This window comes from Phocoena sinus, chromosome 3 (genome assembly GCF_008692025.1).
Source record: "Phocoena sinus isolate mPhoSin1 chromosome 3, mPhoSin1.pri, whole genome shotgun sequence".
Classification (NCBI taxonomy): domain Eukaryota; kingdom Metazoa; phylum Chordata; class Mammalia; order Artiodactyla; family Phocoenidae; genus Phocoena; species Phocoena sinus.
In genome coordinates, this window is record NC_045765.1 from 94479319 (window position 1) to 95056034 (window position 576716).

General features: G+C 39.4%; 4 protein-coding genes, 1 long non-coding RNA gene and 2 other non-coding genes across 31 annotated transcripts; 3 read left to right on the forward strand and 4 right to left on the reverse strand.

Annotated features, from left to right (window-relative positions):
• Positions 1-275: 275 nt before the first annotated feature.
• On the reverse strand, positions 276-102570 carry LNPEP (leucyl and cystinyl aminopeptidase). Its single transcript, XM_032625710.1, has 18 exons — positions 102312-102570; positions 59452-60292; positions 54840-54978; positions 53382-53513; positions 43788-43908; positions 42951-43105; positions 41200-41313; positions 39464-39598; positions 27654-27785; positions 25271-25431; positions 24951-25039; positions 15335-15518; positions 14034-14187; positions 8570-8754; positions 6888-7049; positions 4979-5119; positions 4224-4305; positions 276-3574 (listed from the first exon to the last, which is right to left on the reverse strand). The coding sequence occupies exons 1-18, from the start codon at positions 102328-102330 to the stop codon at positions 3449-3451; spliced, it is 3072 nt and encodes a 1023-aa protein (XP_032481601.1). The 5' UTR covers positions 102331-102570; the 3' UTR covers positions 276-3448.
• LOC116752423 lies at positions 18237-18367 on the reverse strand. The gene has a single exon (XR_004349494.1). It is a non-coding gene; the product is annotated as a small nucleolar RNA SNORA18 (small nucleolar RNA).
• Positions 102571-114301: 11731 nt separating the features above from the next.
• On the reverse strand, positions 114302-153972 carry ERAP2 (endoplasmic reticulum aminopeptidase 2). Its single transcript, XM_032628898.1, has 19 exons — positions 153883-153972; positions 151236-151928; positions 147380-147518; positions 143706-143840; positions 141819-141939; positions 139549-139703; positions 136341-136454; positions 134875-135006; positions 134514-134645; positions 132108-132176; positions 130950-131125; positions 128742-128821; positions 127567-127750; positions 123030-123186; positions 122170-122354; positions 119504-119665; positions 118824-118964; positions 116995-117076; positions 114302-116112 (listed from the first exon to the last, which is right to left on the reverse strand). Exons 2-19 carry the CDS (start codon positions 151784-151786, stop codon positions 115969-115971), a joined length of 2859 nt encoding a protein of 952 aa, XP_032484789.1. The 5' UTR covers positions 151787-151928; positions 153883-153972; the 3' UTR covers positions 114302-115968.
• A 6053-nt stretch (positions 153973-160025) lies between these two features.
• Positions 160026-289049, forward strand: ERAP1 (endoplasmic reticulum aminopeptidase 1). 5 transcript variants are annotated; one of them, XM_032626601.1, is made up of 20 exons: positions 160026-160146; positions 195822-195878; positions 259994-260531; positions 262553-262691; positions 266037-266171; positions 267263-267383; positions 268676-268830; positions 269188-269301; positions 270496-270627; positions 274052-274183; positions 274331-274402; positions 275686-275840; positions 277308-277387; positions 277956-278139; positions 279769-279925; positions 280620-280804; positions 281503-281664; positions 282158-282298; positions 282843-282924; positions 286938-287187. In XM_032626601.1, exons 3-20 carry the CDS (start codon positions 260008-260010, stop codon positions 287091-287093), a joined length of 2826 nt encoding a protein of 941 aa, XP_032482492.1. In that variant the 5' UTR covers positions 160026-160146; positions 195822-195878; positions 259994-260007; the 3' UTR covers positions 287094-287187. The 5 variants fall into 5 exon arrangements, with proteins under 5 accessions (XP_032482492.1, XP_032482490.1, XP_032482493.1 ...); XM_032626599.1 differs by lacking the exons at positions 160026-160146; positions 195822-195878 and adding an exon at positions 254280-254486 and having other exon boundaries at positions 286938-289049; XM_032626602.1 differs by lacking the exons at positions 160026-160146; positions 195822-195878 and adding an exon at positions 254732-254891.
• Positions 288807-419334, reverse strand: CAST (calpastatin). Of its 20 annotated transcripts, none has more exons than XM_032626604.1 (32): positions 418891-419265; positions 404462-404524; positions 384704-384775; positions 352398-352457; positions 337619-337684; positions 336831-336872; positions 335378-335434; positions 334871-334984; positions 333835-333918; positions 329475-329543; positions 327975-328073; positions 326374-326454; positions 325685-325723; positions 325100-325192; positions 324865-324954; positions 323469-323570; positions 320093-320176; positions 318768-318815; positions 317510-317605; positions 315740-315835; positions 311861-311962; positions 311303-311386; positions 308978-309028; positions 308737-308808; positions 307520-307618; positions 305570-305677; positions 304089-304181; positions 302381-302425; positions 301863-301955; positions 300426-300497; positions 291509-291574; positions 288807-290604 (listed from the first exon to the last, which is right to left on the reverse strand). In XM_032626604.1, exons 1-31 carry the CDS (start codon positions 418963-418965, stop codon positions 291524-291526), a joined length of 2400 nt encoding a protein of 799 aa, XP_032482495.1. In that variant the 5' UTR covers positions 418966-419265; the 3' UTR covers positions 288807-290604; positions 291509-291523. The 20 variants fall into 20 exon arrangements, with proteins under 20 accessions (XP_032482495.1, XP_032482500.1, XP_032482497.1 ...); XM_032626609.1 differs by lacking the exon at positions 418891-419265 and adding an exon at positions 418235-418389 and having other exon boundaries at positions 384704-386300; XM_032626606.1 differs by lacking the exon at positions 418891-419265 and adding an exon at positions 418225-418386.
• LOC116751163 lies at positions 295697-301849 on the forward strand. 2 transcript variants are annotated; one of them, XR_004349191.1, is made up of 5 exons: positions 295697-295721; positions 296261-296289; positions 297878-297979; positions 298824-298916; positions 301189-301849. It is a non-coding gene; the product is annotated as an uncharacterized LOC116751163 (long non-coding RNA). The 2 variants fall into 2 exon arrangements; XR_004349190.1 differs by lacking the exons at positions 295697-295721; positions 296261-296289 and having other exon boundaries at positions 296862-297979.
• Positions 419335-508745: 89411 nt separating the features above from the next.
• On the forward strand, positions 508746-508817 carry TRNAE-UUC. Its single transcript has one exon. It is a non-coding gene; the product is annotated as a tRNA-Glu (tRNA).
• Positions 508818-576716: the final 67899 nt, after the last annotated feature.

Here is a 576716-nt window from a genome sequence, read left to right on the forward strand (position 1 = left end):
ATTAGATCAAAGCAACAGAAACTACAACTACTCTGTTAGTATGTCCACACAGGCAATAAGAAGAGGGGAGGGCTTCCCTGGTGGCGCAGTTGTTGAGAGTCTGCCTGCCGATGCAGGGGACACGGGTTCGTGCCCCGGTCCGGGAGGATCCCACATGCCGCGGAGCGGCTGGGCCCGTGGGCCGTGGCCGCTGGGCCTGCGCGTCCAGAGCCTGTGCTCCACAACAGTGAGAGGCCCGCGTACAGCAAAAAAAAAAAAAAAAAAAAAAAGAAGAGGGGAAAATGGGACATTTGTCATAGTTTTGGACCTTCACAGTCCATTAGATATCTACTTATCCATGAGAAGGAAGAAGGAAATACAAAATCAAACACCCACAAAATAGCAGCAAACACATTTGTACACATTTTAAAAAGAACATACTCTGCCCTTCTCCCACTATTACCATCTCCTTCCAAAAAGGGAAATCAAGTAATTACTCTGTAGCTGTTGTCCATACAGGAAAAATAGGAAGGGTAGAAGAGATTTTCACAGGACAATATTTTACTTTTCATCAGGACTAACTATATTAAAATGAAAGAATATAAAAACATTTCAAAACACATACATACATTTAAAAAGTATATACCCCCAAAGAGCCACTCAAAGAAATCAATCCACTATTCTATTAGCTATTGCCCATGCAGGCAATAAGGGAAAGGGAGAAGAGGAGGTTTATCATACTTTTGGACTTCCACTTTTCATTTGGTACTTACTTGTCAATGTGGAGAATGAAGCACAAAATAAAAGAAAGTAAAACCCAGCAAAAAAATAAATATATATATATATATTTACATAAGCTTTTTAAAGTACAAATGGGGGTGTGAGGGCAGAAGGAGGAAGAAAGCTCTTTAAAAAGAGAGTTAATTCCAATTCAAAAAAAAAAAAACAAAGGCAAAAGAGAGAAGAAGAGCTACATCATACCTACGAAATTCAGGTCTTGTTTTGCAAACTCGGCCCAGGAACTGCTGTTCCTGCTGATGACACATCTCCTGAGATGCATACACCTTCCCTGCAGCCCCATGAAATACATGGGGACTATGTGAATGTTCAGCAATCTGACCGCAGATTATCATTCCAGGTGCTTTAGATGGAGTAGACTCTTTTAAAATCCAACTCAATAACAGGCTATCGGTAATCCAACAAACTCATCACTTAACTTTCATTTCTTTCTTTCCAATATTCAGAAAGGATTCTGTTCTGTACCCAGTAAGACTGACGCGGCTCAATATCCTCTATATACCCAGAACTCTTCTGACAGCTCTTTGTTCCTACAGTGGCTAAAGTACAGTAAAATGAAAACACGAAAGGCAAAGGACATTAGCATTAAGTAGAACCAGTGACAGTAAGAAAGTTCATGAACACCAAAACAATGGCAAACAACACAGTTTCACTTAAAGAGATTTATATAAAACAAGATGGAGGAAGGCACAAACTTATGGTGGCAACTGACACTACTTCAGTTTAATTATGTCTAATCACTTGGTATTAACAAGTGATTAGATATAAACAAAGTGGACTCCTTAGATTTCTACTTTCATAGCCTTTCAGACCTCCAAAGCATACATTGTTTTCTTCTACAATAAGAAGGCACATCATAATAGTAATCTAGTATGATGTGTCTTTTTATTAATTCAAGTAGACCGTCTCTCTGCAATGAATATAACACTTGTCAAACAGTACTTAACTGTGTCATGGATCTATGTGCTCATGTAAGACAGAATCCTATTCTTCTGTGCTTCAATCTATTTGAGTTCTCAGAAATACAGTGGTGAAATAAAATTCTGGGGGAAAAAAAACTCCAAAAGCTCCAATAATACTTATTATACTACATGTTCTACCTATTATTTAACCTTATATTCCTGACTTAGAGTTAGTTTTTGGAAGCCCCATATAGATGGGACAGCATAACATTAAAAAGGATGGAATTCCATGGGAAAATCTTAGGTGAAAAATGGGTAAATGTCCTCTTTATATATGTAGATGTTTTCAAGCAAAATATAAAGTACAAGAATTATTACGAAGAAAGCTTTTCTCCTAAGAATCAAAGAAACACAACAATCTAGGTATAAGTCTGCATAACTCAAAAAATTCAAGTACGGTATTCCTCCTTTAGAAGGAGTAAGACTGCCATACAGTTTTGGAAGCTTTCCTCTCTTTCTTCTTTCCTTCTTTCTTTCCTTCCATGGCGATTCCTTATAATCTGTTCGTTTGGCCATTACAAAAGAAAACTTTGATTTTTCAACTCAAGAAAAGTACTGGTTCTGACAGTAGAAAAAATTCAAAGCCCACCATATTAAACCTAAATCAAGTTACTCCTATCCACATTCTCTTTATTCCTTTAAGGTACTGTGGTGAACTTTAAATAAAAATGTTCAATTTCTCAAAGGCCCTATTTTAAAATATGCTTCTAATATGCAACTCTATCATATAAAATGAAAATCCACCCAACGGGTATGATTCAGAGAAAGTGTCTGATTATGCCAAAAAGCAACTTAAACAAATTGTATTCTTAGTAATAAAGTCAGGATAAGAGACATCAGTATTAAAAAAATGCTTGCCATAAATGTAGAAATACTTATTTATAACATAAGGTGTATCTATGGCAGGGAGTGATAAACGTGTACGGAGGTTTGGAGAATACTGGAATTCATAAGTAAAATAATTGTAATTAACGTTAACTCGGTTTGAAATATTTTCCTGAAAGATGAAAAAGGAAGTGTTAAATATTTGGAAAATTTAATCTTTTGGCCTTGTTATTTAGCTTTACAATATAACAAAAAATTAAAAATTCTGTAGCACCTGGCTATTCTTCAGAAAAAAAATATAATAGTTATAAACTTCTTCCAGAAAATAAAGGATTATTCAAAACCACCAGTCAAAGTAGATCTGCACACTTGAGGTCAGTTCTGTATAGTTGCATGCTTCGTCGACTTCATTACCATACTTTTTGAAGCTAACTTTGAACCACATTCAAATAACATCTCTCAACAAGAAGCAACAAGTGGCTAATAAACCAGCAGCCTGCAAAGATGGTGGCTCCTATGGTAGCTCTTTCCTTATTTCACGGTGTCAGCACTTTCCAGATACTGAGAGATAGAACAGAATTCCAAAACAGATATTTTTTCTCCATTTGAATATCTTCAAAGTAGAAAATTACCCATTGTTTTTGTAGATGGTTGGCATGTAGATGAATATAATTTGGTAATAAATAACTACACACTGCCCAAAGACATTTTAGAAAAGACAGATGAAAAACACAGACGGGCCCTGAGCAAACTATAACTCCTAAGAGTGCAAACAACTCAGCAGCGATCCTGGTTTCACCCTGGCTTTTGCAAAAGCAGCAGAGCCCAAGTTAACAAGCTGTCTGAATGGGTGACCGAATGAGGTGCAGGTATGCATGCTACAGCTAAAACGTCAGAGTTTTAAGGTTCTTTTCCACCCACTGGATGTTCAGCTGAATGACTTCCAAAGCCTCCTGGACACAACGAAGTCGAAAGGTTGCCTCTGACTGATTTTCAAAGAATGCCTGGACCTGTAAGTTGCACACAGAAGTATTTCAAAACAAGAAAAGGATGGTATTTCTCAGGTAACTCTGAATATCCTTTTCAAATAAGCTTTAAGTTAGTGATGGCCGTGCTGATGTCTTAAGAGAAGTAGAGATGAGAAATATTGTATTTTAATATTTGAGGTATTTACATCGAGTTCCTGATCAAGTATGGTGAAATGTGAAGTAATTTTTAAAAATGAATTCCCCTTACTCCCACAAGGATGAATTTTTCAAATCTAAAGTAGGAAAAAAAAAAAAAAAAAAGGGCAAGTAACAGTAAATAAGGTAGAGTCTAAAGTTAGGCCTGGTGCCCAATTTTACCCTTGGAATGGAATTCTTCAAAAACAATTTAATCACCACCTACAAAGAAACTTGGCATATGTTGATTTTAATTCAAAAAACTCATTTGTATTAGGGAGACAAAGGAATATTGTTGAGAATGGAATCAGGATTTTTCCTCATTGCTGTATATCTACCCTTTAGAAATAATCCAGATGCAGAATCATTAGCATTGATGAAGGCAGACAGAGAGAAGGGACAGGATTTGGCATGAGAAGCCACCATCTGACTTAAACTGAGCACCCTGAGGGCAAAGGGATACCCAACCTCCCCAGTAGCATTTTATACAACCAACCTCAGATAAATGTGCCTTTGTTGAAAACAGGTGAGTTGATCCAGCAACAATACTTTGTATGGTATAGGACCCCAGATGGAACCTGAAGCAACACAAACATAAGGGTGAAAAGCAAAAAAATGAGTCAGCTGCTGGTAAGTAAAGTTCCTGAGTGCAAAGGAAATGTTTAATGTAAGCTACACATGCCCAAGGCAGAGAGGAGTCCTGCCCCTGGGAACGGCAGCTCGGTACATCCGGAGTCATCCCATACACACCTCTGCCAGTGGGAGGAAAGAGTGGGCAGAAGGAGTTCCAGAGAAATTCTTGGCCCATTTTCTCCTCAAAAATCACATCAGACACCCAGAAGGTGTCATTATTGATTTAAAGGAAAAAATGAGCTACATGTGCTATTGAGCTGGGTGTGAGCTCCTAACCAATCCCCTGGTAGTGAGGAGGTATTTTCAACACATGTAACTAAACAGCTATTCTGAAAGAGTCCGTGGCGTGGCCAGGCCAAGCCATGTGAGCCAGCGGGGAGCAAGGTTGGGCTTGATTAGCACCAGTGGAACTTCCATGGAACACCACTGTTACATGACTCCTGCCATAGAACTACGGAATTATGTTTACGGATTTCTGGGTGTTTAGTTAAACTAGAACTGAAGCATTTTTCGTCTCACAGCAACACGTAACTCTTGCGAACCAGTACAACCCTGGGAACTGTTTTCAAATGCAGAGCCCGCGAACACTAAAAATTAGGGATTCTTTGAGAAACTTACTTCTGTACAAGCTTACTCCAGTTCTCTTTGACAAAATCCCACGCCAGTAAGTGTCCAGGAAAATGCCGGCCCACTGTTCTAATGATAAATGACAACTTTTGTGTTCGGATGGTATCTCCATCGAGGCTACTTTTCATTAACCTGAAGAGCAAAGCAGATTTAGCTTCCAGAATTATTCATGATGAAGTGATGACTGAATTTAAATTAATACTGGTCTCCTAATTAAAGCTCTGTGGCAATTCAAGGGATATAAGCTTGGGGTTAGTCTAAGATTCATTAATAGAGTGAAAACTTGTCATTTTTTTTAAATGGAGGAAAAACTCACCAATGAGATAAGCAGTTTAATGTACTGTCACATAGTAATAAACAGTTCTTGATGTAATAAGGACATTTAGGAAATAAATTCTAGTAGAATTTATTATAATTCTGAAGACTACATTTTTTTCCGTTAAAAAATGATTTGATTTGAATAGGGAGGTATCTTATTACTCTTAAAAAACTGGGCTGTCATATGAAAATGAAGATACATTTCAGAATACACTCAATAAATTTACTGATACTTCATGTGTACTAGATAATGTTCTAAATTATTGAATAACAATGCTTGAAATAGGTCATTACTACCTATCCACATTTTACAGTTTAAGAAGCTGAGGTTATGTAATTGCCCCAGTTACACAGCTAATAAATATTAAAGCTGGGCATTTGAATGTAAGCATTTACTATGTGATAATATCTGCTTATAGTGAGAAAACACAAAAAGAATGCAGCAGTATTTTTAATAGGGGAAAAAACCCAAATGCTCACTGAGATGTGATGGATTAATAAACTATGATAGAGCCATGTTATGGAATAATACACAGCTATAAAAAAATGAAGTAGGCTTTATGGTAGATTTCAAAGACTGATCATTCACTAAAAAGAACATCATAAAACACTGGGTATAGTATAAACCTATAAATACTCAGACCAGGACTGACACTGTTAACAGAGGAGAGGATAAGAACAGAAGTAAAGGATCAAACAAGAGATACTTTCACGTTTTACACCATTTTCTTAGGTACTGTTTAAATACTTTCTCGTGGAAATTTATCAGTGTATTAATATTCTAAAACAAAATTATAACTAATTTAAAAACAAAACCTTTTCTCTATTTGTTTGGGTCAGAGGCTGGCTACTACTTTAAAGAAAATGACCATTTACAGTGTATCCTTTGGAAAGTGGATCTGGGCAGGTGCTGAAGACATCTCTGGGACACTATTATGATTTATATGAGCAAAATTATACAAGAGAAGCAACGAGACCCAAGTGCCTCCCTCCACCCCTTTCTGGCACTGACTTTCTTTCGAGATACTTCCTATTTCTCTAGGCTACTCAGAGCTCCTCTCCCCTGCCACTGACTGTTCTTCCTGTTGGGAGGCCCTACTCACTGCCCTTTTTTCCCCATGTGAAGCTTCCATTTTCAGGTCTTTATCAGCTGAGTAATTAAAAAGGAAAAGCCTGACAAACTCGCATGAAGGTGTAACCTATCAGCTTTTACATGGTACCTTTTTCTGAAGTGTCTGCATTTTCAAAATGACAGCTGCGACAGAACAATGCCTTGACCAAAAAGAACGAAGCACTAACTGTGGAATTAAAGACAACACGCCAAGGGGATGAAGACGTTTTTAAGGAGAAAGCAGGGCTGTGACTCTTGGCATCTCCAGTCTCTTCTGGGCAAAGCACTGCCTCTTATGGGTACAGGTCCGATCCCTGAGACGAAGCCCTGCACATGCAGGCTCCTCACCATACTGTCCAAGTCAGGTCCGGCCTGTGAGCAAAGGGAGGAAAAGGGGGATCCCCACCGGAGGAGCATGGTGCTTTTATGCTTTTGGTTTCTATAGATCATATTCCTTTGGTGGTTTCATACCAGTAAAGTTTCCGTACATCCTCTGAGCTGGCAAGAGCTTCAAGTATTTTATTCTTCTCTGCTTCAGAGCCTACAGAGGCATATTTGCTTAAGAGGAATGACCAGCCTCTCTCAGTTTTCGCTCCAACCTTGAACACAGTCGTCATGACATCAGTGGGTAGGCTGTAAGAGAGGTGGTCAAGTATGAGAAGAACAAGAAAAAAAAAAAACCTGAATACAAAGGCAAGGAATTGACTAGTGGTAGTGTTCTGGGGTACAGAGCAGGTAATAATAACAGTCTTTACTGTACAATTAATTGTCAAGAAAATGATTAATTCAGTGGTTGCTACTTTCTTAGTGGTGTGACTAAAAGAATATCAATTCAATTTAATACAATAATTATTCACTGTGTACCCACAAAGAACCAGGCAAGCAACTGGCTGGACATTGTGGAGGGGAAGAAGAATGAGACACAGTCTCTGCCCTCAGGAACTCACAGGCTATCACCAAGTACAGAACAGTAAATATATACATCATAATACAGTGTGGTAAGTCCCATGGTCGAAATACAGCAGCAAATGTAGCAGGAGGGGTGAGAAGAGGGGTAGAAGCACAGTTTGCTGCCTTATCAAGATCTCAGAGCTGAAGAGGGCTTCAACAGGTTACCCAAATACCCCACCTGATGCTTGAATCTTTTCCCATAATGCCCAGTAAGGAACCTGGAGAGAACCAATCATCATCAAAAACATTTCTACTAACTGCTAACTCCACCTGCTGTGTTTTACTCCTAAAAGAGATTTGACGCCTCACACCCATTAGGAGAGCTGCCATCAAGAACCCAGAGAATAAGTATCTGTGAGGATGTGGAGAAACTGGAACCCTTGTGCACTGTTGGTAGGAATGTAAAATAGCGCAGTCCCTATGGAACACATTATGGGGGTTCTTATAAAATTAAAAATGAAACTACCATATGATCCAGCAATACCACTTCTAGGTATATACAATATATGAAAGAACTGAAGCAGGGTCTCAAAGAGGTATTTGTACACCTATGTTCATAGCAGCATTATTCACAAGAGCCAGAAGGTGGAAGCAACCCAAATGTCTATCAATGGATGAATGGATGAACAAAATGTGGTACATACATACAATGGATTATTCAGCCTTAAAAAGAAAGGAAATTCTGACATATGCTACAACATGGATGAGTCTTAAGGACATTATGTTAAGTGAAATAAACCAGTCACAAAAAGACACATACTGTATGATTTCACTTATATGAGGTATTTAGAGCAGTAAAACTCCTAAAACAGACGGTAGAATGGCGGCTGTCAAGGGCCAGAGTGGGGGGAAAATGGGGAGCTGCTGTTTGGGTAAAGAGTTTCAGTTTTGCAAGATGAAAGAATTCTGGAGATCTGTTGCACAACAGTGTGAATATACTTGCACTACTGAACCGTACACTTAAAAATTGTTAAGATGTTAAACTTTATGTTATATGTACTTTACCACACACACACACACACACACACACACACACACACACACACACAAACAGTCGTGCTTGAGAATCAGGTACATAGAGTTCACCTACATCAGCACTGATGTATAACATTTATGACCCAGGACGCAGAGGTCCTGGTTTCAGTATACGATGTAGGGCACAGAAGAGAAAGCGAGGTCATTTGAGTGGACGCGCACATCACCTCTGAGTTCCATTGGATGCCACCCAGTCGTTAAACAGCTTCATGGCGGCAGTGCTGCAGTTCTCCAGGCTGTGGGTGCAAGCAAAGTCTAGCAAGGCTGATCGCAGTTCCCGAGCAGATGGGCTGCCCTCATCAGTCCACGTCTGCTGCTGGATTTGCCTTTGAAGCAATTTAAATACCTTGGTCTAGAGAGACAGAATAGATTGTAACAGAGTGATCATAATTAGGACAACCAGAAAAATCAGGACAACTAGTTCTCTTTTTTCCCAACACTCACCCAAAGAGAAAAAAAAGGGGGACACAGGCATTACTCACTAAATATCAACTGACATATGAAGTCCACATACAGCTGGGATAGAACCCTTCAATAACTAAGGCCATAAATAAGGTTGCTATAGCCAAGGTGGACTTAATGACATAAGACAGAGAGAATTAATGACTTCCGTGCAGTAGGGAACCTTTCTTCTGTGTATACTCAGCTAGAAGTTATTTTCCTGCCAAAAAGTATCACCTATCACCACTGCTGGAAGGAAGCTGGAACTTCCTGACCTCGTGACTTCAGAATCCATAAATCCATTCAGCAGTGAGAGAAAAATATACTTCTTTACTGATGGGTAGACGCTTAAATGTTTCTGAATCCAGTGTTAAAGGAATATTTAAAATATCATCTAGTTTGATGCTATAACAAATTAATCTAATCAAATTAGCAAGAAAATGAGGCCTGCAGGGAAGAATAGTTGTTTATAGTTATTTTTCTCCTTCCCCAACTTTTTATTTAAAAAAATTTCAAACCTACAGGAAAGCCCCAAGAATAGTAAAATTAATACCCATATGTTAGATTCACTGTTTTTTTTTAACACTCTTACATTTGTGTATAGCAACACATACACACATATTTTTCTGGTTTTAGCTCAACTATATGAAAGTAAGTTATAGATATCATGATATTTCATTTATAAATACTTCAGCATGCAATTCCCCTATGTAACCATAATACCTTATCACACTTAAGAAAATTAACAGTTATTCAATGGAATCATCTACTATTAAGTCCATTGTTATAATTACTTCTGAATGAGATATCATTCTTAAATATATACTTGTGGTATTAAGAAATCAACAGATATCTTATTTCTTTTTCATCTCTTCTCAGAACAAAAGTGTGGAAGCTGTTCATAGTATATGGAACTATCTCCATATTCCAAGCTGTGGTGCAGGGGGGAGGAGTGAGGACACAGGGGATTAAAAAAAAATCACCATATAAAATATGCATTTATGAATGTCACTAAAAGGAACAAAAATTCTAATATAAAAATGCTGATAGGTATTTTTTTAGAAAACCTTCATGGCTACAAATAAGGAGACTCAAAACGAAAATTTAGAGGCATCCCGGCCCACAGGGTTCTCGGCACAGGAGGGTCTCCTCCCACTGGTACTCTAATACCATGACTGCCATGTCTCATCTCAAGTAGTCAAGTGCCACAGATGACCACATACAACACCTCTTAACACCCCCACATTAGTTCAGGCTCCTCACAGAGCATATTCTTCTAGAGTGCCTCTGTCAATAGTTAAAATGAATCCTAGTTGGAGAGTTTTAAACTGCTGAGGCCATTTTCTCACCAGACCTTCTCTGAATAAGTCTCTTGTGGATCTGACTGTGAGAATGGAAAAAGGAATCTGTACAAGAAGACGGACTCAAACTCCCTTTTGTTTGTTTGCTTCAAAAGCAATGAAATAGAGAAAAGACACCTTGTGGAACGTGTGAGTAACAAAGCTTGCCAGTCATTGGGAAGATGTGAAGTGGAAAAATACTTGCCATGCTGACTGATAGTGCAAGGAACATAAAAGCAATGCAGGAGATCCTGCTGGATACACATGACTGCACTGGCACATGTTGTCTTCCACTGTCCTGACTTTCTCAATGGCTTCATGATAGCATTATGATGCAGAAAAGAAATTTAAAAGCTACTCATAACTGTCAAAAAGAAACAAAGGAAGAATGAGAGAGAGAGAGAGAGAAAAAAGTTCCATACTTACAATACCATTAAAAAAAATTCAGTGGAGAAAGATGGCAATGATCCTTAAGAGTTTACTAAAACAAAGAAGCCAGTGGGGAAAAACAGAACTTTAAAGTACTGGAAGTATGGGAAACCTGACACTTGAAGATGCTAAATTCCTGAGCAGTTACTCCATTGGAATTATGGGGTATAACTTTACTACTTATACTCTGTACCAAAGAGTCAAGAGGAAGTCCCCAAACAGCTGATTTTAAATATATCTCAGGGGAATTCCCTGGCGGTCCAGTGGTTAGGACTTGGCATTTTCACTGCCACGGCGGCCCTGGTTCAATTCCTGGTCAGGGAACTAATGTCCTGCAAGCTGGATCATTTTTATCATTTGAAAAAAATATTTCAAATGATAACATAAAAGAGTAAAAGATTGTATTTAAAAAAAGAATAATTCTGTTTTTAGAAAATTTGGATTATAAAATCTTTTTGTAAGTGATTCAGGTTATATTTTTAATTTTTTTTTTTTTTTTTGCGGTACGCGGGCCTCTCACTGCTGTGGCCACTCCCGTTGAGGAGCACAGGCTCCGGACACGCAGGCTCAGCAGCCATGGCTTACAGGCCCAGCCGCTCCGTGGCATGTGGGATCCTCCCGGACTGGGGCACGAACCCATGTCGCCTGCATCGGCAGGCGGACTCTCAACCACTGCGCCACCAGGGAAGCCCTATATTTTTAATATTAATAAATCACAGCAAGTGCTTCAAATTATCTTTCCTTTTTAGAAATAAAATTAAACCTGTTTTTCCCTGGTTCTGCATTAATTTTTTGAAATTTAACCTCATTAAACAATGGAATTCAATCCTCTGATTTCATAAAGTGAAGATGGTAGGGAGAGGGAATAAATTGATGAGTGATATAAGCTATGTACATGCAATAATATGCAACAACAATAACACAAAATGGTTTTAAAAATAAAACACAGGGCAAGATGCTGACACTTATGTTATATATTACGTTTTGATTTACTACTTTAATTTTACACTGATGTTCCCAGGGAGTTCTTTTTTGGGTCAACTGAGCTTCTTAAAAGTGAAGTGTCAGCTTTTATTGCAAAAGGATTATCCCACCAAGCCCTCATATGTAAAAGAATGATAGAGTTATAAGTGATGAAACGGGAATATGACTGAGATCAGATTTTAGCATCAGATGTGAACAATTTAACACAACTCAAATGTGCTTCCAGACTCACCACACACCACAGAAGACATCACAAAATGTTATATATGGGCAATATATGTTATGTGGGTCTGTGCAGCCTAAATAACACAGCGACCAATAAATGTACACAATGCTCTGGTGACACTGACTTAAAAAATTAATTAGACATCAGTCTTACTTACAAATACTATTTGAAGATTGGATCTAAGGTCTCAGAAAGGTCTGCCATTCTAATCTCATCTATGGTATGTCAGATTTCATATTTTAAGAATTTTAATGCTACTAGAATGCCCTAAGATTAGAATAAGAATTTTAAAGATACAGTTTCTCCCTCTTGAATTAAAGCTAACATGACTTTTAACTAACAATCAAGTGCACGAAGACCTCCAGCAGTAAGGGTCTTACAAACACAGACTAAGCCTCCTGCCCTTGCCCTCTAACCACTAATCCCATGGACTGGGGTTATGTATATTCTGCTATGTTCTGAATAAACACATACCTGCCCAGGAAACTGGAAATCATCATTTGGGATGAAGATGCAGAGTTAGCTGAGTGTCACAGTAGGAAAATATTCAAAAGATCTAACTCCTTGAACTGAGTTCAGCACCTGTGTTCTCAGCACAGGGACAGCCTGAGTATCAAGTGCTTCCTGACACCAGGCCCTCAACAGAGTTAATGGAGAGAGGCAGGCAGAAGAGTGGCTTCTGCCATCATGAACTTTAACAAGCCTTCAAACTATTTTGATTTAAAATATCAGTTTAAAAAAGGGGAAAAAAAGGTAGCAAGAAACGGCTTTGATTTTTCCAATAAAAGGGTATCCTCTGAAAGATGACATTGCTAAAACACAAAATACAGCCATATAACACAAAGAGCAGTCTGGAATGAAAGTAATCTGGGTTTGAATCTCAGCTTTATCATTTACTAGGTAAGTGACTCTGGGGAATTTATTTAGTTTCTCATCTATGTAATGGGGGTAGAAATAGCTATTTGGCATTGTGTGAGGATTAAATGAGGTAATCTGCATTAAGCACTAAGCAGGGTGTGCAGAATATAATAAGCACCGAAATGTACTTGTTTCTGGTATGTTTCACTCACTTATTCATTCAACATTTATTGAGTGTCACTATGGGCCAGGTCACATTGCAGGTGCTGGTTTTTATTAAGGCTGGTAGTTGAAAGCCTTATGAAATAGAAGAATGATAAAAATCTTAGTAATTAGAAGATGCCTCAGAAATCACCTAACTGAAGCATCTCACTTACGGGTAGGGATGGGGGTGTGTGGCTCCTTTGGGTTCAGATCAGAAACTTGTAGGAAAGGTACTTTTCAAACTCCATATGGCCCCCTGTCCTGCGCTCCCTCCCCGCACTGAGAATCTCACACGTGATGAGAGAAGTCATCACAGGGGTTGTGCGGCGTAATAGAAAGAGCAGCAGAAAAGAGGATTAAAAAAAAAAAAGCAATCCAACACCTTCTTTTTAACAGTGAGGACACCAAAATCTTAAAAGACTTAATCTAATTCCTGGCCCATCACCTTCTTCTTTTTCCTGAAAGCTGCCTTTTGCCTGGTCCTTGGAAAACCTGACTAGTTTATAAAGCAAACCTTGTTGTCAGAATGTGATTCAGAGAATTAGATAAGACAAAGAATTCATCACTCCTTCCCAAACTTTTAAAGACACTGTCAACAATTTAATACTGAAAGTGTCGAAAATAACAACTGTTAAGATCAGGCAGTTGGTTTTAAAAAAGCTAAAACAGTCTCCAATACCAAGGCTCCTTTAGTGCTTTGCAGAGAAACTTACGTTCACCAGCATCACGATCCATAAGACAGTTATCAGTGAGGACTCCCAAAACAGAATATTCTCAGTACAAACATAACTGTCATTTTATAATGACCACTAGGAAATGAATGGGGAGCACTACTTTGCAAAAGGGCCTATTTCAAGCATTTATTATATAAAAATAAACCAAGATATGAATAGAGACGTTTTCTTTTCATGTGGCCCCATTTTCTCAGAAGTCTGTATTTTGATATTCAGACAAGATCATGTCATGTTAACCCTTCATCAACTCATCAAGGTAAGAAATGACATTTTGATTCAAAGTAAAGATTTCATAACTAAGTGAAGAAAATGGAATTCAACTGGTTGCTTTTTCAGTCTATTAGTGCTGAACAGAACATGCATAACACCAGGAAAGGCAAGCAACAAAGAGAACTTGGCAAAAAGGCAGATTTACCACCAGTTTTGAGGCCAGATCCATGTGCCCCAGTTCTTCAAGGTTATAGATGAGTTCTGTCTGGAACAGGGCTTCAGTGATGGGTGCAGTACAGGTCTCATTTCTAAGATAATCAATCAAATCAAAAGCTCTCTGAAGAGGCACCTTGCCTAGGCTAAAGGGTAAAAGAACAAAAAAGTAAATATGCCAAGACAGGCAGATGAACTGTATGTATGCTGAGAGACAAATGGCTAGATAGCGGGTGGGGGGATCCTGAAGACCTAAATTTTAAGCTTTGGGTGGTATTCTGTAAAGTTAGACTAAATATTATTATCTTTGATTAGTTCGTGTGTGTGACTCAAGGTTGAAGACACATCGCAGGAAAAATAAACAATAGCTCAGCTTTTGTTATATAAGTCACCTGTAAATTACTACTGATTCAGGAAAAGTATTATAATATTTTAGGTGAGAAAAGATGAAGAGTGCTAATTTTATTTATGTATTAATTACTTTTATTTATCAGGTGAGAGCAGGTGGCAGAAAGAGGATTTGAATCAGAAAGAACTTTTCTATTTGTTATTTGTATGGGAATTTGTCAAACTTGCTAAGGCAAGGTCTGCTGTGAATTTATGGTGAACACATTTAAAAAAATAACCACTTTACAGAAATCACAACAATGGTGGCTGAGATGATGTAAGGTCACTTCATAAAATATGAACCAAAATAGGACAGTCAAGAGCAGTCAGAAGGAACACATTTGAATATTCCTTGTGTGTCTGACCCATTCACAACCTGAACCAGTAATCTTGCTCTTCAGAGGATATTCATACACGGGGTCACTGCCATTGCAGTGACTGGCTGGAGAGGTAAGTCACTGGAGTGACTTGTGGGATGGCTGGGGAGCTAAGTGGTGCTCCAGCTCTCAGAGGTGTCCCTCAAACTACTGAGGGAGCACCAAGCTTTATGCTGAAACCACCTGCCGCTTGACAAGAATTCTCTCATGAAATAAGGCAAACGCGAAACTTTTACATCAATTTATTCAGCAAATATGTGTCCTGCTTGTTGGTATCTACAGTCTTAAAATATTCTTTAAATCTTATTATACAACTGTTCAATATGTTTGTAGCTGATGTTTCTAGATAGACCATAAAGCCCCTGAAGGCAAGGAATATGTCTTATATCTTCCCAATCCTCCAAAATGAATTATACCTAACAGGCAATACATGCTAGTTCTTTTGAATTGCTTTTCCATAATGTCCTTTTCCTCGAGAATACTTACTTAAAAACAAAACAAAATAAGACCCAAGACAAGCATACTCTACCCTGCAAGTTCAAAGATGTTGTTGATGAGGCTGGCTCGATCTTTGTCACTCAGGACATAAGGATCTATTTTCAACTGTTTGATCAGTGCTTCCCAGTTGTTGTCTGCATAATGTACAATATAATAGCCAGTCATGTCTGTATTGACCTTGATCCACTTCACTTCTTCTGTGAGATTGATGACAACTAATACAGACCAAAAAATGAGAGAGAGAGAAGGTAATAGGGAAAGAAAAATATTAAACAGATACCTTGTTTGTTTCAAAGTTAATATGGTATTATTATGTAATATTCCACTAAGAAACTAAACGGCTGCCTCCCAGGGCAGTTATTTTCATGTTAACAAAGATCACCACTCATTCACTTAACAATTATTTATTTAATGGTAAACAAGGTAGACATGTGCCTTCTCTCATAGATCTTACAATCTAATGTAACCAGGTGAATAGAATATCATATAAATGTTGTCTATGGAAAAAGAAAACATGGCATTCTGTAGAAGCACAGAGTAGAAATGCTTCACCTCCTAGGGAAGGTTAGGAGAAATTTCTTGGAAGAAATGACATCAAAGTTGAGACTTCAGGATATATATAGGTGTTGTTAGCCAAGTAAGAGGGACTCTGAGTGTTCAAGGCCCAGAGCGAAAGTGTACACGGAGTCCATGCACTGAACCGGCTCCCAAGTTCACTGTGGCTAGAGGAGAGACGCAGGGAGAGGGGCAGTGTGTGCAGGATGAGTCACAGGGGAAGACAGTGAGAGAACTATAGAAAATGTGTTCCATCTCAGCCTTTATGTTAGCAAAGAAAGGACAAACAAAGCCATTTAAAACGACACATAATTCGGGCTTCCCTGGTGGTGCAGTGATTGAGAGTCCGCCTGCCGATGCAGGGGACACGGGTCTGTGTCCCGGTCCGGGAAGATCCCACATGCCGCGGGGCGGCTGGGCCCGTGAGCCATGGCCGCTGAGCCTGCGCGTCTGGAGCCTGTGCTCCGCAACAGGAGAGGCCACAACAGTGAGAGGCCCGCGTACCACACACACACACAAAAAATTCCATTGTATATATGTGCCACATCTTCTTTATCCATTCATCTGATGATGGGCACTTAGGTTGTTTCCATCTCCGGGCTATTGTAAATAGAGCTGCAATGAACATTTTGGTACATGACTCTTTTTAAATTTTGGTTTTCTCAGGGTATATGCCCAGTAGTGGGATTGCTGGGTCATATGGTAGTTCTATTTGTAGTTTTTTAAGGAACCTCCATACTGTTCTCCATAGTGGCTGAACCAATTCACATTCCCACCAGCAGTGCAAGAGTGTTCCCTTTTCTCAGTCATAAAAAGAAACGAAATTGAGCTATTTGTAATGAGGTGGATAGACCTAGAGTCTGTCATACAGAGTGAAGTAAGTCACAAAGAGAAAGACAAATGCCGTATGCTAACACATATATATGGAACTTAAGAAAAAAAAAATGTCATGAAGAACCTAGGGGTAAGACAGGAATAAAGACACACACCTACTGGAGAACGGACTTGAGGATATGGAGAGGGGGAAGGGTGAGCTGTGACAGGGCGAGAGAGAGTCATGGACATATATACACTACCAAACGTAAGGTAGATAGCTAGTGGGAAGCAGCCGCATAGCACAGGGAGATCAGCTCCGTGCTCTGTGACCGCCTGGAGGGGTGGGATAGGGAGGGTGGGAGGGAGGGAGACGCAAGAGGGAAGAGATATGGGAACATATGTATATGTATAACTGATTCACTTTGTTATAAAGCAGAAACACACCATTGTAAAGCAATTATACCCCAATAAAGATGTTAAAAAAAAAGTCACATAATTCAAAGACAGCAAAATAAACATTAGGGAAGGACTAAGGTCTCATTAAGTACAAATAAGAAATTACTGAGTTAAAATAATAGAAAATTGATAATGCATTTTTTGGCCCCTACCATTAAATATAAATGCTGAGAGAATTGTTAGAAATTTATATGGAATGATTTCAATTAACGTACAATTAACAAGAAGCTAAAAATATGTGACTATAAAAAATATTACTACAAAAGCTGGGCTACAAAATATATATAGGAATTTTCAAAATGTTTAAAATTACCAATCAAGAAATGTCCTTCAAAGTTGGCAGTGAGGATGTGAATTTAAAACAATAGTTAAGGGTATGCTTCTAAGCATCTTAAGGTTTAATATTTATTAGACTATAAACCCCATGAGCTTTAGTTTGTGTACTGCTAATCCCTCAGCACTGGAACAATATTCCTAGCAAGTACTCAAAAAATACTCAGTGAATTAACGAATGAACAAAACATTTATGTCATGGTAAGTTGTTTCAAACAAATCTAAATAAAGTTTGTAGATGTTTATGATGTAAGTTTTCTTCCCCATTTTTTTTTTTTAAAGTAAAGGGTTTTTTTTATTATGTGTAACACAAAGTTATTTAAGTCAATAAATTTTTAAGGAATTTCACACATTCTGATTCTTTCCACTGCCAATCACCTTAGTTCCTCCAAACTCATAAATCTTCAAGATAAAATAGCCCTTTCAAAAAGAAGTTATCATGTGAGTCAGCCCACAATTCTTTTAGTTAGGCTTCTTTGATCTCCAATCAAATATGGACACACTTCAAAATTCTTCACCTGTAATCTTTAGGATCCAATTTCCTCAAGTGATTTACTTTAGGACCATGTTTAGGGTCAGGAGATGGATCTGCCTGGTTCTGAATTTGATACCCTCTAAAAATGTATTAGGTTCAAATCATATTCACTCCTAAGCCATCACACCCTAGAACAGTACAGATCATTGGGATATGCCCAATGCCCAATTGGGTAGAGAGGAGGAAATTATTACCTAAGATAAAAAGTTCGTTAGGTTTTTCATAGTTTACTTGGCAGCTCTGTCTTGTAGTTCTTTCCCACAGATCTAACAGGTAGTTCTATGAGTAAAGGAAACCACACAGTTAATCTATGAGGCGTTTCCAACGATGTAGGTTTACAGAAAAAGCCCCATCGGGATAGACCTCAACTCTTCCCCATTTTAAAGTAGAGAATACAATTTTTTAAATTATAGGAGAAAGAGTAGAGATAAGAAAAATAATCTAAACTCAGACGATAAAAGCATTATGGGGCATATTTCCTGCCAAGATTTTTCCTATAAACATTTTAACTGAATTAATATGTAATACACTGGATCTATATACATTTATTTTATACTGCGTTTTCACCTATCAGATTTCACCTCCTGCCATTTTCCCACTGTCTTCATATGCAGTGTTCAAGTATCTTCAGAATATTTTATTTCGAGACCTATCACAGCTTAACCAATCTCCTATTTGGAAATATTTAGGCTGTTTTAAAATATTCACTATCACAATAATTATATATAAAGGTTTTTACACATAAAATGCTTTGGAAACACATTTAAACCCTTTAGTACCTGAAGTCTTAGGGTTGATCAACTTCAAAAGCATGAATTATTTAAATTTATCAGATTTTCTTAATGCCTTAGTTACTCTAATTCTACTGAAACTGTAAAAGATTTTTAAGATGGAAAGACTTACATTCTGATCATGTCTTAACATGACATATCAGATAATCAGTCTTTTTCATTAAAAAGAACTCCATACTAATTTGTTTTATTGCTGCTATAGCAACAGATGGGAAAGATTAGTTACATCAATAGGGTTTATTCCTTTTCTAGAGCAGAATGCAGTTCTAAGGTTTATTTGTGATGGCAACAGTAGCTGCTCCAAGTTGGAGATACTTTTAACAAATCTATGACTAATGAAATTAACTTTATCATTAGCTAACGCAAAAATATCAACACTCTCCGGGTCACCAAACACAATTTCCTACAGAGCTTTTATGAAGAAAGGACCTTGGGAAGAAGAACTAAAGAGCTTCAAATCTCCCTTTCCCAACAAAGGAGGCAAGGAATGATAAGTATGGCAAATTTCTCATTGGATAGATACAGGAAAATATTGAAATACAGAGTATCTTCGCTGATAAGCAACTTGCCATGTTGTAAACCTAGCCAAGTCCAGATGGTAGAGAGGAGGAACAAAGCTGGGATTGTGCTTGAAATTATTACTGTCATTTTGATGACAGAATATAAAGCAGTGCAGCGACAGCATAGAGAGGAAATTTATCGTTTAAAGAATCAACATATTAGTCTCTTTCAGGTCTTCTGAGTGATCCAGAATGGAGGACCTTAAAACCACAGGTATCAAAAAATAATAGCTTTGCACACAAGGGAGGTAACTACATCCTGCAGCTCAAATGTGGATGAGGCTATCCTCATGTGTTTTTAATTTATTATAATCATTAACAGATTAACAGTTCAATTTTCACAGTCCACTGAGTAGTAAAACAAGAGTGAGCAACTCCAATGTTAAATGGCAGAAGCCCAGATTAAGTAATCTAATAGGGATTTTAAAAAAACATTTGTCAATGAGTTATGAAAATCAACTACTGTTTTATAAAGAAACATTAAAGCACAGAAACAAAAAATATGTTTTCACTATAAAGCTGCAAAATTTCCTGTGTAGCTTGCTCCAGAGGGCTAGCATGATACATGCAGCTGAACTGCATGCATCCCCTTCTGTTCAAAAGCATTCTGTTCTCTTCCCCTTTATTTTATTAGGGGGAAAAGGCAAGAGCAGAGAATGGCACATGATAAATATCCAATCCTAACTACATGCCCTTCCTCCTTCCTCTTGTTTTCAACTGCCTTTCATTTCAATGCCACGTCCTTTAGTTTCAGAGAAATATTTCTGGCACAGCGATATCCTTTTAGAAACATGAATGTTCCAAGTTAGAGTTAATATAAAAATTTCCTATAGTGAAAGAGATTAGGTTTGAATAAAATGTGGAAGACAGAGAGAGAGGAAAGAGGAGGGGGGAAAGGAAGGAAGAGAAGGGAGAGGGAGACATTTTAGTGTAATTTCCTCAATAGGTAGTTTAGAAAAATGGTCCCATTCAGCCCTTCTTATGCAAAAAAAACTATTAACCATTCAAAATCCATGTACATGGGGAAAAGTGACAAAAGCATTGACCACATATAACTTCTATATTTGATTGAACTAATGGACTAACCCAGCAACCCTGACATTAGAATGCACGAAAATATGCTATAGATTTAACAAACCACCAAGATAACACATTGTACTAAAGTCATATGGCATAAAATAAGCCTCTGTAGTCACTGTCTGTGCTATATTTCTTTTGAGAAAAGAAAAAATTAAAATTCAATTAAACCAAAATTCGTTCTCACAGCAGCATCAGGAACCAAGAAGACCCAACTGTCCTCAAACACTTTTCATGAGGACAGACATTTTCAGTGTGGACTTTCAAAACCTGAACTGCCAGGAATTAAAACTGCAGCAGCAAGGTAAATAACACAGTTGAGAAGAGGAATTAGCAGACACTGCTTTCAGCACATATTGGCTCAGTTCCACCTCTAGATAAACCAATCATATTATAGTGCATTTCATATATCTCCCTTTACTACGAATATTTTCAAATGAAGAGAAACAGAAGGTATCATTTCATCAAGGTTGGAATGCTCTTTTCCTAGAAATTTTTACAGTGAGATTTGAAATTGAGTCACGTTGTTATAGACTAAATTTATTTATTCAATAAATTTTTGTGTACCTATAGGGTGCTAAGGTTGCAAAAGTGATCTGTGTAACCAAGATCTCCACCCTCAATAGGGGATACATCTAATGTGGGATAAATATAAACAAAACAGTACTTATAGTATATAAAAAGTAGAGAATATCATTAAAACACATAAGTAGGGCATCTAACCTGTCTTGGGGTGAGGGAGGGCTCCTTAGAGCAAGCAATGGATGAGTTGAGATCTGAAGAGTGCATAGGAGTAAAACCAAGGAATCAGGAGGCAGGAGTGTTCTTCCAGAAGAGAAAATAGCATACGTAAAGGCCCAGAGACAAGAGGCAGTGCGGCATGTTTGAGTTGCTGAAACAATTTTTGTGCAGTGGAAGCAGAGTGCCAGGTAAGGACTTAGAAGGAAACGGCAATAGCAGGAAAATATGAGCAAGACTTTGGGGTGTGAATCTCAGAAAGAGTTTAAGAAACTGGCATATGAACTAAGCTAAAAAGTAGAGGGCTAATAAAAGCAGATTTCTTATTGTCCAATTATTTCTAATACCACCAAAAACTTATGGTATTGTTTTTGGGAGGTTTGCAAAATTTCCTTATTGGTCCCTTTTGAAAATAGGGAGACGGGTAAAGCAATCTACAGATAGAATGCAATCCCTATCAAATTACCAATGACATTTTTTTTTTTTTTTTTTTTTTGCGGTACGCGGGCCTCTCACTGTTGTGGCCTCTCCTGTTGCGGAGCACAGGCTCCAGACGCGCAGGCTCAGCAGCCATGGCTCACGGGCCCAGCCGCTCTGCGGCATGTGGGATCTTCCCGGACGGGGGCACGAACCCGTGTCCCCTGCATCGGCAGGCGGATTCTCAACCAATGCGCCACCAGGGAAGCCCTACCAATGACACTTTTTACAGAACTAGAACAAAAAAATCTTAAAATTTGTATGGAGACACAAAAGACCCCGAATAGCCAAAGCAACCTTGAGGGAAAAAAACGGAGCTGGAGGAATCAGACTCCCCGACTTCAGACTATACTACAAAGCTAAAGTAATCAAGACAATACAGTACTGGCATAAAAACAGAAATATAGATCAATGGAACAGGATAGAAAGCTCAGAGGTAAACCCACGCACCCATAGTCAACTAATCTATGACAAAGGAGGCAAGGATATACGATGGAGAAAAGACAGTCTCTTCAATAAGTGGTGCTGGGAAAACTGGACTGCTACATGTAAAAAAATGAAATTAGAACACTCCCTAACACTATACACAAAAATAAACTGAAAATGGATTAAAGACCTAAATGTAAGACCAGACACTATAAAATTCTTGGAGGAAAACACTCTTTTTTTTTTTTTTTTTTTTGCGGTACGTGGGCCTCTCACTGTTGTGGCCTCTCCCATTGCGGAGCACAGGCTCCGGACGCGCAGGCTCAGTGGCCATGGCTCATGGGCCTAGCCGCTCCGTGGCATGTGGGATCTTCCCGGACCGGGGCATGAACCTGTGTCCCCTGCATGGACAGGTGGACTCTCAACCACTGCGCCACCAGGGAAGCCTGGAAGAACACTCTTTGACATAAATCACAGCAAAATTTTTTTGACCCACGTCTTAGAGTAATGGAAATAAAAACAAAAATAAACAAATGGGACCTAAGGAAACTTAAAAACTTTTGCAAAGTAAAGGAAACTATAAATAAGGTGAAAAGACAAGCAGGAGAAAATATCTGCAAATGAATCAATAGACAAAGGATTAATCTCCAAAATATACAAATAGCTCATGCAGCTCAATATTAAAAAAAACAAACAACCCAATCAAAAAATGGGCAGAAGATCTAAACAGATATTTCTCCAAAGAAGACAGACAGATGGGCAAGAAGCACATGAAAAGCTGCTCAACATCACTAATTATTAGAGAAATGCAAATCAAAAGTACAGTGAGGTATCACCTCACACCAGTTAGAATGGGCATCATCAGAAAATCTACAAATGACAAATGCTGGAGATGGTGTGGAGAAAAGGGAACCCTCTTGCACTGTTGGTGGGAATGTAAATTGATACAGCCACTATGGAGAACAGTATGGAGGTTCCTTAAAAAACTAAAAATAGAACTACCATACAACCCAGCAATCCCACTACTGGGCATATAGCCTGAGAAAACCATAATTCAAAAAGAGTCATGTATCAAAATGTTCATTGCAGCTCTATTTACAATAGCCCGGAGATGGAAACAACCTAAGTGTCCATCATCAGATGAATGGATAAAGAAGATGTGGCACATATATACAATGGAATATTAGTCAGCCATAAAAAGAAACAAAATTGAGCTATTTGTAATGAGGTGGATAGACCTAGAGTCTGTCATACAGAGTGAAGTAAGTCACAAAGAGAAAGACAAATACCATATGCTAACACATACCTATGGAATTTAAGAAAAAAAAATGTCATGAAGAACCTAGGGGTAAGACAGGAATAAAGACACAGACCTACTAAAGAATGGACTTGAGGATATGGGGAGGGGGAAGGGTAAGCTGTGACAAAGCGAGAGAGAGGCATGGACATATATACACTACCAAACATAAGGTAGATAGCTAGTGGAAAGCAGCCGCATAGCACAGGGAGATCAGCTCCGTGCTTTGTGACCGCCTGGAGGGGTGGGATAGGGAGGATGGGAGGGAGGGAGACGCAAGAGGGAAGAGATATGGGAACATATGTATATGTATAACTGATTCACTTTGTTATAAAGCAGAAACTAACACACCATTGTAAAGCAATTATACTCCAATAAAGATGTAAAAAAAAAAAGTAAGATATAAAAATCACAGGTACACAATATCAACCAAGTAAAAAATTATTTTAAAAAATGACTGGAAAGAAATAATCATGAGAGTAGTTACAATAGGGTAATAAGATTTGTTCTCCATCTTCTGGATTTTATGTAATGTGCATATGTTATGCTTAAAAATTATGTTTTTCAATAGTAACATTAATAATGATAACTAACACTTATATAGCACATAACATGTGCCAGGCATTATTCTAGGTGCTTCATATAAATGAGCTCAATTAATCCTCACATAACACTATAACGCAAGTATAATTACTCTCTCCATTCTATAGCTCAGGGAAAGAGGCTCAGAGAGGTCACATAACTCACCTAAAATCATACAACTGAACCAGGCAATGTGGCTCCAAAGTCAGACTGTTACTAAGCTACACTCCCCTCTCAAAGATATAGGATTGAACAACAGATCCAATTCAAACAAGAAATTTTCCCTTTTCGTAAATCTAAAGTATCACTAATGGTTCCTGCAGAACCCAAGAGCCTCATGTTTTCAGGATGTAAATTAAGAGGATACGTGGTGTAGCATTCAGTGGTATTTAACAGATGGTTAGAAACTACATTTCAATTTCTTTTTATAGACTCCTTGTGGGTCAGCATATACAATCTTTACATTTTATTATCCCCCCACAATCATAATTTCTTGCCCTATTTTCTCATTATCAAAAAATGTATACTGTGTCTACAGGACATTTTGTAATAATTATTTACTACAAATCTGTCTCATGAATCAACGTTTTGTCATGCATAAGAATCATCTAGGGTGCTTATTAAAATGCAGTCGCCTCAGCCCACCCCTAGAGAGTAGACAGCAGAGTATACTTTAAGAAACTGATCTACTACTTCTAACAAAATATTTATCTAGGATACAAAAACACAGTATTCGCTATTTTCTACCACAACTGCTAGCATATTCAGCGCAATTTTTTATACCTTATTTCACATGACTAAGAAAGACCAGTTTTATGCATGATACATAGAATCAATCTCACCTTAGTCACATTTTGTACAGGTGTCTCACAGAACCAGCTCAGAGAGCTGTGTACATTGGAAAGTGTAATGGAAAGTGTAATCTCCTTTCTGCTGCTTGGTCAATTTTTAGAAAATATGCTGTTTCTAATTTCATTTCAGAAAAGTGTTAAATATAGCCAAACCTGATTTCTTGTCCAGTAATGATACTGATCGATACTTTGAATAATTTCCTTCATCAGTGACATAGGATAGTGGAATATGCCACAGAGAGCTGTAAAAAGAAAATACTGGAAGATTATCACTCTTTCCAATATTTCAGTCAGTTACACATAATCTGTTGGGTATATATATATTTTTTGGCAGGAAGGTGATATTTTTCAAGCTATTCCCGGAAAGGGATAATCTTGTTAGGTTTCTTAAGAACTTATGATTATAAAACATTCAAAAATACTTTAACCTGAGGGTGCAAAAGAGATAGCGGGGAGAGAGAGAGGGCACTCACCTTGCATCTGAAGGCTGAATTTCAGGCTTCATATTTAAAGAAAATCTTTCTTGTTGCACCAGAAGTTCCTTTCCTTTTCTTTGAACAGTCACTAAAGGAAATCCTTTCTGCAGGGTCCAGGTTTTCATCATTTTCCTTACGTCTAGTGTTTTGTTTGAGACCTATAGAAAAATAAATTATTTTTGCTTTAACAGTCTAAAAATTTTATAGTACCTTTCCCTCTTTCCCTACCACATTCTATGGAGACTACATTTTAATGGTAATATAAAAAAGAAGCACAAATGCTGAGTTGAATTTACATTTTTACTCTAGGTAATTGAGCAAGTGCTAAAAGGAAAGTAACTTGGAATACAGCTAAGTGATAACTAAAGAGAGTGAGAGAGGAACTACGTTGAAAAAGCAGCACATATGCTATCAACCAACTGAGTGTTCATTAAAATCCCTAAGAAGATATAAGCACTCCTTCAGGTCACAATACTAACATTTAGAAGGTATGGATAATGATATGCAGTCTAGAATCAGAAGCACTGCTACTCACTCCTGTGAATCAGCTAGGTCCAGATTTCTCGGTCCAGATTTCTCTTTATTCCCCAGACCCTCTGCTTTCACAAATGTTAAAGTTCATCTTTTAAAGAGCTCATCCTGTGGGAGTGCCTGGGAGCAGCAGCAGAGGAGTGAGATACAAACAGGTCGGCTGCCTGGACTTTAGGTCTCTCTAGAGAACAGCAGTGAATGTTTTTCATGGTCACATACCCCTTTTTCCTATAAAATACATGAATTTATCTACAAGATCTAGAATCCAGTGCCAGAGGTTCACAGACCGTCTAAAGCTCCCTGTCCCTAAGACATCTGGTATCAATGATTAAGAAGCAATTTTTGAACTATCTCTTTGAAGCAGGTGAGCTAAATTTACGATACAAATTATTTTTCTAGATTACCTATGGATTTGCAAGCAACTCAAATCATCAAGTGCTTAAAATGTTTTGTAGTATCACACCACTATGGCAGGCCTTACACCTCAGTCGACATACGCCTATTTATTTAAAGCTGAAAAGGATGGAGAAAATCTTCCCAAATGCTTTGTGAGATTAACCTTATGTTTCTCGTGGCTCTGACCTATTTATTTCTGGACAAGAGGTTGGGAAGAAAACAAGCTTGCCCCAAAGCAAGGCACTTTTGAGTCTCTGAAACAGAACTGAAATGAAAAGTCCAGTGCATAATTTGATGTGGATGCTGGAGAACCTAAGGATAACGTTAAGGGGCTAGATCTGGATAGGAAAACACTGTGATGCAAAAGTTGAAGTCAGTGAGGAAGGCAGAAATATATTCTAAACGTCAGGAGATAATACAATGAGTATAAAGTACATAATGTGGCTTTCATTTGAAATGCTACTACCTGATAAGAGGAAAAACAATGATTTAGAAGCAACTCTTAGGTAATAAGGACTGATCGTTCTTCTGAAAAAGAACTCAGACAGTAGGGAAGATATATCTTCTGGGAAAAGGGTTAACAATTAGAAGCTACCAAATTTCAGAGAAGGCAAGGGAGCAAAGAGAGCACACGGAAAAGATCCAGAGCAGGGGTTCTTAACCCAGGATCCACAAAACGTTGAATCTGTGTGTGATATTTTGCCTATCTGTGGTTTATTGGGGGAATATGTCCAGAACTTTCATCAAATTTTCAAATATGTCTGTGATCTTCCAAAATGTTAAAAACCATTGATCTAGATCAGGGTAACAAATTCAAATGCTTACAAGGGCTATGCCATCAGCATATGTGCACGATGCAGGCTGGGTTCACACACTGTTAGGAAGCATAACTTGTAACCAATTACACTGCTTGTTAGAATTCTAGGCACAACAAAATCCAAGCAGCAAAAGGATCCAAGGGCAGTATGGAGCCATGGCAGCCAGACTATGATACATCATCTAAGTTAGAGGAACATGGCCACAAAAGATAGGAGGATTCATAAGGCAGAGTAGAGAGCAAAAAATCATGAATGTAAGGTAGAAAGACTGCAAAAACATAAGGAAAGGAAAAGAGATTTTTGAAAAAAAAATCAAATAATGAAAACATAATAATATACACTAATTCAGAAAAGAGAACTTTCTTACAAAGTAGGAATGGAGATTAAGATATAGACTAAAGATGCTTACACAAGGCCTCATGCAATTTTTTCAACAATTAAGACCAGGACTTCCATTTCATGACCTTTAATTCTGTGCTCTTATTCATAAATATTTATATACTAAGCTCCATTCCCCTCTCTTTTAAATAACTATCCTTGGTACCATAGCTTATTTACATACTTGATAAAAACATAAATATAAGAACTCCTCTCTTCTTAGTTTAAGAGCTAAATAAAATATCCAGGTCACTTACCTCATTAAAACTATCCCACAGATCATCACTGTGAATGGATGCATAGCTATGATTATGCAGGTAAAGAACAATAGCATGTTGAAATACATCTTCACTAAGGTAAGTTTTCAGCATCAACAACAGAGAAGCTCCCTATTCAAAAAAAAAAGCAAAAAGGGGAAGAAAATAATAGAATACAATAGGTTTATAGAGATAAGAATCTAAGATTCAAAATACAATCACTGTAAGCAAATACTTTCATAACCCAGTGATAATACACTGTTATTTAGTCTCACATAACCAGTTGTGTACTATGTTGAAATTGTCTTAAAAAGTATTTTAAGAGGTTTGAAAAAGAATTAATGGAGTAAATTCCTATTTGCACTAATTCTTCTATAAGCCATTTTGTGTGGTCTCTCAGTTACTCACTGTTTCAGTGTTAGTGTTAAAAAGTTAAGTGTTTTGGGCTTCTCTGGTGGCGCAGCGGTTAAGAACCCACCTGCCAATGCAGGGGACACGGGTACGAGCCCTGGTCCGGGAAGATCCCACATACCGTGGAGCAACTAAGCCTGGGCACCACAACTACTGAGCCTGCGCTCTAGAGCCTGCGAGCCACAACCACTGAGACTGCGTGGCACACCTACTGAAGCCCGTGTGCCTACAGCCCGTTCTCTGCAATGAGAAGCCACCATGATGAGAAGCCTGTGCACTGAAATGAAGAGTAGCCCCCGCTCACTGCAACAACAGAAAGCCCGTGTGCAGCAATGAAGACCCAACGAAGCCAAAGATGAATAAAATAAATAAATTTAAAAGAAAAAGTTAACTGTTTTTATATACATATATGTTTTTAAATTGGGGTATAGTTGCTTTATAATGTTGTGTTAGTTTCTGCTGTACAATGAAGTGAATCAGCTATATGTATACATATATCTCCTCCCTCTTGGACCTCCCTCCCACCCACCCCATCCCACCCATCTAGATCACCACAGAGCACCGAGATGAATGAAGAAAATGTGGTACATATATAAAATGGAATATTACTCAGCTTAAAAAGGAACAAAATTGGGTCATTTGTAGAGACATGAATGGACCTAGAGTCTGCCATACAGAGTGAAGTAAGTCAGAAAGAGAAAAACAAATACTGTATATTAATGCATATATGTGGACTCTGGAAAAATGGTACAGATGAACCTATCTGTAGGACAAGTATAAATATATTTTTAATTTAAAAAATGCCAAATTTTCTGTGGCATTCCCCACCCTTATCTCCAATGCTTAAAGCACACTGCTGGAGACAATAAAGTAGCTGAACTCTCAAAGGTCTCTTTGCTAGGGAGTACATTAATTTCAAATTTTAGTATGTCATGATGCTGAAGTTGTTTTCAAGATCTCTCTTCTTCCTGCAGACTCACTTCAAATATGTTTGGAATATATGAATGTACGTACAGGGTAGTAAGCATACACCAAAAATTCAGAGTCAGACATGCAACTGCTAAAGGGCACACTATACTCACTGATGCACGTCATCTTCTCCAGTCTTAAAATAACCGCCTCCTCTGTGAAGCCTTCCCCGATTTGAGACACAAATCGTATTTCTCCATATTCAAAAGCAATTTATACCATACTTCCTGCATCTGCTATAGATATATTTTTATTTCCTCTTCTAGACTGTAAGTTAATTTAGGGAAAAACTGAAAAGCTCAATTCCTATGACTAAAATAATGCCTGGTACAGAGGAGGCACTCAAATACTTTTTGAATGAATTTCACTTCTGATAAAAATGTAGCAATGTTAAGTCATCAAGATTATCAGATACACATAACTGAACTTAATATCTACTACTTAATACCTATTACTCTCTTATTTCTGTAACACACTTCAGTGCTACTATAAATTTAAATGCTCATTCTTTTTTGTTGTTGTTTTTAATCTTTATTGCAGTATAAATGCTTTACAGTGTTGTTAGTTTCTGCTGTATAACAAAGTGAATCAGCTATACGTATACATATATCCCCATATCCACTCCCTCTTGCGTCTCCCCCACCCCAATCCCACCCCTCTAGGTGGTCACACAGCAACAAGCTGATCTCCCTGTGCTAAGCAGCTGCTTCCCACTAGCTATCTATTTTACATTTGGTAGTGTATATATGTCAATGCTACTCTCTCACATCGTCCCAGCTTACCCTTTCCGCTCCGCATGTCCTCAAGTCCATTCTCTACATCTGTGCCTTTATTCCTGTCCTGCCCCAGCTTCCTCAGAACCATTTTTTTTCCCCTAAGATTCCATATATATGTGTTAGCATACGGTATTTGTTTCTTTCTTTCTGACTTACTTCACTCTGTATGACAGACTCTAGGTCAATCCACCTCACTACAAATAACTCAATTTTGTTTCTTTTTATGGCTGACTAATATTCCATTGTATATAGGTGCCACATCTTCTTTATCCATTCATCTGTCGATGGACACTTAGGCTGCTTCCATATCCTGGCTACTGTAAATAGCACTGCAGTGAACACTGTGGTACATGACTCCTTTTGAATTATGGTTTTCTCAGGGTATATGCCCAGTAGTGGGATTGCTGGGTCACATGGTAGTTCTATTTTTATTTTTTTAAGGAACCTCCATACTGTTCTCCATAGTGGCTGTATCAATTTACATTGCCACCAACAGTAAAAGGGGGTTCCCTTTTCTCCACACCCTCTCCAGCATATTCTGTTTGTAGATTTTTGGATGATGGCCATTCTTACCAGTGTGAGGTGATACCTCATTGTAGTTTTGATTTGCATTTCTCTAATGATTAGTGATGTTGAGCATCCTTTCATGTGTCTGTTTGTAATCTATATCTTCTTTGGAGAAATGTCTGTTTAGGCCTTATGCCCATTTTTGGATTGGGCTGTTTCTTTTTTTGATATTGAGCTGCTTGTATATTTTGGAGATTAATCCTTTGTCAGTTGCTTCATTTGCAAATATTTTCTCCCATTCTGAGGGTTGTCTTTTGGTCTTGTTTATGGTTTCCTTTGCTGTGCAAAAGCTTTGAAGTTTCATTAGGACCCATTTGTTTATTTTTATTTCCATTTCTCTAGGAGGTGGGTCAAAAAGGATCTTGAAGTGATTTATGTCATAGAGTGTTCTGCCTATGTTTTCCTCTAAGAGTTTTATAGTATCTGGCCTTTCATTTAGGTCTTTAATCCAGTTTGAGTTTATTTTTTATAGGTGTTAGGGAGTGTTCTAATTTCATTCTTTTACATGTAGCTGTCTAGGTTTCCCAGCACCACTTATTGAAGAGGCTGTCTTTTCTCCATTGTATATTCTTGACTCCTTTATCAAAGATAAGGTGACCATATGTGCGTGTGTTTAACTCTGGGCTCTTTATACTGTTCCACGGATCTATATTTCTATTTTTGTGCCAGTACCATACTGTCTTGATTACTGTAGCTTTGTAGTATTGTCTGAAGTCAGGGAGCCTGATTCCTCCAGCTCCATTCTTTGTTCTCAAGTTGCTTTGGCTATTTTGGGTCTTCTGTGTTTCCATACAAATTGTGAAACTGTTTGCGCTAGTTCTGTGAAAAATGCCATTGGTAGTTTGATAGGGATTGCACTGAATCTGTAGATTGCTTTGGGTAGTATAGTCATTTTCACAATGTTGATTCTTCCAATCCAAGAACATGGTATATCTCTTCATCTGTTTGTATCATCTTTAATTTCTTTCATCAGTGTCTTATAGTTTTCTGCATACAGGTCTTTTGTCTCCTTAGGTTGGTTTATTCCTAGGTATTTTATTTTTTGGTTGCAATGGTAAATGGGAGTGTTTGCTTAATTTCTCTTTCAGATACTTCATCATTAGTGTATAGGAATGCAAGAAATTTATGTGCATTAATTTTGTATCCTGCAACTCTACCAAATTCATTGATTAGCTCTAGTAGTTTTCTGGTAGCATCTTTAGGATTCTCTATGTATAGTATCATGTCATCTGCAAACAGTGACAGTTTTACTTCTTTTGCGATTTGGATTCCTTTTCTTTCTTTTTCTTCTCTGATTGCTGTGGCTAAAACTTCCAAAACTATGTTGAATAACAGTGGTGAAAGTGGGCAACCTTGTCTTGTTCCTGATCTTAGTGGAAATGGTTTGAGTTTTTCACCATTGAGAACAATGTTGGCTGTGGGTCTGTCATATATGGCCTTTATTATGTTGAGGTAAGTTCCCTCTATGCCTACTTCTAGAGGGGTTTTATCATAAATGTGTGTTGAATACTGTCAAAAGCTTTTTCTGCATCTATTGAAATGATCATATGGTTTCTCCTTCAGTTTGTTAATATGATTTATCACATTGATTGATTTGCATATACTGAAGAAACCTTGCATTCCTGGGATAAACCCCACCTGATCATGGTGTATGATCCTTTTAATGTGCTGTTGGATTCTGTTTGCTAGTATTTTGTTGAGGATTTTTGCATCTATGTTCGTCAGTGATATTGGCCTGTAGTTTTCTTTCTTTGTGACATCTTTGTCTGGTTTTGGTATCAGGGTGATAGTGGTCTCGTAGAATGAGGTTGGGAGTGTTCCTCCCTCTGCTCTATTTTGGAACAGTTTGAGAACGATAGGTGTTAGCTCTTCTCTAAATGTCTGATAGAATTCACCTGTGAAGCCATCTGGTCCTGGCCTTTCGTTTGTTGGAAGATTTTTAATCACAGTTTGAATTTCAGTGCTTGTGACTGGTCTGTTTATATTTTCTATTTCTTCCTGGTTCAGTCTTGGAAGGTTGTGCTTTTCTAAGAATTTGTCCATTTCTTTCAGGTTGTCCATTTTATTGTGATAGAGTTGCTTGTAGTAAACTCTCATGATCCTTTGTATTTCTGCAGTGTCAGCTGTTACTTCCCCTTTTCCATTTCTAATTCTGTTGATTTCCGTCTTCTCCCTTTTTTTCTTGATGAGTCTGGCTAATGGTTTGTCAATTTTATATTCTCAGAGAACCAGCTTTTAGTTTTATTGATCTTTGCAATTGTTTCCTTCATTTCTTTTTCATGTATTTCTGATCTGATCTTTATGATTTCTTTCCTTCTGCTAACTTTGGGTTTTCTTTGTTCTTCTTTCTCTAATTGCTTTAGGTGTAAGGTTAGGTTGTTTACTTGAGATTTTTCTTGTTTCTTGAGGTAGGATTTTATTGCTATAAACTTCCCTCTTAGAATTGCTTGTGCTGCATCCCATAGGTTTTGGGTTGTTGTGTTTTGATTGTCATTTTTTCCAGGTATTTTTTGATTTCCTCTTTGATTCCTTCAGTGATCTCTTGGTTTTTTAGTAGTGTATTGTTTAGCCTCCATGTGTTTGTGTTTTTTTACAGCTTTTTTCCTGTAATAGATATCTAGTCTCATAGTGTTGTGGTCGGAAAAGATACTTGATACGATTTCAGTTTTCTTAAATTTACCAAGGCTTGATTTGTGACCCAAGATATGATCTATCCTGGAGAATGTTCCATGAGCACTTGAGAAGAAAGTGTATTCTGTTGTTTTTGGATGGAATGTCCTATAAATATCAATTAAGTCCATGTTGTTTAATGAGTCATTTAAAGCTTGTTTCCTTATTTATTTTCATTTTGGATGATCTGTCCATTGGTGCAAGCAGGGTGTTAAAGTCCCCTACTATGACTGTGTTACTGTCGATTTCCCCTTTTACGGCTGTTAGCATTTGCCTTATGTATTGAGGTGCTCCTATGTTGGGTGCATAAATATTTACAACTGTTATATCTTCTTCTTGGATCGATCCCTTGATCATTATGTAATGTCCTTCTTTGTCTCTTCTAATAGTCTTTATTTTAAAGTCTATTTTGTCTGATATGAGAATGGCTACTCCAGCTTTCAATTTCCATTTGCATGGAATATCTTTTTCCATCCCCTCCCTTTCAGTCTGTATGTGTCCCTAGGTCTGAAGTGGGTCTCTTGTAGACAGCATATATACGGGTCTTGTTTTTGTATCCATTCAGCCAGTCTATGTTTTTTGGTGGGAGCATTTAATCCATTTACATTTAAGGTAATTATCAATATGTATGTTCCTATTCCCATTTCCTTAATTGTTTTGGGTTTGTTTTTGTAGGTCTTTTCCTTCTGTTTTGTTTCCTGCCTAGAGAAGTTCCTTTAGCATTTGGTGTAAAGCTGGTTTGGTGGTGCTGAATTCTCTTAACTTTTGCTTGTCTGTAAAGGTTTTAATTTCTCTGTCAAATCTGAATGAGATCCTTGCTGGGTAAGCTTTGTTGTAGGTTTTTCCCTTTCATCACTTTAAATATGTCCTGCCACTCCCTTCTGGCTTGCAGAGTTTCTGCTGAAAGGTCAGCTGTTAACCTTATGGGCATTCCCTTGTATGTAATTTGTTGCTTTTCCCTTGCTGCTTTTAATATTTTTTCTTTGTATTTAGTGTATTTAGTGATAGATTGAGTAATATGTTTCTTGGCGTGTTTCTCCTTGGATTTATCCTGTATGGGACTCTGCCCTTCCTGGACTTGATTATTTCCTTTCTCATCTTAGGGAAGTTTTCAACTATAATCTCTTTAAATATTTTCTCAGACTCTTTCTTTTTCTGTTCTTCTCCCAGGACCCCTGTAAGTCAAATGTTAGTGCATTTACTGTTGTCCCAGAGGTCTCTGAGATTGTCCTCAATTCTTTTCATTCTTTTTTCTTTATTCTGCTCTGTGGTAGTTATTTCCCCTATTTTATCTTCCAGGTCACTTATCCGGTATTCTGCCTCAACTATTCTGCTCTTGATTCCTTCTAGAGAATTTTCAATTTTTTTTGTTGTTCATCATCGTGTTTTCTCTTTCATTCTTCTAGGTCCTTGTTAAACATTTCTTGTATTTTCTCCATTCTATTTCCAAGATTTTGGCTCATCTTTAACTATCATTACTCTGAATTCTTTTTCAGGTAGACTGCCTATTTCCTCTTCATTTGTTAGGTCTGGTGGGTTTTTACCTTGCTCCTTCATCTGCTGCATATTTCTCTGTGTTCTCATTTCGTTTAACTTACTGTGTTTGGGGTCTCCTTTTTGTAGGCTGCAGGTTTGTAGTTCCTGTTGTTTTTAGTGTCTGCCCCCAGTGGGTGAGGTTGGTTCAGTGGCTTGTGTAAGGTTCCTCGTGGTGAGGACTGGTGCCTGTGTTCTGGTGGGTGGGGCTGGATCTTGTCTTTCTGGTGGGCAGGGTCGTGTCTGGTGGTGTGTTCTGGGGTGTTGTGAACTTAGTATGATTTTAGGCAGCCTTTCTGCTAATGGGTGGGGTTGTGTTCCTGTCTTGCTAGTTGTTTGGCATGGGGCGTCCAGCACTGGAGTCCACTGACAGTTGGGTGGGGCTGGGTCTTAGCGTTGAGACAGAGATCTCTGGGAGAACTCTCACCTATTGATATTACATGGGGCTGGGATGTCTCTGGTGGTCCAATGTCCTGAACTCCCTTCTCCCACCTCAGAAGCTCAGGCCTGACACCACGCCAGAACACCAAGACCCTGTCAGCCACACAGCATGTGAGGACACAGCAAGAAGACAGCTGTCTACAATCCAGGAAGAGAACTCTCACTAAGAACCAAATTGGCCAGCACCTTGATTTTGGACTTTCAGCCTCCAGAATTCCAAACAGTGGAACTCCACACTCCAGAGGTTCTCCTCTGGATGTGCTGTCTCTCCCTTTCTGGGCATGTCCTCTAAATGCTCATTCTTGTTCTCAATAGATCCTGTTCTCTCCTGCATCATTAACTTTCCCCCTCTACTGTAATATTCCATTAACAAAAACTATGTATCAGTCCTCAGTTTAAACAAATAAGATCCCCTTCCTTTCCTTAACACTGTGCCTCCTCCAATTATCACCCTATTTCTTGTTCCTCCTTTGAAGTAAACTCCTCAAAAGAGTTGTCTGCATTTGCCACCTTCATTTGCTCTGTTTCCATTTTCTCTTGAGCCATCTTCTGACCATCACTCCACTGAAAGTGGTTTTATCAAGGTCACTGGTGAATCTCATGGTGTCAAACCAATGTCAATTCTCAGGCTCACCTTTATCAACCTACTAGTAGCATTTGATATGAGTGATCACCCACTCCTCCTTGAAAGTCTTTCTGCACTTGGCCTTGGCATACCACTCTTGATTCCTCCCCTAACTAACCATCCCTTTCTGTCTCTTTTGTAGGATCCTCCTTATTTTCTCAAGGACTAAATTTTGGTGTCCCTGGCATTTAATCTTCAGACTTCTTTTCTTCTCTAAATTTCTTCCTAGATGATCTTCTCAATGCCAGGGGTTTTAAATGACCTGCAAATTTATATATCTAACCAGACTTCCCCTCAATTCCAGACTCATATCCAACTACATGCCTATTATCTCCACTTACGTACCTCAAACTTACTCAAAAATTGAACTTTTTTTTCTTCTTGCCCCAAATCTACTCTTCCAATAATTTTCTCATTTCAGCAAATAACAACTCCATTTTTCCAACTGTTCAGGCAAAAATCTTAAAGTCATCCTTGACTCCTCTCTTAATTCCACATCTAATCCATTAGTAAATTCTACTGGATTAACGTTTACCATATATTCTAAAAACAACCATTGCTCATTACTTTCAGTACTATCACCCTTGTCCATGCCACCAATATCTTGCCACTGGTCTATTACAATAACCTCCCAACTAGTCATCTTGATTCCATATGATGTTGAAGGCTGATTTAAAAAAAAAAAATCATACTATGGTAGTTCCCTCATCAAATGGCTTTTCATTCCACTTTGCAAAAAATCAAGGTCCTTACTATGTCCAATAAGATGATCTACAATGATGTGGCCCCTTATAATCCTTCTCACTTCATCTACTACTTTCCCCTGTGTTTATTCCACTCCAGACACGTTGGCTCCTTGCTGGTGCTTGAACCTGCCAACCAATCTTCATCTCAAGCTGTGTGGGTCCCCAAGACAAGTCCCAGGTATGATGACGTGTTAGGAGGACTCACAGGACTCAGTAGTCATATTCACCACTATGATTTATTACAGTGAAATGACATGAAGCTAAATCAGCTAAGGGAAAAAGTTCATGGGGTGAACAAGTACAAGCTTCCAGGAGTCCTCTGCAGTGGAGTAAGACAGGATGCACTTAATTCTCCCAGGAACAAGTTGTGACAACATGTATAAAATGTTGTCTATCAGGGAAGTTCATCAGAGACTCAGTACCTGGGATTTTTATTGGGGGCTAGTCATGGAAGTGTCCTCTGCCTAGCAAGTACCAAAACTCCAGATGCCCAGAAGGAAAACAGATGTTTAGCATAAACCACATTGTCTGTACAAACAGTGTGGGCACAGTGAATCATTCCTATCAGGGAATGGTGGAAACTCTCCCCAAATCCAAGTTGCCAGATACCAGCCAAGAGCCAGCCTTACAATTACACCTTTCTAATGATAGCAGTCTCAGGCCTACTACGTTAACTCATTTCTGCACACAAGCCCTATGCACTGGTTATTTCCTCTGCCTGGAACATTTTTCCCCCAGAAGTCCACATGCCTTGTTCCCTCACATCCTCCAGATGGTATTCAAATATCATCTTATCAGTGGTCTTCCCCAACCATCTTATATAAAATAGCATTTCCTTTGTCATTCTCATTTCCCTTACCACGCTTTATTTTCATGTTAGCACTAATCACCAAACAAAATATCTATTTATTTATTCATTTGTATTGTGTCTGTGCCTATCTCTGACCCCTGAAATAGAAGCTCCATGGTAAAAGTGACATAGGTCGCCTTATTTCCTGATGTATCCCCAGCACCTAGGACAATGTTAGGTAGATGGTTGGTACCTGTATGATTTGCTAAATGACTGAATCCTCACAAGGCAACCCACATCAGAATTAGGCTTGCAGATCATGAAGATCAAATAGAACATGTCTGTCAAACACATTTCCCTAGTGACACTTACTACTTCTTGCACACAATAATGGTAAATTACCCAGTGTCCTATTTTTCTCTGTTATGTGGGATATTTGCCAGATTCCCAATTCTGAAATAAGTAGTTCCCATGCTGACAGGGATAAGGTATGCTGTGGAGAAAACATGCTCAGAAGACACTGAAATCTGGGTTTGGAAGAGCTCTGTAGCAAGAGATCCTGAAATAACTGTTCTACATAAGAAAAGAATTGCAGGTCGTAAAATTTTCTTTATTGGCAGGTCCAGTATGGGCTTTAAAAATCACAACACATAGCAGTAGCTCTAATTGGAATACATTTAATATAGCTAATTGAACTCCTGATTTCCTTATTTATTAACAGTACTACCATTCTCCCTGCCAGTCAGGCTTGAACCTGGAACACATTTCTGCCTCCTTCTTTTTTTTTTTGCGGTACGTGGGCCTCTCACTGCTGCGGCCTCTCCCGCCGCGGAGCACAGGCTCCAGACACCCAGGCCCAGGGGCCATGGCTCACGGGCCCAGCCACTCCACAGCACGTGGGATCCTCTCAGACCGGGGCACGAACCCGCGGCCCCTGCAACGGCAGGCAGACTCCCAACCACTGCGCCACCAGGGAAGCCCTCTGCCTCCTTCTTTACCTGCTTTACCCCGTCGCTAAGTCCTTTAAGTACTTCCCTACACTCAGGGTTTTTTCACATCCATCATTTCCCTTCTACTCTCACTACCACTTCTAATTTTAAACTTTTACCATTTCATGCTTGTACTTCAGCAGCAATTTCCTGATTTTAGGTCTCTCTCCACTTAAATCTACTTTATAAACTGAAACAAATTAATTTTCCTCAACAGTCACTTGATCAAGCCATTCCTCTATTGAAAAATCTTTTAAAGCTTCCCACTGATTACAGAAAAAGTCCAGATTCCTGATGGCATTCAGGATCTTCTACAACTGAGCCCCAACCTACCTTTCTCATCTTTCCCCTACTCTACATGTGGCTTCCACTGCAAACATGTGATACCTAAACAAAATTTCCCTGCCCATTAGTATTCCTTTTTCTTTGCAGACCTCATCATCCCACTCTCGCCCTATTCTATTGTTCCCATTCCTCTTTACCTATATTCTTCCTATTATTTAATTCATCTCAATTTCCATTTTCCTCCAAAAAATTTCTCTCCATAATCCCAGGCAAAAATGCTCTGTTCCTTTCAATTAGCACGTACTACCTCTTACTGCTTCACAAGTACTTACCACCTAAACTTTGAGTTTCTTGATGACATGAACTCATACGTATCTGTGTATATTCCTCTCTGTCCAGGACAAGAATTCAATTTATTGATCTTAATCTGATAGCCAGACTAAGGAGGTCAACAAGCTATAACATTTAGCCCTCCCTCCCTACACAAATGTGAGTGGCACTGATATCCCTATCCTGTTCTCTTACGATGATCCTAATCAGGTTTCTCTGTTTCTGTTTTTGCTTCACCCTCAAACCTGGAGTCTATGTTTCTAATTCTACAACAAATCTTCAATTCTTAAAAATCCCCTTTTACTTACTTGTTTTGGCAATTCTGACTTTGGAACACACCTCAATCCTGAATAACACAGCCAAGGGCTTAGAACCTTCCCTGGACATATTCTACCTGCAAATCTGGACAGTGATCCGACTTCAAAAAATACATTACTATAAGTTCTGGTTAACTACCCAAAATACTAGTTAGAGAACTTAAAACAAGAGACAGAGAAAGAAAGAAAAACCCATATAAAGTTAAGACCAAGATTTAAATAGAAGCAAACATCTTAAAGTTTAACAAGGTACCTGAAAATAACACCTATTTAATCTTTAAAATAATCTAAATCAAGCAGCTTGCTCACATATGAAATTAATTTGTAACCTACTCCAGGTACTTTTTGTGTATAGCAATACCTTAAAATAGGAAAGAGAATCAAACATTTCTTCAATCTGTTCTGAAGACTGAACAGATAATGATGATATTGGATGAGATGAGTTCAAGGAATCTTTCTTCAGGGTTTTAAATCGAGCATCTAGGAAATCTTCATACTAGCAAAAAATGAAACAGATTAAGAAACCATGTATTAAAGACAGAGGCAAGTATAGTAATTATTTATATGAATTAGACTAATTACTATTTAAGGTCATTATAAAAAATTAACTAGCTTCACTAAACGTCAGAAATAAGCTTTTGAAAATGTAAGAAGAATGTGACATTTATGCATATTCCTTAAATTTGAAAGTAGAATTATAACCTCCTGGCCCCATGGAAAACAGTGTTTCCTAAACAACAGTATAAGCTGAGAATTTATTACTAAAGCAACCAAATGCTAAATCCAGATATTCAAAATGAATATTTAAAAATGGCTAGTGTATATTTGTAAAATAAAATCTGAAATAAAAAAAATAGGAACTGTTCCTTAAGCTGATTTCTCATACATAATCCAGCTTTTCTGTTAAGATAATATACATTTCCCTTAACTAAGGTTCATTCGAAGTAAAATATAACTCTTAAACAGCAAGAAGTCTGAGAGCTCAGTAGATGAGCTCCTCTAGAATGTATATTAGAAGTTTTTTAACATTCTGGGCACCACCAAGTGGTGAAACTGTATATCTCCTTGCTTAATTAAATAGCATACACAGATTTAGAATACTTTGCTTATTAATATTCTAGCTTAAAATGAGTTCATTTTACCACCTGAAATTTTTGAACAGGCCCTACATAAAAATTTCAAATTGAAAGCTCTAACAGTACTCTCTTTTTTTTTGATTTTTAATGGAGTATAGTTGATTTACAATACTGTATTAGTTTCAGGTGTATAGTAAAGTGAATCAGTTACACATATACATATATCCACTCTTTTTTTTTTTTTTAATTCTTTTCCCACATAGGCCATTACAGAGAGTATTCCTTTTTTGAAGCAATCTTGGATCATATATTCAGGAAGTTTAATAGAAAGTCACAGAACTTTAGAGTTGAAAGGGGTCTTTATACTTTTCCACCTACTGCTTGAATTATTTGGCAATATCTGTCATATATGACCTAGTGTGTCAAAATATCTCTAATGATAAGAAACATCTCCAGAGAGTCTAAGAACATAGTAACAATATTATCATGCTCCCTGTAACAGAATGGTGTTCCATGTCTTTGCAAAGGGCACAAAATATGGTTTGTACCTAAAAAGAGCAAATTATTTGTCTGTATCAACGTATGTATCACTGTTGTAAGAATGATCACAGTGATAACAGAGACAGCATTGCTACAAAATGTCTTATTTTTTTTCTCTTTATACATAGGATAAAAAGTTTTGTTTTGCAAAAAGAGGCTTTTCAACTCTATCTAAATTCCTTCAAGCAGAAGGGCCACATCTATTAAAATAAAATGTAGCAAAGCAATTTAAAATGTTCACCTTAATGACAAAGTGTAAAATAATTTCACAAAATTTCAGCTTTCTGAAATACATCAGTAAATAAAAGCACAATTTTCACTGTCAAATCTCAAGTATAGAGATCAATAACAAGGGTCAATTTTATCATATCTTTCTAGAAACATTTTCATTACTCCAAATGAATGGAAAATACATGTTGAATATGATTTGGCTATTTTTCCCTCTGGCATTCATAGTAGGCCTAACAAATAGTGTACTTACACTGGAGAGCTCTCCGAATATTTTTTCCAAAGAGAAATACTCCATGAAAGTAGCAAAACCTTCATTTAGCCATACATCGTTCCACCACTGCATTGTTACCAGATTACCAAACCACTGTGGGAAAAAACAAACTACTAACCAACTTTACACTCTCAAGAATTTTCTAATAATTGAATTGTCAGATTAATCACCTATAACCAGATTACAATTACTGAAAAATATACTTATTACAGTTAACACAAACTATATTCAAATTAAAGACTTGCAAATAAATGATATTTGTAATATAAATTTACTTTAAAAGTAGAATTGCATAAATTGTATAAATTCACTTTAAAAGTAAAATAAAAAATTTAACATTTTACCTTAAATGAAACAGGCGAGAAAGACAATTAGCATATTTATCAATTTAACACACGTTATATACTAGGTAAACAAAAAGGAGTCACCTCATTAAAAGTAAGATTTCCTAGATAATGAAATTCTACTTTCTAATGTCAAGTTAGTAATATTATTTTCCATTGTATTTACAATCATCATGACAACTAAAAAATAAATTTCTATGTGAGGGATGTTCCTATAGTCACAGAGCCTGGACTGCAGGTTTCTCCTCAGTCACCCAAGTTGAGGGCAGTATTTATATGATTCAAAACAGAATTCAAATAACATTCCGTAAGAAATTTGGCATGCATACAAATAAATGAAATCAGAAAGAACTTTAAATGGCTTTTTCCATGAGGTGGTAAGAAGAAGGAAAAAAAACGATACGAGACTCCCTTAAAAAAAAATGCATCTCAAAATCCCTGAAATAAAGAGTGGTAATAAAGGGTGTGCAACTTAGTCAGTGTGGCCAAGGGCTTGTCTTGAACCATCAGCAAAATGACAGGGTTACTAGGTACTGAAACAAAACAACTTTGAGAATTACAAAAGCATATTTTTCAAAGATATTATCTTAAAACCTGTTTCAGAGGAAGATGACTTGTAAGTCCTAAAGAAGTAAATGAGACACACTCCCCCAGGGGTGATGGCCGGACCCAGAAATAACAGACCTAGAGCAGATCCCCCCAAAAACAACTTGTCTACCTGCCTAAAACTGTAACAGTAAATAAGCATATGCTTCATATGCCAGCATGTCATGAAGCCCTCACGAGGGCTGCAGGGCGGGCTACAGACTCTGTCTGAGGTAGGCTGTCCACTGCCAGAGCATGTCCCACTCTTCCTCCACATGCTCCCACCATCACAACACCCCCATACCATACCCTACCCTGATAAACACCTCATCGAGGGCACAAGAGAGACAAGGTGTTGGGGAAGAAAGAGGGAAGTTCACGTACTCATATAATTTTCTTTCTTTTTCTCTATGTCATACAGAGTACCTTCCCTCTCCCGAATTAACTAAGAACCCAGTTTTAGCAGGAGACAAAACAATAAATCTAATCCTGACAACTACAGTCCAAGAGTTGTAAGAAGAAGAGTACAACTCAGGGAAAAGGTTTCTTCCCCACCAAGTTATGAAAAGTAAGAGAGATAATGGAGGTGAAAATGCTTTATAAACTGTAAAACCCTATACAAAACATTAAATAGCATTTTTATCTGAAAATTAAGTTTGTTTGAAAAGCATCATATTATTATGAAAGAAGGCAATACTATAAAAAAAAGCTGAATTATTATTAGCATCTAAATGTATTCTAAAACTCTAGGATATGAAACAGACCACAGGTGTGAGATATAACAGCCTTGGTTGCTGATACCTGATGGGCCAGCTCATGAGCGATGATTTTAGTAACCAGTTTTTTATCCACCACTGAAGAAGTATTATTATCATACAGAAGTGTCTCTTCTCGGAAGGTGAGCAAACCCCAATTTTCCATTGCTCCTGCTTCAAAGTCAGGAATAGCCACCAAATCTGGACATAACAAGAAAGAAGTTATCAACTTTACCCCATCTAAGGCACTCCCTAATTAAATCAAAATATTTTACCCATTGGTCTATCACTGAATCAGAAGGCAGTGAATTCATTTATACTCCTAAGGAAATGAACCTTCCTAGCCCTGTATGCTCCTCACCTACCTGTCAGCTGAGGAAGACCTGACCAACCCCCTGTAGAGTCACTGTTGCTCCGTCCCTGAGCAAGAGAAGATACCTAATTCCTTCACAGTGAAGAAGTTCCCAGAGCAAGGAGGACAAGATGCAGGGCCAACGTTCTTCTAGCTAAAACCAGCTCCATGTTGAACAGCACCGAAACGCTCTTGCTTTCCTGAGCTCTCATTACTCCTATTATTATTTGAATTAGGAATTTCTTAGAAAATTAGAACTAGTCAAACTCCAGACTAAGCCCTAAGCAAATCCCCACTTACACAGCACCTCTGAAACAGTCCCATAAACTTCTAAGTGTTTTAAGCTCCACTTTCAGATACATCCATGGAATCTAAATAATCTTAACAAACAATTTTGAAGGCAAACAATTAACAGTGTTTCTTGGTTTTCCTTTAAAGTAACTTCGGCGAAAGTTCTTCCGAAAAAAACATTTGCAACATAAATCTAGGTTATAATGATAATGAAAATCACAGGCACTGTTTGATTCTTACCCAGTTTCTTTAGTGGGTATTGAATTTCAAAGTAGTTTTGATAAAACTCAAGAAGCTTCACAGTTGTTTCCAAGGCATGGTGAACTTGACCAATCTTTTCTGGGACAGCATATACAGAAACCTAAAAGGTAACAGGTATGATGTAAAGACAGGTACAATTAAAATGGCATGATATTCAGGTGAACACTGTCAAGATTAGCATACCTGAGAACTACATAAAGATATATGAGATTTTTCAGGACAGCAACTCTCGCTTATAGTTCTTTCAACCCCTATGGGATTTAGCAAGTCATTTCCATACATACAACAATGTTAAAAAGAAAAAAAGCAATCAGTAAGTTTAAAGTTAACATGATATCCAAAATAAACTATTTTATATCATATAGCAATTTATAAGCATCTGCCTGTTTAATTTTATGATACTCTTCTCTTCCTCTCCATTACCTACAATGGCCCTTCCCTGTCTATGAGCTATCAAACTGTAAATTATTTGAAGGCCAAAACTAAGTTTTCATCTTTTTAGCACCTATCACAGTGCCTGGCATCGAGCAGACATTCAATACAGAGAAGTCACAGCTTACAAGGGAGTTAGTTCTAACATAAACACCTAAGACAGAAATGTTGAAATTACCCTGGGAAAACCTATTAGAGACCAACACATTCTCTTTCAGCAAGTGTGGCACAGCCAGTCTTTCTTGGAAGCCGTGGAACTGCTTCCTTTTTTTTTTTTCCTGCAGTTGTTGGCTTGTTTTTAAGGAACATGTTGTATCAAAAATAACCATACCCAGCAGAGTGAAACACTCAGTGAGTGGCACACGGTAACTAAAACCAGGTAAGCGGATACTGGGATTCATGCCCACACTGCCCAATCACTTCAGGGCGCATGCTCCAGGGAAGATGCAGTTGCCCACATTACTTAAATTGTTATTGTTTCTCTCTTCTTCTGATTAAGTGCATAAGTTAAACACATATGATGTAACCAACTATACATGTCTTATCAGTAAGTATCAAAGGCAAAATTTAAGCAATTACATTAAAAGCAACAGGTTTTAAAAAGCAATATTTATTGTTTTTCAATTGACTGAAAGAAAAAAATCCCTCTGTACTCAACTTGGGAAAGTAGGATATGGACAAGACACAGCAGAAGATAAAAACCTCAAAATAAAGATCCCAACAGGTGGGAAATAGAGACCTATTGAATAATTCACCATTTGAAAAAATACATTGGTGAACTCTAACCCCAAATTATTTTTGGTTATTATTAAAGCACTGACAAACAGTCAACAATTTCTCAGAGGTCATAATTTCAGCTTTAATTGTCTTTATGTGGGGCCTTAGTCTATAGAACATATGCATTAATCACAAAAACATGGAGGTAACATGGCATTAAAAATTAAATATAAAGAAAAAATTTTAAGTAAACAACAAAATTAAATGCACAAGCTCTGTAGTTAGACTGCCAGGTTCAAATCTCTGCTAGTTGTGTGAACTTAGTTAGCCTCAATCTCCTTATCTATAAAATGGTGATAAAAGTAGCTCCTATCCTCACAGGGTTGCTGTCAGGATTAAATGAACTAATATGTATAGAACTTAGAATAGTGCCTGACACAAAAGAAGTGTTCAATAAATAGTAGTTATTATCATTACTACAAATAGAATCCCATCAGAAATGGGGTAAAATATGTATGAGCAGAGCATTTGTGGCAACAGTGACAGGAACAATGAAGTGTTAGGAGTTCAGTTAGCCCATATACAATATGTTACTTTCTAAAGTAACTATGGAAGAAATTTAATATCACATCATGTGGCCAAGTGTACTTCACCAGCCCAGCACTCGAACATCTGCAGCCCTTGGTACAGGACTGTGACCACAGCTTACTGAATTCAGTCACCACCTGCCAAAGGACCATGCACACTTCCTGCATCATTCCCCCTGTGAAAGTGTTAGCACACAAGCACACACAACAAAGTCTGACATATTCTTCTTAAATCTAACTACCATTATAAATGACTGTACCAAGATCACTTGGAATTTGAGATCAGTCTTTATTATTTCTGCCTGCCCTTTCCACACATATATATTTTATGTTCCAGTCAATGTAACCATCTAGAAGATGCTGTCCTAATAGAAACACCACCCATATACTCCAGGTTCCTCCTCAAACATCCTTCTCCCAAACACACCATTTGGCCACTCCCATCACTATGTGTGAAAGCATCTTTCATTAGATGAAAAGTAAAGGGAGAAAAAAGAAGTTCACATGGAACTGAAATCTGACCAAAGGATCCACTGAGTCCCATTTCTGGAATACAATGACTAGGAAGAAAGGTAGTTTGGCATTTTCTCTTTCCTTCTACTTCTCTTCTTTTAAAATATGTCCTGTGAATTCTCACTAGAGATGAATTGTCAGGTCATTACATTATTATCATGCTTGTTTTAAGAGCAACAGAAGCAGTAAGAAATAAAGAAAGAAAGCAATCTAGTTCAACAAAGAAGTTTTGACCAGCACCCTGCCCTTGGTAAGAGCACTCTAAACACAGTTAAATGCAAGTCAACTGGTGCTCAGGCCTTAAGGCTTACAACTTAAAACTTTTCCTACAACATCTCTTGCTAAGACTGAGAGATTTATAAAAGACACAAAAAAGTCTCCTAGTCAGCTCTCAGAGAAAAGAGTTAAGACTGAGGAACAGATCTGTTAGGTTTAACTTACTCTGCTCCTTAATTTAATAAGAAGCAAAAACTAGATAAAAGCAAAACCAGAACCAAACCTCATCCCCCCCAAAGAACAACAATACAGCCTGCAAGATTTATGAAGACAGAAAATATTGGAATCTTCCAATACTAAGTTTCCTGAAAAACACCAGCTTTCCTAAACAGACAGCTGAACATACAAAAAGCATAAATTCCTTAAAAAAAAACAACAACCCCAAAACAAAAAAACCTCACCAGAATAAAGTCTATCCAGAATAATTGATTACATGGGACTTGAGACTTTAGGAGAATGATATAAATTACGTATAATGTCCCTAGTTGGTGGAAGGATACTTGAGGAAATGTTGTTTGTGGAGCTAAGTCATGTTCCTAACTAAATAAGAATAAATTAAAATTATAACTTCACATGGATAATAGTGTTGAAGGTTCTGTTTGGATGTTAAACAGACATGATGTCCACATCTGACTAACCACCAATGGATTCTGATTCTATAAATTAGACCTGTCTATGGTAAAAATGAAATCAGGTAATGGCAACAACAAAATAAAAACCTCAAGACAAACTGATAAAGTGTATTTCAAAACTAGCCTAGAATTTTCTAGGTAATTCTGGCATTCCTGAAGGCAGAGAGAGGTTTAAGGAACATTGAATAATGGACAGAAATGATAAAACAAATGTTCTCTCTTTCTTTAGGTCTTTGACAACGTAGTAATCTTTATCACTGAACAGGCCACGTTTAATAATCCACAGTCAACTTTGACATTTTCAGTTGTTTACTATGACTGACATTAATAAGTAAAGCCCTACTGCCTTATTCCTGAATCTTGTGAAATAGGCCTAATGTCAAATGTTACAAAATAGAACATATCCTAGAGATTACAACATTTTAGTGGAACAAAAATCCTTTATTAGACTCTAAGTCTGAATTTCTGATCACCATACCTACAGAAATCACGTCATTTGTTGTAAGAAGCAGTATATTGTGGTAGACAGTGAATTCTGACTATCATTTACTGGCTATGTAATCTAGGTCAATTACTTAACCTCTCTGGTACACTGTTTCTTCATCAGCAATATGAGGCTAATGCCTTCCCTTCATTTGGTTTATAAAATAAAAAGATGTTTATAAATGAGAGCTCAAGACAACTGCCTGCACAGAGTACAACTCCACACATGCTAGAGTCTCCCCCATTTCCTAATAAAAAGAGAAAGCTAATAAAACAGTTGTTTATTTGTAATTTTTTCAAAACACATTTACTACTGGGTAGCATTAAAATGATAAAGGTTATTTATATTTATATTTATATATACAAGGGAGTTTACATACATACAAGGGAGTTTCTCTGTGTGTGTATTACTATCTGCCAGGTACCGAAGATTTTACAGGAATTTAAAAAACTTAATCCTTGAGAGAGCAGGCTAATATAGACAATATAGTATTAGAGTTGTGGAAGGTGAGGTTTAGAGAATTACAGAGCAGTCTGTCCAAGGGCACATAGGTAGAAAGCTGTATAGGAGAGATCTGAACTGAGGTAGATGCCAGAGTCCATGTTTAACCATGTGGCTTCCTAATACATGTAAATAAAAAGCAAAAAAAGTCACTTGAAACTCCTCTCTCTCTTTCACTCTCTCTCTCTTTCCAGTTGACCCTTGAACAATGACGGGGTTAGGGGCAACAACCCTTGGAGCAGTTGAAAATCTGAGTATAACTTATAGTCAGTCTTCTGCATCTAAGGACTCAAACTATGGATTGTGTAGTACTGCAGTATTTACTATTGAAAAAAATCTGCAATAAGTGGACTTGTGCAGTTCAAACTCGTGTTCTTCAAGGGTCAACTGTTGTGGACAAAAAATATATATATGTATATGTTATACATATATGTTATATATATGTTATATGTTATATATATGTTATATATAAGATATATATATAAAATATATGAGGTATATATCTGAGCAGTGAATAATTCAGCCTGACTAGATGAAAGAATTCCATTGGAGCAACTGGAAATATAACCGAATTTATGAGGGCCTTGAATATCACAGAATTATGAGTTTGAATGTAATCCTACAGGCAGTAAGAAGCCAGCATAGCTGTTGAAAGAAAGAGAGAGAGAGGGAGGGAGGGGGAGAGAAAGAGAGGGAAAATAAAAAGCCAAGACTACATACATTTTGAGATACAATAAAAAGTGCTGGGGATTTTATATCAAAGAGTGTGATAAGAACTACAACAGAGATGTAACTAAAGTGCTATGAAATATCAGAGAGGGAATGATTAATCCCAGCTGGGGAAAGAATGAAAAGTTTCAAGGAGAGTGTGGTACTCAGCTGGCTCTTAAAGAAGCAACCTGACTTAAGATTGAACCTTTTAGGTTTTATCAAGGCTGCAACATCTGCATCAAGGGCTAAATTTGGGGTGCAAAACTTGAAGAGAGATTAATTGAATTTTTTTCAGAATTAAACCAGTCTTAATATCCTTTCGAAAGGACTCCGAAAAACTCTTTGGTTTAGACTTGCCCAAAACTCTTTTAAACCCAAAGGTGAGTAAATGATATTCAGCACTTACTCAATGTAGTCCACATTACCCTTGAACACGAACAGGTCTCCATCTTTTGAGCATGAAGTCATATGGCAGTGTTATTGCTGATGAAGAGCCAGATAATCCTTACCTCACCCCTTCTCTCTAAGAGTTAATGGAGTAGACATGATAATCTTTTCTAACAGAAGGAGTATGCCCCTCCTAGTTAGCAAATAATAAGATCCAAATACAATGTGATTAAAATAAAGTTCTTTGGTCTGGAAAGGAAGCCCAAATCCAAGTGAATGTGTTCAAAGGGTAGAAAACATACCCTGGTGGGGATCAAAAATATGAAAAAAAAAAATTAAAGAATTCCATCATATTTCTATCATGAAAAATCATTTTTAGCTTTAAAAGATCCTTTTCTCCTATGTTGTTAGTATGTGAAGATATTAGCTTTTTAAGGTCTTTACAGTGAAATTAAGGCATAAAATCCAATCAATCATTTACAGAAGATTCAAACGACGAAGAAAAGCAGAGGAGCCTAATTAGAACAAAGGGTCAATCTTGACAAATTACAGACATAGCAGACATTTAAACAATCTTCTCTCTTTAAGATGAAGAAAATTCAATCAGGATGTGCTTTTTCAAAAGGTGTATTCAACTGACTTTTACAACTTGGAGTTTTTTTTCTAACTAAATTTTTATGCTATCTTTTAAGTCTGCACAATGTTCTAGATTTGCTGCTGTCCAATAAAATTTTCTGCATTGATGGAAATATTCAATATCTTTGATATCCAATAAGGTAGCCACTAGCCACAAGAATGCTAGAAATGTGGCTACTGAGACTAAGGAAGTGAATTTTAAATTTAATTAATTTTTGCAGCTTTAATGATATAATTAACATATATTATGTAAGTTTAAGGTATACAACATGTTCATTAGATACACTTACATATTGTGAAATGCTTACCACAGTAGCACGAGTTAACACTTCCATCACTTCACATAACTACCATTTCTTTTGCATGGTGAGAACATTTAAGCAACTCTCTTTGCAACTTTCAAATATAAAATACAGTGTTAACTGTAATCACCATGCTGTACATTAGCTCCCCAGAACTTATTTATAACTGGAAGTTTGGACCCTTTGACCAACATCTCCCCATCTCCCCCACCCCTCAGGCCCTGGCAACCACGAGTCCACTGTTTCCATGAGTTCAGTTTTAGATTCCACACATAAGTGAGGTCATATAGTCTTTGTCTTTCTGACTTATTTCACTTAGCATAATGCCCTCAAGGTCCATATATGTTGTCCCAAATGGCAAGATTTCCTTCTTTCTTTCTCATGGCTGAATACACACATACACAGACGACATCTTCTTTATCTATTCATCCGCACTTAAGTTATTATTATGAATAATAATATTGTTAGCAATGCTGCAACAAACACGGAAGTGCAGACCTCTTTAAGATCCTGATTTGATATATATCCTGTGGATATATACCCAGAAGTGGGATTGCTGGATCATATGATGGTACTATTTTTAATTTTTTGAGGAACCCTCATATTGTTTTCCACAGTGGCTACACCAATTTAACATTCCCACTAATAGCGCACAAAGGTTCCCTTTTCTCCACATTCTCACCAACACTTGTTACTTGTTATGTCTTTTTGATGGCAGTCATTCTAACAGGTGTGAGGTGGTATCTCACTGAGGTTTTGATTTGCATTTTCCTTCTGATTAGTGATATTGAGCACCTTTTGATGTATCTGTTGGTCATCTGCATGTCTTCTTTGGGAAAATGTCTATTCAGTTCCTCTGCCCTTTTTTAACCAGATTGTTTGGTTTTTTGCCACTGAGTTGTATGAGTTCCTTATATATTTTGAATATTAATCTCTTATCAGATATTTGATATGTTCTTCCATTCCACAGATTACCTTTTAATTTTGTTGACTGTTTCTTTTGCAGTGCAGAAATTTTTAGTTTGAGGTTCTCCTACTTGTTGATTTTGGCTTTTGTTGCATGTGCTTTGGTGTCATATACAAAAAATTGTTGCCAAGACCCATGTCAAAGAGCTTTTTCTCTATGTTTTCTTCTGGGAGTTTTATACTTTCAAATCCTACATTTAAGTCTTTAATCCATTTCCAGTTAATTTTTGTGAGTGGTGAAAGATAAGGGTCCAATTTCATTCTTCTGCATGTGATGATCCAGTTTTCCCAGCACCATTTATTGAAGAGACTCCCCTTTCCCCACTGAGTATTCTTGGCTCCCTTGTCATATATTAGTTGACCATTTTTGCAGAGTTTATTTTTGGGGTCTTGATTGTTTTCTATTGGTCTGTGTCTACTTTTATGCCAGTACCACACTCTTTGATTACTATGCATATGATTTTGATTACTTTATCTCTGTAGTATAGTTTGAAATCAAGGAAGTGTGATACCTCCAACTTTGTTCTTTTTTCTCAAGATTGCTCTAGCTATTCGAGGTCTCTGCAGTTCCATACAAATTTTAGGATTATTTTTTACTATTTCTGTGAAAAATGCCATTAGAATTCTGTTGCATTGAATCTATAGATTTTTTTTTTTTTAACGCTTGGTAGAATTCACCAGAGAAACTGATCTGATCCTGGGCTTTTCTTTGTTGGGATGTTTTTGATTATTAATTCAATCTCTCTTTATATTACTGATCTGTTCAGATTTTTTTATGTCTTCATGATTTAGTCTTGGTAGATTGTATGTTCCTAGGAGTTTATACATTTCTTCTAGGTTATCCAATTTCTTGGCCTATAGTTATTCACAGTAGGCTCTTATGATTCTTTGTACCTCTGTACAGCTGTAATGTCTCCTTTCATTTCTGATTTTGAGTCTTCTTTTTTCACTAGTTAGTCTAGCTAAAGGTTTGTCAATTTCATTTACCTTTCTAAAAATCCAGCTCTTTGTTTTGTTGATCTTTTCTACTCTCTTTCTGGTATCTATTTCATTTATCTGCTCTGATCTTTGCTTAGTTCCTTCCTTCTGCTAACTTCGGACTCAGTTTGTTATTCTTCTTCTAGTTCCTTGAGGTGTAAAGTTAGGTTGTTTATTTGAGCTCTTTCTTAATGTAGGCATTTATCACTCTAAAGTTCCCTCCTACAACTGCTTTTGATACATCCCATAGAATGCATATACCACATTATACTATTAGAACATTCTGAATTTTACTATATAAATACCTTTTCCAGTGTGTTGTACATTTTCATGTTACTAGCTAGTGTCCTTTCAATTCAGCTGGAAGCACTCCTTTCAGCAATTCTTGTAAGGCAGGTCTAGGGGTAAGGGGATCTCTCAGCTTTTTTTTCTTGTATGGAGAAGTCTTTCTCACTCCCTCATTTCTGAGGATAACTTTGCTGGATAGAGTATTTTTGGTTGGCAGTTTTTTCCTTTCAGCACTCTGAATATATCATTTGCTTCTCTCTTGCGTTCTAAGGCTTCTTCTCAGAAATCCACTGATAGATTTATGGTAGTTCCCTTATAAGTTATAAGCTTCTTTTCTTTTGCTGCTTTTAAGATTCTCTTTGACTTCTGACCATTTTATTATAACGTGTCTTGGAGAAGACCTCTTTAAGCTGAGTGTGTTTGGTAACCTATGAGCTTTATGAGCTTGGATATCCAAATTTCTCCCCAGATTTGCTAAGTTCTCAGCAATTATTTTTTTAAGTAAGCTTTCTGCCCCCTGTTCCCTATGTTCTCCTTCTGAAACTCCAATAATTCACAAATTGTTTCTTCTGGTGGTGTCCCACAAATCATGTAGGCTTTCGTCACTTCTTTTTCATCCTTTTTTCCTTTGTTCTTCCCTGACCAGATAATATAAAAATTCCTGTCTTCTAACTCGCAAATTCTTTTTCTTGCTTGATCCATTCTGCTGCTGATGGTCTGTATTGCATTTTTCATTTCATTCACTGTATTTTTCAGACCCAGAATTTCTGTTTGGTTCTTTTTTTTTTTTATGATTTCTATGTCTCCGTTAAACATCTCATTTTATTCATGTACTGTTTCTTGATTTAATTAAATTGTCTTTCTGTATTTTCATATTATACAGCACAGTTCTAGAGGCTTTCTTATACATATATTGTCTTACTGAAATTCTCTGATAAAAGTAAAATTTAAAGGAACTTAAAAATTATTGATTTTTTTGGTATTCAAATAATAACAGTAAATAACAACTAAGTAAAAAGTAACACTGCTGGTATAAAATGTCAGAGTTGTGAACCAAAAGATTGTTTTCCTTCATAAAGCAGTTACCAGATATCATGAAAGGATTCCTCTCAACCTCCTGTGAATACAGGTTTTCAAGACAATTACCACAACAACATACATACCAGGGTTCCATTTATGTCCTGACTCAGATTCTTCAACTCCCCCACAACGAAAGCAACCAGGTAAGTGCTCATCTTCACACTCTCAGAAAACTCATCCTGAACAAGTCCATCTTCCATAATGACTGATGACTTCTACAAGCAATGGGGAAAATGACAGTTCTGTAACTATGAGAATAAATGACAGTGACATATAAACTGGGAAACTGAAGACTCAAATAGGAAATAAGTAGTGAAGATGCTGGCATATTTTAATCTCTCAGCACAAGTTTCCAAACAACACGGCCCTCAGTCTCAGTCTGTTCTATCATCCTTCATCATGAGGACATACTGAGTACAGTAAAAATCCTTAAGAAGTTCCTAGTCTCAAACAACGGCTTTAAATAAATGTAAGTTAGAAACAGTAAGTAGCAGTGGCTCTGTTTCTCCCCTTTAAAACACCATCAAAACCAAAAATCCTTCCTTATGACCTAGGAGTACTCCATTCTACTGCTACAAACACATTCACACAAGAATGAGCTACAGCTGGTTAATCCCACCAAGTGATCTGAAATGGCTTCGTAAAGGACCGTGTTGATGACCACAAGAAGGCTTAGTGGGATTAAAGGTGATAAGTCACTAGAAAAGTCTGCAGTAGACACAAGATGAGGGAAGGTGGGTAACCTTCCAGGATTTTCCAACCAGGAATTTAAAATATATTTTGGGTTACTAGGCAAGTAAGCATTTGACCTCTCTTAGAGAAAGATTAAGGTGAAGAGTACAGCTAGGAGTAGAGCTGCTGAAGTGACGTCCTTCTTGAAGGACAGACCATGTCCTCTCCTTGACTCAAGGGCTGACTCATAGTCTGTGAGATGTGGCTGCTCCTCCCCGCCAGTCACATGGCTTCTGAGAGGTTCCTATCAGCTGCACACAGCTCTCAGGTGTAACAAAAGGACCCCCCCCACCAAGTTCTGTTTAGCATAAAAACAGCTCTGCCTGATTTCACCCCCACTACTTCCTTGCAGAGCCCACAGGCAAGAAAGATGTCCATGTTCTTGTTGTTCAACCTCCATGTTACCTTCTCGATTTCTCAGTAACCAGTAAAACACCAAGGTCAATCGTGATTCAACACTACCAAATATCACTGTTTAGAATAGCAAATTCACCACGTCTTTGAAAATATCACTGTGCTCTTTAGTAGCAGTTCACAGTATTAATATTTGCAGAATTTTAGTACAATAGCACAGACTTCACATTTCCTGCCCATACCTTCCACATCCAGTCTTTCTCTTTCCTCAAGTGCTTCTCAGGCTGACTTTCCAATTGATTCCAATACATATTTTACTTTTATTTAAGCATTTTAAAAAAGAATAAGAATGTATATGATTTTAATCGTTCTCAATAGTATGGCAAAGAAGAATTCAAGTATTCAAAACAAAGGGACCCACTCAAAGATTTTACATTCAAGGAACAGAACAGTACCTTAGGCATATTTGATAAAGCAGTGTATTGCTCATCTCTTATGATCCTGATGATAAAAGTGGCTTTAAATGCTGGTTCATCAAAACAAGGAAAAGCAGATCTTGCTGCCAAGGGTTCAAACTGAGTTGCTGCAAAGTACCTAAAACAAATGCAAATCCATCCAATAGTTATTGAGTACCTACTATTCAAGGCACCTTGCCAAGTTCTAGGGATACTAAGATAAATATCATACAAGCCCAGACATTAAAGGATTCTCAATCAACTGGGAGAGGCAGAGGTAATACAGTAGAAAGTTATCAGGCCGCGAATCACATCCTAATAGTGCGAACAAAGCAGTGGAAACAAAGGGTAGGAAACAAAGTCTGCCTAGCGGCAGAGACACTGTAAGGAAACTGGTGACAAAATACGAAGAGGGCCTTTAAAAATGAGGAATATTTGAAAAGGTAGAGAATGGAAGACAGTGCAGCCTAGAAAGAGTAGGAAGCACAAGGAAGGACTGAGCAGTGCATATTCAGGGACTGTGGCTGGAGATGAAGCCACAAAGATAGGCTACAGCTGGCCACTGAGGTCTTAAAAAGGTTTCTGATGAAAGATCACTATAAAAGATTGTCATCCATTGCCATTATTCTCTGTACAGATGATGGCTTCATAACACTAAACCTCAAACTCACAACCTGCACTTTCATGAGGACTGAAAAAACTAGGTGTCCTATAGTATGCTGGCGTTCTGTACTCTCTTCAAAAACGAATAAAAAATTTTCCTCCTCTCCTACAGCAACAACACTTGAGAATTTAACTATAAGTCCTCAATTAAAGGTTGGGAGAAAAGCATAAGAAGAGGAGAAATGCAGATTTTTAGTTAAGCAGAGGAATGAAATAGATCTGCATTTGGGAAATCATACAAACATGGTCATAAGGAATCAGGACAAGTGTGGCCCTGGTGTGCACATATCAGCTACCAGTCAATATGGTACATAGATAACCACCACTGTGGACATGATTGCCTCACTTGCTTAGGACTTAGTCCACCTAGAGGGGTGGGGTAGGGAGGGTGGGAGGGAGACGCAAGAGGGAGGGGATATGGGGATGTATGTATACGTATAGCTGATCCACTTTGTTATACAGCAGCAACTAACACAACAATGTAAAGCAATTATACTCCAATAAAGATGTTAAAAAAAAAAAAAAGGCAAGTAGAAAAGAGTGTAAGATTTAGAGTCAGAAGACCCAAACTCTGCAACTTACCAGTCATATGACTTCAGCAAATCAGTGATCTACATCTCATTTCCTTATTTGTTAAACTAGGGTCAAGGTAGGATCCCCTATCAAACATTTAGGGTTTTTGCTAGAATCGAATAAGTCTATTCATAGTAACAACCACTTGTATGCCATAAATTCCTACACAGATGTCTATTATAAATGCTGGATAGTCATAACTCTTCCTTCACGCTTAGAATTACTGTGCTTCTGTCCTAGTAAGGATTTGCCCAAATAACTGTTTGTTAGGGTAAACTGCAAGAACGACAGCAATCAACATATGTGAAACAATTTAAAAATATGTTTCGAACATTCCATTTCTTCACCCAACTCCCAAATTCTTACCCAGTTAACTGAAGATTTTGGAGGAGGGCCACAGGGGACCAAGGGATAAAGTTTGATGACATCCATACGATTCATATGAGAGTCTACTTGGACCATCATTTTGGATAAAAACTGGATTATAATGTTCTAAGACAAATAAGATCTTAAATTATTATTAAAAGAGATGCAATAAGAACTATCTTACACAGAAGCCCCTTTGAAAAGGCTGCTGCTTGATGATACTTATAAGCTATTCTATCTAAGCTGAACACCTCAAAGTTTGTTCTTTCATTAGTGACTGCATTTGCCTTCAGAAATACTAGTTGCAGTTTGAGCACCACCTCCAGGAGCAATGAAGACAGTTATGAATTAGCTGAGGGTCAGTAAGAGAATTCTAAGCACTGGTGATAACAATGGGTAAAGAGGTGAAAACTAAGGAAGCGGTGCACCATAGTGGTTAAGAATGTGGTCTTTGTAGTTAAAATGACTTTGGGTTTGAGTTCCCCTCTGCTACTTGCTAGCCATAAGATGCTGAATGAATTACTTCATGTGGCTCTGCTTCCTCATCTGTAAAGTGAATAAAATATAATTTCCACCTCTTAGTGAGTTTGACAAGATAAAAGACTAAACATATAAAATGCTTGCAACAGTTTCTAGCACTTCAGTTCTCAAGTAAGTATGGGCTGCCATTATTACTGGAACTCAGGAAAGTGCACATGAAGTTCATTAAGGCAGGTGAGGGCTGTGAGAGAAAAAAAAAAAAAAAGGCCCAGATCTTGAAAGAAATTGAACTAAATCTTATTAAAAATGAGGAACTGCTGAAGGATCATAAACCAAAGACCAACATGGTCAGACCTGTACTTCTAGAAATAGTCTGGCAGCAGTGTGGAAGATGGGGGAAAGAGGAGGGGGAAAGCTGTAGTAAGATTAGAGGTCAGGGGTCCAGTTAAGAAGATGACTCAAGAGTTCGAGAAAAAGACACTGAGAGATTGAAGAACAAAGAAATAAAACACATCTCCAGCCTAAATTCCTTTGCTGGTTTTTTAGTATTAGTTTGTTATCTAGAACCTTAAATCTATGGTCAACAACTTCTAGATTTAACTGCAAGGTTACTGACCATCTCCACTTCTTAGATGACACAGGTAAAGTTCCTTTACCACAAGCAGTGTCAGTATGTTTGACATTTACACTTACTTTGATTTTCAAATCAATAGGAAATATATCCCTTAATTACTTTATCTACTTGTTTTGAATTACAGTTTTCAGACCTCTTGAAAGGTATAAATACTTAATTACTTTATCTACTTGTTTTGAATTAGTTTTCAGACCTCTTGAAAGGTATAAATAATCTTTTAAACTTCTATCTTGCATCAAGATATACAATCATGCGGGACATCCATTTTACGGAACCAGGTAGGTTAATGGATTTATATATTTTTTGTAATAGCAGAGTTTCACAAATTTTAAAGTACTATTTAAAAAAAAATACTCTATTTCGTAATTTTAAGAATGTCTTCCCATAGTATGAGTGTGTTTCGTGTTTGGTAATTGCAATCATTGTTGCTTTTGTTGTGGTCATCCATTTACAATGTTTGGTGTCAGTTTATTTATCTCCCGTAAAAATAAAATACAGTGTGTGTGTGTGAGAAAAAAAAAAAAAAAAAGAATGTCTTCCATTTTTCTAGCATTTTCCACAACTCAATCCAGCCCACAACAAAAGGGTCAACAAGTGACCCTATCCAAAACCACCTCACTCTGCCACACAACATTGACTCTTCCCATTATATACAGGCAGGCCCAAGAGGATCCGAGGGCAATAATCTGATTGGAAGAGATGACTAGGGTGTTTGTCGTAAAGGTCTGATTGCATACTAAGAACACTGTTTTTATGTATATCCTATAATTCCTAGAGATGATGGAGATTATAGAAGGAGAAGTAAAGCCTAGAAGCCCCAAGCTACCCCTGCAATTATAAATTTGCTTTTCATGTCAGATCTCATGGCAAGAGCCAGCATGCCATTTATTTTAAAAGTATTACGTTAAGGGGAAAGAGAAAAATTACTTATCTGAATAGGACTATAGATATTGCTTTGTCTCTTTCTCTAGTTAAGAAGGATCAAAAAACTTAAGACAGATTTAAAATATTCATTTCTATTTTTCTCAGTATACCAACATACATTAGCCAAATGGCCCTCAATGGTAATTCACATACTGGTTTGCAAAGGAACATGAGAGAATGCTCCAATGCACTAAGCAGATCTGACAAGGACTTTGCACACGTAAGAGAAGTGACATTACTGCTACTTAAGAATAGTCCATATGCAACTGTGCACTGCATCTTTCCAGAAATTCAAACTACATCTATGAATATTAAGATTAAAGAACAAAATATATGGTTTAAATGGGGAGCTGAATAATTTTATGTTTTAAGTAGCTTTTTTAAAATGAATCTCTCCAAGATTTCTTTTTTTTTACTTTTCCATCAGAAATCCAAAATAGAATGGCATTAAAAAAACAAAAACCAGCAAAGATTAAGGATACTAAAAATTACATATATAAGTATACAACACTTCTTCATGCTTTCTTTCTCCATCTCAGCAAGCACCTCCTAAAAGTGCCACACAATAGGAAACTAAGACTGAAAGAATAACCTGTGTTCTTCTATATCTGGTTCACATGGAGACCTTGAAGGTGATAGAAAACTACATTCATCTTATAAGATATGAAAAGCTCAAGATAACTTAAGTGTTTGTGATAGAGAATGTAACTGACATAATCCTTGTCCATTTCCTTCCATCAGCATGCCCCCAGCCCCACCGTGACATATCATATATATGATACATACTCAAGGCTTTGACTAAGAGAGAAAGAGTATACTCTTCCAAATCACCATTCTACTATTTTTCACCTAACCTCTTAAATTAAAAAAAAAAAAAAATTGCAGTTAATGTCTCTAGTGTGGGCAACGGGATCCATATTGCAGAAGTCATCAGAGAGCAAAGAAGCAGAATCATTTAAGAGGGCTACATACTTTTTCTCATTACTTTCATCTGTGTAGGAGATGCCATAAAACCCATAGTAAGAACTAGATATATTTGCTGAATACTCTATCTTCAAGGTATAATTGTGCCCTTCAAGAAGGGCCTCGGGGGCAACAATGGCGATTTGTTCATGAAATGGATATTCCAGGACATCAACTTGTTTTTCTTGGCTTGAAACTGCTGACATAAAGGTCACTCTTGAAATATTATGGCCTGTGCTGTGAAGAACTATGTTCCATGTGGCCTGAAGAGCCTGAAGTGAAATCGTCACAGAGCCCCTGAATGTCATCGAGGTTAGGTTTGGGTGTAGGTTAAGTTCATAGCGTACTGGCATAATGGCAGTGGGAAGCCTGATTTGTGCCCATGGAAACAACTTCCCATTAGTTGCAATTGGCTGAATTAATCCCATTGATTGGTTTTTTTTATGGCAGCCTTCTTTAGTAAAGGTACATCTGGGCAGTAGATAAATCACCATGATTACAGAAACAGCAACCACAATGACAAAAGCACAGACCACCATGGTCCTCGCAGACGGTACTGAACAAGTCCCATCTGAGCTCTGCCTGTAGCCGGCTGCACTGTTTCGAAGGCCTGAGCTCCTGTTCATGAAGGACATGCCCAGCAGCTTTGCAGACGACTCATAATCCTCTTCGTCCTCATCCATCTCATGCTCACCAAGACCCCGCACCAGCAGTCGTGAACCCCGGGGCTCATATTCCACCTCATCAGGCTCTAGAGGATGTAAACAAGGTTCTTTGGCTAAATCCACCACATCTGGTTCTTCCTCAAACATGCTGTTTTCAATCATATTCCTGGGGAGCTGAAGCCGATCTAAAAAAACCAAAACATAAGGACCAGGCACAGAGTTAGAAAAAAAAAAAAGCTCATAATACCACGTTTAATCTAAGGATTTTTTTTTTAATCACTAAGACTTATTTCCATCTCAGAGGTGCTGAATTAAATGTTTATAATATTCTTGTGTCATCCATTAAAAACTCAAGCTTAGATAAGAGCATATCACAGTCTTAAAATAAGAAAGCTAAACAAACAGGCTAGTAAAAAGGCAGCTGAGATTAAATACTGATTTCCTTAATACACTCCTGCCCAACAACCTGGGCCCTTGTCCTGAGCTTTAGAGGGCCCTGCTTTTGCCTGCCTCTAGCTGTGCATGTCCGCAACAGGGTGAGGAGTCAGTAAGATCAAAGAATGCCCATCCATAGTCCATGTCCCTCTTCTGCAGTCTAGGTACCAGAATCCCCAGAATTCCTGCCTAAAAGGCTCAAACCTGCTTTCTACGGCCTTTGTGGGTCTCCTCTCTGAGTCCCATTCTCCCTAGGGAGGACTACAGCTGGAATGCCCATTCATAGCTTGAATGATGGGTAAGCAACAGGCTGAATTAGTTATTTCCCCTTGGAAGAGGGATGTTTCTGTTCCACAGCAAACTGCAAGGGTCAAATTATATAGGAAATTTCCATAATCAAGAAATAATTTTTAGGACTTCCCTGGTGGCACAGTGGTTAAGAATCCACCTGCCAATGTAGGGGACATGGGTTCGAGCCCTGGTTTGGGAAGATCCCACATGCCGCGGAGCGACCAAGCCCGTGCGCCACAACTACTGAGCCTGTGCTCTAGAGCCCGCGAGCCACAACTTCTGAGCCCGTGTGCCACAACTACTGCAGCCCACGCGCCTAGAGCCTGTGCTCCGCAACAGGAGAAGCCACTGCAATGAGAAGCCCGGGCACTGCAACAAAGAGTAGCCCCCGCTTGCCGCAACAAAAGAAAGCCTACACACAGCAACAGAAGACCCAATTTAGCCGAAAATAAATAAATAAATTTATTTAAAAAAAAGGAAATTTTTAAAAAGACAAAACAACTATAAAAATCAGATAAAACTACAATCCAACCTGTCTTTTCATGCTTCCAGAGCATTTAGAAGTACAAGAGATTCCCCTCTGTAACAACCACATAATACACCATGAGTGTAAGTGGATCCTGAGGTGGGGTAGTGGTGGGAACTTTTAAAAAGACACAAAAAAGCTGCACTCTCCAACTTGCCAAGAATCACTAAGAAAAAAAAAAGACTCAAAAAGTAGAGGAGTAAATAATAGCATACAGATCAATAATTCCTAGGGCTAGATCGAAAGTTTGACAAGTGAAACCCTCATTAACCTTTCCCTACAAGGTACTTTATACAGATCATTTCTAATCCTCACAATAATTCTATAAAATGGCAAGTATTACACTATTTCAGACACAAGAAAACAAACAAGCCAAAAACAGAAATAGGAGTTAATTTACCTTCACAAAGTCACAGTTATTTAGTCACAAAACTGATACTAGAACTCAGGTCTAAAACTCTGAACCCAAATTTTAGATTCTTTCCATTATTATATTGCATCTCCCTACTCAACTAGCTCAAAGGATGAGAGCTTGTGCCTATTTATTTCTTTTGTATTTGGCAATGAAGTTGCTTAGAGTATTATTTAACCATCAGCAAGGCAAAACTTACATAAAATTCCTTAATATCTAGCTTGACATAAATGCCATGTGTTTAGTGCTACTCAGTAAGTACTAACTAAAGAGTGGCAACTAATAATACATGAAACCAAGTACCAATAAACATCAGGATAAAATTTAGTGTCTTACTACTACAAGTGTGGTCTGGGAACTGAAGCATCTACATCACACAGCAACTATTTAGAAGAGCAGACTCTCAAGTCCCTTCCCTTAATCTGAATTTTAACAAATCCTCAGGAGATTTATGTGCACATAAGTTTGAGAAGCACTGGTCTAAGCCTTCTCCATGGTCAGATCCCGGGCAGCACTGGACTTTGCATCCTTGCATGTGCTCTGGCCATCCCAACTGCTTGCTCATCTGAGACAAGACAGGCTGCTCTTCTATGCCATACTCCACTTCTGTTTTCCTGTCTGTTCCCTTTTGCCTGCAATGTCATCATTTCTCCCACCCCAGTCCACCTAGTGAACACTTGTTATCCCATAACTCATCTTAACTTGCTACAGTGTAAATTTAAAAAGTTATTTTCTTTTTGTTTCTTCCTTTCTCTTCATTGCCTTTCAAAAATACATTTTCTTTTCACTTCATCTCACTCCTTTTAGCTTTGGGGAGCATAGAGACTCCAGTGAGGTTGCCTTTTCCTACCTCCTCTCCATCCCCAAATTTATAAAAGCTATGCTGCTTTAAAAGTTTTCTTTGAATAAAACTTTTTTTTTTTTTTTGCGGTACGCGGGCCTCTCACTGTTGTGGCCTCTCCCGTTACGGAGCACAGGCTCCGGACGTGCAGGCTCAGGGGCCATGGCTCACGGGCCTAGCCGCTCCGCGGCATGTGGGATCTTCCCGGACCAGGGCACGAACCCGTGTCCCCTGCATTAGCAGGCGGACTCTCACCCACTGCGCCACCAGGGAAGCCCTGAATAAAACTTTTAATCACTTTCCAGGTGTGTGGGTTCAGCAATCTGCCATCTACCCATCTCCTGTGACTTGTCTAGAAATGTAAGAAGGGTGACAGTTATAACATTCTGCTTTGGGAATTTGATCTCCTAAACTTCCTATAGTGCCCCAACTTCTTGTGACATAATTTTGTTTTGTTTTGATAGTTAATTGTGTTTGAGACTCATTCATTTCATTAACAGAGCAAATACTGCTGTAATCGAACTCAAAAAATTTCTTAAATTATTAATGAACTCTCAGCGGTTAGAAATTTTCTGTGGTAGTTTTAGGTACCTGGCACAGTAATGCAGATTAGGTTACTTAATTTGCTTTTTCACTTTACAATGTCTAAAAGGCCTTTCTGACTTTTTTACCTCATATGGGAAGATTATGTTCTCTTAGGTATTTGCCCATGCGTTCTGTTCTTTATCAGACCTGATGCCTGAAGTAGACAACTATGGGGTCTGAGCGGTTTTATTTAATAAATTTCTAAACTAACTGTAGATATAATCTCAGCTTAATATTTACAGCATTCCCATACCTGAATTCCACCCGCTTAGAACTTGGCTTTTCTGTCTTTGATTTCTCAGCCATGCCCTGTTTAAAGCCAAGGGGTATTCTGCAGTCTGACCATTTTAGCATCTCCTGTCTGCACTTCATCAACTTCCAAAGCTTTTGACCAGGGCTTAGTCAGATGCCTGGCAACACCCAGATAACTTACTTTAATTATTTATCACCCAATCAGGTTAATACCTATGTAGAATTTTAATCTTTCATAAATGGAACACATCAACCCATCTGCTGTATTTTTACTGCATATTAGAAGCAAACTTTTGTATGTGTGTACAATCGTATCAAGTTAAATACATCAAACCAAGGGAAAACACCTTTGTTACAGGTAGCCCGTGAAGACTGTACTTCAAGTCTATTCAAGAAATCTTGCTTTGGATTCCTAAGTGAGTACACTTTGATCTCAGCATTAAAATTTTAATGTAACACAGGACTACCCCTTGTTCTAAAGGGATTTATTTGTATTGAAAGAAGGGATCCTAAAGAGACAGGAAATTTTCTAAAACCTCTTAATTCCACATATACAAGCTATCTATAAGCCCAAAACAAAGGACGTCCTAGTTGAAATATTTCGGTTTTCAATAACGTAGGCCCATGTGGTTATAATCTAAGAAAACTGAAGATATTTCTTTTCATCAGATACCGTGAACGGGTGCTCCTCGGTGTTGTCTGTGGACCAGTGCCAATCCACAAACTGTTTGTTACCTGTCTGCTACAGGATACACACAGAAAATTGGTATTTAAAAACTTTTATAGCTAATTGACGGTAATGTTATGTCTATCGAATTGAGTAATTTAAAAAATGGAGCTTATATTTTACATGTGTTTATTCATTTCAGTTTTCCAATGATTCATTTTTTTATATGCTACAAAATTTCTGCAACAAAAAAACAAGGAACCTTGATTCTTCAGCTCAGATAACATGAGAAGCAATGGGCTGGATTGTCACTATTACGGCAATCCAGGTGGATATAAAGTTAACAACTACTACAGTAGTAGTGGAAGTGAAAAGGAGGGAATGAGTACAAGTTATGTTAAAGAGTGAGAATACACAGGAACTGATGATGCTCTGTTGGGCTGGACAGGCCTGTAGGATGGAGACAGAGGGAAGTCTATTCAATTCCCTATGATATTCTGGCTTGGATAACTGGAAGGAGGAATGCCACTCACTGAGATGAGAATACAGGTTTCATATTCTCCCTCTTGGTTTTGTTTGTGTGTGTGTGTGTATGGTGGTGGGGGACTGAGAATGGAGTTGTGAAATGGCATTTGATATGGGACATGACATATTTATCTGTCAGAGAGCCAGATGGAGATGTTTGATTAATAGCATACTTTAGAGTTAAAAGCCTAACTTTAGACAGAGGTTCAAATCCTGGCTCTTCCACTGACTGCTTGATCTCAAACTGGTTAACAAACATCCCTTAGCTTCAATTTCCTCACCTATACGTATGGCAAACAATACTATTTTGTAGGACTGTTATAAGGATTATGTTATGTGGGCCTGGACTCAAAAGAGGCATCTGGGTGGAAAATTCTGATTTCAGAATCAGCTGTGTATACGTGATAATTAAAATCATGCAGATAGATGAGACTACTGAAAGGGAAGTAAGTCAGAGAATATCACCATTTAAGAGGGGCAGCAAAGGAGAAGAAGAATGTACCAGAGGCAGGAAAATCAGGACAGTAGAAAGCAAAGGAAGAGTTTCATGAAGAAGGAAGTGGTTGGTGTTAAATGTCTTAGAAAGGTCAAGTACAGGGGACTTCCCCGGTGGTCCAGTGGGGTTAAGACTCCACGCTTCCGGTGCAGGGGGCACGGGTTCGATCCCTGGTTGGGGAACTAAGGTCTTGCATGCCATGGGGTGTGGCCAAAAAAAAAAAAAGAAAGAAAGAAAGGTCAAGTACAATGAAGCTGAGCGAGGCCACTAGATTTGGCAACCAGAGAATCAGTGACTTTTATGAGGCACTTTCAGTGGAGCAGTGAAAGCAGAAGCCTGACTTCGGTGGCCCAAAGAAAGAATGGGAAGTTAACAAGGCAAGGCAAGTGCTACAGAAAATTCTTCCACGGTACACAGCTGTGTACCATGAGAAAACATAGGGTCAAACTAAAGGAAAATACGGCATAGGGAAGTGTTAAATACTTTTGTTTTTGTGTCTAAGATGGAAATAACTTAAGGTGTATTTTTGTGAGGATGGAAAAGCAAAGAACAACAAAATGTGAAGGTGGAGCAGACAAGAGGAAATGCTGGAGGAATATTCCAGAGGGCTAGGAAGACACCAAGAACTCCAGTAGAGAGACTTAACTTCGATGGTTGCTTGGCACTCTCCTCCTCCAGGCCTGGAGGACAGAGGGTGGAGTTTAGGGAAGAAGTGTGGATACACAGGAGCACGCAAAGCTGAGGGTGTGAACAGCAGAGAGCCTCCACGTTTCTCTGTGACAGAGGTGGCAAGGCCATCTGCCCAGAGCCAAGGCAGTTGTGGAGAAGGCATAGGAGGCCTGAGGAGAAAAATGAAAAACAGATGCTATGGGAGAGGACCAGGCAGGGGTGACCCAGGGACAAAGCATGCCTGGAAGTTCAGTAAGCCCACCGGAATTTGTCATACCTCCAGTCTCTATAAATGTCTTTAGAGTGCTTACCAGCCCAGGACTAAAAGAAGAGAAAGCGTATTATATGTAGTAATTTACCATAATTAAAAATTTTTTTAAAATGAAAATTTAAAAAGAGAGAGAAAGCAGATGGTTAATCCAGGGTTAAACATGTAGGGAGGACGTGATGAGAAACTAAAGGGAAAATGCACAGAGGGTGATGGCAAGAGAGTAAGTGCTTAAATGAGGGGTTCAGTTTAGAAAAGGGGACAAAAAGTAAAGCTATGGCAAACAACATAGTGAACGATTCGAATAAAAAGAGCAAACTTCCCACAGACATTAGTCCCTTTAAACTGCTATCACATTTTCTGAGAAAATGAAATGAAATGGGATGTATTTTCAAATCAACAAACCAAAACAACTTTAAAGAATAAGCCTAATCTAAATAAGGCTTCTTGGGCAGATACAAGAATTGGTATATTCAATTAGGTATACTATAGCAACTTGCTATATTCAAACTAGGCCCTAACAATAAAGGATTACTCTTCTTCTGAGGCCCTTAAGACATATTTGAATACAACGAAAAGCTCTATGTGTGAGACAGCATTTATATCTTCTAGACCATTTCCAAATGGAAACTTCATTAAATTTCTAAAGGGATGGCTAATTATCAAATAAAGTAACTATTTCTCTAATGAGCAATCCTTTTCCATCAAAAAGAGGCTTTATTTTAAAGAAGTTTAAACTGAAAAAGAAAAGAAAAAGACTAGAATTTATAACAAAAAAGTGATTTTTCTATACAAGTCTTATCTGGCAAAACATTACCCAACCCCCAGACCACAATCAAAGAAAACCTCTTCCTATTAACGACAATGCCCACTTTAATAAGTTACAAGTTTAGATATATCATTTTCTCACCAGAATCTGAAGGGCAGTCATTAACACTGAATAACTTTGGAAGAAGTTTTAAGTACTGTAGTTCCTTTCTCTGACACATCCTGTTTGCTTACACCTCAAAGTATAAGCAGTGTCATAAAATACAAACACAGAAAGTCCTGCATACATTCTTACTTTTGCCACTAATAACAGTGCATTTTCACAAACCTCATTTAATTTTCCAGTTGACAGGCCCAAGGTCATAGCCCAGGATGCAGGATCCAAGTAAGGTCCCTCTCTCTTCCATTCCCCTCACCCCCCTTGTCTCCCTTGTGAAGAGAGAAGAGAAATGAATGGACAATTGGGGGTGGGAGGTGGAAAGATCAGAGAGAAATGATTCAGTTCATGAGCACCATAAGCTCACTTTTACCTATTTGGCTCTAAGAGAGACTAAGATTTATTTTTCCCTTTCAAGCTACCCTAAAGTTCACTTCAATACATATAAAAATGCTGTGGGAGACTTCCACTTCCAATATGACAGAGTAATTGGTACCAGACATTCCCTCCTCTCATAAACAACTATTAAACTAGACAAAATGATGCAACTATTTTCAGGTACCCACCAACAGACAGAACAAGATTGTGACCTCTGAGAGAAGGAAAGTGTGAGCCCACATTTGCTTCGTTCTCTGCCTTGGGACATATTCCTAACTGTAGTACAGTGAGCTGGAGTCCAAGCAGAGCAGGGCTGGGAGGCAGAGACAGGGCACTGCAGAGGAGGGAGCTGTACAGAGGGGGGACCACAGAAGTTTGTATAAGGGTTTCCTGAGAGTCCTTAACCAATGCAGGACACATAATTACATAAGGCTTACAAAAGAGTGGCTGTATTAAGGTTAATATGGAATAGAAATACGAGAGGTCAAGCAGCTTAAGGGAAACACTGGCAGTCTAACCCAGTCCGAACAAAGAGAACTCATTAACACTCTGAGCGTGAGACACTAGAAAGGCTTCGCTTTAGGAGTAAAGACACACCCAGAGTAAGGCCTACTCTAGATCCACATTAACAAAGTCTAAAACCAAGCCCTAATAAAAATCCACAGTAGAAACAGACTATGGATGATGAGTCTTGCTAGGTTAAAGGAGCCTGAAAAGAAACCTTGAGCTTTCCACAGATCTGCCATAGCAAAATATAAAGCCAAGCCTATACAAGATGATCAGCCAGGAACTAAACTGCCTACTAAAACAAAAATCAACATTCTACAGAGCAATTTTTTAAAAATACAGTATCTAAAGTAGGTAAAGACTTTAAAGCAGCTATTATAAACATGTCTCAAAAAGTAAAGGAAAATGTGTTTATAAACAATGACAGAGGAGAATATATGAACAGATGGGAATCTCAGCAGAAAAATCAAAACTAGTTAAAAGAACCAAATGGGAGAAAAAAATGGAACTTCTAGGACTGAAAGGTTCAATAACTAAGATGAACAAGTCATTGAAGAGACTTAATACTGGATTGGACATAGCAGAAGAAAGAGTCTATGAACTTGACAGATCACTATCAATTACCAATTTGAGGAATAAAGAGAAAAAAAAGAGTTGAAGAAAAATGAACACAGCATCAGAGATTTGTGGGACAATATCAGATGGTCTAACACATATGTAATAGGAGCCCCAGAAGAAGACCATGAGAATAAAGTAGACAAAATATCTGAAGAAATAATAGTTAAAATTTTATTGTTTGATGAAAACACTATTTACCAGATCCCAAACTTAAAATCTGATCAAACTCCAAGACAATAAATACAAAGAAAATCATATCTAGCTTCATCATGGTTAAACTAGTGAAAATTAAAGAGAAAGAGCAAATCTTTAAAGGAGCCCCAAAACAATATGTTACATACAGGAGAAAAATAATTCAAAGAATGCTAACTCCTCATCACAACAATGGAGATCAGAAGATGATAGAACAACATTTTTAAGGGGCTTGAAGAAAAAAAATTGTCCATTCAGAATACTATATCTAGTGAAAAATCCTTCAAAAACAAGATAAACGTACTTTCAAATAAAATGAAAGCTGACAAAGTTCTTCTCAAGCAGATGTGCACTACAAGAAATTATAAAAAAGGTTCTTCAAGCTGGAGGGAAATGATACCATATGGAAACTCAGATCTTCAGGAAGAAAAGAAAGATACCAAAAAATGATGAATAAGTTATTAAAAAATAAAAGTTTATATTTTTTATTCTTCTTAAATTTCTTTTAAAGACTATGTTTTAAAACTATCTGCATAAAACAAGAATAACATGTGAGCGGTTTTGAACATATATAGAAATAAAAGGTATGATAACAAGAGCATGAAAAATGGAGACAGTGAATAAGAATTAAATTATATTTGTGAATTGAGAAGGAGAAATGGACGTGTCAACTGAGGAGTAGGAGCTGTGAAGCAGGAAGTGAGAAAGGTCAGGTGTAAAATGTGAAGTGGTACAATTCTGACTATAAAAAGACTTTAAAAAGTTAAGGTTGCATATTATTAGCCCTAGAATAATCAATGAAAAAGTAGTTTAATACATGCATAGGTATGAAACCAATAGTGTAAATAAAAGGAAATATTAAAAAAATACTCAACCCAAAAAGAAGGTATTAGAAGAGAAAGAAACAAAAACAAAAGGGACAAATGAAAACAATGGTAAAATGGTAGACTTAAACCCAACCACATAAATAATTTCATGAACTGTAAGTGGATTAAACATTCCAACTAAAGGGCAGAGACTGTCTCCCAGAGATCTCCATCTCAATTCTAAGACAAAGCTCCATTCAAGAGCCATCAAGCTACAGTGCAGGACACCCTATGACAAACAACTAGCAAGACAGGAACACAACCCCACCCATTAGCATAGAGGCTGCCTAAAATCATAGTAAGGTCGCAGACACCCCAAAACACACCACAGGTTGCAGTCCTACCCACCAGAACGACAAGATCTAGGCTCATGCACCAGAACACAGGCACTAGTCCCCTCCACCAGGAAGCCTACACAAGCCACGGAACCAAACTTAGCCACCGGGGGCAGACACCAAAAACAATGGGAACTATGAACCTGCAGTCTGTGAAAAGGAGACCCCAAACACAGTAACTTAAGCAAAATGAGAAGACAGAGAAACATAGCAGATGAAGGAGGAAGGTAAAAACCCACCAGACCAAACAAATGAAGAAGAAATGGCAGTCTACCTGAAAAAGAATTCAAAGTAATGATAGTAAAGATGATCTAAAATCTTGGAAATAGAATGGAGAAAATACAAGAAACATTTAACAAGGACCTAGAAGAACTAAAGAGCAAACAATGATGAGCAACACAATAAATGAAATAAAAAATTCTCTACACGGAATCAATAGCAGAATAACTGAGACAGAAGAATGGATAAGTGACCTGGAAGAGAAAAGAGTGGAAATAAATACTGCAGAGCAGAATAAAGAAAAAAGAATGAAAAGAATTGAGGACAGTCTTAGAGACCTCTGGAACAACATTCAATGCACCAACATTCGAATTATAGGGGTCCCAGAAGAAGAAGAGAAAAAGAAAGGGACTGAGAAAATATTTGAAGAGATAATAGTTGAAAACTTCCCTAATATGGGAAAGGAAATAGTTAATCAAGTCCCGGAAGCGCAGAGAGCCCCATACAGTATAAATTCAAGGAGAAACATGCCAAGACACATATTAATCAAACTATCAAAAATTAAATACAAAGAAAAAATATTAAAAGTAGCAAGGGAAAAACAACAAACAACATACAATCCCCATAAGGTTAACAGCTGGTCTTTCAGCAGAAACTCTGCAAGCCAGAAGGGAGTGGCAGGACATATTTAAAGTGATGAAAAGGAAAAACCTACAACCAAGATTACTCTACCCAGCAAGGATCTCATTCGGATTCGATGGAGAAATTAAAACATTTACAGACAAGGAAAAGTTAAGAGAATTCAGCACCACCAAACCAGCTTTACAACAAATGCTAAAGGAACTTCTCTAGGTGGGAAACACAAGAGAAAGAAAAGACCTACAATAACAAACCCAAAACAATTTAAAAAATGGTAATAGGAACATACACATTGATAATTACCTTAAATGGAAATGCATTAAATGTTCCCGCCAAAAGACACAGACTGGCTGAATGGATACAAAAACAAGACCCGTACATATGCTGTCTACAAAGAGACCCACTTCAAACCTAGAGACACATACAGGCTGAAAGTGAGGGGATGGAAAAACATATTCCATGCAACTGGAAATCAAAAGAAAGCTGGAGTAGCCATTCTCATATCAGACAAAACAGACTTTAAAATAAAGACTATTAGAAGAGACAAAGAAGGACACTACATAATGGTCAAGGGATCGATCCAAGAAGATATAACAATTGTAAATACTTATGCACCCAGCATAGGAGCACCTCAATACATAAGGCAAATGCTAACAGCCATAAAAGGGGAAATCGACAGTAACACAGTCATAGTAGGGGACTTTAACACCCTGCTTGCACCAATGGGCTGATCATCCAAAATGAAAATAAATAAGGAAACACAAGCTTTAAATGATACATTAAACAAGATGGACTTAACTGATAAGGGCATTCCATCCAAACACAACAGAATACACTTTCTTCTCAAGTGCTCATGGAACATTCTCCAGGATAGTTTGTATCTTGGGTCACAAATCAAGTCTTGGTAAATTTAAGAAAATTGAAATTGTATGAAGTATCTTTTCCAACCACAATGCTGTGAGACTAGATATCAATTACAGGAAAAAATCTGTAAAAAATACAAACACACAGAGGCTAAACAATGTACTACTTAAAACCAAGAGATCACTGAAGAAAGCAAAGAGGAAAGCAAAAAGTACCTAGAAACAAATGACAATGAAAACACTACGACCCAAAACCTATGGGATGCAGCAAAAGCAGCTTTAAGAGGGAAGTTTATAGCAATACAATCCTACCTCAAGAAAAAACAAACATCTCAAATAAACCTAATCTTTCATCTAAAGCAATTAGAGAAAGAAAAACAAAAAAACCCCAAAGTTAGCAGAAGGAAAGAAATCATAAAGATCAGATCAGAAATAAATGAAAAAGAAATGAAGGAAACGATAGCAAAGATCAATAAAACTAAAAGCTGGTTCTTTGAGAAGATAAACAAAATTGACAAATCATTAGCCAGACTCATCAAGAAGTACGGGACAAGACTCAAATCAATAGAATGAGAAATCAAAAAGAAGTAACAACTGACACTGCAGAAATACAAAGGATCATGAGAGATTACTACAAGCAAGTATATCCCAATAAAATGGACAACTGGGAAGAAATGGGACAAATTCTTAGAAAAGCACAATCTTCTGAGACTCAACCAGGAAGAAATAGAAAATATAAACAGACCAATCACAAGCACTGAAATTGAGACTGTGATTAAAAATCTCCGGACAAACAAAAGCCCATGACCAGATGGCTTCACAGGTGAATTCTATCAAACATTTAGAGAAGAGCAAACACCTATCCTTCTCAAACTCTTCCAAAATAGAGCAGAGGGAGGAACACTCCCAAACTCATTCTACGAGGCCACCATCACTCTGATACCAAAACCAGACAAAGATGTCACAAAGAAAGAAAACTACAGGCCAGTATCACTGATGAACATAGATGAAAAAATCCTCAACAAAATACTAGCAAAAAGAACCCAACAGCACATTAAAAGGATCATACACCATGATCAAGTGGGGTTTATTCCAGGAATGCAAGGATTCTTCAATAAACACAAATCAATCAATGTGATACACCATATTAACAAACTGAAGAATAAAAACCATACGTCATCTCAATAGATGCAGAAAAAGCTTTTGACAAAATTCAACATCCATTTATGATAAAAACCCTCCAGAAAGTAGGCATAGAGGGAACTTACCTCAACATAATAAACGCCATATATGACAAACCCACAGCCAACATCGTCCTCAGTGGTGAAAAACTGAAACCATTTCCACTTGGATCAGGAAGAAGACAAGGTTGCCCACTCTCACCATTATTATTCAACACTGTTTTGGAAGTTTTAGCTACAGCAATCAGAGAAGAAAAATAAATACAAGGAATCCAAATCGGAAAAGAAGAAGTAAAGCTGTCACTGTTTGCAGACAACATGATACTATGCACAGAGAATCCTAAAGATGTTACCAGAAAACTACTAGAGCTAATCAATGAATTTGGTAGAGTTGCAGGATACAAAATTAATGGTCAGAAATCTCTTGCATTCCTAAATACTGATGATGAAAAATCTGAAAGAGAAATTAAGGAAACACTCCCATTTACCACTGCGACAAAAAAAATAAAATACCTAGGAATAAACCTACCTAGGGAGACAAAAGACCTCTACGCAGAAAACTATGAGACACTGATGAAAGAAATTAAAGATGATACCAACAGATCAAGAGATATACCATGTTCTTGGACTGGAAGAATCAACATTGTGAAAATGACTATACTACCCAAAGCAATCTGCAGATTCAGTGCAATCCCTATCAAACTACCAATGGTATTTTTCACAGAGCTAGAACAAAAAATTTCACAATTTGTATGGAAACACAGAAGACCCAGAAAAGCCAAAGCAATCTTGAGAAAGAAAAACGGAGGTAGAGGAATCAGGCTCCCGGACTTCAGACTATACCACATAGCTACACTAATCAAGACAGTATGTTACTGGCACAAAAACAGAAATATAGATCAATGGAACAGGATAGAAAGCCCAGAGGTAAACCCATGCACATATGGTCACCTTATCTTTGATAAAGGAGACAAGAATATACAATGGGGAAACGACAGCCTCTTCTATAAGTGGTGCTGGGCAAACTGGACAGCTACATGTAAAAGAATGAAATTAGAACGCTCCCTAACACCATACACAAAAATAAACTCAAAATGGATTAAATACCTAAATGTAAGGCCAGGCACTATAAAACTCTTAGAGGAAAATATAGGCAGAACACTCTATGACATAAATCACAGCAAGATCCTTTCTGACCCACTTCCTAGAAAAATGGAAATAAAGACAAAAAAAAACAAATGGGACCTAATGAAACTTAAAATCTTTTGCACAGCAAGTGAAACCATAAACAAGACCAAAAGACAGCCCTCAGAATGGGAGAAAATACTTGCAAATGAAGCAACTGACAAAGGATTAATCTCCAAAATACACAAGCAGCTCATGCCGCTCAATATTAAAAAATCAAACAACCCAATCCAAAAATGGGCAGAAGACCTAAATAGACATTTCTCCATAGAAGATATACAGATTGCCAACAAACACATCAAAGTATGTTCAACAACACTAATCATCAGAGAAATGCAAATCAAAAGTACAATGAGGTATCACCTCACACTGGTCAGAATGGCCATCATCAGAAAATCTAGAAACAATAAATGCTGGAGAGGGTGTAGAGAAAAGGGAACCCTCTTGCACTGTTGGTGGGAATGTAAATTGATACAGCCACTGTGGAGAACAGTATGGCGGCTCCTTAAAAAACTACAAATAGAACTACCATATGATCCAGCAATCCCACTACTGGGCATATACCCTGAGAAAACGATAATTCAAAAAGAGTCATGTACCAAAATGTTCATTGCAGCTCTATTTACAATAGCCAGGAGATGGAAACAACCTAAGTGTCCATCATCGGATGAATGGATAGAGAAGATGTGGCACATATATGCAATGGAATACTACTCAGCCATAAAAAGAAAAGAAATTGAGCTATTTGTAATGAGGTGGATGGACCTAGAGTCTGTCATACAGAGTGAAGTAAGTCAGAAGGAGAGAGACAAATACCATATGCTAACACATATATATGGAATTTAAGAAAAAAAAATGTCATGAAGAACCTAGGGGTAAGACAGGAATAAAGACACAGACCTACTAGAGAATGGACTTGAGGATATGGGGATGGGGAAGGGTAAGCTGTGACAAAGTGAGAGAGTGGCATGGACATATATACACTGCCAAATATAAAACAGATAGCTAGTGCAAAGCAGCCGCATAGCACAGGGAGATCAGGTGGGTGCCTTTTGACCACCTAGAGGGGTGGGATAGTGAGGGTGGGAGGGAGACGTAAGAGGGAGGGGATATTGGGATATATGTATATGTATAGTTGATTCACTTTGTTATACAGCAGAAACTAACACACCATTGTAAAGCAATTATACTCCAATAAAGATGTTAAAAAAAAAAAAGAAAAAGGCTTAAAATCAATGATCTAAGTTTCCACCCTAAGAAGTTAGAAAAGAATAGCAAATTAAACGTACGTAAGAAGGAGAAATAATAAAGGGCAGAAATCAATGAAATAGAAAACAGAGAAACAATAGAAAATTAAGCAAAACATGCTGGTGGAGGGCAAGAAATCAGTGTTATTGGCTCTAATTCATATTCTCCCAGAAACGTGCCTAAAAATCCACATATATCAAGTCCTGGTGGATCTCCAAGACGAATTTCTACTATTCCTCAAAAGTCTAGTTGCATTACAGAGACAGATCAGAACTAGCTCCTAAGCTAGAGGCAGAGAGCCCAACAGTCTTACATCTCTGTCCCTCTTTCAAGAAGACCTGGCAAACACAAAACCATTTAGCCAGTGATAATGCTAGCTATACCCAAATTTAGAAAAAACATATGTTCTACCCTTCCTCTTAAATAAAAAACTAGGGAATTTTTTTTCTTTGGGGGGGGCACAGTGGTAAATCCTAGTATTTAAAATGGATTAGAGAGCTGCTATTTAAAGGAAACCTCTTATGATCTCTTCAAAAGTATTCTTAAGCAAAAAACTATACTTAACTATTTCTGTATTTAGATTTTTGTACATTTTTTCTTAAAAAGGGAAATCCCTTTTTATTTTAAGTTTCCATTTAAAATTTTAATTGAGTGCTTCTCAGTAGGAAAATGCAAAAGAAAAAAAAAGTGCCCTCATTTTTAAGCATTTGATTTAAAGTACTCACTTCATTTAGGGTAATCACAACTCTGGGTCTCATTATGCCGAAATATAACCATCCTGCAGTAGTTCAGGTTACAGTTATGTGAAAGGAATCTTCATAGCTAGCACCTTTGTTCTGAATCTCAGTGACCCAATGGCCAAACCTATATATAAACTAAGTCCGTCCTTGGCTCTAAGCCACGCTTCCTCAAATCCTGAAAGGACACACAGCCACCACGCACAGTGCCTGCGCCTGCTCTGCCTCTGACCCATATGTGAGACCATCACATGTTGCAAACATCTCAGTTTCTCTCAAACATGCATGGCTGGTGTGGCCACTTCATCTTTGTACCCGCATCCCAACCTCTCCACTCTCCTCAGCTTAAAGGCCTCTCTTTTCTCCCTCTTTAATATATTAGTCCAATGTAATCTTTTCAAATCCCTAGTTTCTTTTAGCTTTTTAAAATCAATTCAACAAATGTCCTACTCTGACCTGCTCCACTACCCTCCCTAAAATAGTAAAAAACTAAGATGGGGCTTCCCTGGTGGCGCAGTGGTTGACAGTCCGCCTGCCGATGCAGGGGACATGGGTTTGTGCCCCGGTCAGGGAAGATCCCACATGCCGCGGAGCAGCTGGGCCCGTGAGCCATGGCTGCTGAGCCTGCGCGTCCAGAGCCTGTGCTCCGCAACGGGAGAGGCCACAACAGTGAGAGGCCCGTGTACCACCAAAAAAAAAAAAAAAAAAAACCTAAGATGCCTAACTGTTGTCTTAGGGTGAAAAGGTTAGAAGGGCTGCAATAATAAAATGCTTAAATGAGTCCTGAAAAAATTAACCCAGTAAGACTTCCACAGATGATATTCTTTACCCCCACAACAGTAACTCCATGGGCAATCTAGGAAAAGCAGCTTGATTTATAGTAAACCTGACATTATCTGGTCATCTCTCTAAAGTAATCCTGCCAACTTGGAAGATTATCCAGGGCAGGCTTGCTTCTTGGTAGCCATTGTCCATAACGTTTTATTTATTATTAGACTGTGTAGTGTTAATTATGCTGGCTGCTCTGCCAATGTTCTACAGAGACTACAGCAAGAGATCAAAACAATCATCCCCTAGTTATGAGTCACTGCAGCCTCTCCACACTACACACCACTGGCAGCCTCTCAAACCTGGAAAATGGAAGTTGTGTACACTACATGCTTATACAGCCTCTCACATTTAGGATGAAATACTAAGTTCCAAAACCTGTTCCATATGCTTTCTAAAATACATTTTAATCCTGGTAAATTTTTGCTTAGCAAAGAATTACAGGTTGAGGAAGAGACAGTTTAGAAAATTTTCAAGGTCTGGTTTATCCTACAGAGAGGAGAATTCCTGCATAAGTGAACTATAATTTAAAATTTTGCTTCACACTTAGATAATTGCTCCAGGGAGGGGCTCTTATCTCATTCATCTTTGTATGCCTGGTGCCTAGTAGGGAAGAAGGCTGCAATAAATGTTGAAATCAAAGCAGCAATACCCAACACATTAAAATGAAGTATTAATTAAAGAAAATTACATCCATGTCCATTCATAAACTCTTTGAGAGCTAAACCCAGGTTTACTGAAGTTTGGAATAAGACAGGATTAATATGCCAGCTATGAGGTTAAGGAAGTCCTTCTCTAACACCTGTTATGAGGCTAGGTTTAGTAGTACTTCAGTGATTATGAGCTCTGAGTCACTGCACTTCATTTTTACTGGACATTGATGATACAGACTACATTTCCTCTTCACTCCTCAAAGCCAGCATATAATTTAAATCAATTATGGTTTAGGAGGCATAAAGTATAGTGAAGAGAAGCTGGGGGGTTCTAGCTCTGGCTCCACCACTTAGTGTGTGCTGGAACCTCACTCTCCTCCTTGTTAAAATGGGAATAACAACTTCCCTGTCTGCTTTATCATAAGGGTCAAATAAGGTAAGTGGGTCATAACACTATGCAAATTATTTAGTGTTACGTTAATAGTTTATTGCTAACATATTACATAATTAGGGTAGGAATTTCAAAATCATAAGCAAATAAATGTATCTTCTACTTTTCAGCCAAGCACACTAGTATTTCTCTTTAAGAGCCATTAGTATAATTTCCCCCCTCACATCTTTTATTATGAAATATGATGCTTAAATGTCACGCCCGGCACATATCAGTAAATAAATTCATAAAATAAGAAGAGTCTGGAAACCTCATTTTGTCTTCTATACCATAAATATCAAATGACAGCATAAGCAACAACTCTGACCTCTTGATGTCTTTTACGCTCAGCAACAGCAATGTCCATAGAGGACGTCAGCCAGTGTGGAACAGGATAACTTCAGATAATTGTATCTGATTCTCAGAGATTTTAATACACAGGTCTTACATTTTAAGCCATCTGACTCCTAAGACATTTGTCAAATGGTTTCTTTGATTGTAAAGACACTACAACTCTTCCCAAAATATCCCTAGGGATTAAGCATATCTAAAGGCCACACTCATTTGCTATAATTGCACTTACACAATAAAGCTCAGATATCCAATGACAGCTACAATTTGTAAGAAGGCAATTTAAACTTATATAATGCTCAACATTTTCTGGCTGAAATAACCTAAAAGGCAGCATTACACAGACACTCATTTTACTTTACCAAACTAAAACATTCAGTCGATAAATTTTCTACCATTTTCAAATTCTACACTGCATTATATTTACTGAGTCTAATCAGAGCTGCTATTTTTCTGTGCAGTTTTGTGGTCCTTTGAGCAAAAATCAACATTTCATTGCTAGAGGGAAGGAGTAAAGAAGATGAACTACTTGCTAGTTTAATGTTGCAGCTATGAAGTACATTATTTCAAATATCAAGGAGAACATTTAAGATGAAAAGGAGGTGTTTCGCCAGAGAATGCCAATGACCAAGGAGAGTACCAAACAGAAACAAGAGCCATAGCACATAAAGAATCCCACCGTGAAATGCTTCAGATATAGAATTTAATGTAAAGGATCAACAAGAGGAACAAATAAACACCTGAAGTTTAGTACAAACCTTAACTGTAAAACAAGAATTAAAAAATGAGGAAGGAGTCATTTCCTTTAGTAAAGGAAGGACATTTTCTACCTCAACAAACAAGGTATATGTTCTTTTAACCTATGCCCACTTAACAAAACTCCGAATTAAGCAACGTTCCCCATTCTCTCTGTGCAACATTTTCTGATGCCAAGTGCCCACTGAATGTCTCCAACTAAAGGGCTACTCTCTAGAAGGTTCAAGCACTTATTCCCCCACCAAAGCAGACACCAAGAATTAGTTTCTGCTCGCAAATCAGTTTATGCTAGTTAACATTATAATTACAGTTATGCAATAATTAAGTATTGCATTAAATGAAAAAAATACAAAAAGAAAATTGTTCCTATGAAAACTGAGCTATGCACCAGAAAGACCCTACAAAGGCGAGTCCCCAAAATTAACACTGCTGCCAAATTAAGTATTAGCAAGAAAAACAAAAAAGATTGGGCGAGAGGGTGTTCTCGAAAAATGTTTACCCCAAGCTCCAAAGTTCTCAAACCACTTGAAAAAAAAAAAAAAAAAGAAAAAAAAGGACCTGGAAATGACAGATGTATCACGGGTAGCACATACATATGGAAGAAGATGGAAGTAGAACTCTAATCAGTGGACCCACACGCAAAATAAAAGCTTTAGCCAATAAAATGTTATTAGCAACTAAGTTTACACATTTTGACTTGAAATGCTAAAGGAATGTAGTTTTCTTTATGGTTTCCATTTTTAACAAGCTTTTAAAATTATTTATTATGTTTGAGATCATGTTAAAGGGACGTTGATATAAGTCTAAGGCTCACACCTAGGAGTTCATCCTGACAGTCAAGAGCACACATCTGTTTCCCCAAACACAAATTATAATGTATGCATTTACTTGTGAACGTCTAAAGAACAATTTTACTATAACACTTAAGAACCTAGCTCTGCAATGTTATACTCATTAGCGAGTTGAAACTAGGTAATTTTAAAAATCATGTCTCATCAATACACGTCAAAAGCCTAAAATACGTTCTTTGAACAAGTAACTCCACGAGGAATTTCTCCTAAGAGTAACTGCACAGACACATGTATAAGAGTGCTTACAGTAGTTTTGTTAACATAGCAAAACATCAGGGGATAGGTGTATTCACACCCAATAAAGTATTATGCATACATAAAAATTATTTACATCGATTTTACATCTTTGAACACCTTTGAAAAGGTGTTCAAAATATAGTATTAAGAGGCAGGTTATAGAATTTTAAATGAACATTCATCTTGCTGGATACACTGTAAATAAAAATGTTAGTGGTTATTTCCGAAAGGTGGAGTTATAGGTATTTTGAGTGTTTTTATTATTTATATTTTCTACTTTTCATATGTAGAAAACAGGAAACGCCTTCCAACATGTACAGGTCATGTTTTAATCTGTCAATTTAATTTATTAAATTAATGAAAAATTGTTAACACTGTTGAGGTATCTTAGAAATGGCCCTAGATAGTGAAATCAACAAACCTGGATACCAGGATAGAATTTGCTATTAATCTCTCATGGGACCTCCTATTAGAAATTGGAGTCTGTATCTCCAACCCTTAAATCTGTACTGGCCTTGTAACTTGCTTTAAGCAATGGAATGCAGCAGAAGCAACACTGTAAAATTTCCAATCCCAGGTTTTAAGAGGTCTTGTAGCTTTCACTATTTCTCTTTTGCTGACCTGGGAGCCCCGTGAGAAGAAATCTGAGCTAGCCTCCTTGTGGGTGAGGAACCACATGGAAAAACAAGCCCAGCCAACAGACAGTGCTAACTGCCAGATATGGGAGTGAATCTTCCAGCTCCAAATTAAGCTCCAGATGATGGCTTCTACAAGTGACCTCAGGCAAGAACGGTGGAAGAAACATCCGCTGAGCCCAGCACGAATTACTGACATACAAAACCATGAGCAAATAAATGGTTGCTGTTTTAAGCCATTAAGTTCTGTGATCTATTATGCAGCAAAAGATGACGAATTTTCCCATCCACATAGTAAACTATTCATGTTTTGGATGTACTATTCTTATAGACTAATTTATCCTCCTAAAACAAAATTAAGATTATACTGTACATACTAGTTCTATGATTCTCTGGCATCTTTGAAATGGAACATATGCAGGGCCTCATGGTTATTTTAGATTCCAACTCAGACACATAAGGAGAGAATGGAACACTGGGAATTCAGAACACTTCTCATTCTTTACACAAAAATCCTGTGTGCAGCTGTGGGCTTTTCTCCCAAAGCCCAAGAGCCTTGATGTACTTGACTTTATAGTTTCTCACTCCCTCATCAGTGGATGTGAGGCTGCTCTGCCTGGTGTCTCAGAAACAGGACCAGGTTAGACACTGAAAAAAGTAAAACCAAGTTCATAATCACCACCCACCATTCTAACACCACCACCAATAATGAAGATGATAAAACTCAACATTCACTGAGAGGTTTAGCACATGCTAGCAATGAGCTGAACACAGCGTAGTAGTTAAGAATGTCTCTGGATCCACACTGCTCTGCCATTTCCTGTGTAACCCTGAGCAAGTTACTTCATCTTTCCAAGCTCAGTCTGCTTATTTGTAAAATGGAGATAATAACAGTATCTATCTGAGTTGTGAGAAGTAAATGAGATACGTGTAAAACATTTAGAACAGAGCCTAGCACAGAGTAAGTGCTCAATAATTATTAGTTTTCTGTATTATGTAATCAACATTTTACATGTGTCATCTCATTTAATTTAATCCCCACAACATTCTATGGATGAAGAAGTGTCAGGGAGGTGAAGGGCTTGCTAGGAAGTGGCACTGAGTTCCAAACTCACATTTTTCTGAACTGCAGTAGCTAAACCCTAAACCACGTGACATAACTTAAAGTAGCCAAGGAGTGTCAAACCAGACTCCTTGCGCCCAGGACATGTTCCATGTCTTCACAGCCTCTGGAGTTGGGCAAGGGTGATCACAGAGCCACCTCTAGATCAGAGCTGAAGAGCTGAGGTTCAGGATGGCCTCAGAGATTAACACAGCAATGTGTCAGACAATGGCACTGTGGTTTCCACAATTCTCTGAGCCAGCACTTAGTAGGTACTCAAAGAGTGCTGTTTGATTTAGTCTAACTGCATTCACTGTATTACTATTCCATTATGGGCAGTACGTTAAACTCCCTCCCTCTCCCGGCTCATTACGATTATGAAATTATCCAAATATAAAACAATGCGTGCTCATTTTACTGAAACTTTATTGTTTGCTATTTCAGAAAAACAGAAGCTTTTTTAGAGACCCTCTGAACCTATTATGTTTTATAGATAAAACAATAAACTTTTGTCCAAAGTCATTCAACTGATTAGCAAAAATGACTGGAACCAAGGAGATTTCTTTTTTTAATTTTTAAAAACTTTTCTACAGGAAGAAGGAAGTGAAACAGTAAGTGAGTTTAACCCACAGAACTGTTCAGCTAAGTTTAGTTCGACCCAAATTTCAGCTGGGTGATTTTGAAAATAACCACTTTCTCAGACTTAAAGGAAATGGTTAAGCAGCCTCAGAGAAGTCATGTGTTCTTGCACTGTGGGAGACATTTTTTTTTAAAAAACTGAGTCCTTTTTAGGTAATACAACATCTTAACATTGTCCAAGCACTCATCAACTAAAATAACAGGTCTACAAGATGCTACAAGTTATTACGCTAATCTAGATATCCTTCTTTCCTTTAAAAAGAACAAAGAGAATAATTTTTTAATCAGTTTTTACAATTTACAATAAAATGAATTCTCAAGACTTTATGACCAAACCAGAAGAATAAAAGTCATTGAAAGGAAAAGACAAGCTGACAGTTCAAGACTGAGCAGCATGGTTTCATCCGGATCTCAGACAAAACAGAGATCAGATATGTATTGAAAAATTGTATTTTTAGAGAAATTTCTCATGTCATCCTTGTAGTTGATTTTTTGAGAAAATGTATCTGTGTGTGTCTCCTTTTTTCCCTGTAGTACTAGTTGAATCCTGGTACAGTAAAACATGATCACTGAGATGAGAGAATCTGTATAATTACTAATATAGGCATTTTCTGGCTAAGTGATGAAACTTTACTAATTTTTAAACTTTGTTTTTGGATGCAAATATTTCTAACACATTTTACTACTTTCCCACCTTCTTACAAAGACTAGACGTAACATATGGTCATCATTGGGAAAAAATAACTGCACTGAAGCTTGTTGGGACATAGAACTCAGTGTGCTGGATGATAAGAGTACCAATATAGGAAATGACACCACTGTACCTCATAATTTGGCCAACTTGCTTAAAAATGCATTTCAATTCACAACAAAGTTTACAACAAATCATACTGCATAGGATTTTTTAAAAGTTATAATTTAGATTTATTCATTGAACCAAGTTTCGCTGCAGCTGCTAACTCCAGCTATTTTTCAGGGGATTAGAAGCTCAACTGAAGGTCAATTTTAATTATGATTCTCATAGCAGACAGTAAACATTTCCTAAAGAAAAACAGAAATCATTCAGTTTGAAGAACAGAGAGAGAATGATTGAGAAAAAATAAGCAGTGCCTCAAATACCGTTAGGAAATATCAAAAGAACTAAAAACACATATGTAATTGGAGTCCCACAAATACAGGAAAAAAATAAAATACTCGGGCAAAAATATTATCCAAAAAAACAATGGCCCAAAACTTTGTAAATATGGTGAAAGACACGAATTTACAGATTCAAGAAGTTCAATGAACATCAAAAAAAACTAAGTCCAAAGAAAACCAAGCCAAGACACAATCGAACTCCTAAGAATCAAAAGCAAAGGAAAACTTGAAAGAAATAAAGCTGTCACTGTTTGCAGATGACATGATACTATACATAGAGAATCCTAAAGATGCTACAAGAAAACTACTAGAGCTAATCAATGAATTTGGTAAAGTAGCAGGATACAAAATTAATGCACAGAAATCTCTGGCATTCCTATACACTAATGATGAAAATCTGAAAGTGAAATCAGGAAAACACTCCCATTTACCATTGCAACAAAAAGAATAAAATATCTAGGAATAAACCTACCTAAGGAGACAAAAGACCTGTATGCAGAAAATTATAAGACACTGATGAAAGAAATTAAAGATGATACAAATAGATGGAGAGATATACCATGTTCTTGGATTGGAAGAATCAACATTGTGAAAATGACTCTACTACTCAAAGCAATCTACAGATTCAATGCAATCCCTATCAAACTACCACTGGCATTTTTCACAGAACTAGAACAAAAAATTTCACAATCTACGTATGGAAACACAAAAGACCCTGAATAGCCAAAGCAATCTTGAGAACAAAAAACGGAGCTGGAGAAATCAGGCTCTCTGACTTCAGACTATACTACAAAGCTACACTAATCAAGACAGTATGGTACTGGCACAAAAACAGAAATATAGATCAATGGAACAGGATAGAAAGCCCAGAGATAAACCCACACACATATGGTCACCTTATCTTTGATAAAGGAGGCAGGAATGTACAGTGGAGAAAGGACAGCCTCTTCAATAAGTGGTGCTGGGAAAACTGGACAGGTACATGTAAAAGTATGAGATTAGAACACTCCCTCACACCATACACAAAAATAAGCTCAAAATGGATTAAAGACGTAAATGGAAGGCCAGAAACTATCAAACTCTTAGAGGAAAACACAGGCAGAACATTCTATGACATAAATCACAGCAAGATCCTTTTTGACCCACCTCCTAGAGAAATGGAAATAAAAACAAAAATAAACAAATGGAACCTAATGAAAGTTCAAAGCTTTTGCACAGCAAAGGAAACCATAAACAAGACCAAAAGACAACCATCAGAATGGGAGAAAATATTTGCAAATGAAGCAACTGACAAAGGATTAATCTCCAAAATTTACAAGCAACTCAGTGCAGCTCAATAACAAAAAAACAAACAACCCAATCCAAAAATGGGCAGAAGACCTAAAGAGACATTTCTCCAAAGAAGATATACAGACTGCCAACAAACACATGAAAGAATACTCAACATCACTAATCATTAGAGAAATGCAAATCAAAACTACAATGAGATATCATCTCACACCAGTCAGAATGGCCATCATCAAAAAATCTAGAAACAATAAATGCTGGAGAGGGTGTAGAGAAAAGGGAACCCTCTTGCACTGCTGGTGGGAATGTGAATTGGTACATCCACTATGGAGAACAGTATGGCGGCTCCTTAAAAAACTACAAATAGAACTACCATATGATCCAGCAATCCCACTACTGGGCATATACCCTGAGAAAACGATAATTCAAAAAGAGTCATGTACCAAAATGTTCATTGCAGCTCTATTTACAATAGCCAGGAGATGGAAACAACCTAAGTGTCCATCATCGGATGAATGGATAAAGAAGATGTGGCACATATATGCAATGGAATATTACTCAGCCATAAAAAGAAAAGAAATTGAGCTATTTGTAATGAGGTGGAGGGACCTAGAGTCTGTCATACAGAGTGAAGTAAGTCAGAAGGAGAAAGACAAATACCGTATGCTAACACATATATATGGAATTTAAGAAAAAAAAAATGTTGTGAAGAACCTAGGGGTAAGACAGGAATAAAGACACAGACCTACTAGAGAATGGACTTGAGGATATGGGGATGGGGAAGGGTAAGCTGTGACAAAGTGAGAGAGTGGCATGGACATATATACACTGCCAAATATAAAACATAACTAGTGGGAAGCAGCCGCATAGCACAGGAAGATCAGCTCGGTGCTTTGTGACCACCTAGAGGGGTGGGATAGGGAGGGCGGGAGGGAGGGAGATGCAAGAGGGAAGAGATATGGGAACATATGTATATGTATAACTGATTCACTTTGTTATACAGCAGAAACTAACACACCATTGTAAAGCAATTATACTCCAATAAAGATGTTAAAAAAAAAAAGCAAAGGAAGACTTGAAACCAGCTAGGAAAAAAAAAGTGACATATTACATATAGGATAACAATAATTCAAATACCATGGATTTCTTAACAAAAAACTATGGAGACCAGAAAATGATAGAGTCTTTAGTGTTTTTATATATATGGAACTATTATATATGTTTGTACAATACATATGATACATATATATTACACAAATATATTTATATCTTTGCATAAACTAGTATCCAGAATACACAAAGAACTCTTACAACTCAAAATAGTGGGCAGAAGATTTGAACAGCCACTTCACAAAAGAAAGTGAACTAATGGCCAAAAAAACACATGAAAACATGCTTAACACCAGCAGTCATCAGGGAAATGCCAAGTAAAACCAAAGAGATACCATTACACACCCATTTGGATTGGCTAAAATTAAAAAGACTAATCATACCAAATTTTGGCAGGGATGTGAAGAATAAGTATTGTCATACATTGCTGATGGAAACGTGAAGTGGTAAAACCATTTTGGAATACAGTTGGCAGTTTCTTAAAAAGTTGAAACATATAGCTACTAGATGACCCAACCGATCATATCCTAGGTATTTACCCAAGAGAAATAAAAACAAATGTCTACACAAAGACTTGTACTTGAATGATCACAGGAGATTTATAATAACCCAAAACTGGAAACAAATGTCCATTAAGAGGTGAATGGATAAACAAATTATGATCTATCCATATAATGGAATACTATTCAGCAATAAAAAAAAGCAAAACAAAAAAGGGGGGGAACTACTGATATTATTTGGATGAGTCCCAAAATAAAATAATTATGCTGAGTGAAAGAAGCCAGGCCAAAAACAATAGTGTATGACTCCATTTATGTAAAATCTATATAATTCCATTTACGTAAAATTCCAGAAAATGTAAGCTAATCTATAGTGAGAGAAAACAGATCAGTGGTTGCCTAGGAATGGGGAAAGAGGGAGGGATTTTATTTTCTTTGACTTTAAAAAATGTAACACCAAGAATCAGGAATATCGAACATTTCGGTACTCTGATTTTAATTATACAAAGACCAATCTGAGAGGCTTATTCATTTGAACAATTACTGCACATTCACATGCCACACTCCAGGCCTTTGTTCCACAATTATTTTTTGTCCATTAACCCAAAGGAACCATAAAAGGTCTTCTGTTAAAAAATATTCCTGACACTATAAACACAAACACAGTGAAGGGGTAATTCTCTATAATGTTAGTAAGTATACAAATATTTCAAGGTACTTTAAATAGATGGGTTAGGATGGGTGGGTATATCATATACTTTTACAGAAGTTTTACAGAACTTTTAAGTTCAGTTGGCTTAACATACATGCACATGCCAGGATGTCCATGTCTGCATTTCATCACAGTTCACCATATGTCTTATTTGGGGGGTAGAGAAAGAGAAGACAGTTTTTTCCCCCAGTTTTATTGAGAAATAATTGACATACATCACTGTGTAAATTTAAGGTATACAGTATGATGGTTTGATTTACACATATTGTGAAACGATTACCACAATAGGTTTATTTAACATCCATCACCTCATATAGATCTAATAAAAAAAAAATTTCTCCTCATGATGAGAACTCTTACGATCTACTGTCTTAACAACTTTCCTATATATCACAAAGCAGTCTTAACTACAGTCATCATGTTGCACATTAAATCCCTAGTACTTATCTACCTTATAACTGTAAGTTTGTACCTTTTGTCCACTTTCCTCCAACTTCCCCTCCCCCTCCCCTGCACCTCTGGTAACCACAAATCTGATTTCTTTTCCTATGAGTTTGATGTGTGGGTTTTTTTTTTTTTCCTTGGATTCCATATATAAGTGAGATCATACAGTATACGTCTTTCCCTGACTTATTTCACTTAGCCTCTAGGTCCATTCATGTTGTTGCAAATTGTAGGATTTCCTCTTTTTATGGCTGAATAATATTCCACTGCATGTGTGTATATATACACACACATATATACATATACGTACACACACACACACACACACACACACACACACACACCCCCCACAACTTCTTTATCCATTCATCCATAGATGAACATTTAGGTTGTTTCCATGTCTTGGCTACAGAAAATAATGCTGCTATGAACATGGGGGGCACAGATATTTTTTGAAGGGGAAGATAGTTTAAGTAGATCAATCCTAGTCATTCATGGTCCCAAAGAACCCACAGAAAAAAAGAGAGTTGATTCTAGTTCTCTTAAAGGTCTAAATCATTCTATGGTGGGACAGGCATGGGACAAAGGATTTTCTATCATTTTGGACTCAGCAGATCAGGACAAGTAGAAAAAAATAATTAAACTTAACCTTGTAGGACTTTAATTCATCAAAATTAAGATAAGTCTAAGAAGTCACCAAAGGACTGAGAAGTTAAATGATATTTCCATATTATGTGTATGTTGGAAGGAGAAGGTTTTGGGAAAGAGGGGCAGCTTGTTGAAAAGCCAAGTGCCCAGCAACAGACAACTGGTTTAAGAAGATGTGGTGGATATATATATATATATATATATATATATATATATATATATATATATATGGGTATATATATTACTCAGTCATAAAAAAGAATGAAATATTGCCACCTGCAGCAACATGAATGGATCTAAAGAAAATCATACTAGTGAAGTAAGTCAGACAGACAAAGGCAATTATTATATAATATCACTTACATGTGGAATCTAAAAAATAATACTAATGAATCTATTTACAAAACAGAAACAGGCTCACAGACATAGGAAACAAGTTTACAGTCACCAAAAGGGAAAAGGGGGGACGGGGAGAGGGATAAATTAGGAATATGAGATTAACAGATACACACTACTATACATAAAATAGATTAATTACAAGGATTTACTGTACAGCACAGGGAGCTATATTCAGTATCTTGTAATAACCTATAATGGAAAATAATCTGAAATATATATATATAAAACAAATTGAATCACTTTGCTGCACACCTGAAACTAACATAATATTGTAAATCAACTATACTTCAATAAATGGATAGGTCTGATAGGAACTAATAAATGTAAAATGATTGATCCAAATGGAACATCATGGCTTGGCAACCACCAAAAAATAACAATAAAGTTGTTTGGTTTTTTTTTTAATAATAAAAAAGAAGAAAACCCTTCAGATATAAACAGAAAATAGATAAAAATCAATTTTTATTTTTTAAAGCTAATTTAAAAATTTTAAATAATTCTGTGTCCTCCCTAGTTCAGAACCATCCAGGGATGAAATAAATGACTGTAGAATACTCAAATAACAAAGGCATCTGATGTGTGGTTTGTCAGATATGCCTGGCTAGAACATTTCCTTCTCCTGTGACCTAGATCTGTCTTAAGAAACTTGCTGCCCAATTCCAACAGCCCCACTTTCTACCTGCTGCGAATTCCTAAGGTATTCCACCCCAGTCTCTATAAAAGACAGGTTTAACGTTTAGAGTAACAGTTCTCAAGATGTGGTATGGGTACCCCTGGGAATTTCTGATACTTTTTCAGCCAGTCTTCAAGGTCAAAACTATTTTCATAATCAGATGTTATTTGCTGTTTTCATGCCCATTCTCTCATGAGTGTACAGTGGAGTTTTCCATAGGCTACATGATGCTTTATATAACAGACTGAACACAGAAGCAAATATGAAAATCCAGTTGTCTTCTGTTATGCCAGACATTAAAAACAATTGCAACAATGTAAAATAATGTCTCTCACTAATATTTTTGTTTTGGAAATAGTTATTTTATTTAAAATGTTATTTATGTTAACATGTAAAAGGCTTTTTATTATTATTATGAAATATGTTAATAAACATTTAAAATATCTCTCAGTGTTCTAAGTATCCAGATATGGTAAGTATCTAGAGACAACCCACACAAACAAAAGCTCTTAGGGGTCCACAATAATTTTTAAGAGTATATAAAAGGGGTCCTGAGACGAAAAAGTTTGAGAAGCATTAACTGTGCCTTCAAAGATAAAGAAAAAAATCCCCAAACTCTCCAGAGATCTTGATTCAAGCATGGACGTCTCAGTATATTGTTAGAAAATGTATATAGAGTAAACACATAAAGTAAGGAAAGTAAATATAGAAGGTCTGAATCACTCTATAGTAGGGCCGGAAGGGACAAGGGATTTTGGATCATCCTGGATTCCTGGGTCCAGAAAAAACTACTTGAATTTAACCATATATGCCCCTTTGAGCATCCTCAGGCAGGAACGTGGACTTCAATAATTTGTCCCTATGAAAAAACACAACCTTCTTTACCTTCAGGTAAACAAAATTGTCCAAAGCGAAGGCTGCCTGTTATGGACTGAATTGTTTCTCCCCCGCCCCCAGCTTCATATATTGAAGGACTAATCCCCATTGTGACTGTTCTGGGAGACAGGGCCTTTAAGGAAGTGATTAAGGTGAAATGAGGTCGTAAGAGCAGGCTGACAGAACTGGTGTTCTGAGCAGAGGAAGAGACACCAGGGCTCTCTATACACACAGAAGAAAGGCCATGTGAGGACACAGCAAGAAGGCAGCCATCTGCAAGCCAGGAAGAGGACTATCACCAGAAACCAACCATGCCTGCATCTTAATCTTGAACTCCTAACCTTCACACTGTAGGAAAACTTTTGTTAAGCTACCCAGTCTGTGGTACCCTGCCTATACTCTGTTTCCATGTAAGCACTCCATAAATATACTGAGTAAGAGGGGGAAAAGGAGACTTTTTAAGTGGGAAGGAGATGTTGAATAAATGTCTTTACAGTTCACACACCATTATTTATGTCACGTGGCCACTAAGCAGATGTTTAAGTGTTGTTCTTCTCAAAATGTCACCTATTTTTTACCTTTGATTAATATCAGGACAGAAACATCCACATTTTTTCCTACTGGTTAGTGTCAGGTCTAAAATTCATGCTTTCATATTTCAGTTCGTACTATAATTAACTCATACCATTAGTTATTCTATTTTGTCAAGGGAGCCTTGCCTGTCAATGGCTTTACCTACTTGACAGCCATGACACAGCTTCACCTCCTTTACTCTTTCCGTAAGGCCAGCTGAATGCTTATGCATAACCAATTCATGCCTCTTACCAATTCTGGGATATTAGGAAATTCCTTTCTAAAAGTCAAATCTAATTGGCTTGGGAATTGTTTTTGTGGCTCTCTAATGAAGGGCAAAATAACCCAATGGCAGGTCAGCCAGAAGGCCCTACAGCACTGCAGGAAAAGAAATTGATTTAACTGTACCACTTTGGTCTCAAATGCACAGTGGCTCTCTAGCTATGAAAAAGGCACAGAAGATTAAAGGACAAGGGAGGAAAATGTTGGGTCATTCTTTAATTTTGATTTTGAAAATGCTTCAGAGTAAGAGACACCCTCTCTCTAAGCATCATCTTCCCTCCCCTCAAACACAGGGACCATGTCTTATTTAGCACTATCTTGCCGGTACAAAGCACAGGGTCTGAAACACAGCAAGTGCTCAAAATGCATTTCAATGGAAAGGGAAGCTGAATGAACATTGATAAGAATATTCAGAAAAAGCACCTTGAAATTACTCTATTTGTTATAGACATATTTATAGAAAAAGGAAGAGCACTGAAATTCTACTTTACTTGCAAAAAATAAAAGAAAAAACCTCCAAATTAAAAGAGCACAAACAAAACAAAATTGCTATTTAAATGTTTTAGAGTTGTTTGATGTAATATTAGTCTTAGATAACATTTACTGAATATCCAGTATGTATGAAACACTATATTAGATGCCAACTCTAGTGGCAACCAAATACAAGAGAACTGTGTTTTTAATCTGTTAAATGTAACTGACAGTCCCTGGCTGAACAAGCATGCATGTTCTTTACACAGAATTTGAAATGTGGTTTTTAACCACTGAGAACATGAATCCTAAACTAGTGGTACCTCTGCTTTCATAACATACTTTATCCTTCTTTGAGCATCCCTGGGAATAAATGTGGACTCCAGTAACTTATTCCTGTGGGAAAACACTATCTTCTTTTTTTTTTTTTTTTTTTTTTTTTGCGGTATATGGGCCTCTCACTGTTGTGGCCTCTCCCGTTGCGGAGCACAGGCTCCGGACGCGCAGGCTCAGTGGCCATGGCTCACGGGCCCAGCCGCTCCGCGGCACGTGGGATCTTCCCGGATCGGGATACGAACCCGTGTCCCCTGCATCGGCAGGCGGACTCCCAACCACTGCGCCACCAGGGAAGCCCAACACTATCTTCTTAACCCTGAGGTATCCCAGGGGCAATTATAGCCCCAGATGAGGAATACCTCTACTCGTTCCCATGCAATCCATCCATATAGCCACCAAACACTTGAAGGATTATTCCTTACATCCTTTACCTTGATGTTTGATCAAAATCACTACCTTGTATGTTTCAGAAGTTCAAAATGTTATCTTTGTGAGGAAAACAAACAAAACCCAGATCCAGAGCCTCCTGGCAGGGTTGAAGTAAGGAGGTAAACTGCCATAATTCATAATAGATTCTTAGAGCCAAAAGCTGCTGCCAAGTTACATTTATTCAGCAATAATAATAATAAAATAAGGGTGTCACTGTCACTAGCAGAAATACAAATTCACTAGTAAAACTAGCTTCTTAGTAAGCTTCCTGTGAGGAAACATAACAAAATAGGTATGAATTTAAATACACATTATATTATAGACATGTTTGTTTGCATTCGTGACGCCTATGATATTTGTAGGCCTTGTTACCAGTAAACGAAGTATGTTTATTCTATATCCTCACGTTAACACTACCCCTTTTGGTCTTTAATTCCTCACCATTTCAACCCCACCTAACAGACAAAATATATATAATACCTAAGACTGAAATAAGTTCTACTTGTGTGAATAATGAGGTGTTGCATATTACATTTGCTTGAAGGAACAGGAAAAACACACGTAAGCCAGAATTAAATTGGATGTAGAAATGAGTAGTTCCTCTAGTTTGGCAACACTTCCCTGAAAGTGTTACAAATGCATAATAATGGTTAATAAATATAAAATGGAAAGAATCCTCCCTTATACTAGCCTCAAGCCTTTAGTAAACAAGATACAAGAAATACCGTATGTTCATCATTTCAAAATCTCACCATGGCTGGAATATGCCAAACTATCATGTACCTTAAACTTCAGTGAATATCAGAAAAATTTTTGAGTTTCTGTGCATATTTTAGTTTTTTAACTAAAGATATTAAAACATCTCGGTAATATCCTTAAATAAGAATCACAGAGCTAGTGAGTGAGGAGCTAGGATTTGAATGCAGCAGTCTGACCTGCTCTTCACTATTATGCTACACTATGCAGTAGTCTTATGAAATGAGGTAGATTCATGGACAGATCTCCAAAATGAAGAAATAAAAGTACTGATTGACATATATACACTACTATGTATAAAATAGATAACAAATAAGAACCTGCTATATAAAAAATTAAATTAAATTAAAAAAAAAAGAAATAGAAGTACAAAACCAAATGTACCCAAGGAGAATGGTGTGGGATGGGACCTGTCCTTCTCAAAGTCTGATAGTCTTTGAAGAGAGTGTACTGACTTGTGCATCCGTATACCTTTAAAAAAAATTAATTCTACTGGAATGTAAGCTCCTCAAGGGCAGAGACCATTCTTCATTCATATTGTACTCCAGCTTTAAGAATAAAGCTTGGACTAAGTTAGCATACAGTGAAGGTATTTATTTGAGGGGGTATCTTTTAAAAAAGAGTTAAGTGGGGATATGTCAAAGACAAATTAAAAAAAAAAATCTGTTAACTGAGCTAGTTTAAAATGGTATGCAAGAAAATTTGCATTAAAACATTCACAGTATGCTTCTTCTCTGACCCCCACTCCTGACTCCCCAATGCAGAAGAATGCAGCAAGGAGACATGGAAAACTAATTTTGGTTTGTTATACTTTTAATCTTGGTGATAAAAATAAGAGGTGAAGAAAAATTATTAGCATGATGTAAACAGGAAGAAATTCAAAATGCAAAAAAAAAAGGGAAAATAACAACAACCAAAAAGAGAAGAAAATAACTAACTAGATTTGAACCCCAGCACTACCTGGTTTCAGTGAAAAAGAATTAAGCCCAAAGCACTCATCTTCTACAAAATTTTTTGTACTATATATTTCTGCATTTATCTTCTCTGGTTGTTATCCACAGTGGAATTAATATAGAACCAAGAGAAAATATAAAATTTACAATAATGTACAAGGTTCTAACAATAACCATTTAATTCTACTGAATAGCACTCAAAAACAGTGTCAATTCCACAGAGGAAATAATCTAGTTAAACAATTCTGGCTAGAAGACACCAAAAAGCATCAGGTTAACAGTGCAACAGTGCAATAGTACATGGACTAAAAACAGACCAGTTCAGAATACTGAGAGCATTTAGTTCCTTTATCCTTATATTTATTATTATGACAATGATCAGAATTCACATAAAGATATGCCATTTTAGTCACTTAAAAGTTAGCCAATATCCTTGTGGGCAAAATAAAATTATTTTAGCTTAATTTTCAATTTTCTTTTCCTTTTCTAGGCTAGTTATTTTATCCTAATGTTTATATTTATATCAAATATGTCCTCCAGTCAAACTTATAATCTTTATCTTACAAAATATTTCTAAAAATCTTTCCTCATAACATAGGTCCCACAGTCCTTGACAATCCTCAGGGTACCTCTTAGAAAGATTTAGCTATGAAAATGTCATTGATGACTAAATATTTATGCTCATTAATCTCTTGGGCAAAGCTACATACCTTTGTAAAATCTAAAGCTAAAAAGTTTATCTTTAATTCCATCAACTACCTGGATATTGTTTCAAAAAAATCTTAACTGCAACCGCAAAAAAAAAAAAAAAAAAAAAAATTTCTGGGGCTTTCCTGGTGGCGCAGTGGTTGAGAGTCTGCCTGCCAATGCAGGGGACACGGGTTCGTGCCCCAGTCCAGGAGGATCCCACATGCCGTGGAGCGGCTGGGCCCGTGAGCCATGGCCGTTGAGCCTGGGCTCCGCAACGGGAGAGGCGACAACACTGAGAGGCCCGGGTACCACAAAAAAAAAATAAAAAATCTTAACTGCATAATTCCTTAGTTAACATGAAAAACGGCATTCAGCATAATAAATTATGAGCTTTATTATGAGTGCTTATTATGAGTGATTTAACAGAGAGTGCATATCACTGCATGAGATCTGCAGAAGTTTCTAAGAACTCTTCAATATACAGAATGCTTATGAGTTAGATAATACTTCAGTTGGTGAATAAATTTGCTAAACTTGATCTCAGATGGATTTGAACAAATAACTATTTTATTAATAATTCTGAAATATTTCTCCATCAGAATGATAAAACACAAAGTAAATGATAGTACCAAATCTATAGCAAATGCTGTCAATATACAACTTACTGAGAGCCAGTTTGATTATCATGAACCTATTTTTTTTTAAATAGTGATTATCCATAAGTCTGGGATTGTAACCACATTTTTTTCTACCAGTAGTTATTGTCACTTGATTATTTGCCAAGAAAAGCTTCTATGTATGAATTCTTCAAGTCTTTATCTCAAAAGCATTTCCCAAATTGGCAATTAATTACAACAGAACTATGTACCCAACTGCAATGAACAACTGCACTCTAGGCTAGCCACACTTTAGTGAACGTGCATTTATTTCTATCCAACTCAGCACACTATCATTTTTATCTAATCTCCAAGTCAGACTAGACCCTCCTTCCTACATTGAATTATTTTTCTGTGTGCTTCCTTCAAATGGAAAATTACTAAGCATCTCGGTAGCTTGTATGGATGCAGATGGAAGTGAGGCTGCTGTTTTAAACAGCAATGCATTTCTTATTCCCACAAACACCCAACACTCTACCCTCAGTTTGAGCTGTTTTCTTAATCTAGGTGTCCAATCTAGATACTGAAAGGCCAGTGCAGTGCCCCAAAAGGTTTAGGGACTAAGCATTTAGTTTAAAGAGCAAAGAAACTACTGCTAAAAGTATAAGGGGAAACCAGCCCAAACTTACAGGCACGATCTTAATATATCTAGGACACGCTAGTTCCTCCCACCAAGCCCCAAGGGGCTTACTTAGCCATTGAGGCCCTTTTGACAATTATGGGACAAGAAGAAACTAGACAAATATTATACTACTCCTGTCTTCAAATCACACTACTAACACCAACTTAAAGAAAGATCTTTTAAACATTTAGCCCTCCTTAATCACTCCCACTAAACTCCATTTTTCCTCTAAACAAAACTCTGGAATGGTATAATGTTGAGGTGATGAATATTCTAACAACTGTTTTAAATCTTATAAAATAACAATTTCAGCTGTGACCCAAAGCCTCCTTAACCGCCGGAAAGTTCCTCTATGACACCAAATGACACCTGAGGCAGTTGTCTGGGAGACACTACCACACAGTCCTGGTCATCATTTGCTGTGAGATCCAGGAAGGAAAGGAGCACATCCAACCCACAGAGGTACCAGTTCTCTCAATGCACTTCCCATTCTCCTGTTCTCTCAGCTTATGAAGCTCTCCCTGTAGAACATCAGAAAACCTCCTTAAACACCCCTCCTCCCAGATCTCTGGCTTGGCCTCCCCCAGTAGCACCAGAGGTCTGGAGAAGACTCTGGACCATCCAATCCCCCAATCTACAGAAGTCCAGACAATTGGCTGGAGTTTTGTTTTGGTGACTTCATTCTTTAACTAAGTGGGAGGAATTCCCAGGAGGACCTTCTTTAAGGAAAAGAGCTTCAACGGGTCTTCTACATTGGAACTTGATTCTCCACTGTTTTTTCAAACGCCCTTGGAAGCCTGAATTTTCTTTATTTGGAAAATGAACTGATTTCTAGTTTAGATGCAAGGCTGGAATTTTTAAAAAACTGGTTCATTGTTCAACCATAAGCATCAGTAGAAAGGTGAAACAAAACCAGGCAATAAAGAACAGTGACTGCCACCACGATGGTCCCACAAGGTCAACGGCTCAACAGTACTCTGTATTTTTTTTTTTTCTTGAAATCTGAAACATTCAGGAAAGTGAACAGTACTAACTTACAAGTAACTGTGACTTTTCTGACTAGGAAAGAGAAGCACACAGTATGATTAAACTCACGGCAAATGTTTTCTATCTCCTTCTAGGGCCTCCAAATGCCAGTCTTAACTCATTCATCCCCTCACCCCTCCATTTCTTTTGTCCAACCAGACCCACCTACTTCCCCTTTCCAACCCTGACTCTTATCTTTCAATCTCACACAACAGTGTCCTACTCTCCAAAAGAGACTCATTTCCAAGCCAAAGACTTGCAAGGCTCAATGTATGACCATTTTGAAAATCTCTGCCTATCAGCTTCCTCCTTACCTTAAATCTCTACATAGCTCTCACCTTCATCACTAATTCTCTTTAAGTCCCAGTTTTCCCCAAAGATCTTTGGATTCAGAGTCCTACAGGCACTCCCAGGATAATCACAAATGGATTACAACAATGAATCAGGTTACAGGGGAATCCTGACCGCTCTTTCATAGACACAGAAACTCTTACTGTCACACTGTACAGAAATACCAGGGCAATGAGCAGCCTTCTCTACAAAGCCCACTGGATAAAAAAGGAGCTGTACCACGAAGGGCTCCAAAATTTCCCTCATTCCCATTCCTAGTTTCCAGTGAACACTCTTAAAAGATACATATCTAGGAATCCAAATTAAAAAAAAAAAAAAAAACCTGTTTCTCAGCTTGCTCCAATGATGTTACGGAAAAGTGTAGTGGTATTAGCTCCAACTCCAACCTCCTACAGTTTTTAAGACATGTGGTAGCTAATTAACAGAATGTGGCTGCACTGTCCTCCTCACCTCAAGGGCCAAGAACCACAGGCCTGATTCAGCTCCATCCCAACTTCTGGGGTAACTCCGGCTAAACTCCTCTATATCTCAATCTCCTAACATTTTCACAGAGAGAGTCAAAATGAGGCTGTTTTCTAACAGGAGTGTTACACTTAATCAGTAGAAATGTAAACTTATTGTTGACAGATGTTATATGAACAGGTTATAAAGACAATCCTGTACATTTATTTCATAATTAGAAATCTTCTATATTTTCTTCTTCTGTATTCTATTATTTTCACATTAGCATGAAAATAAAACTAGATTATTCCATTTCATTTCTCTTATTGAGGTTAGCATTAACTGATAGCAGGTTCGTGGGGCTTTTTGTAACTGTGCCTAGCAGAAAATCTACTTGTAAACAGGCATTTCAAAAATGGTGTCTGACTGAATTACTGAGGAGGAAATCAACCCTTGCTTATTTTCTATATGATAATTTCCTTATAACCAATCTTTATGGTTCTATCTCTTTCAAGCTGAGTTCTCAAGAATCATTTACAGATAAATGATAATCACTGGTTTTAACTGTTTCTAAGATATGCTGTCTATTTATCTTGTCTCAAGATACTTTTTTGGGGAAGTTGTTATGTAAAGTGAAGAACTTTTCCACCTCTGCTTTCCAGTTAAAAACTGGATTGGTTTCTAGTTACAGCCTCAACCTTATACTATTAAATGTTGTTAACATTCAAATCCAGTACACTCCTATTTCCCTTAACTGAAATAAATATTTAAGACAGAAGGATAAAAGCAGAATTTAACTTATATCCCATCATATAGAGGAACTATTATCTTCCATTTTTAAGGTTTTTTTTCTCAATATGGTAAGTTATCACAGAACAAAAGAAAACTGTATATGAACAGAATGTGGTAAGCTCACATTTTTGACAGTTGCTAAAAAAAAAATTTTAAACAAATGCATATCTATAGGATAAATGTTATTTGTAAGATTAAAAAGGTGAAATCACAATTTTATACTGCCTTACAATCCATGAATATCTAATTAGTTGTCCAGACTTCCCATTTTGGAAGTTGGGAAATACTTGCACTTGGATGCCAATCTGAAAACAAAAAAAAATAGTTTTATAAGACAGGAAAGTCCCCCTTGTTTGATTATGTACCAGGCTGTAGTACTAAAGTGATTACTGGGGGCTTTGGGGAAAAAAAACTGTTTAAATTATGTTTTCAGTGCTGGAGCTTCAAAATGTCATCCTTTTCCACCCTCTGAAGATTTACTTTGGGCCATACCACAAACTAGAAAGCATTTAAAAATACACACACACATATACACATAAATATATACATATGGAATTTGCTTATCTAGTAAACTTCTCAAAAGCTCCCTTCTGGTGAATACTCCTAGTATGCTCAAAATGAAGTGCAGATTCCTAGACCCAACCTCAGACCTCCTCAATCAGACTCTGAGGGTGAGCTCTGTATTTCCATTCCTTAACATAAATTTAAATTATTCTAAAATACCCCAACCCTGCATGCAAATGAGAACAAATAAAACTAGGTGGTCATCAAATAATTACTTGCCCTAATCTAGTACATCTATCAAAAGACCTCTAGAGTTGCTATCTATTTTTTGTTTGGTTTTTGGTAATATATCAATCACTGCTCCGTAACAGTTTCACTTCTACCTGCCTAACAGAACATAATAGTTACTACCAAACCAATCTTGAGTACTAGTCCAGCACATTTCTCTCCCCATAAAAAAAGCACCAAAGATCCAAAGCCAGACTGGATATCTAGTCTTCAGCATAATAGTCACGAGTCCCCACCAAGGGCAAGACCAAAAATATCTCCTGAGGCAAATGGAAATTCTTGGCAATAAGGTGCCTCCTGGTAAGCCCTTTCTGGAGATGTGCATATTAAATGGATTACAGCAGTGTGTTACCTCGACAGGTTAACATAGGACAGTCATCAAATAAATCCATTATCAGCAGGCAGAGAGCAGGGTCCAAGAAAAATGAGCCATACCTGAAACAACTTTTGACAGAAAACACGGAAAGTAGAAAAAGCCTTACTGGAACAGATGAGTACTGAAAACCAAATTAGCAAAACAAACTGAATTTGCCTCCTTTACAAATTTACCTTTTCAGGAGGTGAAATCATTGACAAGATTTTAACTGAAAGATACGTGGGTCCCAAATTACTGAAACTTTTTTGTTAAGCTCTCACACCTCTCTCCATATACAGGGATATATGAGAAAATGTAAGTGGTGACGATTTTATTGAAAGAGAATAAATGTGTAACAGAAGCCCACACCAAACTTGATAAGCCCTGCAATAATAAATTCTATGGGTAATGGAATACCCTGCACCAGAACACACAGACCTATGGGAGAATTAGATGTACCTATTCTTTGTACTCAAAAGGATTACGTACAAAGATAAACATACTTTACACTATACCCTGTCCTGTTTGAAGACACTAGAAAATTCTACAGTTATTCTTCAAAAGTTCTGAAATAAATAATGAGTCCACCTTAAACCTGAAAAGCACCTAAATTGCTAGGACCTAATTTCTATTCTCCTTGTTAAAGGACGCTAAATAATGATTAATACATTAACTAAAATGATGCATTGCTAAACTGTCTCCAGCACAGATTCTGAAAAATCTGGAAGATAGACAGGAAAGGATTAGAAATCCAATTTCCTACATGAAAGTTGAAGCATTGCTTCTTTTTTGTTCTCCTCTCTGGGGCTTTTCCACTGCCCTCCCAAATGTGACAATTTGCAAATATTCACATCTAGAGAAGCATATGCTAAAACTATTCTAAGACGGGAGAAAAGACCCCAATTTTAAGACTTGAGAATGTACTTTAATTCTGTAGGCACAGGTTCACCAAATCAGCTAGCAAAAATCTTGACCAACTGGGTGACTCAGCCTTGCTGTGAGGTTTTTTTAATTTTAATTTATTGGAAACTTCTCGTTTAAAACCCCATAAACATGGAATCTCCAAGCTTTATACCTAGAACAAAGAAAAAGCCTTGGAATACTCATTGGAAGGGATTTAAGGATTTGTATTAAACATATTCTATACCAAAGTACTAGATGGTCTCTATGCTTCCTTTCAGCTCAAATCTTCCTTATTTTTCTTAGTAACTTTACCAGACTATCCTTAGAGCCTTAGTAATTACAAATAGAACCTGAATGAGAAAGAAAATTCAGAATTAAAGTTGTCATCATTAAGCCTAATTAAACAGGCAGGAAGATGGCAGTAGAATAAAGCATTCTGAATTAGGGACAGGGAGAATTACGAGTAGTTCGCAGTCCCATGAATGAAACACCGCATACAACAAAGTCTGGCTAGGGTTTAGGACATACTGGACAACGTTTCTGTCTCCTGGGTGGCAACGGACCCACCCAAACAGGGATAGATTTTGTCTTCTATTAATGCGACAAACTACTGATATCTATCTTAAGTAACCAACCACCCGCAGGAAAACACATGTCAACTAGAAAGATGACTCTCATTTGAGTGTGAATTCTCCCTTACTGGCACTTTTCCTACTTTCTATCCCAAAAGGGAATCCATATACTCAACGCCGCAAACTGTAAGACATCTCACCCCAACACTGTGACTCTGGCACTTCTGGTCCAAACAAAAGCCACCGTTTTAAGTAGGGTGGGATTTGTTCGCTCCATTCAGTAAAGGGCTGTGGCTGTTAGCAGAACATCCTGCAGGCTCCTGCTTTGACACTTGCCTCAAGTCACACTGTGCAATCACCGTGACGGACCCTTGATATTTAATGAGTCTTCGACTGAAAAACTGACATTCTCGGGAGCCAGGGAAACGAGGCTTGAACGCCCTGCGGAGTGCGTCCGAAAGAGACGGGAGGGTGGCAATGCCGGCAGAAACATCCTCGGCACTCAGCAGGGGTGATCAAGTCTTTCCACAAGTTTCTCTTCCTTCCACTAAATTAACCTGCCAAGCCCCCACCCCGTCCTATTAGGAAAAGTCACACCAGCAACTCGCTGAAGGACGGGGGGGACAGCTCCCAGCGCGCCACAGAAGTTGGGTTTGGTCGCGGTTTAACCCTTCCTGCCCCAGAGCCATGGCCGATACCCCCTTCACCCGGGGCAAACCCAGGCTGCCAACTTTCCCGCTGCCCCCTCCTCTGCGCACAGCAGCCCAAACTTTGCTGTTCGTCCACCTGGGCGCGCAGCGGAGCGTGGGGTCTGGCCGCACCCGACACCGCCCCCACCCGGGGCAGGCGGCGGCGCTGACCTTCACGCCAGCCCCCAGCCAGCGACCGCTGCCGCCCGCCCCCTCCCCCGAGCCTCGAACTGCCTCCCGCGGTCCCCTTCCACCGCCCCCAAACGCTCGCGGGAAAACCGCGGCGGGGGCGACTGCAGCTCGACCTCGCGTGTCACGACTGCCCACGACCCTCTGGGCCCCAGAGAGCACCGGTCCCGGCCCTGGCTCCTCTGGCCGCCCACTCACCATCCGTGAAGGGATCCATTTTCCCCCCGCCGCGGCTCCTTTCAGCCGGAGAGCCCAAGCTTCCTACTCCAAGAGCTGAAGCGGCCCTGCCGACTGAGCATGCCCAGCGCGGCGCCGAGGGCTGTCGGGGAGGTGCCGCGAGGGGCGGCGCCGCTCCGCCCACTCTGAGATCCGCCGCTCCGGGTTTTCGCTACAGCTGCAGAAAGAGCGAGGGAAACTAGAGGAAAAAGCACCATACAGGCCTTGGCTGACTCCTGGGAGAGGAGCTGGAGGAGCGGGTTAGATCTGGGGGCGGGTCCATGGGCGTGGCCGGAGCAAGCCTCGCCCCTGGCAGAAAGGCCGGTGGCTCTGTCTCGTCCAGTGCCCAGAACAGCGGTCAGTCATCAAACAAACGTGATGGCCAGTTGCGTCCGGCCGGGCCGGGCCCTAGACGCCAGGAACCCGGCACCGCGCCGGTAAAACACAGTCAACGCCCCGTGGAGCAGACATTCCGGAGACAGACAATAAACTAACACAAGACACACGAGGCTGAAATAAATGCCGCGTTGAGCATTAAATTAGGGTGATGTGATGGAGAACGAGAACGAGTGGGTCGCTAATTCGGATGTCTTGGTGAGGAGAAGCCTGGCTGGGAGGTGCCACTGTAGCCGAGATCTGAAGGCAGAGTAGGAGGCTGCGGGCGAAGGTCGCTCCCCTGACAGCGAAGCTTCGCTTTCCCTGGGGAGTCCGACTCCGGGAAGCTCACTCCGCCAAGGCTCGAGGGAGCAGATACTGTGGGTCGTGTCTGTAGGGCTGCGCGCTCACAGCACAGTGGTCCCAAGCGTTCGGTGGCCTGGAGACTGAAGGGAGGCGGGGACCCCAGCGGAACAGAGGGCACCCGCGGTCCTGTCCTCGGGCTAGCAGTTCGGGGCGCGGCCTCTACGTGCAGGCGGATCACAAAACCCGGCACTGGATCCGCCGGGGCCGCGGGCGCCGCAGGATGTGGGCAGAAGGCAGCCCAGCCGAGCCTTAAATGAACACCTGCGGCTCCCCGGGGTGCCGCCGCAGCGGCCCGCGGCCAGGCCAGGCAGAGCGAGATCGGAGAAGCGGAAACTCTCTTGGTCGCCCCCGCCGCACAGCACTCGCGCTCTAGCTTCCAGCCCCCAGCCCCAATTGTTTATAGTGGCAAACCCGGGCAGGCACAGCGAACCTTCGGGATGAAATAACCAGGGGCCCCGTGAGTCCCGGGAGGCTCGTCGGGGCCCCGCTTCTTCATCCCTTGCTCAGCGTGCGCATCGCCGCCACGCTGCGGAGTTCGCAGCCCTCCCAGAGTGCTGCCACCGCCAAATGTCCCTCTTCCCTCCTCCCCTAGCACAACCCTGGCCCCAGCAGCAACTTGGCTCCCGCGATGCCTCACTGCGCCTGCCAACTGTCAGGCGCTCCTCCGAGGCTGTCAACGGCAGGGTGTCGGGTGCAAACACGTGGAGGCGAGCGCAAACTGCCCAGGCAAACAGGGATGCCCGCGGTGCTGTTTGACCCGCGTGGGAATTAGAAATTAGGTTTCAAAGAAGTAAAATCGAAGTGTAATATTGTATTTTGCAATGTTGTATTTTTAAGTGTCGATTGTATTAAGTCACCCACTTCCGCTTTAAAACCTCCAGTGGATACCGATCACTTAGAATAAAAGCGAAACTTAACTCTGGGACCTTATCTCCTACACGTGCTCACGATACTTTGTCTACAGAGGCCTTCTGGCTGTTAGTCACCAAGTTACATCCAATCATTCCTGTTGCATGTTCCTCGTGCAAGAACTGTTCCTTCTGCCTGGTACCTTACCTGCCAGTTCCTTCTTGTCTTTAAGGTCTCAACTCAAATGTCATCTCTGCAGAGAGCTCTTCCCTGACCACACAATCAAAAATAGGTCCACACATGGTCTACTCTAAAAAGACTGAGCCCTGCTTTAATACCTTCACAACAGTCATCGCTGTCTAAAATAATGTTTTTGTTTGTTCTTTCATTATTATCAATCTCCCTCTCAAGAATGCAAGCTCCAGGAAGTCAGGGTCATTATCTTCATAAAGGGCTGTATCCTAATCCCTAGATAAGTATGCAATAAATAATTTGTGAATGGATGCAATGGTATTTTAAGTTCCAGTTGACGTGCAACGTTGAAAACCCTTCCAGAGAACATTTCTGTATTGAGTGGTGTGTTTGTGATCAGTACAGAGAAGGTGTCTATATCATATGATACCTCAAAGCTGCTCTCTTCCCATTGTGTTAAAGATAATCAGAGCCTTTAGGCTGCCTCCTCAATGCCCCCCTCCCAACTTCAGAACCAAAAATGGGAAGTGAACCACACTTTGTTAGTAAAAAAGCCTTTTTACTAACAGGGGCTGGTACATAAGTGTTCAAATATTATATAGTATATGCAGTGCTGGATTTTGTTAAAAGGACCCCACACATTGTATTGCTTAGATAAGAGGCTCTTACCTATATTTTAGGTCATGTCATGTTCCTTTGGAGTTATTTTTGCAATCAAAGCACTTAGTATCAGAGATATTTAAAACTCCACAGCTTGTTAAATTCCCTCACCTCACCTCACCTCACCTGTAAGCTATAGTCTATCATCCTTTTAAGTGTGAAACACGTTACCTTGTGTTTGGTCTTAAATACTTCAGTTCTACAGAGACTTGTAAAAAGGCTTCACCATTGCACTAGCGTATATAGGTGGATCATCATGTCTTTTGAGATTTCTATGGCATAGAGACAAATAACTTCTTTATCCTCCCTTTGCCCACCTCTTGCCTCCCATCCCTCCTGTTCCTACACACACACACACACACACACACACACACACACAAATACATTAAGGACCATTTAAAGGCTTGTGGGTTGGTACTGGGGGTAAAAAGAGGAAAGAAAATCAAAATGTTTCAGAATCCTACCTACCCTCAAAAGAGTGAAAGTGAATTTTGTTTTGTTTGATTCTGGGTTTTTATTTTTGGATACCATTTTACATTTCACTTCATAAAGCCTTTTTGAGGGAACACAATTTCACGAATTCACTACTGAAACCCATTATGTTTCAGTCTTTAACCTCCTCCTACCCTCCCACACAGAACTTCCTTTTTAGTTAAGGGCATAATACTTTAAATTATTATGAAATAACTATTTACTATCAGAGGAGATAGTGTGACATTATCTACTATATTCATTTACTATTTTCAGAATCTTTGATGTCTACCATTTACCATTTGAAAACCAAAAATTTGGAGGGCTAATTATCATATATAATAAATAGCATGAAAGGAAGATATGAGCTCCTTGAATAACGAACAGCATTTATTTATAAAGGAGCAACAAACATGCTAATCAGTGAAAACAGGAACTTTTTTTTCATCAAAATAAAGCACTTCCTATACTATGGATCAGCTAACCCAGACTTCATTTAACAGAGAAGGGAATAGAAGTCTAAGAGGTTAGAAGATTTACTCACAGTCCAGTGGCAGACAAACTAGAACTCAGGTGGTCTGTGTTCTAAACCAGAGCTCTGGAGTTTCCTGTTTCTTCCCTATTCCCACAGGGAAATTAAGGTCAATGACAATAATCCATGGGAGGGATATGAAATAGAGAAATATAGCTAACTTCAGGCTACTGGACTGCTATTTCATCGTTCAATTGATATTCCAATATAATTTACTGAGTTCCATGTCACATTTAGGTGTAGCATTATTAAATATGCTTTCTAATTATTTTGAAATAAATAATTAAAAATACATTGATTCGGTGTACACGTTTGAAAATGATATTTGTTCAACACTCTTGAATAAATGGTGGATGCAGCTTGCTGCCAGGACACAGATGACCACCATGGGGTTTCCAGCCACTTCAAGGACTGGAGGGGTCAGTATCTCATCACTCCTGTAATATTTGCAGCACACATGCTCTGCATCAATTATGATGCTTGAAATTGTATCAAATTAAGAAATGCTTAGAGCACAGGAGAAAGCAGAATAATTCTCCAACAGAGTTCTGGTATAGCTTAGACTTTAGCAAAAATATTCAGCCAAATGAAGTGAAAGGTTATCAGGAAGGAGCAGTTATATACTAGCTCAGATGCTTTGGACTACAAAACCAAAATGCTGAATTAAACTAGTTGGAACAATATGCAAATTTACCATCTCACATAACAAGTGCAGAGGTAAGGCCGTCCCCAGTCAGAGCTCCCCAACCTCATAAAAATCCAGCTTCTCCCTCTGTGTTCTCTCTGAGCAGTTTTCTGAAAGTCTGAGGACCATGTAGTAAACAAGGTGGCTGTGTCAGGGAAGAAGAAAGAACATTTTCTTTGATGTCTCTTTCTTAAGAGCAAGGAAACTTTTCTCAGAAACACCCTACTAGAACTCTTCTTAGGTTTCACCGGCCAAAACTGTAAGCCAGTCCCTGGAAATGAAAATGGGGTTCCTGTGATTGGTGTCTTAGACAAAGCAGAGTCTAGGATCACTTCCCTTATTTCATCTGGGTGAACAAGGGAGCACTTGGACAAAATCATTTTTATTATTCAGAAAGGAAAAGGGGTTAAGTAACCAAAATGTTAGGTAGGTCCACTTAATGTTATGAATACTGATATATTTTAATAATATTTTGATAATTTTTTCAAAACCCTAAGACACCTGTACAGGAAATGTAAAGACAGAGCCCAATTCAATGTAATTTTTCATATGATTGATCAATATAACTAGGATTACACACCTAGAAATGATATATTATTCAACCTTGAATTTTGAACTGAAAGTAACTACCAAAATGGAAAAATATCTTAGGCATTTGTATTAGTTTGCTAGGGTTACTATAAAAAAATACCATAATCTGAGTGACTTAAAAAATAGAAAGCTGTTGTCTCATAGTTCTGGAAGTTGGAAGCCCAAGATCAAGGTGTCAGTGGGGTCATGTTCCCTCTGAAGGCACCAGGGAAAGATATGTTCCAGGCAGCCCTCTCTTCTAGTTTCTGGTTGTTCCTTGACTTGTGACAGCATAACTCCAGTCTTCACAAGGCATTCTCCCTGTGTGCATGTCTGTGTCCATATTTCCCCTTTTAATAAGGATACTAGTCAGATTGAAGCAGGGGTCCATCCTGCTCCAATATGACCTCATCTTAACTAATTACATTTCCAACTGTATTTCCAAATAACATCACATTCTGAGGTACTGGGGGTTATGATTTCAACATATGAATTTTGAGGGGACACAATTCAGCTCATCATAACAGCATCTATATAATGGAAATAAAGAAGACAAAGTTGAAGAAAACTTTGGTTTCCAAGGACAGCATCAAGAAGTGAAAAGACAACCCAAAGAATGGGAGAAAATATTTGCAAATCATATACCTCACAAGGGACTTGTATCTAGAATATATAAACAACTCTTACGACTCAGTAATAAAAGACAAATAATCCAATTAAAAATGGGCAAAAGATATGAATAAACATTTATCCAAAGAAGATATACAAGTGGCCAATAAACACATGAAAATATATTCAATATTACTAGCCATGAAACAAATGCAAATCAAAACCACAGTTAAGAGACCACTTCATGGTCTGGCTAGACATAGGCATAGTATGGCTAGAATCAAAGAGCCAGATAATAATAAATGTTGACAAAGATGTAGAGAAATTGGAACCTTCACACACTGCTGGTGGAGATGAGGCAGCTGTGTTGAAAAATAGTCTGGCATTTCCTCCAAAGATTAAATATAGAGTTGCCATATGATTCCACCAATTTCACTTCTAGGTGTGTACCCAAAAGAATTGAAAATTTATGTTCACACAAAAACTGGTACATGAATGGTCATAGGAGCATTATTCAAAATAGCCAAAAAATATAAACAATCCAAATGTTCAACAAAGAAGTCAGTTACAGAAGATCATATATTGTATTATTTGATGTTTTCGAAATGTCCAGACTAGGCAAATCTATAGAAACAGAAAGTAGATTAGTGGTTGCCTAAGAATGAAGGGAGGGAGGAATGGGAAGTGATTGCTAATGGGTACAGATTCCTTGTGAGGAGATGAAAATGTTCTAAAATTGACCATGTTGATAGGTGCACAGCTTTGTAAATATACTAAAAACCATTGTCTCTGACTGGGGCAAGTTGCTTAACCTCCCTGGGTTTCCTTTTCTCCTTTGCAAACTAAGGACAGCTACCTCCCTCTTAAGATTATTGTGAGGATAAGATGAACTAACACACCAAAAATGATTTCAGCAGAGACTGGCACAAAATAAGCACTAAAGAGGTATTTGCTATTACTATTAAATGTGAATTGTAAACCTTTAATTCCATGTAGATTGCATGCAAAAAAAGATTAGACACACAAAGTATAATGAGAGAGCAAACAAATTTGTATAATGCTGACTTATTTTAACCTGATAATTTAAAATAATGGGGTCCTGAGGAAACCAAGTTTTTGGTATCGAGTTTATATCTAAGTCCTGCATCAGAAGGGGCCTCGCTAGGCCAGCAAATGGCAGGGGTGGTCGGCCCTGATCCAGCTGTGAAAACCAACCACAGACCCTCTTTAATAAAAGTCAGAGGATATAAAAACTATTTTTGGAAATGATCTCTAGCTGGAATTTTTGATTGACTTATTCTTTCTAGGGAGATGTTTACACTCCTGAAGATACTGATTCAGTTTTCATTTTCCTTTATTTCTTACAGCTATGCTGAAATAGAGCGTGGTTAAGCTTCATTCCTATAAAATGTGTCCTTCAGATTTTTGTTTGTTTTTGAGCATGAGAAGGTCCTGTAATGTTTATGCAGAAAATTACACTTGACTGTAATTCTTGACTGACTCTAGGCTGGCTCAGATGCTTTCTTCCTCCCTCTGGCTGATAGCTGCCAGCACAGGCTGTCAGTCATTCAGCAACGGTTGTGGAGTGCCCATGGTACCCAGAGACCAAAGAGAACTGAAAACAAAACAGGAGCTAAAGTTTTGCTTTTAAGACTTTACAATACACAGGGCCAGTTAAGACCAGCACACAGGATATACACATAATGCATAATACATGACGCCGAACTATACAATCATGGTCTAGCAGGACCATCTGATGCAAAATTGCCAAGTAGGCTTGTCTCTGAGTTCTCCGATGTCCCATTTTCTATTTTCCTTCCTCACTTCAAGGTGCTGCTTCACACAGTCAATACATATTTATCAAATGCCATCTGTATACAATACCCATAAATAAGAGATACTGCCCTACAGAGCCTCCTACCCAACCAGTCCTTTCTGGGGTACTGCCTTCATTCCAGAATCCACTCCCCCAGTCCTCTCTTCCAGCTTCAGGGTCTTCTCTCCTTAAGGCCCTTTTGTCAGCTATCTATAAAGAAATATTAATTAAAAAAAACAAAGTCGGTCTTCCCTGGTGGCGCAGTGGTTGGGAGTCCACCTGCGGATGCAGGGGACACGGGTTTGTGCCCCAGTCTGGGAAGATTCCACATGCCGTGGAGAGGCTGGGCCCGTGGGCCATGGCCGCTGAACCTGCGCGTCCGGAGCCTATGCTCCGCAACGGGAGAGACCATGACAGTGAGAGGCCCGCGTACCGCAAAAAAAAAAAAAAAAAGAAAAAAAGTCACACTAAAGCATGAGTTAAAGCTTAATATTTTAACTTTTATTAACCCAAAGGAATGAATCTGTAATGGTGGAATTACAGACGAAAAGGCTGCTGGATAAAGGGAGATGTATTTTGGGAAAAAAATCCATGAATTTCCTTTTTTAGGCAGCACTTTTTAGATTTGGCTTTGCAAGGCCAACAGTGCAGGTGTTATTTCTTTCTGGATTCTCAGTGAGACCTGGTAGCCCACAGTTGGTATACTCCCTTGGATTTCAACTCTAAACACCTAGGCTTCCCAAAGAAATAGTTAACTGAAAGTAGGAGAATAATAAGCTTTTCCTACCTGGTAATGGCATTTCTACAATATAGAACATTATTATTATTTATCTATTTTTTTTTTGCGGTACGCGGGCCTCTCACTGTTGTGGCCTCTCCCGTTGCGGAGCACAGGCTCTGGACGTGCAGGCTCAGCGGCCATGGCTCACAGGCCCAGCCGCTCTGCGGCATGTGGGATCTTACCGGACTGGGGCACGAACCCGTGTCCCCTGCATTGGCAGGCAGACTCTCAACCACTGCGCTACCAGGGAAGCCCAGAACATTATTTTTATAAATTTATTTTATTTATTTATTTATTTTTGGCTGTGTTGGGTCTTCATAGCAGTGTGAGGGCTTCTCATTGTGGTGGCTTCTCTTGTTGCAGAGCCCGAGCTCTAGGCGCATGGGTTTCAGTAGTTGTGGCTCGTGAGCTCTAGAGCGCAGGCTCAGTAGTTGTGGTACGCAGGCTTAGTTGCTCCGTTGCATGTGGGATCTTCCTGGACCAGGGCTCGAACCCGTGTCCCCTGCATTGGCAGGTGGATTCTTAACCACTGCACCACCAGGGAAGCCCAGAACATTATTTTTAAAACAGTGCTTTGATCAGTAGTGTCAAAACTATTATCTATAAATAAGGCACAACTTAGAATTAAAAAATACAAAACTGTAAATGCTACCCAGCCTCTCTCATTAACCAACAACTTATTGTTTCTTTTTTATTTTTCATTTTATTTATTTTTGACTGCATTGGGTCTTCGTTGCTGCACGCACGCTTTCTCTAGTTGCGGGGAGCGGGGTCTACTCTTGGGCGCGTTGTGCGGGCTTCTCATTGCGGTGGCTTCTCTTGTTGCAGAGCATGGGCTCTAGGCATGTGGGCTTCAGCAGTTGTGGCTCGTGGGCTCTAGAGCACTGGGTCAGTAGCTGTGGTGCACGGGCTTAGTTGCTCCGTGGCATGTGGGATCTTTCTGGACTAGGGCTCGAACCCATGTCCCCTGAAGTGGCAGGAGGATTCTTAGCCACTGTGCCACCAAGGAGGTCCTATTCACTGTTTCTTAAGTGACCTAATTCAGCCCCCCGAGTGTGAGTTAAATTAACTCACTCAGGGCATAGGGTCTGACTCCTGTGGATTCTGTCTGGATCACATAGGTTGTGCATACTTATTTCAGACCAGATCTTTTCTTTAATCCTTATCAGCTGACATATCTCTACCTGTTTACCCCCTCACCAGCTAAAATACTCTGTCCTTCTAAGATTTCTGCTATTACTCTTTGATTCTACATCTGGAGGTATGAATAGAAAGAAAATAAGGGCTTCCCTGGTGGTGCAGTGGTTAAGAATCCACCTACCAATGCAGGGGACACGGGTTTGAGCCCTGGTCCAGGAAGATTCCATGTGCTGCGCAGCAACTAAGCTCATGCCCACAACTACTGAGCCTGCGCTCTAGAGCTCACGAGCTACAACTACTGAGCCCACGTGCCACAACTACAGAAGCCCGCGCACCTAGAGCCCGAGCTCCTCAGCAAGAGAAACCACTGCAATGAGAAACCCGTGCACCGCAAAAGAAGAGTAGCCCCCGCTTGGGGCCACTACAGAAAGCCCACGCTCAGTAACGAAGACCCAATGCAACCAAAATGTAAATAAATAAACAAATAAATAAAATTAAAAAAAATAAAAGCAAGAAAATAAAATTACCTATTAGCAGCCTTATACCATGGAGACAACTGTTTCTCTTTTAGAAAAAGTTCCCCCATCCCCTTCCCCACCTCTTTCCATATTTAAGTTTTTAGAATGTTCTATTTATCCTTATTCCAACTCCAACTCAAAATATTAGAAGTGAGTTAGGATTTCCAAACTTACTAGTTTATTAGAAAACAGTTTTTAAAGGCGAGTACAGTTCTAAAACTGAAAAATAATGTTCTTTGTATCTTTTAAGTCTTTTCACAGACAATTTGCTCTGCCTACTTCAAAATGAGGTTTGTAATTATAACAGAGGTATTGTTTGGATGACTAGAGGAACATGCTGGGTGGTATTAACATGGGAACTCCTTACAGAGGCAGGAACCTGAAATATTGTATTGAAAGAAAGAAATATGGTATAATTCAACAGCGGAAGGCATGAACTTTGAAGTGTGGGAAATCATGTGTGTAAATACCTCAAGATGAGAATTAATGAGTCATAGACTGAGAATAGAAAACTGGTTACTCGACCTTATCTGGGAGTATGGTAGAAGCTGAGGGCTTCGGGGGAAAGGAGAACAAATTAGCAAAAGATCTTGAAGTTATGGTTGAAGTTAAGTTTGAAGAAGTGATTGAGATATAGAAAGGTTTTTCTATCTTGTTAAGTCTGCATTTCTCAGACTTTCTAACCATTTCTCTTTATGAATATTGGAAAAATTTTCCTGATTTAAATCCTGAACAAATGGTCTGTTTATACTGCTAACTTCTTAAGTATGATACAGTATTAGGCACCCACAACTTTATTTCTGAGAAATCAATACTACACAGTCAATACCACCAACCAGTTTCCATCCTAAGGAGCCTCTATGTGAAAGTGTTCTGCATTTGCATATTGGAAAATAAATTACTATGGTTTCTGGGAATATGCTAGAGTAGGTACCCTGACTAACCTTCTTGCTAAAAATAACTAAAAATGTAGAATGAAATATATTTTTAAATTATTTTAATGCATTCGTGACCTGAAAAGTTAGTAAGGAATAGTCATGGATAAAAAACTAAGTGAAAGCAGGAAACCTGAGGGGTCAGCAGAAGGCTGAAGTCAATGTTCTCCTTGACGGCATCTGAAGCTTCAGTTTTTAAGCCTTTGAGAGCAGAGGGGACAGAGGACAAAGTCTGGGCCTGCCTGAGGTGGGGAACATAATAGAAAACAAAATTCAGGTATAGTCTGTTTATAAACGACTCATATGAAACTAAAGGATACAGAAAAATTCAAAGTAACAGGGTACAAAAAGATGTACCAAGCAAATACTGAATCAAAAGAAAGCAGTGACATAGCTTTGTAAGTATCTGGAGAAATTGTACCTTACTATGAAAAAGGGTTACTAGATACAAGAGATTAATATTTGATACTGACAAGTAAGAATACAGGGGTAAGAAGAAAGTGAATTAACACCGCTTTTCAGAAAAATAATCTGGCACTAACTATTAAAATATTAGATTATGTAAAATACACATACGCTTCAACCCAGGAAATCCACTTCTTTCATAATCCTTTTCACCCTTTCTTCCTTATGATTTGGAAACATGACTTTAATGAGATTAAGGTTTTAGGAAGCAGACAATATAATAAATTGTTGATTTAAAGTCTGAAAATATAATTATGTGTTGAATGAAAAATAGTGACATAGTTGAATGGAAATAAGGTCATAGTGAATTTAGGTAAAGAGGTATTTGTTGCAGAGTAAAAATGTGGCCATTATAAACAACCTTGTGTTTGGCAGACATTAATGTTTAAGTAGAAAACTAGATCCCGTGACTATTTGGAGGCCTTCCTTGCATTTTGGAATGGAATAAACCCCTCCTTCCCCCCAAAAAAAATTCCGAAAAACAAAACCAAGAAAAACCCTAGGATCTTCCCTCAGAAAATTAGGATCTCTCCTAGTAGGTCCTGGCCAGGCTTGCTTCTCTGGAACCTCAAAAAGACCCAATGACATAGCAAAGAATGAAATGCAGAAGTATGAACATGAAGTAGCACAAGAAATTCCTGTCACGGTAGTAAGTTGGACTCTTGAGGGCTGAAGGGCCTAGTCTCCCTGACACAAACCCTAAAAAGGGAGCAAGTCATTGCTCTGGGCTCCCCTGATCTGGAAGGTTTCTCCTTCTGAGTGGGCTCTGGAAACCACAAAATTTTCCCTGTGCCTCTGTGGGGAATCAGGGAAGCATGGAGAAGTTGTATCAACTCACATTCCATCATTATTCATGATATTGTATATAACGTTTTTACAACTTGTTTATTCATTCAAGGTAAAAGAAAGTAAAACTAACTTTAGCCAAACCCTAGTTTGTCTTGGGGGTCTGGCATCCACCATAAAGGTTTAGAAATACCACACTAATAAGTACAATACATTTCTTTTAAAAAAACTCTTTATTCGTTAAAACATTATTGGCACAGTACTTCTCATGTTCATTCTCATCAAATAATAAAATTTCCACTTTCTGTACTCAATTCTTAGTCTGAGAGATTAAAAATGTATTTAAATAAAGAACTAAAAGGAAGAGAATTAAAAACTTGGAAATTTATGGTAGATAAATTACTACACAAGAGAAGGTACTTTTCTTATTCATGGAAATGTTGATGGCACAATTCTACTGAAACTCATACATATTTACTGCTTAATTTACATACTATCTTGGTGGAAAAATAGTATTCTTTACTCTTTCAGTTTCCTTATGCTACAGTACATATAATTCTAGAGTGATATCACTTAGGTGTTATACAAACCTTGGTAGGGCCATGAACAGGTCAAATCTAGAGTCAAAGGTGCTTCAAAGACTCCAAGAAATGATTTTAAAACAAACTTAACTAAACATGTATTGAGTCATGCCCATGGTCCATCCAAACTGTATCCTGACTCTATGGCAACAGAGAAAGGGCTACAGACCTTCATGATATCACTTTAAAATGGATTGGAAAACACCCTGCCACCCCACTCTCACCCAGATAATCCCAGCCTCCTTCCATAACCCAGATAAGCCAATCATCTGTGTATTGATTCAAATCTTTCTAGAACTTATCTATAGTTTATATGTGGATCATTACTTTATTAAATTTACTGCCTGTATTTAGAGTGGTGTTTTCTTTATTTATTCCTAATACCTTAGTCAAACAATTAAGGGAAGCATCTAGAAAAGCATTTTAGAGATCAAGAGTTTCCCTTAAAATATGAAGAAATGCCAAAACTGGGTTAGAAAATATAATTATACATTTAAATAGTTACATTAAACCATAATTTAATCCAAAATATACACCATAGTATGATCTAACTCTGCAACTTTCAGAAGATCTATTAAAAATGCAATAGTACATGGATTAAAGTGGTGTCACCTTTCTCTCCTGTACCTCTGTGACTACAGATTTAACTTCATTTAGAGATGATCTCAAAAGTCTACTTTTGAGGCTCTTCATGAATGTGAGGCTCCAGCTAAGAGGCCTTCCTGGCTTTCTTGATAAACCCTGACATCTAATTTCTAATAATCTGAGATTTGGTGATAAAGTCTCTGTTTTCTTCATCTGTATGCTTCATAATTTAATTCAGATTTTACATGAATGGTAAAAATTAAACTATTCATGCTGAGTTGAGGGAGCTGGAGAGTAAGAAGATGGAAGGATGCAAAAGAAAGAGTTTTTTGCAGATTGGCTGTGTTTCCTTGGAGGTAACCTGGTTGGGCTAATTCCAGGATTCTATGCAAGGTTTAAAAAAAACAGCAAAGAAGCAAAGTCGTAGTTGCATAATGTCGGGCATTGTAGACAGTCTGTGTTGCAGCTAAACTATTACAGCTATATTTATCAATATATCTCTACATATCTCCATTACTCACAAAGTTTACTTTAAAATAGGCTACTGAACTGGCCTTCCCTCACCCCAGCATCATACGTCTGTCAGCTCGAGATGATAGCTGAGCACAGACAGGTAGCTGTGCTGGCTGATTTCTTGAGGCTTCTTACTGGTTAAACTATCTGGGACTTGGACTTGAGCTTTGTCATGTAGACACAGCCTGCATCTGATGTGCTGTTGACCATTTAAATACTAATCAGTAGCCAATTCCTCAGGGTGGGAAGATTCTTCTCCAGCCACTTAATATTTTTGGATATGGTTTCCAGAACAATTTGAAAAATTTCCAGATGTGATCCTTGGGCCTTAAGAGATTCAAAGAACAGTTTCACCTGAAAAATAAGCAAGAAAAGGATAACTGACGTGGTTCATAAAACACTTTCTCTTCCAAAGGGTTTCAAAACAGCTTATAAATTACACAAACACAGGCGCAAGCATTTCTTTGCCAATCTCTGAAAGGTTATTTTCTTCTTCTCTTTTTTGGGCATAATTATATTTCACTTTACCTTCAAACATTAGATAAAATAAGACAGGAATGACAAACCTTACAAGTGAGCAGACTGTGGGTAAAGAATTTAAGAGATTAAGCCAAGGGCTTCCCTGGTGGTGCAGTGGTTGAGAGTCTGCCTGCCTATGCAGGGGACAAGGGTTCGTGCCCCGGTCTGGGAAGATCCCACATGCTGTGGAGTGGCTGGGCCCGTGAGCCATGGCCACTGAGCCTGCACGTCTGGAGCCTGTGCTCTGAAAAAAGAGATTGAGCCAAGTCACAGAGTAAGCAGTGATCTGAGATTTAAGTACTAGAATTTGCTTGTAGAATTCTGAATTTGCTTGTAAAGTAAATAAATTTAAGATTTATTGTGGAAAGAAGATGTAAAACACTAGAATGCTTTTTTAAAAAAAGTAGAATTACCAAAAAGAGTAACTTTGTTAAACAGACCTTTATGCACTCTTCCAAACTTCAATATAATCACTCAAGTGATGATACAATATGAATGAAATAATACAAAAGGACTCATCCCTCAAGTATAATTTCCATTTTGAATGCTATGAACATTAGTCCTATCCCTTCCGTTTACTTGTTATGTGACATTGGACAAACAGCTTATTTTCTTTTAATAAAATAACAACTTCAAAGCAGATTCCATCTAAGTTTACTTTCAATTCTACAGCTTGAACATTTATTTTTAAATTGTTAGCAAAAGAGAGTCACAAACCTCTTGCAACTCATCCTTGGAAGAAAAGTGAGATGTTGTGCCAGAGATGATCATTCTTATGGGAAATGAGCCCAACTCAAATCTGAAAATAAAAGGAACCTCAGATTTAAGTAATAGAAATAATGACCTTATGTTTATAACATGCTATATATTTAAAATACATAACATTAATAACTATATAAATTTGTGCCTTGCAATGGATACTATTAATTACCACAAGAATAACTCATATTCATCCAGTAAAATCTGAAAGCTATGAAATTTATCAAATTTGACCATAAGATTAAAATGTAAATAAAGCTTTTTTTAGGAAATATGACCAATGTTTATGTTTAAGTTTATATTTAAAGCAGCATTCTCTACATTTTTGATTATACAACCATCAATAAATATTTTTTGACCAAGAATTTCCCAATATACATATTTTTATTTATGAATTATATGCATGTACTATGTTAAAGGTAAAAAAGAAAATTTAAGAGCATAAGACAACAAATAATACATGTAGTATTATTTTCTTCTTGCACTGTAAGGCATTGTCTTACATACTTCCCCATCTCATTTTGGACACCACTGTGTTTATACATTATGTTTATTGGGGCATCGTTGAACTCTCATTCGAAGCCACAGATGGCATCCTTCACCCCAGTGTCTTATATAGAGAATTTGTCCCACAGGTCAAAGGGATTCATGCTGTAAAGCAGAGCATAGATACATCTCAGAAATGGTCCCAAGTCTGGACTGTGCACCATGGTTGGGCAGGAGGATAATTTCCAGTTACGAAATAAATCTACAGCATTGCAGAAAAGTCTGACCATTTCAGGAGGGGACAGACAGTCATGCAGACAACCAAACCAACGATTCCAGTAAGGTCTTTAAGGAAAGACATTTTTAAAAACGCAGCTTTTTAACTATTCAGTCTCATGTGGACGTCAACCCCTTGAAGGTCCGGGAGTGGGGTAGAAATGTGCTTTTTACTGACAAAAAGCTATCTGTGAGGACTCTGAGTCCTTTATGACTAAGAAATGAGAGGGAAGAGGAACTGAGGATGACTGACATCAGAGATGCTAACTGATACAAAGATAAACAGAGCAAATTGCACAGCTCTTTCATTCAGGGTATTTTCCATATAGTTAATAAGTGACATTTTGGAATTGGATGAGGAATGGCTGAGCACTTAGCAGGAGGTTTGTTGTGAGAGAAAGCAATGCCATCCTGTACATTCCAATGGAATCTAATCATTGTTGGTTTTTCTGGGACGATTTTAGGTTCAGGAGCATACTGAGTGAGCTCTAGTTTTCCCCAAAGGTGAAACCCCAGAAAAGACTCATAACCTATCCAGTTTTGGAGGGGAGCTCCCAAAACATTTCTGATTGAATTTCTTTTAGCTACTCCAAGCTCTCCACTGTGCCACCTCCCCAGGGGAAATAGAAATAGGGATTAGTTCTCTTCAGAATTCCTGAAGTTTTTTTCCCCCAGTGTTTGATGTACTATATATGGCTTCAATTTATTCTTCAGGGTTGGGGAGAGAGCCAGAAGGGAATGGGGGGATGGGGCTGATGACTGGATTTAACTCAGCTCTTACTTGTTCCCAGCAATTCTTCATTGCCTGGGCTGAGTAAGAGAAATCTGTTTCCCATTCCCTTTATTTCATTCCTCTCACTTATACCTGGACAGGGCACTTTGGGCTACTGAGTTTTAAAATTGACAGACTTCATCAAACTATTTGAGTAAAAATGGTGTCATTGGGACCATTTGGTTATACATGGTTTTAGGCAACTGAAATATCTGGGTGGAAGAACACACACTGGATGTAAACAAATACCAACTTTCTAAGGAGATGGATCCAGTTTTCTTTGACAAAATTCCAGGCTAGTTGCTGCCCCTTTGGGTTTCTGGCAATTGCATGAAGAAGAGCTGCCAAGTCCTGTGTCTTGATAACCTTTCCTTCCATTCCTAGTTCGATTAACCTGAAGAAATAAAAATCACTTTATTTTTCACGGTTTGTGTTTTATAATGGAAATTAACTCAGGCTATCAGTATATTAGAAGAATCAGAGAGAAAGAGGCATGACAAAAGTGTGATGTACCAAAAACAGTAATAAAGTCTCTACTGGCTAACATTTTTACTATTCCAATTAAACTTTTACTTTTTTCTAGAAGTAATTTTATTTACTTATTATTTCAAAGAACTTTGATTAGCATCTTATATACATCTTATATTAGCATCTTAAAATACAAGATGATTAGCATCTTGTATTTTGTACAATAATTTTCCGCCAAGGTTCTGAAAGTAAAACATAGCTATTTGTTTAGTATCAATCACATGTTAATAACTAAGGAATATCTGTTTTGCATTTTGTCGATATATATTTTTGGAAGTAAAGTCAAAGCGGTTCAAATTCTGATTCAGTTATTATTATGTGCCTTTGAAATTGGTGGCTGAAATTTTAGTATCTTCCCTGAATATGTGTAAGTTTACTTTTAGCAATTTAGTTAAATTCACTTACTTCATTAACTTTTCCTGATGTTTGCTGGTTGACAATGCATACAGAATTTTGTTTTTTTCAGCACCTGACAATGACAGTTCGTATTGCTCTAAAAGGTAATTCCATCCTGCTGTTGTTTGAGCACCCACGGAGTACACAATCTTTAAAACATCTGTTGGGATACTGTAATATTAAGCACAAACATGAAAAAAACTTCCATGAAAGAAAAAATTCTTTTTTTCTTATTATGATTTTAGATTGCTATAACAGAATCACCCCTGAGTTATTTCCAATACCTAGCATATTAAACCTTTTTTTCTGGCAAATTGTTATAAAAATATTTTATGTAATTCTACTTTGCAAATTATTTGTGTTTTTCTTCCTCCTGATGATAAAATGTTAACAAGGATAATAATCATAAAAATGTAAACTACCTGGAGATGGAAACAGAAAGTTGATGGAATGAATAAATAAAAAAGGTGATTTCTGAAATATAAATGCACTCGTTTATATAGAATTCTATCATTAAATAGCATATATTGGTGCTATATGATTTTTTAAAAAAGATTATTACTTGTTGCTTTAATGTCACATTAGGAGTATTTTCTAGCCTGTCTGAGGGTTATCTGACTCTCTAGGTGTAGAGAATTATATTTTAGCACAGCTGTTTAGAGTTCAGTCATTTTATAATTCTGTAAAACTGATAAGATGCAATATTATTAGTTTCTGTCCACCTAAAGAAGACACCATGGTTTTGGGGTTTTATTGTCCTATAGGATACTAACTAGTTTTGATTTTAATTTGGTTATGATTTTTAATCCCAAATATCATTAGATCAATAATAAATGATATTCATATTGATGGCTTGGAATAACCAAAACACAGAGAAGTAGGGATGGGACAGGAAATTTGTATTTATCATGCAGGGACCATAAGATTGTACTAGTCTCTATACAACTTATTTAACTGTCAAAGCTACCCAGTGAGATAGAAAAATTATGCTAATTTTTAAAAAGTGGAAATAAAGCTTGGAAAGGTTAAGTAACTTGCACCAAGGTGACATACTAGCCTTTTTGGAGATGGGGTTTAGACCTATGGTTCTAATCCTGTGCTATTTCCACTGTACTATATGTATTTAAATATCCCAAGAGACTTTGAATCATAAAACAAAAAGTAATTAAATTACATTCCACGTTATTTTGTTTTAGTGTGTTTTACTGTACAAATTTATAAAAATTGGTAACAAATAAAAAATAAGTTCCTTGAAGGTAGAACATATAGTTGTTTTGTTCACTAGTTTATTCTCAGCACCAAATGCAGTGCCTGGCACATAGGCAACAGGCAAAGCATTATATTTTGAATTCATGAATGAAGTAATCAATTAATCAATAAAAGGAAATTCCCCTTTAGAATTAATACTAGTGCTTTTGAAGTTTAGAAAAAAGAAACCTACAATATATGATTATGTGTTCTTGATTACAAGCTTAAATGAGATTTACCCAGAATTTTTTCATAGGCATAGCATCCTATTCAACAAGTTATATCTACTGGACTTGAGTTACTGCAGGTAAGATCATCCCTCTTATAACTAGCATAAGGACAGAATAATATTCTGTTGTGTTATAGGGCAACAGATGTCTATATTTTAGCCTCACTCATACAGTTCATTTAAACATGAACAAAAAGAAGAGAAAAATATAGCTAAAAGAAATTTTTGTTCTGAAACTGATTTTAAGCCTAAATCCCAAAGAGTGAAAAAGTCCAAAAAGAAGAAAACGAATTATCTTTTTTAAAGAAGAATTCAAGAAAAGATTTCAAAAAGCTCACTGAGATTTAGTTATGTGGAGATAAATTATAATAGCATTTCATAACAATTTGGCAGAGGGAAAATTGACACCATTGCTTTACATGGTACTAAAGTTGTGAATTATTTTTCCTATTTTAAAAAGGAATTTTCCTTAATTCATATACAGATTTGATTTCTCAAAACATCCAACTGGAGAGTCAGAGTTTTAATAGCAACAATATAAAATCATGTGTTGTACAGAAATCAAGGCTTACATTGAAAAGATCGTGGCGTCTTTCAGTATCTATGGGTTGCAGCTGGTAAACTAAACTGCAACATAATCCTTTTGATCACAGGGCATCTACTTGATTACAACCACTACTGGAATCAATTTCGCCACCATACACATCCTTTAGATGGCCCAAATCATCAGTTTCCTATCAAAGTTGAAACCTGGGGCTAAGGCTCAGGTGTGGTATTGGTTAATGAAGAAGTAAACATGTTTAAAAAAGGCACGCGTCCCCCCACCCTTTTTTTTTTTTTTAGTTTCATCAACTGATCACTGGTGTTTGGATTGCATGAACATTTCACATTGCTTTTTACCTTTAAAAGGCATTACTCTTGGAGATTGGGCAGCTGCCCTGCTGGCCTCCACCCTCTGGCCATCTTTCTGGTACCATGCTAATGTGTATTAGCTCTCCCCTACAGGGACTTAAACCTCACTTCCCACAAAATCTATCCAGCACTTGCTATGTGGGAGCATGAAACAAGGGTCTGTAATTCCCAGCATGTTTTCTTCTTCTATCCTCACTAAAAGACTTTAGATCTAATGTCTTGCATGATCAAAGACTTTTACATCAAAGTGAAAGGAGCAAAGAATAGGACAGAAGTCCAGGTCTACTTTAATTTTCCACTGGATTCCATCCACTGAGAGAAGAGTTCAGTTGCCTTCTGGATGCAGGGAGCATGGTTCAGGTAACAGGCCAGCTTCAAGAGAGCCGAACGAAGCCTTCTTTCCCAGACCGAGCCCTCGTCACACCAGCTTTGCATGTCAATCACTGGCTTAAAATACTGGAGAAGGTAATGCTGCAGAAAGCATAGGATGGTTACAGAAAGGCTAAGTTTAGTCTTAACCCAGCTCTCACTCACCCATCCAAAGGGTTCAACTCTAAACTGTCTGCATGAACCTTTCCCAAAGCATAGAACTACTTATCCCTATATTTTGCTTCTCTTTTTCTGGCCTCCACCTACCAGAGTTAGTTTCTCCATTAGAAGTACAATTTAAGCTCGGTGCTTTGTGACCATCTAGAGGGGTGGGATAGGGAGGGTGGGAGGGAGGGAGACGCAAGAGGGAAGAGATATGGGGATATATGTACATGTATAGCTGATTCACTTTGTTATAAAGCAGAAACTAACGCACCATTGTAAAGCAATTATACTCCAATAAATATGTTAAAAAAAAAAAAAACAGAAGTACAGTTTAATTTCCTATCTGAGGGGGGCATACCAAGTGATATAAGATAAAATCACCTTAGGAGGAATGTTTTGCTTATGATCCTGGCACCTAGCTCTTAGGATGGTGATGACAAGGAACGAGGGACATCTAACTATTAGGTGCTTAAGTGTTGACTGTGCTATCAGCCAGTTTCCTCAGATTCTTCCAGATTTAACCCCAAGAGTTCACACAAAACAGAACAAGTCTCACTGATCCTCCAGGCACTGTGTACTTTACTTAATGAATTTTCTGAAAGAAACACAAACCTTGAGATTTTCAGTGACATCTGAAACGTTCCTTCTTTCCGTGATGTGGTAAAACAATTCTAGGTATTCCAGGCCTTTGAGAAGTGCAGGGATGCTTGTTTCATGTTGGAGATAGTGAGTCAGGTCAAGGGCTTTGTCTAGAGTCAACCTTCCTGCACTGAGGTATAAAACAAATGTCAGTGGTTTGTGCATATCTTACAGTTCTTAATATTTAAAATATTAAAACAAATATGATATAGAGAGCAATAACAGAAGCAGATCATTATATTCAGACCATTTGGTTTAAATCCTAGTTCTGCCACTGACTTGGGCAAATTAACCTCTCTGGGCTTCAGCTGCCTCCCCAATACAGTGGGGATAATAAGAGTATCTACTTTAGTCCTCTGTTGTAAGGATTAAACGAGTTAATGTAGGTAAAGTGCTTAGACTAATGTCTAACATAAATAAGTGCTTTGTAAATAAAAATGAAATAAATATTAGCTAATATTAATGTTTAGTACCAAATAATATCAAATTTTCATATATTTGTCATTCTCTAATTGCCTAATTTGTGGGTCTGAATTGTTCCTCCAGGCACATTTGGAACTTTGAGGACAGGTGCCATGTCTTTTGTTTCTTTGATGTCCCTCCTAGAGCCTAACAGAGAAGCAAAACTTATTCTGAGTGGGTCCAAACAAGGACTTTCAATTTTAAAGAATCTATTTAGATTCTAAAGTGATATGCCTTCTCTACATTTTCCTTTAATGAGAAGAACAAACAACAAAACTATTATTCTGAATATCAAAACATTAGGATCTCTTCTGTAGAGGAAATAAACCATTATACTGTCACTTTTGTATACTTTGTCACTTTTTGTTTTCACATGTGTTTCTGAGAAGACCTGTGTCCCTGAAGCATCTATAAACCATTCTTGCCAGCATCCAACTCCCAGATTAAGCATAATAGTTTTATATGGAAACAGATTCCAGAACAAAGATATCTGTTTTGAATTTTTCATTAATATAATGTCCTATCTCCTATGGGTTTTTTAAATTTTAAATTCTCATCTAAAATGAGGGAACTGAAACTAGAAAGAAGTGACATTAAAAGCAAGCAACTTGGGCTCCCCTGGTGGCGCAGTGGTTGAGAGTCCGCCTGCTGATGCAGGGGACACAGGTTCATGCCCCGGTCTGGGAAGATCCCACATGCCGTGGAGCGGGTAGGCCCGTGAGCTACGGCCGCTAAGCCTGTGCGTCCGGAGCCTGTGCTCCGCAACGGGAGAGGCCACAACAGTAAGAGGCCCGTGTACCGCAAAAAAAAAAAAAAAAAAAAGCAAGCAACTTTTGTTGTGACTATACTCTTCTCAGCCACAATGAGATACTGCTTTAAAACAGACTTAACAATAAAATTTCCAAACATTTCATCTGAAGACAGAGGGCTGGACCATATGCTCTATGATTTTATGGTCTGCTATATTTTTTAAAAAACAAATCCACAAAATGTCACTATTCCTGCCCACACGTGTAAGTGTCATAATACATGGTGCAGTAGATAAGTACAAATATAGTCACAACCTTTAAAATTTTAAATCTAGTGCACAATCCATTGATTACTTTGCTCACATTGGGGAAATCAATATGAAACTGGTAGAGAAATAAAGGAAGAATTGGCTGCTTATGTTTATTCTTCTTTAGACTTTCCTGGAAAGACAAAGTGTTTTCTTTCCTTTCCTTTCCATTTATCATCAACAGAATAATACATAGAATAAATCAGATCACAAGGTCTCCAACAGAAAAAATACTAAGGATCAGGTGGAGTATTATGCATTGTAAGCTTTTCCTATTCTAAGAATTTCTGTAATGTACTCACTTTATTCAGTGTGACATATTATTTCCTTTCAGATGCTATAAAGTATACTAAGAGGATCAGTAACAGGAAGAAACTAGGTATTATATTCTAGGGTTAAAATTTTAAAAAGAATATTTAACACATAAAACTCACTTTATATTAATCTTGTTTTTCTTTTTAGCCTAGTCTAATTTATTTTTTACTTAGACAAATGCCATTATTTACTCTTATATTTACCTACTTTAAAACACTTTAATCTTAATATTCATTTAAGAGGGACTCCTTTTCTTTTCATAAAGTTATTATTTAATAAAAATCCAGTCCTTCATTACCTGCCCTCTGCTTCAATCAATGCACAAAACATTATCTGAATGTCTGTTTAGCTTAAAAACTAAACCCACATATAAGCATATACTTCAGCCCAACAGGAAAAAGTCTATCTACTTATTTATATAAAGTTTCGGCTAAATGGTACCTTTGTGAAATAAACTGTATTCCTGAGGAAACAATTTGGGGCTTCTTTTTATGGTGTTGGACTTAAAGAAATAAATAGTTTACCTGTAAGGAAATTATGGTTGTCATTTTAATTCCACCCAACTCAGAGGAGATCCAAGTCTTAAATTATATTTAACAATAAGTATGAAAACCCAATTGAAATGAATATGCATTCCTGGGTCAAATTCTGTCTCTGAACTAAATGTGATCACAGATTATGTCCTTTAACTCTTAAATAGATATTTCACAAAGCAGGGAAGGAAGAGATATATATCACCAAAGCAGAGTAGCAAGTAAAAATATTTAGACCTATTATGAGATGTTTAAATTGTTTTCTTATATAATTACTTTTATTATAAAAGTAATATAAACAAACTACAAAAACAATTGGAAATTAAGGGGAAAAAACTCATAATTTCATTACCTTACATATTTACTAATAACACTTTGGAATATTTCTTTCTGTTTTTGTTTCTCTCACCTTTAGCTTTTTTTTTTCATGTAACTGCAAACATAATAATACCTAAGCTTACATTCTGCTTTTTTTCCAATTTCACATTATTTGAAATGCATTTTTCTGTTATCACTTCACCTTCCCATTCAATGCATGATCTTTTAAACAATTTATATTAGATAATACTAATAATGCTAACAGCTACCATTTATTGAGCATTTATTACTGTACTTAGTGCTTTATCTACATTATCTTAAGCAATCCTCAAAACAACCCTGCATGATAGACATTATTATTATTGGAGTTTTAAAGACTAGAAAAGTTTTAAAGACTAGAAAATTTAGCCTTAAAAAGGTTAAATACCTTGCCAAAGGTCAAACAATAAGTGAAGAGGTAGTACTTAGTTGATATGTTTTAAACCAAAATTTGTACTCAGAAGTTCATTAACCAGTCTACCTAGTAAAGGAATGATTGCTTTTCCACTGATGCATCAGTAACTATAGGGTTCCTTCTGCTAAATTTACACTACACATAAATTTACAGGCTAGAAACAGCGAAAAAGACCTTGCAACTACTTGAAAGATTGGCTTTCATTTGCTGAGTTGTCAATATTCTTCCTTCTGCCTGGTCTTAAATTTGTAATCTACCTTCTTTGCAATCTGCTCAGAGTTTCTCCTTTAAGCAGACAAACCTCCCTCAACTGATGATAATCCACTTCTCAGCTAGTCTATCATGCATCCACTCAGACGTAGGATAGCTATGCTACCATGATGCTCCTGAGACCTACGGGACTGAGGATTAAGCTCTCAATCGTCTCACTTTTCTAACTAGGGAATTCTATTGTACAGAGAAGCTGTGTCTGAGAGATGTCTTGCTGGTTACGTTTACTTAATTTGACCTAAATAAGGATCGGAAAGGAAATAATACGTCACACTGAATAAAGTGAGTACATTACAGTAATTCTCAGAATAGGAAAAGCTTACATAATGCAAAATACGCCACCTGATCCCCGATTTTTTTTCCATTGGTGACCTTGTGATTTATTCTACATATTATTCTGTTGATGATAAATGGGAAAAAGGAAAAAAAACACTTTGTCTTTCCAGGAAAGTAAAAAGAGGAATAAACATAAGCAGCCAATTCCTCCTTCATTTTTCTACCAATTTCATATTGACTTCCCCAATGTGAGCAAAGTAATGAATGGATTGTGTACTAGATTTAAAAATTATAAAGGTTATAACCATATTTATACCTTTTGTCCAACAGATTACATTGGTATTTGGTGAAACAGCAAGCTACCAGCATAAACAAATTTAAAATCTGAGGTCAAAAGCTTAAATGCCTGGAGGGTCCACCATAAGTGAGTGAAGCAGGCCCCTCATGTGTACCATTTAGGACTTTGGTACATAGGAGAATGTAGGCCTGGCCCAAAGGAAGATCTGCCCACTCTACCCTCCTCTGTGGTTGCCCTGTGTGAATGAAGGCCCACAGTTGCCAAATTTTCTCATTATTTAAGAGATTCCAGAAGTCAGGATTTCTACATAAACTTCTCCATATTTTAAAATGTTGGATTAAATTTTTAAACACTGGGTGGGTCAAAATACTTTATCAGTGGGTAGGCTGTGGCCTAATGGCCTGTATTTGACCTCCATTCATATCCATATCATGTGAATGATTAACACTGAACGTTTGATTTGAAATCTAATGTATCTGGTGATAAAGCAGTTATTTCCTACGAAATCAGATTAATTTTTGCATTACCTTACTAGCTGAAATGCATCATGAATCAGACTTATTCTGTCCTTAGGTCTGAGAACTGTGTGGTTCTGATTCAGCAGTGTAATGAGTTGGTCCCATCCATGCCCCTCATAGTGGACAATGTAGTAGCCATTTGAGTCCACATTGAATTTTACCCAACTGGTCTTCTCAGGTAAATCCAGAGTATCTAGGAGGAGAAAATTGGTATAGGTATTTCCTTATCGACGTGCACTCCAGGAACATCTCCAAAAGTGTTAGTCTCCATGCTATTACTAATAAATCAAGGAGAAGACAAAGTTTTGGAAGACTCACAATGATCCTATTTTCATAGTCTGCTGGATGGCTTATTTTGGGGATGATGACCTTATTAAATTAATAAATAAACTAATTCCTAGGAAAAGGACTGATGAATTTGTTCTCAAAAGCAATCTATGCAGGTTTAAGAGGCATGCAAGGGCCCAGTGAGCCAGATGATGAACATGACTGGAATTTGGCTTGATTTATTGGTGGCCTCATCTCAAGGTTTAGTTACTACTCATTGAAATATGTATATGTAAATAGGTGATCCATTTGTCCAGTCCTTATTTTGGGCAAAATAAGGACTGTAGGCTGAACACGACATTATGATGGGAACATTCTCAAATTTCAATGATGTGTTTAAAGGGGAAATTAAAATTGTATTATTTTTAATATGACAGACATTATACTAGGTGGTAAAATAACATTACCGTATTCTCTCCAAAGCTCTGTGAGGTTTAATCCCCATTCAAAATAAGATGAGAAAACTGAAACTCAGAAGTTAAAAAATTTTCTTAAGGGCACACATCTAATATGTGACAGAATGAGGATTTGAATTCAGAGCCAATCAATTTCAGAGTGTATGCCTTTATCCACTGAACTAGTATGTATTAAAAGACATAAGATAGGATGCCATCATTTCTTAATATAAATATAAACCTATCTCTAAGTGCTAGAAGCACAAGAGAACTTTCCACTGAATAAAAAATTCAGACTTTCTAGCTAAAGGGTTCTTTTAGTAACACATATATGGATAAATGAGAACTTCCTCAAACATATATCATTCATTATCAGATTGACTTACAGTATCTTTCCTCCAAATATCTCAGAACATGTTTAATTTCAGAATTAAAACAGCTATTGGCTCGTTAGTTCATTACCTGTCTTTGATTTCAGAATGTGTCTGTGAATTGCATTAGAGGAACTTGTGGAATAGGTCACTGGGATATGCCAAAGGTACCTATGTTAGAAAGTAAAGACTGTTACAGACTAAATTAATGGCCATTTCAATTTTCACATCATCAGACTCAGATAGGCTGTAAAAGACACCTAATCACTCATCCTTCACACCAACATAAATTTTATAGGCTAAGACTAGCAGATCCTTGGGTGTGCAAAAGTTCTTCCATAATGATTATGAAGGAGCAGCAATGTATACCTAGTTGAACTCTGTCACAATTACCTGTGCCATTTGCTGTCCAAATATCATACATATCAACAAGTTCTGCTGATTGTTTTCTTCTAAGTAAGAGAAAAAAAAATAAATCTTCCTTTCATATTTCCAAAAATTATGACAGCCTGATATTAATTCAAATAACTGAACCAAAGCTGTAGGAAAAGCCCTCCAAGGTAACAATCTTACTCCAGTATGATTTTCCACTTATCCTTTTGTTCAACAAAGCTACCCACATTCAACCCCCCAACTGCTAAGTGCCTGCAGCAGTGTGTCAGGATTTGCACATCAGCCAAGTCCAGAGAGCAGAGAAGCAGAATGGATTGGAGGAAAAGGCCTCAGCTACTTTTCAATGGCCCTACTATGGTAAATAACTGAAATTGGCTATTTTTTTCTGAATAACTTTCTAGCACCTTCTAGAACTCATTTCATCTATCACAGCAAGCCATATTAGCTATAGTAATCCTGTAAAATCACATGCTTGAAAATACCAATAGGTATAAAACAGAAAGAATAAAATAAATAAATAAATAATTTTAAAAAATACATAAAAAAAGAAAACAAAAACAGAAAGAATAGTAACTGAGGATGTGCCCAGTAGTCTTCAGAAAAATATAAAATAGTGAAAGAAACAGCAGACACAGACTCAATCTAATAAAGGGTCAGAAGGGATAATCTACCTGCTAATCCAGAGAGTACAGATAATTAACAAAGCAACTGAAATATTTATACAAATTGGTAAAAATAGACACATACATATCACCAAGACTTAATGGATCGAGATTCCTGGATGGATCTTGACTCTAGAAAGAGATTTTTCCAGATAAACATATCTGGGAGTAAAGAGAGGAAGAGTAGCATTTCATGAGTTTGGATAAGCATGGATCAGAGGATAATAATTTTATAATAGTAATCTAAATACTGCTTCAGGTAGAGGAAAAATACAGCTCATTGCAGTAGATATTTGTTATTCTGGGCCAACCACACTATTGAACTCTCTCTGGTGACATTTTGATAAGTTACACAATTATGAGTCTTGCTTTTGCAATAGTAAATCAAACATTAAATTTTCCAGCCTGTGTTGCCAAGCTTCAAGTTGTTTAAGCTCTCTGAAGTTCAGACTTCAGAAGGACATACACAGAAATGGAAGATAAATGGCATAAGAGTTGCTGTTGGATCGAAATAAACATCTGATGAAACAAAAAGGGAAAACAGTATATCCTATGTGTTAAAGGCTGTGAATTTGCTTCTGATTCTCAGAAAAATTCTAGAACTGTTATTAGACAGCTAGATCCTTGGGAAAAAAATAATAATCAAAAGAGCCAGCACGGATTCACTTGGATTAATGTCATTTCAATTTAACCTCATTCATCTTATTGATAGGGCTAATAGATCAGAGGAAGGTGGACAGTGTTGTATATCTTGATTTTAGTAAAGCCTTTAACAAGTTTTCTCAGGACAGATGACAGTGTGGGTAATTGGATTTGCTTTTATTATTACCAAGAACATCATGTTTTAAGGGATTACATTTATAGTCTCTTACTGAAAAACGAAAGAGAGTGGAAGGTCTTAGCATCTAATTTATCAAATAGGGAATGTCTTTTCTGATAAGGTGTACAGCTGTCATAACATTTCCTAGGTATGGGCCAGTCACACAATTTATTAGGTATATTATAATAGAAATATTACCGACAACCTTCTGCATCAGAACTGAGGTTCTAAAGGTGGCCCCAGGATTACTAAGAATGTGCCCCTCAACAACGCAGTCTGGGCTGATATCAAGGCTAGTTTAGGCCTTCGAGTCCTGTGTAGAAATAGCACCCCATAAAGTTGCCAGAGAAGCTGAAAGAAAGCTAATGCGATCACGAACAAACTGAGATGAGGTAAACTAGACCGACAGAAGGAAAGCAGTCACCTTTCCTGCAGGGCCCCCCATTCAGGATCCTCTTTGAACACCCCGTTCAGGAAGCGCTCCTGCTGCAGTCTGAGTGAACGCCCTTCTCGGTTAACCACCACGAGGGGGATTCCTTTCTGCAGAGTCCATGTAGCCATCATCTGCTTCACCTCCACATTTTCCCACAGAAAGGTGAGCTGAAATGACAAGTGACTTTGGTAACTCAAGACAGAGGAGAGAAGCCAGAGAGAGATGAGAAACTTCAACCTCCTTGGACGCTGGAAACATGGGCGGGACAGGAAGCGGGGACTCTGGCTACGATCTCCTAGGGGAGCGATGTGGAAACTAGAATGCTGCCCCTTCCCACCCTGCCCAGGGCTGCTCTGCAAATTACCTGAAGCTGGGACGTGTGTGGGAGCTTGAGGGTTAACACAGGGCAGGAAAGGTCAAGAGGAAGGGTTTGAGACTGAAGTCTCCCTTTCAAAACAGAAAAACAAAAAAAAACCACCATAAAACCAAAACCCAAAAAACTACTCTCCGTTTTATTAACGACAGAATCCAGAGAAGTGGCTTAAGAAGAAATGTCTCTCTTTAGGGAAGCTTTTTAAAAATTCCAATAGAACAATATTATATCAATAGAGGTATATGGAATGGAGAACAAAACCTCTAGCTTTTTAGCTTCTAGTATGTATTGCTGATCACTGAGTGATGCCGAATCTCCCTTTAAAAACTATAATTGATGGGATTACCATAATGCTTTTTAAAAAGTTTGCCTTTTCTCTTTTCCATGATGACTTCCCAGAAGTAAACAAAAAGACAGGGCCTCAAGAAAGCCATTCACTCTATTTCCAAACGTAACAGATTTGGTTTGGCATTTTCCAGAGCCTAGAGGATGCCAGCGCAGCAGTAACCACTCAGAAGAATTTTGAGCTGAGATATTTTTAGCTAGCAGCGGGGTTTTGGGAAAGCTGAATTATAACAACAAAAATACAGTAGTAACAGCGTCACCCCCTACATGGCCTGAGCATTCTTTCTTCAGGCAGCTTTGTTTCAAGGAAAACTGTGGAGTCTCTATTTCTCTCCAGTTATTTAAAGGGACAGTTGGGCGACCTTACACACTCACTTTGGGCCAGGTGATGAGCCACATCTCTTCTACTCTACAAGTCTCTTTCTACTTACTGTGTTGCTTGCTGGCTTGGAATCGGAATAACAAAATCCACCAGATGTAGAATCACTTTCTAGACAATCCTATAAAACAAGAGGAAAAGAGCACCGCCATTTGGGGCACGGATAGTTGGCTGAATATGCATATTAGACATGAAGGCAGACATTTATTAGCATAGATATGTGAAAATTTAATTCATCTAAACATGGTAATAAGCATAGCAATTCATTAAAGAATACATAAAGTTTACTCTTTTTGTTTTATGTGTATAATTGATGTTATGTGACACGATGCTGAGTTAGGTATTCTCAGGAATTTATCATTTTCCTACCACAGTCTTTTTTTTTTTTTTTGGCTGTGTTGGGTCTTTTTTGCCATGCACAGGCTTTCTCTAGTTGCAGCGAGCAGGGGCTACTCTGGGCTTCAGTAGTTGTGGCTCGTGGGCTCTAGAGCGCAGGCTCAGTAGCTGTGGCACACGGGCTTAGTTGCTCCGTGGCACATGGGATCTTCCCAGACCAGGGCTGTAACCCGTGTCCCCTGCACTGGCAGGCGGATTCTTAACCACTGAGCCACGAGGTAAGTCCCCCACAGTTTCATTTGGCATCAGAAGGGGGTCACCTAGAATTTAGGACCTTTAGGGGAAGTTTGGATGGGAGACTTCCCTGATAACCAGGAAGAAGTTGTGATGTAATCGAAAGAATGAATACTGGACTTAGAGTCAGAAGACAGATTTTAAGTAATGACTCCATCATTCACTTGGTATATGGTCTTGAGTAAATCTCTCCCTTAGCATTAGTTTTCCCATCTGTAAAAATGGGGTAAGAATGCCTACCTTACCTTCTTGAGATGGTTATAAGCATGAAGTGACAAAAATTAACATAAGGGTGCTCACAGTTATCCTAAAAGAATCCTGTAATTATTGCCCAAATATCTCCTTTAATCCCCTTTACACCCACTACCCACACCAAAGACAGATTCCTCCTTGCTGAAAAAAGGCTTGGTTGATGTCTACACACAGAGACACATACACAAGTACACATCATAGCAAAGGAGAGGGAGAAGGAGAGGGGAGAGAAAAGCAATGTAAGGCTTGTTGTTGACAACCTGAGGGAGAATTGTGGAGAAAGAACATCTGCATTAGCTGCAAGAGGTGATGAAAATGGATAAGGAGCATCTTTATAAGTATTACAAAGGATCGTGTAATTTGATCCCCTTTAGGGTTTTCAAGAAATGGGGGTAAAATGTTTGAGCTACTTTGAAAAAAATTTTAATTATTGCATTTGTCTCTTTAACCACAAACTCACACACAAGTTAAACCTTGAGGGTCCAGACTTAATTAGGGCACAGAAAAATCAAATGAGATAATGCACATGAAGTTTCTTTTTAAACTGTGAAGTGCTATACAAATATTGAACAATATTATTACTGTCCCTGGGACATATGTGCTTATAAAGGAGAGAGGACCTCTTCCGAGTACAATGACTTAGGGTTCTTCTACCTGCAGGCACAAGCTCTGCCAGTTCATTACTTCTATAACAAGGTATTGTCCTTGCATTTGAAAATCTAAGAATATTTTAATAATTATTAGAATCATCTGAGTTGACTGCATGTTTTCTCTGTCTTACCTACTATACTATGTGAATCCCAATGACAAAGAGACCATATGTTCTTAATCAATCATTATCTGATTATAGGGTCAATAGAATGCTAAGGGCCTGACATGATTCTTTCTCTTAAGCAAATTTTGTTTATTATTATCATTGTTATTATTGAACCAATGGAAACCAATAAAAGAGAATGTCACTGGATGGAACAGATTCATAAGTGCACTTCTAGGCATTCAGCAGAAAGGCAAATCAATGAGGGCTGGAGCTGTCTGTAAGGAGGAGGTGAAATCTCAGCTAGATCTCAAAAGATGGACAGCACCTGAATTGTTGGAAAGACGAGAGAGCACTTCGGGTAGCAAGAGCACTAGAAACAGAGGCATGACAGGGATTGAACAGGATTTCTTCCTATGAGGGAGGAGGTGTGTCTCACTCAACAGAGAATACAGGCTGGGAAAGACATTTGAGCAAGTAGAGTTCAACCTTAAATTTGGGAAGAGAAGATCAGGTGTTACATGAAGGAATTACAAAGTCATGAAAGATTTGGAAAAAAAGACAAAAGTGTAGGGTCAACCATAAAAGGGAAACCAAAGAGAAGGAGGTCAAATATTGAACCCTTGGGGCTTAACTAGTGTGGCATCTTGGTTTAGTAAGGTGTCAGAGGAAAAAAAGAGGTGCTGCCTGCTTACCCTTGGCAGTGTGGCAAGTGAAATAAGCATTTGTTGCCTGACAATGTAACTATTTATAAACCTTCATAATTAGCTTGTCACTTTTTAGGCTGAACAGCAGTCTACTATAACTTAACAGAGGACTTACATCTGACAAACTGCTCCACAAATCATCATTCTTAGCATTTCTATAGCTGAACTTCTTTAAATAGTGAATAATTCCTTTCTTGAATTTCTCCTCACTCAGAAAATCCTTGAGCATATTCAAAATACAAGCTCCCTAAAATACAAACAAAAGCAAAGAAAAAGAAGATAAAGGAAAAGGTAGTATATGTTTTTAAAGGAAACTTACATTTTACGGAACATGTGTAACGTCTGATAAATGAACAGCAAATAAAAACTGAAACAGGTAGCAATAACCTGGCACCAACAACTTAAACTGTTGATGTACTTGTCTCATTATATTTCTCCCGAAAGCAGAGCTTCCACTAGTCCACAGCATTTACTACCTTTTTATAGGAAACAGCATCAAACATTTCCTTTATGTGAGTAGAGGTTTCTGCTTGATTGGAGAGAGGATGGGATGAATTTAATGAATCTCTTTTAATTACTTCAAAACACATGTCCAGAAAATCGTCATCCTAAACAGGAGAGAAAATTTTTTTCAATTTCCATTTGACATTCTCAAAGCAATAGGAAACACGATAGGTTTTATAAGATATTCTCAGAAGTAGGTATTCAATATCTCTTACAAGATGTTTCTTTCCCCTTATATATTCCCCTTTCACCAATTCTCTATTTTGTAAAGGTATAAATTCGACATTCCCTCAGATACTGCCTGAATGTTTACCATGAGCCAATCCCTTCGATACAAAAATAAAACTAAGGTTCCCATTTAGTGAACACGTGCTGTGTGCCAGGATCTTACATCCATCATCTGCAATCCTTTCAACACCCTGCAAGGGAGATGCATTATATACATTTTACAAGTGAGAATGTATGAAGCTTTGGGATTAAACCACAGATTCAGCACATAGCAAATAAGAAGACACTGACTTTGAATCCATGTCTCTCTGTAATTGTACTGGACCAAATGTCTACCTCAAAGAGCTAATTATCCATTACTAACTACCTTGATATGTGCTGTTCAGACCCTCTTGTGCCTATTAAAAAAGACATGTTTGAAGAAATCTTTTCACATATTTTGGGGAAATTAACTAACCCTTTGGAAATTCTGGAGGAGTGTGTCCCCAGTCATGCTCTATTCAGGTTACATGCCAAGAACTCTGTACGGGATCTATAGCCATGGACATTGTCTTGTCCTATATCATTGTATACGGACAGTGATACTTTCCTCTCACCCCACATACACAGCTGTATATTTGTGCTATTTTCACTCTCTATCCACAAACTTTAGGGTGAGGGATTTATGTTGACTGTTCTCTAAAACCTCCAGTGTCTCATCCAGTTCTATCATCTGTGTTATGTGCCTCCCACCCCGTTCATATGCTGAAGCCCTGGCCCCCAGATTGTATTTGGAGATAGTGCCTTAAAAAAGAGGGGACTGAATTAAAATGAGGCCATTAAGGTGGGCCCCAATCCACTCTGACTGGTGTAAGAAGAGGAAATTTAAAAACTCAGACACCAGAGAAAAGACCATGTGAGGACACAGTGAGAAGACGGTCATCTGTAAGCCAAGGAGAGAGGCTTCAGAAGAAATCAAACCTGCCGACACCTTGATCTCAGAGTTCTAGCCTCCAGAACCGTGAGAAAATAAATTTCTGTTGCTTAAGCCACCCAGTCTGTGGAATTTTGTCATGGAAGCCCTAGAAAACTAATACAACCTGTTTATACAAAACAAAACACCATAGATTCAAAGACTCAATGCTATGTTCTCTTTGGCATTCTCTAAAAATTTTAGTAGTAAATTAATGATTCATTAGGGCATACAGTATGACATACAAAATTGACTTACAAATTGTAGCTCTGGATATGTGACGTTAACAGAGATAAGTTCCATGTATGTTGCAAAACCCTCATTGAGCCAAATATCATTCCACCATTCCATTGTAACCAGGTTGCCAAACCACTAGGAGGAAAAAACTCCATGTTATTAGAAGGTAAACAAATATAAAAAATGATTAACTATAGCAAAAAATATAATGGGTGGTAACTTCTTTCTTTTAGTAGCTGAGGCCTCTTCTCTATCTTTGCTACCCTTTTCTCTCCGCACAGCCTCCTTCTACTGATTTCCCTGCCTTCGCCTCTCTCCACGTTTTTGCTTCCTTCAATTCTCTTTCCTTGTTTTTGTTCTTTTTTTTTTTTTTTTTTTTTTTTTGCGGTACGCGGGCCTCTCACTGTTGTGGCCTCTCCCGTTGTGGAGCACAGGCTTCAGACGCGCAGGTTCAGCGGCCATGGCTCACAGGCCCAGCCGCTTTGCGGCATGTGGGATCTTCCCGGACCGGGGCACGAACCCATGTCCTCTGCATCGGCAGGCGGACTCTTAACCACTCCACCACCAGGGAAGCCCACTTCTCTTTCTTTGTGTTCATATTGTCTCCAACTCCCCAATTTCCATTATATCCTCACTATATTTCCTAGATATTAGATTTAATATTAAGGAAGAAAATGAAACATTTCGTAGGGTACATTTTGCACAATAAGTATAATCTCACCTTGTCATTGACTTACGGTGATGGTCTAAGGAAAAATATAAGCCAAAATATTTTGGGTGAAGTCACCTTTTTATATTAAGTAGCAGGTACTTAAAAGAATAAAAATTCATTTAGGACTTTCAGATTGTTACACAATATTAGTGATGACCAAATTTACTTGTTGTCCTCTGCCCCAATTTACTTCTAGGGATTAACTTGGCCACTAAGGTGAATAAAAGTCTGAGATTTTAAATATATATAAATAAAATTAAAAGGATGCAAAAAGATAATCTAAATAGAAATTTACCCTTGACCTATATTTAATCTGTAACACGTTTTAAATATTATTATTTTTATGTATTATTATATTTTATCTATTTGACCTTTGTCATATTAGTGTGTGTCCGGTTTATCTATTTTAGGATTGCAGTCTCCAGGACTGGAAGCTTAAACAATAAGATTCTAAGATTCAGAAGAGCCTTGTTACAGTTACAGAACACAAACCACTAGATCTGTAGCTTCTAGAAACAGTTCAAGCTCTATATACCTTTTCTTACAGCCCTCCTATCATATTGCAAGTGGGCTCCAATCTTCTGAGGGGGTTCTGTGAGAAGGGACAGCGGGTGTTTCCTCAGTTTGAGAAGTGATGAACACAAGAAGTACAAGCTGGTTATGGTCATTTCACCAGTCAGTAAAAGTAGTTTATTCATTCATTCAATAAATATCTATTGAGAATCTACTATGTTTCTGGCTCTATACCATATGTTAGAAATACAAAGATGTATGTAAGATAGCCACTGCCTCAATACAAATGGTGGAGGTCAACTGGTAGACATATGCATGCAATAAAGCATTATTGGCACTATGAGCTATGTCTGTACAAGGGACAGAGGAGATTCCAGAAGGAAAAAAATCAGTTTTGCTGGGAGAGTGTGTAGAATACCTGGGAAACGATTCATTCCCTTAGTCTTGCAAGTGGTCCTCAGGAATACTGGAAGTGGGGTGTGCTCTAAGCAGATCAGGTAGCAGGAGCAAAAGCACAGAGGAGTGATACAACCTCGCCTGTTCAGGTAATGGCAGGTAGTCTGGGATGGCTAAAGCTAAAGGTGTCATTCAGAGATGAGGCTGGAGAGGTGGAGGCGAGCCGGGTCCTCGGGGCCTTGTTTGCCACACTATGGATCCTTTACTCACCCAGGCACTGAGAGTCTTTGCCAGGGTTTTACACAGAGGAGTGACATGGGGCGACGTGGAGATTCATGGGGAAACAAAATAGTCAAGGTCATTGGGGCCTGCTGCTTCAGCCCTGAACACTGCGTCCCCGTAAGAGAACTTATTACAGAAAGGCCTTAAGGGAGGATGGAGCCTCAAAAGTAGAGCTCTCTGATTATTTCCCTATGAACATTGGGTAGAAAATGAGGAATACCCAGACTCAGTTAAGTGCTTTAGAGCTTCCAGAGACTAATGATCAAAACCCCTAAGATGGGCCAGAGGGGAGATGCTAAACCAGAGGAAGCTGTTCATATCTTCTCAAAATACAGGGCTGAGCATGGATCCTATGTAACTGGGTTCTTAGTCTGCTGCTTGAAAAACAAACAAACAAAAACAAACAACCCCCCCTTATTATTATTATGGTCATGATAAAGGATAAAGTTAAACATTGAAAAATAAGAGATTTTACCAGTTTCTACAATGGAATGATATTTGCCTACATGGTAAAAGAGAGTTCCCAGTGCCTCTAATGATTCACTGCAGAATGGGGAAGTTTCAGAAATGAAATAGAGTGGAAAAAGTCTCTGATATCTGTAGAGCTAGTTTAACTAGCTTTGTGTGTAATACAGTGTTGATAGATGGGCCTTGGAAATCTTATTCTGTAAGAAATGGTAGCAGTGGTGGTCATTGTCACCATCATTAATAGCTAACACTTACTGAGTACCTACTACATGACAGACATAGACACTTATCTGTAATCCTCACAACAGTTTCAAGAAGCAGGAGCTATTATGAACTTAATTTTATAGACGAGGACACTGAAGTTTAGAGAGTTAGGTAATGTGTCCAGGGTCAGCAGCCCATGAGTGCATAGACTAGAAAATACTTCATTATGGCTGAATAATCACAGATTCCAATTAAAAGGAGATTGATTTTGCCCTAGATTGGAATGCCACCGTATTAGAGGGTATAAGGGGAAATATTTTTAATAGAAATCTCTATTTGTAGGGTTTCTAATTCTGTGCTTTATGTATCTGCATGGTCTTCACTTTTCTTTACTAAAAGACATTTGGAGGCTTTGCCTTGAAGGGTTTTAGAGGATATAGTGGCCACTTCTCTTGTGATAAAATTCCTGTATGAGACCCATTGTCTAGAGATTGAATATTCTTCTACTTGACATATTATGTTTGGCTTGATAATCCCTAAGGTCCCCTCTGGAAGTAAAATGACATGATTTTACGTTGTTTCAGGAATATTGGTGGTGCTCTGTATAATGCTCTGTTGAACCGATGCTAAGAGAATGTCATGAGTGCCAGGTACCTGGTGCGCTAGTTCATGAGCTATGACTCTGGTGACCCACAGTTTGTCAGAAGTAGAAGAGGTCTTGGGATCAAAGAGCAGTGACGTCTCTCTATATGTGACAAGGCCCCAATTTTCCATGGCTCCACTTTCAAAGTCAGGAATGGCAACTAGATCTAAGAAATAAGAACAACCACACTTGATCATTATGGCTTCCACACCAGAAGTGGGATTTGCTTCCTCCTCAGATATGTTATGATCCAGTCAGTATACATAAGCAGATCTTCTGAAAACATCAAGAGTGTCTTAACATTGATATGGTGTCTTGTAGTTGCTGAAAATAATCAGTATCTATTATCAAGCAGAATAAAGTCTATCAGTAAAGTTTGGGTTGTAGGTGAAGTAACCTATTGACATTTAACCACTTTTTCCTAAAACTAAACTATGAAAATACCTTGAGTGCATTACTGCTGAGAAAAAAATTCATTTTAAAACTCTCCTATTTTATTTTATATTAGTACTACAGAAAAACTTGGAAAATATGAGGTATCAAATCATTTCTAATATGTCTGGAATTCAGCAAAACATATAATGAGCTCATTTCTACAAAAAAGATAAAAAGTGGATTTTAATTTCAGGGGAACACCTTTTAGGAGCATCTCTATAGTCAATATTTCAATCAATATTTCTAGCGCATACAGCCTCTAAGTGTCCTTCTAAGGCAGTAGAGGAAAAAGGCCGTTGGCATCACTTCTTTCTGAGCTCAATTTCCTTTTCAACATTGATATTTCCTCTACTTCTTGACAAAGTCTTAGGGAAAAAAAGTGAAATTTAATCATGTTTAAGCAACTCAGACATAACATAATTTATATCATATCTGTGTATATATATATATATATATATATATATATATATATATATATATACCCTCTGCCAATGACTTCGTGTAGATTAGAAAACTTCTGGCTAATATTTAATCTTGGACTTCTTTCTGTTTATTCTGCCAGGCCATATTGGAAAAATTACTGCTTTTTGGCTGAAAAGAAAGGTAATTTTTTAAAAGTTTGAAATAAATCAAGTCACTTGGATTGCAATTACAATGTCTGGAATTAGTATTGGTTAATTCTAGTGGATAAAATCAAATATTTATAATGCAATCAAAAAGCAAACTAGCACTAGTAAAGATTAGTATTCATTAGCACTTCAAATGTGGGAATGACTCCTTTTCTAAATTGCATTGATGATTTTATATTAGTTATATTATTTCCCAAAGCCATTAGAAATGCTTATATCTGCTCAATTTTTTCCTAAGCTGCATGTTTCCTTTCAGTTAGTTTTATTTTAAATACATTCACTTCATATGATCTTCAAGGTTGCATTTTTCAAGAGCAACTTAAGATTGTTGATAGCTGTTATTTGATCTCTCCTTGATTTTTGACAGAGAACAGCAGTGGACTATGGGTAAACTGATTTAGTATATCCGTACTAAAAGGTGTATAGAACCTGCGCTATAATAATACAGTGAGACTCAGGAACTGTAGGGACAACCCCCTGGAGATGTCTTCTGATGGTCCCTTTTAACTGTCTAAAACTGTATGGAGATTGGGCAGGAAAGGGGAGGAAGGACATGACAAGGTGTGTTTTCTAAAGTCCCAAAGAAAAACAATGTTTTGTCATTGTCAGAAACTCTAAAAATTAATCTATATAAGTTATAAATTTTAAGTCATGGTTTTTATATATTCTGTAACATAAAAATCACAATTTTTAAATTTTAAGATAGAAAATTAAAACCAAGATAGCCTGTGTGTATTTTCTCATATAAAGATCTACGACTACTACATTCAAATTATCTATTTCCTCGAAATCTTTTTCTTTTTTTAAGTCTGTGCCACAGTCTTATCTTCCAGCCTCAGATACACGGTAGACAACAGATGGAGGGACAATTTTCAGCTATTTACATAAACCTTCGGCAACTTTTATAAAAGATTGCTAGTCTTGTACAAATATGGTACAGAAGAAAATATATGCTCCAGAAAATTCATCCATTTAAATCTAATATAAAATGCAGATATTTTAATATTAAACCTTATAAAAGAATAGAGAAATGAACCACAGTATTTGGGCTTCTCATAATACTTTATTTTCTACACTCTAGGACCATCTCTGAGGTACAAATTATTGCTTTCTGGGCTAACTGAACGTCTTCAGTGCTCATTTAAATCACATACTAAGAGGGACGAAATCAAAGTATGTTCTAAAAATAAAGACGATGATGTGGAATTTGAACCTACCCAGTTTTGCGAGTGGATAGTGGATATCAAAGTAATTTTCGTAAAAGTCCAGCAGCTTCAATGATGCTTCCAAAGCATAATGTGTTTGACTCCATTTGTCTGGGGCTGCATGGATGGACACCTGGGAAATGTTGGTGGGAAGAAGTGGTCTTTGAAGGACAGCTCCTTTGCACAACTCCATTCCTAACAGCCCTCACCCAAAGAAAGGCAGACTGAATTTTTCAAGAAATTATTGAGATACTGTTAAACATGTTGTCAACAGGGGATAAGATGTTCTGTAAAGTATTAAAGCAAGAATCACTCTTGAAAATTATAAACAACCCTGTATTTTCTGTTACAGTACATTCCCTAGGTGCTAATCTGTACGTTTTAAGCTATGTAAACCTATCACCTCATGAGAGCCCACTTCAGTTCATCACTATCATGTACTCTAGCACTTGAGAATAAACCTTCCAAAATTATGACCACCAACACAATTCAAATAAAACATAATTCTATGAGGTGGAAAGCCTTCATGAACTTATTCGAGCCACCCTCTGTCGTGTTTTCTTTTCTTTTGTTTTTTGATTATTGGGTTTTTAAAAAAACTAATTTATTTTTATATAGCAGGCTCTTATTAGTTATCTATTTTATGCATATTAGTATATATATGTCAATTCCAATCTCCCAGTTCATCCCACCATGTCGTGTTTTCTTTAAACTCAAAAATGCCCCAATATGTTCATTGAATCCCTGCAAACTATTAGCTATTAAGTGGAAGAAATAAAGTTAGATTCCAATCTTCTTGGGTTTCAAGTACAGTGTTGCTCTCACTTCATAATCTGCTTTCATGCTCTGAGTTAACTGAAGTTCCTCAGAAATTTTATAAGAAGGATATATTAGTGACCACAGTGGCGTACCAGGCACTGTGCTAAATGCACCATGTAAAATCTAATTTAATCCTCTCAATCACCTCATGAAATAGGTGCTATTGTCTTCATTTTACAGATGAAGCAATGGAAACACATGGAGATTAAGTAACTTACTTCAAGCCCCCCATGTAGAAAACTGTAGAGCTGGGATGTGAATCCAAGGAAGCTGACAGGACCCTGTCCTCTGAAGTAAAGTTCCATCTGACCTCTCACACATCTATATCTCTGCACATATATATATGTAGACACATTGCTGATAACATGTATCTACATATCCAAAGGTATAATATGTATGGAAATTGTAATAGCCATTTTATTGCTATTTTTCATAAGCCATTTTATTGCTATTTTTCATTATTTTATGGTTCTTTGAATATGTTTTATGTCTATAACCTGGTTCCTCCTTATTTTTCATGCCTTCACTGATAGTCGCAAAACTTTATAATTATTGGGTACTGTAAATTTTTGTAAACAATTAATGCTCTAAAAATTATGAAGACCTCCTTTCACTGAGGAAATAAACTTACAGAAACAATTGGAAACAATGTAAGTGTCCTAGAATAAGAAGCTGATTTAAAAATCCTTATGGTACCTCTATGTAGTAGAGTACAATACTATTAATTATTAATATTATAGAAATATTTAATGGCATTTAATTTTTATGGCATATATGGTGAGCTAAAACAATCATAGATTATTTTGTAAAACATATATATAGTCATATACAGTATATACTGTTACTGTATACATTCATATACTGACAGACTTATAGAAAATACTTGGAAGGCTGACACAAATATTACCAGTAATTATATCTTGGTGATGGGATTGTGGGTAACTTATTTTTTATCTATCTCTATTTTTGTAAATAAGCATGATACTTTGATAATAAGGAAAATAACCTTAAAATAAAGAAAAGCTCATTGCCTTCAGGACACTATTCTGCACTGTGTATGAAATGAGAACCCAAACTCACCTTGACCCCTGACGAGGTTGTGCCACTCACAGAGTTGAAATCACAAACTATGTAGGCTACAAGGTATGTACTCATTTTTACAGTAGTTTCAAAATGATCTTCCAAGAGGCCTCCTTCAAGTTCAATTGTCTTAACCTACAGGAAGGGAAAGAATTAGTATTTGAAAACTGGAGTATTTTACAAGAATGCCTATGACATAGGCTACGTAAGTTAGAGGAAAGCTTGATGTTCCGAAGGACGTGTGATCCCCTTATAGGAGATCAGTGGACCCTTCATAACATTCTGTGGCTTCACCTCTCTCTATTTCTTTTATCTCTAGACTTCCTCGAAGACACAATGTACTACTTTGGGATCTCAAAATGATATCTATTTTGTTGCTTGAAAGCATAAAAATATCTTAGATGCTTCTGCTTTCTTGAGATACAATAATCTCCAACACTGGCATCAATTCAAGATTTGTACTTCTAAGCAAAAATGCCAGAGAAGAGTCCCTTTCCCTTTGTTATATATAATAAATAAATCTCTGTTGCAGATAGAAATGGGAAGCAAAACTGTGCTAGATGGTTTTTTTGTTTTTTTCCTGTGCTAGATGTTTTGCATTATCTTTTAATTCTCCTATTATTTGTGTGTGAGGTAGGTGTTATTTCACAGGTGAGGAAACAGTCTCAGAAATGTTAACTGAACTGCCCAAGATCACACGGCTAGTTCCACGGCAGGATCAAGATGTGGATGTGACCGTGTGACTCTAAAGCCATTGCTCATTCTTCCACTCGCTGGGTGACAGCTTGAGTCATAGTCTTATTTTATCTTTGCTTCATTGATTCAGCAATGAAAGCAGTCAGGCCAAGGAGATCATTAGCGATTTGAGCTTCTGCCTATCTACTGAGGAAGGAAAGAGTTTTAAGGCTATAGACTGGTCAGCCGCATCCATCAAATTCACTGAGTAATTACTGAATTCTATCTTTATTTGCCCTGGATAGCTTGTCCCAGAGACGGTCTTCACCACAGTATGATGCCCCTAAATTCTGAAAGGACACAGATCCAGTCATCTGAAAATACCACTTTCTTCAAACTGAAAACAATTCTTAGACTGGCTTGTCCCTCACCCTCTCCAACCTCCTTTTAAGGCATCTGGTTTGTGGCAGTGCTAACCACGGACTGTTGAGCATGTTTTATGTGTTTGTATAAGATTGCAGTTTGCTTTGGCGAGAAAAAATAGCTTGAAGTATTATCATAAACTGCCTTGCCTACGTCAATGACAAATGTGTGTGCTATTAAATTCTACAGAATTCTATCAAAAACTCAATTCCTAAGTTTCAATAAAGCAGGAAACACTGACCAAATACTCTAGGAAAGGTGGCAGCATGCATAGGGCTGTAAGTTTTACCTCTGTTCAGCAAGTTAATTTTGTCCAACAATAATCTTTTTTAGGGGTCTGATTCAACCAGAGTTCTGTGGGTACATACTCCTAGCAGATGAGAGGGTTATGGTAGGAGCTAGGGAGGGGACGTGATGACTGTGGTCCTCTGACCAAACTCAGCAGCAAGACCCTTTTGTCAAGTGTGTAGATGGGTGAGGGGAGGAAGGGGAAAGGTTGTGGGACTGTGGGGAAACGAGTCTGTGACACTGGACAGCTGGTGGCAGAGACAGGAGACAGGTGGGCATTCCCTCTGACTTCTCCCCTCCCCCCCAGATGAAGACGTAGCCCACGGAGGCTGAGTTTTGTTCAGGAGCCTGGAGTGACCCATGTTGATCAACATTGCCTTAAATGGAAGTATTTGGGCTGTTAGTGTAAGTCCTTCCAGGATGGTGATGTAAGCTCTAAGTATAAAACACTTGTTGCTAGAGAAGGATTTAGCTGTCTTCTTAATTTTGGCAGGATTCTACTTGCATAGCAAGTGTCACCAGCAGGTGTGTGTTCCCTTAAGGAATGAAGGGGACAAAGACATGCCCAGAATATATGCTGCCTCTACTAGTGCTTGGCTGACCACCTCACTTCCTAGTGTTCTTAACTTGTATTCCTACATTCTTAACTAAACAAATTGAGAACTTAGTATGTGTCGCTTCTTCTCACCAGTCCATAACCCATCTTAAGCGCCGCAGCTATTATCCAAAGAGTATGATTGTAGCATTACTTCTGTTCTCCTTTTTTTGGATCACCATGAAAGTCTGGATTGGGCGTGCCAACGAGAAGCAGAAACTAAAGCCAATATTTGCTGAAAAAGGCATGATCCAGAGAACTGGCCCAGTCAACTGAGGCAATGCAAAGTTCAAGGATTATATGAAATATTTTCAAAGTTTTCACTTACTTTTCCTAAATATGAGAAGTTACTGAAGGTTTCTAAAGATAGAAAACTGAGATTCTAATATAACTGACAATTGATGTTTGCATCACATTTTAATTAAAAGGCATTACTAACTGTATTTTTACTTTATCCTCCATGATTACTCATGTGAAAAATTCTGTTAATAAAAAGCTGCCAGGAAAGGGACTGAACTACTCTCAAATGAACATCTGGTTCATAGAAAGAAGACTTGGAGCTAAGTAGCAAATCCTTTTTACCTGAACGTGAGGAGGCAGATTAAATTGCTGTCTGTATGATCGTGGAAAAACTGTGGGATATATGTCATGTGGAGTGTGTCGCTTTTCCCCTTGATCTGCTCTGCAAGTATTTCAAAGCAAACACTCTTCTAGCATTAAACAGAAATCTGGGGGAAATTCAGCTTCTAGCTTATGGACTCATTTCCCCCGTTCATCCACAGAGGACAGTCACTGTGGAGGGCAGAGAGGAAACTAGGGTGGAGTCACTGGCTGGGTTATGATGACCTGGATGCTTTCTGAGTTCATCCTGCTGAAGCACTGTCCGGAGAGCCTCTATTTTTATCCTACTTTCTAAGTAGCAATGGGGAAATATTTTACATTTCGTTCAACAGCTCAAAAGGCAAGCATATCATTAGTGAGGAAACATCAGATGAGGCTCAGTGTCTACTGTGTCATTCAGAGTCTCTGCATTTTGAGTATAAACATGACTCAAATAAAAGTGTTCAGAGGTCTCTCAATTAAAAAAGTTTATAACTGTGAGATATAATTTTCATAACTAATTTTAAGCACTACTCGTGGAACTTAAAAAAAAAATTTCGACATTATATCACAGACTACTAGATCAGAATCTCCAGGATGGGGCCCAGGCAAGCTTCTCTAGATCCTTACCACTCCACATGTGGTCTCTGGACCAGCAGCAGTGGTATCACCTGGGAGCTTGTTAGAAAGTCAGAATTTTGAGCTTCACCTCAAGAACGACTGAATCAGAATCTGAATTTTAACAAGATCCTCAGACAACTCATCTGAAAATTAAAGTTTGAGAAGTGCTATTCTGGGCAATTCTGAATTTCATCACTAGCCAAGTAACACTGATTTAAAAGAACTCTGCTTCCATATAAACACAAGTAAAATAGAAATCACTTTATGTAAAAAATAAAGCTTCCTGTGAAACAATGCCCAAACAGAATGATGTTAAAATCTAGATGGATTGGGGTAATGTAATATGTAGAAGGATCAAAAACAAATTAATGGCATAAGTCCTAAAAACAAACAAAATATTAAAACACAACAAAACAAAGACCAAAGTTCATTTTGAGAACAATTCCCCAAAGTTCCTAAAATTGGCAAATACCTTTGGCATGTTGGATAGGGCAACGTGTCTGCTCTCTCTTCTTATCTTGATTGAAAAGTTGGCTTTGAACAGTGGTTCATCAAAGCAAGGGAAAGCCATTCGTGCCTGGGTTGGCTCAAAATCCGTTACTGCAATTGTTCTGTGAAAAGAAGTACATTCTAGAAAGAATACACAAGTGAAGTCAAAAAAAAAAAATGAATTTGTACCTTCAGAACACAGCTTATCAAACCTGGAGGTGATACGTTTGATTTCTCAAACTATAACCTTAGAGAATCCAGAATCTATTTTTGAAGAAATGAGGGTAAAATTTTGTTTAGTAGCTGCCAATCATGAATAATGCATGGTGCTGGGCACTCTATTTACATGATCACCTTCATACTCGCAGAGAAGGATATTGAGGCTCAGAGAATTTGAGCGACCTTACCAGGACCCTTAGCTAGTAAATTTGCTGAGCTAGTCATGCCCAATTTGACTTCAAAACTGACTAAGAAATTAGTAGTTTAGTGTCATCACTAAACCTGAGTGGGCCTCAGTCAGACATATGAATACCTGTGAGATGAGTGATGCCTTAGGTTGTGTTCCCAGGAAGCAGATCCGACCTGTTATAAGAACAGGCTGCCAAGAGAAACAGGTAGGGCTTCCCTGGTGGCGCAGTGGTTGAGAGTCCGCCTGCCGATGCAGGGGACGCGGGTCATGCCCCGGTCCGGGAAGATCCCACATGCCGCGGAGCGGCTGGGCCCGTGAGCCATGGCCGCTGAGCCTGCGCGTCCGGAGCCTGTGCTCCGCAACGGGAGAGGCTACAACAGTGAGAGGCCCGCGTACCGCAAAAAAAAGAGAAACAGGTAAAGGAGGGAGGCAAGCGGGACAGGGAAGAGGAAGAAGTCAGGCCCGGTGCCAGCTTCAGCTTCATCCCTGCGGAGCTCTGGAGTGGAAACCACACCTTCAAGTTTTCCCCTACTGGAGGCAAGGAGCTGGGCTTTCATATTCTGTATCGTCATTGGCTAAGGGTCTTCCTGCGGGACCCAAGCTTCCCCCCCAGACACATCTAGCTCTCTCTACTTGCCGGCAAAGCAGGTCCAGCCTTCAGACTATAACAGGTAGATAGATACTCTGACAAATCTCTATACCCCATCACCTTGATAATGCTTGAAATGATATAATTACAGATTTATTATTTGGGCTTTAAAGCTTTAATTAAGCAGCAACTCTGGACAGCATATTTTGATTGAAGAAGGAGAGCAGAATAGAAAAGCTCAAGGGACAGATAAAGGCTGAGAAGGGCCAGGAGGAGGGAAAAGAGGGCCTGTCACGATAATATTGCCTCCGTCTACTGTATTTCTATAATACAGGCTGGAAAAGTGAGACTGGGAGCTAAATGATTTGTTTGGGGCCTCGGTATTACTTGGATTCAGTAACAGGTCCTACAGGAGTAAAGGAATCCCAAGTACCTGGAATAATTTTTACTAATGTGAAATTTTGATTATAGTTAAGTCTTAGAATGGAAAAGCCCAAACTTTAAGATCTTTTTTGCTATTTACAAAATTTTACTGCTGCATGCAAAGTAGTGACTTCCTGCTTCTCAAAGAATTATTGTTGACTGAATTATTTTTGTATTTTAAGTTAAGTTGTGTATGTATGCATGTGGGTGTGTATTGTGTGTGTGTGTGTGTATGAAAAAAAGAGAGAGAGGTAATAAAATGCCGTTGACACTGTCCTACAAATTATCCTACGTGCTAAGACCTACTAGGTGACTGAGTATGAAGAGAGCTGACTAATTAATCATAAGAAGAGTCAGAAATAGTCTGCAGTTAATTATGGGAGGCATGTTACTTTCCAAGCTTCTACTCTAAAAAAATCCCCCCTCTGGTCTCCCTCATCTCCCCAGATTATATCCTTAAAATATTTCTTTTAGGTGGAGGTTTTGTCACTTGAAAAAAGTAAAATAAACCATCACTGGTCACATGGTACCTCAGTGAGAAGTTGATGTTTCCTATCCAATACTGTGCTGGACCTGAGAATAGGCCTCTGAGAATTGAGGCTGCAACGAGGGGAAGCGTCCCCAGGGGAAGGGGAGGTGGGCCTGGGAAGGGCTGTCCTCAGTAGACTGCTGGGGGCTGTGGGGTGGGCATGTGAGCTGCAGAGGGCAGTGAGCACCTGAAGTGGGGAAGGGGAGGTAGGCAGCAGACACTGCGGGGCTAAAGTCGCCTACCAATATCCACTCTCCTTCTTCAGTTCCAGTAGAATCCTGATTTTGTTCAGGAAGGCAATGTGTCTGATGAAAAAATCACTTCTCTAGATTCTCTTGCAACTTGGTGGGCACATGACTCGTTCTGGCTTAGTTGAAGTCATTGGGTGAGAAATCGTGGTAAAAGGAGTCAGACTCAGCTGGAATGTTTCTTTTTGCATTTTCCTCTCCCCCATCTCCCCCTTTTCCTGCCTGGAATGTGGACTTGATGCCTAGAAGTGCAGAAATCATTTTGTATTAGGAGGAAAGTCATATGCCAAGGATGGCTGAGTAGAAGGATACGAGGAGCCTGGGTCCTGGATAATATTGGTAAACACTGTAGCATACCTGGGATGCCCTACTTCTGGATTTCTTGCTGCATGAGAAAAACAAGTGTGTGGCAAAGCCATTGTATTGGGGGTTTCTCAAACCGGCAATTGAATGTAGCTGATAAAATGTAGGAGAGCACTGAAACCAGACTCCTCTCCCCTCTGAGATGGACCCTGGCCCTGGACAACCAAATCATCCCCTCTATGAAGCATCCTTGGTTCCTCTCTTTCTCTTGCCTTACAGAGTCAATGTCAGCAAATTCTGTCTGTTTTACACTTGAAAACAAATGCCAAGTTCAATCACTTCACTCCATAAGCTGCACCACTAGCCTGGCCCAAGCCAACATCCTTTCTGGCCTGAACAATTGCAATGACCTCCTGAAAGAATAATCTGCTTCTACTTTTTCCTCTCTATAATGTACCATCAACATATACTTGATCTTTATAAGGTGTACATCACATCAGAACTTTCCAATGAATTCCCATGGCCCCTGAGTAAAAGCCTAAAACAAGAGGCTCTAAGTCTCTCTCTACATGATCTGACCCCTCTCTACTCTACTTCTCTCCCTCTCTCATTGTCCTTCGTCTCTCAATCACTCCCGCCTTACAGACTTTGCACTTGCTGATGCCTTTGCTGGGAACACTGTGCCCTTAGATGTCCTCATGAAAGTTCAGGTCTCAGTTTAAATGCACTTCCGCCTCACCAAGAACTTTCCTGACCACTCAGCTAAATTATTCCCAATCCCTAGTCTATCTCTCACTACTATACATTCAGTACCTAGAACGGTGCCTGGCACATAGCATGGGCTCAATAAACATGAGCTGATCAAATAGACCATATTTCTCAGTTCTCCAAACTGACTTGTTTCTGTCTTCTGGATTTGAGTCATGCTGTTTCCTGGGCAATGTACATGCTTTCATTTTCTCTCTCCCAACCCAAATCTTACGTACATTTCCTTTTGGTCTCAGATCAAGTCTAACATCCTTTGAGAAGCCTCTCCGCATTTCAGCTCTCTCTGCACTGACCATCCTTTCCCCTAGGAGATAAACATGTCAGTCTTGTCATAGTCATATATTCGCCTTTCCTCCTGGTTATTCTCTCTCTAGCCACTTATGCCTCTGCATCCTGTGTTCCCATCTTTATTGTGATTTCCTTTAGGAATGGCAGAGCTTCTCTTTCTGAGTTTCCCCATAGTTTTTCGGGCTTTTCATAAATGACTACTGAAGCGTGCTCCTGGCAAAGAGACATAACCCATAAGGAAAGTATCACAAAAGACTACAAACAACTGGAGCTACATCTTACCTTGTTTCACCACCAAGAGTTCTGTATGTGCTTTTATAAAAGCCTTCAAAACCATCAGCTAGCTTGGCCTGGAAGTCAATAGCCACAGAATATCTCAGGTCAGCCATAAGTTTCTCTGGAATCAGCAGTGCAATTTGTTCATGAGCAGGATAACTCAAAACAGTTAGCTTTCTCCCTGGTTTCCTGTATCTCAAATCTTCCTCTGACTGAAGAGTAACATTCATGATTTCAAGATCTTTGCTGTGCAAGATGATGAATTGGGTGGCATCTCGAACCAAGACTTCGATCTTCTCAGATGCAACAAAGTCCAGGGAGGTGAGATTTGGGTGGACAAAAAGGTCATAGTGGAGGGGAATGACCATGGTGGGGAGCCTTAGCTCATGCCAAGGAAATATTTCCCCATTGATGGCTACTGGGAAAGCCCCACGGTCCTTATTGAACTGATCAATAGATGAACTTGTGAACTGAGAACAAATACATATTTGGATGACTGCTGAGCAGTAAAATCCTATGTAAATATTAAATATTAGTTTTCTGCGTGAATTAGCCATTATAGCAGAAGGGAATACTAAATCTATTCTCTAGAAGACAAGTTAATATCCAGGCTAAATCTCACAGTTCTCCATAGCACCGTGTTGGCTCCAGTTATGTCACTCAGGATCTGAACAGTATGTTTCAATAAATGGACTTAACCTGGAAAGAAAGAAAAAAAAAAAACATTTATAGCATGAAGAAAAAGATTTCAATTTATAAATATAACCTGAAAAATAGATGGGCATATGTGAATTGTACCAAACATCTACAAAATAAAGTAGAAATTATCATCTGGGTATTATAAATAAAAGTTTTTTAGAGCTCAATTGAAGGGACTCTGCCTTAAAATTACATCTATGGAATCCCCTCTGCATTCTGTGCAATGGGCAGAAGGTAGGTGTGTAAATTCATTGCATTTTGAGCATTTTTAACATTTGGTTAGATCATTTTAAGAGTGTGTCTGGATACCTGAACATAAACTGCACAGGTGTCTCTATTTTGTCTTAATAAGTCATGAAGAATGCTCAATCTTCTTTGGATACCAGATATTACTATTATCAATGGCTTTGAACTTCACCTCTTTCAATAAATAACAGCTGAATGGCCCAATTCTATGGTTGCTGGTATAAAGGATGCTGGTCAAGCTAAGTGTTTACCCTCAGTTTATTTCCAATATATCAAAAGCCATGGAAATAAAATTTCATTTATAATATTCAAACAGAGTATTTTTAAAAGTTGCTTTGGTCTTCCTCATCTCAGGCTACCTTTGAAAACACAAATCGAACTGAACTCACACTGCCTCTGTAAATAAAACTAAGACAATCTCTTCTCGTTAGAAGGCTAACACTACAAAACATAAAATAAGGACAAACAATATATGTGGTTAATTTAGGTATTCAGTTCTGACACCCACCCTGTCACCTGCCTCTATTTACCTTCTCCCTGCTTCAACTTAAACCCATGAATGGTTTCCTTTCCTTTTCTTTTTTATCATTAACACATTCTTTTGAATTAATTGTCTAAACAGTTACTTCAATTTTCCAATTTGCAATATTAATGCAGATCAACAAATATTATTAAAGAAACAAAGAAAAAGAAGAAAATAATGGTTAAATAACAACACTCCTCCCCTCTTTTTAGACAAGCATTAAATTATTGCTACCAAATCCCAATGTTCCAAGGGCCTCTGATATATCAAACCATAATTGGTCTATTAGCTTGAATTTCTGATGGTTTGAAAAATGAAATTATTTATTTGTTAGGTCCTGGGCTTGGGAATCAGAGTGCCTGTGTCCCAACTCTAGCTCCATGGTACTTAACCTGAATGATCTTGGGCAAATTTTCTGATTTTTTTGAGCATCAGTTTCCTCGCCTATAAGATAGGGTAATGGTTGACACTAACATTGAGAGGATTAAGTGTAATAATTCATGTGAAGAATATGGCACAGCACAGCAGCTAGCATGTAATGAATGTTAAACATTAAATTTTTATTGTGGTTACTATAACTCACATTCTCTGGCCTAAATTATGGTGCTTTGCCCCCATGTGTAGCAGACATACCCAAAGGAAGTTATATATTTTTGGTAAAAGAGGAGAAAAAGGCCTTGATATTTACTCATGTAGTCTTTAACTTTAGAACTGATAAGAACTTTAAAGGCCAGCTAGTACAAGTCCTTCGTGTCCAGATAAAGAAACCGAGGGTGAGTGACTCTCCCAAAATCACATAGGAAGTTTGAAGGAGAATCGAGACTAAAATACAGTTCTTTGACCCTTTGTCTAATGGGTTTTCCATTATACTGTGCTTTAGTGTTTTGAACAAAACATCTGGACATGGAAGATACAAGAACTGCAACAAACATTTGGGAAAAGCTAAGAGAATCTCCAAAAGAGAGTGAGTCAGTTAAACAGATTCTTAAATAAAATCCTATCCTTAACTGCACTGCACGAACTTTCCAATACAGTAGTGCCAGATTCACCCACCTTCCCCAGATCCCCACCTTAGGCTGCAAGAGCTCCTCAAGACAGAAGTTTTATACCTTCAGTTCAGGTCATTATTCTCACTGAAAAAATAACGATTTTAAGACAAAGTCAAGAGAAATGTTGATGTGTTACCTTAATCCAGGCTGTTGCAGATTTGAATGGAGGGGAATTTCTTTTTGCTTTCACTTTCTATTAGAGTAAGATTCAGAACTTTGCATAACTGAAATTAACAAGGAGCTTCAGAGTAAAAGTCACCATGGCAAGGCCAGGTGGGACTCCAGCAATCCCAGTGACTGCCGCTCTTGCTGTTTTATCCTCCCCACCCCCATGTCCCCAGGTGAAGCCTTCAGAAACTAGTTTTTTTGTTTTGTTTTGTTTTTTAATGCTGAGTGATTTTAAGACACGATCTTGAATTCCTCACTGTGCTGTGTCCATATTACTGTGAAATATGACCTCTGTCCAACCACCTGGGAAAGGTAACTCCCAGCCAGCTTCTATGACCTTTAACAGAGATGATATATATACTCCTTTCCTATGTCTATAACCTCCTGCCTCCTGGGCATAAAGGAGCTCTCGCCCACCTTTATGTCTCTCCATCTTTCTTGGGCCTTCTTTTCCTCACCATCCTGGATATGGGCCTTCCACAAAGATAAAACCTCTGTTCTCTGCTCTTTTCCCACTTTACTGTTTCCCTCGGAGAATATGTTCAAGTGCAGAGATTTCTTATTTCCCCTCACCCATCCCACATTTCCTTCTCCTGATCTCTCCTTCCAGGTTTCTTCTGCTGCAGTTCCAACAGGCTGATGGACTGTCTTCATGTGGATGTTCTGCTAACAACACAAGCAATGTCTTCGTCCCCAGATCAGAGCCTTTTGTTTTAACTTCATCTGCTTCAAGCCTTCCTCCATTGCCTGTGATTCGTCCTTTTTAATCTTTTTATCCAGCTTAAAAAATTTTTTTTCCCACAGTCATTAAAACAGTCCAGGTCCTCATTACTCCTCACATCAGCCTTCAAACAAGTTTTGCTGCTTCTCAAGATGTGTCCTTGCAGTCCTCTTGTACGATGCCCTCCAGCAGATTATTTCAGCCACTGCTTGATCATGCCACCCCCTGCTCCATATATCTTTCCATGGTTTCCCCCCGTTTAGACAGAGAGGCAGTTCCCCGTGTGGAGACTGTGCGAGGCCCACTGACAGCCTAAAGTCCACATGACCTCTTTCAAGTCCCGTGTGATGTTTTCGTTTAGATCCTAGTGCAATAAAGGGCCACGCTGGCACACAAGTGTTGTTCTTGAGTGAAGTATAACGAGCTTTGTTCCTATCGTCTTTAGGCCTCCTTCACACACTGGTTTTCATGCCTTGTTGTGCTGTGCATCTCTGTTTGCAACCTGGGTTTGGTTCCACATTCAGTAGCTGCCGTGATTAGATCCTAGTTAGCTCTTGATCCTCAATTTCTTTTCCCTTGTTATATTTTATCATTTCAACCTGGAGGAAAAACTTAATAAAGTAGAAGGAGCAAAACCAAGGAGGTAGCCTATACCTAGGGCCAGAGGCACAGACCTGTATAGAGTCCCTCGGAGTGGCATTTCCTATAGTTAAAGGGGTACAATGGGTGGGATGGGTGGAAACAGGTGACTGGGGAAAAGGGGACAAAAAAGAGGAGGCACCATGGGCCAATTCTTGGAAATCAAATTCTGCAGCGGAGGAGGGGGGAGGGGTGAAGGAGATATAGGAAGCTGGGGGTAGTTCTGTGACACTGTCACAAGCCCCAGCCCAGTTGTGTGTGTCTGTGTGTGCTCAGAACTCTCCCCCACCCATGAGAACAGAAGTGATGGCAGAGAATGAAAAAAGAGGGTCATCAGACTGAGCTACTGAGTCCCAGAAGAGGAAGCTGAGTAGGGTTTAGGTGACTTCATAGTTTACTGTTTAAAACTATCTCTCTCCAAAAGGGGTTTCTAACCTTTTTATTTCCTGCTAAGAGAATAAGCTTTGGGAAGCTTGTTGCTTAGGGAATTCACATATCACTTCACCTGGTCTTCTGATCTGTCTCTTGTTCAGAGACTCTCCTTATTGACTCTATCTAAAAGGAGTAGCACTCCCCCCTCAACCCACCCCTGCCGCCACCCAGTGTCTATCCCCTTAGCCTGCTTTTTTTTTTCTTAGCTTTTATCAATTCCTGAGAGTAAACTATGTATTGATTTATTTGTTTGTTTTATGTCTCCCCATTAGAACATAAGTTCCTTGCAGGCAGGGAGTTTGTCTGCTTTGCTTTCCTCTTTTTTTTTCTTTTCTTATAAATTCATTTATTTATTTTTGGCTGCGTTGGGTCTTTGTTGCTGCGCGTGGGCTTTCTCTAGTTGCAGCGAGTGGGGGCTACTCTTTGTTGCGGTGTGTGAGCTTCTCATTGTGGTGGCTCCTCTTGTTGCGGAGCACAGACTCTAGGCACACAGCCTTCAGTAGTTGTGGCATGCGGGCTCAGTAGTTGTAGCTCAGGGGCTCCAGAGCACAGGCTCAGTAGCTGTGGTGCATGGGCTTAGTTGCTCTGAGGCATGTGGGATCTTCCCGGACCAGGGCTTGAACCTGTGTCCCCTGCATCGGCAGGCAGATTGGCAGCCACTGCACCACCAGGGAAGCCTGCTTTGCTTGCCTCCTAACACCCAGAGCCTAGAGCAGAGGCTGGTATATGAGACCCTCAATAAATATCTGCTGAACAAGTGAATGCATTTTCAATATTTGTTGTTTTTTCTTTTTCTTTAATTTTCAGATTGCCCTTCACTTGCTCCAAGCTTCAGACAAAGCAGGGAACTTTCCACTTCTGGATGAGCCCAGGGTTCCCTTACCTTTACTGAGGCTGCCACTCTGTGTTCCATACATCTCTCTCAGTGTCCCCTGTGTAAACTTCTTATTGCAAGGCAAATGCCTCCTCTAGGAAGCCCCCTTGGAAGTGACACATGCTTCCTTTCCAGTCCTAACTGCAGGCACTTGTTTAGTCAGTTCAATTGGCCCTTACCTTACACTAACATACTTGTTCTTCACATCCTTCCTTAAATTATCGACGCCCAAAGGCTAGGGACAAAACACTACGCCTGGACCTCTCTCTAGCACCTCTCAGAGCGTTGCATACCTCGTAGGCTCTCAACAAACAGATGAGAATGAATGAGAGTGAATTTTCCAAAGACCTGAAACAATTTTCAGAATGTTCAAAGATTTTTTTACTAATTTTAATGGAAATCTTTCTTATGTATATTACAACTATTTCCATCCCGTTAGGGTGCACTCAACAGATTTAAATTGTAGTGACCCAAGTTTTTAATTACAAACTGGACCTAGAATCAAGAGAATTGGACTCAAAGCCATCTTCTGAAAATAAGTCACTTCATTTCCTAATTAGAGACAGTAACACTTTCCTAATTATTACAGAGGATTATTGTCCATCTCAGTATCAATTTGAGATAACATGTGAAAACAGTTTATAAATGTTTTATAAAATGAACTTTAAAAGTTTCAACATGCAACAATTACCTTAACAACAGTAATCAGCGACTATGCTGGGTTGTAATGAAGTGCCGCCCTTGAGGGGAATGAAATCCAGTAAATACCCCCATGTTGCTATATCTTCTTGAATTCTTTGTTTTTTTTTCTTGAATTCTTATGGGTACTATGCAAAGTTTATTGCAGTTCCTCCATTATCCTCAAATTTTTATTTACTTTTTGTTGTTACCTTCAGCCATCCTCAGCTTCCACCCTAGACCTGTTTTCTAGACTGTGGCTTCTAAAGCACTGCGAGCTGAAAAATTAGCAAATGAAGCTAGTTGGACACTATCTCAGGCACTCAGGTGCCTCAAAAATTATTTCCTAGTGCTGCGGGCTGTGCTGCAGGTGGGGAGAGTTCAGGATAAATGAAATGATAAATGGCCTCCTTACAAATGAAATGTTCCTGAATCTCCTCTCTTTCTGCAGTTGAATTTCCTGTCCTGAACACAGGCACAGCTTGGCCTTTGTCCCGGCTCGATGCTATCACTCTGAACACCAGCCAACTTACAGTCTTAAAAACCACTTCCTCTCACTTCTTTTCAAAAGGATCTCTAAAACTCTGTTGAAAGTACTTCACAGAATTATTGCTATGTCTCTGTACAATTTCCAGTAAAATGGAGGCAAAATCTATAATACGGTTTAAAATTTTTTTAATTAAAAGAAAGGTTTCTGATAGTACAAAGACCCAGGGTCTATGCAAAATAGGAGGGGGATGGGGGCTGGAATTCACCTAGTGAATGCATGCTATAGCTTTTAAAAAATTCATTCAGTTTCAGCAGAAAATTAAAAAAGCATAATGTCAGAATTTTAAGTCAAGAACTGACAGAAAGACGGTCTTTCAAAAATTGAGAGCTTTAATAAGCCTTCCACGATATTTACTAAAAATAAAAACAGAAGACTGCAACAATAAAAATCTTACATTGTTGAAGTAGAACACAAATTAAGCAAACCTGACTTTGGATAACTAATGATCTGCAGGTCGGTGAACGCGCGGATGCAAGCCTGAAGGTACTGAGGGCCGACTGTGGTCATCGTACCATGCCATTTCATAGAAGGGACTTGAGCACCCGAGGATTTTGGTGTTTGGGGGGGCTCCTGGAACTAATGCCCCAGGCATGCTGAGGGATAAGTGTACCCACATTTAAAATTTCTATTTAATAGCCAAATGAAAATTTCTGGTGCTTCTGTCATTTTCCAATTAAAGATTACCTAAATAACTGGTGACATTGTCAAACAACATGGTTGCAAAATAAACAAGAGTGATTCTGAGCTTGTCAAATACTTTATTTTGAAAGGAAAAATTTATGCTTCCAACTGCTAAAACCAACTGATTAGTAAATCAGTATTTCTTGGCTTCCTAGAATTTAAAGACTTAAAGGTATATAAGAACTTCCACTCTGGCCAAGATAGGATAGGGACTGGAATTTATCCTGTCACTTGAAACAATGCCCCATCACCCCCAAAATGTATAAAAGTTTGCAAGTCGAAGACTATCGGGCAAGTGAAAGTAGTGATCCCCGAAGAGATGGAAACAAAGGAGGTTAGGGCTGTGACAGGGGCCAGCTGAGTGCCTTGAGAGAGATTCCTCGCAGCTGTGCAGGGGGGAGACCCGAGGCGGAGCCTAGCGGACCTTTTGAGTTGAGGTAGGCGCAGCTGAGTGTGGGTGGGCAAGAAAGTAGCGTTCACAAGACAGAAGACAACGAGAAGGGGTGGGCGGAGAGAAGACAACGAGAAAGGGTGGGCGGAGAGAAGAGAGAGAAAGCGGGAAGAGAGAAAGGACACTTTGGGGCTCTGCTGGAGGCTCCCTTTGAGTATTCAGCTGATCACTGAGCAGCACGTACGTGTGCAGAAAATACCTGAGCCAGAGACTGAACCACTGGAAAAGATTAGTGGTCTTGGCGAACGGCGCGCACACAGACCTCGTGGAAGTAGAAGGACCTGCGTCCGCCGGTCAGCTTGGAGAACCTCAAGATGCCCACAGGTCGAGTACCCAGAGGTGTCTTGCCACAGTAGCGGAGAGCAATTAGCCCTAGATAAAGTACTGCTTCAGTCCCATTGAACAAATCTTAACGCAAGATCCAAAAGGATCAAATTGTTTCCAGGTAACTGTGTCCCAGCACAAAGCTCAAGAATATTAGAGTAATAAAAAAAATCCCCTGCCCAGCTATGTAAAAAAATTATTAGTGGTTTTCTAATAAGTTGGGTTTTTTTTTTTTTTTTAACTCATTGCAGCAAAGGATAATGTACATGGTGGGGAACCGTGCGGCCCCTCAGAAAGTGTTAGGAACTTACGGGATGTGGGAGGGCTGTCGAAGCAGGGCTTTGTTATGGTTTAGATGTTCTCAGGAAGGGGGGTAATTCTATGATTAAGCATCTTAACAAGGAGAGAAGAGCAGACCAAGCCTAAGGCTGTAACTGGTAAAGAAACAGCTGTCACTCATATCAGTCAGGATATGAAGATGTTTTGTCATTTTTGTGGCTATGACTGTGTTTGTGTTTTGCCTGTGTTCAAACATGATTGTGGAGTCAGCTTGTTTTTGTCTTCATCCATCATAGTCTCAAGAGTGGTCTGGCTGATGGTGATGTTCCATGAAATTGTTTATGTTTCACACTTTTTTTTTTTTTTTTTGCAGTACGCGGGCCTCTCACTGTTGTGGCCTCTCCCGTTGCGGAGCACAGGCTCCGGACGCGCAGGCTCAGCGGCCATGGCTCACGGGCCCAGCCGCTCCGCGACATGTGGGATCTTCCCGGACCGGGGCACGAGAACCCGTGTCCCCTGCATCGGCAGGCGGACTCCCAACCACTGCGCCACCACGGAAGCCCCGAAATTGTTTATGTTTGACGGGAAAACACCAAGGCTGCTGTGAGTGCCAGTTCATCTCTCGGATGTCAGGGACTGCTTTTCTCTTTCTCTTTATGCTCAGCAGGACTTGGGCTCAGGTTTTATCTCCCTTGGTTCTGTGAGGCTATCAAAAACTTAGCTCAGCTCCTCGGTTTCTTTTTCCAAACCTGCATACACCCCGGGTGCAAAAAAGCATCCTTAAATACCTCTTGGATTTCTATTCTCCCTTGAGTCTTGGCTTGGTAATTCTTTGTCTTTGATGCTTTAAAGAAGATGTTTTCATATTTTGTCAGTGTTTATTGTGGTCTTGAGTAGAGGGAGGTTGGTCCAGTTACATAGCGAGCCATTACTGCAAGTGGAAACACCCTCCCCGTGCCCTGGCCCCTCCCAATAGACTTCCCTAAGCCTCAGAAAGGGTCTTACTAGAACTTTTGCCGGGTCACCATCCTCATTTACCAAAACTGTTTTAGTCTCGCTAGATGTCAGATCACTATGCAGTAGCTCCACAAAATTAATGGTCAGAAGAGTAAGTAGTTTTCCTCCCACTCACGTCTAGTCTTTCCTATCTCAACACTCACTGCCTCCTTCAGCTCTCTCCCTGAACTATCCAGAGAATCATCTAACCATGTTCTTTATATGCAATTTTAACTACAAACACCCTGCGCCAGGTCCTTCTTCCAGCTGGATTGCTGCTCCTGCAACCTTCTTTTATGGAAATTCTTTTTTTTTAAACATCTTTATTGGAGTATAATTGCTTTACAATGTTGTGTTAGTTTCTGCTGTATAACAAAGTGAATCAGCTATAACTATACATGTATCCCCATATCCCCTCCCACTTGCGTCTTCCTCCCACCCTCCCTATCCTACCCCTCTAGGTGGTCACAAAGCACCTCCCTGTGCGATGGTGGTCACAAAGCAACTCCCTGTGCAATGCAGCTGCTTCCCATTAGCTAGCTATTTTACACTTGGTAGTGTATATATGTCAATGCAACTCTCACTTCGTGCAAGCTTTCCCTTCCCCCTCGCCATATCCTCAGGTCCATTCTCTACGACTGTGCATTTATTCCTGTCCTGCCCCTAGGTTCTTCAGAACCTTTTTTTTTTTTTAAGATTCCATATATATGTGTTAGCACACGGTATTTGTTTTTCTCTTTCTGACTTATTTCACTCTGTATGATAGACTCTAGGTCCATCCACCTCACTACAAATAACTCAGTTTCATTTCCTTTTATGGCTGAGTAATATTCCATTTTATATATGTGCCACATCTTCTTTATCCATTCATCTGATGATGGACATTTAGGTTGCTTCCATGTCCTGGCTATTGTAAATAGAGTTGCAATGAATATTGTGGTACATGATTCTTTTTGAATTACGGTTTTCTCAGGGTTTATGCCCAGTAGTGGGATTGCTGGATCGTACGGTAGTTCTATTTTTAGTTTTTTAAGGAACCTCCATACTGTTCTCCATAGTGGCTGTATCAATTTACATTGCCACCAACAGTGCAAGAGGGTTCCCTTTTCTCCACACCCTCTCCAGCATTTATTGTTTGTAGATTTTTGGATGATGGCCATTCTGAATGGTGTGAGGTGATACCTCATTGTACTTTTTATTTGCATTTCTCTAATGATTAGTGATGTTGAGCATCCTTTCATGTGTTTGTTGGAAATCTGTATATCTTCTTTGGAGTAATGTCTATTTAGGTCTTCTGCCCATTTTTGGATTGGGTTGTTTGTTTCTTTAATATTGAGCTGCAGAAGCTGTTTATATATTTTGGAGATGAATCCTTTGTCCGTTGATTCGTTTGCAAATATTTTCTCCCATTCTGAGGGTTGTCTTTTCATCTTGTTTATGGTTTCCATTGCTGTACAAAAGCTTTGAAGTTTCATTAGGTCCCATTTGTTTATTTTTGTTTTTATTTCCATTTCTCTAGGAGGTGGGTCAAAAAGGACCTTGCTGTGATTTATGTCATAAAGTGTTCTGCCTATGTTTTCCTATAAGAGTTTTATAGTGTCTGGCGTTACATTTAGGTCTTCTATCCATTTTGAGTTTATTTTTGTGTACGGTGTTAGGGAGTGTTCTAATTTCATTATTTTACATGTAGCTATCCAGTTTATCCAGCACCACTTACTGAAGAGGCTGTCTTTTCTCCATTGTATATTCTTGACTCCTTTATCAAAGATAAGGTAACCATATGTGCTTGGGTTTATCTCTGGGCTTTCTATCCTGTTACATTGATCTATATTTCTGTTTTTGTGCCAGTACCATACTGTCTTGATTTCTGTAGATTTGTAATATAGTCTGAAGTCAGGGAGCCTGATTCCTCCAGCTCCGTTTTTCTTTCTCAAGATTGCTTTGGCTTTTCTGGGTCTTTTGTGTTTCTATACAAATTGTGAAGTTGTTTGTTCTAGTTCTGTGAAAAATGCCATTTGTAGTTTGATAGGGATTGCATTGAATCTATAGATTGCTTTGGGTAGTATAGTCATTTTTGCAATGTTCATTCTTCCAATCCAAGAACATGGTATATCTCTCCATCTGTTTGTATCATCTTTAATTTCTTTCATCAGTGTCTTATAGTTTTCTCCATACCGGTTTGCTCTCTCCTTAGGTAGGTTTATTTCTAGGTATTTTATTCTTTTTGTTGCAATGGTAAATGGGAGTGTTTCCTCAATTTCTGTTTCAGATTTTTCATCATTAGTGTATAGGAATGCAAGAGATTTCTGTGCATTAATTTTGTATACTGCTACTTTACCAGATTCATTAGCTCTAGTAGTTTTCTGGTAGCATCTTTAGGATTCTGGATAGTATCATGTCATCTGCAAACAGTGACAGCTTTACTTCTTTTCCGATTTGGATTCTTTTATTTTTCCTTTCTGATTCCTGTGGCTAAAACTTCCAAAACTGTGTTGAATACGAGTGGTAAGAGTGGGCAACCTTGACTTGTTCCTGATCTTAGAGCAAACGGTTTCAGTTTTTCAGCATTGAGAATGATGTTGGCTGTGGGTTTGTCATATATGTCCTTTATTATGTTGAAGTAGGTTCCCTCTATGCCTACTTTCTGGAGAGTTTTTATCATAAATATGTGTTGAATTTTGTCAGAAGCTTTTTCTGCATCTACTGAGATGATCATATGGTTTTTATTGTTCAATTTGTTAATATGGTGTATCACATTGATTGATTTGCGTATATTGAAGAATCCTTGCATTCCTGGGATAAACCCCACTTTATCATGGTGTATGATCCTTTTAAAGTGCTGTTGGTTTCTGTTTGCTGGTATTTTGTTGAGGATTTTTGCATCTATGTTTATCAGTGATATTGGCCTGTAGTTTTCTTTCTTTGTGACATTTTTGTCTGGTTTTGGTATCAGGGTGATGGTGGCCTCATAGTATGAGTTTGGGACTGTTCCTCCCTCTGCGGTATTTTGGAAGAGTTTGAGAAGGATAGGTGTTAGCTCTTCTCTAAATGTTTGATAGAATTTGCCTGTGAAGCCACCTAGTCCTGGGCTTTTGTTTGTTGGGAGATTTTATATCACAGTTTCAATGTCGGTGCTTGTGATTGGTCTGTTTATATTTTCTCTTTCCTCCTGGTTCAATCTCAGAAGGTGTGCTTTCCTAAGAATTTGTCCATTTCTTCCAGGTTGTCCATTTTATTGGCATATAGTCACTTGTAGTAGTCTCTCATCATCCTTTGTATTTCTGCAGTGTCAGTTGTTACTTTTCCTTTTCCGTTTCTAATTCTGTTGATTTGAGTCTTCTCCCTTTTTTTCTTGATGAGTCTGGCTAATGGTTTATCAATTTTGTTTATCTTCTCAAAGAACCACCTTTAAGTTTCATTGACCTTTGCAGTTGTTTCCTCTATTTCTTTTTCATGTATTTTTGAACTGATGTTTATGATTTCTTTCCTTCTGGTAACCTTGGGGTTTTTTTGTTCTTCTTTCTCTAATTGCTTTAACTGTAAGGTTAGGTTGTTTATTTGAGATATTTCTTGTTTCTCGAGGTAAGATTGTATTGCTATAATCTTCCCTCTTAGAACTGCTTTTACTGTATCCCATAAGTTTTGGGTCGTCATGTTTTCATTGTCATTTTTTCTAGGTATTTTTTGATTTCCTCTTTGATTTCTTCACTGATCTCTTGGTTATTTAGTAATGTAATTTTTAGCCTCCATGTGTTTGTAATTTTTACAGCTTTTTTTCCTGTAATAGATATCTAGTTTCATAGTGTTGTGGTCAGAAAAGATACTTGATACGATTTCAATTTTCCTAAGTTTACCAAGGCTTGACTGTGACCCAAGATATGGTCTATCCTAGAGAATGTTCCATGAGCACTTGAGAAGATAGTGTCTTCTGTTGTTTTTGGATGGAATGTCCTATAAATATCAATGAAGTCCATCTTGTTTAATGTATCATTTAAAGCTTGTGTTTCCTTATTTATTTTCATTTTGGATGATCTGTCCATGGGTGAAAGTGGGGTGTTAAAGTCCCCTACTATGATTGTGTTACTGTCGATTTCCCCTTTTATGGCTGTTAGCATTTGCCTTATGTATTGAGGTGCTCCTATGTTGGGTGCATAAATATTTACAATTATTATATCTTCTTCTTGGATTGATCCCTTGATCACTATGTAGTGTCCTTCTTTGTCTCTTGTAATAGTCTTTATTTTAAAGTCTATTTTGTCTCATATGAGCATGGCTACTCCAGCTTTCTTTTGATTTCCATTTGCATGGAATATCTTTTTCCATCCCCTCACTTTCAGTCTGTATGTGTCCCTAAGTCTGAAGTGGGTCTCTTGTAGACAGCATAAATACAGGTCTTGTTTTTGTATCCATTCAGCCAGTCTATGTCTTTTGGTGGGAGCATTTAATCCATTAACATTTAAGGGGATTATTGATATGTGTGTTCCTGTTACCATTTTCTTAATTGTTTTGGGTTTGTTTTTGTAGGTGTTTTCCTTCTCTTGTGTCTCCTGCCTAGGGAAGTTCCCTTAGTAGTTGTTGTAAAGCTGGTTTGGTGGTGCTGAATTCTCTTAACTTTTGCTTGTCTGTAAATGTTTTAATTTCTCTGTTGAATCTGAATGATATCCTTGTTGGTAGAGTAATCTTGGTTGTAGGTTTTTCCTTTTCATCACTTTAAATATGTCTTGCCACTCCCTTCTGGCTTGCAGAATTTCTGCTGAAAGATCAGCTGTTAACCTTATGGGGATTCCCTCATATGTTATTTGTTATTTTTCCCTTGCTGCTTTTAATATTTTTTCTTTGTATTTAATTTTTGATAGTTTGATTAATATGTGTCTTGGCATGTTTCTCTTTGGATTTTTCCTGTATGGGCCTCTCTGCCCTTCCTGGACCTGATTGACTATTTCCTTTCCCATAGTAGGGAAGTTTTCAACTATAATCTCTTCAAATATTTTCTCAGACCCTTTCTTTTTCTCTACCTCTTCTGAGATGCCTGTAATTTGAATGTTGGTGCATTTAATGTTGTCCCAGAACTTTCTGAGACTGTCCTCAATTCTTTTCATTCTTTTTTCTTTATTCTGCTCTGCAGTAGTTATTTCCCCTATTTTATCTTCCAGGTCATTTATCCGCTCTTCTGCCTCAGTTATTTTGCTATTGATTCCTTCTAGAGAATTTTAAATTTCATTTAATGTGTTGTTCATCATCATTTCTTTGCTCTTTAGTTCTTCTAGTTTCTTTTAAATGGTTTCTTTTATTTTCTCCATTCTATTTCCAAGATTTTGGATCGTCTTTACTATCATTACTCTGAATTCTTTTTCAGGTAGACTGCCTCTTTCCTCTTCATTTGTTAGGTCTGGTGGATTTTTACCTTGCTCCTTCACCTGCAGCATATTTTTCTGTCTTCTCATTTTGTTTAACTTACTGTGTTTGGGGGTCTCCTTTTCTCAGGCTTCAGGTTCGTAGTTCACATTGTTTTTGGTTCTGCCCCCAGTGGGTGAGGTTTGTTCAGTGGCTTGTTCAGTAGGCTTCCTGGTGGAGGGGACTGGTGCCTGTGTTCGGGTTGGTGGGGCTGGATCTCGTTTTTCTGGTGGGCAGGGCCGCATCCGGTGCTGTGTTTTGGGGTGTCTGCAACCTTATTATGATTTTAGTTAGCCTCTCTGCTAATAGATGGGTTTGTGTTTCTGTCTTGCTAGTTGTTTGGCATGAGGTGTCCAGCACTGGAGCTTGCTGGTTGTTGGGTGGAGCTGGGTCTTAGCGTTGAGACAAAGATCTCTTGGAGAGCTCTCACCGATTGATATTACGTGGGGCTGGGAGGTCTCTGGTGCACCAATGTCCTGAACTCAGGCCTGATACCAGGTTGGGGCACCAAGACCCTGTGAGCCACACAGCTCAGAAGAAAAGGGAGAAAAAAAGAAAGAATAAAAAGTTTTTTAACTAATACATTTAAAAAATTATTAATAATAATAATAAAAGAAGAGAGCAACCAAACCAATAAACAAATTAAGCAATGATAACAAGCACTAAAAACTAAACTAAGATAAACATAAAAATCAGAAACAAATCAGTTGCAGTCAGCAAACTCAAGTCTACAGTTGCTCCCAAAGTCCACCTCCTCAATTTTGGGATCTTTCAATGTCTGTTCAGGTATTCCACAGATGCAGGGTACATCAAGTTGATTGTGGGGATTTAATCTGCTGCCCCTGAGGCTGCATGGAGAAATTTCCCTTTCTCTCCTTTGTTCTCATAGCTCCTGGGGTTCAGCTTTGTTTTTGGCCCTGCCTCTGTGTGTAGGTTGCCCTCAGGCATCTGTTCCTGCCCAGACGGGACAGGGATAAAGCAATGGCTGATTAAGGGACTCCTGCTCATTCAGGCGGCGGAGAGGGAGGGGTACGCTAGTCATAATTGGAATGTGGGGCGAGCCTGCGGCGGAAGAGGCCGGTGTGTTGTTGCAACAGCCTGAGGCACACCGTGTGTTCTCCCCAGGGAACTTGTCCCTGGATCATGGTACCCTGGCAGTGGCATGCTGCACAGGCTCCCAGGGGCCTGTGGATAGTGACCGGTGCTTGCATACAGGGTTCTTGGTGGCTGCAGCAGCAGTGTTGCTGTTTCATGACCGTTTCTGATGTCTGCACTGATAGCCGCGACTCACACCCATCTCTGGGGCTCGTTTAGGCGGTGCTCTGAATCCCCTCTCCTCGCACGTCCCAAAACAATGGTCTCTTGCCTCTTAGGCAGGTCCAGACATTTTCCCGGAATCCCTACCGGCTAGCTGTGGTGCACGAGCCCCCTTCAGGCTGTGTTCACGCAGCCAACCCCAGTCCTCTCCCTGGGATCTGACCTCCGAGGCCGGAGTCTCAGCTCCCAGTCCCCACCCGTCCCGGTGGGTGAGCAGACAAGCCTCTCAGGCTGGTAAGTGCTGGTCGGCACTGATCCTCTGTGCGGGAATCTCTCCACTTTGCCCTCTGCACCCCTGCTGCATCATTCTCCTTCATGGCTCCAAAGCTTCCCCCACACCCACCCACCCTGTCTCTGCCAGTGAAGGGGCTTCCTAGTGTGTGGAGACTTTTCCTCCTTCACAGCTCCCTCCCAGAGGTGCAGGTCCCATTCCTATTCTTTTGTCTCTGTTTTTTCATTTTCCTTTTGCCCTACCCAAGTATGTGGGGAGTTTCTTGCCTTTTGGGAAGTCTGAGGTCTTTTGCCAGCGTGCAGTAGGTGTTCTGTAGGAGTTGTTCCACATGTAGCTGTATTTGTGGGAAGGAAGGTGATCTCCACATCTTACTCCTCTGCCATCTTGAAGGTCCCTCCTATGGAAATTCTTGATCTACCTGTTACCCTCTAGTTAATTTGTAAGCTATGTAAAAGTGGGAGGGCTCATGTTTATACTTTTGAAATTATGTTAAGTAAGTTAATTCTCAGTTTTATCTAAGAGGAATTAGAGGCTTTCTCTTTCCACGCCTGTACCTTGTTTATACCTCCCTGAAGCCAATAATTGGTATAAAAGTAGTCAGTGTAGAGATTGATGAGTCTATCTTTTGAAATAAAAAATTATCAACTAGAGAAGTCTTGGGTTACAGTGTTAAGGCCATTTATGTACACTTTAATACTTAGCTCTCTGAACTTTATTGAACTTAGCAAAATAGACCTGTCACCTTACTCTCAGAGCAAAGCAGTTTTTGAGTAACCCTAAATTTAAATTCCACATCAATGTCCTTTAGCTAACCAACAAATTCTCTTGAGAGGAGAGCAAAAGCAGTGGTAGCTTCATCTAGTGGTGACAAGTGTAACTGCAGAGAATCATTTTTCATAGTGCTTGCTAACGCCTCATGCAAACATACATACTGTGGTAAATAACACAATCCAAAAAGCAATTAGACACGTTCACCTAATGTACAACCCAGACCTAAGATAATCAGATTTACAGGCTTGGATTTCTGATTTGTGAAGTTGAGGACTAGGGATCAGAACTTATAGAAGTCTACTACTAAATATAATTTGGATACTCGAATAACTATGCTTTGGGAGTATAGTTTTCTTTATATCAGTGGGGACATTAGCAATGAAGGAATTGTACCTCCCTTCAAACCTGTCCTGGCTGGGTGCTTTAATCACATTTTTCAAATAGAAAATTTTTTACAAGATGCAGGTCTTGAGTGATTTTCCTGTGTCTGCAAGAATATTCAGAGACTTCTTCCTTTATTTGGATAAGAATTTCACTCCTTTTGAAGATACAAGGAGGATTGAAGAGGTAACATATCAGTTTAAGGCAAGAGAACCCAGCATTATCTCAGGGACCACACCCTCGTCACACCATTTGTACCTGTTAATTATTGACTAAAAGACCATAGAAAGAGTTCTGGAAAGAGAGAGCACAAAAGGTGAAATACTTAAATAAATCGTTAGCTTTAATCCAGGATTTTTTTCTTCCAGAGGGAAATATACTTTTTGTTTTTAGCTCCACATAGGTTTTTTTGGTATTAAAAATATTTGCTACAGAAAAAAATACTTTTTTCCTCCTTTTTCTCCTTCTTGTGTTAATTAAAAAAAATTTTTTTTTAAATTGTGCAACCAGGTTGATTAAATGGACAAAAGTCAATGGAAGTTGAGAGGGAATACTTTCCTGCCCCTTCTCCCCCCATTGCCTTCAATAATGTTGTGTTCTTTCTCTTCATTTTTTTCACCTCCTGTTTTTCTCTGGATCTTTTCTAGGATCAATGGTAGAGGCAGGTGACTAGAAGGAAAGGGGAAAAATAAGTTTGTTTCTCAGGATACTTCTTACCCAGCTCTCTCTCGGTCCTTGAAGCTCTCCATGTGTGAAATACTTACGTATGTTTTCTCTCATGTGGATTTGTTCTTAATGTTTTTAGTTCTCTGATCAGTTCCCAAATGTCTTTCAAATCACTTGGTTAGATTTCCATGTATCTATCAATAAGATTATCACTGAACACACACATAGTCCTATGAATTGGACCTCTGATAAGAAAATTTTTAAAGTTTTAACCTACACCTAAGTAAGTCACTTTGAAAAGAATAGTATTGTTCCCTTGCTCAATCTATTAAATCTTTCCAGTGTTCTAAGGAAGTTACTACTGAACTTGCATCTTTAAGAGACTCAAATCTAAACAATCAGATATAATACAGTTGACTCAAAAGCAGAATTCCTTTTCAATGCATTGTATCCCTCCAAGGGTTTATATGTCTCTTTTATAATTAATTGACTTAACATTTTGCTTTACAATTATATTTTGTGAAAAATAACCTTAAACCCTGAAGTATGACTTCTGTTTATCATTTGATAGAACATTTCCATGCAATTTGTACCAACTTGATGCATACAAAAAGTAGCAAAGTAACCCGGAAACTTTACCACTATCATCTTTTTTGTACTGAGAAACATGTCATTTTCAATGTACATTCATTTTCCTTGAAGTGCTGAGAACACTGAGTGTTACTTTGAGAGAAGAAGGAAGCACTTGTTTGCTAATCTAAGGGAAAACAAAAAGATGCATGGGTTGACATATTTGGCATAAGTTAAATAATGTTTAGCTTAGTTACCATATTAATAGGGCAATCATATTGCTTTGGAAGGTAACAGTGTCAAATAACCACCAAACCTTACTTAAATACAGGTGAGTGTGGCAACATTATTTATTTAACAGACATTTATTGTGTATACGTTTTGGCAAAGTGCCATATTAGGTACAGCCAGAGAGTGAAACAGTTCTTGTCCCTGTTTGAAGCATCTGTGTATGTGTATGAACGCTTTCACCTTTTAAAAAATCCCAACAATATGTGCACATGATAAGAAATCAAGTAGCAGAAAAGTCACAATGAAAAGCAGCAGAAGCTTTCCCTACTCCTTCCTCCTTCGAGTTACACTTCCCAGCAGCAACCAGTTGTAAGCTTTTCTGTTTTGTTTTCTGATGGTTTTAACCCTAATTCTAAATAGTATTTTGGACCAGTGTATCTTAAAATGGTATCTATTGACTCCCCGGTTTGAAATATGAAGATTTAGTTCATTTCTACTTTCCTCAATTTCCCCTCCTACTCCAAGTTTTTTTACCACTTCTATTTTAGTTCTTCTGTTACCTTTATATCCTTATGCAATACGTGTAAACCTTGTTTTCTGATTCCATCAACTTTAGATAGTATCTTTTTGTGCTTGAATATGTAAAATAATAATGACTGAAATTTATTGGGTATTTACTATGTGTCAGACACTGTTCTAAGCATTTTACATGGATTATCTTATTTACTCCTTATAGCAACTGTATCAGGTATCATTCCTAAATTATGATGAGAAAAGTAAAGGATGACTTGCCCCAGGTCACAAGGGTAGTAAGGTGGCAGAGGGACCAGGCAGGCTGAATCCAGACCCACAAAGCTCCACTGTTTCCCACATGAGGGTATTATCTTCCCACCTTCTCTTCTCCCCACTTCCATTCCCATCTTCTACCAAGCAGATCTTCACTTTTACAGTGTTAAGATAATATTTATAACCTGTCATATAATCATATTTAAATATTCAGCTATTTTCCTTGTAGGGCAGCTCTAAAGGTTGAAAATCAGTAAGTACAATTAAATATTGTGATTATGTAAATACCATTCCCAGCAGAGCCAAGAAGTGTGCCAGTGTTACATTTTCTTCTCAGTCTCTTGAAATATTTGAAGTCCTTCCTTCATTCATTTCTTCATTTCTATGTTGAGGAAACATTTTTGAAAGCTCACTAAGTTTTGGGATTTGGAGAAAGGAGGTAGAGATGAATACAGTAAGAAATACAGTGTTGTCCAGCCCCGTGCCTCTGCCCTTAGGGATTTATGTATAGAATTTATAGTATACTGGGGTCAAAGAAGGCTTTGAGGAGAAGAGGGAATATAAACTGGACCTTAAAGGATGTTGAGAATTTGAAAAGGGGAATGATACAAAATGAGCAAAGTGATAGGAAAAAAAAAAATCCCATCTCTAAGAGATGAGATTGCTAAGTTGCCTTCTTCATATAAGTGTTTTGCACTAGACGAGTGTGTCGATGAAAATTCAATTAACAATCAAGCTAAGAAGAAAAAAAGAAAATTTTATTCAAGCCAAATTGAGGATTATAACTTGGGGACAAACTCTCATAAGCTCTGAGAACGCTTCTACTGGTCAGAAGGTAGAGATGCAGTTTTACACATTTTTGGGACAAAGAATTATGAATTATATTGACAGGTTAACATTATACGTAAAGTTCTTCAGAGATGTTTTGGTCAGGTATGCACATACAGAGTGAGCCTTTAGGTCAATGCGACCCCTGTACAGGATGAAAAAGTAATATTGATCTTAAAAATAACAACTCTGGCATCAGGAAAAAGGGACCATTTTTCTCCAAGGTTGATTATATCTTCCTGCCTTAAGGAGATCTGATTAATATGTAGTGTGGATGCACACAGCGTGTTGAAAAAGGCCCATCACAAATGGGAGCATGTGTGTTTCCATTCTGACTTAGTTTGATTGTCCTGCCGTAGAGAAATTTATGATTTTTCCTCATTATTCCCCCCCTTTGGAGCATAAATCTTTCAATAGAAAGCGTTATGTGACCAAACATTTGGTCCCTTGCTGCCAGGGTGGTTTCTCACCTGCCCTGAATCTATGATGTTCCTCTAAGCTGGGACTTAACAGCCCAGTTTTTTCTTTCTTCTTCTGGGAGTTATACTAGTAGAATGCTTGGCAAGGACTGGATTGTCAATTCTAGGATGTCCAGTAGGACTTATGCCAGTTTTATCCTACATGTGCATTGTGTGTGTCCATTGTCTTAAATAGAACTATAGATATGATCAATAGTTTCAAATCATTTAAGCATTATTATTTTAGTTGGAGCTTTGAACATACATTGAAAAGCACAGGGATTATTACTCTATAACTAATGTAGAACACAATCAATATAGCCAACAACAACAATAATAAAGTCATGAACAGAGATTAAACCCAAAATGCCAGCAATGAATTATTTACCTGAGATTTCATTTAGATTAGGAAGGGGATCCTTCAATACAGAGATTTGATTTTTCATGTGTCATTAGATTTTTCATGTGTCATCTGATATGAAAATGCAACATTCAGTTTGGATTAGAGCATAAATTCCCCCTCGTAAAGCTGCTTTAAAATTAAGAGCCATTCAGTTTTGTGATATTGTTTCCCTCATCATAGAACTTTAGAATTGAGTAAAATTAATCAAATGTAGTAAACAAGCATAGAAGGATATGTTGATGGGGCAACACTTTGTAGATTATGCACTTGATCAATCATCCCAGTCTGCTGTACAATCATTGTACACCAATGCTTTTGGTAGTAAAGTTGAAGCAAGCGGTGATACATGCCATGTGTAACTTGATAGCCAGGAAAAGAATAATGATACCTATTATGAAAATAATAATCATTTCTAAAGCAGAGCAGAAAAGGTTGCCTAGTTCTGAAGGGAGCTAAATAAACAGATCATTTAAAGGATCAGTCTTTCTTACATCTTGTAACCATTTTGCGTTTTGGAAAATTTTTTCCAAGAGCATCTCAACTTCTCCAGAGTTGTTGATATAAGTGCAACGAACAGTGTGAGCAACAGTAGAAACACCCCCTTTTTTGGCCATTAGAAAATGTAAGGCGATTTTGCTACCTAATGCTACGTGGGCTAAGTAATTTAGGGGTGTCTGTTGTGCTGCAATGCTTTTTGCAGTCTCTTTAGCCATTTGACCAATGGTGGCTGGTAGATTTCTGTGCCTATCCCAGTTTACATATACTCCTGCACTAGGAACCAATATTCCCCAAAGATTTTGCCACCAGGTACCTTGGTATCCTGCTAGTATGGATGGATCTCTTGACTTTATTGAGAAGAGAATGGAGGTCCATCTGTCTCTTGGTATATACACAGTGGGGTAACATAACATCCCAGTAAGCATAAACTTTCTACCTGCTAGCTGCTAAGATATTTATATGCCCATCCTTGGGAAGGTGGGTCAATTCCAATATCACATGTGGTGACAAAACCTGGGGGAGCAAAAATGATTCCTCTCAGAGTGCTCTCATTGATAGCTTCATCAACTGGAAGTTTTGTTAACACAGATTAAATCATGGGTCACTTTTTTTGCAAGCTTTCCGAAATCTATTTGTAGGATATTGGATGTGGGAGAGTTGCTGGCATAAGTGACTTGTATTTTTCTCTTTAAGATGTTTGTTAATCAAGTAAGGGACAGAGTAGTCCTAGGGTAAGTTGTGTCCAGTCTCTAAGGACTTAGGAGAGTGTCAAAGAAAGGTCGGACATATTAATATATTGGAGAATTTGGACCTGAAAGGTTAGGCCAGAGGGAAGCCAATCTAAGTAAACAGTAATATTAGGAACATCTGAAATCAGTGATAAGAATTATAAGAGGTCTAAATCGGCCTTGAATTGAATGAGGAATTTGATAACAAATCCAACAATCAGTTAGATTGTCCCTGGTAGCCATACTTTGTGATAACTTTACTTAACTTTTCTTTCCATCCAAAACACTCGGGCAAAAACACAGCTAGAAATAAATCAATAACTTTCAATTTTGATAGACAGACATTTGGTAAATAGCACAATTTGAAAGAGTAAGATAGGTCTTAAAGGCCTGGTCTGGACCCTTAGGTTAACTGTCTACCACTGTTGTCTTCTTCTCATCCTGGCTTGGTGGTAGCTGTCTTAGTCCAAGCCAGGTGTCAGGAGAGGAGACCTTTTTAGGTGAGAAATGTGAATCCAAGAGCTTAGTCCTTTAAGTTTTGCAGCACAGGGATTTGTTTGTAATACCTGTTATGGTCCCTCCCAACATGGCTGTAAAGAGTCCTTTATTTGATGTTTTTTTCCAATAGATAAAATTTCTAGGTTGTAACCTGTGGTCCTTAAGGTCTTTGTCTCCTGGGAGCTCACTGTGGAAGGAATCAGTTGCTAATATCTCATTTTCTTTAAGCACTTTGATGAATCCCTGACGGTAATATAAAATATCTCCTCGAAGAAGTGCTAGTTCATACGTAGCTTCATCTAAATGCATAGGTCGCCCATTAATTATTTTAAAAGGAAGCAATTCATGTTTATCAAAAGGGGTAGACCTAAGGTTGAGGAGTACCAAGGGAAGAGCTTTTGGCCATGGAAGATTAAAAGCCTCTGAAAATTTAGCCAGTTGTGCTTTAGTACTACTATTGGTCCTTTCTACCAACCCTGAGGATTAAGGGTGATAAACACAGTGAAAATGCTGCGTTACCAGCCAAATCTTACAAATGGATTTAATAGTCTGTCCAGGAAAATAGGCTCCTTAGTTGCTATGCAACTCAGAAGGAATTCCTCAAACTGGAATTATGCTTTCCATAGCAGTTTGCCTACTGTTTCTGAAGCCACCTCTTGAGGCTGCAAAAGAAATTTCTTACGTTTCATCAGAATCGTGTTTAAGTAGAGGGCATTCTCAAAATTGGGCAGGGGCAAGGCTTAAGGCATCTTGTTTAGCTGCAACACCAGCTGACTGACTCCCTTTGGCTTCCACTGAATCAGACTTGAAAGGTCCAGGTATTTTAATGATAGCCAGCTGTTTGGGAAATTGAATGGAGTCTAATAGTTTTGAAACTATCTGCCCATTTTTTATGGTCTGGACAGAAGAGGTGAGAAATCCTCTTTGTTTCCATAGCATTCCAAAATCATGAGCCACTCCAAAGCGTAGTGACTGTCACTATAAATATGTATTTGATTCTTGGATAATTGACAAGCCCTAATTAATACAATCAGTTCAGCTTGTTGAGTCAATGTGATGTCTGGTAAATAAGAACTTTCGATTATTTATACCGTCAAGGTTATTGTGTACCCAGTTTGATAATGCCCCTTGTCATCCTTTAAATAGGATCCATCCCTAAACCAAATTAAATCAGTATTATCAACGGTAATTCCTGTAAGTCAGTCCTAGGAGTAAGAAGTTAGGCAGTTAGCATAATGTGGTCATGGTTGTCATCATCTTGAGGTGCTGGAAGCAAAGTTTCGGGGTTACAGTGATTACATGGAGCAAAAATAATATTGGGTGAAGAGAGTAACAATACCTCAGAAGAAGCCAGTTGACTCACAATAGTGCTGAGTAAGGTGAGAATTTATAAGAGATTCAACTGAGTGAGGAACATTAATAGTTAGAAAAAAACCCATTACAAATTCTTCGGTAGCTTTGCATAAGAGAGCTGTCACTAAAATAGTTCTCAAACAGTGTGGGAGGCCTTTTGCCACCTAGTCTAACTGCTGACTATAATATTCTGTGGATCGATGCTGGTCGCCATACCTCTGAATTAGTACACCCAGGGTGTTTCCTTTTCCTTCAAGCCCAGAGAGGAAAAAAATGGTAATTTATAATTAGGATGGCCTAATGCCGCAGCCTGAGTCAATGCAGAGTTTTAAAGTGTCTACAGCCTTTTCTCCTTCTGTCATCCATTCAGTGGGTCTGCTTGGTCAGATTTAAGTAATGCACAGAGAGGTTGGGCAATAAGGCGAAAACTAGGTACCCAATTCCTACAATATCTGATTAGACCCAGAAATCCCCTCAGTTGCTTCTTTGTTTTGGGAAGTGAGAAAGCTAGGATTCCCTTAATTCTGCCAGGAGCAATTAACTATTCTTCCTTAGATATCAAATGACCTAAATATTTCATAATTGCTTAACAGAATTGTAGTTTGTCTTTGGAAACCTTAGTTCCCTTAGAGGCTAACTGGTGTAACAGATGGGTGGTATCTCTCTGGGAGTCTGTTCAGTTCCAAAACACAAAAGCAAATCATCTACGTATTGAATTAAGGCAGAGCCGTTAGTAAAGTGTACATCAGCCACATCAGCTTGAAGTATTTGAGAAAAATAAGTAGGGCTTTCAGTATAGCCTTGTGGCATAACCGTCCAGGTATACTGACCATCTTCCCACATAAAGGCAAAGAGTTATTGGCTTTCTTCTTCCACTGGAATACTAAATAACCTATTACCTGAAAAACAACAGGTGGCTGCTGGAATGGCTGAGAGCAGGGTGTGAGGATTAAGAACCACAGCGCTGTAAGGGATCACAACGTTATTCACAGTGCTCACATCCTAAACAAATCTCCAGTCTTTTCCATTTTACTTTCTTACCGGTAAAATGGGGGTATTGCAAGGACTGGTACAAGAAATCACAAGTCCCTTCTCAAGGGATTCCGGAATAATAGGTCTTATTCCATTTAATGCCTCTGGTTTAAGTGGAGATTGTCAAATATTGCATAGAAGCTTGGAGTTATCGATAGTTAGGAGTGGCTGTCTTAATTTCCCCAGTATCTGGGGAAGAAGATGACCATAATTTCTCAGGCTCTCATAATAGTAAATTGTTAATTTCCTCCTGACCTGTTTGAGTTTTTGTTTTTATAACCAACAATTTCTTAGTAATCTGATCTGTACCTACCTCTTCTAAATCTAAAATCATTTCACCCTTAGGTGAAAAAGCAATATGGGCATTATATACCTCTAAAAGGACTCACCCTATCATATGAATTGGAGCGTATTTCACCAAAAGAAACACATGTTTTCCTGTGATAGTTCCTAGCTGAAAAGTTACTGGCTCTAATTTAAAAACTCACATAGGAAAATTTGAAACCTCTACCATTTGAATTGATTGTTTACTCGTAGGGAAAGGGCAGTGAATAAGGACTTTTGCCAGTCCATTCTCTTTGGGAAGACTTTTGGTTTAGCCTGATATAAGTTGTGGGCAATTTCTCTACATTTCTGGTGGTCTGCAGCCTCACGTTTATGAAAATCTTCCATAGGCGTCTTTTTTATTTTTATTTTTATTTATTTATTTTTTTTTGCGGTATGCGGGCCTCTCACTGTCGCGGCTTCTCACATTGCGGAGCACAGGCTCCGGAAGCGCAGGCTCAGCGGCCATGGCTCACGGACCCAGCCGCTCTGCGGCATGTGGGATCTTCCCGGACCGGGTCACGAACCCGTGTCCCTTGCATCGTCAGGCAGACTCTCAACCACTGCGCCACCAGGGAAGGCCCATAGGCGTCTTTAATTTAACTCTTTGAGTTATTCAGATTTGTGCGAGCTGGTACAAGTCTGAATATCCAGGCTCATAAGTTCTTACTGTAAGATCTAATTCTTTAGTAAACCCCAAAGGATCCTGTAAAGGATCTGGAAAATCCTTAGTTAGTCCTGCCTTAGTCCAAGGAGTATAGGTAACAGTGGGTTCCCCTCTGCTTGTGGGCTTCTCCTTAAAGGGAGCTGCTATTACCTTGGGCTGCTTTCATTTTCTCCCTTGGACGCAAGAGATTTTTCTTCTGGTGTTAGAGGAGGGAGAGCGGGAAGGTCAGGGATAGGGAAAGGAGAGGATACAGAGGAGGGGCGGGGGAGGGGGAGGAGGAATGGCTTATGAGGTTTTTTTCTAATTTTGCCTCCATTACTAATAATTTTCAGTTTGTCTCATTCAGTCAAGCCATTGATTATTTCCTCATATTGAGGCTTCCAGGTACCAATTAAAAATGCCTCCCATTCTGGTTGTTTGATTCTATAGCTGGCTTTTTCTAATTGAGTGTACAAATAAACCAGTTTAGGTAAATCCGAAGTGCCTCATTTCGGCCATCTCAGGGACAAGTTATCTTTGGTCAGATCTTCCCATTTAGTTAAATACTTGCAAGTGTTAATCCCATAGGTGTTATACATAAACCCAACTGGCGTTCTCATATGTGGCTGTCTGTCAGGTTGCTGTACTGCCTTTGAAGCATGCTTTCCCGTTACTAGGTAGCCTAATTCAGATATGATCTGCAGACCTTTCTAAGCACAATGTGATGGATTGGTTGTGTGCTGCTTCTGAGTCTAGCTCTTCAAGGAGTTACCCTGGGTTGGTTTGATTCTATTACGTCTCAGTTTCTTCTTCCAACAGTCTAAAAGCACTGTGGGTTCTCTGAGCACTAGGGGATGAGCCTCGGTCACGTTCCCTGGAAGAGCAGTGTTTACCTAATGGTTGTAGTGGGGTTCTCTGTGGGACCACTGTACATCACCAGGATTAATCCTCAGCCACTTCCACTAGGTTCTCAGTCATCTGAGGATGCTTTGTGGCAGAAAGTTTTCGCTTTTTTAGAAGAGGCAAGTGTCCCTTTTCTTCAGAGCTGAGCAGGCTCAGTCTCCCATTTCACTAGCAAACGATTTGTTCAGACCATGTATCAACTTGTTTTTCAATTTAAGCCAAATTTAACAAAGATTAGCAAAGTATGTTTTCCTAGCTGCCTGCCTAGATCCCACTAGGTCCCCGCCTAGGAAAATGCACTGGTGCCCCGGAAGACTTCAAGTAAAAACAACTCAAACAAAACTTTTAGGATTGTCACTTAAACAATGAGATCCTTATATCAGGAGAACTCACCAGAGTACCTGAGAGATACCGAGAGGTTGGTGGGGCTCAGTGGGCCTGTGCTGGTACTGAGCACAGGTTCCAGGCATCCTCCAGGTGTCCTCTGGTGGGTGTCTCTGATGTTCTGCTGACTACACCATGCAAACGTCTACAAAATCCAATCAACAATCAAGCTAAGAAGAAAAAGAGAGAATTTTATTCAAGCCAAACCAAGGATTATAACCCAGGAGACAGATTATCAAAAGCTCTGAAAACTGTTCCACTGGTTAGGTGCTAGAGATAACAGTTTTATACGTTTTTGAGACAAAGAATTATGTATTGACAGGTTCACATTGTACATAAAGTTCATCAGAGATGTTTTGGTCAGGTATGTACATACAGAGTGAGCCTTTAGGACAACGTGACCCCTGTTCAAGATGAGGAAGAAATGTTAATCTTAAAAAATACAGTGCTGGTGTCAGAAGTAAAGGACCATATTTCTCAAAGGTTGATTATAGCCTCCTGCCTTGAGGAGGTCTGGTTAATGTATAATGTGGATGCACGTTGTAGGTTGGGAAAGGCCTGTCACAAATGGGGGCATGTTATGTGTGTTTCAATTATGACTTAGTTTGATTGTCCTGCCATAGAGAAATTTATGATTTTTCCTTGTCAAGTGGCAGGTATAATTAGATTCTGATCCTATGTGGCTTGAAGAACTGATGAAAATTTCCACGTAGAAATCAGTGGGTGATTAGAAATGTGATCAGAAATTCATGAAAAATTCAGTGTTGGAAATCACATTAAAAGGTGATAAAGTCATGACAGTGGATAAGTCTGCTAAGAGAAAGTAGAGATCAGAAAGAGGAAGGAAAGGAAAAGGGAATAGAGAGCTCAGGACATGGGGAGGATCCCAAGAATATGACAGCAGCCAAGGAGTGATCAGGAACAGCAAACGAAAGATCTATGAAGTTGATGACTGAGAAAAACCCATTGGATTAGTGGCTCAGATTACACCTTTTAGAGACCACTTAGCCTCAGAAGAAGGTGAAGGCTGAAACCACACTGCAGAGAGCTGAGAGAGCATATATGTGATTAGTTAAGGGAAAACAGCTAATGGAGAATGTAGACAACTGTTTCCAGGAGCTTGCTGTTAAAAGGAAGAAGAAAAACAGGACAGTGGTTGGGGAGGGAGTGTGTGGCCAGAGGTTGAAGAAAAGCTTTTATTACAGTAGAACAAACTTAAACATATTGTTGAACAAGGGAAAAGTGAGGAAATGACAGAGGAGTGAGATTCTGAAGGAGGCACATGGAAATAGGGTAGAAGTTTAGCTGTGGAGATAAGCCCACAAAATATGCCTTGTGTGTTTTTCCTAAGTGCATTCGAGACCCACTGGAGGATATACAGCAAGAACGTGACATGATCCAATTTGCATTTTGAGAATACCATTTTGCTGTATGGAGGCTAGACGAAGCAGGAGACGACAGTGCTTATCTTAAATATACACACCCAATACTGGTATTAGAAACGTGATCAGTGGATTTTTCAGTGTATTCCAGAGTGGTGAGTGGGTTGGGGGAATCATAAGTTGAAACCTGAAGCTCTAGAATCCCCTTCACGAACACTCTAGTTGCAAACTTTCAAAGATGCGAATGTGCGTTCTCATGTCCAATCACACAAGTTAGTTCACGTGTCTGGTGTACACTGTCACGTGCGTGCATCCTCTATGAGTGGTTGTGCTTTTGTGTACTTTACAGTACTGTATAGAGTACAGTAGTACAGTATCTTTATTTCAAGCCCAGGATGTCCGGAAGCAAGTGTAAAAGCAGCAGTGATGTAGCTGATACAGTACTACCCAGACATCACTGGCTCATTTTCTCAAGAGGGTAGATAGAATTGAATCCAGCAAGGAACCAGAACCTGTGCCATCAACGTCAGGCATGAGTGAAATTGCAGCTTGCCCTCCATCTCCTATTGCTGGCGATCCTTCAGCTCTAGCATCTCCCACCTTCTCTCCCTCCTCCAGTCAGTAACTCTTCTTGCCTGTTCACTCGATGCCAGCCGCTGTATGCCAGCTGTGGTACTGCACTACTATACTTGTCAAGGTACTGTACTGTGAGATTAAAAGTGTTTTCTTTATTTTTTGTGTTTGTTTTTTATGTATTATTTTTGTGAAAAGTATTATAAACCTATTACAGTATGGTACTATATAGCCGATTCCTATTGTGTTAGTTGGGTACCTAGGCTGACTTTGTTGGACTTACAAGCAAATTGGATTCACGAACGTGCTCTCGGAATGGAACTCGTTTGTATGTAGGAGACTTACTGTATCCTGTTTGACCTGGATGCAATTGAGGGTAAGACAGTTAGCTCTGAAAAGTCCGAGGCAGCTCAAGAAAGGAGTAACAGCAAAATGGCAGGGAAATGGATAGGGTCAAAATGAGACCCCTCCCTGTGGATGGGCCTGGAGAATGGTTCAGGGAGGCTCTTGTGAGGAAAATTATTCTTCCTATTTACTCTCTCAGTTGCTTCATATCTTTCTTGGAATGCAGCATGGCCTAAAGAATAATATATAATCAGTCCATGGTGGCTTCAGAAAAGGTGACCTTATTGCCATCAAGAAGAGATCAGCTTAAAATGTAACAAAGGAGGTCTTTAGAACTCATTAGCTACTAAAAATCAACTATTTACCAGATAATGAAGAAGTCTTTTAATGTCCTTTGTTCATAACCGCTCAAATTTCAGAGAATTTCTATCAAAAGTTCCAAATCTCATTGCTGGCTGTCATACGCTGAGATATGTGCTAATAGCTGCCTTCTGATTGTCTGTGGCTGATTGGTTTAGCTGATTCCCAGGCCACCTTTACCTTGTTTGGCAGCCTCAATTTCCCTAATAAGAAAGCACGTTAGTTAGTTAGTTAGTTTAAAGAGTTTGCTTTTTATTGAGACATGGCACTTATATGAAAATGTCTTATCAACTAAAGAGCCTAATAGTAGTGATTACCTTTAACAAAGATTGATTTAGTCTCCTATTTATGTGAGTGATTTCCTGGATCAGGCCAAGAATCACAATATTGTGAACTTGGTTCACAAATCACACAAGTTATTTTAGAACAAGAAAGGTATTGGGATGCTTTAAATTGCAAATTTATTTTGATCATAAAAAGTACTGGGTAAATGCCATAGAATTTCCACAGGACATCACCTCTTCTCTACTCTACTAGTGGAGTGTTGAACACAAGGGCTTTGGAGTTAAATGGCCTGGGTCCGAAGCTGTGTCAAGCACTTATGTCAATTAGTTAAGTTCTGTTGCCTCAGTTTCCCCATTTGTAAAATGACAATAATTAACGTACCTCCTACCTTGAAGAGTTATAGCTAGATCAAGTGACGTGGCATGTGATAGGGCCTGGCATATAAGTACTCAGTATATGTTAGTCATTACTCTTACTGATAGTGACCGATGTTAGCAGCAGCATCAGAGGAAACATTGCCAAATCTGATTAAGATTTTCAGAAATATCTTCCAGTATATTTGGAGCTGCTTATGAACTTTGAGACTATTTTGATGAAATCCTTAAATAAGAATCAGCAAGTATCCGTCGAAAGCCACTTTGATTTTTACTACTGGGGTTCGTGTTCTTCATAAACTAAGATGGTCCTTTGTTTTGCCTGAGAGTTAGTTGCAGATTGCCCTGCTGAAGTATCCATGAGTTCTTTATCTCTGTGACATCATGGTGTTTTCAGGGAAACCTCACGCCTATGCCAGCTGCTTCTGTATACTGCAGCAGATAATAAGACCAGAAGATCTTATGGTCCGGCAACCTTTCTCACACCTCCTTTGCTGTGAAATAATCGGATGCAGTATTTGTGGCGTTAAACTGAGGCGTATTAAAAATTGTAAGAGCTTACTTGCACAAAACTAGATTCCAGTGGACCAGTGCCAAAGCAGAAATGGTTAGCAGCACTCCACTGACAGACTCTGGGGTGGGGACAGGTTGGGAGGGGGTACTTTTATAGAGAAGAGGTAGAAGCAAAGTGAGGAAGTTATTTGACTGGTTATAGTTTTAGCCATTGCATTGTTTGGGCCAGACTTGTTGGCTGTTTGTGATTGGTTGTCCTTAGGTTTCCATTTCTTAACCTTGAGGCATTTATAGGCTTAAGCTTTGGTTTGCTTATGTAGGCTGCTAAGATAATAGAACCGCCTCAGACTAATGGCCTCCTTGTTTAACTCATTTGACAGTGGGAATTTATTAAAGGATTTTTGGCAGTTCAAAGAATTGTTATAAGGGCTGTAGAAATAAATAGACTTGTAAACTTCTCAGAAGACAACACCCACAATTTAGTCACAGAATCATGTCAGAATTGTGACCTTACAATAATTGTTCTCAGTAACTAGCTAGATGCCTCTGCCTACACTATTATTTTTTGGGAAAAAAAAAAAGCCACAGCTACCTGAAGGCTGGTTACCACGGAGTGCTGCTCACTTCTGAATCAAAGTCGTACATTAGCGCATGGATTAGCAGAGCAGCTTAGCTGTGAGGGAGGCTGGGTATTTGAGTGTACGTTCTTTGGGGCAGTGGGACTGCAAACATGAGACAGTCATTCTGAAGACGATAAACAGCTACCGAATGACACAGTCCCAGGAGGCTCTCCCACTTCCCTTTTTATCCGACTTCCCAGGATTCCAGAAAATTCCTTCTCGTGGAAGTCTTCTATAAACTGACTCTGGCCGAAGGAAACCTTCCCGATGCCCTAGACTACGCTGGGTTACCAGACGGTAATTCATAAGGGTGGGGGCATGTGTATTTCACTCAGGGCTGTGTCCTTAGTATCTAACACAGGGTGCCTGGCACAGTAGCTATAAATTTGTTAAATGAATATAAGCTATTTATTCTGTAAATAAAAGCCTGTAATCCGGCCTAATATCACCACAACCAGACACCCAGGCCTGATTTATAATTAGGACATGTGAAATGCAGCCAGATTGGTAGATAATATGTATTTTATCTCAAAATGATGCTAAATCACAAACTTGGAATGCCAGTCTATGTCAGGTAACTAGATCTTAGTTCAGCCCAACTGCTCAAGACACACAATATGCTGGCCATGCTTTTATACCGTTTGGACTGTATTTTAAATTTCATATGTGAAAATCCCCCTCATACAGTAGCACAACCCTCTTGACCTTACTGATTTTATGAAGCTGAGGTCAGTAGATCAAAGTCATAGAAACCAGCCAACGTTGATAATCCCACAAAAACTACCAATAATACCAGTTATATTTATTAGGCTTGTTTTACAGTCGAAAAAGCACTTTCATATATATTATGCCATTGATCCTCAGAGCAATTCTGTACAGAAATCATGGCATGTATCAGCTCATTTCACACATGAGAAAACTGAAGCTCAGTGAGTTTAAGTCACTTGCTGGGATCTTAACAGTGACCAGTAGAAGGGTCAAGGGAGGGATCTAACATTCCGGCTCTGTCCGGGGCATTCTCCACATTACGAGGCAGCTAGAGTGACACTGAGGCACAGACTGTGCCCATTCTGGAGAGATATGAGCAGGGATCCCTCTCCCCACAGGGGAGAACATCCCTCCTGGTCCAGTCCATCTAATATCACAGAGCACAGTCTGGCAGTGCCAGGCAGCACAGTGGCCAGCAGAACTGTTCCCTGGTCTCAACACACACTTGCAGAAGAGCAGCTAGTAGCTGGGAGGGTGAAGACAAACCCTGGCCTGCTGTGCACTGCTGCCCTGTCATTCTGAGGGGCTTTGTGCTCAGGTGGAACAGAGCCCGAGAACAGGCCGGAAAGAACAAGGAGAGTGCTCCTGTGTGGCTCAGAGACCAAGTCAGCAAACATCTGATGCCTAATAAGCCAGGCTCCGTGCTAGTCATGGGGGTCCAGAGATGAGGAAAAAACTTCTGCTGGCTACAGTGTGTGTGTGTGTGTGTGTGTCTGTGTGTGTGTGTGTAGTGGGGAGGGTCATCCAACATAAGTTTCACCTTTTCATTTGGCGCATAGCAGCCAATAATACGTTTGGTTGTTTTTAACATCTTTATTGGAATATAATTGCTTTACAATGGTGTGTTAGTTTCTGCTTTATAACAAACTGAATCAGCTATACATATACATATATGCCCATATCTCCTCCCTCTTGAGTCTCCCTCCCACCCTCCTTATCCCACCCCTCTAGGTGGTCACAAACCACTGAGCCGATCTCCAGTGCTATGCAGCTGCTTCCAACTAGCTATCGATTTTACATTTGGTAGTGTATATATGTCCATGCCACTCTCTCACTTTGTCCCAGCTTACCATTCCCCCTCCCCATATCCTCAAGTCCATTCTCTAATAGGTCTGCATCTTTATTCCCATCCTGCCTCTAGGTTCTTCATAACCTTTTTTTTTTTTAGATTCCATATATATGTGTTAGCACACGGTATTTGTTTTTCTCTTTCTGACTTACTACACTCTGTATGACAGACTCTAGGTCCATCCACCTCACTACAAATAATTCAATTTCATTTCTTTTTACAGCTGAGTAATATTCCATTGTATATATATGCCACATCTTCTTTATCCATTCATCTATCGATGGACACTTAGGTTGTTTCCATGTCCTGGCTATTGTAAATAGAGCTGCAATGAACATTGTGGTACCTGACTCTTTCTGAATTATGGTTTTCTCAGGGTATATGCCTAGTAGTGGAACTGCTGGGTCATATGGTAGTTCTATTTTTAGTTTTCTAAGGAACCTCCATACTGTTCTCCATAGTGGCTGTATCAATTTACATTGCCACCAACAGTGCAAGAGGGTTCCTTTTTCTCCACACCCTCTCTAGCATTTATTGTTAGTAGATTTTTGGATGATGGCCATTCTGAATGGTGTGAGATGATACCTCATTGTAGTTTTGATTTGCATTTCTCTAATGATTAGTGATGTTGAACATACTTTGATGTGTTTGTTGGAAATCTGTATGTCTTCTTTGGAGAAATGTCTATTTAGGTCTTCTGCCCATTTTTGGATTGGGTTGTTTGTTTTTCTGATATTGAGCTGCACGAGCTGCTTGTAAATTTTGGAAATTAATCTTTTGTCAGTTTTTTCATTTGCAAATATTTTCCCCCATTCTGAGGGTTGTCTTTTCATCTTGTTTATGGTTTCCTTTGCTGTGCAAAAGCTTTTAAGTTTCATTAAGTCCTATTTGCTTATTTTTGCTTTTATTTCCATTTCTCTAGGAGGTGGGTCAAAAAGGATCTTGCTGTGATTTATGTCATAGAGTGTTCTACCTATATTTTCCTCTGAGAGTTTGATAGTGTCTGGCCTTACGTTTAGGTCTTTAATCCATTTTGAGTTTATTTTTGTGTATGGTGTTAGGGAGTGTTCTAATTTCATTCTTTTACATGTAGCTGTCCAGTTTATCCAGCACCACTTATTGAAGAGACTGTTTTTTCTCCATTGTATATTCTTGCCTCCTTTAACCAAAATAAGGAGACCATATGTGCATGGGTTTATCTCTGGGTTTTCTATCCTGTTCCATTGATCTATATTTCTGTTTTTGTTCCTGTACCATACTGTTTTGATGACTGTAGCTTTGTAGTATAGTCTGAAGTCAGGGAGCCTGATTCCTCCAGCTCTGTTTTTCTTTCTCAAGATTGTTTTGGCTATTTGGGGTCTTTTGTGCTTCCATACAAATTGTGAAATTTTTTGTTCTAGTTCTGTGACAAATGCCAGTGGTAGTTTTATAGGGATTGCATTGAATCTGTAGATTGCTTTGGTAGAAGAGTCATTTTCACAATGTTGATTCTTCCAATCCAGGAACATGGTATATCTCTCCATCTATTTGTATCATCTTTAATTTCTTTCATCAGTGTCTTATAGTTTTCTGCATACAGGTCTTCTGTCTCCTTAGGTAGGTTTATGTCTAAGTATTTTAATCTTCTTGTTGCAATGGTAAATGGAAGTGTTTCCTTAATTTCTTTTTCAGATTTTTCAACATTAATGTATAGGAATGCAAGAGATTTCTGTGCATTAATTTTGTATCCTGCTACTTTACTAAAATTCATTGATTAGCTCTAGTAGTTTTCTGGTAGCATCTTTAGGATTCACTATGTATAGTATCATGTCATCTGCAAACAGTGACAGCTTTGCTTCTTCTTTTCAGGTTTGGATTCCCTTTATTTCTTTCTCTTCTCTGATTGCTGTGGCTAAAACTTTCAAAAGTATGTTGAACAATAATGGTGAGAGTGGGCAACCTTGTCTTGTTCCTGATCCTAGTGGAAATGGTTTCAGTTTTTCACCATTGTGGACAATGTTGGCTGTGGGTTTGTCATATATGGTCTTTATTATGTTGAGGAAAGTTCCCTCTATGCCTACTTTCTGGAGGGTTTTTATCATAAATGGGTGTTGGATTTTGTCAAAAGCTTTTTCTGCATCTATTGAGATGATCATATGGTTTTTATTCTTCAGTTTGTAAATATGCTGTATCACATTGATTGATTTGCATATATTGAGAAACCCTTGCATTCCTGGAATAAACTCCTCTTGATTACAGTTTATGATCCTTTTAATGTGCAGTTGGATTCTGTTTGCTAGTATTTTGTTGAGGATTTTTGCATCTATGTTCATCACTGATATTGGCCAGTAGTTTTCTTTCTTTGTGACATCTTTGTCTGTTTTTGGTATCAGGGTGATGTTGGCCTCATAGAACGAGTTTGGGAGTTTTCCTCCCTCTGCTATATTTTGGAAGAGTTTGAGAAGGATAGGTGTTAGCTCTTCTCTAAATGTTTGATAGAATTCGCCTGTGAAGCCATCTGGTCCTGGGCTTTTGTTTGTTGGAAGATTTTTAAATCACAGTTTCAATGTCAGTGCTTGTGATTGGTCAGTTTATATTTTCTATTTCTTCTTGGTTCAGTCTCGGAAGGCAGTGCTTTTCTAAGAATTTGTCTATTTCTTCCAAGTTGTCCATTTTATTGGCATATTGTTGCTTGTAGTAATCTTTCATGTTCCTTTGTATTTCTGCAGTGTCAGTTGTTAGTTCTCCTTTTTCATTTCTAATTCTATTGACTTGAGTCTTCTCCTTTTTTTTCTTGATGAGTATGGCTAATGGTTATCAATTTTGTTTATCTTCTCAGAAAATCAGCTTTTAGTTTTATTGATCTTTGCTATCGTTTCCTTCATTTCTTTTTCATTTATTTCTGATCTGATCTTTATGATTTCTTTCCTTCTTCTAACTTTGGGGTTTTTTTGTTCTCCTTTCTCTAATTGCTTTAGGTGTAAGGTTAGGTTGTTTATTTGAGATGTTTGTTGTTTCTTGATGTAGGATTGTATCGCTATAAAATTCCCTCTTAGAACTGCTTTGGCTGCATCCCATAGGTTTTGGATCATCGTGTTTTTGTTGTCCTTTGTTACTAGGTATTTTCTGATTTCCTCTTTGATTTCTTCAGTAATCTCTTGATTAATAAATAGTGTATTGTTTAACCTCCATGTGTTTGTATTTTTTACAGATTTTTTCCTGCAATTGATATCTAGTCTCACAGCATTGTGGTCAGAAAGATACTTGATAAGATTTCAGTTTTCTTAAATTTACCAAGGCTTGTTTTGTGACCAGAGATAGAATCTATCCTGGAGAATGTTCCATGAGCAGTTGAGAAGAAAGTGTATTCTATTGATTTTGGATGGAATGTCCTATAAATATCAATTAAATCCATCTTGTTTAATGTATCATTTAAAGCATGTGTTTCCTTATTTATTTTTATTTTGGATGATCTGTCCATTGGTACAAGTGGGGTGTTAAAGTCCCCTACTATGATTGTGTTACTGTCGATTTCCCCTTTTATGGCTGTTAGCATTTGCCTTATGTATGAAGAACAGAGGTGCTTCTGTGTTGGGTGAATAAATATTTACAATTGTTCTATGTTCTTCTTGGATTGATCCCTTGATCATTATGTAGTGTCCTTCTTTGTCTCTTGTAATACTCTTTATTTTAAAGTCTATTTTGTCTGATATGAGAATTGCTAGTTCAGCTTTATTTTGATTTCCATTTGCATGGAATATCTTTTTCCATCCCCTCACTTTCAGTCTGTATGTGTCCCTAGGTCTGAAGTGGGTCTCTTGTATTTGTTTTGTTTTACATCCTTATTGGAGTATAATTGCTTTACAATGATGTGTTATTTTCTGCTTTATAACAAAGTGAATCAGTTATACATATACACACGTTCCCATATCTCTTCCCTCTTGCATCTCCCTCCCTCCCACCCTCCCTATCCCACCCCTCTAGGTGATCACAAAGCACCGAGCTGATCTCCCTGTGCTATGCGCCTGCTTCCCACTAGCTATCTATTTTACGTTTGGTAGTGTATATATGTCCATGCCACTCTCTCGCTTTGTCACAGCTTACCCTTCCCCCTCCTGATATCCTCAAGTCCATTCTCTAGTAGGTCTGTGTCTTTATTCCCGTCTTACCCCTAGGTTCTTCATGACATTTTTTTCCCTTAAATTCCGTATATATGTGTTAGCATATGGTATTTGTCTTTCTCTTTCTGACTTACTTCACTCTGTATGACAGACTCTAGGTCCATCCACCTCATTACACATAGCTCAATTTCGTTTCTTTTATGGTTGAGTAATATTCTTGTAGACAGCATATATACGGGTCTTGTCTTTGTATCCATTCAACCAGTCTGTGTCTTTTAGTTGGAGCATTTAATCCATTTACATTTAAGGTAATTATTGATATGTATGTTCCTATTACCATTTTCTTAATTGTTTTGGGTTTGTTATTGTAGGTCTTTTCCTTCTCTTGTGTTTCCTGCTTAGAGAAGTTCCTTTAGCGTTTGTTGTAAAGGTGGTTTGGTGGTGCTGAATTCTCTTAGCTTTTGCTTCTCTTTAAAGGTTTTCATTTCTCTATCGAATCTGAATGATATCCTTGCTGGGTACAGTAATCTTGGTTGTAGGTTTTTCCCTTTCATCACTTTAAATATGTCCTGCCACTCGCTTCTGTCTTGCAGAGTTTCTGCTGAAAGATCAGCTGTTAACCTTATGGGAATACCCTTGTATATTTTTTGTTGTTTTTTTCCTTGCTGCTTTTAATTTTTTTTTTTTTGTATTTAATTTTTGGTAGTTTAATATGTGTCTTGGCATATTTCTCCTTGGATTTATCCTATGTAGTACTCTCTGCACTTCCTAGACTTGATTAACTATTTCCTTTCCCATATTAGGGAAGTTTTCAACTATAATCTCTTCAAATATTTTCTCAGACCCTTTCTTTTTCTTCTCTTCTTCTGGGACCCCTGTAATTCAAATGTTGGTGTATTCAGTGTTGTCCCAGGGGTCTCTGAGACCATCCTCAATTTTTTTCATTCTTTTTTCTTTCTTCTGCTCTGCGGTAGTTATTTCCACTATTTTATCTTCCAGGTCACTTATCTTTTCTTCTGCCTCAGTTATTGTGCTATTGATTCCTTCTAGAGAATTTTATATTCATTTATTGTGTTGTTCATCATTGTTTGTTTGCTCTTTAGTTCTTCTAGATCCTTGTTAAATTTTTTTTTGTATTTTCTCCATTCTATTTCCAAGATTTTGGATATCTTTACTATCATTACTCTGAATTCTTTTTCAGGTAGACTGCCTGTCTCCTCTTCACTTGTTTTGTCTGGTGGGGTTTTGTCTAGCTCCTTCGTCTGCTGTGTGTTTCTCTGTCTTCTCATTTTGCTTAACTTAGTGTGTTTGGGGTCTCCTTTTTGCAGACTGCAGGTCTGTAGTTCACATTGTTTTGGGTGTCTGCCCCCAGTGGCTAAGTTTGGTTTCTTGGGTTGTGTTGGCTTCCTGGTGGAGGGGACTAGTGCCTGTGTTCTGGCGGATGAGGCTGGATCTTGTCTTTCTGGTGGGCAGGACCGTGTCCGGTGGTGAGTTTTGGAGTGTCTGTGTCCTTATTATGATTTTAGGCAGCCTTTCTGCTAGTGAGTGGGGTAGTATTCCTGTCTTGCTAGCTGTTTGGCAAAGTGTGTCCAGTACTGTAGCTTGCTGGTCATTTAGTGGAGCTGGGTCTTGGTTTTGAGATGGAGCTCTCTGGGAGATTTTCGCCATTTGATATTACGTGGAGCTGGGAGGTCTCTGGTGGACCAATGTTCTGGACTTGGCTCTCCCACCTCAGAGGCAGAGGCCTGACACCCGGCTGGATCACCAAGACCCTGTCACCCAGACGGAAAAAGAGAAAAAGGAAAAAAAAATATATATCATTGCTCCCAAAGTCCACCATCTCAATTTGGGATGATTCGTTGTGTATTCAGTATTCCCCAGATGCAGGGTGTATCAAGTTGATTTTGGAGATTTAATCCACTGCTCCTGAAGCTGCTGGGAGAAATTTACCTTTCTCTTCTTTGTTCGCACAGTTCCTGGGGTTCAGCCTTGTATTTGGCCCCGCCTCTGCATGTAGGTCGCCTGAGGGCGTCCGTTCTTTGCTCAGGCAGGACGCGGTTAAAGGAGCAGCTGATTCTGGGGCTCTGTCTCACTCAGGCCAGGTGGGGAGGGGTACAGTTGCGGGGCGAGCCTGCTGCGGCAGAGGCCAGCATGACGTTGCACCAGCCTGAGGCTCGCCGTGCGTTCTCCTGGAGAAGTTATCCTCGGATCACGGGACCCTGGCATTGGTGGTCTGCACAGGCTCCCGGGAGGGGCAGTGTGGATAGTGATCTGTGCTTGCACACAGGCTTCTTGGTGGCTGCAGCAGCAGCCTTAGCGTCTCATGCCCGTGTCTAGTGTCTGCGCTGATAGCCGTGGCTCGCGCCCATCTCTGGAGCTCATTTAGGAGGTGCTCTGAATCCCCTCGCACACCGCAACACAATGGCCTCTTGCCTCTTAGGCAGGTCCAGGCTTTTCCCCGGACTCCCTCCCGGATAGCAGTGGCACACTAGCCCCTTCAGGCTGTGTTCACACAGTCAACCCCAGTCCTCTCCCTGGGATCTGACCTCTGAAGCCCGAGCCTCAGCTCCTAGCCCCGCCCATCCCGGCAGGTGAGCAGGCAGTTTCTCTCGTGCTGGTGCATGCTGGTCTGCACCCGTCCTCTGTGCGGCAATCTCCCTGCTTTGCCCTCCGCGCCCCTGTTGCTGCTCTCTCCTCCGTGGCTCCGAAGCTTTCCCTTTCGCCACCCCCAGTCTCTGCCCGCGAAGGGGCTTCCTAGTGTGTGGAAACCTTTCCTCCTTCACAGCTCCCTCCCACTGGTACAGGTCCCGTTCCTATTCTTTTGTCTGTTTTTTCTTTTTTCTTTTGCCCTACCCAGGTACGTGGGAGGTCTGAGGTCTTCTGCCAGCATGCAGTAGGTGTTCTGTAGGAGTTGGTCCACGTGTAGATGTATTTCTGATGTATTTGTGGGGAGGAAGGTCATCTCCACGTCTTACTCTTCTGCCATATTGAAGGTCTCCCCCAATATTATGTCTTGAAGGAGCAGTTTTCAGAGCCAGACTTCTTAGAATTATTTGGTGGCTGCTACCATTTGATTTGTGTGTGCCTATGAACCAAGGACACAGGGGAGTTTTAAAATGAGAACAACTTGCTGGTATTCCACTTTGTTATTCTTTCTTTTCTCACTTTTATTCCCTTGTTGGTCTTCGATTCTGGGCATGAAATATTAGTTATGTTGACAATTTATTTACATACCATGATTAATCTAAGTTAGGGGCTTCTCTGGGCTCTATTAAAACAGCACGTCTAACAAATGAAATGCTGGCCCAGGGGAGCAATTTCATGTACTGTAAATCTAGTTAACTCTGTTATTGAAGATAAATGCTGTCAGCCAGATTTAAGGCTCAGAGATACCTGAGAGATACTCGGTATTCGCTGGCATAAACCCCAAGTTGAATGGCTGTCACCAGTCATCAGTTTACTCTTTCAAGGTCATCAGGTGCAATTACATGAAGAGGAAGTTTATGAATGTACTCGTGGCTCAATGTTTGCTGTAACCAAATTGGTCTCCCATTGTGGCTTAACAGCAAAAACATGTAGAATTTACAGTTCAGACTCTTTGCCCTTCCAACCGGCTTTTCCTTGTTCTTGCTTTCACAGCTTCCCACCTCACCTTTGCCCTCTGACCTGTTTTGAACACATACTGGGGACCTGATCTTGGCTTTATCCTTTGGACCTGATTTTTAGGTATTTTCCCTCTGACCCCACCTTTTTTCTTCCTTACTCTTTGCCCTAGTCCCTAGGGACCTGTTGTCTAGGCCTGGATATAAAATACATTATGTTCAGTCAGGATTAAGATAGGCTGAATAAATATGTTTTCTCACCAAATACATGGCTTTTAAGGTTATTTTGAACTAATGGAAATGATACTGTATTATCGCTGTGGTTCTATCCCTAACAGCTCAAAAGCAAGAGGCATAGAGTATAGAGTAGTAATTTATATAGTCTCTGGAGACAGCCTACCTGGATCTGGAACTCACGTCTGTATTTCTTGGCTATGTAACTTTGGGAAAGTCACTTAATTTTTCTGTGCTCAGTTTCCTCATCTGTATAGTGGGAATGATGATAAGATAGCTGCTTCACAGGGTTACATGAGAAATATTAACTATTTGTTGTAGTTCGTTACAGAAAAAATTTATTGAGGGTTTTCTATGTCAGGCATTATGCTAGATGTTGAGGATAAAGTGAGCACAAGATGCAATTTCTTCCCCCAAAGTGCTCACTTTTATTGGGAGAAAGAAACAAAAAGGCAGCAATAACCTAGTGTCATAAGTCTGTGGGAGGAGTAAGACAAGATGCTTTGAGAGCACATAGGAGCCTAACTTAACCCAGCCCTGGGCAATCCAGGAAGGCTTCTTTGAGGAAGTGACATGACGCTAAGTCCTGAAAGATGAGAAGGTGTGAGCCAGGCAGAGTGGATATTGCGCTGTAAGCAAAGACAGCAACACATGCTGAGGTTTGGAGGCAGAAGAAAGGATAGGTCACACTCGGAGGAACAGTAAGTGGTTCAGTGGAGCAATTGTGGTAGAGCCTTGGACGAGAAAGGTGTATAAGGATGAGGCTCTGAGGGAAGGAGCCAGCTGAGGGCATCAGGAGGCAGAAGGACTAGATGGAAATCAGGGTCTGGAGAGGGGAGGTAGAAGAAGTGGCTGGTCAGTGTCCACAAAGTCCAGAAGAGGTAACAGATGGAAAACCCAGCAGAAGAGTGAAATGAGTCAAATAAGGATATTTACATCAGAAAACTGGTGGTACCCATTTCACAAGGTGTTACATGGGAGAGACCAGTGAAGACAGCGCCCCACTGAGAACAGTGCCGGAGATGGGGAAAGGGGAATGGACCAAGGGCTGCTGGAGGAGCCAGCTATGGATCTGCAGCCAAAGGCTAATTAACGGAATGAGGGCAACAGAGCAGAAGCAGCAGCCACGCTGGTATGAGTAGTTCCAGCGAGCTGTGAACTAGCTCTTTCACTGTTCCTGAGCATAGGATGGGTGCCGGGATGTGAGGGAGGCTTCGAGCATGCTGAGAGTAAGGTGGAAGTTGATGTCAAGTTGCTCAAACTGTATTAGCCTGAAATATGTTCCTACCCCAGAGAGGCTAATAATTTGTCTCTTTCCAAATTAATAGTCTTTAAATATTTGTCCAAAATGTATTTGTAGAGAAGGTTGACTACTGCATTTGAGGAAGGGAAAATAGTTTTTCCCCAATTGTCCCAGCAATTCACCTGTGGCCCACGGTGATTCCCAGCACTATACTTAACAAGACCCACTCTTTCTTAGATGAGTCATGCACGTTGCTTGAGGTCTCATCCTATTTTTCACCTCAGGAATTTTAATACTGTTCCTCCTAACTCCATACAGTTGTCTCCTTGACAAAAGTTTCAGCATATGTAATTTCCCCCATCATGTGACATTTGCAGTGATGTTTTACCTCAGGGTGACATTAACGATATTTAATACTCAGTACTATACACATACCATAGACCAATCAGAATGGTGGCTGCCTTAGTGCAGAGCAAGGCCTGGATGCCCTGCTGGGCCAGACATTAAACCTTCTGTTTCTGGTTGGTGAAGAAGTCCAGAGGTGGGTAAGCTGGGGTGAGGGACTTCTGGAAGTCCCAGGGGAGAAACTAGGGAGACCAGAATGGTGGTCTAGAGATGTGGGCTCAGGAAAACCGTATGGAAGTATTTCAACATTTTAACTACTGGAACAATTACGCTATGCATATCTGTTAAATATCAGTGCTAGTTTTGACACGCATCAAAGGTTGGTACCGTGGTAAACTACTTAGCTCTGTTATTTTCTGAGTCCAGCTGTGGGCTTCCATGATGCTGAGAGGAGATGTGCAGGGGCAGAAAGGCAGAGAGATAATCCACCTGTGATGCGTTGGGTTTATACTTGAGAAGGAAAACACATCCCCACAAACACATACGTGTGTACATGTGTGCATGTGTGTGTGTGTATTTGCACTAATTACCAGAGAACTGAAAATTCCCTTCCTCTGTATCTTTCTATTCCTTCTTACCTACAAGACCAAGAAGGAGATGTCTTGGAACTCAAATTCACTTGACTGTGAAAGCAGATCTAAGTGTAGCTCAAGCCCTTAAGTGAAAGAGGTAGAAATAACCCCAAAGTGGCCAAAATTCTGCTGCCATCTCCTCTGGTGGTGAGCCAAAGCTTAAAAACTGCATCACCATTTTTTTTTTTTTTAGCAAAATGGCTGATTGCTGTGAATCACAGAGAAGAGCCATAGTCTTTATCTTAAAATCAGAGGTTGCTATGCAATTCACTAGGGAACCCCCAGGGGCAGCTTTGATCTGGTCACACCTCTGCCCACCCACTTGGGTTGACTTTTCCTCCAAAGTCTTCCTGTTACACAGTTTTTCAAGAGTGAGAGATTCAATGTATCCTGTGAAAATAGTTTTGACAGAATTACTGTTTACATTTTTGCAGCTCAAGTGCATGGGATATTTCTTCAACTTTCCTCATCACAGGCAACAAGACTTAGTGGTGAGTACTTTCATTATGTTGTTATTATAATAATAATGCAAACATGTAATCTGTTCTCCTATCCCATGTGTTTCTTTAATGCTAATTCACTCAAATGAATTGTGTTATAAAATAAACTGAAACATATTAAAACTGTTGAGAGTTTAAGCAACAATTTGAATCAGGCCTCATCAAACCAGAAGTGTCCAGCATGCTCTACCAACAGGAGCTGGGGAAAGACTTTTTTTTTTAATTAATTAATTAATTAATCTATTTTTGGCTGTGTTGGGTCTTCATTGCTGTGTGCGGGCTTTCTCTAGTTGTGGCGAGCAGGGGCTACTCTTTGTTGTGGTGCGTGGGCTTCTGGTTGCAGTGGCCTCTCCTGCTGCGGAGCATGGGCTCTAGGTATGTGGGCTTCAGTAGCTGTGGCATGCGGGCTCAGCTGTTGTGGCTCATGCGCTCCAGAGTGCAGGCTCAGTAGTTGTGGTGCATGGGCCTAGTTGCTTCCTGGCATGTGGGATCTTCCCGGACCAGGGCTCGGACCCGTGTCCCCTGCACTGGCAGGTGGATTCCCAGCCACTACACCACCAGGGAAGCCCCTAGGGGAAAGACTTTAACAGAGAAGTGGAAGCAAAGCAAGGAACTTATTTGATTGGCTATAGTTTAAGCAGTTGCTTTATTTGGGGAAGACTAGTTGGCTGTTTGTGATTGGTTTCCTTAGGTTTTCATTTCTTAACCTTGAGACATTTACAGGCTTAGGTTTTGGTTTGCTTAGTAGTCTGCTAACATGTTAGAGCCACCTCATTCTGTTGGCTTCATTGTTTGATTAACTTAACATATGTATTTGTAAATTGGAGAATGGGGTCAGTATGTTGTGGAAGTTGAGTGGGTTCATACATAATTTTCCTCAGCATGTTAATGTTTTAAAGCCAAGCTTTCTCACAATTAGAGAAAAAGCTTCTCAGTATATTAAAACTTAAGATAAAGCTAAAAATTCTGCAGAAATACCTTTCCTTTGTATAAAATGTAGCTTGTTATAGGCTTCAAGAATTGCTGCATTTTCTACGTTAAGCTCTCTGGGTAGTTGCAGGTAGAGAGGAAGAAGCCAAAAGATATTTACTCCATGTTAAAAGAGAAATTAATGATAAATTAGGCTGTTCTTGGATTGTATTTTAAGTTTTGGATAAACTGATTTCTATGGAACTGTCTTCAAGGACATTCATTTCAAAAGTAGAAGGAAGTATGATTTTAGTGAAAAGGCCATACAATTTGAATGATTGAGATTCTATGTCAAATGCCCATGGAAATTTAACCATACTAGCATAATTTCTTATTAGGATTCTAACTGGTTTTGTTAGGGTGCTGATTTCAAAGTTGTATTTTTTTAATTGAGATATAGTTGATTATATTAGTTTGGGTATACAACATAGTGATTCAAAATGTTGATAAATTCCATATAAAGTTATTATAAAATATTGGTTATATTCTATGCACTGTACAATATATCCTTGTAGCTTAATTATTTTATACATAGTAGTTTGTGCCTCTTAATATCCTACCCCTATCCTGACCCTCCCCTCTCCCCTCTCCCCACCGGTAACTGATAGTTTGTTCTCTATATCTGTGAGCTTGTTTCTGTTTTGTTATGTTCATTCATTTGTTTTATTTTGTAGATTCCACCTATAAGTGATAACATACAGTATTTGCCTTTTTCTGTCTGACTTATTTCACTAAGCATAATATGCTCCAGGTCCATTCCACATTGTTGCAAATGGCAAAATTTTCATTCTTTTATGGCTGAGTAGTATTCCATTTTGTATATACACCATATCTTCTTTATCCATTCATTTGTTGATGAATGCTATGTTGCTTCCATATCTTGGTTATTATAAATAATGCTGCTATGAACATTGGGGTATATTTATCTTTTCCAATTAGTGTTTTCTTTTTCTTCAGATACATACCCAGGAATAAAATTGGTGCATCATATTGTAGTTCTATTTTTAATTTTTTGAGGAACATCCATACCATTTTCCATAGTGGATGTAGAAATTTATATTCCCACCAACAGTGTACAAGGGTTCCCTTTTCTCCACATCCTCACCAACATCTGTTATCTGTTATTGTGGTCTTTTTGATGATAGCCATTCTGATACATGTGAGGTGATATCTCATTGTGGTTTTGATTTGCATTTCTCTAATAACTTGTGATGTTGAGCATCTTTTCATGTGCCTGTTAGCTATCTGTATGCCTTCTTTGGAAAAATGTCTACTCAGGTCTTCTGCCCATTTTTCAATTGGGTTTTTTTTTTGATATTGAATTTTATGAGCTGTTTATATATTTTGGATATTATCCCTTTATTGGTCATATTATTTGCAAATACTTTCTCCCATTCTGTATGTAGTCTTTTCATTCTGTCTATGGTTTCCTTTGCTGTGCAAAAACTTTTAAGTTTAATTAGGTCCTATTTATTTATTTTTGCTTTTGTTTCCTTTGCCTTAGGAAACAGACTCAAAAAAATATTGCTACGATTTATGTCAAAGTGTATTCTGCCTATGTTTTCGTATAGGAGTTTTATGGTTTACAGTCTTACATTTAGGTATTTAATCCATTTTGAGTTTACTTTTTTTTAATGGTATGAGAAAATGTTCTAACTTCATTCTTTTACATGTAGCTGTCTAGTTTTTCCAGCACCACGTATTGAAGAGAATGTCTTTTCCCCATTGTGTATTCTTACCTCCTTTGTTGTAGATTAATTGACCATAAGTGCATTGGTTATTTCTGGGCTCTCTCTTCTGTTCCATTGATCTATGATCTGTTTTTGTGTTAGTACCATACTGTTTTGATTACTGTAGCTTTGTAGTATGGTGTGAAGTCAGGGAACATGATACCTCCAGCTCTGTTCTTCTTCTCAAGTTTGCTTTAGCTATTCTGGATCTTTTGTGTTTCCATACAAATTTTAGATTTGTTCCATTTCTATGAAAAATATCATTGGTATTTTGGTAAAGATTGCATTGAACCCATAGATTACCTTGGGTAATATGGTCATTTTAACAACTTAAATTCTTCCAATCCATGCACACAGTATAGCTTTTCATCTGTTTGTGTCCTTAATTTCTTTCATCAGCGTCTTATATTTTTCTAAGAACAAGTCCTTTACCTCCTTAGGTAGGTTTATTCCTAGGTATTTTATTCTCTTTGATGTGATGGTAAATGTATTGTTTTTCTTAATTTCTCTTTCTGATAGGTCATTGTTAGTATATAGAAATGCAATACACTTCTTTATATTAATATTGTATCCTGCAACTTTACCAAATTCATTGACAAGATCTAGTAGTTTTCTGGTGGTGTCTTTAGGATTTTCTATGTATTGTATCATCTGTAAATGAAGTCAGGTTTACTTCTTCCTTTCTGAGTTGGATTCCTTCTATTTCTTTTTCTTGTCTGATTACTGTGGCCAGGACTTACCTTACTATGTTGAATAAAAGTGGCAGGAGTGTGCATTTTTGTCTTGTCCCTGATCTCAGAAGGAATGCTTCCAGTTTTTCACCATTGAGTATGATGTTAGCTGTGGGCTTATCATATACAGCCTTTACTATGTTGAGGCATGTTCCTTTATACCCACTTTGTGGAGAGTTTTTTCATAAATGGATGATGAATTTTGTAAAAAGTTTCATCTGCATCTATTGAGATAATCATATGGTTTTTATTCTTCATTTTGTTAATGATGTGTATTACATTGATTGGTTTGTGAATATTGGACCATCCTTATATCCCTGGGATAAATCCCACTTGATCATGGTGTATGATCCTTTTAATGTATTATTGCATTTGTTTGGTTAATATTTTGTTGGAGAATTTTTACATCTATGTTCATCAGTGATATTGGCCTATAATTTCCTTTTTTTGTGTGATAGCTTTGGTTTTGATATCAGGGTAATACTGGCTTTGTAGAATGAGTTCAGAAGAGTTCCTTCCTCTGAAAACCTTTGAAATAGTTTGAGAAGGATAGGTGTTAACTCTTCTGTAAATGTTTGGTAGAATTTGCCTGTGAAGCCATCTGGCCCTGGATGTTTGTTTGTTGGGAGATTTATTACTGATTCAATTTCATTACTAGTAATTGTTCTGTTCATATTTTCTATTTCTTCCTGGTTCAGTCTCAAGAGAGTGTACATTTCTAGGTATTTGTCCATTTCTTCTAGGTTGTCCATTTTATTGCTGTATGGTTGTTTGTACTAGTCTTATATGATCCTTTGTGTTTCTTTGGTGTTGGTTGTAACTTCTTTTTTGTTTCTGATTTTATTGCTTTGGGCCCTCTCCTTTTTTCTTGATGAGTCTGGCTAAAAGTTTATCAGTTTTGTTTATTTTTCCAAACAACCAGCTCTTAGTTTCATTGATCTTTTCTATTGTTTTTTGGGTTTGTTTTTGTCTCCATTTCATTTATTTCTGCTCTGATCTTTCTTTTTTTCTTTCCACTCACTTTGGGTTTTGTTTGCTCTTCTTTTTCTAGCTCTTTTAGGTTAAAGTTAGGTTGTTTATCTGAGGTTTTCCTTGTCTCCTGCGGCAGCCTTGTATCACTATAAACTTCCCTCTTAGAACTGCTTTTGCTGCATCCTATACATATTTGATTCTTGTGTTTCATATTCATTTATCTCCAGGTATTTTTAAATTTCTCCTTTGATTTATTTAGTGATCCATTTGTTGTTTAATAGCATATTGCTTAGCCTCCATGTGTTTGCATTTTTTGAAGTTTTTTTTTTATAGTTGATTTCTAGTCTCATAGCACTGTAGTCAGAAAAGATACTTGATATGATTTCAAATTTACTGAGAATCGCTTTGTATCCTAGCATGTGATCTATCCTGGAGAATGTTCCATGTGCACTTGAAAAGATTGTATATTCTGCTGCTCTGAATGTAATGTTCTATATATATCTATTAAGTCTGTTTAGTCTAATGTGTGATTTAAGGCCAGTGCTTCATTATTGATTTTCTGTCTGGGATTTCTGTCTATTGATGTAAGTGGGGTGTTGAAGTCCCCTACTATTATTATGTTACTGTCAATCTCTCCCTTTATGTCTGTTAGTGTTTGCTTTATGTATTTAGGTGCTCCTATGTTGGATATCTGTCTATCTATCTATATTTATTTATTTACAATTGTTATATCTTCTACTTGGAATGATCTCTTGATCATTATGCAAGGTCCTTCTTTGTTTCTTGTTAGGGTCTTTGTTTTAAAGTCTATTTTGTCTGATAGAAGTATTGTTACTCTGGCTTTCTTTTGATGTCCCTTTGCATGGAATACCTTTTTCCATCCCCTCACTTTCAGTCTGTGTGTGTCTTTAGATCTGAAGTCTCTTTTAGGCAACATATATATGGGTCTTATATGTGTGTGTGTATACAGTCTGGGGGGAGGGGCAGTGGTTAGAGCAGGATTATTTAACTCAGGAAGGAGTCAGAAATGTCCATGACCACATATTTCTTCCAGTGAGGTGGTATCCTTCAAAAACCCATCTTTTACCATCCTCTATAAGTAAATGCTTCCTCTTCTTTAGGCACAAATGCAATTGTTACCATTAATAAAAGTCTGCTTACCTTTCTAAGGTCATCTTTTCTAAGAACTTTTCAGTACTTTGAGGTTGATTGATCTTCAGACTTGACTTGAAACACTGTCTTGTACCACCTTAGGCACTCTGCTCACAAAAACAAATTTTAAAATAATGTGTGGAGAAAACAATCTTTCCAAAGCCACATTTCACCGTGAGTTCCAAATTTATGTCTGCCACTGACCTGTATAGAAAAGGAACTTGGCCTTTCTAAGTTTGTTCTCTAGTTTACAATGTGAATAAATACAACTCATATTATCCAAAACCTTTCTGGGGGAAAACGGGTCCATTGGGCCCAATTAAGCTGATCATAGCTGCCCCTCTTACCTAACAGGTGATTTTATAGCTTATAGTTCTTGGCATTTGTCTATCTTTACACATTTCTAAGTAAAGATAAGTATACAAGGCATTGATACTGACCTTTGTAATAATTTTTTGAACTCTATAGTGTATGTGTTCTTAATATGCGTGAGGTGAAGGCGAGTTTAGGCTTTCTGTTTTGGCCTCATCTAATCAGATTTACCTGCAGACTTCTGGTTTATTTCTACTGTAGTCTAGTTTCTGTTCTTCTCTACCTTCTGTTCATATGTTTTTTCAAACTAGGGCAGAGAGCAAACAACATCTGCCCTGGAATCAGTGACCCCAATTCTGTCCTTAGAGAGCACTGGTTTGCCCTTCCTTCTTTGGTAGACTTCTAGACCTGAAGATTGGTTTTCTCTCCTTGGTTTTAGTAGAGCCTCTGGCCTTGATCCTTTATCTTCTTTATTCTGTATTTGTTGAATGAATGAACAAGTACATATAGCTCAGTCTAATCCCCCAACCCTGCCCCTAAAATAAATCAAGGGACTTGATTTTTGGCTGCCTAAGAGAAATGTTTTAATAAAATATCTCTAGAAAATCAAATTTAAAGTCATATACAGCCTACAACATATATTTTGCCTTATTGTGGGTAAAGTGCATTCATTTTTCAAGGTAGATGAATCATAGGATAATTTAAAACAATTTAGCCATGAAAATCTCTGTAGCATGTGCAGAACTAAGATTAAATTTAAGGCAATAATAATTCCCTGTCAGGAGAAAATGGATATATTTCATCAAGGTACTTCACTTGAAAAGTAATTGACTCACCATTTCTATTCACATTACCATCTGAACATTGTAAAACTAAATTTAAAACTATGGGATTGTAATATGGTTTTCTGAAAAGTCTATTTTAATTGTCAAACTTGAATATGAGACTTTGCATCTAAAATAAGTTCTTTTTTCAAAAGTAGGAAAGCACTAAATTATATTTAGGGAAACATAATACCATTTTTGGTATTAAATAGAAGTACTACATCTTGTCATAAAATTTTAACTAGAAAATTCTGGGAATGGAATTTTTTCAATATTTCTCTCAAAACAAACTTAAGAACATATCTTTCTTAAGCTACAGACCTAGACATGCAAAAATTGTATTTTTTTGGTATCTTGGGTCCCAAATACACCCAATGATAGAGACTTACTTTTAGAAATTCAGGAGTCAATGCAAGGTTTTATTAGTGAATTCCGGGATTCTCTTATCTCTTGTTCAGGGTTTATTTACTATCTAGAAGTGGGGAGAGGGCTTTATGTTACACACAGATGCGGGAGGTTGGAGACGGGACCATTCCTCTAACAGAATTCATCCTTGCTGGCATTCCCTTCTCATAAAAATAATATTACTCATTTATGTTATCACTGCCAGATTTCATGCTCCTGAGTATATATGGCCAGAAAAATGCAGTGATAGTCTCCTTGTTACAGCAGATCAGGGAATCTAATAACCTTGGTCCATTGCAATATAAAAAGTGGGAGTTTGGAAGTGAATCCAATTTAAGCTTCTCCCACAGAGAGAACTTGGTGTTTGTTGGATGAATGAATGAAAGGATGAATGAGTAAATAAGTAAATGTTTCTATTGCTACAGTTTTGAGGACCAGGAGGCTATTTATCCCCTTTCCATGTAACAGAACTGGTCTAAGTTTATTTATCACTTGCTCTCTTCTCAGCTGTCAGAGGACTTGCTGCTTGCCATTTACCTGTGCTGTCCTTGCCACTGGTCTCCTTTACTCTTCCTGGTTTTTTTCTTCTTTTTATTTCCTTTGGCTCTTGTTCTTTCTCCCATGTGCCTCAACTTTCCTGAGAAAAGGTTAATAGTTCATTGCCCTTTTCAGCAAGACAAATCATGCATTACTGGCCCCAGTGTAAGACACAGCGCTGTGTTCTTTGGCTCCTTGTGACTGTGCATCTTCTGCTTCAACACTGGGAAGGCATGTCCTAATTGTTCTAGTTCCAGGGCTCATGAGGCAGATTGCCAGAAAACAGAGGTTGTACTCACCGTTCTGGTTGCATACATAAGGAAAAATCAGCATCTGTGTGTAGGTCTGCTGTGTCATGCTTGTAGGTTGTTTGAACACAAACCTATAGAATCCAGGCTGGAAAAACAAAACAAAACCAAACGAGGAAAAACAGCATCAAGAAGGAGGAGATATGGGGACATATGTGTATGTATAACTGATTCACTTTGTTATACAGCAGAAACTAACACACCATTGCAAAGCAATTATACTCCAATAAAGATGTTAAAAAAATAAAAAATTAAAAAAAATTACCCAGCCATGAAAAGGAACAAAATTGGGTCATTTGTAGAGATGTGGATGGATCTAGAGACTGTCATACAGAGTGAAGCAAGTCAGAAAGAGAAAAACAAGTATCGTATATTAACGCATATATGTGGAACCTAGAGAAATGGTACAGATGAACTGGTTTGCAGGGCAGAAATAGAGACAGATGTAGAGAACAAACGTATGGACACCAAGGGAGAGCGGGGGTTGGGGGTGGTGGTGGGATGAACTGGAAGATTGGGATTGACATATATACATTAATATGTATAAAATGGATAACTAATAAGAACCTTCTGTATAAATAAATTAATTAAATTAAATTCTAAATAAATAAATAAAAACAATGACTTTTGAGCTCTAAAAAAAAAGAGAAAAATGTTTGATGTTATCTATTGATCAAGCATTCCAGTCTTAACTACAGTGGTAGACCATGCTAAGCACTGACCTGTCTCCCAAGTTTGCAGAGGGCTCTAGACTTTTATTTTCTCAGTGATTAGTCTCTAATCTAATTAATTTGTAAGTTCTGGTGTCCCTGCTCATTCTTCATCAGTAGGAGACCCGGATGTCAGATGTGTGTAGTCCAAGTTCACCCCCTTCTCAAACTCATGCTTCAACAGAGACAGAGTTATTGCTTAGAAAATTGCTTTCAGATAATCAACTCTAGAATCATGCCTTCAATTAGAAGAAAATTTCGTTTAATTATTATAAAGCACCATTAAATATAGACCATAATTTGATTATCCCAGGCTTTTAATTACCTGAAATCTTTTCTTATCAGAAATAATGTTCATGGATGCTATTTATAAATTCAAATAGATATTTTTGAGGGAGTAGAAAGAAAAGTGAGAGAAACTGAGCACACCAAGATGTTTTCTGACCCCCTCAACCTCTATTATTAGGTCTAAGACCCTAGGGCAGCATTTTACAAAATGCATGACGTGGAATGCTGATATGTAGTTGGGGCAGGGATGGTGGCGGCAGGGGAGGCGTGGTGGGGTGGGGACTATGGGCAGGTTTCTGTGGACTAATAGGTTGGGAAAGCAGTGGCCTAGGAAGGGTTGAGAAGTTTAATTTTGTATTTTTATTTTTTGCAAGAGGCTTTAATAACAGAGCCTTTATTAACAATGCTAACACGCAGTTTAAATCTCAGAAAGAAACACATGCAACATTTCCCAGCGTTATTTGAACAGAATGGTAGATCTTGCTGTCCTGACATTCTATGGAACACACTCTGGGAAGTCTACACAAAGTAATAAAAAAATTATTAGGACACATTTAAATATGGTATTTAGAGTAAAATGACAGTTCAAAGTTAATAACACAAAGAGCAACACAAAGGCATTAAGAGGTATACTGAAGCAATTACACTTGGTCCAACTTCACCAGAATTCATTTACACATGTATCAGTCTTACCAGTGTTATTAGGCAGCTAAACTAAATACACAATGTTGATGTGTACATTCAGCAGAAAATTCGATGAGTTATTTAAAAAATCATCAAGATTTAATGGAAATCATTCTTGTTTAGCTTCTTATTCAAGCAGCCAAAGGTTTATTTAAGTAGATTGAGAGAACTTCTATTTCAAGTTTACAAGAATATAGTAATCACAAAATGAAGCTTAAAGAGTTTATAGGGCACTTCTCCCCAAATTTGAAGTTTTTATTATAAGAAGGTTTCATTAGGAAAACTTTCTCATAAGCAGTATTTAGCATCCATTTATTTCTCTCAACTCTTCTTTACGCGGGCCTCTCACTGTTGTGGCCTCTCCCGTTGCGGAGCACAGGCTCCGGAAGCGCAGGCTCAGCAGCCATGGCTCACGGGCCCAGCCGCTCCGCGGCATGTGGGATCTTCCCGGACCGGGGCACGAACCCGTATCCCCTGCATCGGCAGGCAGATTCTCAACCACTGCGCCACCAGGGAAGCCCTGGACTTAACTTTTAAATGCTATTTTCCTGGACACTTATTATGCCATTTCAATGACCAACTGATGATAACATCCAAATAGGGCCTCAAGTTCACCATTTGTTCCAGTTTTAAATTTCTTTACATCATCATCAGCATGCTCAAAATCAACTAATTCTTTTACCATTACTTCTCTATTTCTGAGTTCTAAATTTTGATTCATTTTCTGGTAGGCTGGATAGGGGAAGAGATGCTGCGGGTCTGGGAAAGAGAATAAAAAGATTAAATTGTCATTCACAACATTACTACTCAATGTGTGATCCTGGACCAGCAGCAACAGCATCTCCTGGGAGCTTATTAGAAATGTAGAACCTCATACCCCGTCCAGACCTACTGAATCAGAATCTGCGTATTAACAAGATTCCTATGAAATTCACATGCACGTTAAAGTTTAAGAAGACCAGTTCTCAAACTTGGTGGCAGAGTGCAATAACCGTAAGAATTATTAAAAAGTGCTGATGCCTGTCGACCCCTTGCGGAGATTCTGATTCAATTGGTATGGGGTCTGGCTTAAGCATCAGGATTTGTAAAAAGCTCCCTAGGTCATTCTCATGTACAGAAACCTTTGAGAATCACTGGTCAAGGAGAGTGGAAGGGTAAATAGACCAGGGTAGTGGTCCTCAATCTTTGGTGTATATCACCCCCCAAATAAAGCAGTAAAGCAATACAGAGGGCCAGGCTGCTGAAGTAGGATAGACCCTGTGCCCTTGTATGTGCCAAGTTTCCCAGCTGGCTCTGACAAACACCAACATTTAACAGCCACTGGATCAGGAAACCATATATAATTATTGGCAGCTTTCAGGGCCTCTGAAGTTTTTGGGGATCTCCCTTGGGTTCTGTTTTTTATGACTTAGAACACTGATACAGGCGTCTGTGTGGTTATTGTATTACCTTCCTATTTTATCACCTAATATGTATCTAGAACTGATTCTTCCAGGGATTAAATCATGCCCTGATTGTTTGCTAGCTTAGTACTGCTAAGAACATTTTTTTATATGGGATCTTTAAGGAAAAAAAAAATTGAAAGATTTAAAATTTTGTATTATTTTTATCAAATATTCTATCCCCCGTTTAATTCTGTGTTATATACAATCAGCACGAGCTTAGTTTTTCCCCAATAACATCCATAGTTTGTCCTATGAAACATACACGCCATTCTGTAGACAAGTTTGTAAACTTTGAGCAGTAGAAGCCTTAGCACCCCAGCGTATCTGGGAAGAGGCTCAGATACAATTGTCTTTGCCCCATTTGCTCTCTCTGACACCTCTGGCTCTCTTCCCTGCTCCTCAAAGCTGCAGTATCTGAGCTTCCTTACAAGATTAAAGATGAGTACTTGGAAATAAACAAACCTAGCTTCCACAGCGTTCGGATCAATAGGCCTTTTAAAATGTTTGAGCAATTCTCTCCAAAGAAGGTAGAGAGGGGCAGCAGCCATGCTGGGCAGAATTCTGAAAATAAGATTTGTGTTTTTCACACTCCCTTGCCCTCCACTCCACCTGTGACCCCCTCAGTGTCTCCCAACAAGCACACGGTGCCCTTGAACTGCCCTCTGGTTGCTTGGTGTTCCCCCACTGGAACTCTTCTACCAGGCCCGCCCTCTAAAATTTTTTCCCACATCTCTCAGGGACTTGAGTATCTGATAGATTTAGATTTAGATTCATACATGTTAATAGTACATTAATAGACGACCATATTATTTTAGGTTCTTTTTATTGCACACATGGAAAAACTGGTTGTGACTAGCTTAAACAAAGAAAAAAATTTAATGAAAGAAAAATGAATGGGAGGGAGAGGTGTCTCGGAGAATTTAAGAAAGAATCGCATCACTTAGCCCTGGGAAATGCAGGAAACAGGGCAGGAAGTGTACTTGAATCTTACCCAAGTGGCTGACATTAAAGTGACTCATCTCCATGGCTGTGTTGGAGTTGGTTCACAGTGGCTTGGGAAAACCAGTTGTTAAATTTGCTGGAGTTTTGCAAACCAAATGATATTACATTAGTACTTTGAAATTGGCCATGATGTATTTACACCAAGGAAATTGGCAGATGCTGCAAAAAGCATTACCAGCATACTACCACTCAGCTCTAACTTTGTTCCAAACTTCAAATTCCAAAGAGCTGTATTGGAATTATGCAGTTGATGTGTCCATTTCTGTGTTAATTATGTATGGCCAGGAGAACAGGTTTATGATATACAGACATAGCAAACTGTATATCAGTGGTGCCCTCAGGAAAGGGGATCTTTATGAACTGGGCAGCCACCCAAGGGCTTTCTGCACAGTTGCTATCACTTTGCAGATAATATATTCACTTCTTAAACAGGCTTAAGCAATTAAGAAGTTAGGAAATAGGACATGTGCCCTTACTGGGAGAGAATTTATGTACCTAGCCATGACTGTGATGAATGCTACAGCCACTCCTGTGGGTCACAACTGACTGCACATTGTAATCACCTGAGACCTTTAAAAATAGACCAATTCCTGGGTCCCATCAGACCAATTCCGCTTTAACTGAGTGTCAGTATGTTTTAAAACACCTAAGCATGGTGATTATAGTTAACAGTATTGTTTTGTATGTTTGAAAGTTGCTAAAAGAGTAGATCTTGTGTTCTCATAGCAAGAAAAATAAATTTGTAACTATACGTGGTGATGGATGTTAACTAAATCATTTCACAATACATACATGTATCAAAGCACTATCTTCTGCACCTAAAACTAATACAATATTACATGTCAATTATATCTCAATTAAAAAAAAGAAGAAGAAAGCATCTCATATAATTCCAATTGCAGCCAGGATTGAGAACAACTGAGGTTATGAGCTGACATCATTAAGGGCCTTAGGGAAGTAAAATCTTTACATGATTGTCACTTGCTGCTAAATCAGAACTGTTATCTATAGACTTTTACACCACAACATATGGCAGACTTAAATTTTACATGATGTCACAGATTCTGAAATGGTTCCTGATTCATTGCGGAACAGGGGGAAAGAGTGAAAATAAAGCAATTGACACGCCCTCCAGGGTCAGGAACAACCTCACTCCCTGAGGAGTGAGAAAGAGTATAATTTGGGGCTGATAAACTGAAAAGTGATGGGTCTAGGAACTTGACAATGAGGTGTCAGGCACACTGCTGGGGTTAATAAATCACATAGTCCCTATATATGGATTTTTAAAGTTTTGAGGCAGATAGTACAGATCAGGGAGTTTTCACTATTGGAAAGATAGGGGTTTTAGGAATGCCTAAAAGCAGCATTTACTCAATTATTGATTCCACTCTTTCTTTCATCCAGCGATTATTTATAGAGCAAATATTATATGCAAGATGCTGCGTTAGACCCTGGTAAAAGTAGCATCTGATCCTGCTGAGTTCCCATTTTAGCAGAAGAAGCAAGAAATAAATCATTACACAATTAAGCATTTAATTACAAATGTAAACAATGTTATGAAAGAAAATGACAGATTTTATGAAACCATGAGCAGAAAGATCTGAGACCTGAGACCTATTCTGGGAAGTCAGGTAACGTCAGGGGAGCCTTCTGGAAGTGATGTTTGAGCTAAGATCTGAATATTTGTGGGACTTATTAAGGAACGTTGAGAATGGAGATTGTTTCTAGAAGGTAAAATAGCCTGTGGAAAGGGCTGTTTGGCTGAAAGGGGTTAATGTATATGAAGAACTGAATTCTTTCAGTCCAGTGAATCTGTTGGGCAGGAGTAAGGGCGAAAATAAGACTGATGAAGAAGGCTGGAAAATGATAATGCAGGGCCACACAGACCATGTTGATATACATCCCAAAGGTAATGAAAAACAATGAAAGGGTTTTAAGAATAATGTTGTATAATAAAGGATTTGGCTGGTCTTTGTCCCTGGTTCTTGGGAGATAACCTCTAAATCCTTGGGCTTCCATGATTAATAGGACTGTCCTCATTATTCATGGTGGACCCCTTGGACCACACCCCCATTTATGCTAATGTGATGACTCAGGATAGGGGCTGATCACACCAGAAAGACCAACCATGTGACTAGAGATTTGGGACTTGGAGCCACATGATATTAGCCTAATCTTTGGGGAGAGGCATGGGGCTGGAGATTGACTTCAATCAGCCAGTGACCACATCTATCATGCCTAGGTAATAAGACTCTAATAAAAACTCTGGATGCCCAAAGCTCGCGTAAGTTTTCTGATTGGCGATACATATCAGTAAGCCCAATGGTGAAATATCCTGAGGACACAGAAGCTTTGCATTGGGAACCTCTCAGACCTTGCCCCTGTGTCTCTTCATTGGCTGTTCCCATGCATCCTTTGCAATAAAACTGTAATCTTAAGTATAGTGCTTTCCTGAGTTCTGTGAGTCACTCTAGAAAATTATCAAAACTGAGGGGTTATGGGAACCCTTGAATTTGTAGACAGTTGGTCAGAAGTATGGGTGGCAGGGAATCCCCAAGCTTGTGACTGATGTCTGAAGTGAGGGAAGTCCCGTGGGAGGTTATATCCTTAACCTGTGAATTGGGCACTAACTCTAGCTAGTTACTATAACAATTACATTGCGGATAGGGGTGTGTGTGTGTGTGTGTGTGTGTGTGTGTGTGTGTGTGTGTATTGTGGCAAGTGGTTTACTCAATTCTTCCATGTTGCTATTTTGGGCTCAAACTTAGTTCTGTCACTTTCTCTTAGAAACCTTTCCAACTCTTCAAGGCAGAGTTTGTAGCTCCTTATGGTACTAGTGTTCCCAAAGTCTTTCATTCTTTTCTTTGTTCTGATGTTTATCCAATGTATGAAAAATATTGGTTCACACGACTCATTTGACTGAGAGCTACTTGAGGGCAGGGAGCTTGTCAGATCCTCAGGTCCCATCCTAGGCCCGGAATGAATGAATGTTAAGGTGGAGGCAATACAGGCAAAGTCCTGCTCATTGAACTTGAGTAGTTTTTATGGCTTCTTACATGACTTGAAGCTGTTGTCCTGGATGGACTTTGGGAGGAAATATCTGGATAGCAGTAAGGAAGTAAAACTATAAAACTGGGCAGCTTTATGACACAATAAAAGAATAAAAAGAATTCAATAATTTGAATAAAGAATTCAAATTGCAAGGCAAGAACTACTATATTATTAACATTCACATCTCACTATTGCTCTACCAGTGGTCTTAAGTGTTTTGCTGCTTTGCCTAATAATTTTGAAAAACTATGTACCCTCCCAACATTTAAAACATTTAAATTTATATCTAAATTTTAAATATTTAAAATACTTACTTTCAGTAGTTGAAAGTGATGTAATTTCTGGTATGTTGTAAATATTGACAGCTACAACACTAATATTACATTTTAAAATTTGTCCAGTGGAATATGAATATCACAAGGATTTGATACTTATCATATCTATAGTAAAAAGATGAACATCTTTTTTAATAGTTCAAAATTTCTCCTTCCTCCCCACTTCACTTATTCTCCAGAATTTTAACCTAATATATTTTGTGATTGACAGTATTTACCCAATCATGATTTTCTGAAACAAAAATATGTATATAAATGTAAATTTAATTTCCAGTAATCTTAAAATTTAAGTATGTTTTAAATCTCTAGTTTTCATTATGATCACAATCATTATTGGTACACAGTTGATCAAAACAACATAAATATTGACAATTTTTGGACAACTGACAAAACAAAATTTGACAATTAAATTATTTAATATTATGCATTTATTAAGGAGATGAATGAGTCTTACTTTTCAAACAATGCATCATCTATGTATGACCATTGCTAGAATGAGTCAGGATTCAGTTTTATTCCTACTTTAGATTATTTTTCATTTACGTGCTGAGAAACTTTGCTCATGTAAGTTAGTTGAGAATGTAATAAGTTTTGTTCTGGTAATGTCACACAATTCTTTGAACTCCTTGCCACTTACATGCCAAAAATCACACAGCAATCTATCATTAAGAAGTATTTTAAATTATCTATTAGTTAGTTATTCCTTTAAGTTTGTTGAAAGCAAAGATCTTGAAGTCATTTAGAAATGAAAAAAGATTTGTTACCCAGTCATTAGAGGCATTCATTTTCTCAATATCAACAAAAATATTTCACATTTTTCTTTATTTGCATCATGGAGGTTTTCTCAACCTAGGAATTACATCATAGTAAGATTAGCCATGGCGAGAGTTTGGCCTTTCTTTGTAAAGTAAAGCAAAGGTGGAAAGGAGATCTTGTATGACCCCTAAATCTCAGGAGGTTCTCAGATACTGTTGAGATATGTAAGAAGTTGGGGTTCTGGGCACTGATCCCCTGAGAGCCACCTGTCTGCCTGGGTATCCCTTGTGCAGTCCTTGTGTTCTCAGAGGCCTGATTAATCCTTTTGAAGGCCCTGACCTAGCTGATGAGGTTTGTGGTAACTAATGGTGATGGGTCTTCCTTACCGCTACTGCTGCTTTGGGAGGATTTAATGTTTTTACAACTGTCATGGTGCAGTTTAAAACATGGTTATACAGGAAAAGAGCACACTATAAACTTCGACTTTAAAATCATATACATAGAGATACCAAATAATAAAATAATTAGCAATACAAATTTTTAAAGCACCTGGTTTCTTTTTTTACATGATTTCATACTAATAAAATGGAAAATCTTTTTATTGTTAAAAGATATATGGTAGGAAATTCTGACCATAGGATTAGTATTTGAGATTCTATCTGACGTTCATTTGTGTTTTTCAAGATCCCTGTAGTGATTCATACTATTTAATGGGGGAAAAGTCCTGTCCTCAGTGCCCTCAGGGAGTTTGACAGGTCCCTGAGGACCCCATAATGTGGCAAGTATCACTCAACAGCACCAAAGCAGTTGCAAAGCAGCTTTTGTAGTAACCTACTTGGCAACTCCAGTTACCTTTGAGCCTTCTGGGATAGTCAACAGAAGGGTTTCGCCTTTCTCAACAGGCAATGTCATAATTTTACATTAAGCCACAGACAATGCCATAGTGTTACCTTTTTCACTGATATCAAAGCAAACTTCTTAACCACCTGGACACTCCTAACAGCTTCACAGTATTCCTTAAGATCTGGAAGTGTTCAATATACAGCAATTAATAAAAGCCCCTATTCCAGTGGTTCCAAACTGGTTGTATGCTTAAGAATCATGTGGGATGCTTCTTTAACATGTAAATTTAAAAGTTTGAGTGGGAGGAATAAATTAGGAGTTTGGGATAAACAGATACACACTACTATATATAAAATAGATAAACAACAAGGACCTACTGTGTAGCACAGGGAACTATATTCAGTATCTTGTAATAACCAATAATGGAAAAGAATCCAAAAACTGAATCATTTTCCTGTACATGTGAAACTAACACAACATTGTAAATCAACTATACGTCAAAGTAAATAAATAAATAAACAAACAAATAAATAAAAAGTCCCTAAATCAAACTTTGATTCAGTTGATTTGAAAAACTGCATATTACTAGGTAATTATTATCTCATGTTTCTTGGCATTATCAGCCTTGTATCTCAAAGCAAAATATTAGATAGAAAAGGATCTTCACTAGATGACTTATAGAGTGTGGGTTAAACACAATGCAGCAATGCTTGAGTAATAACAGTGAAAAAGAAAAAATTACTACGTCACACAGCATTAAGCACTTCCAGTGATCACATCTCCAGTTATATTCTCAATGTTTTTTTTTTTTACATCTTAATTGGAATATAATTGCTTTACAATGGTGTGTTAGTTTCTGCTTTATAACAAAGTGAATCATATACATATACATATGTTCCCATATCTCTTCCCTCTTCCATCTCCCTCCCTCCCACCCTCCCTATCCCACCCCTCTAGGTGGTCACAAAGCACAGAGCTGATATCCCTGTGCTATGCAGCTGCTTCCCACTAGCTATCTACCTTACATTTGGTAGTGTATATATGTCCATGCTTCTCTCTCGCTTTGTCCCAGCTTCCCATTCCCCCTCCCCATATCCTCAAGTCCATTCTCTAGTAGGTCTGTGTCTTGATTCCCGACTTACCCCTAGGTTCTTCATGACATTTTTTTTTTCTTAGGTTCCATATATATGTGTTAGCATACATTATTCGTCTTTCTCTTTCTGACTTACTTCACTCTGTATGACAGACTCTAGGTCCATCCATCTCACTACAAATAACTCAATTTCGTTTCTTTTTATGGCTGAGTAATATGCCATTGTATATACGTGCCACATCTTCTTTATCCATTCATCGGATTATGGACACTTAGGTTGCTTCCATCTCCTGGCTATTGTAAATAGAGCTGCAATGAACATTTTGGTACATGACTCTTTTTGAATTATGGTTTTCTCAGGGTATATGCCCAGTAGTGGGATTGCTGGGTCATATGGTAGTTCTATTTGTAGTTTTTTAAGGAAACTCCATACTGTTCTCCATAGGGGCTGCATCAATTTAGATTCCCACCAGCAGTGCAAGAGTGTTCCCTTTTCTCTACACCCTCTCCAGCATTTATTGTTCTTAGATTTTTTGATGACGGCCATTCTGACTGGTGTGAGATGATATCTCATTGTAGTTTTGATTTACATTTCTCTAATGATTAATGATGTTGAGCATTCTTTCATGTGTTTGTTGGAAATCTGTATATCTTCTTTGGAGAAATGTCTATTTAGGTCTTCTGCCCATTTTTGGATTGGGTTGTTTGTTTTTTTGGTATTGAGCTGCATGAGCTGCTTGTAAATTTTGGAGATTAATCCTTTGTCAGGTGCTTCATTTACAAATATTTTCTCCCATTCTGACGGTTGTCTTTTGGTCTTGTTTATGGTTTCCTTTGCTTTGAAAAACCTTTGAAGTTTCATTAGGTCCCATTTGTTTATTTTTGGTTTTATTTCCATTTCTCTAGGAGGTGGGTCAAAAAGGATCTTGCTGTGATTTATGTCATAGAGTGTTCTGCCTATGTTTTCCTCTAAGAGTTTGATAGTTTCTGGCCTTCCATTTAGGTCTTTAATCCATTTTGAGCTTATTTTTGTGTATGGTGTTAGGGAGTGTTCTAATCTCATACTTTTACATGTACATGTCCAGTTTTCTCAGCACCACTTATTGAAGAGGCTGTCTTTTCTCCACTGTATATTCTTGCCTCCTTTATCAAAGATAACGTGACCATATGTGTGTGGGTTTATCTCTGGGCTTTCTATCCTGTTCCATTGATCTATATTTCTGTTTATGTGTCAGTACCATACTGTCTTGATTACTGTAGTTTTGTATAGTCTGAAGCCAGTAAGCCTGATTCCTCCAGCTCCGTTTTTCGTTCTCAAGATTGCTTTGGCTATTCGGGGTCTTTTGTGTTACCATACAAATTGTGAAATTTTTTGTTCTAGTTCTGTGAAAAATGCCAGTAGTAGTTTGATAGGGATTGCATTGAATCTGTAGATTGCTTTGGGTAGTAGAGTCATTTTCACAATGTTGATTCTTCCAATCCAAGAACATGGTATATCTCTCCATCTGTCTGTATCATCTTTACTTTCTTTCATCACTGTCTTATAATTTTCTGCATACAGGGCTTTTGTCTCCTTAGGTAGGTTTATGTCTAAGTATTTTATTCTTCTTGTTGCAATGGTAAATGGAAGTGTTTCCTTAATTTCTCTTTCATATTTTTCATCATTAGTGTATACGAATGCCAGAGATTTCTGTGCATTAATTTTTTATCCTGCTACTTTATCAAATTCATTGATTAGCTCTAGTAGTTTTCTGGTAGCATCTTTAGGATTCTCTATGTATAGTATCCTGTCACCTGTAAACAGTGACAGCTTCACTTCTTCTTTTCTGATTTGGATTCCTTTTATTTCCTTTTCTTCTCTGATTGCTGTGGCTAAAACTTCCAAAACTATGTTGAATAAGAGGGGTGAGAGTGGGCAACCTTGTTTTGTTCCTGATTTTAGTGGAAATGGTTTCAGTTTTTCACCATTGAGGATGATGTTGGCTGTGGGTTTGTCATATATGGCCTTTATTATGTTGAGGAAAGTTCCCTCTATGCCTACTTTCTGCAGGGTTTTTATCATAAATGGGTGTTGAATTTTGTCAAAAGCTCTCTCTGCATCTATTGAGATGATCATATGGTTTTTCTCCTTCAATTTGTTAATATGGTGTATCACGTTGATTGATTTGAAGAATCCTTGCATTCCTGGAATAAACCCCACTTGATCATGGTGTATGATCCGTTTAATGTGCTGTTGGATTCTGTTTGCTAGTATTTTGTTGAGGATTTTTACATCTATGTTCATCAGTGATATTGGCCTATAGTTTTCTTTCTTTGTGACATCTTTTTCTGGTTTTGGTATCAGGGTGGTGTTGGCCTCGTAGAATGAGTTTGGGGATGTTCCTCCCTCTGCTCTATTTTGGAAGAGTTTGAGAAGGATAGGTGTTAGCGCTTCTCTAAATGTTTGATAGAATTCGCCTGTAAACACATCTGGTCCTGGGCTTTTGTTTGTTGGAAGATTTTTAATCACACTTTCAATGTCAGTGCTTGTGATTGGTCTGTTCATATTTTCTATTTCTTCCTGATTCAGTCTTGGCAGGTTGTGCATTTCTAAGAATTTGTCCATTTTATTGGCATAGAGTTGCTTGTAGTAATCTCTCATGATCTTTTGTATTTCTGCACTGTTAGTTGTTAGTTCTCCTTTTTCATTTCTAATTCTATTGATTTGAGTCTTCTTCCTTTTTTTCTTGATCAGTCTGGCTAATGGTTTATCAATTTTGTTTATCTTCTCAAAGAACCAGCTTTTAGTTTTATTGATCTTTGCAGTTGTTTCCTCTATTTCTTTTTCATGTATTTTTGAACTGATGTTTATGATTTCTTTCCTTCTGCTAAGTTTGGGTTTTTTTTGTTTTTCTTTCTCTAATTGCTTTAGGTGGTTGGGTTGTTTATTCGAGATGTTTCCTGTTTCTTAAGGTAGGATTGTATTGCTATAAACTTCCACCTTAGAACTGCTTTTGCTGCATACCATAGGTTTCGGGTCATCGTGTCTCCATTGTCATTTGTTTCTAGGTATTTTTTGCTTTCCTCTTTGATTTCTTCAGTGATCACTTAGTTATTAAGTAGTGTATTGTTTAGCCTCCATGTGTTTATATTTTTACAGATCTTTTCCTGTAATTGATATCTAGTCTCATAGCATTGTGGTCGGAAAAGGTACTTGATACAATTTCAGTTTTCTTAAATTTACCAAGGCTTCATTTGTGACCCAAGATATGATCTATCCTGGAGAATGGTCCATGAGCACTTGAGAAAAATGTGTATTCTTTTTTTTGGACAGAATGTCCTATAAATATCAATTAAGTCCATCTTGTTTAATGTATCATTTAAAGCTTGTGTTTCCTTATTTATTTTCATTTTTGATGATCTGTCCATTGGTGAAAGTGGGGTGTAAAAGTCCCCTACTATGAATGTTTTACTGTCAGTTTCCCCTTTTATGGCTGTTAGTATTTGCCTTATGTATTGAGGTGCTCCTATGTTGGGTGCATAAATATTTACAATTGTTATATCTTCTTCTTGGATCGATCCCTTGATCATTATGTAGTGTCCTTCTTTGTCTCTTGTAATAGTCTTTATTTTAAAGTCTATTTTGTGTGATATGAGAATGACTACTCCAGCTTTCTTTTGATTTCCATTTGGATGGAATATCTTTTTCCATCGCCTCACTTTCAGTCTGTATGTGTCCCTAGGTCTGAAGTGGGTTTCTTGTAGACAGCATACATATGGGTCTTGTTTTTGTATCCATTCAGCCAGTCTATGTCTTTTGGTGGGAGCATTTAATCCGTTTACATTTAAGGTAATTATGGATACGTATGTTCCTATTCCCATTTTCTTAACTGTTTTGGGTTTGTTATTGTAGGTCTTTCCCTTCTTTTGTGTTTCTTGCCTAGAGAAGTTCCTTTAGCATTTGTTGTAAAGCTGGTTTGGTGGTGCTGAATTCTCTTAGCTTTTGCTTGTCTGTAAATGTTTTAATTTTTCCAGCAAATCTGAATGAGATCCTTGCTGGGTAGAGTAATCTTGGTTGTAGGTTTTTCTCCTTCATCACTTTAAATATATCTTGCCAGTCCCTTCTGGCTTGCAGAGTTTCTGCTGAAAGATCAGCTGTTAACCTTGTGGGGATTCCCTTGTGTGTTATTTGTTGCTTTTCCCTTGCTGCTTTTAATATTTTTTCTTTGTATTAATTTTTGACAGTTTGATTAATATGTGTTTCTCCTTGGATTTATCCTGTATGGGACTCTCTGTGTTTCCTGGACTTGATTAACTATTTCCTTTCCCATATTAGGGAAGTTTTCAACTATAATCTCTTCATATATTTTCTCAGTCCCTTTCTTTTTCTCTTCTTCTTCTGGGACCCCTATAATTTGAATGTCGGTGTGTTTAATGTTTTCCCAGACGTCTCTGGGACTGTCCTCATTTCTTTTCATTCTTTTTTCTTTATTCTCCTCTGCAGTAGTTATTTCCACTATTTTATCTTCCAGGTCACTTATCCGTTCTTCTGCCTCAGTTATTCTGCTATTGATCCCTTCTAGAGTATTTTTAATTTCATTTATTGTGTTGTTCATCGTTGCTTGTTTCCTCTTTAGTTCTTCTAGGTTCTTCTTAAATGTTTCTTGCATTTTCTCTATTCTATTTCCAAGATTTTGTATCATCTTTACTATCATTATTCTGAATTCTTTTTTCTATTTCCTCTTCTTTTCTTAGGTCTGGTGGTTTTTTACCTTGCTCCTTCACCTGCTGTGTGTTTTTCTGTATTCTCATTTTGCTTATCTTACATGTGTTTGGGGTCTCCTTTTTGCAGGCTGCAGGTTCGTAGTTCCCATTGTTTTTGGTGTCTGTCCCCAGTGGCTAAGGTTGGTTCCGTGGGTTGTGTAGGCTTCCTGGTGGAGGGGACTAGTGCCTATGTTCTGGTGGATGAGGCTGGATCTTCTCTTTCTGGTTGGCAGGTCCACGTCTGGTGGTGTGTTTTGGGGTGTCTGTGGACTTATTATTATTTAGGCAGCCTTTCTGCTAATGGATGGGTCTGTGTTCCTGTCTTGCTCGTTGTTTGGTATAAGATGTCCAGCACTGTAGCTTGCTGGTTGTTGAGTGAAGTTGGGTGTTGGTGTTGAGATGGAGATCTCTGGGAGATTTTTGCTGTTTGATATTACGTGGAGCTGAGAGGTGTCTTGTGGAGTTGAAGTTGGCTCTCCCACCTCAGAGGCACAGCCCTGACTCCTGGCTGGAGCACTAAGAGCCTTTCATCCACACAGCTCAGAAAAAAAGGGAAAAAAATTAGAAAGAAAGAGGATAAAATAAAATAAAGTAAGATTAAAAAAAATAAAGTTCTTAAAATAAAAAATCATTATTAAGAAAAAAAAATTTTTTTATGTAAAAAAAAAAGTGTACGAACAGAGCCCTAGGACAAATGGTGAAAGCAACGCTGTACAGACAAAAATCTCACCCAGAAGTATACACATACACACTCACAAAACGAGGAAAAGGGGAACAAATAATATATCTTGTTCTCAAAATCCACCTCCTCAATTTGGGATGATTTGTTGTCTATTCAGGTATTCCACAGATGCAGGGTACATCAAGTTGATTGTGAAGATTTAATCCATTGCTCCTGAGGCTGCTGGGAGAAATTTCCCTTTCTCTTCTTTGTTCTCACAGCTCCCGGGGTTCAGCTTTGGATTTGGCCCTGCTTCTAAGTGTACGTCGCCTGAGGGCATCTGTTCTTCGCTCAGACAGGACAGGGTTAAAGGAGCAGCTGATTCTGGAGCTCTGGCTCACTCAAGCCGGGGTGAGGGAGGGGTACGGATGCAGGGCAAGCCTGTGGCGGGAGGCCGGTGTGACGTTGCACCAGCCTGAGGTGCGCCATGTGTTCTCCTGGGGAAGTTGTCCCTGGATCACGGGACCCTGGCAGTGGTGGGCTGCACAGGCTCCCGGCAGGGGAGTTGTGGATAGTGACCTGTGCTTGCACACAGGCTTCTTGGTGGCAGCAGCAGCAGCCTTGGCATCTCATGCCCGTCTCTGCGGTCTGCGCTGTTAACCACGGCTCGTGCCCGTCTCTGGAGCTCCTTTAACTGGTGCTCTTAATCCCGTCTCCTTGTGCACCAGGAAACAAAGAGGGAAGAAAAAGTCTCTTGCCTCTTCGGCAGGTCCAGACTTTTTCCCGGTCTCCCTCCTGTCTAGCTGTGGCTCACTAGCCCCCTTCAGGCTGTGTTCACATAGCCAACCCCAGTCCTCTCCCTGGGATCTGACCTCCGAAGCCCGAGCCTCAGCTCCCAGCCCCCACCCATCCCGGTGGGTGAGCAGACAAGCCTCTCGGGCTGGTGCGTGCCGGTCGGCACCGATCCTCTGTGCGGGAATCTCTCTGCTTTGCCCTCCGCATCCGTTGCTGCGCTCTCCTCCGCGGCTCCGAAGCTTCCCCTCTCCGCCCCCCGCAGTCTCTGCCCGTTAAGGGGCTTCCTAGTATGTGGAAACCTTTCCTCCTTCACAGTTCCCTCCCACTGGTGCGGGTCCCGTCCCTATCCTTTTGTCTCTGTTTATTCTTTTTTCTTTTGCCCTACCCAGGTACGTGGGGAGTTTCTTGCCTTTTGGGAGGTCTGAGGTCTTCTGCCAGCGTTCAGTAGGTGTTCTATAGGAGCAATTCCACGTGTAGATGTATTTCTGATGTATATGTGGGGAGGAAGGTGATCTCCACGTCTTCCTCTTCCGCCATCTTCCTCCTCCCCCCTCAATGTTCTTTACAGAAGAATATAAGTAAATTGCAGTTACTAATTTTGATTGATTTCATTTTGATTTTATCCCTAAATCTTTCTTTATTCTTCTTCAAGTAGTTCATTTTGCTGTGTACCAGGCAAAACGTGAAAGTTCTGTCTCAATGGAAGTTTATATTCATCAAACCCTGGACTCCTCTTTCCATACCACAGTTTAGCAACTAGTTTAAAATTCCTGAAATTGGAGATGGTCTGATAACTGTGCTGAAATAAAAGAAGGATCAACATTAATGATATGCCCACTATCCACAGCACTCCTTGTGACTGGGGTTATTATTTTCATTCTACAGATGAGAAAACCCAGGCTAGAATGCTCAATGGACTCTCACAGATAGAAAGTGGCAGCACTGGAGTAGGAACCCAGTCTGTTGACTGCAAACCCATGAGTTAAGCATGTTTGTCAAAGTATACACTTACCTTGGCAAAAATAGAATTAATTAATCAAAGGAGACTTAGAATGAGCTAATCAAAACCGTTTTCTTTAATGAAATCCCTCTGTGATTGTGGATGTAGTTGAGTTACTAAGGAGCCGAAAGTCAAATGGTACTAACAATTTATGACAACTTTTAAAAAATAATTTATTAATTTTTAATTAAAGTATAGTTGATTTACAAAATTGTGTTAGTTTCAGGTGTACAGCAAAGTGATTCAGATATGTGTGTGTGTATATATATATATATATATAATATATATATGTATTTGTGTATATATTCTTTTTCAGATTCTTTTCCCATATAGGTTATTACAAAAGATTGAGTAGAGTTCCCTGTGCTATACAGTAGGACCTTGTTGTTTATCTGTTGTACACATAGTAGTGTGTCTATGTTACTCCCAGATTTCTAATTTATTCCTCCCCTGCCTCCACCTTTACCCTTTGGTAACTGTAAGATTGTTTTCTAAGTCTGTTTCTGTTTTGTAAATAAGTTCATTTGTATCATTTTTTTCTAGATTCCACACATAAGTGATATCATATGATATTTGTCTTTTTCTGTCTGACTTACTTCACTTAGTATGATAATCTCTAGTTGCATACGTGTTGCTGCAAATGGCATTATTTCACTGTTTTTTATGGCTGAGCAATATTCCATTGTATACATATCCACATCTTCTTTATCCATTCATCTGTCGATGGACATTTAGGTTGCTTTCATGTCTTGGCTATTGTAAAGTCCTGCAGTGAACATTGGGGTGCATGTATCTTTTCAAATTATGGTTTTCTCCAGATATATGCCCAGGAGTGGGATTGCTGGATCATAAGATAGCATTTTTAGTTTTTAAAGGATCCTCCATACTATTCTCCATAGTGGCTGTACCAATCTACATTCCCACCAACAGTACAGGAGGGTTCTCTTTTCTTCACACCCTCTCCAGATTTTATTGTTTGTAGACCTTTTAATGATGGCCATTCTGACCTGTGTGAGGTGATACCTCATTGTAGTTTTGATTTCCATTTCTCTAATAATTAGCAATGCTGAGTATGTTTTCATGTGCCTTTTGGCCATCCATATGTCTTCTTTGGAGAAATGTCTATTTAGGTCTTCTGCCCATTTTTGGATTGGGTTTTTTGTTTTTCATATTGAGCTGTATGAGCTGCTTGTATATTTTGGAGGTTAATCCCTTGTTGGTTGCATCGTTTGCAAATAATTTCTCGCATTTTGTAGGTTGTCTTTTTATTTTGCTTATGGTTTCCTTTGTTGTGCAAAAGATTTTAAGTTTAATTAGGTCCCATTTGTTTATTTTTGGTTTTATTTCAATTACTTTAGGAGGTGAATCCAAAAAGATATTGCTGCAATTTATGTCAAAGAGTGTCCTGCTTATGTTTTCCTCTAGGAGATTTATAGTATCCAATCTTACATTTAGGTCTTTAATCCATTTTGAGTTTATTTTTATGTATGGTGTGAGAGAATGTTCTAAGTTTATTCTTTTACATGTAGCTGTCCAGTTTTCCCAGCATCACTTATTGAAGAGACTGTCTTTTCTCCATTGTATAGTCTTGCCTCCTTTGTCATAGATTAATTAACCATAAGTGTGCTGGTTTATTTCTTGATTTCTATCCTGTTCCATTGAATTATATTTCTGCTTTTGTGCCAGTACCATACTGTTGTGAAGACTGTGGCTTTGTAGTATAGTCTGAAGTCAGGCAGCCTGATTCCTCCAGCTCTGTTTTTCTTTCTCAAGATTGCTTTGGCTATTCAGGGGCTTTTGTGTTTCCATACGAATTAAAAAATTTTTTGTTCTAGTTCTATGAAAAATGCTATTGGTAATTTGATAGGGATTGCACTGAATCTGTAGATTGACTTGGGTAGTATAGTCATTTTGACAATATCGTTTCTTCCAATCCAAGAACATGGTATATCTTTCCATTTGTTTGTATGATCTTTGATTTCTTTCATCAGCATCTTACAGTTTTCAGAGTACAGTTCCTTTACCTCTTTAGGTAGGTTTATTCCTAGGTATTTTATTCTTTTTAATGTGATGGTAAATGGGACTGTTTTCTTAATTTCTCTTTCCAATCTTTTGTTGTTAGTGTATAGAAATGAAAGAGATTTCTGTGTATTAATTTTGTATCCTGCAACTTTACTGAATTCATTTATGAGCTCTAGTAGTTTTCTGGTAGTGTCTTTAGGATTTTCTATGTATAGTATCATGTCATCTGCAAACAGTGAGAGTTTCATTTCTTCTTTCCAATTTAGATTCCTTTTATTTCTTTTTCTTCTCTGATTGCTGTGGCTAGGACTTCCAAAACTATGTTGAGAATAAAAGTGGTAAGAGTGAGCATCCTTGTCTTGTTCTTGATCTTAGAGGAAATGCTTTCAGCTGTTCACTGTTGAGCATGATGTTAGCTGTGGATTTGTTATATATGCCTTTATTATGTGCAGGTAGGTTCTCTCTATGTCCACTTTCTGGAAAGTTTTTTTTATTATTATAAATGGATGTTGAATTTTATCCAATACTTTTTCTGCATCTATTGAGATGATCATAAGGTTTTTCTTCTTCAATTTGTTAATATGATTTATCACGTTGATTGATTTGCAGATATTGAAAAATCCTTGCATCCCTGAGATAAATCCCAGTTGATCATGGTGTATGATCCTTTTAATTTATTGTTGGATTTGGTTTGCTAGTATTTTGTTGAGGATTTTTTGCATCTATATTCATCAGTGATATTGGCCTATAATTTTCTTTTTTGTGATATCTTTGTCTGGTTTTGGTATCAGGATGAGGGTGGCCTCATAGAATGAATTTGAAAGTGTTCCTTCCTCTGCAGTTTTTTGGAATAATTTCAGAAGGATAGGTGTTAACTTTTCTCTAAATATTTGGTAGAATTCACCTGTGAAGCCATCTGATCCTGGACTTTTGTTTGTTGGGAGTTTTTAATTCACAGATTCAATTTCAGTATTTGTAATTTGTCTGTTCATTTTTCTATTTCTTCCTGGTTCAGTCTTGGGAGCTTGTACCATTTTAAGAATGTGTCCATTTCTTCTAGATTGTCCATTTTATCATCATATAGTTGCCTGTAGTAGTCTCTTATGGTCCTTTGTATGGTGTGTATTGTAACTTCTCCTTTTTCATTTCTAATTTTATTGATTTGAGTCCTCTCCCTTTTTTTCTTGATGATTCTGGCTAAAGATTTATCAATTTTATCTTTTTAAAGAACGAGCTTTTGGTTTCACTGATTTTCTGTTGTTTTCTTCATCTCTGTTTCATTTATTTCTGCTCTTATCTTTATGATTTCTTTCCTTCTACTAACTTTGGGTTTTGTTTATTCTTCTTTCTCTAGATGCTTTAGGTATAAGGTTAGATGGTTTATTTGAGATTTTTCTTGTTTCCTGAGGCAAGCTTGTATCGCTACAAACTTCTCTCTTAGAACAGCTTTTGCTGAGTCCCACAGGTTTTGATCATCATGTTTTCATTTTCATTTGTCTAGGTATGTTTTGATTTTCTCTTTGATTTCTTCTGTGATCCATTGGTTCTTTAGTAACATATTGTTTAGCTTGCATGTGTTCGTATTTTTTTACAGTTTTTTTTTCTTGTAGTTGATTTCTAATCTCATAGTATTGTGGTCAGAAAAGATGCTTGATATGATTTCTAGTTTCTTAAATTTACTGAGGCTTGCTTTGTGGCCCAGCATGTGATCTATTCTGGGGAATGTTCTATGTGCACTGGAAAAAAATGTCTATTCTGCTGCTTTGGGATGGAACATTCTATATGTATCCGTTAAGTCCATTTAGTCTAATGTGTCATTTAAGGCCCGTGTTTCCTTACTGATTTTCTGTCTGAATGATCTGTCCATTGATGTAAGTGGGGTATTAAAGTTCTCCACTATTACTGTGTTACCGTCAATTTTTCCTTTTATATCTGTTAACATTTGCCTTTGTTTGTAGCATTTAATCTGTTTACATGTAAAGTAATCATCAATATGTGTGTTCTTATTGCCATTTTGTCAATTGTTTTGGATTTGTTTTTGTAGGTCTTTTTTCTTCCTTTCCTATTTTTTTCTCTTGTGATTTGATAACTATTTTTAACGTTGTGTTTGGATTTCTTTTTTGTATGTATATCTATTATAGAATTTTGGTTTGTGGTTACCATGAGGTTTTGAGTTAGCAGTCTATATAAATATATGATTGTTTTAAGTTGCTGATCTCTTAATTCCAAGGAGGAATATGCCAAGACACATAGTAATCACATTGTTAAAAATTAAAGACAAAGAGAAAATATTAAAAGCAACAAGGGAAAAGCAAGAAATAACATAGAGGGGAATCCCCAAGGTTATCAGCTGAGTTTTCAGTAGAAACTCTGCAGGCCAGAAGGGAGTGGCATGATATTACTTAAACTGATGAAAGGAAAAAACCTACAACCAAGAATACTTTACCCATCAAGGCTCTTGTTCAGATTTCACAGAGAAATCAAAAATTTTACAGACAAGCAAAAGCTAAATGAATTAAGCACCACCACACCAGTCTTACAACAAATGCTAAACTTCTCTAGGCAGAAGAGAAAAGACCATGACTATAAAAAAGAAAATTACACAGTGGGAGAGCTCACCAGTAAAGGCAAACATACAGTAAAGGTAGAAAATCATACATATACAAATATGATATTAAAACCAGTAATCATGAGAGGAGGAGAGTACAAATGCAGGATATTTGAAATGCATTTGAAGTTAAGAGATAAAGCAACTCTTTATTCATTCTGTGAAGCTATATCTACAATTTTAAGTCTCAGTTTTTTATTTCGAGTTACTTGGGGCTGCCCTGTTATTAATTTCACTCCAAACCATAAGAATTTTGCTACAATCAGCAATGAATCATGACTACTGCATTATGTTGGAAATGTCCTGTTTTATTTACATGTACAAAGACAAAAATGTATGGACAGGAAAAAACAGAAGACACATAGAGGACTTACCTGGGAAAGAGAAAATCCTGTCAAAGAATTTGTATGCCATTTTCTTATGCAAGGTGAAGCCAGGAGTCATGTGACCAAATTCTACTTATTTTGATGTCTTCTCAATCCCTAAACTAGTGGCCTGCATATAGTAGGCCCTGAATGAACCAACATTTTGAATTGACTTTATAGTGGAGAACACATAGATTCTTCAAAGCATATATTTTTATCTTACCACTGTCACCATCAATGACAAAAAATAGCCCCATACACAGAACCCTTTTGATCTCAGTAAACAAAGCTACATTTCCAAAATAACTTATTGAGGAATATTTATGTCATCAAAGCATACAACAATGAAATCTTATACTTCTGATGCTTAGGACCTCATTCACTGGAGAAACATGATGGGACATAAAGAGATTTCAGTTGGACAAAAGCAGTCCTAAAAAATGTTACCTTTGGCAGATTGAATAATGCAATCACTAATCTTAACTTCTGTCTAAATATTTATTGGTCCAAACAAAAGCTTATCAGGCTAAAGGAATAATGAATCTAATTCAAGCAGTATGCAAGAGTATTTATATAAAAGAACCTGAAATGTAAGATATTTGTAGCATATTCTCCCTTTGAATGTACAAAGTTATCTGCTATTTATAGTACATTTTCAGAGACTAAATGCATTTAACAAATGCTGTCCATTTTTACAAATATGATATAAATATTTTTATGTGTAAAAATTATAAAATGACACAGCTGGAAAGGAGCTGCAAATAATTTCCACAGATTCTTTAATTTTATACTTTTCTCATTTAAGAGGAAGACTGTAGAGATATTTGTGAAATAATCTGAGCACAGAATCCTTCTATATTTTTACATTTTTTTCTCAGTCTTTTGCAATCGTTGTATGTGCATCCAACTCTGCTCAACTTTATTAAAACCTTCCAAAAGATTCAACTTGGTATTCATAGATGCAACAACTTTCTTTTTCCACCCACTGGTTTCATAACATTTTATTAACTTAAGTAACCACATTAAGAACACATAACATAAACAGGTTTGGAACAAACACAACTGAATCCTGGCCAGCATTCCCCTAATCAGGGTTCTCACGTACACGAGGAGTTAAGTTTGCTGTGATATCAGTCAGCATATTTTCCAGAGGGAATAGAGAGCTTGGGTTAACCTAGTGAATCCATTTTTATACCCAATTGTTATTGTGAAATCGGTATGTTAGGTGGGACTTGCTGAAGCGAGCTCTCCCCATCATTCCTGCACAGTCAGGCTCACTCCATGGAGCTGGCACTTTCTCATCTCTTGGGTAAAATCATGGGCAGGCTCCATAGTTTCCTCTGATTATTCACAGATAATAAAAGGTTCTAATTACTTTTATCTCCAAATACTCTCACTGCAGTAGTCAATAAGAACAGTTTAATTTAAAAAACAGAAACAAAAACAAAAAGACAGAACCTCATTGGCAGCTTAAGCTCTCCTCAGCCCCAGCTTGATCCCACTCCAGGAGACAAGTCTGTATAGGAAAGGAGGTGGGCATAGGCTAGCTGCCTCTCTACTTCTTTATGTCTTCTACCCCTACTAAGCCTGGATTCTGGAGGAAGCAATAACAGCATTTCCCTGACAAGACAAATGCTATTCCAAGGACTGTTGGGAGAGAAAGGGGTTCACTAGGCTATATCTGACTGATGTAGTTTGAGAGATGCTGTAAGTTCCCACTTTGGGATGGGCCCCTAGGGGACTGCAGCCCAAGAGTATTGATAAATCTTGAAGGAAGTAGCCATTGCACAAACTGTAGACTGGCCTTATAATCAACAAAAGGGACATACTCTTTGCCCTTCCAGAGTAAATCTGTGTGCCTAAGATATATTTGAAGGATCAAGAAGGTTGTCTCTGGAGAGAACATGACTAATATGGCTGAAACTTCCTGCACCAGTGGTAAGCACTACCCTGAATTTTATGTTTGTTCCCTTGCTTTTAAGTTTGACTACATTATATATTCCTAAACAACATGTTGTTAATTTTGCTTGCTTTAGAATTTTATATGATTAGTATCACACTATATATAATCTCCTGCTACATGTTTTTTGCTGAATATTATATTCATGAGATTTATCCATATTGATGCATGCAGCAATAGTTTATTTTTACTGCTCTATATTGTTCAATTATATGAATATCTCATCTTGTTCATGAACACTTGGATTGTTTCCAGTTTTTAGTCATCACCATACTGCAGTGAATTTCCTGTGCATGTCCCCTGGTACATATTGCTACAGTTTTCTGAAGTTACATACCTGGATGGGGGTGGAGGAATCATAGGGTCTGCACATCTTCTTTTCTAGAGAACATTTAGGGCCTAGGATGATATTATGTTCATCCAGAGAGGATTTTAATTTCCTTCTATCCAGTGCCAGAATCGACATCCAATTTCAGGGCCTCCTTGAGGACCTGGAGCTGGTCTGCAGTCTTGTGCTATGGCTACTTTCCTTCCAAGTTTATCCTTATTCCTGGGATGCAGCCTCCTAGGGTCTCATCCTACAGTGAGATAGGATTTCCCAGGGTCCCCACCTCTGGATGTCCCCAGACTCCAACTTTTTCAAAATTTCTTTCAAAGTGATCCCAAATGTCCTTCTTCATCATCTTGTTAGCTCTTTGATGTGTTTGATAAGATTCCTTTTAAAAGCTGTCAAGCTTTTTTAGTTATCATTGGGAGAATTGGTCTACTTTACCTAGTCTGTCATTAACAGAGGTAGATATTCCACACTTTCAACCTTACTGAATTTTATTGGCATTAACTATAATGCCAATTTGCTGTCCAGACGTGTTTTATATACTCACTAATGGTAAACAGCATTTCCACTGATGAAAGGGATTTACTTTCCCATGTGTACCATCTTGTACTCTTTTCCTTCTGTGCTCTGGGCATATATTACTTATTCAAAAAATACATATAAAAATCGTGAAAAATAAAAAGAGTGAATCATCATTAATTTAGAAGGCAGTTTGCCCTCAAGGAAACTAAACCACATGTTGCAATTTCTTAACCCTGCTTCCTAGTGTTTGATTTAATATTGAGCTGATTATTATGCCAGCCAGGAAATTTTTTTAATAGACAAAGATGGCTGTGTTCACAGAATCTAAAATGGTTAGTGTTGCTGGATTAGAATGTATCAAAAGATCACAGTGATGGGAAAAATTCAATCAGGAAGTCTTAATGTATATCAGAAAAATTACTAGTTCATTTGTTGCTATGGAGAAAATGATGTTTTCAATTCCTGTCCCATTAAGGGCATTCTTGGATTTAGTAAAATTCAAAACATGTCAGCATGCCAGTAGTACTAATGCTGTAGGATGCAATGTTTTAAAGAAACTCATACTGAATTTTGAAAATCCTTTGTATTTTATTTAATGTACAAAAAAAAACACAAGGAATTTCATATTAGGGCAATAATAATCTGTTCACGTGTATAAGTTATTTGGGATGAGATCCCAGGGAACTGCAGAGTTTGTTTAAAGCCATGAAAAAGTAGAATTAAAATGTCATGAAGAAGAATACTAAGTTAATTTTGATTGCCAATGAGCGAGTAATTTCTTAAAATCTAGATTATTTTGAAGGTTATTGGCCTTTCCCTCCCAGGTGTCTAGAGGTGCTGAAATGTAACATATTCAAAACTAGGATAGATTCCCATTCATACAGGATGATGTCAGTATGACTCTCCTCTCACACAGAAGGGTGGCTTTGAAAGTCTCTTGCCCTCTCTTTACCCTGATGATTCTGTAATTACGATCCAAATGACCCTTCAAAAATGGTAAATGCACCACTGTATCGGGTATGTGGTACCCAGTTACTGCTTAATTGGAGAATCTGCCTATAATGAATAAACATTTTTTAAATGAATTACTAAGGTCATCAACTCTCATTTTCTCCTAATACATATTTATTTTTTTATAAATTTATTTATTTATTTTTGGCTGCATTGGGTCTTCATTGCTGCGTGTGGGCTTTCTCTAGTTGTGGTGAGTGCGGCTACTCTTCGTTGTGGTGTGTGGGCTTTTCATTGCAGTGGCTTCTCTTTGTTGGGGAGCATGGGCTCTAGGTGCTCAGGCTTCAATAATTGCAGCTTGTGGGCTCTAGAGCGCAGGCTCAGTAGTTGTGGTGCACGGGCTCAGTTGCTCTGTGGCATGCAGGATCTTCCCGGACCAGGGCTTGAACCCGTGTCCACTGCATTGGTAGGTGGATTCTTAACCACTGTGCTACCAGGGAAGTCCCTCCTAATACATATTTAAATAAGTAATATTTATAATTGAGAATTTAATATTGAAAAGACTAACACATGATAAATATCCAATAAATGTTTGTATTATTATCACTAATATACATTTATACTGAATCTAGAGCCTTTTATATTCTTAGTAATCTATTTGAATTAAATAGTTTCTTATAAACTTTTTAAATGTATCAATATTTATATTGTAGTTATAATTAAAATGTAATGATCCATAAAAGACATATAAATTAGATCATCTCAATAGATGCAAAAAAAAAAAAGTGACCAAATACAGCATCATTTTAGGACAAAAACCCTCAGCAAGTTTGGTATGGAAGGAACATACAATACCTCAGTATAATTAAAGCCACATATAACAAACCCATGTCATGCTCAATGGTGAAAAGTTGAAAGCTGTTCCTCTAAGATCAGGAATAAGGCAAGGGTGCCCACTCTCACCAGTCTTATTCAACATAGTACTGGAAATCTGAGCTAGAGAAATCAGGCAAGATAAAGAAATAAAAGACATCCAAATTGGAAAGGAAGAACTAAAATTGTCTTTACAGATGAAATGACCTTATATATAGAAAAGATTAAAGACTTCAACAAAAAACTGTTAGAACTAATCAATGAGCTTAGTAAAGTTGCAGGATATAAAATCAACATACAGCAGTCATTGTGTTCTATACACTAGCAAATAAATATATGAAAAATAAAGAAAGAAAGCAATCCCCTTCACAATAACATCAAAAAGAATAAAATACTTAGGAGTAAATTTAACCAAGGAAGTGAAAGATGTGTAAACTGAAAACTATAAGACTTTGATGAAAGTAACTGAACAATAAACAAATAGAAATATATTTTATGTTCATGGATTGGAAGAGTTAATATTGTTAAAATGTACAGACTACCCAGAGCCACCTATAAATTCAGTAAATCCCTATCAAAATTCCCATGACATTTTTCACAGAAGTAGAAAAAAACAATCCTCAAATTTGTATGAAACCTCAAAAGACCTGAAATAGCCAAGGCGATCCAGAAAAAAGAAGAACAAAGCTGGAGGTATCACACTTCCTGATTTCAAACTATATTACCAAGCTATAGTAATCAAAACAGTATGGTACTGGCATAAAAATAGACACATAGACCAATGGAACAGAATCAAGAGCCCAGAAATAAACCCCCACATATATGACCAACTAATATTTTACAAGAGAATCAAGAGTACTCAATGTTCAAAGAATAGTCTGTTCAGTAAATGGTGTTGGAAAAACTGGGTCATCACATGCAGAAAAGTGAAATTGGACTACTATCTTATATCATTCACAAAAATTAACTCAAGGTGGATTAAAGACTTAAAGGTAAGACCAGAAACAGCAGAAGAAACTCTACTGTTCAAGAAACCAGAAACTCCTAGAAGAAAACATAGGAAAAAAGCTCCTTGACGTGGGTCTTGGCAATGATTTTTTTTTTTAATGTGACACCAAAGCACAAGCAACAAAAGCAAAAATCAATAATTGGGACTACATCAAACTAAAAAGCTTCTGCAAAGCAAAAGAAACAATTAACAAAATGAAGAGGCAACCTATAGAATGGAAAAAAAATTTTCAAACCATATACCTGATAAGGGGTTAATATCCAAAAGATATAAAATACTCACACAACTCAATAATGATGACAACAAGACAATCTGATTATAAAAATGAACAGAAGAACTGCATTGACATTTTTCCAAAGAAGACATGCAGATGGCCAACATGTACATGAAATGTTGACTTGAAACCACTAATATTGACTTGAAACAAATAGACTGCCAAATATTTCTCCAGCAAAGATGGGTTTATTCTGTATTCTCGGAGAATTGCAATTCAGTGTCTGTAATCATGGCGAGACACAGAATTGTAATTATAGTTAACAGTATTGTATTATATACTTGAAAGTTGCTAAGAGAGCACTAATCTTAAATGTTTTCATTACAAAAACAAAATAGTAATTATGTGATGAGATGGAAGTGTTAGCCGATATTGTGGTGGTAATCATTTTTTTAAATATATAAATTTATCACACCAACATGTTATACACCTTAACTTACACAAATTCATATGTCAATTATATCTCAATAACAAAAAATATCCATAAGTTAAAGACTTGACCCTGTTATAGATAGAAAATAAAAAATTACCTGGGGTTAGACATCACAAAAGGCAGGAGAGATCGTGTCTATTTTCAATGGTTCTGTTCTTTGTGTGTTTAATAGAAAATTTTTACTTTTATATAAATGCTAGGAGAATTTCAGGCTAAAATTTAAAATAATTTACAAGTTGAACATGGTTCATTTTTAATAGGCTTAATTTATCACAGTAGCTTTAAATAAGTTAGTCTGTGAATGAAAAAGTCTTACTTGGAAAATAATTATGAAACCTAATAAAGTTGACTTTAAATTGGCCCAGTAGAAAAAAAATAATGGTTACTGTTTCAGAACCCACTACTCTTCTATTACCCTCATGGGGTTTCAACCAATACAGGGGTCTCAGTGTTCTTCAGATAAGCATTTGCGAAGCTCAGTTTTTTTCAGGGGGTGAGTAACATGCAGGGGAGAGAAGGCAGGGGAAAACGTTTGGTGGAGGGGAAAAGTGAAATGGAAACTATTATTAAAAGATGAAAAGTAGCCAATTCCAGAAAACGTTTTTATATTTTTATTCCTTAAACAGAGGGAAGCATTTCAGTTTTATTTTTAACTTCTTTAATCACTTGTCTTCTATCGCCAATTGACTTTTAAAAAGATATGAAAGAACACTTATCCCCTGCGGCCATGAATTAAGGGACTCACTAGAACTACTCCAAGTCTGCAGTTTCATCCAATACTATCTTCCCCTACCTGTGCTTTATTAAAATCCAAGCAAAAACACAGGAAAGATCTATTTTGGAAGGTGTGAATTAGAGCTGGGTTAGAGGGAGGTCTCACATCCCAAAATGCTTGATGCAATTTTAAATGTTAACATTGTGACACTAGTTTTTTTATTCTATCCCCTCCCCTCTTCAAACTGCCTCATAAATACCATGGCTGTTTGAGCCTTGTGGGAATAGAGGCAGGGATTATTTTTATAGCTACACCCTGTACCAATAAGTATATCTAATAAACATTTCTATAACCAATTTATTTCAACTTCAGGGTATATAGTTTTCTCTACAGTTAGAGAAATTGACCTATCTCTAATGGCCAATTAATCTTAAAATCAGGGTGAGAAAATTAAGGGGATGTGGTGAGCCAGAGGTCCTCCTGGAGAAGAAAAACCACACATTCAAGGCAGGGGTCAAAAATTTCAGATACTTTCAAGGGTCCAGTGGGTAATAGGAATATGTGAAACTACTGCAGTAAAATTGTTAGGAAATGATGTGCTGGCCAACAGGAGAATGCATAGCCAATTCACATGATTAAAAACACCCTGCTGGCTGAACTGAGTGGCTACATTTACTCCACCACAATTCCCATTTGGGATCCTTCTTTTAAAGAGGTCCTATACAAAAGGGATTAAAAGGAATAGGATTTATTTGACTGGAGTAAAGATCCTTGAGTTTTATTTACTTCTTTTTGCTTTTCCTAAATAGATACTAAAAAATAAATAACAGGGAAAAGCCAGGCCAGTGAATAGACAGGAGTAATTAGCAATTTATTTGAAGTTTCCTAAAGATCTCCCTGCTTAAACTCTCTTTCTTACTGGTTTGCCACAGCACCTAGTGGATTCTTAACATCATTAGGCTCAATGCAGCCGCATTGAGGGAGTGGGGCAAGTAGGGTAGGATGTCAGTTTCTCCCAGGAGCTTCGAGAGCACAAACATGACTTTGGCAGATATTTAGCTGTAATGTAGTTGACAGCCTACAGCAAGGTCATGAGAAAGGTGAAAAGGGGTCAGGATTTTGTGGAGCATTTCAAAAGAAATTAAAATCTCCAGCCCACCATGAACACCAAGAGCATTACAGCACAGGAGGTATGAGGGCTGGGAACGAAGGAAAGCCAGGTGGCTGGTGGTAGGGAATACATGACATATCAAATAACTAAACTAATGTTATTGAGCATCTATTCTATGTCATATGCTGTGTTTGGTGCTGGGAATATGAAGATCAATAAGCTATGGCTCCATCCAGCAGGTAAGACAGACTTGTAGCTAACTATACAATATTTCATCAACTCTATGACTCACATTTTTTCATATTTAAAATGCCTTTGAAATTAATGGCATCTCACAATTTTCTTGGCAGTGGTTTTTTTCATCCTACTAGAGTGGTAGATAAGATAACTGTGTGTGTTATAACAGAAGAAATACAGTAAATAGATTGTTTACAGTAAATATGTCTATTAAATAGTAATAGACATATTACTACCAGGTAGGAAGAACAATAGTTAAACTATATTGTGTAGATAATAGTGAACTATTGAAAACTTTTAATCAGGGGAATAACATTGAAATCTCTCTATTCATTCTTCCCTTCCTCTTGCTTTCTCTCTTATTCAATAAACATTTATGAAGCACATTCTATAGGCCAAGCTCTCTGTTAGATCCCAGGAATTCAATGGTGAAAAAGAGACATAACCATTAATCAATTGTATCTAATTGACATATATAGAATAACTCATCCAACAGCAGCAGAATACACATTCTTCTCCAGCTCACATGGAATATTTGACAAGATAGACCACAGTCTGGGCCATAAAACATACCTTACCAAATTTAGAAGAATAAATGTCATACAAAGTAAGCTTCAGAACACAATGGGATTAAACTAGAAATTAAAAACAGAAAGATAGCTGAAAATCCCCAAATATTTGAAGACCAAATAACCCACTTCCAAATAACACATAAGTCAAAGAAGACGTCTCAAGAGAAATTTAAAAGTATTTTGACCTAAATGAAATGAAAATACAGCCTATGAAAATTTGTGGAATGCAGTGAAAACAGTACTTAGAAAAAAAAGAGACATAAATTCTAGCCTCATGGAATTTACAGGCTAGCTGAAGAGACTGAGCAAAGACTAAGGAAATAGAAAACATTTGTGTGTGTGTGTGTTTATTGAAGTATAATTGATTTACAAGGTTGTGTTAATTTCTGCTGTACAGCAAAGTGATTCAATTCTACATATATATACATTTTTTTAAAAACAATATTCTTTTTTTAAGTTAATTTTAATTGGAGTATAGTTGATTTACAATATTATGTTAGTTTCTGCTGTACGGCAAAGTGAATCAGTTATACATATACATATACCCAGTCTTATTTAGATTCTATTCCCATATAGGTCATTACAGAATATTGAGTAGAGTGCCCTGTGCTATACAGTAGGTTTTTTTTTTTTTTTTTTTTTTTATGCGGTACGCGGGCCTCTCACTGTTGTGGCCTCTCCCGTTGCGGAGCACAGGCTCCGGACGCGCAGGCTCAGCCGCCATGGCTCACGGGCCCAGCCGCTCCGCGGCATGTGGGTTCTTCCCGGACCAGGGCACGAACCCGTGTCCCCTGCATCAGCAGGCGGACTCTCAACCACTGCGCCACCAGGGAAGTACCCTACAGTAGGTTCTTACTAGAAAAAATATTCTTTTCCATTATGGTTTATCATAGGATACTGAATATGGTATCCTATAATACTATAGGACCTTGTTGTTTATTCATTGCATATATAATAGCTTATATCTGCTAACACCAACCTCCCACTCCATTCCTCCCCCAACCCCCTCCCCCTTGGCAACCACAAGTCTGTTCTCTATGTCTGTGAGTCTGTTTCTATTTTGTAGATAGTTTCACTTGTGTCATATTTTAGATTCCACAAATAAGTGATATCATATGGTATTTGTCTTTCTCTTTCTGACTTACTTCACTTAGTATGATAATCTATAGTTGCATCTATATTGCTGCAAATAACATTATTTTGTTCTTCTTTATGGCTGATTAGTATTCCATTGTATACATGTCCACATCTTCCTTATTGATTTATCTGTCAGTGGACATTTAGGTTGTTTCCATGTCTCGGCTATTGTGAGTAGTGCTGCTATGAACATAAGGTGCATGTATCTATTTTGGATTAGAGTTTTGTCTGGATATATGCCCAGGAGTGGGATTGCTGGATCATATGGTAATTCTTTTTTAAAAAATATTTATTTATTTATTTGGCTGCGCCGGGTCTTAGCTGTGGCACACAGGATCTTCGCTGCCAGTGTGGGATCTTCATTGCAGCATGCAGGATCTTTTTTTAGTTGCAGCATGTGGAGTCTTTAGTTGTGGCATGTGAACCCTTAGTTGCGGCATGTGGAATCCAGTTCCCTGACCAGGGATCAAACCCAGGACTCCAGCATTGGGAGCACAGAGTCCTAGCCACTGGACCACCAGGGAAGTCCCTGAATCATATGGTAATTTTATTTTTAGTTTTCTGAAGAGCCTCCATACTGTTTTCCATAGTGGCTGTACCAACTTACATTCCCACAAACAGTGTAGGATGGTTCCCTTTGCTCCCCATCTTTTCCAGTATTTGTTATTTGTAGAGTTTTTAATGATGGCCATTCTGACCACTGTGGGGTGGTATCTCATTTTAGTTTTGATTTGCATTTCTCTAATAATTAGTGATATTGAGCATCTTTTCATGTGCCTATTGGCCATTTGCATTTCTTCTTTGGAGAAATGTCTATTTTAGTCTTCTCATTTTTCGATTGCGTTGTTTGTTTATTTGTTGTTGAGTTATATGAGCTGTTTGTATATTTTGGAAATAAAGCCCTTGTCATTTGCAAATATTTTTTCCCATTCTGTAGGTTGATTTTTCATTTTGTTTATGGTTTCTTCTGCTGTACAAAAGCTTGTAAGTTTGATTAGGTCCCATTTGTTTATTTTTGTTTTTATTTCTATTGCCTTGGGAGACTGACATAAGAAAACATTTGTACGACTTATGTCAGAAAATGTTCTGCCTATGATCTCTTCTAGAAGTTTTGTGGTGTTATGTCTTATATTTATGTCTTTAAGCCATTTTGAGTTTATTTTTGTGTATGGTGAGATGTTGTATTCTAACTTCATTCATTTACATGTGGTTATCCAACTTTCCCAACACCACTTGCTGAAGGGACTGTCTTTTTCCCGTTGCATATTCTTGCCTCCTTTGTCAAAGATTAATTTACCATAGGTATGTGGGTTTATTTCTGGGCTGTCTATTCTGTTCCATTGATCCATATGTCTGTTTTATATGCCAATACCACACTGTGTTGATGACTGTAGCTTTGTAGTATTGTCTGAAGTCTGGGAGGTTTATGCCTCCTGCTTTGTTCTTTCTGCTCAGGATTGCGTTGGCAATTCTGCGTCTTTTATGGTTCCACATAAATTTTAGAATTATTTGTTCTGTGAAAAATGTCATGGGTAATTTGATAGCAATAGCATAAAATCTGTAGATTGCTTTGGGTAGTATGGCCGTTTTAACTATTAATTTTTCCAATCCAAGAGCATGGGATAGCTTTCCATTTCTTTGAATCATCTTTAATTTCCTTTATTAATATTTTATAGTTCTCAGCATATAAGTCTTTCACCTCCTTGGTCAGGTTTATTCCTAAGTATTTTATTTTTGGTGGTGCAATTTTGAAAGGTATTGTTTTCTTACATTCCCTTTCTGATATTTCATTGTTATTGTAAAGAAATGCAACCAATTTCTGTATGTTAACCTCGTATCCTGCTACCTTGCTGAATTTGTTTATCAGTTCCAGTAGTTTTTGTGTGGAGTCTTGAGGGTTTTCTATATATAGTATCTTGCCATCTGCATAGAATGACAATTTTACCTCTCCCATTCCAATTTGGATACCTTTTATTTCTTTTTCTTGTCTGATTGCTATGGCTAGGACTTCCAATACTGTTTTGAATAGAAGAGGGCATCCTTGTCCAGATTATAGTGGGAAGGCTTTCAGCTTTTCACCATTGAGTATCATATTGGCTGTGGCTTTGTCATAAATGGCTTTTTATTATGTTGAGGTATGTTCCCACGATACCCACTTTGGTGAGAGTTTTATCATAAATGGATATTGAATTTTGTAAATGCTTCTGCATCTTTGAGATGATCATGTGGTTTTTATCTTTTCTTTTGTTGATGTGTTGTATCACATTGATTGATTTGCATATGTTGAACCATCCTCATGAACTTGGGATGAATCCCACTTGGTAGTGGTGTTATGATCTTTCTTATGTGTTGTTGGATTCAGTTTGCTAATATTTTATTGAGAATTTTTGTATCTATATTCATCAAAGATATTGGCCTATAATTTTCTTTTTTTGGTGGTGTCTTTGTCTGGTTTTTGAATTAGGATGATGGTGGTTTCATAGAATGTCTTTGGGAATGTTGTGTCCTCTTCAAATTTTTGGAAGGTTTTGAGAAGGATTGGTATAAGTTCTTCTTTGTATATCTGGTAAAATTCACCTGTAAAGCTATCTGGTCCTGGACTTTTGTCTTTAGGGAGTTTTAAAATTACAGATTCTATTTTACCTCTAGTGATGAGTCTGTTCAAATTATCCATTTCTTCTTGATTCAATTTTGGTGTCTGTATGTTTCTAGAAACTTGTCCATTTCTTCTACGTTGTTGAATGAATTTGTTGGCATATAATTGTTCATAGTATTCCCTTATGGTTTTTTGTATTTCTGCAGTATCAGTTTTTATGTCTCCTTTTTCATTTCTTATTTTATTTATTTGGGGTCTCTCTCTTTTCTCCTTGGTGAGCCTGGCCAGAGGTCTGTCAGTCTTGTTTACCCTTTCAAAGAACCGGCTTTTGGATTTATTGCTTTTTTCTTTTTGATTTTTTTCTATTTTTTAAAAATTTCTATTTTATTTATTCCCTCTCTGACCTTTATTATTTCCTTCCTTCTGCTGACTTTAGGTTTTGTTTGTTCTTCATTTTCTAATTCTTTTAAGTGGTAGGCTAGGTTGTTTATTTGAGATTTTTCTTGTTTTTTGATGAAGGCCTGTATCACTATGAACATCCCTCTAAGAACTGCTTTTGCTGCATCCCATAGATTTTGTATGGTTTTGTTTTCATTGTCATTTGTCTCAAGGTATGTTTTAATTTCCTCTTCGATTTCATCATTTACCCATTGGTTTTTTCATAGCATGTTGTTTAGTCTCCATGTAATCATTTTTTTCTCATTTCTTTTTCTGTGGTTGATTTCTAGTTTCATGCCGTTGTAGTCAGAAAAGATGCTTGAGATAATTTCTATACTCTTAAATTTGTTGAGGCTTGTTTTGTGCCGTAGCATATGGTCAGTCCTAAAGAATGTTCCATGTGCAAGAATGTTCCATGTGAAAAGAATGTATATTCTGGTTGTTGTTTTTTATTGGATGTAATGTACTGAAAATATCAATTGAGTCAAACTGTTCTATTGTATCATTTAGGATCTCTGTTGCCTTATTGATTTTCTGTCTAGAAGATCTATCCATTGATGTGAATGGAATGTTAAAGTCTCCTATTATTATTGTATTCCTGTCAATTTCTTGCTTTGTATTTGTTTTGTGTATTTGGGTGCTCCTATATTAGGTGCATATGTGTTGGTGAGTGTAAAATCCTCTTCCTGTATTGATCCTTTTATCACTATATAGTGTCCTGTTATCTTTCTTTATAGCCTTTGTTTTAAAGTCTATTTTGTCTGATATGAGTATTGCAACCCCTGCTTTCTTGGCATTTCCATTTGCATGAAATATCTTTTTCTATCCCCTCACTTTCAATCTATATGTGTCTTTGCCCTAAAGTGGGTCTCTTGTAGGCAGCATATTGTAGGCTCTTGGGTTTTTTTTATTCAGTCTTCCACTCTGTGTCTTTTCATTGGAGCATTTAGTCTCTTGACATTTAAGGTAATTATTGATAGATATGTATTTATTGCCATTTTGAGCCTTGTTTTCCCATTGATTTTACATTTCTTCTTTGTCCCTTTTTTTTTTTTCATTTTTCCTTTTGTGGTTTGATGGTTTTCTTTTGTATTACATTTATGATCTCTTCTTTTTGGTTTTTGTGAATCTATTGTATGTTCTTGATTTGTGGCTATCCTGTTTTTCAAGTATGTTAACCCCATCCTATACCTACTTGCCTTAGACTGGTAGTCATATAGGCTCAAACACATTCTAGGAAATGAAAAAATATATACATTTTCTTACTCTCCTCCCCCACATTTTATGATTTTTGATGTCCTCTTTTACATCTTCATGTTCATCCTTTTGCTATTCATTGTGGTTATCATTACTTTCACAGACATTTCTTTAAAATCTGTGTACTGGCTTACTTAGGTGATTTGCTTTCCAAGCTTTCCCAATGGAGCTATAGGTTCTCCTCCCTTTCTGGTCTCACAGTAGATTTTCTTTGGCTCTTCCCCATTGCCAGTGAAATCTCTGGGGCTTTCCAGAGTACACAGCTGACAATTGTTTGAAGAGTGAAGATAGGTGATTGTGCGGCAGCAGGTGTAAATGAGTCTTTTAAAACATGAAGTTGTTGGGGGGATGGAGGAGGGATGGATTGGGAGTTTGGGATTAATAGATGCAAACTATTATATATAGAATGGATAAACAACAAGGTCCTACTGTATAGCACAGGGAACTATTTTTAATAGCTTGTGATAAGCCATAATGGAAAAGAATATGAAAAAGAATAACTGAATCACTTTGCTGTACAGCAGAAATTAACACAACATTGTAAATCAACTATACTTCAATAAAATTAAAAAAAAAAGACATGAAGTTGAGGCTGCTTACCTAAAACTGAGTGACATTATCAAAATTACTTAAATCAAGTTGGTTGATTAAAAATGTAGTTCAGGTTTAGGCTTCAGTGGAATTTAGGTCAACCTCAAACAATGTATGGGAAGCAAAGCCAAAATAAAAATATATCATTTTTCCCCTTGGACCCAAAGGACACTACTTTCCTTCAAGTGACTATTGAAATAGTACGTTATAAAATTGAGACTGTGATTTGTTATGACTCTTAAAATTGCATGCAACTGATACCCAACTCAGTCAAACAATCTTAATCCGAAAGGGAAGATTTATTGGAAGGATGCTGGATGGCTCACAGAACTGAGGAAATAACTGCAGAAAGGAGGCCACTCCAGGCCAAAAGGGTGAAATCAGAAAATGTGTATAACAAAGGAATCTCTTAAGTTGTGCCTCTCATTTCTTTTTTCCTCTTTGGTGTTAGTTTCATTTCCTTAGGCATTGCCCCACAGTGGGAACTTGACCATTAACACTAATTCTTACAGTACTGAAACCACAAAGAAAAAGAAAAAAAGAGGCTTCCCTGTCAGCTTCAGCCAGAATAATCCTGGGCAAGGCCTCTGATTGCCCTGGCTTTTGTCACGTGCCAGTCCTTGGACCAATCACTGTACCACAGAGAATGTGGATGCTCTGTTCATCCCAGACTGAGATTGAGCCATGTGCCTATGGATTTCCCAGAGGGAGGGGAAGAAAAAAAGAGTCCCTAGAGACATTTCAAAGATACCACATCATAACCTGATGCTTGACAATATGCTTATGTCACAAAAGTATTCATCCCACTCTCAAGTGCCCCAAGCCTCTCGTAATCTAAATCTACCATTGATTTCCCAATTATTTTTGTCCATAAAAACATTAAAAATTACCTGAGGTTTCCTTATAACTGTTTTATTTCTTTTTCATTTGTTCAGCCTCAGCACAGTTTAACATTTGTGGTAGATATTGTATCTGGTTCACTCAGTACGTTATCCAGTGTTCCTAGGTTCTGGATGTGCATTAGGCTCCACCAAACAGAAGTGCTGGTAGGAGACTCGAATTTGGAACTGAGATAAGTGGGGAGAGAGGCAAAGCTTGAGTTATTCATTTGGCTGGGACAGATTGTAGCATCCCTGACATGGTTCTGGAGCCAGCAGCTGTGGTAGCCACTGCCCAGTTCAGCAGATGGCTTCTAGGTCATGGCAAGAGAAGCAGCTTCATTGGTGGCCAAGTTCTACATGGTGGCTTTGGGATTTGTTCCTGGAAGCTCCCTCTAGTATGGGTTTTTTAAGCCATCCCAATGATTATGTAATAGCCTGCAATAAATGCTTTTCTGGTTAAATAGCTTGAATGGATTTTGTTCTCTGTGACTGAATCCTGACTGATACATTTTTAGATTTAAAAATGTCACTGGTGTTTTCAGTAATTTTATTTTTCTTTTCCATCTTTGTAATTACATGGATACAAAACGTGAAGTGAGGTTGGCATCATTTGTTGCTTTCGATGAACAGGTCAATTGGAAGGTGATCACCATTCCTAACTGATGTGTGGTTAGATTCCTAGGAACACATGTTATTATTCAATATGCCTGTGCTGGAGAACTTCCAATTGCCCCTCCAGATCACTCACCACCCTTCTCACCCCACCCTATGCCCTGGGATTGACAAGTGGCAATGGGGCTCCCTTGCCCTCTGGCTTTGTGAATGAGGAGATCTGGTTTATGCTGGTCATCTGTCCCTCCATGCCCCTCCTCACCATTAGGTAAACATTCACTTTATATTTCAGAAGTGTCCTTGTTGATATAGTCCTCCTATCTGTGGACCATCTTTCTCCCTAGAGTTTGTACTCTAAAAACAATTAACATTTATTAATTCCTCACCATACAGCTTCTTTTGAAAACTGAGGATTCAGAGATCAAAACCCACAAATAGAATGGCCTCTCTGTTCCTTTCCCTGCACTAAGTACCTATACTTTGATCTCCAAACTTGCAATTTTCCTGTTCTTAATTGGTTTAGAAGAAGAGTCTGATGAAATAATCTAGACAGTTGTCAACGACCATAGCTGACTCCAGACTCTGTCCACCTCTCTTTCCTCCTCTATCTGCATCATTTTTAGTAGTTCCTTTTAGGTTCCAGTAGTCAAACATCTGTTGCTGCCTACTTTTGAGGGCTGGCCCTCAGGAGTTCACTAATCCTCCTACTTTTCTGGCTAAGGTATGGAGAATCCCCTTTGCCCTCAGTATAGCAGTGTAGAACCAAACAAAAAAAATTTTTTTTTCTCTAAGAAAGCTTATACTTGCCTTTGAATTCTATGGTATATATCAGTCAAGATCTATAGAATCAGGACTTTCTTCGTGGTGCAGTGGTTAGGTATCTGCCTGCCAATGCAGGGGACACGGGTTCGAGCCCTGGTCTTGGAAGATTCCACATGCCACGGAGCAACTAAGTCCGTGTGCCACAACTACTGAGCCTGCGCTCTAGAGCCTGTGAGCCACAACTACTGAGCCCACGTGCCACAACTACTGAGCCCACATGCCGCAACTACTGAAGCCCACGTGCCTAGAGCCCATGCTCCACAGCAAGAGAAGCCACCGCAATGAGAAGCCTGCGTGCTGCAAGGAAGAGTAGCCCCCGCTTACCACAACTAGAGAAAGCCTGCATGCAACAACGAAGACCCAACGCAGCCAAAAATAAATGAATAAATAAATTTTTTTAAAAGTTTAAAAAAGAAAAAAGATCTATAGAATTAGAATTTCTCATGGTGGAGGTAAGGAATCTTTCTTTGTAAGACAAGTTTCCTAAATTATTCTGGTGCATTCCTTTGCTTCTCTTTACTCACTGCATCAGTTAATAACTGCTGAAAGAAAGGTAGGAAGAAGGAAAAAGAAAAGAAAGGAAGGAAGAAACTTCAGTAGTTTGGGTATTTTATTTACTAGTGCACTACAAAGGTTAAGTGAGTAATATAAAATTTTACTATATTATGATTTTGCAGTTTTCATCCTTTAGATGGGGAATTATTGGACTGCTAGGCTAATACAGATTCTATAAGAGTTTAGCAATCTACCACCAGGACTGGGAAGCCAGAGAGGACTTCCTCTGTAGCAAAACGATGCTACAAAAACAGAAGAGCCCAGAATTCTCAATAATTTAATTGGAGTTTTGTTTTGACATCTTTGGCTGATCCACCCACTCATTCCTGACCCTTCCACTCCTTGTAGTCTTTCTGGGTTGGGAGTTGGGCAATGGACATGAGGCAAAGATCCTCAGACTTCTGCCCTGAGGTAGATTTGGTTGGCCCTTCTGCTGGAGCTGGTTCATCCTTTGGGTCTCTCTGGAATTTCTGGTATTGGGCTCAAATGACTCAGATCTGCAGTGCTTCTCTGAAGTTGCCCTGGCCTTCTCAGGGCTTGCCCTGGCTCCAGCCCTATGGACCTATCTTCCTTTGTCTCTCTCACAAAACTCTCTTTGACTTTGGGCTTTTACTGGGCCTATAATATATTCCCTAGCCTGTAAAAGCTCTTCCTACATTTAGTCATCTTCTTTATCAAATCCATTTATTGTTTAAATCAATTTATTGAGCTCTGGGCTCTTTATTGGTTATAATCTCAGATGTCATCTTTCTCCTGAGTTTGGAATCAGTTCTTCTGGGAGTCAGAAGATGACTCATTTTCCATAAGTGAAAAATTTCAGCCAGCTATTAATTTCTCATTTCTTATTTGGGAGATATTCACATTTTCAGCCCAATGAAGAATCAAATCTTTCTAGTCTCTAGAGCCAAGGTCCTTCCTTAGTTTCTGACCAATTGTTCCCTCATCAATCACTGTCTTGATCTACATATCCTTCTTGCATCAAGGACATAGGCTATCACAACCTATGATTATAATAACAGAAATACCTTCAATGTACAGTAACATTAATGCGGTAGATAGATTCTTCCGTTCCCCCCTGTATGTGAGAGAGCATGAGAACTGTTTGCTAGCATGCTATGGTTCTTTAGAAAATACAGTTGACAAATGTACATATGTTTTTAAACCTATTTTTATTATTCATTTTGGCATATGCAAAGAACATGCCCGCTCCTGGATAACTCTTTTTTTTTTTTTTTTTTAGCATTAGCAACGTTTTTGTTTATTTATTTTCGAGGTTAATAACAATGTAGTTTGTTATTATTTTAATTTTTCTTTTATATTGGAGTATAGCTGATTACCAATGTTGTGTTACTTTCAGATGTACAGCAAAATGGTTCAGTTATACATATATATATATATATATTTTTTTTTTAGTAATTTATTTATTTATTTTGGCTGTGTTGGGTCTTCGTTTCTGTGCAAGGGCTTTCTCTCGTTGTGGCAAGCGGGGGCCACTCTTCATCGCGGTGTGCGGGCCTCTGACTATCGCAGCCTCTCGTTGCGGAGCACAGGCTCCAGACAAGCAGGCTCAGTAGTTGTGGCTCACGGGCCTAGTTGCTCCGCAGCATGTGGGATCCTCCCAGACCAGGGCTCGAACCTTGTCCCCTGCATTAGCAGGCAGATTCTCAACCGCTGCACCACCAGGGAAGCCCCGACATATATATTTATTCTTTTTCAAATTCTTTTCCCATTTAGTTTATTACAGAATATTGAGCAGAATTCCCTGTGCTGTAAAGTAGGTCCTTGTTGGTTATCTGTTTTAAACATAGCAGTGTATACATGGCAATCTCAAACTCCCAATCTATCCCTTTCCCCTCTTTCCCCCTGGTAACCATAAATTTGTTTTCTACGTCTGTGAGTTTGTTTCTGTTTTGTAAATAAGTTCATTTTTTTTTTAGATTCCACATATGAGATAACATATGATATTTGTCCTTCTCTGTCTGACTTACTTTACTTAGTATGATAATCTCCAGGTCCATCCATGTTGCCACAAATGGCATCATTTCATTCTTTTTAATGGCTCAGTAATATTCCATTGTATGTATGTACCACATCTTCTTTATCCATTCATCTGTCAATGGACGTTTAGGTTGCTTCCATGTCTTGGCTATTGTAAACAGTGCTGCAATAAACACTGGGGTACATGTATCCTTTTGAACCATTGTTATCTCTGGATATATGCTCAGGAGTGGGATAGCTAAATCATATGGTAGCTCTATTTTTAGTTTCTTAAGGAACCTCCATAGTGTTCTCAGTAGTGGCTGTACCAATTTACATTCCCACCAACAGTGTAGAAGAACAGTTCCCTTTTCTCCACACCCTCTCCAGCATTTATTGTTTGTAGACTTTTTGATGATGGCCAATCTGACTGGTGTGAAGTGATACCTCATGGTAGTTTCGATTGACATTTCTCTAATAATTAGTGATGTTGAGCATCTTTTCACGTGCCTATTGGCCATCTGTGTCTTTTTTGGAGAAATGTCTATTTAGGTCTTCTGCCCATTTTTTTTTTACTGTTTTTTTTTTATATTGAGCCATACGAACTGTTTGTAAGTTTTAGAGATTGACCCCTTGTCAGTCGCATCATTTGCAAATACTTTCTCCCATTCTGTGATTTGTGTTTTCGTTTTGTTTATGGTTCCCTTTGCTGTGCAAAAGCTTTTGAGTTTAATTAGGCCCAATTTGTTTATTTTTGCTTTTATTTCCATTACTCTAGGAGGTGAATTCAAAAAGATATTGCTGGGCTTCCCTGGTGGCGTAGTGGTTGAGAGTCCGCCTGCCGATGCAGGGGACATGGGTTCATGGCCCGGTCTGGGAAGATCCCACATGCCACGGAGCAGCTAGGCCCGTGAGCCATGGCTGCGGAGCCTGCGCGTCCGGAGCCTGTGCTCCGCAATGGGAGAGGCCTCAACAGTGAGAGGCCTGCGTACAACACACACACACATAAAAAGATATTGCTGTGATTTATGTCAAAGAGTGTTCTGCCTATGTTTTCCTCTAGAGTTTTATAGTAACCAGCCTTACATTTAGGTCTTTGATCCATTTTGAGTTTATTTTCATGTATGGTGTTAAAGAATGTTCTAATTTCTTTTTCTTTTTTTTTTGCATGTAGCTGTGCAGTTTTTCCAGCACCACTTATTGAAGAGACTGTCTTTTCTCCATTGCATAGTCTTGCTGTCTTTGTCATAGATTAATGATCACAGGTGCATGGGTTTATCTCTAGGCTTTCTATCCTGTTCCACTGATCTATATTTCTGTTTTTGTGCTGTTTTTGATGACTGTAGCTTTCTAGTAGAGTCTGAAGTCAGGGAGCCTGATTCCTCCAGCTCTATTTTTCTTTCTCAAAATTGTTTTGGATATTCAGGGTGTTTTTGTGTCTCCATACAACTTTTAAGATTTTTTATTCTAGTTCTGTGAAAAATGCCATTGGTAATTTGATAGGGATTGCATTGAATTTATAGATTGCCTTGGGTAGTATGATCATTTGACAATATTGATTCTTCCAATCCAAGAACATGGTATACCTTTCCATCTGTTTGTGTCATCTTTGATTTCTTTCATCAGCATGTTATACTTTTCTGCATACAGGTCTTTTGCCTCCTTAGGTATGTTTATTCCTAGGTATTTTATTCTTTTTTGATGCAGTGGTAAATGGGAGTGTTTCCTTAATTTCTCTTTATTATCTTTCATTGTTAATGTATAGAAATGCAACAGATTTCTGTGTATTAATTTTGTATCCTGCAACTTTACCAAATTCATGGATGAGCTCTAGTTTTCTAGTAATGTCTTCAGGATTTTCTATGTCATGTCATCTGCAAGCAGTGATAGTGTTACTTCTTCTTTTCCAATTTGGATTCCCTTTATTTCTTTTTCTTCTCTGATTGCCATGGCTAGGACTTCCAAAACTATGTCAAATAGAAGTGGCAAGAGTGAACATCCTTGTCTTGTTCCTGATCTTAGAGGAAATGCTTTTGGCTTTTCACTGTTGAATATGATGTTAGCTGTGGGTTTATCATATATGGCCTTTATTATGCTGAGTTAGGTTCCCTCTATGCCCACTTTCTGGAGAGTTTTTTTTTTTATCATAAATGGGTGTTGAATTTTGTCAAAAGCTTTTTCTGCATCTATTGAGAGGATCATATAGTTTTTATTCTTCAGTCTGTTGATGTGGTTTACCACACTGATTGATTTGCGGAGATTGCAAAATCCTTGCATCCCTGGGATAAATCCCACTTGATTATGGTGTATGATCCTTTTCATGTATTGTTGGATTCGATTTGCTAGCATTTTGTTGAGGATTTTTGCATCTATGTTCATCAGTAATATTGGCCTATAATTTTCTCTTTTTTTGGTGGTATCTTTGTCTGGTTTTGGTATCAGGGCGATGGTGGCCTCATAGAATGAGTTTGGGAGTGTTCCTTCCTCTGTGATTTTTTGGAATAGTTTCAGAAGGATAGGTGTTAACTCTTCTCTAAATATTTGTTAGAATTAGCCTGTGAAGCCATCTGGTCCTGGACTTTTTTTTTTTTTAAATTAAGCATATTCTATTTTATTTGCCATATTTAGGTCACAATTTCCTTTTATACAATATATGTAGATTTTTCTATTTTTTTTGAGCACCATTACAGACTCATGGATTTTCACAGATGCAACTCATTTCAATTAGCCATAATTATCTTTTTTTTTTTTTTTGAAAGTTCAAATTGAGGTAAGTTAACCAGGACTAACTTTAAGTTGGCTCCATTGTCCTTTCAACATTGCAGTGACTATTGAAAAACATCCTTGCTTTCCTTTATTTTTTAAATTTTATTTATTTATTTATTTTTGGCTGTGTTGGGTCTTCGTTTCTGTGTGTGGGCTTTCTTTAGTTGTGGTGAGCATGGGCCTCTCACTGTCACGGCCTCTCTTGTTGCGGAGCACAAGCTCCAGATGCGCAGGCTCAGTAGTTGTGGCTCAGGGGCCTAGTTGCTCCGCGGCATGTGGGATCTGCCCAGACCAGGGCTCGAACCCGTGTCCCCTGCATTGGCAGGCAGATTCTCAACCACTGCACTACCAGGAAAGCCCTGGTCCTGGACTTTTGTTTGTTGGGAGTTTTAAAATCACAGTTTCAATTTCAGTACTTGTGATCAGTATGTTCATATTTTCTAGTTCTTCCTGGTTCAGACTTGGGATATTGTACCTTTCTCAGAATTTGTCCATTTCTTCTAGGTTTTCCATTTTATTAGCATATAGTTGCTTGTAGTAGTCTCTTATGATCCTTCGTATTTCTGTGGTGTCCACTGTAAATTCTCCTTTTTCATTTCTAATTTTATTGCTTGAGCCCTCTCCTCTTTTGTTTTTCCTTGATGTGTCTGGCTAAAGGTTTATCAATTTTGTTTATCTTTTCAAAGAATCAGCTTTTAGTTTCATGATCTTTTCTATGGTTTTCTTTGTCTCTATTTCATTTATTTCTGCTCTGACCTTTATGATTTCTTTCCTTCTACTAACTTTGGGTTTTGTTTGTTCTTCTTTCTCCAGGTGCTTTAGGTGTAAGGTTAGGTTGTTTATTTGATATTTTTCTTGTTTCCTGAGGTAAGATTGTATTGCTATAAACTTCCCTCTTAGAACTGCTTTTGCTGCTTTCCTTAGGTTTTGGATCATTGTGCTTTCATTTCCATTTGTCTCTAGGTACTTTTTGATTTGCTCTTGGATTTCTTCACTGATCCATTGGTTGTTTAGTAACATATTGTTTAGCTTCCACGTGTTTGTGTCTTTTACAGTTTTTTTCTTGTAATTGATTTCTAATCTCATAGTGTGGTTGGAAAAGACGCTTGATATGATTTCAGTTTTCTTAAATTTACTGAGGCTCACTTTGTGGCCCAGCATGTGATCAATCCTGGAAAATGTTCCATGTGCACTTGAGAAGAATGTGTATTCTGCTGCTTTTGGATGGAATGTGCAGTTGCTATGGCAGAGGGAGCTATAAACAACATCAAACCTAAATACCAGGTTTCCTGAACCAAGATTTGCTTTAATGTCAGATTAACAATATCTGGTAAGCTCCAACATCTCAAATAACTTAACAGCAGGCATAGGTCTGGATTTTAAAGAAATTGACATGATTCATTTAGATGTATTTGTGGGATTGCTTTGAAACAACAGAGCCTTACTGATTGTGATATTTTACATTTTTAATGGAATTCATAGATTTCTCTTGTGTGTCATAGATAATTTTTATAAAACTAAGTAATGATTTTCCAGTAGATAAATTGGCAACAAACAAAAACATATAATTCTCAGAAGAGGAAATAAAAAGTAAAAACATCTAATTAACATATGTTCAGTGTAGTGTTAAATCTCATAGTAATGAAAGAAATGCAAAATTTAAAAACATGCGTTATGGTGATTTACCTCCTAGTTGAAATGAGCAAAGGGAAAAGCCATAGGAATATAGAACGTGGGCTGAAGAGTAGTGAGGGGGCCCTCCTGCTTACTGAGGAGAGACAGGAGAGGGGTGTGGTCCTTGGGTTCCATCAGGCTGTGAGAACCGGGGGCATTCGCAGGTTTCCCTCTGTGGCAGGAGTAGGTCAAATAGATGTCTGAGGAGGGGGGAAATGGGAAACAAGTCATCAGTCCTCAAGTCACCCAGAAAGTTCTTCAGGACCTAGCAGTCCTAGTAGTCTGACAGCAGTTTTGGGCACTCTCATTGTTCCTACAGAAGCTGGCATCCATCACTCCCTCTCTAGTGCTCTGTCATAGTGGTGACTCAGGACTCTTTCTGAAGCTTGACAAACTGGCTGAATCAAGAAAGGAATTCGTTGCTTCTCTTGACTGGAAGGTCCAAGGGTAGGGCTTGCTCAGGACAGCTGGGACTGACAGCCTCAATGGGGTTATTTTCTCTGTCTGTTTCTCTCTGTCAATTCTACTTTACTTTGAATTGGCTTCACTTTAGAGCAAGCTGTCTCCACATGGTGGGCCCTGCCTTGTAGGTCACTCACCATCTCAAATCCTTATAGAAAAATGGAACTAGAAGCCACCTACACAAGTGTACTCTGAGGGTCCAATGAGATAGAGTATATGTAAATGCTTCCAAACCACAATGTTTCAGAGGAATTTATTTGTTCTTATGGGGTCAGTGGCCTGCTTTGAAGCAGTGTTTCTTTTAACTTGGCATCTATACCTTCTTCCTTGTTTCTGATGTTCAATAAAATGGTATAGATTTTGTTGAGTAGGCCTGGCTTGCAGTTTGGCATGTAGGAAAAATACCTATCATCCTCTTTATCAAGAATGAAGGACATTGCTATTCTTTTTTTTTTTTTTTTTTTCTTTTTTAAGGTGGTGTTTAAAAAAATTAAGTTCTGGGGCCATAGGAGCCTGTGGAGGTGCCTCAGGGACCCACAGTGTGTGTGTGGGGGAGGTGTGGGAATGGGGTTGAGAGACAGCTGGCAGGGACTAAATGGGTGGGTTTGTCAGAACAGCCCTGGTTTGTCTGTTTTCTACATCATGATTCCGGGTAAGATTTTACATCGAGAAGGAGAGTGGTGACATAGTTAAAATGGCAGCAACTTTGGCAGCAAAAGAGAAGAAATGAGCCAAATGCTGACATTAATTGACAAAAGCTAATGAAGACAGAACTGATGCAATTACTTAAAGCAAAACTGAACACCACTTGATCAAAATCTGGAATCCAATCTGAAAAAAAAGAAATTGATTAGTAATAAGCCAAGGTTGTACCCATCACAATGGCGAAAGCCTGAGGTCGACTCCCTCCTCCCACCTTCCATCTGAGACTAAGGACACTGAGAAGCTTTTGAAATGCATAGGCCCAACTGACCCTCTTACACTGTGTGGAGGACAGTATTAATGTTTACCATCCTCTCCCTGCATTTGCAGGAGACCCTGTAGCTAGTTCTGGGCAATGAAATGTGAGTGGAAGGGATGCGTATTATTCAGCGCTGAGGTGGGAAAAGGCTGATGCATGATTCTCTGGGCTTCCTCTTCCTTGTCATGGTGATCAAGAAGGCCAAAAGCTTCAGATGGATGCACCTACAAGATGACGATCCTCTGTCACACTGAGCCCCGATGGGCTGTGCAGGGCAGAGGATCCTGCCTACAGACAATGGCTGTGTACCATGAGTGAGAAATAAAGCTTTGTGTCCTTAAACTACTGATGTCTTAGTTACAGCAGCGTAAGCGAATATCCACTGGGAGGAAATGTGGAGGCTCCAGGAGGGTTTTTCAGGGTGGGAAATTCCTAGAGGCTGCCTGGAAGAGAGCAAAGCTAGAAGTGCCAAGTGAAGTTGGGGGCTAGGTGAGGAGGGAGAGGAAGTAATTAACAGCTAGTTGAGGAAGCTGTGTGAGTCGGTGGAAAAAACATGCACTTTGGAGTCAAACTGACCCACCCAGGGCTCACATTTAGGTTTCACTTCTTATTTTCTCTTCGAGCAAGTTGAGAGCCTCTCTTACTTTTCTCATTTATGAAGCATAATACCTACATTACATGACTGCTGAAAAGATTAAATTATACATACATATACACACAAACGCACATGACTAGCATCTAGCACAGTATCTAACAGTTGGTAAGTAATCCATAAACCAAGATGCCCTTTCTTTCTGTCTGCTTCCCTCTAGTACCATTTCTAAGCTTGGTAACTGCTAAGTTTTGATCTCACAGACTCTACAAGTGGGACTCCTTCAAGTTTAAAGTCCTCACTCCAAGGCCTGCATCCCACAGAACCCTGCTAGAGCTTTGAAACTACAGGGGAATACTGCCAAATCCTGTCTTTAATTGCTTTATTTGTAGTGCCCTTGGACTCTGAAGAGGGACTCTTGGCCATTGTAAGTGAGTCTAAAGTCTGGGTGAGTCTGGCTCCCGTCTGTCTTCCCAGGTATCTGTAAAGGCATTCATTCCCCTCTTCCTGCCTTCTCACTTGTCACTTATAGCAGCCTCCAGCCTGTTTGGTGCCTTCACTTCCTTCCATCCTGACCATCAAGGAATATTTTAAAAGAAACTAAACTTATTAGAAACTGAAGGGAAAGCATCATATCCCAAAACATAAATATGAAAACAAAGAAATGCCTGAGTTTACTGGACAGGAAGCTCTCATCTGAACAAATTGGGATCACTCACTGACACCCAGAGGCCTTGGAGGCTATAGCTGTCCACTGACACCCCTGCAAACATGCAGAAATTTCAAACGCAGAAACTACCTGATCCCAAAGTTGGTTTCTTGTTGAATTTTAGTGAAAAAACTTCCCTTGGTTCCACTCTGGTTGGGCTTGGGGACAGGGTGTTAATTTTATGTTACAAAATATCCTTGACTGGAGAGAATATGCAGAACAAAATATTATGTTTTTCAAAAGGAGGCATAAGACTGAGGGGGGAAAAGCTGAGAAATACTGTTCTAGCGACTTGGAACCCCAGGTTCTCAAAGGCAAGGCAGCAGAAAAAGAAGTGAGAGGAGAAAGCCCGAGTATAGTGAGGAAAAATCCCAGAGGGGCCGGGGCAGCATTTCGTGAGTATGAATATTTGTGTTTTCTTGGCTTGTTACCTCATTTACCCTGAACTGTTTAAAGATGGGCTTTCTGAGACATTTCATCCAGTCTTAATGTTTTAAGGGGAGCAAAGGTCATTTGATTTGAAAAAGCAGGGAGGGAGAGTTTTTAATGTGGGGAGCAGCAAACCCTTGGGGTCCAAGGTCCCCTTGGTATTGGTGGGGCACTTCCGGGCCTCTGTTTCCCTTTCTTTCTCTTCGGTGTCTCCAGCCGAACCCCTCTACAGGTGAAAGCCCAGACCGTTCAGCATTTTGCAGAAACCAAGAACTGCTCTGGGTTCCTGTTTCATTCTGAGGCGGGCCCGAGGGCTCTCAGCCCATTTGCGGAGGTGAGATGATGGACACCCCTTGCGTCCAAGGGGCTTTGAGCTGGCTCAGGCTGGGATAGAGGGGAGCTCCGGTCCACCGAAGAGTCCTCTAAGAGCCCCGGCCCAGTTCTTAAGCCCCAAACCTCCGCTGCACCAAAGGCTAATCAATGAAAAACCAAACCAAACCAAAACTCCAGAGACACACGCAGGGGAAATGTTCTGCATTCCTAAAGGGGTGCTCCGCCCCGCCTGGGCCCCCAGCAGTGCAACCCTGCGGCTTCCCTTGCTGCCGCACTGTTTTGTGAACTCCTGTTTTGGGAACAGCGATGTCTGCTCGTCCGGGCTTTCCCTTCCCCGGCTACCGCCTCGGCCTGGGGCGCCCCTGCGCCTGCCGAGGCTCGACCCCGCGTTTCTGCGTGCAGCTCCGGCTCCACTTTCACTTTCGGTCCCGGGGCGGCCAAGGCAGGCAGCAGCGGTGTGGTCCCCGAGCCCCAGGTACAGCACTACCGTCCCCAGTGCGCCCCGCGGGGAGGGGGCTGCGTGGTTGCGGAAGGACGGGGCCCAGGCATCCCCCCTATGCTGGGGAGGCCTGGGGTCCAGGGCGCGGGGAGGAAGAGAACCAGGGGGCTGCGAAGTGGGGCTGGGGGGAGTCGTGGGGCTGGGGATCATGTCCGTGGGGAGGGCGGCGGGGTTGGCGCAGGCCCAGTCTTGCTCGCGTCCTTGTCCCTCTTTTCCACTGGGAGATGGACAAGGGCGCAGGACTGGTGCGTCCGCTCCATGCGCTCCCCGGGCTGTGTCACTTCCCGGCCGGCAGGCGGGAGCCTCCTTCTGCGCTCCTCCCGGAGGCTGGGTTCCTGCCCGCCGCGTCCACCGGACTGCCGAGTAGGGCCAAGTGAACTGGTGGGTGGATTATGGGGTTAGGCCGAGGAGGGCGCCTTGCAGATAATAGAGAAACGTACGTGGCTTTGGTTACTTGCAGGCGCGGGGGTGTTCTGGGAATAAGAGTTAAGTGTCCTCAAGATCAGTTCTCTCCCTTCTTCTCCTGTACTTGTTGCTAGTAGTTGTCTGTCCTCCCTTCTCTTTGGCTCAGCCTGGGTTTATCGAGTTAAAACACTACTGTTTGAGCAAATTAAAATTCCCTCTCTGGGTGTCTTACACGCCTGGTGGGCCTGCAAGTTAATTTCATGAGGAAGGAGAAGTGCAGACACTTCCTTACCTTTTTCATGGAGGTTCTTTGTAAGGCCAGGTTCAGAAAGAAATCCTCTGTTTTCTACTGAATCCCCAGAGTATTTGCTCTCAATTCGGGATGTGGTCGACAACTTAAAAAAAAAAACCCAAAACTTAAAAAAATTGGCCAGGGTTGTCTCTTTTTCCATGGAGTTGGAATTGTACTGATACGTAGCCCATTTTCAAGTGGGCCTAAATAGATAAATTCTAATATGTTAAAAAATTGAACTGATTATACATTTTTATTGTTTACCAGCAGTGACAAGCTGTTATCAAGGCTTGTTAATTTCATTGTTCACAGCATTTTGGAAGAAGGTCCATTACCTCTTGGTGATGGCTTTCACATTCCATAGTGTCCCAATGAAGGGAAGTATGCCATAGCCCAGGACCAGTTGCCCCTGACTTCCTGTGTAAGTGGGAAAAGTCAGAATCACCAAAGGCAGTAAGGTTCCTAAAGTATCTTGAACTCTTTCTGGCTGTGAAGTAAAGTTAGGTACTCTGTTACTGCTGCACTTTTATCCACAACATTGTGAAAGAAGCTTTAGTAAGATCAGATGCCAAAGGAAGATACTTTTTAAAACTTTAAAGGAGTACAGTCAAGTACAGGAAATTCCTTTAAAACCCTTATCTCTGTGCCCTCAATCTGTGTATATTTAACTGCCTTCTTGATAAATCCCCCTGGATATCTCATAGACAGCACAAATTAAACATATTTAAAAATGAACCCTTCATTCCCTCTTCTCCCTTTTAAATCTCTTCCACTTCTGGCCTTCTCTATTTCAATAAAGGGCACCTGTGACTACCCAGAAGTCCACTGTAGAAACCTGGCAGCCATCCTGATACATCCTGTCCTTTCCCTCACTCCCTACTTCTAATCCATCCTAAATATAGATGTTGAATTCATCCATCTCTCTGTCTCCACCCCGCCCCCCCCAATTCTTTCTGTAGACACCATCCGAGTATGAACCACTCTCGTATTTTGTCTACACTACTTTCTAAGTGGTCTCTTGGCCTTCACTCTTCTTTCCAGTCTTTCATTCTCCACACAGCAACAAGGGTGATTTTCTTTAGGTGTGAACTGGATCCTAGCTAGATCTCCTAGCTCAAATCCCTGTGGTTTCTCATTGCCCTTAGGATAGGATCCAAAATCCTTAAGATGCCTAGAAGGTGTGTGGTGGTCTGGCCCCTGCCCACCTCTCCAGGCGCATCTTTCTGCCACAGGCTGGGCTTCAGCTTCACTGACTTCATAAATAACTAGCACTCTCTACTGCCCCTGAGCTTGCAAGTATGTGTGCTGTTCCCTCTGTTTGCAAAACTCTCTCTCCCTCTTTCCTCAGCTGATGTGAATTTGTCCTTTAAATCTCAGCTAAACATCTCAGAGAGCCCCCAGTGTACATCAGTCTGCCCTGTTACTCTCTTTCAGTATGTGTGTTGCTTTTTTCTTCATAGCTAATCATGGTTGGTAACTATCTATGTTTGTATTTGTGTAAACTTGTTAAAAGTCACCCCACCCCCACTATATGCTCTTTGAGGTCAGGGACCTGTGCTGTCTTGCACTGCCCCGCAAAACCCTCGCACATAATACACCCTCAATACGTATCTGTGGAATGAGTAATTGAACATATTTTAACTTAATTTTCACAACAATCCTGTGAGAGAGGTGTTATGTCGTTTTACACACGAAGAAAATGGAACCAGGGTTCAACAACCTGCCCAAGGTCATAGTAGGTGTCAGAGCAAGAACTCAAAGCCAGATTTTCTTTTCTGACTGTAAACCTAATATATATATTGTTGATATAGCAATAATTATATACGTATGTATGAATTCCAACATTTATGCTGTCTATATCACGTGTTCCACTTTGGTTTCCTGGCCCTGCATCTTCTCTGAGACACAGCCATTATCTCTTTGGTTTCCTCCTCTCTTGGACCCAACACTGCAAGGCCTTTGCTATGAGGTGCCACCGCCAACCCCTTCAGCAGCCTGTGGGCCTTGCTGTCAGCTCAGAACCAGTTGGAATTTTTAGATCTCTTCTTGGGCTGTTGGAGAACGCTTGAGGACTCCCAGAGCCCTTGCATGCCTGAACCTGCCACCTTCCCTGTGCTCTCTGCCATCTTGGGGCGCAGGCCACACCCACTAAGCTGCTGTCATCAGAAGTTCCAAATGCAAGCATCACGCAAGTTCTTTTTACCTCTGGCCCCTCAACTTCAAGGGAGATCCATCATTCTGCCCTGGGATTCTGCCTGAGGAGGTAGGGGCAAGAACTCTACTATTTTGGTGTTTAACTTTTATTCTTCTCTTCCAAATCACTCCAATCCTCCATGGCTGGAAGCATCCTTTAGTTGGTTCCTAGACAACAACAACAACAAAACCGAAGAAACACAAAAACAGAAACCCCTGTTCTTCCTGTTCACATTTCTCTTCTGTCTCAATTTGGGTGGTGCCTTTTGAGCTGGGATTATGGTGTCTCCATTGTTGACTGTCTCTACGGTGCTTGCATCCCTTCTGTTTATTTAGCCTGCAGATCTACTCCGTGGGGAAGTGAGAGGTCAGTACTTGTAGCTGTGTGCTTCGGAAGGGAGCAGAATGGAGAGTGAAGGGTGGGGATAGCACATCAGTCATTCCCCTGAAGTAGTATTCCCCACATACAGATCAAGGGATAAGACCATGGCTTGGCAAGGATTATCTAGGAGGTTCCTCAATCTGGCTGTTCAATAGAATTTCGGGGAAGTTTAAAAACAATTATGATGCCCTGACCTAGGGATCCAGGCATCAGTCATTATTTTTTGTTTTGTTTTGTTTTGTTTTGTTTTTGCAGTACGCGGGCCTCTCACTGTTGTGGCCTCTCCCATTGTGGAGCACAGGCTCTGGACGCGCAGGCTCAGCGGCCACAGCTCACGGGCCCAGCCGTTCCGCGGCATGTGGGATCCTCCCGGACCGGGGCACGAACCCGTGTCCCCCGCATTGGTAGGCGGACTCTCAACCACTGCGCCACCAGGGAAGCCCCAGTCATTATTTTAAGAGCTTCCTAGATGACATTAATATGCAGCCAAAGTTGAGAACCACTAACATAGAGGAAGAATCCAGTGTACCACCATCATTTCAATAACCTGAGCTCACCTGACAGAAGCCACTCCTGACCAACTGCTATTAGAGAGGCAGCTTTGTCTAAGAGAGAGAAAAATGTATGCTTGGTTCTCTGGGCATGGATTGCCAACTCCCTTAAAATTCGCATTTCTTTTATGTCGCATGGCCTTAATGAAGTGCAAAATATGGTCTGCATCATGCCTCCTTGTGTGCTTTGAGTGTAACCTTAGAGTCACCCCCCTCCTTGCCTTGTGAATAATTATTCTCCAGCAAGTTCTCCTGGGGTTTGCTTCTGTCCACATGGATTGCCCGAACAGCCCTATCCTTTCTCCTTTTGTGCTGTAGCTACTGCTCTGGTTTGCTCCACCTGCAGTGCCTCTGATGCCCTCCCTTCACTTCCAAATCCGACCCGTCCTTCCAGACCACTCCCAATGCTGCTCTTGCATAAAGGCATCTCAGCATCACTCTGCAACCAAAGTCACCCTCTCCCTTTGGAAATACCATTCCATTCTCCCTCAGCGCTCTTTTCTTCTTCTTCCTTTTTTTTTTTTTTTTTCATTTTTTTGGCCACACTATGCGGCATGTGGGATCTTAGTTCCCTGACCAGGGATCAAACCCATGCTCCCTGCAGTGGAAACGTGGAGTCTTAACCACTGGACTGCCAGGGAAGTCCCTATTATTATTTTTAAAGCACTCCACACTTTGTTGTGTTTTACTCTTTGTGTATATATGTTTTCTGCCCTTCCAGATTTTGAAGTCCTTGATTATGGGATTTGTGTCTTCTTATATCCCACACGGTACTCAGCACACAGTGTAAGAGAGAAACCAGGGGATTGTCACAAACTATCATGAAAAGTCACTCTAAAGTCTTCCCTGGCTAAATAGATACTAAATCAGCTTTTGGCAGGACAGTTTGACAAAGATACCAGTGTTATGAAGGCTTACTGTTACAAATACTTGCCTTTCCCCCCCACACTTAGTCCTGAGCATGTATGTTTCCTTCCTATACTTCCTGTGTTTTAAGAACTCTCTGAGTTGTAAGCTTAGTGGGAAGCAAGGCCTGTCTCCCGTTGAGGAAGCGGTAAGCCCAGATTCTTGCTCTCTCCACCTCCCAGCCTGGTAGTGTGGACACCTCGCTTCTGCTGAAACAACAGAACGTTGCAGGGGCAGTGGAGACCTCACTCTACTGGTGGCCGCAGGGGTGTCTGAATCTAATCTCTAGGCAGTAGGGTGGCTTCTTCTAAGGTCCAGTGTGGGTAGGGGGTGGTCACCTGATCAGGTGTTTCTCTGATGTGGTTCTGGCCGCCCATTTTTGCCTGTTTTATGAGCCTGGTTTCCCAAATGACCTGGCAACCCCGTGACCCATTTAGTGAGCTACTCAGGGTCCTCAGCCAGAGCTTGTTCTTACTTTCAACAGAGAATGCTGACTGATAAGAGTTAATTTAAACTTTGAAAGCCAAATGATGCTTTACAGTAGGTGTTAATGATTGTTGCTGACCATAAACTTCTTTCTTCTTATGAATCATTAACACAGGGAAGGTAATTTTACTTTCAGGAAAAGACCTAGTACTTTTGAAAGTTTGTATCTGTATCTGTTCATTCTGGATGGATACATTCTGAAATTACGCTGTCTTGATAATATTTTAGTGACTCTTTTTTTTTTTCTTTTACACATTTGTGCCACTAGGCAGTTCAAGCAAGATGATACCTCTGTCCGTCAAACGGCCCCTTGTGACCATGTCCCTTCTGCCTTCATCACTGTTGATGCTCTTAACTGTGGCAACTCCATCCTGGTGTCAGAGCAGTGAAACATCTCCAAAGGCTAGTAACAGGACACCATTTCCTTGGAATAAAATGCGACTTCCTGAGCACATCATCCCACTTCATTACGATCTCATGATTCATGCCAACCTCACCACTCTGACTTTCGGGGGAACCACGGAAATAGAAATCACAGCCAGCAAGCCCACCAGTACCATCATCCTGCATAGTCACCATCTGCAAATATCTAAGGCCGCCCTGAGGAAGGGAGCTGGTGAGAAGCAGTCTGAAGAGCCGCTGAGAGTCCTGGAATACCCGCCTCAGGAGCAAATCGCACTCCTGGCTCCTGAGCCCCTGGTGGTCGGGCTCCTGTACACCATTGTCATTGACTATGCTGGCAATCTTTCTGAGAGTTTCTATGGATTTTATAAAAGCACCTACAGAACCAAGGAAGGGGAAGTGAGGTATTTTTTTGTCTCTCTCTCGCTCTTTTTTTTTAAAAGTTCAAATGCTACCCACACGAAATTTATTACTTCAGGTGGATTGTCTTTTAAAATTCCCTTGATTGTTGAATTCTTTCTTTGGTTTTGTTTTGCATCTCTTTGTAGATTTAAAAATGGCTCATAGTTTTTTCCCTGTTTTGGGGGATCTCCTTTTTCATTCTGTTTTAACCAGTTTTCTTTCCTCCAGCTCTATCAGAGGGAATACCTATTTGTTTATTTAATTAGATTTCTGGCATATAAAAAATATTTTAAATTCTCTTGGCCTATGTACTAGTTTCCAAGGGTTGCTTTAACAAAGTACATAAACTGGGTGGCATAAAACAATAGAAATTTTTTCTCTCACAGTTCTGGAGGCTGGAAGTCCAAAATCAAGGCGTCAGGAGGCCTATGCTCTAAGTCTCTGAGCCCCTCTTTGCCTCTTGCTAGCTTGTGGTGCCATCAGTCTTTGACATTCCTTGGCTTTGCAACTACATCAGTCCAGTCTCTGCCTGCCTGTCACATGGCCATTCTCCAAATTTCCCTCTTCTTATAAGGGCACCAATTCTGTTGGATTAGGGCCCAACCTGATGGCCTCATCTGAACTTGATTACATCTGTAAAGACCCTATTTCTATATAAAGTTACACAGATATTAGGTAATAAGACTTCAATGTATCTTTTTAGGGGACACAGTTCAACCCATACAGCCAATTAGAGGAAATATTAATATTTTTGTCTCAGTTAAAACTTTTTTAGTGATCCTCTCCTGCCTTGCTTTAGTTGTGTTTTTTTTTGTTTGTTTTTTGTTTTGTTTTTTTTGTGGTACGCGGGCCTCTCACTGCTGTGGCCTCTCCCGTTGCGGAGCAAGGCTCCGGACACGCAGGTCCAGCGGCCATGGCCCACGGGCCCAGCCTCTCCGCGGCACGTGGGATCCTCCCGGACCAGGGCACAAACCCGCGTCCCCTGCATCGGCAGGCGGACTCCCAACCACTGCACCACCAGGGAAGCCCTAGTTCTGTTTTTAATAAGATATCTTGGGAGATTTTATACTAAATTTTAAAATCAAATTTCATTTGTTAGTAGATTATACTAACTTTCGGATTTCATATTATTTTTTTGAGGTAAAAAAAGTCAGATACTACCTAAAAGAATTTTTTAAAAGTAAAATGTACCCTCATTATAGCCTCTAGAGGTAACTACTGCTTCTATTTCAGGGGAATATCCTTTAGACTTTTTTCTGGATATGCATACACATTATTTTATGTAAATGGAGCCATGTTATATTTTCTGTTTCACGAGGGAGTTTTAATATGATGAGGAGATGTATTTTACATGGATGACTATCCCTATACGTCATTTTAACGACTTTATTAAAATGTATGTTTGTGTGTTGGTTTATTTAACTAATCCCCGATGGATGGAAATTAGGTTGTTTCCAACTTTTTGGCATCAGCAATAATTTGACAAGCATCTTCGTACATCATTTCTTCAGAATAAATGCCTAGAGGTAAAATTGCTAAGTCAAAGGGTCAATAAACTTTTGATATCCCTTGCCATATTCCTCACTAATACTGTATATTGGCAATCCTTTTAAAGCCAAAACGCCAATGGACTTTTCCCTTTAATTTATTACATCGATCATTAAGGAAACTGTGCAGCTTCGGATGTGTTTATCGAATATTTGTAGGTTCTTCTTTTGTGAGTTGCTGATTTATGGCCTCTGCCTGCTATTCTACTTGGTTGCTGGGTATAATTCTTACATATTTTTAAGAGCTCATTATCTGTTCAGGTTATTAACCTTTTGTCAAATACCTTTCAATCAATTTTCCCTGTTTTCTTTTGCTTGTCTTTTAGTTTATGATAGCTTTTGTCATATAAAAAATTTTTTAATAGTGAGATTCATGAAGATTATGATAACTTTAGGAATTAAAAAATGATCACACACCTAACTGACAGTCCCTGGTGCTTCATGGTGTATTTTTATTTCCCTTGTCGTAATTTTAGGATACTTGCATCAACACAGTTTGAACCGACCGCGGCCAGAATGGCCTTTCCCTGCTTTGATGAACCTGCTTTCAAAGCGAGTTTTTCAATCAAGATCAGAAGGGAACCTAGACACCTCGCCATCTCCAACATGCCACTGGTGAGTCTAAACTCCTGTGTGTTGTCTACTCACAAGAAAAGTCCATTGATTCACTGTGATTTGTATTACCTCACTGACAGTTAACATTCAGGTTGCCTGTTCTGTTTGTTTTATTGCCTACAGATAGCTAACTTTTCTATTTCATTTCCAACCTATGCTTTTGGTTCAAGTAACAATTTATTTATAGTCAAAGAAAAGAATTGTCCCTAAAAACATGCAAAATTTAGGTAAGAGTGACATTGCAGGTGCGGTGTTGATGGGAGGGAAACTTTATAGACAATTCAGGTCAGGTTAACTGAGAGTGCCCTTCACAAAGCACTTTCACTTTTATTTTCTTATATGCTCTTTTAAAAGGATTTTAAAGGGAATGCTTTGTTGAATAAGGCCATGTTTCTATGATATAGTTATTTTTTATAATTTCTGTATACTATATTACTAATAATATTAGCTATGCAATTTGTAACTATGGCACAAAGTTGGTCAGATGGAAAAAGAAAAAACAGTAATATTTTAAGATTATTATGGTAGTAAAGGTAAGTAATGATAGCTAGCTCAGTTCCCAGTTTCAAAGCAGATGTGGACAGTTTTCCCTCTGATTCTTATTTCTTTATTTATTTTTATGTTTTTTTCTTTTCCATTATGGTTTATTACAGGATATTGAATATAGTTTCCTGTGCTATACACTAGGACCTTGCTGTTTATCTCTTCTATATATAATAGTTTGCATCTGCTAGTCCAAAACCCCTCTGATTTTTAAAAGTAGTGAGGAGAAGATGACCTCGCCAAATGAATAAAATTACTTAGTAAGTGCCGTTATCCTATGATTCTGGTAGCACTGGGGAAACATAAGCTGAGCTGTCATTCTACACCCGATGCATACCAACTCCAGAAGCACCCACACCCTTTGTTCAGAGAAGCTCACTGTGGATGAGACTCAGGGTGGAATAGGCTTTGCCCAGAGTCCAGAAGGGTATCACGCCTCATCCCTGTGCTGACTCGGGAGGCATTAGCTTCACATGAAGGGACTCACAGAGCCACAAGCCAACCTCTAATACAGTATTTCTCAACCTTTAGAACTCTATATTGCTCGCTGAATCCCTTAAGGATCCCTTAAAAGGGAGTCTGCCATTCCCTCCTAGAAGGCTGTATAAAAAGTAGACTTTTGTGAATCCTTACCAGCCAATAACTTTTGTCTCTCTCCCCACCGCATTTGTGTATAGAAAGATAAGAAACAGTTATGCCATTTTCCTAATATAAATTTGAGATAGAGAAAATCCTTTTTCAAATTATAGTTCCCTCCCCAAATATTATGGTATTGCTCCCTGGGATGGGAGTGAGTTCTCTAATTAGAGAATTACAGCTTAAGGAGAAAAAAGGAACAGGGGTGGTTTGGAAATGAGGGACAGACTGACCCGCTAAACAAGATTGGTGGAGATTTTGTAGGCTTGCAGGGGGAAGGCAAGAGCCCCAAGGCTCCCCAAAGACGCTGGAGTCTAAATCCATGGACGTCCGGGACCCACTTGTTGAGGATCAGAAAATCTAATGTAATCTTGCTCTTGAACAAGAAAGCTCTTCCCTTGGCAGAAATTTAACAGGGTGGCCTGAACTCAAGACGCAGACTTGGGGTTGAGGGGAAGGACAGTGGGGTCTCAAAGGATCTTTTTGGAGGCTAGAAAAGCGGATACACCTTTGGAACACTGAAGTGTTTGGGGCAGGGGTTAATCACATCTAAATTTCTATTCTTGACATTGTGCTAATAATTAAAACAATGTCAAGAATAGAAATTATTGTTAGGGGTAGGTTGAAGGCATTTTATAAAGAAAGGTCATTTCGGGTCCTTCAAGAGTAAACCTAGGTTGACTATTAGAGTTAGGGTTTGAATGATCAAAGGGTGACCAGCAGGCATCATAGCTTGTGGCTGGTGGGTACTAAAAAGAAGGATGAGGTGGGGCTTCCATGTTGGTGCAGTGGTTAAGAATCCGCCTGCTAGTGCAGGGGACACAGGTTCAAGCCCTGGTCTGGGAAGATCCCACATGCTGTGGAGCAACTAAGCCTGTGCACCACAACTACTGAGTCTGTGCTCTAGAGCCCATGAGCCACAACTGCTGAAGCCCGCATGCCACAGCTACTGAAGCCTGCACACCTAGAGCCTGTGCTGTGCAACAAGAGAAGCCACCGCAATGAGAAGCCCGCACACTGCAAGGAAGAGTAGCCCCTGCTCGGCGCAACTAGAGAAAGTCCGTGCACAGCAACAAAGACCCAATGCAGCCACAAATAAATAAATAAATAAATTTTTTAAAAAAAGAAGAAGAAGAAGGGTAAGGGGGCAGAGAAATGGAGGTAGAAATAAGATTACAGGAAAAATGCATGTGTTAGCATGGAATTTCTCAGATTAGTTCTGGATGGTCTTCTCTCCAGGGTCCTGCCCAGTGCTTTCTGTTGGCCGAGGCATTAGACTTTCTTCTCTGGAAGCCGACATCTTAGACTGTACCTTTATCACCCCAACCCTACTCTGCAAGGCTGCTCCCTGATTGCGTTGAAAAACTGATTCCAGTGAAGCAAATCAGAGTTTGGAGGAGGCTTTGCAGGGTCAGGCCCAGGCATGGGTTACTTTCAACTGTTTAGCAAAGTAGAAGCTCTTTTTAGGTTGTCCTCGGTGACCCCTATTAGACACGGCATTCCCAGATCATTCTCATACCTTGTATTTAAGTGAGCTACATCTTGGCAAAGCCAGCAATCTCAGTTTTGCTTTGTCTCACCCATGTTATCAATCCTCATGTGCCAAATATGAGTGAGTTTGTGATCATCTGGATTATTTAAAAGAAATTAAGTGGTGATAGTTGTATAACTGTGAATATAATAAAAACCACTGAATTGTATACTTTAAAATGGTGAACTTCATGGTGTGTGAATTATATCTCGATAAAGAAAGAAATGGAGTAGAATGGTTTGGCCTTAATGTCTAAATTATAATCAGATATCGGAAAGAGAGATATATATATATTTTTTTGCGGTACGCGGGCCTCTCACTGCTGTGGCCTCTCCCATTGCGGAGCACAGGCTCCGGATGCGCAGGCCCAGTGGCCATGGCTCACGGGCCCAGCCACTCCGCGGCATGTGGGATCTTCCCAGACCGGGGCACGAACCCGCGTCCCCTGCATCGGCAGGTGGACTCTCAACCACTGCGCCACCAGGGAAGCCCCGGAAAGAGATATTTTAAAATAATTATACAAATGTCATGTCATATACTTTCAGTATGTCTGAGAGTTAGGAAATTTCTCTTTATCAAATGTTTTCAATGTCTTGGGTAATTGTATTTGATGATTTCAGTTATTCTGATTTTAGGTTAAATCTGTGACTGTTGCTGAAGGACTCGTAGAAGACCATTTTGATGTGACCGTGAAGATGAGCACCTACCTGGTGGCCTTCATTGTTTCAGATTTTAAGTCTGTCAGCAAGATGACCAAAAGTGGCATCAAGGTGAACCTGCGATTGTCACATAGGGTGACCAGCTTGTCCTGGCCTGCCTGGGACTGTCTTGGTTTTAAAACTGGAAGTCCTGCATCCTAGGAATCCCCTCAGTCTTGGGCAAACCAGTTGGTTGGTCATCCCGTTGTCTCAGATACTCATATTTACAGTGGGGTTCTAATAGCAAAAACATGCGGCGAGGCCTGGGCTGGCCTGGGTCATGGTCCTGGCTCCACCACTAACTGACTTTCTGCTCCCTTTTGCCCTGCTCCCCTTGGAAGTTAGCTTATACTTCTTTAAAATGTGTAAGTTGGACTAGATCCTGCAATGGTTTCTAAGGTTCTCCTGTGTATAACTTCATGCAGTTTGGAAGTGAATGTCATGGACTACCTGAGCGGGAGTTTCTAACCATGGGAAGGAAGTGAGATAGAGCGGTCTGCTTGGAGTATTAAATGGCTCTGGGGAGAGCATTTGGGCCAGGGAATACTGGAGTACTAGAGAAAAAGATCTTGTTTCAAAGAGCACTTGCTACTCGGGTGGGTACCATTGTGTAGTGAACAACCTGCTCAACTGTGCGCTGTGGCTCTGAATGCAAATAAGATTTTTGGAGAGGAGGGACGGGATACTTTATTTGAAGTTACCTCATTTATTTAAATAGGGGTACATTTCCTATCAGGTTTCCCACCTTGGGCAGGCTTGGGACTTTGTCTCCTATCCCCTGAGTTCTTTAATGCCATGAAAACCCAAACTCAAGTCCATCTGTACTAGGCCAGTGTCCTCAGGGCAAAAGCTGGCTGCAGTGCTCTGCTGACTTCTCAGGGTTCTACTGTCCCTTCATTTTCGGCAACTAAGTCGGCTTTACTTTTTCACTATCTCATGTAAACATTTAAAAAGACATGTTTGTATTTGTTATCCAGCGTTTGTTGTAGTTTTCAGAAGGGGGGGTGTTGATCAGGAACAGTCAGCGTTAATATAAGAAATAGAACTTCCAACTGTCTTTCTTAATATTGGCAACCATATCCCACAATATGAAGCTGTTAATGTCAGTCTTCTAGAGAAGCCACTGTGGCATTTGGATAACTTTCGTGTACCTTTCTCTTCAGGTTTCCGTGTATGCTGTTCCAGACAAGATAAATCAGGCAGGTTATGCACTGGATGCCGCGGTGACTCTTCTAGAATTTTATGAGGATTATTTCAGCATTCCATATCCCTTATCCAAACAAGGTATAGATTTGGCACAGGTGTTACAAAGTGTGGCATTTACTGACGCCAGCAGTAGATTATATCCTCCTAATTGGCATCTCCCCCCTCAGCTCGGCAGGCCCTCAAGTCATTAAAACCTGGCAGGTTCCTGAGGCACATGTCATGGAGATAATTTTGCCTTCTGACTTTAAATTAATTTTTTTTTTTTTTTTTTTTTTGCGGTATGCGGGCCTCTCACTGTTGTGGCCTCTCCCGGTGCGGAGCACAGGCTCCGGACGCGCAGGCCCAGCGGCCATGGCTCACGGGCCCAGCCGCTCCGCGGCACATGGGATCTTCCCGGACCGGGGCACGAAACCGTGTCCCCTGCATCAGCAGGCGGACTCTCAACCACTGCGCCACCAGGGAAGCCCTAAATTAATTTTTAAAAAATAAATTTATTTATTTATTTTTGGCTGTGTTGGGTCTTCGTTGCTATGCGCAGGCTTTCTCTAGTTGCAGTGAGCGGGGGCTACTCCTCGTTATGGTGCACAGGCTTCTCATTGCGGTGGCTTCTTGTTGCGGAGCATGGGCTCTAGGTGTGCGGGCTTCAGTAGTTGTGGCTCACGGGCTTCAGTAGCTGTGGCTTGCGGGCTCTAGAGTGCAGGCTCAGTAGTTGTGGTGCATGGGCTTAGTTGCTCCACGGCACGTGGGATCTTCCCAGACCAGGGCTTGAACCCGTGTCCCCTGCATTGGCAGGTGGATTCTTAACCACTGCGCCACCAGGGAAGTCCTTGCCTTCTGACTTTAAGGACAAGCACAACTATATTATTGGGCAGATAGCAAAGGACAGAGGCTGTATTTTTTTCATGATTGGCACGCATTTGGTAGGAACATAGAGTACTCAATGAATTTTTCGAATGAATTCATTGATAGAGCATGAGAAAATCTGCATTTTCTTTCTTACATGAGCCCTTAAAACTACTGTGTGTTTGAGTTTTTAGGTGTATGGGAGTCTTGGGCATCCAAGGTCGAGTGGATTATTGAGACAATTGTTAAAATTGTCTAGTCCCCAAGCACCTTGTCAGAGAATTAGAAATGGAGTCAGGAGGTCTGAAACCCAAGCCTGACTTTGTCTTGCAGCAGCAAAGTAACTCTGTATGAGTCACTGAGTCCTATTTCTTTATTGTGAAAGGTTCTTCAGTCTAGAATAATCCATGATTCTGCGTGAGCCACGTAGTTTTTCTTTGATCCCTACACCCATCCACTCTGAAAGTTAGTGTGTTTGGGCAACATGTAGCTTGCGATTGGTAAGATGTTTTTGTTTCCTTCCCAAGATCTTGCTGCTATTCCTGACTTTCAGTCTGGTGCTATGGAAAACTGGGGACTGACAACATACAGGGAATCTTCTCTACTGTTTGATGCTGAAAAATCTTCTGCATCAAGTAAGCTTGGCATCACGCTGACTGTGTCCCATGAACTCGCCCACCAGGTATATAAGCTCAATCACACTTTCAAAAAAATGTTAACTATATCTATATTGCTTTTCTGGGACATAAGCTATTCATACTGTTGTATGAATTCTACCAATTCATTTTTACTATGTCTTTTTTCCCAGAAGAAGAAATGGTTTCTTTAAAGTATTAGGTACCATGTTTTATAATACACATTGTGAAGTTTTTCTTTTTACTTTGAAAAAAATATTAGCTTTATAAATATGTTAACATTCATATACTGACCGTACACATATAAAATATATTTCCTTCTGAATGTCTGACGTTTATGGCCACGTAGATAATCTAGTTTCCATAGAAATCTGTGAATAACCTGAGTAATGTTTTCCTTTCAGTGGTTTGGGAACCTCGTCACTATGGAATGGTGGAATGATCTTTGGCTAAATGAGGGATTTGCCAAGTTTATGGAGTTCGTGTCTGTCAGTGTGACTCATCCAGAACTGAAAGTTGTAAGTTGTATTTACTTACTTTTTTTTTACATTTTAGATCAATCTGTTGTGTTGTTTAATGTTGCTGGAAAATACTTACTGATGTTAGATTATGGAATTCATAGAAAGATTGATAACTTCCCTGGGAGTTTAAATATGAATCAGGTTTCCAAAATGCTAGTGAACTTTAAAGACACATTGCAAAGGTTTGTTTCCAAACTCAATTGCTTATTTCCAAATCTATGATTGTTATGAAGTTAGTATTAAATTTTGTCCTTCCTTAATATCAAAGAAATAGAAATAACGACAACCTGTCTGTTCCATATCACTTCCCCAACCTTCGGGTTACTCACTGAAGAAGTATTAGGTACAGATTGCTGCTATTTCAATAGGGTCCTGCTTGCCAAATGAAATGAGTTATGTTTAAGGTAATTGTACATTTGATTGTATAAGAACCTAGACTCATGGGTCACAAACTTAATGCTTTGGAGCCTCTACGTGTTGACTTTAAAAATCATGTGTTTAACTTGCGAAAATCAAATGCAGTAAAATTAAAAAGAAACTTTATGTAAAAACAATCCTTTATCATATAATAATTTTCATTTGTACATATTCGTATCCCATTTCCATCTTCCAATACACATAACTTATATGTAGTTATAATTATAATGTACATATAATTATTACACTACAGTGGATCATAAATATTTTCCTGTTTCCACATAGTCTTTAATAATAAAAATGATTACGTATGGATATTATTCTATTGGGTAATATGCCCTAATCAGGTTATAGTTGGGATTTGTTTTTTATTACTTTTTCTTTCACTACATGGTTTTAAAGCTAAATTTCTTTGCTTTAAAATAGTATAGATGATGATTGGAGATACTTAAATTACTATACATTTTAGTTTCTGATTTTGGCACTGTTGGGCTATAGGCATAATGTTTTTCTTTTTAGTAGGAAATTTTCTTTATTCTAAGGTGATAAGTATTTAAACAAAAATTTCAGTGTTGATCTAAGATCACTGTTTCTTGGCTGTTCTTTAGAAGATAGTAATTCTATTTAATTTTGTAAATTCTATAAATATGGAAAAGGTTAGATTAGAAATTTAGAGTGTAAACCTATTATCCCAGGTCAGACCATCCTCATTTCGTATTTTTTTCAAGTAAATGTAAATCATTGGTGATGCTGTCTTTTTTTCTGTCTCAATAGGAAGATTATTTCTTTGATAAGTGTTTTAATGCTATGGAGGTAGATGCCTTAAACTCCTCACACCCTGTGTCCACACCTGTGGAGAATCCTGCTCAGATTCGGGAGATATTTGATGAAGTTTCTTATGAAAAGGTAAAAATGGATTATAAGGGTACAGTTTGGACCCTACACTTAAAAATGTGGGGTGGAGAGGTTATAGATAGTGTTTTGGGGTGACTTTCCCTTCATAAGGACTAGCCCAGATTGAATTCCTTCTCTTCTTACCCTTGCTGCCCAGAGCGAACTCTTTGAGGCCTAACTTGAAGTTTAGCTTAAAATCCTAAAGATTATATTGTGGTCAGTTTGTTTACTGTCTTAAATTGAATATTCGTGGCCTACAGAAGCTTTTTATTTATCCTTCAATATATAGGTCTTGATCGAGCATCAACTTTGTACCAGGCAAAAGCCCCTGCCCTTGTATAGCTTTTGGTGCCTTCAGAAACAGTTGTCCTGCACAATGTGTTTAATAAAAGAATTGGAAATTGTTGCCAACATATAATAATTGGGAGATTTTAAATAAAAATCCAGATTTCTGGCTTCGATTGGAGGGAAAAAGGATTCTGGTCATACCAGGCCTATATTTCCCTTAGAAGCATAGACTGGAGCTAAGTCATGGCTCCTTTATGAGACCAGAGTTCTGCTTTTCCACTTTCCCTTCCATTCCCAACCGTTTCTGTTATCCTCACCAAGGCAGAGAATGTGTCATTTATCATTATGCTTGGCAGAGAATGTGTCATTTATCATTATGCTTGGCTGTTTTATGTGTAGCAAATGGAAAAGTATATCTTGTTTGCATGTTTCCATCAATAGTGCAGAGGAGATAAAAGCAGACATAAAACAGACATATACACACACACATAGATCAATGGAACAGAATAGAGCCCAGAAATCAACCCATGCATATATGGTTAATTTATGACAAAGGACCTGAGAATATACAATGGGGAATGGAGAGTCTCTTAAAAAAATGAACATTTAGTTCTCCCAACACCACATGTAAAAGAATGAAACTGTACTACTATCTTACACCATTCACGAAAACTAACTTGAAATGGATTAAAGACTTAAATGTTAAGACTGTAAACCATAATACTCATAAAAACTGAGAGAAAAAGCTTCTTGACATGGGTCTTAGCAGTGGTTTTTATGGTATATGACACCAAAAGTATAAGAGCATAAGCAACGAAAGCAAAAACCAAGTGGGACTACATCAAATTAAAAGCTGTCCGCACAAAAAAACAACAAAATGAAAAGGCAGCCTACTGAATGGGAGAAAATACTTGCAAACCATATGTCTGACAAGGGGTAATATCCAAAATATATAAAGAACTCATACAACTCAATGACTAAAGAAAACAATCTGATTTTAAAAGGAGCAGAGGAACTGAATAGAAACTTTTCCAAAGACAAACAGATGGCCAATAGGTACATGATAAGGTGCTCAACATCACTAATCATTGGGGAAATGCAAATCAAAACACAATGAGAGGGCTTCCCTGGTGGCGCAGTGGTTGAGAGTCTGCCTGCCGATGCAGGGGACACGGGTTCGTGACCCGGTCCGGGAGGATCTCACATGCTGCGGAGCGGCTGGGCCCGTGAGCCATGGCTGCTGAGCCTGTGCGTCCGGAGCCTCTGCTCCACAGTGGGAGCGGCCACAACGGTGGGAGGCCTGCGTACCGCAAACAAAACAAAACAAAACAAAAAACACAATGAGACATCACCTCACGCTGGTCAGAATGGCTCATCTCATAAAGACAAATAGCAAGTGTTGGCAAGGATGTGGAGCAAAGGGAACCCTCGTGCACTGTGGTGGGAATGTAAATTGGTCCAGCCACTGTGGAGAACAAAATATTAAAAAATAAAGCTATCATATCCAGCAATTCTACTTTTGGGTATTTATTCAAAGAAGACAAAAAACATTAGCTTAAAGAGTTATGTGCACTCCCACGTTCCAGGCAGTGTTATTTACAATAGCCAAGATAATTGTTTCCATAAGTGACCATTCCACAGTGCAATATTCAGCCATAAAAAAGGAAATCTTGGCACTTGTGACAACATGAATGGATCTTGAGGGCATTATGCTAAGTGAAATAAGTCAGAAAGACAAATCCTGTATGATCTCACTTATATGTGTAAAAACAAACACACAAAAAATGAGCTCATAGATTGGTGGTTGCCAGGAGCGAGGGGTGGCGGTAGGTGAAATGGATGAAGGAGGTCAAAAGGTACAAACTTCCAGGTTATAAAATACATTATAGGGATACAATGTACAGCATGGCAACTATAGTTAATAACATTGTATTGTGTATTCAGAAGTTGCTAAAAGTAGATCTTAAAAGTCCTCCTCACAAGAAAAAAATTTGTAACTGTGTAATGATGGATGTTAACAAGGTGTATTGTGGTGATCATTTTGCACTATATACAAGTATTGATTCATGTTGTACACCTGAAACTAATGTTATATGGCAGTTATACCTCAAAAAAAACACCAGTCCTGTTGGCAGGAATATGCACACCATGTAGACATTCAGGGACCTGGGCTTTGCCTATCTAGTGACTCTATGATCTCCTAGAACCAGAGAGAGACTACCTCTGCCTAGGGGGGACCTAAGAAATTTTCCCAGAAAAGAAGATTTTGAGTTATGTCTTAAAGATGAATTGGGCTGTGCAGTGGAGGCTAACACAACATTGTAAAGCAACCATACTCCAATAAAAATTAATTAAGAAAGAAAGATGAAATGGGGTTTTTCAGGAAGTAAAGGATGTAGAAAGGGCTTTCTCAGAAGAGGGAATCATGATTTCTTAGGAAAAGAAGACTTGAAACAGGGTGGTTGTTGAGAGAGAGGGATGGAGGAAGGAAGGAAGAGTCCTTGGTGGTTAGTTGTATGCAAAGTTCAGGGGGAAACGAAGAACGTAAAAGAACATTTTTTTATCCTTGGACTACTTCCCTCGTTTGTCACCTGTCTGACCACTGGAGGCATTTGAGTTTGTGACCCATGATCTACAAGAATGGGAGTGGAGGGGAGAAGAGCTCTTATCAGGGGAATGCAGAGTATTTAGGAATTCTCTCGCTCCCTTTCTCATTGTTACTCTTGCCCTGCCAGTTCTCTTTGCTCAAGCCTGCCTGGGCTCCAAGATTCCTCACCGGTTACTCACCTTTGCTTCTACCCCTCCCCACTCCCACCCCAGAGCGGCAGTAGGAGAGCCACGTGGTGGTTCAAGTTCAGTTTTAGTCTGTACGTTGTCCACTCACCTGTGAATAATGGAAGGTCGCAGATGTTGGGGAGGCTTGGTTAGTGATAGAAAACGGTTCCAGTGGACTAAAAGCATAAACAGTCATGTTGATCCCCTGCCTCAACAGGTCCAGGTTTAACCCACTTTCTCTAATTGTTCCATGAATTGCTAGACACTAAAAAGGTTACTGTATCTGCATTTTAAAGAATGACTCCAAAATAGTGTGAGGGTAGATTAGATGGAGGCAAACTACAGCTAACAGTTATTTACGTTGTCTTTTCAGGGAGCTTGTGTTCTGAACATGCTGAGGGATTATCTTGGTGCCGATGCATTTAAAAGTGGTATTGTAAAGTATCTGCAGAAGTATAGCTATAAAAACACAAAAAACGAGGACCTTTGGAATAGTATGGCAAGTGTGAGTATGTTCTTGTGTATCTCTGCGTTTGGGACTGACAGGCCTATTATCTTGTTTTGTTTTTGCTCTGTACCACATTAATCCCTCTGAGAAGAATCATGAGTGTTTTTGACAGAACTGAGTGATGTGTGTATTTTTGGTTTTTAGATTTGCCCTACAGATGGCACACAACAAATGGATGGATTTTGTTCTAGAGGTGAACATTCAACTTCATCTTCAGTAAGTTTTTACATCTGTACGTGTTCCCCCGAAGCACATTCTTTTACTCCGTTTTGTTTGAAGGATAGATAGCTCTGTGCTGAACTTTCCGAGGTCCTTGATGATATCAGTCTCTCTATAGATAAGGCTGCATTTAAACTATACCAGACTGACAGCCCTCCACAATTTTTCTTAAATCTGTCCGCGCAAGGGAGTTGTCCAGCCTTCTTTGGTACCGCATCTCACTGATACTAATTTCTTCAGCTTCACTCTCTGTAAAGCAGTGGATTTATGACATGTTTCTGTGGTAGATCAGGACTGTGTCCGTCAGGCCATGTCGATCGTTTCCATAGCTCTTCATTTGTGAAAAAACATATGATGGCAGTGAGCATTCTTGAGCGCTTACTATGTGTCAGGCACGTTTGAAGCACTTACGTGTATTATCTGCTTTACTCTTCACAATAAGCGTATGAACGAGTACTGTTATCCCTATTTTTACAGATGGGAATATGAAATCCAAAGGCATATGATTAGTAAATTGTAGAGTGGGGATTTGAATGTAGATCTAACTCATGTCTTTAACTGCTAAACTATAAAGAATTCATAACACCTGAATCACAAAACAGTCTGAGTCTCTGTTTATCTGGCCTTGTGGAGTATTTTCATAGGTAGCTGAGGATGAGTCTGGAGATTCAACAGGATTTTATCCACCAGATTTTTATTTTCTTGGCTTTTTTGCTTTTAGAGACAGCTTTATTCAGTAGTTACGAGATGTGTCCTGTGGTACGTTTTGTCCTTTTATTAGCTCTTAAATATTTTTTGAAAACTTTTAGTATCAAAGAATAGATCCTTGTTTGAGTTCACGGCCATCTGTTAAGTGTGAGCCATGTCGGTGTTATCGCTTGGGAAGTACAGGCTCTTGATGGAACATGTTTTCCCCACCTTGCTGGTCTGAGAGCCAGCATCGTTATGTAGGTGTTGAATGCGTGGCCACTTTCTGTCCCTTCTCCCCCTGCATTCATTCACACTCCTGCTTTGTGCCTGGTGCCAAGCTAAGGTCTGCCCAGGAGAACCAGGTGTGGTACCTGTTCTCAAGACATCTATGTGTACAGGAAGAGAATGAAAAGTAAACAGTCAGTGCTTTAGTGGGCATGCAGTGGCTGGAGACAGCGGGGGAAGGGAGCAGGGGAAGGGACGCAGAAGAGCTTCACTGGTTGCAGCGCTGTGAGCACAAGCTTGGGTTCTCTCTTTTCCTAGAGTTGGGTCCAAGTGGGTCACGCATCTGCCTTTTTCTTATAAACCAGCACTGGCGACAGGAAGGCCTTGATGTGAAAACCATGATGAACACCTGGACGCTTCAGAAGGGCTTTCCCCTGATAACCGTCACCGTGAGAGGGAGGAATGTACACATGAAGCAAGAGCACTATGTGAAAGGCCCGGACGACGCCCCAGAAACTGGGTAACGTTCACAGAGAGAAACTCATTTTGTTGCCTAGGTAACATCTGTCTTGTAGGGTGAACCCTTATTTTGGAAGTAGTGCCCTTAACTTGGTTGCTAAAATATTTTAATCAAATCTATATATCCTAGGAATTTGACTTATACACCACCATCTATTCAAAGGGATGAAGATGATGTATAATTATTTTAACATTCTCATGGTTTGTAGTTAGATATTATGGTAATTTCCAGTTACTGGCTTGAAATCAACTCCAGTAGGAGCATTTGCCACTTAGTTACAATAGTGCCTGGCACTTGGGTTGGAGCTAAGGACATAAACATTTAGGTGATTTCTGGGAAATACAGGAGACTCCATTCTCTTCTTGGGAAGTCTTGAGTTAGATCCCAGAACCTGTTTGTCAGCTTAATACTACAGAGGACATCACTGGAAATGAGACACTGCAACTGGACTGACCCTGGATGGACACTATTTAAAAAATTTTTTATTTTGAAATAATTTCAGACCTGTGGAGAAAATATAAGGAGAGAGCAAAGAATTCCATATATTCTTTGCACAGATATGTGTTAACTCTTTACCACATTTGTTTTCTCTCTCCCCATATAACCTAAAATATCAAACTGTTCCAAAAAATATGATCTTTATTTCTTTCTCTATATATATTTTTTAAATGTTTGAGAGTAAGTTGGAGACATGATTTCCTCTTTACCCTGAAATACTTCAGTGTTGTATTTCCTAAAAAGCAAGAGAATTCATTTATATAACCACAGTACCTTTATCAAGATTATGAAGTGAACTTGATAAATACTGTTATCAAATGTATCAACCTTATTCAACTTTCCTCAGTGGTCCTGATAATATCTTTATAGCAAAAGAAAGAAACCTGGTTCAGGATTTTATATAGGATCACATTGTATTACTGTTCGCATCTCTTTAGTTCTTTTTTTCTGAAACAGTTCCTCAGTCTGTCTTTCTTGACCTTGATATTTTTGAAGAGTACAGGCTAGCTATTTTAGAGAATGTCCTTTAATTTGGGTCTTCTGCTGTTTCTTCACGATCAGATTCAGCTTATGCATCCTTGGCAGGAATTCCACAGAAGCGATGCTGTGTTCTTCTGCGTATATGATTTAGAAGGCACATGCTGTCAATTTCTGCCATTACTAGTGGTCACATTTTTAAAGTTAGGCACCCCGAGATCCCTTGAGGCAATCACTGCGAAGGCTGTCAGGGCTCACTTGAGCCCAAATTTCTAGCTCTATTCAAGGAGTCCAAGAAGGATGAATAGTGCCCCAGCTGGCCACTCCTACAAAGCTGGAAAATGGGCTGGGGATGTTTTGAGCTCTTTACAGTAGCAGTTTTGGGTACCATCCTTCTTTAAATGAGCCAGTGCCCGGAGCATGGTAGGAGATTTAAGAACTGCTTGTTGCAGTGAATCAGCAAACGAACAAATCCATCCTCCTTTCTTGTAGGTACCTGTGGCATGTCCCATTGACATTCATTACCAGCAACTCAGACTCAGTCCAGCGATTTTTGCTGAAGACAAGAACAGGTAATTTGTTGTGGAACTAACTAGCTTTCTTCAAGAAGGAACTGTGGAAATGTGTAGGACTTAGATAATAAGTTTTCTTTGCTATTTATCTTGGTTAAAACAAAAAGGATCAGGTCAGCCTTTATCTTAAGCAGATCTGTGACTCAATTTCTAGTGAAGAATATAGGTTTGAAAATACTGTCTGGTTGCCAAAAAGGAAGGACAGTATCTTGCCAGATAGGGATTAAAACAGTTGAGTTATGTAATGCTGAGGAGAAGAGATACTTGGGAAAATTTCCCCTTTCTTTACCATTGCTGGGTTATATCATACATATGGCCTGAAACATGGCATTCTTCTCATAGGTCTATAAATCTCACAAAATTAGTGTCTAAAACTAGTATTGGCTTTTGTCTATTGGGATGCTGTTTTCTGGTTTCTGAAAGGAATGTGTTCAATATGAAACTCATTTCAGTATTAAAATTGTTCAGTATTAAACTCGCCTTTAATTTCCTTGTCCAGTCTCTGATCAGAAAAGCTTTCTCCAGGCAAGAGAGAAAATGGAGCTGTGATTTATTTTATTTGCCCTAGATGTGCTCATCCTCCCAGAAGAGGTGGAATGGATCAAATTTAATGTTGGAATGAATGGCTATTACATAGTGCATTATGAGGATGATGGATGGGATTCTCTGACTGGCCTTTTAAAAGGAACACACACGGCCATCAGCAGTAGTGATCGGGCCAGTCTCATTAACAATGCTTTTCAGCTTGTCAGGTAATACAAGCTCTTCCCAGTCTCGGTTTGTTTCTGAAAGCTGCTGTTATCATTCACATCCTTGATTTCTAAAGATGAAAGTGATTGCTAATAAGAAGTTGAAGGGTGTTTTCTCCTAAGTTCTTCTAACAGTTCAAGGTTGCTTTTAGTCTTAGGATTAACCTCTTATCTGCGTCCGTCTGCTGAGTAAGGCAAAAGTAAGGAATCTGTATTTTAATCTTTATCATTAATGAGTCGGATCAGACTGAGACAAAAGTGTAGAAAACCAGGAGACCGACATCCTGGAGAAGCCCCTTGCCTGGTCCCTAAAGCCTAGTCCTGCGGCTTTTTCTGGCCCCGCTGTAACAGATCAGGTTTCTCCCCGCTGGTTCTGACAATCCTGAAGCCTTCTTAGAAGACCAAGTGGCCCAGGCCCAAGTTGTCGGCATTACATCTCTCAGACTAAAGGAGAGATATCCGCACGCCCCACTCCCACCCCACCCAAACTGGATAGCTGAACTGCATAGCATCTTTTTTTGTTTTGTTTTGTTTTTTGTTTTTTGGGTTTTTTTTGCGGTACGCGGGCCTCTCACTGTTGTGGCCTCTCCCGTTGCGGAGCACAGGCTCCGGACGCGCAGGCTCAGCGGCCATGGCTCATGGGCCCAGCCGCTCCGCGGCATGTGGGATCCTCCCGGACCGGGGTACGAACCCGCGTCCCCTGCATCAGCAGGCAGACTCTCAACCACTGCGCCACCAAGGAAGCCCTGCATAGCATCTTTATGGCTCATAAAATGTGGCCCAACCAGATGACCTTTGAGTGGGTGAGGCTAGTGTTCACTCTTTTTTTTTTGCCCCATAACATTGGCTTTTCAGGAAGTGTTCCCCAAGCCTAAAACTCACCCTTCTTCAATATTTAGGTAGAACTGAAGTCTAAGGGGAATCACCCAAGTGGGAGAGAATACTGTAATTCTCAGCCCCACGTGTCTCTGCTCTAAATGTTGTGGACTTCCTTTCCTGGGCCTCTTGAGGTGACAGAAAGCAGTGGGGAATAAAGATAGGGGTTGCTTATCTAGCCGTTTCTGCCCTGCCTAAATATTCCCTTCCATAGTGCATTACTGATGACATCATAGGGGATTTTGTGTTTATTTACATGAGCGTTCACCCTACCACTAAGATGTTTAACACCAACCCTCTGTAATGAAGAATTGATATCTATATTCAGTTTCTTTGTGAAATGGAGACGAGGATGTGTTGACTCCAGGGACTCATACTTGTGACTGAGTGGCAGTCTCAGGTGAGGCTTCCTGAAGGATCTTTGATCAAGTTTTCCATTTTACTCGGCAAGTTCAGCACAGTCCGACGTCTCACGGCCGGATAGATGCTGACCTGTTCCCATCGCATCTTAACCACAACTCATAGAGCTAGTTAACCCTAGCTCTATTATTTGAGAAAGTTCCTTCACAGTGTAAACATGCCACATGTTGTGATGTATGTGACAGGAAAGATGTTAGTATAAAGGTCATTATTTATAAGGGAGCATTTATATCCAATTGAATGTTTTGCTGGAAGGTTGTTCAAATAACTTTTGAAACAAATAGTTGATTTCCTGGATCTTCTCTTAAACTGCTAACCCTGGTGTCTCTTGACCAGCATTGGAAAGCTATCCATTGAAAAAGCCTTGGATTTAACCTTGTACTTGAAACGTGAAACTGAAATCATGCCAGTGTTCCAAGGTTTGAATGAACTGATACCTATGTATAAGTTAATGGAGAAAAGAGATATGAATGAAGTGGAAACTCAGTTCAAGGTAAAAGCCTGAAATAAGTTGAATAGTTTTTAGATAACTGGTTTGCTTTGGTGTAGGTGTGGAAAAGAGTTCTTATCATGGTGTATATTATATATATAATATAATATATGTATCTTATATATATCTTGATATATTTTAAAGAAAATCACAATGACCTCAGTATTTGGGTTGACCAATGAAGACTTTGGTTTTATTTTGGCACTAAAAATAGGCATGGCACTGTTAGATTCTGTTCTTAAGTTTCACAGATTTGCCATTCCCTCATTAGGCTAATTGTTTATGTCACTTCACTTCTGTACTGTGGTAGTTGCTATTAAGATTTTCTGGGACTCAGGTACTTAAGCAAGAGGCACAAAATCGCTCCTTTTGGCAAAACGTAATGACGTCTTGTATAATTTGCTCTCAAAATTTAGTCATATCAACTGTCTCTGTTAGTTTGCTTTGAAAGTGGCAGTTCACCTTGATTTTAAGTAGATAAGGATATATTTATAAAAGATTGTTACACAAATACTGAAATCATTCATTTCTTGCTTTTGACCCCTTTTATAATTAAATATAAACAACTGCATGGTTGTGGAAATATGAATTGGACTAAGCTTTAAAAAATAATCCCCATCACCTGAGGGTGTATTGGATTATATAAACCATGAGATGACTTGGGACGGGACTGGTGACATGTGTGGCCTTCCCACAGGCCTTTCTCATCGGGCTGCTGAGGGACCTGATTGATAAGCAGACTTGGACGGATGAGGGCTCCATCTCAGAGCGAATGCTGCGGAGTCAGCTGCTTCTCCTGGCCTGTGTGCGCAAGTACCAGCCCTGTGTGCAGAAGGCAGAAGGCTATTTCAGACAGTGGCAGGAAGCCAATGGGAATTTGAGGTCTGTTTTTATCCAACAACCGGTTTGTTCAGATAAGGGGTATCTTTTGTTTTTCCACCATCATTGCTAAATGTTGGGAGAAAAAACAAGTATAGACAAGTCTCCCCTGCTGTCCTTTTTGGGAAAATTTTTTTTTTTTTTTTAGACTTATCTATGCATTGCTCAACTTTCTGTTTTAAGTTCCTGACAGGAGCCCGGGGGTTTGGTTAATGGAGAGGCGGGCGGCAGGGATTCAGTCCTTTTAGACTTGGGGCTTAAGTCCTATCCAGGAAATACTAAGCCAACAATATACATGCTTCTATTCATAAAAGTGCTTACAAACAGGTGGTCCTATTGGATTCCTGACTTTTGTTCATGGACTGCATTTTAAGTCTAGTTTGAATTTCCTTCTTTTGACTTGAAAAGTGACCACCTATTGAGTCACTCAACATCCTTAAAGTATGTTAGAAATGTAGGTATTTATAGAAGTGGCATTTCACAATGTATTTTTGAGAAGGCTACTTAAAACCTACTTTCAGTTACTTTCTCTTGCTTCTTTCCTAAAGTGTTACTGAAGGAAAGAAGTTATTTTTGTTTATATTTCCAGGCATGCTTCTCTGATTGTGGGTCCAGTTTATCGTTTCATAATCTGTCTCTCTCGTGCATGCAAACGCACTTCCGTCATCTCAGCCTCTCCCTGGGTGTGTTCTTTTCCACAGGCTGCCCAGCGATGTGACCTTGGCAGTGTTTGCTGTAGGGGCCCAGAACCCAGAAGGATGGGATTTTCTTTATAGTAAATATCAATCGTCATTGTCCAGTACTGAGAAACACCAAATTGAATTTGCTCTCTGTATTACCCACAATAAAGAAAAGCTTCAGTGGTAAGTAATTCATTCATGTTCAGGTAGCCAAGAGGAATTAAATTAGATCAGATCCTTCTGGCATCTATTTTTGTCCTCTTGGCCAGGAACGGCGTTTCCTGCTGGGAACATTTATGCAAGAGGGCACACATCTAATGTGTACGGTAAATAATTAGAGAGCAGCGGGTGTCAGGAAAATTATTTAAAGGCGTATGTATTTGCGTATCTTTAAAATAACACATTTAGAAATTTACACCGGATATACCTATCTTAGCTACATTTGTGAGCAAATGAGAGAATATATGAGAATCGGTGTTGTAAACACTGTACAAATGTTAGTTTTTATTGTTATGTAGCTACAGGGAGTTTCTCAGGGCTCTGGTAACCTATTTATCTTTTGTGTCTTCATTATTAGCAGATCGGCTTTTTTCTTTCCCAAATTATTTTATTAAAGTTGTTTGGAACTTTTTCAGGGCCTCTTTGTTGCTAACACTTCTTGTCTTAATCATTCTAGGCTACTAGATCAAAGTTTTAAGGGAGATACAATAAAAACTCAAGAGTTTCCAGATATTCTTAGAACTATCGGCAGAAACCCAGTGGGATATCCACTGGCCTGGCATTTTCTGAGGGAAAACTGGAATAAACTTGTACAAAAGTAAGTAGTGCCCAAAATTGTGTTGTGACTGGCAAAAATTCCTAAACCTGGCTGTTTTAGCTACGTTTGTAAAATAACAGTGATTATCTGAAGGGATTCTTTTGACTGAAGAAAGGAAGTAGAGGTACTTCAAATATCCTTAGAAAATATGAAACTCTAATTCAGTGCTAACTAATGGATCTGGATGGTCAAGTGTTTCATTCCATCTGGCATAATCTCTTCCCGCACCCCGTGACCTACCAGAAGTCGCCTGCACAGTTCAGGCAAGTCTTCTGTTTAGTACTTCCACTTGTTGTATCTGCCCAAACTCTTGTAGCACCTACTACTTCTGTCATTTTCTTTTGGGTACTTAATCTTTTATTCAGCGGCTGGTGTGTTGATTTTTTACAACTAGATCTTAGCCCATTGGAGCAAAGGATCACGTCTTATCTTTTTCACGCCTAACCAGTTTCCAGTTAATTGCTATCACATATATGAGGCACTTAAAAATACATGTCGAACGAACAAATACCTCACAATACATTTTGACAATTTCTATTTCTAGGTTTGAACTTGGCTCAAGTTCCATAGCCCACATGGTAACGGGAACAACAAATCAGTTCTCGACAAGAGCACGGCTTGAAGAGGTAAAAAATAAATAAATAAAAAGCTTTCTTTTTGAACTTCAGTGACAATTATCTAATAAATTATCTAATAAATATGAGGTAGGCAAAATACTTTAAGGGCCTGATGAGTTACAAGTGGATTTTGTCACTTGGTAAATGTTCTTTTTGGATGGGTGTTTTGTTTAGTGTGGTGTTTTTGACATGAGCAAAAATCAGTTACAAATAAACCATTGAAAACTGTGCCTCTTCCCAAACACATTTAGAAGTCTTAGCTCTGCCATTAAAAATTTTAGGGCTTAAAAATTACTTTAGACATTTAATCCCTGTTTAGGATGTTACAAGTGATTATTGGAGGTTTAAGTGACTGAAGTGATCCTCTAGGTATTTTGAAAGAGGCAGGTCTGGAAGCTAGGCTCTCCACTATTCGAGCTCATGATTTCCTATTACTTACTGGTGAACCATCTACTTTCAGAAAGAATTCTAGGCAACTTTTAAGGTCCATATATAAAATAATGCTAAAATAAAGAACAAAAAGCTGCATAATGTTTGGAAAGGAAATTGTATGAGGGATTTATGCTGAGGATAATTTATTGCAGTTGTACGCTAAGTTTATCATAGCTTCCTAGCAGCCAAAGAAAGATGAGAAAACAGTATGCGTTATTGTCAGGTAAGAGAGAACCATGGAACATACACGTTTTCCACAAAAGCAGACTTTTCTCTCAGTCTTAAACTTTTGAGGAGTTTGCCGTATGGGTCATTTTGTTGCGGTGGCTTTTCTATAATAATATTCTCTATAGTAAAGCTGGAGAACAGATTTTACATGGTTTTAAAAATGGTGCAATTAGATAAAAGCTGAGAGCCTAATATTAACTTTTTTAGGAGAGGTTCCATTGTGTAGTCTGGTTACACCATGATCTAACTCGATGGAGAGTGCTTTGAAAATGGAAAAGAAATGTCACAACCCTTTTCTCCAGTTTTTCAGTAGCCTCACCCAGGCTTGTAAAATTAACTTGCACATAATAATTCAAGCTTGAATTCTGGTGAGGTCTACAGCAGAGATATTCTGTGTGATGACAGCAGAGCCATCTATGGGCTGGGACCAGATAGACCAGGTCTGTAGCACCAAAACATTTCATTCATTATCTTGTTCTTTCATTAATTTTCTCATGAATTCATTCAAGACATATTACATTCTTACTCTACAACAGGTGTGGTTTTAGGTTCCAGGGCTACAATGATGAACAGGATAGACAAAGCCCCTGCCCTCATAGAGCTTAAATTTTACTGGGGGAACCAGACAGTTACAGACGGATCAACTCATGTCAGGTAGTTACATGCTCTGAAGATGAATAAGGCAAGGGAAGGAGAGCGAGTGACTGGGTAAGGGAATGGTGCTATGTCCTGTGGGATGACTCGCGGACCTTTGAGGAGATGTTGAAGGAAATGCCGATATCTAGGCGGAGAGTGCTGTGTGCAGAGGAAACGTCAGGTGCAGAAACCCTGTGGCAGGACATGTAAATGAAAGAGCCCGAGATGTTGTCCGAATGCAGAGTGTCCTACTGACATTTACAATGCAGGAGTCATCCTGAGCCCTTCCTTCCCCTCACATCGAGTTCATCCCAAGTCCTGTTGGCTCTGCTTCCGGCATCTACACCCCATCTGTGCACTTCTCTGCGCTTACCCCGGCCGAGCCTTTCTCACCTCTTGTGTGGTCTATGGTGACAGCCTCCTAACTGGCCTCCCTCCTGCCACTTTGCCAATGCCACACCATCTTCCACCTTTAAAACGGAAAACCAACCCACGACTGACCCTTTCTCGAAACCCTGCCTGTCACTCTTGAAGTCGCAAACCTCTCCTTCCCATGTGGATGAGAGGGTCATTACCTGGCTCCTGCCCACCTCTCCAGCCCTTTCTCACATGCTCCTGTGCTCCCTGTCTCACCCACTGCAGCCCCTCAGCCTGCTCCTGGGCCACCAGGTGTTTCTCCTGTGCGAGGCCTCTGCGCTTTCTTCTTCTTCTGCCTGGCTTGCTCTTTCCCCAACTCCAGACTGGAGGGGTTCATTTTGTTCTTTAGAGGCCCCAGCTCAGATGTCACCTTCCCAGACCACTCTGTCGAAAGCAGGCCACCCCCTCTCCAGTTGCTGTCATAGCCCCGGTTTATTTTCTCCACAGCAGTATAGAGTCAGCATAGTTCACTGCTTGTCTCCCCAGGCAGACTGTAAGCTTCATGAGGGTAGGATGCTTGCCTGATTCATTGCCTCATCCTCAGTGTCTCGCACAGTAATCAAGCCGGAGAAATGAATAAGTACCAGAGTAGATATTCATGAAGAAATGGAGGAGGGGGAGTCCCTGGTCCCTGCTGGGCTTTAGGTTGTGCACTTCACCCACATTACAGGACGACATCCTCACCAACGCTCTGCAGTGTCACAAATGAGGAATCCTAGTCCCAGAGAAGTTAATCATTTACTCACCAACTAGCAGCATAAATCTGGTTTTCTACCCATATGCCCAGAAAATATTCTCAAGGAGGCAGGTTTGAATCAAATACGTAGTCAGTTGAGATGCTGAATTTCCCAAGGCAGATGAAGACAGGAGTGATAAATTTGGGTCAGGAGAAGTAGAAGGGCAGGCAGGGGCTAACAGCTGGCTTTGTTAGAGCTCTCGCAGGCTTGTTTTTCAGTACTATCATGGTAGGCTTCTTCAGGATTAATTAATTAATTGGACCAATTAGTAAAAATATTGATGTGGTTTGACTGAAGAGTGCCCAGAGTGATTTTTTTTTTGAAGTACAGTTGATTTACAATGTTGTGTTAATTTCTGCTCTATAGGCAAAGTGACTCAGCCATACACATATTCTTTTTCATATTGTTTTCCATTATGGTTTATCACAGGATATTGCCCAGAGTTACTTCTTAAACTGCCTATTAATTAATCTTGAGTTCTGAGAGACAAAACAGTAGATTGAGCTACAGTTTAAGGCAGGACAGTGAAGCGGGTTAAGTGTTTTCTAGGTTGCTATAGCAGGAGGGCATGCCTTCAGCTCACAGAAAAGTTCTACCGAGATTTAGTTTTAAAACAACCCCGAATCATTTAAAATTGGAATTTGATCTTTCAAAAAGCCTATTCTTACCCCCCTCCTTTTCCCAAACTTACGATGTTATGACATGGATTTTTAAGGAATTAACTGTCTGGAATCCATGCTGAATAAATAACGTATCTTGGCTTAGACTTTCTTCCTGTCTACGAAATCAAAAAATTGATGGATTAATGTGAAGTGTATGGGAAAAGTTTAAGAACACTTGAAGGCGAGACAGAGTAGCACAATGGTCAATGCTGTTGCAAAGCCAACCTATTCCTCATGTGAGCTTAAAGGGGATAAAGTACCCATTGGTGAAACAATAGCAAAGATATTTTTGAGGAGACAGTCAAGCGATTCTTCTCTTTAAAACCACGGGGAACTTTGGGTGGATTTTATCTTGAAGGAACAATGCATCAATTGTGGATTAGGATAAAAAAAATTGGCAAGGTTTGGGGTATTACCACCATAACTTGCTAAGAACCCCATTCCCCAGTGTTTCTATCATAACAGACAAGGCCAGGCCCGTGGAGGAAGACTGCACGTATGTGGCTGAAACTGTTTTGCTTGGCAGAAAAGATACTCTGCACATTCTGCTTTTTCAGCTATGTTTAAAAAAGTTAAGTTTGCATCTGTGTGTCTATAACAGAATACACATTAGATACATGCGATTAAAACTTAATTATGAAATGGTAAACAGTGAAGTCTTTTAGAATCTGGCAACTGTGAATAAATAAAAAAGCTGCAGAGAAAAAACACAAAACTTGACATCATGAGGCATGAGCTCATTTCATAGAGCTTAAGTTTATGTACATAATCGTATCCAGACACCTGGCCCTGTTTTCTATGTAGAATTTTGAAAAATGCTGGAAATTTGGCTTCAGTTTTCTTTTAACTAGCCTGAACTTTGTGTAACTTAATAAAACAAAATTTTAAAAACCCAATTTTTCCTCACAAGGTAAAAGAATTCTTCAGCTCTTTGAAGGAAAATGGGTCTCAGCTCCGTTGTGTCCAGCAAACAATTGAAACCATTGAGGAAAACATACGTTGGATGGATAAGAATTTTGATAAAATCAGAGTGTGGCTACAAAGTGAAAAGCTTGAACTGCTGTAACAATCCGTTCCTTGTTGGTTCCTGTGATGTGTAATCTCCAAAATTTTATTGAATGTGAATATTTTAAAAATAGAGATGGTTGTCTCGGCACCCAGTGAAGATATTTCCTGCTCCTTCAACTCCTTATTCATTCGTCCCTTCTTATGAAGACTGGCTGTTAACTTTTTCATCAGGGGGTTATTGCCACCACGTGTTCCATTATAGGTGTTAACCCCAAATGTAAACCCAAGTGGTGGGTTCCCTACTATGGAGAAGTGAAGTACCTTATTCTTCTATTTTATATTTTATACTTAAGCCCTGTGGTCTCCAAACCCCTGGTCCCCACACCCTGCTCTCCATGTGCTTGTCATTCATAAGCTGTTGTGTCAGTCTCCTGGGAAGACTCTGAACAGTAGTTACTACTGAACCATGAACCCCCTGGGGCAGTGATTGAGCCAGAAGGGCCCGGATCTGCTTTCCACCTTTCTCTTCCTTGCTGCCTGCCCAGGGGCTGGCTTGTTGGAGGGCCACATCATGAGACTTCCCTGGCCTCTGGCTTTTGGTTGACCTCCCAGGAGGGCAGATAAGAGCTGGGGTTGGGGAGAGAGTAGGTGATGATGGTGTTTATTCCCCAGGTTCCCTTGCAGGTTGCCTCAGGCTGGCCTCCACCGAAGGTATCAGCTCTAGGGAGGTGGCCCTCTTTCCCACAGACCTTCTCTATCTGTGCGTTCTACTAAGTGCTTCCTCCTCTCATCCCTTCAGGGTGAAGGGTGAAGTGGGAGCCTGGCTTAATTAGTCCTGGCTGGACTTGTGGTTTCCATACATCCTGCTCACATTTTTGTTTAAAAAACAAAAAACAAACAAAAAACTCCACAAAAACCTTTTATAGAACCCTCCTCAGATAATACTAATTTGAGTGTGCCATCTATTTCCTCAGGACCCTGAATAATAGTGTCTCTTCTGAAAAAGCCGAGTGCGTTCAGGTCTAGAAGAGAAAACTTTCATTTGAAGTTGAACCTCAGAGCTTTTGATCCTTAGGTAGGTGGTGCTTCCTCTCCTTGTTCCTTATTTGGCCTAGTTTATAATCTCTAAATAAGTTGTTATTGGTACTTATTGCCAGTAAGGCATTGCAGTCTCTAGTAAATGATAAGGTATTGTGAAATGGAAAATACTTGCTTATATTAGCCTAAGTAAGTGAAGACAGTGTATTGTATTGGAATTGAAGTATTTTATGAGTTTTCTTTTTTAATATATTGCAAAATTTATGATAAAGGAATATGATATGAAAAATGTCAATGTGTTTTTCTAATACAGTATGGAATAGAGGATCTTTTCTGGACATAAATGTGTTTTGCAATTCCATTTTCATACATATTGCATGGCTTAATGGCTTGAGAACTAAAACCAGAAATCACTGGTAATTTCCATCCCCAGGTGTTTTTCTTCTAAAAAAAACATACAAAGCCAAGATTTTGATGTAAAATATTTTTCTTTAATTGCATCTTATATCTTGATTAATGAAACATGGAAAATAGTGGTTTTCAGTTTTGGTCACCTGAGGAACCTATTTTCATTTGCTTTTAGAGAAGTCCATTTTCTAAAGAGACACAATATTGCCACACAATGTGCAAAACCCTTTTTGGTAATAAAAAATTGTTATTTACCTCTAAGCAAATATTTGCAGTTATTTACTCCAAATTAGGTGGGTAAAAATGACTGATTTAGATCCTGTAGCTTACTCAACTCATCATTAATTACTAGCAAACACCCAAGTGTTGAAGACGTTTCTAATAAACAAAAAAGCATATTCTGAGTACCTTAAATATATGTTTACTTTAACAGGTATTTCCTAAATGTCTGGATTTTGGTATGTAATTTTAAAATACTTATATGTATGCATGTAAATGAGTAATACTGTAGCCATATCCTTGCAAACACATCTGTCAATGTCAAAGGTTTCACTTTTTTTTTTTTTTTAAACAAAACCACTTTGTACTACCTATAGACACATAGTTGAAATCCCTCAGGAAAAGTGTTTATTTTCTTGTTAGTGCCTTGAAAAGGTCTGTTTAGTCACCATAATCCTGGCTTATATTTCCCAGATTTAGACTAATAATGCCTGCATCTCTGATGGGATGGAGACATAGCATTTGAAGTGGATGCAGTTTGAAATCTCAAAGGTATATGCATGATTTTTGAAGACAATTTTTAGATCGTATTAACAAAATTGGATGCCCATTATAAGCAGTATTGTTATTGTTGCTTGCCTCCCACCCCATTAGATGGTATTGGTGATATTACTTATTTTTAGTGAAGTTGCTAAAGCCTAATGAATAGTTTAAACAGATGCTGACAAAGGCTGTGCTCTCTGAAAACAAGGAATTCCAAATCAGTTTTACGATGTGTACCTGATATTTTTTCCTGCATTCACTATCAAGAAATAAAGATGGGATTTGATAAATATTTAATTTCATCAATGACACCGGTGCTGTATTCATAAACCATTCAGAGAGGTATGAGAAACCATTCCAAGTTGTGGGATATCAGACGCTAGTTCTTAAATTGCTGTGGGGGAAAAGCAGATTTTTAAATTTTTAAAAAGATCTTTTTCTTTATTTTTAAGCAGAAGTTTTTGTGTTTTTGGTAAACCCAACTTCCGTTAAGCTACATGCTGTACAGTGCAAGACTAATGTGGCAATGGCTCTAAGCAAACAACTGCTGCTCAGGTTTTACAGAGAGAGGCTGGAAAGCCCAGCTTAATGCAGTAAACCAGCAGAGTTCAAGCCATATGAGTATTCTAAGAATTAGATTTTGTTATTCTTGGAACTTGCTATGCAGTGACACAGAGTCTGCGTTTTGCTCTTCTGACTCGAGTCAAGTCTCAGTAGGCCTGTGCTGATGTCCTAACCTCTGGCAAAGAAGAGTTCAGCCTGAAAACGGGCGCAGTGCTTCCTCGTCTGTCCAGGTTATCTATTGTTAGCAGCTCAAGAGGAGACATGTGCCCAATGTACGATATTTTATGTTTGCCTTATAAACATGAACCCAAAGAAATATCAAATACAGTTCAAAAGCCCAAGAGGAAAGGGGTAATGAGAAATCAGAACACTGAAGAATATGTAAAGCATTGTTTTCCAAATGCTAACAACAAAAAAATTAAGTGCAAATTGAAAATACTAATGAGATTTACAGGCACTGAGGGTAGAAGGTGCAAAAGTTTGCAAAGGTTTTTCCTTTTGTGTGTGTTGCTTTAAGAAGCTATCAAATATATCTCTTAGAAATATAAAGCTCCTTTCTCTCCCAACTGAAGACAATTTTTAAAAATTCGAAGTTTATCAGTACTCAGTAGAATAACACAGGTGAACCAGACAAATTCAGTTTCTTTTCAGGAAAAGAGTAACAAACAATGTTTAGAATGTCAAGAGACTCAACAAATACTGCTGTCTAGAAGCCACTCAGAAAATTTTTCTGCTGTCAAAGGCTTTTGTTCTTCAGAAGTCACCATCTACCAGCTGAAGATTTTATATGCGGATACCTTGAAAAATTCAAAGAAGAAAATCCAGTGAACCATTTGATATGTAATTTTCTTATTACAGGCGTAATAAATTTAAGGAGGAATTTACTAAAGTTGATATGAGAGTCAAAAATTAAAAGAAATTTATTTTTATAATTTTGGGGAAAATCTTTGGAGCAGTTCTAATCAGTATACCTCCCTCTTTGTAGGAAATAAAAGTGGATTCATGGTGAGAGAGCCTAACCCAATTTAACCTACATTTTCATTTCTTTTAGGTTTTTGGCAGCAAGTGGTTATAAGCTTTTATGGTTTAGAATAAGACCTCTTCTCTCTGAAGTTAATAAGGGCCCAGCTCTCAAGATAGATCTCACAGACTCCCTCGTCCATTACCAGCTCTTTAGTTATCATATAGTAGAATCAAACACAGAGCTTTACTTTCTCAAACTAAGATGAACAAAAGTTGTTAATCTTTTCCTTTGCCCTATTCTCAAAACTCTAATTACCATCAGACCCTAGGGGGGTACTTCTCCTCACTCCACAATGTGTTTGTATTTTGGGTAATATCTATATCATAAGGCCATTTCACTATAAGATGTAACATGCCAATTCTGCTCTGCCCCAGTAACCTGCAGTCATGAGCATTTGGGTTTCAGAGTCAGCTAGACTTAGATAGTCATTTTCTTTAAGAGCCTGGCCTAATATCTTAAAGAGCTCTTAATTATAAGATTAATGTTTTTAAACATTCCGATAGCACCATTTATTACTTTACAGGGAATTACTCTATAGATTTTGCAATGTGTATTTCATGCCAATAGCATAAAGAGAACATGAAATACTCAAGAAGGGGACTTAGTTTCTCTCACCTGTAACACGTAGGCTGGTAGAAGGTACAATTGTCTTCATTTACAACAAACACCAAACTTACCAAATAGTGTGAACTTTAACTTGTACTTTTTCCATCATCTTTTTGCTTGGAAGTTTCCTCCTTTGCCTAGAAGGACAAGCAAAAACCATCAGTGAGCTTTTTATTTTCTGGATTAAGTACCCAAAACTGATCAACCAGAAGAGGCTTATGAGGAAATAGGCTTTTCAGAATTAAGAGGGCAAAAATGGCAGTCAGCAGGGGAAAATAAGATGGTCCTTTTAAAGTATCTCATTTAGCCCATACACTGAATTCTTCCCCTTAAAGTTTATAAACTAAAAATAACCTTAAATGATTCTAAATTTTTTACTCTAGACTTTGTGTGGTTTTTTTTTTTTTTTGAAGGCCAGCATAATTGAAGAAAAAAATACACAGGTGTTCATGGATGGTATCCATTCGTTCCACAGTGATCCATCCTTCTCTTACACTTGGGGGCTTAGCCGGCAGCTAATCGACTCAGCATATAGGGTTACTGTGCTTTCTGTTTTTTGAGTATGTACTTTGTATTAAATAATAAATATTTAATCAGAGATATAATGGCATGAGCAACTAATTATCAATCTGGTTTCTTGTATCTTTCATGGATTTCACTTTTTTTGAGGTATAATTGACATATTTGTTTCAGGTGTATAACGTAAGCATTCCATATTTATAAATATTGTGGAGTAACACAATAAATCTAGTTAAAATCCATCACCATACATAGTTACAAAATTTTTGTGATGAGAACTTTAAAGATCTACTCTCTTAGCAACTTTCAAATATGCAATACAGTATTTATTGACTGTCATTACCATGCTTTACATAACAGTCCCATGACTTAAATACTTTAAGTTTGTACCTTTTGACTACCTTCACCAATTTCACCTACTCCCCCATCCCTCACCTCTCTGGCAGCCACCAATCTATGAGCTCATGTTTTTGTTTTTAGATTCTACATATAAGTGAGATCATAGAGCTTTCATCTTTCTCTGACTTTTTTCACTTGCATAATGCAATTGAGGTCCATTGATGTTGTTGAAAAGGTAAGATTTCATTCTTTTTTATGGCTGAGTAATATTCCATTGGGTATATATACCATATTTCTTATCCATCCATCAATGGACACTTAGGTTGTTTCCATAACTTAGCTATTGTAAATAATTCTGCCATGAACACGGGAATGCAGATATCTTTTCAAGTTATTTTTTTTTCAAAGATTATTTTGATGTGGACCATTTTTAAAGTCTTTATTGAATTTGTTACAATATTGCTTCTGTTTTATGTTTTGGTTTGTTGGCCGCGAGGCATGTGGGATCTTAGCTCCCCAACTGGGGATTGAACCTGCCCCCGCTGCACTGGAAGGCAATGTCTTAACCACTGGACCACCAGGGAAGTTCCCAAGTTAGTTTTCATTTTCTTTTGATAAATACCCAGAAGTGGAATTCCTGGATTATATGGTAGTTCCTAGTTTTAATTTTTTGAGGAATCCCATACTGTTTTCTATAGTGACTATACCAATTTACATTCCTACCAATAGTGCACTTTCCCTGATGATTAGTGATGTTGAGCACCTTTTCATATGCTTCTTGGCTATCTGTATGTCTTCTTTGGAAAACCGCCTATTTAGATCCTCTGCCCAGTTTTTCATTTGGATTTTTTTTTTGCTGTTGAGTTGTATTAGTTCTTTATATATTTTGGGTATCAATCTCTTATCAGATATATGATTTGCAAATATTTTCTCCCATTCAGTAGGTTGCCTTTTCATTTTGTTGATGTTTTCCTTTGCTGTGCAGAGCTGTTTCGTTTGATGTAGTTATACTTGTTTGTTTTTACTTTTGTGCTTTTGTTGCCTTTGCTTTTGGTGTCAAGTTCATAAAAATCTCTATTAAGACTGATGTCAGAGAGCTTACTGCCTATGTCTTCTAGGAGTTTTATGGTTTCAGATCGTATATTCAAGTCTTTAACCCATTTTGAGTTAATTTTTGTGTATGGTTTGAGATAGAGGTCCAGTTCCCAACACTATTTATTGAAGAGACTGTCCTTTCCCCACTGTATATTCTTGGCTCCTTTATCATTAATTATTGACCATATTTCTGGTCTGTCTATCTTTTTTTTTTGGTTGTGCTGTGCAGCTTGCAGGATCTTAGTTCCCTGACCAGAGATTGAACCCATGCCCTCGGCAGTGAAAGTGCAGAGTCCTAACCACTGGACCGCCAGGGAATTCTCTGGGTTCTCTATTCTGTTCCATTGATCTATGTGTCTGTTTTTATGCCAATACCATACTATTTTGATTACTATATCTTTGTAATATAGTTTGAAATTAGGGAGCATGATGCCTCTACCTTTTTCTTTTTCGAGATTGCTTTGGCTGTTTGGGGTCTTCGGTGGTTCCATACAAATTTTAGGATTATTTTTTCTATTTCTATGAAAAATGTCACTGGAATACAGATAGGGATTGTACTGAATCTGTAGACTGCTTTGGGTAGTATGGACATTTTAACAATATTTTTTTCAGTCTATGAGCATGGAATAACTTTCTGTTTATTTATGTCTTCTTCACTTTCTTTTATCACTGTCTTATAATTCCCATTGGATAGGTCTTTCACCTCAGTTAAATTTATTCTGAGGGTTTTTCATGACATTATAAATGGCATATATGTGTTTATTTCTCCTTCTTATAGTTTGTTATTAGTGTCTAGAAAGAGTATCTTACACTTTTACTGAATTTGTTTATTAGTTCTATCAGTTTTTGGTGGAGTCTTTCGGGTTTTCTTTATATAATATGTCAGTTTTGCAAATAGTGACAGTTTTAGTTCTTCCTTTCCAGTTTGCTTTTAATTTCTTTTTCTTGCCTAATTGCTGTGGCTAGGACTTCCAATACTATGTTGAATAAGTGGCAAGAGTGGGTATCCTTGTCTTTTTCCTGTTCTTAAAGAAAAAGTTTTCATCTTTTTACCATTGAGTGTGATGATAGCTGTGGGTTTGTTATGTATGGCCCTTATTATGATGAGGTATGTTCCCTCTATATCCACTTTGTGGAGAGTTTTTACCATAAATGGATGTGGGTTTTCAGATCTTTTTCTGCATCTATTGAGATAATCATATGATTTTTATCCTTCATTTTGTTAATGTGGCGTATCATCACACTGACTGATTTGCGGATATTGAACCACCTTGCAGCCCTGGAATAAATTCTACTTGATCATGGTGTATGATTCTTCTAATGTACTGTCAAATTCAGTTTGCTAATATTTTGTTGAGGATTTTATACATATATTTTCATCAGGGATATTTGCCTGTAATTTTCTCTTCCAGTTCCCTGGCCTAGTTTTGGTAGCAGGATAATGGTGGCCTTGTAAAATGAGTTTGGAAGTATTCCCTCCTTTTCTGTTTTTGGAAGAGTTTGAGAAGGATTGGTGTTAAGTCTTCTTTAAATGTATGGTAGAGTTCACCAGTGAAGCTGTCTGATCCCAGACTTTTGTTTGTTGGGAGGTTTATGATTACCGATTCAATCTCCTTACTAGTAATGGTCTTTTCATGTGTTCTGTTTCTTCATGATTCAGTCTTGGTAGGTGTATGTTTCTTTCTTCAAGGTGTCCAATATTTGGTGTATAATTGTTCATAGCAGTCTTTTATGATCCTTTTTATTTCTGTGGTATCAGCTGTAACGTCTCCTTTTTCATTTGATTTTATCTGAGTCCTCTTATTTTTTTTTCTTGTCAGTGTAGCTAAAGGTTTTCTGAACTTTATCTTTTCAAAAAAACAGCTCTTAGTTTTATTTATCTTTTCTATTATCTTTTTAATCTCTTTCATCTAGTTCTGTTCTGATTTTTGTTATTTCCTTTCCTTTACTGATTTTGGGCTTCATTTGTTATTATTCTTCTAGTTCCTTGAGGTATAAAGTTAGGTTGTCTGATTTCTTGAGGTAGGCATTTATCACTCTAAACTTCCCTCCTAGAACTACTTCTTCTGGATCCCATAAATTTTGGTATATTGTTTTCATTTTCATTTGTCTCAAGGTATTTTTTTTTTTTTTTGTGGTACGCGGGCCTCTCACTGTTGTGGCCTCTTCCATTGCAGAGCACAGGCTCCGGACGCGCAGGCTCAGCAGCCATGGCTCACAGGTCTAGCCGCTCCGCGGCATGTGGGATGTTCCCAGACTGGGGCATGAACCCATGTCCCCTGCCTCAGCAGGCGGACTCTCAACCACTGCGCCACCAGGGAAGCCCTCGAGGTATTTTTAAATTTCTTTTTTGATTTCTTCTTTAACCCATTCATTGGTTGTTGAATAGCATATTGTTTATGAAATCCACGTTTGTGAATTTTCCAGTTTTCTTCTTATAATTGATTTCTAGTTTCATACCATTGTAGTAAAAAGGATGCCTGATATGATGTCAGTCTTCTTAAATTTATTAAGAGTTGTTTTGTGGCCTAACATATGATATATCCTGGAGAACGTTCCATGTACATTTGAGGAAAATGTGTATTCTGTGGCTCTGGATCAAATGTTCTGTATATAGCTATTAAGTACAACTGCTATAACATGTCATTTAAGGCCAGTGTTTCCTTATTGATTTTCTGTCTGGATGATCTATCAGTTGATGAAAATGGGGTATTAAAGTCCCCTACCATTTCTCCCCTTAGATCTGTTAATATTTGCTTTATATATTTAGACATTCCTATGTTGGGTACATAAATATTTAAAAATGTTAAATCCTCTTGTGCATCAACCCCTTTATCATTATCTAATGTTCTTCTTGTCTCTTATTACAGTTTTTGTTTTAAAGACTATTTTGTCTGATGTAAGTATAGCTACCCCAGCTTTGTTTTGGTTTCCATATGCATGGAATATTTTTTCCATCTCTTCATTTTCAGTCTGTCCTTAAATTTGAAGTGAGTTCCTTGTAGGCAGCATATAGATGGTCTTGCTTTTTTATCCCTTCTGCCACTCTGTCTTTTGATTGAGGAATTTAGCCCATTTACTTTTAAAGTATTTATTAATAAGTATGTACTTATTGCCATTTTGTTAATTATTTTCTGGCTGTTCTGTAGTTCCTTTGTTCCTTCTTCTCTTGCTCTCTTTTGTGATTTGATCATTTTCTATAGTAGTATGCTTAGGTTCCTTTGTCTTTCTCTCTTGTGTATCTACTATAGGTTTTTACTTTGTGGCTACCATAAGGCTTACATATAACAACTTAACATTTATATTTTAAGTCAATAAGTTACGTTTGAATGCTCTACATTTTTACTCCCCCACCCCCTATTTTATGTTTTTGATGTCCATTTTACATCTTTTAATCCTGTGTACCCCTTAATTAATTATTATAATTATAGTTATTTTTACTACTTTTGTCTTTTAACCTTCATACTAGCTTTATAAGTGATTAATCCACCAGCTTTACAACATTAGATTATTCTGAATTTTACTGTATGTTAACCTTTACCAGTGAGATTTATACTTTGATATGTTTTCCTGTTACTAATTAGCACCCTTTCCAGCTTAAAGAAGTCTTATTTAGTGGTGATGAACTCCTTTAGTTTTTGCTTACTGGAAAAACTTGTCCTTTCCTTCAATTCTGAATGACTTTTCCAAGAAGAGTATTCTTGGAAGTTTTTTCTTTCAGCACTTTGAATATATCATGACACTCCTTTATGGCTTGCAAAGTTTCTGCTGAAAATCTGCTGAGAGTCTTGAGGGAGTTCCCTTGTATGTAAAAAGTTTTTTTTTTCTTGGTTCACTTAAGTTTCTCTCCTTGTCTTTAACTTTTGATATTTTAATTATAATGTGTCTTTGATATGGGCATCTTTGGGTTCTTATTTGGAAGCCTCTGGGCTTCCTGGATATGGTTGTCTGCCTTCCTCATGTTAGGAGAAGTTTTAGCCATATTTCTTCAAATAAGTGCTTTGTCCCTTTCTCTCTCACTTCTCCTTCTGGGACTCCTGTAATGCAGATGGTCATCTGTGTTGGTTTGTGTGATGTTGTCCCGTAAGTCCTTTCAGCTATCTTTACTTTTTTATTTCCATTTTTTTCTTTTTGCTGCTTTGATTGGGTGAATCCCATTGCTTTGTCTTTGAGTTCACTGATCCTTTCTTCTGCTTCTTCTAGTCTGCTGTTAAACCCCTCTAGTGTGTTTTTCAGTTCAGTTATTGTATTTTTCAGCTCTGTGGCTTCTATTTGTTACTTTCTTGTATTTTCCTGTCTCTTTGTTGAAGTTCTCACTGTGTTCATCCATTCCTCCCCCAAGTTTGGTGAGCAAATTTATGACTTATTTTGAACTCATCAGGTAAATCACTTCATTAAGATTTTTATCATGAGGTTTTAATCGTTTGGAACATACTCCTCTGTTTCTTCATTTTCCTTGACTCTCTGTGTTGGTTTCTGTGCATTAGATAAAACAACCACCTCTCCCAGTCTTAAAGGAGTGGCCTCATATAGGAGACGAACCTTACTGTTAAGCCCTGCCCTAACTCTTGATCATCTCTCAAAACATTGTAAGTGTTCAAGCTGCCTATTTTATTTTCAGTGGTTCACAGTAGTTGAGGGTGTGCTAAGATCTGTCAGTGTCCCAAAGGGGAGAATCTCAGCACCTAGATTCAGGCTGAATGGAAGCCAGTCCCTCAGGTAGCAGGTTTTAAAGTATACAAATATATATAGTCTTGTAGGATGGACCACAAGCATAAGTCCTGCTGGCTACCAGAGCCAGGTGATCAGTGGGTGTCCCCTGGGTGGCAGTTACAAAAATTGGGCCTCTAGATGAGTGTATAAGCCCCCTTTCTGGAAGATGCTGGTGACCTGGAGCGAGGTGGAGAAACAGCACAAAGAGGGTGAGCACCAGCTTACATTTCCTAAGAGCACATCCGTAGGTGTCTAGATATGTGCCAAACCGGAAGCCTGCCCCTCAGGCCAAAGCTCCAGGACAAGCAAGTAGGCCTTTTACACAGAAAGACTTGGGGGTATGTTTTAGTCTGCTGTCTGTGCAGTACTCTGGGGATGGTAGCCAGCCAAGAACTGTATCTCTGATTGCTTTGGGGTGGGCAGATGAGTCAGAGCTCACAAGCCCTTTAAGAACTGTTTCTCAGTTTGCTATAGCCTTGTGGGTCTTCTGGACACAAGCTCCGTGGGCTTTCAAAGCTAGATGTTTTAGGGGCTCATTTCTCAGGTGGTCTTTAAGGTTGGGTGCTGATGTGGGCTTCAAGTTTTTTGATCTGCAGGGAGAAGCTCTGAGTTTTGAGTTCGCTCCTGACGGTCTGTTGCTGTGTTGGGGTGGAGTTTATGTTGAGACTGTGTCCTAGCCTCTCCTACCCTCTTTGATGCCAGGCTTCTCTCATTTGCCAGGTAAAGAGGAGTCACACAGATAATTCGGGGGTTTTTTTCCTAGAGGAAATTGTCACATATGCAGCTGTAGATCTGGTGTTTCCATGGGACAAGGTGAGTTGAGGATCTTCTTTACATCACCATCTTGAACTGGAACTCACTATCTTGTTTTTTAAGAGTTTTGATTCAGCTGGACTATTGTTTTTAAACCTGTACCTTTTATTTCTCATTATACTTGGGATCATAGTCATAACCATTTGAATCCTATGTTTTTAGAATTGGAGGGGACCTAGAAGTTTTCTAATCCAATTTCCATTCCTTCCCTGGCCACAGTTTCAGTAATTTTAATAGGAAACTTCCGTGTTGTGCTGAATTAATGCCCAACTCTAAGAAACCAGACCCTATAACTTCTACTCATTAGTCTTAGTTTTGCTTTCTAGAGCAACGTGAAAAATTAGATATCACCTCAGAGGAAAGACTACTAGTATTTAATGTGAGTAGATTGAATCACAGAAACTGTAAGATCTTCTCAATTTCATATACTACTTCCATGTTCCAAGGTTCATATAAACCACATTCCCTGGTGGTGTCACCTCCCTTGCCACACACACAAACACACACACACACACTATTTTAACATGTCTTAATTTGCTGGTTGTTATGATGAATAACATCATAATCAAGTTGTTGACATTTTTTCTTAATGATATATAACTGATGGTGATTTAGATCTGATGAAATGTAGTATATGGATCTGTACTGTCAATGTTTATCCAAGTGGAAATGTGGAGTAGGAAGTGGCAGTCTGGGTTTTGGACAGCTGAAGGTATAAAATAGATTCACCCATCCCAACATTCCCCGAAGTCTCAGTCCATTACAGCATCAACTCTGATGCCCAAGAGCATACCTGAGAGATCACGTCAACTAAGGATAGACAAGGTACCAGCGATAAAGCAACCAGCATGTCATTGCTGTTCTCGGGCAGAGCTCAAGAAGAGGAAGCAGGGTCATAGGGACAAATCTTTCGAGGAGGTGAAGGGATGGAGGGAAATAGGGCTTTTGAAGTTATGAAAGAATTTGAATATGTTTGTACTACAAGGGAAAAGAATTGAGACAAAGATACCGGAGAGAGTTATTGACCCCCTGAGAGAAAGGAGGGGCTGCAGGGCAAGAGGGGAGAGGGTTTGTTGGGAGGCAGGTAGGAAGGGGATCTTGGTTATTTTCTGCAAGGCAGTCTCAATTTTCTCTTTGAAGTAGAAGGCAAGGCTATCTGCACACAGTGAGGGAAAGTAGCTACGAGAGAGCTTGAGGTTTGTGGGGTCTGATGAAGGAGAGAGGGCCTGCACTCATTCCAGACTAGCACAGCTGACAGTGGGACTTTGTGTGACAAGGGCTAGGAATGCAGGAAACTTCAATTGTGTTAAGAATGTTCACTCAGATTTCTAAAGTGTCAGTTACTTTAAAAATTAAATGTCTCTAAAACTTCAATTTCTTTACCAAGACATGCTAGGGGACAGATAGTATTTATTCTCAATAGATCCCAATCAGAAACTAAATGACTAGGGATACACCACTCGATGTCATTGCCGAGCTAATCTGTAGTCTATTTACGCTTCAGTTTACCTTTGCAGAATCCTTTGCTTCACCCCCGTTCTTGGGTGCTTTGGAGCTGGAAGCAGTCTTCTTGTCTTTGTCCTAAAGCAAAGGAAATGTAATGAGGCTCCTGCTATCAACACTCCATCTAGCAATTAACTGCTGCTGCTATCAAATCAATCCAGACTATTCTTTTTAGTAGCCTGGAATCTCCAATTTAATTAAATAATGGAAAATTGAGTATTTTAGTCAAGATTTTTCAAACAACAATGAAAGTACACAGAGGTGTTCAAGGTGGCGGGTAAAAAGGATAAAAATGAGGAAAAGGTGAGTCACACTGATGATGCTCTGCCAATTTCCATGATGCCTGGTTCACCCGGACTGTATTTTGCTCACCAAAACAGCTTGTTTCTATCAGGATTGGTTTTTATGTGCCAACAGGACACTGTTTGTTTTCAGTGTTACGGAAGAGAATGTAACAACCAGAGAGAGCTAGGGCAAGTCATATACAAAAAAGAAAGTCCATTCACCAGAAAGGCATTATTTATGAAGTTCCAGGAGTGAGAGATAGGATGCTGACGTGGTCTAGAAATTAAATCACCCAAGATGGGGAAGACTGACAATTCAGTGATTGATTGATTGGGAGATATGTTTAATAACAGCCAAAACAATAGCAAAGAGATGTGCAATTTTAATTCTTCTGAAATAACAATGAAGGGCACTCATTTCACTTTTCCCTCTATTTATTTGATGGATTACACATTTTTTCATTCGCTTTTGATCATGTTTTCAGCACCTGCTATGTACCAGGCATTCTGCTAACGCTGAGCACGGAGGTACCAGACACATCCCTGCAGTATACAGCATGCAGCTCCGTGGTGTGATGCACATGTGACAGGTAACCCACAGTGCAGAGAGGGCACAGAGGCCACACCCCTGATCTGCGAAGGGAGAAGCAGACAGGGGAGGCTTCCAGGAGAAGCTGATGTTTGAACTGGGCCCTGAGAGGTGAGTAGGAGAGTCAGCCAGCTGCTCCGGGCAGAAAAGGGGAGGAAGCCCCAGAGGGCAAGGGGCATGGTATATAGTGAGGGACTGCTCTCATTTTAAATGAACACAGATAAAGCATTACTGTTGTACAACAATATAGTGTGGCAATCAAAAATGCTAGCTATGGAGATTATAAAGCAACAGGGAAAGCATTTATGAAATAATGTTAAGCAATGTATTATATGTGGACAATAAGTACAACTATGTAAAATATACATATGGAAAAAGGTAAGAAATATACCAAATAATAGTGTTTGTGGAGTAGCAGAATTATAGAATTTTTTTCTTTTCAAGTTCTCGATGGCATTAACCAGTCTATTTTACAATATAAAATTATATATATGTATTATATACGTGTGTGTGTGTGTGTGTGTGTATACATAGACATTCAAAGAAAGTCAATATGAAAGAGCACAGTACCTTTGCTGTGTTCTCTGAGGTTTCTGTAGTTGAGGGACAGCTGTCAAAGTCCCCTGAGAGGGCATCAATGGGGTCTTGGGCATCTGCAGGTTTCTGAGATTTTAACAAATAACCATCAGGGAAGAAGCACAAGGCAAAGATGCTACGTAGGACATTTCCCCACATCCCTGAAAATATGTTTGTTTAATATAAAACCTTGCTGACGTTATTTTCCTAACAGCCTAGTGTATTACAAAAGAGATATTAAAACAGGAAAATCTTGCCAGCTCTATTTTCTTCTACTGTTTTATACAAGTTGCTTAGTATTCTCTGAGCTTTGATTTTCTAACCTGGAAAATGGAACTGCCTAGCTTCAATGGACTTGGGAAGACAGAAATAATACACTCTTACACACATGCCTTGGCATCCCACCAAGCACAAGGTAGGCATTCAGTGAATTTCAGATTTCTAAAATGTAAAAGTCGCAGCTAGAGTTTAAAAAAATTTTTTTTATGGAGATACGCGGATACGGTATTTACCTTTGATGCCTCGGGTTTCTTTGTAGGTGGCGTCGCTGATTTGCCCTTAGAAACAAAGCAGACTCCTGGTTAAACAAATTTTTGTAAAGGTTTACTTAGGTGTAGTCAGTATTTATATAATCTCTTATCCAGTGACTTGAAATGGAGTTCAGTCAGCCCCCTGCATCTGTGGATTCTGCACTGGCAGATTCAACCAACTGGCAGATCGAAAATATTTAGGGAAATAAAATTCTAGAAAGTTCCAAAAAGCAAAAATTGAATTTTCCACATGCTGGCAACTACTTACACGGCACTTACATTGTATTAGGTATTCTAAGTGACCTAGAGATGATTTAAAGTACAGAGGAGAATGTGTGTAGGGTTACATGGAAATACTATGCCATTTTATATAAGCGACTCGAGCATCCTCAGACATTGGTATCTGGGGGTCCTGGAACTAATGCCCCGTGGACACCAAGGGACGACTGTATAGATTTGCATAACTGATAAACCTGTGTCCCTATCATTTCCTCACCAGCTTTGCTTAACGACTACCCTATAACTATTTCAATAGCCTTGGAGAAAATGCAAGGGTGAGTCTTTTCCTAGAAGTGGAAGAAACACTATGTTAGCAACTTTGTCATTGTATAATTCTAGTTAAAATGTTACAAAAAGTAACTTGTGTTTTTATGTCTTATTTACTAATTTACTATATGCTCATCTACTATAGCTTATTACACTTGGAAAGGAATGGTCTATAGATAAGATTTTTTTTCGGTGAAGATTACAAGGACAACTCATCAGGGATTTTTCCCATCTGCAAAGGCAAGGATACTAAATAATACACTTCCTAAAGAATACAGCAGAGTCACGGGCGACTATCAAAGCAGGGTGGATTCTAGCAGGATGCACAGCTGCTATTGTGACTATTCGACACAAGCGAGGAGGACACTGCAGCTGATAATATCCTATAAACCACAGCCATCACACCCCTCACGTGCATCAGTACAGAATGAGAAAGATGTAATTCACATTTCCTTGGGTTTTTTTTTTGGATGAACAGACCTGGAAAGGGTTATTTAACATCTAATGGACTTGCAACTAAGAGCCAAATAGGAAGGGGTAGGGTACAGACCAGGTTGACCTAAGCGAAACTGGCTTCCATGTTAGAGACAAAGACAGAGACTTCTTGACAGAGTGCATTTAGATAGAGAAATAGGACTTGTGATTGGGAATATGGCTTTGTCTGTCTTCACTCTCAACAGCACAGGTGGTGTTGTAGGAGAAGAAAGAGGGACAGCAGGTCTTGGAGGGGTCGTATTTGCCCTATGAATTATTCCGATACTAGCTCTTTTTCTGTTCTCCTTCAACAGAGAAACTCTGCTTCAGTCAAGATTACAAATATCATTCTTATTATAGCCTTTTCTTGCAAGGAGAATTCATATACGTACATGCCACAGAATCACTGTTAAGCATCAGTGAGTGAATGAACATTATTCAACTCTCTATGCCACAGTGCCCAGCGCAGTAAACATCCAACAATACTGGCTCAAATAAATATTAAACAGAATTCTAGACAGCCTGCTCAGTGGGGACAGATTAAAAACATCAGTCATGTTACATTTTTATGCTATTGTTACAGTGTACCTCCTGTTCATTTCACGTGAGGTGTGAATCTCAAACGCTTTGGAGCATATATCCATCTAACCTAGACATTGCCCTCATTTACCTCCTTGTCATCATCCAAGAGATGTTGATATTTAGGTGGGATGGTGTCATCCCTTTCTCCCAGCTTGTCTCTGTGTTCAGCTTTCACTTTTTCCTGTAAACAGTGAACGTATATAATTACGATTCAGTTCCGCCTTCACTTAGAGAGTACATTCTAAAATGCAGCATGCAGCATTCAGCATTTACTGGACTTTTCTGAGGCAAGAAAATAGGGTCTCTTTTAAATCTGTAAGCGAGAGAACAACGTCAACAGACTTTCAGTTGATGGAAACAGGTAAACCCAGTGCTTCTGTTTTGTCAATCCACACCTATTAATTTCCTACCTGTATTTTAAATGGAAGTAAATGATTAAATAATTATCTTCAGAAACCATGGAAGGAGATAAAAACCCACAGTTATGAAATATCTTTCACTGTTTCACTTTTTAAATAAAAAAATCAAGTTGCTGTACCTTGGCACTTAAGAGGTACTATTTACAACTTTGCCTCTTTATAAGGAGCCCTGAAGGACCACGACAGGAGCAAATCTGAAGGGACGTGCTGTTTGTTTGTGTTGCAGGTGAGCAAATACCTGCTGTTGAGTAAGCAGTACCCACCTCCCAGCATCCGTGCCTCAGTGGGACGTGGCTGGTCTCTCGGTCCTGGATTCAGGAACAGCTCCCCACCCCAGGGGTGGGGTACAGATTTTATTTTTCTGCATCATTATAATTTCATTTTTCAAATACAGGTTAAGTTCACCTCGATATTCCTATGACAATGGTAGAATCGAGACCTAAGGATTCTTTGAAATGTCCTGTCTTTGAGACATAGATTTGTGTGGGACGTTACCTTTCTGGTTCCAAGCTAAATGGACTGTTAAGTACTGAATATTAAGTATAAATAAGTACACTTCTACATGTTGTACAAGATATATAGCATTAAGAGTCTGCACCTTGTGGACGCCTCTGTGGTGCTGAACTCCTGGTCCAATGCAGTTAGTTTCGATAGCAGGGACGACTGCTAGGGAAGCCTCTGCCACTACATTTACACAACTTGTGAACCAAAAAAATGCACATGTGTGCATCAGATATGTATGATAAACTTACTGCCAGATACAACCAAGAAAAAATGTGGGAAGAGAATAAAATTAACAAAGCAGGGCTGGCTTTTCCATCATCACAAAGTCTAGCCTCATGAACAGGATGTTTGCCTGAATCTGTGCCATAGCACAGACCTCAGAGAGGAAAGAGACACGACATAGACCATGGAGTAGGAAAAAATTAGGCTGAAGTTATCCAACCATTCACTGACTCCAGGCAAAGTCAGAGGCTGAAGTTATCCAACCGTTCACTGACTCCAGGCAAAGTCAGAGGCTGAAGTTATCCAACCGTTCACTGACTCCAGGCAAAGTCAGAGCGGGTTTTCCCCTTTGTGTGGAGGGTAGGGTATTCTGTGCTATAATAACTTTCAATTTTCACTTATTAATGATTTGTTTTTCTTTTACCTTGACTTTATCCTCTAGGGGTTTGTTCTCATCTGCATCAGGCTGTCTTTGCCCGAGACTGTCAGAAAGTTGATCCAGGGCATCGTCAAGTTCTTTGTCGTCACTCTGCTAAAAAGTAAATCTGAATCAGTCACTGGTTAGCCAAATGAGGTCACCTGTTGGAGTGCAGCCCTGACACTGCCGCTAAGACTTCTATAAGCTTATGGGGTTGTCACCAGGGAGATGGGCAGGTGGGCAGAGGCACTGGATCGGCAATCCAACCCTTTTTTCTGAGGGTTTTTCTTCTCCCTCATCTTTCACTCTCAGCACTTGTCTGCACCTGTCTACCCTGCCCCACCCCTGGATGTCTTTCTCTTCTGAGAAAATAGGTCCCTCCCTAAAAAGATGGGGTTCCTGGCCCGATTTTTCTAGAAAATATGTCTTATGATGCTTTCAATGTATGTAACAGTATGTTCCCAGCAAAGAAAAGTCACATGAATTATGATAGCTTAGTTTACTCTTTGATTCCCTAGTGTATTCCTGTAAAGAAAGATGGGAAAAGTGATGGTAAAGGTGTCATTCTAAAACATACCTGTGAAAGGCAAAAAGGCTTTTGATTGTGGACGTTTATTAATAGCCTCAATCACAGGGGCCCCTAGAATCTGAGTATTAAGAATTGAAGTGTAGGGCTTCCCTGGTGGCGCAGTGGTTGAGAGCCCGCCTGCCGATGCAGGGGACACGGGGTTTGTGCCCCAGTCCGGGAAGATCCCACATGCCGCGGAGCGGCTAAGCCCGTGAGCCATGGCCGCTGAGCCTGCGCGTCCGGAGCCTGTGCTCCGCAACGGGAGAGGCCACACAGTGAGAGGCCCGCGTACCGCAAAAAAAAAAAAAAAAGAATTGAAGTGTAAATGGCAGCCTTCCTTTCTGTTGCACAGGGACTTCTGTCATTGTGGCTGTGTGTACATACACAAACACACACATAGACACATGGAGAGAGGGCATTTTACTGGTTTTAAGTGCTTCATTAGAGCCCAGGATTATAGCAGCTAATGGTGCTACCCACAGCTGGGTCTGGGCTTTGTCATTTGTGCCTCTGGATATTCTCAGATGATCCCACATTAACCCAACAGGATGAAAATTCACTCAGAATCTCAGAGTACAGCACTAAGTAAGCTTTGATGCTTCATCAAAAGGAAAGGAAGCATAGCTGACTTCACTAAAGCTACTTCATCTCCAACTAGCAAATGGGGCACTTCTTCTCAACCAAGGAGATGGGGATCTGGTTTAGGGCGATCTCTTTATCTTTTGATGTGCCGTGGTCTCCTGGATAATGTATAATTTGGTACTGCAAAGAAAATCAATCAAGGAAGTCTGGAAAAGCTTTGGTCCCACAGTCTTACCTCAGAACATGTAAATAATTAAAACAATATTGACACTAAGGTTCTTCTATTACTAGCATGAAAATGACAAGTTTTTACTGGTGTGAATGGGAGGAAGACAATGCTATTCCATGAGGAGTTTGTGAATTTTGGGGGCAGAGAGAAGCTCAAACACTGAGCAATTCCTTAAAGTAAGCTTGAGGTTAAATAATGAGTAGTATTATAGCATGGATCAGGAAAAATACAAAGGAGGAGAACATCAATTATCAGGAAAGCTAAATAATTTTTAAAAATCTACTAATCTGAACATATACACAATGCACATTATTGTACTTCAATTCTAATAAAGCAACAATAATATTAAGCTCCTTCACTGTGTGTAAAATACTCTCACATACATTGTTTTATATATTTAATCATTTTAGATATTCTCTGTCATCTCCCTGTCTCACCAGTCTTACCTCTTCTGAAACGGAAGGTGCCTGTTCTTCCTAACAATTTTGTTGATTTTCATTTACTCTGAGGAGGAGTCCTATTTTCTTTCTCCTTGTTGTTGCTGCTGAAAAAAGTACTCATAAACTCTGTTGCTTACCGGAGTGTCTGGGGGTGGACCTGCAGAGTGGTTGGTTGGAGCTGGGGTTTGGGAAACCACTTCAGAGATGACAGCTGAAAGTTTAGCATCTTCCAATTGCTTTTGTAAGAAAACAAACAAACAAAAAGATTTTGACCAGTAATACGGTGTATGCAAATTATGCCCACATACCATCTCTTAAATACAACTCTCAGTATAGCTTTTTGATTGTTTTTCTCTTGCTCCAAATGGAAGCACAGCAACACAGCATCTTAAGAGCCATTTTTATTCTACGTCCTATTCCACACGTTATTTTATACAATTTCCTATTCCCATTTATTATCCTAAACGTTCAACAAGCCACTGATTTAGAGTACTGTAGTTTATACATTTCTTGTTGCACGTTTAGGTTGTCTGGAGTTTTCAGCTTTCTTCTCTGTAATTAATTGCTCTGAATAAGTTCTAGAAGTGGCTCTTTTTATGGTGCTAGCTATATTCTGCCAAGGGCCCTCTCAGAGTTGCTAGAAATTCACAGTGCCACAAGCAACGAATGGCCATGCCTGTTTCCCATGGCCTTGCTTGCCTAAATTAGAGATTTATCACATTTTAATTCTGATCATGTATTAGGTATAAAATTATGTGCTACTATTGCTTTAATACTTGGTATATGGGATGAAGAAGCTTCAGTTGTATCATTTTTTTCTTAATGTTAAATGGTATATTATTCTAGAATCTTTCTGAAATAATGATTTCTTTTCTCATTTTAAAGAAACACTGAATCTGTCATTTATGTTCATTTCTGGATTTCTTTCCCATTGGCCTGTGGCTTCGCTTTCTGAATCAGAACTGTATTTTTTGTCATTACTGTTAATAAATCCTGGTGTTTAGTTGGGTTAATCTTCCCTAGAAATACTGAAAAACGCTTTTCAGTATTTTTTCATATTTTTATGCATTTATTTTTCAAATGTATTGGACAACTCAATTTTAAATTCTCTTTTCATAGGTATACATGATAGAGTGCACGCTCATTGGTTCAATTAGCTACACGGTCGAAAACATCCACTGTGCTGGACCAGTATTTCAAATGGAACACATTTTTTACGGCTACAGTGGGTTGAGGGCCATTAATTTTGTGATTGTTTCCTCAGCTCCCACATCAGGTTCTAAGTCACAAGTTTCCATTTATTTCTGCTACCCTAAAAGTACGGAAATAAAACCAGGAATCTCAGAAGACTTACAAGAGATGAAGTGCTTGGGGGAACGGTGAAGTCCTTGGACAAAGCATCAAGGAGGAAGTCTTCACTCAAGGGCTGCAAAGAACCAGGAAATGTATCAACAAACACCACCTCATCAGTCTCTTCAAAATGTTGTCACTGTTTATATGCTGATCAACTCATTCCACAGAAAGCTATGCCCTCCCCGCATTAACCATCAGGGCCAAAGGAGAGAGAGACACTCAGAGAAAACTGGCTTGCTTACTGGGAGTGGTTCCTTGGGCTCCTTTGGCAGTAGTGGTTTTCCATCTTTATCCTATGCAGGGGGACAGAAACATGGCATTGAGTCATTTCACGTGTATCCTACGTATGCACCTTGTAAACATTATAAGAGGTCGACAGGTTATACCTGATGATATTGTACATTACAAATTTGATTCATCATTTCAGGAAACAGATCCTCTCACCAGGAAATATCCTCTGATTAGCTCACGTCAACAAACAGCTGGCACACATCGGGCATTCCCTAGGCACGGGGGCTGCAAACGGATAGAGCGTGGCTTGCCAACCTCAGAAGCCCACACTACTGTAGGGGGAGCACGTGAACAGTTAATGTAGTGCGTGGCACGTGGGGCTGTGACAGTGTGCACAGGACACCGAGGGAGCACGCGGATGAGACCCTCACCTGCCTGGGGAGTGGGCTTTGCACAGGTTGCCTTGAAAAAGCTGGTTAACTGTAGAGGCAGCACATCCTGAATTACCTCTGCGCCAAGCCCTCTACTAAGCACCGGGAATACCACAGAAAGTAGGACAGACAAATCCCTGCCCTCAGGGAGCTCACCCTGAGGCTCAGATGATGCCAACCTTCAAATGACTCTGAGTGCCACTTCTGAGTAACAGGACAAAATCGCTAAAGCATTTGGGGCTCTTTAGTAAAAGAAGATTTATAAATAGATGGTAAATCCCATGTATCTACACGCGCAAAAAGAAGTGCAAGATTCTCTCTTTAAACACACAGTTAACCCCTTGGAAGACATGGGGGTTAGGGGCACGGACCTCCCAAGCAGTCAAAAATCTGTGTATAATTTATACTCGGCCCTCTGTATCTGTGGTTCTGCATCCATGAATTCAACCAGCTGCAGAAGGTATAGTGCTGTAGTGTTACTACTGAAAAAAATCCGAATATAAGTGGACCCACACAATTCAAACCTGTGTTGCTCCAGGGTCAACCGTGTACTTCTCCTGATAAACTGCTCAAGGTGTTTTTTGTTTTGTTAAAATTCAAGGAGATGCAATGGTTGAGAGTATCACCAGCTCCCCTTTTGACAAACTCCTTTACCCCCATTTCCACCTCCTCTGCACGTTCACATATACCTTCTGACCACTGTTCAGTGAGGAGGGAAACAGCCTGAGGCTTGCTCTCCACCATCCTTTAGCTGCAAAGGCAGCACATTTCCCAAGTGACACACAGGAGCAGGGGCGAGGGCACGTCTGCTCCACACTCAAACTGAGATCATCCCGTGTCTGGAAGGGGGAACCTGTGGTCTACCCTCAGGGAGCTGAATCTATTGAAGAGGCCTGATGGGAGCGGAGCTGAAGAAGAACAACATAGGATTTAAACAAGAGATCAAGCCAGCACCTGGAAATGCTATAAAGCTACAGGTAAGTAGTAATGGGTGGGATCAACAAGTTCAGAGAAGGATGAAACTACCGCAGAATAGAGCGGTCAGGAAAGCTAATCAGCTGCATTCTTAAAAACTGCTACTAAAATTCAGCAAGAGGAGAGAGAAAGTAACCAACCTCCTACTCTGAAGAGTTACGGGCACGTGACCAGCCTTTTTTCAAATGTGACAGCTGCTTAAGGGCCACATAGTCTAAGAACCTTGCAAACGAACAAGCCGAAATGAATAGGAAGTCCATGGTTTCAACTGACTTGTGAAATGCAGAAAGGAAGCGGACTAAAGGTATCCAGAATAATAAACTTTCAATCAGGGAAAGCTCAGTACAGTTCCTGCCTTTGCCAAATAAATGGACTAGTACACCTGCTGCATACGAGGAGCATCAATCTGATTTTCCTGCATCATCCATGAAGTGGCATATCTCTTAAGTAGCGGCCTCCCCCTTGTTACTTGGTCTGTACAAGCTACGTTCAAAATAAAAGAAATGGGTCAATTTATCACTATATTCAGTGTCAAGTAGGCTCTCTTATTTGTCAACTTATATTTAAGGTTTGTAAATCTTTCCTCAGGAAGTGATTGTTGCTCATTTTGGTTTTCCTATCTGTATGAAGGTCTCCTAAGTTTTCTCTGCTTCTGGTATTCTAACAAGCCACCTATTAGACAGGCAAAAATTAGGTAGTTAAGACATTATATTATTTCTTTCACCTAAGGGAGGAGTAAAAGGCCACTTAGGAATATTTTAGTTTCATAGCTGGTGTGCAAACAGGATATTAGTGAACTGATACTATTTGGTGTAGAAATACTAAGAAACGTGATCTTTATGTCCCAGGTCTGTTCGCATGTCCCTTTTTCATGTATATGAAATTCAATATAAATTAAAATAAATTAGAAAAAGATCCCAGCCTGTTTACCTTGACCTCTTCTAATCTATAATCAGGAGGAATTGTTTCTTCTTTTTCACCAAGTTTTTCACGATCTTCTTCTTTGGCTTTCTCCTGAATAAAAATGAAACCATCTTCATTGTTAATACATCTTTTTCTCATAAAGTGGATGCCTGAGTGACTACATTTGAGGTCAACAAATGCATTGTTAGGTTCCTACAGCAACTCCATCTTTGACACTGTATCCTGGTTTAGCAGGCTCAGACAGCACCACTTTTAGCCTGCTGGGCTAAGAGGCAGTCGTGAGGAGCGGTAGAGGCAGTGCCACTTCTCTCCTGACTCCTCAGCAGTGGAATTGCAGGTGGACAAGGTGAGACTCAGAACTCTGATGCGTGCACGCCAGCCATCCACTGCTGCACCTAAACACTGATGCTCGCTCAGGGTTTGCTTATTAAACAGGACATGCACAATAACAGAGAAAGACAGCTGGTCATGTGTTGTAGGAAATTTAAAAAAATGACTGAGTTATCTGGGGAGTCAGGGCGATCAGCGATAGTTCTTTTCTAGCAGTATCCGAGCTGCCATTACCTTGACTTTATCCTCCACGGGCTTTCCAACTTCTGGACCAGCTTCCTTTATCCCCAGGCTTCCAGCCAAGGCTTCTACAGCATCACGTGGCCCCATGCCCTTCTAAAAGCACATCACGGGGTACACTAAGTAGGTGGTTAAGCATTCCTTTTAAAAGAGACTACAACAAACAATTCAGATGGGCATAGCCTTATTTCAGGCCTAGAGAAGAAGCACATGTCATCTTTTAATAATCTAAAAAATCAACTGAATTAGAATCTACGTTTAAAAATCCTGAAGTGTTAAAAGTTAGAGCAAGTTTCTTATGTTAAACATTAAGTGTATGCAATTCATGTACTGACACTGAGAAACTTTTAAGATCTAACCCGCGTTTTGGTTCAGAAATTAGGAAGTTAAGAGACTGGGTAACACCACACAGAAGCTGAAAGCCAGGAAAGAAGAAAGAAGTGATCTTTATGTGACTGTTTTAGAGATGGCACAGGAAAGCTTTCAGAAAAGCCCTTGAGAGGACACTCTTCCCAGTGAAACAGCTGGGCCCCGGAGGCAGTGGCTTCAGCTGAGCCTCTACTGAGGCACAGAAGCTTGTGTTCTCTATGTGGCTTCTACTGGTCAGAGTGGATTCACGCCAGTTCAGGTGATGGCCTGTGACTTATTAACCCGAGTGGCCCAATGAGAACGGTCTACCTGGGGTCCAGTTGTTGAAAATGAAATGTGCTCCCTGTGATATAGTGAGCTCTGACCACAGTGGTATTTAAAATGAAACTGGACGAACACAGAACATTAATGGCATAAAGAGAAAATAAAGGATAGGTTATGTTTGGGCTAAAGAGAGGACTAGATCCAGCTTTTTCCAAACCACAGGTCATGATCCATACATGATGAGCTCTTAAAATCAATTTAGTAGTTCATGGTCAGGACTCTTTTTTTTTTTTTTTTTTTTTTTTTTTTTTTTATGCGTTACGCGGGCCTCTCACTGTTGTGGCCTCTCCCGTCGCGGAGGACAGGCTCCGGACGCGCAGGCTCAGCGGCCATGGCCCACGGGCCCAGCCGCTCCGCGGCATGCGGGATCCTCCCAGACCGGGGCACGAACCCGTGTCCCCTGCATCGGCAGGCGGACTCCCAACCACTGCGCCACCAGGGAAGCCCCAGGACTCTTTTTAAATGAAGAATATAAAATAGAATGCATCGTGCATACCAAGGATAAGTATCATTTACTAAACTATTGTTCTACTGTGTGGGTCCTGGGTTGCAGAATCCATGAATTTCCAACTCTGGTTTTGGTCAAAAGTGTGAAAGCTCCTGAATTAGTCTCAAAGATTATTCTTATTGTAAAAGAATATGACTTCACATGGAGTACATATTGGAATTTTAGAGTAAAAGCGTCTTTCTGTTTTATACGGATTAGCCATCGTTCTAAGAAAAGTGTTGCTAAGCTGCACCTCAAAAGTAAAGATCACCAGTGAAAAAAGGGCCGTCGAGTGGAAAGTGATTTATCACCATCTAGTGGTTGGACACTGAATAGATTTTATTCCGGGGGGGGGCAACAAACATCCCTGATGTTTCCAACCTGCTTGGGATTGTAACTAAGAGCTGCAGCGGTCCCCAAGTCTTAGCCAAGCAATCTGATTGCTACCTGATCCAAGTCACCTGCTCACACTTCTGTTTTCTACTCTCGGCTGCAGAATCTTTGGAAACTACTGCTTCCCAAGCCTGTGCCCTTTGGCTCAAGAAATAAGTGAAACCGAGTTAGAAAAGCTAGGAGAAGCAGCAGTCTTAAGAGCTAAAGAATTTGGAAACAGGACCAATGACAAAAGCTTCTATTTTTTTTTGCGGTACGCGGGCCTCTCCCGTTGCGGAGCACAGGCTCCGGACGCGCAGGCTCAGCGGCCATGGCTCACGGGCCCAGCCGCTCCGCGGTATGTGGGATCTTCCCGGACCGGGGCACGAACCCGTGTCCCCTGCATCCGCAGGCGGACTCTCAACCACTGCGCCACCAGGGAAGCCCCAAAGCTTCTATTTTTGTTGTCAGGTTCAGAACTAGAACTCAGGTCTTCGGATTTGCTCAATAAACTTTCTTTTTCTACAACAAGAACTGCAGAGGGCAGACATTCATCTCCTTCCCCTGGGCTTTCTGTTTCCTTTTGCTCACTGATCCTCCAGCCTCTCTTGAGTTCTCTGACCTTTATCACACTCTGCGGCTATTCTTTCTGGCTCCCATGGGTGTCACAGTCCCAGAAATGCCAACTGACCTCAGTGATGATAAACTCGGCAACTGTGGTAACCAGAGTTGGTGGAGTAGAGGCCCAGGAAAGGCAGTCAGAGAATAGAAAAACAAGAGCTCTTTTTAAAATTTTTTCCTCTCCATTAAAAATCCAATGCTCAACTCTCTACAGTCAGGATAAAGCTGGAAAGGAACTAACTCGGCTCTAAGGCCCTGGCAGTCACAGTTGACACAACAGGTAGATGACACATGTTTAGGTCACAAGAGTTCTGCCCTGGAATATTGGCTACTGTCTTTTTGATGCCAATCACTGCCTCTGTGCCTACTTCCTCCACCAGTCTCTTCCCAGATTCTCTCTTCCTCTCCTGTTCTTTACCACTGTGGCCTGTGCCTGAATACCACAATGTAAAAGTTTTTGGAGGGTACCCTGAGACTCTCCCACCAAATAAAAAGGAGGTCACGTCCTAAGGCAGGAGGGAGACCCTGGACTGTGAGGGGACTTGCAGCTGGCACCCAGGATTTCCCTGGCAGGAAGCAGCCACTCAGGGTACCCAGGACTCTTGTCCTACATCTTCTTCAAGGCCCTCTTCTCTCAAACAACTAAATGCACATACCCCAATACCTGAAGGGCTCCACACCTCTGTGCTGGGCTGTCCTGGGTTTGCTCGTCTCCCCAGGAAAACAGTGCTGTTCCCACTTCTCAGCAGGATCCTGTCCTCCACCTGCAAACCTTTTCGAGTTCCTCCTAGAAAGCAGCTCCTTCACCCATGTTCCTGCTGCCCTTTTCCCATATGAGAATGATCAAACTAAACTGTAAGCCTGAACCTGGCCCATATCCAAACTAGACCTGAAGCGGGCTGAGAGCAGGGGCCATATCTTACATCTCAGCTGAGGTTCTGAAAGGTTAAGTGAATTGCTCAAGGTCAACTCGAAGTTCATTTCCCTCGTTTATAAGAGAGACATGATCAGAACAGCCTTCACAGTGTCCTTGTGAAAATTTAATGAGAAGATATTGCAAAGCATCTAGAACAAGTTTAGTTACTCAGAGTGTAGATTCACTAAGTCTGTACTAACGAGAAACATAGTTCCATCAGCTGTTATTCTCTGAGTCAGATTCTACCTGCTAATGGAAACAAAACTCACTGAGTTCCAAAGAAAACAGATTCAACTAGTTAAATATCATACTTTATAGAAAAATTAGAAAGTGAGAGAGAGGCAAGAAAAGAAGGAAGGGGAAAGGAAGTGAGTCCACCTGTCTCCCTTCAGTTGCAAGAGGAGTCATGATGACAAAGGTACAGATGATTCCACCGGGAGAGTCAATAAAAAGTAATATCAGGCTATTTGTGGGACACCAAATCAGCTTGAAGGACACAGGAATGTGAAGAAGCATGATTAACCACAGTAGCCAAGGAGCTAGAAACAATTTCAGAAGGTCAAAACAAAACAAAACAGTTTGCAGCAGTTGAATTAAAAATTTAAATCTAGCCTGAGTTTCTAGCTCCTCCCAGAAGCCTAAACAGAGGATAATATAGCTATCTAAGATTTTATTTTTATTTTGTTAGAATAAAGTAATATGATGGTAATACACAGCAGAAAGGGCAGGGGAGGAAGAACATTACTTTCTCAAGACATTTCTCAGTGCCCAGAGGACCACTCACCTCCGAGGCTGATGGGGGCGGGGCTGACTGCACACAACACAAGGAGGTCCGAGGCACGGCCGCTTCCACAGGAGTAGGGGCAGCAGTCTGAGACTCCTGCAGAAAGAAGCAGGTACAATGACGAATTTTTAGAAATTTATTAAGACTGAACAATGATAGACCAACAATACAGTCTGCTACACCATATGCTGTGAGCATGACTTTCTTGAATGCCCAAGGATTTTGAGCAGTAAATAAGTCAAGGCATGTTGAAACTCTTCAGCTACCATTACTTCACCTTGGTTTCACCTCTTCCCTTAGGTAGGTTACTAAACCTCTCTGATACAGTTTCCACATGTGCAAAATGAGGACAATTAGAGTACCTACATCCCAAGGGTTGATAGGGGCCTTGAATGAGATAAAACAGGCTGAGTGCTTTGCATAGTACCTGGGAACACAGTAAGCTCAGTGAATTTTATCAACTATTATTATTTATATTATTTGCCATCATATAATATGTAACAATAATACCAATTATAAATGCAATACAATATTTCATTTAAATACCTCATTTTTACATATCTAAGAGCACCCTGTAAATTGGAAATAGCTACGTACAAATGCAAGGTAGTTCAAGACTATCCCAGGGGTTCTAAAAGTGAGGTCCCTGGATCAGCAGCCTCAGCGCTACCAGGGAACTTGTTAGAAATCCAAATTCTTCGTCCCCACCTCAACATACTAAATCGGGAATTCTGGGTTTGGGACCCAGTAATGTGTGCCTTAACAAACACTCCACGTCATCCTGATGTGTACTGAAGTTTGAGAATCACTGTGCTATTTTGTTACAAGAGTAAAATTTCAAACAGATTGCTTTTAATCCAGACATCTATGGAAGCCTATCCTGTATGCAAGGTGCTCAGCAGATGACCATTAATAGGGCGTGAGCTCTTCTTTCAAGGAATTTACTATTTAAAAATATGTATAAATGTTAGAAGTAAAGACCAGTGCAGCTAAAATCTTGTTTGCAACATGCCTCAACAGGGATATATAAAGAAAGCATGACAGACCTCCCTGGTGTGTTGTATTCTGCTTAACAAGAGTTGGAAGGGTGGTAAGGTTTGGGGAGGGAAATGCAGGAGACAAAGGCCATATTTTAGCTGAGCCTTAAAGGGATGACTACGATTTTAGTTGATCTAGAATTTGGAGAGGTTATTCTATGCAGAAGGAACCATATGAGAAAAGCCTTGGAAAACACACAAGTACTTACAATCTGAGTTTAGTGATAGGGGGACACATCTTGGCATGAAAGGAAGCGGGGGCCCAAATACATGAGCAGGAACTTTTTTGTAGGGAATGGGAACTCCTGAGGGTTGGAGCAGGGGAATGTTGTGGCTACAAACATGCTTGAGAAAGAATAAATGCCGGTGGACATATGGGATGGGCTGGAAGGAGACCAAAGACACAGGCCATTGCCATCTTGAGGTGACGAGTGATGACAACTTTAACTAGGTCAGTTACAGAAGCAGGAATGGAAAGAAAAGCATGGGTGTGAATATCTTCCTGAAGGAATAATTAACTAAAGGACTTAAACTGCAAGAATATGAGGGTCAGCCCGGGAAAATAAAGCACATCCAGAAACAGGCAAGATGAAAACTGCATGTGAAAAAAGATGGCAAGATGGGCCTTTTTATCAGCCACTTCCTGTTAAAAGTTTTGGTCTCACATTTTTAAGATTATAGACAAACATTAAAAAACAACAAAAACTGGCGATTTTTATTTTTAGAAACGTACTTCTGTTTTTTCAGTTGGCTTAGATTGTTTTTCTTTACACTTAGATTGGTCAAGATCTTCTGAAAGTTCATCAATGAGTTCTGATTCACTCAGGGGCTGTAACATAAGAAATATTATATAATATGAAGAAAATTATTTTTACTTTGATAAAAGAAAAAAGCTTTCATAGAGAAAAAGGTTTTCTGGTAAACACATATTATGTCATATCTTAGGATCTAAAACCAAAAGTTAATTTATACAGGGTATATGTTTCATTTATCAATGTAAGGTAAGTGTCATGCAACAAATAAGGAATACTAAACACCTCAGTATCACAAACATGTTAATGGTTTATTTAGTTAAAAGTTTTCCTGATACTTCAATTTCAGAGTAATTTTGCTCAAATAAGATTGCCTGTTTGTTCCAATGAAGATCTTTATCGTTTTTCCTTATGTGATGGTTTTTTCTACTTCCAGCGACTTTCCTTATGAATAAGTCAGAGGAAACATAGATCATATACTCCTTCCCTATGACTACATGCAGTTTTGGCAGGAAAGTTCTGCTATCCCTAGTTCCTTCAGGTGAAGTGGTATTATTCATTTCCTGTAATTAGTCAAAATCTCCACATGCTCTAATCTATGACAGAATGGCATGTAACTCAGAAGCTGGGCCCCAGGGTTGGATAGACAGTTTCGAGTCCTAGCCTCGCTATTCCCTAGCTGTTTGACTTTGGGCTATTTACAGAATCCTTCTGTGTCTCAACTTCCTCACCTGTAAAATGGGAATAATAATAGTGCCTTCCTCATTCAGTGAGGACTCAAAATGATAACACACAACACCATTTAGTGTAGTGTCAGGCACATAGTAAGTGACTAATAAATGTAGTTGCTTAATATCATCATGATAGGTAACTATGCTGATGAACACCAAATTAAGTAAAGGCAGCATAGACCCATTAGAGCACCTGATGCTGTAATTAGGATCAAACCAAGTGCTAACAAGCTAATTTAAGGGCCCTCTTGATATCCGCTCCTAATGTCCAACGAACATCACCTGTAAATTTGTAATATTTTAGTAATAATTCATGAGATAAATAATCATTAAAATATGTGAAAAAGAGTCAGAGATCTAAGCCAGGTGTTGCTGTCAAAAGTTCTTCTCTCCTTAATAGTAGGCTGGCATGCAAGTCTCTACAGTGAGATCTGGTCTGTCAAAATTATCTGTTTATACCTTACAGTTCTATTGTTTTCTAAGTATCAAAAAACACTTATTTCCTAACCTTGGGTTTTTCTTCAACATCTGGCAAGAGTGGTTTTCCATCTTTATCCTGTAAAATGAAATTAAAAATACATTTAAAATGAATAGAAAATTTTGCTTTCTTGTCCCATTAAGTTTGTTTTAGAAATTCCAGGATTTGAGAGGAGATTGTTTTCTTTTTTGCCATATATCTGAGTGAGTTTGTGTTTCAAATTAATGTTTTTATAAAGTATCAGAATAAGGAGTTGAGCTGTAAAAATCAAGAAACCAAATGCTATAAAATATAATGCAATTACTTTTCTTTAAAAGTTACTGAAGGGACTTCCCTGGTGGCACAGTGGTTAAGAACCCACCTGCCAAAATGCAGGGGACATGGGGAATTCAAGCCCTGGTCCAGGAAGATCCCACATGCTGCAGAGCAACTAAGCCCGTGGGCCACAATACTGAGCCCGCGTGCCACAACTACTGAAGCCTGCATGCCTAGAGCCCGTGCTCCACAACAAGAGAAGCCACCGCAATGGGAAACCCGTGCACCGCAACAAAGAGTAGCCCCTGCTCGCCACACCTAGAGAAAACCCGCGCAGGGCAACGAAGACCCAGTGCAGCCAAAAATAAATAAATAAAAAAAATAAAATTTAAAAATTACTGAAAAATAATTTTCATCTTTTGGATAAGGAAGTAGAATTTTTAAAAATGTTCTTTGGCTAAAAAGATGCAGCTACATCAATGAAAGACTGAAAAAAGCTTCAATTCTCCAACCCAGGGTGAAGAGGTAAGATATCATTCCTATAAAACTTGTTTTTCAGAATTCACAATTTAGAATGTTTCTAAAAAATGAGAAACTTTCCATATATGAGCATTGTAGCTATTTTCTACCATATGTTTATGTGTATCATTTTAAAGATAAATTAAAATTTAAGTACAGGAATAAGTCCATCATCCTCACGTCAAACTGAAACCAACAATAACAAAACCATCTTCACTGAGGATACTGGTTAATCTTTGTATGTTTATCTACCACTTAGAAGATCTATGTGCTTTTATCCATATAGCAGTTAGAGAAATATTATTCCCAAATTATTCCTCTGCTTTAAGGTTAAGGACCTATGTCAAGCATGGTTAACAGCTGAAACACTTGAATTTGAGGGAATTTTAATGACCACACGGTCATTACTTAGGAAACCCTCTTTTAAAGGGTCCAACTGTAGAAGACAGAGAATAAAGCATTCAGGGTCTTCAGAGTTAATATCAGACACGTCCTTAAGCATCATGGGGACAGACAGGACAAAATGCGATGCGAAGGCAGGAGGAGTGAGCTGCTGTCACGCACCGTGGCAAACAACGTACCGTGGCTGGTTTTAATCTATACTCTGGTGGGACTGTTCTCTCATCTTCACCACACTTCTTTAGTTTCTCTTCTTTGGCTTTTGCCTGAGGAAGGTGGAGAAAAAAAATAAGCATTTCGATAATACATGTGAAATAAGACATCACTTTATCCATGGGTGTCGTGGAGGAGACCAAATCAGATTAAAGTGCCCAGTGAGCAGTTAGGAGGAAGGCAGTGTAGGGTGACGGACAAAAAAACAACACAGCCAGGAATCCCGGGGAGGTGTCCCTGCCCTGTCTCTATGACCTTGGGAAGCCACCTAGGCTTTCTTCGGCTCAGTTTCTTGAGCTGTAAAATGGGGCTACTAAGAATCCTTACCTAGCTTGCTGACTTGTAAGGATCAGCAGAGAAAATTAAATAAGATATCCTCTGAAGAAAGGTAAGCACAGTGCACAAGCTGGCTGCAATTATTTTACAGCCTCCACCTGTCGTACTGAAAGAGGCAGTTATCTAAGGGGGAGAAAACAACAAATTCTCATGAATGCTAAACACGGTTCAGAAAGGGGAGAGGCATCCCATCACAATCTTGGCTGATCCAAGGATAATTAGTTTTCCCTTTTTAAAAAAAAAAAAAAACTTATTTATTTATTTTTGGCTGCATTGGGTCTTCATTGCTGTGTGTGGGCTTTCTCTAGTTGTGGCGGGCGGGGGCTACTCTTCTTTGTGGTGCGTGGGCTTCTCATTGCAGTGACTTCTGTTGTTGCGGAGCACGGGCTCTAGAGTACACACTCAGTAGTTGCGGCACATGGGCTTAGTTGCTCCACGGCATGTGGGATCTTCCCAGACCAGGGCTTGAACCCGTGTCCCCTGCATTGGCAGGAGGATTCTTAACCACTGCGCCACCAGGGAGGCCCTGGTTTTACTGCTTTTAAAAGAACTCCCTTCAGTAACACCAAGATGTCACTGGATTATTGAACCATGCACAACCAAATGCATTACAAATAAAAGTGCAGTTCTATGGCAGATCAGTGGCTTCTAGGATATAACATTTGATTTTAAACTCCTGGTGGGTAATGCAAAGTTCCATGATATGTAATAATTTGTACCTGTATCAAGGTACGGATTTAAATCACAAATCAAGGAGCTCCTGGGCACAAAAGTGTGTGTGCTGGGGGGGGCGGTGGGTGGCGTGTGTATTTAGCTGATTCTAGCTCAGCCTTTTGCTCCCATCTACATCTCAGCCTAAGATTGTGGTTCTCCATTGAGTGCTTAGTTAGTTGATTCATTTTAAAATATTTAATGAGCACTTTTAATAAGCCAGGTACTTTTCTAGGCTTTGGAATTACAGTTGTATTCTTCTATAGAATAATAACTGGGATGAAAGGATTTTTTAAAAAGTATTTCCCGTTACATTCTACTTCAGGATATGAAGTAAGTCCTGTTATATAGTGGTACTCCCCAGTTCAGGGATTTGTGAGGTCATTGGCTGTAAAACAGTCCTCATGAAAGAATCACCTGTATAGGACTGTCCCCTCCACTTAGGCTCGTGAATAGTGAGTCACAGGCACAGCTAGATCCTTTCTATTCTTTGATCTTTATATTCTTTAAATGACGGCATTGTGGGTTTGTATCCAGTAGGAGGTGAAAACAAACATCCCCTGAATGGAAATAGTTCCAGACTAGGTAACTACACTAGAAATAGGGGAGATTAATAATGAGGTATCACTACAGAATACATGCATTATGATACATTATGAGAATGACAAGTAGGCATGGACCTCTTCTCTGAAGCATCACCTGGTGCGGAACGTGCTGGAGTGGCCGTGGACTCCTATCGCATATCGACCTTTATGAGCCTTATCACAGCGGACTACCCAGGAAGTAGTGAATTCACCATCAGGTGCTAAAAATTCAACTTAAGAATCCAGAGGATTGGAGAATCTTTACACTTTGTACACAATTAAAAAGGAAAACTAGTGTTAAGAGTAGAATAGTCCTTTTTGTTCAAATTTTAGGAGTTTGCTAACTTTCTAGAGGAAATTTAATACATTTATATGCATCCCTAAACCCAAACTGTTTAAAACTTATTTTTACGTAACTTTTTTACATCTACCTAACTGATTTTAGTCACTCTAAAAGTCTTTTCATCCTGGGATTATGTTTATACTTTCTGCCCCCAAATTATCATCTTCTTAAATCACCTTAACCATCTGTAAACAGCCTGAGGCAGATGTGCCATTGGCTGGCTGCCATGCAGCCCTCGATGGTGGACCGCCAGGGTCCTGCCAGGACCACCCTTTCCTTGAGACACTGTGCACCTCGCACTATGTTGTCATCAAAGTTTCCCTTTCTCCCAATACATTACTTGGTCCTGGAGGACAAGGACTGCTTCCCCTGCTCCCTTGTGTTCGCCTTCGCAAAGCCTGTCGTGCCACACTGCGCCCGGCAAGACCTCAGAGAAAGTCGAAGATAGAAACTGGCCCATTTCAGACCAGGGCAGTCCCAGACTCAGGGGGCGTTGCTGGGAGTCAGCGAGACTCACCTTCCCCGGTGACTCAGAACAGGAAGTGACAGCGGAGGCAGCAGCGTTGTGACAGCGACAAGTGCCAGCTCCCACCCTGAGCTGACAGGCTGGCGCCCCTGAGGGTCCCCACCACCACCACACTGCCTGGCCAAGGATGCCCACAGGGCGGCTCTATGCCTTCCCTCCTCTTTTCCCCCAGAGGACTCAGTTCAACAATCCTTTAAAAATTGAAATTTAATATGAACACTCTCTTCTGCCAAATACAAGCTTGCTTGGGCTCGTAAGGCTTGTTAAGGTCTTGGCATGTGGTGGGGTAAACTCTCCCCAGCAGCACACTCTAAACACGCAGCAAATCCAGTTATAAAGTCATTGTTGCTTGATTTTATTCTAATTTGGGACAAGTTTTCAACATTTTCCCCCATAGTTATAAAAAGGATCTCCCACCCCATCTGCAACCATCTCCCTCTCTCCTTATAAAGAGAAGCACCTGGAACCTTTTGAAAATACAAATGTCCAATTTCCATGAGAGCGGACAAAACTATTTGTCACCAGGCCACTGCCTTCGTTGTTATCTTGTTTAGTCAGGTGTCGTCTGAGAATTGGCAAAGAAGATTAGTGTTCATTTTAAGTATTAAAATTCTAGATGGTTAACAAGACAAACACTGAAATATCCTTTTTGGTTGCTAACTCCCCAGCAATAAATATCTGAATTAGCCAGACCCTGAAAGTAAGGCAGGACAAAGAACAGTTCATTTAAAATCTCTAAGAAAATAAAAATGGTACAAGAATTCTAAACATGTGTAATGCATTAGCTTTGTAACCTTGTAACCTGAAGACTAACAGGTTTTGTATGTGAACTCCAAGGTCAGTACCTCATTGACTTCCTTAATGGAGCTGAGGTCGAGCTCAGGTTCTGGCTTCCGGCTGCCCAGCGAAGCTGACAGAGCCTCGAGTGCCTGATCACTCATTGTGTCCTGTGAGGGGAAAAAAAAATTCTGTACATTAAAAAGAGAACATCTCCTCAACCTAAACAATCCACCCATTTCTTTGTGAAATTCAAAATTTTAAAACTCTAAGAATAAGTTGTGGATTGGGGAAGGACTCTAGGAAGGCAATTTTATTTAAAACCTAGTAAAAGAGAGAGAAAGAAAGAAGAACTTACCAGTGAGTGAAAACTGGGGCTTAGGACTCGTTTCTACAGTAACAGTGCTCTCAGAGGTACACTTCACCTCTCACTTAGCAAGCTAGAAGTGTAACTAATAATAATTATATTATAAAATACTCATATCAAAAGCTGCAGGAAGTAACCTTTCACTATCCTGCTTTTCTTTTTCTAAAAATGTCTCTAAAAATGACTTCTGACAACCCTGTCCTTCAGCACGACGGCTAAGCCCAGGAAGCAGGGGGCCCTGAAGTGGCTGATGGCTGTAGGAACTCCCACTCCCAGGGGTGTGGTGCTCTCGCTGCTCCTCAAGCCAGATAAAAATAAACCGCCCACCCCAGGAGCGAGGGGCAGAGCAGCAGCAACAGAAACGGCTCCCTGGGGCTTCCCTGGTGGCGCAGTGGTTGAGAGTCCACCTGCCGATGCAGGGGACACGGGTTCGTGCCCCGGTCTGGGAAGATCCCACATGCCGTGGAGCGGCTGCGCCCGTGAGCCATGGCCGCTGAGCCTGTGCGTCCGGAGCCTGTGCTCCGCAACAGGAGAGGCCACAACAGCGAGAGGCCCGCGTACCGGAAAAAAAAAAAAAAAAAAGAAACGGCTCGTTGGATTATCTGGACCATCTGCAGATGGGGCATGTTTTCTCATCCAGCCCAGGGCTGCAGTGCCACCTTTCAGGATTCACAAGGATTAAGTTATAGTCAACTGTGGTTAAGGTGGAGAGAAGCAGCTATAACAACATCCCCCTAGTGATTCACAGGACTCAAACTCCTTTAGAAAATCAAGTTGAAGATTTGATGTCCCAAGAGTGCAGTTCCTCTGGGATCCTGCTCTTCTGTGTAGTGTGTTGGTGAGATAATCTTATTCCACAACCAAGGCAAGTGTGCTGAAATCACCCCTAAGCATTTGTAGAAACAGAGCAGGCCTGCCTGGAGATGACCAATATAACCCTGACTGGTTTCACTATTCTACACAGGCCCGAGGGAGCAAAGCTGCTCAGTAGGTGGGATGCACTATTGGGGTTCTTCCCAATCAGCCTGATGAGCCTCCGGAAAGCAACTGCTGTCAGGAGGACCATGCTTAATTTTAAAGAAGTAATTTTTTTATACCTCTTCCACCTTTCTTTTTTTCTCCTTGGGTGGAGCAGTGCTTTTGATTACTTCAGCTGACTGAGCTTTTAAAACCTCTCCTGTAGACTTCTGAAAAACAAAATACAAAAGATTTGACTTACAGAAGAAGGAAACGTATTAACCAAATCGTAATAACCAGAACTAAAAGGTTGTTGTTGTCTTAAAGTATGAGATGGTTTCTAACAAGTTTCCCTCATTACATTAAAAACAATACCTCTTTCTTGGTTTTCTTCCCATCAGCCGTAGGAGAACTGCAGGTGAAGTCTGATGACAAGGCATCTATGGCATCATCGGGCCCCAGGGGTTTCTAAAGAAACGGGCGGCACGACGGGTCACACGCAGGAATCATTCAAGTGACAGATCAGATTATAAACCCAGCAAACGAAGAATGTACTTTTGCAATTCCTTGACTACCAAATGAGATGATCAACAAAATAACTCAGATGAAAGCCTACGTTTGGGAGGAAACTGGATGCTCAATAAATATTATTTTCCTGTTTCTCTCTTCTCAACGTATTACATGTTAGGATATCCTCATCCTATTTTTATTAACATTTAATTTATCCTAAAACTTTCTTGTCCCCATTCTTCTTTCCCTCAAAAAAACTACTTAGGAAATAAACACGCATTGAAACAACCCCCAGGCCCACCCCCGTTCTCTGAACAGATGGAAACTTCATCTGATTTAGAGATTAATATAGTCATAATCCCAAAATATAGAATTGATAACTCTATCCCCCCCAACCAAAGATATAAAAAGTGTTAAATCTGATATTAGAAGACAGTTATGTGAACTCACCGAAGAGTCTGGAGGAGGCCCTGTGATTCCTTCTTTTTTCTGAAACAAATATTAATTTGATGATGCTGAGAAGGCAAAATTAATCCTTACAATTGGCAAAATTCATAGCTCAGTGAATACTATGGGCTGAGTTGTGTCCTCCCAAAATTCATATGCTGAAGTCCTATCCCCTAGAACCTCAGAATGACTGTATTTGAAGACAGGGCCTTTAAAGAGGTAATTAAGGTTAAATGAGAACATTAAAAAGGGCCCTAATTCAATAGGACCAGTGTTCCTATAAAAGGGGGAAATGACCCAGAGATCCACGTAGAGAAAAGACAACATGCAGATATGTACACATAGAAGATGTGGAATTACTCCACATGTAGGTATCTATAGACCAAGGAGAGAGGCCTGAGACAGATCTTCCTCTCACAGCCTTCAGAAGGAGCCAACCCTGCCCACATCTTGATTCCAGTCTTCTAGCCCCCAGAATTGTGAGACAGTAAGTTTCTGCTGTTTAAGCCATACAGTCTGTGATACTCTGATATGGCAGCCCTACCAAAGTAATACAGTGAGCTTCAGAGTAATGACAATTTTGCACGCCCATTATATTATCTAAGTTAAAAAAACTGGATATATTAATGTGATAAAAATTATAATTCCAAAAAAGAAACAATAAAGTATAAGTAAATGATTGTTTAACTTACATTTAAAAGTTCCCTATATTTTGGAGGAAGTGTGACTTCTCTTTTACCCAATTCCTCTATGAAAGTAGAACTCATCAGATCCTAGAAGAAAACCGTACACATAAGGATATTAGCTGAGAATGTTATACACATATTCTTAAACCAAAGTACTATTGCATTCTTAATTTATGGAACTATTGAGTAAATATAAATCATTTAGAAGCCAATATTTTACACAACTCTGAATTCTAAGTTTCCACAAATACTTGCCCATATTTAATTGGCTTAACCCATTAGTAATGCTATAAAATATTCAAACCACTATATTAAATTTCATTCATATATAAAATGCATTCTATTTAAAAATATTTTTCATTATCTAATATTTCTATACCTACAAAAGAGCAGTTGATAACAGTGAATTTCTATATAACTCAACAGATCTAGTTATTTCGTACGTAATAAGAAAAAAATCAGAGTGATGTTTCTTTTTTAGCACTCTCCAATCCAATCCCTCTTCCTTGTTTTCCAGAGATAGCCATCATCCTGAACTTTATCACATCCATCAATGTAAAGTTGAGTATATTTTAAAACAATTATTCCACATGTAGATACCCATAATCAATATACACCATTACTTTGCCTATTTTCAAGTGTTATATAAATGGTATCAAATTCTTATGTCATTTGGTAATGTACTATTTTAATTCAAAGTTATATTTTTGTAATGTTATCCATATTGATACATGAATAAGCCATTTTAACCACTATAGAGTGTTCCACTATATCATCTTGTCTCCTGTTGAACAAAATCATTTCCAAATGTTTCACCTGTTCTTAGAACTCCTTATACACCTGGGCAAGGCTCCCTTCAGCAAGTCTCTCTAGACGTGGGATTGCTGGTTAGAGGGTGTGCACATCTTCATGTGACATCCACAGGCTCTGGGCCAGTTGTCAGACTTTTATACTTCTGCCAATCAGATGAGTATGAAGTGCTATCTCTCTGTGTTTTAGTACCATTTTCCTAATTACTAGGGAGACTTTCATGTGTCTACTGGCCAAATTTTCTCCTAATTTTCTATTGGGTTGTCTTTTTCTCAGTTTTAAAAAATCTTCATAAATTCTAGAAACAAATCCTTTGTTATGACTGTTGCAATATTTTCGTACAGTCTATGGAATGTCTTTTATTAATGCCAAGGAACATAACTTTCTTGCTTTTCATGAATCAGGAATAGAGATGAACTGAGGATAGAAAATATCTAGAAATCAAGATAAGTTCAAGTGATAGGATGGGAAATATCTGGAAACTAAAATAAGTCGAAGGCCACTGGACTTAAGCCTCGAAGAAAGAAAATAAGTCTCTGTGATCCAACAGACTATATCCCAGCTGCAGTCTCAGCAGAGACAACCAATCAGTATTTGCTCATCAACGGAATCGCATAGCCACCTTAGGACAGTTTCCATCCACAACACTAATTTTCAGTTGCTATTACTGATACTGACAGCATACTGTTTCTCTCCAAGTGACACAACACTATATATTCTTTTGTGCATCATGACCATGACCTACTAGCTCTCCTACTCATTAAGTATGAATCTTTATTGACATCAAGATCACTTACCAAAACTTCAGGTCCAGTATATGTTGTATTATCTTCTTTAGTTTCTTCAGGTTCTCCTAAAGTGTCTATTAAGTCATCCAAAGCAGCATCCATGCCTAACTGGAAAACAAAAAGAGCGGATATGTAAATGTTATTTGTTACACATATTTCATTTTGATTTTTTAACTACCGAAAAAAAAATTCTGTGTAGAAAAATACCAAACACCAAAAGTTCTTAAGTGGTTAAAATCTCGTCTGTAATAGAATTTATTATTTAAAGTCCCAGATTCTAGGTTGGCAGGTTCTAGGTTCTAGGTTCTAGGAACCTAGGTTCTAGGTTCCAACCTACAGATTCTAGGTTCTCAAGATAGAAAGCCACATTCAGGTTAAGAACCACAATTTCAATAAGTCTAAAGGCATGAACTACATGGACAAGTGTATGGTTCATTACAACTGCCAGACCACTGTACTGATAGTTTAAAGAAAAAATGAAACAAACTACAGAGAATTATGATCATGTTGCTATATGCAAGAGAGAAAATGCTTAGTATTTTTGCTTATCAATCATTTCCACCTCTTCCAAATAAAATATATTTCAAAAATGGATTGCCCTGTGTTCTTTTATTCATTTGTGGCTTTTTGTTCACTTGCTTGTCTGAAGATGCTTACAAATAGAAATTCCCTGAAAGAGACGTTAAATTTACAAGAAGTGACAGTTTGTTCTGTCAATATGGGCTTAACTCAGTATAATGAATGAAAGAGTGCCTCCATCCTGTTTCTGAGGTTAAGAATGATTCATTGTGAAGAATAAGCTACATTTGAAGGGGAAAACAATTTGAGGAAAGACCCTTTACTATTTAACTCAGCTTAAAAATGATTGTTTGGGCTTCCCTGGTGGCGCAGTGGTTGGGAGTCTGCCTGCCGATGCGGGGGATGCGGGTTCGTGCCCCGGTCCGGGAGGATCCCACATGTCGCGGAGCGGCTGGGCCCGTGAGCCATGGCCGCTGCGCCTGCGCGTCCGGAGCCTGTGCTCCGCAACAGGAGAGACCACAGCGGTGAGAGGCCCGCGTACCGCAAAAAAAAAAAAAAAGATTGTTTACATTTTTTTTTTGCAACTACCATATTTCCACTACAACTTTAGGAACTCACCTGATTGTGTAATAGAATGTGAGGCCTGTTAGCTTTAGACTGATTCAATTGGGAATTTCAGAATGAAGAAGTGCCTGGCATTCTTTAGTGATACCTCTGGTTAAAGAAGGTGCATTTGCAGGAGGGAAACTGGAATGTAAACTCCATGAGACATAACTGGAGTTTCCAGAACACAGGGTTAGAATGTAAAATGTTACAAACATACATGAGAAAATCCCACTTTCAACCCAGTCATATTAGCTTCAAACAATAATTCATTAAAAAGGTCCTTTAAGTTACCCTCACCTCATATTGTTTACCCTCAAGAAATCAGATCACAATAGACACAGAGACTATGAATAAATATGTAAAAAGGCACTGCTATCTTCATACCTTTCCAGAGGGTTCACTTGGTTTGGATTCAACTGGTACGGCTGACATTAATGATTTACTTTCTTTATTCTGGTGGGGGTTTAGAAAGAAAGAAAAACTCCTCATATATCTTTATAAAATTCAATAATATTACAGACTTTAAAATGAATACATTATAACATAACATGGATCATATACTAAACATCTGCTCTGTGCCAGACACTTTATGTGTTATATCCTTTTTCAGAAAAGCATAAATAATATTAATATTGATAATATTAATCTCACTTAGAGATGTGACAAGCAAGGCTCAGAGAGGTTGAGTAACTTCCCAGGTCACACAGTAAAGGACAGCACTAAGATCTGAACCCAGGACTGCCCTTCTCTTTCTTCACTGCTCTTGGTTGCCTCTCCCAGAGCCCACAGCTAATCTCTGCAAAACCCATGAATTCCTTCTTATTACAAGCAGCCATTATGTCTAGATGTTGTTCTCTCGGTCACATCAAGACCTCCACCCTGCCTTGCTTTGGTATCTCATCGCTCATTCTTTCTTTCATCTCCCTAAAATCAATGTCCTTCCCACCACAGCTTCAGTTGTTCCATCAATGATTGTCAATAACTTTCCAATCTGCAGTTCCCATGCCCTTACCCAGACATCATCTTCTCTGAGTTACTCTGGTGAGCACCCCTCTCCCGACTCTCATCTCTCACAGCACCATCCCCGTTTTGTGCTGGCATCTCTGCCACCTCTGGCATCTCTCCTGCTTTGCCCCCTGCCACACACATGTTTCTGCCTGTACTGGTGGTCCTAGGCAATCATTCTCTACGGTCAGGGGCCAAATGCTTTCAGGGCCAGGCAGGAACGAAATTGTGAAGTCGCTGGGTTTAAGACAACAGGGAATTGTCTTCTGTGAAGGTCTCTGAAATCCGGGCAGCAGAGCTTGGAGGTGGAGAGCACAGGCTCCGACAGTCTGGGTTTGCACACCAGCCCACACGCACTGGCTGCAGGAGGCTTCAGGCAGGTCACGTCTCCTCCTGAACCTCTGTACCCTCATGTATGAGACCAGGACAGTGACTGCACCTACTGCAGGGGGTTGTGAGGATTAAACTAATTCATCTATTAAAGTATGAAAGCCAGTAGTTGTGCACACGCTAAGTACTCGTAAGTACTAGATATATAAATAAGTACTAAATAAGTGATTGCTGTACTTGTTATATTAAAGAGACCGTGGGGAGCATCAGGGTGAGCCTGAGTCCTGGCAATTGAATCCAGCTCCTTGATTGAACCACAACCTCATGCAGATGTTCATTCAGTTTCACTCTCCCCTCTCTCCCTGCTTCTCCCTTTCCATTCACCTGGACTCCAAAACAATGTGCTAATCGCCTCTCTCTTGGGGCACCTCAGACATTTCAATTCAACCTGTCTAAAAGCAGGTATCACTTTTCTGTCTCCAGCAGTTCTCCTTCTGACCTCTGTCCACCTGTCAGTGACAATCAGGACCGGGCTCACTTAAGAGGTGCTCACTCCTGCAGGTGCTGCCCCTGCACTGGCACAAACCTGGCCGTGGGTGCCTCCCTTGCCTCACCTTAGGGTTAGCAACCTGGTTCACTGAGACGCTGAAGCCCCAGGTTATCTGAGATCTTATTTCACCTTTGCACACTGCAGACACTCATTTCCTAAAACCTGAAAGTTTTACCTCTGCAACGCCTCCTGCATTGCTCCCCGCTCACTTATTCCATCCCAGTTCTAATTTAGGTTGACTTTGGACTCCCCAGGATGACTGAAACAGCCCCTGACCAGCCTCCCACCTTAAGATCTCTTATTCCGTCTCATCCCAGCCACTGCGGTCGCTTAATTCTTCGGTTTTAATCGCTTGGTTTTAATCGCATCTCTCCATCTGTTCTCTAATCTTCAATGCTTACCTGCTGCCCGTTGTATCACTACCACATGGATTAACACACCTCTACATTCTCCACAGCAGCGCCTCGACCTGTCTTTCTGGTCTTACAGTCCCACTTACCTCTCCTGTGCTTCACCCACACCATAATGCACTTTGTACCCAGATCACATTTTATATTTTTCTCCCTTGTTATGTTTGCAAGCCTGCAATCCTAGCTATCCTTTCATGCCAAACTTAAACTGGATCTACTCAGAGTCCCCAAGGATTCCCCCGAATCAGACAGACCCCCTCTCTCCTCAAACAGCTCCCTGTGGGGACTTGTCTTAACCTGCCTTGAATGCAGTCCTGGGTACATAGTTTTATCCCACCCCTAGAGGGGTCAGCCTGCAGCTCAGTGTCCTGCAGAGTCAGACCACAGTCCACAGTGCTTTACACATGGTATGGACTAAAAAAGAAAAAGCAGATCTGACCAATCTCGTTTTCTGGGAGACAAATCAGAGGCAAAGAAAAGTGAAATGATTTGCCACAAGTCGTAGCACAAGTCAATGCACAGCAGAATTCCGTATAAACCTTGCCTAATTTTATTGCTTAGATTTTACTGATAACCCTGGCTAGATGATGTGTGGCATAAATTTTCAAATTATCAAAATTTGAAAAATACATTTACAAATAGGTTACAAAATTACATTTACAAATCTCTCAGAATAGGTTCAAATTACATTTTAAACCTATTCTAAGAGATCTAAGCCTCTGTCTTAAATTTATCCATTTTCCAAACCATGGCATCTAGTTAACCCTCATCAACACAAGAGAGTGAAGTGTATCCCCAGGATGGGGGTAGGGATCTCAAGGTATATACAAGGGGTCTGCTGGAAAAAATAAAACATTTTTTATTTTAAGTTGAGTATTTTCATTTAAAAGTTCATGTAAATTTTGCCATCATGCCACATGCTTTCTGCATTAGTTTGGAGAAAAATAATGTGCCTTTTCTTTTTTGAAATCTAAGAAAAACTGATGTTTCAGGGAGATGGGCCATACTTTTATCCTATGACTTTCCTTACTTTACTTAGCCTGCAGAGGGATAACTGTTCCCATTTTGAGAAGCGGGAAAATAGATAAACACGTATTGCTTTTTTTCTGCTTTCATTTCCATCTTACTGTTGCTTCAGTTAGTTACTTGTGGCTTTAAGAGAAATACGTCCTAGCATTTCTAGGACGATATGGCTTCCAAACTGATTACTAACTCTGATTGCTAACTCTGTATTCCTATGGGTAGAAAAGGTAGACTACTTCTTGTCTTACATTCCCAAGCTAGTCTCTCCAAAGGATCTAAGGAAGGTGCCCCTAATTTGCCAGTGGGGCACATATACTCTCTCCTGAGAGGGCTTGTGATGCTCCTTTGAAAACCTCCCATATCAATCCATGTAGGTGTCATGACTGCACATAATTTACTCATTTCAAGATGGCAGTGTTCATATTAAAATCTGAGAGTAATGCTTATTCAAATGCTCATGGCAATTTTATGTGCTTTATTTCAAAGCCATAAATCTTGAAGGCAGGATCTGAGTCAACTCACATTTTAATTTCCTTGGTATTGATGAGGCCTTATACATGGCATGGCACTTAGTAACTATTTATTTATTTATTTATTTATGGGGTCTAAAAAAATTTTTTTTATAGATCTTTATTGGCGTATAATCGCTTCACAATACTGTGTTAGTTTCTGTTGTACACCAAAGTGAATCAGCCATATGCATACGTATGTCCCCATATCCCCTCCCTCTTGATCTTCCCTCCCACCCTCCCTATCGCACCCCTCTAGGTCATCGTAAAGCACCAAGCTGATCTCCCTGTGCTAAGCGGCTGCTTCCCACTAGCTAACTATTTTATATTTGGTAGTGTATGTATGTCGCTGCTACTCTCACTTCATCCCAGCTTCCCCCTCCCCACGTCCTCAAGTCCCTTCTCTATGTCTACGTTTTTATTCCTGCCCTGCCACTAGGTTCATCAGTACCATTGTTTTTTTTTTTTTTTTTAGATTCCATATATATGTGTTAGCATATGGTATTTGTTTTTCTCTTTCTGACTTACTTCACTCTGTATGGCAGACTCTAGGTACATCCACCTCACTACAAATAACTCAATCTCGTTTCTTTTTATGGCTGAGTAATATTCCACTGAATAGTAACTATTTATTGAATGCATGAATTTTAAAATCATTCATTCAATAAATAGTGTCTTTTTGGTGTCTTGCTCTCTCTCTATCCTTCAGATGCATGCTCTTCTTCATAAAATTTCACATATGAAGTGTTCAGTTTTAGCAAACGACAGGTTATTTGACTGTGACAGCACTGGAACACTGAATGGTTAAACAGAGCCAGCCAGGTAGAATGGGTCTTCGCTGAGCATATGTTTCTCATAAAAGAGACCTGATAAGCATTGAGGCCCCTGTTCATGTTACATCTTTTATGTGTGCTCACCTTGTCAACTGGTTTGCCAGATGCTGCAGCTATGCCAGTAACAGCACTTTTTCCACCACTGGAAATTGTGTCCTGTGACTTAGTCTAAAGGATAAAAGATTGACAGAACTAAGTATCTCTGAATGACAATTTTCAAGATCATACATTTCAAATGTCACTAAGGAGCCAGTTTCCCCTAGCAGACATCTTGTAGGGAAATGGTCACTAGCTTCTACTGCATATGATGCAATGCTGGGCACATAGGCGAAGTGGGCTATGTGGGCACATACAAGGTTGTAAGGCCTCTAGTCAATTGTTGCCATGTGAGCCTACTGTTGCCAGATATTCCAATTTTTCAAGAGAAGCTAGAAATTTGCATTTTATGTGAAGTATTCTGACTTTATTTGTTGGCAGCTAATTAAAGATCATTTTGATTACTGTAAGCCAAATAAAATACACAAGTGGCTGCAATTGGTGGGCCACAAATTTGCAGTCTCTGATATAAGGTATATTGTTAAGCAGGCCTATTTCCTATCTTCCAAGAGCTCTCAATGAAAAAGTTCTCATAGATGTTTATTCTTCTAGCAGTTGAATAGTTGTATTCTGGAAATACGGAATATATGTCTGACTTTTGGCTCTGTAAGTTGATCTCTCCTACAACAAGACCCTAAAAACTCTAAGACTTCCAGGTAAAGAGCAGATCTCGCAGGGCATCTGAGTTCCCACAGCCCACGAGGAGAGGGGTCCAGGAGGCAGCCTCAATCCCAAGCTTCCCACCTGTGAGACACCAGAGTCGGCTGCCTCAACGTCACAACACGGTGGAGAAGGCACGATGGAACATCCCCCAGACCTATCTGATGCCCTTCTCAGGCCTTACTTAGTCCCAAGTTTCCACAAGGTTATTTGCAACACCAGCAAAACGAGAGCAACAAATCTTTACAATACAAGATATATTCGGCGTAGCTCTGTAGATTCACCTACACGCATCAATGTAGGTAGAGGACCTGTCAATTCCCTAGTTGACATTAGTGTTTTCCTATCAGTCTGCTTCATTTACCTTTGGTATTGTTGATTTCTCTGATGTTGGCTGCTCACTTGATCTGGAAACTGCTTTTTCATTATAAGTATGCTTGCTTCCCGTATCTGATGAGTGCCTGGGTAGGCTTTTTGGCTGAAAACACCCCCCCACCACAATGTTAACAATATGATAAATATTGCTACTTTTCTCTATGGAATAGAAAGTATTCATAACAACTGTGTTTTATGCAATTTTTTATTGTGCGAATTTAAATTAGAATAATATGTGACAAAATTTCACTTTGAGTACAGAATTTGAAACAATGCAAATCCTTCCTCCCCAATTCAGCAAGAATCACCTGAGCAAATTGCAAATCCTGCTAATGCCACATGGTGGTGTCATTCTAGTGGAAAAACAAATACCAGCCATGCTCAGTAGGACTTGAATGATGAGAGTTCAGAATTTTATCCTTCACCCAAAAACAAAGAAAAACAAAGAAAAAAAGGTTTCCCCTTATGATATCAAGTCCTAATGATGATTATTTACCTCTGTGTGTTCCTTTGGCTTTACATCTTGGGTTTTTTTCTCATGAACCACAGATGGCTGTCAATTTCAAACGATAAAATCTCAATTACATCAGAGTACATTGTTTTTATATTTCCAAATAAGCTCAAAACCAAAAATCCCAATTAGACCATTCTGCCTCTCTTAGGAAAGGCCCAGTTAGAGAAGTAGATGTTGCTGTCTGGTTGATAATAATCCTACCAACAGTCTGATAATGATAATTATCAGAAAAATAATGAAAAATGTAGTATTTCATCTAGAATGATTTTTCAAATAGCTATGTATCTCTAAATTATTGGCTGTTTTTCACAACTCATGTAGATCATTTGATAACTGCAAGTCCATCCACAGAGATGTCAAATGATCACTTTGACCACTGAGTTTGTTGATAGGGGATCCTACTTTAGAAATTAAAATTGATTTTCAAAAAAATCTCCTTTCATAGGAGATAAACACTGTATTTTTTTAGTTAAATGATTTATATGGTTTTTTCTGTGCTACAAGTAGAGAAGACAGGTATCACTAGAAACCCAATTGAGTAACCAAAAACATTTAAATATGGAATAGAAGACAACTTCCACCAGCTGCTGAATTATTCTTCTATAGGGGACTATATAAGTACCATCCTCAGGGGCCACCAAGAGGCCTTACACAAAATCATATAAGCTTCATCTTTCACCCGGATGACTCTGCCCACCACGCTCCCCACCCTTGCCTGCACTTGAAGTACTTCAGCCCAAATCATCTTTGTGCTTCCCTAAAGTAAAACTTGTGGTCTGAGTAACTGCTCAAGTGTACTTGAAAGAAATAAAGTATAGCACCTTATTGAAGAGAAACATTTGCCCTGCCTGCAGACACCCTGGGGTCATCTCCATATGGACTGGAATTGGCTTTCACTAGACAGCCATGAGTCAGGAAAGCAAGGGAAGCCGTTCCCAAGGGAAAGTCAGAGCTGTCTCCTGAGTAACTGATAAGTAGTTCCACCAATGGAAATAAGACCATCAAGATAAACCCAGGGCCTAGTCTAAGGAGAGACTCTCATCTTTAAGTTATCTAGGTGTTGGGTTCAATAGACACCTTTATTCTTGATGTCTCATCATTAAAGTAATCAAATACTCATTACCCTTTGTCCCTTGTCCTTTGTTCCTGTTGCTTTTTTTAAAATTACTTCAGCTATAACAAAAATCTAGATTTGAATAAAATGCCTTCTAAAGTAGACTTATAAAATACTATTCATTTTAGCAATATATGGATTTAATGTTATACTTATTTTATATACACTCTATATAATCATGTTCAAAAGGGTAATCTAAAATTAATTTAATTAGCTGACAAAATTTTTTTTTACCATTTCGTAGCATCAATAGAGGAAACCAGTTATTCATTATTGTTGCAAAGAATCCAAATAATTCACTAGTTGACTTAAATCATTTACCTTAGTTGATTGTGACTTCTTCTCAGGTTCTGTTTTTACAGCCTAAATTCAGAAAAAGAAAGAAAAAGAAAGGAAGGAAAAATGAACATAGTTTACAAAGTTTATCATATATTTTCTTCAACTAAGGAAGCTAAAAAAGATAATTTTTATGTATTTATAAATATAAACTTCATGAGTTAAAATTATACTTTTCTTGGAACTGTAACTCTATTTATTTATTTATTTGGCCACACCACGTGGCTTGTGGGATCTTAGTTCCCCAATCAGGGGTCAAATCCGTGCCCCCTGCAGTGGAAGCATGGAGTCCTAACCACACGACCACCAGGGAATTCCCGGAATTATAACTCTTTAGATAAACACTTAAGCACACTAATTAATAGTCTGCTCTTACTACTCAGATGGCAGTTTGCATCTTACTTCTGTGTGTATTAAAATTATGTAAAGATTTATTACTATGAACATGGTAGCTAATACATAAGCAAACTAAAATAAAAACCCTCATCCTTCAAAGCCACTAACATCGTTTATCTCTTTATGAGTGAAATACTCGGCGTAGGTTTCAGCTGATGATGTAAAACAATGGGAGGCTGACAGTATCAAGAACACAGGAAGCAGTGAAATTGATTTTTAGTGCCAGAATGTGAGCCATGGGTAACTAAGCCTACCAGAAGTCCTTGATGGGTCAAAGTGTTGAAGAAGATTGTGAACTGAAATTATTAGCACGTGTTAAGCAGCTGAAGTGACCATTAGTAAACAGAAATGTCCCTTAGTACAATGAATCACATCACCTGTTTTTTGTGTCTTTTCTTATTAGGAGAATGCAGTCCTTCCAACTGTTTGCTGACTGGAATGGCCTAATATATAAGAGAACAGCCCCAAGTGTGATTTTATTTTATTTGGCAGTCAAATAAGTAACATGAATAAACAGGGCTAAAGGTTTGTCAAAAGTTTTCTGAAATTCTGTCAGCACAATATTACAACAATTTTGTAAATAGCGCATGGATTTTTGTAGCATGATAAAAATCTAGCAATCGAATCTAAAGTTCTAGGAATGCTTCTGAAGAGCTGGTTGTTATTTAGGATCTTTAGTGGAATATTTTACAATTCTACCCACCCAAAAGTTACCTGTGTCAAAGAAGACAATTACTTAAGTATACACATGCATTCTCCGTATAGGGAAGATATGAAAACAAGAATAAAACCTGATTAAACATTTTATTAACTTTTCAAAGTAAGAGATTAAAAATTAGGCCTGATGCTTCTGCCATTTCTTCCCCTTTTATCTGCTCGGTGATATCAGCACAAACTCCTATTTTTTTTTTTTTTTGGCGGTACGCGGGCCTCTCACTGCTGCGGCCTCTCCCAGTGCGGAGCACAGGCTCCGGACGCGCAGGCTCAGCGGCCATGGCTCACGGGCGCAGCCGCTCCACGGCATGTGGGGTCCTCCCGGACCGGGGCACGAACCCGCGTCCCCTGCATCGGCAGGCAGACTCTCAACCACCGCGCCACCAGGGAAGCCCACAAACTCCTATTTTTTATTCTATCATCTGAAGAGACTGATGCCAAATATCCTCTTAATTTATCATGTCTTGTGCTTCAGTAATGAAGGCACATGTGTTCCTCACATAATAGACCTTTGTTATGCCAACACACTTATTGTTTTGGAAAGGAAACAAAGTTCAGGAACAAAGAAATGTTTTTAAAATTTAAAATTTTGGATCCTTTCAAACTGGATCCTTGTTAATGAGTTTCTGTACATGCTACTCTGCTTTTTTTTATGAGTTTATGCAAATGAAATTTATTAAATGATTAACAAGGAAAATAAGCCAGCTGGTATTTTAAAGGTTTGAGTCTATTAATAGCTTCTAATTTGTAATTTGGCATTTTGGCAATATTTTGCTTGGAAGAACTCTACAATACAATTAAGAATGTATACTCACAGGCGCAAGCAGCTTCTAGTGAAATATACATTTTAATCAGTAATCACTGACACATCTCCTAAATTTATTTTTGGTGGTAGTGAGGCTGATGAACATAATACTGATGACAATAATAACTAATGCTTATTATAGCCTCTCAGTACAAGGGACTGTTTGAAACTCTCTTAGTCCAACCCTCTTAGTCCTCATGATAATCCTTTGAGACAGGTATAATGCGTATCATTATCATCACCATCATTATCATCATTCCCATTTCATGGATGAAAATTGAGGCACATGGAAGTTCAATAACTTCCCGAGGACACCCATGGTGGAGCTGGGGTTATGTGTTCTCAATCACTGCACTGCACTGCATTGTCTCTCCAGTGCCAGCCAGCTCCTACTGGGCACCTGCTGTGGGACAGGCACTGTTCAATAGCCTTATCTTTGTTTCCTTACACAGTCTTGTGAGAAAGGTACTATTATCATCCTCCTCCAAATTTTACAGATAAGGACTCACAGACTTCTAAAACAAACTTATGGTTAGCAAAGGGGAAAGCTGTGGGGAGGGATAAATTAGGAGTATGGCATTAACGTATACATACTACTATACATAAAACAGATAATCAACAAGGACCTACTGTATAGCACAGGGAATTCTACTGAATAGTCTATAATCACCTATATGAGAAAAGAATCTGAAAAGGAATGGATATCTGTATATATATAACCGAATCTCTTTGCTGTATGCCTGAAACTACTAATACAACACTGTAAATCAACTATAATCTAATATAAAATAAAAATTAAATTAAAAAAGGAAATGAAAGCCAAGAGGAATTTTCCAGCATCACAGGCAGCATAGAACTAGAAATAGAAGCCAAGCCGTCTGGCTCCAGTGTCCACTCTACAAAGCCGCTCAGAGATCTCAACCTGATTAACAATGATCTGACCTTTCATCTTACACACAGCAGTGTGACTATCAATTCTAATGTGAGGGACAAGAGAGAGAGAACATAGATCTAGACATATTACCTCCAGAGCTAGACTGACTTTCATTTCAAAGCTGTAGAACATGACAAGGATTTGATATAGGCTTTATTTGAATTAACATCTTTTCTCTAAAAGCTCAAAATATTTAGAGAAATATGCTCATAAAGTTCACAGAAATCTCCAAGAGGAGGCTGATATAAATGTTATGAAACAAACATGAGAAGTACATGAAGGGGAGAGGAGCTTCACAATGGCGGAAGAGTAAGACGTGGAGATGACCTTCCTCCCCACAAATACATCAGAAATACATCTACATGTGGAACAACTCCTACAGAACACCCACTGAACGCTGGCAGAAGACCTCAGACCTCACAAAAGGCAATAAGCTCCCCATGTGCCTGGGTAGGACAAAAGAAAAAAGAAAAAACAGAGACAAAAGAATAGGGACGGGACCCGCACCAGCAGGAGGGAGCAGTGAAGGAGGAAAGGTTTCCACACACTAGGAAGCCCCTTTGCGGGCGGAGACTGCGGGTGGCAGAGGGGGTAAGCTTCGGAGCCACGGAGGAGAGCGTAGCAACAGGGGTGCGGAGGGCAAAGCAGAAATTTCCGCACAGAGGATCGGTGCCGACCAGCACTCACCAGACTGAGAGGCTTGTCTGCTCACCGCCGGCACGGGCGGGGGCTGGGAGCTGAGGCTCGGGCTTTGGAGGTTGGATTGCAGGGAGAGGACTGGGGTTGGCAACATGAACACAGCCTGAAGGGGGCTAGTGTGCCACAGCTAGCCGGGAGGGAGTCTGGGAAAAGGTCTGGAGCTGCCAAAGACGCAAGAGACTTTTTCTTGCCTCTTTGTTTCCTGGTGCGCGAGGAGAGGGGATTAAGAGCACCAGTTAAAGGAGCTCCAGAGACAGGCACGAGCCGCGGCTTTCAGCGCAGACCCAGAGACAGGCATGGGACGCTAAGGCTGCTGCTGCTACCACCAAGAAGCCTGTGTGCGAGCACAGGTCACTCCCACACCTCTCCTCCCGGGAGCCTGTGCAGCCCGCCACTGCCAGCGTTCCATGATCCAGGGACAACTTCCCCCGGAGAACACACGGCGCGGAGAACACACGGCACGCCTCAGGCTGGTGCAACGTCATGCCGGCCTCTGCCGCCGCAGGCTCACCCCGCACTCTGTACCCCTCCCTCCCCCCGGGCCTGAGTGAGCCAGAGCCCCCGAATCAGCTGCTCCTTTAAGCCCGTCCTGAGCGAAGAACAGATGCCCCCCGGCGACCTACATGCACAGGCGGGGCCAAATCCAAAGCTGAACCCCAGGAGCTGTGTGAACAAAGAAGAAAACGGGAAATCTCTCCCAGCAGCCTCAGGAGCAGTGGATTAAATCTCCACAATCAACTTGATGTACCCTGCATCTGTGGAATACCTGAATAGACAATGAATCATCCCAAATTGAGGAGGTGGACTTTGGGAGCAATGATCTATACATTTTTTTCCCTTTTTCTCATTTTGTGAGTGTGTATGTGTATGCTTCTGTGTGTTATTTTGTCAGTATAGCTTTGTTTTTACCATTTGTCCTAGGATTCTGAATGTCCATTTTTCGTTTTGTTTTGTTTTTTAGTATAGTTTTTAGCACCTGTTATCATTGGTAGATTTGTTTTTTGGTTTGGTTTCTCTCTTCTTTCTTTTCTTTTTTTAATTACTTAAAAAATAATTATTTTAAAAAAATTTATTTTTTATTTTAATAACTATTTTATTTTACTTTATTTTATCTTCTTCTTTCTCTCTTTCTCTTTTTTCTCCCTTTTACTCTGAGCTGTGTGGATGACAGGCTCTTGGTGCTCCAGCCAGGCGTCAGGGCTGTGCCTCTGAGGTGGGAGAGCCAACTTCAGGACACTGGTCCACAAGAGACATCCCAGCTCCACATAATATGAAACGACAAATATCTCCCAGAGATCTCCATCTCAACGCCAACACCAAGCTCCACTCAACGACCAGCAAGCTATAGTGCTGGACACCCTATGCCAAACAACTAGCAAGACAGCAACACAACCACATCCATTAGCAGAGAGGCTGCCTAAAATCATAATAAGGCCACAAACACCCCAAAACACACCACCAGAGGTGGACCTGCCCACCAGAAAGATAAGATCCAGCCTCATCCACCAGAACACAGGCACTAGTCCCCTCCACCAGGAAGCCTACACAGCCCACTGAACCAACCTTAGCCACTGGGGACAGACACCAAAAACAACGGGAACTACGAACCTGCAGCCTGCGAAAAGGAGACCCCAAACACAGTAAGATAAGCAAAATGAGAAGACAGAGAAACTCACAGCAGATGAAGGAGCAAGGCAAAAACCCACCGGACCTAACAAATGAAGAGGAAATAAACAGTTTACATGAAAAAGAATTCACAATAATGATAGTAAAGATGATCCAAAATCTTGGAAATAGAATGGAGGAAATACAAGAAATGTTTAACAAGGACCTAGAAGAACTAAAGAGCAAACAAACAGTGATGAACAACACAATAAATGAAATTAAAAATTCTCTAGATGGGATCAATAGGAGAATAACTGAGGCAGAAGAACGGATAAGTGGCCTGGAAGATAAAATAGTGGAAATAACTACTGCAGAGCAGAATAAAGAAAAAAGAATGAAAAGAACTGAGGACAGTCTCAGAGACCTCTGGGACAACATTAAATGCACCAACATTCAAATTACAGGGGTCCCAGAAGAAGAGAAAAAGAAAGGGACTGAGAAAATATATGAAGAGATTATAGTTGAAAACATCCCTAATATGGGAAAGGAAATAGTTAATCAAGTCCAGGAAGCACAGAGAGTCCCATACAGGATAAATACAAGGAGAAACACGCCAAGACACATATTAATCAAACTGTCAAAAATTAAATACAAAGAAAACATATTAAAAGCAGCAAGGGAAAAACAACAAATCACACACAAGGGAATCCCCATAAGGTTAACAGCTGATCTTTCAGCAGAAACTCTGCAAGCCAGAAGGGACTGGCAGGACATATTTAAAGTGACGAAGGAGAAAAACCTAAAACCAAGATTACTCTACCCAGCAAGGATCTCATTCAGATTTGATGGAGAAATTAAAACCTTTACAGACAAGCAAAAGCTGAGAGAGTTCAGCACCACCAAACCAGCTTTACAACAAATGCTAAAGGATCTTCTCTAGGCAAGAAACACAAGAGAAGGAAAAGACCTACAATAACAAACACAAAAGAATTAAGAAAATGGGAATAGGAACATACATATCAATAATTACCTTAAATGTAAATGGATTAAATGCTACAGCCAAAAGACACAGACTGGCTGAATGGATACAAAAACAAGACCCATATATATGCTGTCTGCAAGAGACCCACCTCAGACCTAGAGACACATACAGACTGAAAGTGAGGGGATGGAAAAAGATATTCCATGCAAATGGAAACCAAAAGAAAGCTGGAGTAGCAATTCTCATATCAGACAAAACAGACTTTAAAATAAAGAGTATTAGAAGAGACAAAGAAGGACACTACATAATGATCAAGGGATCGATCCAAGAAGAAGATAGAACAATTGTAAATATTTATGCACCCAACATAGAAGCACCTCAATACATAAGGCAAATACTAACAGCCATAAAAGGGGAAATCGACAGTAACACATTCACAGTAGGGGACTTTAACACCCCACTTTCACCAATGGACAGATCATCCAAAATGAAAATGAATAAGGAAACACAAGCTTTAAATGATACATTAAACAAGATGGACTTCATTGATATTTATAGGACATTCCATCCAAAAACAACAGAATACACATTCTTCTCAAATGCTCATGGAACACTCTCCAAGATAGATCATATCTTGGGTCACAGATCAAGCCTTGGTAAATTTAAGAAAATTGAAATCGTATGAAATATCTTTTCCGACCACAATGAGAAGCCCACGCACCATAATGAAGAGCAGCCCCCACTCGCTGCAACTAGAGAAAGCCCGCGTGCAGCAATGAAGAACCAACGCAGCCAAAAGTAAATAAATAAAAGAAAAAAAAGAACAGTTGCATCACGCACACCCCTTGTGCCACCCCTTTAAAAAAAAATAGACTATGACATAAATCACAGCAAGATTCCTTTTGACCCATCTCCTAGAGAAATGGAAATAAAAACAAAAATAAACAAATGGGACCTAATGAAACTTAAAAGCTTTTGCACAGCAACAGAAACCACAAACAAGATGAAAAGACAACCCTCAGAATGGGGGAAAATATTTGCAAATGAAGCAACTGACAAAGGATTAATCTCCAAAATTTACAAGCAGCTCAGGCAGCTCAATATCAAAAAAACAAACAATCCAATCCAAAAATGGGCAGAAGACCTAAATAGACATTTCTCCAAAGAAGATATACAGATTGCCAACAAACACATGAAAGAATGCTCAATGTCATTAATCATTAGGGAAATGCAAATCAAAACTACAATGAGATATCATCTCACACCGGTCAGAATGGCCATCATCAAAAAATCTACAAACAATAAATGCTGGAGAGGATGTGGAGAAAAGGGAGCCCTCTTGCACTGTTTGTGGGAACATAAATTGATACAGCCACTATGGAGAACAGTATGGAGGTTCCTTAAAAAACTACAGATAGAACTACCATACGACCCAGCAATCTCACTACTGGGCATATACCCTGAGAAAACCATAAATCAAAAAGAGTCATGTACCAAAATGTTTGTTGTAGCACTATTCACAATAGCCAGGACATGGAAGTAACCTAAGCGTCCATCAACAGACGAATGGATAAAGAAGATGTGGCACATGTAAAGAATGGAATATTACTCAGCCATAAAAAGAAACGAAATTGAGTTATTTGTAGTGAGGTGGATGGACCTAGAGTCTGTCATACAGAGTGAAGTAAGTCAGAGAAAGAGAAAAACAAATACTGTATGCTAACACATTATATATGGAATCTAAAAAAAAAAAAAATTGGTCATGAAGTACCTAGGGGCAAGATGGGAATAAAGACACAGACCTACTAGAGGACGGACTTGAGGATATGGGGAGGGGGAAGGGTAAGCTGGGACAAAGTGCGAGAGTGGCATGGACATATATACACTACCAAATGTAAAACAGATAGCTAGTGGGAAGCAACCGCATAGCACAGGGAGATCAGCTTGGTGCTTTGTGACCACCTAGTGGGGTGGGATAGGGAGGGTGGGAGGGAGGGATATGCAAGAGGAAAGAGATATGGGGACATATGTATATGTATAACTGATTCATTTTTTTATAAAGCAGAAACTAACACACCATTGTAAAGCAATTATACTCCAATAAAGATGTTAAAAAAAAAAAGAAAAAAAGAGGTACATGAAGGGAGGTGGAGACAAGATGGCAGAGTAGAAGGACGTGAGCTTTCCGTTCCTCATGAAAACACTAAAATCACAACTAACTGCTGAACAACCATCAACAAAAACAAACAAAGAAGCAAACACTGGAACCTACCAAAAAAGATATCCTACATCCAAAGACAAAGAAGAAGCCACAATGAGATGGTGGGAGGGGCGCATTCATAATAAAATCAAATCCCATACCTGCTGGGTGGGTGACCCACAGACTGGAAAATAAGTATATTGCAGAGGTTCTCCCATAAGGGTGAAAGTTCTGAGCCCCATGTCAGGCTCTGCAGCCTGGGGGTCTGGCTTTGGGAGGAGGAGCCCCTAGTGCATCTGGCTTTGAAGGCCAGTGGGGTTTGATCACAGGAATTCCACAGGACTGGGGAAACAGTAACTCCAATCTTGGAAGGCACACACAAGGTCCTTTGTGTACCAGGACCCAGGGAAAGAAGCAGTGACCTCACAGGAGTCTGGGCCAGACTTACCTGCTGGTATTGGAGGGTCTCCTGCAGAAGCAGGGGGTGGCTGTGGCTCACTCTGGGGACAAAGACATTGGTGGCGGTAGCTCTGGGGAGTACTCATTGGTGTGAGTCCTCCTGGAGGCTGCCATTTTCTCACCAAGACCTGGCCCTACCCAACAGCCTGTAGGCTCCAGTGCTGGGATGCCTCAGATCAAACAACCAACAAAGCAGAAACACAGCCCCACCCACCAGCAGACAGGCTACTTAAAGTTTTCCTAAGCCCACAGCTAAACACACCCTCTGACACAGCCCTGCCCACCACCAGAAGGACAAGACCCAGTTCCACCCATCAGTGGGCAAGAACCAGGCTCTCCCACTAGGAAGCCTGCACGAGCCCCTTAGACAGCCTCATCCACCAGGGTGCAGACAGCAGAAGCAAGAAGAACTACAACCCTGCAGCCTACAAAACAGATACTGCAATTACAGAAAGTCAGACAAAATGAGATGGCAGAGAAATATGTCCCAGACAAAGGAACAAGGTAAAACCCCAGAAGAACAACTAAGAGAAGTGGATGGAGATAGGCAATCTACCTGAAACAGAATTCAGAGTAATGACAGTAAAGATGATCCAAGATCTCAGAAAAAGAATGGAGGCACAGATCGAGAAGACACAAGAAATGTTTAATAATGAACTAGAGGAAGGGGAGAAAAAAGACCCACAAAAACAAATTCAAAACAATAAAATGACAATAAGAATATACATATAGATAATTACCTTAAATGTAAATGGATTAAATTCTCCAACCAAAAGACATAGAAAACAAGACCCTTATATATGCTGTCTACAAGAGACCCACTTCAGATCTAGGGACACATACAGACCAAAAGTGAGGGAATGGAAAAATGTATTCCATGCAAATGGAAATTGAAAGAAGGCTGGAGTGGCAATACTCACATCAGACAAAAGAGACTTTAAAATAAAGACTGTTACAAGAGACAAAGGAGGACACTACGTAATGATCAAGGGATCAATCCACAAGATAATATAACAACTGTAAATATAATATGCACCCAACATGGGAGCACCCCAGTATATAAGGCAAATGCTAACAGCCATAAAAGGAGAAACTGACAGTAACACAATAATAATGGGGGACTTTAACACCCCACTTTCATCAATGGACAGATCATCCAGACAGAAAATCAATATGGAAACAAAGGTCTTAAATGACACATCAGACCAGATGGACTTCATTGATATTTATAGAGTATTCAATCAAAAGCAACAGAATACACTTTCTTCTCAAGTGCCCACAGAACATTCTCCACGACTGATAATATCCTAGGCCACAAAGCCAATCTCAGTAAATTTAAGAAAAGCAAAATCGTATCAAGCATCTTTTCTAACCACAACTCTATGATATTAGAAATCAACTACAAGAAAGAAACTGTAAAAAACACAAAGATGTGAAGGCTAAACAATAAACAATATGCTACTAAACAACTAATGGATCACTGAAGAAATAAAAGAGGAAATGAAAAAATACCTACAGACAAATGAAAGTGAAAGCATGATGATTCAAAACCTGTGGGATGCAGTAAAAGCAGTTCTAAGAGGCAAGTTTATAGTGATACAATCTTACCTCAGGAAAGAAGAAACATCTCAAATAAATTATCTAACCTTACACCTAAAGCAACTAGAGAAAGAAGAACAAACAAAACCCGTCAGTAGAAGGAGACAAATTATAAAGATCAGAGCAGAAATAAATGGAATAGAGACAAAGAAAACCATACAAAAGATCAATGAAACTGAAAGCTGGTACTTTGAAAAGATAAACAAAATGGATAAACCTTTAGCCAGACTCAGCAAGAAAAAAAGGGAAAGGGCTCAAATCAGTAAAACTAGAAATGAGAAAGAAGTTACAATGGACACCACAGAAATACAAAGGATCATAAGAGACTACTACAAGCAACTATATGCCAATAAAATGGAAAACCTAGAAGAAATGGACAAATTCTTAGAGAGGTACAATCTCCTAAGACTGAACCAGGAAGAAACAGAAAATATGAACAGACCAATCACAAGTACTGAAATTGAAACTGTGACTAAAAAACTCCCAACAAATAAAAGTCCAGGACCAGATGGCTTCACAGGCAAGTTCTATCACTTAGTGAAGAGTTAACACCTACCTTCTGAAACTATTCCAAAAAATCGCAGAGGAAGGAACACTCCCAAACTCATTCTATGAGGCCACCATCAACTTGATACCAAAACCAGACAAAGAACCACCAAAAGAGACAATTATAGGCCAGTATCACTGATGAACACAAAAATCCTCGACAAAATACTAGCAAACTGAATCCAACAATACATTAAAAGGATCATCTACCACAATCAATTGAGGTTTATCCCAGGGATGCAAGAATTTTTCAATATCTGCAAGTCAATCAGTGTGATACACTACGTCAACAAATTGAAGAATAAAAACCATATGATCATCTCAATAGATGCAGAAAAAGCTTTTGACAAAATTCAACATCCATTTATGATTAAAAACTCTCCAGAGAGTGGGCACAGAGGGAACATACCACAACATAATAAAGCCCATACATGGCAAACCTACAGCTAACAACATACTCAACAGTGAAGAGCCGAAAGCATTTCCTCTAAGATCAGGAACAAGATAAGGATGTCCAGTCTCACTGCTTTTATTCAATATAGTTTTGGAAGTCCTAGCCACGGCAATAAGAAAAAGAAATAAAAAGAATCCAAACTGGAAAAGGAGAAGTAAAAATGTCACTGTTTGCAGATGACATGATACTATACCTGGGAAATCCTAAAGATGCTACCAGAAAACTACTAGAGCTAATCAATGAATCTGGTAAAGTGCATTATACAAAATTAATACAGAGAAATATGTTGCATTTCTATACACTAACAACAAAAGATCAGAAAAAGAAATTAAGCAAAGAATCCCATTTACCATCACATCAAAAGAATAAAATACCTAGGAATAAACCTACCTAAGGATGCAAAAGACCTGTACTCCAGAAACTACAGGACGCTGATGAAAGAAATCAAAGATGACACAAATATACCATGTTCTTGGATTGGAAGAAGCAATATTTTCAAAATGACTATACTACCCAAGGCAATCTACAGACTCAATGCAACTTATCAAATTACCAATGGCATTTTTCACAGAAGTAGAACAAAAATTTTTTAAATTTGTATGAAAAAACAAAAGACCCTGAATATCCAAAGCAATTTTGAGAAAGAAAAACAGAACTGGAGGAATCAGACTCCCTGACTTCAGACTATACTGCAAAGCTACAGTCATCAAAACAGTATGGTACCAGCACAAAATCAGAAATATAGATCAATGGAACAGTATAGAAAGCCCAGAAATAAACCCACGCACCTATAGTCAATTAATCTACAACAAATGAGGCAAGACTGCATCATGGAGAAAAGACAGTCTCTTCAATAAATGGTGCTGGGAAAACTAGACAGCTAAATGTAAGAGAATGAAATTAGAAAATTCTCTAACACCATACACAAAAATAAACTCAGAATGGATTAAAGACCCAAATATAAGACCAGATACTATAAAACTCTCAGAGGAAAACATAGGCAGAACACACTTTGACATAAATCACAGCAATACCTTTTTGAACCTGTCTCCTAGAGTAATGGAAGTAAAAACAAAAATAAACAAATGGGACCTAATTAAAGTTAAAAGCTTTTGTACAGCTAAGAAAACCATAAACAAAATGAAAAGGCAACCTACAGAATGCAAGAAAATGTTTGCAAATGATGTGACCGACAAGGGATTAATCTCCAAAATTTACAGACAGCTCATGCAACTCAACATCAAAAAAAACAAACAACCCAATCAAAAACGGGCAGAAGACCTAAATAGACATTGCTCCAAAGAAGACATACAGATGGGCCAAGAGGGACATCAAAAGATGCCCAACCTTGCTAATTATTAGAGAAATGCAAATGAAAACTACAATGAGATATCACTTCACACCAGTCAGAATGGCCATCATCAAAAAGTCTACCAACAATAAATGCTGGAGAGGATGTGGAGAAACGAGAACCCTCCTACACTGTTGGTGGGAATGTGAATTGGTACAACCACTATGGAGAACAGTATGGAGGTTCCTTAAGAAACTAAAAATAGGGGCTTCACTGGTGGCGCAGTGGTTGAGAGTCCGCCTGCTGACACAGGGGACATGGGTTCGTGCCCTGGTTCGGGAAGATCCCACATGCCGTGGAGCGGCTGGGCCCGTGAACCATGGCCGCTGAGCCTGCGTGTCCGGAGCCTGTGCTCCGCAACGGGAGGGGCCACAACAGTGAGAGGCCCGTGTACCGCAAAACTAAATAAATAAATAAAATAAAATAAAATAAAAAAGAAACTAAAAATAGAGCTACCAGATGACCTAGCTATCCCACTTCTAAGCATATATCCGGAGAAAACAATGGTTCAAAGGGATACATGCACCCCAGTGTTTATTGCAGCACTGTTTACAATAGCCAAGACATGGAAGTAACCTAAATGTCTGTGGACAGATGAATGGATAAAGAAGATGGGGTACATATATACAATGGAATATTACTCAGCCATTAAAAAGAATGAAATAATGCCATTTGTGGCAATGTGGATGGACCTGGAGATTATCATACTAAGTGAAGTAAGTCAGACAGAGAAAGACAATATCACATGATATCACTTACATGCAGAATCTAAACAAAATGATACAAATGAACTTATTTACAAAACAGAAACAGACTCACAGCCTTAGAAAACAAACTTACGCTTATTAAAGGGGAAAGGTTGGGGTGAGAGATAAATTGGGAGTTTGGGATTGACATATACACACTAGTATGTTTAAAATACATAGCCAACAAGGATCTACTGTATAGCACAGAGAACTCTACTCAATATTCTGTAATAACCTAAACGGGAAAAGAATTTGAAAAAGAGTAGATACATGTATATGTAAAATTGAATGACTTTGCTGTACCCCTGAAACTAATACAATGTTGTAAATCAACTACACTCCAATATAAAATAAACATTTCTTAAAATTAAAATTAAAAAAAAAATTTAAAAAGCAGCACATGAAGATAAGATGATTAATGAGAATAGTGTGACTGAAATCCACCAAGGAAAGAGAATTGAGGCAAAAAGTGGTCCTGAGTCAGCCACTGGTGGCACTTCATCATGTGCATCTTATTTTTGTCTCTCCCTCCTTCTCTCTCCTACTTTCCTCTCTCTCTCTTCATCCAGTCCCGTAGGAGTGCCAGGAATTCTCATGATTCACGCTTAGCAATGGCTGAAGTGTTTGCTGACACTTACTCTGGATAACAGGGCACACTTGAAATAATCATTGGTCCTCAAGCTGAGAGTCAGCGGGGGTGGATTATAAACAGGCATTGTGTCAAATGCAAACCAAAATAATAAAACAGAAATCCGATATTTCTGGCTCTCCTTTCTCTCCTTACTTTAATTTTCATGGACTCTAGGTTCAATGAGATTTTTTTTGGGGGGGGGGGGTAAATATTTCTACTACAGTCTTAAGATTATTTTAAGATTAAGGTCAGTTTTATTTTTTAAGATTAAACTTGGTATAAATAAGTAGTGATGGCTAATAGATTAATTACGGATCCGTTAACATATATTTTGAAAATAATTAAGAAATTAATGTAAATTACTAAGTAAAAACATAACTTTAAATTAAAAATAAATTTAAAAATTAAAATGAGTGCTAAATGACATTTATAAGAGCTTAGAGTTGGACAGTGTTTCAAGGTATTTGCAATGTCCTTTAAAGAAAAGTTCAAGATGAGGCCATAGGATCCCTCAGTAGCACTAAATTATGGTGCCAGTACTAAATTATGGCATAGGATCCTACTTGGGATAGTAAAGTTACAAGGAAAATAGAAAGCAAAAGTATGTGGGTAATTTTCAACAAGCAAAATCTGATAATAATGGAGCTGGGGTAACTCTTAAAGGCACTAAAGAATATTAACTCCTAAGAATTAGTTGAGAGCATCTTGAGAATGCTCTCTCTTTAATCTTCAATCCCAAAACATTCCCAAGAAACACGGTTTGAGTCATGGTAATTAGGGGAGAGGGTTTAAGGCAGCTCAGCCAACTCTTCAGAACTAGGCTTACTCCACGTGGCAATCACACTGGAGGACATGCTTGTATTTTTTCTTCTGAAATTTCAAGAAATTATAATCAGAATAAATCCCAAGAACTTGACAAAGGTTTATCAATAAGATGGTACCCCACATGACTCAAATTTCAGAAAGAAACTTCAGAAAGCATCTGAAATAACCAGTATCAGTATCACTTCTTTCTATGTTCACTTAGTGTAACCTTTCTCATTCTTAGATTTAGTTTTAAGTGGCCAGGATAATAAAACCATTTTAGCAAGAAATTAAGAATTTATATTCTTTTCTAGATCCAGAGAAATGTATTTAGAGAAATTATCTTACAATTTAAAAAACTCAAGTCTAGAACCAAAAAAACTCTCGCTGACTACTCTTTTCTAGATATTCTAAAATGACATATAAGTGTATAGATGGTGTTTGAGGCAAATACAGAAAGGAAAGCTGAGTTTCCAAAGACTCTCATTAATTAGGAAGAAAACATTTACTTCCATAGCCTAAGTTTCCTAGTACACATAACCCATCTGTCAACAGCCCACATTCTGCTTTACCATATAATCAACTGAAAGGCATTCACCCAAGTTGACCCTTGAAGATTCTCCATACCTTGGTTTCTGTGGGATTCATACTGGAAGACTTCCTGGTTGAAGCAGAGGAAGTTGTTACCTAGAAAGGAAAGAAATAAGAAGTTAAATTATAGTTAACCTACAACCTTCTTTGTCCTTCAGGTCCTTTTAACCATACTTACTCTTAACTCTTTACCTTGGTTTTACCTCACCTAGAGTACCACTCCCATAAAAGTTCAGTATGTGGTGTTGCCCAGTGGGTAAAAGCCTTTGTAACCAGATCAAATGGGTTCACATTTGGAGTGTGCTACTTACTAAATAATCCTTGGGCAAGCTACTTAAATTTTCTGATCTTTGGTTTCCCCTTTCTCAATTTCTGTTCCGTAGGTAACAACTACCTTCTAAGTTTATTACTGCCTGGTATTTAAGTACTCAGTAAATATTATTCTAATTATTGTTTGTATTATTTTCAGAAAGAACATGGACTTTGAAACTTACAGAATTTTGTTCAAATGCCAGCTTTGCCCATTACTAGCTCTGTGACTTTGGGTCTTAGTTTTCCAAGTATATAAATGGGTCTTAGTTTTCCAAGTATATAAATTTCCAAATATATAAAATTATATGGGGCCTATAATGTCTATATTGCAGGGTTGTAATTATTTGCGATAATGTGGGTAAAATGCCTGGCACATTGTAGGTGTTCATTAAATTGCTAATGCATTATTCCTAGGCTATTGTAAGACAGATAAGTAGGCACAGCTCTGGGAAATAGGCTCAGGTAGATTAGAATCGTCATGTAAGGAAGAGAAGGTGGGGAGATCGTGTTGCAGAGGGGATATTGCTATATTATCTGTCTCATCTAGGCTCCTCCCTGGAGGGCAAAGGTGATGAATGGTAACTGAAGTATTCAAGAAACACCTTTCCTAGGGATGTGGAGTCAGCCCCTGCAATCTAATCACCCAAGCAGGGGATGTGCATGTGGACACTTGCATGGTATTGAGAAAGACGTACTCTAGTAACTTACACTGGTTAATATTAAACTCACAATTACATTCTTTGTGAATTCCAACTCAGGCTCATTTAAACCTCCTTAACATTTGAGTTCCATTAGGTTTTAGAGCCCAGGGATTCCATCTGGCACCAGTTGTCTTCTTAAGTAACTGGCTGTCAGTAAACAGCTGCTCCCTGCCAGCAGCACCCAGAGCCCCATCCCCCTGATGCCTGGCCCTGAGCCACTTCAGAAGCTCAGTCCCCGGGCAGGATGGACCCGTCCCTGCTGGTGCCCCAGCTCCACTACCTCGACACACTACACTCAAGGTGACTGCATGAACCCACTATAACCCATGGCCCATGAACACGATCACTTTCCCCACCAACCTCATTTAATGTGGAGCATGTTGGCGCTTAGAGTTAAATTGCCACATTTTACAGATAAAAGCCCAAAGCTTTAGTATACTGACTTTTCAAACATAGTCATATGAACTTAACTATTCCTGAGCACCCTTAAGCACCCCCCCACCCCAAAACACACACACACACACACACACACACACACACACACACACACACACACACACACACACACACACCCCTTGCCACTGTGGCAGGCATGTGCTCTCTCACATTCTCTTCGGGATAAAGAACTGGAAGAGGTACCAAAGTAGATTTCCCTCATCAAATTAATGGACAAATATGTGAATATTCATTTTTCCTGGAGAATTTTTTTTTTAATTTGTGGGGATTAACATACCCATATCTATACAATTCTGTCTTTCCACAAGTAGCATTGGTTATACAAAGGTCCATTCAAACTCAAGAAGTTCCACTTAGCTACATCCCACTCCTTCAGTGATTTCCCTCAGCCATCTAAAGCCACCCAAGACAAACACTCCACACAAAGGTTCTTTTTAAGCTGCAAATCTTCGGGTGAACATTCATTTATTTTCTAAACATCCAAGTTTATTAAAACATTCCTGCAATTACATAGCCTTGGGTTTTCCAATCTGCCTTACTGCTTTATTAAGCAATAGCTGGAAGGGATCCTTAAATCCTAGAAAGAAGACTTTCAAAGGCTCACCAAGGACAGTCAAATCTCCATGGAAAGCCTATAAATAAGCCTGGAGCGGGCTATAATGGGAATTTAGCTGAAGGCCTTGGCCACACCTGTTCTCAGCATAGATTCCTCCGTGAAAGTTTTATCCCGTCACTAAGGCACTAAACATTTTGAAACTAAAATAGGAAAACCACTTCATGGGGGCTGGAAAGGAGGCAAATAATCCCACCCTGTTATGGGCTGGTTCAACTCTGGCTAAGTGTAGTGTGTTCAATTTTTATTTTATTTGTAAAGACAAGGAAAGTTTACTATTTGTTACCCCTACTGGGGAATTATATACACTTTCAATTTAAATCTTCTACATGGTTTGACTTTCTAATCATAGGTGTGAATAACTTATAATTTAAGAATTTTGAAGAGTTAACCCATAAATCTTTGAAGAACCTTAGAGAAAAACTTTGAATATGTAGGTTTTAAACAGATGAGGAAAATGGTATCTCATAAAGATTAAGTGACCCATCAAAGTTTACCACAGTTCACTGGCTCCGTAAGTATTTATCCAGAACATCGTCTGTGTCAAGTACTGTGTTAGCTGATGGGAAACCGACCGACCTGTCTCTGACCTTGTGAAAGTTACAGCCTGGTCAGAGATGACATTAATAGATGAACCACTTCAATCCCACTCCTGGGCATATATCTGGACAAAAACTATAATTCAAAAAGACACACGCACCCCTATGTTCATAGCAGCACCATTTATAATAGCCAGACATGACAAAAACCTAAATGTCCATCAACAAAAGAAAGGATAAAGAAGATGTGGTGTATATGTATATATATATGTATACACACACATACAAACACAATGCAATATTACTCAGCCATAAAAAAAGAATGAAATAATGCCATTTACAGCAACATGGATGGACCTAGAGATTACCATACTAAGTGAACTAACTCAGAAAGAGAAAGACAAATACCATATGATATCACTTACATGTGGAATCTAAAATATGACACAAATGAAATTATCTACAAAACGGAAACAGACTCACAGACATAGAGAACAGATTTGTGGTTGCCAAGGGGGAGAGGGATGGAGATTAGCAGATGCAAACTATTATATATAGGATGGATAAACAACAAGGTCCTACTGTGTAGCACAGGTAACTATTGAATATCCTGTGATAAACCATAATGGAAAAGAATATGAAAAAGAATGTGTATACATATGTATAACTGAATCACTTCACTGTACAGCAAAAATTAACACAGCCTTGTAAATCAACTATACTTCAATGAAATAAATTTAAAAAAAGAATAACCACTTTAGTGACTACTTGTGATAAGTGCTATAAAGGAAAATCACAGGGTCCCATGAGAACACAGACTAGGCAACCAGATCTAATTCAGGGGACAGTCAGGACAGGTGATGCTGAAGAAGTGACAGGTAATGTGGAGATTGAAGGATATGGGGGCATCACCCAGGCAGAAGGCGGGGAGGACCCTCCGAGCTGTCTGTGCCAGGGCTGAGCCAGGCCCCCTGACTTTTAAACCAGTGACTCTGCTGCAGGACCGACCACTCAGCCGGTCCTAATATCAAGGCATAGCCGGTTTTAAAGCAACATCAGTGCTCAAATACCAAAATCTCTCTATGGAATTAGGACTGTATATCAGACTAAAGTGCGGCCATAACAATACTCTCCCTCCTAAATGACCCATGCAAACCTCTTGACATCCAGAGTATTATGAATCATTTATAATCTTTAATTAGGGCACAAATCAGAGTAACAAAGAACAGAGAAAAAGTACTTTAATATAATTATTTTCCACCCAGCCACTCAACAATTGCTGTTTAAAAAGCAATGAGCCTGGGGCTGAGAAAACACAATGAATGTCACTGTCACAGCCTTGAAAGGGTTCACAGTCCAGCGCAATAAACAGACATCAAACAGGTTTAGTTACAACTTAAGTGCTCTAACAGGTATGAAGAAAATCCTAGGTGACCGAAGAAATGTTTTGGTTCTAAGTCAGTTGTAGGTCCACCTGAAGTAATCTTACTGTGTTGTCAAATCTCACTAAAACAAAGCAATATCGATAAAAAAAAGTAATTGCAGCCTAGAAAAAATTAATATTTAATCCTGTACTTATCCAGTATGGCATGTTAACGTTCTGGCTTTATTCAACAAAACCTCTTTAAATTTGTTTACTTGATATAATAAGAATTTTGGAGTTTACTGCAGGAAATGATTAGAAATATGAGGGGGAGATGGTATGCTTTTAAGACCCTTGAAAAATGGAAACTGCTTTCCTTTTTCACATATATTTTGCAAAGGTCTCCCATACCTTTTAGCTCTCTCACCTGTTCTGGCTACACTAGTCTTCGCACGTGTCACTCCCACGCACATGCCTCCCTCTAAAGTAGAGCCAGCGATGATGACTCCTGTTACCCACTGTATCACACAGAAATCCTTTCTCTTGCCTTTAAAGACCCCTACTCTCCAATCCCACCGCATCTCCCAGAGCAGAACATCTGCTCCAGGCAGCCAGCCCATCCCTTTCTCAGAGCACAGCTCTCTCACCTCCCCCTTTATGTTTTTTTTTCACATAAGTGCCGCTGGTTGGGATGCTTCTCTTCCCCAAATATCCGAATCCCACATGCCCTTCCTTTCAGGTGTATCTCACTAGCGCCAGCCCTGGCACTGTAACTTCCGAACCACTGCAACCCTAAGTGGGCATCCATCCGCCTTCGCCAATCCCCGCTCACTTACAGTACCATATACAGGCAAGTAATGACCTAATTGCGGCATGAAGTCTCTCCTCCACCACATGGGGTCCCTTTAAAAGAGCTGTCTGTTGGATACACTAATGTGCTCACCCCCACTCTTACTCACGGCAGGTTTCTATCCAAGGCTTTCCCTTGATTCTGCAGGATGCCTAGCGAGGCTGCACGAGAAGAGAAGCAAGACCTAGGACCAACCCAACGATCCTGTGATGCTGGATGTGAGTGGAGAGGGTTGTGAGCTCGCCCACAGGTCCTGGCTGGACCCAAGGGCTTCTTCAGAAGGGGCGGGGTCCTAGAGGGCTTACTCATCCATTCTGCTGCCATTAAATCTGGCTGATGAAAAACTCATTCCCTCGGCTCCTTACCTCACTGTCTCCCATGTCCTAGAGTCTTTTCACTTGCTTGGGCTCCCAAAAGACAGCTTCTTTCCAGGCACTGTCAGCTGGTTCATGGGAATCCTCCCCTCCAGTCACTCAGCCTCACTTTGATCTCCCTCCTTGCCCCAGCTCAGTTCAGAAAGTGCACCCAGAGCACACCCAGCAGATGAGTCAGCGGCTGCCGCTCACCCCATACCTTGCTTTCTCTCCCCACCCCTCACTGCCAGCGTTCCCACAGCCTCTCACCGGCAGCACCAGTCACCCTTCACACACCCCAGCTACTTTTGTTTGCGGAGGGTTACTGAGAATGCCAGCCCACGTACGTGCTGCCCTTTGCCACCTGATAATCCATCCGCAGTTTCATTTTGAATCACTGACCATCCTCTTCCCCAGGGCTGCTGTGACGCAGGGAGCTCCAGGTCCAATCCCCAGCCCTCTGACCTGTTTCCTTCTGGAAGCCTTTTCCACTTGCTCCATTCTTCTCTGCGTTCTTTAATATTTAGTCACAAACCCTCTGCCTTCTCTCTTATATTACTGCATCCTCGGAGAGCTGATTTCTCCCCATGACTTTATTATTTTTTTTAATACGTTTATTTATTTATTTACTTTTGGCTGCGCTGGGTCTTCCTTGCTGTGCGTGGGGGCTACTCTTTGTTGCGGTGTGCAGGCTTCTCATTGCAGTGGCTTCTCTTGTTGTGGAGCAGGGGCTCTAGGCGCGCCGGCTTCAGTAGTTGTGGCACGTGGGCTCAGTAGTTGTGGTGCACGGGCTTAGTTGCTCCGCGGCATGTGGGATCTTCCCGAACTGGGGCACGAACCCGTGTCCCCTGCATCGGCAGGCGGACTCTCAACCACTGCGTCACCAGGGAAGTCCCTCTTCTCCCCCCACTCTCCGCCCATGATTTTAAATATCATTTACTATGTGAACAGTTCTCCATACTTTATCAGCAGCCCTACTTTATTACCAGACATTATTTTACCTTAAAGGGAGGAAGCCAAGAAAGTCAGATGCAGGCTCAAATGCTGACTCCAGCACTTATTCATTCACATTAATTATCCTCCCAGAAGCCTTCAACGTCATTTGCAAAATGGGAGTAATACCACCTGCCTCTGGAGTTGCTGTAAGGGCCAAATGATGTAATTCAGGGAAACTCATCTGCCGCTGAATTGCCTGGAGTCTACCTCCAAGTCCTCATTACCATTCCTTCCTTTAAATTTCTTTCCCTGGTCTAATCAGGCATCTCTCACACCTGGATTACATCAAGGCCTTTCTAATAGTTTCCATGCCTTGTTCTCTCCCACCCCCATCCCCACCCCCACTTCTAGCTCCCACTCCTTTCTATCGCTGCCTAATTTACCTGAAATCAATGCATACCATGTTCCCACTCTGATGAAATACTAAGCTCTCAGTGGTTTCTCACTGTCCTAGATAAGGTCCAATGTCTTCTGCCTGAACCTTTGACTTTCCATATTTGACCTAATCTCCCCATCCCACTACGTCTCTTGCTATGCCCCACACCATGTCTCCTCACCTCCCAGGATGCTGTCCTTCCTGTCTCAGGAGAACCTCATCGGGCAGCATAACTCACTGGTTAAGAGAGTGAGAGGCGGCTCTGGACTCAAGACTGGTGGAATTCCAGCTAGCATTGAATTCATGTGCAACCTCGAGCAAGTTACTTAACCTCTCTGTGCCTCAGTGGCCTCATCTATAAAATGAGAATAGTAACAATTCTTACCTTATAGGGTTGTTTTAAGTATAAGTTGATGTACATGAACCCATTACAACAGCGCTTGGCAAGTGGTAAGTGCTGGACAAATGCTGGTCGGTGTTATCACCATCATGCTCCCATCCGCCGCTGAGGAAGCCTTTCTTGTCATCCCATGGCTGAGGAAGCCTTTCCCTGCTCAGACAGCTCCTACCCTCCCCTTGAAGATTTAGCTCAAGATACAACACCTGTATCTGCTTTAGCTCATATTACCTTCTCAACTCTCATATGTTTGTACTTCTCACTTGAACAGGTAATCATATATGCTGTTCAGGGTTACAGAGTCTTTTCTAAGTGATTGTCATGTCTTATCAATGAAGCTGTAAATTGATCAAGAGGCAGGGGTCATTTCTATTCTCCACAGTGCCTACCACAGTGTTTAATGGCAGAGAGGAGCTCAAAAATCACTGTTGATTCCAGTATTTGTTTCCATTTTCTAATTGTCAACTAAAGTTTCATTTAAACAAAGAATGAAGTATAGTTTTAATACCTTGGTTCTTTTTTTTTTTTTTTAAAGCTATTATTTCTTTTTTTTTTTTTTTTTTTTATGGAGCTTTTTATTAATTAATTTATTTTTGCTGGGTTGGGTCTTCGTTTCTGTGCGAGGGCTCTCTTTAGTCGTGGCAAGCGGGGGGCCACTCTTCATCACGGTGCGCAGGCCTCTCACTATCGCGGCCTTGTTGCGGAGCACAGGCTCCAGACGCGCAGGCTCAGTAGGTGTGGCTCACGGGCCCAGCCGCTCCGCGGCATGTGGGATCTTCCCGGACCGGGGCACGAACCCGTGTCCCCTGCATCGGCAGGCGGACTCTCAACCACTGCGCCACCAGGGAAGCCCCCTTTGGTTCTTTTTTAAAAGAAAGCTAGAATCAAGAATATAATTAATAAATCAGAAGAAAGGTGCAGCCTGAAAGCTTCTTAGTGGCGATGAGTCCACAGGTAAGTCGATTAAACCTGAAGAGCAACTGGCTTCCCATGTGGAAATACCATGCACCCCACAGGGCTATTGCGAGAGTCAATTACATACCAAATATTAGGGCAATCTGGGCAAAGCACAAAACAAATATTAAAAAATTTTTTTAATTAAGAAGTTCTGACAAATCAAAATCAAGTTAACTGATTTTTAACTTTTAAAGTTAGCTCTGCTAGATGCACAAGAGAGAAATGTATAATTTGCTTCTGAACCATAATGAGATTCTTATCTTAATAACATATCCCAAAAATGAAAGAAAAGAAATCATGGGGTTTTTTTAAAGTTCTTTCTTCACAGGATCTGTCAGACAGACCCAAACCTGAACTCCATGAGGGCAGGGACCATGCCTGTCTCAGCTGCTGCAGGTACCCAAGCATCGCACACAGTAGTTGCTTAACAAGTATGTGTTAAATAAATAAATGTATACATTTGTACATGAATAAACATGAGTATTATCTGATGGCTCAAAAGCAACATTATACGAGTTTTATTCAATCATCAGAAATTTTGGTCATTACCCAGTAGTTGTATAACTTTAAAAAAACGCATATACACAAAAAAGTCCCTGAGCTGTTTCCTGTAAGACACCTGGAACAAACAACAGACGGCTAATGAGGGGCTTTCTAAAGAAAGCACTGACGTTCTTTACAAACACCATTCATGGACCCAGTGAGAACAGGTTTACGATGATGGATTATTCACTTTAGGAGATGAATATTCAGATGTTTAGCTCTTTCTATTGTTTGCCACGCAGTCACACCATGACATACCGTCTTGTCTCGCAATGCCTTTAATTATTTAACATAATAATGGTGCTTCTAAAGAGAACTTGTTGGGAGCCAAGAAGTTTTCGCCATTAGAAGATGGCCGACATCCTGCTTCTCTTCCTGCTTAATGAGATAAAAGCCCGCGCCTAAAAACAAAAGCCCGCACCTAAAACGAAAGCCCGCGCACGCAGCACCAATGATAATTTGCCAAATACTTCCCTTATTCTGGATCCCGCCCCCCTTTCTCTGTACTGTATAAATACAGCTACTGCAGCAATAAAGGTTTGAGGCTTGATCAGGATTTTGTCTTGCCTCCATTCTTTCGCGTCTCCTGCCCCTTCTTCTCTTTTCAACCCCTACAGGTTCCTCCTCGGACTCACAAGGATTTGTCCTGCTGGTCGGGACTCCCGGGGACGCCCGGGGCCGAGCACAGAACTGCAACTCAGTCACCTAACAAAGTATAGTATTTAATCGTAACAGAAAACATGATACTGATGAAATGGGTCACCTATGAATGAAGTTGAGCCATCTCTTTCAGGGAGAACATGGCTTTGTGCCAGCAGATCTAATCAGGGCACCAACTTACATCTCAGCATGTATGTAATATAAGAGCAGGTCAATTGTGATAGGATCTTAAGTACAATATGAAGTTATAAGAGATCAGAAGAGGGAGACTATTTCTGAGGTGTGGGTTTGAAGATGGCTAGGAAAAACTTCACAGAGGAGATGGGAACAATTTACTTAGTATTAATTGCAGTGTGATGGGGAGGTAGGTGAGGACTATAGAATCTTCCATATGCCAGGAACTGTGGCAGGGGCTTTGGGCATCTGATTTCAATATATCTTTATAAAATCCTAGGACCTAATCACTATTATCTGCATCTTATAAATGAGAAAACTGAGGCGCAGAGAAGTTAGGTAACTTATCTAAGATCTCACAGTTAAGAAGTTGTAGAGCGTGGATCTGAACACAGACATGGACAATAACGCCCACAAACTTTTTGCTATCACAAGTTGACTCCCTTACTTTCAAAAAGTAAAATAAAAGATTTTAGTTTTACAAAACATGGAGTTGGAGCCCGAGATGGGGTAGTCATTCCAAGTGAGCAGAACAGATTGAGCAAGACTCAGAGGTGGGAAAGTACCAGAGATAATCAGACCAGAGTACAACCGGTTGGATGAAGTAGAACACGGCCAAATGAGGCAAACTGAACACTGCCTGGGGGAACAGAGTATAATTCTATCTCAACTGAGTATGCTATACATTCATGAACTATATTAAAATAATATAAAAATAAATATATTTAAATATATTACATTAAAGATTTAAATATATTTTAAAATATATTTAATTATCTTAATTAAATATAATTAAAATATATTAAGATATATTATCTTAATAATATGTTACGATAAAAATAGAATGCCTGAGCTCTACTTGCTCTGGGAAGTGGCAGCTTTGGTCTCTGATGCAACCCTGTGGGCAGACCTCAAAATAAACATCCATATGTTGCCTGGCAACTGGGACAGTAGCCACAGTTGATCTGTGATGGCAATCCAAGAGCCAGAGAGAGCTTAGAACATTTGGCCACACCTTGTGAGTGCCTGATTATGAGGTCTAACATAGGACCACCCCAAGTGCTTAGAAAAAATCCACAAAACGCATGAAGCTGAACTTCCAGTACTATAAAACAATTGTTTCATTTTCATTGCTTTGTGAACTCCACTTTTCCCCCTTTCCCCCTCTCTGCCCCGGGATGATTATTTTGTAAGCAAGGAAGAGAGCAAGCCACGCAGCCTGGATTAGTCATCAAAGAGTAGAAATGCAGCTTTTATTTATTTTTTAACTTGCGTCCATGCCTCCAGGGATTCTGGTTGCTTTTCTTGATGCATGAAATAATTCCAGCTATGTCTGAATTTGGCTGCCCAAGACAAAGCAGAGAAGTTAGACCCAGAAAAGACAGCCTATTTTCCTCTTGTGGCCCCTCCCCTAGTAAAGGTTTGTGCGTCTAGGATCTTCTTAAGCCTGTGAGTCACGCAGTTTCAGCAGATTAGAAGTGATATAATGAACAATGAGGAAGACAGCCCATGACAAGCTCTTTGAACTTAAGTCTTAACCTCTCTAGAACACAGTTTCCTCATCTGTAAACTGTCAGGCTTGAGAACTCTGTTGTTCTGCAACTCTAATATGATATGCTATAAATATGTAAAGCTTATTAAATAATGTACCCAATGATAGATGTTCAAATGGGAAACACAGGAGTTTAGCCTCTGGAGTCCCATGGACCTGGGGTCTCATTCTAGCTGTGCAACTTCAAGCAAGCTGCTTAACCTTTCCAAACCTGTGTTTTTTATTTGTTAAATGGGTATAAAGATGACACCTACTTCATAAGACGGTAGTGAGGATTTAATGAGGGTGTGTTTATAAGGCCTGGCACATGGTAAGTCAGTAAACAAAAGTGATCTGTATTATTTTACAAATATCAACAGCCTCAAAAGTTCTCCTCAGTCTCAGAATGGTGGAGCACTTACGTGGTGACCACTGACTGCTTTGGGAAGTTACACACGCATGTTGTTTATCTTAAAGAGAAAGGGCAACACTATTTTACATTACGAATTTTTTTTGGATTGAAATGCATGGCTTGTTTATCCTAAAAGATTATGAGCTCATCTAAAACATACATGGTTACTGATGATATGATTATTGTGTAAGAATAAAAAATTCTGAGCTCTGCTGAACAGTTGCCTCAGAGCCTTTCAGCTTGGTTTCCACAGTGCTTTCAAATTCATTCCTTAGGTACAGACCTAACAGAGTGTGAGAGAAATGAGAAGTTTTATGGGTCGTTGTGTTATAAGACCAACTGCCAGCCTCCGTCTCTACAGGGATGACAGACTCAAAGTGTCTCAACGCAACTGAGGGGGCACGTATGAGGAAATACTGGCATACAGCCATTGTGTGGCGGCTGAGAGATGAGCCTGTCACGTGACTGTTCTTGCAGCTGCCTTCTCAGTGAAGCATGTTCTCAATAAGAAGGCTTAAATGACAGGAATTATTACAAAGTTCCCTTCTCCAAGATGCTTTCCGAATAACCAAAATGAAAACGTGGGGTGCAATAAAACGTCGTTCTGGAAACCACATAGGAAAAACAAATTCACAAATGTACACTAACAGCAAGCTTAATCTTTGCAGATATTAAAGAGGTGATGTTACGTAGTTAGGAGAATGGCTGTGGAGCCAGACCACTTGAGTTTGAATTCCAGCTCTGCTACCAGCTATATGACCTTGAGCAAATTCCCTAACTGCTCTGTGCCTGTTTCCTCATCTGTGAAGTGGAAATAATCATAATATCTTCTACCACATTTCATCCCACTTTCACCTAAAATAAAAATTCAATAGGAGAATTGATTTTAAAATAGGCTTCATTTGAACTTGATGTAAAAATATGAACAGTGCTGCTTATCCTTCAGTCTAAGCAACTGTATTCCTACACTATAAGGGAGTTTTTTGCTATGTAACTTAATCCTGCTTTTTAAAAATTTCACCGTATTCAAAGATGTCTAATTCATCCCTTCTCTACTGCTTATTAAGACATCTAAAGAAACTCTGTCAACAAAACTCTTATTTGCTAATTCCAATCAGTGTACAATGCTCTCTTTCACAGAAGCAGGAAATTTCATTCATCAGAGAGAATTTCAACAGCATTAAGATATTGAGCATAATAATAGAGGGCACAATATTGATTTATAGTGCTTTTTGAATTTAGATACAAATTCCTCTCTTGGTTATTTAAACTGCCTGGATATAAACTACTGAGTCTAGGATTTTATAAGACTGGTCTACTGAAAAGAGCAATAGAATCAAATAGAATCTTGCTATCTATGTGACCCAGGGTAAGTTATTTAATCTCTCTGGGCCTTAGTCTTCTCATTTTAAAAATTGTCCTAGTACCCACTTACCCATTTGCAAAATATGCAACTCTTAAGAGGATTACATGAAATCCTATGTAAATCACTTAGCATAGTAGTTGTTTAACAAATTAATAAATGGTTGGTTTCTTTTTCTTCTTTCCATTTATTTTCATTTATCTAGATCCTGGAGAGCTTCTCCAAACTACATACATACTGCTGGACCTAACCCCTCTCCTACAGCTTTCCAGAATTATTTTCAGATTATCAGAACTAGCTAGAACGTCTTTTGTTTCCTATTGGTTGTCTTTCCATTTTGAATAGTAACCAAATCTTCAGTTCATTGATCAGTAGGAGAAGGTGGAGAAGTTATACACAAGCGGAAAAGATATGGTATATGGTTTATCACTGGTTCAACTGGAAATCAATCAGGGTATTTTGCCAAGATTTCAATTGCAAATATGTAGATCAGTGTTCATCACATTCAGTCTTTGGAAACGTGTGAAGAGGTGCAAGAATATGATTGTCAGAGGACTGGAGAAGGAAACAATTCTCACTTGCTAGGCTAGGAATCCTGGTCTATCACAAGAACATTGAGAATAATTCAGCACCCATTACCACAATAATTAAAAAGATTCTCAAAACCAAGGGAGGGCTCAAACTCAACAACCAAAAGAAGTTAGCCTTTCCTTGTTAATCTCTAGATATTCAGCAAGGGGGTACATTGTTTCTTAGCAATGTGGATCCTTTGTGGCTAAAATTCCAAACAATGAATAATTAACTAATTAATTGATTTAAACCTCAAGATTAGATTCCATCACATGGAAGATGATATAATTTTATAATATGGCTGGGGGAAAAATGAACACTAATTCTAATCAGTGAAACTATATGCAAAATATGCAGGCTATTCATACACATTTAATTAATATTTAATTAAATTACATATTCATACATATTTAATTATTTTATACTAAAATTGTACATAATGATTCCAGGCAACGGATGTTATGCCAAGCTATTGCACAATGTGACTGGCCGAGCATTAACACCTTAGCTCAGTGGTTTTGGGCCCAGGACCAGAATCACTCATAGCCAGTGTGTGGGGATCAGGGGAGGGCAGCAATGGACACTTAGAAACTTACAAAAGGGAAAGGGCAGAAGGAAGAGGGAGCAAGGATTACAGCTTAAAAAGCCGTAAGCCCCCCCGCAAGTGATTCTCAAACTCCTTTACATGGAGAATGACTGCTTTAGGTTGTTTTAAACAAGATGGCTTTATAGGGGGTGGGTGAAATGACCACTCTTTTCTACGGTCTATTGTTATCCACTGGCACTTTCCTTCTGATGACAAACAGCCTCTTCCTGCTTTCATTTGGTCAAAAGAAAGGCACTAGAATGCATTAGATAATAGGACAGATTCACAAAGTTACTTTTCAAAAGTACTTTCCAGATGGTTTTGAAAGAAAGATTTTTGGTGCTGATACTGCCAGCCCAGGTTACTAAAGAGCCTATATGTTCCCTAAAGAGACAGTCCTGCAATACCCCAAGAATATCTGTCTCCTCCAGTCTCATGACCCTAAACCCTGAGGACACTTGATACTTGCGATTATGCCTGTAGTGCACACTTTTCTTACAACAGAAAAATATAGAACGCTGTAGACATCACCAAGCCCAACAGTGCTGTCATTTTATAGGCAGATATTCTGGACCACTAGAGAAACTCTTAATGCTATACACATCCACACATCTAGTATATAGCTCAGTTGCAAGGATTTAAGAAAAAAAAAAGTGCCATTTTCAAAATATTTATTAATTGAGTTTTCAGAAAAATAATATTTGCCTATCTCTGTAAATCAGGAGTCTAAACCTCAAATGAAAATATACGTTGGGGGATGTGAATGAGTGTATCAGGCCAGTATGAAGAGGGAGTAGGAGGCTTCACGACAAAATAGAACATGTGTTCCTCATCTAAAGGCTTTCAAACATTTTAAATACATTGTGCAGGCTTAATAAAATTAATCTGAATTCTGATTCAAGAGCCCCCTTCTGTTCCAGACACAAAGCAATACTGTATAAAATTTAACATTAAAACATTAATTAAATAAAGAGATAAATCAAGAGATGGTGAATATGAAAGAGAAGTGGAGAACTCTGGAAGATGAAAATTCTGGCAACAAGTTTCAATTCCCTGCTGTAGACCAAGGCCTCTGAACCTGATACATCTTTGTAAATAAAATATTATGAAAAGATGCATGTCTAGGGCTTCCCTGGTGGCGCAGTGGTTGAGAGTCCACCTGCAGATGCAGGGGACACGGGTTCGTGCCCCGGTCCTGGAAGATCCCACATGCCGCGGAGCGGCTGGGCCCATGAGCCATGGCCGCTAAGCCTGCACGTCCGGAGCCTGTGCTCCGCAACGGGAGAGGCCACAACAGTGAGAGGCCTGCATACCACAAAAAAAAAAAAAAAAAAAAAAGATGCATGTCTAAAAGCATGAGGATATTTATATTCCAGGACTCTGATGATGACAAGCCATGGTGATGGCGTTAGATGAGGATCTTATTTGCCCTGTTGGATATAAACCCAGTTTCCTATTTTCATGATAAGGAGGAAACAGAAAAGGCTTATACAACTGAAAAACATACAGATAATTTTATTCTTTGCTCCTTTGTCTGGCCACCCTTAGTACAGCTAATAAAGAAACAATATGCAGGAGACTAAGCCCCTGGTTTCTCTGTAGGAACAGTGTTCTCCCGCAACACCTCTATTCTGGGCATCTCTGGAGGCGCCAAGGTCTCATCTAGGTCTTTATACTGAAGTCACTTGTGCAGGGGACCTTAATCCATTATAGAGTCCAAAGAGTATGCCTGCACACTAAACGGGACTCAATCTCTTATAGCAACTTTGAGTGAAATGGGAGTGGTCCAGGCCCTTTCTTGGGCTCCTAAGAGGGCCATAAACATCAATCACGCCAGTTCATGGGGGCCCCTCAGTATGATTCAAAAGTCTCAGCCCCTGTGAATAGCTACAGCTCTCACGAAGATTTCACTGCATTGCTAAGGTCAGAAGACGACTGCTCACAGATAGGCTCTGGCTAGCCCAACTCACTTCTTAGAGCAGCGCTCATCAAACTTTAACAGGTGTAAGGATTTACCTCGAGAGCTTATTAAGCCATAGATTCCTCAGTGATTCTGATTGGGTAAGTCTGAGATGGGGCTTGGGAAATCTCCATTTTTAAATAAGTATCTCAGGTGAATTCGATGCAGATGCTCTCCAGACTACATATCATGAAACAGTGAATTAGAGCATTCCAAGGGGGTGCAGTACATCCCCAGGACAAGGATCGGGAGAGCCCCAGGGCCGTGGATTAGTCTGGAATTATCCTACTGCCCGCATTTTCTATTTGAGAACCAAGAAACTTCTCTTTTCTAAAGAGACCCCCAACTGTTAAAGCACAGCTCTGTGTAATTAAGGAAGCCTTGCTTTGATTACAGTCCGCTTCCTCATTCCTCAGTAGTCCATCGGCAGGACTCACTGGGAAACACCTTCTATTCCAGGACTCTGATGATGACAAGCCACCGTGTCATCACCACTCACCCATATCTTAGCCATTATGATCAGTATGTACCATGGGGCTTAGAGAACTGAGGATAATTATAAGCGTGTTGGCAATATGTAAAAAAAACAAAAAACTGTTTACCAAAGTTAACTTGGTTAATCAGTAAAAGCAGACCCAAATCCTCTTTCCAACGTATAAGAAATCCTCCCAAATAAAACTAAGTGTTAGGTTTTTTTTTTTTAAGTGTTGCAAAGGGATCTGTGGGAAAAGAAATAAACACTACCAACAAAACGGGCCAAGCAGTACCTTTGTAACTAATGTATGCCAATTATTCCTGGGGAAGGAGTCAGTAAAAATGATAAAAGGTGAGTAGATAGGCATCTGAGGTTCTCCTTGCCTCGCTAAGGATATGTACCTACCGCGAGGCAGCTGCCAAATGCGAAATAAGAAACTAAATTGAGACAATGTGTCCTTAGAGCTAAGTGTCTGGAATCCAGGGGCAGGTTATTCTGTTGACGAGCTTGTCTGCCCTCCCCTGCACCTTAGGTTGGGTGGTGAAGAAAGAAACAGGAAGACGAGCAGTGGAAACTTGTCACCCTCAAAGCTGGCTTGGAAGACGGACAACACAGACTCAGTCAGCTGTGGGGTCTCCAGTTCAACTGTGTAGAGCGCAGGACAAATGGAAACCTCAGGTATGGTTGACAGCGGATGGAAATCCAGTCTGTCTACAAGGGACAGTTGTCAAGAACATCTCATAAGAGAGCCCTAGAATGAATCAGAACTCTCTGTCCTACATAACAGCACACAGAAAAGTACACAGGGGGAGACCATAGTACCTCTACTGGTAGTTAGGGGCAAGTCTGGAAAGCTGGGATTAAGAAAATACTGAATGAGGAGAGCCAACGCTTGGGAAGTTGGATGTGTTCAGACCTCTGAAGAGTCCTGCATCCAACTGACTGGTTGCAGATCTGCTTTAAGGGACTCATATTCCTAATGTTTATTCCCAGAAAAACAGGGCCAAGCTTAACCTCAGCCCCCTTCCCTCAACCTTCCACTGTGCTTTCATAGCACCTTGATAGCAATGGTTTTTAGCACTTTTTACACTGTGTTTTCATATTTGTTATATGGACCATACTTCACTTCTGTATTCCTAGCACCATGTCTGGCCATTGTAGAAGTTAAAAAAAAAAGAGTTCATTACTGATAATTTGATTATCTACTCTTTAATCTTTAGCTAAAGGACAAACAGATGTTAAGTTCCAAAAACTCTACTTATAAATTCTAGAGAACAAAAATGAATATTATTTTACTTTTTCTGCCTACCTAGGATAAATTTCTAAACTAGTGCAGTGGTATCTTAAGGCTCTGTTCATACTAAGATAAAACCAATATTCTTTTTCAATTCAACAAATATTTATTGAGAAATTACTATGTGGAAGGCACCGTGGTAGACGCAATGGGGGTCCAAAGATGTGGATCCTGTCTTCAAAGGGCTCACAGTATAGTGAAAAGCTGGTATTCTAAGAACAAAGGTAATCAGAGGTAACCAAAGGTAGCCAAATGAGACTATGTAACCAAACGAGACTTTAGTGTGTGTTAACTTCACCCACTAAAACTCATTTTTTGGAAAGTATTTTATGGAGAGCTGTTCAACATGTCCTGAGAAACAATACAGTGCAATGGTTAAGAGATCAGGCTCTTTCTTAATCTGAAAAATGGGCATAATAAGGGTATCTACTTCATCACTGCATCATCATCACATCATGTAAAGTGTTCAACATATGCCTAGAACCCAGTAATTGTCAGTAAATGTAGCTATAACTATTAATACTCAGATCTAATACAGATTGTGCTGATCTGTTCTTTTCTCTGAAACCTATTAAAGTCACTTGCTAATAATTTATTATTATTGCCTAACGTGGACAGAAGGGCACAAGGGTAAGAGTGACACTTTACTAGCAATAGGATTACACATAGCCTCCACCCAAATCTCCAACGTCCAAATATACGGACTTGCTCAGAAGTCAACATGTCTTAAGGGATACTGTAAAGTGCCTTAAAAATTGGAAATAATGGGACTGAGTAATTATTTATATGGCTTACCATAAAAATAGTGTACCAATTGTTCTTAAGGGGAAGTAGCACCCAACTAAAGGGTATTTTAAGACATGTGTGAGAGAGAGTGTTTTTGTCATGCTCTGGCATTCAGTGGGAACAAGACAGCCCTGCCCAACTAAGAATCATCAACCCGAATGCCATTAGTACTCTGTTGAGAAACACTGGGTAGCTGACATTTTTAAGTTAAAAGCTATTCACAGAGAAAAAAATAAAACACAATTGTTTTTGAAGACCCATTGTACTTTCCCAGTATGCAGATTATTAATTCAATATATCAAAAATTATAGGATAAAATATGTTCCTCTTATGAGGCCAGGCACATTGATGCTAAAACACATATTCCAGATTCATATAGTCTTCAAAATGAGGGCACTCTGAGGTATAATGAAAGAAAAGATACAAAGACATCTATGTATACAGGAGAACATAGGCTGTGGGCTTTTTATTTAAACAGGACTAAACAATTAGATGGTTCATATTTTGGGAAAAGTAAAAATCCTACCTAAGAAGTGGTGATGCATTAAAGATATAATTGTTATTATAAACAATGAATAGGAACACAAATATTTGACTGATTTTAAAAAGTTAGTTCAAATTAATTCCTCATGTTTTCTTAATTTTGTTTGTTTCATTCTTTCAAACTGCTATTTCACATGATACCTTTTAAATTTTCATTGTGAGAGAAGAATAATACTCAGCCAATTCATGGAACCACCGAGAAACTGAACCTACCACTAATACTGTACTATAATCAACTCCTCTCTGCAGTGGGAATCCTCTCTCAAAGCATGTGAACTGAACCATAACCAACATTTACACTTGAATGCACTGCTTCATAAACACTGTCATGCAGTCTGTGAAGCTCACTTTTTTATAAGTCACCAAGGGTCCTTGCTGCATGCACCAGGATTCCCGCTCCATCCTCATTGCTATTGGCCACCTAGCCCTTCTCCGTCAGTCAGCAGATGAGGCCTTTGCTAGCTCGGCGTGATTTTGCTAAACATCACTACTTTGTTTTAATCTTATACTGTCTCCTAGAAGCCAGGCAGCATTCCCAGCGACAAATATCCTTTAGATACTGAAAAATCAATGTGCAAAAGTTAAATTCAGTGCCCACAAACAAAATGGCAGGAAGAGGCACTCTTTAAGTTACTCATTAGAAAATAAACTTTACCCTTTTGAACTAGATGCCACTCCTTATTGAGCTTCGCTGCAATGCAGAGGTTTTCTCTCTAGAAACATCTCATATATCAGGAACTTTCCAGAGCTGCTGATTAAGCACTTCCCTTCCTCTGATGTAGGTATAGGTGGGTTCCTAGAGGGCTCGTCAGAGGCCCCAAGGTCCAGCCCTTTAAGGAAGCTTCTTAAACTCTGCCTCGTTTTCTCAGCTGTAAAATGGGTATAAAGAACTTGCCTCTTACCCGTTTATAACTGAGGAATGCTAGGAACCTAACAATACATAAAAGATCGTCAAATCTCCATGAAAACATTTCCATTCTTGAAATACAGGTACAAAGTACCCCTCAGCGATGTCATCCGACCACAGTCTCAGGCTGTGTTCAAGGAAATAGAACCAAAACATGTCACATTTGCCACACCACACCCAGCATGTATCAGGTAAACGGAGAGGTTATACACAGTGAGGGGGCATTCTCTAAAACGGAGGTCATCACAGTGGAGGGGGCAGGGCTCGGGGAGAAGATTGGGTCTAACCGTAGAGATAAAAGTGCCAAACCAAATCGACAGAGCTCCTGCTTTTCTTTCAGCATTTTCTCCGGATCACACAAACTCCTGGTTTTGTAACCCTACCGTGTACGATCACCAGACACATTCCCAGCCTAGAAGCCAGCAACAGTGGCGCCGACAGGGAGGAGGGGTTGACTAGTAACACAAGTGAACTTAGAATCCGTTTGCAAGGAAATGGATTCTCAAGGGCAAGAGACGGGTAAGAGCGCACGTCCAAGTCTGGGAGCTGTGGCAGGGTCCGAGCCTGGGACGCGCAGGGCCGGCGCGAAGGCAGCGCGGGCTGCCCGCCAGGGAAGCAGCCTAAATCAGTACTCACTCCGCGTCCGGCTTCCGGGCCCAGAGACTTCAGCGGGGTTTGGGGGATGTTTGCATTCCCGGTTGGGCTCGGCCCTCTCGGTGTCCGTTTGGAGCCTCAGCCCAGCCCGCAGCGAGGGAGGCGGCGGGGCGGCCCCAGAACGCGACGCTGGCCGCTCCCCGCCCCCTTCGCCCGCCCCCAGCGCGGTTCCGTGAGGGAGGTGCCCGCCGCCGCCGACTCATCGCTGGGCTGGCATCCCGGAGGCTGGCAGACTAAACAGCGCGGCCTGTGATGCAGGCCACCGGCCGATGGCAGAGGTCTACCACTCCTAGGATGTTGCCAAAGGCCCAAAGTGGGCTCTTTGCAAACACACGCCCCCAAATATTACTTCTGAAGCTATAAAGTAACTTAACAATTCACATTGTATAACGGATTTTTTTTTAAAGAGCAGTTGAACAGAACTAGAATTCTACTGAATTACTGGACGTGATACATTATGACTAAACATTTCAAAATAACTAAGAAGGGATTTTAAGCCACAGAATATGAATTCATACTGCTATAAATAAATAAATGAATGAATAAGTATATAGGGGAGAAGGAAATGCTCTGCCTTATAGAAGAATGCCAACTAATAAATGTAAGTGATGGGGTTAGAGAGAAGAGTTCCAAAATTTAAAGGAAATATGGGAAGCCAACTTTTCCCAAAGCCGTAAAGCAATCACAGTGAAGACTCTGGACAGTGAGCTTGGGGTATGAGTGGAGGAGGCTGCGGTGGCGGGAGGCTGAGGACCCGAGGCCTCAGGCCGATAGCTAGTGACAACTGAGCAGCCAGTCCTTCAGCCTCCAAGCCAGAGGTGACGGCATTCCGAAGGCGGAGAGCTCAGTGGCACAGCGCGCAGGGGCGCACCCGCCTGCTCCCGGCAGTCAAAGCACGTGGGGTCGCCCTGACTTCTCCTGCTAGGTGTTCCTCACAACCACCTTGTCTATTATCAGTGTTCCTTTACTTCAGTTAAATAAAGGTGGCGAAGTAAGAGCCCTTCCAACTCTAATATTTTATTATAATTCCCTGAGAAGACCTTGTCCTCATAATTCTTTTTTTTTTTCATCTTTATTGGAGTATAATTGCTTGACAACCTTGTTAGTTTCTGCTGTATAACAAAGTGAATCAGATATACATATACATATATCCTCATATCTCCTCCCTCTTGCGTCTCCCTCCTACCCTCCGTACCCCACCTCTAGGTGAATACAAAGCACCAAGCTGATCTCCCTGTGCTATGCGGTTGCTTCCCACTAGCTATCTATTTTACATTTGGTAGTGTATATACGTCCATGCCACTCTCTCATTTCGTCCCAGCTTACTCTTCCCCCTCCCCGTGTCCTCAAGTCCATTCTCTACGTCTGTGTCTTTATTCCTGTCCTGCCCCTAGGTTCATCAGAATTTTAGATTCCATATATATGTGTTAGCATACGGTATTTGTTTTTCTCTTTCTGACTTACTTCACTCTGTATGACAGACTCTAGGTCCATCCAGCTCACGACAAATAACTCAATTTCGTTTCTTTCTATGGCTGAGTAATATTCCATTGCATATATGTGCCACATCTTCTTTATCCATTCATCTGTTGATGGACACTTAGGTTGCTTCCATGTCCTGGCTATTGTAAACAGTGCTGCAGTGAACATTGTGGTACATGGCTCTTTCTGAATTATGGTTTTCTCAGGGTATATGCCCAGTAGTGGGATTGCTGGGTCGTATAGTAGTTATATTTTTAGTTTTTTAAGGAACCTGCATACTGTTCTCCACAGTGGCTGTGTCAATTTACATTCCCACCAACAGAGCAAGAGGGTTCCCTTTTCTCCACACACCCTCTCCAGCATTTATTGTTTGTAGATTTTCATAATTCTTCTTGATTAAAATTCAGTTTAAAATTCCTTTTTTGTTTACTGTCAGTATTTTCTCTGCTTTTTTGTTTCTCAAATAAACCTCAGCTCGTCTAGGTTTTCCTGAGACAAAAGACAACAAGGATGACTTTTTTGGGCCACTCCCCAAGAGGGATGAGCCCTCGGTCCCAGAGCCCCACCGTTAGGCAGCATAACTCCCTCAATGAGGGTGAGTATGTCTGAGCTCCTCAAGAGTACAGGTTAGTAATTACATGGTTATGAAGTAAATTTTCCAAAGATTCTTGTCCTGCAGGACAGGTAGAAAGGGACTCCCTTCCCTGGAGATGAAGAGGGATGTATCACTCCCAGATGTGCCGTGTCTATCCCAGTCCCTGAGGCTTATCCTTTCCCCCAGTGGGGCCTCCACATCATCCGCATCTGAAAAACTGGAGGGTATTTATTAAATAGAGAAAATCCTGGATCTACCCCCTCCTGGTGAATCAGATTCTTGTGGCTTGGAACCTGAGGATCTGCATTTTAACCAGATTTTCTAATCGATGTTTAGGTAATCTAAGATACAGGTGGTCTAAATTACCCACATTCCGCACAATTCAGCATTCTTGCCGCTCAAAGTGTGGTCGCCAGACCAGCAGCAGCAGCAACTGGGAGCTTGTTAGAAAAGCAGAAAGAATCTCAGCCTCGCCCCAGACTTCCTGAGTCAGAATCTTCATTTTAGTAAACACCTCACCGATTCAGCATGTACATTAAAATATGAGAATTACTGCTCTGATCTTGTTTCCCAAACCTTGGTTATTTGTATGCTACCTACTTAATATTTTTTAATCTGCCACAGCTACATGTACTTAATATTTTAAAAAATAGATTTACCTTTTTAACCATTAATCTAGCCTTGTCTTAAGCAAAACCATCCATGGGATCACGGTTTGAAGTGCTAGTTTACTTTCCTAGCACATTAAAATACACGCAGAACTTTTGAAATAGAAACGCTTGCCTGCGTCATCAAACACACCACATGTGGTCCAGCGGTTCTGTGGGTGAGGCTGACACCGAACGATGGAATACCTCCCACAATATGCAGAGTTTATTCAGCCCCTCAGTCATATTATGGATGAGGAAAGTAAAGGCCTGGGAGGAGGGCTGTGCCACCAAAGTTAACACAGCTAGTTATGGCAGAACCAGGGCCAAAACCACAGGACTTCTCTGGTGGGTGCTTATTCCTGTGCAGATTTTCTCCTCTCTAACTGGGAGAAAAGCTGTTTGTACCCTCTTCTGTTTAAAAGGCCTAATGTTGCTAAACAACCTATAATCAGTGATTTTCCTCCAGTTCAATTAGGTAATTCTCCTGTTTTCCTTTCTGTAGTGGATAGCTGGCAGCTGACAATACACTTGAAAAATCCTCACTACTCACGGATCATTTCCCACCTAATCAATAAGCACCTCCCCAGAGGAGAACCAGAGTGTTCGCAACCCCAGATTCCACGCAGCAGAGCTGAGGCATGGGAATTGCACTGGCCAATCAGCCGTGCCACACAAGAGTGAGATTGAAAATAAGCCTGTGTGGAGGCGCCACCCACCGGTAGATCTGTGTTATGATAAGGCCTTTCAGCATTTGAGACTGGCAGTGCCAGAGTTTCTGGCCTCCAGTCCTAAATGTGATAGGTGCTGAGCTGCAGGGGCAGCAAGGAGAAGCTCCCACGGTGTGTCTGGGCATTGTTCCTGGCTGTGAAACTACATTCCTTCTGCTGGAGCCTTCTGGATTTCTCTAGGAGCTACCCGCCATCCCTTAAGAAATTCCTTTTTAGCTTGAACTAGTCAGAGTAAATTCCAATTGGAACTGACAACTTTAACCAGTACTTCTTCTTAATAGCTGTGCTCTCCTGCAGAGACAGTCCTGATGCAAGTTCAACCTCGCTTTCCTTACCTGAATAAGTTGCTGGTTACGATAGAAGTTGCCTGAGAACTTTTCCAGTAACACAGTTGCCTGACTGTGGATCACAACTATTTTCTTATTTAATAAGAGTCTAATTTCTTTTCTTTCTTTCTTTTTTGTTTTTACATCTTTATTGGAGTATAACTGCTTTACAATGGGGTGTTAGTAACTGCTTTACAATGGGGTGTTAGTTTCTGCTTTATAACAAAGTGAATCAGTTATACATATACATATGTTCCCATATCTCTTCCCTCTTGCGTCGGCCCTCCGTCCCACCCTCCCTACCCCAACCCTCTAGGTGGTCACAAAGCACCGAGCTGATCTCCCTGTGCTATGCGGCTGCTTCCCACTAGCTATCTATTTTACGTTTGGTAGTCTATATATGTCCATTCCACTCTCTCATTTTGTCACAGCTTACCCTTCCCCCTCCCCATATCCTCAAGCGTATTTTCGAGTAGGTCTGTGTCCTTATTCCTGTCTTACCCCTAGGTTCTTCATGACATTTTTTTTTCTTAAACTCCATATTTATGTGTTAGCATACGGTATTTGTCATTCTCTTTCTGACTTATTTCACTCTCTATGACAGACTCTAGGTCCATCCACCTCATTACAAATAGCCCAAATTCATTTCTTTTTATGGCTGAGTAATATTCCATTGTATATATGTGCCACTTCTTCTTTATCCATTTATCCGATGATGGACACTTAGGTTGTTTCCATCTTCTGGCTATTGTAAATAGAGCTGCAATGAACATTTTGCTACATGACTCTTTTTGAATTATGGTTATCTCAGGGTATATGCACAGCAGTGGGATTGCTGGGTCATATAGTAGTTCTATTTGTAGTTTTTTAAGGAACCTCCATACTGTTCTCCATAGTGGATGTACCAATTCACATTCCCACCAGCAGTGCAAGAGTGTTCCCTTTTCTCCACACCCTCTCCAGCATATATTGTTTCTAGATTTTTTGATGATGGCCCTTCTCACTGGTGTGAGATGATATCTCATTTTAGTTTTTATTTGCATTTCTCTAATGATTAATGATGTTGAGCATTCTTTCATGTGTTTGTTGGCAGTCTGTATATCTTCTTTGGAGAAACGTCTATTTAGGTCTTCTGCCCATTTTTGGATTGGGTTGTTTGTTTTTCTGTTACTGAGCTGCATGAGCTGCTTGTATATTTTGGAGATTAATCCTTTGTCAGTTGCTTCACTTGCAAATATTTTCTCCCGTTCTGAGGGTTGTCTTTTGGTCTTGGTTATGTTTTCCTTTGCTGTGCAAAAGCTTTGAAGTTTCATTAGGTCCCATTTGTTTGTTTTTGTTTTTATTTCCATTTCTCTAGGAGGTGGGTTAAAAAGGATCTTGCTGTGATTTATGTCATAGAGTGTTCTGCCTATGTTTTCCTCTAAGAGTTGGATAGTGTCTGGCCTTACATTTAGGTCTTTGATCCATTTTGAGCTTATTTTTGTGTATGGTGTTAGGGAGTGATCTAATCTCATACTTTTACATGTACCTGTCCAGTTTTCCCAGCACCACTTATTGAAGAGGCTGTCATTTCTCCACTGTATATTCCTGCCTCCTTTATCAAACATAAGGTGACCATATGTGCGTGGGTATATCTCTGGGCTTTCTATCCTGTTCCATTGATCTATCTTTCTGTTTTTGTGCCAGTACCATACTGTCTTGATTACTGTAGCTTTGTAGTATAGTCTGAAGTCAGGGAGCCTGATTCCTCCAGCTCCGCTTTTCTTTCTCAAGATTGCTTGGCTATTCAGGGTCTTTTGTGTTTCCATACAAATTGTGAAATTTTTTGTTCTAGTTCTGTCACAAATGCCAGTGGTAGTTTGATAGGGATTGCACTGAATCTGTAGATTGCTTTGGGTAGTAGAGTCATTTTCACAATGTTGATTCTTCCAATCCAAGAACATGGTATATCTTGCCATCTATTAGTATCATCTTCAATTTCTTTCATCAGTGTCTTATAATTTTCTGCATACAGGGCTTTTGTCTCCTTAGGTAGGTTTATTCTTACATATTTTATACATTTTGTTGCCATGGTAAATGGGAGTGTTTTCTTGATTTCACTTTCAGATTTTTCATCATTAATGTATAGGAATGCCAGAGATTTCTGTGAATTAATTTTGTATCCTGCTACTTTACCAAATTCATTGATTAGCTCTAGTAGTTTTCTGGTAGCATCTTTAGGATTCTCTATGTATAGTATCATGTCATCTGCAAACACTGACAGGTTTACTTCTTTTCTGATTTGGATTCCTTTTATTTCCTTTTCTTCTCTGATTGCTGTGGCTAAAACTTCCAAAACTATGTTGAATAAGAGTGGTGAGAGTGGGCAACCTTGTCTTATTCCTGATCTTAGTGGAAATTCTTTCAGTTTTTCACCATTGAGGACGATGTTGGCTGTGGGTTTGTCATATATGGCCTTTATTATGTTGAGGAAAGTTCCCTCTATGCCTACTTTCTGGAGGGTTTTTATCATAAATGGGTGCTGAATTTTGTCAAAAGCTTTCTCTGCATCTATTGAGATGATCATATGGTTTTTCTCCTTCAATTTGTTAATATGGTTTATCACATCGATTGATTTGCGTATATTGAAGAAATCTTGCATTCCTGGAATAAACCCCACTTGATCATGGTGTATGATCCTTTTAATGTGCTGTTGGATTCTGTTTGCTAGTATTTTGTTGAGGAGTTTTGCATCCATGTTCATCAGTGATATTGCCCTGTAGTTTTCTTTCTTTGTGACATCCTTGTCTGGTTTTGCTATCAGGGTGATGGTGGCCTCGTAGAATGAATTTGGGAGTGTTCCTCCCTCTGCTATATTTTGGAAGAGTTTGAGAAGGATAGGTGTTAGCTCTTCTCTAAATGTTTGATAGAATTCGTCCGTGAAGCCATCTGGTCCTGGGCTTTTGTTTGTTGCAAGATTTTTAATCACTGCTTCAATTACAGTGCTTGTGATTGGTCTGTTCATATTTTGTATTTCTTCCTGATTCAGTTTTGGCAGGTTGTGCATTTCTAAGAATTTGTCCATTTCTTCCAGGTTGTCCATTTTATTGGCATAGAGTTGCTTGTAGTAATCTTTCATGATCTTTTGTATTTCTGCAGTGTCAGTTGTTACTTCTACTTTTTCATTTCTAATTCTATTGATTTGAGTCTTCTCCCTTTTTTTCTTGATGAGTCTGGCTAATGGTTTATCAGTTTTGTTTATCTTCTCAAAGAACCAGCTTTTAGTTTTATTGATCTTTGCTATCGTTTCCTTCATTTCTTTTTCATTTATTTCTGATCTGATCTTTATGATTTCTTTCCTTCTGCTAAGTTTGGGTTTTTTTTGTTCTTCTTTCTCTAATTTCTTTAGGTGCAAGATTAGGTTGTTTATTCAAGATGTTTCCTGTTTCTTAAGGTAGCATTGTATTGCTATAAACTTCCCTCTTAGAACTGCTTTTGCTGCATCCCATAGGTTTTGGGTCGTCATGTCTCCACTGTCATTTGTATCCAGGTATTTTTTTATTTCCTCTTTGATTTCTTCAGTGATCACTTTGTTATTAAGTAGTGTATTGTTTAGCCTCCATGTGTTTGTATTTTTTACAGATCTTTTCCTGTAATTGATATCTAGTCTCATAGCGTTGTGGTCGGAAAAGATACTTGATACGATTTCAATTTTCTTAAATTTACCAAGGCTTGATTTGTGACCCAAGATATGATCTATCCTGGAGAATGTTCCATGAGCACTTGAGAAAAATGTGTATTCTGTTGTTTTTGGATGGAATGTCCTATAAATATTAATTAACTCCATCTTGTTTAATGTATCATTTAAAGCTTGTTTTCCCCTATTTATTTTCATTTTGGATGATCTGTCCATTGGTGAAAGTGGGGTGTTAAAGTCCCCTACTATGAATGTGTTACTGTTGATTTCCCCTTTTATGGCTGTTAGTATTTGCCTTATGTATTGAGGTGCTCCTATGTTGGGTGCATAAATATTTACAATTGTTCTATCTTCTCCTTGGATCGATCCCTTGATCATTATGTAGTGTCCTTCTTTGTCTCTTCTAATAGTCTTTATTTTAAAGTCTATTTTATCCGATATGAGAATTTTTACTCCAGTTTTCTTTTGGTTTCCATTTGCATGGAATATCTTTTTCCATCCCCTCACTTTCAGTCTGTATGTGTCTCTAGGTCTGAAGTGGGTCTCTTGTAGACAGCATATATATGGGTCTTGTTTTTGTATCCATTCAGCCAGTCTGTGTCTTTTGGCTGTAGCATTTAATCCATTTACATTTAAGGTAATTATCGATATGTATGTTCCTATTCCCATTTTCTTAATTCTTTTGTGTTTGTTATTGTAGGTCTTTTCCTTCTCTTGTGTTTCTTGCCTAGAGAAGATCCTTTAGTATTTGTTGTAAAGCTGGTTTGGTGGTGCTGAACTCCCTCAGCTTTTGCTTGTCTGTAAAGGGTTTAATTTCTCTATCAAATCTGAATGAGATCCTTGCTGGGTAGAGTAATCTTGCTTGTAGGTTTTTCTCCTTCATCACTTTAAATATGTCCTGCCAGTCCCTTCTGGCTTGCAGAATTTCTGCTGAAAGATCAGGTGTTAACCTCATCGGGATTCCCTTGTGTGTTATTTGTTGTTTTTCCCTTGCTGCTTTTAATATGTTTTCTTTGTATTTAATTTTTGACAGTTTGATTAATATTTGTCTTGGCGTGTTTCTCCTTGGATTTATACTGTATGGGACTCTCTGTGCTTCCTGGACTTGATTAACTATTTCCTTTCCCATATTAGGGAAGTTTTGAACTATAATCTCTTCAAATATTTTCTCAGTCCCTTTCTTTTTCTCTTCTTCTGGAACCCCTGTAATTCGAATGTTGGTGCATGTAATGTTGTCCTAGAGCTCTCTGAGACTGTCCTCAGTTCTTTTCATTCTTTTTTCTTTATTCTGCTCTGCAGTAGTTATTTCCACTACTTTATCTTCCAGGTCACTTATCCATTCTTCTTTCTCAGTTATTCTGTTACTGATCCCTTCTAGAGTATTTTAAATTTCATTTATTGTGTTGTTCATTGTTGCTTGTTTCCTCTTTCGTTCTCCTAGGTCCTTGTTAAATGTTTCTTGCATTTTGTATATTCTATTTCCAGGATTTTGGATCATCTTTACTATCATTATTCTGAATTCTTTTTCAGGTAGACTGCCTATTTCCTCTTCATTTGTTAGGTCTGGTGGGTTTTTACCTTCCTCCTTCATGTGCTGTGTTTTTCTGTCTTCTCATTTTGCTTATCTTACTGTGTTTGGGGTTTCCTTTTGGCAGGCTGCAGGTTCGTAGTTCCTGTTGTTTTTGGTGTCTGTCCCCAGTGGCTAAAGTTGGTTCAGTGGGTTGTGTAGGCTTCCTGGTGGAGGGGACTAGTGCCTGTGTTCTGGTGGATGAGGCTGGATCTTGTCCTTCTGGTGGGCAGGTCCACATCTGGTGGTGTGTTTTGGGGTGTCTGTGGACTTATTATGATTTTAGGCAGCCTCTCTGCTAATGGGTGGGGTTGTGTTCCTGTCTTGCTAGTTGTTTGGCATAGGGTGTCCAGCACTATAGCTTGCTGGTCGTTGAGTGAAGCTGGATGTTGGTGTTGAGATGGAGATCTCTGGGAGATTTTCGCCGTTTGATATTACGTGGAACTGGGAGGTCTCTTGTGGACCAGTGTCCTTAAGTTGGCTCTCCCACCTCAGAGGCACAGCGCTGACTCCTGGCTGCAGCAACAAGAGCCTTTCATCCACATGGCTTGTAAATGTTTTGTCCAAGATTCTGGAATCTGCATTTCTTCATCAAGTTCTGGTTCCTGCTAGTGTTGGAGGGTCTCCTGCAGAGGCAGGGGTGGCTATCTCTCACCGTGAGGACAAGGACACTGGCAACAGAAGTCCTGGGAAGTACTCCTTTGCGTGAGCCCTCCGAGAGTCCTCCATTAGCCCCACCAAAGAACCCGGGTCAAGAGTCTAATTTCTATAGCCTCATTAGTCCTCATTATTAATTTATCAGAATTTAATTTTAAGCACTAAACATCTTATAATAATTATTTTGAGTTATTCAATAGAGATATCTATGCCACTTAAGTGCTCTGGATCCTCCAAGCCCAGGACTGCATGACAGAAGTGGTATTATTTGTGCACATAATTACTGATTTTGTAAGAAGTCTCATAAAACAGTTCTGCAATACATGGTCACCATTCTATCATTAAATACTGAATCTTTAATACAGACTATGATTTTCTTAATAATTGTAAAACTGTCACTTTAACTTTCGAGTTGAATGTGTCCAGAATCAAGAAAACCAGGCCTAATTCTCACTGCCAATTGTATTTACTATTTTGTCATGTCATGTGTTGGGAGAATATTATTTGCCTGTGTGTGTTATGATAATTAATTGTGTAATAAAATGCTTCAAGGGATCACAAGTGCTATTACCCCCAGCTTTTCTGAATGATGCATGGGAATGATCATTTTTAGGTGATGATGATACCGAGCCCTTTCAATCTGGCATCAAAAGACAAAATAAGAAATACAAGAAAGCATATGTATTTTTTTCTTCTAATACTCTATAAGAGTTAAAGATATAGAAAGGAAGGAATGAAGAATTAAACCCTGGAAAAACTAATATTCAGGAAACTGGTGAAGGAAATTGAGTCAGGAACCCACAGTGAAAAAGAATAATTGAGAGAAGAATGGAGATAGGAGAAGGCAGTGTCAGAAGCCAAGGAAAGAATTACAAGTTTGCCAGTAAACTAAAACAATAACTATGTGGCTAAATGTGTCCACCTCCCGGTTACACTCCCTCCCACAGCTTCCTGAGACCTAGCAGGGTTTGGGGAGGATGGCCAAATTCTTTGTAAGCATTCCACCTTGAAATGATTGGATGATACTCCTGTGTGGAAAAATGATGGGAAAGGGACTGCTTCTTACCACAAAATTCAAGGGAAAAACAAAAACGAAAACTAAGCATGATTTTCCACAAGGTACGGACCCTCTAGGAGTTTAGGTAATGATAATTCTAGAAACCATTTACAAATGATTCACTAAACCTCATGAGGTTGGGGTTTTGCTAATGAGACTTCTCATTTTAAATTATTAAGCATAAGTTAAATACAGGTCCTAATACTGTAAAAGATAGGAAGTATCCAGAAAATCTTTTTTAGTTGGAGACCTCCAAACAATAGAAGATGAGGACTACCGAGGGCAACCGCAGCAGAGATACATTTGCCCAGCCTCTTCTCATTTCTCAGCTGAGTTTTACTTTGGGTACATTTTAGGGGCTAGGAGAGCAGCTGAGACTCCAGAAGGCACCAAAATACGAACTCTTCACCAAGCAAGTAACATCCATGAGAAAGTCCACAGCCCTCCATAGGAGAGCTACCAGTTTTAAAGGAAAAATGCTTATTTACAGTAGTTGTATAGGCAATCCTGAAATAGGTTAAGGTTTTTGATAATCTTGGACACACTGGAAGATCACAAGCTGAAATGGGAGGAACAAAACTATTTTATATATTGAAAATTACTAGCTAAAATGGTAGTTACATCTTATCTTGCAAGATGAAATTTCAGTGATTTTTATAAGTTGTGAAGCTTTGTAGTGTCATATTACCAAAGAAGGCTCAATCAGAGTTTATAAGGTCCAGGACCTTGTGTGAACTGGAAACCTGGCTTTGAACCCTACCTCCATCTTACTGGCTTTGTGATCTTGTCGAGGTTACTTAACCTCTCTGAGCCCAGGTTTCCTCAGGTATAAAGGAATAATAATTATAAGGTTGTGATGGGATTACCTAAGATAATTATATAGCACACTTAGCAAAGAGCCTGGTGTGGTTAATACTCATGAAGAAAATCTGGTGTGTGCAAAAGTCAAATATTATTTATAGATATTTGTGGTAATAATGAATATTTTTGGACACATTATTATATGCCAGTAAGAATAATAACATAAATGGCTTTGCGAGGTTTTAAATCATTCAAATCATTAGTAAGAAACTACATGCCTCCTGCCTCACACTAGCCCCACCAGCACGGAATTGGTACTTTGTTCAAAAACTTTCAGTGATATATGGACACTGTTTACCTTCCCTACAAGTCCCACCCACTAATGGTACACCTGTAGAGTAGGGGTCTTTTCTTGCTCAGGAAATGACTGACCTTGGTGACCGGAGCTGTTCCACCAGCCTGAGTTCTGGAGGGTTGACTGCTCCCAAGCTTTGTCGCTTTTTTCTGAAAATAGGAAATATTAGTTTCTATAGGAGAAGACATCTTCATAATGTAGTCAAGTGTACATTTTCCTATCAATACAAATATCTTTGCAGGCAAAATTCAGACTAATATACTAACTACACAAAAAAAGAACATGTTTTTATTTTTTCATGTCTTCGCCAGAAGACTATATAAATATTAAAAACAAAGAGTACTGTACATTGACTAGTCCCCAGTTGTTCAATATTCAGTGGTTTGGAGCACTACAGAAATCCTCACATGGGAGTTGTCATTTTCCACCACAGTGCACTCCCAGAACATCATCGCTCACTGTGAGAAAGTACGTGCTTTCTCTCTTACCCTGAGTGCTACGGAGAGCAGATGTTAGTACAGCCTCCACAGAGGGTGACTTAGCAGCAAGTATCAAAGATGGCAATACATCTAAAAATTTATCTTAGGGAAATAATATGACAAGAGCAAAAGCCTTTTCTCTTCAAATATATTCATCACAGTATTCTAACATCAAAAAGCTAAAAACAATATAGGTAATAATGAATGTTTATTGAGTTCTTACCATGTGTCTTACCATGTGTTTAATTATTCTACTAGAATAATAAAATTATAGGTAATAATAGAATAATAATGCTCTAATAATAGAGTATAGTACAGCACTATTGTCAGTGCTCTGTTTAAGTACCATGTGTTACAACTTATTTAATCTTCAAATTACCCAAAATAAAGCTGTTATGCCAATTTTCTGGGTAAGGAGATGGAGGAATGGGATGAGTACACAACTTGGCCACGGTCACAGCCAGTCAAAAGTAGCATGTCTGTTTCAGACCCTATTCTCTTACCTACCTACACTGCCTCCCACATAAGGGGTTATGTTATGAACAGTTACAGGATGAAATATCTTATGGTTATTTAATGATCAGCTTTAGAAGAACATTCCATTAAATGCAAGTATATTATTAATATTTCACATAAAGAAATGTCACATTATAAAATAACATGAATGATATGGTCTCAAGTTCATACGGGGTTATCTTCTGATAGTGGGGTTAAGAGTGCTTCATTGTGCTTTTTTTGTAATTTCTTATATAACTATAACTACTTAACTGTTGAAAGGACAATAAACGAGGGGGGGAAGGTAAAATACACAGTTGCTTTCTCAACAAGGACTTGATATCTTCTATCTTTTACTTATGAATATCTACATTTCAAAGAAGCAAGCGTATAAAGTTTTATAATGTAAAATGGTGACAGTATGATCCAACATCTATAAAATGTGAAGAATGTACTGTAAGAGTTGAATACAGGAGGGGTGATCATGCTAATTAGGTGGTATATAACACAGTAAAGAGTTGTATGTCCACATACATACAACTTCTGAAAATTTTTGAAAAATATATAATTGAGAACAATCTGATTGAACTCTTTAACATTTAGAAGATATTTAGCAAAATTTATGTTGCTTAACTTTGTGAAAAATGCCTGCCACGGAAGCTTGAGCTGAAGCCTTCTTTTCCTTCAGGGCAAATACTACCTTAGCAAGAAGAAAAGACAGAACTTAGCTTGCCGTCCTCAGAGTACAATCTTTATGTGTCCACTGGTTGACCATTCTCAGAGCACTTCAGGAAGATCCCCGAAACAACAGGGTGGACACATTTTAATAAGATGGGTATCTGAGGGCCTTCAGAGGCCTTTGCAGAAGGCAGGTATTACCTGTACACCAAATTGTCTATCCTAAGCATTCATGCACTACCATCAACCAAAGGAAGAAAAAAATCCTAGATAAATGGGATAGAAATAAAGGAGGCTGCTAAAAAGTTAGTAATTTGAGTGTGATATGGGAGATGGTAAAAGGAGGGGATGGCCTAAGTTTTATCCATATCACAAGTCTCTTTTCAAAATACAAGGTGTCTTCTGATAACCATATGTATACATGGATTCAGTGTAAGGGGTTGGATATAAGAAATGAAGACAAGAATACAGCATTGGGGTTATTCATTTTAATCTCATTCTCCAATTCAACCTCCTCATTTTCCAGTGAGGAGACTGAAACCCAGAAAGGTCAGGTCAGTGTACACTGTTCCATAGCTGTCCCACACTCTAGCTATTAGCCTGTGGTCTCAGCTATAATCAAGGAAGGTCCCACTGAAATCCTTCACTAACTACAGCTCCAATTCTCACAATCAAAATGCACATACCAGACTCTGATTTATCTGTGGAAGAATTCCACTACAACACATTAGCTAAGATTTGCCCGTGAGAATTAAAAAACTTGCTTTTTGGCTGAGTTATGATACTATTAAGTTAAAGATAACTGTTTTAACTTAATACACATGCTGACTGTTTATATAAACTCAGCACACATGCTGATTTTAACTTTACCTGTATATAAACTTAAGATTTACTCTGAAAAATAATTTATTAATAAATTCAATATTTTTAAACTCAACTGAGGATATCTCAGATTTCCTGTGGGTATGACCTATTGAAGTTTGCCTTGCCCTCTGAGCTGCCTGAATTACTTAGTCTACAAAGGACCAATTTAGTTTAGCTGAAACAAGAGTGGAATTTGTAAAAATGATCCTCTATTATCTAATATTTATAAAGGCCTTAATAATGTCAGGCACTTAAAACACAACACAAAAGCTTAGAAATGCACATACATACCAGAGCACAGACCCCTTATTCTCAGATTAGTAACCATACAGATTGTTTGGCTGATATATGACGTGGTTCTCTCTTCAATTGTGTTTGACTTCATGCATCCCTCTACTTATTGGACAGACATTTATTGAACCCTGGCCAGGAGCCTGGTCCTATTCTAGGCAGTGGGGATATAATGACCAATTAAACAAACAAACAAAAAAAGGTCTTACTCTCCTAGTGCTTACATTCCAGTAGGAGGACTCAGACTCTAAATAAGTCAACAAAAGCCAAGATGATTTCAGAGAGTGATGAGTGCTATAAAGTCAATAAAACAGGGTCATGTAACAGAGAGTGGCTGGCTGAGGGTTCCTTCAGACAGGATAGACAAAGAAAGACATTTGACTGAGACCTGACTATAAATAAACCAATCATGTAAATATCGCATGGGGGAAGGGAGGCATTCTAGGTGGCTAGAGTAGCACATGCAAAGGCCCTGAGGTAGGATGGGATGGGTTTGGCAAGTTGGAGGAACAGAAATATGTTCCCGCAGCTGAAGCAACATGGGCACAGGCATACATGGTATGAGATGATACAGGATGCTGGATCAAGATATTTGGTCTGAAGTGAGGTGGGTTCATTATGGCCCCACAGTCGGGTGTGTTTGGGATCATCAGTTTCTTCCAGGCCTTGGCTTGCTTCCTGGCCTTCTCTGAGTACCATCTAGTCCTTGTGAGTTCTCCTTTGCCTCCATGTGAAAAGTTCTCAAAGTCCTTTGGCTTCACCTCACCTTGTACTTAGTTTTGCAGTGTCTTCCTCACCCTCACTCCCGCTCACCCTCACCCTCAGCATTGGTCCTTAGAAATCCCACTCTGGCCTGGACCACATTTCTCACCCAGCTAGGTCTGCATATTCACAACTGTGATAGGGCTGGATCTAGCCTCAGATAGGACAGAATTAATTTACTCAAAGTAAGTGAAAACTCAAAACAAGCTCACTCATATATGATTCTGCATTTGTCCTAACACACAGGTATGCTGTGGTCTCTAAAAGATTAAGATGTTAAATGAGAACACCAATCCTAGGATAATTCAAATTTTGAGTTAAACTATTTTTCTTCATTTCCATCAACCCATAGACTAAAGGTTACTGGGCAGATTTTCCCTTGCCATTCAATCACATTCCCTCTAATATTTATGAGCGCTTCTTTGTTTAACTTATGTTTTATAGAAAGGAAATGGTCAGGAACAGCTTGCCCTCATCCCTCTATATCAGGTCGCAGCCCTGGCTGAGTCATTCGTTCCTTGCAGGACAGCCTGTCACAGGGCCTCAGTCCTGATGTTTGACAGGGGCAGAAGTATAATCGTCCACACCAGATTTACCTCTACTGGCCTCTAACCCCAGGATATCAAGTCCCGTCCATTTACAGAGAACTTGTGTGATTTCTCCTGCTCGGGTGCAGACTCCTGAGTATACACAGGTCCCGTTCCCATGGACTATGAATCCACACCTTCTACTGGAAGCAGCCTCCCCCATCTCAAAAGAGGTTCAGAGTCTGCCAGCCAAAAGACCAGTAAAACAGGCACCTCTGCTTGCACAGACGAGATCGATAAAGAACGCACAGATTAGATCCATCCTATATGCTGCTGTAGGAAGACATGAATGGAATTAATGGCATGCCTTTCTTGTATGTTTGTTGTGGTTCATAATAAAAGGTTTTATTGAATGAATCAGAACTCAAGTCTTAAAAACTGTTTTCAAGTAACAATGAAATTCCAAGAGCCAGGCAGAGCTGTGTCATTATCTCCTAAAATCTCAGGAAAGGCCCCTCAAGTGAGGCTTCATGTCATCCTGAGACCTAGTGAATCTGTAAAGAAAAGTGCCGAATTCTCTAGAACAATGGTCCTACTTTTTGACACATGTGGCGGGAATCCGGGCTGTACCCAATGCCAGCTGTGAGACCTCAGGCAAGTTTATGGGCATTTCTAAACACGAATTTTCTCACCTGAAAAATGAGAATAACCCTACTTGTACCTCAGAGAGAGACTGAGAGGATTAAATGAGATGAGGTATGGCCTGAATTCTGTGGCCCACATGTTGGAAAACCCTGCTCTGAAGAGAGAGGCCCAAGGCCTTGAACAGGTAGCAATGGGACAGACTCATCTCTCCAGGGCAACCCCAGTGCATCTAATTTCAACTCATGAGGGGTCTTAGTGGCTGTTGAGAATTTTCTATGAGCTTTTGTTATTTATATAATAGAAAAAGAATTGTTTCTTCATTGGCTAGAAAGTGATTTTTCTTTAGGACTAGCCATGATTCTATTAATGGATGCAGTTACTTGGAAACAGTTTGATCCTTTTGAGGTTTGCTTTTAAGTGCTGCTAGGTTGGACAAGAACAGCCTTCAGATAGAAGTAATTTGTTTTCAATACAGCAATGATACCCTTCTGAGTACTCTACCCAGTGATTCCGACTGGTGAGAACATGTCCTGTTCCTGGCCTTGTGTGAGGTCTGGAGATTACGTGAAAGTATAAATGCAATGCATCTAAGCCCACAGTCAGAGATACTATGATTACTCAGTAAATGCTAGCTAAGGGAAACCCGGGACCACTTCCAGGGTTGATGTTGAAAGGCCTACCTAATGAGTTAGGCCGACCAGAGCCAAATCAGCAGGTCCTGATATTCGTGCATCAGCTGTCAAAGATGACGGCCCCTCTGGACCTTGCTCTGATAGGCCCCCTAGGTGTCATCACTGTCACACGGTGTGTGAGTGTGGGCATGTGTGTATGCGGTGTGATTTAGGGTCAACAAGATCTGCAGGAATAGACATGAACTCAATATATTTCCTGAGAGTGGCAAGGACCCTGCTGAGGTACTACAGGGTGTCAGGACAGGATATGGAACAGGTGATTTCAACAGCCTTGGTGGCACATTTAAATATTAGTAAAATATCTGGAGAACACTAAAACTCATTAGTAAATGAACAAAGAAGTAAGTCGGTGACTAGGCTTATAAATGAGAAAAATTTAACTCAACTTCAGAGTAAAAGAAGGTACTTCAGTCTGTAAGCTGGGCCACAGCCTCCTTTCAAATACAGCTTTGTTTCCTTTTTACATTAATGATGTTCTTATGTAAGAAAATTTGGATTAAAAAGTAAGGAGTGTTTCTGCCTTAAATAACTAAAGAAAACCCTCGACAATTATATGCAACAGTGGTTTTCAGAGGCTGGACACCAGGCAGCAAGGACAGTATTCCCTGCGAGGGAAACAAACCAGGGGCGCCCTGTGATAGCCACAGCTAACTGTTTGCAGAGTTTCCAGCCGCCGGATCATGCAACGGCTGTCTGTCTCTCTGGGTTGAGGAGACAGAGCTGGGAGTTTGAGGGTCAAGGGCACTCGAGGGGCTCAAAGGGAGGGCACCAGAGAGGAGAGCTACAAAAGTGAGCTCCAGAAATCTGCATGTGCGTGCCTGTAAGGAGAGCCTGAGTCTGGGGAAAGACCACCCATAAGGAGCAGAGGCATAATCACAGGGGCTCCCAGGGACCAGGAATAGGACGTTTCCAGCAGTCAGAATCACTGGGTAGAGAATGCAGAAGAAAAAGTAGGACTGGAATTTCCCTGGTGGTCCAGTGGTTAAGACTCCACGCTTCCACTGCAGGGGGCACAGGTTCAATTGAATAAGAAGAAGAAAAAAAAAACAAGAAAATGTAGGCCTCCTCTAAAGGTTGCTCTGTTCTAGCCAAACGAAGATTAAAAGCAAACCCCAAAGGATCAAAGTGTTTCCAGGTAACTTAACTGTGTCCCAGAACAAAGCTCAGGAAAACTTAAAGCAACCATAATAAAAAACACTCAATGCAATATAAAATTCATATCTGTTTATCATCTAATCAAAAATTACAAGGCACGCATAGAAGCAGAAAAATACAACTTTGTTTTCCAAATACAGGAAAATATAATGTTCAAAAAGCAAAGTATCTTTTTTTTTTGTGGTACGCGGGCCTCTCACTGTTGCGGCCTCTCCTGTTGCAGAGCCATGGCTCATGGGCCCAGCCGCTCCACGGCATGTGGGATCTTCCCGGACCGGGGCATGAAGCTGCGTCCCCTGCATCGGCAGGCGGACTCTCAACCACTGCGCCACCAGGGAAGCCCCAAAAAGCATAGTATCTTGATTGCAGGGCTGACTACGTGAATCTACACATGTAACAAAATGGCATAGAACTATATATACATGTACCAATGGCAGTTTCCTAGTTTTGCTATTGTACTATAGTTGCAGGAGATGTAATGGGGAAGGTGGGTGAAGGATACACGGCACCAGCTATACTATCTTTGCAACTTTCTGGTAATCTATAATTATTTCAAAAGAAAAAGTTTTTTAAAGTATGTTCAGGAGAGACATAGCAAATATTTTTTTTAAAAACCACCCAAATCAAACTTCTAAAGATAAAAATGTCTGAGATAAAAAATACACTGGGATTAAGAACTGATGAGACATTGCAGAAGAAAAGATTAGTGACTTTGGAGATCTAGCAATGGAAACTATCCAAAATGAAACAGAGAGTGAAGGGCTAGAGGACAGGGAACAGAGCATCAGTGAGCTGTGGGGCAACTCCAAGCAGCCCATACATATACAACCGCAGCCTCCAAAGAAGAGAGAGATGAGGAGACAAAACAAAATATTTGAAGAAATAATGGTCAAAACATTTCCAAATTTGATCAAAACTATAAACTCACCAATCCAAGAAGCTCAACAAATACCTTTTAAGAGTGAGGAGCTGGGTACGAAGAAAGGGTCAAGTTGGGTTTTAGATTCCCATCCCCCAAAGATTCCAGTGATAATGAAGTCAACCTGTGGGTGAGAGTTCTTCTGCCCCAGCTAAGACACAGTGCCCTTCCCTGCCATGAAGGTGTCAAAGAGTTCCTGAAGGTTCCAATCCAGCGATTCTCTTCTCCACCCCGAAGTGTGAGAAAGGGAGCTGGTCCACATTTCCACCAAAGTAATAGCCCTCAAGAGAAAGCAGGCTAGGGATTCTCCAGTTTGAGATAATCCGTTACATAACAGATTAGATGTTATATTTGACAGAATTTGTGAACACACAAATACACAAGAATGTTTGCATTAAATGAACATCGAAACCCTCAAGGGTTCAACTTGGTAGCTGACACATTCAAATAATTGCTCAAGCCATTTTTAAAATCCTGTTTGTTGAATGGTCTTCAGAAACGTCAACGTTATTTTTAGCTGACAGTTTTTTTCTTTCTTAGCATTTTCTAATCAGTGCATTTTTAGATCAGTGGTGTCCTAGGCTTGATGAAATGTAGTATTTTTCAGGATAAGAATTCTCATTAAAATATATGTTTTGACACATTTGTTGACAAATCAGTTCCACTAGTTAATAGTCACCCCCTAGAATGAAAAGAAATATTGTGTTTCCACATGAAAACACATGCTTTATTGGAAAATAGTATCTAGGAAAAGACGTCTTTCAAAGGGAGGTCAGATACCCCAACACTAGCAATTATAAGGCTGTGACTCTTATTCGCAAATGTTCGTCTACACCATGGTTCTAAGTAGTCTACAAACAAGTACAAGTTGCTATGACTACAGAAGGAAGTATAAATGGGTGCTACCCCCAATGCAATTTGGTAAATAGGATATGTTAGTCCCCTGGGCAACACTGATAAATAGGTCATAATGATGTCTTATTATTAACTCACAACATAACATAGAAATTTACTCAGTGAATGAAACATCGCCTCCACAAAGCCCTTAATAACACACATTATGGTGGCCAGCACTGAATTTTTTTTCCTGATTACTCAGTGCCATTCATTATCTCCAACTGGAAGTCCTTGAAGTGGTCTATCTCATGTCTTTCTAGTCTCGAGATGGCTGCATTGACTGGGAGTCAGGAGAATGCTATCTTTCTCCTGGCTCTACCTCTGCTGTGACTTAGCTTCCTTCCCTGCCTCATTTACTATCCATAAGGAGGGAGCAGCTGTGCCTACACTTACATTTTAGATCCAAAGGAATGGGAATGATTTAACCTTGTTTTACGATCTTCCTGAGTAAAAAGAGGGTATAATACAAGGAAGAAAGAAGGCAGTGAAAAGTTAGAGAAGTGAGTTACAAAAATTGACAACAGTGGTAAGAAAGTCTATGGAGTTAGCTTTAAGTAGAATTCTGAAAATAGATTATTTTATGAACAGTTTTGGATACTAGTTGAAAGTATAGACTCTGGAAAATATGTTCTATCCTGGCTCCACTATTATATAACTGTGTGACCCTGGACAGGTCATTTAATCAAGTTGTGCCTCAATTTCCTCATCAGGAGAATGGGGTGCTTGTAAGGTGTGTGTGTGTGTGTGTGTGTGTGTGTGTGTGTGTAATGCCTACATATGTGTTAGCTATCAATATCAAATGATCGATAGTTCTCTACTACCTTTATCAAATCTATAAAAGTAGTTCTTACATAATTCGTTTTCCCTCTTATTGAACTACTTCTCACCAAAGTGTTAATAATTAATATATTATCCTTCCTAGGAACATCCACAATTTAAAAGAGGACCCAAGGGAAGGCAATGCTTAACTCAAAGTTTAAGCAAGTTGCTAACAGTGGAATTTCAGCCATCAACAACAAGCCAACTGGGAAAATATTAGATGATGCCTCCTGAATATATCTACTTGACAAGACTGCCCCCACCCCAGGGGTGGGGATGGTGTGTATCTCTAAACCTCTTTAAGTTGTATGTCACACTTTTTTTTTTTGCATTCTTGTCTTCACATATATATGTCCTTTTCAGAGAAAAAGATCAGTTTTCATCGGATTTTGAAGGGACCATAAACTAAAAATAATTAATAATCCTTGGGACTTCCCTGGTGGCGCAGTGGTTAAGAATCCACCTGCCAATGCAGGGGACATGGGTTCCAGCCCTGGTCCGGGAAGATCCCATACGTTGCGAAGCAACTAAGCCCGTGTGCCACAACTACTGAGCCTGTGCTCTAGAGCCCGCGAGCCATAACTACTGAGCCCACGTGCCACAACTACTGAAGCCCACGTGCCTAGAGCCCGTGCTCTGCAACAAGAGAAGCCACCGCAATGAGAAGCCCGAGCACCACAACGAAGAGTAGCCCCTGCTCGCTGCAACTATAGAAAGCCCGTGCACAGCAACAAAGACCCAACGCAGTCAAAAATAAATTAAAAAAAAATCCTTGCCTTCTAAGCTGCCTTAGTGCTTAAATCCTAATTCTATGTCCATATCTAAGAGATGCACTTCTAGTCAAACACCTGCACATGCGCCCGCACACACACACGGTGGCGGCAGCCGCCTTACTCTGGAAGGTTCCAAAGGAAAAAGACTCACATGTAAAACACTTCTCCCTTTAAGGTCTAAGCAGACGGATGCATAGATTTAGTTTTGATCATTGTTAAAACACTCTCTTCCATTATTCTTTTACTATCTATGCTGTTTATTATTCTTTTTCCTCTGATTAAAAGAAAATACATTTAGAATAAAGAGAAAAGTAGTAAGAAGAAAACGTAAATTACTCCAAATCTTACCAATCAAGATAACTACTTTCAGTTATTTCTCTATTTTTATGCAAATACATAAATATGCACCATCTGTTAAATACATGGAATTGCTGGTCTTTCATCATTTTTCTTTACCTAACATAAACACGTTCCTCCACTGCTACATGTTCTTCAAAGCATGGTGTTAAAGATGCCTTAGTCACTATGTTTGTGCTGTAACTTCACCAATTCATTACGGCTGTACATTTGTTTCTCCCCTAGTTTGTTATTATTATAAACAAAGCTATGGAGAATATCTTTGTACATAGCTATCGAGTACACCTCTGATTATGTACTTGAAACAAATTCCTAGAATTGGAATTTCTTGGTCAAAAAGATTTAATTTTTTTTCTTATTCATGACTCTCAGTCACTTATTTCTCATTTCTAAATACCATTTATGTCTTCATTAAAGGAAAAGTTTAATCATATTTATAACGTTTCTAATCTTATAATTTTTAAGTTTTCAAATATTTGAAGAAATTTATATAAAAGTCAAAATCAAAGCCCTTTCTTCTTAAAACACACACACACACACACACACACACACACACACACACTCCTAACATATGCTCATTCAGAAAAACAAAGTCGGCAAGGTATTATCACTGCTGAGACAAGAAATATTTTATTCCAACTGAACACCGTACAAGAAATTTCGTCCTTTTAACCACTGGGTGTCCCCTGAAGTGTATGTTTAAAGTAAGACAGTTATTACCAGATCTATATAACAAACATTTCAGCAATGTCTCATCGCATAGCTGGTAGTAAGAACCCTCATTTTTTTTTTTTTTTTTTTTCAGTACGCGGGCCTCTCACTGTTGTGGCCTCTCCCTTTGCGGAGCACAGGCCCTGGACGCGCAGGCTCAGCGGCCATGGCTCACAGGCCCAGCCGCTCCGCGGCATGTGGGATCTTCTTGGACCGGGGCACGAACCCGTGTCCCCTGCATCGGCAGGCGGACTCTCAACCACTGCGCCACCAGGGAAGCCCCCCCTCATTATTTTTTAAATGCATTATTTAAAAATTTAGCTATTCAGCTTTTTACTCGGCTTTCACTTTTCAGTGAAATAGATGTATGGTTTCAGACTTTACTGAGTCTACTCAGTGTTTTAAGAAAGTAAGCAGAGAAAAACGTAACAAAATTGTATTCAGAGAAGTAATTTTTATCCCAAGCACTAAGTGAAACCAAAATTGGAATGTGTATGAAATCACTTTAACTCTCAGTTTCCTGTAAGTAAAGTGTTTTCTTTGAGACTGTATTTGCAGATTTCAGAGTGATATATTTCTGCATGTACTAAAGTCCAAATATTCTGCATCTTGAGCTCAAATTAGACCACTTAGGAGTAAGAGGCTTGATCTGCAAAAGAAAGAGAACAGGGGTGCCAACCTTAATGTGAAAAAGTAACCAGGAAGTCTACATTCTTAATGATTAAGATAAACATATGTTTAGAATTCACTCCAGAGTGCTTTCCAAATAATGTCTTTCTTATTTGATATTGTGATAAATGAATCAATTTACCTGTGAACATCTGGCAAACAATCCAAGAAATCTGTACCATGTGATGCCATCTTGGTCACACTTATCTCTCTTTGTGTAAATGAACACTGATTTCAACTTTTTTTTTTGCTTTATCTGATGTTTGCTATATAAATGCATGTACATTGGAAGAGAAGAACAGTCATCTATGCAGAATCTCCACTTACTCAATCCACTTAATCATAACAGGGACAGCTCCCAAGGGAACCTACAATACCGCAGTCTCCAAACAAGAAACTTTCCTCAGCCCTCACAATTCTAGAACTATTATCAGCCTAGACCCTTCTTCCAGCCTCCCCACAGATGACACTGCAACATCCAGGTTCCCCCACCCCTTTAGTTGCTTCTTGTTTCACTTGTTCACTGGTTTCTCCTTCCTACATCCTCCATGCAGGCATTTATCAACGTTTGCTTTTAGTTTCTCTCTTCTCTCTCTACACTCTTTTCTTCGATAATTTCAACCAAGAATTTTGGCAGTGAGGGTTAGAAAGGAAGATGGAATGGGAGCTTGAGCAGTTTCAAAAGAAATATTTTTAAATAGTTTACGATGAGGAAGACTAAACCGATAAGTAGTCTAAAGAGGAGTCATTAAATAAAGAGTAAAACGAATGAGGGGATAGTTGAAGGAACAAGGTCCTAGGAGAAGTGGGAAGAAATAGGGTTAGTACCAGCTCCCTGCAACCAAAGCCTCCCGTGTGGTTCAATGATCCCTTGAAACTGCAGCACCCTTGATGTGCTTCAGAGCCACCCTGTCCCCAGGACACGGTAAAGCAGAGTTAGCTAAGGGATGGGGTTGGTGGGTGGCATTTTAAAAATAAAGGAAAAAGGAAATGAGAAGAGGTAAAAAGGAAGAAAAGTTCATGTGTGCCAGGAACTGTGTTATGCACTCCATAAGAATTATGTGTGTTACTCAAAATGTGCTCAGAAGACCACCATCAGAAGATATGAGTCACCTGGGGTGACTGGTAAAAATACTGATTCCCTAATCCCACCTTGGACCTGATAAATTAGAATGTTTGGAGATGGGGTCCAGGAGTCTGAAATTTTCATACTATCTCCAGGTGATTCTTAGGCATGTTAAAACTTGAGAATCACTGCACCATCTCACATAATGTCCTAGAAGATGAGGGATAGAGAGTTTTTAATAATTTTTTATGACACTATATCAGTGCTCTACACATTTACTAAGCATTCTGTAATAATGCTGATTGGAACATAAAAGACTTTATGATGTCAACTTGCTGAGAGATTTTGATTTCAAAAATGAACTGTTTTTGGAAGGCCATAACAAGCTATTATGTACATTTGGTATATGATAAAATATTATTGACTTTATGACAGGAATCATACATATTCAGTCCTTAGATGACACAGGTATCTTGTTATGGGCACAATTTCAGGTTATCATCCCTTTCATCCCTTTTGAATCAGTCATTCCTGTATCTTTGAGAAGCTAATAAAGTCTAGAGATAAGACTGAAAAAATAAAAACTTTAAAACAGGATATTTCAGGACTCATATTTAATTGACTTGTCCATCAGGTTTCCAGGACTTATGACCTATTCTAAAGTCAATAAATTTAACTCCTATTCAATTCCTTTGATACTTTGTTAACTTTGATTCCAATTTCCTATGCTATAAGGGACACTCTTCAGAGACAGTTTTGGTGGGACCTACGATCTTAGGCAATTAGGCTCATTACTCCAAAGTGCAAGAATGAAGGGTATTTTATTGCTGCATGATATAATGTTCATATATTTATATGTTCTTTTATAGAGGCAAAATGGCTAACTATTTTTATTAGCCACTCCCTACTACTTATATAACATTTTGTATATCACAGATTCTTAATTTAAAAGCATATTATTTTCATATTCTTTGTTAAAGAGGGACTGTACTTTCTAGCAATTGGTATACGTTTCTGGGTGTTACACAGAGTTGTTTTGAAACAAAAGGACTACTAAGCTTAATGAACTACCAAACTTCCTTCCTTTTTTAATGGGAAAGGCTTGGCAATATGTAGTGAACAAAAGAATTTGAGTCCTGGTTAGAAATCAATAAGGGGCTCACTTTTATTGCTAAACAAAGTTCTCTTCATTGCCTAGTAATAGTAATCATAATAAGGCCACACCAATAATAACAGTAGTAATAATAATAACAATAATAGCAGCTCGCATCTATATGGCACTTCGCGTGTCCCAGGCACTGTCCTGGACACTTCGTATGCTTGGTCTCATTGATCTTCACATTAACTTATGTAGAGGCTATTGTTATCTCCATGTTACACATGAGGAAGGTACCCTTAGTGAAGCAAAGTAACTGGCCCAAGAACACACAGCTAGGCAGTGGCAGAGCTGGGAGCAAGTCCATGCAGTGGGACTCTATAGAGTCTGCACTCAGCCACTACAATGTGCTACCTCCCTGGGCACCATGGACTGGGTGGCAGGCTAACTGGATTAGGAGTGTGGCTCTTCAAAGCTTCCACAGCACGTGAGAAAGAAGATGCTCTCACTGTGGTCTCAGAATGGCAAAGCATTTTTCTCCTGAATTTTATAAACTACCCGCATTTTTCTCAGACTCAGAATTCAACCTGAATACATGTCTTAGGATAAATAGGCTATTTGAATGTCTACATAATGTCTGGTATTTTAACTGTAGGTTTTGAACTTAAATTCATGGATTGCTCTTGTAGACCCATTTGGTAAGCTCCACATAAGAAAAATACTAAATTCTAAATTGTAAGAATAAAAGAAAAAGAAACCGCATATGCACCGAAGCAGGAAAAACATACTTTCTAAAAATAAATATAAGGCTTCCCCAGACATCTTCTCTATAGCACAAAAAGTCAGAAGACCATGGAGCAACAGGTACTGAACTTCAAGGGAACAGAACTGTTACCCCAAAATGTACAATTTTGTACTAATTTCTTGTGTGAAGCCAGCAGAAAAACATGCTTGGGATCCACACAGACACAGAAAATCACCATCTGTGTTCCTTCGCGGAAAAAAATTATCTTAAAAATATTCTAGTCAATGAAGAAATAAATCAAAATTTAGAACTAAACAATGGGGAAACTACAGTTGAAAAGGATTTTGGAACTTCCTTTAGTGAGTTTAGCCTTCCAGATCAGACACCCAGGGGATTCTGGATCTCTAGGTAAGCCAGGTGGGACTGCCCTTGGGGCACCTGTTCAGCTTTGCCTCCTTCTTGGCACTGGGACGTGAACTTGTCCAGCCACAATCAACTCCCCACAGTTACAACAGACAAGAGATTGTAATAACCTATCACCTCTTAAAATAACATTTGCTGTGGCACTCTTCCAGAATTTGCTAAGGACGGCTATATCACTTGCTGTGGGAACACAGACCCAGCAAACTTCTTGAACAAAAAACACAGCACAAAATCATGACCAGATTAAATGCTATATTAAATGCCAAGGTACTTAAATACAATTATCTATGTATTTAAAATTCACACACAATGATGACTCTTTTTGATTGGAAAAGATTTCTCTATCACAAAGCACATTGTTTATCATTTTTAGTCTAGGCCCTGTTAGGGACATTCCTTTGTTATCTCAGCTTAAACATCATATATATACATAGAAAAAAGATGGAGGAAAATACTCAAAGATGGAAATAGTGGCCATCTCTCTAGGTACTAGAAGTCTAGATGGTAGTGTTTTTTCTTTAAAATTGTCAGTACTTTCTAAATTTTCTTCAATGGTTAAGTTTTAGCTGTATGATCATTAAAAAGTTACTAAAATCAGTAGAGTATATATAGTAATTATGAACACACAAGATCATCACATTAATTTGAGAATACACAAAATTTCATAGCAGCAGTTATAATTTAAGTGGTAAGACTGGGTAATACTTTTGTTTTTTACAAGTACATATTACTTTTGTGATAAAAAAAAAAGACTAATTTCATCAAGAGAAAAAATGTTAGAAAAAATTTTAAAATGTTGGAGTCATTTCAATACTTAAATTCACGCACTTTTGAAGGAGGAAAGGTAAACACTGAGGAAAAGAATGCCACCAACGCTATTATGGTAAAGAAAATTTATCACATATCTTTTCCTTTAAGGCACAATTTCAACTCTATTATCTCTCTTTCTTTATCCATAAAAATATATCCATTATGAAATCTGAAGTTCTTAAAACTGGCTCTGTGAAATCATGCCCATCATACGCTTTATTTTTTGTTTGTTGTTATTTATTTTTAACTTTTTATTATGAAATAATTTTACATTTATAGAAGAGTTGCAAAGCTAGTACAGAGATTTCCTGTATACCCTTTATCCAGCATCCCCTAATATAAATGTCCCATCATATGCTTTAAATTCCATTCCTTAGGACTTCACTGAAATATGTTGCTAAGATGCTTACACTCACCCAGTGTGGCCAGATGTGTCAGTCAAATACATTAAATAGATTTGATTGCAGGTTTGTGAAGGCTACTTTGTTCCACTGTATTTAAAGGTACTAATAAATGTTTTCATTTTTCTTTTCCTGCTCTCTAGTCATTTTGTCTTTGGCTTGTTAGTCCATGCAACTTTTGGTCTTACAATTCCTCTACATCTGAGAAGGACTTAACAAGTTCATAATGATTGTCATAAAAAAACAAAAAAATAGGGCTTCCCTGGTGGCGCAGTGGTTGACAGTCCGCCTGCCGATGCAGGGGACACGGGTTCGTGCCCCGGTCCGGGGAAGATCCCGCATGCTGCGGAGCGGCTAGGCCCGTGAGCCATGGCTGCTGAGCCTGCGAGTCCGGAGCCTGTGCTCCGCAACGGGAGAGGCCACAACAGTGAGAGGACCGTGTACCGCAAAAAAACCCAAAAAAACAAAAAAACAAAAAAAACAACAAAAAACATTCTCATTAGACACTCAACTCCATCCTCAAGCATTTATATTGCAAATGCAATGTGACAAATGATATTTTAGTTGCAAGAGTCTATTAAAATTGCTGCAGACCTCCTAGGATCACTTAGTGGCTGTATAGGGGTCATACTCAAGACAAGTAAGAGCTATTTATGGTAGCAGGAGAAAAAGAGCTCTGAAATTCACACAGCTGTCATTTTTACATATGACAATATAATAATGGTTCTTGCCTAACCCTAATCATTTTTACTCCGGGTTAAATCTTCCTGAAGCCCTCCTCTACACCTTTTCTCTTGCATCTCCAAATGAAATGCAGAACAATAAAGGGAGAAGGAAAAAACACTGAGAAGTACCCCTGAGCATAGAAAGTACATTTTCAAACTGACTTTGTTTCGAAGGCCTGAGTTTGTCCTTGGAAGCCTAACCAGTATGTTTGCATATGCTTGGGGACAACAAGTTATTCACCCTTTGGAGGCACACGCTAGTTTGAAAATGGATTACCAAAAACCCAAACTAAGCTTCTTAATCTTACTTCTTGTTCAACAGAGCAGTAGATGAGAAAATATTTGGGAGAAAGAATCAGTTTTGGGAAACCTTTCTCTGGTAATCTTAAGAGGATGGTAGCCAACCGTGGGTGGTAGGATAGGCAGATTACAAGTCCAGATTGCACATGGTTTTATAATCATGAACATAAAGGCTAAAATAATGCCTAATGTAGGATGGTTTCCTTGAATTGTCTCCAGGGCCATAGTATGTCATCAGTTACTTAACTGCACATGACGTAAAGAATTAGAGATTCTTTAGAGACAGACCATATTGGAAATATAACTCGACTACCAAATTATCACACCCACACATCTGTCCACCCTATCAAATAGATCTGGGCAGAATTTGGTGAGATAATAAACAATCTTCAGTCTCAGACTATCTGAATCTCTGCAGTGATTTATGCCACAGGAGCAGGGCAAAGCCTCTATCTCCTCTCTTCTGCCAGCTGGGACGGAGCAGAACAGACTGATATGACCAGGCTCTGGCACAAGTGCAAGAGTTGTAAATCTGAATTTCTCAGAAGTGTTATGAAACAATGTCAGACTTGCCTGGATTGCTGATAAAGAAAAGAAAAATTCTTTCTTTCTTCTCTCAAGGTGGAAGTTCAGCCTTTCAGTTTCGAAAAACTGAAAGTACAGTCATCATATTGACACAGAAGTTTCAAATTCTCCCCTGGCTGCATTGATAACAGGACTACTTATCAGTTTTCCCAAGCCCTTTATAAATATGAAAATAAGGCATTTTATAGTCTGGATATATAAAAGACCTATCACCGGGCAAGCAGTTGTTGCCTAAACCAACAATGCCTGTACATTCAAGGCGTAATATTTAAGCTTCCACATAACATAATTGTTGAGAATAATCCTATAAGAACTAGGTCACTATCCACTTGATTGTACTGGAAAAGAAGATTTCATTTTTTGTGCAAATAGTTTAAACTTTATAAATATTAATAGAGAATAACATCTAAAAACATTATTTCCTAGTCTGGAGAATAAAGAGACACTATAGTTTTCAAACAGGAAACTATCTGATAGTTTGATAGATATCTGGGAATATATTTAAAGAGTAGGGTTGATGGGGAACTGAGTGATATTATATAGATTTTCATGCTAGTAAAAGGGGAAAAATGTGGTATTTTTTCCATGGAAAAAAATTTTAAATAATATAACCAAGTAGCAGGATAAAATCTTAATAAAAGTTTATTTTTACTTTGTAAAGAAATTTTGCCTTCCATGGGTACAAAACCTTACTGCAAATTTGCGTGGTAAGAAATAATCTAAAATATATTTTCATGGGTGTTGGTAATGGAAACAATAATAGACAGCTGTGGACAAAACCTTAGTGCAGAATTCATAGCAAGTTCTAGTCATAATGGCCTTCTTCATACTGAATATATTGAAATATATTGAATATTTCAAAACTGCAGCAAATAAGCAGAAAGAGGAGGTAGATTCTAGATTTCTGGAAACACGTTAATAATATAGAGAAAAATAAAATGATCACTTTTTGCTTTCTAAATTTCCAGCTACCTTTCAGGACCTGGCTCTTTTACAAACTGGAAATGATAGCAATTTCTACTGAATGAAGATGAATGTTCCGTTGAGATTTAAAATGTGAAAAGCAGCAAAAGGAAGGCAAGCCCAGTACCCTTTTGGAGGATAGAACTTTCACATGACTCTTCCATGGAGACCAGGCCATGTTAACAGTGCACATAATGAGGCATCATTCAGTGAAAGAAGAAATTCACAGGCTCAAAGAAAACACATCTCAAAGTGAGGAGGTTTGGTTTTACAAGTATTTCCACAGAATGGATCCAAGTAAAAATAGTCCTTTTCTCTCCCTTTTGTTTATGAACCTGAATAACTGGTTTAATCTAGGTTATCACTGTCCTCCTTTCACAGTGACTCTCATAAAAAAAGATTTCCTGGGGCTTCCCTGGTGGCGCAGTGGTTGAGAGTCCGCCTGCCGATGCAGGGCACACGGGTTCGTGCCCCGGTCCGGGAGGATCCCGCGTGCCACTGAGCGGCTGGGCCCGTAGGCCATGGCCGCTGGGCCTGCACGTCCGGAGCCTGTGCTCTGCGGCGGGGGAGGCCACAGCAGTGAGGGGCCCGTGCACCGCAAAAAAAAAAACCAAAACAACAAAAAAAGATTTCCTTTTCAACTATAGCATTTGGTTTCCCCTCCTACATGTTTCGTTCACCAAAACAAACAAACAAACAAACAAACAAAAAACAGTTAAGATTCACCAATTCCTACAGGGAAAACACCCTAAATAACTGAGTTCTATTCCTGAATGGAAACAACTTCTAGATGTTCCTCTCCAAGGAACACTTTATTTTTTAAATTTATTTTTAATGATTTCCACTTATAGTGTTAAATCAAATGGTAGTTAAAATTAAATTTACCAATATTCCAGTAGGAGATATTTGCTGCCTCATTATTTACTTCAAGACAGAATTCACAATTTAAAAACAAGAGAAAATGAAAACCCAGTATTGTGGAAATTACCTCATCTGATCCTTTCTTTTCTCCTGACTTTGAAGGCGATCCACTGGTTTTTCCATCGGCATGCTATAAAAGTATTTAAAAAGATAACATTTAATAGAGGGAGGTGACACAAGATAATATAATAGTGACTTTAATCCCAAAGGGCTAAATATATAGACTGTAAAAACAAGGACCCCTTTCATCTTCCTACTGAGAATTGTTGATAATTCTATACCAACGTAGGTGGCCTTCAAAAATTAAGGGAAGCTACAGACATTCATTTGGGATGCAGAAAATCAGTCTGTAATTAACCAGACAGATCTGATGGTGATGCTAAGGTGGCATCTCGTCTCCTACAAAATGTCTCATGGAATTTTAAAGCCCAAATTGCCAGCATAAGAGACACCTGGTTCCTCATGGAGCTGAGATGTCTGAGGACCATGGTGAGCCTAAGCCATTACTTAAGTCTCAGTTCAGCATGAACTCAAGGGAGGGCCACCCCTTATCAACCATCACTTTCAATGGCTCTTGGAAATTCTCTGGAGTTCTTTCTGTCTGAGTATTTACCAACACAGAAAGATAAATCCTGCATTGGAAAGACCATACCTGCAACTTTCATTAACTATGGCTTTAGAATTTCATTATGTTCTGAAACAGAATTATTTTTCTCACTAGAACACTGGTGATTAAAGGAAATATTTTTACGTGGTACGTGAAAGCTTCAAATAGCTCACATGTTCATTTGTTTTGATAAGATAAAAGAAGCCATGAAGATTATTGAATTTTTTTGAGAAACAAAAAAAAATCGTATGTTCCTGAAAAGAGGGTACAGAGAATTACTTCAGGGCTTCCCTGGTGGCGCAGTGGTTGAGAGTCCACCTGCCGATGGTGGGGACACGGGTTCGTGCCCCGGTCCAGGAGGATCCCACGTGCCACGGAGCGGCTGGGCCCATGAGCCATGGCCGCTAAGCCTGTGCGTCCGGAGCCTGTGCTCCGCAGCGGGAGAGGCCACAGCAGTGAGAGGCTCGCGCACCGCAAAAAAATAAAAAAGAATTATTTCATTTCTTGCACATGTGGGATGTGCAAGAAAGCGGGAAAAGAAATCTAAATATAAGAAAATAAAAAGCTCACCATTGGGTTCGACCCCAATCACCTTTAGTTAAATCAAAACATAAAATCCCATTATGTTCTCTAGAGTTGAATCACAACCTGAATATGTAGGACACTTAAGTTATTCGAATTAAAAAGAATGGCAATAATAGTAATAGTAATAATTTTTATCATTCTTTATTATTTACAAGGCTCTTTCATATACTTTTATCTGATACAAAAAAAGAGGCTCATGTGATTTCATAGATTAAGAAAACTAAGAATAAAAGTCATGTGATGTGCTTTTAGTAAGGACATACACCTAGTAAATGAGAAAAGTTTGCAGAGCATGTTTTCTGACTTCAAATCTATTGTTTGTCACTATACTATGATAAATGAAATAAGATAATATTCCCTTTGATCATATAAACAGATATTTTTGTAAAAAAAAAGAAAAAGGCCAAGCAATATTAGACATGTGGGTGAAATCTTTCAATAGTTCTTTGCATAAAAAACTAGAAAGAAATCACTTTCATGAATGGAAAATTCTTCCCCAAACAAAAGCCTCTCATGGATTAGTGGGTAGATCCCACAGAAAAGCAGGGAGACTACAGCAGCTTGGTGAATGAAGCTCTCTGCAGGGCTCGTTTAACCCAGATATCCTAGTCAAGGGTTTGTCCACAGTTGAGAGCAATCGGTATTGAGTAATTAAGGGATCTTGAAAAAACAGGAGGCATTTAAAAGCCCACATATATATATCAGAGCTAGATGGTAATTGATAAGTTTTAGAATAATTGGTAAGCAAAAGATTCTTAAAGGCTAGAGTAGGTGGAAGAATTATTCAACATTTGGAGAGAGAATTTGAGAGGGATGGGTCTACAATGATGCAGATTTACCCAATCTGTCTCCTTCCAGAACTGGTAAATTTAGAACTGATATCACATTCGTTTCTTATCACCAATTCTATACCTTTTTCAGATTAGATATAGGTAATACCTAATAACAACAATATCCACTGAGCATACTGTTTTGAGTGCCTCATTTACTTGTAGGAAATATGATTATTCCATTTTACAAATGAGAAAACTTAAAGAGGCAACTGGCTCTCGTCTAGAGCAAGGCTCCATGCTCTCTGCAAGGTCCCACTCCGCTTCCTGCTCGTTGGCAAACATATATTATGATTTATTACCTTAAAGTAAACATGCAGACAGCCTTTTCTAAAATACAGGTAGATAGATGTTTTACTTAAAAACATTTATAAAGTTGTTTCCCGGTGGTGTTTCAAAATTGCAGTCCTCCAGGTTAACCAACATCATCAGTTATTTGCTTCCACTGAAATGCTCAAATCCCTCATAATTATGCAGTTTCCAAATAATAGTTTGAGAGTAATATATATATATATAGCAAATGCTTTTTAAAATGTTGAGATATAATGACAACATAAAAATTATATATTATAAGAATTGGTATTTTGTAATTTCAAAAGACATATTTGCTCTCAATAGAGTAAGCATAATGATATAATGACATAAAAATCACATAATGAAAGGGCAACATTTTTTAGGAGCTGTATGGATCATATTTTTCCAGTTTTTTTAATCTGGCTTTTTTATTATAAAAAATTTCTAAGATACAGAAAAGTTGAAAGAATAATACAATGAATGTCAATAGTCCCATCACTTAGATTCAACAACTATTAACTATTGTTGCCGTATGTTGCCATATCTGCTTATATTATGGACAAAGATCTACCTATATTTGTATATGTACCTGCATTTGAAAGTAAATTGCAGATATCCTGAAACTTTACCCCTAAACATTTCATCAAGCATCTCCTTAATTTGAGGACTTCTTCCTACATAACTACAATACATCATCACTCCAACAAAACTCTAACAGAATTAATAAGAATCACCTAATACCATTCAATATCCAGTAAATAGCAACTTTATAAATGAATCATTGCCTTGACCATTTCTTGGGGCTTATTCAATATTCAGGAGTCTATTAATGATATAAAATCAGTTATAGCTTTTCACTGAAATTCAAGGTGACTGATTTTTAAATTCATGGAATAACTGAGTACTTTCCACATACTTTCCATTCTGCTGGTGAAATGAAATGTTTGGGAATGATATATGTCAAATTTGATCCAGCATAGGAACCTGCCGCAAGTCTTTCAAAGAGTGAAGACAGAAAACTTCATCTACTACTACTACACATAGCTGGTGGGTAGGCAAGAGGTGAGAGAAACATGGAGAAGCGAAGGAGTGATAGGTTGGGAACTGAACCACAAACCTGAAAAATTTGGGAAGGACTTTTCTGTAAGAGGGGAAAGAAACTAACATGTTCTAAGCATCTCCTTTGTGCTAAGCCCAGTGCTGGGCATTTCCCCTATGTGGTCTCCTTTACTGCCACAGAAATTCTAGGGACACACCGGCAGCTCGTTTTATGGGTAAAGAAATAAGGATCTGAAAGGTAAGATCCTCCTCAGTCACATTATGTAACAGGATTATAAGTCTGTGGGCCAGAGACCAGGCTAGTTAAAAGCTAGCTAAAAACTTTTGATGCCCATCAAGAAAGTCTCAATCCAATGCTATAAAAGAGAAAACAACGCCCCAAATCAACAAAACCTTCCTATTCTAAAACTGGTTTGTTTTTATAAAATTAATCAGACACACAACGCTTTTAAGTTTCATTCTGTATTAGAAGCTGGAGAGGAGGTAAAGACAGGAAGTGCAAGATACCAGCCCTAAGGCAGGAAACATTTCATTGGGAGGATAAGGCCCCAGAAGACAGGAAACACTGGAGCCAAGATGAAGATAGATGAAGGAATCGAGTTCAGAGGCAGGGAAAATATCAGATAAAAGTTTTGCTATCTTGCCTAAAAAGGAATAATTTTCCAAACTGTTTCCACCTCCTGGCATCACTACATATTTGGTAAGTACAGCTGTCCTTTGTCCTCATTCTAGAAGATAGCATTAATATGCATAAAATTTTCTGCCATAGCAAACTCATAAACCTGTCAGGAAATCAACAGGAGCAAGGAGCAGTAAAGTTTGGAGCTTTGCTCTCACCCAGCTAAGGATTTGTGCCAGCGCCAGTCTTCCACTCTGGAGCATTTGCGGCACCCTCCCCATCGTTACCTAGATACACCCTGATACATGCACAGACAAGGGTATACATCACAGGATAAGATAAAAATCAAACTTCTACACATATTAAAAAAGAAAGAAGACAGACAAAAAATGAGCTTCTGCAAATCCAAGCTCAGCTATGAAAGAGCACCAACAGCTAGTGTGCTTCTGAAATGCCTCTGCTTAATTTTTTTCAAAAAAGGTACTGAGTTTCTTTTAGGGGGTGACAAAAACATTGTAAAATTAAATTGAGGTGATGTTTGGACCACCCTGTGAATATACTAAAAAATACTGAATTGTATGTTTTAATGGATATTTTATGAATTATGTCTGAATAAAGCTGTTTAAGAAAACAGGAAAGGTTATTTGAAAACAGCTTGAAGATTTTCCTTCTGCAACTTGGAGAATGCCAATAGAGGTCAATATTTGCATGTCCAGTGATAGCTGTGGCAAAATCACGAAGCAATGAAATCTTGGTGCCCTCCGGACTCTAGTGCACACAGCTCAGCTCCCTCACTGCTCCACCGCTGCACACAGAGATAAAGGCTTGTCAGGGAAGGGGGTGGGTGGGTTGCTTCCTAAGGATCAGAAAGCCTTCATTTAGCTTCGGGTCTAATCTTTCAGTGCAGGTCACAAGCGCCCAGAGCACTTTTGGAAACACTCAGACCAGAGTCCAGGGATTTAGATTTAGTTTGTCCAGGGGGAGCGTGGGCACAGATATATTTTCCTAAACTTCCCCAGTTGATTCTAATATGCAGCTAGGATTGGAAACCACTGTTTGGAGAGGAGATCTGTGGGCACCACAACAGGAAGTGGAGGTTTCTGCTCCTCCAATCACCCCACTGAGTCGGCACCCATGGGAGCTTCCCCAGGTCAGGCAGGCCAGGGCAGCTCGGGGCCTCCTGGGTAAACCGACTGCTCAATGCAGGAACCCACTCTCCTGTGTTCAACCCAACATGTCCTGACTAGCCCTATTAATGGCACACCATACCTTCATATTGCATATTAGTCTCTAGCTTCTTAGTAAAGCAAACAAGTTAGCACTTTATTGTATACGCTCCTGCTTACTGATTACTTCATAAATGTATATTTTGCCTTTTCAACCAGATGGTAAATTTTTAAAAAAATATTTATTTATTTTATTATTTATTTATTTGGTTGAGCTGGGTCTTAGCTGTGGCAGGTGGGCTCCTTAGTTGCAGCTCGCTGGCTCCTTAGTTGCGGTAGTTGGGCTCCTTAGTTGTGGCATGCGAACTCTTAGTTGCCCCCTGCGTTGGGAGCGTGGAGTCCTAACCACTGCGCTACCAGGGAAGTCCCCAGATGGTAAACTATATATTTTTTTTTTCTAGTCCTGTGGTGGGGATGTGACAAATAATTCATAACTGAATGACTGCATTTCCACAAACCTCTAAAAGTTCCCTGAGAAGTACATTCATTCTTTTCAGGTTAGTAAACAAGATAAAAGATTTTAAAAGTTGAAAAAAATAGCTTAAAAAATTAAGAGACAATGTGCAAATTGATATTTCCTGCAAAATCCCTTAAAATCTATTTTTGTATGTATTCTGCTTTCTGAAACAAGACTGTTCAGCACACAGAAGGCCCAAGTTGTAAAGCTGATTTTGCTTTAAGACAGTCTCCCTGGTGTAGATGTGGACCTGTTTGCCCTCAGGTGGATTCCTTGCCCTGATCCTGGTCAGTTGGTGTAGCAGGGATGTGTACTGGCTCCCTCCAGTAGGGTCTCCTGCAGGATGGGCCAGCAGTGCTTTCAGCTTCTGCAGGGTGATCCTGGTTCTCCCTCTTTCTTTCCAGTCTAGAAATGGTAGCAGCTTCCCGAGATTTCTAATCTCTGCTTTGCCTCATCCACCCCAGTTGGCTTCCCAGCCTCTCTGTTACCTGGGTAACCAACTCCCTGCATTCCATTCCCTGACAAACTCTAATAAGACAGAAGGAGTGTGGGTCTGAAAGGCTATGTGACCTTCAGCAAATAATTTAAACTTTCCGTTTTCTCCTTGTAAAATGGAGGTAATGGTGTCCACCCCAGGGGCTGGCTTACTTATGAAACAAGCTGATATTAATGAGGAGCCTGGCCCATTGCCTCGTTCATTTTAAGAATACAATAAAAGTTATTCCACTCCCTTCTTTTTCTCTGGCATCAATCTGATTGTGGTTAATTATGAGACAATAAAATGAATATGAGAAGTAAGCAAAGGTTTAAGGTTTCATTTTTCTAAGGCTGTAAATAATACAGCAGAGAAGTTAGTGTTTTACTTTTCATAAGTACAGAGGAACCAGATTCATCTGATAACTTTATGTTTAGTACTTTGCCTATCTCATGACACTGTATTATATCAGTCTCATATTTCCATATTACAAATAAGGAAAGAAAGTACACAGGGAATAGATAATTCATTTTGCAAACAACATATACCAAGCTGGTCACAGGGATAACGTTAAATGTGCAATTCCTATGCTACAAAATACTTCATCAGGGTATGTGCATATGTGTGTGTGTGTTGGTGGGTCTGGGAGTTGGATAGATAAAGCAAGATAGGCACAATGTTACAATGTTAATAATTATAGAAGGTGATGGGTACATGAGGAGTACATTATATTATTCTCTCTTCTGTGATAAAAAGTTAAAAATTTTTTTGAATCTTATCTCAGGAGTATGTACCTCCCTGGAGTCACACAAAGGGAATATCCTAGCCATTTTACTTGTTTTTAATACTGAAAACCCCAAACTAATGGAGAAGGCTAGTGTCAGAGGAAGAGTTCATTTACTAAAATAATAATCAGTGTGGGCTAAGTGTTGTGGGGAGAATAATTATTTTAAAAAAGTAAGTAAATGAAAGGTGTGATACACATGATATCTTTCTTCTTCTCTAGAAACATTTGTTATCAAACCATAGAAATATAGGATAACCTTCTTTGGGCTTCTCATAAAAGAAGACACATATTAAGGATTAACTGCATAACTATAATTCTGAAATCCCCATATTTCACCTGAACTCCATACACTTCTCTCTAATATTCCAACATTCTGGTGGATATGCCCAGGTGGCAGGGTAAGGGCACACCCTCTTTTTGTCCAGTTTTCAGAAGTAGAATTGACTGCCTTTCTGCCATGTTTAGCTTAGGGGGTCCACATGCAGTAAGGCTGTCTGAACTTCCTCTAAGTCAAAGATGATGCCATGAGAATTTCAATAGTTACTTTGCTGCTTTTATAGTAGTCATTAGGATGTGCTTGTGATTTTTAATCTATGAAAAACACAAGAAAAAACCAGAAACGTACTATCAGCACTATTTTTGTGTCCACGGCACACAGTACAAAACCTGACACATAGTAGGTGGACAATAAGCAACTGTGAACATCGTTGGCCTTTACCAAATCATTTCTGTGTTCTATAAGTTCCCCACAGTCAGAATGAGTTCCATAAATTTTACGAAAACTCTAACCACAAACCCTTTTTCTTCTTGGGTTAAATGACTCTCCCATCTGAGGAGGTACTTACATAAAAGGTACTCATTGGATGGAGTTATTTTACATTTTTCTTAACTGAAAGACACTTGATTTTTTTTTCCTTTATGGTAGCTGTAAAGCTTTCTGGGTAATTTTTTATGAGATAACTTGAAGAACAGAGCTTTAGAATCACATTAATAGGATTTCAATCCTTAAAACAATTTAAAGAGAGGATTCTGGGACGATGGTGCAGTTGGAGGCACCAGGAATCCATCTTCCCATCTAGATGAAAATCTCCCTGGCAGAATGTGTCTGATATAACTATTTTGAAATTCTGGAGTCTATCAAAGACTTGCAACTTCCAGGGGAAGGTTTAAATGGTAAGTTTTGGTTAATTTCCATCAATTTCAGCTCAGCTAGGCAGCAGCTGCCCATTTCCCGTTCCCAACTCACAGCAAGCAGTTGTGCATTAGAGCATGCAGCTTGGAACCAGAAAGGCAAAAAGGACTCTGTCCTCCAAATACTGGGGATCTGTATTCTGATCACTGATTGCTCATGCCCAGGGAAAGTGCAGGATCAGAAAAGACCTGAGAAGCTCTTAAGTGTACACTTGTGGCTGCAAAAAACAACACAAAAACAGCCTATGACAATCAAAAACAAAACAAAGCAAAACAAAACAGCAAACCCCGGGGAAGGAGGAGAATTTGATTCCCAAAGCTTTCATATTATTAGATTCAAATGTCCAGTTTTAAACCTAAAATATCACAAGGCATGCAAAGAAACAGAGAATTATTGCCCATTCAATGGGAAAAACAAACAAACAAACAAAAAACAGAAACTGTCCTTGAGAAAGAGCAGATGGCAGATATACTAGATAAAAACTTTAAAACAACTGTCTTAAAGATGCTCAAAGAACTAAAGGTAGTGTGGAGAAAGTCAAGAAAACAATGTAAAAACAAAACAGATATATCAATAAAAAGATAAATAACCTAAAAAGAAACCAAAAAAAAAAAAAAAAAAACAATTCTAGAGCAGAGAAGTACAATAACTGAAATGAAAAATTCACTAGAGGGATTCAAAGGCAGATTTGAGCAGGCTGAAGAAAGAATCAGTGAACTTAAAGATAGGACAATTGAAATTATTGAGTCTGAGGAACAGAAAGAAAAATGATTAAAGAAAAGTATATAGAGCCTACAGGACCTGAGGGATACCATCAAGTAGACTAACCTACACATTGAGAGAGTTCCAAAAAAATGAAGAAAGAGAAAAAGATTTTTTAAGAAATAATGACCTAAAACTTTCCAAATTTGATGAAAAACATAAACAACCAAGAAGTTCAACAAACTCCAAGTAGGATGAACTCAAAGTTCACATGGAGACAAGTTACAATCAAACTATTGGAACGACAAAGAGAGAATCTTGAAAGCAGCAATAAAAAATGACTTATCACATATAAGCGATACTCAATAAGATTGTAAACAGATTTCTCATCAGAGATGTTGGAGGTCAGAAGGCAGTGGGACAAGTGTTGGCAAGTATATGAAGATATTGGAACCCTTGTGTACTGAGGATAGGAAGGTAAAATGGTACAACTACTGTGGAAAACAGTAAGGTGGTTCCTCAAAAAATAGCTATACCAGGAAGTAACCTGAGTGTGCCTTGAAAGATGAATGGATAAGCAAATATATATATATTCCAGCCATTTTAAAAGGATGAAAATTTTGACATATGCTTTAACATGGATGAATCTTGAGGGCATCTGCTGTACAACATTGTACCTATAGTCAACAACAATGTACCATAAACTTAAAAATTGGTTAAGAGGGTAGATCTCATGTTAAATGTTCTTACAATAAAAAAATGATAAGGAACACAGATACTTGAATACAGTCCTATGTATTCAAATGTAAATATGTAAATTGAATGAAAATTTATTGTTTAATGGGTATAGAGTTTCGGTTTTTCAAGATTAAAATAGTTCTGGAGCTAGATGGTAGTGATGGTTGTACAAGAATTCTGAATGTATTTAATTCCACAGAACTTTACACTCACAAATGGTTAAGATGGTAAATTTTAAGTTATGTGTATTTTACCACAATAAAAATTTTTAAAAACATCAAGGAAAAAATAGAATAAAGATGTGTTGCTTAGAGAAATCTAGTATGCCAGTGAGACAGCCTACTCAGAACTAATTTCCCACCAGTTCACCTTGGAATATCAACTAGCCACCCACTGTTTCCACCACCAGCAAGCTATATCATTCTTTAAAAAGTACCTGTAGAATATAATTAACTTTCTGGGGAAGTATCAAAATGATTAAAGAATAATGTCATCAGGTACACTCTTAATTTAAGTCTTATTTGCAATGGGAAGCAAACCAATTCAGAAACTGTGAAACAAAAGAGGACAGTTGGGGCTTCCCTGGTGGTGCAGTGGTTGCGAGTCCGCCTGCCGATGCCGTGCCCCGGTCCGGGAGGATCGCGCATGCAGCGGAGCGGATGGGCCCGTGAGCCATGGCCGCTGAGCCTGCACGTCTGGAGCCTGTGCTCCGCAACAGGAGAGGCCACAACAGTGAGAGGCCCGCGTACCGCAAACAAAAACCCAAAAAACAAAAGAGGACAGTTGTGTGACCTCCATTCTCCCAGCACCCTAAAGCCTGTGCCCTTTTTGCAGAATATGTAATTTGCTTTCATTACTCCTAAAAGTCACTGCAGTCAAGTGGTCTGTCCTGCCAGGGAAGGCTTGTGACACTTTTCCCAGGCTGGCCACAATGATGGGGCCTTCCAAATGACTTGCGCTCCTTGATCACGCTGCCACTGGACCGACAGGTCTAATTAGGCTAAGAAACACCTTTAATTAACATGGACTACTAGAGTCAACTTTTGACTCAGGAATGTGATTACCGGTGTCAGCCAACCAAATTTACCCTCTTTCATGCTTCATCATTACCAAGCCCATCAGATGTTCTTGAAATCTAGCTTTGTAAGTTTTTTTTTTCTTTTTTTTTTTTTTACTAAAACCACATCGTTCTTCAAAAGATAAGATCAATAATATTGATGGTATTCAATGGGGAAATATACATTGTAATGTTTCATTGACTGGCTTTATAGGTGGCAGTCCCTTAAACAAAACACATCATAGATACATCTTTCAATTATTTTATCTTATTCTGCCTAAATTTTTAAAGTTAGGTCATTGCATTCATAATCTTTTTCAGTAAAGGATCCCAGTAAAAATATTTTAATAACAGGATTTACCAAAAGCATGACATATGTAATATATATAATACATTCATACATATATTATATATAGTATGCTTTTGTATAAAACTTTTGTATTAATAAATTGTATAAATATTATCTATAATAGTATATAATACTATAAATTATGTATATATATATATGTTATAAATTGGCTCCATATATCTCTAGGGGATTATGGATGGGCTTTTGTGTGTGTGTATGTATATTTTGTTGTGGGAAAATGGTGCACAAACTTTCATTTAATTCTCAAAATGGGCTGTGGTCATCACCTCACAGCCATCAAATGAAAATGGTTAGAAACCGATGTCTAGAGCTATACTGTCCTAATACTGTAGCCATTAGCCACTCAACGCCTATTGAGCACTTGAAACGTGTCAAGTGTGAACTGAGATGCACTCTAAGTATAAAATACACACTGGATTTTGAAGAATCAACATGAAAAAGAAAGTGTCCATATCCCGATGATTTGCACATTGATTGCATGTGAAATAATAACATTTGGGATATAGCGGGTTAAATAAAATATGCTATTAGCATGAATTTCACCTGTCAGCTAATGTGACTAGTAGAAAATTTAAAATTACATATGTGGCTCACACTATATTTCTATTGTACAGCACTGGTTTGGGAAAAGTCAAAGCTTGGTCACAGGCAGGTTGCTGATTCTAGGAGGTTCCTACTAGCAGAAAAAAAAAAATTAGAATAGTTCCAACATTGGATTATAAGAGAGGTTTTAGCAAAAAATGTCAGACTATGCCTAAACATAACAGGGTTAAAAACAGATTTAAACTATTTTCATCCAGATATTCCAGCATAATTTACTTTAGAGAATCATGAATTTGGAAGAAGACTGATGTTAACTCTAAACCATCCATATTTGCAGATAATTCATGTGATGCATTTTGATAAGAATCTTAGAACAATAATGATTCAAAGCAAACTTTTGCTTTTAGCACACCAATAAGATGCTACATTTAAAAAACCCAGAAAATGTAGTAGGAAGCATTCATGAAGAAACATCTCAAGGGAAACTGGAATTTCCAATCATTAAAGGTATATGGGGCACTGTTGGTGGGAATGTAAATTGATACAGCCACTATGGAGAACAGTATGGAAGTTCCTTAAAAAACTAAAAATAGAATTATCATATGATCCAGCAATCCCACTACTGGGCATTTACCCAGAGAGAACCATAATTCAAAAAGACACATGCACCCCAATGTTCATTGCAGCACTATTTACAATAGCCAGGTCATGGAAGCAACCTAAATGCCCATTGACAGATGAATGGATAAAGAAGATGTGGTACATATATACAATGGAATATTACTCTGCCATAAAAAGGAAAAAATTGGGTCATTTGTTGAGATGTGGATGGATCTAGAGACTGTCATACAGAGTGAAGTAAGTCAGAAAGAGAAAAACAAATATCGTATATTAACGCACGTATGTGGAACCTAGAAAAATGGTACAGATGAACCGGTTTGCAGGGTGGAAGTTGAGACACAGCTGTAGAGAACAAATGTATGGACACCAAGCTGGGAAAGCCACAGGGGGGTGGCAATGGTGGTGTGATGAATTGGGTGATTGGGATTGACATGTATACACTGATGTGTATAAAATTGATGACTAATAAGAACCTGCTGTATAAAAAAATAAATAAAATTCAGAAAAAAGGTATACGGGTATGGTACTTTGATTCATGAATGTAAATAGTCTTCACCAACCCTTATGTGGTACCTATTATAACCCACATTTTATAGATGTGGAAACAGGTTCAAAAAGGTTGACTCATTGCCCTTTGAGAACAAGAACTCGGTCTTGTTTTCCACTTCGAGGCTAGTACTGGGTCTGCCACTTGGTAGGTGCTCAGTGAATGGCCATTGGCTGAAAAGGGACATTTTACTGATTCCAACACAACGTTTCTCTCTAAATACTGTCTGATTCCAACACGATGTTTCTCTCTAAATACTGTCTTATTACAACACCCTTGCTTTTCCCAATACTACATGCCGAGAGAGGTGTACTTTAACTATTTTTTAAAGTTCTCACCATAAATCAATGGGATATAAATATTTTTATTCTTTCTGTCAACAAAATTTGTGTATTTTTTTTTTTTTTTTGGAAAGCATCGTAATGTTAAATCATGCTTCCTGGAGGTTCAAAACATTACAAGTACCAGCTTGACTGGATATCACATCTAGTTGGTTGGACAAGCATTCAATGCACTAAACAAACGGAACATCTCTGTCCCTCATCCAAGTAATAAAGTACAGAGCAGTGGGCTCTCTCTCGCTGTCTCTCTCTCCCTCTTTCTCATTCTCAACAAGGGTCTTGATCTCGATTGCTTCTGCTCCTTGGAGTTTTGGATTTTCTCCTTGAACCCAATCCCAGCTGCCTCTTCTTTGCGCTGGAGAATGCACGTCCAACAACGTGCCTCTAAAAGTTTTGAGATTTACTTATGACTTAAAAACAAATACTAGATCTGAGCTCTTTCGATCTGCGCTTTTTCGATCTGAGTCTGAGTTCATCCAGGAATCCGCGTCCAAGGGCGGAATTCCTCCAGCAACAATTCCTGCTCCATTCAACTCATGAGCGTGAGCTGAGTCTGGTGCGTCTGCTCACACCGACTTGCACGTCGGGGCTCGCTCGCACATACCACCGCAGGGTGGGTCTCAGCCCCTCCCGGAGCCTAAACTGAAGGTCTGAGAGGACGTCGCACCTGGTCCCTACCCCTTCCCCGCCAAATCCTGCACAATAACCTCTCCTGCACGCTCAGAAAAGCAAAGCCCACTCCGTTTCCGGTCCTTCCCAGGCACGATCGCTCCAGTTTACCGTCATGTACCACCAGCTTGCGAATGCCATGGCGACAACCGATTTGCTCTGAGTCGCGCAGCGGAGAACCCGGCGAGGACACGGGGTGCAGCGCAGCAGGGGCCGGGCTCGCACTCCACCAGCCCCGGACCTGGCTGGCGCTGAGCTTTTCAAACCCCACAGCTGTCAGCGGGGGAGGCACCTGGGCGGGGCCTACATCGGCCCTGCCCGGCCGGGTTGACCCCGCCCCGCCCAATTTGGCGCAACGCTGGTTAGGGCAGAAGTGTTATTTTACCAGGCAGCCACGCCCTGCAGCCCGGACTTTACGCGGAAGACCCGACTTTTAGTTGAACTACCCCACCCAGTTCGGGGTCCCGAATGAAATGTATTACCCTTTTATCCTCAACCGCCTTTCACCCCAGTCTCATCAATCAACTTTTCCCAACGCAGGCCAACTCCAATCTGGCTTGCTCCATGTCCAATACACTTGGCCCAGGCCCGGCAGTACCCAGCCACCTCCTGTCACCTGCCCAGAGGCAGGTTCTGAGTCTTAAGTCCTTCTCAGGCTCGGGAGGGGGCGCACGGGGCAGCAGGCCAGGCAGGCTACCGCAAGGAGGCGGCCCACGGCTCCGGGGCCGGGGTCCTCCCCGCGCTCAGCCCTGCGGCTCCGGCACAAGTGCCACTCACCTCCTGAGTGTGGCGGGCCGCCGCAGCGCGCCGGGGCCGCGGGGAGGCGGCGGGCTTCTGGCCCGGCTGGGACATGGCGAGGCCGTGGGGAGCGCAGACTGGAAGGGAGGCCCGGGCGGGGAACGTTGGGAGCGAGGGAGGGAGGGAGTGGAAGGGCTGGCGGGCGCGCCCCGTGAGGCAGCTTTTCCGACCCAGCCCCGAACCCGCGCTGGGGCTCTGCCTCAACCCGCTGGACCCTCCCCTTCCTGCCCGCCGCTGGCTGTGCCCGGGCTGTAGCGGTCCGGGGCTCCCGGCCTTGCAACTTAACACCCTCGGCGCCGAATCTTCTCCGAGTGATGCCCCCACCTCCACCCTAGCACTGCTGGGTTCCCCCTGGCTCACAGAGAGGAGGGGCTGGAGGTCGCGGGGTTCCTCCTTCGACTTGCCCAGACTTGGCTTGCAGTTGCAACGGGAGAGCGGGACCCGGGCGTGGCCCGTCTACGCCTCAATACCCCACCCTAAGAATTTCAAGAATTAGACACCTTTTCTGCAATCTGCCCTGGTTTAGCTAGGAGAAGAATTTACCAACTGAAATCGGGCCCAAGCCTGGACCGTCTGGATTAGGAAGCGGATTAACAAAACCAAATTGGGGTGTGTGTGTGTGTGTGTGTGTGTGTGTGTGTGTGTGTGTGTAATGATGTTTTATGTGGAGGAAGCCTTAGGTTCCAATCGAAACCGAAGAACAGTCCCAAGTTTAAGCCCCTATAGGCTTTCTGGAGACTGCCACATTTTGTTTTGGAGGCTGGATTGCTTTTGTCTTTGGCTCATTTTAAACAGCACTTCCTGGTTTGGGGCTGTGAAATGTAACAAGCCTGAAGTGAAATGTAACAAGCCTGACTAGAAAACGCTCCTCTGCAGCGATTGTCTGCCTGTAGTTCTGCCGGTTTGTGATCAGATCTGACAGAAGAAAACTTGTTACCCTGCAATGACATTGCCAGTTTGGGACTCAGGGTCACTGCTGCCTTCCATGTTGTGTTTTAGACCGTTGGAGAGAGAGGGGGCAGGTTGTAAGGAAAGATTGGTCAATGGTGCATGCCATTTGGCAGAATCGAATTCTTGTTTCCTTCCCCCTTCTCATTTTTAGGGATTCTGACTTCCGTTTATTCAAGGGATTGGCTAGCCTTATTCTTAATGGGGGCAGCAGGGAGGAATGATTTAAACGCAATTCCTCTTATAGGGTTCCACTTACGATCTATGTATCTGATATTTCCAACAAACAGGCAGTAGGACAGGAATTTATACGTAGAAATGAATCAACTTGGATATGGGGCCTATGAGTGTCCATTCAAGAAAAATTGATTGGTGGCCTCAATTACATTTATAATTAAGGAAAATATGTCATAAGCATGAAAAATGCTTTTATGATTGTGACCAAACACCTACAGTAATTTAAGCAAACACAGAACTAAAGGGGTGAGATAATAGACCCACCTCCAGGCCCAGGAACTGGAAGCATCTAACTCAGGATCCTAGAGGGCCTAGATTCAGGATCCCCCGAGTACATTATTCTGACTCTGGAAGAACGGTTCCCATGAAAGTTTGAGGTATTTTCTAACATAGTATTTAAAATTGAACTTAAACCAGTTGGTTTTATATTTTGAAAGGCTTCCATGTAAAGCACAGTGAAAGGAACTATAGAGAGGCGATATAAAGGTTAAAATACATATTTCCTGCCCTCCAGGAACTTAGAGTTTAGCTGAAGTCATATGGCATTTGTAACACATGATCATTTGGGTGGCACTGAAAGACATACAGTGTGTGAATAAGTACAAATGTGCTTTGGGAATTTGGGGTTCTGTGGGTTTGGGGGATTATAGGAAGGGAAAGGAGGCTTGAAAGGGCTGGCTGGCTGGTGGGATGTGGTCAGAAGAAGAAAGGGTGGGGACAGATCAGGAAATAAAATGGAGCCCACCCACCTGGCTGGAGCCTCTGGTCCAAGGTCCGGAGTAATCAATCCATGTATTAACTTATTTATTAAGCACCCACACTATGCTTCTGATACAGTTGATAGCAAAATCTGTAAGAGAATGAATGACTTCAGCCTTCAGGCTTTGCTCAAGAGTCAGAACTCATATAAGCAGAACAATTACAGGCTAAACAGCACATTAATGATTATAAGTAAAGAAGAATTTCAAAGAAGTTGAAGAAGAGGATGATGTTTTCACTTTCTCTTGTAGTCAGTGAGGAATTTGGAACTTTGATACCATGACCAGCATTTGAGCATCTTGGGGAAGCTCGTTTTAAATATGTATGACACCTTTTGCTACATTTTTATTTGCACATATTCTAAGTAGAGGCATACCTCTGAGGTATTGCAGGTTTGGTTCCAGACCACTGCAGTGAAGCAAATATCACAATAAACCGAGTCACACGAATATTTTGTTTCCCAGTGAATACGAGAGTTACGTTTACACTGTACTGTAATCTATTAAGTGTGCAATAGCAAGTCTAAAAAAGTAATGTACATACCTTAGTTTAAAAATACGAAAACAAAACCAATTACCATGGTAACATCAAAGATCACTGATTATAGATCACCATAACAAGTATAATAGCAATGAAAAAGTTTGAGATATTGCAGGATTTACCAAAATGTGACACAGAGATATGAACTAAGCAAATGTTGTTGGAAAAATAGCACCTATAGACTTGGTCGATGTCAGGTTGCCACAAACCTTCAATTTGTAAAACATGCAATCTTTGCAAAGCACAATGAAGTGAAGTGCAATAAAACCTGAGGGGATGCCTGTATTTTATTTCTTTATTTACTCAGTAACAGGATGCCTGCTATGTGTCAGGTTCTGTGGAGGTAACAGGGACCTTCTGCACTCAAGGACCTTACAGTCTAGTAGGAAACACAGACAAATAAATCCACAATGACCATGCGATGAGGGCAGTGGCCAGCAGATGTATTCCAAGAGTGCTGTTGGATCCCTGGAGGGGCTTCTCATTCTGACTGAAGGGTGGGCAGGCTGGGGAGAGGGGGGAGCTCAGGGCTGCTTCCTCCCCACATCTTTGACTTGAGTTAGTTGAAACCTCCTCTGAATGATCGCCACATTGTATCTCCTCTCCCCCTGTCCTCATTACTGCTGTAGTTGTGCAGGAACTCATCACTTCTCATTGGGAAATGTATAAATGAGAAAAATAAAGGCAGGATGGTGTCCAGAGAAGGAGCCAGGGGAGCCTGAGAAGGTGCTGCAGAAGGAAGATAGTGGAAAAGTGGGCGCTAAGGTCCAGGGAGGAGGGTTGGCAAGAGAGAGCTGAGCCCTTATAAGCCTGCATCAACCAGTCTTTGGATATGGTTGAAGAGGGAGGGAGCATGGCTTTAAGGAAGGGAAGCGTCTCCCTTAAGCTGTGGCAACCCCCAAGTGGCTGATGAGTGTTGTCAGCTGGTGGCACTCCAGGAGCTGGAGTAGGGCCTTTTTATCCCCGAAGGGGATTCAGGTAGCTGATCACACCTGCTACACTCCCCAAGGCTATGTAACATCATAAAACTTTGGAAAAAGAATGGAGGAGGGGCTTCCCTGGTGGCGCGGTGGTTGAGAGTCCGCCTGCCGATGCAGGGGATGCGGGTTCGTGCCCCGGTCCGGGAAGATCCCACATGCTGCGGAGCGGCTGGGCCCGTGAGCCATGGCGGCTGAGCCTGTGCGTCCAGAGCCTGTGCTCCGCAACGGGAGAGGCCACAACAGTGAGAGGCCCACATACCGCAAAAAAAAACAAAAAAAACAAAAAAAACAAAAAAAAAAACAAAAAAAAAAAGAATGGAGGAGAGAATCAATATTGCAAAATTATGCTGTCAAATCGCTGTCTAACAGAACATTAGGTTTGAAAACATTACCCATTTTATTAAATTTCCCCCCCTTTTACAAAGGCATTTGTCTTCAAGAAGGCAATAGTGAAGAATACTTTGTTTCACAGAGCAGCCAGCATCCATAGAGTCAATACTACTATCCAGATATACAGAAACAACAACTTTACCACTTTTATTGCTGAGAATGGGTATAAAGATAAAATAAGCTTTTTATTTTCTAATTTTGTCTAGCGGTATTAAAACAAAACACAACAAAAGGGATTGCTCTGGAGGTCTGGCAGCTGGTGAGGAGGTAGGTATGACACCCTCTGCTTGCCAGGAAGCTCTAAGCCTTCAGCTTCTTCTGCTTTCCTTGCTGATTTCCCTTAGGTTTGCAACCTTCTGTCCTGTGGCTGTGGGTTCATGAAAAGAGCTCAGCTTGCACAGTTAGTACACTATGCTCTGCGGTGTCAACAACTAACTAGAGATGTGTAAATCATCCCTCTCCTGGTTCACATTTCCTGATGGCTCCTCAATGCCAGCAGGATGGTGTTCTGATCCCTTAACACGGCCTCCCAGGGCCTGCAGGTTGTGTCCTGGGCAGCCTTGTCTGCAGCTTTGTGCCTTCATGCCACTGTGTTCCAGCCATGCCTTCCTGCTTTCAGATGCCAGAACACACCGGGCTCTTCCCAGAGTTCCTGCCTTTGCTCATTTTCCTTCTCCTGAAATACTCCTCCCTTCCCATTCCCAAAGCTTTAACTTTCCCCAACACTGCATTATATTGTAACTGTCTAAGCCCATATAAAGCCCAGGATCCTCATGGCTCAATACTAAATTCGGCTTATATTTAAAGCAACAGGGACCCAGTGTTCCAAAAGTAACTAAAATCATTTAATCTTCACTGCAATCCCTTTACTGCACTTGGAAGTGCCTGAATGGGCACACAATCTGAACACTCAGCGAAACATCTTAAAAATCCTCTATCTCACTCCCACTGTCTCCCCCATGCTGAGAAACTTCTTCTGTAAACATTTCAAAAATCAACCGGAAGATGCTCTCTTGTTCTATTCCCCCTTCTTGTTTCCTTCTGCAATGATGCAATTCCTCCTAAAGGGTCCAAAGGAGGTAAAATCATTGTGAATATTAATGTTCTTTTATCTGCCTCATAACTGCTTGTCTATATCCTCCATTAGACTCCATGGCAAAAAGGATCATTTCAATCTTATTCACCAAACGTGAGATTCTGCCTGGAACAGAATATGTCCTCATTAAATATTTGTGGAATGAATAAGAACACATTGCTGGGTCTTTCCAGGCTAACCTTCCTTCTTCAAAAGATGAAAGGAGTAGACTGGGTAATTTAAAAGAACACTTATAATTGAAATGGTCTCTGATCACATAAGATCAGGAGGTCAGGAGAACTGTCTAAACACTTCGTGATACTATTTGTATTGAATGTACTGTATTTGTATTGAACAATACAAATATTTGTATACAACAAATACTATTGTATTTGTATTGAATGGCTCTCAGTCAATAATGACTGTAAGTAAATCAAACACCTATAGTACTTACTATGTACTAGGAATTTTTAAAGGACTTTGCATGTATTTGCTCATTTCACCCTTGTGAGGTAGGAACTGTTATTTGCCCCATGTTATAGGTAAGGAAACTAAGGCCCAGGGAAGTTGAATAATTTGCTCTGGGTTGCAAAGCTGCGAAGTGACACCATTAGCATTTGAATCTGGTGGGCTAGCTCTCTAGTGTGTGCTCCTAACCACTACTCTAAGATTACTCTTTGCTGTATACAGACATTGATAATGGACTGGGGATGTGGAAGGGCTGCATGACATCTTGGGGGTGGAGATTGAGATTATATTTCAAAATGAGTGATTTAATATCTGTAATGATAAAAGTAGATTTTTCTAAGGTATTTTAACTATCTGGTCTTCAGAGTGTATCTGGAGATGATAAAAATGATATATCTAGCCAGTCACCAAAAGTCATATATTATATGATTCCACTTATATGAAATGTTCAGAATAGGCAAATCTGTAGAGACAGACAGTAGATTAGCAGCTGTTTAGGGCTGGTGGAGCGAGGAGGTTGTAAGGACAGGAGGGAGATAGCTAAAGGGTTTGGGGTTTCTTTTTGAGGTGATAAAAAATATTCTAGAATTGACTGGTGATTTACATGTTTGTGAATATATTAAAAACCACTGAATTGCATAGTTAAATTGGGTGAATTGTGTAGTATGTGAATGATATTTCAATTAAGCTGTTATTAAAAAAATATTTCCTTATAAATCTGTCTTCAACATGATAGCTATCTATGAATTTCAAAAGAACACTTTAAGATCCTTCTGTTGGGCTCCCCTGGTGGCGCAGTGGTTGAGAGTCTGCCTGCAGATGCAGGGGACACGGGTTCATGCCCTGGTCCGGGAAGATCCCGCGGAGCGGCTGGGTCCGTGAGCCATGGCCACTGAGCCTGCGCGTCCAGAGCCTGTGCTCCACAACGGGAGAGGCCACAACAGTGAGAGGCCCGTGTACCGCAAAAAAAAAAAAAAGAATAGATCCTTCTGTAGTACAAGTCTTTCACTTAAACTTCTGTTTACCCACTTACATTTGCTGCTCCTCCAAGGGTTTTGGAAAGATACTGACAACAGGAGCACTTTTCTACGTGGCAGATTCAGATTGCATGTTGGTTAACTACTTCAAGCAATGAATGTGCTGCTGGAAGATTATCTTTAAACCTTTAAAAATGGTTATTATGAATAAAAATTTATTTCAAACATTTTAGGGGTGTTTATTCTCAGAAAATTCTTGTTAAACATAAAATTATTTTTCTATTAAAATTTTATTTTGGAATAATTTTAGACTTACAGAAAAGCTGCAAAGATAGTACAGAGTTCCCAGTTTCAGTTTCCCCAGTTACCATCTTATATTACCGTGATATATTCATCAAAACTAAGAAACCAACACTGGCATATTATTATTCGCCGAACTCCAGACTTTATTTGGATTTCACCAGTTATCTCATCAATGTCCTTTCTCTGTTTGAGGTTCTAATCCAGGATATCGCCTGCCGCACTATGGTCACATCTTCTTAGACTCTTCTGTGGTCTGTGACAGTTCTTTAGTCTTTCCTTGACAGGCTTTCATGACCTTGGCAGATTTCAGGAGTACTGGTCAGATGTTTTGTAGAATGTCCCTCAATTTGAGATTATCTGATGTTTTTCTCATGATTAGGCTGGGGCTGTGGGTTTGGGGGAACTACAGTGGTAAGTGGCTTATCATCACGTTGTATTGGGGGTGCCTGATATCCATGTGATTTATCACTAGTGATAGTAACCTCAATCACTTGAGTAAGGTGGTGTTTGCTGAGTTTCTCCACTGAAAAATATAATCTCTCCCTTCTTATACTCTATTCTTTGGAAGCAAGTCATTAAGTCCAGCTCACACTCAAATTTTTTTTTTTTTTTTTGCGGTACACGGGCCTCTCACTGTTGTGGCCTCTCCCGTTGTGGAGCACAGGCTCCAGACACGCAGGCTCAGCGGCCATGGCTCATGGGCCCAGCCGCTCCACGACATGTGGGATCTTCCCGAACCGGGGCACGAACCCGTGTCCCCTGCATCGGCAGGCGGACTCTCAACAACTGCGCCACCAGGGAAGCCCTAAAATTATTTTTAAATGTGAAAATTATTCTTATTTTTTGAAATATTTTATAAGACTTACAAAGGTGATTACAGTTGACTAAGAGGATGAAGTTTAACTGAGGCCCAGCCTCTCTGCTACGAACTAGCAATTGAAAAGTTATAATGAACATACATCCCCTGTCTTGCCATCTTCTTCTGGAATAATTTTGAGACTTGGGTTACTTTTGTTTTTATGAGTGGCTTGGCTTTTCTGCTGGTATAATTGTTATGTTTATGATGGGATTAGGTGGAGGGTACTTGGGTGGTTTGTTGCTGCCTAGTGACGTACAGAGAACTGTGAAGGAAAAACTACTCTGTTAACAGCCCAGTTCTCCTTACCTGCAGAGTCAAAAGTACCCTTCTGGTTTCATTATATTGTGTTTGTTAATTAGATCCAGTTCAGACTCTAAAGGCATTGGTTACAGAAGATCATACTTTAAGCATGACTTGTTTTTCAAATCAACATAGCATAGTTCTGTGGTAAAAATAGCCTTCTGGCAAAGAAGCTTCATTGCTTTGTAATACTCTTTTGCTGTAATAGGATTTTTACTTATATGAATTTTGGATTGTTTTCCAAGAGGTATCACTCGGTACTATTCAAGCCAATAGCACTTTTATGAGTAGATCAGTTTCCTTTTTCTGTGTTTTTCTGTGTTTCTGTGTCCCTCCAAAAAAGGTATGTTGGAGTCTTAACCCCATACTACAGAATCTGACCGTATTTGGAGATTGGGTTTTACAGAGATTACCAAATTAAAATGAGGTCATTATATGGGCCCTAATCCAGTATGATGGGTGTCATAAAAAGGAGAAATTGGGGCATAGGTGCACACGCAGGGAGGATGCCATGTGCAGTCTGGAGTTATACTGCCATAAGCCCAGGAACTACCAGAAGCTGGATAGAGACCTGAGATGGATCCTCCCCAGCACCTTCAGAAGGAGTGTGGCCCTGCTGACATGCTGCTTTTGGGCTTCAGCCTCCAGAACTATGACAGAATACATTTCTATTGTTCTAAGCCAGCCCTAGCTGTTGTCACGACAGCCATAGCAAACTAATACACTCAGGATGGGGACTGCGGGACACAAGTATAAAGATCCCAGCTCAAAATGACTCAGACCTTCTCCAGTTTTGTCCTGTACCAGAAAATGCCTCTTGTGAATTTGAATTCTGATTTGAGCATTTAGTCTAGAAAGAATAACTACCTCTTCAACTGGGGTTGTGTTTCTACAACATTCTTAGAAAGAAGGGCTACGATGTCACTTCTCTTCTGTGTGGACGAATCCACCTTTTAAGTTACATTTACTATGAGGCTTTGGATCTTCTTCTTTTTTTTTTTTTTTTTTGTGGTACGCAGGCCTCTTACTGTTGTGGCCTCTCCCGTTGCGGAGCACAGGCTCCAGACGCGCAGGCTCAGGGGCCATGGCCCACGGGCCCAGCCGCTCCATGGCATATGGGATCTTCCCGGACCGGGGTACGAACCTGTGTCCCCTGCATTGGCAGGCGGACTCTCAACCACTGTGCCACCAGGGAAGCCCTGTATCTTCTTACTCAAGTTTTCTTTTTCCATTCTTTCAACACTCTCTTTCACAACTTGTCTGAAGCTCACTGCCTTGCTGGTCTTGGCGCTCTCAAGCCTCTCAGGACAGGGCCAGTCAGCGACACCCCTCTGTCCTATGGTGTCACCTTCACATTCCTGCCCTCACAAACCTGTTCATTTCTCTCTCTGGGTTGAAGTTTCAGGACTTAAGTTAGTATTTTGGGATATTGTTTTTCTTTAAATGGCAAAATCTTTGAAGAAAGGGTCTTTCAACAAATTGCTCATAAATCTAATGGTTACAATTTATAGAATATTTATTCAGTACCTCTGTACTATGAACGTATATATGGACACTTGTTGATGATCACATAGAGCCAGGAATCATCACAAGTTGGATGTGATATATACATCTATATAGACTATATATATATAGAGAGAGACACTATATAGATATATATAGATATAGACACTTGTTCATGGTCACACAGAGCCAGGAATCATCACAGGTTGGATGGACTCTGAAGCCCTGACTCTGGGAATCACATTCAGTAAAGACGGCCTGTTAAGCCAAGTCTGACTAATAGAGCACTAATCTTTCCTCAGAAGAGTGTCAGCACAAGGTAGGTGCACTATTCATATTTGTGTTGCAGGAGGTGTTTGTAGCTCTGTATGGGTATTACTATGCTGTAGGAAAGAGGCATCATAAGGGAAGAAACCTCTCTACCACAATTATGAGGTTGAACCATCTAAAATTGCCTATATTCAAAATGTTTGACCTACAGAGATGACAACTTCATACAATTTAACCTTATACAATTGCTAAATGGATTTAAGCTAAAAGAAGGTTCAGTATCTTGCTGCTTGATTTGTTTTAAAACTTTTCCCCCATATCCATGAGCTCTGACTCCCATTGCACCCCTGGTTTCTGACAAGGACAGTTCATTATTGTGTTTCTGTCACTGTGTGTTCCTGACCTTAGCGGCTCTCTCACATTCAGACATTTTGTTTCAATAGGCATGGTTAAAGTTCTTCCCCCATGAAAGGCCGCTGGTGCCTGAGATTGGGAATGTCGCTTCTCCCAGGATCCGTTGTTGACCACCTTCTCTTAAATATTTGAAGTCAAGGGACCAGATTTCTAACTTTTTCTCCTCCATTGATCTGTTCTGTGGACCAGATCAGTCAACCTTTGCCACCTTGGTTTCTGCCTTGATAAGATAGTCTGGGGCCAGTGGACAAGTCTATCCAAAGAGTCATGAGAACTGGATTCTAGTCTTCCCAGAACCAGCGATGAGATCTTGACCCAACTGAGCAGTTTCTTATCTTTCTTAAGTAACTAAATGGGAATTATGTTCATCATGCATGCTTCACAGATTTATTATGGGTATTTAAACTATAAAATGCTATGCATATGTAATATGTTTCCTTAGCACTGCACCTAAACCTCAAGTTAGTAGAGGTAACGAAGATTAGCTAAACCCTGGTAGATATAGCAAGCTAGATAATAATGATGGGGATATAATAGCTAACAGTCACTGAGAATTTTCTCTGTGATAGACACTGCTCTAGATACTTTACTTGAATATTCTCATATAATCCTTATAACAACACCATAAGATAGATGTTACTATCTCTATCTTACAGTTAAAGAAACTGAGTTACAGAGAGGTTAAAGTAAATTACACAGTACATGGCAGAGCCAGGCATCGTATCCACACTTTCAGCCTGTGGTTGAGACATTTAACGCTCACCAAATATCCATGTGAGCCCCCTCATTTCCCAGACTCCCTTGTAATTATATTGGCCTTGTGAGTAGTTCTGGCCACTTGACTGGAAGTGCAGTGATGTGGGTTAACTAGTTTGAAGCATAAAAGAGTGGTTGTACCTACTACACTCTTGATGGGAATGTAAATTGGTGCAGCCACTATGGAGAACAGTATAGAGGTTCCTTAAAAAGCTAAAACTAGAGCTAACATATGATCCAGCAATTCCACTCCTGGGCATTTTTCTGGAGAAAACTGTAATTTGAAAAGATATGTGCACACCGACATTCATAGCAGCACTATTTATAATAGCTGAGACATGGAAGCAACCTAAATGTCCATCAACCCAGGAATGGATAAAGAAGATGCGGTCCATATATACATTGGAATATTACTCAGCCATAAAAAAGAATGAAATAATATCATTTGCAGCAACATGGATGAACCTAGAGATTATCATACTAAGTGAAGTAAGTCCAAAAGAGAAAGACAAATATCGTATGATATCCTTATATGTGGAATCTAAAATAGGACACAAATGAACTTATTTATGAAACAAAAACAGACTCACGGACATAGAAAACAAACTTATGGTTACCAAAGGGGAAAGGGGGTGGGGGAGGGATAAATTAGGTGTTGGGGATTAACATATACACACTACTATATATAAAATAGATAAACCACAAGGACCTACTGTATAGCACAGGGAACTATATTCAACATCCTGTAATATACCATAATGGAAAAGAATATGAAAAAGAACATATATATGTATAACTGAATCACTTTGCTGTACACCAGAAACCAATACAGCATTGTAAATCAACTACTATACTTCAATAAAAAAAGAAGACTGGTTATGAACTTTCCATACATTCTCCATTCCCCTGCCTAGGCCTCAAGTTGAAATGATGACATTATAAGTCAAAAACAGCGTGGATAACCTGAAAGCAAGCTGCCTTGGGGAGCCGATGGACCTGCAGTGAACTTTGCCTAAGAAAGAAATGTTCTTCTATTTGATTGGCCACTGAAGTTTCAGATTTGTTGGTTATTGCATTATAGCCTATCCTATCCTGACTAATATACTGCTTCTTGAAGTAAATATATTAGTATTTTTTCTTTGCATGTTGAAAGACACTCAATGTTAATAATCAGACAATCCTCCTCCAACATGCTTCCTCCTCAAAAACTTCTTTGCAAAGTTGCTTTATGCAGGGCTTCTCTTGTGGCGCAGTGATTGAGAGTCCGCCTGCCGATGCAGGGGACACGGGTTCATGCCCCGGTCCGGGAAGATCCCACATGCCGCGGAGCGGCTGGGCCCGTGAGCCAAGTTCGCTGAGCCTGCGCATCCGGAGCCTGTGCTCCGCAAAGGGAGAAGCCACAACGGTGAGAGGCCCGCGTACCGCAAAAAAAAAAAAAAAAAGTTACTTTATGCAATGTTCAAAGTTCTCTCCTCCACTTTCTCTACCCATCAGCCCAAGATATATTTTCCAGGTACCTATTTGTCTACCTACTTCCTATCTACCAGATTCTCGTGTGTGTGTGTGTGTGTGTGTGTGTGTGTGTGTGTGTGTGTGTGTGTGTGTGTGTCTGTGTAAGCTACTTTTGGTCAGTTCTTCTGGGTTTTTAAAAATGTCACTATTTGATTATATCTTCCTCTCTTGCATGTCTTGAGTTGATCTCTAATTTTCTTATCCTCTCCACGGTCTGGTCCTTTTCTTTGTGAGCCTTCTATCTCATTTGAGGTTGGAAAGGGGTAGTTATCTTACTGTGTGGGATGGAAGAAAGCGCCTGAGGTGCTAACCGCAATCTGTAGATGCTCACCCATCTCGATTGATTCAGCCCATGCCCCACCCCCAAATTCTGAACTTCAGCCTGGCATTCAGCCTGGCTCACTTCTGTCAGTAGCTTCTCTATAGGTGGTCGGGTTGTCACTTTCTCCATTCTCTAAATCAGTTTCCACTGCTCCACTCTCACTGTCCATTTTCCGGGAATGTGTTGGTTTCTCATGTCTGTAATTGTCTCCTGTTCTATTCTCTTTATCCTTGTGGGCTTATAACTTTCCTATTTGTTTTAAATTCATTTACTCTCCTTTTAGTGGGGCTTCAGGGGAGAGGAGTGATCAAGACACATGTTAAATCTGTGCATTTGGTCAGAAGTTCCCTGTAACACGTTTTAAAAAATAATAGCCCTGTAAGGTATGGAATAGTAGGCTTGTTTTACAGATAAAGATACTGAGTCTCAGTGAGATTCAGTAAATTGCCTAAAAGCTCACAGCTAAGCACCAGAGCTGTGACTCAGACCTATATTTAACTGAGTCCAAAGCCCACACCCTTCACCAGTACAGAATCCTACCTGCAGTAGTCACCTGGGCAAAGGTCAGATGACCTCTGGCAGGGATGGTCCTAAGAAGACATGATTCAGGTAATGCAAGGCCTAGACAACCCTAAGGCCTCTTCCAACTCTGGCTGTGATATTTGCCTTTGTTTTTTTGATAATCAAAGCAAATGGGTCACAGGGAACTTTTTAAGCAAAGATAATTGATTTATATCATTATAGCTGAAGCATTAATTAGTACTCAATTAAAACCGTAGGGAAGGGGGAAAAAAGCAGAAAAGTCCACTGAGTAATCCACAGTACCCAATTATACATTTAGCTACAGATACAATCAGCTAGTTGCTACACACAAAGAGGAAAACATATTTGGGCAAGTCCTCTGTGACACCTCCACTTAAACGCCCTATGTCATAGAGCATCCTGACATATAGCATTCAGCCAAACCCACTCAAGGAATGAGTTGTATACGATTTATTTTAAAATTCACAGCTTGACATATATATTTGGATATGTGATCATCTTGTCTGTATTAAAACAATGCAATGCAAAATATAAGATGTGCTACTCGAAAAAAGCTTGTGACAGAAATGGCAGCCATAGGGACACCAGCAATGAAAGTCTGACTACCGCATCCTTCAGAGGGAGTGCACACACTTATACATAGTATGAGCTTTTACATAACTTTACTCAGATGTTATCAAGAATAAGTTAATCAATTAATAACTCATCAGGATGAGGCGAACAGAAGAAAGTATAATCTGAAAATTGCAATACATTTGGAAGTGGAAGGCAACCTGAATATATGAGAAGAAAATTCAAGACCATGTAGGTTTGTTCTAAATTTTGAGACTGCTCAAATTATGGAAGTCCTTAAAAGACAGATCAAGGAACATAGATTTTTCCTTTTATTATTTTTATTATACCTTATATGTTTAATGTAAAAATAATGAAGAAAACATGAACTGGGAAAATAAGACTGAAATAAAATTACCCCCAAATCTTATTGCACAGTTAATTTATTGATGCATAGCTTTAATCTTTAAAGCTCTGGAACGTATATGCTATTTTGTAAATGCATTCTTCACCTAACACAGGATCCTGAATTTTTTCAGTGTCAATAAATATGTGGCAGAAACTTCAAGGGGATCAGAAAAGGAAAAAATGTGGGGCAGTGATTGGTCAGGCCTCATGGTAGGTGGGCTTCTGCTGGGCCCTGAAGAATGTGCAAGGTAATCAGAGGGTGAGACTCTCCAGGCAGGGCAACAAAGTGGAAAACTGCAGAGAAGGGGAAAGGAGCCCAGCCCAGTGAGCGCAGCCCAATGAGGAGACCTCCCAGTGGGAGACAGCTGACTTCCTGCAGAGAAGGGTGAGTACGACTGGGGGAAGCAGGGACCCAGGCAAAGGGAAGGTTTAGGACAACTTTTCTTTATCTTCTCTGGGAGCCAAACAGGGAGGAATGGGTTTGAATGGTAGCTCAGAAGGAGAATGGTGAATGTGATGTGCAGGAGTGAGTGGAAGGATTTTCAAGTGATGCTCTGAATTTGTTAAGACCCTTGTTGCTAAGTAACCGAAAAAGCCAACTGTACTAAACCAAAAAGGAGGGCAGATTTGTTCCAAGGATTTAAGGGTCCACCAGAACGAAAGAGTTGGAATGCAAGAGGGCCTCTCTTGGGACCAGAACTCATAGCTGGTAGGCTGCAAGGATGCTCGCCTCCTCTGCTACTGTCGTTCATCTCTGCTCTCCTGGCGGTCCTGCCATGTCCTTTCTCTGCAGGCTGGCTTGCTGAGTTGTCAGTTCCCACAGCAAATCTCAGGTCCATGTGCTTCATGTCACAGTTCTTGCCACTTAAAAAGTTTTCCTCTCTGTCTCCTTCATTTCTTTATCCAGTCCCTACCTCCCAATGAGGGAAGCAAACCCATTTAGGTCAGTTTAAGTCAGCTCTACCCTTGGTCCAATCAACTGTGGGTTGGAAGGAATGGGGTAGAGTAATGAAATCCTAATAGGCTCTGGGATTCCACCCCAGAGAAGGAGGAACTGGATTGGGCTGAGAGGAAATCCACCTGGTCCCTGGTGCATGCTCTCAACTCTTTCTGCTCCAGAAATTAGGGGATCTCTTATGTATTGGGTTAAAAAATCAAGATTATGAAAGTGCCCAAAACGACTTTGAGTATTATAACCACAGAAAGACTTTTTCTCAACAAAAGGAAATATGGACCTCTGATGAGCTTGCAGGTCATTGAAAAACCTCTTAAAAAGGGCACATTGCCCACATGTGACAATATGAGCCTGAAACATCAGAAATGTAGGGAAAAAATAAAAATCACCATTAACTATGTAATGTAAAGTGATGTGCAACAAGAAAGACCGAGACTATTATAAACTCCAGAGAGAGGCCATATTAGGCATACAATGGTACACAAAATCTTGCCCTGCATGATGGCTTTATTTTCTTGGTTAAATCTAACCAAAGTATTTGCAGTGTCGTATGGTTTGGGTGTGGTGGTAGAAGCCTGGGTGAGTCATGTTGATGACCAATTGTGTTCTTTTTCTCTATAGTGAAGAATTATGGTTTGCTCAGTGTATCAGCCCGGTCTAAATACTTTCTGCACATGCTTCAAGCAACAGTTCTTAATGGGTAAAAGACATGCTGAGAGAGGAAATTAGATGACTATTTTTTGAGTGGGAAGGGTAGATTAAGACATATAGAAAGGATAAGAAAATTAATTTGAAAACTTCTGTATCACAAGAATATAATAATTCATACGTAAAAGTTGATTCCTATGAACAACTTTGTCTTGGTAAATTCCAGACAGAAACAACACATTAAAGGATTAATCTGGCTTTGTTAAGAATCTGAGGCAAGCTGCTTGCTGTTGAGAGAACTGGGCTGCTAAAATTTCTATCTAGAAAATTAACTTAATAAAAATGGTGTTTGTGAGTGAAGAAAAATGGAAGTTAGAGGGAAGCAGCCAGGTTTCAAGAATATAACTTAATTTCCAGAGATCCACTTGCCAGCCAGAATATTTAATTGCATGACTGATTCCTGTGTTGCTTCCAGGCCTGAGGGATCATAATGAACATGGTACTATCCCAGGACGGGAACTACAGGACTTAGGGTTTGGGGTATCCATGACCATGAACACATCATCCCAAACTTGTTTCCCTGTTGCCTAGCAAATACTGGAGCTATTTCAAATAACCAGGCATTCTATCAGCACAAACACAAATGAAACAAATATCTCCATCAAGTTCGTATTTCCTGAGGAAACGGAAAAGCACCCATTTTCAGGCATGAACACGTCAGGGTGAATTCTGCCTGCCAGTTCAGTCAGATACGTGAGTCTGGATTAGAGCGTTCCTAGAGTACTACTCAGCTGTGGATCATCCTATGGTCCTATGGTCTAGAGAATGTCCAGAATGCTGGCTGAATGGGGACAGATCTAAAACCTTCATCAACTGGACAGGACATTGCTTCTGACTTGGGATCCAGCCAAAATTGGTTTGCCCCTGTCCAAAAGATACTCTATGGTTTAAAATTTTTCAATTAATAATGATGATATATGCAATGTAATAATTGCAACCAGCATTTATTTGTACAATTATCATACACAAGGCACTAAGCTAAGTGTTTTATATGTCACCTCACTCAATTACCAGAATAATCCTAGGAAGTAGGCATTCTGTTTTATTATCCACAGGAAACAGATAAGGAAACTGAGGTTCAGAGTGATTAAGTAACTTGCTCAAGGTTATGCAATCAGTAAATGGCAGAGCTGGGATTTGAACACAGCTGCGTGAAGCTAAAGCTCTTGTGTTTCATGCACTTTGCTGTCTTGCCAAAACATGATGGCCTCCAGCAAATGGAACTGACGTTCACCTTGGTGTTTACTTGGCTCTGTTCTTTACTTCTCTATAGAAATTCTGAGTCAGTATATATTTGTATGAAAATCTATTTCTAATTATTTTTAATATATATTTAAAATTTTAGAATAGTTTCAGATACATGGAAAAGTTGCAGAGATAGTATAGAGAGTTCTTATATAGCCTGCATCCAATTTCCCCTATTGCTAGAATTGCATGTTACCACGGTACATTTGTCACACCCAATGAACCAACATTGGTACATTACTATTAACTAAACCGTACTTTATTCTAATTTCCTTAGTTTTCCCCTGATGTCCTTTTTCTGTTCCAGAATCCCATCCAGGACACCACACTACATTTAGTCATTACGTCTCATTAGGCTCCTCTGTGCTATAAAAGCTTCTCAGACTTCCCTTGTGTTTTGATGAACTTGACACTTTTGAGGAATATTGCTTAGGTATTTGGAGAATGTCCCTCACTTTGGATTTGTCTGATGATGTTTTTTTTTTTTTAGTGTGGGATTATGAGTTTTGGGGAGGAAGTTCCATAGAAGTGAGGGGTCATTCTTAGAACATCATATCAGGAGTACTCACTGTCAACATGATTTATCACTGATTACGTAGATCTTGACTGCCTGGATGTTGCGGTGTTTGTCAGGTTCCTCCACTGTAAAGTTACATTTTACACTTTTCTATACTCTTTGGAAGCAAGCGATGAGACACAGCCCACACTCAAGGGGTGGAGAGTTATGCTCAACTTCCTTGAGGAGGGAGTATCTACATAAAGTAGTTGGAGTTCTCCTGTATGGGATATTTGTCTCTTCTCTCCTACCTACTTATTTATTCAATTATTTATTTATATCAGTGTGAACTCATAGATATTTACTTTATACTTTGGATTATACCTAATACTACACTATTTCTTTTGTTGCTCAAATTGTTCTAGTTTTGGCCATTGGGAGCTCTTTCAGGTCAGCCTATGTTTCCCTTTGACATACCCCCATCGTTTTGCTTTTGAACACTCCCTTACTGTCTGGCACTACAAGATGCTTCAGGCTCATCTTATGTATAACCTGCTGCAGCACTAGAAATTAGCCATTTCTTCAAGGAGTCCTGATTCCTTTTATTGGAAAGTGGTATTAGAAACCAAGTTCTGGGGGTTGGGGAGGTGTGATCATTGCTACTGAGGTGTCATAGCTTCTAGGACAGAGCTAGGAAATATGTGTATGTATACTAACCCATGTTTATATACATATCTATAATTATTACTGTATATTAAGCTTAACATGAGTCCATACTGATATATCCAACTCTAATCCATTCTACAGGGTCCATTCTAGCCTTCTCTTTTGCTTATCTGTAACTTTCAGCCCCAAAAGTGAGAAAACTGGATCTCATCATCTGCCACTATTCACTTATTTGTTCAATCCCAGCTTACATGTACAGTGGTTCCAGAATTCTTGATCTTCACTCCCATAAGGAACAGCTTTATCAACTATAGTACAGCATTTGTGCGAAGTCCCCTTTGTCTTTAGTTAGAACAGTGTTTTCCATTGTATGTATGTGCCACATCTTCTTTATCCATTCATCTGCTGATGGACACCTAGGTTGCTTCCATCTCCTGGCTATTGTAAATAGAGCTGCAATGAACATTGTGGTACATGACTCTTTTTGAATTATGGTTTTCTCAGGGTATATGCCAGTAGTGCAATTGCTGGGTCATATGGTAGTTCTATTTGTAGTTTTATAAGGAACCTCCATACTGTTCTCCATAGTGGCTGTATCAATTTACATTCCCACCAACAGTGCAAGAGTGTTCCCTTTTCTCCACACCCTCTCCAGCATTTATTGTTTCTAGATTTTTTGATGATGGCCATTCTGACCGGTGTGAGATGATACCTCATTGTAGTTTTGATTTGCATTTCTCTAATGATTAATGATGCTGAGCATCCTTTCATGTGTTTGTTGGCAATCTGTATATCTTCTTTGGAGAAATGTCTATTTAGGTCTTCTGCCCATTTTTGGATTGGGTTCTTTGTTTTTTTGATATTCAGCTGCATGAGTTGCTTGTAAATTTTGGAGATTAATCCTTTGTCAGCTGCTTCATTTGCAAATATTTTCTCCCGTTCTGAGGGCTGTCTTTTGGTCTTGGTTATGGTTTCCTTTGCTGTGCAAAAGCTTCTAAGTTTCATTAGGTCCCATTTGTTTATTTTTGTTTTTATTTCCTTTTCTCTAGGAGGTGGGTCAGAAAGGATCTTGCTGTGATTTATGTCATAGAGTGTTCTGCCTATGTTTTCTTCTAAGAGTTTGATAGTGTCTGGCCTTACATTTAGGTCTTTAATCCATTTTGAGTTTATTTTTGTGTGTGGTGTTAGGGAGTGCTCTAATTTCATACTTTTAAATATACCTGTCCAGTTTTCCCAGCACCACTTATTGAAGAGGCTGTCTTTTCTCCACTGTATATTCCTGCCTCCTTTGTCAAAGATAAGGTGACCATATGTGTGTGGCCAGGACATGGAAGCAACCTAAGTGTCCATCAACAGATGAATGGATAAAGAAGATGTGGCACATATATACAATGGAATATTACTCAGCCATAAAAAGAAACGAAATTGAGTTATTTGTAGTGAGACGGATGGACCTAGAGTCTGTCATACAGAGTGAAGTAAGTCAGAAAGAGAAAAACAAATACCGTATGCTAACACATATATATGGAATCTAAGAAAAAAAAAAAAGGTCATGAAACACCTAGGGGCAAGACAGGAATAAAGACACAGACCTACTAGAGAATGGACTTGAGGATATGGGGAGGGGGAAGGGTAAGCTGTGACAAAGCGAGAGAGAGGCATGGACATATATACACTACCAAACGTAAAATAGATAGCTAGTGGGAAGCAGCCGCATAGCACAGGGAGATCAGCTTGGTGCTTTGTGACCGCCTAGAGGGGTGGTATAGGGAGGGTGGGAGGGAGGGAGACGCAAGAGGGAAGAGATATGGGAACATATGTATATGTATAACTGATTCACTTTGTTATAAAGCAGAAACTAACACACCATTGTAAAGCAATTATACTCCAATAAAAATGTTAAAAAAGAAAAACAGTGCTTTCCAAAGTTACCTAGTTCTTTTTAAAAATTATTCTCTTATTATGAAAACAATATAGTTTTATTGTTGAATGTTTGGAAAGTAGAGCAACGTTTAAAGAATATTTCATTATCTTATATTAACTACTATTAACATGCGGTTCTGTCCCTCTTTCCTCCTCTGTCTCTATGGATATATACATCAATACAGGTATCTCTCTACATGGAACTCTCTCCATATATGTATATCTCTCTATGTTTATGTAAGTTATCAAAGGAGCACTGTAGTCAGCAGTGTTTATGCAGAAGATTTAGAAATGATTCTGTAACCAATTTTTAAATTGAAACTTTATAAAAGCCAAGGGCATAGAAAATAATTCTAGTACATTTAAGTGGATCTAAAATACTTCCAACACATTTCTGTCTGGTGATCTAACTACCTGTAACAGTAGAACTTATGTCCTTTAAGTTGTCTGGATGTGAAACTGCCCTCATCTCTATTAATAGGACCTGAATAGCAATTACATCAAGACTGATCTCTCTAGAGAATGCTGTAAGGGCAACTATCCTGCTTTGTTGACCAAAAAGAAATCCCCAGCTATAGATACCCAATGTCATGCACCAGGTATCACATTCCTCTATAAACATTTTGGCTCCTGATAGTACATGCTTGCCCACAGCTGAGGACAATCCACTAGCTCAAAGAGGAAGACTACAGAGGAAACTCCAAGAAAAGCCAACTTATTTTTTTCTCAGACATGATTTTGTATGTCATTAAAAACACAGATGAGTGTTTGGCTGAGACTTCACATTTCTATTCCACAGAGCATAGAAGAGCTAACTGTGGCCTCCATAACTCTAGGGATAGATCGTAGTTCTTAAACACCTTGATCACAAGTGTGGGTCCCTGCAGTTCAAGCTTTATGAGCTTCCTGGGAAATCTCTCTCCTTTTGTACACCTTCATTGGTTTACAGCCATTTCATCTTTCCCAGATGAATAGGATGAATAGGTCTAAAAATAAGAGTTATATAATGTTGGTGGATGATTTATTGATACTGAACATGGAGCAGGATCAAGAGCCAACACATGAATTGAAAAAAAAACGATGAAATAGTTCTCAAGAAGAATACAGAAGCCACATACCAGGCGCAGTGTGTCTAGAGAAGGGGAGAAGTCCTCAGCGACAGGCTGGCCCTGTCTGGTAATAATCTCCCTGGGGGCTGTAGGAGAGAGAAAGAGAGGAAACTGAGAAGGGATAGAGAAATGCGTGGTAGTGAAAGGTTCCTTTGCAGCATATGTATGCTTTTTTCAGGAAGAAACCCTTGGAATTAGATGGAGCGGATATAAAATATTGAGACCTGTGAGTTTAAGAGACTCATGGAAAGTGAAAGTTTCCTTGGTGTTGATAATGGCCGTGAATAGGTTCACTGTGGGGGGATGTACAAGTTGGACTTTTATAGTGTTCTTTCTGGCTACCCCAGAACAGAGGGTTTGAGCCCAATGATCAGATGATAAAGAAAGGAGGAAGTTTCAGCTGCCTTGTATTACCCCAACCTGACACTCTCTGGCACAAAATACCCAAGGTCTTTGGGGCAGTCTCTGGGATCCTCTGAAGGATGTAAAAGGCTTTTTTCCAAAGGAAGAGAAGCAATTGAGGTGTAGGGCCTGGTAAGGCCATCGCTTACAGCTGTGCATCTCGTATGTGCATAAGAACACTCCAGAGAGGGGCCCTAACTCCCCCTTGCCAACCCTGTGCTCTGCCTGACACTCCATCTACTCAGGGAAGGTGGCTTTTCCAGGGGTCCACCCAGAGGAGAAGTCTGTCTCAGATCTGCATTAAAGCTTTACAAAACACAGTGGTGACCCAGGGGTCCAATCGTCTTTCTCCAAGGCCCACTCACATTTCTCTTCACACTATGAACCCTGTATATAAGTTTAACCTTTAAATTTTTAAACTTACTTAGGTGGACAGAATATTACATTATCATATTTTGCTTAAACAGTAAAATATATTTATATTGTAAGACTGTTTTATCAAATAGAATGTCAACTAGTTATTAATAAAAAAATAATAATCTGTATTTAGATGAGAAAAATGGGCTCTTTTATTGGGCTTATTTTGATGTTATTCTTTTGGGGAGATATCTTTACCCTAACTCTCAAAGGTTCATGAAGCCAGGCCAGTCTTTATCTGCTTAATGTTACTTTATGGTCCTGAAATTCCTTTGGTTACTGATCCTACAACAGTTCACCAGGGGAAGTTACTTGCAAGATGTGTCCCAAGAAGCTGAATTCATTTACTCCTGGACTAGGATTAGTTAAAATGGAATAATGGAATGCTAGAAAGCCACATTCCAGAAATTTTTGGTTATATGAGACACCCATGAGTTAAAAATCTCTGAGTAGCTGTGTGAATGTTCTAGCTGAGTAGGCTTGGGTAAGCTACCTGGCCTCTGGGTGCCTTAGTTTCTCATTTGTGAAATGGAACTTATCTTATATGGTTGCTATGAAAATTAACTGAGAAAAGAAATGTAAAGTGTTTAGGATTGCACTCAGCACATAGTAAACATAGTAGTAAAACTACATTAGTATTAGTACAACTGCTGTTGTGCTGACCTAAGACATAATGGGCCAACCATTCAGCTTCTTTTAAAGATTACTCTTTGGTTACTCCTATAAAGCCGTGTTATCTGCATAGGAAGGATGCTCAGAGAGAAAGGGTATTTATTTCCATCATTAAATTGTGATATAATCCTGTTTTTACATGATTTTATATTTTGAGTCTCATTAATATATGGATATGAATGGCTGATTCATTTTGCTGTGCAGTAGAAGCTAACACAACATTGTAAAGCAACGATACTCCAATAAAAATTAGTTTAAAAAATTAATTGAAATTTTATTAAAAAACATAAGCAGCTCTTAACATATGAAAAGATGCTCATTTTAACTCATAATAAGAGAAACTAAAATTAAATTTATACCTCATTACCATTTTTTATACCTCTCAGAACTGGCAAATGTAGACAATTTCAATAATGGTGTATTGGTAAGAACATAGAGAAACAGGATATCAAATAATTACCAATATCTATAAAAATTCAAGTGTATCTAACTTTTGACCCACAGAACTTCTAGAAATGCATATTACAGACATATTTGCACATATACGAAATGGTTCTAGGAGTTTTTAATTGAAGTACTGCTTTTAATAACATTTTGGAAACAACCTAAATTTCTATCAATAGGGTATTCATTAAATAAATTACGGTGCATACAACCATAAAAAAGAATGAGGAAGCTCTTATTGTGTTACTATGGAATGGTCTCCAAGGTATAAAAAGCAAAGTGTAGAGCAATATGAAAAAGATGCAGCTATTTGGCTAAAAGGGGAGAAAAAAGAAATGTATGTGCTTGAATATGTATTGAGTATCTATGGAAGATGCACAGGAAACCACTCATATTAATTGTCTATTAGAGGAGGAACAGGTTAGCTGGAGAACAGGGTGAGAGGAAGAGTTTTTACTGTATATCATTTTACCTTTTTTGAATCTTAAATTTGTAAATATACTGCACATTTTTAAAATAAATAATATAAAGTATACCTCATTGGTCAAGAGATGATCCTTACTCTCCCCAATTTTGGTGGTAGTTTTAAACATAGGCTTTGATGAAATCGTGGGAAATCTCAATTTCTTGAAGTTTAAGATTTTAGGTAAGAAATGAGGATAGTACTATTATTATTATCCATTTGCAGATAAGAAAACTTGAGTCATAGAGAGATCAAGTTGGGAATTTAAGTGTTTTTGACTTTCAAAATCCTGCTTCTTACACGTGGCTGTGTACCTGGACCAAATAGAATTTGACACTTCCAAGATTAAATATTAGTTATTGAGAAAAACCAGGGTCTTAGGAAGCAGGAGGGAGGATGAGATGATGATAGGAAAAAGTAGAGGAAATTATGCCATTCAAGATTATCTCTTATGAGCCAAGTTGAAGAATCTTCAACCTGAAGCAGAAGCAATTTTCTAACTCAGCACAGATGAAGGTAATTTACTATTTCAAAGAGGCAACTGAATGGCAGTAACCCAGTCTTGGAATAGCTAGCGGAATGGATGGTGAGCATCTCTTCCTGATATCCACTCGGATGGAAATAGGTGCTTGGGCTTAGGTCACAACAAGAGATACTTCAGTGTACTAAAAAATGATTTTCTGATGTGGAAGTTGATTTGGAATTGTAAAGTTACCAAGGAGATCATATTCTCTGTATCTAAAAACTTTAAAATACAGCTTTAAATCAGCCTAGGATGACTTATACCTTACCCTGCCTCAGCCCAGAGAGATGGAGTCCATGCATTCAAGATCCCATGCAACCTCTTGATTTTATAAATAGTCCACAGTTCCCAATCAACTCAGAGGGTGACTGTATCTAAGTTTTCTTTCAATGTGTGCCTAGTAATATTTGTTCCTTCTAGACTCTCATCTCGCCCACTTTAAAACAAAACAAACAGTTTGGATTTGGAAACAAAGAGAATAGGGAAGGGTATATAATTTGATTCCACCTACTATTATTTCCCCGTAACGTCCCATCACAAAAGTCTACCTTAGGTAAAGATTTTTTTTTATTTTTTGCGGTACGTGGGCCTCTCACTGTTGTGCCTCTCCCGTTGCGGAGCACAGGCTCCGCACGCGCAGGCTCAGCGGCCATGGCTCACGGGCCCAGCTGCTCCGCGGCACATGGGATCTTCCCGGACCGGGACATGAGCCCGTGTCCCCTGCATCGGCAGGCGGACTGTCAACCACTGAGCCACCAGGGAAGCCCAGGTCAACATGTTTTAAATCTCCTCACCCTGCTGAAATCAAGACCCATTTCCAGGTACAATGTCTCTGCTCACATGGCTCTTCCAGCACTTGAGGCATTCTTTCTCATAGGCCATCTACCCACCTAATGTGTCATATTCTACTCAGTGTTCAAGGTCTCACTCTAGTCATAAAGCCTCTGAAGATCATCCTCTTCTTAGAATTTCTATGATACCTGAAGTCTGAATCACAAAGTTTACTGTTGAATTACACTGTGATACAATACCTATACTTCCAAATAGATTGTGAGTTCCTTAAGTAAAGAAACCCTGCCCAGTGCTTTTCTGTATCCCCCAAATTGCTGAGCAGTCAGAATGAAAATATTTGTTCTTAATCACACAAAATTTTGTAGGTTTATTTTCATCCTTGAGGTTTAATGAGCTTAAAAGCTCAAAAAGAGTAAAAAAATTACAGTCCTGGTAGAATACCAGAAATTGGTCAAAAATGTAAACTATGTTGGGTACAACACATCTCATTTCAGAGGGAGCACTACTGACGGTTTTTTACTCATGGGGTTCAGAATGGAGATGCCCTTAATGTTCAGGAAATGAGGCTGCTTCTGTCCTCTCCAATCCCAGCTCTCTGGTCCCCTATTCCAAGATAAGAGTCCATTCTGCTTGACTCACTTTATCTGAAGTTTAAGTGTGGAAAGCATGCCATATTTTGAAAAAGAAGGAAAGGGAGAAGAAACTAACATACATTAAGCATCTATTTGCATCTATTTTGAAAAAGAAGGAAAGGGAGAAGAAACTAACATACATTAAGCATCTATTTGCATTAAGCGTCTATTCCAAGATAAGAGTCCATTCTGCTTGACTCACTTTATCTGAAATTTAAGTGTGGAAAGCATGCCATATTTTGAAAAAGAAGGAAAGGGAGAAGAAACTAACATACATTAAGCATCTATTTGCAAGGGGCTTTATATACATAGTTTCAGGTAATCATTACAACAACCCTGCATTGTAGAAACTGACTTTCATGAAACTTAGATAACGGGCATAGGTCAATGAATAAAAGAACAAAGATTTGAACCACTTTTATTCTTTCTGATTCGATTATAAAAGTTAAACTGATTTAAAAGCACAGTAAAAAGCTAAATGGAGCATGCACACTCTGCTAAAAAAAAATTGTGCTCATTCTTCCAAAATCAAAACATTGCTTTGTGCCCTTACAGATGATAAGTTCATTATGTAGTCAGAGAACACGACCAGAGTGTACACAGTATAATATTTGGTTTGCTCAAGGAACTTATACCACCAGGCTAGCCCGAACTCAGAAACACTAAGGGAATAAAAACATAATGTCTCTCCTTTTTTAAACTGGGGGAATTAAGTTGAGTCATGAGTTGTTCTAATTGGTTGGAAAATTAGAGAAGAGATACACACTGGCTGTGATTAAAAGAAGAGGAATAGATTTTAAGAAAGGGAAGATCTGAGATGCTATCTCCCAGAATGACCAGTGTAGACTGTGTTTCTGAGTAAAGCTGAGGCTTTTGCTAAAATTACCAAGAAGACAGGCCTAGCTTCATGCCAAGACTTTGCTATTTCTGTCCGTCTTCTTGGCCTCTCATAATCAAAACATTATAATCATTGATTTCCTCCTCTTCTTCAGATTTAACCAGCCACCAAGTCCCAAGAATTCTTAACTCCTAACGCCTCTCCCATCCCTTCCTTCTTTCCCATTTCTACACATATTAACATACACCAAACTCACCTCCACACAACCATACTTGAACAAGTTCCTGGCAGGAACACTCCAGGCTGACATTCCCCTAATACAAATCACCTATCAATCTTCTTCATACACTGGTAGAATCATCCTCATGTCGCTACTCCCCTTTGTGTGGAGAGTGAGAGACCAGCTGCAGCCTCTGTCCCATCTTCATCTCCAGACTCATTCCCCATTCCTCCCTCTCCCTAGCACTCCTAATTGACCTGTTCAGTCTTATTTAAAAGCCTCAGTGGTGGCAATTCTTTCCTCTTTTATATTTTCCATAAACATTTACTGGGTTCCTATTGTATGACTGCCCCTAAGTAAGCCTTTGGGACAAAAAAGGTGAACAGAACATGGTCTCTGCCCACAAGTAAGGGAAATGCACATTACACAGATTTGGGCCTTTTGGTATATTGCGGTGGGTATTATAATGTGGATATATGCCAGGTAAAAAGAGAACACTGAGTGGAGAGTTATTTCTTCTCACTTGGGGGAGTAAAGGTCACGGAAAGTTTTACATGAGAAGATGCTTAATCTGAAAACCAAGAAAACAATTCCATTTATAATTGCACCAAAAGGAAAAAAACACTTAAGAAAAGATTTAACCAAAGAACTACAAGGCTTTTATACTGAAAACTACAAAACATTGTTTAAAAAAATTAAAGAGGATCTGAATAAATGGATTGAAGACTTACTGTTGTTAATATGGCAATACTATTAAAATTAATCTACAGATTCAATACAATCCCTGTTAAATTTCCAACTGCAAGGGACACAGAATAGCCAAAACAATCTTGAAAAAGAAGAGCAAAGTTGGAGGACATGCGCTTCCTGGTTTCAAAACTTACTACAAGTCTAAGTGGTCAAGAAAATGTGGTACTGGCATACAGATGGTAATATAGACCAAATGGAAGAGAACTGAGAATCCAGAAATAAACTCACACATTTATGGTGAATTGATTTTTGACAAGAGTGTCAAGAACGTTCAATCGGGGGAATAATAGTCTTTTACGAATGGTCTGGAACAACCGAATATCCACATGTAAAAGAATGAATGTGCATTCCCTTCTCACACGATATACGAAAGCTAACTCAAAATGTATCAAAGACCTAGTATAAGAGCTAAAACTATAAAACTCTCGGCGGAAACATAGGTGAATATCTGCAAGACATGGTATTAGGCAATGGTGTTTTAGAAATGACACCCAAAACATAAGCAATTTAAAATAATAAATTGGGCTTTATCAAAATGAAAAGCTTGTGTGTGTCAGAGTACACTGTTAAGGAATGAAAAGGCCACCCGCAGAATGGGAGAAAATATTTGCAGATCATACATCTGATAAGGGTTTAGTATCCAGAATATATAAAGAACACTTACAACTCAACAACAAAAAGATAAACAGCCCGATTTAAATCCAGGCAAAGGGCTTGAGGAGACATTTCCCCAAAGAAGATATACATGAAAAATGGTCAACATTATTAGTCATTAGGGAAATGCAAGTCCTCTTTGGGTCATAATGAAATATTACTTCATAACCACTAAGATGTCTGTAATAATACTTAAAAAAAAAGACAATAGCAATCATTGGCAAGGATGTGGAGAAAATGAAATAGTCATACATTGCTGGTGGGAATGCATAATGATGCAGCCTCTGTGGAAAACAGCTTGGTAGTTCCTCAAAATGTTAGTCATAGAATTACCATATGACCCAGCAATTCCACTCCTAAATATACCTGAGAGAGAAAACAGGTGTTCACAGAAAAAGTTGTATGTAAATGTTCAAAGCAACTTTATTCACCATAGTCAAAAAGTAGAAATACCCCAAATATCTATCAGCTGATGAATGGATAAACAAAATTTGGTATATCTACACACTGGTATATTATTTAGCCACAGAGAGAAATAAAGTACTAATCCATTCCGTGAACCTTGAAACCATCATGCTAAATGAAAGAAGCCAGACACAATAAGCCACATATTGTATGATCCCAATTATATGAAATACCCAGAATAGGCAAATCCATAGAGAAAGAAAGTAGATCAGTGGCTGCTAAGGGGGTAAAGGGGAATTGGGACTAACTGCTAATAGGTACTAGAGTTCTTTTGGGGGTGATGAAAATATTCTAGAATCAGGTAGTGGTGATGGCTGTAAGACATAGTGAATATACTAAAACCCACTAGAGTATACACTTTAAAATGGTGAATTTCATGTTGTTTTCTTGAATGATTAGAAGATGGTTTTCTTCCCTCTTGTATTTTGGTCTTCAGCTTAGAAGTAACTTAACTGATCGATAAATGAAGGATGTCTGGGTATAATCCCTCTGCCTGGAATGCTCTTCCCCTGACTCTCCGTGGCTCACGCCTTCCTATCTTTTGAGCTCAACTTAAATGTCTTTTTCTAGAGAGGACTTCCCCGACCCCACCATGAGTAGATTCCCACTTCTCACCTTTGTTCTCCATCACTGCATTCTGTTAGTAGTCTTCACAGGCAATTATGTTTATTTGTTTGTTTATTGGGTTTTTATCTCTAGTCCAATAGTAAGCTCTGAGGTCAGGGAACATAATTGTGTTAGTCAGTGATATGTCCCAGGTGCCTAGGACCGTGCTCCATACAAATTAGTTGAATGAATGCCTAACTCTAAAGGCAGAGAGCTGTGATCAGGAGATCCAGCCTCCTCCAGGTCAGGCCCCGAGCGGCCTGGCATTGCCTTGACTGAAACCGATACTGTTGAGCCTCGTCCATGATATCCTGGGCTTAGCTGGTCTAGGGCTCGGCTGTAGTTTAATTTTGTGTTTGCAAAATTATAGCACTTGATAGCAAAAGAAGTTCATCTCTACCAAAGTCATCACCGGATAAGGGTTGTGACACACGGCTCAGCCTGGGTAAGTCACAGTTGGGCAGAAAGGGGTGGGGAGGGCATTTCTCTAAGGCAGCAGAGCAGTGGATTTGAAAAACAGGAAGTAAGCAAGCCCAAGCTGTTCGAGTGGAAGCTCTGTAATTCTACCTTTAATGTTATTATCTTCAAGAAAAGAGAAAAGAAAGGCAGGGAGGAAATGAACTTCATTGAAGTCCCAGTGCCAGGCTCTTTCCATATTATGTGTCGTTTAATTAGGAAGAATTCTTTCACAGATAGGTGACTGAATGTCAGGAATCAAGATGCTCCCTCTTATGCCTGTGAAATCAAGGTCTTATTTGTTCCAGACGCTAAATTCTAAGTACTTCCGGATGAGATATGCAGTGCAGACTCCGCAGGAACCAAGAAGGGCCAGCATAGATGAAAAGCAGTTTGTGTAATCGTATGACTGCTTCCTTCAGTGACAAGGTCTTTCTTAATTGTTTGTGTTCTAATAGCGCAGGGAAACAGCATCGCATTCTTGCTTTCTAATCTGGGCTCTGAAGGTTAAACTGGGTAACTTTGGGAAAGCCACTTAACATCCCAGGTTTCTGTGACTTAGGTTATCTCAGAATATTATTATCCCCACTTTACAGATAAGGAAGCTGGGGTGTGAGTGATGAATGATGTCCTAAGGCCTCACAGGTGACAAATGGCAGAGACAAGCCTGGGCAGATCTGCCTGCCTGGCTCTAAACCAACATACTTTCAACTACATTAGTCCGTCTCCCAGATTCTTAAAACAAAGAGGTTGATTGGATGATTTCTACTGATATATTTCCTTCCATTGTTAATGTTTCGTGGGCTGTCAGGGCATACTCATCACACGGAAATAGAAACCGTATTCAGTTCACATGCACCGTTTTAATGCTATGTATTTATAGAAGGGTTAAAACTGATTCTTGCCATCTTTGGGGGCAACTCTTCTGAGCAGCATGTAACTGAGTGACACCCTTTTAAATTCCAAACATTTTAGCCATGGGGGAGTATCTGATCCGCTAACATAATTTATTCATTAATTTTCTTTTCTATAGAGCATTTTTAAACAAGTTTAGGTAAATTGCCAGAACTATTTAGTGCATATCATTACAAATGGGGCCTTTGTGTGGTGAATGATAAATGGATATTTAAGCAGAGAAAAGTTTTTGTGCACTGAAATGGTCACTTTAAAAGGATGCTTCAAAAATCGACAATGTTTAAAAGGATTTACTTCTTTGAAGAGGGTCCTAACACCTTCTGGTGGTATCCTAGGGGCACAAGGAACTAATCACCTTGTTGGGCCCTTCTCTTCCTTCCCAAAAATCCTGCAATCACAATCAATCCAGGAGACAGTGAGGACATTTACATTTCTGGCCACTGAACACAACCTTCTTCCCTTCAAACAGGAGTTTTCTCAGGAAGTATTTTGTGCTTAAATAAGAAAATATTAACACCTCATTTTTTTTTTTACACTTTTTTAGCTATCCAAGCATTTTCACATGGTAGATTGCAGAATTTTGGGGTTTCACGACTAGTAAAATTATAAAAAGGAAAAAAAAGTATCAACAGAGTGTCCAACTTGTATTTTGTCAGATAAGATATTTAAGAGAGAAAAAATTATCCTATACAATCACCATAACAAAGGAGCAAGGAGGTCATTTCATATAAAGAGTCCTTGAAGCCACCTAAAATTGACCTTTTGGAAAATTCGCTACACTACCCTGAATTTTCTCTCTCTCTGCAGAGGAGTAAAATTTTCGTCAATGACTTTCACAACCAGCCTCTAAAGTAGGCGAAGCGTGTACTACTCTCCTCTTACCTGTCAAGAAACATGGGCTGAGAATGTGAGGTTAACAAGCTCTGGTGATGCTGACACAGCTCGTCCACAAACCACACTTTGAGGGTCAGAGACCTAGATCCTGGGCTGGAATGCTGGTTTCGCGGCTCACCAGCCGGGAAAGCATGGGGGGACATTTTAATAATACCTGAAAGCCCTAGGTGAGCGATATGCAGTCAGCTTGCCCGGAGGGCCTGGAGTTTTAGTGGAGGGCCAAGGAGCAGGTAAAGTTTCATTGGTTCAGGTGCCTCTTCTTGGCTCACCTGCAGATTAGAGTCACCTCCCCAAGACCGGGTCACTCTGTGTCTTTCCTGGATTTCCCAGATTATAGCCAGGGTCCAGTTCGCTGAGCCAGCAGAATGCCATTTGTGCCGGTTATTTCTCCCTGGCTTTGCAGACCCCAGAGAGACAGATGTAATTAGATACTGCTCTTCAGAGACTGGCCCTCTTGGAAAACCTATGAACTCCCTAGTATCCTTTAACAAATTCCCTTTCTTCTTAAAAAAATACTAGGGAGAGTAACAAAATAAGAGAAAGAGCGTTGCTGTTTATTCTGAAAATCTAGACCTACATCCCTGAGTGTCGGGATAAATTGGGTGGGTATAAATTTAATGTACCATTAGATAAACCAGCTTGTATCTCCCCCAACTGTATGGATTTTGGGGGCCTGTGAATACATTGCTTGAACCCGAAGTGAACGATAACCTGAAAATTCTTTGGGGGTTCAAATGCGTACTTGGCCAGCAGCAAGGCGACCTCTTTCATTCTTTCTTTCTTTCTGTGAACCCTGCACTTATGGAGGAAAAGGGAACAGAAGTTGTGTTGGAGTGGGGAATAGAGGCAATCCTACTTTTCTATTTTCTGCTTTATCACTCTTCTTTCAAACTAGGTTGCCTTACTTTTATTAGCTTAGATGATTTTACTGATGAGAAATTGAAAGCACAGAGACATTAGGGAAATTGTCCACGATCACAGAGATTGTGGTAAAATAAGATCAGAATTCTGCCTCCTAGTGTTCTATACAATTTTGTTGCTAGTTTCAAGCATTTACCAGGAAAACACTACAAGGAGAGAATTTTGGACAAAATTTTGGTCTATCCTATTTCAGTAAAGATTAAGGGAGAATTCATATTCTACTTTCTACAGGGTGTGTGTGTGTGTATATGAGAGAGAGATGCAGAGAGAGAATATAGAACCTTAACTGGAAAACTAGATACACCACCATTGTCACACTCTACACTAACTAGTAATCCTAAAAAAATTTTGTTTTGAGATCTTCTTAAGAGAGAACTTTCATGAAAAATGAGATATTTGTCAGAGTACTAGTGCTCTGTACTGCTGCTCAGAATTGCTGACATAAATGTAAATCCTGAGAACCAAAATTGTACCTCACTTCTGCTTCAAATATTTACGATAAATGAGACAGTCTCACAGGAAATTAACCTTACTAACTTAGAAGGACCATGTGTCCATAAAAATTGCACACAGTAAGTAGTAAAGGCACCAAGAGCTCTTCCCTGAATCTAAGTATTGACACGGAAATAGATAACAAAGATGATACCATGATTTCCTATCTCTAGAAGCAATCCTTGTACAAAGGGAATACAAACACAAAGCCGTGTGAAGGGATGAGAATATTTGCTCGCCAAATGATGCTGGTTCATAGTGATTAACCCCACGGTAAACACTTTGGCTTTGCCATTTTTTTCTTTTTGAGACCAGTTTATCTTTCCAGCTTATGAAAAGTGTCAAAGTCAATATCAAAGATCTTTATTATTAATGATCATGTTCATAAACAAGAGACAGTGTAATACTATGAGGCTTCATGCTATATGGCTGTGCCTCTAGCCACTTATTCCATGATTTGGGAACGTTAAAAATATCACTTTGGGGTACATTATATTAGCAATACTCATTTATTTTAGGAAATTTGGAAAACACCAAAAAGAAAAAAACACTTGGAATCCTACCATTCAGCGGTAACTATTGTTATAATTCTGGTATAATTCTTGCCAGATTACATGCATATATTATAAAACAAACTAGACATGTGTGTGTATTTACAAGATTGGAATCTCACTATACTATTTGCCCAGACAGTTCTAAACTTGTTCAATGATATACACTTCGTCAGTGGGAAGAAATGCTCCATTACCTTTCCCACAGAAAGGTGTGCCTAGAAAATGCACGCACAGGGTGGGTATCAGAACACTTCCTCTTGAAATAGTAGTGGTTATTTCCTCATTATATCTATAAACATTTGTGGAGAGTGCTGGTATAGCACATGGATAAATGCTAGGTCCAAATAATAATCTAGAAAAAGATACAGAAAGCTTTGGGAGCAACTTAGATCTGACTAAAATAGTGTGGCTTAAATTTCATTGAAAAATTAATAAAATTACTGTGATCTAAAAAAAAGGCCCTAACATCTCTCTCCTTTTCTTCCAAGAAGGTATGCTAAAATAATGTCAGAGGAGAAAGGAATTTGAACCTTCATGAGGCAATCAAATGTAGGAGAAAGTAGCATGGGTTTGGATTCAGACAGGCCCAGATTTAAATAACAGTGCCACTTGATCTCAACAAGACCTTGAGACTTTCTTTCCTATTCTGAAAAATGGGGACATAAATACTCCCTTAGAGCACTGCTGAGAGAATTAAATGAGACTATGAGTGTAAAGCTATATGTAGAGTGGGCTCTCCACTTAGCTGTTATTATTGCTAGTACTGACTTTTGGAAGAATTAACCCAAGGGCTCCACGCTCAATCCCATGTATTATACTATGGATTTAGCAGTGTCAGTTAGCTTTAATGTTCTCTTTACTGATTGCTTTGGAACTGATGAAAACAAGTGCTATTACTATGCTTTAGATCCTGTGACCTGTCACCTAGGCACAAGCACAGAAGAGGACAGTTAAGAGGATCAGGTTATAAAAATTACTGAGGCACATTGGATATGATGCAACTTATGAAATACCAGAGATAAAATCTATTTGTGGAGGAAAACCAATTTATATTTCTCATGCAATGAGGCATTTCACTAAGAGACACAATTGGACATGACTGCTCTGAACTCAGAAGACAGCACTAAGTGCTCTTTCTGCATCAGGGCTTATGTACTCTAGCTGCTCCTGGCAATGTATCATCTCCTTCTGGAGGGTTCCACAAAGAATGAGTCAGCAAATGGCAACTGATTGTACATTTCAAATCTTGCTTTTTCTTCCTTGAGAAAAAGGGCTGCCCATTCCTGTTTTTCAGTTTGGAATGAAGATAACTCCTGGTTGACTTTGTTTTCAGTGTTTTCCCTAGATAGGCACTTAATTCACATATCTAGTGATGCTTCCGTCATGGGTCATAGCTGTCATATTTGTGCAGCCAACTCTAGCACTTACTTCTCATCACTATTTTTAGCTCAAAGGTTGATTTGGTTTATTGCCTGTACTTCTGAGATTAAACCTGAATATTAGAGAGAATCATGTGTCCTTAGGAAAAGAGTCAGAAGAATTTCTTTAGCATCAGGCTAAGTACTACGTGCATTGTACCCAGCTGATGTCTTTAGCAATGTTAGCTCCAGTCTGCACATAGCAACGAAGCTGAAATGATTTACTCCTTGGACAGGCTAGAAATTGTCTCAAAAGATTTCTTTTTCTGCAGCAATCAGCCACCACTGTATTACCAATTCTAAGTCATGAGCTGAAGGTTCATTGGTCATTTTATATTTCCTATGTGAGTCATGATCAATAAATGTTAGAGAAGAAATAGCCTCTGTTCTTAAGCGTTCCTGGCTGCTTTCAGAAGTTAATTTCATTACAGAGATGAGGAACAATCAGGAAGCTATATATAGAACCTAGGAGAACACAACAATCCTTAAGCCCCCAGATAAATGAAAAGTCTATACTGTAGGTTTTTAAAATCCTGAGACCAAACATCCTTTGGAAATCTGACCCAATGATCAGTATACCTAATAGTATAATTCCCTCCATTCTTTCTTTTATTGATCACTGAGGGGTGACTACATTTGGGCTGGTCACCAGAACTGGGGTACAGAGAGACCTGAAGCTACAGTGATTCTAATCAGCCAGCCGCCAGGGAAAACAACAAAACTGTCACTAAGTATGGGCTCCCCACTTGGTACATTTTCTAGGTGCATTTTCCCCTTTCTTCCTTAGTATCTGAACCCTGATTTTATGTAAGGCTGAAACTTACCCAGAAAACAGTATATTTCCCAATATCTTTTGCAGCTGGTGGCAATCACGTAATTAAGCTCTGACCAATGAGACGTCATGGTCTCACATAAGTGTTGCCTGGACTTCTGGGAAAGCTGCTCAAATGGGACTGACTCAGCAGTCAGACTCTGTACACGTTTACGTTTCCTCTTTCTTATGCCTTAAATGGCCTGTAATGATTGGAGCTCCAGCAGCCCTCTGGGAGCAGAAAGTGACTTTTAGGATGGAAGCCAGCTCTGAGAGGGAGGGAGAGAAAGCCTGAAGATGCTTTGGTCCGTGACGGCTGTAAAACTGCCAAACCAGACCTTTCATGAGGGAGCAGAAGTCAACCTCCATCTTGCTTAACTGCTATAATCTTATGTTTTCTCCTATGGGCAGCTGAACCTCACGGAACTGATGTAGCCATCAAAGCATCAGACTCTCCGGTGTGAGAATTTCCTTTACTGGGAGACAAAGACTTTTATTTTACAAGACAGATTTAAAATGCCAACACTTTTAAGAGTTTCTTTACTTTTCTTAAAAATAAATTTATTTATTTAATTTTTGGCTGCATTGGGTCTTCATTACTGCACTCAGGCTTTCTCTAGTTGCGGTGAGTGGGGGCTACTTTTCGTTGTGGTGCACAGGCTTCTCGTTGCGGAGCATGGGCTCTAGGTGCGCAGGCTTCAGTAGCTGTGGCTCATGGGCTTAGTTGCTCTGCATCATGTGGGATCTTTCTGGAGCAGGGATCGAACCCGTGTCTCCTGCATTAGCAGGCAGATTCTTAACCACTGTGCCACCAGGGAAATCCCTAGGAGTATCTTTTAAATCACTTGAAGTACAGATGACTGCTAGCAACTCCCTTTCCTAAGGGCAGATTCTGAGGGGGGAGGCAGGGTGTTTGAGGTGCCTGTGGGGAGTTTCAAGAGGAAGAAGGTGTGGGAGGAAGAGAAACAAGGATTTGGAAAGGGAGTTAAAGGTTGGCTTTGCCGCTATCACATTTTAATCTTGGGCATGTCCTCCTGATTCCCATGGATTGAGGGTCTCATACCTGCCCTAGAGGCCCTAGGGGACTTGGAGGAGGGAACTGCAGGTGTTTTAGTAGCCCCGAGGCACCCCAGAAAGCCTGGCCTTCCTGGCAACAAAGGCAGCAGCAACAATAACAACAACAGCATCACTGAAAGACTGCCCTTCTGCTTGCTGACTGCCTGCTAAATCCTGGGGGTACTACACAGGTGGTCCCTGATTTACGGTGGCTGACCTTTGATTTTTCGACTTTATGGTGGTGAGGAAGCAATGAGCATATTCAGTAGAAACCATACTTCAAGTTTTGAATTTCGATCTCTGCCTGGGCTAGCGATACACGGTAGATACTCTCTGGAGATGCTGGGCAGCAGCAACAGAGCTACGGCTCCCAGTCAGCCACGTGATCATGAGAGTAAACGACTGATACACTCACAGCCATTCCATTTCTCACCTTCAGTATAGTAGTCAATAAATTACGTGAGATAGCCAACCCGTTATTATAAAATAGACTTTATGTTAAATGATTTTGCCCAGCTGTAGGCTAATGTAAGCGTTCTGAGCACGTTTGAGGTGGGCTAGGCTAAGCTACGCTGTTCAGTACCTAAGGGGTATTAAGTGCATTTTCTGTTGTGCTTATGATATTTTCAACGTACGATGGATTTACTGAGACGTAACCCCACTGTAAGTTGAGGAAAACCTGTACATACATTATCCCCATCTAATCTTCGCAAACTCTGAAACACAGGGTTGATAGCCTTACCTTACAGATGTGAAAACTGCAGCTCAGAGAGATTAAGCATCACTTAATCCAGAGCTCAAGTTGCGTGACCAACTGTCTTGGTGTGCCCAAGACTGAAGGGTTTCCTGAGATGCAGGTGCTCTTTCAGTAGAGCACCAAGCAAACCAAGATGGTTGGTCACTCTAGCCGTCTGATAGCAAAGCTCTGTTATACCATCTTCAAGCCCCAAGAAGCACAGAGTCCAGACAGAGTTCCTTAAAGAGCTGGCTCTAGCTTCCTAAGATGCTCGACTTTTACCTTCAGCCTGGGAATCTGCTCCCCTCTCTAGAGGTGGACTGTGGAGTAGACTTAGCAGGACTGTGTGATGGAACTAAAGTCTCCTCTGGTCTGTCTTCCCAGTCCAAACTAGGACCCCCTGTCCCCAGCTCCACGCACCCAGTAGCTAACAGCAAGTGAGAGCCCTGTACTGTGCAGGGAGCAGACCCTAGCGCTCCGTGGGGCAGAACCCAGGTCCTTGTCCCACTGGGAAATGCCCTCCAAATCTTTCTCCCTCATTTTTTACCAGATGCAACCACTTCAAACTATTAAAATACCTTAAAATTTTTCCCATGAAAATGCTTTTTCCAGAGTTTTAAAAGCACTATTATTTATGTCCACCTAAAGTTGTAAAAGGTACAAATTTAAGATGAATAACTTCCAAATCCTATCCCTTCCTATTTTAGCTTATCCCTTACTAAAGGGTGTCAATGGCATTTTGTGAGTGTGTCTTAATTTAAATAACCCAAATAACAGCCATCTAAGGCAGGGGTTCCTAGCTTGAGGTTTCTGGATTCAGGGGGGACATGAACCTCCCTGAAGTTGTGTTCCCTGGTGTGTATGTGTGTGTGTGTGTGTGTGTGTGTGTGTGTGTGTGTTTATAGGGTAGAAGGTCCATAGCTTTTCACTACATTCTCAGGAGAATCTGTGACCAAAAGAGAGCTGAGAAGCCCTGGTGAAATAGCAAGAATTAACTTAGATGACTTTTAATTTTTTTAGAAAAGATGTCTTTGTTTTATGAAATGATTCCCTGTAGCAACTGACCCCAGCGTATTAACCTGTGATTCAGGCTATGGCCTTGATACATCAAAGGAAGAAGGCAGAGAGCCATAAGGAAGATGTAGTCACGGTAGCAGCAGGGAAATGTGGCTGAAAGCTCCAGTGCCTGGGGCACCATGCCCCACAGTGACAGAACCGGGGTCCTCAGACCCAGAGGAAAGCCATGGGGTTCAGAGCTGATTGCCTAAGACTTTCTTATTCTCTTTGTCTCTAACCTATCTCTAGATGATTGGTTTCTTATTTCTGGTGTTTTGTATTTTTGTTTATTTGTTTTACAAAGTACAGCTTCTCTGATAAATAAATGAATTCAATAAACAACTATCGGGTGTTATAGCGCAGTGTCTGAGAGCCCACTCATTGGAGTCCTGGGTTCATAGCACAGCTCCACACTTTGTAGCCATATGACTCTGGAGCAGTGGCCCTGACCTCTCTGAGCTTCCATTTTCAGGGCCCCAGTGGCATGAAACCTGTTCTCTGAGCTCTCTTTCCCAGCAAAACCTTGAAGCAGCAACCCTTAACTAATAGGGTCACTGAAAATCTTGTAACCACGATCTTCTTAGGCTCCCCGGCCTGCCTAGCTTCTGGAGCAGTGGAGCAGGTTACTTTCTCAGTCAGTGCTAATCTCAGCCAAGCGCAGCCTCAAACTACCCTTTTCTGTTTGCTTCATTCTCTGCAGTGCCCATTTGCCCCACTGATGAAGCAATCTGAAAGATGGTGGCAGTGCGCTCTGAAAGATGCATGCTGACTGCATCAGTGGGAGAGGTGGTAACTGTAGAAGAAGGAGAGATGAGGAGATGGGACTGACTTAAACCACCACATACTTGAGCCTGCTCAGGGTACACTGAGGCTGACACTGGGGCCTCCCCAGTGCACAGGCTTATTCTCGTGAGCAGCTACAAGTCAGGAGTCCATTCTCCTTCTTAATGAGGCTGTTTTCACCTTACCAAGCTCAGGGTGGGAACATTAGGATCCATTCCATGATTTAAAAAAAAAAAAATTCTTTTTTTCAGAAGAAGAATCAAAAAAGAACTGAGTAAGAGGGATGGCCTGAGGACCCTCAGTACAAGCTAGGCCTGGGCTCTGTCATGAAGCTAATACAGACATATTCCTTGGATTTTCCCTGAATCTTTGGACTCTACTTCAGGTTTATCTGCCCGAACAGTTTTCCCTTCCGCCATAACGAGTGAATCATTTCCTCCTCTCATATCCTGCCAAGCATTTCAAATCATGCCTCTCATTCTTGGTTAAGTGCTTAAGTTGAACTTACTATGATGGAAAAGCAACTGATAGAAAACCATTTTTCATTTTCATGTATAAGCCCCTTGAAATAAGCTTTTCGGGAGAAGCTGCGGTCATGATACCCTATCCCAGCTGGATGCTTTTGCTGAAAATCCACTGTCCACAGCGAAGCGCTGTGGTAGGTAGGATGTCACAGAACCACGGGGTGAAGGGAACCTGATTCCTCTCCTTGAAACGATCTAACAAGTCAGGTATCTGCCAATAACAATCCAGAGGGAAGTGGAAAGTCAGTCCTGGTAAAATAATGAACTTCTGCTGCCATCTGGTGGAATTATCACCTTTAATCATTGTTAATTAGACGGTCACTTTCCAGAGAAAACTATAGAGCCATGGTTCTCAAAGTGAGCTCCTTGGGTGTTACTGGTCATTTACTACCTATGACAACTGGCGAGTTACTTAATCTTTTCAGGCTTAGTTTTCTTAGTTATAAAATGTCTAACTCATAGCATTATGAGGATTTAAACAGAAAATGTAGATAACACGAGCAGTAATAATAAAAGATGTAAAGAGCTTAGTATTAAACCCAACAAAAAATTGGTAATTATGAAAAAAGGTATAACATTTCATTGAAAGATATTTTTGGATGCCTAAATAAAGGAGCTCCTTGGAAAAGAAGACTCTCAGACTCTACTCTAGACCTACTAGATCGAGAGGTACATTTAACAGGATCTCCAGGTTATCTGTGTAGACGTTAAAGTTTGAGAAGCACTGTTCTTAATGTTTTCCCCAGAGAGATAAATGATTTTATTATTGCTACTTTGTGCTTTTGAAAACAAAGTTGTTTAATTAAAAAATGTTATCATTGAAGACACTCATCACAAGAGAGTATGGACTGGAGGCGAAGAGCACTGGATTGGGGGTCAGACAGCATTTATTTTGGATCCCATTCCTGTCACTTGCCACCAATGACATGTGATGAATTGCTTAATCTTTCCGAACCTTACTTTTCTTAGTTATAAGATAGAAAAGAAAATATCTAACTCATAGCACTGTGAGGATTTAAACAGAAAATGTAATGAACATAATTTAAAATATAAGGTGCCTACTATTAAAACTAACAAAAGATGTTCGATTGTAAAAAAAAAAAAGTATGAAATTTCATTGAAAGATATTTGAAAAGACTTAAATAAAGGGAGAGAGGAAACCAGGTTCAAGGACAGGAAGACTCAATATTGTAAAGCTGTCAGCCCTCTTCAAATTCATCTCTTCTAATGCAATTCAAATGACAGCCTCAACTGGGATTTTTGTTGAACTTGACAAGTTGATTCTAAAGTTTGCGTAAAAGAAAGGGGCTAGGAATAGCTTAAACAACTTTGAAAGAGAAGACCAGATGGAATAGTCACTCTACCAGACATCAAAACTTACTATAAAACTATAATAGTTAAGGCAGGGTGGCGTGACACATTGAAGGACATAGTGACCAGTGGAAGAGAATAGAGAGTCAGAAAGAGGCCTACACATATTTGGGAATTTGATATATGACAGTGGTGGCATTACAAATCAATGGAAAATGCATAAGCTAATTGATAAATGGTCCTACAATAATTGGCTATTCATATGGAAAAATTATACATACACACAAAATTTGATCTCCCCTTTATATCATATACAAAGTTAAGTTGTTTCCAAATTGATTAAAGATCTAAATGTATAAAGCAAAACTAAGAATCTTGGAGAATATTCATGATCTCAGTGTAGGGAAGAAAATATTAAAGAAAATCACGTAAGCCAAAACTATAAAGATTTTGATACATTTGATTATGTTAAAATTTTAAAATTCTGTGCAAGAAAAGACACCATGAACAAAGTGAAAAGACCAGGCCAGATTGGGGGAAGATATTTTAATAGATAATTGACAAAGGATTCATATCGGAATACATAAAGTACTCCTATAAATGAAGAAAATAAAGACAGATAACCCAATGGAAAAATGGACAAAAGTCATGAATGTGCCCTTCACACACAAAAATACTACATATGTTAGACATATGACAAAGTGCTCAGCCTTGGCACTTAACAGCAAAATGCAAATTTAAAAACAAAAAATTATCTTACAACCACCAGCTTGAATCTGATGATACCCAGTGAAGGAGCATTCTCTTTGACTGTGGGGTGAAAACTAGCCCAGCATGCCTGGAAGACAATTTGGCATGACCTTGTAAAGTTAACAGCAAAACCTTGTAAAGCCATCAATCCCACTCCTATGGGTTTGTTCTGGAAACACACCCAAGGAGGCATTTACAAGGACTTTATAAAGCTTTTCTTGTAAAAAACAAAATTATTGGGAAGAACCTAGAGATACACTAACACAGTAGAATAGATGAATACATTTTCGTGTGGTATTGAATACTATACAGCAGTTAAGACAAATGGATTAGAGATGCACATAACAACACATACCGGGACTTCCCTGGTGGCACAGTGGTTAAGAATCTGCCTGCCAATCAGGGGACACTTGTTCAATCCCTGGCCCGGGAAGATCCCACATGCTGCGGAGCAGCTAAGCCCGTGTGCCACAACTACTGAGACTGCGCTCTATAGCCCGTGAGCCACAACTACTGAGCCCACACGCCACAACTACTGAAGCCTGTGTGCCTAGAGCCTATGTTCCGCAACAAGAGAAGCCACCGCAATGAGAAGCCCTCACACCGCAACGAAGAGTAGCCCCTACTCGCCACAACTAGAGAAAGCCCGCGCGCAGCAACGAAGACCCAATACAGCCAAAAATAAAAAACCCACGTATCTCAGAAGCATAACGTTAGGCAAAAAAAAAAAAAAAAAAAAAAAAAAAAAGGCAGATGTCAGATACGGGAAGAAAATAATACCATTTATAAAATGTTCTAACTTGTAAAATATTATTAAAATTATTTCTGTATATGTACCTATGCACTAAGAAATAATATAGGTATGTGAAAAATAATCACCAAATTTAGGATAGTAGCTGTGTCTGGTGAGGGAGAGATGATGGCATTCCAGTAAGGATACTGTATCCTTACTGGAATAGGATCTGTAACATTTAATAATTCAATAAGATCTGTATCATTTAATAATTTAAGGTTAGTGATACGTTTAAAATAATATTTTCTGGAATTTTTATGTTTGAAAGAGTTTAGAAAGATAATGTACATAAAATGAATGACATATATTAAAATATGGCTATGATCATTGAAGAGGATCGAAATGTTCCAAATAAATGATTCTGAGATTAAATAATTATATCTGGGAGGAAATTTTAAAAACTTTTCACCTTAAAAGATCTCTTAAGCCTACTTCGTTTTATGAACATGTCTACAGAGCAAATTAATCAACCAATAACTTTTCTCTGGGCACCTAACAGGGGTCTAGCAGCAAGCTGTTTACTATGGGGAGGCTACAAGGGGAAGAACAGCTGGCCTGTAACATACCTGAAATAAAGAAGAAAAAAAAAAAAAAGAAAGAAAGCGGGGGAGAGGAGAAGCGGGGGGAAGGGAAATGGGGAGGGGAGGGAGAGGAGGAGAAATATCCCAGGCAGGATGGAGTCAACTTGCACACTGCTATTTTAGCAAACACACTACTTCATACATAAAAATGAAGGCTATCCCATTCAAATTAGCCCCCTCATGACTTGGACATTTATCCTGGTGATTTCACTAATAATTAAAATATTTTTGGAACTCCTCTTAGAACTACTTTCAGGGTATATAGCACTCTAGCTTGAGTTTCTCTAATTGGGAAGATATCTGGGAGATAAATTTGATTTTGGAGAAGAACCAAAAGAGTGGCTAAGTCAGATAAAATGGCTTTTGGTCAATAACTAGGTATGACCAAATAGTAGTGCCTTTTTCCCCGCCAAACTACGAAATGCTATTTGCATGGCACACTAGATAAAATGGATGAGGCTGTTTACGACCAGATGTGGAGATCTTGGGAGCTCCCTCTGTTGCCACAATCTCTGTGCAGCCACCCTGAGACCTGAAGTGTACGGTATCTCCACACACCTATAACTCATCACTGCATGTGACTGTGTCTCAGACACTGGCTGGGAAAGCTCTTTAACACAGTGCAGCTGATCGTCCAGCCCAGCTTGTAAAATGACACTGGCTATGTGGCAGAACCTGGCAGACGCTCACCGATACCGTTTCCTTTATATGGGCACAGAGATTTGGGAGATCCTGCGTGCGGTTAGCTGGGGGCCACCTGACTGGGTTTTGACCAGTGGACTGTGGGGGCCCTTCTGGTCCTGATCATAGACCTCCTGTGCAACTGTCCCATGTTCCTCTCCCTCAGCCTGTAGCCAAGCATTCTAAGGCGCCAGAAACTCACAATGGAAGGAGCCTTAACTCCTAAATCAGTATTTGGAGCAGAAAGTCTCCAGGGAAGGCCCCAGACCTGCTTTGGGCTATGGCTTGACTGAGAAATAAACTTTTACAGTATTAAGTTAATGAGATATTAGAATATTTTTGCCATGTAACACAGCCTAGTGCATACTAATAGAGACAATTCGAAAAAAATAAAACAAGTTCCAAAACTGTTCTAAGCGATGTCAGCATCATCATAAACCCATAGTCTCTTCAAATGGTAAGAATGACAGCAGTGATTGTCAAGTATATTGGTGCTTGTGGTTTTACTTAAAATGTGATATTGGGTTGGCCAAAAGGTTCATTCGTTTTTTTCTGTAAGATGGCTCTAGTAGCACTTAGTTGTCTTTAACTTCATTTGAAACAATTTTGTTAGATTGTATATGACAGCTGTCATATCAGCATGCATTTTAAAAAAGACTTCAGGGGTTTCCCTGGTGGCACAGTGGTTGAGAGTCCGCCTGCCAATGCAGGGGACACGGGTTCGTGCCCCAGGCCGGGAGGATCCCACATGCCGCGAAGCGACTGGGCCCGTGAGCCATGGCCACTGAGCCTGCGCGTCCGGAGCCTGTGCTCTGCAATGGGAGAAGCCACGACAGTGAGAGGCCCGCGTAAAATAAAAAAAAAAAAAAAAAAAAAAGACATCAAAATTGGTAAATTTTTGTAGCCATTTTAATATTGAAGATGGAAGAAAAAAGCAACATGTTCAGTATATATGCTTTATTATTTCAAGAAAGGTAAAAATGCAACCAAAACACAAAAATCGATTTGTGCAGTGTATAGAGAAGGTGTTGTTACTGATTGAATGTGTCAAAAGTGGTTGGCAAAGTTTCATGCTGGAGATATCTTGCTGGATGATGCTCCACGGCTGGGCAGACCAGTTGAAGTTGATAGTGATCAAATCGAGACATTCGTTGAGAACAATCAACGCTATACTATGCGGGAGATAGCCGACATACTCAAAATATTGAAATCAAGCATTGAAAGTCATTTGCACCGTTTGGTTATGTTCACCCCACCGATGTTTGGGTTCCACATAAATTAGGCGGAAAAAACCTTCTTGATCAAATTTCTCATGCGATTCTCTCCTTAAATGTAACGAAAACGTTCTGTTTTTAAAACAAATTGTGACGGGTGATGAAAAGTGGATATTGTACAATAATGGGGAACAGAAGAGATCATGGGGCAGGCGAAATGAACCACCACCAACCACACCAAAGACCGGTCTTCATCCAAAGAAGGTGATGTTGTGTACATGGTGGGATTGGGAGTCCTCTCTTATGAGCTCCTTCCAGAAAACCAAACCATTAATTCCAACAATTACTGCTCCCAATCAGACCAATCAGAAAGCAACACTCGACGAAAAGCATCCAGAATTAGTCAACGGAAAACGTGTAATCTTCCATCAGGATAACACAAGACCGCATGTTTCTTTGGTGATCAGGCAAAAGCTGTTACAGCTTGGCTGGGAAGTTCTGATTCATTTGCTGTATTCACCAGACACTACACCTTCGGATTCCCATTTATTTTGGCCTTCACAAAATTCTCTTAATGGAAAAAATTTCAATTCCCTGGAAGACTGTAAAAGGCACCTTGAATAGTTCTTTGCTCAAAAAGATAAAAAGTTTTGGGAAGATGGAATTAAGAAGTTGCCTAAAAAATGGCAGAAGGTAGTGGGACAAAAGGGTGAATATGTTGTTCAATAAAGTTCTTGGAGAAAATGAAAAATGTGTCTTTTGATTTTTACTTAAAAACCGAAGGCATTTTTTGGTCAACCCAATATTATTATTTTGGAATCACACCACGCAAAGTTGTACGGTAAAACATTCATGTGCTGAGAGCTTGATTTCTCCTAAGAGCTGGATGTTGAGATCAGGTTAGGATTTGAGTGGGAAAAAAGAGAAGGGAGGGCATTTCAGGTAGAGGGGAAGAGGAAGCACCTGAGGAAAAGTCCTCTGATTGGGGTGGGAAGCAGCTCATTATAAAGAGGAAAAATATTTTCCTCACCTCACTTTCTTTCTTTCTTTCTTTTTTTTTTTTTACCAAAATAAAGCAATTAAGAACAGCCAGATCTTGTAATCTCCTCCTAGTTTTGAAAGATACAAATTTTACATAATGTCTACCTACTTCAAAATTCTGCAAGTACTTCATACAATTTTTTTTTTTTTTGGCCACGCCACCTGACATATGGGATCTTAGTTCCTCAACCAGGGATCAAACCCGTGCCCCCTGCAGTGGAAGAGCGGAGTCTTAACCACTGGACTGCCAGGGAAGTCACTGCAAGTATTTCAAATTGCTATTAAAAGCACAAGCTTTCTGGAAGTCCCAGGACCAATAGCTGATGTTTATGGAGTATTCAACACGTTCCAGGGCATAAGCCCAGTGCTTTAAACTGGGACAAGTAGCATCGGTGTCCCCTGGGAGCTTGTTGGAAATGCAGGATGTCAGACCCCACCTCAGACATACTGGATCAACCAATGTCTGCATTTTAAACAGAACCTTGGGTGATTCATACACATGCTAAGCTTCAAAAAGCACTGCTTTGAATGCTTTATCACAAATTCCACAAAAATCCTATTATTCACTTGTGTCTCCTTACTTCAAAAATCGACAAGTACTTCACATCATCATTAAGAGACTTCTGGAAGTCACAATACCAACAGGCAGCATTTACTGAGTATTTAACATGTTCTGCAAAAACCCCATAAGGTAGGCACAGGTATGATTATTGACCCCATTTCAATTGATAAGGAAATAAGGGTCTGAGATAAGTAATCTACCCCAAAATACAAGTTTAATGTCTCTGATAATATACACATAATCACACCTATGCCTGGTTGATTCCAGAATCCAAACTTTTACATCCTGTACTGGGGGTCTCTCCTTGTGCTGTGAAGGGCATTGTGGCTGGAAATTAGGCTCACCAGTGACAGACCAAACTGACTGGAAGAACACACCTAATTGGGAAGAGCAGCAGAGTAACCTGTGACATCTAGAAAAGTGATTGTGAAAGGAATTCTTTGCAAAGGTGAATAAATAATTAAATACATATTTAAATATATGAAAGAACACACATTCATACACAGGTAAATATACTAGAAATTCGTAATTTTAAGTGTTGTCTGAGGGCTTTAGCAACTGAAGTCTAGAAGATGATTTTGTATTTCTTTCTGAAGGAAAATTAAATTATTTGGATATCCCCTCATTTATTAAATTTACTGAGCCAAGAAGACAAGACTTAGGAGTTTATTTAACATGACACAATAGTGGATGAAATGAAAAGTGCTGTGGCTTTGACTTACTGCTAACTGTTTTTATTGCTGAGGGCACCTGTCATAATACTTCAATATAGTGGGTCTCAAATTTTAGCATCAAAATCATCTGGGGAGCTTGTAAAACAGTTTGCCGGGCCCCTTGCCCGTTCTCTGATTCAGTAAGTCTGGGGAAGGGCCCCAAAGTTTCACATTTCTAATAAATTTCCACATGATACTGATGCTACAGGGCTGGCATCTTGAGGACCACTAGGGTGGTGTGGTGTTGGCATCAAACCCCAAGAACCAGGTTTCAAGTTGTGCACAGGTGCTGTAAGCATTCCCAAGTCAAAGTCAAACAAAAGAGAAGGGTGATTGGGAGTATCGAGGTTTTCCACACTGTAGGGCTTCCTCAGGGTGAAATTTCACATTCTCTTTGAACCAACCTCTTGCTGTTAGCTGGATTTCAAGAAAAATGTAAGAAGCAGGAAATACATCTTTAAAAGGTGGAGGCAGGTCTCAGTTTGCTCTGTAGGGCCCTTTCCTAACTCTCTTCTCTGCTCTGGCTTCTCTCTTCCTCCAGCCCCTTCCTTCTGTCTTAGCCCCTCATCCTGGCTCTCAGCCATTCCATCAACATTTATTGCACAGGGCACTGGGCACATCTTATCCCTAATCCTCAGGATAACTCCACGAAATAGGTGTTATTCTTATTGTACAGATGAAAAACTAAGACACAGAGAAGTTATATAATAGACAAAAAATGACGAAGCCAATAGATAGTGAAATAGGGTTCAAATTCAGGTTTATCTAACTCCAAAGCTCTTCCTCAATTCTCTGTACCACTCTCCTTGGGGCAGTTGGTTGCCTATTAGGATCATACTGATGCTGGGGCCCCAGATCCATTAAATCAGCATCTCAGGTGGGTTCAAGGGTGGTATTGTTTTTTAAAAGCTCCCCAGATGATTCAGATGTGCTGTCAGGATTGAGAACCACTGCTTTATGGGTATCTGTGTGACTCCATTACAGATCATTACAGACATATACAAACACATATACATGCATATATATATATAGTTTGTAAAATGATACTGCCCTGGGGCTTCCCTGGTGGTGCAGTGGTTAAGAATCCGCCTGCCAATGCGGGGGACATGGGTTCGAGTCCTGATCCGGGAAGATCTCACATGTCGTGGAGCAACTAAGCCTATGCACCACAACTACTGAGCCTGCGCTCTACAGCCGCGAGCCACAACTACTGAGCCTGCACGCCACAACTACTGAAGCCCGCACACCTAGAGCCTGTGCTACACAGCAAGAAAAGCCACTGCAAATGAGCAGCCCGCGCACCGCAACAAAGAGTAGCCCGCGCTCGCCACAACTAGAGAAAGCCCGTGCACAGCAACAAAGACCCAACGCACCTCCCCCCCAAAAATGCTCAATAAACATTAGTTAGTGAGTGAATACACAGGGAAAATAAAAGAAATGCTATGCAGTCTAGAATGGTGTTCAATATTTTGCATTCAATCTTTATTGTCATTCATAATTTTGTCCAAGATTGGACACATTTCCAGTGGTTAAACGTTACTTTTTATGTCAAAAACAATGGAATATAGAACTTTCTCCAAAAAGTGGGTTGCTGATCACGCTGAAGACAAGGCAGCTAGCCAGAGGGACACACACACACACACACACATACACTCTCTCTCTCCCTCTCTCCCTCTCCCTCTCTCCCTCTCTCTCTCTCTCTCTCTCTCTCTCTCACACACACACACACACACACACACACACACACACACACACACAGCCCTGAACTGCAGTATCATACAAATCGAAGAAGTTATTTTCCCATAACCAGTAGCTAGCCGGAGAACATTTTGTAGACCCCTTTAGAGAGAAGTAAAGTCTTTTTAGCAAAAAGGATGCCAAATTCTATGTGAGCTAACAGCAAGAGTTGATGCAGAGACTTAGATATGCTTGTTAAGGATATTAAAAGGAAGCAAAATCCCAACTGAGTTGGTGTGGGACACAGAGGCACATCAACAGAACCTGGATCATGAAAGAAGAAAAAATCTCATGGGGAAAAGAACTAAGACTATTCCTGGCTATGTTAAAGGTTCTTAAGTTCTTCAGTGAGGATGTACTTCAAATTAATATCAGAAACTCAGTGATCATGTTGAAGTAAAAGGGGATGGGCCACAGAGGGACTAGCTCAGAGACAGTGGCTGGTTCAACAATATACCACACCATAGGGACCATTGGCCAGGACTCTCTTCCCCCAGGCATCATTTAGGTGAGAACCGCCAGGTTTCACCTCCAGGACTTTTTTTGTTTCTGTATTTTAATGGCTAAACAAGACTCAGAAGAACACATTCTTCCTTTGGGTAGTATTAATGTCACTCAATACCTCTTTGTCTTCCTTTTACTATTTAACCTAAAGACATTCCAGCCTTAATATGAGGTAGCACATCTTTTTTCTCATTTCTGATAGACAAATTAGAGTGCTATTGATATTCCAGGGGCTATATCCGTGTTGCCAGATACTCCCTCTCCATTTGTAGTAACTGGCCACAGGGATGGGCACAGGACACCGGCTATCTGGGCCAAAATTCCTCACTTCCCTAGCCATAGGGATTGGTTCAAGGATGAGTACAAAGTCAGGGTAATCAGAGTCCTTCCCTGAGTTTTTCAAACTGAGTTGGGAGGAAAGAAGCAATGCTTGTTGCTTGATTAGGACGCTGTATGTAAGCTCAGAGCTGCCAGCATCCATGGTTCTAGCCTAGTGGTAGGAGAGACTGAAACCAACATGCAAATAGAAGCAGAGAAAGAGAAGCTGGTGACATAGAATCCATGGTTCCAGCACCCACTTTCACCTGTGTCCTTTCTGATTACATAAACCAGTAAAACCCTCTCCCACCCACTTTGTTTTCTCTTAATTTGGTTTGATTCAGATTTCTGTCTCTTGGAAACAAAAAGTGTCCCAATAAATATATAATCCATCATGTACTGATTTCAAAATTTAAACCTCAGAGGGCAATTTTACTTCTTTTCCTGTCCTGAATTGGCAATGTTTAGAGAGCAAACATCACTCTACTTCATTCATCACACTTCATCTACATTGTCCTTTTCTCTGGCCCTTGGACATGCCAGGCCCCTTTCTTCTTCCAGGCCTTTGTACTTGCTGATCCCTCTGCCTGGAACGACTTTCCCCAGCCACTTTTACACTTGGCATATTCTCAGTATGTGAGCCTCATTCAAATGCCACTTTCTGGGGTAGGTTTTCCCTGACCACCTTAAACAAAGCTGTCCAGTAAGTTTAATTGCTCACCCTGTTTATTTCCCTTATATATATATCCTAATATGGACTTATCTTGTTTGTTTGTTACCCATCTTCCTCCATAGAACATAAGCTTTACAAGGGCAGGATCCTTGTCTGACACTCCCTGCCTTGTTCCCAGTGCCCAGCTTGTAGTAAACACTTAAATATTTGTGAAATGTTAAAGTAAAATATCGTTGTAATGGTTACATACAATTATTGTTGCAGTAACAGTATTACATGAACTGTATGTACTTTGAATACTTTTCATGCCATGGGACGTTTCAGCCATTCTCAGCCATCCCCGACTCTCCCATGAAGTTCTGAGTCAGAACACGCCTTTGGATATTCTCACATATAGCCCACAGGGACCCTACCCGACTGTGACAGGTGGGATTCTGCTGTTCAGAGTGGAGAAGTCAGGTCTAGTAGCCTCTCACAGAGCAAGCTGCCTGCCATCCAGAAGTGTTTGAAGCTAAACCCTGGGGAGTCCAATGGGGAGTTCAGGGAGAACCTTGGCTGAATGCATCATATACTGCAGTTTTTTATTAAGACACTAGGTGGCAGGTGACGATGCTCTTGGATACCAACGAGCAATTAACATTATGCTTAACAAACACTGGATAACTTTCTCTGGTGACATTAATGCCACCAGGAATCATCATTTGACAGGATGGTAAGAATTATGATTAGGGCTTTGGCCTGAGCCTATGAAGAGCAGGATGTATTCTGCAACTTTCAGATTCACAGAGGAAATGTGCAACATGGAAAGATTAAAAGACTAACCTAGTAGGAAGATTAACATCAGCTCCAGGGTAACACCAAGAGAGTTAATGTCTATATAATAAAGCTAAAATTGCTATTTTCACTGCACTAAGAGTTCTGTACCTTTTGGATTAATAATCTAATTTAGTAAAATTGATTGCATCTTTCTCTTCTCTTTTCAACTTGAACACCAGGGAGTTGTTGTTGTCGTTGTTGTTGTTTTTTAAGTCTTTCAAATAGAAACTGATCAGAGAATCTGTCATTTCCCTGGTAAACTTCTATGCAAAGTCCCGGGCTTGGAGAGCCTTTCTTTTTTGCCAAGGCCACACAATACTGGAGAAAACAGTCTGAGGGACACATGCAAAAGTAGATTGTTCCGGTATTTCTTTTCATTAATCAAAAATAAAATGCTCAAATCATCTGCAATTAAATAAATAAAACAGAACACAAAATGCAATAAGCACAAGAAATCCCAATAAATATATTTCCTTTCCATTTGCAGTCTTTAAAGAGTGGTAGTAAGCAAAGTGATGGGGGGAAAGGCAACCAGAGAAGGAAGAGGGTAAAAGGAACAGCAAGGGAACGAGAGGTATTGAAGTGGGTAGGGGAGAGACATGCACACAGAAGGGAGAAACCAGAGAGGAAAGGAATGGGAAGAGGCAGAGAGAAACCAAGGGAGTCACACAAAGGAAGATAAATGGTAGAAGGGGGACAGGAAGCAGGGAAAGAAAATATAAGGAAAGCAGAGGAACACAGAGAGAGAAGGAGGAAAACTCCAGAGGAGTAGGAGCAGGGGGAGAGGTTTAATAGGTTTTGAGATGTTTTCATCAGTGACTCTTTCTCTAGGGCTTTTAATATCTCTTTTTTCGGAGCACAGGCTCCCGACGCGCAGGCTCAGCGGCCATGGCTCATGGGCCCAGCCACTCCACTGCATGTGGGATCCTCCCGGACTGGGGCACGAACCCATGTCCCAGCATCGGCAGGTGGACTCTCAACCACTGCGCCACCAGGCAAGCCCTCTCTAGGGCTTCTTAATCTTCAAACTTCAGAATAAAAATCATCTGTTATTTGCTGCCCTTTGAGATGGTTATTCATCAGTGACTCATTGTTTACTGCTCTTTGACTGCCCTAATACTTAAGCCTTGGGAGTTTTACTTTAAATAAATGTGAGTGAGCCTCTTTTAGGTTGCAAGGACCAGAGAGAAGCTTGGGTTTAGTCAGAGGGTCAGAGTGTGTGGAAGGGATATGCGGAGAAGGAAGGAAAACAGGAACCACATGTAGCCAGGATGTTCAGAAAAAGAGGAGCTGGAAGATCTTTTAGGTGAGAGCACAGTTCTAGCCCCCAAGTGTGCTGTCACTAGGCCAGCACCACAGATCTACTGTTCTTTCTCCATTCCTGTCACATCGCCTTCCAGCTCTTCTTCTGCCATTCTCCCCATTATCAACGATTTTCTCTCTGTCTCTGAACTCAAATTTGGTAAGGCAGAGGATCCATGCCTGGTCGACCATCATCCATTCAGGGTGCCCTTACTGGTCAGAGCACTCTCTTGAGGCCATATCAGAGACTGGCTGGCCTTGGGTTAGGTTCCACTCATGGCTCATATAAGTCTCATCAGGGTAGGAGGACCACGGGGTAAAACATGTATGTGAGAGACCTTTCTGTATTATGTAGTGTATATGGCAGGTATCCAGAAAGGGAGGGAATAAAACCGAAAGGCACACCGGTTGATAGGACCAGTGCATTCCACCCTTGCCCATCAGGCACACCATTATTTTCTTGGCAGGGTTGGGGAGAGCAGATATGGCTTCAATAATGCCTATGTTGTATTAAACCTAATTAAACCTCTCCAGGCACACTCACAAGCCCAGAGCTGTTTAGCCACTACATCCAGACGATATAATATGAATCACTTCAAACTTGTAGCCTGAAGTCAATGACCTTTGAGTTTCTTTTAAACCTAAAGCCCAGTGAAGCAATAATGCAGAATGTTTGGGGTAGAGGGGAAGGGGAAATACAGGAATTGAATAAGCTCTTTGAGAGAAAGGAGAGAACGAGAAAGGAAAGAAAAGAGATTTCTCTCTGGTGAGAAAGGGAGAGAGGTCTGAGGGCAGGGGGTATACCTGCACCCGCCTCTGTGCCCAAGTGGTGGCAACACATCAGAGATGATGATGGGGCACCTTGGGAGGGGGGATTTCCAGCTTCTGCAAACATTTCTGGACCTCCCATGTGACCTGACTTCAAGTTTTAGGACTTGGAGGGACCACTGTGGGTTTAAGCAATGTAGATGTCACGGCATCCATGATGGTTTGAAGAACGAAGACCCCAGAAAGGCAGACAGAAAATAGAGATGTTTTCTGGAGACCCGGTAAGCTTCCAGATTCTCATCAGACCTGAAGAGGGAGCCGGTCCCAATATTACCCGAGGTGAATTTCCTGACAGTTTGGTTAGGTGTTTGCTTAAATTTATATTTCATTTGATTTATAGAAAATAAATGAATAGAAATAGATATTTTTTAATCCCTGAGTTTAGAGACTGGAAATCATACCACTTGCACTTTTTTGAGCACTGGAGATAAGAATAAACGCAATCAGCCTGAGGACAGATTGGGACCCTAACCACCAGATTCCCCTTCTCTTCAATGCCCTAAATTAAGATAGGCCCTGGTCAAATCATTGTTTTTACACTGGATACTTGTCTGATGACTTAAAAATCTTCTATAAACACAACCATACCTCTAAAAGTCTCACAAAAGTCGTGTACCAGTGATTGCTTAGTCTTCTCAGGATGCTATAGCAAAAACACCATAGATTAGGTAGCTTGTAAACACTAGACATTTATTTCCCACAGTACTATAGGCTAGAAGTCCAAGACCAGGCTGCCAGCATGGTCAGGCTCTGGTGAGAGCCCTCTTCTGTGTTACAGACAGTCAACTTATCATTGTGTCCTCACGTGGCACAGAACAGAGAGGGAAAGCAGCTCTCTCATAACTCATATAGGGACACTAACCCCATTCATGATACTACATCCTCATGACCTCATCTAACCCTAATTACCTTCCCAAAGCCCCACCTCCGAATACCATCACCTCCTGATACCATCACAGGGTAGGTTTTCAACATACGAGTTTTGGGAGGACAGAAACATTCAGTCCGTAACAATGATCACCGTCACTTTTTCTCAGAAAAATAGAAGCGGGACAGTATTTATTGGCTTGTTCTGTGGCACCAAGCCCACGTGGCCCAGCTCAGAGGACACAGAGAGAAAGAAAGTAAGTAGAGCCAGGCCATGGCCTGTCTTCCGAAAGATCAAGGCTGTAGTTCTAGAGAAAGGGCAGCTGGAGGAGGGGCTTGTTTCCCCCCGTGGTGGCATGGATGGGACATGACTGTCCTTTTTGGTCCTGAACATGGTGGAGGCTGGGTATAGGGAACTGGCTGGCTCAACTTGGTTGGAGAGAAGTGTATGGGAGAAACGCAAAAAAAAAAAAAAAAAAAGAGTCTCTTCTCATGCATTTGGGACAAAAGAAATCTACAGCAAAGACAGTGTACATTTTCCTTTAGGCCGACTGTAAGCTCTCATTAGACACAGAAGCCAGAGCTTATTTATAGAATTGCACTACAGTGTTGCTGTGTCTGGACAGCTAGTCTAACCATTTCTCATCAAGCAGGTTGTATAAGTTACTATTACAATTCATTCCCACAAAATCAGTCTCTGGGCTTAACATCTCTGGGGAATGTCAAGGACCATATTGACTCTGAGGGATGGCAGAGACGAAGCTCGGCTGACTGTGCTGCTGCTACCCCTCCTACAGATTTCTCCCCTCTCCTCCTTCCTCCAGCCCTCTCTCCCTCTTCCCTTCCCCTTCCATCCCTCTGGATGTCCACTTTACTCATTTATAGAGGGAGGATGTCTACTTAGTCGGGTTACAGTGAGGCTGAATAAAATAGCACATACGAATGTCCTTGCACAGAGGAGACACTTGATAATTACTGGGTAGGAAATAAGGAAAGAAAAAGGCAGTGGCTTAAGTGCTATCCAGTACTTGGAAAGATAAATCACTCGATGCAAGGTTTATTGGGTGGTAGGATGTGAGGAGGGTGAGTCAGAGCAAACTAATGAAGGAGTGTGATGTTGGAAGGTGCAGCCTGTCACTGCTGCTGCTGACGTTATTTGAAAGAGATATAAGACTAAACCTCCAGTCGGTGGTAATTAGAGGAGCTCCCTCGGCGCTTTATGTAGCTGGGATGGTAACCATCACGTCCTGCTTGAGACCAATTCCTGTTTGTATAAGTATATCCTGACAGCCGGCCCTCAGCTGTATGGTTTTTACAAAAAGATAATATTTCTCCTATTGTACTTGCTGTAATTAGTATTTCACAAAGGTGATGAGGGAAAGGTGACAGGATGCATTGTGGTCTCTTTCTCTTTCTTAGGCCAGACGGGTGAATTCTTGGGCAGAATGTGGCATTAGGAAAGAATGCATGAATATTAAAAGGTGTTCTCAAAGTATTTTTCATAATGCTTCCTGATATGGTCTTCATCACAATAACAGATATGAGGTCCCAGACCCTAAAAGTAAAAGATGGTGCTACCCTGATTGTCACTATCTGAGGTGGACTGAATTGTGTGCCCCCCCTCCCCCCAAATTCATCTGTTGAAGCTCTAACCCCCCAATGTGCCTATATTTGGAGACAGCCTTTTTAAGGAGGATTTAAAGCTCAGTGAGATCATAAGGGTGGGGTCTGGATCTGATAGGACTGGTGTCCATAAAGAAGAGATGCCAGAGACGTCTCTCTCCACGCACACAAAGAGGAAAAGCCACGTGAGGCCACAGTGACAAGGCAGCTGTCTGTGAGCCGGGAAGAGAGAGCTCACCCCGAACCAACCTGCTGGCACCCCGACCAATCCCAAACCTGTCGGCACCTGCGGGCTCCGGCTGCCATGCTGTGGGCTGACTGGGCTGAGGTTGAAGCCCTCGCTGTGATCTGTGCGGATCACTGAGGAGGGAAGCAGCTCTCAGCAAAGTTCCATCATATGCACTTGGCTGCCTTTGGTTTTTACTGGCACAGCCGCTGCAATCACAAAGCGCTCTGCAGCTTAGTCCACGATCCTTAGTGCCTCTATGAGTTTCCAGTTGCTGCTGTAACAGATTACCGCACTCTTAGTGGATTAAAACAACAAATATATTCTCTTACAGTTTGGAGGTCAGAAGTAAGAACTCAGTCTGGCTGTGCTAAAGTCAACATGGTGCCGCCGGGGGCGGGTGGGTTCCCTCCGGAGGCTCTGAGGGGGAAATCTGTTTCCTTGCCCTTTTCAGCTTTTAGTGGCCAGCTGTATTCCTTGGTTTGAAGTTGCTTCCTCCATCTTCAAAGCACATCACTCCAATCTCTGCTTCTGTCTCTTCTGACGCTGACTTGGCCAGCGTCCCTCTTATAAGGGACACTATGATTGCCCTCAGCTCACACAGATAATCGCACCACCTCATAATTTGATCTCATCTGCTGTTCCCTTTGCCATATAAGTTAACATTCACAGGTTCTGAGGCTTAGGTCATGGTCATATATAGGGGAGCATCACACAGCCTACATACTGCTCTCCCCTATATTCCGTACTCCCAGGCACAGACCCTTTATGGAGATCACCTCCATTTGCAGCTTTCTCTGGGTTCATTATAGTCTTCCTGCCTGGACTGAGTCTCTCCTCCTTGAATATTCAAATCTCATGCCACCTCCTCCAGAAAGCCTTCACTCACTTCTCCAACCTACTTTGACTTCCATACTACTTAAAAAGTGAGCTCCATTATTGGGCTCTAATGTGTTATGCTGAGTTCAATTCTATTTTGTTTCCAATGTATTTGTCTTATTTCTTCAACAAAATTATACGTTTCCTATCTAAGTTTTGTGCATCTTCCCTGCAGTCTTCCTCTCCATTCCTTGAAATAATTTCTTTGGCCTCTCAGTCACCTTCTTAGCTGGACTCACCGATGCCCACAGGTTCTGTGTCACTCCCCAACTAAGTGTCTGAACCCACTAGGGTCCCTGTTTGTTGGTTACCCATTCCATCCTTGGCCTTGGTTGTGGGTCAGTCTCCTACTCTGGTCCGTTCTGAGGTCTTGTTCTGGGAACCTTCCTTGACTCCACGGCCTTCCAAGACTGGGGTCCTGCCTTGTCCTTTGAGTTGTTCTTCCCTGGGGTTTGGAATTCTGCTGCTGATTCCCAGTTTCCCTAGTGACCAGGGTGCAGTTCCATGCACACAAACTCTCCAGACAATACCTGTTTGATAGGAATCTAGGGACCCAGGCCACAGCCTGGCCTTGCGGCTGAGCTCAGTCCATGTATTAGGACCCTTCTACCTCACCTTGAGTTGCCCATGTAGGAATCGTGCTTTTATTTATCTATATAAACACCCACTTTGGCATGGCATCTGAGGCATATCTCCCAGCCCCTCTGATGCCACAATGTACATGTCTCCTGTGAGCATTAGCCACCTGCACCATTTATCCGTTTCTGGGCATAAGCAGCCAGACCTCATGAATGACTCCTAGATATGTGACTCTCCCTAACACACCTAACACAGACATAGCAGGTGCTCAAAACCAGCATCAACTGACTGGGGATTTGGTTTTATTCTCCCTACTCCATATTGCCACATTCAAGACAAAATATACTTTGTTAGGTACACATTCTAAGCAGGAAAAAGAGCTGCTTATGTTGTCTCCCCTTTCTGTTTTGTGTTTTTTTTTTTTTTTTTTTTTCAGTATGCGGGCCTCTCACTGTTGCGGCCTCTCCCGCTGCGGAGCACAGGCTCAGCGGCCATGGCTCATGGGCCCAGCCGCTCCGCGGCACATGGGATCTTCCCAGACCAGGGCACGAACCCGTGTCCCCTGTATCGGCAGGCAGACTCTTAACCACTGTGCCACCAGGGAAGCCCTGTCTCCCCTTTCTGGAAACATTAAAATTAGCTGCAGTTGCCTTTTGAAATTCATCTTTTGAGAGCCAGCTTTATCTAAGCACTAAGGATACCAAGGTGAAAAACATTTTCCCTGCCTTCAAGAAACCCCTAGTCTAATATGGTACACAGACAAGGAAAGCAGAGATTATAATTGGGTCAGCTATATAATTTGCAGGGTCAACTGAAAAATGAAAGTATGAAACCTCTCATTCAAAAATCAGCATAAAAGTACCATCAGCACTAAAATGTAAAGCTTCTTGATATGCTCTCTACCTTTAGCTTCCTGGTGAATAAGGAACGGCTGAAAGTGAAGGAACTATGGGTTGCCCTGCCTTTCCCTTTCTCCCATGCTATAAGTGGGTGGCTAACACAGGGAAGTGATAAGCTTAGGAAAGGATGATAGGATTCTTTGCTCATTCTTCTTTCTTAGAACATCACTGCCTTTTTTCTGTCTTCAAAGCGAGTTCTAGAAAGCATGCCCTCTTGGGCTTGTAAATACCACTGCTTACTCAGTAGTAGGTGTAAAGCATTGCAAATGTTTTATGTGAATGGGGCAGTTTATGGAATGGCTGACACAGATACTGCATGGATCTCCTCTGCTCAGGGGTATGTTTGTTCCATTGTCCCATGAGACTTCACTTCGAAACACAAATTCACAGATGAAATTATTAGGAATTTCAAAATGGTCGTACCAGAACATTAGGTAAAGTACAGGGCCCTCCAGAGAGCAGGGTTGTGTGTAACCACACAGCTGTACACACACAAGGCTGGTCTGGATGAAAAAGTCCCGTGAGAAATTCCATGATCAAGACATACACAGGGTTCCATGGGAACAACTCACTAGAAGAAGAGAAGAGGCCTTTCCAAGGTGGGGAGGTGGCACTGGAGCTGAAGCCTCAAGGATGAGAAAGGCTTAGCCAAGCGAACAAAGGAGGAGGAGAGCATTACAGTCGGAGAGTCAGCAGGTGCAAAGACACAAGGCGTTATAAAGCACCGCATGTCTGGGGAACTACAGCTGCTTGATGTGGCTGGAATGCTGATGGGCGTGGGATAGCAAAGGAAGCTGAGACTTAAGAAGTCCTAAAGGAACGTGAGTGTTAAAAGAAAGAATTTAAACTCTCCAGAAAGTGATGCCACACTACTGGAGCTGTGTAAGCAGAAAAGTGACATTAAAGGATTTGTATTCTCCAACATTCTCTCCGACGTTTATGTGGATGATTGGGTTTGAAAGAGGGAAACTATAGCAAGAGAAGGCAACTGGAAGCCATTGCTTTGCCCCAAGAGAGAAGCTAAGACTGTGGAGCTCTTTACTTTTGTCCCATTAAACTTAAAAATAAATCCATTAATTGAAAAAGGCAGACCCATATTAAGGAATGAAAGTTAAAATATTAACTGAAAAATTCACTAAAGCACAATGCCATAGCAATAACAATCGCCATGGAGTTGGGTTCTTATATCAATTTCTAAGCTACTCTCTTCAAAGCATTTGACAAATATGGCTTAGAGAAATGTTTTTCTAATTTGGCCTATATTCTATTATTATTCCGTGGTCCTTCCATTGCCATTGCCAAGGGTTTACTGCTGAACAATTTTATGCATTTTTTTTTTTTTTTTTTTTTTTTGCGGTACGCGGGCCTCTCACTGTTGTGACTTCTCCCGCCGCGGAGCACAGGCTCCGGACACGCAGGCTCAGCGGCCATGGCTCACGGGCCCAGCCGCTCCGCGGCATGTGGGATCTTCCCGGACCGGGGCACGAACCCGTGTCCCCTGCATCGTCAGGCGGCCTCTCAACCACTGTGCCACCAGGGAAGGCCCTATGCATGTTTTTGACTATGCTGGTTTACCTTAAAGCAAGAACTATGAAAAAAAAAATCTGCCAGGCAGGAGCTATTCTTCCAACGTCATTTGGCTGTTGTATAAGTTCTGCTTATTTAACAATGCAAGGAGGTGGAGAACTGACGCAAATCCCCAGTCCATCTTGGCTTCCTCGCTTTTGATTTGTCTGTGCCCAAGAGCATTGATTTCCTACTTCTCTATACTTTCCACCTCTAATCCTTCCCATAAAATATTCCCCCATTAAATCTAATTAATCAGGGCAGCATTCTGTTACTTTATTCACGTAGCAGCGCACACAGCAAATGATGATATCTGTATGACACACTGGGGTTAATGGGCAAGGTCACCTGCAACTGTAGGGGCTGCTCTGGGGGGTTCTGGCTGCGTCAGTCCCCACCCACCTGCTCTGAGGGCCAAGGGGGTTGTTACTTCAGTGCACCTGCAAACTATTTGCCGCACAGCAGCCTGCCTCAGCACATAAACTGGGAAACTCTGTAATAAACAGTTTTTAGCCCCTCCGAGTATCATTGTTAACTAGTTTGCTGCTTCTCAAATGTTAATATGCTTATGCAACACCTGGGAGACTCATTAAAGATGCATATTCTGATTCAACAGCTCTGAGATTCTGCATTTCTAACAAACCCCCAGATAACGCCAGAGGGGTTCATGGACCATACTTTGTGTAACAAGGAACCGGATAGCTCATTAATACAACTTGCTCTGGAAACAGTATAACATTTTGAAAAATTAATTTTGAAAAATTATAAGACTCATAAAATTTCTTGATTTTTACTATTAGTTACCAGAACACTTAGAAACAGTATAAAACAGCCTCTTTCAAATTGCAGGTAAAGTCCAACACTCTTATTTGACTAAACCTGCCTTTTTTCCATTTACATATCTAATTAGAAGCTTCATACTATCGTTCTTGGTGACACACTAAAACCTATGTAAAGTGATTATAATCGACAGTTCCTATTATAAGGAAAAATTATCTGGAGTGCAGAGAACTACTAAACTTGGCTTTTGTATAATCAAAGAAAGATCCTTGTAAAAGAGAGGTGAGAGCTGATTATTTAGCAAGGCTTTTGTGCTAGGTTGAACATACTCAAAGAAACTCATAATTATTAAAATTAAATTATTAAAATTAAAAATTATTATATTCTCATGGTCCTTGATTTAGAGAAGTTCTGCCATTAAAAGAATGCCTTGACATTAAACAAAATATCCTTTCCTCCTCAGACTGTGACTAAAACTTTTTGCTCTAGAAACAGTTATTGTTTCTCTCCAACTGTCAGTGACTGCAGACTCAGGTGATATGTTCCATTTTCAAATGGAAATAAATTTAAAGGCAAATGTAAAAATGACTTTCAGATAAAGTGGAAAGTGGCACTTGAGATAAACTCAATGGCTTTATAATTTTTTTGAAAGAGGAAATGAATTCCCAAGGTTCAATACATTTTGAAACTTAAACTTCTTATTTTATACATACCAGCTTTTGAATAACACAAAGCATTGACATGCTATGCGACTGAAAGTGAAAAATACCTCTATTCAAATTCAAATTATGGAAAATTTGGGAGTTTTTACAAAAATGTTTATTCATATATAAGACCCAAACGCCTTACTTCAACCTCTTTGAAAAGTTTACTGAACATTTCGTCCATCAATTTTTGTAATATGAGCATTAGTTGAATATAAATTGATCCATAGGGAATGAATTTGACATTATTTAGAAATCTACTATCTTTAAAGTAATATAACTGAGCTTATTGTTTCCAGAATCCAAAGGTCTTTGGAAGGAAGGGCAGTTGCAATAATAAGCTTGAAAGGCTGGAAGGAAAACGTCTGTCTTTACAATACAGGGAAGAAAAAAGAATATGGGAGAAGATAACTTAGTGATTCTGGAGGCCTAAAAAATTACTGCTTTTATTTGGACATAAATTATGAAAGTGAAATGCAGAATCCCATTACCATTTTACGGAGGTCCTCCTTCTAAGCAGAGCTAAAAAATGTGATTGGGCTTTCTCCATCTGAAGCAACTAGGTGATCAATTTCATACCAATCCTTTCTTTGAAAATCGCACAGAGAAATCATGGCACCAAATGGATGAGTGGTTTTATGGTCAATAAATTGTTGTACATGGTGTTTCACATTAGAGAAAAGGGCAATCAGATTTCATGCTTCAGAGTGTAAATTGATTACTCTCTTGGGATCTAAATATACATCATTTTTCTGGCCATTTTACTGTAATTTCATCCAGTTGGTAAGAGCACCTTTTTTTCTTATCTGCACTGAAATAATTAGACTTAGACCACTACAGGTATCAAATGGCAAAACCTGTTGAACTTCTATCTTATTTTAATGAAGAAAATATAAATTTAACATGGGTTAGAACACCTACTTTAGTTGCAATGTATAGGTTTTGGTTAATGAAAGAAATAACAGCATTCTAGAAGCTATTGTTTCCCCTGAGGTGATTACAGTTTAGGTAATTACACCCAGGTGGTGTCTGGATCATGGAACAAAAGTCTGAAACAGCTAGAGTTTCAATAAGGAAAAGAAAGCTGAACTACATACACCTGTGACAAGCACTGTGCTACATACTTTGCACATATCACAAGAAAGATTATATGTAAGAAAGACTACTTTTCATAAGAATTGAACCTTTTCTGAAACAGCTAAGCAAAGCTTCCAGAATATTTCTTATTTAAATACCATACACAATTAGAACACAAGTAAAGAATACTCTCACCTTAGTAGTATCAGGAATTTATCTTCAGTGTTTCTCAATCAGCAGTATCCTCTTAGCTTGAACATCACTGACTATTTCTTGAAGATAAAACCTCTTTGGACATGTTCACAGAGCTGAAATTGTCAGCAGATTTACAGTTTATCATGATTCATTATGCTCAGCATTCTTATTAGTTACACATTTTCTACCCATCTTTCTGCTCAAGACACAGATGCATTTAACAGATCAAAGAAACAGCTGTCTTGTTCTGTGCCCCAACTATTCTCTCCTCACAAAGAGGAAACTCAAAATATTTACCAACTTACATGAGTAGCCACCAATCAAGAAATAATATTTCTAATGGTTTCTTCTTATACTTACCAGCATGACAATCCTTCCTCTAGTCAAGAAGTCTTCATCAGTCTCCCCAGTGAACCACTTTCAATCCTAGGTCTTTACCCTTTGAAAGACAGAATGCATTATTACGCTGTTGTATAGGATTTGCAAACTCTAGGCACCTGCAATAGACTTTCTGAGCTACAGAGACAATGGCTCTGGCAGCTGTAATGGGTTGCTGTTAAATATAGGTTAATTTTGCTTTTTTACACAAAGAGCTGCTTTACTAGCTGATGTGGTGAATTGAGAATGAGGGTCTTATTTTCTGAAAACAAAACTCTATTGCTTAAATAACCAGACCAATTATAGAAACAAATAACACTCTATGTTCAGTAATAGCTGAAGCAGCTTGATACAGTAAAAAGATCATAGGCTTTAAACTCTAATAAATCTGGGCTTGAAGGCAGTTTTCCTACCTCGGTGATCTTGAGCGTGTTCTGTAATATGGAGATAAAAATATCTTAGGGTGTTCATTTGAGGTTTACATGGCAAATGTAACATATAGAGAGTGCTTAACAGAGCGACTGCTTAACACAGTAGGTGCCTCATGAATGGGACCTCTATTATTCCTCTTCTCCTCTTCCCTTTCTGAACTAACCCCTGATTAATAACCTACCTCATTAAGTAGATTATTGTTATTAATAACTTATTAACCTGCTCCTAGTAGGTTTGTATGTTTCTAGTCCCTTGGTAGGTTTTTATGAGACACCTGGAGGATTGGCCAGCTCTCTGAATGCCCTTCTGTCTCTCAACTTTTAGTTCCTCTACCAGAAACAGAATGCTGGGTGGTGCTCATCATAGACCTGATTGATTGTGATAATTTTTCATTTTATACACATTTTGCTTTTCTTTAGGTCCAAACTCCAAGCCCCTGCCCCCCAACCACCTTGCTATGTATGATATTAAGACAAGGGCTCTGAGCAATTTTAGCAGAAGAGACCTGACACAGGAAGTGGGCAGGATGGAAGGAGAGGAGGCAACTTGTAGTTCACGCACAGAGTTTGGACATTATTCTACAGGTTGTAGGAAGTTAGTTAAGAGTCTTAAGCAGCGGAGTAATAGGGATTATTCTGTGTTGGCAGATAGGACGAACTGAGGGTAAAAAAACTGGAGGCAGGGAAATCAATTGGGAATAATTCAAATGGGACATGATAAGGACCTAATCCAGTGGGACTGGGGACAGACAGGGGCTGAAGAGTTGAGATCATATATCATAAAAATAGTAAATCAAAACATGAGGTCCAGTTGGATATAATGGAGTCTAGAAGACATCCAGTTTAAAATAATTGCTTCTTCTGTAGCACACTGTATTAGTGGGCTAGGGCTACCACAGCAAAATACTACTAACTGGGTGGCTTAGACAACAGAAGTTTATTTTCTTACAGTTCTGGAGGCTAAAAGTCCAAGGTCAAGGTGTCAGTCAGCTTAGTTTCATTCTGAGGCTTCTCTCCTTGGCTTGTATATGGCCACCTTTTCTGCTGTGTCCTTCCATGGTTGTCCCTTAATCTGTGTTGTCTGTGTCCTGATAGCCTCTTCTTATAAGGACACCAGTCATAATGGATTAGGGCCCACGTTAACAGCCCCCTTTTAACTTAATGACCTCTTTAAAGGCCTATCTCCAAATTCAGTTATATTCTAGGCTACCAGAAGTTAGGGTTTCAATATATCAGTTTGGGTGGACACAATTCAGCCCATAACACACATATATTAAAGGCAATTAACCGTAACAATATGTGCATACATCTGTGCTGGTTATTAAGCGACTGCCTCTCAGTTCCAAACCTACCTGTGATGCTGGAGCTGGGGACTTGGCCAAACACTTTCCACTTTGCCAGCGGCTTGCTATTGAGGCTCTGCCGATAGGAGGCGCTAGAGAAAAATGACAAGGCCTGAGAGGGGAGGAGGGACCAGTTCATTCCTGTCTGCTTCTTGTCCCTGCAGCATCACCCCAAGAACGCATCTTCACTCTGGCAGCCCACCTGGGTTCCAATATGCAGTTGTCTTTTCACCCTTTCAGAAGCAGCCTCCTTATACCCCCTCAGAAACACCAACACCATCCTGCCAGCACCTCTTCCTGGGTTCCGAGGGGCTCCTATTCCAACTTCTGGGTTCTAATGACCCCAGATTCTGCCTTGTGTTTCTCCCAGTCCTAGAGGTGAAAGCTGCTTCCTACATTTACTTTCTCTATATTACGTCTGTGTCCCTATTTGCCTTTTCAGTTCTCCAATGACTGTTAAACCAATTTCCTATATAACATTTTGTCTGTTAAAATAACTGGGGTGATTTGTTTTGTTTTCCTAACTGAACTAACATCTTTCTTTGTGAAATTTTTTCCTCCTTTGCTTCACACAGTGACAGTATGGCCAGTTGTCTTATATTTACACAAAATAAATATTAGAGGAGTGAAGAATGGCCAGTGTTAGTTATCATCTAGGGGACATCAGAATTCTGTACCTATGAAAAACAGTAAGCAGAAAAAAATCAGCAACCATTATTAACTTTAACAGCTCTGTCTTGCAACTATGACAGAAGGTGCACCATAGAAGAAAGAGTACTAGATTTAGGTTAAAGGACCTTGTTCCTATTTGCTCCCTTCTACCTCCATCACTTACTGTTTGGTGTCTTCTCAGAACCTTGGTTTCTACTCACAGAGTTTACTGAAGAATTGAATAATAAATGCAAACGTCTCATGACAATTCTATAACATAAACAATTGCATACTGTGTGCCTCTTAGCCTTCCTCCTTATTTTCGTATTTGGTACCCACAGTTCTCATAGTAAATTTGGGCAAAAAAATGTATAAAAAAATAGTGGCACTAATATTTGTGGACCGCTTATCACATGCTAGACACCATGCTGAGTACTTTACGAATATTGTCTCCTTTGATCTTCACAAGAACCCTGTGATGGCAATGCTATTATTATCCCCATCTTGCAGAAAGGGAAATTGAGGTAGCACTTAGAAAATGTGCCCATGTTAGGGTTCACCTTAAAGATAGTGGAACTAGAACTCGAACCGTAGCACTCAAACTCCAGATCTCTGTTGGAAAGTTTCCTAGCTCACTTAATTTCTCAGAATATGTTTGCAATAGAAAAAGAACTGAAAGCTTTAAGAAGAACTTCTTTCCTTCAAACAGAAATTGTCATGCAAGTCATTCACCAACCTTCAACTTAACTCCAACTCCCAGTAACAACTCCCTTTCCCCCCAAAAAATGACAGAAAAAAATAAGAATTAAGGAAGAAGAATGATCAGATTCTGAAAAGAACAAAATAGATTTAAATGTTCTAAGGTGGAATAAAGCGTTTTTGTTTTAAGGCGGGGTGTTCTGAAGGAGGTGTGGACCATTTAAAGATTTGAGAACCATATGAATTAACCATTCTAATAGTAATTTTTCAGGCGTCACTCATCCTACCTTTACTTTTCTGTTTTCCCTAACTTGTGATTTGGGCCAGTGATTATCAAAAACTTTAGCAGTGAAATTTCCTATTTTCCAAATGATACTGAATCATAAAACAAACAAAACAGTATTTTAATACACAGACTTATTTTATGCTTTGATATTCATAATATTTACTTAAACAGCCAATCAATGAGAATGTACATTAATACTTTGTTGGTTTCCAGTGTGTTAAAATTGGATATACATCACATATGAATGTGTTTGGTAGTTACTTTTTATTTTTTATTTTATTTTTATTTTTATTTTTTTGGTAGTTACTTTTTAATTACATTTTAAAAAATAACTATTTAGGGCTTCCCTGGTGGCGCAGTGATTAGGAGTCCGCCTGCCGATGCAGGGGACGCAGGTTCGTGCCCCGGTCCGGGAAGATCCCACATGCCGCGGAGCGGCTGGGCCCGTGAGCCATGGCCGCTGAGCCTGCGCGTCCGGAGCCTGTGCTCCGCAACGGGAGAGGCCACAACAGTGAGAGGCCCTCGTACCGAAAAAAAAAAAAAAAAAAATAACTATTTAAACATACTTTAAACACTTGCAACGAATGGTTGCTGGGCCCCTGAAGCACGTCTGAGGAAGTATCACAGTTTGCAAACCACTGATAGAGGGAAATGCAGGCATCCAGCCGCTCAACGCCATCCAGTACATAACTAGATGGCATTCTCCCATTCCTGAGTACATTTATCCTGGCCCACGCTCCTAGCAAAGGAGCAGGCATCAGGCTCCATCGATCTTAGACACATAGAGTCACTTATCCATATGCTCAGGGTGTTTAATGCTGTGTCCCTGTGCAGCCATAAATTAGTCACTTTCCGTTAGTGACTGTGAATATAAAGGAGGCATTTTCTGAACTATGGATCTTGTTTCAACAATTAGGGCTAGACAAATGAATAATCATTTTTTCTTCATTTATTATGTGTCTAAATGAAATAGCTTCAGTTTGCGGCCTCTATACGTGCTAATGAAAACATTCCACCCCTTAAACCTGCTCCCAAAGTCCCAATTCTAAAATGAGGAGAGCAGATAAAAATAGGGTAGAAAACTTGCCTCCGTTCCATTTCTTCCGTTCTTTCATTGAGGTCACTGTGCTCAATTTATAGAATTACAGAATTTCAGAGTCAGAAAGCAACTCAGAAATCATGCAGACTAATGTGTTTATAATTCTCTATAAGAATTCCCCTACTAGCATTTCTGATGGCCTCCGATAGAACATTCCAGTGCAAGGAACTTACTACCTCATTATTCCACCCTCGGCAGGCAGGAATTTATGTAAAGTTCTCCCTTCCATTGCATATGCCACTGTTTAGCAGGTCACTGGTTGATCGACATTCTGGTTGTTTCCAAGCTTTTTTCACAAATATGTTACCGTAAACATCTTGGTGATTATATTCATAATTCTGGGTATATTTCATTAGTGAAGGCTCTCACAAGTGGAATTGCTGAGTCGAAGTATATGTGCACCTTTTTAATTTTAATAGCTAACGCTGGATTACTTATCAAAAATGTTGTGGTGATTCATATACCACCAAAAAAATGGCTATTTTCCCATTGGATTTTATCAAGCTTTTGAACTTTTGTCTATCCACCAACTGAATGTTTATCATCATCTATGTTTGGTCTTCTGAGATTTTATTTTTATTGTTGTTGTTGAATTGTTTGCCTATTTGTCTTTGGATGGTTTATATCATCAATTTGAAAGAGCTCTTACTTGATTAAAGGTTGATCTTTCTACTGATACTCATGGAACTTAGTGTCTAGCTTCTTTTTTTGTCACTGAAATATGTTTATTAAACACATAAAAGGAAAGGAAACAAAATAAAGCTCCTTTAGAATCATGCCAATCAGAGATATTCATTTCTCAGTGATTCTCTTAAGATGTGGTGCTTGCTCATAAATGAATATCTCACCCTAGAAGTGATCTGTATGGTATAGGGCCTTGCTCCTCAAAGTGTGGTTCCCTGACCAACAGAGCCAGCATCACCTGGAGACTTTTAGACCACAGAATCTCAAGCCCTATGCAGTGTCTGCTAAATCAGGGTCTTCTGTTGTACAGGATATCCAAGTAATCTGCATGCACATTAAAATTTGAGAAACACTGTGACAGAGCATGAAGAACTTTACCTTTTGCCCCGGTTCTGAAATTTATATTAAAATTATCATAGCTTTTCAGGTCATAATAACTATTATCATAGCTTTTCAGGCCATAGCAACTAAGTCTTTTATTCTGCTATCAAATAAACTGTTGTTAAACGGTTTCCCCATCTGTATTCATTTATTAATATTTTCTAAAATACAAGATTTTACCCTTATTCTCATTAAATTTCATTGTATTTATGTCAACTCATAATTCTGATTTATGATACACGTTTTGGATATTGAATCTGTATTTTAATTTAGAGGTTCCCATTACTCAGTTTTGGGGAAAATTAATCTGAAACTTCGAGTAAGTATGTGTGGTAAGACCCCAGATAAGTCCCTTATGGACATGTTAAATCCAGTTAAGGTGAATTTTAAGACAAGGCCTAAGGGGAAAGAGAAAGAAGGATATCTTCGTAATATAAACATTTAACTGAAGATATTTATGCATGTGGCAGTACTTTACTGACCTTGTTATTTTTTCAGAACAATCACCTGTTGACCTCTCATCCTCACCAGCTGCTTCTATGACAGATCCAGGCACCAAGTCACAGAAGAAACTTCGGGATTGTTTTGATGCCTCAAAGCAGCAATGCCTGGGAACCATTAGTGCAATGATGACTTTGGCCCCTGGAATGACTAAGTTTCTAAACACAGAAAGGAGACATTTAAGAACCAAAGACAACTCCTCTTTTAAAAATATACTCAACCACTGGTCTGAACAAGATGGTGTAGACCTCTTTCTCCTTGCTCATTCCCCTAAATATAACTATAAACTCAACTGGAAATAACTCAAGAGACAGCCAAAGGAGACGTGATGGGTGGTAAGAAGGAGGGAAACTTGTTTGGGACCCCAGACAGAAGAAACAGCATAATGGCAAGGCATCCTGCAGGCCCTACCCAACAGGTGATCCAGACTCAGCATTTCCCTGGCTCCCAACCTAGCAATAGATAGCAACCCAAGTGGACTCATTCATGCCCTGGCTTGAAAGGGAGCTCCTCTGAAAACATCCTTCTGAAACCAGCCTGACACCTTGGGCAAGGGGAATAGAGCTAGAGATCCTCCTAACAATAAGTGGCCAAGAAGTGCTCTCCTTCATTGTCAGGCTAGAGACTACCCTTCCCACCTCCCAAATACCAAAGCTAGTGGGAAGAACTGGCAAGAGGGACCCGTAACAACATGTGACTCGACTGGGGAGCCCCTCTGACCCCATGTACCCTGTCCAGAGACATCATGGAGCTGGGGTGGGGGTATCTTTAAGGGGATCCTACCACAACAAGTGCCTAAAGCACCTCCCTACCTCCTCTTGCCAGAGACTCCTTTTCTCCACGGGGACAATTATCAAAATCAGGAATGAAATAGTATATATCACTACAAATCCTACAATCATTAAAAAGATAGTAATGGAATATTGTGAACAACTTTATGATCATAAGTTTGATAACTTAGAAGTTAATCAATTAGTTGAAAAACCTCAAAATTCCAAAATTCAACCAAAATGAAAGAGGTGATCCAGCTAGCCCCCATTATAATTTAAAAAATTAAATTCATAATGAAAAATTTTATGAAAAATAAACCTCCAGACTCATATGGTTTAACTGGAGAATGGTACCAAACACTTAAAGAAGAATTAACACCAATTTTACACAACCTTATCCAGAAAATAGAAGAAGGAATACTTTCCAACTCATTTTATCAGTCCATTATTACCCTGATAACAACCAGACAGATACAGTACACAAAAGAAACTACAGATCAATATCGCTCATGAATTTAGTTAAAAAAAAGAAATCCTCAACAAAATACTAGCAAATCAAATCTAAACATGATTTAAAAGAATTATACACCATGACCAAGTGGATTTATTCCAGGTAAGCAAGACTGGTTCATCATTCTAAAATCAATCGAGGTACTTCATCAGAACAACAAAGTTGTTTAAAAATCAAGAAAAATCTTATGGTCACGTCAGTTGACACAGAAAAAGCATTTAACAAAACCCAACACCCATTCAGGATAAAACCTTTCAGTAAGTTAAGGAACTACCTCACCTTGATAAGGTGCATCTACAAAAATCCTACAACTAACGTCATACTTAGTGGTGCAGAACTGAACGCTTTTCCTCTAAAATCAGGAACAAGGGAAGGACATCTACTCTTACCATTCTATTCAATACAGTACTGGAACTTCTAGCCACTGAAGTAGGTTGAAGGAAAGAATAAAGTCATACAGATTGGAAAGGACTAAATGAAATAATTTCTGTTTACAGATGACACGACTGTCTACGTACAAAATCCCAAGAAATGAACAGAAAAACATTCCTAGAATTCATAAGTGAGTTCAACAGGTCATAGCATAAGTGAGTTCAACAGGTCATAGATATCTCATTTTTGTATCCTAATAATAATGTTAAGCTGAATTTAAATTACAAAATACTTAAGTATCCACTTAACAAAATACATACAGGATCTGTATGCTGAAAACTGAAAAGTCCTGATGAAAGAAATAAAAAAAGACTCAAATAAATGAAGAGGTATACCTGCCTCTAGATTGGAACAGAGTGAAGACTGCAATTCTCCCCAAAGTGATCCATAGGTTTAATTCAATTCCTATCAAGACCCCAGCAAAGTTGTTTGTTTGTTTGTTTATGACATAGACAAGCTTATTCTGCCATTTATTTGAAAAGCATAGGCAGAGGGATAATAGACACATAAATCAATAGAACATAATAGGGAACCCAGAAATAGACCCACACAAATATGCTGACCTAGTTTTTGACAAAGGCGCAAAAACAATTTTATGGAGGAACACTGTCCTTTCAACAACTGATGCTAGGGCAATTGGACATCTGTAGGCAAAAAGATGAATCTTGACCTAACTCCATACCTTATATAAAAATTAACCAAAAATGGATCATGGACAGAAATGTAATAAAACTATTAGAAAAAGAAAAACGGGAAAATTTTGGGAATCTAGGGTTAAGCAAAGAGTTCTTAGGTTGACATAGAAAGTATAATCCATAAAAGGAAAAACTGATACATTGGATCTCATCGAAATGAAAACTATTGCCATGTGAAAACCCTTCTTAAAAAGATGAAAATATAAGCTACACAATAGGAGAAAATATTAATATTTGCAAACCACATATTCAGTGAATGACTTGTACCTAAAATATATAAAGCATTATCAAAACCCAACAGGACAAAACCGATCAATCCAATTAGAAGATGGGAAAATATATGAGGGTTTGGATAACAAATTTTGAATATTTAGAGTGGAATACTGTTCAGCAGTCAAATTGTATTAACATTTAATGAAATACTAAAACATATATCATGGAAAAATCTCAGAAGCATCATCCTGATCAAAAGAGGTCAGAAAAAAGAACATATGCTTTCACTCTAGAACAGGCAGAGCTAATCTATTATATGGAATCAGAAGACTGGCTGCTTGAAGGACTGGTGGGTGGGATTGTCTGGGAAGGAGCACAAGGGAACTTTCTAAGTGTCAATATCTTCTATCTTGTTTGCAGTGTGGGTTACATGGGTATGTGCATGTGTCAGTGTTCATCATTTATGACCTGTGCTTGTCATTTTATATAAATTATACTTCATTACAAAGCATAAAAAAGACAAAATAAAAAGAAGAAAAACCAAATTTCAAGGTGACTGAAGATGCCTTGAAGTTCAAATTTCTGATCTTCTGGGGACTCCCATAAAGATCTGGTAGAAAACCATCTGGCTCTAACCCAGTTGAGTCATCCCACCTAGTGCACAGTCCAAGGGCATAAACCATAAAAGGTTAAAAAAAAATCACCTTAATGGGATAGACTCAGCAACCACAGCAGTTACCTACATCCTTGTCCTTCAATATCACAGTTTTTGTCCTTCTCCCCAGTTAGTCATCAAGTAGCCTGTTCCTGTCACCACTCAACACCCTGCCTGGTTTATTTCTATTTTGTCCTGAACACACTTGTTATTCATTTGACCTTTCTTCCTGCTGTCTTACCACGTCCCACCAGGCTGTGCATAATGCTGTGAGCCATATCCTCTAGGACTGTAGACAGCTGGTAGACAAATACAGACTCCCTTCAGCTCTGGCAGGCTCACAGCTGCTCTGCTGGCTGGCATATAACTGAGGAAAGAGTAAGCCTGTCCAAGGTGCAGAGATTAGCAGCAAGCAAGCTTTATTTTCAGCCAAGGGACCTATGCAAGCCTTGTTTTCATGTCCAAGTCAGATGTAGCTGGAGGGGATAGGGGAAAGGAAGACCGAGAGATCCCAAGCTCAACACAAAGGTGTTATTGAATGGTTTCCCTTAAAAACCCTCTCCAGGGTTGTGGCTTTGAAGCATATTAAACTACCTGACTTACAGCTATTCTACAAAGTAAAGTGTTATAAAAATAGCACAAGTTATATAATAAGAAAGGATCAGGTTCAAATTCCATATCTATAACTTACTGTGTGAATATTTTGCAGGCAAATTCTTTAGCTTCTCTGAGCCTCAGTTTCCCCAATCTGTCAACTCTAGAAAGCAACACTTTCCTGACAGGGTTGGTATTGGATTTAAGTGTTTAATGTTTATAAAGTTATCATTGCTGGCACATGGTAGATGTCCATTCACTTATTAACTAATTCATTAATTCCATTCAACAATTCATTTACTAATTAATCCTATATTTATATATTCAACAGTAAAAACTGAGCACCTTGTACATGCTAGGCACCATTTTAGAATACATCAGTGAGCACAGCAAAGCTCCTACCCTCATGGAATTTACATTCCACTTGGAGAGACAGGCAATGAACATGTAAGCGACTGAGCATGTAATATAATGACAGGGAGTGATAAGACCTATAAAGGAAAGTTAAGCAGGGTAGGGGTATAGAAATTGGCACAAGATGTTACTTTTGCTCAAAATCCCCCTCTGTGGAGATCATAATGGAATAGAGACCAGCCTGGTGTCAAGGAGCAATGGACTGAAAAATCTGTGACTCCTTTCCCCCTTTCTTCCTAGAATGGTTATTGCTATCAGAAAACTTATCAAGCATGCTGACTCCATTCAACAGACAATTATAACCATCCCCAGGTGAATGGACCTAGATCAGAACTCAACACGCTTCTTTACCAACTTCATTCTTCCACAAGCCCCATCAACAACTATATGGAATATTTTCAAAATGAATAGTATTGGTATGTCAAATAAATCAACAACAACAACAAAAAGATGAGCAGAGAATATTTGTGTGAAGAAGAGAGAATCAGTTTCCACCCTTTTTCTGATGAAAGTGGAAAGGTATTAATGAGAAAGTGAGTTAAGCCTCCTGAGGTGTTAAGTCCCGAATGACTGAGCAGCTTCTTTACAAGTCCCCCACTGCACTCCCCCAGCACCTATCTCCCTGTTGCAGTGACAAGCCCTGCAAAACATGGAGCCAGAATGAGGTCCAAGTTTTAATACTTTCGATATAGCTCTGAACTTGGACCCGTTACAAATGACAGCTCTGGCTTCTTGGACCACTCCTTAACGCCTACCATTCAATTTCAGAGGCTAAGACACTCCAGCAGTTTGACAGAATTAAGCTCTCATAATATCGTCATGCAGAAAGACCCCAAATTCATAACACTGTTCAAAGTTATGGGGGATCACCGGACTGCTAATCAAAAGTTGGGAGCATTGGGCTTCCCTAGTGGTGCAGTGGTTGAGAATCCGCCTGCCAATGCAGGGGACACGGGTTCGTGCCCCGGTCCGGGAAGATCCCACATGCCGCGGAGCAGCTAGGCCCATGAGCCATGGCCGCTGAGCCTGCGCGTCCGGAGCCTGTGCTCCGCAACGGGAGAGGCCACAACAGTGAGAGGCCTGCGTACCACAAAAAAAAAAAAAAAAAAAAGTTGGGAGCATTGACATTGAACTGTTTGGTCAATGATGATGTTGGCCTAAGGGTCATCTAAGTTCACTGCTTCACTTAACCAGGTTATTCTGTCTAAAAACCAGATAAACTTGGGTCACCTTGTGGTCAGTTTCAGTACTTTATGGCACTCAAAAGGAATACCAGTTTAATATTCTCCCAAAAGTAGTGAAAATTGATGTAAATCTTTGTTGAATTTGGTTAAAGAAATGCTAAAGAGGGGAAACTCATTATAGGGCACACTGCACATGTCTTAAGGATCCTCTTTAACTTCTTTGTATTTTCAATACAACAGTACAGAATATTCATTACAGAAGGGGCTCCCCTTAAATGTCTCTGTTCTTTTCCCTCCTTTCCCCAGCCCTATCATTTTTTAGCCTTTTTCCTTCATTCCCTCTCTCTTTCATCTTTATATTCAATTGTCCTTATTTGAGTTCCAGGACCATTCTATTGTAAACTAATCTAGCTTTTCTCTATCGTTCCAATTCAGCCACTATTCCCTTTTCCTTGATCTCTACAACAGTAACCTAGGCCATAGCTCCATGATCAGTGAAGAAAAGGGAATTCCCAGCTAGCACGATGGGAGGAAGTTGCGAATACATGAACGCTATTATTTTTATTGGTCTTGAAAATCATTTCATAAACATTTTTGAGGGTCTACTCTGTTGGCCACATGTTCACAGGGGTAAACAAGACACAAGCATTTTTTCCCCAAGGATCTTAAGGCTCTCACAGTCTGGGGAGGCAGACAGACAAGTTTATGAATGTGGTTCTCAACCACAGTGCTGTCAACATTCACAAGTGAGCTACCGATTTTAGATCAAGCTATAAATTTATTTTTGTTACATCTGAGGATACAGCCCGTCACTGTGATGTCAGTCAGATGGAATTAGACTGAGGTCTTAGACTGAGATATGTGGTTGAGAGACAGGAGCCACCTGCTTTAAGCAAATGAAACAGGTGAGGCATAACGTCAAACCAGGGCCATAATCAGATCTCTAGTTTACTGGCTCTGAGGAGAAATGGGCTCTGTGCACATATAAGAGGGTAGGCAGGAAGTGAATCGCTCTATTCAAACAGTAAAACAGTGCGGAGGGGGGGTCCAATGGAAAAATGCAACAACCGTGGGTGCTTTTATAGGCACTTTGAGATATTCCACTGGAGCAGTCATCATGTTGTCACTATTGATGACTTGTTTATGGCTGTTTTGAGACTTTTAGTTGCTTCAGATGACACCTTCCCAAATTCTAGTATTCCTAAGTTAGCAGTAAAACAAAACAAGTTGAGAATATCAGTAAGACAAAACAAATTGAGAATCACAGAAGAGGAAATTGATGATACTTCTTGAATGCCACACTTTTGTGGCAGAAACAGAACTCCAAGTGAGGAGGTCTCTTACTGTGTCTGTTTCTTTCAAGGGCTGGAATGTTGGGAATGGTTTTTGAATATGTCTATTTCAGCAGGGAGGTGTTCCATAAAACGAAGTTTATTTCTATTGGTTTGGCACCTAGAAACCCTCAGGGAGTTTCTTCCACTCATTATCCTAAATGTGTAACAGCAATAGCTGAGGAGGTGACAGCCTTAGGTTTGGCACCGCGGGGTGGCTGGTCCTGAGGAGAGCTGGTCTGTACAGAGTATTGCTGCTGCTTTGTGCCAGGGCGCTCTTCTATTTTTGGCTCTGACACAACAACAAAGGCTGTTTCTGTGCTGATTTCGCACATGTATATTATTCCCTTTCCATGAAACTTCCAATGTCCCTTCTGTTTGGTTTTTGTTAACAATATTCTTCATAAGGATAGATTTAGTTATGATACATGGTGGCAGAGATCCAGTCACTTTAGCTGTCTTTTACCAGCCCTTTGGATTATTCCCTTGTGCAACAAGCAAAGAAAGTAAACATTCCCATGAAAAATGAAAGAAACATGCACAGAAAGAAGGAAGAAGGAAGCACCTTACTCCTTGGTGCTTGGAGGCAAAATATAATGCCGGAATACTCCCCAACCTTCTCAGTATTAAAGGAATAAATCAGCCACCTTTACCTTCTGCCTCTTAATGGCAAACAGTGAAAGAACATCTGTCAAACGTGTATAGTGGTGTGAGAGTCTCTGGAGGGCTAAGCAATCCACCGACTTTCTGGTGTGGATTCAGCCTCGATTCAGAGCCAGAGACACCTGCTTGTCCCTCCCCACTTACAAACATTAAAGTCTCTCCCCTATCCAGAAAAGAGCTTTCCGAACTTGGTTCAGTCAAAAAGTGCCCTTTCTTCAAAAGAAATTCTGACTCAAAGTTCAAGAAGTCTAAATCGATAGAGTCAATAAAACCAAAGTTCCTCTGGTTAAATCAGGAAAATGCATGTCACCTGCCCCCTCTCCCTCCATGGGACTTGGAAGCTCTGCCAAAGCAGGGTTTAATAAAAGATTAATTGCAGCCCTATTTACAATAGCCCAGAGATGGAAACAACCTAAGTGTCCATCATCGGATGAATGGATAAAGAAGATGTGGCACATATATACAACAGAATATTACTCAGACATAAAAAGAAACGAAATTGAGCCATTTGTAATGAGGTGGATAGACCTAGAGTCTGTCATACAGCGTGAAGTAAATAAGAAAGAGAGAGACAAATACCATATGCTAACACATATATATGGAATTTAAGAAAAAAAAATGTCATGAAGAACCTAGGGGTAAGACAGGAATAAAGACACAGACCTACTAGAGAATGGACTTGAGGATATGGGGAGGGGGAAGGGTAAGCTGTGACAAAGCGAGAGAGAGGCATGGACATATATATACTACCAAACGTAAAATAGATAGCTAGTGGGAAGCAGCTGCATAGCACAGGGAGATCACCTTGTGCTTTGTGACCACCTGGAGGGGTGGGATAGGGAGGGTGGGAGGGAGGGAGACGCAAGAGGGAAGAGATATGGGAACATATGTATATATATAACTGATTCATTTTGTTGTAGAGCAGAAGCTAACACACCATTGTAAAGCAATTATACTCCAATAAAGATTAAAAAAAAAAAGATTCAAATCTTTAGGTGACTCTAAAACATCCATTTTGTCTGGTTCCAAATTACCCTGCCCGTATCATGCCCTCCCTACATTCCAGATACTGCACATTCTAACATTGACATGAAGACACCAGCAGGTCTTAAGTTTTCCCCCTCTGACCCTACTTCCCCGTCCCTCCCACCATGGTCCACCAGTGTTTGTTGAATTAATGCGTTAGGGGAGCATGTACGTGAAAAGGAGGATACAAGGCACAGCCTACTCTCAAGGGACACGTTAAGAGAAAAATCTAAGAACATGTAAGGAAAACGCTGAACAGCCAGCTGAGTGGAACGCTCCCCACCCCGGTTTCCAAAAGCAACAGCCAATCAGAGAACACCCTATGGAGGAAGGGTAGCGGGCAGTTTCTCAACGGATGAGTGAGGATTGGGTAGGTAGAGGGAGGGTATGGAGGTGAGAATTAGTAATGCCATTTTGTGGTCAGGGAGGAGAGGAGACAGTCTGGCAGGAAGGAAGGGCTGGCATTGAGAGAAATAGGAGCTAAGTGTGGATAGATATGCTGGAGCGAAACTGTGGAGGGCGCTACAAATCAGGGAGAATTAGGTGTGATCTGATTTTCAGTGGGGAACCATCATCTATTCTTAACTAGGAGAGTGACATGATGAAAGTGGTAAATTAAGATCTTGAGGAGAGGAATGATACGATTCGAGTCATAGACGAATAAAATGAGTCTAGCAGTGTTATGCTGACGAAAGAGAGTGGCTAGAAGGCTGCTTAAATAACGAATGCGCTCTCTTCTTTCCTGCTGATAAAGAGATGTACGTGCCTACACTGAGATTCAGAAACTCCCACATAATTTGCAGCAAGTGCTGACACCAATTCTTGCGGCCATTCTTGTGCAGATGAAAGCAGCCCGATGTTGGGTTTAAAACAAATTCGTATGTTTGCAAACAAGTACTTTTGGGAAAAAAACATAAAGCATTCTCACTGTTTTACAAACTCAATGACAGTGTCTATTTTTAAACTCCATTTGTACACTCAATTACAGTTGTGGCAGGTTTTTCTTTTAATTTTAACAGCTTCAATTTTTAAAACTTCCAATTGTAAATGCGTTGGTTTCTGTACCTGTTTCCTGGCAGTAGTAGGGGTCACGTGTGGTTTGTATGTATTTTTAAGTTGTTAACCCTTTCCATCCCTCTGCCAGCTCTAGACTTTAGATGACTTGAGGCTATTCTTTCTTTCTAAGACCGCTTCGTGCCTAACTCAGCGCTCTGGAAATAGTGACCAGCAAGTGAATATGTGGATTGTGATGCTCTCAGAACACATTTCCAGCAGGTTCCATTTCTCTTTGCAGAGATTTCTAGCTTTCTTTCTTAATTGTCTGTGGTTCATCCTGTTTGAAGAAGGGGCAGAAACTGCTTCTGGTTGTTTTCTCCAATTCCATTTCATCACTGATGGATTAGCATCACCCTGTCACATCTTCTCACTCATTTTCTCCCTTCCTGTTTTGCTTTTGGGGCTCATCTGCTTCATTACCATCTTAATTTGGAAGAGAAGGGATTACATTAAGGGAACAATGGAATCAACAAGTCTAATATACGAATCAGACAAATTCCTAAAGTGCTTTTCTCCAAGGCAGAATTTGTACACAGAAATTCACATTCATTAGGCTAAAGGCAGAGCATGTCAAGCTAGTTGCAGGTTTAATAGAGAGGTCAGACCCTTTTCTCTCTGTCATTCCTACTGACGACATCATTAGAGCTACAGTAAAATAAGAGAATGTCACAGAATGTCAGCCTAGTCATAGTGCAACTGTTCTTTCTTCATTAGTGACTCAGCTGGTTGCTATGACAACCCCACTCTAGTATCAAGGATACTAGGGCCGATGCTTTCTGCCTCTATTTTCAGTTAGGATAAATTGTGCTCCCACCTCATGGGCTCCTGCCATGATATTTATTTTTGGGTCATGATTATAGAGGCAGTTGGAAATATGTCTGTTGAAAATCTAGCCAGACAGAGAGCCTTCCCACTAAAAGGGAGAGTGAATATAGGATTTCTAGGTTTGATTTGAGCACCAATTATCCTGTAGGAGGGAAGGTATTCCCTTCTGCCCCGTCAGTCTCGTGGGGAGACTGCAGACCTCTCATGTACTCGTTCTTTGCTTTCTCTAAAGCTGGCCGGCTGGCTCCAGAAAAATTAGGCAATCTATTCTCCGTGCTCCTCCCTGACTCTCCCAAGGGTCCATCTATTTAAAAGTTCCTTCTGAGTGGGCTCAGTACCACTTCATTTATCCACTCCCTCATTTATTTATTAATTGCAGAGTAATTAAAATGGACCAAGCATCGTGTTAAACAGCACATTTTGCTGCTGATTTGGGGTCTAGCTATTCACATTAGCTAGAGGGAGGGCAAGAGAGGGAAGCATGAGTATAAATAAATGCTTATAATACCATGTGATACATGTCTTAGTTGAGGTCTGGGCATGAAACTTCCTTTGAAAGTTCAGAGGAAGGAGAGAGTAACTCTACTTGGGTGAGTTGGTAGATACTTCAGAGAGGAGATGATATTTAAATTGGGATTTTAACGATGTGTTCTCCAGTTGAAGTCCACACTGAGTCAGAGCTGAGGTGAGCCTGAAGGACTTTGGTGACAGCAAAGAGTTACCTGGTTGAAAGTCGGCTTACTCTTTAAAAGTATGTTAATCCTCTTGAACTCAAAGTATTTTGCTGGTTACCAGGGTGAGTTTCTGTTTTAAAAAGGTAAAACTTTGGAAAACAAAGCAAGCTTCAGGCAACAGTCTTTGGAATCAGAGCAGACCCAAGTGAAAAAGTTGATGGATGTGAAGACGTTGTTGTCAGTTAATCTTTTCTCTGGAATTGATATATTGTGAAAGGCATCCATTATATCTCTGAAGCAAACACAAAACGATACTGAACCAAAGTGTTCTATACTCCTTACAGGTGGTGGGGCATAAAAGGATCCTTCGTTGCACCTATTTTACACAAAACTAAGGTATTTTGTGACCCTATGTGATTAACAAAAACACCTCTCTCTCTTGCATATCAATCATTGCTCAGAAGTAGAGGCAACAGCTTAATGAAGCTGTCATGTAGAAGGCAGTGTTCTTTTTGAAATGTATCATGGACCAGGGCCTCTTCATGGAACCAAAATGATATTTACCATGGACTGGAAAAGTCCTTTCCTACTGAGCCTGTGTCACTACGTAGCACAGATATTCAAGCAGCACCTGCTAAAATGAATGCTCTCCACAGCCTGCCAACAACAAAGTGTGTTGCCAACAGTCAGTGAAAGGCAAGAAACATGAGTGACTGTGTCTGCGGAACAGATCAGGACACGGGTCTGTGTAGGATCAAGGGGCCTCACGCACGTCATCTGCCTGGACCCTTGAACGGGAAGGGCAGGCGTGGTATGGAGAGGAGGCTCCTTGCCAAACTGTGTTCCTTAAAATCCAATTAGCAATGGAATCCAGCAACTGCAGCAGCAAGCCACACCAGCATACTGTAATCTTTTAAAAATAATTTATAAAAATGACATATTTTTGCATAGGTAATATATATGATACAAAATTCAGAAAGTATCTAAATGTAGACACAGTTCAAGTATGCCTCACACCCGCTCCCGACAGTTCAATATTTCACTTCCTTGGAGAAAACCACCATTACTATCAGTTTCTTGTGTCTCCTTCCAGGGATCTCATGCTTACAGACACACATAAATATTTATGGAAATAGTATAATACTATGCAAATTTTCTGCAGTTTGATTTTTTTCACTTAAAAATATTTCTTGGACATCATTCCACATCCCCAGTGAGCTGGCTTTTTTTTTTTTTTTAATGAGCTACATCGTATTCCATTGAATGGACATATCATAAGCATTTAACCAATCCCACCTTAATGGACATTGTCTTAGTCCCTTTAGGCTGCTATATATAGACTGGGTAGATTATAGAAAACAGAAATTTATTTCTCACAGTTCTGAATGCTGGAAGCCCAAGGTCAGGATGCCAGCATGGTCAAGTGAGGGCCCTCTTTTCGGTACATAGCTCGCACTTTCTTGTTGTGTCCTCACATGATAGAAGGGGTGAGGGATCTCTGTGGGCTGTCTTTTATAAGAATAAAATAATCCCCTTCATGAGGGCTCCATCCTCATGACCTAAGCACCTCGCAAAGGCCCCACTTCCTAATACCATCATCTTTGGGGGTAGGATTTCAACATATGAATTTTAGGGGGACAAGCCATACCAGACATTGAAGGTAACTTTCAATCACTAGCTAACACAAATAGTGCAATGGGTACAAGTATATCAATGGTAAAATTTGTAGAAGTACAAGTGCTGAGTGAAAGAGTGTGTGTACATGTAATTTTAATAATTTTGCAAAACTACCTATGGTTTAAGTTGTATCATATTTCACCCCCACCCAATGTGTGTGAGTTTATTTTTCGACACCCTATCACAATATGTTATACAACTTTTTGCTCAGCACTTCAATTTGAAAGGCAAAAAACCACATTTCATTGTAGTCTTAATTTATATTTCCATTTTTTAAACATCTTTATTGGAGTATAATTGTTTACAATGTTGTGTTAGTTTCTGCTGTATAACAAAGTGAATCAGCTATATGCATACATATATCCCCATATCCCCCCCCTCCCGTGCTCCCTATCCCATGCATCTAGGTGGTCACAAAGCACCGAGTTGATCTGCCTGTGCTACGCAGCTGTTTCCCACTAGCTATGTACTTCACACTTGGTAGTGTGTATATGTCAATGCTACTCTCTAACTTCGACCCAGCGCACCCATCCCTCTCCCCGTGTCCTCAAGTCCATTCTCTACATCTGCATCTTTATTCCTGTCCTACCCTTAGGTTCATCAGAACCATCCCTCCCTTTAGATTCCATATATGTGCTAGCATACGGTATTTGTTTTTCTCTTTCTGACTTACTTCACTCTGTATGACAGACTCTAGGTCCTTCCACCTCACTACAAATAACTCAATTTCATTTCTTTTTATGGCTGAATAATATTCCATTGTATATATGTGCCACATTTTCTTTGTCCATTCATCTGTCGATGGACACTTACGTAGCTTCCGTGTCCCAGCTATTGTAAATAGTGCTGCAATGAGCATTGTGGTACATGACTCTTTCTGAATTATGGTTTTCTCAGGATATATGCCCAGTAGTGGGATTGCTGGGTCATATGGTAGTTCTATTTATAGTTTTTTAAGAAACCTTCATACTGTTCTCCATAGTGGCTGTATCAATTTACATTCCCACCAACAGTGCAAGAGGATTCCCTTTTCTCCACACCCTCTCCAGCATTTATTGTTTCTAGATTTTTTGATGATGGCCATTCTGACTGATGTGAGGTGAAACCTTATTGTAGTTTTGATTTACATTTTTCTAATGATTAGTGACGTTGAGCATCCTTTCATGTGTTTGTTGGCAATCTGTATATCTTCTTTGGAGAAATGTCTATTTAGGCCTTCTGCCCATTTTTGGATTGGTTTGTTGGTTTTTATGATATTGAGCTGCATGGGCTGCTTGTAATCCTTTGTCAGTCGCTTCGTTTGCAAATATTGTACCCCATTCTTAGGGTTATCTTTTTGTCTTCTTTATGGTTTCCTTTGCTGTGCAAAAGCTTGTAAGTTTCATTAGGTCTCATTTGTTTATTTTTGCTTTTGTTTCCATTTCTAGGAGGTGGGTCAAAAAGGATCTTGTTGTGATTTATGTCATAGAGTGTTCTGCCTATGTTTTCCTCTAAGAGTTTTATAGTGTCTGGCCTTACATTTAGGTCTTTAATCCATATTGAGCTTACTTTTGTGTATGGTGTTAGGGAGTGTTCTAATCTCATACTTTTACATGTACCTGTCCAGTTTTCCCAGCACCACTTATTGAAGAGGCTATCCTTTCTCCACTGTACATTCCTGACTGCTTTATCAAAGATAAGGTGACCATATGTGCATGGGTTTATCTCTGAGCTTTCTACCTGTTCCATTGATCTATATTTCTGTTTTTGTGCCAGTACCATACTGTCTTGATTACTGTAGCTTTGTAGTATAGTCTGAAGTCAGGGAGCCTGATTCCTCCAGCTCTGGTTTTCTTTCTCAAAATTCCTTTGGCTATTCAGGGTCTTTTGTGTTTCCATACAAATTGTGAAATTTTTTGTTCTAGTTCTGTGACAAATGCCAGTGATAGTTTGATAGGGATTGCATTGAATCTGTAGATTGCTCAGGGTAGTATAGTCATTTTCACAATGTTGATTCTTCCAATCCAAGAACATGGTATATCTCTCCATCTGTTTGTATCATCTTTAATTTCTTTCATCAGTGTCTTATAGCTTTCTGCATACAGGTCTTTTTCAGGTCCTTCTCCTTAGGTGGTTTATACCTAGGTATTTTATTCTTTTTGTTGTAATGGTAAATGGGAGTGTTTTCTTAATTTCTCTCTCAGATTTTTCATCATTCGTGTATAGTAATGCAAGATATTTCTGTACATTAATTTTGTATCCTGCTACTTTACCACATTTATTGATTAGCTCTAGTAGTTTTCTGGTAGCATCTTTAAGATTCTCTATGTATAGTATTATGTCATCTGCAAACAGTGGCACTTTTACTTCTTCTTTTCCGATTTGGATTTCTTTTATTTCTCTTTCTTCTCTGATTGCTATGGCTAAAATTTGTTGAATCATAATGTTGAATCATAGTGGTGAGAGTGGGCAACCTTGTCTTGTTCCTGATCTTAGAGGAAATGGTTTCAGTTTTTCACCACTGAGAATGATGTTGGTTGTGGGTCTGTCATATATGGCCTTTATTATGTTGAGGAAGGTTCCCTCTATGCCTACTTTCTGGAGAGGTTTTATCATAAATGTGTGTTGAATTTTCTCAGAAACTTTTCTTGCATCTATTGAGATAATCGCATGGTTTTTATTTTTCAATTTGTTAATATGGTGTACCACATTGATTGATGTGCGTATATTGAAGAATCCTTGCATTCCTGGGATAAACCCCACTTGATCATGGTGTATGATCCTTTTAATGTGCTGTTGGATTCTGTTTGCTAGTATTTTGTTGAGGAGTTTTGCATCTATGTTCATTTCTGATATTGGCCTGTAGTTTTCTTTTTGGGGGACATCTTTGTCTGCTTTTCGTATCAGGCTGATGGCGGTCTCGTAGAATGAGTTTGGGAGTGTTCCTCCCTGTGCTCTATTTTGGAAGAGTTTGAGAAGGATAGGTGTTAGCTCTTCTTTAAATGTTTAACAGAATTCGTCTGTGAAGCCATCTGGTCCTGGGCTTTTGTTTGTTGGAAGATTTTAAATCACAGTTTCAATTTCAGTGCTTGTGATTGGTCTGTTTATATTTTCTATGTCTTCCTGGTTTGGTCTGGGATGATTCTGCTTTTCTAAGAATTTGTCCATTTCTTCCAGGTTGTCATTTTATAGGCATATAGTTGCTTGTAGTAGTAGTCTCTCATGATCCTTTCTTTTTCTGCAGTGTCAGTTGTTACTTCTCCTTTTTCATTTCTAATTCTATTTGTATGAGTCTTCTCCCTTTTTTTCTTGATGAGTCTGGCTAATGGTTTATCAATTTTGTTTATCTTCTCAATGAACTAGATTTTAGTTTTATTGATCTTTTCTATCATTTTCCTTCATTTCTTTTTCATCTATTTCTGATCTGATCTTTATGATTTCTGTCCTTCTGCTAACTTTAGGGTCTTCTTGTTCTTCTTTCTCTAATTGCTTTAGGTGTAAGGTTAGGTTGTTTATTTGAGATGTTTCTTGTTTCTTGAGGTAGGATTGTACTGCTATAAACTTCCCTCTTAGAACTGCTTTTGCTGCATCCCGTAGGTTTTGGTCATCGTGTTTTCATTGTCATTTGTTTCCAGGTATTTTTTCATTTCCTCTTTGATTTCTTCAGTGATCTCTTGGTTATTAAGTAGTGTATTGTGTAGCCTCCATGTGTTTGTATTTTTTACAGATTTTTTCCTGTAATTGATATCTAGTCTCATAGCATTGTGGTCAGAAAAGATACTTGATCGATTTCAATTTTCTTAAATATACCAAGGCTTGATTTGTGACCCAAGATATGATCTGTCTTGGAGAATGTTCCATGAGCACTTGAGAAGGAAGTTTATTCTGTTGTTTTTGGATAGAATGTCCTATAAATATCAATTAAGTCCATCTTGTTTAATGTATCATTTAAAGCTTGTGTTTCCTTATTTATTTTCATTTTGGATGATCTGTAGATTGGTGAAATTGGGGTGTTAAAGTCCCCTACTATGATTGTGTTACTGTCCATTTCCCCTTCTATGGCTATTAGCATTTGCCTTATGTATTAAAGTGTTCCTATGTTGGTGCATAAATATTTACAATTGTTCTATCTTCCTCTTGGATCGATCCTTTGATCATTATGTAGTGTCCTTCTTTGTCTCTTGTAATAGTCTTTATTTTAAAGCCTATTTTGTCTGATATGAGAATTGCTACTCCAGTTTTCTTCTGATTTCCATTTGCATGGAATATCTTTTTCCATCTCCTCACTTTCAGTCTGTATGTGTCCCTAGGTCTGAAGTGGGTCTCTTGTGGACAGCATATATATGGGTCTTGATTTTGTATCCATTCAGCCAGTCTGTGTCTTTTGGTTGGAGCATTTAATCCATTTCCATTGAAGGTAATTATCGATATGTATGTTCCTATTACCATTTTATTAATTGTTTTGGGTTTGTTATTATAGGTCTTTTCCTTCTCTTGTGTTTCCTGCCTAGAGAAGTTCCTTCAGCATTTGTTTTAAAGCTGGTTTGGTGGTGCTGAATCCTCTTAGCTTTTGCTTGTCTGTAAAGGTTTTAATTTCTCTGTCAAATCTGAATGAGATCCTTGCTGGGTAGAGTAATGTTGTTTGTAGGTTTTTCCATTTCATCACTTTAAATATGTCCTGCCATACCATTCTGGCTTGCAGAGTTTCTGCTGATCCCCAAGCTAGGTCTCTTATATACCATGTCCTACTGATGATATATTGCTTCCATGCACAGTGATCCTTGTGGCTAGGCTGGTCTGAAAACCCCAATTCATGATAGAAAGCTCAGGCCACATGGTCTTCTGATGTGCCATGATCAGGGATTCAACATCTTTATCAATGTTTATTAGAAAGCCAGAAGTTGTTTCTCAAAATTAAAAAAGTTATCTGAAATTAATTTGCTCCCAAATCCTAGGTCTTCTCTGTGATTCTCTATCAGTGCTTGCCAGAGGTTCATATGCCATCTGTATTTGCCACATACATCATGAGTATTAGTGGATCTGGTGGATCCACTGTCAGGTTGTGGAGCAGATTGCCTTCTCTTAGATTCTAGGTGGATCAAAGCAGCACCCTCAGATGTGGTATATATTTCCTCCAAAATCCAAAAAGGCCCGTTGAGCATCACACCTCTTTTTAGTGGCAGGGGTATAAGGTGCAAAAGCTGGTCTTTCATCTTGGAGTAGATATTTCAACACTCCCAAGAGTACTGAACTCTCAAATTTCACTGAAGTAGTGGGATACTGATTCGTCATGGGGTTAGCTCCTACTCTGTAGTTCTCATATGTCTTCCTAAGTCATCTGAAGTGCTTGCTATTTTCTGCATATCAGATCCAGTTAGTGTATATCATCAATCTAATAGAACAATGTATATTGTGGAATGTGAAGATAATCAAGGTCTCTATAAACTGTATTACAGCAAGGAGCAGGAGAACTGACAGAGCCCTAAGACAAGGCTGTGCAAGTAAACCATGCCATACAGGTAAAAGCAAACTGCTCAAGGTGGTCCTTGCAAATTCCTATGGAGAAAAAGGCATTTGCCAGATTGAAGCTGGAAACCAAGTTCCAGAGACCACATTGATTTGATCTAGTGAAGATATTACGTTTGGGACAGGAACTGGAATTGGGAGTCACTCCCTGATTAAGTTTATGACAGTCTGTACTCTTTCTCCAAGACCTGTCCTATTTTTGAACAAGTGAAATGGGTAAATTAAATGGGGTAATGATAGGTCACTACCCCTACTTCTTTCAAGTCTTTGATGATGTTAATATCAGCAGTTTCCCTGAGGATGCCATGTTGTATTTTGGTTCACTATCTTGGTAGGAAGTAGAAGGAAGTTCCAGGGTCTGAGATCCAATGTGGGGATTCCATCCATTGCTAAGCATGTCTATCCCAATTATACATTCAAGAACTGGAGAAATAAACACAAGGTGGGTCCTTGGATATACGTGTTCACTGTTAGTCAGACTTAAATTAAGACATCATCTGTTACCTGCAATCATAGCCTCCACTTGGATTGATGGGTGACAATGGCATTTTGGGACCCCAGGAATTAGTCAATTCAGAGCCAATGTGTAGTAATCCCCCAAAGATCTGGGTATTTCATTTTATCCAATGTACAGTCACTCTAAGTCTTTTTTTTTTTTTTTGCGGTATGCGGGCCTCTCACTATTGTGGCCTCTCCTGTTGCGGAGCACAGGCTCTGGACGTGCAGGCTCAGTGGCCATGGCTCACGGGCCCAGCCACTCCGCAGCATGTGGGATCTTCCCAGACCAGGGCACGAACCCGTGTCCCCTGCATCAGCAGGTGGACTCTCAACCACCGCGCCACCAGGGAAGCCCCACTCTAAATCCTTTGCAGAAGGCTTGGAGAATAATTTACATCACGTACTTCCAATCTTCAACAAGACAAGACACAGATTACCCTCCAACCAAGGAATTTGGGGGTTTCTGAATTGACTTAAGTCAAGAAACTAAGTGAGAGGCTATGATTCTCCACTGTGGTGGTGCAAGTCAGCTTTCTAACAGCCATAGATAGAGTTTTATGTTATATAGATCAACTAATACACTAGTAGACTTCCCATCTGGAGCACAAGGCACACCAAAGATCCTGTGGGACAAGTTACAGTACTTCTTTGTTGTCCTTTATGGTAGACGCACCAGCCCTGTCTTCTGTGGTTAAGTGCTGCCACTTGATCTCTGGCACTTTAGGTTCTCATCATCCCCACTGAAATTAGGGAACCCATTTCAGTGGCAGAATTCCCTATGATCATACCCTGCCCACAAAAGGGAGCAAGTATAAAGTTTTCAAGGATGCAGGTACTTCTCTCTCTAATTTATTTCTCAATGCCTCAGTGAAGTGAGTATCTTCTGAGTAGGATTGCCAGATTTAGCAAAAAGACAAAACAAAAGAGATGCCCAGTTAAATTTGAATTTCAGATAAATAACAAAAAATGCAGCATAAATATGTCACTGCCCCAGCCCTGAGTTTTCCCAGGCCAGAACTAGTTCACAGCTGGCAGGCAGAGTCTGTTCAGCAGGGCAGAGAACTGAATGCGGGAAATCATGCCACCAGGATGTTAGCAAGCTAAGACTGGTGAACAGGGAACCATAGACCAGGCCAGGAAAGCTTGAAGGTAAGCATCATTGCCACAGGAGCAAGCCAAGAAAATTACAAGGAACTAGGAAGAGATGCTCCTTCCTCCTGCCATGACCCTCAAGCACCCTTTACTGGCAAGGGAGAAAAACTTACAGGAGCCATCTCCAATATCACCAACAGCACAATGAAGGACAGATTTAGAGCTGGCTTTAATAACTGACAGAGATACAAATGATAAAATTCTGCACTATTAGCATATAAATACACACGAGTCAATGGAACAGACCCAAAACATCAAAATAGACCTAAAAGCATTCTGGCATTTGGAATATGAAAAATTAGGCATTTCAATAAGTGGGGAAAAATCAATTATTCAAAAATTGGTGTTGAGAAAACAGAGGTCTATCCATAAAAATAAATGAATCTAGAGCCTTACTTTACTTCTTATACTAAATTCTAGATAGATTGCAATTTAAATGTTGAAAAAATTAAAACATAAAAACATGTGGCATATACGCATACATGTAAAATATCAGAACAAAGTCTCGAGTATAATAGAAAATTTGGAGGTCATGAAAAAAATTTTCCTACACTAAAAATATATCTGTAGGGAATTCCCTGGTGGTCCAGTGGTTAGGACGAGGCACTTTCATTGCCATGGCCCAGGTTCCATCCCTGGTCAGGGAACTGAGATTCTGCAAGCTGCACAGCACAGCTAAAAAGAAAAGAAAAGAAAAGAAAAATCTATAGAGTAAAATATTGTGATAAGTCAAAAGACAAATGAGAAAAATGTTTGCTACTTATACCACAGACAAATCAGTAAGAAAAAGATGACTAACCTATTAATCACAAAATTACACGAAAAAATATTTCATAGAAAAAAAATGATACAAATATTTCTGTAATATATGAAAAAATGCAATCATAAGGAAAATGTAAATTTCACTCATATTAAAGGAAATATGGGGGGGTGGAGTCAAGATGGCGGACTAGGAGACGCAGAATTCATGTCTCTGCACAATTAGAGCACCTACCAGGTACTGGTGGGGGACCATGGACACCTAAGGGGACAGGAGGAACCCCCAGTGACCAGGTAGGATGTGGTGAGTGGGGGGAGTGAAGGGAGAGGAGAGGTGGAGGCCAGACAGGACTGGCGTCCCTGAGGGGTGGCTGGGGGAAGGGAAGGGATCCCACACCTGAAGGGGGAAATTGGGGGACCATTGAGAGGACAGAGGATCAAAAGGGAGTGTGGCCAGGTTTCTCCTGCCCACTTGGGGCCCGGGGAGCCTGCTGAGATCCAAGGCCTGATCCTCTGCCCACCTAGGCCCCCTCCAGGCATGTGGGTCCTGAGGGAGTGGGAGGGAGGGGAGGGGGAGCAAAAGTAAAGGCCAGACCTCCGAGATGAGCAGCCCTGAGGGGTGACTGGGGAAGGGGAGGAGTTCCTACACCCAGTGGGACCCACCCATGGTTGGGGTCCAGCAGTGACAGGGGAGACCCTGGTGGAGATGGTGGGGGCAGGGCACGAAGGAACAAAAGGGAACAGGGCCAGCGCTTTCCCTGTCCACTTAGGCACTAGGGAGCTCGTTGTGCTCCTGGGCCTAATCCTCTGCCCTCAGAGCCTCCCTGCTGCCGCACACAGCCCTGCCCCTACACCCCCACCCAGGGCCTTACCTCTACACTCATAGACCCCCTCCAACACGCTGGGCCTAAACCCCACCCACACACCCTCACCCAGGGCCTTGCCTCCAAACTCTGGAACTCCACGATCCAGTAGCCCTCCTTTCCACATGCTGCCTCTGCCCTCTGCACGGGTCCTAAGAAGAGACGCCACCCCACTCTTGAATGTTGCCCCGCCTAGGCCCTGCCCCCAAGGCCTTTTCTGGCTGCATGGGTCCTGAGCCTAGGCCCTGCCTTATGCTCAAATATCACCCCCCACACGCCTAAGTCCCTCCCCACCCTAAACCCCACCCAAGCCTAAGTTCCACCCCCCACCTAAACTCTACTCCCATAGACAAGCCTTTTTTTTTTTTTCCTCTTTCAGATTGGGGTTCTGTTTCACCTTGTTGATCCATTGCTGTTGCTTCGTTTATATTTTTCCTAATAAATCTTTTATTTTTCTAATTTTATTTTATTCTTTATACTTTGTTATTGTTTTCTCCTTTCTCCCCCTGCACCCCACCCCCCCTTTATTCTTTTTTCGGTTGTGGTTTTATTTTACCTTGTTACAGTTATTTCAATTATATTTTAATTTTTCCTAATTTTTTAAATCTTTCTAATTTTATTTTATTTTTTATTCTTTGATATTGTACTGCTCCTTTTTAAATTTCTTTTTTCTTTTTAAATTTTTATTTTATTTTTTTGCCATGCCATGCAGCTTGCAGGATGTTGGTTCCCAAGCCAGAGGTCAGGCCAGAGCTCCTGTAGTGGGAGCTCTGAGTCCAAACCACTGGACTAACAGAGAACCTCAGACTCCAAAGAATATTAATTGGAGTGAGGCCTCCTGGAGGTCCTAATCGCAGCACCAAGACGTGGCTGTATCCAACTGCCTGCAAACACCAGTGCTGGACGCCTCAGGCCAAACAACCAGTAAAACAGGAATACAGCCCCACCCATAAAAAAAAAAAAAATGAAACGGCAAAAAAATTGCTACAGATGAAGGAACAAGGTAAAAACCTACCAGAACAAATTAATGAAGATGAAGGAGGCAAATACCTGGAAACTAATTCAGAGTAATGATAGTAAAGATGATCCAAAAACTCAGAAACAGAATGGAGAAAATACAAGAAACATTTAACAAGGATCTAGAAGAAATAAAGAGCAAACAAACAATGATAAACAACACAATACTGAAATTAAAAATACTCTAGAAGGAATCAATAGCAGAATAACTGAGGCAGAAGAAAGGATAAGTGAGCTGGAAGATAAAATGGTGAAAATAACTGCCAGAGAGCAGAATAAAGAAAAAAGAATGAAAAGAATTGAGGACAGTCTCAGAGACCTCTGGGATAGCATTAAACGCAGCAACATTCGAATTACATGGGTCTCAGAAGAAGAAGAGAAAGAGAAAGGGTCTGAGAAAATATGTGAAGAGATTACAGGTGAAAACTTCCCTAATATGGGAAAGGAAATAGCCACCCACATCCAGGAAGTGCAGGGAGTCCCATACAAGATAAGGCCAAAGAGAGACACGCTGAGACACATATTAATCAAACTATCAAAAATTAAATACAGGGACTTCCCTCGTGGCCCAGTGGTTAAGAGTCTACCTCCCAATGCTGAGGACGTGGGTTCAATCCCTGGTCAGGGAACTAAGATCCCACATGCTGCGGGGCAACTAAGCCCGTGTGCCTCAACGAAAAATCCCACGTGCCGCAACGAAGACCCGACGCAGCCAAAAATAAATAAATAAAATAAAAAAAAATTAAATACAAAGAAAAAATATTAAAAGCAGCAAGGGAAAAGCAACAAATAACATACAAGGGAATCTCCATAAGGTTAACAACTGATCTTTCAGCAGAAACTCTGCAAGCCAGAATGGTAGGACATATTTAAAGTGATGAAAGAGAAAAACCTACAAAAAACATTACGCAGCAAAGATCTCTTTCAGATTCGACAGAGAAATGAAAACCCTTACAAACAAGCAAAAGCTAAGAGGATTCAGCACCACCAAACCACCTTTAAAACAAACATTAAAGGAACTTTTCTAGGCAGGAAACACAAGAGAAGGAAAAAAACCTATAATAACAAACCCAAAGCAATTAAGAAAACGGGAATAGGAACATACATATCGATAATTACCTTCAATGGAAATGGATTAAATGCTCCAACCAAAAGACACAGACTGGCTGAATGGATACAAAATCAAGACCCATATATATGCTGTCCACAAGAGACCCACTTCAGACCTTGGGACACATACGGCCTGAAAGTGAGGAGATGGAAAAAGATATTCCATGCAAATGGAAATCAAAAGAAAGCAGGAGTAGCAATTCTTATATCAGAAAAATAGGCTTTAAAATAAAGACTATTACAAGAGACAAAGAAGGACACTACATAATGATCAAGGGATAAATCCAAGAAGAATATAGAACAATTGTAAATATTTATGCACCAACATAGGAGCACCTCAATATATAAGGCAAATGCTAATAGCCATAGAAGGGGAAATGGACAGTAACACAATCATTGTAGGGGATTTTAATACCCCACTTTCACCAATTTACAGATCATCCAAAATGAAAATAAATAAGGAAACATAAGCTTTAAATGATACATTAAACAAAATGGACTTAATTGGTATTTATAGGACATTCCATCCAAAAACAATAGAATAAACTTTCTTCTCAAGTGCTCATGGAACATTCTCCAGGAGAGATCATATATTGGGTCACAAATCAAGCCTTGGTAAATTTAAGAAAACTGAAATCATATCAAGTATCTTTTCTGACCACAACGCTATGAGACTAGATATAAATTACAGGAAAATACCTGTAAAAATTACAAACACATGGAGGCTAAACAATACACTGCTAAATAACCAAGAGATCACTGAAGAAATCAAAGAGGAAATCAAAAAGTACCTATTAACAAAGGACAATGAAAACACGATGACCCAAAACCTACGGGATGCAGCAAATCAGTTCTAATATGGAAGTTTATAGCAATACAATCCTACCTTAAGAAACAGGAAACATCTGGAATAAACAACCTAACCTTATACCTAAAGCAATTAGAGAAAGAAGAACAAAAAGACCCCAAAGCTAGCAGAAGGAAAGAAATAAAAATCAGATCAGAAATAAATGAAAAAGAAATGAAGGAAATGATAGCAAAGATCAATAAAACTAAAAGCTGGTTCTTTGAGAGATAAACGAAATTGATAAACCATTAGCCAGACTCATCAAGAAAAAAAGGGAGAAGACTCAAATCAATAGAATTAGAAATGAAAAAGGAGAAGTAACAACTGACACTGCAGAAATACAAAAGATCATGAGAGATTACTACAAGCAACTCTATGCCAATAAAATGGACCATCTGGAAGAAATGGACAAATTCTTAGAAATGCACAACCTGCCAAGACTGAATCAGGGAGAAATAGAAAATATGAACAGACCAATCACAAGCACTGAAATTGAAACTGTGATTAAAAATCTTCCAACAAACAAAAGCCCAGGACCAGATGGCTTCACAGGCGAATTCTATCAAACATTTAGAGAAGAGCTAATACCTATCCTTCTCAAACTCTTCCAAAATATAGCAGAGGGAGGAACACTCCCAAACTCATTCTATGAGGCCACCATCACCCTGATAGCAAAACCAGACAAGGATGTCACAAAGAAAGAAAACTACAGGGCAATATCACTGATGAACATAGATGCAAAACTCCTCAACAAAATACTAGCAAACAGAATCCAATAGCACATTAAAAGGATCATACACCATGATCAAGTGGGGTTTATCCCAGGAATGCAAGGATTCTTCAATATATGCAAATCAATCAATGTGGTACACCATATTAACAAATTCAAGAAAAAACCCCATGTGATTATCTCAATAGATGCAGAAAAAGCTTCTCGCAAAATTCAACACCAATTTATGATAAAAACCCTCCAGAAAGTAGGCACAGAGGGAACGTACCTCAACATAATAAAGGGTATATATGACAAATCCACAGCCAACTTCGTTCTCAATGGTGAAAAACTGAAACCATTTCCACTAAGATCAGGAACAAGACAAGGTTGCCCACTCTCACTACTACGATTGAACATAGTTTTGGAAATTTTAGCCATAGCAATCAGAGAAGAGAAAGAAATAAAAGGAATCCAAATCAGAAAAGAAGAAGTAAAGTTGTCACTGTTTGAAGATGACATGATACTACACATAGAGAATCCTAAAGACTCTACCAGAAAACTACTAGAGCTAATCAACGAATTTGGTAAAGTAGCAGGATACAAAATTAATGTACCAAAGTCTCTTGCATTCCTATATCCTAATGATGAAATATCTGAAAGAGAAATTAAGCAAACACTCCCATTTACCACTGCAACAAAAAGAAGAATATACCTAGGAATAAACCCACCTAAGCAGACAAAAGACCTGTATGTAAAAACTATAAGACACTGATGAAAGAAATTAAAGATGATACAAACAGATGGAGAGATATACCTTGTCTTGCATTGGAAGAATCAACATTGTGAAAATGACTATAGTACCCAAAGCAATCTACAGATTCAGTGCAATCCTTTTCAAACTACCACTGGCATTTTTCACAGAACTAGAACAAAAAATTTCACAATTTGTATGTGAACACACAAGACCCCGAATAGCCAAAGCAATTTTGAGAAAGAAAAACGGAGCTGGAGGAATCAGGCTCCCTGACTTCAGACTATACTACAAAGCTACAGTAATCAAGACAGTATGGTACTGGCACAAAAACAGAAATATAGATCAATGGAACAGGATAGAAAGCCCAGAGATAAACCCACGCACATATGGACACCTTATCTTTGATAAAGGAGGCAGGAATGTACAGTGGAAAAAAGACAGCCTCTTCAATAAGTGATGCTGGGAAAACTGGACAGGTACATGTAAAAGTATGAAATTACAACACTCCCTAACACCATACACAAAAATAAACTCAAAATGGATTAACGACCTAAATGTAAGGCCAGACACTATCAAACTGTGAGAGGAAAACATAGGCAGAACACTCTATGACACAAATCACAGCAAGATCCTTTTTGATCCTCCGCTAGAGGAATGGAAATAAAAACAAAAATAAACAAATGAGACCTAATGAAACTTAAAAGCTTTTGCACAGCAAAGGAAACCATAAACAGGACAAAAAGACAACACTCCAAATGGGAGAAAATATTTTCAAATGAAGCAATGGACAAAGGATTAAACTCCAAAATTTACAAGCAGGCAATGCAGCTCAATAACAAAAGAACCAACAACCCAATCCAAAAATGGGCAGAAGACCTAAATAGACATTATTTCTTCCAAGAAGATAGACAGGTTGCCAACAAACACATGAAAGGATGCTCAACATCACTAATCATTAGAGAAATGCAAATCAAAACTACAGTGAGGTATCACCTCACACTAGTCAGAATAGCCATCATCAAAAAATCTACAAACAATAAATGCTGGAGAGAGTGTGGAGGAAAGGGAATCCTCTTGCACTGTTGGTGGGAATGTAAGTTGATACAGCCACTATGGAGAACAGTATGGAGGTTCGTTAAAAAACTAAAAATAGAACTACCATATGACCTAGCAATCCCACTACTGGGCATATACCCTGAGAAAACCATAAGTCAAAAAGAGTCATGTACCACAATGTTCATTGCAGCTCTATTTACAATAGCTGGGACATGGAAGCAACCTAAGTGTCCATCTACAGTTGAATGGATAAAGAAGATGTGGCCCATATATACAATGAAATATTACTCAGCCATAAAAAGAAATGAAATTGAGTTATTTGTAGTGAGGTGGAAGGACCTAGAGTCTGTCATACAGAGAGAAGTAAGTCAGAATGAAAAAAACAAATATTGTATGCTAACACATATATATGGAATCTAAAAAAAAAGAAAAAAGAAAAAAAAGTGTTCTGATGAACCTAGGGGCAGGACAGGAATAAAGACGTAGAGAATGGACTTGAGGACATGGGGAGGTGGAAGGGGAAGCTAGAACGAAGTGAAAGAGTGGCATGGACTTACATATACTACTAATTGTAAAACAGATAGTGGGAAGCAACTGCATAGCACAGGGAGATCTTCTTGGTGCTTTGTGACCACCTAGAGGGGTGGGAAAGGGATGGTGGGAGAGAGCTGCAAGAAGGAGGAGATATATATACATGTATAGTTGATTCACTTTGTTATAAAGGAGAAACTAACCATTGTAAAGCAGTTATACTCCAATAAAGATGTTAAAAAAAAAGAGAGAGAGACCTAGCTGGGGGAGATTCAAGTACGCTGAACAGGAGGCTCAGACCTTGAACACTGGCTATGGTTGCATCATCTCCTGTCTATCAACTCATGACTTTGGTCACCTGGGATGTTCCTAATGACCAACTATCTGAGAAATAAAAAAATCCTGGTTTAACGATGAGTCTGCACATTATATTGATATGACCCAATAGTGGAGAGCTATACTACTGTTCTCAGAAATAATCTTGTAGGACAGTAGTGAAGGAAAATCAGTAGCAGTGGTCAGAACTATAAGCAGTACATTTAGTTGTACATTTTGCCAGTAAGAGACAGCCAGAAAAATGGATGTATTCATAGGCAGTGGCTAACTGTTTGGATGGATTGTCAGCAACTTGGACGCAACAAGAGGGAGAGATTGGTGAGAAAGAAATCTGGGGAAGAGATATGCGGCTGGACTAAAAATGGTGAATGGTCACAAACAGTGAAGATATTTGTGAACCAAGTAAAAGGTCATCAAAGGGCATTCACTTCAGAGGGGCTCCTAATCAGATGAAGAAAATGACACGTTTTGCATGTCAGTCAGCCTCTTTCCCCAGCTATTTCAGTGCTTGCTCAATAGGCCTCTGAGATAAGTGGCATCTGATAAGTGGCATGGTGGCATAGATAAGGTTCTACGTGGGCTTAACAATACGGACTTCCTCTTACTAAGGCTGACTTGGCTAACTACTGCTGACTGTGATGTGTGTGACACATATTTGGCAAGTGAGCATATGAAAAGATGCTCAACTTCATTTGTCATTAGATAATTACACATTAAAACAGCCAGCAGATATCACCACACACCTATTAGAAAGCTAAAATCCAAAAACTGACAATCTCAAATGTGATGATGATGTGCATTAACAGGAACTCTCATTCATCACTGGTGGGAATGTAAAATGCAGCTCACTTTGGAAGAGAGTTTGACCTTTTCTTAACAAAACTAAACATAGTCTTGTCTTAACATATTATCCAGGAGTTACGCTGGTATTAGTTATTTACCCAGTTGAGTTTAAAGCATGTCCACACATGAATGTTTATAGCAACCGTATTCATAATTGCCAAAAAACTGGAGGCAACCAAGATGTCCTTCAATAGATAAACAGATAAACTTTGGTACACCCATGCAATGGAATATTATTCCACAATATGATTCAGAAATGACCTATTGAGCCATAAAAAAAACAGAACCTTAAATAATACTGCTAAGTAAAATAAGTTTGAGATGGCTATATACTGTATGATTCTAATTAAATGACATTCTGGAAAAGGTAAAACTATACAGAAAATAAAAAAAATCATTGGTTGTGAGAAGTTTGGAGGAGAGAGGATTGAAAAGGTAAAACGCAGGGGATGGAAAAAGTGAAACACAGGTGAAACTGTTCTTTATGATGCTGTAATAGTGGATACATTGACATGTATTTGTTAAACCCTATAGAATTATATAATGCAAAGAGCAAAACTTAATCTATACACATGAAAAAATCATTTATAAGGTCAGGGAATCCCAGAGAAGAATGCAGACTGTGACAAGAGAACCTAAGCGTATTACAAATGTACAAAACGATCTCAAAGAAAGGGGTGAAGGAAAAGGTGCTGACCTAAGTAACTGTGGATATGGAGTTTTTTAAGACTAAAGGCCAAAAGAGCTGCACATAAGTATTGACTCTAGTCGATAAAGCTTTTTTTCTCCCATGGGTGTATGTATTGTATTAACAATTTTGATTCTGCTATATGTGTATACTGGAATTAAAACTTAAGTAAACAGATGGCAGGTGGTGGGATCTAGGGTTTACACTGCTGGAGGAGAAATATACAGATCAGCAAAATGACTGGGCTAGAATGATCCATTTGGTAATAAAGACACCAGTAAGAACTCATGTTTAATTTAAGACAGATACAGATGATTACATTTAGAAATATTTATAGATATGTGTATATACACATGTTAGCACACACACTCATATTTCTTTGTCAGCTGAGAGGGTCTAAACGAAATGACACCCCATTAGCATGAGCACACCTAGCACCCAGATCTTGGTTTCTAATGTCATTCTCCAATAAAAGGAAACAGGGCTCCTTGGAGAAATGGCAGTCTCTAGGACTTGGGCAGGAAAAATACAAGATGAGCTTAGAGTGGCTTGTCAGTTTGTAGTACCAGAAATAAGGAAGTGCTCAAAAAGAGATAAACAACCACACTGATGAATGGTAAAGGGGCGCAGGAGCCAACTGAAAGAGCTCCTAATAGCCAAAGCTGGAACAATTCAAGCAACAAAATAAAGTAGTATTAGAATATAATCCAAAATATAAAATATTCATGAGCCCATACTTATACAAATGATTAAATAAATAAATGAGGAGAGACAAATCTCTAATATAGAAAAATTCCAAATAAATTATGTAGCTACTTCATCCTAAAAGAGATGGAGCATAACTCCCACTCCTAGGTGTATTCTGTGCATTATGATGTCCTCTCAAAGAGTACAGTATGGAAAGGGGGGAAAAAGAGTAACCTTTCAGTGGAGAAACCTGACAAATACTACTTCAGCCAGATGATCAAGGGCAGTATCATCAGTCATAAATCATATTGATAGTATATGCCCTTGATATGATGTAATGAAAATGTCAATTTACCTTTGTGCTCTTTCTCCCTAAAATCCATTACGCCAGTCTAATCAAGGGAAAAACATCAGACAATCCAATGGAGGAGTGACCTACTAGTACCCTTCAAAATTGTCCAGGTCGTCAAAAATAAGGAAAGTCTAAGAAATTAAGTCTAAAGAAATCTGAGGACTATAAGTTATGTGGTATCTTGGATGGGATCCTAAAACAGAATAAGGACATTAGGTAAAAACTAAGGAAATCTGAAGAAACCATGAATTTTAGTTAATAATGGCATACCAATATTGTTTCATTAATGTAACAAATGTTCCATACGAAAGTAAGATGTCAGTAATAGGGGAAATTTTGTATAGAGAGATATATGAGAACTTTCTGTACTACTTTTTTTTTTCTGTAAATCTTAAATGGTTCTAAAAATAAAGTCTATTAATAAAAAATATTGAGAGAAAAATATAAAGATGGAATAAATATATTTTAGACTTACAAAATCTGAAAGAATCCATCAACAGCAGATATCCACCACAAGAAATGTTAAAGAAGATCCTTTAGGCAGAGGGAGAATGATACCAGATAGAAATCTAGACTGGTACAAAGGAATAAAAAGCACCAGAAATGGTAACTTATGTGGGTTGAAGTTTTTTCTTAGTTTTTAAATTTCATTTAAAAATAGTTAACTGTTTGAAACAGAAATAAAAACAATGTACTGGAGCATTTATAATATGTGTATAAATTTTATGCCAACAACAGGATAAAGGCCAGCAAGGGAGAAATGGGACTAAACTGTTATAAGATTTTCATTCTATACATATTAAAGGTACACTGTGATAAGATAAAGATATATACTATAAGTCTTAAAACAACCATTAAAATAACAGCAGAATTATGTCTAATAAGCCAAACAAGAAGATAAAATTAAATGATAAAAATATTCAATTAATCTATGACAAGGCAAAGAAAAGGAAAAGGAAAAAAGAAACAAAGACAGATGGGTCAAAATAAAAAAACCAAGGTGATAGATTTAAATCCAATGATATCAACATTCACATTAAATATAAATGGTATAAAAACACCAATTAAAGGCAGAGATTGTTAGATTGCATAAAAATGGAAGAACTTTTTTTTTTTTTTTGCAGTGCGCGGGCCTCTCATTGTTGTGGCCTCTCCCGTTGTGGGGCACAAGCTCCATATGCGCAGGCTCAGTGGCCATGGCTCACGGGCCCAGCCACTCTGTGGCATGTGGGATCTTCCTGGACTGGGGCACGAACCCGTGTCCCCTGCATTGGCAGGTGGACTCTCAACCACTGTGCCACCAGGCAAGCCCTAGATCAAACTTTTAATATAAAGACAAAAACAAGTTAAAAGTAAATGAATGGAAAAGATGTAACACTAATTGAAAGAAAACTGTAATGACTATATTAATATCAAAGTAGATTTCAGAGCAAAGGATATTACTCAGGATAAAGAGCATTACATTGTAATATAAAGGGGTCGATTAATCTGCACTATATTCAATTTTAAACATTTAAGAACCTAATTACAGAATATAAGTTCTCACCATCCCACTTTTTCACTTTTAAACAGTTGGCATGATGTAAGGCTTGCATGGTCCATTCATAAAGTCTTGTGTATTGTCCCAAGACTTTGACTCTGAAGTTTTGCTAGTTTTCTCAGCCATTCAATATATTATTCAGTTTTGAACAGCATGAGTCAATGCTGATGAATTTTTAAAAGGGTGATATTTTGACATTTGCTGTGATTGTCTTCATACATATTTTATGAGAAAATACAAATTAGAGAGAACAGAGTCTGTATTTACTTTAACTGCAAATGTTAGTCATTGACAGGACCAATCTAGCAGTATTATTGTAATGAAAGTTCTGTGGTCTTTTTCATATAAAATTCAAAATGATGTGGTGTCACCGTATTGACCAAATATGAAAAGCTTCCTCTTAGGGTGACATGGCAGCAGTAGAACCATTAAAATCAGTGCCTCTATGAGTCATTTGATATTGATTTTTTATCTTCACTTCCTGAGAATTTTCTAAAGTCCCAAATTGCCAGAATGCAGTAACATAATATTTCTATCCAATGGAGACGATATACCAAAGGTCATTCCATTTCTGGCCAGAAGACCATACAGCTGAGGGAGGTATGAGAGTTCTTATGTGTGACTGATGACATAGTAATTCAGTATTACGTTTTTTGTTCCTTTTGATTTCAAAAGACTCATGTTGCAAAAAGTTAAGGTTGAGGTTAGTCCAGGACCTATGTCTAGCTATTTGAACTTTTCCTGGTTTGCCTACTGATTCTCATTATATTATCAATTCAGAAATTCAAGAGATGTTCCAAAGTTTAATAATATTTGCCAAGGCTTTTTAGGTAATCAGTCATAGCTTTGCTAGCCCAGTGTTTGTTATTATTAATCTACATACTTTTTTTTTTTAATATTTAAGCTGAATATACAATGACTGTAGGGGAAATAGTGCTTGGCTATTCTCAGGTTTCTTTGCTTTTTTAAAATTTATTTATTTATTTTTGCTGTGTTGGGTCTTTGTTTCTGTGCGAAGGCTTTCTCTAGCTTTGGCAAGTGGGGGCCACTCTTCATCACGGTGCGCGGGCCTCTCACTATCGCGGCCTCTCTTGTTGCGGAGCACAGGCTCCAGAAGTGCAGGCTCAGTAGTTGTGGCTCATGGGCCCAGTTGCTCCATGGCATGTGGGATCTTCCCAGACCAGGGCTCAAACCCGTGTCCCCTGCATTAGCAGGCAGATTCTCAACCACTGTGCCACCAGGGAAGCCCCAATCTACATACTTTTAAATGATTTCTGAAGCACGTAGGTGCCCAAAGGACTTTTCAACCATTTTCTTTCCTAACAGATGAATATAGAAGAGGAATTCTCCTTCTACAAATAAACATGATGTAAGGATGACATCCATATACCCTTATATAATTTCATATCTGTATCAATCACCATTCACTGACTTACTTTCCTAAATACTTCAAATTAACTGCTGATTGTATCCCTTCAGAGAGTTCATCCCTAGAACTTGATATGGCTCTTGATAACTTCTGTGGCTGACAGGAAGCTACTCACTGGAAAGCCTGAAGGACACCATGTGACCCTGGTTTGTCTAATGAAGCATTTTTCTTTTGCAGGCTGTTGTTTAGTCAGTGTTTGCCTTGTGTGTACATTACATGATCTGAATGGGGTTTTCAGAGGGCTGAGGGAGAGAACAGAGAGAGCTTCTGCTTGCTAGAGAGGCTGAGAAGTGAGAGGTCAAGTGGGAGATAGGGCTGGAAGAGTGGAAGCTGCTATAGGAAGATTTTGTAGGGGAAGAGCTTAGATGATCTGTATGGATATAAAGGAAGCTTTTGCTACATAATATGCAATATAATCCCTTCCTCCTCTCAAAAACATATTTGCAAATATATACATTAGACATCTATAGCTTTGTTGGAGGAAGTATGCTGAGACTGGCCTCAGGGAGAAAGAAGCATGGCCTCAGGGGCTCAGCGACAATCAGATTACTCCTGGAAGTACCACCTCCAAAGCAAAGGAGAAGAAAGTGGTCCACATTTTGTTGCTGCTCTTTCATTTTTCTGCTGCTTTCAAGATGGCAGAGTTTATAGGTAACATGGAGGAAAGAAAAACGAGATGAGGTTAACCTCTCTGAAGAAGAAATGATGAGTCATTTGCCATGAGAGTTGACTAAGGATTTTTTTTTTAACTCTTCCTGTGTTGCTTACAGAAACATAACTAAAGTGTTTTAATAAGTTCTCATCTCAAGACCATTAATGGCTAATCATACGCATATGTGACTCCAGTAATACAAAGTAGAAGGCTTTTTAAAAATAAGTTTATTTTATTTTTTTTGGCTGCATTGGGTCTTAGCTGTGGCCAGCACGGGGGATCTTTTGTTGTGGTGCGTGGGCTCCAGAGCACATGGGCTCTGTAGTTTGTGGCACGCAGCCTCTCTAGTTGAGGCACGTGGGCTCAGTAGTTGTGGTGTGCAGGCTTAGTTGCCCCACAGCATGTGGAATCTTAGTTCCCCGACCAGGGATTGAACCCACATCCTCTGCATTGGAAGGCAGATTCTTAACCACTGGACCACCAGGGAAGTCCCAATAGAAGGCTTTTTTAAACCATAGCACAACTGAAGGGGAACAGAGAGTACTTGGAAAGCCTGAATAGGGGCAAGATGGCATGCATATTTGTTCCAACAAGAGAAAAATGTGTTCGGATATTTTTACAAAATCTACCAAAAAGAGGTAAGTTGGTTTTATATTTTTTGGTGAAGAAGCCAGCTTAATATCCAATTCTGAGAGGAGCTTTGGGGGAAATGAAGCATAGTGACTGAGTAGGGTTAGGGGTATATGGGACAGAGGTCAGCAAGGGTAGGCTTCAATCTGGCTGAAGCCAATAAGCCAGTTAGTAGTCAGGGGATATTTGAGTAGTCTAGCCACTATATTGAAGCTTCTCTTTCTCGGAAGCAGGCTCCATGTCTTAGTTACATTTGTATTTCCCTAAGACCTTACATATTCAAGCACTGGGTAGATTTAAATTGTATGAGAGTTTGACTTCCAGGTTCTCAAGGAAGAAGAAAATTTGGTTTAGTAACTTGTCAGTGAAAATGGGATCCTAAGTTCCCATCCCAGTCCCACATGTGACTTAAATACATGGCAAATCACTATATTACATTTTTACTCACCGCTTCCTTTCTATAAAGAATGTTCATTTTGTTACAAACATCCCTCCACCAAAAGGTTAGACCCTTACTTACCCAGCTATTTGGGGGCGGGAGGGGGTACTTCCTGTGGCATTATCCCAAATTACTGTTAGAATTTAATATCCTTCATAATGTTGCACAGATTTGATATGACAGCTCAGAAAAAGGGTTACTTTGAGGTATGTGATGGCTACACAGAAAGAAAAATTTATCATCACTCCTGTAATTCATAGATTTTATTCAAATCTCATACCTATGCCTTACCTTTCTCTTCTTCGATTCTGTAATTACCTCTCCTTCCTCGCTTTTTATTCACTTGTAAATACACTACAGTCCAGCTTGCAGCCCCATCACTCCACAGTAACTGTTCCTGTCAAAGACACCATTGCTGTCCGTGTGGCAAAATCCAATAAACACATCTGCAAATCTCAGCTATTCAAACCTTCACTAGCATTGAAGGTTAGCCCACCCGCCTCCTCCTTTTAAAAAAAAATAATCTTAAATATTTGACATATGGTGGTTAACATGTGGTTATGTAATTTAAATGTGCAAAAGGACCCATTAAAAAAACAACAACAGTCCATGTAGTTGTTGATTTAACAAATAAAAATACAGGACACCCAGTTTAAACTTGAATTTCAGATAAACAATGCATTTTTTTAAGTATATCCCCTGAAATATTGAGGATATATTATACTAAAAATGTATTTGTTGTTTATTTGAAATTCAAATTTAACTGAGTACCTTGTATTTTATCTGGCAACTCATGCTACCATATCCCATGACTTGTCCTACTCCCCAGAGGCAATAAATTCTGATTTTACAAAAGCTGGCTATAAGGAAGCATCAGGCAATTCGTGGAAAGCTCCTGGCACAGAGTGTAGACAGGCAACAAATGAAATCTATCACAATAATGATATCATTATATTATTATTTCTATTATTATTATGACTCTTGTAAGAACCTTTGACTAGTCTCCTGAGGTTCAACCTCGCCCACTTCAGCGACCCAAATCCTCTTAAACACCATTTCCAAGTTAATAGTCTCAGGATTTTCCTTCAGTCTTATCACTCTCCAACTCTGAAGTCTGTAATGAGTCAAAATTATTCACTGAATAAACTATAACCCCTTAACAAAAAAGCTGTTTCTTCTGGTAGTTAGCTCCATGTTTCTAAATGATACTTTAAAACTTCCTGATGTTTGACATTATCTCTTTGCTTCTGTGATGATGAATGAGGATTTACTTCCCTTGCATGATTCCGATTCCCCCTTCCCCATTTTAAAAAAAATTTTTATTTTATTTATTTATTTATTTATTTATTTTTAAACATCTTTATTGGGGTATAATTGCTTTACAATGGTGTGTTAGTTTCTGCTTTATAACAAAGTGAATCAGTTATACATATGTTCCCATATCTCTTCCCTCTTGCGTCTCCCACCCTCCCACCCTCCCTATCCCACCCCTCCAGGCGGTCACAAAGCACCGAGCTGATATCCCTGTGCTATGCGGCTGCTTCCCACTAGCTATCTACCTTACGTTTGTTAGTGTATATATGTCCATGCCTCTCTCTCGCTTTGTCACAGCTCACCCTTCCCCCTCCCCATATCCTCAAGTCCGTTCTCCAGTAGGTCTCTGTCTTTATTCCTGTCTTACCCTTAGGTTCTTCATGACATTTTTTTTTTTCTTAAATTGCCCCCATTTTTTTCAATAGAATTATACTTGCTATGTTAATTGGTATTTCCTTATAAGAGTTAATAAAATGCTAACACTTTCAAATTCTTATGCCATCAACTACAGGTAATATCATTCGACTTTTTGTGATGTGAGGGAATTAGCCCTCCTATTCTTTATCTCTTCTTTCCACTTCTACCTCCCACTTCTGTCTTCTGTACTTGTTCTATTGATAAAGCAAGGTTGATACTATTTACCATGGGTTCTGTAACAATAATTAGGCTTATGTTAATCTTAAAAATTGCAAGTCAGTAAAGTGCTTACATTATTTTGACATCACATCAATGCAGTTTTCATACTCTGTTACACTAAAATCTATTGATCTCATGCTTTGAGGAGCTCTTTTGCTCATGTGTGATATAAAACCATGCACTGGTTATTTAGAAAATCTTGATTCAATGAGTTATGCAGGTCTTCTAAATGTTGATATATTTTATTTTACAATATCAAAAAATAACATTTGTTAATGTCACCACTGATCCCATCAGGAAGGTCTTTATGTGTTGGGAATCTGTCAGGCTTATAGTAGTGGATACACGTTTTCCAAAATTGTCATTTCTGCTTGACACTTTGTATTTTATCAGTGGCAATAAATACTATCAGTTGTTTTCTTGGAAGCGACAGGCTCATTTCATTCATTTTAGGAAATGTCTGCCAAAACTCTAAGTTTGAATAACCATGGTTTGCCTATCAATTGTTCAGTCAAGTAAAAATAGTACTTCATGGCAAAAGCATCTAATTTAGCTCACAAACAGCTGCACAAGTGCTTGTCTCCAAGAACACCCTTAAACTGTGGTAGATGGAGGATAATGCACACTTGTTTTGATATAAAGAATATTAAAAAGACATGTGCTCAAGGGTCAAGATTAATAAAATTAATAATTTTAACTGCTTTGTCAATGACATTTTAAAATAAAAATATTTGTTGCTGTTGTTGTTTTTTACTGGAGTGCATGGTAGAGAAGAATTCAGTGCCTTCTAGTACCGCTTGGTAGCACCACATTCATTTATGCTAAAGTGTCAGCAGTTTTAACCATCTTTGCTTATGCAAATGTCAAAGCAGTACAAAAGGCATATCTTAGTATTATTATGAAAACAGTGTTGACCTCATTGACTCCCTGAAAAGGTCTTGTGTTCCCCAGGCATCCGTGGAGCCCAATTTGAAAGTCATTAATGTAGTCTGGTCCTGGGGACTTCCCTCTGAGAACCCTCTAACTTCCTTCTCTCTGGGCAAAAGTCCTAGACTTCCCTTCACAGTCATGAGTTAGAGCTTCTGTTTTCTGGATCCCATGCCATCTTTTTGTTGTTGTTTACTCCTTGGTTTTATTACCACACAAAAAAAGTCATATGGGAGGGAAAGCTTTCTGAGTCCTTGCATATATGAAGTATCTTAATTCCACCTTCACACCTGGTGGTTTAGCTGCATATGGAATTGTGGTTTGAAAATCATTTCCCCTAAAACTTCATGTTACTTTGCTGTCTTCTAGCTCTTGGTGTTGCTATTGCAAACTCTGATGAGAGGGTGATTCTTATTTCTTTATAAGTTGTTTCCTCCATACCCCCATTGAGAAAGCATTTCAGATCATGTTTATACTCTTGCTGTTTCTACATTTCAACAAGATGTGCCTAGGTGTGGGTCTTTTATTTTTTCATTCATTGCAGGACCTCTTTAGACCTTTAAATCTGTTCCTCTGAAATATCCTTGCATTATTTCTTTGTTAGCTTATTCTTTATTGTTTTCTCTTTCTGGCACTTCCATTAGTCAGTGGTTGGAACATCTGTATATATTCTTTAGTTTTCTTTCTAAACTGCTAATTTTATTTGTAAATAATATTTTCTATCTCTTTGACTTTTTCTTCTACTTTCTGATATTTCCATTTTGATTTGTAATCCTTCTATTAAATTTTGTATTTTAGCAGTCATATTTTATTATTCAAGACATCTTTCCTCTGTTTTGATTGTTTTTTTCACTGCAATCTTTTTGAAGATTTCTCTGTTCCATATATTAAAATTTCACTTCCTCCAGTGTCATCTTTACCTATTGATTCATCTTGATCTCTAGAATGAGGCAATAAAAAGTGAATTGGGCACTCTGGGTACATGGGAAGACCCTGTCACCTCACAGAGTTAGACTGAGATTAATGTGCTTATTCGGAAGGTAGATTTTTTACAGGAGGTTAACTTCTAGAAGCTGAAGAGTATAGGTCTTCAATTTCTAGAGAGGAGGTTTTGTGTGTTTTTTGGGCCAGAGATTCAGAGTACAGGGCTGGGTTTGGTGGAATAGCAACAGTTATGTATACTTCTTTTCAATCCATTCCTCTGTGTTCAGCCGCTAGCCTCATTTCTGTTCTCTGTGGTACCTGGCACACCCTGGGTTCCAGCATTCTGCAGGGCAGGTTGGCTCTCCCCTTAATCCTGTCTCTTCTACGTGTTCTATGAGCTGTGGCTTCCTCTGTCAACACTCAGTCACTCCTCCATCTGCTTTCCATCCTCCAGAAATCATTAAAATCATTGATATGAAGCCACTGATGGCTCTTCCTGGTATCTTTGTTGTTGTAGGTTTATGTCTTTTCTAAAAATTTGTTATCATTTCCTAGGTCTTCGTATAGAAAGGGGAGAGAGAGATGTGCTCATCATTCCACCATCCTTAACCAGTAACTCTCTTCTTTTGGCTTCTATGATATCCATTCTCCCAGTTCTCCTGGGCTGTCTCTTTTACTGGTTCCCCCTTCTGTACTGACAGCTTAATGTTAGAGTTTCTCTTTTCTCTATACTCTCTTCCTAGACAATCTTATCCACTGGATCATTTTCAAATGTTTATCCACATGCTGATAGTTTCCTAGTTTGTATCTCCCTCCCTGACTTTACTTCTGGACTCCAGGTTCTTTATCCAACTGCTTACTTGAAATCTCGAATGTTTCACAGATACTTCAAAGGTTAGTTTCCAGTATCCCTCTCTCCAACTTTCCTCTATCTCAGTAAAGGGCCATTTCCCTCTGCAGGGCTTTCCACTCCTGTTTCCTCTTCCTGAAATGCTGTTCCCTTCTCTACCTGCCTGGCTACTTTCTTCTCATCCTTAGGCAAAACTTCCACAACTATATAAAGCTGCTACCTCCTTCCCACAGTTATTTTGTCTCTTGGCACCCTGTTACCAATCCTCATAGAACTTTTCAAATTTGAAATTATTTATTCATGTTTATTTTTACCCCTTTCTTATTAGGTGGTAAGGCCCACTGCAGGTAGTGACTGTGCTGTCATATTTGTCACTGTTTTTCCAGCACTACCATAGTGCTTGACCCATAGGAAGAACTTAACAAATATGTGTAGAATAGTTAGATACAGTTTGAAATGAATGCTGAGATCCCAAAACGCTTTCTTATTTATAAGAAAACTGCCTTAAAGGACTTCAAAAATACTCTAACAACTTACCCTCTCGCTTATTTAATTTTTAATTTTTTAAACTTACTTGCAAACTGAAAATGTAACTCATTTAAAACAGAATACTGTAATACTTGTGAATACAGTTTAGTCCAGAAAGCAATATGAGTGCCTTTTAACTGGCATACGTCACCTCTTGAAGGACTCTTAGCCATCTATAGGCTTAGAACTCCAAATGAATTTTCTCTCAATATTTTCCTTTTGTCCTTACTTGATCCAACTTTATGAAATTATCATGGCATGTTTGATAAGGGCCATGAATGTTCAGTTCAAAATGAATTATGAATCATGACACCACCTGAGAACACAGGAATAAAAAAGAGGCAAGACTTTCCTGCTAAAGCCAGACAGCTCTCTATATTTCACTGCTTTAAACCTGCCAAATAAAATGTCATGAAATAGATCAGATGGACCTAGGGGATCTCGCTGTCATGAAGAGCCATATTCATCAGGTATATGTCAACTGTCCTGCTATAGATTCTTGGCTTGATTCCCAATACCCACTTCTTCAGGGAAGAAACAGAAACACAAAACTGGTTATGCAGAGAACTAAGCCCTGTGAACTGACAGAGTAAGATATTATTAATGACTCTGGATGTGATATTTTGGCCAGTCTAGTCATGACCACAAGAGCCTTCTATTATCTCTGGGTACTAGAAATAATCACTTGGGCTAACCTTACAAATGCTATTAGCTATCAAAGGAAAAGAATAGGGCTTCCCTGGTGGCGCAGTGGTTGAGAGTCCGCCTGCTGATGCAGGGGACGCGGGTTCGTGCCCCGGTCCGGGAAGATCCCACATGCTGCGGAGCGGCTGGGCCCGTGAGCCATGGCCGCTGGGCCTGCGCGTCCGGAGCCTGTGCTCTGCAACAGGAGAGGCCACAACGGTGAGAGGCCCGCGTACAGCAAAAAAAAAAACAAACAACAACCAAAAAAAAAAAAAAAGGAAAAGAATATTTTCTATGCTATAATTCTTGGTTCAAATGAAAAAATTCTCAGAAATTATCATTTATCCCAATTTTTGAAGTAAAGTACATATTTGGCTTAGTAATAAGAGCTATCTTTGTGTAGTCATAAGAGCTTATCTTATCACATCCACTGCTAGGGGAGAGCCTCCTTCTGTCTCTCTCATCCTGTAAGACCCTTGAAGCATCCTGCAGGTGGCTCCTATCTTGCGGGAATGTTATTCACAGAAAATCCTATCACCTTGTAAGGCCTTTCTCTGGTCTCAGGGAAGGTACAAAGGAAAGTAGGAGGGGCTGGACGGAGAGGTTGATGGTTGCCTGGAGAGGTGGCTATTGACAGAACCACAGGTGGGGAGGAAGCTGCGCTAATTAACTGGATCTGGCTCTACAGCTTCCTTGGTCTCCTAAGCCCAGCATGACACCTGCCTCCCTCAGTGTGTCTGGCTAAGCTTAGAAATGCTTCCTTAGGAGGAGACTGAGTAAGTTTGAGTTTTGAAGTCAGACGACCCAGATCTGAATACCAGTTAAGCCAGTTCCTGGCTGGGCGACTCTACCAAGTTAACTTAGCCTCTCTGAGCTTCAATTTTCTTATCTGCAAATGTGCATAAAATCAGAACCTCTCTTTGTGGATTTTTGGTGAGGATTAAATGAAAAAGTTCTCAGAACTGTGAAAATATAAAATGAGTGCTAAATAAACATTGTTAGTTGCTGTGGGCATTGCTGCTATCTTTCCATCATTCACCCTCCTTCTCCTGGAAACTACCCCATTCTTGTTTGGGTTTGCATAACCACGTTTATAGGGCCTCTGTATTTGGAGTAAAGCTCGACATACCCTTGGCTCAATATCCCACTGGCTCTAGGTGTGAGGCACCTTGCTCAGGCCTCACCTGATCAGCAGAGTCCCACCTCCTGGCCACGGTTCTCGGCCCTAGGGTGGGTTTGTGATCTAATTTGGTCCAGTGAGACTTGAGATGATTGCTGGGGAATTCTAAGAAACATCCTTGCTTTTCTGAGAGAAGTTTCAGAAGGGAGGTGGCATCATCATTATTATTGTTATCTCTTTTATTATTATTGTGGATGACAATTCTAGGTTTGCTGGGGGCCCTGACGTTCACCTTTCACCACCTGTGAAGGGAGGGAGTCAGACTGCACACGGAATAGATCCAAGGGGGTTACTAAACTTCTCCATGAGCACAGGGACAGGGTTAGAACCTCCACAGATTCCTCACAGGTTAGAGTCTGAGATCACAGCCAAGGAGCTGAGTTACCTGGGGTCCTGTGTTGTATTTCAAGAGCCTTCTAAAAATGCTTCATGAATTTTGGGGGGTGGGGAGAGAGAAATTAGGAGTTTGAGATTAACATGTACACACTGGTATATATATAAAATAGGTAAACGACAAGGACCTACTGTATAGCATGGAGAACTAAACTCAATATCTTATAATAACTTATAATTCTTTTCCATTGAAAAGAATCTAAAAAGGAATATATATAACAGAATTACTTCGCTGTATACTTGAAACTAACACAACATTGTAAATTAACTATACTTCAATTAAAACAAAGAGAGGAAGGAAGGAAGGAAATGCTTCATGAATTTTTAACTGCAAGAGGGCAGCAAGTTATGTGACATTAATGATCTTGAAAAAGCAAGTTCTCCAAGGTCCTTGCCTTCCTTCCAATAACTTGGCCACCAAAGAGGGAAATATTCCGATGCCTTTTTACCAGTTTCTAATAGCAAAAGCAATGGCATCTCAGAGAATACTGCAGTGGCAAAACTTGCTATTTGAAACCTAGTACCTAATGAGGTACAAATGTAGGCACCAACAATCTATGGCATGTGGGCCAGTTATGAGACACAGACCAGTTTTCATTGTCAGAGGATCAACTGCCTCTCACTTTTTCTTTTCCCACTGGAACCAAAGTTCCCTCTGATGGAGAGAACTATCAGGGGCAGGAAAAGTAGTAGCTGACAAATATCTCCAGCCTCATGTTTGCAGTTGGTTTATCCATCTTGGGGAGACAACCTTGGCATGCCGATTTTCAAAGCTTGCCAACTTTTGTAGCAAAGCACAGTAAAACTAACTGACATTTATATTTTGTTTTGTTGCTTGGTTTCCTGTAATGCTTATATTCTTCTTTAGCTTAACTAAATGATAACCAGGCCCAACATTTATTCTTGATTAAGCAGAAACACCAAATTACAACTCATTGGCAAAAGTGAAAACCTACAAATGCATTTAATCATACCGATATTTATGTAAGGAAAGGGTAAGAATGTAACTAAGCCTGATTCTCAATAGCCTTTGGAAAATACTTCATGAGTTTTTAACTGCAAGAGGGCAGGAACTTGTCTTTATGACTCAGCTGAAGGATGAATCCTCATAACCCACTGGTTTCATTTGAAGTTCAGAAAAAAAGAACATCATCTATTAAATCATCAGTATCAATGGTTACAACACTTTGGGTTTCCCCTGGAGACTTGGTTCTGGCATATAAATCTATAGCAAGCCCCAGATTTAGGGAAAGAAACATGGTGAGGGCCCTAATGAATTTCAGCAGCCGTGATGATATGAGGAAGGGTCGATGAAATGACAGGCTGTGTGAGCGATGGAACACACGTTGGTCCATGTCATAGACTAGACTGAGTACCTGCCTTCAAGGAGCTTATAGCCTAAAAAGTGACTACGTAGGATTAAATCAATGTGGGAAAACAAAACAAATGATGAGCCAAGGCAGCAAGCTGAGGAGTTAGGATAAATCACTCTTCAATAATCGTTCCCACTTCTATCCTTGGCCCTCAGAGACAGCAAAGCTAAGCAGAATACTACAAGGTTAATACCCAGGAGGCCCGAGTTCTACCTCCAGCTCTACCCTCATAGCAGGAATAAATATTAGCTGACAATATGTAGTTTTAAAAACACTATATTGGAAAATAAGATTCTCCCTAAGCTCGTATCTGCCTGTGGTGGAAAATTCACACTCGATCTCATTTTAGGGCACTGCCTCGGCTTCTCTAGGGTTAAATGATAGTCTCAGTTCACTCGTGAGTCCAGAATACAGGGGGTCACCCTGCTGTTGAGTTCACCTTAGTCGTGCTTTCTGGGAAATGGGCTGCTTGGGCAGAGAAAACATTCCCAAGTTTGGGAGGTGCTTTAGGGCTCACAGCTGGCTGCCCGAGCCACGTCACATGGCTGTTCTTCTTACGATGTATGTGTGTCCCAGAGGGCTATGAATGAGCGTGGCACTGGTCCATACTAACTGCCAGACAGCCAAAACCCTGGCCCCTTCAGCCTCGAGGAAGCTTTAACAGCTCTCTCCAATCTACCTCTGCTTTCGCCAAACTTTGGAGCCCCTTTCCCCTTACAGACACTTTGCTGTCATTGCTTCCATGAGTTTATGCCTTGAAAACAAAAGCTGAGGCCGGGTTGACCTGCCGGGTACCTGTCAACCTTGGCTCTTGGTACCACTACACGAGAACCTGTTAGACATGGCGACAAAGGCGGAGCTACCTTTTCATGCTGGGGAAGGGAAACATACCAACAGCAGTAAGGATGAAACATGAATTAAATTATCAGTAGGATGCCCTGTCACACATCGGTGTGGATGGCACAAGCAATTCAAAGATCTGTTTCTCTTCCACACACCAGTTTGAAATCTATAAAAAGAGCAGGAAAAAAAAAAAAAAACCCTCTCTTTGTTGCAGAGACTCCCAGCTCTCCTTGAATATATATTCTCGGCTTCCTTCTTGGGAGCAGAACTGCTGATGTAGCTGGAACCCTGGATACTTGTAGTAAAGACTAAATTTCCCAGCTTCCTTTGCAGCTAAATGTGCCATTGCAGCCTAGTTCTGGCCCATCGGAGGTAAGTGGAAATGTGGTATGTAAATTCTATGAGTGTAGAGTGTCCTTAAAGAGAAGGGCCATGTCTTTCTTTGTGCTTCCTCTTTCCCACTGGCTGGGATGCAGTTACAGTGTCTGAGCCTCCAGCAGCAACCTGGGGCCCTGCGGTGGACACTGCGTGTTGAGAATGGAAGACCAGAAAGATGGGTGTGGTCCAGGCTCTGGTGACCTCACTGAGCTTCACCACCAGTCCTGGACTGGCCTACCTTCAGATTTCTTCCACCCTACAGAGAAATAACCTCCTCTCCTGAAGAGTATAACTACTATTTTTAGCTATCGCAGCTGAGGTTCCTCAAGGTAAACCTAGCTTTTTGGAAGAATTCCACAATACCAATAATTTCACAACACCAGGGGAAAATAGAGCAATTTCACATTACCAGAGAAAACATGTGAGTTTTGAGTTCTCTCTGACACTTTCAATAAGGACATGTACCTATGTATGCACGTGTTTCCTTACGTTTGTAGAGGGGAAACTAGCTTAAGTGTTTAGGATGAAGCTCTAGGCTGGTCCAGCGCGTGTATGTGCTTGAGCGGCTGTGGAGCTTCTGGGTCTGAGCTCATCCTAAGCAAGGCGTGAGTCAGGTCCACAAGTGTGGACCTTCCTGGTGTGGTCATTGGACTAGAGGGAGGAGTATGAGGATACTCCAGATGTAAACCTCAGCAGGTTTCCTAACTTGCTTGGATTTATACTCAAGCCACAGGTGAGAAGGATCTAAAAGTTAAAACTAAAATACCTAGGTTCCTTAAAATGTTTGGTGCGATTGGGAATTGAGTTTTGGGGTCTGCCTGGTATCACCACGGGCGTCAGGAGGAGGGCAATGCTGGTGGTGGCTCACGTTATGTGGTGGCCGGAGGTGACAGCAGCATTGGGAGCAGCAGTGGTGCAGTGTACAAGCAGACAAGGCATCATCTCATGGCATCAATAACCCAAGAAAAAGCATGGCTTCAAAGGCAGCAAGAGGCATTGCTAAGCGTTGCCGTTTTCCAGTGGCATTGGGAGCCGTGGAAGGTGGCAGAGTTGCCTTTTGACAGCAGGAGTTGTCGAACAACCTGGACGGCAGGAGCTGGGCGCCTGTAGCAGCAGATACCCGTGGCAATGAGAGGAGAGGCCAGGAGAAACATGGTGGAGGCCACGTGCATGCTGAGAAGACTTACTGTTTTGAAATATTTGAATCATTTCTTAGGGCCCCTCAAAATTATCTAAGGACGGAAGAGAAGGTTTTACAAAAAGTCTGAGACCCTGTAATATTAAGCAGGAGTCAGAGCAGAGAAACACTTTTTATTACTATTAATGTGAACTCGTTTTACCCTGAGGTTCACGCAGTCAGGGGAAAACATAGGTTACAATTTTTAAGAGGCTTTTTACAGCTGATTCTTGCTAGTTTTCACTGTGCAACATTCAGTTAACCAATATATGGGCTTGAGACAGGCTAAAATGATCCTTTCCAACAGTTACCTGAAGGCATTTTAAATTAGAGAGATTTGCCTTCAAGAAACTAATATTGTCTTATGTATGCAATGTGTAGGAGGCAATAAGTAGGTGACAGGACTGACATACTGCTCTGCTAGAAATGGGAAAAAACACTCCGAGGACGGACTGTTTACTCTTTTACATTTGAAAAGCAAGAGAAAGGAAGGGTAGGTGGTCAGCGTTTGAAGATAAATTTTCTAATTTGCTTTCAGAATAAGACCTTGAATTCTACCTTCTGCAGAAACATTTAATAAACAAAGGTTTGACCCTTCTCTTGCCATTCTACGTAGAACAATGAAGAGTTGCAGAAATCTATTCATTAAATCAAAAATTACCTTATCATCTGCTATATTCTAGGAGTTGAGATATACGCCATATGAAATTAGAGAGGATTCAAAGATCAATAAAATATAATTCTTGCCCTTGAAGAACTCAGAGCACATGCAGTAAGTAGGGGGAGAGAGAGACACACATAAATAGATGATTATAATATAATGTGGTAAATGAATCTAAGCGACTATGTGGGTACAGGAGTGACAAGTCCTAGGCATGAATATGTGATATATGGGATGTGTGATCTTTGAGTTGGTCATGAACAACAAATAAGGTTGTATTAAAGGTAGACTAGTTGCGTAGAGCATTTTAGAGTAGGTCTTAAGAAATTACAGAGAACATTGTTTTGGGGGCATGAGAAATAGTATGGTGTGGCTGGAGCAAGAGAAACATGACTCGGGACTGGGGAAGGAGAGGCCAGAGGAGAGGCTGGGGCCAGCCTGAAGGGCACTGTGTACCAAGCTAAAGAATTTGGACTCATGCCTTTATCAGTGGTGACTCATCAAAGGATTTTAAGCAGCGGAATGGCATGATCAAATTTGCTTAGCTCGACTGTTGTACAATCAACACTTACTGAGTTTTTCTTAGGTGCCCAACATTGTTAGAGGGATAAAAGGAAGAGTACAGCTCAGGGAGCTTACAGTTGCATGGCAGAGGTGGCCTCACAGACATCCTGGGGTCATGGTCCATATAGGATGTGCTGGGCTTAGCCAGCCTGGGAGATGCAGATGAGGTTCAGGAGGACCTACGCTGAACCTTGAAGGACTCATTCGGCTGATGGGTGTCTCTTACTAGAATGGAATCTCATGGAGTCTAGCAAGGGCTCCTGGCATACAGTAAATGTAAGAGAAGTGCTTGTTAAATTAAATACATTCTTAAAATGAGAGCAGAGGCTCATCTGTTTTGTTCAGTGTCTGGAACAGTGCCTGCACATAGTAGGTGCATCACAGGTATTTGTTGAGAAATGAAGGAAGGCAGGAAGGAAGAGTGGGCTGAGGTGAGGAAGAGCACGTTAGGTAGAAGGAACAATATACACAAAAGCATGGAGGCATGAAGGAACAGAGGGTGTATAGCTGAAAATAAAGTTTGAGTATTGAGGACGAGCGAGTATTGAGGCAAGCGAGGTGCTCTGTGGCTAAAGGAAATACTACTGTAAATGGCTGAGACTCACCACGTAGGCCCCTGGAAGCCAGAAGGATTTCTAGAAAGGTGGTACCTTTCAGACAGCTCACTTTGGATGCAGCTTGGAGAATGGGACAAAGGGATAAAACTGGATTCTGTTCTGCTATAGCAATAAAAAGATGACACGGAATGCATAAATCTGAATACTTAGGATGTGGAATAGCTAAGGGCTTGGACATTTATTAGGTGAGAGAGATGAGAGAGGGAAAGCAGCCAGGATACAGCACACTTTCTTTTTTGGCTATACAAGGAACACACACACACACACGCACGTGCGCACGCGTGCACACAGGGTTGGTGGAGGTGAGGTGTTTATTTTGGACACTGTGAGTTGAGGCTCCTGTAGCACGTCTGAGTGTATGTGTTCAGAGGGCTGTTGGTGATACAGATCTGGACTGAAGAAGGGAGGAGGGGCTACCATGGAAAGATGACACATGAGCACATATGCCATTCTTCCTGACTCACCTCTAGCAATAGCAGAAGAGACTAGAAAGTAAAATAAACTCAAATCAGAAACAGCATGGAATACTCTTAGGGATTAGAAATCATGAGAGATCTTTGACAGATGAAAGCAGATGGATTGGATTGAAGATGAAAATCACAGCTGACCTAAAACTCGGGGAAAAGTGGGAATCATTTTGAACACAGCCTGAGCAAATGTGGGGACTGGAAGGGGCTTCTGGAATAATATCAGAGAGGATGGGGTATCACAGGAATGGCCAAGGGGTTTGCCACTTTTTTCCAAAACTGGATTTAAGCATGAAAAGATGCACATAAAGCAGTGAGATGGGATACAAATAAATAGCTTTTAAAAGAAAGAAAGAGGAAATAAAGATTAGGAAGATGAAATGAGGTGTGTAGTATGTTAAAAATCATGCCATGAAATCCCACGTACTTGCTAGAGAGAGGTGTGTCATAAACAGGGCTATAAATTTTCAATCAGTGAGAAAAGGAAAACAGAATCTCTTTATATAACTACAGCATCCAAAGGGTTAAAAACATATTAGCTGCTTTTAATCTGATTTCCACAAGTTCAGCCCAGAATCTGTTCACCTTCAGAAGAGCCATGGGGTTAGCGGTAGTGGAAGAAATGAACCATCAGTTATAACATGTCTGCTTGGTGCCAGGCACTACTCCCATATTTTCTTATTTAATATTCAAACGACTTTGTTCTTAGTCCAAATCCAATGCGCTTTACATTGTCCTTTGCTTCCCCTCAGAAAAAGAAGCTCCTGTTTACTTTGCTGTCTGCTGAGTGAAGGTTGATTCCCACAGTGTGTATCAATAATTTATAAAGGAATCTTCCACAAGATTATTGATACTCACAGCCATCTTTTAAGATTACAATACATTCTGTTGATCCTTGCTGTCAGGCAAGGCTCAATATCACTCCTTCTCAGGGAGGGGTGATTGGCCCAACACAAAGCTTCCTGGAATCACCAGGAATCCCTTATCTAAAGCTTTGTAACAGAACAGCATGGCCATGGGATGCTGTCCACAGGGGTTCTACGAGGTATTAGAGCTTATAGAGAGAAGCCAGTGTTATTCCAGCTGAGTTCAACCCTTGAGTCAATCCACCCGAAATCTTAAATGTACATTTTAAGGTAAATTTGATATAAATGCCTATTAACAGCCCAGATGTACACTGAAATAGGAAGATGGAGCAATTTGGGTTCTGTAGCTTTCAAGTATGATTCTCTGATCCTCCCAAGATATCCCATGACTAAATTGATACCCTTTAGTATATTCCTTTTCTCTTTTAGCTAGCTAATGTGGATTCTGATCTCTGCAACTAAGAACCCCAATGGTTGAGATATATACATATATATATATATACACACACACACACACATATATATATATATGTAGAGGAGAAAGAGGTAAAGGAATAAGGTTCATGCTGGACATTAAGCTATAATTAAATACCAAATGTAAAATGTGTATAGGTACTAGAAATACATATTGTTGCCCTGGTGTCATTCCTCATTACTTTATTTCCTTATTTAGATTTGAATTGCCTCAAAGACAAGGACATCATCCTCTCATCAGAGTATAGTATTTAAGAACATGAACTCTGCCACCAGACTGCCTGATATGAATCCTGGCTTCACCATTTTCTAGCTGTGTGACCTTGGGCAGGATACATAAATTCTCTGTGCCTCAGTTTCTTCACTGGTAAAATGAGGATCATATTTGCCTTTCCTTATAAGTGTTCAGATTCAATGTGATAATAAACATAAAGAGCTTATCACAGTCTTGGCAATGTGATAAGAATAAATAAAGACTAGCTGTCATTATTATCACATCCAAACTCTACAGAACTTGCTATAATGACAGTGACAGATAGCCAGTGCCAGCGAAGGAGTAGAACAGTGAATGGAAAACATCTTAAATCGTGTAGTATTTTAGCAGCCGATGAAACTCACCCTTCTCACCCTCTGAACTTTGGGGCTTTCCCTGAAGGTTTTTTGCTGCTCACTGATGGAGCAATGGTGAGCGCAGAAACTGTCAACTTGCTTTGACATCCCTAGCCTTCTTAACACAACTCACTCCAGCCATACAGCTCCATTTGTACATCTTCCTTCCCAAATCTCTTCTACATCTGATCTCACATGGAAATCATTATAGGCAGAGTGTTTATGCAAGTCTCCATGGTGACAGTCCATTCTCTGGTCTCCACGGTGACAGTTGCAAATACTCATAACCTCTCAAATTTATTCTGTTTTATTTGAAACGTCTACTGATTTATCAGCCTGAGCCATGTATAACAACACAAATTTTGTCTTTCCAGGAATAAAAAGAAAGGAGAGAATAAAGTGAAAGAATATTTAGGGCATATGGGGATAATCCTCTAAAAATATACAGGAAAACCAAAACCCAAATTTTTGTTTCATCCCTTAAATATATAGAGAATGCATAATTAGCACTTACAATTATTTACAAATTATCTTTAATGGTAGAACAACTATAATCTCAGTAAAAACAAAGATGTGTGGGACAAACATCACTGAGTCAGTAATCAGAAGACCTGAAATTTAGACCTGATCTTAGGCTGACCAACCACTCCAGGATCGAGAGGTTTCCTGGCACATGAGACTTTAGTGCTAAAATCAGGACAGCCCAAAGTGTTTTCTTCATGTTATTGAGGGGCTGGAGAAAATCATTGCTGTGGTTCCTTCCAGATTGAACGTTTTGTGATTGTACAAAATAGAGCTGGGTGTTCTCCCTAGGAGCACCTAAGTTCACTGTGAACATGGTTAATCACGTTTCATTTCCCAATTATAAATGCATATTGGAAGTAAAAGTGCATTTCTTTTAGAACTGAGTATGCTTAGATGTGATAGAGGTCAAGGAACTACTCAAGCTGTAAATTCCAGCCAACTGCCTTAAACTATATGTATTCTTCTTACTTGGGTTGGTTCCCTAACATTTTCACCAAATACGGAAAATCTGTTTTGGGGATGGAGGAAGAGTGAGTAACATTTATTTTTCAAAGCAATTGCATTGTTTAGGGCACATCAGCCTTCCACTGCAAAACACCTCTAACCACCAGTAAGAAACTCACTAGGGTGCAGCCTTCTGTGTTCTCCTAATTCTGCCTGAGAAAAGAGAATGCATGTTAAAAGATGCAAGGTCAGTGTATCTCTTTGCTTCATAGCAAGAGAGAAAACAACATGCGAAAAATAAGGAATTATTCAGAACAAATCTCCTCTTTTATTTTCCCACAACTGGAAAGTTCACCATGTTATTCAGGAGTGTGGAGATAGGTGAGCTGAGCAGAGATATTTTGAAGAGAAACAACCTATCGGTGTTTCCATTTCAGTTCACAGCATTTGTATGTCTTTTGCAACCATTCCTATGTGAAAAAAAATAATTGTTTTCGTAGAAAGCAAAGACTATGTGTAAGTTCTTTTATTTCCCTGAAATGCATGTTTACCACGTTAGGAGAGGCTTCTTTCTTCATAGATAATTCTTTTGCAAATTGGTGACTCTGATGTGAAGCCCTGCTCACCAGCACAGTTTCATAACTCATAGGCTGGGTTGTCCTGCAGGTTTATCTATCTATCTGTCAACGTCTAGCTGTCTGTCTATCTTAAAGAATGTTATTTATAAAACAACAGTTACATAGAGAAAGATTAAATGAAAAAAGACGCTTTAATTATAAGGGTCTTTCTTAGAAATCCTCTGGATGTATCTATCTCTGTTTATTCCAATTCTATTTTCCCTAAAACTTTCTAAAATTAATTTGACTAATTTTTCCTCATTACTATAAAATTAATCCACTGCTTATTGTCTTCTGTAGCAGGATGGAGTCTACTTTATTACTCCCCATTCTTGCCCTTGAAGGGAGAGGGCAAGTTAGGTTATGAGAAGTTATGTTATGTTATGTTATGTTATGTTATGAGAAGTGGTCAATATTAGCAAAAGAGCTTTGTTTGTCTTATATAAGTGCTGCCCACTGAAGGATTTAATGATCTAGCTTTGTTTTCTTGGACTAGAAAGAGGGATATGTCTTGCTGGCCTTGATCACAAGGGGCAGCAAAGACTGCAGTCAGGGCAGAGAATGCAAAGGGAAAAACAACTTTCTAGTGTAAACAGCTGGTCAATTCTCTATGGTTTGAAAGGCAACCTGCACGGAAATCGGAATTGAATATTTGAACAATCCTCTAAACCGTTTGCATGTTTGTGATCACTTATGAATAAATTTGAGTTCATTCTTGTGATGGATTATACCTTACGAATAGGGGAGGGGGTGGCACTGTCGAACTACAGAACAGGGACTGGCCATGCCAACTGAAGTAAGCCAGGACCGCTGTACCACTGCAGACAAATGATGGGCAAACACAGTCTGAACTGTTGGTGTACTTGGTGTATCCTTTCATGAAGAGGAGCATCAATGGGGCAGGTGTGATCCAGCACTGAAAGTTGCTTTGTGGGGCTGGAAGATAAGAGAACGGAAAATGTCTCAGGAGAAACCGAGAACTATGATATAATGTGAAGGCTTGTCAGTATGGTTCCACAGAAGATCTCCTACAGAAGATGTTGGAGGAATGGAGCCTATGAACTCTTGTATCATCCAATACAGAATTTAAAGAAGGTTGAATTCGTCCTCAGCAGGATGAAAAGTATACAAGTAGAAAGCTGGAATTAGTGGGAGGGCCTGTCACCATCAAATCTGGCCTCCCAGCCTCCAGCACACTTGCCAGGACCCTGGTACAGGGAGTGGAAAAGCAAGGAAGCCTGTGCTCCAGAGCAGCACAAGCTGGTGATCGTTGTGCAGGCTGCAGTGCCAAAGGAGGATTATATACCATTGCTTGAACGCATTTAGGAAATATTCTAGGAATAGACTGTCTCAAAGAGCAGAAAACATAGGAAGATTGTGGTGAGATGAGAGGATCCCGCCCTCCACCTGGTCCAAGGGGCAAAATTGGAGAAGCAGGGTTCACAATGGATTGTCTGCTGGCTCCAAGGAGAGTCCCTGACAGAGATGTGATTGCCAACAGCATACCCTAAGCACTGCCCAGCAAAGGGAAGATGAGACCTTTCAGTTTTGTTTTCTTAAACTGGTTCAGAAGATTCAGGAAAGGCTGCAACCTGGCTAGCAGAAGCCACCAGTGGCCGGGATCTGTGGGCTTAACTGCGGCATCGATAGACCTTAGGTCTCGGAGGTTTCTCTCTGCTGCCTACACGAATTCTGAAGGGAGATATAACAGGCAGGCATTGTGTTCAGCTGGGAAAAACAGATTCCGTCTCTCCTGCAAAACTCAGTGGCTGGATCATTCAGTCAGAATATAGAAACTAGTCTTCATATTTCAAAAAGAGGGCATTTTATACAGGAATCTGTTACACAGATGATGAAAAAGCTGAGAGGCCAAACAGGATTCAGTGAGGAAACCTACTGCTTAGCAGCTGGAGAAAGCCCCTCCCACTGCCAGATGCAGAGATGAGGGGAGCAGATGGTGATCTTGGGTCCCAAGAGTGGGGACTACTTGACAGAGGTGGAGGTTCCCCTGGGGAGAGAAGGTTGTCGGGGGCAAGTTAGTCCCTCGCCCATGGCTTCTCCTGAAGCAGAGAGAAAGAAGACAACCTCTGGCTCTTCCCCTCCTCTTGCCCTCCCCCCACCCCCGCCGGTATTCAACCAGTTCCTTCCATTAGCTGACTTGCTCTGGAAAGCAGAAGGCAAGGGAGCCTGGGAAATGTCATTCTCTGAAATACAGAGCAGAACTGCAAAGGGAAGGAGAAAACAAATATTATGTGCACCATGGTTGAAACAAATCGGAGGTTTGCTTTTCTTTTCGCATGAAGGAAGTCTGAACGTCAGCTGTCCGATGCTATTATGGGAACTCCAAGATACTAGCAGGAAGCCAGGCTGCTTCTCTTTTGCCACCACCCTCACTGTAGAGCTTTCGTTGTTAACATCCCTTTATGGTCCCAAATGACTGCTGTTGCTCCAGGTGTCATGTGCACCTTCTAGCAACAAACAGGATGGTTGGAAAGGACATAAAGAGCTTTCCAGAAGCCTTGCCCCCAAACTGCCACTTACATCTAATTAGCTAGTCTTACTGGCGAAGTAGGCTTTAAAATGTTGCTTTCTGCTGGGCAAATTGCCCTTGCATTCTGCCTTGAAGGAAAGGCAAGATTGGATATTGGGCAAACCACAGGCAATCTCTGTCACAGAAAAAGAAAGACTGGCATTTAAGATTGAGCAAAAAATAGAACAGGGTGGCTGAGCAGCCTCTCAGGGCAGCGTCTCAGACACAAGCCCAAGTCTCATGAAACAGAGAAATCCAAGGCAGAGAAAGGAGGAGGGGGAATGCTGGGTTAGCAGTAGGGGGTTACTATTATTTATAGCTCTGTTCAAATGTGAGTAGAAACTTGCAGAAAGTACTGAACATTGAGTACAGTGTTGACCAACTGCAAGTAAAGTTAGATTCTTTTTGTAGTAATAGAATAGTGTTCCAGATTATTGGGTACATAAAAGAAATATCACCATTCTTTCATTTACTCATTATTTCAGCAAATGCTTGGGCAGGCACTGCACTGTGAGCTGGGGTCTCAGAGGTGAACAGACAGAGCCATGACTGTTCTAATCAAGCTTACAGTCCTTTCTGTAGGCTCCTTAATGTCTGGCCTAAAGCTCCCAAATGAATAACCTGTGAGCCACCTAAATGATTTGCTTCCTCCAGAGTGTTAACTAATGCAGTATTTTTAAAATGCATACTAACTGATAGCTGTTATGAGTTAAATTTTGTCCTTCCATGCAAAATACATGTTGAAGTCCAACCCCTCAGTACCTTAGAATGTGACCTTATCTGGAAAGAGGGTCACTGCAGATGTAATTAGTTAAAATGAGGTCAACTTGTAGGACAGGCCCTTAATTCAATATGACTGGTGTCCTCATACGAGGGGAAAAAAAAATGAGACACAGACGCACGAAGGGAAAATACTATGTGACGACGGAGACTCAGACTGGAGTGATGCAGCTGCGAGCCAAGGGATGGCAAGAACTGTGGGCCACCGCCAGAAGCTAAGAGGCAAGAAAAGATCTACCCAGAGTAGAAGAAGCGTGGCCATGCTGACACCTAGATATTGGACTTCTAGCCTATAGAACTATGATAGAATAAACTTCTGTTTTGTTAAGTCACCTAGTTTGTGGCACTTTGTTATTGCATCCCTATGAATCACTTTGCTGTACACCTAAAACTAACACAATGTTGTAAATTAACTCTACATCACCAAAAAAATCAGATTTCCAATTTCGCTCGGAAGATAGCAGATCTGGCAACACTGGACCCAAATCTTACATTCCCACCGTGCTGGAGCTGAGCAACCACTATATTCTCCAGTTACATCAATTGACTGGTTTACTTTTCCATGGCTCTTACAGGAATTTGTATTTGTACCCCACTGTCTCCAGCTTTATTTTCTGCTTTTGGCCACGGCCTTACCCGATGGACCTGACCTCTGAATTCTGTGCTGTCAAAGGGCAACAAGTATTTACTTAAATGTCATGGGAGATTTCTCTGCCCCTCCTATTTAATATTGCTGCCCCACACTCTATTCTCTGCTTTATATTTCCATCTATCTATCCATCTATATTATCTTCTTTATTTTTTATTGTCTATTTTCAGTTGAATATAAGTTCCCCAGGGGAAATTATTTGTCTGTTTTGCTCAATGTAGCAGACCCACTGTCTAGAGCAGTGTCTTGCCTATGAATAAACTATGGAATGCGAAAGCTGTAATGAATCCCATACATTAACTAATTCAATCTCCGTTTTTTAACTCTCAAGGAAACTAACCAGGCCAAGAGAGGGTACAAGATTTGACAAAGGTCATATAACCAACCAATTGATAGCTGAGTGAGTCAGGATTAGGACCTAGGTTTTCTGCCCCCAAGTCCAATGATTGTTCTGTGGTTCCAGGCTGACTCCCTACTGACATAATCATAGTGTTTGGATTTTAAGTACAGAAGTATCAAAATGATAATAGAGAAATTATAACCTTTATGTATTCCATCTAATTATTTATCTGCTAAATGCTTTCAGAACTGAAAAAAATCTTAATTCATGTTTCTGATATCTGAAAAGGTGACGGGAGATTTACTGCCTCTTTTATGATTATTTGTATTAAAGATTTAATTGTTAGAGTTTAGTAAATACCTTTTTTTCTTGTTGTTATTTTGTTTTTTATTTAATTTAATTTTTTTAACATCTTTATTGGCGTATAATTGCTTTACAATGTTGTGTTAGTTTCTGCTGTATAACAAAGTGAATCAGCTTTATGTATACATATATCCCCATATCCCCTCCCTCTTGCATCTCCCTCCCACCCTCCCTATCCCACCCCTCTAGGTGGTCACAAAGCACCAGGCAGATCTCCCCATGTGATGCAGCTGCTTCCCACTAGCTATCTATTTTACGTTTGGTAGTGTATATATGTCCATGCACTCTCTCACTTCATCCCAGCTTACCCTTCCCCCTCCCTGTGTCCTCAAGTCCATTCTCTATGTCTGTGTCTTTATTCCTGTCCTGCCCCTAGGTTCATCTTTTTTTTTTTTTTTTAGATTCCATATATATGTGTTAGCATACGGTATTTGATTTTCTCTTTCTGACTTAGGTCACTCTGTATGACAGACTCTAGGTCCATCCACCTCACTACAAATAACTCAATTTCATTTCTTTTTATGGCTGAGTAATATTCCATTGTATATATGTGCCACATCTTCTTTATCCATTCATCCGATGACGGACATTTAGGTTTCTTCCATGTCCTGGCTATTGTAAATAGAGCTGCAGTGAACATTTTGGTACATGACTCTTTTTGAATTATGGTTTTCTCAGGGTATATGCCCAGTAGTGGGATTGCTGGGTCATATGGTAGTTCTATTTTTAGTTTTTTAGGAACCTCCATACTGATTTCCATAGTGGCTGTATCAATTTACACTCCCACCAACAGGGCAAGAGGGTTCCCTTTTCTCCACACCCTCTCCAGCAGTAAATACCTTTTTTGATTTCAGCTTCAGAAAAGAACACAACTGATTTCTTGACAGCTATATTCTGTGTTTCTTGTTAATGAGGTAGTTGAAAACAAACAAACAACAAAAAAAAAACCCCACTACATTTCCACCCGCAGGTTTGAAATATAATATAATGCCAGAAAGTCAAATGATGGTTTTTCATTAATTAACCCATCTGACCTGTATAGGAAAATTAAGTCTGGTTGTTGAAAAGAGAATACCACGTCACAAGGAGGCTGGTATGTGTTCACCGCTATATGTCAATCATTCATTCATTCAGCAAAACTGTAATGAGGTCTTGCTATGTGTCAGATCTCTCTAATGTCTAAATCCAGATAAGGTACCTACTAGGTAAAGCTTATGCTCTAGAGCAGTGTTTTCCACAGTTGCCTAATGGGAGGGGTCTCCTTGGCACTTGTAAAACATGCAGATCCCTAATCTCCACCCTAGACCTACAGAATCAGAATGTCAGGGAAAAACTGGGAATCATGTGTTTAGCAAGCATTCAAATTCATTTTTATCAGGCAAGTTTCAGCAAAACTTTTAGTGGGAGATATTGACATCAATAAAGTATTTACACTAATGCATGTGTAATTTGCAAAATAAGTGCTATGGAAAACTGTATACAGCGATTGTTCATTAACTGTTTATTCAGTAGGCATATATTGAGCACCTAATACGTGCCAAACACTGCTTTAGGTGCTGAGGATACAGCAGTAAACAAAACAGATAAGATCTCTGCCCTTGTGGAGTTTTCATTTTAGTGAGGGAAACAGACAATGAGCACATACGCAAATGAGATGGTTGCATGCGGTTATAAGTGCCATTCCCTTTGGGGAAGACTTTCTGTGCCAGGTAACCAGGCTAGGAGGAAAGGGAGAGAAGGGCAAGAGTTTGGATATGAAGTGCTTCCCTGCCACTCTGTGGGCCAGGCCTCAGGGATGGAGGAGAAGTACTGATGTGTCTGAGCTTATTTCAGAACGAGTTCTGGTCTGTCCTCCTCTAGGCCCATCTGGAAAGACTGCATCCTTCCCAGAGTAGCCCAGGGGGTAGCACTATCCACTATATCCAACAGGCACTGGGAGGAGAGTAAAATCGGCTGAGAAAAGTGCTTAAAGGATTATATGGAATGTCCTTTCTACTCCTTTGATTCCCCACAGCTTTCCCCTGGAGTGTCAGGGATTTAGAAGTTTCTATATGCCTGGGGGTGAGGAGGTGGCATGTGGAAATAACTGAAGGTATCAGCTGGTGAACTCACTGGACAAGAGGGGTTGCTGTGGACGGGGCAATATGGCTTTGTAGCTGAGAGCCACAGCATGGACTCTCCAAGCCAAAAGTCTACTGGGAATCAAAGCCAGGCCTCAAAGCATCAGTAGCCCAACCAAACGCAGAGATAAGAGACAAATGGGCAAGAGGAAACCATAGCGCCTCAACCACGATAGGCTAACCTGACTCAATTACATAAATTACGGTCCCTTCAGAAGCAGATCCAGTTAGGACCCAGAGTAGAGGATGCCTTGAGGGTCAGACTCTGTACCATCCTCTATTCCAAGAGGATATACTAGCCAACCTTACAAGGCACTACCTTGGAAAAGAGGAGAGAGAGACTGTTTTAGGTTAGAAGAGTTTTTTTTTTTTAATTATGAATATTCTCAAACATATAAAGAATAGAATAGTATAATAAATTCCATATATCTATCATTCATATCATAGATTTTTGTCACTCTTGGTTTCCTCAATAAGCCAATTCTCTTTTTTGAAAAAATATTTTGTAGCCAATCCCCATGCCACTTTGCTTCTATGGACTTCAGTAGGCATGTCAAGAAATACAATTTCTAACATTACTACAATGCTATTATCACACTTAAGCAATTAACAATCATTTCATGGATTATCTAATATGCGGTCTAATTCAAATGTCTCTGATTGTTTCAAATTGCCTTTTTCAGTTGGCTTGTTTGAATCGAGATGCAATCGAGGGTGACATGTTACGTTTGGTTGTTATGTCTCTTAAAGTGTCTCTTCATCTAGAACAGCTCCCCTGCAATCATCAGAGTAAGAATTTAAGAACAAAACAAGATCAACTGGAAAAAACAAACCGTTATCCTATTTTGCTCACATGAGTCTGAGTGTGTATATTTTGACCCCAAAACAACAAGAAGAAGCATTAATAGTCATGTAGAATCTCATCCAACTAGAAGGTGACTTTAGGAAATCTTCCTGGGTAAATTATACTTACTAAAAAGCAGCTAGAATCTACTGGACCAAAGGCTCTTATTCAGGAAACATTTTTAGGTACTATTCCAAAGGCAACTGGATGAACATGCCCCTCAATTTCTTACTTGCCATCCTATAAATCCTGCAAGACTCATTAACAGCAGCACCTACTCTGACTCACCGACTATTAAAGCTTATTGAGAAATAGCTTGGACTTCCCAGAAAACTAATTTACGTCAGCAAGCAAAAGGATAATCACAGCCATAAATCTTAAACCTATCCATGAGTACAGCTGGTTAAAAAAATTCAGCGGTATTTTGTTACTTTCATCCCAAAGAGGACTTGGATTTTTTTTTTTTTCTTTTTTAATAATCCACAATGTCTTAAAAGCCATCCAGTTTTATTGCTGTTCCTTTCCTTCTACTGTGCAGGGTAACATCAAGTAAATTATGGCTGAAGGGCCAAAGTTCATTGTTAGCTTCCCTTTGTTTGGTTTTACAGGCTGTTGGGAAACCAGAGAATAAAGACTCGGAAGGAAAACAAAAAACAGAACTTAGACAATGGTACACATAAGTATAGAGAAGCCCTCACACGAAAAAGTATTACCAGTTTTCATTTGCCTGAATTCCCATTTTTAGAAGTTGAATCCATTCCCTCTTATTGGTTTATTGGTTAATTGCTACAAAAGTGCCTCTGGGAACGATCCCTAAAAATGGTGATTAAAACAATCTCCTGAAATGCAGACTTCTCCCCTTGCCAACCCAGCTCATTCCTCTCCATGCTCATGTTACTATTTCTCTGGCCAGTGTCTGGCCAAAGATGGATTATTTATAGCAGAAACACCAGAGCTCAAAGAATCCTGCTTACCTTGTGTTGTCAAGGTAACAACTTAGATTTTTCCCCTTCTACTGAAAGGTCAGATTTCTGATGATATGAGTCACAGAGCTCAGGGGGATTGTTAAAATTGAGACAGCACTTTGTCAAAGCCAAATTAAACACCATAGCTTTATAAACATCCAGACCATTTAAAATTGGATTTAAACCACTAGGTGGTTTACAATACATAATTAACCCTGATGCCTCCATGGTTATGCTCTGAGGACTCATGGCTCAATTCCCTCCCCACCCATTGCAGAGCTCTTTTCAGAGACGGCAGCCCTCTCAGCTACTTACTGACCCTGTTATTTACAAACATAATTACTATCTCTCATTTGCATGAGATGATAGAGATTCCTGAAAATGTTTTTTCTTTAAATTTCATATTTAGAAACTTCTAAAACTACTACGGGGGAGGAAATGTTGGAATCGACTTTGAAAAGGAATTGGAGACCAATAGTAATAATAGGTAAGTGCTATTTCAAGCACATCTATTAACTAACTTAATTCTCAAAACAACATTCTAAGGTAGAAAATGTTATCATCTCAAATCCTTTTTTACAAACAAGGAGGGTGAGACACAGATGGCGTAAGCAACTTAGCCCAGGTCATAGGAAAAATTAAGGGAGAATTTGCTCCCAACAGTTCAGCTGATGTCTACACTCTTCACGGCTCTTCCAGAATTCCTTTGTACAAGCTCATGTCTCGAATTGAGATACAGGAAGGCGCTAAGGGGGCATTCTTCTCAGGAGGGAACGAAGGGGAGCTGTGCTACTTGTGCTTTCCTTAGATCGTCCAACTCCCCCAATACCCCCTCCAATATAGGGCCCCCCTGACTCCTACCTCCACCCTGCATTGCCCAATAGAGCACCTATTATTTTAACACATAATAAATCGGGGATATAAATAGTTCCGTACCTCAATCCAACCTCATTCAAAACAAAGTTTTGAAAATTTAGGTGCAAAATGTTAGCACTTTGTGAAAGGGATTGGCTCTTTTGAACTGACTATAAGCAATGATCGTGAAAGGGAGTAGATTTTTTAGAAGGGTAAATAATCTTGGGCAAAAACAAGATTTACAATAACTGCTAGTTTCTTTTTCCTGTGTGTACATGGTTTTTCACAATTAATGGAAGGCCCAGTTTATTCTTGACAATAAACTTTGTGTCAGAGGCTTACAGAGGACAGGCTGAGGAGTACAGGGCATCCTCCAGAGCCCTCTCAGGGGGAAAATAACAACAGACCCATTCTTCCTCCCTAAAGTCAAAAGTAACCACAGTTTTCTGCAGCATCTCCGGTCTCTAATATTCAAAGAGGGATCAAGAAAAACAAGACGTTTTAGCTGAAACTATTCTTTTGGTTCTCCCCATATAGCTACACAATAGAGGTTCATTCTAATTTATAAAAGATTGTTTAGATCCTAGGAACATGTCACTCATGTGTGTTTGAGATCTGCATAACCACAGATAAGATTCGACTGGATACACCAGTTTCATACATCAAAGAAAAAATTGTTATAGAGTGGTGGATTATTACACAAATTTGGATGAGCCACAGCAGAAGTCACTATAATTAGTTAAAGCCTGGTGTAACAAAGTGGGGGATAAATGAACATTCATTTAGCTTGTGTGCTCTACCCCTCCCAACCCCTCCCTCCTGCCCTTTCTGTGGCTGGCTCCTCTCAGCCTGAGTCCTCAGCTCAGACCTCCCCTCTGAGGGCGCTAGCTTGAGCACTCAGGCTAGTGCAGGAGCATCTTGCTATTCCCTCTCCCCAGACTCTGCGCCCCCATCCACCTGGCACTTTCATCATAATTTGCAATTATGGATTTATTTGTTTGTTTATGGTCTGCCTACTCAATAGTTCACTTGCTTTTATGAAGGCAGAGGCCACATCCACTCTAATAGCAGCATTGAGGAGTTTGGCTCCTGGCCAAAAACCTGTGTGTGATTTTTTTTTTTTTTCAGGCCAGACCACAGGCATTTACAAAGGTTCTACCTGGAGGGCCTGATGAAGAAAGGCTGCCCTCCACACACCAGACTTGGTGCACAGCCGTGTACTACAGCCTCTGAAGGGAGCTGCAGTCAGTGACTCAGGCCCCCGTGACCAGTCAAGCTCTTACACGTATTTGTATTCACAGCCAGCCGATCTTTATTTGGAGGCCTCTTTATCAAGACCCTTAAGTAGAGGTCTTGTTAGGTGTCTCTGAGAGCTGAGAGTGGGGTTGGGGGGAGGCTTAGGGGAGTGAAAACTTGAAGACATTTTCTTCCCTCTACTCAGTACTCAGTGCTTTTTCTCTTCCAGCTATTTCCCCTCCACCCTCATCGCCCTCCCACCCCATGGCCCTGGGGTCCATAAGATGGCAGGAGTCTTTTGACCAGGACTCTTGATAGTGAGACAATTCCCCATGTCTGTGCTGATCCATCTAACCCTCACTGGTATCATTCTCTGGGGAAAATCGAACAGTGGGGGAATCGGTGCTTTCTCTACCGTAACCTCTTGCTTATGCTATCACAGTAAGTGATTAAAGCCTAGACCATTTCGTTTTGACTTGTCTTAATCAGCTACTCTGATACATGGTGGCTCAGTTTAGCTCTTGACAAACATAGTAGGTGCTCAATAAATATTAAACAAAAGACTGAGTGAATGAATGAATAATCTCTCCAGGTATCATGTATTACGCTAAGTACTTTAGTCAGTGTATAAGCATTTGCTGAACACCTACTATGTGCCCGGCACTGTTCTAGGCTCCTGGGATTCACACAACGATTTCCTGCTATCAAAGAGCTTACCTTATATGCATTCTATCATTATCCCAGTTAATCCTCACAGTAACCCTATCAGGTAAAAACTGAAAATTATAAAGGTTAATCATTTGCTTAAGGTCATAAATATGTAAGTAGCAGAACTGTAGTTGAAAAATCTCTTCCTCTGTGGCTATGGCCTTGTCATCCCAAACTACCTGGGCAGGGACTAGCTTCTCTTCTGATCTCAGGGGTCCAGAACCCATAGTTACTACAAGAGCAGGGAAATCTTAGCTTACCAACTCCGAGGCATTTGGAAGGCTGGTGGAAGGAAACCCAAGAAGCCCCTGAGGTGCCCTGCTGAGGAAGTGCCTTCTAGCAGCTTCCACTCTGTTATTGTCCATAGGACTGGCAAGACCCATGCATCCAGAATCCTCTGGATTCTGTTCCTGCACCCTAAGGAGGCTCACTTGATCCTTCGTAGCCAAAGAAATCTGCAAGCGGCACTTTCAGCGGTGGGCCCATGGAGACAGGGCAAGGAAAGTAGGGACAAAAGGACTGAGAGCCGGTGATGATTCTTTACTTTTCCTTTGTCAGCAGGATTCTAAAGACCTCTCGGCTGAAGACTGAGAAGAAATGGAATAGGATTTAAGACTACTCCCTTTCCTTAGTTCTGTTACTTTTATTGTCCATGATTCCAATCCTAAAAACTTTGCAAAATGATGCTCAGAATTGTGATTTACTCTTTTAGATTAGGTAATTTCATGGCAAATGCAACCTCAAAGATGAGCACCAAATGTTTTCTTTAAGAATTTGTTTGACAGTTTTTGAGAAAGTTAAACAAACACTTACCATATGATCCTGCAACTTTACTACTTGGAATTTACTCAAGAGAAATGAAAACATGTCCACACAAAAACTTACATGCAAATGTCCAGAGTAGAGATACCGTAGTCAAAAAGTTGACACAACCCAGATGTCCCTCAGCAGGTGACTGGATAAATAAAATGTGGTATATCCACACAATGGAATACTATCCAGCCATAGTAAAGAAAATATCGATACACGCAACAGCACGGATGAGCCTCAAAAACAGTATGCTAACTGAAAGAAGCTAGACAAAAAGGACTGCATATTGTGGGATTCCATTTACATGAAACATCTAGAAAAAGGCAAAACTACAGAGAAAACAGATCAGTTGTCGCCTGGGTTGGAAGTGGGATCGACTACAAGTGGCCAGAGGGAAGTTTTGAGGTAATGGAACTGTTCCAAAACTGGATTGCGGTGATGGCTGCACAACTACTTACATTTACCAAAACATTTCAAACAGTATGCTTAAAATGGATGAGTTTTATGGAGACATGACACCTCAATAAAGTTCTTAAAAGAGGGAAGGGGAAGAAACTGTTTAGGCATGGTCTTCCTTTAAGATAAGAAAAAATTAGACTGAAAAAAAAAAAGGAGGGCTTCCCTGGTGGCACAGTGGTTGAGAGTCCGCCTGCCAATGCAGGGGACACGGGTTCGTGCCCCGGTCCGGGAAGATCCCACATGCCGCGGAGCGGCTGGGGCCGTGAGCCATGGCCGCTGAGCCTACACGTCTGGAACCTGCACTCCGCAACGGGAGAGGCCACAACAGTGAGAGGCCTGCATACCGCAAAAAAAAAAAAAAAAAAAAAAATTAAAAAAAAAGGAGTATCCTAAACACAAACTATATGCTTGGGATATGATTTAAATTTAAAACCTGTTCATAGAGAGATTAATATTTGCTCAAACACAGCTATCATCTGACATTTCAAGCTGGTCTCTGTGTGGGTTGAAATATGCAAGCACATTCATGTTACCCTCTTCTTGGAATTCTCTGGAGGACTTTTTGACAGGATCAGAGGATAAATTGCCCCCATGCATGGAAAATGAGAAAAGAGAAAAGAGACAAACAGGAACTGTTTGTCTGAACTGGACGTGCTGGTGAAGCCCTTTTAGAGAAGCTACTGATAGGGCCAGACGGAGTCGGGGAGAGGGGGAGAGTGATGGGTTGGGGGCCGGCCACACGGCTTTAATCTCCTCCCTACAACTGACCTGCTAAGAGGGCTGAGGGACAAAAGCAGCACAGCATGTGTCATGGGTCCTGAATTTGAACGATAGTCAACTGGTCCTCAAAGAAATCAGACTCTGGTCAAGGTGGCATTTTAATAAAAGCAGACAGCTGCCTCGTGCTCTGTGTGTCAGCCTCCCCGCAGCCTTGGGACTCACTTTTCTCTCTCTGTGGGAAAGCCTGCTAGAGGCATACTGGCTGGCAAGATGAGGTTTCTTTTCCTGTTTTTTTTCTACTTTTTAAAAACCAGCTTGAAGCTCATTAAAGTTAGGAATGTGAGTGAGACACTCTTGTGAAATATGAAAAGTGGGGTGCAAGGCGGGGGAAGAAAAGACAAACGTGGAAGTGTGTGAAAAGGTGGGATAAAAGCGTGGTCTAGGGGAGGGCATGAGTCCTGTCATTTTGGCTTCTACGCTTGGGGCTTCTATTCCCTCAACTGAGACTATCAGAAGGAGTCCACATTTTTCAATAGAGCAGCATGACCTTAAGTGGATGGTTCCTGAACATTGGCACTCCAGACTGCAGGGTCTCTGCAGGTGGGTTTTATGCTGTGCTCTTTGGTTGCTGGAGTATAAATCCCACATGAACTGTGCAGCAGCAGCAGGCTTCATGGATAGCAAAGAGGATTATGTGATGTGGGGAAGTGCTTTTCTCCCCCTTTATTCTCTTTTCCTTTTTTGTTTTTTTTAAAGGCAAGCATTCAACTTCTCAGAGAGATGGAACCATGCCTTCACAGCCAAAGTGAAAGGGAGGTTTGAGGCAAAGCTCTAATAATTCAGGCCAAAGAGGATTGTGCTGGCCAACCCCCCTACACCGCCCTTTATTTCCATCTCACATAAAAGAATATACTGTGAACAAGTATTTCTGAGACAAAACAAAATAGAAAAATGGGCAAAGAATATAAACAGATAGCTCACAGACAAAAATATATAAAGTACAGTTAATATATGAAAAGGCTTGGCACCCCTGGTAACTAGGAAAATGCAAACCAAAGCAACAACGGGGTATCAGTTTTCACTTTTTTTTTTTTTTTTTTTTTTTTTTGCCTCTCACTGCTGTGGCCTCTCCCTTTGCCGAGCACAGGCTCCGGACGCGCAGGCTCAGCGACCATGGCTCACGGGCCCAGCCGCTCCGTGGCATGTGGGATCTTCCCGGACCAGGGTACGAACCTTCGTCCCCTGCATCGGCAGGCGGACTCTCAACCACTGCGCCACCAGGGAAGCCCAGTTTTCACGTTTTAGATTGACAAAAATTGAAAGGTACAAGAGTATCCAGAAGGCAGGGAGCAGACCTTTCAATATACTGCTGTGGGAATGTAATTTACAGCAGGCTTTCGGTAGGGCAACAATGAACTAAGTTTTAAAGTTAAAAAAGGACTCCCCAATCCCCCTCTTAGTAACTTATCCTACAGAAATGAAAAGCACCCGTATGTTGGGTGGCAGAAAACCTAGAAACAACCCAAGACCATGAGTCAAGGAGGGATGAAGAATTATGGTGCATCTATATTATAAAGTGTCATGCAAATATCAAAAGGAATGAGTTAGAGTCACACTTGTGATTTAATCTGGAAAAAATTTTCATAATCTGTTAAATGTGGAAAAGTTTCTAAGTAATGTATATAGTGAAAAAATATATAGTGAAATATTTAGTGAAAAATTCTTCCCTCCCCAAAAATGATATGAGTAAATAAGTTTGGATAGATAGATAAATAGATATATAGACAGACATAACTAGGTAACCTTAACTACCTTAAAAGGGAGGGAGAGAGAGAAAAACAGTAACTTTTTCTTTACTCATCTCTGAATTGCTCACTTGTAACAATGAACATATATTACTTTTTCATTAAAACAAATAAATTTCTTTAATTAATATTTAATTTAAATAATTTAGTTAAAAAAAAATTCTTTAAATTGTGAACTCAGCCCTTTGCCGAGATGCTGCTAAATTTAGAACCATATTTCTGCCAGCAATCAGCTTACACACTACTCCAAATAATATGAACAAAGAGAAAACAACCAGGGGAAGATAAATGACAATATATGTCAAGATATTCTGTACCTTTGGAGGCTGGACAGCAATGTAAGCCAAGGCAAGAGGGTAGAATTCTGTGTTGTTTTCCTTGGCGGGGTAAGGGACAGAGCCAGGAACTTGAAGTACAGGATTTGTGTTATGGGTACTGTGAGAAGAAAAAGGTTAAATGTACATGCTGGGATTATTAGATCAATCTAGCTAATTGTGTTTTTCCAAATCTTCCAAATCCTTATTGGTAGTTTTGTCTTAAAAAAATTACTGAAATAGGTATATTAACATTCCCTACTCTGATAGTGGATTTGTCCATTTCTTTTTGAATATTATTTAAACTGAGTTGTGGATACAGGGGCTAGTTCATTGCTTGGTTGACCTTTACACCTTACACAATAAACATTCTTTGGTATTCATTTGACATGTATAGAAACAAAACAGATTTCCTTCTGGTAAGTTTTTATATGTTTTATGACTATTATAAATTCAGTATTTTTATATCTTTCTGGTGAATTAAACCTATTATGATTATGTGATTACTGTTTTTATTCCTAGTAACGTTTTTCGCCTTAAAATAAGTTTTGTCAGATATTGATATTGTTACAGGTGTTCTTTTGATCGGTATTTAACTGGTATGACAAATTTATGCCTCTTCAGACCTGTCTTTTAGGTATGTCTCTTGTTAACTGTTTATAGATAAGATTTTTTAAAAGTTTATATTTCTAATCTTTGTCTTTTAAGTGAAGAGTTTAGTTTGTGTACATTTATTGTGTTTACTGACATATTTAAGTTTGTTTTTTCTGTATTATTTTGTTTGTATATTTGTTCGAAGTCTTCACATTTAATAACCTCTTCCCATGTTTGATGCCTCTGGTGTCTGAACTTTGTCTTTTATCTGAATCAAGCCTCTCTGTCTAAATTTTCAGGTTGTCACCTCAGTCAAGCTGACACTCTACCTAACTCTCCTTTAGTTATGACTTTGCTAACTTTCTTTTTATTTATACTTGGTACCACATTCTGGAGCCCACTCCACCCCATTCCACATTGTCCTGGGACCTCATGAGGCTGGTTAGATCCAGTACCTGGGGCTACAGCTTCTCTGGAAGGAGCTGTTAGGCACTTCTTGTCATCCAGGCTCTAGTTATTGGATTCATCTTCACTTCTGCCGTTTGCAGTCAACAAACTCTGACCACTGTTCCTTTAAAAATCTCTCTTCCATCCCCTATTTCCATAACCACTATCACAACTTGAGTTTACATTCTTAGTGCTTCATAGTTATGCATTTAATAGCGACTACAGTGGCTCTGCTAGACACAGTATTTTTCTTCTTATGTCACAGCCATCATGTTTATCTTCTACTATAGTGATCTGGTCATATCACTACTGCACTCAAAAACTTCCTATGGCTCTCCAAACAACTTAAATCTGCCCTCAGTGTAGTATTCCTAATCTACTATTTCAGCTTCATCTAATTATTCTCCAGTTGATTTGCTAGCATTGGTCCTATCCCCAACCTAGATTATAAGCTTCCTTACCATAGGGAACTGTGTCTTGTCCATTTTTTTGTCTTGTCTTCCCACCTTGATTTCTTGCTCACCAGACTCTTGATTATACCTCAAAACTCTATTAGATTGTGAGTTTCTTGAGGGTTGACACTGATGTCTTCATCACTGTATCTTATCATGACACAGAGGACAGGAACAGAGTAGTTACTCAGAGAAGATTAACTTACACACTACTGTGTAAGCAGTTGCTTGTCCCACTGCTTGTCCCACTGCTTGTCCCACTGTGGGAAACAGGACTGTCACTGCCATAGTTAATGTTTATATACCTAGTCCCAATATCTACCTGTAATAATACGTGGTAAATTCCTTAATTCAGAACCTTATGAAAGTACTTGTGACATATGTAGTCTGCTGTCATTTCAACAGGCAATCATCCCTTTTCTCATGTTAAGAGAACTCCTGCTTTGTTTAGATATTAAGAGGCATGGCACATAAGGAAGGTGGCCCAGCCCCAAGGGACAAATCATGGTGAGTCTAGACCAGGAATGGTAATCCCATTCCCCTCATCAGTGATTAGTTTTATACTTAGGCATATGACTTTGTTCTGACCAGAGATACAGCAGGGTTACTGAGAGATTCTCAGAAAAATTTCTAAGAAAAAGAGACACATGAAGAGAAACTGGCCTTCCTGTCTTGGGGTGTAATTGCATACAGAACAGATGACTGAAACTGAGATCACCATCCTGTGACCATAAGGGATCAAACTTGAAGAAGAAAAATCAGTATACTGAGGATGAGAGCAGAAAGGTATAAAGAGTCTGGGTTATGAATAAAATCAGTCCTGGAACCAGCTACATCCATATCCTGTTGTTTCTGCCAATTACAGGCAAGCATTCTTCTACCTACAGCATGAAAACAAAGTAGCTTAGAATGTATGAGCGCTCACTACAGACGGAAACTATTTGTAAACACATTACTATATGGTTAACTTAAAGTAATTATATAAAGAAAAGCAGATTATAAGAGAGTTGATGTTCATTTTGATACTAATTTCGCCCAATTTTTCCGCACTAAGAAAATGGTTAAAAAGGTTTAGCAGGTGTGCTTAAGAGGACTGTTTCTGGCTTCATTCTGTTCTTCTTGCTGTTCTATGCTCTCCAATGCCATTATGTCCTTATATTAGGAGTATAATTTGCAGATAAAGACAAATCTCAGCCCCAACTCATGTGATTACTCATATTTTATTTTAAATTCTAGATATTTTGCAAGTATGGATAAAGATGAGTCCTCAATACATGCTGAAAACTACCCAGCACAAGGTACCATTACCGTTGTGTTGTGCTGCTACAAGGGAGCTCAGAATCCTCAAGGAAACCTGAGGCTCTGTTCTTATTCTCTTAGCAATGGTTCAGCCTGTTTGCTTGGCCTTGCTGTGCGTGGACTGCTCCTGATCCTGCCCTGTCTTCTACGTCTATGCCATGAAGGCTTAGCAGAAGTTCAGATACTAGTGAAGAGTAAGAAGAGAGTTGTTTTATATTTTAACTCTTTTCTTGGTTAATGTCAATGGATTTCATTGCAAAGAAACATGGATTCTCTGCTACTCCAGTGTAACATCATTAAACCTCCTCCCTGCCGTGTTTCAAGTCCAGTGCCTCAAAGTATACACAGCATGAGCCTTGGGGTCAGTGGGGGTACCTACTGGTTTAGAATTTCCAAGGGACTGAACTACATTTGAGGTTTATTTTTGCAGCTTGCCCAACTTCTAAGCAGGGATTGTAATTCAGTTAGCGAGGAAATTGAACCTACTTCCCCTTAATCTCTCTCTGGTGAAGAGGCAAGATGGAGATTGATTGTGGAGACAAAGGAAAATTTCACTTTGCTCCATACCTGGGAGAGCAGGGTACTTTACCCAGGCTGAAGAGGAGAAAGAGGGAAGAAAAGTTTAAGCCTGAAGAGGAGTGAAAACAGTATAAAATGTTATAAAAAGGTACATAAAAACAATAATTTCAAAGTAAAACTAAATCAGGGTTATAGGTATTTTTATATATAGGGTTGTGTGACTTCTTGAATGGCAACCATTCTCTCTTTATGGTTTTTAAAATAAATCAGTTTTACAAAGCACTGTTTCTCTCCCCTAATTTAGGAAGAATATTTTGGTGTACTGAAAATAAAATTATCTGTAGTTTTACTTTATTGATCTTTTAAAGCATGTCTTGACTTTTTTGTGTGTGTGGTAAAAATAGGGTCACCTCTAGGGGACATATGAATTAAAAACAAATATTTTCCCACTCCCAAATCAATTGGGCTGTTATTTTAGACTCTAACCTGCCTCACTGCACTTCACTGAAATGTTTGGGGGCATCACTGTTGCTCTACTCCCATAATTAATCCCTTCCTTTTCGCTGATTTGGCATGAGGCCTCTCATTAGCTTGACATTTAGTCTCTTCTCGCCTCATATTCTTTAGTTTTATCTACATCCTTACACGTTCTTCAGTGAAGTTTATACTTGTCATTAGGTCATTCATTAGGCGCTGGCACTGGGATGGAAGAGGATATAATTGGCTGGTGGGAGTCTCATGTGAGAGGAAGCAGTGAACATCTTTAGTCCCAAGGAGAGAAAAACAGGACACACAAAAACAAACTCTCCAAAGATTCAAGTGAATTGGAGGAGAGCTTTCCAATGTGAGCAAAAAGCTTTGGTGATGAGGTTTCCTTAGGGTGCTAACAAAATAGACTGAGTAGAAAGAGATTTCACTTGCTGCTGATTTGATTTGGTGCAAATCAGGTTTTATATTCTAATAGATTTTTAGGAAAAAAAATTGTTTTATTATGGAAAATTAAAACCAAATACAGAATTAGAGAGAATAATGTAATGAAATCACATGTACCCATGGTCCGACGTAAACAATTACCACTCTGCAGAGATCTCTTTTTCCCTTCTAAACAGGGCTTCCCTGCAGCTTCCCTTGGCTAAGCTTGAAGAGAACCTGGGCCTCCCTCAAACAAGAGTGAGTAGCAGCTTTGAAGATCCCTTCCTCAAATGCTTTTTTTTAAAGTGAATTATTTTATTCAAACATTGCATACATAAAGAAAAGTGCACAAATCAACTGTATAGCTCAATGACTTTTATAAGCTGGTCACACCTGCATAACCAACTCCTAGGTCAAGACACGGAATGCTACCGGCATCCCAGAACGTCCTTAATTACTAGCCCTTCTGGAGGTGAGTACTACATGGACTCTGTCCCAGTATGTTAATTTTGCCTGTTTTAGAACTTTATATAAATGACTGAATTGTATAGTATGTACTATTTTGTGTTTAGCTTCTTTCTTTCAACATTGTGAGATTCATCCACTTTGCTTTGTGCAGCTTTAGTTTCTTCATCTTTGTTGCTTATGGTGTTCCATCACCTGAATACATCACAATTTATTTATCCACCCTACTGTTGATAGACATTTGGGCTGTTTTCAATTTGGGGTTATTACAAATGCTGCTCCCATGAATACTCCCATGCACATTTCCTATATATGTATTACTGTTGGGTAGATACCTAGGAATGGAATTGCAGTGTCATGGGTTTTGCTTATAATCAGTTTAAACAAATACTGCCAAAGAGTTTCCAACCTGGTTGTTTCTATTTACATTCCCACCTGCAGTGCATGAAAGTTCAAATTGTGCCACATCCTCAACAGGATTTGGTATTGTCAGGCTTTTAAATTTCAGTCATTCTGGTGGGTGCGCAAAGATTTCCCATTGTAATTTTAATTTGCATATCTCTGATGACCACGGTTGAATAATTTTCCATGGTTTACATCCTGTCTCATGTAAAATGTCTTTTTTGAATCACTTACCCATTTTTTTATTGGTTTGTGTGCCTTTTTCTTATTGAAATAGAGGGATTATATATTTTTGATACATATGAGTCTTTTGTCAGACACTCGTACTGCAAATATTTCACATCGAGTGGCTTGCCTTTTTACTATCTTAATGTTGTTCTTTGATGAACAGGTTTGTTTTTGTTTTTTAATAGCTGGTACTTTCATATCCTATTTAAGCATTTTTTTGTTTACCCCAAAATAATCTCCCATGTTTTCCTCTAAAAGTTTTATTCTTTTTCACTTCATACATGGATCTATAACATCTAGAGTTGGTTTTTGTGTATAGTAGGAGGTAGGGGTCGAGGTTCATTTTTTTCTATATGGATGTTCAATTAATTCAGCAACATTTGTATACTGACTATCTTTTCTCTTCTGCACTGCAACATGATTTTTGTCATCATTTGTATCCATACATGTGTGGGTCTGTTTCTGGGCTCCTTACTTCTGTTCCATTAGCCTACTTGTATATGATTATGCCCACACCACACTATCACCATCACATTATAATATGCCTTGATAGTGTATATTATATCTCCTCCAGCTTTACTATTCTTCTTCAAGACTGCCTCTGAGGTGCTATTCCTGGCTCTTTGCATTTCACATGCAATTTAGATCAGCATATCAATTTGACAATTTACATACACACACACACACACACACACACACACCTCTGCTAAAATTTTGGTAGAAATTTATTGAATATTTGGATCATTTGGGTAGTGGCCTGTTATGTTTTCTATGTATAGCACATGAGAGAGTGGGAAGAGACGAGACTGGGAGGTACATGGGTCTAGTAAGGCAGGGCATAATAGATCATGTTAGGTATTTTGAGCTTTGTTCCAAGAGCAATGAAAAGCCATTGCAGGGGGATTTGATAAGCACTGGTGATCCTTATCAGGCCCCCACCAGTGGTAGGCTCTGTGAGGATACAGTTCTGCTTTGTAGATGTCTAAAGCACCCAGAGAGCACATCCAGACGTCATCTCTTATGAAATCTTATCTTCAGCTGCATTTTCCTCATTACTGTCTAAAATGACATAGAAGTGACCTCTAGAGGTCATTGAGTCCATCTCAAAGGAATAGATTCTTTCTTATTCAGAGCCTCAAATTCATTGTTCCTGAACTAAGTGGCACTAATAAGCCATAGTCAGTTTAATTGCTTGTCTCTATGTGACAGGAATCTCACCTCTAAGCCCAGCTGTGTGAAGAGAGGGTGGCATCTCCTAGAGGCTGTTGGGGCCTATTATCTAAGTGCTATCATAGACTGTCAACAAACAGGAGGGTCCACATCGTCTAGACACTGTTATTATTATTATTTTTAATTTCTTTAATTTTTTCAATTTTTTGCGGTACGCGGGCCTCTCACTGTTGTGGCCTCTCCTGTTGCGGAGCACAGCCCCCGGACGCGCAGGCTCAGCGGCCATGGCTCACGGGCCCAGCCGCTCCGCGGCATGTGGGATCTTCCCGGACCGGGACACGAACCCATGTCCCCCGCATCGGCAGGCGGACTTTCAACCACTGCACTACCAGGGAAGCCCGACACTGTTATTATTGATAGTCCTGGGATGGAGGAGGGGGTGAGGCTGGAAAGGGCAGGAAGTGAGAAGGTTAGCACAAATTGAATCTTATATCTGACATCCACTCCCAGCCATGACTCCTACACGATCATGTTGCCCTAACACATGATGCATCCAGGAGACCTGGGAGTAATGCTCTCTATTTATTGTGGATTTGTGTACTGTGTGTATATTATTATTATATATTATAGAATATATTATGAAATATAACATACAATTTTGGAAATGCAGTGAACTATTCACAAACTGCATCACCAGGAGAGCCATTCCCTTTGTAATAAATGAGGACGTTATTTTCTGTGGTTGCTCATTACCCAATCTGCACATTTAAAAATGGCAACCTTCATGTCATTATGAGTTTCTTTATCCATGGCAGAAGAGGGGCTTGACCTCAGAAAGACCTAACCCTTGTTACTCCCAGTTACCCTCAGGTCTGCCTCAATTTGGCTTAAAAAGCAAAACAGAAATTGTTATGCCTATGAGTCTCTGTTGAAACCTAGATTTATGTTTGCAAAGGCGGAACAAATATTTGTAACTATCCTCTCAAAATTCCCTTACTCAGTCTGTCAAGAGAGCTTTGGATAGCTGTGCATGTGTCATATAAACTAAAGGTGTCTTCCAGGAGTTTGGCGAATCCAATTATTGGGCACAGTTAAGTTCTTCTGAGGTCAGCTCTGTACAAAGGTGGCAGGTCTGATATTGATCCTGTTCACCGTATTATGCCCCCTTCCTTTATGCCAAGTTGATCTTTGCGGTCCTTGTTGTCTTTTTCTGCCTGAAAATCTCAGTTTGTGCCATGTCCATACATTAGAGAAGTATGAATAGAGTTAAACCTCAAAAGGAAAGAGTTTGGGGTCTTGTCTTATTTCTCCCCAAAAGAACACTGTTCTCTAAGTAAATTTAATAAACTTTTCCTAGTGCCAGGGACTTTGGGAGGAGAAGCCTTTGTCAGCTCACAGAAGGTTCTACTACATCCTTCCTCCAAGATAACAGTTACCACTTACTTCCTGTACATCTGCATAACTTCAAAAATCTAAGAAATGGAGCTTTCTCCAACAAAGATGTACTCTAAGGAACCTGCTACCTCCATCTAGAAACACTATCTGGTGGCTTTTCTGGATTAAAAGAAACCTTACATCTCACTAAGCACTCTGCAATATGTAAAGCATTTGGCAAAGTGCCTTGCTCACAACCAGTATTCAAACGATGGCAGTTATCATAAGGCTGTTATTATGTTGGGGTCTTGCATTTTTTCACACTGGAAATATGTTGTAGGCTGTAACAAAAATAAGAAAATGGTTCATCAATGTTCATTTTGCAAATACTGTTGTTTTGACTGTTGCTTTTTAATTCTGGATATCATTAAGTACTGGTGATGACCTCTTACCATTCAGGAAAACACATCTAAGTTCTGTTTGTCACAGAATACTGAATTTGCAGTAAAAGGGACTAAAATCCTCTAACTCTTTTATAATCACTTCAGCCTTGAGTTAGACTACTGAATTAAGGGCAACCCTTCCCATAATACATTGTATTAGCAAACAAATAGCTTTTTTCAAAGGGATTGTTTTTCCTAACCCCACTTGGTTCTGCTCTGAAGCATAAAGTTGCTTAATAATTATAGTAACAGGTGATATTTTTAGCCATGTGTCCAATTCTATTAAAATTTTATGAGTTAGTCATATTCTATAAGATTCTTATAAGTTACATAAAAGCAAAAAAGGAGGTTATTAACAATGAGCAGAATGCTAGGGAAAAATCTTACATAAAAGTGTTTGCATTTTTTGTTCCTAATGTATAATGTCATACACCTTAATCCTCTGTTTAACATTACATGTTTCGTGCCATTTCCTGATGCCGTCCTGATTCACAGCAATGACAGAATATAAATTAAGTTTCATTCACATGCTTTCAAAAGTCATACTCTGGAATTAAATTTTTAATTTTCCTTTGTCTAAGTACTTTCTCCAAGAGGAATATGTATGTTACAGTTTGAAATAAGGTTCAAGTTAAGGCAGTGATGTTACAAGCAAAGGCCAGCAGGTTATCCAGAGCCTTGTACAGTGGCTTATACTTTGTGAGTTATTCTTGATCTAGGAGTCCTTTGTTCTACAGGCTCTGAAGGCTGATTCAGTGTCTGAGAATAGATCTGTCTCAGAGACCAACTCATGAGATACCAATATCTAAGAACCGGATGGCTAATACATTAATTTATAATGAGACTACAACTGATACAGGGAATAGAATAGTCATCAACAGATCCATATGGGCTTCTAAATGATGCTCAGGAAGTATGGAATTAGGAAATAGTGATTTAATTTTATGTTTAATGTTATTATGCTATGACAATATGATATATCAATCTATATAAACAAATATCTGCATTCTCTAACCTCTAGGGAGAATTCCAGGAACATTCCCCATGATTTTACTATGTTAAGAGAATAGACCATTTTTATGCAGTATTTATGCAGTATTTTTAAACAAGTATGGTATTAGCCTTCTAGTGGAGAGATCCAATCTCATTATACAGAACTGTCTCACATATTACAGATGTTTTGCATTCTGTTTCTCTCTAAGATTACAATGATATTCCCCAATCATTGTAACAGCCAAAAGCAGCCTCACATACTTTTCAATGCCCCACTTTTCAATACCTCAACTCCTGGTTGAGATCCAAAAGTTGGCCTTTGATGGAAAGAATCAAGAATATAAAAATCTGGGCTTCCCTGGTGGCGCAGTGGTTGAGAGTCCGCCTGCCGATGCAGGGGACACGGGTTCGTGCCCCGGTCTGGGAAGATCCCACATGCTGTGGAGCGGCTGGGCCCGTGAGCCATGGCTGCTGAGCCTGCGCGTCCAGAGCCTGTGCTCCGCAACGCAGGAGGCCGTGGCAGTGAGAGGCCCGCGTACCACAAAAAAAAAAAAAAAGAATTTAAAAATCTCTACCTTGTGTACAGCATGCCCACTTTTTGATTGACTTATTTCTGAGATACATGACTTTGTGTTTCTCTTTCTCTAGAGAATCTCATAGAGGTCCATGTCATAGATAAAATACCAAGGGACTTCAATTGGAGGCCACCTGGGGATCAAGGTAGAGCCCACTGGGAAGAATCCAAAGAGCAGACTCTAATGGTTGACCTTACTAATACCGGTGAGTTTTTGTACATTTTTTAGGTGCAGAATCTGTCCCCAGGAGATCTTATGTAGAACTTCAGTGTAATATACAGATGAAAGTGAGCTACTCTGGTGGAAATGGTGATGGAGTAGAGGGAGAAGCTCTGCCTGCTCAACTTCCCTGGCACTCCCTGAGGCAGCCCACGGGATAATTGTATGAAACCTAGGGTCTTGAGGAACATAATTTCATTGCCTAGGCCCCTGGGTGGTTTGGTGGTGCCCACTAAGGTAGATAATCACATGTGGATTTGAGGACAAAATCCTACTTAGTAAGAGAGTGTGTCTCCAACCAGAGTGTGTGCTCAGGAGTCTGCAATGGCAGATGACTACTGTTGCTGGAATTGGGAATTCAAAGACCTGGCTCCCTTATCCTCAGAGGCATGGGTTACTCCTGCATTAGAAAAGGGTGCTCCTCCTTTCCCGGGACTGTGCTTCTAGTTCTGTACATTGATCAACTCTAACTTTAGAAATGCTACTATCTTCATTTACTGCTCTCCTATCTTTGGAGATATTATCTACCTTTATGGTGGCTTTTTTTATCTCTGCTTTGATGTAGTATATGTTCCTCTTATTGTTTAACTTCATAAAGGTAGCATTATTTATTTTTGACTTCTCTAGAAGTCCAGAGGTGTTCTACTATGGCCTCAGAAACCACCCATCTAACTTCTGTGTTGTCTCTAGGTAAATTAAAGGAAAAAAAGCAACAAAATCCAAGAGCTCAAAAGAAAATCTTGACTTTTAGTTGCAGTGTACTCTTCGTATAACCCCAATGATTGGCATGATGGAGAGTTTATAAATGAGGATGAGTGCTCTATTTTCAATACAGAAAGGAAAACCTTTGACTGAGGTGGAACTGGGAGAAGATGCACTCTCTCTGGGAGTTCTCCCTGCCTTCATGAAATAAGTTCACTGATACCTCACTCCACTTTGGGTAATCAGTGAAGAAGTTAAACAGTAAGACTCTTACTAAGAAGATTCTGCTAGAGGGAATTCCCTGGTGGTCCAATGGTTAGGACTCAGCCCTTTCACTGCAGGGGCCTGGGTTCAGTCCCTGGTTGGGGAACTATCCCGCAAGCCACACGGTGCAAAAAAAACCCAAACAATTCTGCTATACCTTAACTGGCTTCTAAGGCCAGCTCAAGGCAAACCATGTTTTTCTTCAATGGTCCTAGTTTTGAACTGTTCAGATTTGGGTGTCTCTTCCCCCACTCTCCTTATACTCCCTCTCCTCTTTTTGTAGTCATTGCCTCCTTACTCTAAAGCCACTAAATCAGCTCTCTGAGCATTTTTAAACTGTATTTTATTAGCTATAAAATATTTAAAAGAAAATTCTGAACAGGTTGTTAGTAGAACTTCAGGCATTAGAGAGTTAAGAGCTATGGATGTGATAGTAACTTTCTAGAACCCTGGACATTGCTGCATGTGGACAGCTACTCTCTTTCTTCCTCCGTTAATTCTATCCCTTCCTACATTCTTCCCCTTCTCCAAGGGAAGAGGGATTGATGATCTGATTGTTCAACTTGGACAACATTGACTTGGAGTGTTTGTGTTGTCCCTGCATGTCACCAATCCAGCTCTCACTCTTCCATCCAGGAGTCTACATGGATACACAGCCTAGCCTTGGTGACCCTGCAACTGTTTCTCTTGAGACAAAGCAGAAACTGATCCACAGACCAGAAAACTCACTCCTTTCTTCCCTCTATTTCCTTGTTTCATGCATCGAGCCCAAGATTTCAATTTAAGAAGTCCCATTCCGGACTTATCTCTAACGTGTTTGCTCCAACTCCTGCCTTCTGAAACCAGCTACATTTGAATACTGGATATTTAAGCAGCTGCTAATGAAAGTGTACTTTACTCTCATTTGGCTGTTTTCCTTTGCATAGAATTCCCCTTGGAAATTTTATTGACAGTACAGAATAGGGGGAGGAGGATTGTGGGAAGTGGGCTGCATTAATTGGCAGAGCAGGAGTAGAAAAGTCCTAGATCTGTGGCCATAAAAACAATGATGAGTCTCCTAGCTCTACCCTAGTATCATGGGCTCATGAGAGTTCATTTTTCAATCCCAGAGTGTCTTGAGGGCCACAGATATTCTCTGATCAAGGAGAAAATTTCTCCTCTTTTTCTCCTTAAATTGTATGGGTTAGAAAAAGAAATTTAGAAAACTGAGCTACACCAAAATGGTAAACCTATCAATAGAAAATGAGAATCATGAATGGTGGAGAAGTCCAGGCTTATCATTATTTAATATCAATTTACCATCTGTTCCAGATTGAATAACCCATCTGGTGTCTACTGCCAAGAAGTATCAACACATCTTCCAGATGCCTCTGCCGAGAATAATTATTAAAGTTTATACTTGATTTAAAAGCAGATGTAAAGGGGTAAAGTATATATGTTTCATCACAACTGAAATTGTTATGGCTTCACTTTTCATACAGCTCCAATCTATTCATACAAAACTGTTAGCTGGGATGAGAGTGTGCTTAAGAGTGACAACTGGTGTGTGTTGGGGGAAACTGAACAGTTGTGACAGTGAGTACAGCCATTGGTAATGGTAACCATAGGCATAAGGGAAGAATAGGCTCAGAGAAATTCCAGCCTCTCATGAGAACCAGAGAATCCTGGTAATGTAAAAAGATGGACAAGAGTCTTCAAACACATGTAGAGACTATTAAACATGCATGTATGCAGATTCTGTCCTAGCTGCTAAAGCTTGAGCACAAGAAGATGAACACAGAGCTAAGAGAATTAATTGTCAGTAAGGCTGGAGTCTGCCCCAGATAAAGCCTGGTCTTGACATCATATCCGCAGCCAAGAGCGTGCATGGTGTAGAGAGAACATAGCACTGGATTTGAAACCAAGTGATTTGGGTGTGAATCTTGACTCTGCACTTCACTGACTGTCTGATTTTTGACAAGCCACTTGACCTCTCTGGACTTGTTTCCTCACTTTTCAAGAGTTGACACAAGAATCCTGACAGCTGCTTGTAAATTATAAATCAAGATAGAGCTGTTTCATAGCCTTCTGGAACAAGTCAGATACAAATGGATTTTCCAATCAATAAAAAAAATTTATTTTTAAAAATAACTAAAAGGTTATTTAATCAAAAGAAAAATAGTGAAGATCAAATTTAACTCAGACAACATACACTCAAATTGATCCACAAAAAACTGAAAAATCTTCATGGGGGAAGAAAGTCAGAATAATTATTTTATAAGTCCTCAAATTGATCATTGTTAATTCAACTTTTTTTTCCTAATTAACCTCACTTTTGCAAAATGAGCAGGTTAACACAGCATGAATTCAATTCAATAAATATTAATTGAGCATTTACTATATATAAAGTTCAATGCTAGGCATTACAGAGGAGTGTAGGACTGATAATCATCCTGCAAACACTGTCACAGCTATTGCACTTGTCTGTAGTCAGCACCCATTCTTACGGTCGATGCTCGTTCCGTACTGAGTTTTAAAGATTTTAAGGATTAGCTCTGAATACAAATACGAATAAAACATAGTTTCTCTTAGCCTTTGTTCATGCCTTAGATTCATCTCAGTCTTCCAAATGTACAGTTAGTAAGTGGTACTAGTTAAAGCACAGATAGTTGAAGTACTAGTTAGGTTTGACCAACGTGTGCTATCTGATTCATTGGTTGACAACAGGAGTTTGGTCATTAGAATCTAACTTAAGTTTGGATTTCATTGGGGAATCTGTGGCTTCCCACCTTGACCCACGGTTTCTTTAGGGATGTTTTAATTTTCTTGACTGCTTATAATAGTTTCTACTTATTATTAAACATCAAATATACACTGGATGATATAGTAAAGTTACCTCTGTTATCTTGAGGAGTCTGCAAAGTTGTTAATACTGTTTTAATAGATATTTAATGGGCTGACCCAGGGGCTCAGAAGTGATGGGTATATTTCCTAAAGCGTGGTGACTAGGAAGTGCTGAAGAAGTTGACTCTGGGTCTGCCTGACCTCAAATCTGTACCTTTTTACCATTTTCCATTGAATGATAAGCACGATTAGCAGAACCTCTTTCCCAGCATGGGTTCTGTTTCTCCTTGAGCTATACTTTTCTCTCTAACACTTTCATTCCTCACCCATCAGATTATACTTAAAAATTAGAAGCCCACATTCACATGGTGAAAAAGAGAAAATTTCCTCTCTCATCATAGCTATAAATATACATGACATTTGCCCTATGACCAGGCAGGAACATCTCAATCATTAGAACAGAGTGGGTAGTGAACTCCTGTCACCATCAATAGAGAAGAGCTCTTTCTTCATTGCAAAATCTTTTGCTACAGAATGCACAGAATTCTGGGGGGTTACAGGACAGGAAAATATTATGAATATCTATAAATCAGGGCTCTGAATCCTCTAAGGATCATCCAAACCAAAACAGGGGCAAGGATAATTCCTAGAAGAGGGGTGGGGGAATGAGAGGCAATTCTCATTGCCTTATGCTATTATATAAGTCCTTTATTATACGTGGGCACTAGACGGAGGACTTTCATTCATTGCTTCATGTAATTAGGCGGCTTAAATGTATTTCGTATCCTCCTTATAGACAACCTTGTGACTCTGGTTCAGTACAACTACCATGTGTTAACCTGTGCTAACCTTTATGGGTCCTGGTTTTTCTCATTTCCTTTCTCTTCTTCTCTAGTACTAGCATGATTGTGTTTGAAAGATCATATTGACAGATTGCTTCCAGGGGATATTTTTAGTACTATGGATAAGAAAATCTCCAGCAAAGGTCAGATCTTTCTGTTTTAATTAAATTGCAGTAGAAGGAGATTATATCATAAGGGTGGCCAGCCAGCTAACTCTACAGCAATATATACAAAGCCATCACAAGTCTCCTTTGTTACCATGCGTGCGTAAGAATGACGTGGGCACCAGGGCCAGGTTTTAATTTAAAATGAGGCTCGATAATTACTTAGAGTTTCTTTCAAAATTGTTGTCAAGGGATATTTAATAAGGTTTTGTAGATCCACAGTGATTGTGATTATTACTTTTTATTGGTATGATATTTTATTACTTCCCCTTCGGACATGAGTAGGCATTTTTTAACCAATAGGATTTTATGATTAGTCATTGAATGCCACTAATTTAAATCCTTTCAAAAATCCTTTCAAAAGTATTTTTTCACTTATTTACCTTTTCATGTATTCTCCAGATGAGAAAATTATTTGAGTTCATCTTGAAATCAGATACCTTTCACCTATTTCCTCATAAGAAAGGATGCTTTAGTGCAAGAGAGAGAGAATATTAAGGACTCTTCCTGAAATGTTATGGCTATGAGGGGGTTGAAATATTGATGCTTTGTAAATAAATACAAACATTGTCGCTTATGATACATCTGTTTCTTACTGGAACCCAGGAGGCAATAACCCAGCTCCACAGACGATTCAGCTCAACCTGCCTTTTAGACTGAATGAGCAATAACGAATTTTTAAATTGGCTTTCTCAGGTTACAAAGTAGATATCAGCATATTTACTTAAAATGCCAGAAAAGATTCTCAAAGCTGCTTTTAACAGATGTAAAAGAAGGCTCTGATTTCCATTGGAACTACCTGTCATTTGTCTCTTGTAGCTTCACAATAAGTTTGATTTATTAAGCAAAGAGAGAAGCAGTTGACAAATGAGAACTGGATATTGAGTGTATGAAAACAAGAAAGAGCTATGGTTAGCGACTCTGAGTGATTATTTCGTCTGAGGAGGAGTCCCTTTTGTTCTAGACCAGAGAATCTTCTTAAATGGAAGATACAGTACATACAGGAGAGGAGTAGAAAGGGAGGCAGGGAGCAAAGGGAGAGAGAGAGCACGAATCGAAATGTAAATCTATTTGCCTTTTTCTGCTTATTAAAAATGATAAGAAGGATCCCAACATCCCTTCACTGCTTCTTTCATGCATATTCTTTTTTTCTGGTTGAGAGCTCTCTCTCCTCGTGCCATTTTAGTTATAGGCCTCCCTCCTGAAATGACTATGAAAGGTATCCATTAGCTCCAATGAATTCAGCTTCAGTGACCGTCTTGTTCTTTCGAAGCCTATTTGTGGTCTAAATCTGGCCCCCGTCTAACTGCTGTCCTAATTGTTTCTTCCCCTTCATGGCTACAATTCTTGAAAGAGTTATTCTCACTGTCTCCATCTGCTTGCCACCCTCTAATCTGCTCTCTTCTAATCTGGCTTATGCCTGTTCCATTTCACCGAAACTGCTTTCAGAATGTCACTGGTTACTTCTCTGTGAACCTTGACAGTATAGACCCCCTGTCCTTCCTACTATATGCTCTTCTCTTGGTTTCTGTGGCACCAAAACATCTGGTTTTCTTCCTGCCTCTTTAACCACTTCTCTGTCTTCATGAAGTTCTTGTCCTCTGCTCATTTCTTATATGTAATTCTTGCTCAGGGTTCATTCCCAGGCTATCCTCTTACTTTCTCTGGGTGATCTTATCCAACCGCCTAACTCCAATTCCTAGTACTGTAAATGTCAATAATTTCCAGATTTCTGTCTCCAGTTCAGCCTATCGCTGGAGTACCAGATCCATTGATACAACGGTCCACGAGTCATATCAACTTAGATGTATCTGTAGGCGCTAAAAAGTCAACCTGCCCAGAACAGGATTCCTCCTCTCTTCCAGCCACATCCACTCCAAACATACTCTCCCTGTTCCTTATCCATCATGATTTACAACAGCTTACTAGGATTCAACCAGGACTCCTCTGTACCTTGTTTCTATAATCATTTCCCTTCTTCCCATTTCCACTGAACTACCTCAGTCCAGGCCACCAAGTTTCCCTGCCTAGACTCCCCCTTGAGTTTCCTAATTGTTCTAACTCCTGCCTCAATTCCCTGCAAACCATGCTCCACCCTGTGGCCAGAGTCAACTTACTTTCCTGCACATCCGATCATGTTTTTCCCCCACTTAAAACCGTTAATGTCTTTCTAAAGCTCTCAGGATCAAATGCAAACTCTGTAACATGACTTACAATTGTCTGCTTGTTCTTGTGGCTTCTTAATTCTCCAGGCTCTTCTCCCATAAACCCAGCATCCACCTCCCATAAAGTTCTTCCATAGAGCTCGGCTGTCCCTTACCTTGGAGGAGCTGCCCACGCTGCCCCTGCTGCCTGCCTCTTTGCCTAGTAAGCTGTTTTTCTCCCTTTAGGCCTCAGCTGTATTTTCCCTCTTATAATTTATTGTAATTTCCCTCCCCCTCCAAAATATGTAAGGGTGTTTTGTACATGGTAGTTACTGAGTAAATCTTTCTTCAATGATTGAATGAATTTCAAAGGCTAACTTCACAGCAGCTTTCTCCCCAGATATTCTCATTATGTGTACTTACTTTCAAAGAGATCTGTTGAACTAGCGTTGTTAAGTTGATTTTCTGGTGCCACCAAAGACAGGAGTTCTTCTATCAACACTGATGTCTGAGTTCTCAATCCACTATGGAAAAGAGGTCTCTAAGTCACCTGGGAAGAGACTTCGCTAGGCAGATGTTGACCTGCAGGCTTTTAAATGCAGCCTCCTCCCAGGTGACTTGGAGACCTGGCTTGGGTTCTGTTAGACAGATATCCTGCTCTGTGTGGATCCTACCCAGTGCTCACTTTTTACTTCTTCAATTTCTACTATTGTTCTGTTCCCTCAGTTACGTCCAATTAGCACCTTACTTCATTTCTCACCACCTTTACTACTATCACCAGTCATGCCTTATGTACCACCTCATGTGTTCAGTTGGTTCTATCAAGGATGCTGTGAAGTAGTCATTACTTCCCCTATTTGATAAGGAAGAAACTGAAGCTTGTAATCATAAAGCTATTCAGTGGCCAAGTTGGGCTCTAACTCCAACGTCAGTACTCATTTTATGGTTTCTGGAGGGAAAAGAGCCTTCTTAATATTACATCATTGTCACCAGTCATGCTCATGACATAAAGTAAGTACTCAGTGAGTAGCTGCTTATGGGATAAATGCCAGTAAATAAATTACGATGTTAGAAACAAGAAAGAGTATTCTTTCTACTTTACGTTAATCCATTTTAATGTAAATAGTTTCTTAATAACTATGTGTAGGTATATTAAACATAATCTGCAACCAGATGAAACTGCAAAGAGTGAAATGGTTTGAAGTTTCACCTTGACGAATAGTAAGGACCAATGGCTTTCCAGAAAACTGACAGAAAACCAAGAACTGAGTGTGACAAGAAGACCGGAAACAATTAATGGGACAATTTTCACTTTGCATCTAAATCCTATCATTTGGCCAATGTGCATTTCTTATCAAATGTGCTTCATTTCAACTGATGTGTAATATTTAAGATACATAAATTTGATGTGGGGTAAAATGACGCATAAAATGCACTTATTTTTTATTAGTTTTTCACAGCAAAGAATTAAGCAAATATTTCCTTTATTGGAGGTACAATTGGCTCCTATTGGACCTTTGGAGGATAGATAATATTCTCACTTATTTAGAGATAAGGGCATGTGAAGGGGATTAATACTTTATTTTGATAAAGCAAATTAAAATAAGTTATTAAAATGGTGAACTTTTAGAAACTACAAATGATTTAAGTCTCTTAAGAAGAAAAGTGAGGTATTTGTCTAAGATCAATTATCTGGAAAATATACTTATATCACTGCTTAAAAAGGAATGCTTAAATTAGCATTGTGAATAAGGGGCATGAAAACAGGTGTTTGAACATTTGGTTTGTGTCTCTGAGTAGCACAAGCTCTGGATCCCATGCCTTCGAGCCTAGTTATCACCTCCAGCCTCTGTGCCAGAAGGTCCGTTCTTACAGTTTGCTTGATGAGGAAAATCAACAAGCTTTCCTACCCTCCTGCTTTCTCATCCTCTCTGATGCTCTTTATCCTCATTTTAGAACCCTTGATTATATGTTCAAATCTGGTACTTGCAACCTGGATAACTGAATCAAATTGGGAGAGAAAATGGATATTTTCACCTGCAAAGACTAGGAAGAAAATACATGCAGATTTTTGTGTTAGCGTATCTTAAAATAGCCCAGGGGTGTTGAGAGCATATACAGCCTGTACCATGAACCTAGGAATGCTGGACACCATCGTTGGATGTTGAAGAATTATGGGTCAAAATATAATGGTGACTATTGTAAAAGTAATTGCTGATAATAATGTTTGTGAAAGCAAATTGTCAAGGTGATTGTTGAATTATTCCGAGGAGTAACTATTCTGTAAGAAGGCTTCACAAAGGCACTATTTACCTAGGCTGATGGATCCATTTGAAAGTAAAAAGAATAAATGAGTGGGCCAAATACAGAGCCAGTCTAGAGATCCTCATGTTGTGTGTATGTGTGCATGTATCTCTAGCTCTCTCTACCCATATATGTCTCTATATATGTATTCCCTGATGTAAACTACAAAAATCTCATTAAACTGATATAATAATTATCCTGCCTAGATTAAAGAGATCCTGCAAATTTTTAGCAGAATTTGTACATGTTTTCCTTATGAAACATAAAAAGTACTCTTTTGAGTTTCCTGATACTGTGAAACTTCTGTTTTTTGACACATTGATCTACCATTTACTAGATCAACAACTGTGAGGGAAATAGAGATAGATGTCTAGCTGGGATCTTTGGACTTAATTAAAAGGGCTCTAATAATAGATTTTTTTTTTTTAGCTGTCCACATCATGACTGGCATTGAGATTGTTTCTTTCTACACTAAGGCAAGAGATGTCCACTTATTTTGAGACAACTGTGAAGTGTATATGCAGGAAGATGTGTTAATAGAGTGTGTATGTGTGCGTGTGTGCGTGTGTTTTTGAGAGAATGAGAGAGGAAAGAAAAGTATCATATTGCACAATTACCTTCCTGTCTATTGGAAGTTGGACTAATTTGCCATGAATATCAGGACTGTCCTGAGGGATACCCACGTGGGTAGTCTTTCAGGCTAAGCACAGAGAAAAGGCTAGCCAAGGAACTGATGTTTTTGAAATGTGTTTATAATTTTCCTTGGGGCTTCCATTTAAAATGTTTCAAGTGTTTGGATGAAATTTAAAAAAGAACAAGAAATGAAGAGGCAGAGTGATACTGCTCTGTCCCGGCTTTAAAAATTCCTGAGCGTAGCTCTAGCTAAAACATCTTTCTGAATAATTCCTAGCATCACTTTAGAAGTGCTGCTGGGAGTGATGGTAAGTGGTCAACTTGGCATCGGATAACCATGACACTCTTTCAAGTTAACATTGTTAAGAAATAATCAAGTCAGGCAAACAAGCATGAACATGGGGAAAAATAAGTTTGGTGCTATCCAAAAATAAAAACAAAAAATCACTGGCATGAAAAAAATCAACAAAAATAAATTTTAATGCAAAATGTAGTTGCACCTTAAACTTACCCACTCTAACACCAAATGTGCACCCAACAAAGCAGCTTCTTTATTTTCTATGGCTGAAGTGATTTTCCTTATGAGGTCCTCACCAGCAGGGAGAAGACTTGCCAATAAATAGTATTTTACTTTCTTCTAAATGTTCCATAACAAGTAAAGGAGGGTTTAAATGGCGTCTTCTGGATGACTCCCTTTTCCTGCCCAAGATAAAGCGGTGGAGTTCTGGTATATGAAGGGAAACTAATTGTGACCCTATGGCAGGGGTAGCTGGAGTCTTAGATC

Bases quoted from the DNA above. Each gene is read 5' to 3' on its own strand.
- LNPEP (XM_032625710.1), bottom strand. The intron at 53,514-54,839 runs GTACTGTTCTGT...CATTGCTTGTAG, and splicing joins CTTTATCAAATATGCCTAAG to AAGTCATCAGTCATTATGGA. The intron at 41,314-42,950 runs GTATCAGCAACC...TTTTTCCCACAG, and splicing joins CTCATGAGCTGGCCCATCAG to TGGTTTGGTAATCTGGTAAC.
- ERAP2 (XM_032628898.1), bottom strand. From the start codon at position 151,786: ATGGCTAATTCACGCAGAAAACTAATATTTAATATTTACATAGGATTT. The intron at 132,177-134,513 runs GTAAGTCCTCTG...CTTGTTTTATAG, and splicing joins TGTGGAGCAGTTTGTCAGAT to GATTGTCTAGAAAGTGATTC. The intron at 128,822-130,949 runs GTGACTGCTTTC...TTTCTAACATAG, and splicing joins TGGGGGGCCCTGCAGGAAAG to GTACCTTTGGCATATCCCAG.
- ERAP1 (XM_032626599.1), top strand. From the start codon at position 254,318: ATGTCTGCTCGTCCGGGCTTTCCCTTCCCCGGCTACCGCCTCGGCCTG. The intron at 267,384-268,675 runs GTATAGATTTGG...TTCCTTCCCAAG, and splicing joins ATATCCCTTATCCAAACAAG to ATCTTGCTGCTATTCCTGAC. The intron at 270,628-274,051 runs GTAAAAATGGAT...TTGTCTTTTCAG, and splicing joins ATGAAGTTTCTTATGAAAAG to GGAGCTTGTGTTCTGAACAT.
- CAST (XM_032626604.1), bottom strand. From the start codon at position 418,965: ATGTCCCAGCCGGGCCAGAAGCCCGCCGCCTCCCCGCGGCCCCGGCGC. The intron at 325,724-326,373 runs GTAAGTTAAACA...TATTTGTTTCAG, and splicing joins AATATAGGGAACTTTTAAAT to AAAAAAGAAGGAATCACAGG. The intron at 325,193-325,684 runs GTGAGTTCACAT...CCGTTTCTTTAG, and splicing joins GGCCTCCTCCAGACTCTTCG to AAACCCCTGGGGCCCGATGA.